General features: G+C 40.7%; 5 protein-coding genes across 6 annotated transcripts; 3 read left to right on the top strand and 2 right to left on the bottom strand.

Moving 5' to 3' along the window:
* Window positions 1-118,790: 118,790 nt before the first annotated feature.
* Window positions 118,791-403,259, top strand: LOC125009939 (inactive N-acetylated-alpha-linked acidic dipeptidase-like protein 2). The gene is made up of 15 exons (XM_047588201.1): window positions 118,791-118,962; window positions 121,218-121,395; window positions 122,524-122,685; window positions 170,835-171,102; window positions 188,304-188,423; window positions 193,632-193,764; window positions 239,456-239,599; window positions 255,771-255,863; window positions 263,742-263,929; window positions 267,355-267,483; window positions 282,897-283,043; window positions 326,372-326,461; window positions 372,660-372,753; window positions 386,165-386,363; window positions 397,799-403,259. Exons 1-15 carry the CDS (start codon window positions 118,791-118,793, stop codon window positions 398,046-398,048), a joined length of 2,367 nt encoding a protein of 788 aa, XP_047444157.1. The 3' UTR covers window positions 398,049-403,259.
* A 4,780-nt stretch (window positions 403,260-408,039) lies between these two features.
* Window positions 408,040-479,635, top strand: si:ch211-51h4.2. Its single transcript, XM_047588380.1, has 18 exons — window positions 408,040-408,201; window positions 415,359-415,400; window positions 416,041-416,114; window positions 416,195-416,263; window positions 416,696-416,795; window positions 421,587-421,725; window positions 426,826-426,891; window positions 431,736-431,859; window positions 442,944-443,043; window positions 445,232-445,290; window positions 448,227-448,291; window positions 455,667-455,807; window positions 469,579-469,621; window positions 475,629-475,743; window positions 475,876-475,978; window positions 476,618-476,687; window positions 476,773-476,876; window positions 478,793-479,635. The coding sequence occupies exons 5-18, from the start codon at window positions 416,720-416,722 to the stop codon at window positions 479,019-479,021; spliced, it is 1,434 nt and encodes a 477-aa protein (XP_047444336.1). The 5' UTR covers window positions 408,040-408,201; window positions 415,359-415,400; window positions 416,041-416,114; window positions 416,195-416,263; window positions 416,696-416,719; the 3' UTR covers window positions 479,022-479,635.
* Window positions 465,942-466,840, top strand: LOC125010024 (putative uncharacterized protein DDB_G0274435). Of its 2 annotated transcripts, none has more exons than XM_047588383.1 (2): window positions 465,942-466,575; window positions 466,670-466,840. In XM_047588383.1, the coding sequence occupies exons 1-2, from the start codon at window positions 466,008-466,010 to the stop codon at window positions 466,807-466,809; spliced, it is 708 nt and encodes a 235-aa protein (XP_047444339.1). In that variant the 5' UTR covers window positions 465,942-466,007; the 3' UTR covers window positions 466,810-466,840. The 2 variants fall into 2 exon arrangements, with proteins under 2 accessions (XP_047444339.1, XP_047444338.1); XM_047588382.1 differs by having other exon boundaries at window positions 465,944-466,575; window positions 466,667-466,840.
* LOC125010022 (piggyBac transposable element-derived protein 4-like) lies at window positions 469,880-473,909 on the bottom strand. The gene is made up of 2 exons (XM_047588379.1): window positions 473,304-473,909; window positions 469,880-471,770 (listed from the first exon to the last, which is right to left on the bottom strand). Exons 1-2 carry the CDS (start codon window positions 473,438-473,440, stop codon window positions 470,261-470,263), a joined length of 1,647 nt encoding a protein of 548 aa, XP_047444335.1. The 5' UTR covers window positions 473,441-473,909; the 3' UTR covers window positions 469,880-470,260.
* Window positions 479,636-480,265: 630 nt separating the features above from the next.
* Window positions 480,266-521,558, bottom strand: tbl1xr1a (tbl1x receptor 1a). Its single transcript, XM_047586576.1, has 16 exons — window positions 521,261-521,558; window positions 506,702-506,766; window positions 493,389-493,490; window positions 490,712-490,857; window positions 489,642-489,867; window positions 489,375-489,507; window positions 488,875-489,016; window positions 487,853-487,916; window positions 487,454-487,551; window positions 487,267-487,327; window positions 487,065-487,186; window positions 486,844-486,918; window positions 486,137-486,264; window positions 485,343-485,508; window positions 485,137-485,238; window positions 480,266-483,935 (listed from the first exon to the last, which is right to left on the bottom strand). Exons 3-16 carry the CDS (start codon window positions 493,444-493,446, stop codon window positions 483,909-483,911), a joined length of 1,548 nt encoding a protein of 515 aa, XP_047442532.1. The 5' UTR covers window positions 493,447-493,490; window positions 506,702-506,766; window positions 521,261-521,558; the 3' UTR covers window positions 480,266-483,908.
* Between the last annotated feature and the right edge of the window lie 36,867 nt (window positions 521,559-558,425).

The following is a 558,425-nucleotide window of genomic DNA, read 5'->3' as shown; positions in this document are numbered from 1 at the left end:
ATGGGATAAATGTGCAGGTACCTGTTCTTTGGACAGAATTACCTTCCACTTGTCGCCACTTGTCAAAGCAAGAAAACAAAGGCAAATATCTGTTATTTTGTGTGAGTTGAAAGCAGTTTACTAGTAGGCTTTTTTGTTTAGAGAGAACATGAAGAAGGCATTTCATATCGATAGGTAGACTTCTATTTTGTCACGTTCTGTCAACGACAAAAAGTTGTAGAAAGATTACACCATATATTTATGTTACATTTACTTAACAACTAAAACGATGGGTTATTTTGTAGGTCACATTTTTACTGCCCAGAGTATGATCCATAAGAACGTGTGCCTGAGAGGTTACATCTATGTATCCTTAATAAAGAAAATAAAGAAAATACAGTTGGCTTCATTGATTTTCCGGTTTGATTTGATTATGAATCACAGGGTTCCAAGTCAATATTGATTCAGTTGAAGATATTTCAGTTTTCAGCCCTTCTCGGTTATTGTATTTTTAAATCCAAAATGCTGCCACACATCATCATACATCAGTTTTCAGGCCTCATGGTGCTTCCAGAGTTTTCGCTTAACTCTCGATTAGACATCACTTACACGTGGGCTAACAGTCTCGTGAGATTTCTAATGAGAGGAGGTAGGGTATGTCATATATTTTAAAATCTGATCCAAGGATTTTATGAATCGTCATTGAGCTTTCAAATTAAGATTGTGAATTTTGAATTGTGAAAGTGCTTTGCTTAATTGATTTAGATTTTTTTAAACCCAGCTGAGTTACCATTTAACTTTTGTTTTTTGAGAAGACTGGGTGGAAGTCGATGGATGTATCCATCTACAAGCTTCTCTGATGTTCTTGGTTACCATGGTGAAGATTACAATCCCATTGACATGATTGTCCCCTGCTCTTACAGGACACAGGAGGTAGTGTGTATGAGCACAGTGATTTTAATCACCCTAAAGAGTCACCTGCTGTTCTGCGAACAGATGGTTTCTGTTATTTGCAGCTTGTTTTGTTATTATGAAGCTGTGCGTTGCACGTTCAGTGACAAGTTGCCGTCTCTGTCCTGCTTCCCTCTCTATGGACAAGTTGAAGAGGTCGTTTGTCCCTCAGGCCATACGACTCTACAAAACCTCATATAAATATATATATATATATATATCTGCGTATGTGTATACACACACATGTCAATGTCTTTTAACAAATAAGATATTTCCTATCTGTTGCCTAGATAGCTAGATAGATTACTTTATTCATCCCCGAAGGGAAATTAGGTGCCACTTATATACCCTCAAAATAAGTAAAGTAGAATATAAAGTAATAAAGGTAGCTACCTACATATGATTGTGTTTTGTTTTGTGCATGTTTTTTTTTAGATAATTTGCCAAATTCAAGCGCACCTTAATGAGCAACATTCATAATACAAATTAAGCATTAATTACTTCCAGCATCAAAACCATTTCCAATGGGTACCTTTTCAGAAATGAGTGTACAGCATCCATGCACCTGTTGAGCCACATTTGTTTTAACACATCAGGAATAACATCTTTCAAAGAAAAAAAAGAAAGAAAGAAAGAAAAAAACTCCTTGCTGCAGTCAGGTAACCACACGGCGTGAACAACCTTTTGGGGATTTCTTTCAGACTTTTAAAATCATTATGCCCTTATAACTGTCTCCTCATCAACTCATCATTATTGGTTTTCCGCGGAACCACATCAAAAAATGCACACAATTATTTAATCGGCTTGTTAACTAGCTGCTCTCAGATCGTGATTGAATTCTTAAAGTCAGGTGCGCTGGAAAGGTCAGCCATTTTCACATTTAACTTTTAAAATGTAGACGTGTGTTTAATTAAAGCAGCCGAGATCTGGGGCGTTCCTGATGAGATCCAAGTCATTTCTAACCCAGCGAAAGGCCACAGTTGGTTATTATTCAATGTACTGACACCTATGCTGAGTGCTAATTTTCCAATGACCCAATAAATGCAGAAGTAAATGAATAACTTCTGACTTCTGTGCAATGTTCAACTCTTGCAAATGGTTTTTTTTTTTTCTTTTTTTCTCCCCAGTATGAGCGTGGTGAAATGAGAGCCCGTAGTCTAATTTGGTTACTTGTCCTTCACGCCTATGGATGGATGAGGCAGAGAATTGAAGCCTCCCCCACTGTTGGCCCAGTACGTGGTCTTATACTTAGAAAATGATCATCTTCATGCCTAATGGCATATAAGGACAGACAAGCCTCCTCCACTGTTGGAGATCTGTGACTGACTTGGCAGTGTGACCACAATGATGATCGCATCCTTTTCAGCTTCACTGTTTACGGGCAAAGCCACCAATGTCTGCTTTTAATCATTTGTGTTGATTGTGGTGCTGAAGTGTCGACATCATGAAACACTGCAGGTTGGAGATTGACATTGACGCAGATGTGTTGAATTTGCCCCCCACCCCAACGGTTTAATATTAAAGCGTGAGTATCTCCCTATAATCATGCCCAGTGGCATATAAATGAGAAACCAGACTCCTCCAGTGCTGGCAGGCTGTAGTCTGCTTGGCAGCACGACTGCACCACATCATCCCTCCCTCAGCTTCTCCTGCTCCTCTCCAAGTTTATTTTTTTTTTCTTTTTATAGATTTTTTTTGCCTTTACATTTGCTCCAATGGCCTTCTTTAATGTGGGTATTTTAAAAAAAAAAAAAAAAAAAAAAAAAAAAAAGACTGTCTAAATAATTTCACCCCCTAGTCCGTGTATCTGATTCATTTACCAGTCAGCAGTGAATGGTACCTTGCAGTACTCAGTCATTAGTAGTTGTTGGGCATGTTGACATTGGTTTTCTGTCACTGAAACCTTTCATTTCCCTCGTCTAAAGTGCTGGCTCATTATCTCGTATCATTCAGCACCGACTGATTGAAATAAGAAGAATCTGACTAACAAGAAACTGAAGAAGAAAGATGGATGAGCATTTATTTTTTTACCCAATAGTGCGACAAGTCCTTGGCAGAGGAAAGTGACTGGCTGAAATTCCAAATGTCAAAATGTACCCTAAAACATATTTTAGTCAGCAGGGTTCGGAGGCTGCTGGATGATGAGAAGTCCCATCATGCACAGCATTCATCCTTCTATACTCATTTATTTCTGTCTGCTCATACATAACTTTTTTTTCTTCAGAAAAAAAGTAAAATTAAGGTTAATAAAGTTTTTCCCGCCTGTCGTGCAAAATCTCGTTAAATTCGATATCCAGCTCCGGTGTTTCTTACCATCCTTTTGTTAAATGTTTTGAATGCATTGTGGTTCACTCTTTACACCCCTCTGCTTTTTTTTTTCACCCTAGCCAAAACACTATGAGAGCTCCTGCGCTGAGTGTCTGTCCTTTGCTGGGAGGTTATTGATGAGTTGTTAATGAAAGGCCCATTAAAGGCGACCATATTGATCCACTAAGGGCCTGATGACAGTATAATTACAAAAGGGACACAATAGAAAAAGACGTGAAATGCTAAGTGGCTGAAGAGAAAAATTATATAATCTGCTTACATATCTCATACATACATGTCACATTTGTCTGTTTCCTTGTCTTTACTCTCTAATTTGAATAAAAGTGACCACCAGTCCATGCGAAGTGATTGCAAATAAACAAAATTAAACCAGAATACTTATGTGCTCCCTTAGAAGTCTGAAATTAAAATAATCACAAATGGAATTATTCATTCAATATTAAAACTGCCCATTTGTATTTTCTGTGCTGTAAAAGCTCAGTAATTGTTGGGTCTGGACACAGTGACTTGGTCAGCTTAAAATATTTGAATTGATTCTTGGACTGAGGAGGGAATACCTCACTGATAAGTGCCTCACATTAGGAGTCAAGGTTCAGTACTTTTTCAGTGAAAGTATTAGCATTCATGTCAATTCATTAAAAACAAAAACACTGTTGTTCTTATTGTGACAATGACAACTTTCACAGCTAACTGCTTACACACTCGAGCGTACATACTAAACTTGGTTTCTGTAGACACAGACTGAACTTTGTGATGTTTAGTTCCAGGTGAGTCTGCCTTGCATTGGAGCAAATGTGTGTACCTTTACACTCCTAGTTTGGATCCATCATCAGGATAATTAACAAAAACATTTATTTGTGGCCAGTTCAGCATCATGGATTTGTAAGAATACGAGAATCATACATTTGGCGTGGTAGCTTATCAGAAATGTCCAAGCTCTACTTTTTTTGTATGAGCTAAGACTGATGACTGAAACTGTTGACATAACTGTTGCTGAAATTTACAACACTGTATGAGTGTTTTTTTTTTTTTTTTTTTTTCTATTTTGGCCTGAGATAAGACTTAAGTATCTACAGCTACAAGTCATCATCTCCGTATGCTATATCTTGCTCTTATCTGAAACAAAATGCCCATTCCAACACACAATATCTCAAGGTTCTGTGAACAGTGTCTGTCTCTGTTGCTGCATTATGAAGCAAACAGCCTCACATTTACTGTCCTTGCCATGTACAAGAACAATGTGAGGGCTCAGACTTGATCTTTCTTTGTTCAAAACAGGCTCTGCCTTATCACTGCATCCCAAACCATGAGAAGGATCAATAGCACCTTGTTGTAATACATCTTGAATTGAACACACAAAGACACTTCCAGCTGTAACAGGAAAGACCTAGAAGCTGCCATGCATATGCTATCTTTTATACATTACTGTATAAATAAATGCAGGCATAGAGGCAATGGCCCCACAACTGTTTGTTCTCACTGTGAGGCAGCCAATGTATAAGTCACATGAGAGTAGATTTGAAAAGGTGTATGTCTTTAGTCTCCCTTTGGACTGGCTCCCTGTACAGGTACCATTGTTATTGGAGTACTACTGCCAGTTCCTTTCAGACCATGGCCATATTATGTGTCCAACCTTAAGTGAGGAGCTGTGAGCTCATTGTATGTCTCACTCTTTACACCTCTAATGAATGCTTCCTGAGAACCTCTATCTGTGATTCGGTCTGTCTGCCCATGCCCCAAGCAAATCCAAAAGAAAATTATGAATTCTATTGCGCTTTTTTCATGTTTTTTCAGTTGTTCCTAACCCATTTTTTTTTTGTGTGTGTGTGTCTGTCTGTATTGGGCTGCATCCTGCTGGGGATGGCTACTACCATCAATGAGTGTCAATACTATGGGGCCGGGGTGCCTGGTCTGGTCTGTTTACCCATAAACTGAATTAATATAAGTGACTGCATTTTGATTGTTAAAATTTAAAACATTTGTGGAAAGGCAATCAAAGTTGTTTTTTTTATCTACACTTGTGGGAATTTTTATCAATACGTTGCTTAAAAACGTAAAGACAAAAGCTGTGACATGCGTCATATCTACCAATCAGAAAACTATGAGGCTGTCTATATGGTCTACTTTAAAAGATTTTAATTTAGATGTAAATGGCAGTAGGTTGAAACACTACATTACTTAATAAAATATAATGTGATCCTTTATGGTCGGGTATTAAACTCTAGCCAATTAGAAACACTTACCAGATGAAACCTGATTTGGGTTGGTGCAGTCACCAGAGTGGAAAAAAACAAACAAAATTTTATTTAGTTTAGTGGCAACAGGCAGCTGTGTTACTGAGTGTGTATGTGCGTGTGTGTGTGTGTGTGTGTGTATCTGGTTACTGTAGCCTACAAACCTAACCAGTGTAGATTAGAGCATGAGAGGACAAGTGACATCACAGACACCTGCCAAACAGGTTCGATGAGTGCAGGAAAGAGAGGAATAGGTGAGCATACAGAGTGACAGAGCGTACGAGTAGGCGGTTCAACGGAAACGCAGCTTAGGACACACGGACAGGTGTAAAGGTGAGGTCTGAGGGCAGGGAGTTACTTCGGGCGGACAGGTGTAGGCGAGCGGCCATGCAAGTAGCCGAGCAGTGTGTTTTGTAGGCAGGCAGAGTGTCAGGTAAACAAGCAGGCTGCTCTCCTTGTCTGCTGCAGCACTGTAGCCGGAGAAACACAGGCAGCAGCAGCATAGAAGAAATATTAGAACAGCCTTTATCCTCCACTGCCCCTTCTTTGAGACACACACACACACACAGACTGAGGCAACTACAGGACTGTTCAACCAACACAGCTCTTCAAGGTAAATGAATAGATTTAGTTTGCTTAGAGCTCAAAGACTTTAAGTGGGTGTGTGAATGTGTATGCGCTTGATTTCCCAGTACTGAGGTAATTAGTTTCTTTCCTTCATCTATTTCTGTGTACTCTTGTTTAAGAGTCGTTCGTGCTGCTGCTGCACTGAGAGTCCAGCGGTAGCTTAACTCAGACACATGGGGATGAAGTGATCCACGCTGTTGTGTTTTGCTCTGACATTATCATCCACCCACAATGCAGTTTGACTTAGGTGGTGGAAAGCAAAAGTGAAAGCTCCCTCAGAAGCCACATTTGTCACAGATGCAGGTTTTAGAAGGGTATTGTAATTCCTTTTTATACTGGTTCCTGGATATTCAAGCAGAGGAAGCTGATAATGAATGCGCAGCGTGCAGGTTACCACGCAACACAGCACCGGGCCGCTGAGGCCAGCCCTGTCACTCTGTGCTGTGTGTGTTTGTGTGCTGTCCTCTAGAGGATCATCTTTGGTTGCATTTGGTAACAGGGAAACAGGAGGGAGAATACGAGGACCTGCAGTACAGCACTGCCTACCCGCTGTGGTTTTGTCTTACCGTGTTCTCTATGTGTCGGAGCTGGTATTTAACAGGTGTTGTGGCCGCAGGCATCAGGTAGCAGTGTATCCCTGTGTGAATGGGAGGGGGGGAAAAAACGGACAGAGTCTATAAATACAAAATATCTCCTTGCCAAACAAGTTCAGACAATGCAGAGAAAGCTACAGCTTGTGCGCCAGGTTGATTTCTCTTGTGTTTTACATCAGTCAGCAAAGACTGGATTGCCAGAGCTGAAGAGAGGAGCGACTAGAGAAGGAGCTAGGGTAGCCCCAAGGCCATGACACACAGAGTAAAGATAACCTTTTTGAGGCAAAAATGACTTTTTGTCATGAGGATACCTCATATTTGGCGTGTGTTTCCTGTAGTTGTTTGATGTTGACTGGGTGTGTCTGTACCTTTAAACAAGCAAGGAGTGTTGTGAAGTTGCTGATGCTTCAGAAGAAAAGGAAAAAAGCTTGTATCTGAGATGATTACAAAAAGACAAGAAACAAACGCAGTGATTTTCAATACAGATTTCTACTGATGTAGCTTACAAAACTTGTACACTGTGGCTTTATGGTACCTGTCCATTATACTTGAAACTTTTCAGAATGAAATTTGCATATTTACAATAAGTTTGAATATGTCACAAAACCTGCCTTCTTATACATCAACACTAATCTACTATTTATATGCTACATATGTGCTTGATGGAAGTGGACTCTCTGGAATATTATCAAACAGACATGTTTGAGGTTGCAAGTCTCATAAACACAATGGATCTGACAGATGAAATGACCTTGGGTTTATAGGGCTCTTGTCTTCCTATTGGTATTTAAAACAGTCACAATCCAGTCACAATCATAGACTTAGACAGACTTTTATGGTCCACAAGGGAAATTAATTGGTGAAAGTAGCTTAATTGTTACGGAGAGTTAGATGAGCTGTTATACAGCTGGATAGAGTAAGGAATAAAGGAAGTTCTGTAGCGTTCACAATGGCAGTGGAGTTCAATTAGTCTGCTGGAGGATGAGCTCCTCTGACCCTCTACTGTTTGGTGTAGTGGATGGGATGGATTGTCCATGATGGAGATCAGTTTATCCCATGTCCTCCTGACCCTCACTGAGACAAACGATTCCAACTCTCTCCAGCCTTCCGAATCAATTTGTTGGTTCTACTGATGTCTTCTTTTGCTGGTACTACTCCCCCAACAAACCGCAGCAAAGTACAGGGCACTTACTACAACAGACTGGTAGGAAGACTCTAGTAACTCGCTGTACATGGCACCATTATTTCCACCTCCAGGCCCAGGATGGGGATGGGATCCACTGGTGTCCTCTATCTCCTGAAGTCAATGAATTGCCTGAGACCACTCCACAAAGTCCGCAATCAGTGTCCTATACTACACCTCACGTCCAGAACTTCTGCAGGTGGCAGGACCCAGAGCTGTATCAGAAATCAGAGGTGTAAAGAGTGAACAGAAATAGGGATAGGACAGTGCCCTGTGGTGTCCCCATTCGTTCAAAGAAGCACACACAGTACCAAGCACTGGCAGCAGCTCAGGGTCCAATGACTTGAGTCTAGCTGCCTAAGAAATCCTCAGTTTGAGTCAGTAAGATCATATGATAGTATGCTCACCTCTTTACCATTTATTAATCTGATCCCTTATCCTAAAGTGATAATAAACGAGTCCGGTTTGATTATGTTGGTTTTCTGTTAAAATGTGTACTCGTTCAGCCTAGGTCACGGCAAGGTTGTTTTTCTGACATTACCTTCATGTTTCAAGTCAATACGCAACATTCATGGTTTAAGAATGCATTGTTAAATGTCAAGATCACTGTGACCTCGAAAAAAACGTGGCTATAAGTTCTAACTTATAGGAGTCCACCCTCCTCATAGCGATAGACGGCAAGTACGGTTTCGGTGGCACGGTAGTATTTCTAGTTTTCTTTTTTTCCCCCAAATGTCTTAAAAACACACAGAAATGTTGATTTAATACAAAAGGCACATGAATATCTACTGCTTTTCGGCGTTGTTTTGCACATGCTGCCCTCTGATTTTCCCCAACCCTCTATTCTCTACCTTTTTTTTTTTCCCGACCTTAATATCATCTGACATTCCTTACCTGCAAGCAGACATGGTATCACCTGTCGTCTATCCGCTTTTTCTTCTGCAACGCGATCTGATGTGTCTCTCAAACAACAAAAAGGAACAGAGGAAAAGAAGGGGTAGGCGGCAGCAGAGAAAGAGGGAGGGGAGGTTGGAGATGGTCTGCGGCTCGGTATCTCAGACAGTCCAGCACTTTCTTTGTTATCTGCTCACGGTGTGGGAGAAAAGCATCCCACCTTCTATATTATCATCAAGCACCGATAAGAACAGCCCTGACTACTCTTCCCTGCACAAAGGCAAGCTGATACCTCAAGGCCATGCGTGTGTGTGTATCTGAGGCCATGTCTTGAAGCCTAAAAACACCAGGGGATATCTTATCCTTTTTTTTTTTTTTCGTTAGTGTGATTTTGTTGAGACTTTGATATATTGGCTCTGGCTCAACTCAGCACAATGGAACTCAAATGGCATTGGGAGCTTGACATTCAAAGCAGCCTAACTTCACGAATTGAATGTCTACAGCAACTGCTCTTTCCAACTATAATGGGAGTGTTTGTGAGGATAAACCGCCTTGTTCCTTGTGGTGTTTTTCATCTTCCTGTATGTAGCAGGGGTTGCATGAATTCAGACTATTGTAGTCGACTGTCAAGTGATGCAAGTCACGTCAGCATAGACCATGAACTGATGATGTTGCAAATAAAACACAGTAGAAAGTAATGCAATGAAATCTATATACTTCACCTGAAACCATATGCTGAGATCAGACAGCTCATGCGTAACATACTGTGGACTGCAGTTATGTATAGCCTGTATAAACATAGGCAGCAACTCATCACCACCAATAGCATTTAATAGTATTGTAAGTTGTACTGAAGCTATAGCTGTAATATCTTTGACAATGAAATTCACCAGCAAATTTTGTTGTTGATTTGCAGCCACCTTCTGTCTGTTACCGCAGAGTGTTTGGTGAAGTCGTTATTTGGCTACTGCATAGAGGATCTGGACCATCGCTTTGCTAGTGCTGGCAGATGTTTTTTTGGTTTGCATTGCAGTCGTACTTTTGGTCTTTTTCAGGTCTGACATATTGTGTGTCTCACAGTAGTACAGGTGTAATAAGTCACTACCTGGCTAATCAGCTAGTCTGTGTAACCGCCATGTAGGTTTACAAAAGAAGGTTCACATTGACACTCTTGAAATTGTAGTTTGAATACCAGATCCTTCATAGCTGTGCTTTTATGAAGATGTAACATAATGACAGATGAGAGATAAATCAACAAATGATTGAACTGGCAATGAACTCCAAGTGGTATGTGATGTCTACTTAGGAAGGAAATTCATTCAGGCATTAAGTACTTCTTAAGCTGTTCTTAACTGGTTGAAAAGACAATACTTAAGTAACTGAAATGCTAATAATACAGTATATGCTCATCCCCCCTGCTAACTTCCCTGAGACTATAAAGCAGTGAAGAGTACAAAGTAAGGGTCATTGTTTTAAAATTTTCAGTTTTGTTTTGAAAATTAACAAAACATGGATTTTGAAGAGTGGTGCTTAAATATGTCCTGATCATTTTTGAATGCAGATGACTGAGCACAATCATCCAGTCAAGAGAAAGAATTTTGGGACTGTCATTTCTGCTACAGTGTCTGTGAAGGAGGGATTGTTGTCCTTTCTCCACAGCACAGTGTCAGTACTAGGGATTGTTCTTGCTGCTCTCATTATCATATAATAAATGGCTTTTTCCCTACAAACAAAACTCCACATAAACGGTAAACCACATACCTTGAGTTAATTTTTAATAAACCAACATCACGGAAGCGTTAAATAAAGAATGTTCCTGTTAGACAGCAAATGGACTACCTCAAAAAGAACCAAGAATCTTCTACAAAACGTGCCATTTTCATTTTATATGTTGCCAGATTGGAGGTTCATCCTGTTGTCTCCTTTCGTAAAGGGGATTACCATGCACCCAGCTATACATAGAGTATGTTGTGGAAGTTAAAGGCTAACAACTATTTGGCAACTAATAAAGACACAAGATGTTCAAAAGTAGACAGGATATGTTCCCTCTTATAAATCAATCCTTGTTTCTAATTTGTCAGAAAATTACTACTTCCCCCTCACATAACCTATTTGAGGTAGAAAGTTGGTCTGGAGTAGCTTTATTTGTAACTGATTATTTCCTGGCAAACATTTGCCAAGAAAATCCAATTGTCTTGGTTGGAACATGCCCCATAATGAAATCCAAATAGCTTGTTACCAGAAATATACTCCGACAAGAATCAGGTCTATTTACAGGTGGCTGACTAGATAATCACAATGCTTTTCTGAACTTAAAGTTGAACTTCAAGTTATGTTTATGTAAATCTCTTAAAAAGACTGACTGAAATAATGCCAAGTGAACCAGTCATGCTTGAGTTGGTGGCGATTATGGAGGATGGCACCATAAAAGCACTCTAATCTGCAGATATAAAGGCTTTGACTTTTATTCGGACTTGTGTTTAAACTTCATTTGGTTTGTGGTCACAGGGCAATTGAGACAGAGTTTTGACACTTTCCTCAATGCTACGTGCTTACAGGCAGCTTTGTGTTTGGACGTGACTTTGGAGGAATTTTGGATTTCAGGAAATAATTGAATCAAAATTGAGTTATCAGCAGTGAGCACTAGGATTTATTGCTGTTGTTCATTTACTAGTAGTCTATATACGAACATGTTCTGTTGGATTGTGGATCTAGGTTATGCTTAGAAGACAAAGTTTTTTTTTTTTTTTTTTTTTTTTTGTGTTTGTTTTAATGTACAGTATACACAATATCACACTGCTGATGCTGACTTACTTACGCCAATAGTTATAATTACTATTACATCATAGTCAAGTAGTCGGAACACTTGTTCTCACTGCAAACAAATCACTTGTAGGAGCAATTGTCAGTGATCTTAGATCAGCCTTACTATCTAGTCTCAGCTTGTTTGATTCACTCCCCAACGGCATGCCATTGCGTTGTTCACACAAAGGAACGCCAAAGGAACTGACATGGGGCCAAAACGCTCCTAATTTGGAACAACATTTTAGAAAGAATTGCATTTTACTTCTAGTTTAATTCTTTCTTTTTGAAACAAAGTCCATATGAAATGATATTAAGACTCATCATGGACTGTTTATGCCTAAATATGAGAGATTGAACCTTGGACCTGGATTTTAAATATCACCAGGTGAGCTTATTTGATTTTTACTTCAAGTGGACGAGTGAAATATCACTGAAAATGTCAGAGATTCAAACACAACTTCCTCCAATACAAATCTATAATTATTGAAACACACTTTTGTGGAAAATGTCTGATTTTGATCTGACTTCGACCCCGAGTGAACAGTTTTCTCATTTCTTCTCTTATTATGTTGACAGTCAGATGAAAACATACATAGTTTACGTCTTACTTCCTGCTTTTCTCAATTTGTCTGTAATTGCTGCCTTCAACTCTGTGAGTTGTAGGCTGAAGTAAAAAGGGAGCAAATGAGCTCTGACTCCTTGGTAAAACACACTCAGCATGACCTTTAGTTAACAGACAAATTGAGCTGCGGCCAGAGCACACTTCCGACTCTTGAGTGAACACTGCTGGGCGCTGTGAGGGAGCGAATGTGTCTATGAATGCTTGAGCTGGCAAGTGTGTGGGATGGAGGTTTGTTTATTTCAATTTCTTAAGTTATAACTTTGATGTGTATTCAGTTTTTAGTTTGTCGTGTGTGTGTGTGTGTGTGCGCCACCAAACACAATCATTTGTTGTACTTGTTGCATTTTATTATTTTATTATCCTGAAGTGACTTGTAGACATTTACAGAAAGTCAGTGACCTTAATTTTTGTTTGCAAGTATGCATGTTTGCAAGACTCATTTAGTCTTGCAAGAGAGAAAGATATTACAAGATTAAGTATACAAAGGAATAATTAAATGTTGCTTCATATACACCAATCAGGCATAACCTTATGACCACCTTCCTCACATCATGGCATATATGGGCAGCAGAATGTTGTTAGTAGGGACCTTTGGGTCATATGGTTCGAGGGGAGGGGTCTTGTGGATCAGGCTTGTTCCAGTGCATCCCACAGATACTTGAGATCTCAGGAATTCAGAGACCAGGTGAACACCTTGTGCTGTTTTTCATGTTTTTGTATGTGTGTCTGTATCAGGCTGCATCCTGTTGGGGATACTGCCATCAGTCTTTTTATATTCATATTAGCATTCTTGATAGCTGAAGGTCAGCTGTGTTGTAACTCCAGCTACATACTTTTTTTGTTTATTTGTTTTTTTTGTTCTGACTGACAGCCAAACCAGCTTTAATAGTTTTCCTCTCAGAACACAGATATCCTTCCCACTTTTTGTCAATCGTTTTTCACTGTTGAATGAAGACCATTGAGGACATAAAATCACACTTTAGGTTGTAGGGCACCATGCATCACCTTAGGGTTGCTTTTGTTTTAGGGGTAAATGACATACAATTACCGCTTGCTCCCACTGATGGTTGTCATCATTGCAGATTGGCAGCCACCTTCTATGACCATTCAGGAGTGGCTGCAGTGTTGAGAGGTTGTGTGATTTTTTTCAGCAGGATGTATGAAATTACATTTGCTTAATTGATCTGTTGTTGATATGGAAATATTGCTTAGAGCAACTTTTATTTAGTTGATGAGTTAGCATTGTTCAAAAATAAAGACACTTAAATATTTTGTAAGCAAACTCTATCCTGCCATAAACTTTAATTATTACACAGGATAAGATGTTACAATCCCTTGTGCCCAGTTTTGAGGCAAAACACATTTAGAAGCCCAGTCCAACTGAAAAACCAAACAGGTTAGCTGTCAGCTACCAACTAGCAACTGACAAGAAGACACCAGCTAACTACCCCAGCCAACAGCAGTAGGCACATCATTGATGTTTTCAAGTGGACACCTCCCTTCACAGACGTTTGGTTAAGTTAGGCCCACGACACCTCACCAAGGCTTAACAGTGAGTTCCAGTGTCCTTGAGTCATCCCCCTCCATGCTGCCACCACACAACCATGTGACTTTCAACCAAGAGATTAGCTTAGTCCTACTACTAACTACCAAACCACTCGCAAACAACCACGCTGGGATAATCAGCCACCCGTTTAAGTCGTCCCTCAGGCTCCGCTTACCCTTAGCTGCCCTGCACTGTGCCTGATCCTTGCTGGTTGTGGCTTTTTCTCCCTCCCATACAAACATAATATGCCTATTGTATGTTTGTAAAAAGATTAATGTTTTTTTTTACATGTTTGAACTGGTGCTTCTGTATTTCTGGATTGACTTCTTTTCTAACAAATTTAAAATTTCCTTTTACTGCTGCAAAAGCTTTGGATTGGTTAGACTGAGTTACTGTACCTTTCCAAACATTTAATTCCTGAGATCAGCCGTGGATCACCCAGACGTCCAATAAACCACCAGAAATCCTTAGAGTGGCTTAAAGTTCTTTAAATACACTGCTTTAAATAAGAATTATTTAAGCAAGGTGCTCAGGCGGCTTTCAGGAATGCCTCAAAGAGCATTTCATCACGTTTGTGTCAGAATACGTTGGTGTATGCTTTACGTGGCGGGAGGCGGCTTTGCATGCTGATGTTTGAGTACGTTAGACACGATGCTTGGCGTGTACCGGGTGTCTGTTCCTGAGAGGAAGCATGTAATTACGCTTCAAAGCAAATGGAACGGAGGCTGCAAATACTGCACACCCGTCTGTGTGACAGCTTACACTGTCATGTGTGACAACATGGCCTGACAAAGAGCAAGTTGTCATGATGTGAGGCAGTCTTTCATCTGCAATAACTTCAACTTCTTGTAAATTATTAAGACTTTAAAATCACCTCTTTTACAGCTGAACCCCCTAAGAGTGTCAGTATTAAGCCATGGCTAAGGAATATGCCAAGTAAAAAGTGTCATTTACCTTCCATCTTCCTTGTCTCCTTATCTTTATCCTTTTTTTGTTGTTGCTGGGTTTTTTTTTGTTTTTTGTGAAAATTAGTACTCAACATGATTGCAGATGGGGAAAGAAAGATGCAATGAATGGCTTAGCATGCATGACACGACCACTGAGTTAAACAAACCAGTGGCTGGTATGCAATACACACATTTACTCTTATACACGTACGCTCATCAAAGACCACTTTGTGTCCATTTCCCTCCCTTTAAGCAGCTCCTCTCCTCCCCAGCCAATTTGACAAATCCATTAGGGATCCATTACAGACTTTATGAAAAGCAACTAAATTATTTTTTCCTCTTCCAGTGCTGAGAAGGAGCATCATAAATAAACCCAGTGATGCTAATGGTAGACCTGATGGGGATTTAAGCAGGGTATTTGTGTGTGAGCTGACATGTGCGTGTACACTTGTGCCTGGATGTGTCATATTTATGTATAGCTCTGGATAGTTGTGACATTTATATTTTCATATTTAGTTATATTTCAACATTTTTTTAATGTTGTACGTCTGACATTTGCTCTTCATTTCTAGAACAGCATTATTATCTTGTACAGTGTTTGTACTATTTGTTGCAATGTGTTTTTTTATTATTATTATTATTATTTTTGCCCTCAAATTATCTCCACTATGTGTGTGTTAACTGGGGTGACAACACAATATAAAACCCAGTTATCTGTCACATCTTAGGCCTTCGGTCACCTCCTGCAAAGCACCATGTTTTGAACTATCATCCTGCATGTTTAGCCTTCACGCCACATTTACTCATATGCTGCTTGCTGTGATCTCCATGCTCAGTGATTACTTGCCTTCACTTGATAGCCGCGTCACAACCCCCTGCTGGCCAGGCCCATATGGTACCTCCAGAGCAAAAAAAAATTGATTATATACACAAAGGTGACATTCATCCATTTATTTTAATCGACTGGTCTGTGTCTTTGATAGGTTTTTGTTGATATTTCATCGGCTAAAACAATAAAACCACTGACAGGTGGAGTAAATAACATTGACCATCTTGTGACAATACAGTGTTCTGCTGGGAAGCATTTGGACCTGGCATTAATGTGGATGATGACTCCTAGACCATACTAGACACAGACACACACAAAAACGGTTTTCAAACAACTTCATAAAACATGAAAAATAGCACACGGTGTTGACCTGGCCTCTAAATTCACTAGATCCCACACTGATTGAGTATCTGTGGGATACACCGGAACAAGCCTGATCCACAGAGGACCCTTCCCCCCCTCTAACAAGATTCTGTTGCCAGACACCACAGGACACCCTCAGAAGATAAAGATGTCCATTCTATGATGAGTCACAACTACACAATAGAGCTAAACAATATTCGGAAGGTGGTCACAGTGTTATGCCTGATTGGTGTATGTTGATATGAATTTGGAAATACTTTGGGCAAAGGAAAATATTTTGGTAGTGGAAGCCTTCCATTTTCTGTTGGTAGTCAGAAAGATCTGTTATCCAGGGGTCAGCTACTTACTTACACTGAAACCCCTGACCCATTGGCCATTGCTCCTAGAGGCCATCAGAAGATACACAGTAGATTGGCTTTAGAATGATTGATTTAAATCTAGAAATTTACTAGAGATTACCACTAGTGCCAAAAGTGCTGCCTTACAACACATAAGGACCTTTTCAATAAACTTACTGACTGGTTGGCAGCTGACCGTCTATGTCATAAGAAATACAGTATTTAGGAAAACAAAGCAGCCCAAAGGAACATTCTTTCCATAAATTTAGCAGCACACACTTTAATCCCTCCAAATTTTCCGACAGAAAATGCTGAGATAAGGATTTTAGCCTGTGCAATACAGTCCCTGGCCAACTTTTAAATTCCTGGAGATTTACCTTAGCCTTAACAATAATTACTACCTGCCTAACCCGAAGCAAGATCCTATAAAATTTGTAGCATTCTGCTGGATATTTCACATGCTGATGAATATCACAAATTGGCACGCAGAAGCACAGAAATAGATACACCCAAATCCACGCAAGTACACACAGCTACAAAGGCACTTACCTGCATGCAAGAAAATGTGGGGAAAAATGCCGTCAAATGTAAATGGATAAATAATAGAAGCTGACGGGTGGAAAATTGAGATTTCTTTTAAAACTGAGCAGAAGCACTGTAAAATCAGGCAATCTCACCTTGCTACTGTTGAAAAGACCTGCCACAAGCAGGAAGTGGATATTAGACAAGCTGACAAGCTGTCACAAAACTCAGCTGAACTGCACTTTATGTACAAAGAGGAAAGGCCTTAAGGTGCGTCCTTTTGTCACGTGACTTAAAGATGGGGTTTTCATCTTTATGGGGCTATTTCTGTCTGAATCTCTCACAATTTGCCCTGCAGGACGCCAAGATGATTCGTCTTTTTTTTTCCATCTACCATCTCTTGCCCTTCAGTTCTGTCAAAGTTCCTGCATTCTACTCAAATGCCACCCACTATTACAGTTCTTGTAAAATAATGTCAAATGTACACCTCCCTGGGGACTTTCTTGCTCCTTTTACTTAAATTGACAAATGGCTTGAGTCAGATGTTGTGCTGCAGTGAGTAAGATGGGGTAGAGCACCAATCAAATGTGCAAAAAGTAGGATTGTGTGCTTTTTTTTCAGAAATCATTTGCATTACAAAAACAAACAAACAAAAAATAAGTATTGACAACACAATGACTATTATTAAAAAGGTCTATCAACCGCTTTTAAATTAAGACCAGATATAGCACTTAAATCCTAAGTCTTAATGGGTTGGAAGTAGCTCTGTCCCCATATGAGATTTTTACTTTTCACAATTATCGTGGACGAAAAATGTCACGATATCATCATGATATCAACAATAGTAATGGCAAAATCCAGGAATTTCATCTTTAACTTAATGTTTTTCTCTCTTTTGGTAGATGAAGGAAACAGGAACAGAAACACACACTGTGTTCAAGTGGCACTGGATCAGTTACACGATATTATCATATGTGATATTGAAATTTCATTCATTTTTTTATTTATTTATTTTTTTTCCACGATTATATACAGGTACACTGCGACAGCCCTAGTTGGAATGATAATGGAAATATAATGTGAGCACCAGACGTGTGTACAACCACAAGTGGACTGTGCGTATGCGTATGACTTTTCAGTATTGTTCACTACAGATTTAGGAAAATATGGGAAAATGAGAAAATTGTTACTTTGCATACATAGTATTAATGCTAGAGGCAAACATTGATGACTGAGATCTAAGTTAGAACTGGTCATACTTTGTACTGCCTTTCTGACAATAATAAATTTTAAAAAATGGTTTGAGGCTGAAAATACTGTAGGACAATCCCTAATTGTTATATACAGTATTTACCCTGCCACAAATTATGTTATCCTCGGGGTCTAAAGAACCTCCTAATTTTTATTTAGAATTTATGTTCCATCAGCTCATTTCTGGCCTTTTTTTTTTTTTTTTTTTTAGCTTCCCTTTGCCTTGCTGCTGAGTCCAGGACCTCTGACATCCGCTCTACTAGACTGTGAGTGGGCTGACCAGTTCATGTTTTGATACCTCGACTTCCTGTTGAGTGTCGGTGTGTTTTACTGCACCACACGCAAGACTGTTTTCGTGCACATGAGTGGAAAGATAACAGTGAAATCGTGTGTACAGTATGTTTCCCACAGCTAGCCACATGGTGTGTAATCATCACCTGTACCTCACTGTGGCGGCCCCAGGTCAGGGATTGGCGCATTAAACTGCTCTGCTCCCCCACCAACTGATGCAAACAGTGGATTAAGCCCTCTTTCTCCAAAGGAGGCGAACACTTCCCTGTATTACAACTGTGTTGATCTTAATATTCAATCATCGCAGTGTACGTAGCAAGACGGTGTGTAAACAGTGGTTTAAATTTTGTGTCAGTTTTCAGACTGAGAACATTTCTTTGTGCTTCATATACTCATGTGTAATGATTAAAACTATTGCAATGATATTCTTAATATTAATTGTATACTATAACTATATGCTGTAGCTTGATAGTGGTAAAACAACTAGATCTAAGTTCACCAAGTAGCTAGGTTTGGCTGAAGCAGAAACAGTAGGTCAGCTTAAAACAGACCAGCTTAAATAAAAGCGCTTAAATTTGTCTTTGCAACTGGATTGACAATTACTCCAATTATCCTTTTATTTTTCTTTGGACATTGTTGCCTTCCTGTCAATAGTTCGTCCCAGCTAAGAGTATTCTATAAGAGGTCATGTAAATTTATCTTTGCTGACACGGAACAAAGACGAGCGCTTTTGACTTCCATGAATTTTACATTAATACCTAATAATATCGGTAGCAGATATCCTTGCCAGCAACAGCACATATTGTAAATGCAGAACAGCAGGCTCTTGAAACCTTTGTTGGGAGTGGGACCATGGAACTTGTGTGTCTACTTGTGTCGGCTCATGGCTACTTTACTATACACCTGCTTAATCACTGTCATTATCCATGTACCCATCTGCTTTGTTTGTAGGGTTTGATTATTCAAAACTGATTCATAGTATTTTACGCCAAGTCTCGCATATAAACTAACTTCTAACCAGGCACCACTGGAATCAGACACATGCTCTGACTCTGCTTTAAACAAAGCTAACATGTGTCAAATCTCCCACTCCACAAAATGCTGTCTCCTGAGCTGACACCTATTTATGCCCTGCATTTGAGAGGAAATTCATAAACACTCACTCACTCTTTTCTTCTTTGGTTAGATTATTTTGTACATAGTGTGTTTGATATTATTTGTCTCCGACTCCAAAGTCCTTAAACTTTTAAACTGATACATTGCACTGATTGTAGTTAAACTAATTATACTCTCACTTCCAATTTAATAGCTTATATTGTAAAGTTGTTATTTCCTGAATGGCCAAGCTAACTGGAAAGGCTATAATGTAGCTCGGTCAGTTGTCATAGCACTAATAGCGCTAGCTAGCACACCGCAAAGTTGCCAGATTTCCCAATCTCATCAGACAATCGATGTCACACTGGGCTCTTTGGGTAATGAAGAAAGCTGCTGAAGGAACCAGGAAAAATAGATGAAACTGGATGCATGTTAAACTCCCACAGGCAAATGAATGGATTGTTTTGTTTCACCACTTGTTGTTCATTTGTTTTATAAATTGGAATTTCTCTTTAATAGATCCATACTTTGCAAAGTTGATTGGTTTAGAATGCATTCATTTGACCAGGTGCCCATTTGACTTTGACTATTTTGAAAATGTCAGAACAGAAATTATATTAAGGACGGCTCACGATTTTGTACACGCTTGTTTTCTGATAATTGTCCATGTAGTAATTATCCAATTGGAGGCTTATTAAATCCAGGTGGTGACTTTATTCTTTGGCCAGGCAGTGTCTTTAATATTAATTTCTGATATTGGGTAAGCTACCATATCAAGCCACCAATGGTTGTTATATTTTATGCCAATGGTGTCGGTTTTAATAGGTCTTTTTCAGCAACCCAGTACTTGTGCTATAATGCAGTTTAAGTCATATTTTGAAATCACATAGCTTGTAAATGTCTCATAACCTGAGGCTAAATAGGTAGGATGATATCAGTACCATACAGCATACCATAAATAAAGACAGAACCCTCCTGAGACAGATTCTGTACATGTTCCTTGCAGCAAGACCGCAAACTCCTACGAGAGCCAGCAATTACCTAATTCCAGCCACCCCGCAGACCCTTAGTGTGTCTCTGGAAATGTATAACATCAAGGTCGTGTCGTGTCCTCTGGTCCTTGTGGATGATATTATTGTTCCGGGAGAACCACCTTCATTGCTGTCTCCTTTCAGAAGTCAATGATAAAATGAAAAAGGCTAAAAATAAATAAATAAATAAATAAAAAACGAACAAACAAAAAAACATACTGTAAATGTATTAAGACCATAGTAACTAATTTTCAACAAGTGAGTTGAACTTAACAAGCTCCTCAGATAATCAGCAAAATCCATGTCTTTCTTTACCGTTTTTGGATCTGGGTGACTAAGAAACTTCACAGATGCCTTAGTAAACACAAGATGCAGTTTTTTAAATGAAGCTTTTCATTGTTAGAAGAATTCAAAATCCAAACCTACATGGCCCTGTGTGGAAAAGTGATTGTCTCATAAACCATAAACCTCATAACTCGTTGGGCCACCAATCAAGCGTTTGCGATAACTTGCAATGAGTGTTTTCCAGCGCTGTGGACAAATTTTGGTCCACTCATTTATGCAGAATTGTTGTACTTCAGTTACATTGGAGGTTTTTTGAGCACCACCTTTTTAAGGTCATGCCACAGCATCTCAATAGGATTCAGTCCAGGACTTTGACTAGGCCACTCCAAAGTTTTCATTTTTTCTTCTTCGGCCATTCAGAGTTGGACCTGCTGGGGTGTTTTGGAGCGTTGTCCTGCTGCAAAACCCAAGTTCGCTTCAGTTTGAGGTCACAAACACGTGGCCGGACATTCTCCTTCAGGATTTTTTGGTAGACGGCAGAAATCGTGGTTCCATTTATCACAGCAAGTCTTCCATTTTAGCCCAGTCTCTTTCTTATGGTGGAGCCATGAACACTGACCTTAACTGGGGCAGGTGAGGCCCGCAGTTCTTTCGATGCTGTTGTGGGGTCTTTTGTGGCGTCTTGGATGAGTTGCTGCTGTGCTCTTGGGGTAATTTTGGTTTGGCCGTCCAGTACTGGGAAGATTCCCCACTGTTCCGTGTTTTCACCATTTGTGGATAATGGCTGTCACTGTGGTTCGCTGGAGTCCCAAAGCATTAGAAATGGATTTATAATCTTTTCCAGACTGGTAGATCTCAGTCACTGTCTTTCTCATCTGTTCCTGACTTTCTCTGGATCTCTCATGATGTCTAGCTTTTGAGGATATTTTGGTCTACTTCACTATGTGAGGCAGGTCCTGTTTAAGTGATTTCTTGATTGAAGTATGGTAGTAATCAGGCTTGGGTGTGGCTAAGGAAATTGAACTCAGGTGTGATAAACCACAGTTATCTTTGTCTTAGATTATCTGAAATATTTAAGTGTGATAAATATGCAAAAGAAACACTGTATGGCCACAATGGTAAAAGGAAACAATCCTACCCCCCACCCCTCCGAACACACACACACACACTCATCCTAAAGCATTTTGGAAATTTGTGAAAAAGTGAAATAAGAGTATAGAGCCGAAGCCATTCACTGTGTCCCAGCGTGCACAATTTTTAGCTCACTGTGATCCTTGATAGTTGGTAGTGCTGGTTCACTGTAGCCGGATACAACTTTTCATTTTTCACACCTCCCCAGAGCCTTCGCTGAACGAATGAGTGAACTTGGCCAGTTTGAAGTACTGGAATAAACTGAAGAAATTGTTTTGTTTTTCGGCAGAGATGGCATTTGAGATTACCTTGAAATATCCCTGGTGACCGAGTAACATTGTTGTCTTGACAAATGACTAAAGATGGACAGAGATTACTGTGTAGTTGTGTGCTGGAACGGATGGTCTTTGGTGACCCCCTGATAGTCTCTCTTTTTGGGTAGCAGAAAGACTGTGAAGCATCCTTACTGTATAGTCGTGTAAAGCAAAGACCTGGACAAATTACACTACTTACTGTAAACGTAAAAAATTGGGTTGTTCTAAAATCTGTGTTGCTTTTTGACCACAATGCTACAAAAAGTGATGGCCAAAGATTTTTATTGCTGTCTTAATTAATCACAATTATTTGTATTTGCTTGGTATTACCAAATGTATTTGCTAACACCATATATAAAGACAGTTTCACTTAAGCTCTATGTTTCCGACGAGATCTTTTCTTTACACACCATATTGCAGTTTGAACACGGTGAAACTATTTGATCAGAGTACAACTGCTATGATTATAATGGCAACAGGATGATGCCATTTGGCACCGGCACTGTGGTCATTTTGCCTTCCGTCTCTATGGTAATAGAATGATTAATACGCAATTAGCTCCAGTGTCCATCCTTGTCTGTTTCTAGCAGCAGGCAACATCTGTTTCATGAAGGAATACGTGCATGCGCATGCACACACACACTGACACACATACAGTCGTTGCATGAGCAAACACTGGCGTTCAGACACCTACACACATGCACTCATAAACAAATCGTGGCACACAATACGTGCGCAGGCACTCTGTCTCGCGCGCGCACACGCGCACGGAGCCTTTGTTAGTGGGCGAGACATCTGCTGTTTGTTGTTCACAAATTATTGATAGCAGTAAACAGAAAGTTGAGGGGAAAACAGGCATTTCTCATGCTGATGAAATTTTCACGACCTGTCAGCCCATTCAAACCAGTGCTTTGTTAGCGAGCAGGACGGCACGACAACACGAGACGCCTCTCCGCCGCGCTTTTCCCATATCAAGGAGAGAGGCACAGGAGAGGAGTGACAGAAACAAAAACAATTCACGGGGAAGAGACAAGGGACGGGTGGAACATATTATGTGTCCCCCCCCTCCCCCAGAGCCTTTCTAATTGGGTGGTGGGGGGGAGGGGGGAATCTTCACTAGACCATTGCCTTGCTTTGTATGCTAAAAATATATGCTCAGCATCTTAAGTATAATGGTTATAGAGTAGTGTGTGCCTGAACATGATCTATGTTCAGTGGCGACATCCTGCACAATTCCTTGTGTGACCTTTATGTTGAAGGATGGACAGTCAGGGTGTGGAGGTCAGGGTGGAACAGGGGTTGCACGTGTTTAGGGTTTTTTAACGTCTGCTGTTATGTGAGGAAAGTCTAATGGACACTGACTACTCGCTGGCGGCACAACTAATAAAATAAACTGCACAAAGTAATGGTTTTGATAGTCTTGACCTAGATACATATGCTGAGAAGAGACAGCTCATATGCTATATGCTCCGTGCTGCAGATGTGTATAGCCTATATATGTATATATGTATATATATATATATGTATATATATATATATATATATATATATATATATATAACATATATATATATGTATATATATATATATATATATATATATATATATATAAGAAAAGTGCAACTCAGCACCATCAATAGCACTTGACAGTACTCCAAATGTAAGATGGGAAGGTGCAAAAGATTCAGTCGTTCTCTGAAGCCTTCTCCATGTATTGCAGCTAAATGTCCAATAACTGTGCCAAATTGTTGATTTGCAGCCTCCTCCTCCCTGTTACTGCAGTGCGTTCGGTGAAGTCATTTAACCGGGCGCTGTCTAGTCTAGAGGACATGCACCGTTCCTCTGCTAGCGTTAGCAGATGTCTTTTCAAATGACGGTGCATTACACTTCACGCTTTTGTTGTATTTCAGGACCAACTCACCTATTTTGGCATACATGGCCTCGTCTTCATTTCCACACACTTGATGCTTCGCTGTTTGTTTGCCACTGGGCTCCTGAACTGTCTTCTCAGAGGCATCCATGTTAGAACTTTAACTGGGGTCTAGTTTAAAGATTTAAGTCCACAGCTAAAACTAAATTCAGTAGGGGCATACAGTAGCTGTCCACACATAAAGCACAAGTCCCAGTCTTTGTTATCAATATATCCCCGGACCATTTGGGCAGGTCTGCATTGCAACTGAAAGCCAGACTTTACCAGAAGACACCTGGTGTATGTCACTGAGAAACCTGCATTATCCACTTTTGTATTAAGTGTAAACATGATCTATTGCCTATCCTTTAACGCTTAAAGATATTTCCTGCTTTACAGCAGCATTCCCACTTGGCTTCAGTGCAGATTACTCTGCTGCAGAGCAGTTTAGTGGGCCATTTTGTAGTGTTTCATAAAGTGACTTCTAAAGTAATTTCTGCCTTTCTGGCACAAAAGAGTTGGATTTAGGGTAAATTGGATGAAAAAAAAAAAAATACCACACCGAGACATTGTGCAAATTGTGCCATGCTATGACCATTAGTCACCATCCTCTACTCTGGGTCTTGGCTTCAGACTAACTACAAGAGAATAACTGCCAAATCATATAATCAATTTTGTAACATGCCGGGAAACTGAACTTCTGTTCTAGTTGACAGGGAATGGTGAAATGTGTTGAAACTTAATTTAGGAGGAACTTTAAAATGTGCTGCAACCTTTTATCAGTATTTGCACCAAGTATTCGCACCATTGTGTTCTTTTATTATTATTGTTGTTTTACTTTACGGTACTAATCCCGCTGAGAAGAACTTTTTGCCCCTCTCAGACCTGGACTGGAAGAACCATTTTCAACTGATTACCACCCAGTAATCCGGAATTATCAGAAAGACGGCATACATTCAGCCAGAGCCAAGTTGGTTTTGTTATTTATTAATTTATTTTTTAGAGCAATTATATATGTGAAACTTTTTTTTGAGAAAGTAACATCGAGGTAAAAATCAAATGAGAGCAGAATCAGCATTTATTGACTAAATATGAACTTTCAAGGTAATAGTTTGGTGATTAGAATCTGTAGAGTGACGGTGTCTCCGAGCTTCGTCCCAACCGATGGAGGTAGGTAAGGGCAGGGACATCAGGAAAGGTGACCTCTGATGAAGATTTTGTGGAAGGGACATGATGATAGTTTATTGAATGAATGTAGCGACGCGGCAATTGAGGACGGACCGATTTTGACAGCTTGGGAAAATGAAAGACATAAGCAAATGCAGCATCAGCCCACATTCACTGGTGGAGAACCAGACGGGATTGTGACGGGATGAATCTTCCTTATTGATTTTTAACCAAATAACCATTTACAACTGAGAAAAAAAATCCTGTAAGGGCTAATTGTCTCAAAATATTCAAATGAATAGGAATGACTGCTACAGTAATCAGAATAAATATCCAGGTTGTGTTATTTCATAAAGTACATTTTAAATCCCAGGGCCAGTGTTCAGTGTCTGTTTGAGTTAAACTGCAAACTGAACAAAATCATAAGAAGCCAAACCAGAAATACTAGAAAAAACAAAATTTTCTCCTTTTTCTATCTTTTTTCTTCAGGGTTGTTTACTTCTCTCTGCGATATCGTCCTGCTATTCCTGGCCTCTTTATTGACTCTTGCGGCTGCCTTTGTCATGTCCCCATTGTGCTGTCAGGAAAAGTGGCTACCTTAAGTGTTCTTTAGTGCTACTCCTGTTGTGGAGCATATTTCTGAAACAACGCAGGCTAGTCCAGTCGTTTATGGCGCGATATAGTAAGGAGATACCCCCTTTATTTGCAGCAGCTAGCGCCTGAGTGCATACGTCTTAATGTGCACGAGCGCCCATTGTTTACAGTCAACAGAGTCGGCGCATGGAAACGATGAGAGCGCGGAGATGAGAGTCGCAGCAGGAGGAGAGGGAAAAAAAGGGGTCATTTTATTTTTATCGAACAGATGTTGAAGCCACAGTGGGGCTGAAGATATAAAACAGCTGAAGTGATAATCTCCCATTTTTTTCCCCCAAGAAGATGTTAGATTTACTGCTTTATGTTATTATATCACTGTGGCTTTCTTTCAGCCTTGCTGGAGTTTTCAAGTAGCACAAGCTGTTTCACTTTTGAGTAGGATGGATCACCACGGTAACTTCAGATCAGATCACTCTGATCTGACCAACCCGATCTCTGAAAAGGCAGTCATTATTTCTACTGGATCACAGACTTCTACAGTTACATGAGAACAGATAACAAGCAATGGGTATCTCCATGGACCTGTCAAAATATTGTTTTGTTTATTTCTATTCTAGGCTTCCCATATGTCACGTTAGTTTTAAGATTGAGCTTCCAACAAGCTGTGAGTAAGTGGACTCCATTTACCTATATGAGTTACCAACCTGTTTAGTTTTTACATTGGGCCACACTGTAGAAATGCGTACCATGGCGAGAAAAGAAAAAAAAAAAAGAATAAAAATTTGATAGGCATAACATACAGTATCATCACATTGCATGCATAGAGTAGATTGCACATCGCTTACCTCTATCGCCGCACCATACCCCTAACGCCTTCTTCTACAGCTGTTCCTTTTGCATTTGCATTTGTGAATCTCCATCCCAGCATCCATCTAAAGGAGTCTGCTTGCCCAAGAGGGGGAGAGGTTTGTAGGCTGCGATGGTGTTACTGTGTGGGAAGTGGCAAGACCAGAACGTATAGCAAATATCAAATGTGTGATCCTGATTTTGCACTTTAATCTGTTCCATTAATTCAGGAGTGTCCAAACATTTTTTTTTCTTGGCCACATATAGGAAATATATATTGACTGGGCTACTGAAGTGAGGTGTAACGGTAAATAAATGTTAATAAATTATACTTGATCTGTGAAAATGCTTTAAGAAAAAACAGGCTACATCACAGGTTTTCAAAAAAAAAACAAAAAACTAAATGCCAGCTCATTCACAAACAGCAGCTTCAGATTGCTTCTTAGTCCGGGTGATGGATGGGGTGTTCTAAAAGGGGGCATATATTAAGCTTGTTTTGCAAATAAGTAATTGGATTTGTTAATACCTGAACACGCCGGCATATATTTTTTACTCATTTTAACTTCAGACTGAAGGATGATTGGCAGGGCGCAAATATTTCTGGTGTATGAGATGTTAAGGACATTAGAGATATCATTCTGGTTCTGTTAGGGTCAGCTTCCTAATATAAATAAATAGCTGTGCAGTGAATGTGTGCTTTCATCACATGCAAGTCCTCAGTTCGCCGCACCGCTGTGTTTCTATCGTGGTTGAATTGCTGTTTTGTCTTCCAGGCATATCAATTCTGCAACTTTAGTGAGGCACACTTTTAAGAAGCTGATGTCTGAGAGAGTTTTTCCGTGTCAGGTAATGGGTTGGCTAATTTGGAGCTGGCTGATGTCGTGGCATGGGTGGCACAGTGGTGTTGTGGTGGCTAGCACTGATGCCTCAAAGCAACAGGATGCTGGGTTCAAATCCATCATTCATTGTCTGCGTTGGTTCTCTTCAGGTGGTCCAGCTTCCTCCTGGCAACCATCCAAAGAAACGCTCGTTGGTTGTTTGGCTGTAGGTGTGAGTGTGAGTGGTGGGGCTGGGCGCATCGATCTAAATATCTATAGTATCGATACCAAGGCTAGTATCGCCATTGGATTGGTACTAGCTTGACAAGAAAGATCCTGTTGTTACAGTTTATTTTCTATACTTGTGCATGGGAGGAGCTTCTCCATCCACACCTGTAGCAAAAGGTGGCATATGGACAGAATTCGGACAGAATTCGACATTCAAATCCTAGCATCCTGTACTTTGTAAATTTTATATTTTTTTTACATTGTTAGTTTTTATTATTTTGCACTAATGACTTTAAGTGTTGAAACTGTTAAATTGTTATATATTGTAATTCGTTAATGAAAACAGGTATATTTGTCTAAAAGGAGTTATTCAATGATCATGACATTTCAAGTAAAAAGTATCGGTATTGGTATTGACGATACTAGCCTGGCATTTACTTGGTATCAGATCCATACCAAAATTGCCCCTAGTGAATGCCCCTAGTGAATGGTTGTTTGTCTCTCTGTGTTAGCCCTGCAATAGGCTGGAGACCTGTCCAGGGTGTCTTGTGTTTTGTCAGCATGAAAAAACAGACTTCTTACTACTGTTTGCTTAACTTTGTTTCATTTGGTAACAGTGTAGGTCACACGTTTGTTCATAGTGTCATCATACTCTTTGCAGTTTAATTTATTTCTGGTCACTGTTGACAAAAAATATATGATTAGAATTTTTCGCCGTCCAATTAAAAACGGACTATGGGCTGAACCACAATGAATGATGAATAAAAATGGCGTCACAAACAATATTTCTTTATTTATTTTATCACAGAAACAATAAAAATAAATCAAAAAGTCAGGAGATATGAAGGGGAAAGGCAGGAGCGTTTATGAGATCATGATTCACCTCTGCTGGATGCAAAATGAGGTCAGAGTAGCCCTTAGAGAGAGGAATCGGCTAATCCTAATTGACTGCTCGCTTATATCGTATATGCAAATTTCATTAAGCAGCTCAACTGAGATGTGAGGTCAAGCCTTTAGACCCCTTATGAGGGCTCCACATATTACATAGAACAAAGGTTGTTAGGACGACCGCCTTAATTAAAATTTTGCCAATGCTCGAAGCGGACAGAGATGACTTGTGCAAATCCTTTCATCACATAATGGATTAAATTACAAAATACACTCAAAACAATTCTGAACAAATTCTTATTTCCTAAGCACTATGTTCAATTAATGTATCATTTTAAGCTCTTTGTGAGTTATAATACTAATATGCAATATGGCTTAGTGACTGTAACAGTAGCTAAACCTAGCGTATTTTTAAATAATATCGAGAACAGTGAGTACTTCTCGGCGCTCACCATCATGAATCCAGTTCAGTACGATATCTTTTAGCTCTGGAGGAGCTTGGTCTAAGAAAACCTGATTTCATCATACAAGCCTGTGAAGATTTAGCGTTTAACATGGAAAGCCTGTGTGTGTTGTGCTGACCATATTTTCTAATCATGCAAGAAATTGTCTTTATGTGATGGCCAGTACAGGCTCCCCAGAGCTGCCATTTTCCTCCATTTTTTCCACTCGAGACTGGGCAAAAGCTTGTATGAATTATTTTAATACGGGTCCATTAGGCAGGGCAATGACCGTCAACCTATTTTGACATTTACAGCGAGCGCCCACTTGATGAGGACTGGGGCTGCTGCTTGAACCACAGTGTGCTCCTCTAAATGGGAGAGAGGGGTTGAGAATCGAGCCTACCAAATTCACTCGGCCTATAGGCTGCACGTTCTTTCATTTATCCTCCATTCCATTTCCCCACTCGGCTCTCTTCTCCATTCCATCCGCTCCTCTTGTGTGGACTCTGGGTTTCTAAGGCATGTGTGTTATTAATAATTCAGCCTGAAGGATGGATTCTGGTCTTCATTTGCAGCAGGAAATCCTTGCTCCACTGAACAATGCACTCACGCCCAGGCCCCTGAAGAGGCAGAAATAGGAAAAGCCTTTTCCCTTTAGATGGTTGCTGGGGTGTCTGGAAAAAAATTGGGGAGGTGGCGGAGAAAATGGACAAGAAAGGCAGGAGCAGTGATTTTATGTTTCTTTTGTTTGCATGCCCAGAGAACACAGCCCTGGATGAAGACATAAAACTCTCAGTGGTTGTTATCGCTGTGCTGGTCCAAAGTAGTGGAAGAGGCATTTTCGAAACATTGCTACTTAAAAAGCATCTTTACATTTGTGGGTCATTATTGCTACACGCTTCCTCTTCCCATCTTTCTCTATTTTGGTGTTTCCATTTTTTTCTGTGTCATGACACATTTTCAAGTAGTGACATATTAGTATCCATTAGGTTTGAAGGGCAGGACGATCAGGGAGGCCTGTCGACTTCTGTGTGTCATACATTATGGCGCAGAACTCATTTCCTGCCTGAGTTTAACAATGTCTGTGTCCTCTGAGAGGTGAGACTATATGAGGGACGCATCATGAGGTTCTACGTGTTTCAGATATTGTATGTGTATGTGTATGTGTGTGTATGTGTGAAAAGAAAAGGCTGAGAAGAAACAAGGCAAAAACAAGACCAGACGAAAAACTCATGTGTCCTCCAGCATGACATTCAAAGTCACACAGGCTTGATACAGATCTGTGACAAACATGCTGGATTCATTTAATTGTCTGTGGATATATCACCTGTTGCCCAGTAGACTATCTCTTGAAGGTGGCTTTGAATATATAAATTCCAATTAGAAAGTCCAACAGCGTTTGGCCCCAAATGAAGACCTCTCACCATCTTGGTTACAGTTAAAAAATGGACATAGTTGAAAGTTATACAGACTTCTGGTTGCTTTCCTTGAGTTTTGTGTTTTCTTTGAAGGAACATTTAGATGTTACTTATCTAATCTCACCACAGGGCTTTTCAAGTAAATCTGCTTTCAGCCATTGTTCACATGTTATAAATGTAACTCGTTGAAGCTATGTGGCGATATCAGAGTTATAAAGGCAACATTTCTAAGAAGGCAGTGCATGACCCTCTTCAAACACTCTGCAGATCTTCAGGCAGACTGCCTGCGCTTTGCAGGCTGAACGAGACTAAAGAAAATGTTGTTTTTTTTTATTCAAAGAATGCAAGTCTGCACTTGGGGGTACCTTCTACCCTCAAAAATGGCTCAAAGAACAAGGCTGTCACCATAGTATTTCTTAGGAGAGTCAGCAAGGTTTCTAGTTATGTACATATTACAGATACACTACCTGGCCCCAAAAAAAGTCACCACCTGGAGTTAACTAAGCAAATGGATACGAGTCTCCAATTGGATATATACTGCATGGGTGATTATCTTCCAGCTGGCAAGTTATTTAACCCCAATTTATGCAATGAGTAGCTTCTCATTTCTTAAAAAACCATGTGGAAAGACGGATCCCGTGGTCGTGGAAAAGATGTTAGTCTGTTTGAGAATGGTCAAGTCATTGTCATGCATCAAGCAAAGAAAATATCTAAGAAGAAACTACTAAACTTGGTAAGAACTGTTCAACGCATTATTAAAACCTGGTAGTATAGTAGGAAACAACCGTGATGGGTCCATCAGGGTAAGAAAAGAGGCAGATGAAGTGATGTACCCATCATGCTTAGTGTCTACTGTACAAGCTTGTGGTGGCAGTGTTGTGATCTGGGGTTGCTGCAGTTACTCAGGTCTAGGTTCAACGACATTATGAGCCCAAAGAATGAGGTCAGCTGGCTACCTGAACATACTGAATGACCAGGTTTTTACATCAATTCATTTTTTCTTTCCTCATGGCACAGGCATATTCTAAGATGACAATGTCAGGATTCATGGGGCTCAAATTGTTAAAGAGTGGTTCAGGGAGCATGAGACATCATTTTCACACATGGATTGGCCCTTACAGAGTCCAGACCTTAACCCTATTGAGAATCATTGGGATGTGCTGGAGAAGGCTTTGCACGGTGGTCAGACTCTCCCACCACCAATGTAAGACCTTTGTGAGAAATTAATGCAACACTGGATGGAAATAAATCTTCTTATATTGCAGAAACATCTAAACAATGCCACAGTGAATGCTGCTGTAATCAAAGCTAAAAGCAGACCAACAACATATTGTAGTGTGTGACCTTTCTTTTTGGTGAGGCATGGTATATTTACTCATTCCTTAACTTTTGAGTAATTTTCATACAATCTTACATTTGTTTTAAAATCAAACCAGTTTTGCCTGATACTTGAAAGATAATATATGACAAGAAATGTATACAACCTGACTATTCTGTTAAATTTAAAATCAATATGTCCTGTCAACACCAATGTTTGTAGCCTGGTGCTTTGTTTCATCCTAACCATTACCTTCTGTAGAGTATATTAATCTCATATTTACAGTTTCACATGGTCACTGTCATAACTCCCTCATACTGCACCATGCTAAATCATCAACAAAAAAATCTGGACTGAGACAAAACCCTGAATTGGTAAAGATAATTGTAATGTAACTTTAATAACATATGTCAAGGACTAGAAGCCTAGAAACCCTGTCCTGAATAGAATAGATGTTCATACACATATTTAACGTCCAACATATCTTTTTATGTGTCTCAATTGACCAAAAGTAAATATATATATATATATATATATATATATATCTCTTACGCAGTCTTACTTTTACATATGGCAGTTGTGGTTCACCACTTTTTCTATTTTCACATCTAAGTGTCTTTCCCTCTGTATCGCTCACTATTTATGACTTACGACTTATTTATTAATTCTGCCTCAATCCTCTCGTCCTTCTCCTCTGTTGTCATATCAACTTTGAGATGACAAGCCCTTCGCCCTCGTCGTCCTCCTTCATTCTTCATATATCTGGACTCTATATATGAAATAGAGAATGACTGACAGGATGGCACCTGGATATACCCATCGCCATCTTCCTTCTAGCAGCTAAAGTGCTTTAAAGGCGTCAGGATGGGGGATGCTAGTAGGTAGGCGGTGGTCTTATCTCCCCTAAACACCTGTACCTTCTCCATAGTGCCATTTAAGGCCTTAATCGCTGCATAAATAGGTGACAATGCAGATTTTTGTGTCTCTTTAACAAATGCTGCAGTCCAACTGATTAGAGTGCCCTAGGGATTGCAAACGCCCTTTCTCTCCATCCACATCTTTATTTCTGAGTCTGAGCTCATTCTGCTGCTCTTTTATTCCTTTATACTATATCTGCAAAGAACGTTTGGTGATGTGACACAGTTCTAATGTTGTTGAGGAGATATTTTATTTTCATTGTTTTGTGACTGTATTAACCTGCTTTGTATTCATGTGCTTAGTAAGAAACTAATGTGTTTCTGTTTGATTAATACTCCCCTCTGCCCTTACTGTTTCCTACCCTCACGGTCCTACGAGACCTCTCCATGGGTTGGTTGGCATGGCATCATAATGTCACATCCAGTTTTTGTAGCATCAAATCACAAACTAAAACAAAACACGTCCCAGCCTTATATATATCAACTTTAAATGACAGAACAATTATTTGTTGTGTACTTTAGTGTTTTATTCCCATGTCCGTCCCACTCCATCCAACATGGAAGAAGTGGAACTTATGAACATGGAGTCCTCCATCTTTATGGTTCAATATACACCTTGCAATGCCAACCTAGATACATAAGTATGATCAGTGATGTAACCTGGGGTCATCAGGTGTTTCTGGTATTTCGACATCATACACCCTTGCCCAAGTGTGGTAGGTAGTTTGGTCCACCATGGATTATGTCTCTTAATCCACGGCTATCTTGATGCCTTCTCAGTGGCATCACTGACGTTCTTGATGACTTTATCGCTGTGCAGTCCCCTTATGCCCAACAGCTTGAGAGCCCTACAGAGTGACTGGCCAGCAAACCCTCGACATCCATCCTCATTAGGGCTGTATCAGGTGTATCACCCGTTGCTTTGGCATTCACCTGCCAGCTTCTCATGCTTGGGCCAGTTTTTCTCAAAAGCCTACTTCATCCAGTCTTCCTAGGGCACAGTCAACTCCAGCAGGATCACCTGCATCGACTGTTCTGACACCAAGTCAGACCTGAGTGTGGTCACTGCGATGATATCTGGAAATTTAAGCTGGGTCTACCTTCAGCTCCCTAACTGTTAACGGGAGTCCCCCTACATGGCTTTGGCGTTGTTATGGCTTCTCTTCGACCTTAACAAAAGCAATGGAGTGCTTCGCTCGTTGTTGTTGCTTGCTGAGAGAGATCCCTGAACAGATGGTATCTGCTATTGCCTTTAGCAACTGGTCGTAGCACCAGCGGTAGCTCCCCTCTCCCATGGCTTTTGGGCAGCAGCTTAGAATGTGCTCCAGTGATCCTCTTCTCTGGCAAAGAGGGCATGCGGGGGATTCTCCCAGACCCCAACGGAAAAGGTTAGATGGGCTAGGGAGGACATCATACTCTGATTCGATTAGTAACTTTACCCGCTGTGGCTCTGCTCTCCAAGTCTCTCAGTCTTATGTACTTAACATACCCAATAGCCATTCAGTGTGTCCTGCCATATATCCCTTGTTTCATAATGTTTCTACATTCATTTATATACTTAGTTTCCTTCCATCTGCCTCCCATACATGTTAGGATGAGCCATATGTTCATGGTTCACATGGTTCATATGAGTTGTGAATTGTGAAGGAAGTTCTCCTGCAAAGTGTGAATTATTTCCTTGATTAGGAGACTGTATTTATTCCTTTTTGAAAAGCAAACGTTGCCATGGAGTCTGCATTCATATCATTTCCCACAAAGTGGTAGGCTTTGTATGGGCATGGCACGATTTAAGAGCTCATCTATAGGGGACTTCCAGTGCAAGAAAATGTTGATTAATGATGTCACAGTAGTGACACTAACATAAATGAAAACAACAAGAACATAGCTTATGATACACAGTATTACTAACTAATCTTTTCACTAGCCTAATCTCTTCAAAAAAAAAAAAAAAAAAACAACAAACATTCGTCCATCATTTAGATTGCATTTATTACGCACTATATGTAGGTTAACTTGCTAAGATTATTGTGGTATGCCTCACATGCCTGTACACGCCACTATTAAAAATACAATCCAATTTTGATTGTGTTACATCTCAGTGTAAAAATACTGATTTCCATTTGGTTAACATTTGTTTCACTGTAAATCACTTGTTGTCTTATAGTAGCTTTCTATGGAAGCTTGACTGGACTAACTGAGGCTGCAGGGATTCTAGAACTCTTAATTATAGCTCTTAATAACTCTTAATTACCAGGTAGATTTTGATTACATGTGGGTCATTGGCTTGGGAATACAGCAGTTGTTGCAGGAATCTATTCATGGCAATGAAGGCATTGGTGTATGAATTCACTTTAATTATTTCAACTGATATTGGTGTTTTATAAACATGCTTATATGAAGATATAATTTATTTGGAATTTATTTAACATATTCATATAGACTTTAGGCCATCAGCTGTCCTTGTGTGTGGATTACTGCGTCTACACTGACATCTTACTTTTTCACATTGTTCTTAAACAGTAAAGCACGCAGAAGAGCCTTCCAATTTCATATGTCCTGTATTCAGATTCATAAGACTTTATTTGTCCCCAGGAGGCAATTTTAGCCACATGTCAGCAACATGATGTGCAAAACAAGACACTTGTCCTTTCGCTTCCAGCTTGTCACAAAATGAAATGAAAATGTTCGGCACCCAGTAGGTCTCTCATAGGCTGCTTTTTGTTTTTAAATGCAGCCATCAAAGTCAGGGACAGGAAAATTATATGCAATCCAGTAAACTGTTTATTTTTGCCCATTGTCATAGAGGTACAATTTCTCATTCAGAAGCTCAATTGTTTTTAATTTCAGACAAAAAGGGGCTTTTAATTTTTGCAGTAGACCAAGAACTCCCTTTAAATGTGACATAAATGCTTATCACTTCTTCTGCACCACTATTACTTCATTAAAGATTAAAGTGGAAGTGAAACTTCTTTGAAAGCAATGTTATCAAAGTCGGGGAGTCAGTGTGGAGAGAGCTGATTTAGTGGATGCCCTGGATGAGAGGATCTTAATGGAAAGCAGCACTTTCTGTTTTGCTAGATGCAGTTAGATGCTGCCGCCTGATGAGTGCCTCCTAATGAATGACCAGGCACACACAAACAGACTCAGATTTAAAAACCAGTGATGAGGCTGTGGTTTATTTGGTTGTATTTTTTATGTTTATCATGACTATATGGACTTATGATGATGATCAGGCAGGTGGTATGTGGCTAAGCAACACATGTGCTTAAGGGTGGGACAACAAACCCAATGTTACATTTAATAAATGTGTATAAAAAGCAACACCAAAATCCATCCCCTAATATGAAGTTCTGGATGAAAAGATGAAATATTTTACACTCCACTATGTCTAGGTCAACAATCAAACTGTAGCAGGTGTATGGCAATGGCCACGTTAAAGCCTTTGTACAAAAGGACAGTCTTCTTTGAGTTGTACGCTTTCTTTGAAGAAAGATGACACTCAGATTTGACCTACTCAGGTTTGTTCAAGTTAATCAAGTTCCAATCGTTGTTCATCTGATACAAATATAGCTGTGTCTCAAGTGCCCATCACAACAGTGTGGAGTGTGTAGCCCTGTAATAGGCTAACAGACCCAGAAATTGATACATTAACCCTTTATAGGGCACTAATTGAAATACTTTGGAATTCTAAATTTCAACCCTAGAGTGTTATTGTAGGACACTGTTGAGACTGAGACTGTTTTACTTTTGTTAAAAATTAATATTTTTAAAAAAATCACAATTATTGAATTTACCATATATGGTTCCTTGCAATTAAGTGGTAAACTAATGTAAACATGTATTTAGATAATTAGAACATATGTGCTGATTCAGGCACTTGACAATGTATACATTATCACATTAGACAACATCAGGAGACTTCTTCATGGTACCTAATAAAGCACTTACGCTCAGTGTTGATGCAGGGATGGACCTGGTGGACCACATTTGATGATGATTTGTCCTGAGAATGTTTCCTTGATCTTCTCTGATTGGCTGAATGATAACCACATGCATCTCAACCTCAATGGGAGGCGCAGGGACACAATTTAAAATATGTGTGGAAGTTACCATATATGGTTCCTTGCCCCATAAAGAGTTAAACAAGTTTAAGCATGGAGTTAGCCAAGACTTGAGTCTGAATTTGAAACATGTCTATAGTTTGTGTCTATAATTTGGATGTGAGGTGAGAGATTATTCCGAAGACATGGAGCTGAGCAACTGAATGCTCTGAAACCAGTTGGAGACTGTTGAACAGGTGGTGCAATAAGTTGAGTAGCTTGGTTGTGAAATGCTATGAAGGTAAGTAGTACCTGACCTTGTACTTGATATGGGATTTTATTGAAAGCTAGTGGAACAGCTGAAGAACTGGAGTAACTGGAGGGTAGACTAAGAAGACCACAGTAGTCAATGCGTGGTGTGACGAGGGCGTGGTTGTCTATAGCGGTGGTGTTTTATGCATGGGAGTCCTTTGATGTTGTGGTGGTGGAAGTAATCAGACCGAGTGGTGTTGTTGGTGTGGGCTCCAAGAGGTGCCGAAGTGCCGTTGAGGATGAAGTCTTTACCTGAGGGGAGGGAAGCACAGTTGAGTTATGTATTTTTAGTGAAGAACTGTCAACTTTGCCAGATTGGACTTAGAGTAGACAAATTTTCCTTTATGAGGTGGTTTTGTCAGTCTCCATACTATATGTATCCCCACCCCCATGTGCAGTACCACATTCAAGACCTGTGACACTGACTGCCAGATCAGTGTTTAAGAGTGAGTGGGTGAAGCGAAGAGTAGCATGATATGAAGGAATACTAATAAGACTTGCTGAGGTGTTGACATTAATACAAGAGCTTTTTGCAATACGACTAGTAAAATAACCTCTATTAATCACTGCCTCCATCCTGTTAAATTTCAGCCCAGTGCCCCTGCAATCATAACTAGGCTTATATAGCAAAACATGCGACTGGTCAGAGAATAAAGCATCTTGTTCATAGCTGGGTAATAAAATCACTATGAAGCATTTCTCATGTGTGGCAGCTAGCACTGCTGTCACTTTAGGTGGTGATTATAGTGGATGACATTAAGTAGCGATTTAAGCTACTGGTTGGTTCACTCGCAGTTTTGTTGACTTCCCCAGCACTCAGCATGGAGAGCATCAGAGCATCCAGCAAAACCAGTGCTAATGAAACAAGACGTATCATATATTGCTGCTCTGGCTTCCTTTTCCATCAATCAGTTTTTCTTACAATTAGATCCTTGGCTCCTTTTTTTTTTTTAAGAGCATGTAAAATAGTTATAACCATATACATATTATATACAGCAGCCACATTACTCTTCAGACTGTAAAGCGAAGTTAAGATAGTTACTCAGTCTGCCAGCAGCTTTCCCTTTTGTCCTGACCCCTGCCTATCTTCATGTTTCATAGGATCCACGCCTCCTATTTTTGATCTGCCTGCAGCACTATCACCGACACATTTCCTCAGTCTTCCATACATCCCACACACTACTGGTGCTGCTAATGTCCTCACCCGACAATGCTTACATAGAACCATCTCATAGATCTACCGAATGCTGCACTGGAAATGTTTTATGTTTAATCAGGATTGTTTAATATGTGGGTGAAAGACTTATTTCTTGTTCAATTTCCTCTGCATGTCTTTACTCAGTCTGAAAGGTAAATTGCATGACGACCTGGTCATGCTCTTTAAAATGCCTGCCATGTGTCATATGTGTCTCTGCTTTGTCTCACGTCTTCATCCATAAATCCTTTTTTTTTTCTTTTGTGCTAAACAAGTGGGATTTAAATCAGCTTTCGCCTGCCTTTCTTTGCCTCCTCCATTCACCTGCTGTTTCTCTTCTCCTCTCTTTCTGTCTGATACGAAAATGTTGGGCCCTTTGCCAACAGTTAGATCTCAGTGGGGCCCATCCATATGGCCAACATGTTCGGCAGTCATTACCGGCCCATTTAACACGTCTAATTGTTCAACATTTGACATCTTGTCAAGACAATTAGTTCAGATTACTCCTGCATAAGACACTGTGATGTTGATCTTGTAACAAATTGTTGTTTTTTTTTCCTGTCCGTATTGCCATGCATAGGCTATTACCAGTGTTGTTATGCATGGTGAAGTGATGAATGGGTAACGCCTGCTGCCGTTATCTATATCTGTACTGTATAGCATATGATGTAAATATTCATGTAACGCCTTTTTTCATACTTAAGCTGTTGTCCTTACAGTGTGTAGGCCTATTTTCCCCAACTTGATTAAAGGTTTGCACTGGGAATGACAAAATATTGTGCAGAGCTAAAGTTATATAAATGCAGTTCTTTCTTTTCTTTTTCATTTTCCAAAGGGAGGCATTCATTTAAGAAATGTCAACTGCTTTTCAAGAGCAAGTGGCCTTTGCAAGTTTTCTAAAGCCCAATATGATGTCTCTAATGATGAATAGCTTGTTTTAAATGTACAGTGACACAGTTGTACTATGCATGCTGTTTTTGTGGGGGTTTTGTATCTGATTGTGTATTTTTAGCTACTATATGCCCTTTTAAATTTCCCCTTGGGGACAAATAAACAGATTTGAATTGAACCTAATCCTCCTGGGTGAAATAAGATAACAATTAACTAATGGATAAATATCTATAATATCTATAAATAATAGATTTAGTTAGATTTCCAGTAGCTGTGACCTCATAACCTTCATAAATGCCCTTCTATGAGCATGATGCACGTTTAAAAGTCAGGATAGATTTGTGGCTTTTCAGCGAGTGATGTGTCAAATCATCAGCACGGCAAGTGCATGAAATATGTGTCATCCTGGTTTGACGTCACTGTTTCTTGTATTGCGCGTGTGAGGGCAATACAGAAAACGTGTTTGTGTGACTGTGTGTGTGGGTCTGTTACCTCCTGGCATTTGTCTTTTTCTTGCTTCATCTGTATATTTAATTTCACCTTCTCTTTTTTTCTTATTTCCACAATTGCAACAAGACATTGTCCTCCTTTCTTGTTCGTCTATCCCTTGTTCTCTTCCCCTTCCCCCATCTTTCTACCTGTAACCCCCCCTCCTTTATCATGCAGCTACAATCTGTTTCCGTGTCAGTAGGAGTTAACAGGTCAAGCGTAAAGACTAATCTAAATTTCATTTATTCCATCATGAGGGGGGATTGTCACTTACATTCACTGCTATCTTTTTTCTAAATATCTCACTTCTCTCTCTCTCTCTCTCTCTCTCTCTCTTTCTCTCTGTCCCTGAACAATCTATTTCTCCGGTGTATAACCCCTGTTCTTCTATCACGGTAGTGAAGGGCACAATGTCTAAAGGTTGCTTGGAATTGGTCCATATCTAGGACTATTCCTGAACGCCATATACAGTTGGCGATATATGGAAATAAGGTTTGCATAAACAGGGAAGATCATATTCAGCTCGTAATTCTTGACATAATGAAGTCATTATTCATGCCTCCTTCACACTATTATTCGAACAGGGAGGCCCTGGTCTTCAGTAAGCTTGAGGTTCTCCCTGTTCAGTACAAGGAGCCATGAGAAGCCATAACTTAAGTAATGCAGCAAAAAAAAAAAAAAAAAAAAAAAAAAACATGTAATAACCTTTTGAGATTATTATTTCTCTCTGTAATCTTCAATCAGCCTTGGCTCACCACCAAGGACAACATAGCAGTAACATTAAATATGTAAGGGTGTTGAAACTACCAAAAACCGTGAGGCTATCTTCAGAAATGCTGAGGTGCTCCCTGCCCAGAGCAAGTATGAGAAGCCATAACTTGGTTCGCAGGTTCAAATTCTGTAATTTTTAAAAGAACTTTCTGAAAGAAAATAAATACAACAATCAGCATTAACATTCTAAAAATCTTCCTAATATTGTGCTTGTAATATTGTCTCTGGTGTGCCTCCAAAATAGTTGTGACTCATCAGTGAATGGACATGTGCCTTCTGAGGGCGTCCTGTGGTGTCTGGAAACAGGATGTTGTTAGTGGGGGCCTTTGGGTTCTATGGGTTCATAGGATCAAGTTTGTTCAGGTGCATCTCAAAGATACTTGGGATCTAGTGAATTTGGAGGCCAGGTCAACACCTTGTGCTGTTTTTCATGTTTTTTAAGTGTTCCTAAACCGTTCTTGTGTGTGTGTGTGTGTGCCAGGTTGCTTCCTGCTGTGGATGGCTGCTGCCATCAAGGAGTGTCATTGCTATGCAGTGGGAGTGCTGGTGTGGTCTGGGTGGTACATGTCTAAGTAACATCCACACTTATGCCAGGTCCAAAGGTTTCCTGCAGATGATTGCATCGTTTACTTCAATGTCTACAATGTTGTGGCTGACAACATTGTTGCTGTTGGGAATAAAAAAAAAAAAAAAAAAAAAGCCAATACCAATATAATCACTTTAATCTCCATTGTACTATTCTATCACCCCAACAATACCAACAATAGCAGCAAAACAATAGTGTTTAAGTGTGTTAAGGGTTTCCAACGATGGCTTTTTTTGCTCATCTTCCTCTTAAAGTTAAAAAAACAGAGAAGCCTCTTACAGATGCTTCATCTTGTAACATGAAACCATTATATTACTTAATCGAAACGTGTAGGTTTCACGTCTGAACCGAACCAGAGAGCAACTAAGAAAAGAGGATACAAACCCCAGGCCGCCTGTGTCTGATTGATGAGGTGTGTGCATTGGAACCTTTTACCTTCACTATATAACTAAAATGACCAAGGATATTGTCAGTTTCTATGAACCTTTCATTGATTATCTGTAAAGCGGCTAGATTTGTCGCTTGGTGATTCCTTAAAGACATTCATCACATTCACAAATTGACACACACTGCAAAGTCCCAATAATTCAAAGCGAACTTCAATTTAGTGCTCTGTTTCTGGTGATCGGCTCAGGAACTGTGTGAGTGTGTATTCATGTGTAAAGGGCATGTTAGATACACCGTGCACCTCCCTCACAGAATCACACCCCTAGGAGCTTACTTAATCACATGCACTTAAGGGAGCGCATGGAGAGAAGGCCCTGCATTGTGACTGCCACCGCAGGTCACTAAACAGTCACGTCTTAAAAATGTATCTCTTTTCCAGGACGGATAAGTTAACAGCATGCATGAATTCACAGCGATGACCTCCATATGCGTCGTGTCACCTGTTCTTAAGACGGTCCAGATGGGGCTTTTGGAGAAGGCTATTAATAGCTGCTGCTTTCTGTTCAAGCCCCCACACACACTTTTGTTCAGATTGTGTAATAAAAAAAAAATACTCATGAAACAATAGGTGTTTAGATGATCAGAAACTACTTCAAATTCTGGAACAAAGAATATATAATCACATTTATTCGGATGTCATGGTAGTTTTGGTGTAGCCTTTAATATAATAACTTCACATAGATGCTTAGGCTCTATTGTATCAAGTAATTACTTTCACTCAGCTTGAGATAAACACCCTCAGTTGAATGTATGATGTTGGATCTACTTTTGTTAGACAACTATGTAAATGAGTATTGACTTCTGTGTCCAAACTGAGAATGAAACCGATTTCTATTTGTATTGCGATGCAGTCTCATTCTTATGCACAAGTGTATGACTTGAGGAACATTTATAAGCAAGCTTGTGAAAGCCTGTCTATCTATGAACTTCATGACTTTCACGACGGTTCGATGCACTTAAACTTCAACAGCGCCGTGCACATTCGGTAGTTAAAATGCACGTGGACAAGAGGGAGTTGATTTACAGTTAAACATGTCAGTAGCTACTGTTGATTTACTGTAAATTACTGTGATAATATGATGATCAGCAGTAACATGATGGGAGTTAGTCACTCCCACATATTTATACTCCCCCCCCTCGCTGTCTGTCCTTTGACCAATTAAAATGAGTGGCACATAAAATCTTTTATTTAACATGCACATGCGTGTAGACAGTAATGAACTCCAACTGAACGCACCTACTCCATTAGCTTCCGTCCCTCGTCCCTAACCCGTGTGACCTTCCCTGTGATTATGTGTCATGATGGATGTGGCCAGGTACCTCTATTTAATCATACTGATAGTCATGATGGAGAATTTACTACCTCGAACTGGCAGCATGGCAGTGACATATGTTCACACGCTCACACACGTATACGCACACGCACGACCACATGTGCGCCTTGCCAACAGAAATTCATTTGGAAGCATAACTCGCAGCGCCACAGAATGCCATCTGTAGGCAACTGGTAGGGATGAATAGGGGGTTGGGACAAAATAAATAAATTACATTCTGAAGAACAGTAATGATCTGAGGGGGAAAAAAAAAAGGTGAAGCTAATGGACAATGGTCAGCCACAACATTAAAACCACTGTCTGGAGAAGTGAATGATGTCGACCATCTTGTGACAATGTAATGTTCTGATGGAAAACTTTTAAACTACACCAAATTAAGGCTAAAGCTGTCTGATACAACAGTCCTTCAACAAATCCCACCTTCATTTTTTTTTCTCTTTTCCTTCCCCTCTTACAAAGGTGTGTTGATTCTTTGGAAATGACATGACTTAAGTAAATCTGGATTTTTTTCTGTGAATGCTTTGAGAAGGTCTACAAAGAATGCTGCCTTACAAACTCTCACTTGGTTTGTTGTTTGTCACATCATTGTCATCATTGTTGGTGAGAGATGAACTACCAGGTATGAGGTATGATTTCTTAACAAAAAAAAAATTAAAAGATTTTACTTTTTTTTTGCTATATTGCCAGCAAGTTGTTTGTGGTTATAATGCGTCCAGTAATCCAGGGTGACTGTAGCTTAGGCAGAGCAAGCTGTCCACCAATGCGGTTTGATTCCTGGAACATGCCAAAGTGTCCTTGAGGAAGATTGGACCCCCAGTTATTCCACACACACAAAAAGAGGCGCTATAGACTATAGTATAGTATATAAGTATAGGCTGGCTTCACCTCATCTATTATTAATGGTCATATCACACAGTCATCATGTTGTAACCTACATATTTTGCTTTTTTTTTTTTTTATCTGCCATGCAACTGTTCGTCCAAACTGTGCGCCAAGTGACACTGTGGCTGCTTTCTAGGCAACCTAGAGCATCCCCTATCCTACAGTGATGTCCCCATACTGTGTTGACACAGCACTGGAGAAACCTCTGGTTATGTCAGAATGCCCTTTGCTCAAACAATGTTACCCCCACATAGATGCAATGCATTGGGAGCAGGTAGGAGAAGCCATAGACTAGACACTCTGAATGACTGAGAGGTCCAGCTATTTCAGAAAGAACACAGAATCCTGAGAGAAAAGAAAACCCAATGTCTCTGAAGGGGAAGAGACAACAGCACACATTGCAGGAATGTGAAACCCTGTCAAGACTGAAAGGTATAGTGTTTGTATGATGCAATACTCAGAGGACTCTGAGAGGGCAACACAGGCCTTGTAATGTCTTAACCAGCACAAAGTCAAGTTTTAGCTCAGAATTAGTTGCTGTATTCTCTGTAAATTTTTGGTTTGCATTTTTGGTAGAGCGATTACTGCATAACCAACCACAATATATGCGTCTCGCATCCATCTGCAGCTTGACGCTATTTTATTTTTGGTTTGTAGAAAAACATAGTAGAGTTGGTTATTTTCGCTCTCTTCATGTGTTGACAAAAGATTTTGCCTTTAGTGTAAGCTGACACGTGTACTGATCTGTGTGAGTATAAAAGTTCTGGCCATGCAGAAAAGCAGATTAAATTGCAATGTCTGTCCAGCTTTAGAGAAGTAACTCAGCCAGTCATCTCTGCTCATTTGCCTGCAGCAACAAATCAGCCAGACCGACCATGTGGCGCTTAAATGGCTGATCTGAGGCACCACTACTTTCACAAATTTATGTGTGATTTGTACCAGCCAAGTACACACAGAGAATGCGTTGTGTGTAACATACTGCTTGATGTTCATGCCTTCTTCCACTTGACCTACTATTCTGAAGAGTTTCTTTATGGCCTCAGCAAATTCATGCTTGGGCACAGAAACCAAATGATAAGCTATAAAACAGCAGGGCGTACTGGGTACATACCATGACCATATTGCATTATTTTATGTCACATGTTCAGTCATCCTAACCATGGCATTGCATATAAGACACTGGACCACTGCTTGCGTGTCTTCTGTACCATACTAAGTTTTCATAGGCATGTATTACAGGGCCTGTCAAGAAACACAAGTTGCCAAGTGTAATTGTACGTGGTCTGTGCTTCGGTACAAATGTTTTGCTGAGATAAAAGCAGTGCTGTGACTCAAGTGTCTTCTAATGCATTAGGGAACTAAAAGTTATTTTTCTCACCATGAATAATGAGCTGGGAAAGAGACATTTGTTCATCCAAATGTCATAAGGATAGAGACTCCGCAGTCGCTTCCAAACAGGCTATCAAAATACTGTCATTAGAAGCTGAACTCCCTTTGTCATAAACCACTGGACGGGGCGGTCTCCAGATTATATCTGCCAGGCAAATCAAATCGTTTTGGCAGGATTTACGTGGTAATGCGTCTAATCTCCCTTCTCCTTGGATGCAGAGCAGCTCATGGATCTCATGGTCTTGACAGTGCAATAAGCTAATTCACCTAAGCACTTGCATTTACGATCGTGTAACAACACATTTTATTTGTTTGAATCAAAAAATGGCCAAAAACCTCTACCCTACAGAGGTCAGCCTCTTATGGCAGTAGACCAGAACTTTGCTCTGTTTTTGAACTGCTCGCAGCCCTGGAGCTTTTACAGTGACACAGTCTGACAGTCCATCGAGTGACTGGCAGGTCACATCACAACATCATCGTGTAAATCAGCGACGTCAACGTGGCATTCCTGTTCACATCAAAGCCAAGCCGTGCCAAGCTGATTGAAAATTGGTTCTTAGTTAGCTTGTATACCCATGAAACTATGTTATAACTGCACTGAACAATGGACGTTGCTCCACTAATTTAGTTAATAGGATCAAGCAACAATTTAGAACTACCCAAGAATTACAGGTATGATTTGGTTAGTTGATATTGACATTTCAGGAAAGAAATTTATACTTATGATAACTCTAATGTGGCGTAGAGGATGAAGAAGGTATGTGATAATATATATAAAAGCAGTATTCTCAGAGTGAATCATATGACACGAGAACTGTCTTTGTCCCAATGAAATCTGAGTACTGAAGAAGAGCTTCAGAAAGGACAGGGACAACAACGAGGAAACACCGGAAAGTGAAATACTAAGCATGGAAGGGAAACAGGAGTTAAGGGACGAAGAACGAATCGGAATGAACACAGGTAATAGGCAAGCGAGGGGGGGAGATTGTGCTGAGTGTAGAAGGGGGTACAGGCGGGTGGACCTAGCAGATGGAAAGTTCAGACCCTGCTTGTTTTCGCTGAAATGTCACAACTGTAAAAAAGGTTTTATAAAGCATCAATCACGGTGGAGCTGCACCTCCAGGAATAGTCATGGGGCTTCGGAAATGAGACCTCCGCATTGAACTGCAGAGGCAATCACCACCGCACGGTTCAGGTCACTGCACTGCTCGCAGGGAGGAGGAAATGGAGAGAAGACCTGAGAAAGAAAAAAAAAACAAAGGGATGGAAAAGGGAAAGGTGAGAAGGAGACAGCAGGGTTGGCATTAAAAGGTGCTAGCTGCCCTCATTTTGTGCTGATAATAATCTTGACTGCCCTCCTAAAATTCTATTAGGAGATCGTAATGGTTTTACAGACTGATGACATGATTAGCCTGCTCAGACAGTATGTAGAAATAATTCATACTTATACCTGAATGACAATGAATGCCACATTTGGATGTGTTTTATATACATCCAAGACACAATGGCTGATCCAGATTCTGCATGAAAACTGATGAAAAGTGTAGCCCCCCAATATGCAAAAAATGCAAAATGCAAAAGCTCTCATGTCAGTGCAGATAATCTGAATAGTCAAAATGATCTTGCTGACTTAACTCACTAGTTTTGTACATAGCACATAACTTGTGCTTGCACGTTTGAGTATGCATGCGTGGGAGATATCAGACTTGTCGGCCGTCTATCCATCATTGAATTGTGCGTCAACCAAGTGTCAAATGCCATAGTGAGGACAGGTGATAGAGTAACATCATTTTATTTATTTATTTTTTTTTTGAATGGCACGCAATCTACTGGGACTACCTTTGCGACGTAATGCGTATGGCTTGACTGACATATTGGGTACCACCTCTGATGTAGACAATATTAGATTAGAAATTGTTTTCGATAGAGATGCTGGTAGATCCGTCATGCCACTACTACAACCATCATTAGGCTCAGTAGATAGAGCAGGAGCCCACAAACCACAGAGGTTTGCGTTGCACTGGTTTGTTAATGAGTGAGTCAATGTATTTGTGACTGTAAAGTGCTTTGAGTACAAAGAGATAGAAATGTGTTGTACTCTATCAACACAATTTAGCAATAGGCAAAAGCTTGTACTGGATTTTTGTTGAGTTGTTTCTGTCCTGCTGCAAAGAATTGAATAAAAAAGTAAGGCAATTCTGTCAGTTTGGCACTATAAGAAACCTTTCACATTCAGTTATTTTTTTCCCCCTTAATAATTTCAACACCAACATATTTAAAGCATGACATGGCAACATGATGGTTATTGGGCAGAGAGTAACCATATAGCTACATGAGTCTATGATGCATGCCGTTCAGTCCCTCGTCGTCTTTCAGTGGTTTATGATAGGAAAGGGAACACCAGTTGTTATCAGTGTGCAAACCATTCACCAAGATTCCACTGTATACAGATTTCTTTACATTTCATACAGACCATCAGAAACTTTCCTTAGGTACTTCATTGACTATATCCATTTCTTCCTGAGCACTAGTGATGTTGAATTCACAACTCCACTTCTGTCTCAATACCAGTTGCTGGAAGCATCTTAATGTTTTTCATTGTCGTTTGATGTCGTATGCACTGATACTGTCCTGAACTACAACAGAACATACAAGAGTTTCCATATCTTGCTATGGTTCAGCATCCAAACTACTTCAGCATTTGGAAGGCTGACATTTCTGCCAGCAGTAGAGAAGAGGAATCATTAGACACATGTTGATTTAGGGCGAACCTACACCGGTCAAGTATGATTGCGACTATGTTGGCTTCTTCTGTTTTAAAAAAATAAAATATGCATCTATGCACGCACACATTCAGCAGAGCTAAAGCAGAACAAATAGCAGAACTCCAGGGTTAACGAGCAAAGAAAACAAGAATCCATGATAATGATTTTGATGATAATGATTTTCTGGAGAAGATGGTTTGGAAAAATGCCACAATGTTTCTGGTGAGGAGTATATGCAACCTTAAAAAGAAGATAATTTTCCACTTAATTTCTTTTCTCATCACCCCACTGTATCTCCTAAAGCTGTGTTATTATCTATAGACACTCCTAAGCACTCACGTTTGACTTCCAAGTGTAAAATAAGGCATAAAATACAGTGTAGGGATCAGATTTCACAAGCGACACATATGCTTTTTACATCCAGCTGCTACATATAAAATAAAATGTGCTTACCGTACTGTATATTTACCCTCAATCCATCTGACCTGCTCTGGAACATTGTGCTCCATTGTGATTGAATGAGGCCTTTTTATAGCTTCTGTAACACTGATAAGTCAGCGTGTGAAATTTTATATGACATGCAAAGTGCTTCAGGTGCTCACGCATTTATGATCAAAATATTTTACTCTGGCTTTCCAGAAATCTGAAAAGCAAGTGTTTTATTGGCCTGCGCGTGTGTGCGCCAACTAAGTATACAATTCGAGTGTGTATGTGTTCCCTGCTTGATTAACAAGGAGATGTTTGGTGGTAATTTATGTTGGGTAAACAAGACAACAAGGTGTGCTGCTGATTTACATTCACTTGCAGTAGCGATGGCTGATAAAAATGTTAGGAGAGTGTTATTTGTTGTCCTTTTATCGGTGCATCTTAAACAAAGAGGATGCAGGGTTTTGACAAGCTTGTTTCAAAAATAAAGATAATAGTTTCCAGGTGTAGGGCGGAAAGTTTTCTTATCAACTCCATTGGCCTTTGCCTGCTCTGCCACCTTGAAAATTCCTCCTATATCTAAGATTTTGATTTCAAGGACAAATCGAGGTCAGCTGTCAAATCCGCAAAGATTAATTTGGACTTTACTTGTGGTACTAAAGATTGGAAGAGTAGTGAATTATTGTGTGGATATTCCTTTATCCATGTCTAATCAGCAACATGTCGAACCTTGATTTTTTCCCCTACCGTTACTACTGTTAAAAAATACATTTCTAACCACAGAAACCGCCCACATTAGCTAACTGCTATTCAATATTCAATCTCTCAAAATCACAATTATATAAACTAGAAGACCAACCTAACTTACTCTGTCCGGAGACCTCGACTTTTTTTATATATATACTTTTTATTTTGATTTGACCTGATCTGTCATCATGACAGAATCCGGTTTACCTGGTTAGCTACATTGCTAACGATTCAGCCAGAGTAGACACACACTGTTTGGTTACCATTCAATGAAGAAACCATTTGCTATGACCCAAGCCAAGTTCTTCATAACACATAAACCAATTTTGATTTTGTTAAAATTAGTATACCACACATAAACACTAGACCCAAACACCGCTAACTATCTTATTTCTATCTGCACTGTGTTTTATCACTTCCATTAGTTAAGTTATAATCAACTCCCCGTGCAGTTTCAAATTAAAAGCATTCTAACAGACGTCTCAGTCCCACAGAAAACTGGGCTTACATTCTTTGAATATTCATCCTGAATCCCTTACAGGTGGGAAAAATCTACTTTCGTAAAAGCTGGAATATTGAATGCATCAATTTTTACAGCACATCTTCCAAAAGCAGTCAGGTTAGCTAATGATCAGGTGCTCACACTAAATTAAATGTAGCTAAGATTCTGGTATTCCTCTGATGTCTTCACTCAGCTTCTGTAATTGATTAGCGCAAATTAGCTCGAAATTTTTTCACACTGAACTGCTTGGAGCTAGCTAGAAAAACGGACTAAAACATTTGAGGCCTCCACGCAGTTTCTGTAGTTAATTAGCTCTGAACTCTTTCACGCTGAACTGGGTTGCAGCTAGCTAGAAAATGGTAGTGGAACACTTTAGCTCTAAACAGTTAATTTGAGTTAGCTAGCTTACCTATTAACATAATTAGCCTATTTTGAGGATTAAAAACTAGTTCTACCAGTTTGTCAGTGTCATACAAATGTGCTTACCTTGTGTCTAATAATTTATCTTTACTCTCCTCCGTTCTCTTTGGCTTTAAAGATGGTTTATTGCTGCATACATCCTTTGTGATGTGGATCACGAAGTGGGTGGGACCTAACCATATTTGGAATAAGTGTATGCATGGAGAAGCAAGTACAACACAATCAAAAAACTTTAGGAGGTGCAAGAACCTCACACACGCACAAAGAGGCACACAATGAGTGAAAAGCATAAAATGGCAGATCTTCCCAATTTGTCTATATTATCATGAGCTCATAATTAGATATTTCACTGTAGGATGCAGATGCTATATTTTGTTATTTAAAGTTTGCATAAACTACCCTTCGTCGGCATTGTTGCATAGTTCATGATGACATGCTTTTAAGTACAGTTTTCTTTATGCATCATATCTTTGTAGCTCTTTCTGCGTTTTTTTTTTTTTTTTTTGTTTAGAAAATATATCTGTACATTTGAGCCCCATCAGACTTGGTCTTCCAGTTGCAGACCTTAAAGCATGCTGAAAGTCAGATTCAAAGGTAAAACATGGCAGCTTTAAAATCAAGTTATTTCTAAGGCAGCTGTTTTAAAGATTAAGAGTGAAAATTAATAATTGAGCCCGTTTCTACATAACAAAAAAATAAATAATAAAATAAATAAGGAGAGGAAAGAAAAGGAGAAAATTAGACATGAAAGAGAGTCACAGGTTGCGCAAAAGCCATTTAATTTGGTACATCTCCTCATCTCCAACTTGAAAGCAGACCTCTTTTGTTCCGTTTCACTTCCCCCACCCCTCCACCCCAGCCATATGCCCACGCTTGCTTTTTTCCCCCCCTTACTCAACCTTTGCATAATTACAACTATTTTCAAATACTCTGCAGGGAAAGAAATGCACTGGCAAGGGACAAAACAAGCATATACAGCAACACACAGCAGTCATGCTTTGTCAAATTCATCTTCTTCCAGTTCAGTTTCCATAAAAAATATGACAGAGAAAAAACACGGAAAGAACAAGGACTTCACTAATGGGGTGTATTTTTTTTTTCTTTTTTTTTTCTGACTTTTCTTGTGCTAACATTTCTGGTCTTCATAATTTTCCTTTTATTTTCTCCTTTTGCCCTCTGCCTTTTTCTCAACTCCTTTCTCATCCAGAGTGTACCTCAGTTTTAAAGAAGTACTAAAGGCATTTGCTGCACTTGAGTAATCAATAAATAACCACCCATTCACTCCATCAGTCTTTATTTTTTAACCAATATGTACTTACGAATGCAGTGGAGCAGCGCCTCTGTAACAGAACAGCATGGACTCTTGCTCAATTCAGGGAAAGCCCAAGCACATTTATAATTTAAACAAATCCATTCTTGCCTCTCTGGAGTCTGATCATTTCTATTTTTGTTAGTGGAGAAGGATAGTTAAAAGGACTAAACTGGACGTCAGCACACTTCAGAACAAAGTTGTCTTATACCTAAATTTAACAGTACCTCTTTTGTCAGTCAGACCACCACTTTAACTTCAAATAACTTTCTTAGACATGTTGTAAAGATAGGCTTGGTGAATCCTGCTGATCTTGGTAATGTTTCACTGAAAAGAACCAAAAAAAAAAAGTGATCTGATGAATCTTTCGGTATGTAATAGATGGGCATTTTTACCACACTTGTGTTCTGGAAAAAAGACAACATATTTTATATTTTAAAAGATATTCTGTGTTTGCCTTAAATGGCAGATTTGCACTTTAACTAGTTAGGTTTTATGAGGTCATCTCTGGAAAGAAAAAGCAAAAAAAAAAAAAAAAAAAGCACTACCATTTTTAGGAAACTTGTTGAGGAAAACTCCAGGTGACGACGCCATGAAGCTCACAGACACATACATACGGCCTGGCTGACAATAAGCAGATCTAGCCACTTTGTCCATCTGTAGGGTGTTAAAGATTTACTGGCCTACTCTTTTCCTTAGCCTTTATCTGTTCTATTTTCAGAGAGAGAGCAGCCAGAGAAGTATTGTGAGGAGTCATACAAAAGCTTCCGTCTCAAGGGAGAAGAGACGGGAGAGAAGGAGCAGAGAGAGAGTTTGTAAATATGCCAATGACTATTCATCTCTCCCTATCTCTAGCTCTCTAGCTCTCTTTCTCCCTGACACCGCTAGGCTCCTAGAGAGGCCACGCCAGATGCTTGGACAAAAAAGACTTTTCACTGTATTAAATAATGCAGGTAGTCCACAATTCCTCCATCTCTGTTTTTTTTTTTTTTTCCCCAGGCCGTCTGTAGCGCCAGCTCCAGATCCAGCACATTAGCCGTGAGTAACAAATGGAACACATTTCTGTTTTTATCCTTCTTATTACATTATTGAAACAACCCAGCAGAGATCAAATCAGATTGGCAGGTCAAGAATGCATTTGCATTTCTGGCTCTAGGTGGCTATTTGAAGCCAGGTTGCGAGAAAAATGCTCTCGACTGTTGCATTGTACATTTCTGGTTGATTTGGACAGGTTTAGAACTGTGTGGTTATTATGAACGCGTAGTTACATAATGTTCCACGCACATTGGAAAAACATCCCAGCAATGAGTGACATGGAAGCAGAATAACTCTTTTAAACAAAGTTACTCAAAGTCGCAATATATATATATATACATAATATAAAAAACCTCCCTCTAACCCTCACCCTTAGCTGTTCCTAGGACTGCGCTCTTCTGGGCTGAGGCTTCAGGTGTTGTTCCTGGGGTCTGTTGGAGCCACTCTCCCAGTTTGGGGTTCACTGCTCCAAGTCTCCTACTACCACGGGTACCGTGCTCACCTTAACCTTCCACATCCGTTCCAGTTGCTCTTTGAACCCTTGGTACATCTCGACCTTTTTGTGCTCCTTGAGGTGTTGTGGGCCTAACTTAACGAAATGTCGGTGAAGGGAGGTGCCTACTTGTAAACCCCAATGATGTGCCGCATACTAGCTACTGCTGTTGGCTAGGCTAGTTAGCTGGTGTCTTCTAGTGTTTTACTTCCGATATGGGCAAAGGGCGGGGGGAGTGTTGGTTGAAGTGTAGTCCCAGCACCCAGCGCTAGGCTAGTTAGCTGGTGTCTTCTTGTTGGTTGCTAGTTGCCACCTGGCTGCTAGCCTTTGGTGAAATTTCAGCAAACCAGGATTCAAATTCATGGTCTTCTTAAGGAGATGACAAAACCACCCTATGATTACTAGTAACCTAACCCTAACCCTCAGTACGGGCTGTACAACATTTGGAGTTGATGGTCTATCATTGATTTTGATGTTTTGTGGGGTTTTTTGGAAGCAAAAAAAAAAAAAAAAAAACTTCACAAATAGTCATAAAATTGTCATTTCTCCCTTGGATGGATGAATTGTGCAGCAGGGGTCCGTGGTAATCAGCAGCCTCAGAATTTGACATTGACATCCCTCTAACTCAGTAATAGCAGCTAATAATGGATCTCCTCTCTAGACCTTTCTGCAGCCACACATTACCATGGAGCAATTTGGGAACACTTTAGTTTTCCTGTAGTGCTGTGGATGGCTTTGTTTATTACTGTGTCTTTCTGTGAGTGTGTACACATACTGAATGATGTCTGCTTGACTGCTCCATTCGATTGCTCACTCCAGTAGCACCCTGGGAAATGTTAATAGAGGAACGTTAATGTCAGATACAGTTCACCGCAATCTGCACTCGACCCCAGCATCACCGTGGAAGAGAGATTGATGGGGAAAAAAAAAAAAGGTGGATAAAAATTTCCCAGGTATGACAGCCACTGCTCTATTGGCAAACTCTGCTTAATTGCATGCATGTGTGCTTTTACTTATTTGTGACTGCGTAAGTGTCACGTAGTTGTGGCTGAAGTGTACATCGGTGTGTAAAGGATTTACATCACTGTGTGAAGAAGGTGTGAAGCAGACAGTCAGGTACATCTTGTCCAATGGTCCGTCGACCACTTTGGCGACTGTTGCGCTGTCACTGTTTTTTTGCACACACACACACACACACACACACACACACACTGCTCGCTCTGTCGCTTCTCTGACCCGAGATTGCAGTGTGCTGCTACTCACATCCACAGAAGCAACGGGCCATGCACACACAGACACAAACCCACACACACACACATACACAATGATTTATGGCCTCCAATGTAGTCAATAAGAGCCAGGGCCAAGATGAAGGACTTGGGCAGAAGCTAGCAGGACACACACATGACGTGAAACACACACACACACACACACAAACTCTCAAACACACATACACTCTCACACACATACACACAGAGCTGGCCATTAACTAAATGCACAGGAAGGAGGAAGCTGCTTTCCACTTCTCTTCATTACATTCTAGTTTAATAGTATGCTCGCCTCTGGTGCTAAAGGTGTCTGGAGTTGCAGGAAGGAAGTGGGTTCTCTGAAGTTCATTGATGTGTCACTGAGGTGACCATTTAATAAAATAAAAACATACAGGATTTATTGCGGTTTGGGGAATGTCTGTGGGAATTCGATATCAGTGCAGTGTTTGTTCTTGCCGACCACAGCAATGCACATTGAGGAGGACGTGTCTTTTTGCAACCTGCACGCATGTTCACAAAGTCCTAACGAAGTGAAACTGTCAGTCTCCTTCCTCCTCCTTGAATTTGTTTACAACCAAATGACTCTGGTTGGTTGTTGGACCATTGAATTGCATTTAGAGACTTTGAAATCCACATTGAAATCCAATTTTTGTGTTACCAGACTCATTCCTTTAAGAGCCTAGTCTGAATTGTCTATGCCATGCTAGGTAGCTCAGTGTTCAGCTGCCCAGCCAACATTAGTGATGTCACTTCCAAGATGTTGTAGTGTAGCACAATTTTTGTGGTTGTTTTGATGTTTACAAGGTTTACCAAGCTGTTTAATTATTAGTTGTTTTACATATGCTCCTTGAAAACATTTAGTAATGCTTATTAATTTAACAGTTGTAAGAGTGAGGTGTTGAACTCATACATGTGTTGCTAGTGCACTTTTCAGCATCTAAGTTACTGATGATTCCCTTTTCCCATTGCATAAGCCTATATCACTATGTAATCAGTAACAGACATCTGTTTAGCTCAGTCTAATAACAGCAGTGTCTGAACTTATCATCTACGTATCATCTGAATGCCATATACAGGTAGATGTTCGGTTTACCGAGTAAATCTCCCAAAGATACCACCTCACTGACAGGGAAATGTAATGGCACGTCTGGCACTTACAGCGTAAGGAAAATAGTTGCCAGTGCAGACTAGGTGAAGTGAACAGAGCAGCTACACTCATTAAATAATAAATCATCAACAAAACGACTAAATTGAGTCTTATATCGTACCATCTGTTTAACAAGCTTAAAAGTATAGAAAACCTACTTGTTAATTCCTCCGATCATTTGCCTTCATGTTTCACAACCACACGGGTCTTATGTTAATATATAATCTTAAAAACAAGTTAAAACAAAAGCTTGGCATGAAAGCAACTGCTAAGCACAATGTCAGTTAAATACCTAAAATAAAAATCTATTGTTTTCCCCCTCCTTTTCTTTCCCAGTCTGCTCTTCTCTTTGAGATTTTCTCTCTTCCGCCACCTCTCCTCGCAGACTTTTGTTTGCCTAATAAACACGGGAGCATCTCTTAGCTGAGAAATAAAATCAACTCTCGTTTTAGAGCGACACAAGCTGTGCTTTCACATAAAACAACAGTCAATTAGACTTAGGATGCCGGGCCTCTTGCTGGGCCATAAAACAAGAATAACAATGTAAAAAAAAAAAAAAAAACTGTGGATGAGAAGGGAAAGACACTTTCACAGCCCATCTGCAGTCACTGCAGTTGTTTCAGTGGCTTGTGGAGAACTTTTCAAAGTAGTTTTTTTGGTGTTTGCATATTCCATATGGATTGCTGATTAGCTTTTAGAAGAAAAGAAATGTCTCGGTTACAGTTCCATGGAAGAACTAGGCCACTACTGGCCAAGGACACCTTCAGTGCAATGTATAGGATTTCAAGGCAAAAAAAGTTAAGCTTTGCAGTATTTGAGTGAGCTGATACTCTAATGTAGTGATGCTTTGTGATCCCCTGAACATTTCTTTAGGGCCACTTTCATCGTCACTCATCCAGTGACATAACTTATCTACTAAATGGATTGGTATGTAAAAAAAAAAAAAAAAAAAAAAAGGGAAAATATGTTCAGTGTTTCCAGATGATAAATGTTCATGAACTCTTAATTTTTCCCTTCACACATACATAATATTGACGTTTGTGGTAAAAACGTTTCAACAACTGTTAAATAGATCCTCATGAATTTACCCAACATTCACATTACAACACTGGGTAAAGACTGCTAATGAAAACGCCTCATGTAACTGCCTCAATCAGACTGAAAGGAATGTTAAATTCAATTGAGGGGACTGGTGTAAAACTGAGATCTGTACCCAATAAGCTACATAAGGGCTTGATCAGATTATTTATCTATGACTGGAATAAGAGAATTCTTTCTGCACATATTTGCCCAGGGTAAAAGCCTGTTAACTTGACGAATTTCCAGAATACACCAAAACACAGCGGTGGCAAAGCTGTAGTTGCAAAATAATGATTAAACAAGCGTTTAAAAAAAAACAATAAAAAAAATAGACAAAGATGGAATTGACGTTGGCAAGCTCAGAGACCTTGAGTTTCCAAATTTGGGGGGGGGGGGATGAAAAAATGACAAGAAAACAGGCAGGACCATTTTGCGCAGCATAACAGTTTTGTTTTTATTGTTGTCTTGAGGCATGTACACAGATTTTGTCAGATCATTTGCAGTTAACATTGCAATCTCTTGATTTCAAGAAACATTACACATGTAAACAAAGCCATTGGCAACATGCTAGTTTATTGATCTCAGTATTTAGCTCATTAGCTAACTAACAAACAAAACCCCTCAATAATTACAGATACATAAGGAGAACAAAATGGAAACGTACATCACTATAAGCCAAAAAGATTTTGAACCACTGGCCTCTAGAGGACCTTGTGTGTGTGTGTGACATGCCACTAGAGAATTTGAAGGGAAGTGTGTCTCATGGATCATGCTCTCCCTCTTCTTGCCCCGAGTAGCCTGCAGCTTACGCCCTCATTAAACTGGCTTAACTGGTCATGCTCACTGGAATAGCTCACTAGAAAGATGAAACCTGCTTGTTGCCAGGCATCTCTGTCAAAGTGACACACAGCAGTAAATTTACAGCTGCTCCTCATTATTACGGATTCACATCTGCATTTAACTACACGTGTTGTGCAGGAGTGATGTTCAGGACTGCTAACAGTCAAAAAAGTCGCTGTAATTTGTCAACCTTTCACTACATTACATTTAGTTAAACTGCAACTAACAACGTCAGGAGCAATCTCACTAACTTTAGACCAGTTTAATGAAGCTTATATGTGTCGCAGATATTTGAGTCCAGGTAGCGGGTTGTATTGGCACTTCACTCTTAGCTCAAGCCTTATGTAAAAGACAACCAGAACTGTTTGAGGAAATTATGTGTTGTGAATGTCTGATATTGAAGTAACATCTTGTTATATGAAATAACATTCTAGTCCAGGCTTTGACTAGATTTTGTTAACAGAAAAAGGTACACATTTCGTCACATTATTTTACATCATTACGGAGCCCCTAAGGAGACAAGAAAAAATGAATCTCGTGCTCACAAGATACTATCTTGTGTAAAAGTTGCCTCACTCCACTGCGTGTCAGAGGGCAAATGACACTTTTGACATCTTTAGTTACTTTATAAATCATAATGCACAATGCTAAATATATTTTTGATACTACTTATCCCGGGGAAAAAGTTGACAATGACCTGTCAGTATTTAAAGCGGCTCCATGTTTACAGAGGAACTCTTTAGTGCTTGATTTAAAAATGTGGAACGTGCAGCTTTATTTTTAAGAACTCACTGCCAGTCATCAACATTAACATAAATTCAGAATAAATAAATTACGTACACATTACGCGTTGGTGTTGTTTCAGGTGGTAAGTCATGTTTGTTGTGCTACCTTGCTTTGTCGCAATTTTTGCAAAGCACGACCTGCACAACACTTCACTCTGGTTAACATCGTCCTTTTTGAATCCAAATTACCTCCAAATAATGGAGGATGATTTATGTTTTGGCACCAAGTCAGATTCTGCACAGCCACCGGCCGCATTATCTTCCACACTCATTTTCCGCACCCATTTTCTTTCTTTCTTTTTAATTTCCCTGCTGTGTCTGTAGTGTGTGTCCCCGTCTCCCTTGGGCCTGTCCTCATATGTTTGTCATTGGTTGGCTTCAGCTGGCGATCCACAGTAAGCATAAAATAAGGTTTGTGGTTGGCTGGTCATAGTGGTGCATTCAAGGGCAATCCTAAATATTATGTCTGTTGTGGCTGTTGTGGCTGTACATGCAGGGTGAGCGTGGATGGGAAATCTATATCGTTGCATTTTCGACAGCCCCTGAGGGGACATAGGAAAAAAATAAATACATTTTTTTAATGTATCGGCACATCATCAACGTCTTCAGTCACATTATTAACGATATTAATGCTGGGATCCACCTGGTGTGCACATGTTTTTGTATAAAGTAGAATATTTGATCTTAGGCAGTCAATTGAGGAAAGACCATCCGAAGTACAGGGAAGGTAGCCGAGATAAAGTGGGTTTCTTATACACAACCAGCCCACAACATTGCCTTTATAGTGCTAAAAATACAACAGAAAATAAATCTAAAATTCTCTAAATGGAAAACTTTGCACCAAAGTAGACCACAGACACAATCTGAGACACAAAGAGACCGGAAGTAAGAGGGACTGTCTATTTGGATACTAGAACCCATAAAAAAAGCTTTGAATTAGTTGTGTAGTTGCCCGTCACTGATCTTATATTTAGAAAGACTGTTGGCTCCTTACAACTCCCTCAAAGTGACGAGCAGCGCGTAGAGCTGCAGTTTATTATTATTATTTTGGGTTTCAATTTCTCAGCGCGATCAAGTAAAACTGCACCCTGAAGCTTGTGATAAAAATATGTAATATTCCAAATTTATATCATCTTTAAACCGTGCTCAGTGTTGGTGAATATGGGGAATGGTCAACTGCTGCAACTTTAAATAAAACAGATTTTTCAGGTTCATGTGTCAGCGAATATCAGTTGAACATCAGCTGACAGAATAAAATCTTTAATGTTGTCTCATAACATGAGACTCTCGTCATGCTTTAAAAAAAAACTGTCACAAGAGAATAGACGTTTGAAGTATCCGCCTTTGTCTCCTCCCGTGACACAGAAATCTGTAAATTAAGAGCCATGATAGTTGACAAAAGCACGATTCTGTTTTTTCAGAGACGCCATTGTGTGGCAGGAATTTTCCCATTTTAAATTCTGAACAACTCAAGGTTGCGCATTTCAAAAGGAGCACTGCAGTGTGTATGCTGAGTTTTAAATGGATTTGAATGCCTGTGGCGTTAAGGAGTCCGGTATATAAATAATACAAGCAGATGTCTGCCCTGGCAACTCTTTCGACCAAACATATCCTGAAGCCACATCCGTGATCTCATCAAAATGCTATTTCCAAGGTTTAATTCTATTACTTCTAATCAAAACTGCAAAAGTCCGTTTCTTGTTCGAACAGATGAGGCAGGGTTTTTTTTTTTGTTGTTGTGTGTTTTTTTTTTGTTTGGTTTTTTTCCAAGTGCACATCTTCTCCATTTTGAGCTGATGCAACAGGTGTATTTTTTGAATAAAATTGTGCTTAGTGCCGCATCATGAATATCTTTTCAGAGAGACCGGGCTTTCATCTGACAAAAGCAACACTGAGTGCAATCAATTAGCAGTCTGAAACAATCAGCAAAGCACACTCGCAGCGCTGTGCCGGAACAGTAGTTTCTGATAATTGGTAAACTGTCCTCCCACTGATATGATGAATAACCATGGTGGTTCTGGAAAAGAAGGTCTAAAGTGGGATCACTGCCACTTCAAATGAAACTGAAGATTGCTTTCATGAGACATAAAGAGGCGGACAGAAAGGGGTGGGTGGAGGGGGGGTGGAAGAGAGAGTGAAACAAAGTGAGGGAGGGGGAATGTTCGGGTTGTGGGTCATTAACTCAGTCGATGTAATCAGTGGAAGGGAGGGAGACATTTCGCCGTCGCCTAATGAGCGGCGCGGTGGTGACGCCGTACTGTATGTGCACTGACCTAACTCCTGTCATCCCTGCGTCGCACATGTAGCTTAAGTATGGGCAGATAATTAGTTGTGGATATTTGTATAAAGCACTGGACCTAGTAACCGTACAGTCCCTTATTGAGATGTGTCTGTTTTCGGTTGATTACCGAGGAACACCTAGTATTTTCAGGAAACTGAAGCAGGCAGTGTGTCAACACACCAGCACCTACTGTTTTCTCTAAAGTCGCCCACACACCGACAGATTAGTGGCACTCTTGAAAATTGTCAACTCTCCAGAGGAGCGCACATTTTTCACATTCCCTGCCTGGATTGACACGTCAACTGTTTTTTTGTTTTTTTTTTCTTGGCTGCCAGGTTTGCCTGTATGTCGAGCATGTGTTGGACATGTGTGCTGCAGGCACATGTTGAACAATGCAACTGATGGGCAAAAGGTAGTTGATTCAGAAAGGCAAGTACGAGACACACGACTAAGCAGCAGCAATGTTCTGTTGTTGCATCTACGACATATTACCAGGGTACCTACACGAGTATGGAATTTAATTTGATAAATTTCCACGTCTGGAAATGTATGGAACAATATTCATGTTTCCAAGACTGTTACTACTGTTCAATTTTCTAAAACATAAAATTGTGAATATCCATGAAAAATAAATGGATCGATCTGTTTTTTTTTAAGGCGTTTGGCAGCACAGCTAAAATGTTTGTGTGAGGACACACATTATGCTACGTGTCCAAAAAACAGATTGGGGCAGATTGAAGTTAAATGCCCGGTCTCTCTGCTCTTTTCCTCCTCCTACCCATTTTAAGGGCCAACAGGTGTCGTCCAGTTTCACCGATGCTTCCACAGACAGGTGATGACCGCACACCGTTCGAACCTCGTGAGAGAGCGATTCTGAATGTCTTATTTGTTTAATTTATCATTTATTTCTAGCATTTGACTTAATTTAGTTACTTATTAAAAAAAAGTATTTGAATACTTATTTGATGTTTAAGAATGAGCTATATTACCTAGCTATAATCTTCTAGAAATTATTTGGTGACATAACCACATATATATTCAGAATAATGAAAACAAACAATTAATTCCATAACTTATTTACATGATGCACAACTATTTACTCAAATGCCATGCTCTTTCCCTTTTTTTGTTTACAGAGAAGTCTGGAAATGTTCTGGAAAAAGTATGAACTTTTGAAATTTCCAATGTATAGCAACCCTGTGTTATTATTTTTCATTATTATGCACAAAACAGCCCTTTCACACATTTTCAGAGCCTTATGTGATGCCTTCACAAAACTTTTTTGTCAGTCAGTTTAAAACCTGTATCGTGAATTAATGTATAAGAGCCCTTTCTAATATATACTGTATATATGTGATGGCAATAACATTTAGACATTTATCGACGCCTTTTTGTCATTAATAGCCTCATGCAGGGATATATCATGACTCTACAGTCAGATTCTTCTATGTGCCACATTTTTGGGGTTTTAGGGGAAAAAAATCTAGTTTCACAGACATGGTAATGGTGCAACGCTACAAATTCTTGAAAACTGATTTGGAAAGCTTTTGTCTGAATGATGATGATCTTTTTTCATTAGCTAGTCGCCGCTAATAGTGTCGCAGTTCCGGTTGCTGTACCTCATTTTCAGCTAGTGGCTCAAATAAAAAACTGAATTGTTTTAGTGAAATATGAGATTGGAATGTTCATCTACACGTCGTTAAAATTCGGTTGGACTACTTGCTGTGGCCACTGATGACTCGCTGTCGGCTCATGTATCCACAGATACACGTGTACAAAACACAAAGAAGAAGAAATAAATTCATCTAAATACAATCGAGAGGTAACTCTTCAGCTCATGTCAGTGTCAGCAAATTAATGTAACACCAATTAATAATTCAGTATATTAAAGTAAATCAAAACTAGTACTAGTAAGTTTAAAAAAAAAAACTAATCTCGATTTAAAACTTGAATAAAAGTTAAATACGTGGAAAATGAGGAAAAGGCAACATTCAGAACATTAAATGTACTGTTCCAACGTTTCCACTTTTTCACTGCCACTGTCTCACATGAATTATAATTACCATTTATACATATAATTTCTGACATATGTTTCCTCCATATGTGCCTGTTTGTGAATTTATCACACAATAATGTTTCATTCCACGTATGATATTTTCACATATAATCTTCGGCGTGTGGCTTTGTAGCAGCCGGAAGTTTCAGATGCAAGTGCGGACTTTATACAAAAACCTGCCAGATAGATAAGTATCAGCATATGCACTATAAAGATGATAAAAAGAAAGCGTGCACTGCACTCGCGTAAGTACGGCGTGCGTCTCACCGGAGAGAGCAGCCATATGGGACACATTATGGGCTCGCCATGTGGTGTCGTCAAAGTGACAGGACACAGTGATTTAGCACTGCTGGAAGTGGATGGATCCAAGCTTACCTTCAAAGTCATCTGTCTCTGGGCTCTGTGAGAGTCTAAAAGCCCCCAGGGACACAATAGAGCATGTTGGCCATTCAAGTGGCTCTCAATTACTGCTTTTAATTTCCCTTCCACTGCTGCTACGTCTGCATTAACCGTGACATTTCAGAGATGTGAAGCACACAGCGGCTTTTTTTTTTAGTCGTCTGCAAAGTCCCTGTCTGCTGCAGAGGTTTTGTTGAATATCTGAATTTTGATATCACTGAGGACAAATGGGATGCGTTTACAAATGAGCTTTAGGGGGCTTTTCCCATAAGCTAAAGTGTTCGGCATTTTATTTAGCTTTTAAAAAGCTCACTGCTCCTCAGGATTTCCATTGGCTTTACTTCGACTAAATCATTTTATTCACTGTAATTCTTTTGGTTATGTGCTGTCTCATTTCTTTTGTATTGATTTCGTCGCGGTCGTCTGTATACCTGCGCTCTTTACAGTGGGATGCCAGTGCTGCAAATTGCCATGAGGTTTTACTGCTTTCACTGTGAAAATCAATATTACATCTTAAATAGCTGGTTTCACCAAACCTTGTCAGGCGACTCAAGTGATTATTTTTTTATTATTATTATTTTTTCTGTGACGAGAAGAAAACTTTTATCTGTTGTTGAAAGCATGTATATTTCTGTTTAGTTAGTGTTCCGCTGTGAAGCGTGTAGTGACTGGAACTTCTAAGATATAATTTAGCTCGTCAATTTCTAAAAGCTTCAGTTTTGTTTTTAAGACGACACATGGATTACATGTGCGTTTAGATTATGTGAACCCTCAGTCAATCACCAGGGCTTCATTTTTCGAATAAATGAATTAAAGAACAAAGGCAAAGATACACTGAGAGGATAGTGGAATGATGCCTGTTCTGTTTCTTAACCTCACTACCGATTATTTCTGCCTCTCTGCTAAAAAACAAGTCAGATCAGTTCAGTTCCTCCTGACTCTGCTGCTGTCCGTCAGTGCAAGTGGTAAATGGGACTGTCAGAGCCCATGCAGCAAGATCCTCTAATGTGCATTAGAATTTTATCACTTTATAAATAAATACTGGTAACAACAACTGCTCTGGGGCATTAAACATATACATACTTTGTTTGGCTTTCCTGTCGTGGATGGATTGCTGCAATATGAGACATCATAGAAAATGTATGCAAAGCACAGCCATATTGGAAACTTAGACTACTACATGTGGAGTTCCACAGGAAGCTGGCTGAGACTGTGGCAAGCATAAATAGATGTGCCATATACATAGTGATTAGGTGATGTTGCCAAGTGACTGTCGTCCAGTACAGAGAGTGATTAAGTGCATAAAACAAATCCGTGATTGACTGTGCCAAAATTTACCTCAATTAAAAATACACGCCGGCTGAACGTGACATATTTTGACGAGTAAACATTTGACTCTTGACTCCGACTGAAACTGGGATCGTGTGATAACTTTCAAAATTTAGAAAAATAAATGATCGGTCACATGGAAAGAGTAAGCATAAAATTAGCATCGGGGGTTTCAGATTAGGTGGCGATGGTTACATAGAACCTCTTTAGAGACTGACAAGTATAACTTTGTCTTGTTTCAGCAGTTTTAAGCTCTGACATCTAGGGTCTGACGTTTCCTGTTCACACCTTGTCATCGACATCTTAAGTGCTTGAGAGAAAGTCTTCACAAAAACCAAGTTTTAAAAAAAGATCTACAGATCATCAAAAATAAACCCATCCACTGTGAGAATTTAATTACATAACCTACAGGTGGTGTTGATTTCAGACTGCCAATTTGTCCAGGACCGGCCACCCTTGAATATTAAGCCAGACGAGACTGATGCAAAAATTATTCTCACGGAACACAAACGCTTCATCGAATGATCTGCAGGTAACACTTGCAAATGTTATCCAAAGTTCATGTGTCTACAATTAGAAACGCATGGCAGGCAAAGCAAAGAAAAAGACTTTCCAAAGAAGACATGAAAATTAAATGACAGTTTGCAGGTGAACATTGAGGTAAAGGCCATGTGTTCTGGTGTAACATAGCTCTGGACAGAAGAATCCAACATAGTCCTTTGCCCACAGTAAGGCAGACAGTGTGGTGCAGGGCAGAGAAACATTTTCAAGAGACGAGCCACACAAAAAGTATGAAGCATTTGTGCCTTAGGAACAAGAAAACTTACAGTCAGGGCTGGAGGTTATCACAGTTAAAATTGAGTGAGAGGCAGGGTACACCTTGAACAGGTCGCCAGTCTATCTAACATAGTAAGAAAAACACAACATACACAGCAACATGCAAACCGACGGCCTATTAACCGATTGAGGCTTGTCTTTGGAATGTGACAGGAAATACTAGGGTCACTTTCACACCAGAGCTGTTTGGTCCACTTTAAACGGAGCAGAGTTCGTTTCCTCCGATAGTCCACTTCGTTTGAGCAGGCGTGAAAGCTCAACCAAACCCTGGTGCAGACCAAATAAGTGAACTCTGGTCCTCTTGGAGACGTGGGTCTCAATTTGCTTGCAAGTGAACTCTGGTGCAGTTTGATAAATAAAGAAAAGAAACACAATCCGCAAAACAGCTAAGTTCATATGTTTGCCCTTTGTATTCAGTGCCGCCGACTGTCGACTTTCTTTAGACTGACTGTTTGTTTTTCCGCCCCTTTCAACCAAGTGATGTTGAAGAAGTTGCAGTGTGAAAGCAAAACCGAACCAAATAATAAATGAAACAACAACAACAAAAACAAAGCTCCAAACCAAGTCCTCTTGGTCAGGTGTGAAAATGACCTGAGAGAAAACCCAAGGACAGCTCAGGGAGATCATGCAAAAAACAAGAGGCCCCAGGCAGCTGGCACTTTGTGATAATATCAAACTGAGTTTGTCTTCAGACATTGAAACATGTCACCCATGCATACCATTTCTGTAATGTATATTTTAACATGACAGTGTGCTGCTAAGGATTTAAAATCAGCATTAACACCGAACTGTACAAACCAAGCTGTACCACAGAGGAGTCAGGTACCTACAACTTACAATTCACAAAGAAATATACAACAGTAATTAAATGTTCAAAATTTTTTAGCAAGGCTCCAGAAGATTCTTAAATTTTCGTTGACAGGCAGGGTTTTGCCCTCACGGCCTCTACTGGGTTACCTTGCCATGATACATGGGAGTACTAAATTTCTTTAAGCAAGAATAACCACTGAAGTGTTGCTCTGAGACATTTGTATCTCCTCTTCAGATGTTCCTAGTTGGCGTCCTTGTGCTCGTGTGAAGGCACTTCTTCACTGTACTATGCGGAGTAATACGAAGCTTTCCCCAGGACAAGGTCTCAAAACAGTAAGAGCATGGTGAAGCATTATAAGGGGTCAGCAAGGTTATCTTTAGAAAGCTAAACAAAAAAACAAAAAACAAAAATGTACGCAAGCTGCAAATAAGACAAATAAGAAGAAGCCGTGAGGAAGGAGTAGCTCTCTCTAGGTTGCTGGAACTCGGGGTTTGGTTCTGTTGCCCTGTAGACAGCAAACACATTTAGAAATGTCCAAACAGACACTCTCATGCACTCAAAACAACCACATTAGGTATAGTCAGGCAGTTGGAGGCTGCCATGTTTCTGCTTCCCGTGTTTTCCACCACTCACTTTTCCCTCTTTCCTCATCATATGCCCCCCAGCTGATTTAGCAGCAGGGTGACCAAATCTGCCCTATTAAGAGCCATCCATAGCATGTTTGGGCCCTTTCTGACATTGCAATTTTCCACACAAACAAGGACGGAGACAAGTACAAGAACAGATTATGCCTTAAGAGTACTACCTTGGCCTGTTGACATTGAGCATGATCTCGTGTGTTTGTGTGCCCTCTCAGATAACAGGAGGCGATGCTCTCTCTCTCTAAAGAATGCATAGTAGAACAGTTCATTCTTCAGTCTGAATGTTGGACATTTATGTTAGTCTTAGCTGAACGTTTGAGAGTTTGTTTTTCATGAGACATTTTGGCTAAAATGTAAAGGTATAAGAAGGTAATGGTTAGCAGTGTAAGACTGACTTGTTATTTTTATGTTAAACTTTCATTTAAATTAATTAGTTAATAAATAAGGTAATACATTTATAGTTAATGAAAAAAATAGAGTAAATATAAAATTTAATTATTAAAGTTTATTTTCATTTATACTGTAAAAATAGGGCTCAAAAGATTTTTTATTTATTTATTTATTTTTTTTATTTGCTCTTTAAATTAATCAGAAATACCTGTCCCCTCTTGGTAGATTTCAGCTAACGGTCCACACTTTGTGTAGTATTCGTGAACTTGTGTATGTGTGGCCCAGGTATTACTGTTGTGGGGTCCTCAGTCTGTTTGCACAGTGTGGACATATCTTCCTCATTGGGACAAAAAGCAAATAAACCATGACATTTTAAACTGGAGAAATCATTTCGGATAGATTCAGGCTTAGGCAAGTAATATATGCGGTCAAGTTAAGAGCCCGTCTGCAGGAAAGAGCCCTAATGTACTCATGGATAAAATCATGGATACACAACTGTTTGAGCATGTGTGTGTAAGTTTTGCCGTCTTCATGGGTTGGTGGCTGTGGTAAATTTAATTCTAATCTGTCGGTTTTGGTTCACGGGCAGCGTGCGCATGCACAGTCTATTCAGTCCCGGGCTGTGCCACACACATGTACACACTTAGGCAGCTACTCACATTCACACATGCCATATCTCTTGTGTTCAGCACAATGCCATTTGGTGAGTGGTCACAGAGTGTAGACACAGCAGGCAGCCAGCCGCATCTCTCATGTTTGGGCGTCACAGTCACTGAATACAACTACAGCTTACAAACTGGTGATGGGCACAGCCTCCAGGTGATAGGGCAACTATAGTCAGCTGCCATTCCTCATATGAATGCATGGAGGGACAAATCTGTAGATAAAAAACCAAAAATAAAACATATTCAGTTTCCATTCTTCTCTCATTAAAGTGAATATTAAATGCTGCTTCCAACTTCATGCTTTTACTTCTTCCTTTTTTTTTGCAGTTATATTGCTGATCATATGATGCAAGCAAAAGACATTGCAACAGGCTGATGCATATTGTAAAAAGACCTCAGGCAAAGTGAAAGATGAAGGGAGTTATACATCTAATTTCCACTAAAGGCTAACCGTTTATAAAGCGTTCCCAATTTCGGCATGGCATCTTGGAAATCCTGCTTTGAAAAAGTCTATGCATGAATTCAGCATCTATAGACATTATGTCCAAGAAGAAAGCCACTGCACACAAAATGGCAACTTTGCATTTTTCACCACACTTTTTAGAGATTTGAGGAAACAAGAAGATGGTCCAAAAACCATTCATCAGGGCACAAAGCCCAAGTCCTATGCAGGTTTTCAAAACCTAAATGAAAATAAGACAATTTGTAAGTTTTGCGAAATAAAAGCAATTTTTCCGAAATTTCTAAGTAAGTACAATAGCGCTTTGTACTTGTTTCCTTTGAAAGGTGTTTTGCAAATGAGCTGTGACTCATGATATCCCATAATTCTCTTAAATGCTCTTTTGCGATAAACCGTGATGTCGATACATCTGGAAAAAACACCTCATGAGAGCGCACAAGCGTTTTAGCGATATTTGAGAGGTTTTTTGAAATGTGGCTGTCTCTATTACCATTTTTTTTAATGCAATATTTGGGTTAGTGCTAATGGAAATGCAGCAACTCAGAATGAAGGCAGAGGCAAAAAGGCAGCTTTGAAACTGAAGGGTCACAGGTTCTCAAGCACCTAATCCCCAAATTAATGCGGTCTATGGAGGTAGTTTGGGAAGGTGATGCAAGCAGCTGGGTGAGATCTAAAGTTTTTAAGCTGAACAAACTCTGATGATTGGTGCTGGAGATACCAATTAAGTATCAAGTTGTTTGAGGAGGATGTTACGGGAGATAACACCAAAGCCTGTACTTGGAGAGAAAAATAAGAAGTATTAAGAGTTCGAATGGAGCTTTCCCATATAGTTATACAGACTGAAACTGAGCATGTTATTTTTTAAATGGTAGGATGGGATAAAAGTCATTTAGGTTATTGGGTTCAGCACCAGATTTTTGCCCTTGGGCGATTGGATTATTGATTACCATTTGGCTCAAAAACACTGGTGTATCTACATTGAGTAAAGTCTCAAGGTAGTCCCTGAATGTGGTAGAGATCACAAAGAACATGTGTACAGCGACAGCTTCGGTCCTAGATGTTTTTCCCTGATAAGTCAAACCAAATCTGCTTCCCTGGTATATTAGAAATTCATGGTTTTGTTAAATATAATTTCAGCCTCCTGACACTGACAGCTTTTTGAAATATGAAGTGGTTTGAGGTGATGGAAATGGCCTTACCACACATTCGGAAATGGATTCATATTTAGCAAACTCATACCTTGAGTGTTTATTACTCCCATGCAGTGTATAATTCATTATAATAAGTGAGCTTTTTATTATATTTCTAGTTTGTACATCTGTGCGATATGAGGTGATTCTTCATTAAAGATCTAATTGTATGTAAACTTTGAGCAGATAAGCAGACCTACCAATTTGCCGTTAATTGTTTGTGTTAAATGCTCCAAACCTGCAAATTACGAGAAAACAATCCTATTAAGCTCAGGCCAAATGAAAAACAATTTGTTTGGATTTACACCTTTAAAATGCTGACTCTGAAATGATTAATGCTTGCAATTTAGCCGCTGTGCTGAACAGAACGGCTTGCCGCTCTACAGAGAATGAGAACCGAGGTAGTGAAATGAGGGGAAAAAAGGGGGTTCTAAATTAGAAATTTCCATTGAGAAGAGGGAATTGTGCATCCAAGAGCTAAAAGCAATTAACGGAATCAGAAGACAGTCTCTGTGGCTTCTTGAACTCTGATTAAATGTTCTGATTGTCAGAGAAATCACATTCTAAATGAGAGATCCATAGCCGCCGGCATTGTAAAGTGGCCTATTGGTAAATCCATTATCCTCAGAGACAGAGGTGTTTTAGACAAATGCTCCTAAGAACATTGTTAAGGATCAAAGGGGACTATTTCACAGATGGATTCATGGCTGCTTCAAACTGATGGGTTGCAGGTTCTGCTACACTTCCCAGCTGTGTCTTTAGACAGGCGTGATGTTAGCACTGCATCTGTCGGTCATATTGTCTCTTTGTGTTACCGGCAATCACAGTTGCAGTAGTTGGCACCCTCTGGTTCGGTGTGTCTTTGAGCTAACAAGGAATACAGTTTGATACAATGCATATGACCCAGCAAATGGAGAGAGAGGTGTGGCTTGAGTGACCTGGGGCAAATACGGTACAGTGAAGATGGAGAGCGGAAAAACAAGTAGAGTACTTGTAATACTTGCCTGAAGAGAGACACTCTTACTGCAGGAGGGCCCAATTAAATGAAATTTCTTTTCTTTCACAGTAGGAAAGCTTTGAACTTTTACTTACGATCCCAGTTGATTTCACTCTGACTAGCTACTCTACAGTCCAGTGTACCTACCACAGGTTTATGATGTAATGGTACGTTCATATCTGGTGAAAATGCAGTGAGCGCAACAGTGGTGCCCATTAGCACACTTAAACCACATTCCTTTGAGACCCCTATGTATGCATTAGTTCAGTTTACCAAAAAGTCCAGTAAAGTAAAAATCCACTTGCCTTTTATTTTTCTCACTTATTCAATTGTTTGGATCGCCATAGGCTGGTGTATATCCCAGGAGACAGCGAGTATGAGGGGAGGAGAGGGATCATCGCTATGTTTCCGGGGTCCTATGTTCCCTGATTTGTATGTGACTGGGGAACATAGGACCCTTTTTTTAAGGGTTAGGGTTAGGGACAGGGTTAGGGGTCCGGGGAACATAGGTACTCTCCCGGAAGGAGATGCACAGTCTTCATTGCAGCTCCAACGCACATTCACACCTAAAATGTTTAATTGAGTTGCAACTAAAGTTACCCCGGATGAATCGACAGCACACAACAGATGTAAAGGTAATCCTAGATACACAACCAGTTTTGTCGTCTTTCAAACTTTTTAACCTAATTGGTCTCTTAGTAACAGGAGACAAACCTCAACAGCTCTTCTCTTTGGATGCCAAACGAGGAGTAGCCTTTTGATTACAACAGTGAGTGACCTGGTTGTCTTGTTAGGAACAAACCGCTATTCAGGCAAGAGGCAACAAACCACAAAAAATGAAGCACCACTAAGGAAACATTTGCTGAAGTATAAACAAGCTAAAGAGAACTCGATTTGCATAAAAGTCGTGGATTATCTAAAGATTCTAAGGAACTGATGCAGGCCTGCGTAACAGAATTGTGGATAATTTATCATGTGTCAGAAGCTCCGTATATTGTGCACTAAATAAAACTGTCAGAATATTTCCTCTTTTCACATAATTAAGGACCCAATAAAATCTAATTTGATCTAGAAACAATCGTATGTCTTACAGTAAATGTTACCCACAACAGCATCTGGCCCATAACACATCTTCCATATAACTTCAAACTAGTCTATCTTGAATTCCAACAATGAGTTGTTGTTTTTTATTTATTTTTGTTTAAAGTCTCTCCCTGCCCCTGTGTTGCCTGGGCTGTCGGCCCTAATATGTAAAAGTAAGAGATTTTCTGAGGTCACACAGGAAATTAGTGGTCAACTACTGACTCCATGTTGAGTTGCATTTCCATTTAATTTCTCATTTCAAATAGAAAACGTTTAGGACCAGGACTTATCCAATGAGCCTCCATGGTATGCTAACCTTTTTGGTGTGATTTTAAAGAACATAACTTAAGAATAAAGTTGACTTACGCTATCAAACATAGGCGTTCAAATTTGGATTCGCCACACTTCCGACTACAGCCCTTTCCTTACCTTCTCCCCTGCAACTTTGACATTTCTGTGCAGTTGGCAGCGTGGACTAGAAGTTGACCTTTGCTGCTGATGGGATGGCTTTGGCTGTCATGGCTCCCATTAACCCATAGTCCCAGGCTTCACAGGGCCATGGCTCTGTTATGTCAAGATAAAGTAAAAGCTCATTCAAAACCTTGCACTGCCTTACTCTAAGTTTTAATCAAACAAGCATGCAGGGTTCAAACAGTGAGCGCGGCCATGCATGCAAAGGTCAAAGGAGAGAGAGAAGATAGAATGAACAGAGGTCACTGCAGAAGACACGAGTGAGGGCGGTAAGGGAGAAGAGTGTAAGCATCTTGGCTCCTATGTTAATATGCTCAGTGGAGCAGCTGTAAAGCGAAGAGATGACATTTTCATTAATTTGTTGTCAGGTGAATCCTCTCCTGAGCCGTGAGCTTGACATATAAGGCGGTTCTCTCGCACATTTCAGAGGAATTGCTCAACGTTCAACACCGGGACATGATGAGATAGAGTTGGTATAGGCACAGAGCTATGGTGAAATGGCTATGGATTACTAAAACCTTGCATTAGCATGTAATGTGGTTATAGTAAAGATACTGAAATTACTGCTTACTTAGAGAACTGCAACTAATGTGGCCTGTCAAGGTTGGATCTGGTTTTGAATAAGTTGAATCAAGTGAGATTGATGAGTCATGATAGAAAAAGTAAAAAAAATGAGAATAAATGTGTGGATAACATTTTTACCGCTAAGTAATTGGCCAATAATTAATTGGTTGTTAATTCATGAAAACACTCAATATGTGATAACTGCCCCAGCAGTAATTAAAGCATGCACGGGGGGGAGTGCACAATGTGACTGTGTAGATTTAGTAAGTAAGAGGGTTGCGTACCTAACCTGTGCACGGTATGACAAGCAATCAGCTGTGCACGTCAGGTGTCCACTGATGTGGTGCAAATCAAGAGCGAAAGCTAGTTTCTGCTATTTGATCTGCTATTTGGAATATAATGTCAACATTGCCTGACTGTCTGCCTGACTTGATGCAGACCACAAGAGCTGTGATTGGTCCACTTGATAGTAGCATGTTTCCGCTTATGCATTTTCAGCTGCCTTTCCATCCTATTTTCAAAATGATCGTTTTGGATCAATAAGGATGGAACACGTCAAGGAAAGGTTAACAATTCTGTGACTTGACTTCGGTGAAATTTTGGCATGAGTTCCAGTCGCCATTGTTGCAAGTGAAACAGGAATGGCTCTGTGCCGAAGTTACGGTGTCTGTGTCGCACAGTGCTCTAAAAGTGCCTTACCTGTTTAAGGTTAATAAGCCCAAGCCACTTGCACTGTCACTGCACTGCCAGTAGGTGTGCAGAGGCTCATGACAGCATGACAGCACACAAGTGTCAGGTGAATGATAGCGGAAGCACATCCAAGTAAAAATAAAAATATATATATGCTCAAGGGGTGATCATACTCAGACCTGGCTTATGTTAATCGGACCGAATCTGGAAGTGCTGTTAAACCTTAGAACCTGACACCAAAGCAAGGCTAGCGTCAAGAGTGTGTCATGTGCAGCCGTAGGCAATTAAGGGGCAGGGTTAATGCACTTACTTCATTAATGGACTGTCGAAGTACGTGGAATAATGTGTAACCACAAGGTGTGCGGCTGGAAGCACCGTTAAGTTATGTTATACTAATAGAATCTGACTAGATTCTTCGAGTTTGACAGATTCGTAATATTTCTTTTTTACTAAATCATCATTTTATCACGTCCTTAAATGGTCAAAGGAGGCTCTTGTTGAGCAACGCCTCCTTCCTTCTTCCTCCCATTGTCACCTGCTTGTGCTTTTATAGCCGCATCCTTTCCTTCACCTCGCCGCACTCCTCCTCCACATACATCTCCCACCATACCATTAATCTTCATCCTTCATCGTTCCCTCATTCATGCCTCTCTCTGGTCCTAATCACTGTCACTGCCACCTCTGCACCGTTCTGTCTTCATTTTCCAACAGCTTCCTTCCTGTTGGGGATATGCACTAGTCAATTTTCACACGGTCGACTGTTCTCCAAATGAACTTTCAGATATTCTTTTTTTTTTTTTTTTTTTTTTTTAGTGTTTTTGGAAATAAATCTTAAAGCAGTTCTCCCCTGTGTTCCTGGTGAGTTGATTTTTTTTCTCTCCCATTCATGTAGGTAATGAGAGCAGTTTCTGGCTCTCAGATGAGAAGATTATGTTGCTTTGATAGTTCAGTTCTTTCATGTGATTGAAGTTGTGTCTCCAGTGTGCTCTAATTCAGAATCGTCAACTCGTATGAAGGGTCAAGGCCACAGACACTTGAGTTGGATCGCACTGCGGGTCTCCCTTGTGCCTCCAAAACAGTTGTGACTCATCAGAGAGCGGACGTGGTCCTCCTGAGGGTGTCCTTCGGATGCCTGCTGCTAAGGATTGGGGTGGGTGGTGCACGTCTCAGTAACATCCACACAAATGCCAGTTCCGAACGTCTCCCAGCAAAACATTTTGTTGTCACAAGATGCTCAATGTTATTTATTTCTCCTGTCGGTGGTTTTAATGTTGTGGCAGATCTGTGTAAACAGCTCAGTAGTTGTTATCTGATATGTTGCTCTTAAAAAAATAAATCAATAACCTCCCCCCCATCCCTGTAATAACACTCATTCCTCTACAATCCTCACTTCCGTCTCCACTTTCCCGTATTTCCTACAATTCTCTCGAGACTCCCCTTCAAGGCTTCAATCCGTTTTCCGTCCTCCACCATAAAACTCTGCGGGTCTCATCTTCTGTTTTACCTCTAACGTATTGTACTCCTTCCCCTCCATCTTGTCCGTTTCTTTTATCGCGTCCCTTTTGTCTGCCATTTCCCATCCTTCTCTGTTGGCGGCGCAGAATTCCCTCCTCAACTTCCCGTCCTAATCTTCCTCCACCTTCCCTCTTTCTCCTGGCAGGGGAGCGCAGCATCGTTCCGTGGGAGAGGGAGAGGATGATTCATGATTGACTGGCAAGGGAGAAGGAGACGTATTAATCAAAAGGCCATAGTAGAGCTCTGCCACAATGCAAATGGAGTGTTAATTGAGTGGATGGCTTTGAATAATGGCTCAGGCTTTTCACTTCAATCAATGCACAACACAACAATGGGCTGATGGCACGCTTTCACAATGTGGGATATATCCCCTAATGCTAGAATGTTTCACCCCCCACCATACCCCCCCTTTTTTTGTTTTGTTTTTGCTATGATAGAAGGTTGGCTGTTTATGCCTGTGTACGAGAGAGCAGATGCTAATTGAGAGAAATCCCAGGTTACTGAATAGATCTGGGGGTTATTGTCTGCATCTTTTCTGATATGAAAGCGTGCGAAGAGATTCAAAGATGAATGCAGCCAAAAGAACGGGAAGATGATTCTGTGTTTATTCAGTTTGAGGCCAAATAAAGAGAAATGAGCTGCCACGCGTTTGCCTCTTGTTGCTGAGGAAACTGGCAAAATATTACAGACTCCTCAATTGTATCATTCTCTCAAACTGAACATTTTAATGTTGCGGCTCAAAATCTGTAGCGGCACTAATAAGATGGATCAAATGACTGTGTAACGTCAAAAAGTGTCACCTGCGGTGAGGTCTCCTGCTTTGTCTTTGTCGCCTGGCCTGCAAACTCTGTTCATCAGTGTCTCCAGGCATCTGATTCTGGGCAGGTACAGATAATAGGAACATGGTGGCCCAACAGAAAAAGAATAAAAACAAAAAACACACTGAGAGAACAACGACTTAAACGGGGACAAAATACACCCATCAGCCATAACATTATGTCCTAATATTATCTAAGCCTCCCTTGTGGTGTCTGTTAACACAGTGTTGTTTGTGGGGGCCTCAGGGTCCTATGGTTTGAGGGGAGGGGCCCTCTGTGGATCGAGCTCGTTCCAGTGCATCTTAGAGATACTTGATCAGTTTGGGATCTAGGGAACTGGTGGGTGAAACTTTTTTGAGTTGTTCCTGAACTGTTTTTGTGTGTGTGTAGCATCCTGCTGGGGATGGCTGTTGCCATCAAGAGTGTCATTGTTGTGGGATGGTGGTGACTTTTAACACATTTACCTTGTGCCTGCCCTGTGAGAACTTTCAAACCATTGTGCCTGACTGTAATTATTTGAGCTTACGATGATCATTTTGATTAATTGATAGAATAGCTTTCATTGGTTTGTATATACTCAAACTAGGGCTGGGCCATATGACGACATTATCGAAATTCTGAAGGTATCACGATATATCTGGCTATTTTTATTTTTTTTTTATGCATTTTCAAACATTTTCTACTGGTTGAGAGAGAAATTAATACAGTGAGTAAATGAGTAAATATTGTAGAATAACCCCACACTAGTAATAAAACAGGTTTGCATGGCCCTGTGTTAGCACTGCCTGCCGTTGTGGAAATTTACAGCATTTTCCATCATTTACCGTTTGAATGACGTCTTCCTGCTACATCTTCTTCTTCTACCACAGTTTATTTGCATCTGATAGGAGAATTGGTGCCACCAAAGGCACTTACTTCTAATGTGTGTCAAGTATATAGCCGAACAATCAATCCATCATCCATCATCCATTTGGCCAAGAAGTGTTACAAAAGCTTGATAAAGTTAGTTAAATGCAGTTATTTGTGTAACAACGAATTATGCTCAAATCATAATGATTGTGAAACTCATAACACTATCCTAATAAATGTGTTTATTTTCATGCTTGGACTGGACTAGCTACATGAAGACAACATTTATTTTATATCTAAAAACGGGCAAATTTTCAAAAGCATTTCCGTTTGCCGTAGTATTTTTTTTTAAATGTTCAAAGAAACCAGATCACCCCCTCACACACAGTCATGCATACATTGAAACACCCACTTCAATCCATGCCTACAAACATCTGGTGTAACCGTATCTCTTACCCCTTAACACCCAGTCCCTCACAGGAGACTAATAGACTCATTAGCAGTCTCTCCAACAGAAAGCGGAACGCAGGAACTGGGCACCGATAATGCTATCCAGTGCTACTCTTAATTACAAAGCATCAGGCTGCTAAATGAGCTCTGCCCAGGGACCCTGTGGGGAAACAGATCGGCAAACACAGGATCTCACCAGCTGCAGAGAGGCGCTTGATCGCCATTACACTGAAATCCACAGGATTAAGACAAGCTCAGTGGTGAGAAGAGGCCACGGAGGCCCGCACAGCGCTGCTGTGGGCAACTGTGTTTGAGAAACACTTTTAGGATAATGCGTAAAAAACAGAATGCGTGGTGGTGGTTGTCAATCTGTTGCCATTTTGGTTGTGCGTAGACAAACAGCTGGATTGTTCACATGAACATCTAAACCATCTGTAGGGTTAGTTCTGAGGATGTACACGTATACTACCAGCCATGATCGTAGTAGTTTGTTACTGTGTTGCCCTTCGACCACTTGTAATGTTGCTTGTCTATGAAGAATGAAGCAGAGTTTACAAGGAAGTACATTGTTTAAACACTTAATTATGGTCCCAAAATCAGTCAGAGATCCAACTTGTGCTTTAGTGCTAGCCATAATCAATCCAACATGGCATCAGTTTGTATCACTTTCATTTATGTAAATTGTTTATGCTTCTGTGTCAATTGACACACCCTGCTAAATTTCCCAGTTTGTGATGAATAAAGCATCTATATATCTATGCAGACCCTAGCTCCATGGCTGACGTGCACCTCCCCATGAATTTATCTATTATTGCGGTGATTGGTTGGCTTGGTAGTGGCATGTTTCCACTTTAGTATTTCCAGCTGCTTCTCCACCTCCGCGATTCAAATCAATTGTTTTGGATCAATAAAGAATATGTAAGGTTAACGGAGGAGGTTTGGAGATGGAGACATTTGCATGGCTCAATTTTGGCAAAAGTTTTAGCTGCCACTGAGTGGAAAATTAACCCAGCTGGTAAAAAAGGCACAGCACCCTCTAGCGTTTTTTCATAGAGCGAGCCAGACTGACGAGCACACAAGTATAAACGTCTCGCATCGGCATAGGCTGTGTGCCTAGATCACCGCAGTACTACAAATTTGCCTTAACTGCCAGCCACGAAAATGGAAGTGTGTATGCCCAGAAACAGTGCTTGATTTAAACAGTGTGAGTGGTGACTGACAGTCACATGCTTTACCCTGAGGACTTACTGCAGGCTCTCAGTGCTATAAGCCTGCACTATATACTCAACTTCACCGGATAGCAGCCCTTCTACAATGCTGCCCATGGATGCTGCAGCTTGAGTGTCAAACACAGCAAAAAAGGGACTCCAAAGGCTCAATGGATTTGTACCATATCACCATTAATCTGTACCAGAATGAGACAGCGTACACCATGGCTACGTATCCATTAGCATATGGACTCTACTGCCTTCTCATCAACAGTTTACAGCTGTTCTGTGGATCATGTACAATTATGTGGCATAATATTATGACTGCTTGCCTGATGTTGTGTAGGTCTCCCTTGTAGAGTGGGATACTATGGGTTGAGTGGAGGGGGAGGGCGGGGATTAGGCTTGTTCCAATTCATCCTACAGATATTTGATCAGCCTGGGACCTAGAGAATTTGGAAGCCAGGTCAACACCTTGGATTGCTCCTTGCTCCTGCCATCAAGAAATGCCATTGCCACCCCTCCACCTCATATATTCGTACACGACTTTATGAGCTCAATCTATACCCTCAAAGGTTTTCTGCAGTGAATACTTTGAATGCTACATCTATCCATTCTTTTTTGTCACTATCAATCTCTCCTGTAACATCCATCACCCGGTATTCTCTACATGTTCAGTTTGATCGAGCGCCCAGGCTACACATACAAAAACATTTTAATCTTTTTGCTGAGAAGGTCAGCTGCTGCTGCTGCAAGACACCATCTGAAGGAGAAGGCTGGACGCATATAGCGACCTAAGCCCCCAACCGTGTCTCTTCCAAAGACAAATCCACTGAACAGCTTGGTTATATAAGTATAATAGTTTTAATGATTACATAATGGTTATATTCATCTGAAGGATAAGTGTGTTCTCACTGAATTCAGATAGCCTTAAAACAGCCATAATTAAGTTAGGCAAGAAAAGAGGAATTCAGCATGGTGGAGTAATAAAAACAGAGTGAAAAATATGCACGCAAATAACCAGACAAGAGGATTTTGTAATTTTGTGTACATTTTCTAATTGCCTTAGATTCTTTTACCTTGACCAAAGTCACTCGTTTATTGCCCTGTTCATTTCTTGTGCATTAGTACTTGGACCATGTCCTGTATTTAGTTTTCAAATGACGAAATCAGTGTCTAACAACGAAAAATGATAATTACTTGTTCTTAAGACTTTGATAAATTTATTATGGTTTGAGGGCTACGTTTTGCTGTTTTCTGTCAATCACTACATACTATATTAACTGAAGCCAGCAGTTGGATATTCTTACAAGTGAGGATGCAGTGGAAAGTCTCTCGGTCTATGTTAAGGTGTCAGCCGTTGTCACGTCTGCCTGCATCATAATTTGTTTATTATCAAGCTGTCTATACCATCACTGTCTATCTTACTTCCAATGGTACTTTACTGGCCCATAAAATATAGAGAGTTATATTAGCACATTGATAACTAAATGCTCCCCATGCACTGCTTTCAATGATTGGTCCAAAATGAGATGCGTCATTTTGCTTCACTTTAACAATTACAACACCTTACTTGCTAAAGGAGTTAGACTAGTGAGTAGAGATGAAGTGTCGTCACGTACTGATCTATAAAAATAAAGGACGCATAGTTTTACTAACTGACTTGTGTTGCAGGTAATCATACAGATATTTATGGCCTTTGGAAAGTTAAATGTTTTTTCACAGTAAGAATATATCCAGTGAGTTGTTTTTTTCTACTTCTATAAGCTCTTGTAGCATAACACAATGCGAGTCTAGGTCAAAGGGTTTCGTTCTCATAGAGGGCAACATCTGTGAATATACAAGATCAGACTTCTGCTGTTAATTATTTCCCATACGTTGCTTATTGTTGGCAACAAACAAAACCAGAAAACCTAATTTCTTTTTAGTTGATTCTAATCAGCACATCTGCTGTTTGGTGGTTTTCTGTTTACGTTAATTACATAGGACACCATTAACAGATACGACATTTCAAAATAAAAGAAGGCATAAACATTGATGGGGGAGTTAGAATGGATTTTATTATCTCAGACTTACAGTCACATTCGTCAAGTTTTTCTGCAAGCTTTAATGGATATCCTTCCCTTGAATGAATGTCTAGGGAGTAACAGTAATCAAGTCTCAACAAGTGAAAGAAGATCAAGGAAACTGGCATACACCCTCTCAAAAGGTGTAACCCACAGCAGAAATGCTGCCACGAGTTGCCCACTGGCAAATAGATGCAGTTTTCCTCCCAGTCTTCCCCCTTGACGATGAAAAAGTGGAGGACAGTGTGCCTGGGAGAAAAAGGGCGTGTGATTACAGTACCTGGAGTAACACACAATAGAAAGCAGATCATCCAAAACATACAGTGCAGCTGTATAAGTTACAGTTGAAGAGAAATATATAACATGTCACTTCTGCATGGCTGATGTATCATGTGGCCTTCACTAGGTTCCTCATATCATGTCTTCCAATCTTTTTAAATTGATGCCTTTCTTAATATTTGACCTTTGCCTTAATGTCACTCTGCTGCCTGCGTTTTGTTTTATTGACAGGTTTTTACTTTTATATAATTTTAATCCTTCATCAGCTGTTGTAAAGGTTGCTTTTGAGTCTTCCACATGCCTATAGTGTCCAGTCACCAAGTTTTTTTTTAAAATTATCATTTCATTTTATCTTATTTTATTACTTTTTATTTGAAATCAAACACACGTATTAGGTTAGATTAGCTAACCTTTACGGCTTTGAGGAACAGCACTGCAGTGTGTGTGTGAGCGTGTGAGTGCATGGGTGGTATGTCATATCTAACCTGAGAGATGAGGAGAATTGATTTCTGAGATGCCGCAATAATTACACTCCATGAGAACAAATGGATTCGAGGTAGGACGGGCTCTATGGGGCGATCAGAATGTGTAGAAATATAACTGCAAACTATTTTTTAACAGCCGTGACAATCAAGGTCACATTTTCAGCAGTGTGAAACCAAGACGGCCGACTAATCAAGATTCTGAGGGGGTTAAGATTTGCCACATTATTGGAGGAACATGGCAGGTTATGAAATCATCAGTTATCTAACCTCTGCAGGGGACAGCTGCATGATGGGACTGGAGATCCCCAGAGTTTTGAGGGTGTGCTGTCCATAGTTAATGTCCCATAGGACACATAAGCGCCTGCACTGTGCAGAAAAGAATTTAACCAAAACTCTTTTTTCGTTTATTTTTTTTCCCACATTTTAGACATTCTGAATCTACACCAGCTAAAACTGAGTCTAAAACTCTGTAAGATCATATCCATCTTCTCAGATTTCCAGTGTCAGCAGGCAACTTTTGGCATGTTTTGCCCTCTCTTACCCTCTCTTGTGTTTTCTTACATTGTAACTATCACTGTAGAAATTGTACTATCTAAAGGAGTTGAATTGGTTTCTGCATGTTCATGTCTCCTCATAGTATTTTAACTATTTGGAGAAAGGAGAGGATAGCCATTAAAACCATTAGCCTAAACAAGTTGTTGTACACAGCATCTATGTTGTAACCACGTAGGTCTATGCTACTACTATAGAACATGTCATTAAGTCTGGGTTCAGCTTGAGGTTTCTCAAAGGCAGTTTTTGTTGTGTTGTCAGATGTCCACATGTCAAAGTGAGTGAATAAATGTCTGTGGGCGTGTTCATCTTTACAGGGTAACAACGTATGTACACCACCGGTCAAAAGTTTTTGAACAGCACATAGTGTCCTCTGGTATAGTTGGTCAGGGCATCATCCTACAGCAAGATAATGACCCAAACTTTAGTCCAACCTATACCAGAACTACGTCAGGATAAAAGCAAGATGGAAGGCTTGAAAACATGGAGTGGACAACCCAGTGTCTAGACTTTAACCCTGTGGATTTGGTTTGTGATGAACTGGGCAGAAGAGTGAAAGCAAAGCACCCAACGAGTGCCACACATTTGTGGGAAGTTCTGCAACAAAATTGGGAAGAACTCTCCGAAAAATGTTCGAAACTTTCGACTCATCAAAGCGTTCTTTCTTTCTTAAATGGAAATCAAATATTTTTCAACTTCAGTTGTTTATTTGGTCTGTGCTTTCATTCCGGAGTGAAATGAGACGTTAAGCTGCGTCCATTTCAATAAAAAAAAAAGAAAGAAATATAAGAGTATTCTAATACTTTTGACAGGTAGTGTATGTTTCCCAGAATAGTGACAGAGTAAGATTAAGTGAAGGTCAAACCCACAGATAAAACGTAAAACTCGAATATTATATAGCCACCTGATTTAGACCTTTCAGATTTTAGCTAGAAACTTTTACACTCTAAACTTCGGCCATAGACACTTTGTCATGTCAAAAAACTGCCTGTTGGTATTTGTGTCTCCCTGACTTAATCTTTTTATGGTGCGAAATTGCAACTTCTCACAATTGGTGCATGTACCAGAGAGTTAACATTTTTTAAGAAATCATGCTTGTGTTCCACATTTTGAGCAGTCAGACTCGACAGGAAATAATCAAAGCCTTGGCAGCTCTCGTGGGCTTCATGTGCCCATACCTCAACGAAACGGTCCAGAGGAAATGGAAGCCGAGGCACTCGATTGTGCTCTCCGGTTAGCCATGGAGGGCAAATACTAGAGGAAGGGGTAATTGAAGGCAGTTCATTAGATGGTGATCCAGATCCTCTCCCCGCAGAGGTCCACGCGAGGGCTGGAGGGAATAGGACTCAAGCTGAGTAGAGAATAAGATGGGGGATTTGCTGCCGGCTTTGGTTCCTCTGGTCGAGTCCTTACTCATCGCACACTTGAGACAGGCAGGCTCACTTGCTAACACCACTGTAATACTCACATTATTAGCTGAGGAATATTACAGATGGGTTTGGATTTCTGTACATATAAGGAATGAGAAAGTCAGGGAAGTGTTTCTCATCTATCCTAGCAAAGTCAATACCACCAGCCTTTTATATAGACAGAAGGTTGTAGATTTCAATTTACCCTCCTCTGTCTTTTAAAAACAGTCTGCTCTCTGTTCTCCTCATACACAGCACATCATCAGACCCACAGATAGCTAAAACTCTGTGCGCCATACTTTCCAGAATAAACAGTGGAAAAAGAAACACAAAAATTTTGATAAGAGTTGCATTTAAAGGGGAAACGGCTTATAGTGATTACAGTTGAATGGATCAATCACTTCAATGGCTCAGAAAGCTTGAAACTGAATAACTTCCATGCAAATGTCAATAAAATAATTTGCTTATAGTAATGAAGCGACTTTAGACCCATGATGAAAGAAAAGCTATTACTAATGTAACTCTGACCCTGAGGGATGCCAAGGTTCCCCACTGCACACTCTCGTAAGTAATGACAAGGCTAGAAGTGAGAGAGAGACTGAACATGGTGCACCACCAAAGGACCTCATTAGGTTATTATAATTATCTACTTATAGTTCAGGTCAAACTGAGCACCGTAAGTGCTTTCTACAGTACTTTCATCTTTTCCTGTACTTATAAACCTGTTGGAGACCAAGCCTAATCCGTCTCGTTGCTGTTTCCATGGTTGCATGTGTGGAAGCATAGCCACTGGAAACACACTTCTTTCCATCATAAACTGTCTTCGGTCAAAAACTAATGCAGTTGTTGAGGCAATGCGGAGCGCTCCGGGACTTTAGAGCGCTCAAACACACATTCAGTGTATAGCTGAGTCAGCATTACTCTTCCTAGATCAGAAGAGAAGGTTTTAGTCTGACATTCAGTCTGACACTAAGATTGGGGCTTCTAAGGGTTCTTAAGGATGTTTTTTTTTGTTTTGTTTTGTTTTTTGGACAATATCCAGGTTGACGGCAGCAGCCATGTTGCTACCGCTGCCTTTAGCTGAAGACAAACCATACGGCTTCCTGTTCTTTAAGGAATCCAGGACCAGTCTGCAAGAAGAGAAACACGCCTCTGCTAGCACTGCTAGCGTTAGCCATTCAGACTGGAAATCTGAACATATTTTCTCAATGTTGGTCTCAATGAAAAACAAAACAAAACAAAAATTGTTGTTTTTCTCAACTCATACGTGCATTTTTTAAATTTTTTTTTTATTTTGTTTTGTTTTTTTATTGTATCTGTATTTATGTCATTGTAGACTAAACCAGGGGTCTTCAACGTTTTTCAGGCAAAGGACCCTGAAACTGATGGAGATAATAAGCAGGGATCCCCTACCTACTATATGTGTGCTATATTAAACTCAGCCCAGTGCAAATTATAAATGAACATTATTATTATTATCATTTTGCATTCAGTATACAGGTTCTTTTTTTTTTTTTTATATCAAACATGTGCATCATTAGAGTGACGGTAGCATCTTCTGCCCTTTACTAAAATACAAAGGCAAAAATGCAGGGGGATTTTGTGACCCCCCTGCAGTACCTCCACAGACCCCCTAGGGGTCACGGACCCACTGTTGAAGACCTATGGACTAAACAAATTACTAGTTTCACATCTGTAACCACTGATTATCACCTCAGTGAAATGCTGACCGAACGCAAGGAGGCTTTGGATTCAGTGCCTTCAGATAAAGGCGGAATAATTGGACATATCCACAAGCAAAGCCAGAATAGTCAATAATTTATTCTACAATGTCAATAGATGTAATGTTTTAAGGAAAAACCTGAGTACACCCTTGACCCTGAAAGCTAATGCAGCTTGTCGTAGCAAAAATAGCTTCTTGTAAGCATGTTCTATGAGAAATGTCTGCAGTTATTCTAGTTTTTGTGTGAATGTACTGCTCATATCAAATCCAGAAAAACCTTTCAACGGGATTCAAACCATTCTTTTTCTGGATCAATTTCCTGTTGCGGTGTCCGCTTATTTTCCAGCTTCGGCTTTTAGTACAGACGGCCTCACGTAATCTTTAAGCATTCTTTGATAAGAACCAGGTGAACTGTCGGCGCACCCGAATCAGTGCGGCGGTGCAGGCTGAGTTCAGCCCCCCCCCCATTACTTCCTGCCTCTCTTCACTGCATCCTATTAATGGTGGCCCGAAGGAGATAACTCGCAGCATTCAAAATGTAAACAGTGTCTGAATGTTGCCCAGTAGACTCTCTAAAGGCCTCGGACAGCTCTTTAGATAGTTGTATGATGGTTCAAACCAAACACATGACCCATATTGTCAGGTTCCATCTTTTGCTCCTTGAGTTTGAATAACCAGAATAAAACCTGGCGAATAAAACCTGGCGCCCTGAATTTGGGAATCAAGTAGACATTTTTAAGTAAGTAAATGTCAGAGGCTTGTAAAGAAGTCAACGATTTCTACAGCTATTTGTGCTTTTTAAATGGTTGTATGACATGTTCTTTTTTGTTTGTTTTTTTTGTTGTTATTTAGTTTTTTTCTGGTCAGAAACAGTTAGCTTTCCAGTTGCGGAAAGCTAAATGTCCATAAGACTTGCATGAAAGGAGAGAGGGAAACAAGGCTGCAATGCAAAGCGTGGAGACCTGAGCTGTCAATTGGTTGACATTAACCTGATATTTCGAGACAGCGTGGCTCAGTCTGGTATAGGAGAAAAGCGGGGTTCCTCGTCCTATTTTCTGAAATAATCAATCCTGCCATTTTGTGCAGGAGATGTGACACTGTCTGCTCAAGGTGCTGAAACCCAGCCCTACGGCTCCCTTCCCGCCACGCTTCGTGGTCTCACGCTGCGCTGCCTCTCAGTTGCGCTTTTCTGAATCAAAATCTCATCATGTCTGGCTCTAAACCTCATTCAGGCAGCGAACTCTTTTGCAAAAGGCCAGCGGCATCGGCTGCAGCCATCTCTCCTGGCCTCCGAACACTACCCCCGGTCATTGTCAGTGAACGGCACTGTGAACGGCACAATCAAAGATGGCATATGTAACAAACTAACTAAATTACTGATTCTGAAGAGAAGAGCTAAAAAAAACAAACAACAAAAATGTGAGTAAAAGCAGCTGCAGCCATAGAGGCGTAACCTCACTACCCACAATTTGAAACGGTTCTTATCACACTCCACTGTTAGAATTTATCATGCTTTCATGGTCCTGTTTCAGAATGTATTCCTCGCTGTCCTTTACTCAGGGTTCTCTGTTCTTCTCTTTCTTTCATCTTCCACCACTTCTGTCCTCACCTTTCCTTTGATTATAGGCTCTTGTAAAACCTTTTTTCCTCCTCTTATGTCATATCCTTTCTCCTTTGCTCTCCTCTCAGCGGCTTTCTTAAGTAACACCCCTCCACCCCCCATCTACATGTGGAGAGATATATCCCGTCTGTGTGACCCGGTTGGAACAAAGCAGGATACACAGCCTCGCAATAGCAAAGCAATTTATTTATCTCTTTTCCTGGCTTGACCCCGTTTTGTGGAAAGCAGATTGCCTCTAAAAGTTAGTTTTGGGGGCAGCTCTAAGGTCCTGTTTCATGCACAGGTAGCCACACCATTTCCTCCCCATCAACTACATGTCAAGGTGTTAGGTTGTGAACCCACGCAGGTTTTTTTTTTTTTGTCATAAATACATAGCTCTTTGAAAAATATGGTATGGGCGTGGGTTTAGTGGTAATAAGAACACCGGCTAAATCGTAGTCCAAAGTGAACCTGCACGAATCCAATACTGGTCCCTCATTTTTCTTGTGCATCCACAGAATTTGAAAGTGACATACTAGAGGTGCTGTAAGAGTGAGCGATTCACTGTGTGTGGTGCAGCAGGCAGCCCGTAGAAGACGCATAGCTTATGTGTGGCTTTTTATCGGAGATAATGAGTTCATTTTTTTAATTGAGTGGCACGGAGACAGAAGCGGTCATGTCAGTCGGAGTCTGGCTTTGTAGTGTACACCTGTAAATAAGAAGGCAACCTGCTGACAACAGATCAATCAATGTGTGTGAGACTCCTTGCCTTGAATCTGCAAGATAATTTATGTTGTAGATAATACCATTAATTTGGGAAGGAGGCCAGTTTGTTGTCATTAGAACTGAAGAAGCTACTCAGATGAGTGGTGAAACATCTTCACAGAAAGTTCAGTTGCCTTTCTTTACCCCTTTTTTGGATATACCATATACCATTTTTTTAGCTGCAAAATATCCTGCTTACCCAAAACTTAGTTAACCAACTACAGGAGATCATTATCGAAAGTGACAAATTAAGATTGGAATCACGACACATGCAGATGTTTCATACAGGTGCTCTGCGTGATACAATTAAGCAATGAACGTCCGCTCATGCTCTGTGGCAAGTATATGCTGAGCAAGCGCGGTTTCATTTTTAAATGGGAAATTATCAAAGTGACTTTCAAAGAGGGTTTATTATTGGGGCACGGATGGAATGAGCCAACCAGCTGAACAGAGACAACTATGTATGTTTAAGGGAATTACGTTAGATCAAGATTGTGACTGTGGTGACCCAACGTTCATCAGAAGAGCTTCGCTTCCTCAGGTGGATGGAAATGTCAGTGCAGGATGTGATCTGACTGTTCATAGTCCCATTATTACAAAAAGAATGCCCATTTGTGCAAACTCTTGTAAGAAACCAAAAAAGGTTAAAGGGAAGAATCTCGTTTAAGCCACTATTTATAACGTTGGTGTCCACACATAACGAAAAAATAGCAAAGGGAAATAATAAGTCAACTACATGAGCCACCTTCTAAAACCAGTGACATAGGACATGAACCTTATTCAATTATTTCCTTTGTATGTAGAGTATTGAAATAATGTGATTTCATAATTGAGAGGCCTATATAGTCACCAGATTTCAGTTTAATTGAACCCCTAAGTGAACTTTTGTACAGTATGTGTTATACAGTCACCAGCAAAATAATAACCAAATTATTTTTTTTTCTGAAAAACAGTTTCTTTGAAGAATCTGTGTTTTTGGACAATAGTTCAAATATTAAGAGCAAGAGACTACATTGAGATTTGAATACAGAGACAGTAGTTATTAATCTGATCAGTTTTGTGCCAGTCTTGGTAATAAGAAAAACAGACAATTACTCTTTCTCGCTTCAGAAACTGACTCCAGTTGCTGTCCCTAATACTTATAATGGGGGCTTAATCATTTTAATTGGGACTGGACAGAATTCAATAACATATTGTTACAATATTAGAGCAATTGCAATGTAATTTCACACTACACTGATTACCAAATTGTGGCAATAGTCATTCGTTCCAGTAATTAAAAAAGTAAACAATAAATCTTCCACAATGGAGAAGGTATTTACAGCTCTGATTACATTAAAACATTATATGCATGGAATAATACATTAATGTATAATATTACGGATAGATTGCACATGAAATTGATTCTGACACATCTAATAGTGAGGTAGTGGGTTGTCATTACGCTGATCAATGTTCCGTTGTTACAAATTATTGGATTTCAAAATGGAAACCAGAAATCAGATATCTCACGGTACTTAATTGGTGCTATTGAATTTATGCGGCCTGACACTCACCTGGCTTAGTCAACCAAGCCAGAGGCTTAGACATTCAAATTCATGCCTCATTATGAATGAATCGTTCATGTTACAGTCAAGTACATTCTGAAAAATTATTCTGTGTGACTAGTTCTGTAATTCATCCACATACCACTGCATCTGACAGTGAATTGTCCTCCCGTTTTTCCAGCTCCGTATCTAGTGTGGCACGCCAGATGGCAACCTTGAAGGTTGTTGCCCCTCCATTGTACCTACATGCATTATTCAAAGCCCATTTATCACAGGAAATGTCCCAGTGTAGCCACATTAAACATTAGCTGGCTCGTTTGTTTATGCCTTATTTATGCCTTCAAAACAGAGCAAGGTTCGATACCTGTACAATTAGTGACCTACATTTAACCCTGTTAGAATAGCCCTACATTATTTAACAGCCATCATTTTACAATGACAATTTGTTATGCTATATAATGTCTAAAAGGGAAATGCATAAATATGAAATGCCCATCATAAACCCTCAGTACATAGTGTACACTATAATGTACTACACAGTAGTCTTGTTGGGCTGCCGGTGATTTATTTTACTGTGGTAGAAAAGAATGGTCTGCAGTCAGCTACATAAACCATGCTGTGGTTAAATCAGTTTCAACGGGCTGCGTTTTTTTCAGTCCTTTGCTCATGTATTGAATTACTGATTTTTATATGGCTGTCATGGTGTCACTCGCGTTCATAAGTACTGCATCCACATCCAGCGATTCTTTTGAGCAAGATGGTTTTGAATGTATCGGGGTTAATCACGGTTCATACCGACTTTAATTCTCAAATGGATGGATGCGAAGCCTTGGTAAGTGAAGTCAGGGTCCCAGTATATTAGTTGATCAATAGCCAGCAGCAGGGACCGACTTCACAGCGCTTGAGTAGAAACAAGACCATAGTTGTAAAAGGTTCATTGCAATGAGCCAAGCGATTAGTTTTCAATAAATGGGAAACATTGATTGTGTTGTATAACACCTATATTTAAACACAAAGTGTCCTTCCTGCATTTTTTCTGCAACTTCCTGTGCTATGTGGCATATTAAGACCTCCTGTTCAGTGGTATAGTGTAACATAGATTTTACCTCTTTGGATTTTTTCTGTGATTTGAAGTTGAAGAGTTTGGACGTTTATTAAACTGAGGGTTCAGTGTTTGTTCTTCCTGTTTTACTTTGAAAATTGGTTTTACTTCCTTCGTGTTTTCTGACCTGTATAATTGTTTGGTCCGCCCTCATTGCTTGTCTTTAACTTATCTGCCTTTGTGTGTATTTAGAGACCCGTCTTTCCTCTTGTCCTTTGTCAGTTCATTTGCATTTTTCCCTGCATGCCCTGCATATGTCTCTTGCTTGTGTCTCCTGGTTTTTGTGTGCCTTGGCCTTTTGTCCTTTTTGGATTCCAACTTTTCTTAATTTCTCCATTGGATTACTTCTCCCTTTATTGGACTTCATATTTTAGAAAGTTATTGTGTTTCCTCCTGTGTCTTGCATTTGGGTCCTTCCCTTTCCCTGCTACACCGTGGTATTTAGGTCCTCTTAAAACTACAGTGTATATGTGTTATCTACCACTCACACTGTTAAGTCCACTGCGCTGAGACTGGGGTAGGGCTTCCAAAACCTCAGTTCTTCTTGGCCCGAATCCAAAAGATGTTGGAAGCACTCCATTGAGATTCGGCTCCATGTTGACATATCTGTGTCACGTTATTTCTGTAGGTTTGTCAGCTTCACGCTCTCGCTGCAAGTAACCCATCCCAAAGGTGTTGTGTTGGATTCAGATCTGGTGACTTGCGAGGCCACTGGAGCCCACTGTACTCACTGTGACGTTCAGGAAACTAAGCATGCACAGCTTTTGCTTTGTGTAAGAAATCATGCTCTCTGCAGCCATTAGACGACGGGTGCCATAAAAGGGAGGCACGTTATCGTCTGGAATACCAAGACCGGCTACAGCGTTAAAGCTTTGACTGACTGGTGGTAGGTAGGTAACCTTTCATTCTCAACACCACCCTTAATCGCTGACCCAAAGCAGGTAGGGGCCAGTTGTTTCTGTAATGTAAGTTGTAGGTGAGTAAATATGTAAGATACCGACTCCAGACTGTCACGTGACTTTAAGCTTTCCAGTTCCTGTGATCCTGGGCCAACCGCAGCTTTAGTTTTCCTCTTTTTTTGCTCACTGAAGTGGAACCTGACATGGTCTTCTTCTGTGTTTGAGCATCCATCTTGTGTGTTCTGAGATGCTTTTTGTCTTATCACGTTTGTACAGGCTGGTCATCTGTCACTGTGTTTCTTCTGTCAACTCAGACTGGCTATTCTCCTACTTCCCTCCACAAATGTGCCACGCTATGGATATTTGGTGCAAGACAGAAATAATGGTTGAACGTGCTGAGCTCTACTGTTAGGGATTTGAACAGGGTCTGGATGCGCTATAATGGAGGAATACTTGTTATCTGATCCACAAGGTACATTTAAACAACTAATGTCCATGTTTAAGTACTTGAGGTTACGGTATGTTTATTCTAATGCCTCAAAATCTGAACTTAGAAAATGTACTCATTGCAGCCAGGGTAGTGAAAACCAAACTAGAACTAGAAGCTGAAGCAACATGCTGACGGCTACATGATGGATATGACGTTTTAAATGAAAGTAAGCTGTCCCAGTTGTTACAGTTGCTCCACTGAACTGGTGACTCACCAGCCAGTCTCACCCATTCCTTTTCACACCAATTAGGCATAACATTATGATCTGATATTGTGTAGGTCTCTCTTGTGCCTCCAAAATGGTTGTGACTCATCAGTGAATGGGCATGGACCTTCTGAGGGTATTGCTATGGGGCTGGGGGTGCCTGGCTAGGTCTAGGTGGGTGGCACATATCTTGGTAACATCCACATGAATGCCAGGTCCAAAAGTGAACAGTACAGTGAATTGTCCTATCTGTGAGTGTGTATGTACAGTATATACAGTGCAATGCCGTTGCTATGTGCTATGTGTACATAGCACATAGCCAGTTGTAGCTCTTGTTGCATGTAGTATCAAGGCACCATTAAGGAGCTCAAAAAGACAACTCCAAAGCAAGTACGCTTGAATAGTATCATTTGTTACCGTTTTTCCTCAGTACAGCACAGCTGTGGTTTTTAATGCAAAACTGAAATCCTGTATGAATTATATTGTTCTTCTGAGGTGTTCTGTTATAGGAGCTTTCTTGCTCTAACAACTATTGGACCTCAGTGGCATTAAACAGTGTTTGTTCCAATTACCGGCAAGATGAATTGTGGACCATCTAATCAATGGCTCTCGCAGGATCGCGGCTGCTATGATAAAAAGGCACCCGATTAAGGGCTGAGGGTATTTCTCCCGCTCATCTGTCATATGCGAAACCTGAGGGATAAAGGGAGACTGCGAACAGGAAGTGCTGCAATAAGGTCACGGTGATCTTAATTATCTACACAGAGACGATAACGGGCTAAACAAGAATTACGAATGTAAACATGAAACGATTTGACCTTTTGAACTGATTTTTTTTTTTTTTGCACCGTTTTGTTCCAGTTTGGAGATTGAATCAATGGTTCTTTAGATATGCCTCTCACATGTGCAAGATCATCCCCGCATTATCACTTCACATAAAATGGATGCTGCTGACGATCCCTGGAATTGCGCGCACATTCGTTACTCAGTATCTGACCAGACTTTCAACTTGCCACTTAATTAAATATAAGGATAATGCACACGGATTGCTGTTTAGCATCGCCGCGTTAATTAAATCAGGCAGCTGAAAAACAACCACGTTGCTATGTGAAACTCCCACTTCCCCTTTAACATTTATTAAAGCATTCGTCAGTTAAAATTCACTGTGACCTCTCACTGCTTTATTATGCATGAGAGGGGAGGAGGTGAACTTGTGTTCACCTTTGTGTTTTAATTTAATACACTGTATGTGTTTGGTTTTCTAAAGTAAATGATTAATTTCCATTGTCTAAATTTATCACTCGTGTGGTCGGTTTGATTATTTCATTATGGGCTTTCCAGAGTGAAAAAAACAAAGGCTTGATCAAATGTCCTGTGTGTGTTCTTTACCTATACATTCAACCCCATCAACACCCCTTTTGCCTTATAGTAATAATAATAGTAGTATTCCTGGCTTTCCGGCTCAGTGGTTAACCCCTGTAATGTAAAAACATAGTCAGTCTCAGCCTGCTGAGACAGAAAAAATAGGGAGAGAAGCAAGGTAAGCAGTTAGAAAACTGGAAAAAAAATTGACAAATGGCCAAAACCCAGTACATATTGTATAGTCCTATAGTAGGGCTGGCTCATGCTGAGCACATTTTTGACATAGTCTTGGTTAAAATGGAAAATGTTGAGAGAACTGGCAGTTAGCGAGTTCCTTTCCATTCAGTCACTGCTTTATCATCGCTGCTTTTAACTGGATGTGAACTGGATACAGAGAAAAAAAAAAGAAAATGATTTAAACATAATCCATGTGGTTAGTTTATCAGATAGCAAAATGTGCAATTTGTTATTCATACCGACTGATAAAAGCATGTAGTCTGTCCCCATCCCAATCGGCGAGAGAATTCAAGAGCCATTCAGTCAGATGGATGCTTGGAGAGTCAGTCAGTGGGTTAAGTCACTGAGACAGATGGAGATGAAGAGATCAAAGTGGGGGAAACTAGATGGACCAGCAGTCCAGATGGCCATGGAGGCAGATCCCAGCCCAAGTTTAGAATGCCACAGCCAACACATTACCAGACAGAACCATCTCTCCAGCAGCCAACTGCCCCGGAGCTCAGCAGGTTGGCTGCGGATGCCGACTCTTTCCAGTCTGGGAAATGGGTCAGACCAGCACAATCACAGTCAGTTTGATGCTACTTGGATTTGATTAGAATTGTTATTCATAGAAACACACACACACACACACACAGTGTAGTTATACACAGTTTTCAGCACTCAACACATGCCCATTCCGTATCACGGTTTTAAAAAGGACATCATGTGCATTCTTTCTTTGGAAATTCAGCTCCAGGCAAAACACCTCTGGGTGCAATTAGTACAAATACTCTGCTAATTGCTCAAAGGGGCTTTATTGGCTGGTTGAGACTGCGGCAAAATCTGAATGGTTAAGTGAGGATAAATATAAAAGCAGTCCTTACTTGCCATTAAACTTGTGGGGCTTCATATATGTTAGATATTGCTGTGCAATTGACGTAAGTTTTTTTTAGTTGCTGTTACACTTCATGAAAGGGAGTATCTATTTGACTGTCAGGTCATATACATAATAATATATTTAAAACAGTTGCACACACACTTATGGCTGCAGCACTGCATGAGAAAGTCTTTTTGAAAGTGCTTTGTCTTTTGGGCTCTTATCTGTTTGGTAATATGAACATTGGAGTATGAACATTATGACTGGTAACGAGTTTACATCACTGTACCTTTCTGTTCATTAGTCCATAAAATCAAATTGTAAACAGGGTCTGAAACACACTCTCGCAGAAAACCCTCAACTACATTACATGAAGGAGAGCCGACGTTACGCAATAGAGAGGGTTTGTGGTAGAAAATCTTTTTACTGAGGATGAAAGTATCAGTTTCAGTGGGCACGGCCAAGTGCCATTCGGTCTATCTGTTGAATTGTACAATTTAATTTCCACTGATTCTGTTGACGGTTTAGAGTTATGTGGTATATATGCAGTGTCAGATAATTTTGTTAGTATTGGTTTTGTCTGCTGTAGTAGAGTTGTTCCTATGGAGGCTTCTCCACTCCTCCAGGAAACAGGTCTGGGACAAACAGTGACCTGCAGCCTGTTTTCAACTGGGGTTTGTAGAGTAATTCATCAGTCTGGCCCTTTTTTGATGCCTCTTAATAAGTGACTGTTTACTCATCGTCCTTAATCCTTAATGAAAACTTGTATTCATATGTGTATTCTCGTGGTGCCAAGACGTACAAATATCTTAAGGAGATTTGGAAACAAAAACAGTCATACCTGGTTGACACGAGATTTTCAGATCGTGGACCTTTGCTCTGTTTATGAGCTGCTCGCAGCCCTGGAGCTTCTACAATGATAGTCTGACAGGCCATCATCAACGCCATCGTGTGAATTAGCGTGTCGATGCGGCATTCCTGTTCACATCGAAGCCGAGCCAATAAAATCATTTGCCAGGTCAACCCACATTGACCCGGGTTTTTTGTGCGTTGTGAAAGAGGCTTTACATTTCTTTTCTTTGCATATAGTTTGACATTTTACATAACAGTGCTCATCCTTAGACATCCATCTAATTGTGATTTTTTTTTTCATTAAATGGATGTAGGGTTACCATTTCCATTACCATCACAAAAGTCGACTAATTTAAAACCATGACCTGTGATATAATACTCATGCAAATGCAACAGATCCCACAGACATTTATGTAAGAATTTACATTAAAATCAGACAAGGCAGACTCCTAGTCTACTGTATACTCTACATTACTACAATAGTATGTTCAATACCTATGTACCATAAACGCTATATAGAGATGGCTTACCACTTCCCCATGAGTTACAAAAGAGATGAATCTTGGCAAAAGATGATGACTTCCTGTGCAAACAAGGTTTGGTGAGAAGATGCGACCTCTGAATGTCCAAGTTGCATCCACCCACAGCAATTTTGAAATGTGTAAATGACTTAGAGTAAGTGTTTGTTTGATAAGATGTTGTGTTTGCCGTATTACCATGATTAACAAGAGTTCAAATCTGATGCCTAGAGGGTGAAATTTGACAAAGCACCAACAGAATAAAATCGGTGTCGCTAGGACTTACGTGGAGTTCTGTCATTGCCTGAACATGGTCTCATTAGGTTGTTTAGACTTGATATGACACATGTGCTCCATGTGATGCTGACAACACCGATATCCACTGGCTTGTGGGTGTGTGCTCCTCACTGCACTGAGATCAATCAACATCCTGTAATAATTTTAATGGAACAGGAAGGTTACTCTGCTGAAAAATGCAAACACATCATCCCTGCCACTCAGTCTCATCTGTAGCCCATTGATAATTTTCCATTGTGAGTCAACATTGCAGGATTATTTTCAATCAGTTGGAATGATAAATTATGTTCCTTCACTTTGACTCCATTGACATCCCACAGGGAGTGGCAGTGTGACAGTACCACTGTGACCACGTCCTTTTCAACATTTGCTTTCAAGCTGGATGGAGTACATTGTTTTCCACAGCAAAGCAGAGAAACAAGGACACACAAGGATATTAGGATATTCTGTGGGATGTCACGCTGTATTGAGGTTATGCAGCCAATCTACTGCTGATTTAAAATGTTCACTTTAACAACAACCATTCAGCCAAAAATAAATAAAATGTCCTCTTACTGGCAGCCATTGCTGTGAATTTATTTTGTATCTGACTGAGTCTCGGTGCACAGGTTGTCACTGTTCTCTTACATTTCTTAGATTGGTGTGCAGTTGCTACAGACTGAGGTTCAAAAGCGAATCAACTTGGTCTGTCTTTATACATGCTCACACAAACAAGGCACAAACAAGGATTTTGTCCCCTGCATTTAAGTGAGTACATAGGAGCAGTGAGCAGACCTGCAAGGTGCCTGGGGAGCTATTTTGGGGGGGATTCAAGAGCATCAGGACTGGCGCTGAGGTTACATTTTGGTGGAAATTGGGTCTTTGGGTGTTTAATTGGTGAAAATGATTCCGCTATCAATAATCAAAACATTAATTAATCCATGATGTAAGAAAACATTTCTCCAACTGCGCACCGGTACCTTATCTTATCAGCTCTTTTCTAACCAAGTTATCAGCTCTTTTAGGCTGTACGTACGGTACCATGCAGGTGCTAAACAATCCTTCAATCCAGACCAAGTCTGTTAGATTATATTTTGTTTCCAATTATTATTACGTAAATAGGTTTCTCTTTAACTAAAACTGCTAAAACTTTGACTCATCAGAGAATGCACATGGCACAGAATGCCCACCTTCTGAAGGTGTCCTGCGGTGTCTGGCAACAGGATGTTGTCAGTGGGGTCCTTTGGGTCCTATGGGCTGAAGTGGAGGGGTCTCTGTGGATCAGACTTGTTCCAGTGCATCACACAAATACTTGATCAGTTTGGGATCTAGTGAATTTGGAGGCCAGGTCAACACCTTGTGCTGTTTGACATGTTATTTTGAGTTGTTCCTTAATCGTTTTTGTGTGTGTACCTGTGTCAGGCTGCATCCTGTTGGGGATGGTCTCGGTGGGTGGTACGTGCATAAGCACCGGTGGGCCATGCAGTTTCCACCTAGGCCTAATAAAACAGAACGACACATGGTAGACGGAGATCTAATTTTGCGAGATGAATGCCATAACTGGAGACGAGAACCTTACTTAAAATATTCACTCCCTGTACATATATAAAAGACATGAATATCAGCTCTCTGATCCTCCGATCAGAGGACAAGAAAACGATACCGTAGGCCACAGAGAAGGCCTAAGAATATGAACTTAAAATGTTAAAGGAACAGCGTCACTGCACATGTGTTTCCCACCACTGTGTCTAAGTAACATCCACACAGACGTCGGGTCCAAAAGTTTCCCAGCAGAACATTGGATTCTCAACAGTTGGCTAGTCTCATTTAGCTCTTTAGTTTTCATTGGTTTTAATGTTGGCTCATCCGTGTATTTGGCAGATGAACGTCGTGCTACGTCTTAAGGCGGAGATGTGCGTCACCCCACCCCACGACGAATCTGCAGTGGGTGCACTGTGAACAATAGGAGTGAGTGTTGTGACATGCGTCACTGAATGGTGATGTGTGTTTTAAAATAACAGACAGGGTGCTTTGTCATCGGCTTTTATATTTTGTAGAATTTGATCCACGGGAATTGTCACTCCACTGAAATGATTTTTATTTTATTTTTTTTTGGAGAAATCTCCTCCAAGGATCAGCAGTAACTTTCGTCCTATTATCGTCCCTGCCTTTGAAGAGGCTGCAGTCAGCTTGTTCTGCGTTAGATTTTTGTTCATGGGCAGCGTCAGCACGTACTAATCATGTCGCTGAATTTGCATATAGAGATTTTTAATTTCAGAAGAGGTATTATCTTACCTGGTGGCATTCATTTTTAATGCCGTCCCTTTGTCAGTATTTGTCACTGTAGCATCTCATCAAATCGTCGGACATAATATAAAGACAGCACACACTGCCCCACCAATGGCAACATATAGGCCCTGCAGGAAGGGCATTCCACCATCCTCTGTGTGGGTCTCATTTTGCACTGAATACTTGAGGGGAAAGTATTCATATCTAAATTACCCATTGCCTCAGGGCTGACTGAGAATTTGAGAGTTACGCCATCTCTTCATTTCCTCTCTCTCTCTTTCTCCTTTCATTACCCTATTACTTATTGTGTCCCATTGTCCCCCCTAATATCCTTGTGTGTCCTTGTTTCTCTGCTTTGCCGTGAAAAACAATGTACTCCATCCAGATTCAAAGCAAATGTCAAGAAGGAGTCAAAAGTACCACCACAACACATCTCACTTTACTTCAGCTGAATGAATATTGTAGGTTTCTGAATTTCTCAATAAAATTACACACCGAGCAGGACAAAATTACACAATTGGGGTGTATTCATTATGAGGAGCTGGTAATCTTCATTTGCAGTCTAATTCTGATTAATGAAACCCCGCAGCTTAAGCATGAAGTGTCACTGTTCCCAATGAGTACAAGACTGCTTCAAGCAACATTGAGTTAAAAAAAATATATCCCACAGTTTTCAGGTGTTGGCAAGTCAAAATGACTTATTTTCCTAACAAGCTTGAAATGTCAGTGCTAGATTTCTTAAGGAGAGCGTAACAAGGAAATGACCTTGGTGATAATGGTATTCAACGTGCCGTACCATAACTGATCATTTCCTTTGCTTTTTAATAGGTTCAGTAAGCTCAAAACTGCTACAACATTTTGAAGCGTTTTTATTTTTTCTTCACCACTTTCCTTCTACTCCTTTAAATACGTCGTATGACCCACCATATTTTCTTTTCAGACTCCCTCCCTCTGTCTCACTCACAGTGGCGCTGATACTTTGTATCTATGCCCTCACAAAGGCATAATCAATTTAAGAGTTTGTCTTGGGTCATTATTACCTGCTGGAGGACCATCTGTTCACTGGAGCTGGCTGACAACTCTGCCAAGTAGAGACACACTCACACTCTGAAACACACTCATACGTGGGCACACACAGCCTGAAGGGTTGCCAGGTAGGTTTTGGACAACAGGAAGATGTGAAATGTTGAACAATTGTGATTCGGGAAGAGCTGGAAAAAAAAACAAAAAAAAAAAACAAAACTAAACATTGGTCACGTGGCCGTCCGTGCATTTCCGTCGTCTTTTCTGTATGTGCAAACACACAGTGCGTTCTTGAGTGGTACACTCTGCATATGCAGGTGTCTGGCTCCAGTATAATGTGGCACGCATGTGTGTGTGTAACACTGATGAGGTTTCTGGTCAGCGTGCAGTGTCTGCATGCCTCCAGGTACAGATGGTGAAGACCATCAGCCATTTCACCCAGCCAAGTGGTGCAGCCATTGGTTAAGAGTAGCACCGGCTAAATATAATTACACCCACAACTTTAACAACAGCCTGAAGTTAGAATTAACGGGCACAGGCACCAACGGGTGGGAGACAGTGTTAGATTTATGTGATATTTTTTTTGGAGGAAAAAATAAAGGCAGAGCTTTCGCAGTGATTTTCTTTTTCCCTTACCGATTCAAGTCAACTCAATCAGGGCATTGTAAGCTGGATATAAAATGAGCATGGACGGCAACGGAGCAATAACGTGATGAATCTGCACAGTTAGTTGTGAGATGAGCACAGGTACTGTTGTATCAGCCTTTTTCATGGATGAATGTGTTACAGGTTCGCAAGCTTCCGTGGCGATTCAAAATAATTTTAGCACGATGCATATATATCTTGCTACTGTTTGCCTAGGCAAAAACAAACAATAAAACAAAGGTGAACAGTTTATCGTCCTGAGACAAAACTGCAGAACAAGGAAACATATCGTCACTGTGGAACTGATTGCAAGTGAGCGGCCGAATAGGTCTCAGTTTGTGCTCAGTTCAGTTGGTGTAAATAGCCAGTATAGATTATTAGTCACTTTAATGCCATAACATACCATATCAATTCATGTTTTTGCATGGTTGTAATTAGTGCATTTCAGTTCTTGGAAGGTCTCAGAGTCTGAAAACAAAGACTGAAACGAGTGAATCAACATGGTCGGTTATTCTGATTACCAGGGAGCCTTTGCTGACCGAGTGCTTGATTGTGTGACCGCCTTTAGCAATTTTTGCAGTTCAACAGCAATTAACTATACCAGGCTTGAGGGTGCAAAGGTTTAACTAGATGCAGCCACAGGGAACATAGAAAGTCTCCTTGCCAAGATCGTTACATAAATGCTACTCTTTTATTTTTAATACTAATAAATATGCATTCAAATAACATGGATGGCATGGTAGCAGTACAGTTTGCATCACTATCATAAGTATTTTGGCTTTTTTTGAGGAGGAAAATGAAAGATAAAAATTATATTACAAGTTTTTTATCTGCTTTATTAGAGCTGTGCTGAACAAAGACTTCACAACAGTGAGTAATATAACAATCCATACAGTTTATGTACCAGTATAGCCCTGAAGATAATACAACTACTTTTTACCCAATAATAACTTCAATGTAATCCAGTTGTTGTGCAAAAGAAAATAATAATTTACAATGAAGCTTTTCTTCTAGGAGTTTTAGTTCCTAGAGGGAGGCAGGAAGAATTAAAGTACACACACACACACACACTGTGCACTGTGTACATCTGTTGGATGCACCAAATGCATGTCCTTAGAAAATGTTTTATCAAGAATCAATCATCTCATTGAACATTTTTTCACTGTCACTTTCATTAATTTTTATTTGTTAATAGTGATTACATGAAAGCCATGAAGGAACATGCTATGTATGTATGTATTTATGTATGTATGTATTCATTCTTTTTCTGTAGCTAGTCATTGTGTAGCTGTCATTGTGCGAGAGGAGGTGTAGACCCTGGACAGGTCGCCAGTCTATCGCAGGCCAACACAGGGAGACAGACAACCATTCATACTCGCACCTACGGCCTTGTATGTTTCATATTTAAGTATATTTTAGAGTCTTGAAAGTAGCCACCCTTTACTTTGACGACAGCTTGGCAAAGTCTTGTCATTCTCTCTGTCAGCTTCAGGGGGGAGGACTTCACCGGGAACAGTCTTGAAAGAGTCCCTGGAGGTGTTGAGCACCTGTTGGCTGCTTTGACTTCATTCTGTGGTCCAACTCATCCCTAACTATCGCTATTGAGTATAGTTTTGTAGACTGTGGATGCCAGGTGATCTGACACAGCGCTCCACCACTCTCCTCCTAGGTCAAAGAGCCCTTTAATAGCCCAGATTCTTTTAGGGTCATTGTCTTATTGAAACATAAAAGATGTTCCAACAGTCACGGGCAAAGGACCCACACACCATCACACCTCCTCCTGGTTCATGGTGGTGACCATGTCTGTGTCCGAAATCGCCCCCTTACCCCCATATAGGGCCCTGTATGTGGGTTATATACCACATTGTAGTGGTATCTGAAATGTAAGTGATCAAATTCTGTGCCTGACACAGGGCACTCAAAATTTCCCATAAAGCATTTCGAAAAGTAGTGACCATCCGATGGTCACTCAATGGGTGGCGGACATCCTGTTTGTGAGACACATTTTTTTAAACAAATTTCATGAACATATTTGTTTACAGAATCATCACATTTTAGTAATGTGTCACATCATTGACTGCACGTCAAATGAACATAATGATACGTGTAGTGTCCAAAAGCTGTTGGGATTGAGCTCAATGTATAGTGATGTAGTGGTTAGTAGGGGTTAGGGAGTGACAGAACAGGCACAGGGCATGTAGCAAACCCTCCATTCACCTTCTCCGAGTCTCAGAAAGACATGTATAGTGGAGCCACACACCACATCAGACTAAAGTACAGATACAATACAATACTGGTTTTACCTCCACTCCTTTTGTATCTTCTCTTCTTGTTCATTTTAACCACAGAGGTCTGATTCACTCCATTTCTTCTATGTAAGTTCTTATTGAAGGAGCCATTCATTTATGGTTTCTGAGGCTGGTAACGCTAATGACCTTCTCATCTCACCTGTGCAGTAGAGGTAACTCTTGGTCTTTCTTCACAAGAGCCAGTTTCATCACAGTGTTTAGTGAATGTACTTGAGGACACAGTCTTATCTCAAGTTTTGAGATCTAGTCTGTCTGAGCTTCATGTCCTGAAGAAATGATGGTCGCTGCTTCTCTTCACTTAGTTGAGTGGTTCTTGCCATAATATGGATCAGAAAAGCTACTCACTGTGGACCAACCCAACCTCTGCACAGCACAACGGATGTTGTCAAACACATTATTAAGGCAAGAAATTCCACAAATTGACTCTTGCGAAGGCTCACGTATTAACAGAAAACCTTGCCATTCATGAAGCTGATGGCAAGACTTTGCAAACGTGTTGTCAAAACAAAAGATGGCTGCTTTGAAGAAGCTTAAGTATGATGCAATATAAACCATAAAACATGCCGTACACATTTCTTCATAGTTTTGATGTCTTCAGTATTAATCTACAATGGCGAATATAATAAAGCCTTTGAATGAGAAGGTGAAGGCGCCAACTTTTGGCTGGTGCTACACATGCAACTGTCAACACAGTCACTTTGATAGTCTCATTTTTAAGGGAGCGGGAAGGTGACAGTGACACTATTCGTGTGCGTTTGTGTGTGCTTGTGTGTGTGCTGTAACAGTGGCAGGTGATAATGAGTGATGTGCATTGGTCGTTCAGCAGCATGATCCAGGCTATATTTAGAACTAATTGTGTTTTTTGTGTGTGTGTGTGTGTGTGTGTGTGTGTGTACAGAGGGCTTGAAAGAAGGTGTGACTTTCAACAAAGTAGAAGTTTATCATAACTGAGTCACAGGGTTGTTGAGCAAAACAACCTCATTTGTCTTTCCGATTTCCTCTTGACACTTTTCGTGAAAATGTGGGTGTTCCTCGCAGGCATATCTGGGCACTACACGGAATATATTACAGCCGCAATATGAAACACACTGTAATGTTAAACAGAATTTGAGACAGTGGCTCTTTCTTGGCTGGAATGGTTTGGCTGCCCCAAGAGACAAACACATTTTGCTGATATTTGCATGTATTGTTAATACAACCTACCACAACATATTTACTCTCAGTGGTATCCCTCACTCAGAAATTTCAGACAATGAGGATACCGACAAAAACAAAGGTAAAGTTCTTCTGGTTTCCAATTTTTACTGTCTGAAATGTCCAGAAAATAAATAAATAATAAATGAATGTCTAGGACAGATCTGGATGACCAAGGCCAGGACTGGCCAGATTATAATTCCAAACGAAATATCGGAAGACTTAGATGACGCAAAGGTGGTTGTAAGGCACTCAGGGACGTTGAAGCACAAACTCTATTCAAACAGCATTTTTTGTTTTGTTCATATAGTTTGAAATGCTGGACGGATGAAGTAAAAAAAAAAAAAAAAAAAAACACAAAAGGACAGCAATTTTTGGCATTATTTGCACCCTCCCAACTATATGGAGTTGAAAATGTTATGCCCTGGTAGTGGTGGTAGTTGACACAACATTTTTTCAGTGGAAGTCAAACACTTAGCATGCAATGGTGAATAATGGTGGCTAAAAGTCAACCTTCCACATGTTTACATTTGTGACTTTTTTAAGCACATAATGCTAAAAACAAGCAGCGTGTGGAAAATGCGATGGGAAGAACCCATGCACAGGACTCAGGAGTTGAGGCCCAAACATAAGAGTTTAACGAACAAAGATCTGGAGCAGAGTTCCAACTACAAAGATCAGGAGGAGCCGGCCAGAGAGGCAGGCTAGGGTGAGGACTGCATCACGTAGGTGAATGGAAGAAGTGGCAGAATGGAAAGTCCTTAAGTAGGGTTCAGCTTGATTGAGTGATGAGCAGCGGGTGAGATGGCGGCCCAGCCCCGGCGTAACGATCAGCAGCTCGACCCCACACACCTGAGGCGAGAAAAGAAAGCGGTCAAACAAACAAGTGGCCTCCTAACATGCAGTTAGAAATGAAACCATCAGTCTTACTCAGACAACACCGTTTTCCATTTAAAGCTCAGGGGGTTTAGCAGACTGACTGGGTGTTCATCAGTAGGATTAACAGCACCGGGTATTACTGGAGTCTTTATATTGTCCACATACGTATGTCTGATTTTGATGCCATTATGTTTCTCCCTTAAATTACTATGTTGGCTCTCCCAGCTAGACATTCTGCCAATCAAGGGGTCAGAAAGCTGCCAGTAAGTCAATATGTTGCTATATGTTGCCTTGTAGGAACTGCAAGAAGCTAAGACTTGTGAGTGTGTCCATTTGGAACAAACCTTTCAAATAACAACAAATCATACAACCATGAATGCTATAAATGGGGACACTGTAACAAGATATGATAATAAGACAATTGCTGTAAGACAGTAAGCGCTGGGAAATAGATAAACCAATGAAGAATAAAAGTGTCGTCCAAGAAAAAGAGCAAAACCTTTTGCCACTTACCATAATGTGTAGCATATTGCGTGGTTTATACGTCCACTTCAGTTTGACACTGTAGCTTTGGGTGTCAACCCAGACCCTAACGCCGTAGCCTGATTTGCCCCTATCCAAAAATGTAACCACACGCCACAACGATGCAGACAACAAGATCTGTGATTGAGCTGCTGGTGGTTTTGGATCAATAAAGGTGGAACACATTGAGGAAAGGTTAACTGAGGCGAGAGAGACACGGACATTTGTATGACCTGCCTGCATCGAAATTTTGTTGAAAGTTGGTCGTCACTGTTGAATGTGAATTAAAAAGTGAAGCAGGTAGAAGAAAGAAAAATTAAAGCAAATGGCAAAAAAGACCAGTATTTTCTTTACAAAGGGAGCCAGAGTGCACAAGTATTAATGGCTCACAAAAATGTAGGCAGGTGCAAGAGTCCTAATTAACGAAAACATAATCTAATGAGCTTGGGTTTCCCTGCCTGACATCAGCCTGAGTTGTTCAATCCTGCCACTGCAGAGTATAAAAAAACCTGTGATGTGCCGTTGTTTCTGATGAGCTTTTACACTGAACTTTCTGGTCCATCCTCTAGTGAGTGATCTATAGCGAGTTGCCCACGCTGACACAGACCCTTTTGCCAGAGGACTTTCGTCAGTCTGAAGATGCCCTAAGTGCTGCCTGAAATACTCACCCCTGGTCAAAAAGTGTCTCCTAAATGCCAAAGAAAGAAAAGCAACCACTCATCCTGTAGTTCCCGGATAATGCACTTGGCACATAATGGTTCAGTAAATCACTCCAACCTTTAACTATACCATCTGTTAATTGGTCAGCAAAAAAATATGTGGCTGCATAATGGTCCTTTGGTTTTTTTTTTCTCACAGAGTTGACCTGAGGTTAATATTAAATATGTTCCAATTCTACTCAATTGTACTAGTGAGGCTTGGCAGTAGGACATCGAGCCAGCGCAAGCTTGAAAATTAGTTTAGATTTTTTCTGTGGAATTTAATTGATAACTGTCTTGTTAATAGTCTTCTTTGTTTTTTTTTTAGTCAGAGTATATGATCCTGCACATATGAATACTCCAAGTGAGTACAGCCTTACTTTATCTGGTATGGCTTCATGCCGGATGATGCTAATTAGCAGAAACCCACAAATTTTTCTCCTCTATGTACCTCCCTCCCTGAATGATGCTTTTAATCTTTAAAAAAAAGACAAGCCAAATTATCCCGCAATTACCCTTAAACAGAGAGACATTCACTACATTACTGTGTCGCTAGGTTATTTACAAAACAAACAGGTTTGACTTCTTTACAAAATGAGATCAAGGAGTTCACCTCGTTTTAATTGGTGATTACTACTGACCTTGGTATCCTATGATAAGTGCTTGATATGAAAACATTGTTTTTCATAGACGTTTCCTTTTTGGATGATTCACTCATACCAAAATAATTTGTATGGTGTTCTGACAAAAAGCTTCAATGTGTTTCCTGCCAACTGAAGTCCAGAGTGAATGGGAACTCTCAGCCCCAGTTAACTGATAGGCTTGATGTGTAATTAATGGTCTGACATGGGCTAATGAAGCTAATGGCGCTAGCCGCGCAAGCATATGGGCGCCCCATGGGGATCCACACTCGGCACTCTAATTTAGATAAATGACGCCCCAGGTTATGCTGGGCTATTTGCATTTCATTTGGTGGAAGCCATGGGAGAAGCAGGGATTAAACAGGGGGATGGATAGCAGAGATCAAGCAGGAGAGGCGTTCGAGGCTGGAGGGATGGAGAGATGGAGAGGTTTAGTCCTGTGAAACTGTATGTGTCCATGGATCTCCCGTTAGCTGTGCACAATGGTGTGCCAGCACGATGCTCAGACAAAAAGGGCCGCAAGAAGACAGGGCTGATGGCAGATGTTGGAAACGAACAGTAAAATGTGCTTGTGCGTGTATACAGTTTTGTGGAAGGAAAATTATTTGTAAAAAATGAGAATCCCAGCTACTGAAACTGGAACTTGCTCATTGTAGTTTTCATTTAGAAATCGGTGTACTTCACAGAGCATTCAAACAGTGTGTGTATGTGGGGGTGTACTTGTACAAATATCTTTTTGAGGACTAGTTTAAGTCTTACACCATCAGATTGAGGACATTTGTGCTCACTTCTTTATGAGGCTGTTTGAGGGTTAAAACTGAGATTTAGGATAAAGCTTACAATTGGGTTAGGGTTAGGGTTAGGGTTAAACATTTAGTTGAGATGGTTAAGGTCAGCGTAAGGTGCAAGCTTATGCCAATGAGTGTCCTCACAAATATAGCCATACAAACATGCGTGTGTGTGTATATATATATATATATATATATATATATATATATATATATATATATATATATATATATAGGCTTCACTTTCATCAAATTGCCTCTATGCTGCTTATGAAAATCATCATCAAACCAATCCCAGAGCTTCAGAGGAAGTTTTATTTCATTCAAGCAAAGGAAGGGGGGACTGTAATGTAATCAGTCTTGTACATAATGGTTGCATGCTGCGATGATGTACTAAACTTTTGGTAAGTGCGCGCTGTCCAAGTAAGTCTCTGGATTACACAGAATCTGTATCAAATGTGAACACCCACTCAGACGATATACTACTGAAGGGATTAAATGTGTGTGATATACTTTATTTTTGAAGCAATTACAGTTGGTAATGTGAGTGTATTGCTCACTAAATGATAATTTCAACTATACAGAAAATAATCATCATTATTTGATGGAGTAGATATGCACCGATCAGGCATAACATTATGACCACCTGATATTACGTAGCTTTCCTTGTGTCTCCAAAACAGTTGTGACTCATCAGAGAATGGACATGGACCTTCTGAGGGTGTTCTGCGGTGTCTGGCAGCAGAATGTTGTTAGGGGGAGGTGCCTGGTGGTGGTACATGTCTAAGTATCGTCCACAGGAAGGCCAGGTCCAAACATTTCCCAGCAGAGCATTGAATTCTCACAACATGGTCAATGGTGTCTATCTCTCCTCAGTGTTTTGAATTTTTTGACTAATCAGTTTAGAGCTTTTGGTTTCGTAATACGAGCGTGTAGGGCCATTGTTCCCTGCATGTGCTTCATCACATTTTTTAAAGAAACTAGATCACTGCAATGGACATAAAACAAATATGTGTTCAAAGAAAGAAAGAAAATCCTGTCTTTGAGTGGAACAGGTGGCGCAGGGTTTTGGTGTGTGATAAACCTCCACATTCATTCCTCCTGGATAATTTCATGTTTCATTGTTACCTGTAGTGGGGGAGCATTGTTTAAACGCGGAGCTGGTTGGAAGTGACGTCCATTGACGTCTGCAGTTTGCTTTTGTCACCAGAAGAGGCCGAGGTAAACGCTTCACTGCTCGTTTCGGCTAAAAGGGGAAAGCCTTTTGAATTCAACTTTACAGAGGAAGTTCACAAATGACATGCATAAAATGAGAGTCGATATTGTAAAGTTGAAGTTACATCCGAGCGCACTGACTTGTGAGGGGATAAGAGAGGCGAGGAGGGGATCGTATTTGGCTTCCTGCCACCCTCTGAATAAAGAAGGGCTGTTTCTGATGCATGCTATTGTGATGCTTATTTAACGTGCCTATCAAATATGGAGAAATAGAGCAATCTTCAGTGGAAGTGAAGCATCCTCTGTAATGTGTAAGGGGATGAGGTAAGTAATGATACACATATATATATATATATATATATATATACACAGAAGGCAAAAGGCGCTTTCAGTCACCAGCTGCAGAATGGCACACAGGAGGGAAAGGAAAAGAATACCCAACCCTTCTGCCGCAACAAGAAAATCTGTACAGACAAGTAAACAGGACTTCTGCTTGTGCGTTTGCGTGTGTGTGTGTGTCTCCGGTACAGTAGATACTTTAAAACACTTTAAAGGAACACTTGACAGTTCAGGGCTTATTGTCTTATATAAGCACCCAAAGAAGAGAAAGGATTACCTTTGATATCGCGCTTAAGAACTTTGTTTGAACCAGTCTTCACTGCTGGAAAAAACACAGAAACAATAAGTTGCTTTGAACAATAAGCGGGAGTACTAGAAGGGTCCAGTAAATGGCGTGGGATTTCCTTTGAAGTTAAACTTAAAGAAATAACCAGGGGCAACAGGAAGAGTGCAGAGAATAGTTCGATTTTTCCGTATGTATATGTTTGTCACAAGTGTGGGCAATCAGTGCAGTTCAGTGCCTTGAACGAAGCCATGACATGTTGGATGCACTGATTGTTGGCTTAGTCATGAAAAAGATGTAGATAATCACCAGAGTTATTCTTATAATCTTTTATCCTTATCTGTCAGGTAAGGATAACTGCTCTAAGCTAGTCCAATCAGCTGCAGGGATTTAAGCATCATCCCCTTTCCCAAAGCCCTTTGGAAAACACTGTCTTTTGTTTTTTTTTATTCATACATACAAAAGTTGTGTTGTCCTCTTTCTTTCGGGAACCAAATCTTGTTCATTATCATTGAATTACGTGGCCAACTGTAAATTATACAGCAAGAACCTTTTGTATCTACATCTATATCTATATATTTAATGAATGAAGCGATGTGCACATGTAAAATAATGTTCATGTGAATGTTTAATGTTCAAAGTTAATCAGTACAGCCAGAGTTCGACAGTTCTTTTCTCCTTGAACTTTAGTCAGCGGCGGCGGCTTGGCAGCCCTCTCATTTAAAATCACGTGTCTGCTTCTCTCCGCATCTGCCGAGAGAAAGAGCATTAAAATGTAACCTGGTCTCACACGCCGGTATCCATCCATAACCACGGCAGCAACATCTGCACAGTCCCGTGTAGCTGGGAGAGTTTGTTACAGGCTGCAGGGCCATCAGAGAAAAACCTTTATTTTTATAGTGTTCATGAATTAAAGATGGCTTCCCCTGGGGTGTTGAGGGAGAGCAGAGGCTTTATGGATCTCTCTCTCTCTCTCTATCTCTCTCTCTCTCTCTCTCTCTCTCTCTCTCTCTCTCTCTCTCTCTCCCCTCTCTGCATTAAATCTCCTGAATACCACAGGCCATGTCTCAGGATGTTAGACACGGAAAACAATAACAGCCAAACATTCTTATCTAGCTTGGTTGTTTTTTTGTCTTTTTTTTTTTTTGTATTTCTTCCTCTCGATACCAGTTTCCTTTCATGTCCCCCTCGTCCGTGCTCTCGCTCTCGTTCTTGCTACATTCCCAGCTCAGAAAGTTCAAGCCAGTCCATTAAAAACTGCATTACCCACAAGTCAACAGGTTACGTAGTCCATCACGGCTGAAGGTCAGGTTTTGTTGTTCAGTAGATTTTTTTTTTCTTTTCTTTTTTGGGAAACGGAACAGGCACATGTTCTGTGCAGTTTTCTTTCTGTGACAGTCAGGAACTTTAATTTAAGCCTGAGGAAACTAAATAACGTCTGCTTTTGTTTGCATGACATAAACATCGAGAATGATCGTGTCGTGTTGATAACAACACGACAAACAGAGGGAAAGGTTTTTCCTTGCCACTGCCGCCTTCAGGCTTGCTCTGAAGGTTTCAGGCCAGTTTCTGTAAAGCGTCTTGAGACAATTTGTATCGTTACTGTTGCTATAAAGATAAAAATTGAATAGATTTTCTTTAAATTCATACCAAAGCACATTTATTGTAAAAGCTAAGGCTTCCTCCCCTGACCTTCAACACTACACATGCTATTGAAGCCAGGCTAAATTATTTACATGGGCTTGGGATGGAGTTCAGCAATGGGTTATACTAACTTACGGTATGCCCAGGATATTGCATTGTGCAAACTTTCCAAATGTATCAGGAACATGCTGATGATATATATATAACCAGGATTAGGTGCATGGTTGTCTATGTAGAGTGAGGAGGATGAGTTCTCACTCCTGTGTTTTTTCTATTCCTTTTTTCATCTGCTATACAGGCTGCACTCTTATTCTGAATTGTACTTTTATTACACCCATATATTGTTTTGACGTTATATTACCTCTGGCATTACTTTCTTATCCTGCACAAAGTGTGTGTAATTTGGGATGATCGGTAAAGTATAGGTCAGGGCTCATCAACGTTTTTCAGGCCACGGACCCCCAAACTGATGGAGAGATTAAGTATGGACCCCCTACCTACTATATGTGTAGGTTCTATATTAAACTCAGCCTAGTGCTGTTTATATACGTTATTATTATTATAATTTTGCATTCAATATTCAGTTATTCAAATAATTTTATTTATTTTAGACATATACAACTGCTGTGAACAATTGGCTTAGGGTTATTTTGCGAGGAACCTAACAGTGTAATATGCGGCCTCATGATTGGCCCAGCAGCAATGGGGGCGGGGCCTATTGTGTACAGGAGGCTTAGATTGACAGTTCTTGTGTGGCGCTCTGTGTGAACCGAAGCACTGCTGAGGCAGCTCCTGTATCGCCAAATGAGTGAAGCGGTGACTGAAAGATAACGTCTTCTACCTCCGTTTATCCCTTTACTAATATATGGTGGATTCATGTTAACGTGTATATAAAGAAATTTAAAATAGTGAGGGAAATTTATAAAAAAAAAAAAAAAAATTATAAAAATGTCTAATCAACCAACAATTCTGCAACCCCCTTTGCAGTACCTCCGTGGAATCCCTAGGGGTCGTGGACCCTCTCTTGAAGACCCATGATATAGTGTATTGCAACAACCTCAGACACATTTTACACTAACCTGTCTTTCAGGGGGGGAAAAAGATCTGTGGTTAGTCATTCATTCTTTTTCTGCAACCACTCATCTTGGAGAGGGTCACAGAGGGGGCTACACCAATGTTATCCGCATTTATTCAATTGAACTTAGGTAAGGTAAATGGATGATTTTACCAGTTCTAGGTAGTATGTCACTGTTCCGTGGAAAGATGAAGTTTCTGAAGGGAATCCCAAACCGACCCTCACCTTTTAATTAAATTAGAGACGGACTACAAACGATGAGGTCCTGATTACCCTCACACGGTGATATTTGGCAGATTCCACTTGAAATACTTTGGGAACAGAAAAATATGTGTTGAGAAACATCATAGGAACCCTCCCACAAACAAGCCTATCACTGTTGGTGTATAAAGGAACAATGAAGGCCTGAGGGATTTTTATACATAGCATGTTTTATCTTTTTTTTTAGAGGACAATATCTGGGTTACTATAAATCTCTGGAGAGAAGTGATATCCATCTCCCTCCAAAGTGCAGTGCAGGTCAGGCTAACGCGTGCAACATACTGTCGTACAGGTACCACCTTCAGTCTACCGATGCCATATAACTCAATCCAGGCTTTTTTTATTTTTTTTTTTTGAGTGCCCTCACATGTTGCAAGCTGTCAAGGCATCACCCGCCCGACTCAGCTCCACTCACACTCCACACCTTTTACCATTTTTGAATTTGTCAGGTGCTGCCACCCACACTGAGCTTCAAAACCCCACTTCAGGAATCTTTCTATCTCGAATCTATCAAACAAGGTTTTAGCAGCACTGTTAATGCTTGCCTCCCCACGAGCAAAGTTTCCTCCAAAACAAGTCACCCCCGTAAAGTATTTCCAGACCATTCTCCGATAATTATGCAAGGTGTTTGAGATATTTCTGGCTATGCGACAAGAACCCTGAACCAACAATGTATCAAGTTTTTAGGCAGGAGGTATTCGTCAGTTCTCATTGTAGCGCGCCTACATCTATTCTGCATGACAAGTACAATGAGCAGCTGTTCTGTGTAAGTCACATTAAAATAGAAAAGTATGAATGTAGGGCTACGTATCATAAAGGTAAGCAGAGACTTTAAAGGTTCGACCTATTTGTCTTTCCTTTCCACATGATCAAGCAAACATTTGAAAGTGTTTTGATATGGGTTGAAATATTAGCCTTTAATCAAGATTCCGCAAACAGATACTAAAAATTGTAAAGATGCTGACACCATGATAGTGTCCAGCTGTCTTAAGAAACAATGAGATGCCCCGTTTAGTTTATCTCTTTGTTATTGTGCTCAAGGCCAGATATATTTCATTTGAGCATGCTATTAGACAAAGGTATTACCATCTGTCCAGAAAGCCAAAAAATTATAATCTCAGAGTGAATTGCTAAATCTAATAAACTTTTACAGCCATTGTATTGGGACCAAGTAACTGTCCAAACCACAGACACGGCTCGTTATAAATCTGTAGCAGGTGCCGTTTAATATTACTGACCTACGATAAGCCAATTAGTTTAAGCTGTGTACCCATTTTAAATCATAAATCACATAAACACACAGCTTATTTTTTATGTCATTATTCAGCCACATATCTTAGAACAAACAGGATGTATTGATGAATGTGCTAAAGGTCTTAGAATAGGTACTTGAGTACACCACAAGCTTTTCTTGAACTTTAAACAAGTGTTCACAGCACCTATTTTGGCAGACTAAGATGTCCTGTTAGTGAACTTACTGTATAACAACATTTTCTCATTACTTTGCCAAACACACAGATGTTTCTGTTTGAACATCCATTTTTTTCGAACCTGTTACCACCTTTTCATGCCTAGTGAACTGGGTCGTAACAACACCTGTACTATAGTACCTGTCCGAGTACAACTATTAGTATGACTCTGTAGATCTGAAATGTGTTACTGTGGATTAATGGCTGGACCCTAATATAACAGGCTTACCTGCAGGTGACCACAGAAGAAGACACGATCAGTACCCCCCCATGAAATAATGCATTATTACTGTCATGATCACCTTTATACAGGCTGGCCGAAATAAGACGCTCAAAGCTAAGTTTAAACTTCCTCTGTCGTACACATGGGAAAAAGCTTTTGCTCCCAGCAAGCGTATGATTTGGCTCCGACCACCACAAAATATGAGCCGGGTCTCCATGGAGACCCTCAATCATTTCATTACATTGTGGTTTGCTTCTCTATTTGTCGTCGGTGGTTCTTAGCCTTTCCTCCATTATCTTCGAATACCACTGGGAGCCCCATTAGGGCGTAGAGGTTATTGTATAATCTGCATGTGTTTTATTCATGGATGTGAACATATACAATGAATGGCAACTTTGAGGTTGTTTTAATGTATAATTTATGTGGAATTATGAATAATTTGTGGTCTTTGTGAATACTTCCTTTTGCCCTCCTGGTGCTCCTCTGTGGCAGCGAGGGGGGAAGCCATGATTGACAGCATGCTTCATGCTCTCTAACTACACCAGCTGACAAGGGCATGTCAAATAAGATCGTTGGTGTGGAGGAGTGTTTGGGGAAATATTCTCCCTCTCTGGCGCTTTGTCTCTCTGACTTGATTGTACTAAGTGTATTCGACCACCTCAGCTCACTGGCATTGCAGTAATTTATGAATGAGGGGTAAATGGTAGTGAAAGGCAGCAGATAAAGCATCTGCATGCATACAGATGATCTGTCAATCTGTTTGGATCCAAGATAAAAGACAACTTTGTATCTCAAGCCTGCATTCATCTACCTATACAAACAGTGATCTGTGCGTCGTGTCTCCATGTGCAAGTGTTGATATCAGACAAAGGATCTGACAGGTGACTTCGTCCAAGCATACAAATGCCATTGTCCCGGATCTTTTCAAGCAGCTGTTTCCTATTATAACGCTATGAAGGTCAAAGCGAGAAGCTGTTGCGTCGGGCATTTTAGTTGCTATGCAGAGTTTGTTCTTTGATGTGACTATAAAAGTGATTGCTATTAAAAAAGACTCCTTTGATTTGCAATTGCACATAATGGAGGCAGTTATGAGTCATTGAACGAACTGCATGATTGATTTGACATTGTTTTTTTTCCTCATTATGACTCCTAAGCATTTACCCTCGCCTTCTTTGCCCACACAATTTATTGATAAGTAAGTGTCAAGTAATGTCTGTTATGCACAGCATTCGAGGGCGCTGTTGGATCAGAAGAATGCACCGGCCAAGAGAATAAAATGCCAGAAGGATGTCTGCCAGTGATGGAAATGATACTTACACCCACACAACATAGCCACAGCCAGCGTAGAAACATGCCAGAAACATGCTAGTGCAAGTAAGTAAGCTAGCTCAGTTGCTGATGGGACAATAAATCACCACAGTTAATACGAGAGACACATTTGTTCTGTAAGGTCATCCATTTCTAATGTTTACGTCAAGGAGAATCATTGCAATGGGGTGGGGGTGGGTGGTACATGTTTAAGTAACGTTCAAAAGATTCCCAGCAGAAGATGAATTGTCACAAGATGGTCAGAGTTATAGGTGACAGGTATAAGTCAACAGTTTTAAGTCGACAGGTTTAGAGCAATTAGAGCTTACAGTGAAGGATCTCAACACATTAACCATGTCATGACTTTTCCACAGCAGCCATTGCATACAGTTTTCAGCAGGAAGTACTCTGTTGTTTAATGTGTTTTAATGTCACTAGTTCGATCCTTTCTATGTCTGGAGTTCCTTGAGTAAGCGCCTAAAAACATTCAGTAAATGCGTCTTTTGATTCTGAGAAAATAGTTTTTTCACTCTGCAACAGCACGTAAGCACAATTTGGTTATAATGAGACGAAAGTTTCACCAAGTCTCAAATCACAACGACAAAAACTAATTTAGTTAAAATTATAAATGTGAGAAATTACTGAAAATGCAACCTGAACAGCTAGCTATTCGTAGCCATTTAACCACAAACCTTAAAAAATCAGGCAAGATGACGGGCAAGAGTCACCCTTTACTGCATGATACGCTGAAAAGCTTTAAAGTCTGATTATGTTTTCTTCACAGTCAGCAGAGACCATCTAACTTGAAATGACAAGGAGGCAGTGGAGCAGAAGTTACATGAAGAGTAACAAACACCCAGCACAAAAGCAGCCCAGAGCTTTAAGTGAAGAAAAAAAATGCAGTGATTGCTGCCCTGGTGTCCGATCATGTAAAGAAAAGCTAATATCTAATTTGATTCAGTACAGCTTGCGGATAGTGTGCTTAAACTGTACCAGAATGCTCTAAATGCTTAATTTGATTCTCATTTTCTTTTTACAACTTCTTAATTTTCACCATGGGACCTAACATAAAATATTACATAATCACAGATTTACATGAATCATTTATTCCAAATTTAAATGCTTCAAACACTTCTCGAACCATTTGGTATTAAAGTATAAAATCAATGAAGTTGGAAAATCCTCCATTTTAGCTTGCTGCATTGGTGTTAATAGAATCTAAACAGTATGGATAAGTAAAAGACATCTCGGCAGACAGCACTGCATACTAACTGCAAGGTTAGGACTATACCAGGTTTCTCCAGGCTTTTGGTATTTCTACAACTTGTAACACGTCAGAATAATTGGAAGAAGACCACAAATTCTTCTTTTTAGTGACTCCTCTTGGTGATATATGCAGCCACTTATGGTACATAGCTACATTCATTCCATTCCCAACCCGGCCCCCCCGTATTCTCCTCTACCTACACAAAGAAGCAAGCGAAAATATTATATTAAGTAACACAGATAAGGTGTTGTGTCATTGGCCGTTGTTACTTTACACCAAAGATATGAATACCACAGATATGTCAGCTACCAGTGAGCAAGCACTGATGCGTTGTCCCTTGGCAGGATCTTACTATGAGTTTTCATTCCTCCAATTTATTCCACTGACATCATTGCACATAATTACCCACACACGCCTGCATTTTTATTCTCAGTCTCATTATATAAACACAATAATGCTCTCTACTATTAAAATTTTCTCGCTCCGTGAAATCTCTTCGAGTGAGTTTCAGTGAAGCTGCTAAGGACTCCCAGCTCCTCCCAGCTAAACCGAACAGGGGCCAGCAAAGTGTGTGTGGGTTGGACAGACTGAACACTTTTCAAAACACTTCTAAAGTCGATTTTCCATCGCCAAGCAAAAGTATCTACGATGCCAAAGCTCAGTTGCTGTGTTAATCATAGTTATCAATAAACATCATAAAACCTGTCTGTATCTTACTAGCTTTTTAGCTTGGTCTATCCATGGCAGCACCTAATCCCCCAAATCTTTAAAGAAAAGGATGGTGCATTTAATGTTCAAATGTTAGGTTCAATTATTTTCTAACGCAGCCAGGTGTACTTTTTTTCTCCAACCGTTATGTCTACAAGTTGACATGATGTACAGTATTTTTAGCCACAGGTTAAGATCTGTCTGGTTTTCTGTGGATCTCTTCCAGGAGCAGGCTGGTGTGCGCAGCTGAGCGAGTGACTCAGTGTGTTTTTTTTGTTTCAATCGACAATGGCTGCTATCTCGAAGCAGATCATTATTGGTTTGGATCCGTGTATGAGATTTAAATTCAGTATTTTTTCTTTTTATCTTCTGAAGCAGCTGTGTTCAGTGTTTAACTGCTCAAACACATGTGTTCTGATTGGTATAAAAGTAACAGGAAAGGCAGTAGCTGTAGTGAGAAGACAGGCTGTTTTTTATTAAATCTCTGATGTACCAACATAGAATAATAGAAGGCTTGTAAGCTATAGTCCATGTACAAAAAAAAAATCTAATAAGTGTTCTACTCTGGAGCTGTAATAGGTATCAGGTGAAGCCCACTGCACTGTGAGGGTCTGGAACAGGAGGTCAGCAGTTAAATGAACTTTTGTTCCATTTTAGTGAGGGGAGCCTTCATCTGCATTGAGCTAGAAGTAATGAAAGTGTGGTGGAGCATTGAAGATTGATGCCAAGGAACTCCCAGACCTCTTCCCTCTGCCTTTCACCCCCTCTCATTCATCTACAAACGCTCTTCCTCCTCTTTTCCTGCCTTCCTGTTTTTCACCCGTTTTCGCTTTGTGTCTCTGCCGCTGCTTTTGTGCCTCTATCCGCCTCGCCGTATCCCTCCTCTTCTCTGAGGCTCTCCTCCTAATTGTCGCCGCCTGTCTCTCCTTCCCTCTGTCGGCTTCCTGTGCACAAAGAGGGTCGCGTTGCATAAACAAGGACAATCCAGCAATCACTCAGACATCTGTGACTAATTTAGGGGCCGAACTGATCTTGAATTGTAAAATGACAGTCATCACCGTAGCTTATTATGGTCATGTGTTCTATGAGTGTGGGTATTTGAAGGAATGGCCCCTTTCACTGGAAATCCATACATAAACAAGCAGAATTATACAAAAATATGACTTTTTATGTGACATACTCGATATATACGGTATGAACAGTGACATTAAGCTACTGCTGGGTACAATCACAGTTTCAAAATGTATACCTTACTTCTCCTATATTAATTAACAGACCAAGCTTAATAATAATAAAGCTTTTTTTTAGGGTTGGACATGCAGATTAAATGAAACACCTTTTAGGCATGGAAATGGCTCCAAACAATCAAAGAAGAACAAAAGTGGTTGAAAAGCACAATAGTGTGTCGGATCAAAATAAACACAAGACCAAGCTCATTTTCATGGAAATCTATGAAGGACAAATATAGCTTTGGATTAAAACTCAGCCTCTTGCTCAGAGATGCTTTGGTGTTGTCCACCAGCCATTAAATCACCGGCTTTCACGGACAAGTCGTTTTCTTCTCCAATATCCTTTCTTCTTCACTTTGACCCGGTGATCATTTGAATTAAGCACCTAGTATAAAGTGGAGTTTCACAGATTAATGGGCCTTAAGTTTGACTGCCAGTCTGAGGCAGTTTTCTTTTCTTTTTTATTCTTTTTCGTCTCTTTTTTTTTTTTTTTTTACCCCAAGCGATTATTGATTGGGCAGTTCATTTGTCCGTTCATGGTGGACTTTGATGATGGAGCATGTAAAAAGCGCTGTTAAACTTGATGGCGCACCGAGACACTAGCTGAGGGATTATATACAGCTGATCCCCAGTCAGATACCACAGGCCCGCGCACAGACGGTCGCCACCCACCTGATATCAACCATGGTGAGGCTTAATGATGCTGTTTAAGAGCTGTATTGACCCCAGAGTCGGTTTTACTGAGCAAAACACTGCCAACACACGGATTCCCCACCTCTCTCTGTTTCCTTCCTCTCTTGACTCTGTGCCGCAGTCTGACTTGCCATCGCAGCCATGTAAATGTGTGTAAGTGCATCCCACCACCCTACGGTGCTTTTAGTCTCCGTAATTGTGTGCTCCGGTCAGTCACTTAGTCCAAGTAGCTTTTAACCACATTTATCACATTTTCTTCAATTTACAATACTAATGTAACATCCATTACCTTAAGTCAAATGAGTAGTCTTAAACTGACCCAGGTGACTGATACCAGGCTTTCAGGAAATACTGTCTGGGCCAGCTACAGACAGTGTCCTTACAGAAAGCATAATATAATGTTGCCATGCATGTTTTTTTTGTTGTTTTTTTCCCCCCATATTTTATAAACTGCAGGACAGGCCAACAATTTAATAAGAATATAAGCATATGATAATTGGTGATAATTACCATATCTGCTTAATAGCTTTTGGCCTTCTTGCATGGTGCAACAGAGGGGAAGAATCCGTGGTTGATGTTTCATGTTTGGGCGTAAGGTCAGCATGTGCGCCATTTAATGTTTCATTAAATGTTTAATTCATTACTGCAATATTTTTATCACATGACATAACAGTTGATAGTTTCAGAGAGGCATCTAGTCAGTCATCCCTAAACAAATTCAGAATGTTTTTAACTTGTGAATGGATAACCCAGAAGTACTTCACCGAACATTACTCAATCTAAACCATAGGTCTTCAAAGGGGGTCGGCAACCATTAGTAGGGGTCTGTGCTGCAGAGGTTAATTAGACAATTTGTGTATACACACACACACACACATATATATATATATATATACACACACATATATATATATATATATATATATATATATATATATATATATATATATATATATTTAATTTCTTTAAACACACATTTACATGAACCATACATATTTTAGTAAAGGGAAAAGGGATAGCTTAATATGGAATACAAAATGATAATAATAATGTATATGTATAAATAGCACTAGGCTATTTAACAGAGTTTAATACAGAACACATAGTAGATAGGGGTCCCTATTTAATCTATCCATCAGCCTTTCTGATCTATTCCTTGGCCTGAAAAAAGACCAGTGATCTAAACTATTGTTATTCATCCACAATTGCAAGTAGGACAGAATTTCCCATCATCTAAATCTATACGCGACATTTTTACATCACTGAGAACCACAATTTATGTCGACTGTGTGTTCCAGGTGACATGGCATATAGGAAGGTGTGTGACGCGCAGGGCGGTCCACTTGTTGGTGAGGTTCTCCACTGCTCTGGAGATCTGGACCTTGACTGGGATCTTGACAAGGAAGAGGAGCTACAGGAATCAGGACCGAGCATGGACCGCATGCAGATGCAACATGTGGACTGCCAGAGATCTGGTAGGACTTTTAATGTGTAGGCGCATGCTCCCTGGTGTACGATTGCGAGTGAGTGATGTTGGTGGTGGTTGGAGGCCGTAGGCGCACATTGACAGCCACGTTTCCGTCAGCAGCCGTGGCTGCTGAGGAAGTTTACCATCACCAGGGTGTGACTGTGTGAGCGAATGAATAATGCATGCAATTGTAAGCGCTTGGAGCATCTGGATGAGTGCAATATAAAACCAATGCATTCTTCTTCTCCTTCTGATTATGATTATTATTATTATTGTTATTGTTATTATTATTATTATTATTATTAATGTTAATAAAACACAAGTACATATAATGTCATATAGTAATACTTAGGATTGGGTACTTGAACACAGTTACTACTCGGTTGATGATTGTTGTCAAGGTGTGCAAGTAATTGCAGATTTGTGCAGCTGGTTTCACAAAGCAGCAGGCTGTTTTTAAAGAGGTGATTCGTTAAGTATATTAAGAGGACAATTATAGCTCATATTAAATGCATCTGAACACTGTGAAATTAATATCAGATCACGTAACGTGATGGAATTTGCAATTATCCATAATTTTCCATTCATTCCATTTGACTAAATCACTGAGAATCTACACATTTTAACAAAGGCAGCAGTTATTCACCCGCAATCGCTGCATATAAAATGACTAAATGATGCGTGATTTCATGTTTAACACCATCATAATGCAAATGGCGATTGTTTAATTTTGTTGCATCACGACAAAACAAATGCCTTTAAAATCTCAAAGCACGACTTCACAGGAATAAACTGTCACTGTGAGAAAAAAAAAAAGATGTATTTATTGTGAAAATCTCACCGCTACCAGAGAAAGGCAGATACTTCGTAAGTAGCCTGAAGCTAGACTTGAGTTTGTCAGCTGTGAAAGACTCTCTCTCTCTCTCTCTCTCTCTCTGATTGTGCTTGAAGTTCAGTGATTCAGTGGTTGTTTTCTATCCTCGAAAATGTACCTTGTGGCCGCGACAAGTTTTCTTTTTATGTCATTGTGAACTTAACACAACCCAAAGAGGCTAACTGCTTACAGTAAGTTTGTAATTAGGCAGTTTTGAGCTACATGCTGACATGCTCATTATAGCAATGTAATGTAGTAACAGTGTCAACAGTGTTTATGTCCTTAGTTTTATGTGATTGCTGCTTGCTAAACGCTACAGCAGAAAAGCAATAAACCTTGCTGACCTTGTGATGCGGATACATGAGAAAGAGGTCACCAAAGAAATTATGCTCCCCTGCCATGCCCGGTTGTGTCTTCAAAATATTGACTTTCAGTAATTCCTTCAGAGATAACCATGCACATTCCCTGTGATGAAATCAGACGTGGAATTGGTCATTTGGCTGTGGATCGGAACAAAGTGTCTCCTTCTGAGGAAACTACACCTGTGGCGGCTGTGAGAGTTGTTAATTGTTCATCCACTCAGTGCTAATGATTTGTTTGGGCTCCCTTAACTGCCACCGTGAGGAGGTGTAAACGCTCTGCAGGCTCCCATAAAAAACTTTGTCTTTGACGAGTTAGGAGAAGCTTCATAATCTATTTAAAAATGCTGCCTATGGCAAATTCCTTTTCCTTTTTTTGTATGAGAACACACACTGAAACACATAAACTGCTGATACAACGGTTCTAACCCATATTCTTTGATCGAATAGAACAAATATACTCAGCATTTGAGCCATGTTGGTATCAATTTTGTGTATTTTGAAAAGTATTTTTGTACAAAAAAAAAAATGTACAAAGTCACCATTTCTTGCATTATCTCAACAGCATCCACCGTGTCGCGCACATCTTCATGTCTTACTTCTTTTATATGATCAACTACATGCATATTGTTCACAGGGCACAGATTAATTTAATATGATGTAATATGATTTAATATGGACAGCAACCTGATGGCTGTAAACCATTTAGGCTTCTGTAATCACCGCCCCTCCTTGTGGGTAGACAAAGCAGTGAGACACAATGTGCTAAGAAGGTGTTCATTGTCGGGACTTGATTTACTGCGTCACTGTCGGTGACATCATTCCTCCCGTCCCAGTCCTAGTAAGGACCTGTCACTGCTCTGGTTTTGCCCTTTCTTGGACCAGTTGGCTATTCTAGGTGGCTGTATCTGTCCAAAACAAATATGAATTGTCGACATATTGTCTTTCATCCAGGGGATATATTTTGTTTTAGCCTTTTATTAATTGTGTGTTCCGGTTTAATTGCGTTTAATTAATTTTGATTTTCAGGATGTTCAGACCCTGGCCCGGACCCTGACCCTGAACTGATGGAACCGATTCAGCCATCGGTCTCAGTTTCACCACATGGGCGATTTGAACGACTCCAGGAAGATCCCAACTACATCTCCCACTTCACCAGGGCTCCTGGCCATAAAGGCCAAAGGCGACTCCACTGTTTCCTCCTCAGGTAATACAAGGACCGTTTTAGAACCACTTGAACAACTCAAGAACATCCTTGTTTCATGTACTGTTGATTCTTGTTACAACATGCGATCCAGTGGAATTTTATAGAGCAAACCAGCACCTGTACTTATATGACTTTGCTGTTTTCTTGTTTATTTGCACCACAATACGTTGGAATAGTTATGCAGTTGTGGACCGATTTAGACTGTACTACTGGGACCTTAATTTGCTAGAATGTATAGTGAACAGATGCATTCTTCATGAAGTTTTTTGATTGTTCACTTGGCTCATAACTTGATAGTACCAAAAAATATTCACAAATACAGTTTGTATCCTGCTGCTGTATATCAAGGTTAAGCTTGTCATGTCAGCAGTGCAACAGAGTGAGACCCTGATATTATTGCACAATTTCCTTCTACTCCATCTTTGCTACCGCGAACGTCAAAAATCAATTGAACCCCGATGAGGGTCAGAACGGAGGTCAAATCACAGCTGTCCAAAACGAGTTTGATTTTCACTGCTCCTTCACAAAGGCACTTTCAGGAGGTACCTTATTTTGGCAAATGTTTAATTCACTCAACTATCACTGACAGTTCAGAGAATGAACCACTCCCCACTCAAAGTACTGCACAGATGAGAGTGAGTTGGCCTAGAACATTTATTGTCCAACTGACACACCACCTGCCAGGTTGGAAAACTTGCATATTATCTGCGTAAGTGCCACTACAAGGTACTTGAAGTTAAGGCCTGCCTGTACCACAAAACCTGTTTGATAAAAGCCGTCCATCAACTGTTATGTTGTACATAAAGTGGAGGCATTTTCTTGCCGTTGAAGTGCTTCAAATGCCTAAAGGCTTCTACTGATCACTCTTTCCTCAAAGTTAAATAAGAAAGAGCTGGTAAGAATGACCATTATATACAGTTCCTTGTAGCAGTTCCTTGACCTTGATAGGAAATTACCGTGAAACTAAATGTAGCTTAAGATCCACAGACAAGCTTTCATTTGCCCATCTAGCATTTTACAACATACTAAGAAAGATCCCTCTACACTGATGAATATAATAGAAGCTGTTGGAAGTTCAGATGAAATACGATTTATTTGTGGCAATATTGTGTTTCGTTTTTTGTATAGATACTTCCTGGCAGGCGTTGGGCTTTTTGTCCTGGGTATCTTGATTGGCTGGTTCAGTCACACATCTAGAGTCAAACCACCGATCCCTCCACTCGACAGCTCCGACCTGCTGGAGGAGCTGCTGAGAGGGATCACAGCTGACAAGATAGATGCCCTTCAAAGGTAAGCTCGAGTTTAATATGAAGCGCTAACAAAACTTTCAAAGTAATCTGAATCAGTTTGTGCCAGTTTCCCATTAAGTGTGAAAATGAGGTGAAATGTGCAGTATATTAAATTTTCCTCATGACGAGATCTTGTCCTACACTTGTACACTGTCTTAGCAAGAGAGGTGGTGAAATATACAGTTTGCAGGTGTAAAATAAAGCTACATTGTCTGTGTTCATTTTTATCCTTGGCCAATAATCCATTTTGTGCCAAGGCAAAAGCAGGAAGCATGACTAGGAGCCAGAAAGTCGTAATTACTGATGGACATACAAAGTGGGCGGTTACCAAGTTGAACCAGTCTCAACTCTGAGGCATCATGATTTGTGGTACAACCAATGGCTAGCGACTGATCAGGTTGATTGTTGATTGATTGTGCCATTCCCCAATGTTCCCCCCGTTGTTTACCTGAAGAAAACACCATCCATTACCACTACCACTGAATCCCCCATGTTGATAGCAGATAGATTGGGTGAACCCAGACGGCGGTGTTGTTGACCCTGCTTTGTGATAGAAAGAAGAACTAGCTAGCTCCGTCCATACAATATAGATTGTCAACTGCAAAGCAGTGTACACTGGGTAAATCATCTTATACGTGCATGGGGTTTAAACCGAGTCAAATACTGAGGTTCTACAATGGAAAAGAGTCACTTAAGTGTGTATCATTGTGATCTGTATTTGTTTCCGACACAACCAACAAATCAGGTTGTTGTTCCTTTGTTGTTCTCCTGAGAACCAGAGTCAGCATCTTTGCAGATACTACTTATTTCTGTAAAGTAAGAGTAGCATGCTAGTGATGAAGGGTTTTAGGGAGGAGTTTCTGGGAAAGAAAACCAATACTGTTGTGATGCTGTGATCACAGATTGCTGCACTCTAAGATCAGCATTATGTGCACTTGTAGCTTTCTAGCCAGGCACTTATCTATTTATATCCAAAGGGTGATGTGGGGGAAGAGAAAGAGGGGTACGAGAGATAAAGACCCCACCAGATACCATTTTTTTTCCCAATACAAATACTAACCTCTGTCAACCCGAACATTGTTTTCTCCAAGCCAAAGGATCACGGGATGCCTGGGTGTATGTGTCTGTATGAGATAACTGGCTTTGCCGCTGAACTGAGACAATCATGTCACCATGGTTTCCCTCTCTGAGTTTACCACGCTTTATACCGTTTATTTTCTCACATTCGTGTGTCTAGGTGCCAGGAACACCCCCACCTAAGCATCCATATCCACCAAGGCGACCCACACACACTGAATCACAACCACCTGTGCGAATGGTGGGGTACTTGTCACTGTAAATGGATGGCAAACACAGTCACCAATGAAATTAAATGGATATTTTCTCCACCTAGTACACACCAGTTAAGCAGTATATTGCTTATTATGTGACCTCTGTCTGTCAGATGGCAGCATTAACGAGATGTACTCTTATAATCTCATGGACGCTATGTAAACCTGTTCCATGTGGTTGCTCTGTACTGTAAAGTGAGTCCGCGATGCAGAAGATTAAAACAGACGCCTGAGATCTAAAAGATACATCCACGTAGCGGTAATACAAGGTTTACCTGGAGGCTATTGAACCTTATGAACTCTTAATGAATAATGCCTTTGTGCTGTGAAGCAGAAGAAATGCGTTTTAGTTCAATCGTTATATGGCTGTAATTAAATACTCTCTACTCCAAATATTAACCCGCAACCAATCTGCAATAGTGTTTGAAATTATGTTTGATGTTTAATTTGTAAAAGAAAACTCCTGTTTGATGATGAGGTCAAATGATTCACCTAATGAAAATAATGCAATCAGCATAGTGCTCCTTCAGTATTTGATGCATGTAAATAGCCATGAGTACAAAATACAATTAACTTGTGTCTTGGACTAACAGTTGTGTTAAGTGGAAGCTGAGGAGATATGTGTTTTGTATACTGATAAAGGGGCAATAGGAAAAAGTGCAGTGACAACTTGCCACAGTCAAAATATCAAATTTGTGGGGTTAATAAATGACGCAGATATACTGTACAATGAATGATTTCCTCCTCAGTTATAGTTCATTTTAGGTTTGTCTTTTGTATTTTGTATGTGTTTGTGGACTGACATAGTGGATCCATGCTAATACAGATAATAAGCCACAGACAACAAATGATCCAAGGCCTCATCGCCTTCTCTTACATTGTCACTGTGGGTATACCAATCAGTTTTTACATTTATATAAAAAACATGACGAGGGACGCTGTCCACTGACAGCACAACATAGCAGCCTGCACCGTCACTGCTGTTTTCAGCTGAGACATAAATACCTGGTCGGCAACTGGGAGTATCTGAAGACAAAATTCATTTTTGTGAATGGACTTTTACTACAGCTTAGGGTTCGGCAAATGTTTGTCCTACCTACACTATCCTAATTTTGAGCCTGATAATGGTGCACACAATTGTAAAAAAAGGAAAGCGTCCTGACTTTGTGTTAAATGTGGGAGAAGCCGAGCAAAAGCATAACAGAGGCAGACAAAGTGAAAGATATCTGAATGGAGCTCTGAAGGCAGATAAAGACCAAACTGGAATGGGGGGAGATACTAAGAAGATGATGGCAGAGGAGGAGCATATTTAAACAGCTTTGCTTGACTAGACAGGGGGAATATATCTGCATGAATTAATTGCTCTTCGGTTTGTAGGATTCTCCCACATTGAGTGATTATTGTACTTGCATGAATAGCTCCATACTCGACGAATAACAATCAGCATGTGTTTTGTTTGGAACAGAATAGCTGTCTTCGCATAGATAGATAGATGAATTCTGCCTGTGTTTATAATTATATACTTACACTCGTCGTCGCTTCTTAGCCAAAGAGCATCCGATGTTGTTGCTTTTTTTTCTTTAAAAGGACCAAAACACTTAAGACATTTTTTTTGTTTTTTTCTACAAACTTGTCACAGCAGAAACTTTATGAAACCAAATCCCCCCCCCCCCTCTTCAATTTACACTTCAAAGAGGTGTGTAAGCACGCACAGCCACTTTGAGAGAAACTGGATTAAGTTCAAATCCCTCGAAGATGGTTTCTCACTGTTAGTATCTTGGCTCGTCTAATACTTATCTCTCCTGCTAATTATACGACTGTAATAAATTCATCCTCAGAGCTAGAGGAAAGTGCATCAACACATATTTGTTTTGTTCGTTTCTCTAAAAATAATCAGGCATGTGTCAAATAGTAGCAAATGTGTTCCGTTGGAGAATGATTGGAGTTTAGGGGTAATCCTCGAGATGCAGTTTTTAAGGCTTTTATTGCAACAGATTCTGTGCGTATCCCATCTTCAGATCTTTATCGTGCTGTTATGGCTTCATCTGGATGATATGCATCATCCTGCACTGGCACCAGTGCATCCAGCATTATAGATCACAATCTTCCTACTATGCATCCCTGGCTCGTTCCTTGGGAGTATCGTGTTCATAGGAATATGTACTATCTCGGTTACAAATCAAACACAGCGTGGAGCACCGCATTTAACCAATGATAAGATGGATTGTAGATTAAAGTTTGCTATACATGGAGCTATCACTTGCTTTTTTAGTTGGCGATAAGTCCCACTGGGAGATTTTACATGCACTTCACAAAACCTAAGGAACCACTTGCCTCGATAAAAAACAGTCCTTACCATCGCCTTAAACACTGGACCCTGATAAGAATAGGCCACATTCGAAAATCCAAATATGTCTAGGGGGCGCCAAAGCAATGCATTGAAAGTTATTTAGTATTCTCTTTATTCAGCAGCTGTGTGTGCATATGTAAATAATGTGATCAATAACAGAGGAACGTCACTGATGATTAGGCGCCCCTCCGCTCCTAGTAGCGGTATTTCCTGCTAGAAAATGGCATCTCTCTCCTCCTTCCATTGCTGTTTACATGGTTTACGGCTTGTCGCATACGTGACGCCACTCCCGCAAGAAGAAAGCAAAAATGTCGCTTTTTACTCATGTGAAATGCGGAAAATGGTAACACACAGTTACTTGGATAAGTAACTTTAATCTGATTCCAGGTTTGGAAATAGTAACACATCAGATTATTCCTTACAGCAAGTTTTTTTTTTCCTCCCCCCTGTAATGGATGTTTAGCACTTAAAGGGTTAAACTATATAGTAAATCAAATATGCGCATACACCTTGTACGCCTGTACACACACACACTTACATGTGTAAATGCATATGCGTGTGTGTATATGCGTAAGTGTATGCGCGTGTGTGTACACACGTGTGTTCTTGACGTGTACGTCGTGTGAGTAGTTGCGCTCCAGCCTAGGTATCGGTATTTAGTTATTATAAGGTCTTAAAAAGTCATCACTCTTTAATCTTCGTTTGTGGGTTCGGTCACAAGTTGTGGTTTTAAATTGGAAATTCTGTGGGTAAAAACTCGTCAGAAACTTGCTAGACTTGTCTCTGTAAGAGCCACAAACTGGCGCCACTAATAGTCAGTAATGGCTGGATACATAGGAAACTTCTCCCATGAACTGTGCTCTAACGAAGCCACTGTGAGTGAGAGACTCCATGTTCAAGGTGTGAATTGGGTTGAAGCTCCTTGGAGACAGAAGTTAAGACTGTATTATAAATTAACAATACAGTAACTTTCCCCCCCTTAACGACATGTAAGTAGGTGGAACTGTTAATGGCAATTATTGGGACCAGTTTCTGTTTCTTACAGAAACAAGTCAAGCCAATTTCTGACGTTTTTTCTTGTTTTTTCCACACAGTTTTCCTAATTATTACCTCAACTTCCCACCAGTCTTGCAGAACTGAAGAAGCTACTCGGATGAGCGGCGAAACATCTTCAAGAAACTCCACAAGTCTAGTTGTGTAGGCTTTTTTAAACACCTTTTGGATTACCATTTACCATGATACCATGATTCCCACTAGTCCATCTCCTTCATATTCCTAGAATATGTGCATTAATCCCTAGAGGGACATGCAGCAGCTTTGTCACAAATTATTAAAGAGTAATGACTATACTGCTGCAGATATGAAAGATTTAGTCTTTAGCTGAACACGCTCCTCTGGCTTAATCAGAGCGCCGTGTGCAGGGTGTGAGACATTGTTCTTCATGGAGAGGAATTTTGACAACGTCTCCCTCTGTGCTCCTTGACAAAGATTACCCAGCTGTACACTCAGGTGGGCAGGGCAGTCTCTTGTGGGGCTCCAGTTCTGCTCCTCACTGTGCCTGATACACAGTTCTAAAGGCACCCATGCTGAGGGCAGCCAATAACGCAGTCAGTGAGCTAGGACACCAGAGGAGCATTAACCTGTATTGTAGTCATCTTCTTCCTCAGCAGGGCAATCTGAAAGCCACCGGAGTAATCAAAGGACGCGATCTGGCAGCGCCCCTCTGGCCTGCACAGCTGGGTGTTGGCACGGCGGAGTGAAGATGATAGCAAAAATCAAGCCCTGCATCCGGTTGCCATTTTAGGGGGTCCAATGCAGACTTGTACAGTGGGTCGGGGGGGTGGGGGGTCCAGGGCTGGCCTTTCAGGAGCTGCAGAGCATTACTGTATTTTATCTCCTGCTCAAATGTGTAATGATAGTTTAATTCCATGCGTATGTCATGTGCAAGCAACATCTGGATGAACAGCAAAGTGGCTGTTTTCATGTTGTGAAGCACCGAGGCTCTAACTCAGGATAGATCTGACTTTTTTTCATGACACCAACAGTACAGAACAGGGCTCAAGCATCTTTGGGGTGTCTTTTGGGTGGTCTTTACAACTTTCTGAAGAAGAATTTAGTTCCCATTTTTGACCTGCGTGTATACAATGACCAGGCATATCATTATGACCACCTTGATGGTCAGTGTTATTTATTTCATCTGTCCTTGGTCATAATGTTATACCTGATCCGTGTATCTTTGCGTGTGTGTGTGTACGATTACAGTATTGTTGTCTAAAATTATTGAAAGGTTACTATTTAGATAGACTTAATGAGGGCTTCTGTAGGAGAGTGGGGTGGAATTTGGGGGTGGCTCCAACGCTATTCACAAATAAAATGATTGACATGCATCATTTTAGACGTAATAACTAAATGAATAAAACTAGACTGGGGTAGCTACGGTGAGGATGACAGTGCCTTGGGATGAGGAAAAACGGACAGAAGATAAAATAATATATATACGATGCATTTACATGTAAAGCACATCTCCGGCAACCGGGACTTTGCGTTGCGCTACAGTGTGACCCAGCGGCCTATAGGTTCTCATCCACCTTGACATCAGTGCAGCTCATTTCACTGATTACCCCTTCTTCTCATTAGAGCTGTGCTAATCAGAGAAATCTGCTGCTTTAGTGACTGATTGCAGTGACTCTTTGGCCGTTCCAGCGCAAGCACTTTTCAAAATCAGGCGTCTGTGGGAACGTTTTAGGGCCTTTACGTAATGCCGGTACCCTCTAGGAGTCTGCGGGTGTTGCGGGTGCATTTCAAACCGCATGGCTTCAGCGCATAATACAGTTTAAACCGGCACCCCATATTAAATGGGATGCAACTGTAGAAACGGTGCTCAGAACTTACTACACTATAGAAGTGAATGGAAGCCTCCCGTACTGTTTCCAAAATAATACGGAGCCGGACCGTAATGTTTTATCAGGTTTAATTGTGTGGTCTAAATGCTGCGTACTAAAGGGTAACCATGCCCCGCTGGAAACCTCTTTCCCAGCATATTTTAAAAGGAGTGAGGGGCCAAAGACCGTAGGAGGCATGGGTTCTGAGTTTGAGTAGAAGTTACAGCGGAACTGTTTAGAGGTCAGCCTGTTGGTCCATTCATCCAGTCCTCTACTGGAATCTGCATGTGTGTTTAGATGTTAGCGCAAACACGCGTACGCCGGAGACTTGCGAACCGCTGTGCCCGCGCGCCACAGCCCTTGTCAGAAATAACACTGCGGCGATATGACAGCCATATCAATAACGCTGCGCTTGGCGTTCCTAATAACGGCAGAGTGTGAATAGCGGAATGATACTGAATAGATGAATACAAATCCGCAGCGTAATAAGCAAGGCAGAACGCGAACTCAGACATTATACAATTTGCAGGGGTTACATTTGAATTATTCTAATGTTCAGTGTTCCAGTGTTTGGTACGGAAACACAGAGGAGGCTTATTTTATTCTCACTTAGATGATTTCTTGCTGATATAAAGCGATCAGCGAGAGCAGAGAGAGGAGGTGGCTACACTGGGAAGGGAACGAGAGGAGCAAATGAAGATGGAAAGGGTGAGCAGTCGTCAGGGCGTGAATACAAATGGAGAGAGAACGGGAGGGCATCGGGGAACATGATGCACACGAGCACTGCGATGATATGGAGAATACTGTAGCGGGTGGGGCATGTTAAATTATGTGCTTTCTTGCTTCCTTGTTATTTTTAATGGCTGACATGTTATATTTACCGGTCGTAGTGTGTTTTAAAGGCAGCACAGAGCGCAAACTCAACTTCCTGCACGGTCCAAAGACATCAGTTTTAGGTGAACGCTTGTTTGTCTTTCCGTGGCGCCATTCCTCATGCGTTTTTTTTTTTTTTACAAAACATGCTTACGGACCTTTTCTCCGTAGTCATCTCAAGGACTTGTCACGGAGGTCCGGCTACTGAAGGCCAGTGAGAAATACGACTCCAAGTTATTTGTTACTTCGCTTTGAGTTGGGAGTGTTTTGTCGTTTCAATTAAATCACTGCAATTCCAGGGTGATTAATCGGCTCCGTTTGGAAGTAGTTGGAGAGCACATATCAAAAGTACGCGTTCAGCCGCAGTGCAGAGCGAGCAGCAGTCACGTACAGGCACAGGATTAATTGAAGGTTAGCCGTACTTAGGCGGCAATCAAAGTCGAGTAATTGCAGCACTACAAAAAACAAAATAAGGAACATACACTGAGCATTAATAAATGGGTCACATACATTGATCAGGCATAACATTATGACCACTAAGTGAATGACATTGACCATCTTGTGACAATACAATGTTATCCAATTAAACTTTTGGACCTGGAATTCAAGTGGATATTGCTTAGATGTGTGGCACCCACCTAGGCACCCCCACCCAGTAGCAATGACACTCCTTCCTCCTCCCCAACAGGATGCAGCCTGACACAGACGCACACACCACAATGGTTCAGAAACAACTCGAAAACCATGAAAATCAACACAGGGTGTTGACCTGGCCTCCAAGTTTCATAGATTCCAAACTGATCAAGGGTTGTGTGTGGGATGCACTGGAACAAGCCTGATCCACAGAGATCCTTTCACTCACAGGACCCAAAGCCCCTCAGTAACAACTGTGTGTTACCAGACACCACAGGACACCGTCAGAAGGCCCATTTCCGAACACAATATTAAGGAGGTGGTCATAATGTTATGCCTGATCGATGTATATGCACACATGCAAGTAAAAATGGCAGTTGTAGACATCCGACTGCCTTCTGAAATTTAATAGTAAACAACAGAGGAAATTTATAAAAAAATAAAACAAAAAACATTTACCCAGATTTGAGACACTGAAAAGTCTGGATGATGATACATGTAGTTTATGTTTTATTTCAAACTAAATGAAACGTGTGTGCCTCGGTAGGTAGAATGGGTTGTCCACGAATCAGAGGTTAAGCGCTGCAAAAAAAAAAAAAAAAAAAAGCTGGCGGAGCGCATGCCATCCTGTCCTTGAGTAAGACACAAAAGTATGGCACTGTTGTGTGAAGTCAATGGGTGCTTAAATGTGTCATTGTGATGCTGAAGCACTTTGAGTGGAAAAGCACAATATAAATACCCAGGTCAAACGATAAATGTTGTTATACATAGGTTCCTAGAATCTTATAATCTCATTGTATCTATACAAGGCCAGAACCTTGGCAATAAGTGTGCGTGTGTAACATAGTGGCTTGCGAAAACTTTAAAATGCATGACACAGGAGATGTGCCTATTTATCCCATGACATAGTACGTGTACACCAGCCAGTCAGGTCCAAAAGATTCCCAGCAGAACATCGTGTTGTCACAAGATGGTCAGTGTTGTTCACTTCTCCTGTCAGTGGTCATAATGTTATGCCTGATCGGTATTCGAAATATTTTAAAGAAACATCTCACTTCCAATGGAACTGATGCAAGAAGCCACTCCATGTCCCCCTACTATCCCTTCCTCCCTATGTAGGGTTGCACTATATAGTGAACTCAATCCCACCAGCTTACGGACGCTACACCTATCATTTTTTATTTCATGAACATCACACATATTTGTTTACAAAATTACATTTTAGTAATGTGTAAATTATAATGGGATGACCAGGGGAGCCGCAGCAGTGTGACACGTAATGATGCGACGACAGTGACATCAAACGATGACACGTGTAGCGTCTGAAAGCTGTTGGGAGTGAGCTCACTATATAGTGCCACCCTACATAGGGAGTAGGGTTTGGGAAGTGAGTGAATAATTTTCAGACACGGGGTGCAGTTTTGGACACCACTACAAAATGAGGTTTGGGGTCAATTTCAGACACAGCCATCTGTTTCTCTTGTGTTCCTGACTATATTGGAAGTATGTGTTGAATCTGCGGATGTGTCTCGCTGCCAGTTTTAGATTAAAATTGCATTAGAAGAGAAGGTGTAGTGTTCAGGATGTTAGTGCGTATTAATTCTTTACCAAATATAATGCTGTAAAAAACATGCGGCAACATGGAAACCCCAAGAAAATGTATTACTCAGCAGCAGTGAGTGAAGAAAGAACTGGTAAAACAATTTGATCCGTTTTTTCTCTGATGTAGCACAGTGGTATGGTGACTGAATCCTTTACATGTAATAATGATGCCTTCAGTGTCATCACATTATAATTATTAATGATATTAGTAATGACAACAATAATAATGCAAAGTATAAGAGGATCTGTAGAGTGATGACACTTTCATAACTTTTTTTTCTCCATTTGCTTTTCTGTTTTGTGTGTGTTTCTGTCTGTGCCTTATACAGGAGGGTTCCATTTAAGCTGAGTTAGAATATAATACTGTATAACGTCTCCTGGTGCTTCATTCAGCGCAGCAATCCTGAGTTTGGATTCTATGAACAAAAGAACTCGGCAAACAAGCGAAACGCATACCGTAATTGAATCCTACAATGCTGAGCTCGCACTGAATATGCCTTTAATTTTCGCCGGTTGCTTTGAAGGTGCAGCGTAACTGCTGAGAGGCTGATGGGTGCAGATGTGGCGCCGTAGACGTGCTGGTACACGCACTTATCTTCAAAGGCTACCCCTCCACGTTCAACAAGCAGGTTCAAAATAAATATGTATAAGCTCCTTAAAAGCTCAATAAGGCCAAGTATCAGCCGCCGGTTTTACACAGCACAGTGCAGATGGGCAATGTATTATATAATATGTACGCGTATATTGTCAGGCTGAAGTCAACCACAGCAGTATTAAACAGAATTAATAATGCTCAGTTTTATTAATAATGCACTAGCTAGTCCACATCAAAATCATACGGGCTTGATGTATAGAGACCTGATAAATACAGATAGAACAACAGTGCTGAGAGAGTTATGTTTCAGATGTAACCCTCCCAGCACGAGTTGAAAAATCTCTTCTTTCCTTTGGAAAGTCATCCCTTGGGGCCAGATTGAGCACTCTGGCGGGTCATTCTTGGCCCAAGAGCCACGTGTTTGACATCCTTATTTTAAAACATACATTTAAATCAGGCAGCATGAACCTTACATTGCCACTCAGTGCCGTTTATTGCCTTTATTCAAAGTTTTAATATTGGAATTAAAACTGGAAACTATAATGGAAATACGTAGAGTCATGAAGATTTGGACACCAGATGGTGGGGGAGGCAGCGTTTTGGTGTTTGTGACTGATTGTGAATAAGTGAATTTCCTTGTACTCCCTTTTCAAGGATTTCGACACCTACAGCATTTTAATTACTGTTAAATAGGCTTTTACACGGTACAGTAATATTTGGCCCCGGTTTTGTTAAATCTTCGACTCTGATTGGTGTTCGGTGACAAGGCCGCCTTCTGTCACTTGCTGACGAATATAGTAACCTGTTCTGCTGTTAAGGGTCATGTGAAAAATGCCTAACAGGAGTAATTGCATTTACAATACCAAAATCAAGGCAGAACACTTAGTTCTACTCCATCTATGCTGCTATTCAAACTCTTTGTGGTGCAGTACAATATGTCTTATAACCCTAGGTTCAGGGTTCGGTCTTAGGCTCAAATTTGTTACAAAGCAAAAAGCAACGAGTTTTTGCATGCTGCTCTCTGCTCGTTCCCACTCACACACACATACTTACACACCTGAATATGTGCACACAGAACATGTGCAAGTTGTTGGAGTTTAAATTGGTTTTTACAAACCAGTACCTGGAATTTCACAGTCTAACAACTTTGAGTGCAATTAATTACTTTTTTTTTTTTTTTTTTTTTGTCTCTGAGTGAGGTACCGTGTGTGCCTCGGCGTGTATTCGAGTCTGGGGGATAAAGAGGGAGCTCTACTATCCCTTGTGAGTGTGTGATACCAGCCTTATTATGTGACTTGCCTGGATTATCACGTCGTATGTAAATCACGAGATGGGAAGAAGACAGCAGTCAAAGCCGAGTAACATCCAACTGTAGCCTGCTCTGCTACAGACACACGGCTCTTGGCTCTATTCTGAGAATATCCTCATTTGTGTTTTACGACTAATGGGTGTAACATAAAAGCAGACGACACCCTGAGGAGTCTGCGGCTGGTCATTAAGTAGGGAGAGATGAATTTTGATTGACAAAAAGTTGAACTCCAGACTTAGAATAACTTTATATTTGATTTACAATTTGTTGTTTCTATAGCTAGGCTGAGAGAGAACACAGTTTTACAAAAATACAGTGTGCAGATTGAAGAGAGAAACATATAGAGTGACGATAACATGATGTTAGATGAGTTTGTTTGTGGTCTAACTCTGCCCAACACTGGTCACTATAAAATTTCTGCGCCGTATGACATAGGTCTTCAAAAGGGGTTTCAGAGACCCCTAGGGATCCGCAGAAGTACTGCAGGTACTCAGCAGCGCACCATTTCACACAGTAGCTGAGACCTGTCAATCTAAGCTTCCTCTACACACTAGGCCCCGCCCCCATCGCTGCTGAACCAATCACGAGGCTGCATATTACACACCGGCTCTGTCAGGTTCCCTGCAATTGGCCGCTAGCCTGTTCACTCCCAGATGCACGCTGCGATATTAGCAGAAGAGAAGCTAACAGTGCAGCTCGCTCCAACTACTGAGGTCAATATATATGTATATGTATATATATATATATAGTGTTGGTCGCACATTGAAATGAAAAAAAAAATAGAACAATGGAGAATAAACGTTCTGGATCTGAGCTTGAACTGAAATTGTTGCGTAGCAAAATCCTTTAAGTTACTGAGACTAGGGTCTTGCATCGACCGTTTTCTCCCGAGATGAGGGAGTGAAGCTCTGCGGCGGTGCACAACCCACAGCTGCATCCAAATCCCAGGTGAAGAGGAGAGTATCTATGACAACTGAGATCCCAAAATCAATCCAGGCCCAACAGGGGAGAAAATCCAAGTATTCAGGCCACAGGTGACAACAATCTTATGTCCATGGAATTGAGCACCCAACCACTGTTAGATGCGACTGTAGGGAGTAATGGAAGTGGCTCTAAAAGACCTCCACATCTTGACCACAGAAAACAGTACATTAAAACCATCGACATGAGTAACTAATTTATTGACTTGAATCAAACTAAGTGGTTGAAATGGAGCCAGTGGTACAGGCAGAAAAAAAAAAAAAAAACAGAATGAAGACCTTTCCATCTACATGATCCAGACTGCAAGCTTTAATATCTTCCTTACTAAAGCATTAATATGCTGGGAGATGTACATGTCTGACTTTATAGCATCCACTCCTCACGGAGGGACCATTATAAGGACAAGACTCTTTGCTTCTTGTCTAAGCAAAAACCACACTGAAACTGAAATTAAGTTAATGCTTCAGTAGGCTTTCTTAGAAAACCGAAATGTCTTATTTTCCACAGTATACAAATCTCTCTGTTGGTTGGTGTGTTGTGATTTGGCTGAAGGTAGTGCCATGACCACAGCTTCCCCCACACATAAATGCATGCTCACACCTCAGTTCCACACAGTAATGTTTGAACTCATTTTCGGTGGCTGATTAGTCAACATGATTGTAGCTTGATGTACTGATTAAAAAAAGGGACAGTCCTGATTGTCAAGCCAATGCCCTTGTCACTATATAAGTCAGACCATTTACTTTCACATGTGTTTTCAGCTTTTTCTGTGAATTATTATTATTATTGACTAAACTATTTAGGTTCTAATTTCTGAAAGCACACTCTACTTTTAGCACCTGCAGCTTTTGAACTACACCGAGCATGATGAGAAGACCCAGGTGATTTACTCTCTGTGATAATAGTTTCATAGGCTTCACACTGGGCTTTACTGGAACCATTTCTGTCTCATTTGTAATGGCTTTGAAGAATTTCTTCCACCCAGCCAAGAACATGGCCCAGAAAAATCTGTTTAATGTATGTTTTGATGTCCTTGAGTTTGAAATTGTAATTCCACGTTATGTTGGGAATTGCTCATGGGATCCATTTGTGACTCGCTAACATGGACTGATTCACGGGAGAGGGTTTTTATAAAACATGCATGCTAAGACAGTTGAGGTGAAGTCTGTCTTCATGATGCTTTTTTAACTTATCCAGTTTGACTTCAGTCAGTTGAAGCTCCCAAGGTAGAGGATATTCATATTTTAGCAATCAGCTTGACTTACATAGGTTACTATATCCATCCCACTCTATATGTCGTGAGATAGAGAACTCCTACATGAAAGCTTTTAAATTTGCCTTGTGTTTGTGTTCAGATTAGCATTTTGCAAATGGGCCTCACGCAGTAAAGATTTGGATCACATTCTATAAAGATCCTGGATCAGACTCAAGTGTAGGTTGTCATCTTTTTACATGGTACATGACTGAGACGGATGCCTGGCAGCATGGCAGCTCGCATTTGCTGCTCCTGACGGTGGAGTTGGATGTTTTCCCCTTGACACATCTTTAAGTGCCTTTACAATTGTCTAGTGGGACCATAAATCCAAGTGTAGGTAGAGTGCACTCTGTCATGTACCAGCTTTCCCAACAGGAACACGATTTCTAAATTATAAATTGAAGGTTTGATTGCTGGTAGAGAAAAAAATAAATAAATAAGGTTTGACATTTTGTCATTTACTACGACCTTCGTCCACAACCGAGTAAAAACTCATATGAGCCTATGAGTACATTTGCATCTGTCTGTATTTGACAGACACAAAGGCTGTGTTTAAGGTCAAATGCCAAGGCTGATCCAAATAATCTGGGGCACGGCGGTAGTGCAGCGGTGGCATGTGCCATATCCTATTTATTATCATAATGTCAGGTTGAAGGAATGTCAATCCAGTCAAAAAGATCGTGGGTTCACAGTTCAGTTTTAACTTTAGAGTGGCTGGACACTGCCACAAAAGCACATGCATTTGGTGATTGACACATTGTTCATGTGAGAATAAAATTTAGTATTGTATCAAAAGTGATCATAACATGTGTTTAAAAAATTAATATAGCGTCAGCAATCATGATCTTCTATCTATCTATCTATCTATCTATCTATCTATCTATCTATCTATCTATCTATCTATCTATCTATCTATCTATCTATCTATCTATCTATCTATCTGTTTTCATTTACTATGTATCCTAGATGTCCCTCTCTATAGCAGCCTTTTCCACTTCCTTATGAGGGATCCCAAAGTATTCACAGGCCACATGTATTTTGTACTCCCGCCACTCTTGGATCTTGTCCCAGGAAAGTGTTGACAATTGTAATAATAATAATAATAATGCATCACTTTTATATAGCGTGTTACCATAGGTACTCAAAGAGTACATTGGATACATTATTAATTCGCTTACACAGTCACACCCTGGTGGTGGTAAACTACCATGGCAGTCACAGCTGCCCTGAGGCAGACTGATGGAAACATGGCTGCCAGTCCTACAGCTTCTCCGACCACCACCAAACATCACTCACTTGCAATGTTAGCTTAAGTGTCTTGCCCTTCCCAAACTAAGGACAGAGTACAGAAAGAGCAGAATCGAACCGGCTATTGGACAAGCACTCTACCTCCTGAGCTACTGCTGCACCAACATGTTTGTTTTGCTTGATTTTCTATGGCCGTTTTCCATCCGAGCTCAGTGCCTTCAGACCTAGAGTTGGTGGCTCTGACAATGGCCACTGCACACTTGTGTGCAAATCACCTCAACATGAGCTGAAGTCCACCATCTGATGATGCTGGTGACATACTGTAGCCATGTCATCCACAAAGTTTCCCAGACAGAGCACCCTCGTCACCCCAGAATGGGCAGCCTCAGTGAAGTTCAACCTGTGTATCAGTACAGAATGAAGTCATCAGCGAGTCCTAGACAGAAAGACAGTCATTCCATAAATATGAGCAGGAAAAAAAGCATATCTAAGTTTGGCCCCTGAGGTGCCCTTTAGCAAGGTACAGAACTTCAACTGCTTCAGTAGAGCTGCTCATTCACCAGCACGTCAAGCTGTGGTTGTACTGGACGGCTTCCAACTGTACCTCAGAGTCAAGCTGTGTAAGGAAATGACTTGGCCTTAGAATAAAACTAAATATCTGTTGAAACGATTTGTACTCAATTTAAGTCAGCTTTGAGCGGAGTGTCACAGATATAAGATAAGATAGTAATTTATTGATCCCCATTGGGGAAACTGGTAAAATGTACAGTAATTTTGGTTTTAGTTTGTTTGTGGGATTTGTTGTTAGACAGAAAAACACTGAATAACACCAGTTTTATCCCATAAATGGATTTAAATCTAAAATGACTTAATCCCTAACTATCTAATATGAGACCGGGGCCACCACCCAATTTATGCACCACTTCCTCATTTTACTGTAATCCAGAATTTTGCTGCTTTTCTGCAACCACAATTTTCTTATGTTACATTAAAACAACTGTTCATTAAGAATTAGTCACTCAGCAGTGATTGCATTTGGAAAGCATTTGATCATTAAGTTCCTTTAGCAGCCTTTGATAGACAAGCTACCAGTGAACGTCTTTCAGTCCAGTCTCCTACATGTGCTGTGGGGGCATCTCAGGAGTCTTTTCTTTTTATTAGCAGTAAAACTAAACAGGATGAACTATTTCCACATAATTACCAGCCAGGCAGATCCTTCAAGAAAAAAAATGTACTAAGGTATATAATGATGAAATAACGTTCTGATGCAGTAAAGGAAAATGTCCCTCGAAAGAGAGGTGTGTGTAAAAGACATTTTAAAGACCATTAGCAGACCGCCGTGAGCAAGGACATCTTTACGCACCAGCCGAAACTGAGGACTTCTAACGTTCTTTCCAAATGATTTTGTGGTGCGGATTTTGATACAGACTGTCTCTGTCCTGTAGGCAGGAGCCCACAACATTAGTCTGTTTGAAAAATGACAAATTAAAAGTCTGTGTTTCCAAAAAAAAAAAAAAAAAAATGCTATTACACGTCCCACGATGCAGTAACGCTCGCTAGATATCCTCTACCGCTTCAGTCAAGCTTTGCGTGCGTGTCTGGGGATATATTTTGTTTCGCAGAAGAGCGTCAATTCTCCGTCGCTGTTACAGTTCATGCTGCTTACCTCGAGACTTACGTAACGCCCAACATCCATCATTCCTTACACTGCTCTGCTAAGACTTGACAAGACAGACAAATGTCAGTGTTGTGTGAGATGATGGGTTTGGGGGTTGTGTTTGTTGTTAAGATGTGACAAGACAGTCAGACATCAAGTAAAAAGGTTACACGGCCAATCAGCCTCGAACATGGCTGAGAGCTGCCACGACAACAAATCAGCAGTGTTGATGAGGGCTGGTGCTAGAAGCGACTTGAAGCATGTGTGTGTGCGTGTGTGTGTGTGTGTGTGTGTGTGTTGGTTGCCTTCAGAACAGATGTCTCTGCTGCCTGTCATTTTGATGTAGACTTACATCAAGGCTTTTTGCTTGATGGCTGGTGATGAGTTTGACACTTCCCAACTAAATGTTTAATTGCTAGTGGGCAGGCACACGTTGCGCTGCTGGCTGCAGTTATAAGGCTTTGGGGTTGTTTTTATTTATTTATTTATTACATTAAAAAAAAAAAAAGTTTAAAAGTTTCACAGTCATTAGTCTTTTCCTTCCTTTTGGAAAGCCCTTGAAGTTTCCCTTGAAATTTCTGCCCTCACACGCAGGGAGAGTATAAATAAACAAAAAGTTGGTACAGTCGTTTTGCACAGCTCAGTGCAAATTACAGTGGAAGCTCATTTATCTGGAGCCAGTGGGAATAGAGGCAGTTAAGATAGCTGAGGCCCATTCACTCACCCGAATGCTTACATATGAGGCACCGGTGGATTGTATACCATTTGATAAACATTAGAATTTGCACTACAAAGAGTGCACGGTTTTATTATGCGCGGCATCGCTGGGAAATCACCGCGCCGCACTTCTTCAATTTTACATTTTTCATCCACTTGGCATTATCGTTGCGTTCTTGTGGATGTCAATATTTTTATATCCGCGTTATGGGTGCTACAGATGCTGGCTTATTGCAGGACAGGCCTTGTTTTAGAATTATAAATCAAAAAGCGAGGTAGGAAATTTACTTGAATATCTGCACATGTCCTATTTACGCTCCGTCATTAGTGTATTTTTAGACAGGTCTGACTGTGTGACATCCAAATAAATGACTCTCCGCTGCCTCCATTTATTCATTATTAGGATTATACCTATAAGGCATTAATCAAGGACTCTCTTAACCAATATGCATGTTCTGCTCTCCCTCTTGTGAGTTGCTCACACTGCACAACTGGGTAATTACCAAAGCTTGTAATAAGCCGGGAACTGAGACGCTAATGTAGTTTAGTTCTCGACGGTGGACCACACTGTGAAAAGTCATCCACTTTCAATTACAGCTGCATGCATGTGCATATCATCTAACACACTCGTGGGCACACAGGCGCACATGCGTGCAGACGTGCTCGCACAGACTTTAAACACACTTCCCCGGAGTGTGACGCCTGCAGGTAATTACTTTACCATGGTGCTGTCTGCCACAGCAGTGTCCCTCTGATCAATACCGGTGTTAGCAGCAGGTGCTAACAGCTTTATACAGTGAAATTAACTTCCCAAGGGAATTTTATTTTATAGTATTAACCTTTAAAAGGGTTCTTAAAATTATTCAGATTTTGTTATTTTATTTTGGTCATTGGTTTATTTAGTTTCTATTTTATTTAGAGTACTGTATATGGTGTTTTACTTAACTGAACCAGTAAATATAACAGCAATGTTACATCAGATGAAGCTTTAAGTGATGGGTATGAATAGCTTTTTTCTTTTTTTCTGTGCCACTCCCCAGATAAACCTGAATGACAGTAGGAAATTTATGGACATCATATTATTAAAAGCACATTATTAAATACTGCATACATGCATTGCATACTGTAGTGTTTGCAAACTGAATTTGCATGTGTTTGCACTCAAGCTCTTTTAAGCAAGGATCCAAAAATAAAACCTATAATAAAACACAATGAAATGCAAAAAATGCCTTTTTCGGCAATTAAACAGAACTGCCATAGCTCCAGGCTGTCATAATGTACTCTATTAGTTTGTTGATGTGCCCAAACCTTTGCACATGTTTATTAATTTGATTAGTCTAATTCATCAGACCAACTGTAAAAGTGAAATCACACTGAAATTGTTCCATTTTCTTGTGTGTTTGTCCCCACACACTTGTGTGTTTGTACACAGAGACATAAACATAAAGTAATCATGTATCTGCCGCTGGAACCATTAAATCTAAAAAATGAAATTCCTTCTTTGACTGTAAATTTATACAATACTGTGCATTAAATAGGGTCTCAGAATTAATTACTCAACTCTAATCTTTTTCTTCTTCCTTTTCCTGTCTCTAATCTCACTATTCTTTTGGTGACAGTTCTTTTAAAAACAAATGCCTGTGGACCTATTTGTGATTATTCATTGTTTCTGTACGTTTTAAGATAAAAAATGCCCACGAGACAAAACGCATTGACCCTGGCTACAATTCAAATAATTACGTTAAACGTGATGCTTCTCCATCTGTAGCTTTGTCACTGGTGTATTGGCAGAACATTAAAAAAGACTTGAACCGTTTTGCCCAGCTGCACAGCTCCTGTTTGCCTCGGCATGTTTCTTCAATGAAGAGACTCTGTGGAGTTTCCAGCTAATGATAATGGCACACAGCCATTATGTGTCATCTTGAGTGGTTTGTATATTGCGCATACATAAGTCCACACGGTATTTAAACACATGCAAATGCGTGGGCTGCATACGGAATCCCATGCTAGCATGCTAAGCTATGTCAGATGTCTTAGTACATTCAAAACCTGAGGATGAGACACTAGATGCAACACTACCGAAGCTGTCAGCCTCCAGCATCCAAGGAAGCTCTCAGGGAGCTCTCAGGGATGTTTGAAATCATGCAAACTTCTTACTGCTGGAAGTCAAGCCAATATTTTTATTTTGTGGCAAAGGGTTGGTCTGGAAGCCCTCTGTTGGAAACTGAGTGTGCTCCGGCAAAGATCTGCTGGGCCAATCAAATAGTTCGGGAGGGCTTTGTATGGACAGATGAGTAACAGCAACATTGACATCTTGTTCACCCAAGCACTGTGGAGTTGAATTTGTTAACAACAAAATGGCTCCACTTGGTTGTAGGAGCATCCAGTGGCATGCAGTAAAACACAAGATGTGTAAATTTAACTTGTCCTTGTTTACAAGAAAAGTCTAAACCGCATCTCCATCATGCCAATAACGTGAATACCATGTCAGGACAATGGGTGTAAATTGAATTTGAGTATGATGAATATTTTTTTCTGACAGTTTAAAAAAAAGATCAGACAATATTTGCCCTCATTAATTCATTGTGGTCCGAAAAGAGCATTTGATGTTATTACAGAAAAAGAGGAATAGAGAGAATCTCTGGAGATACATGATGTCAGCGAATGTTGGATATTTTAGCCGTTTCGGGAACCCTTAAAGCACAGAAGGAGGTGTGGATTTGGAAGGAGACAAACTGCACTGAAGGAGCCCACTAGCTTTCTAAGTCTGTCTTCATAAAACTTGAAAGGGAAGGAGGTACGAAGGAGAGAGGAGAGGAATTTGTTGGATGAATAAGCCAGGAAAAAAGCCAGCATGAGGATGGAGAGAACGAGAGGAGAAGAACACAAACCAGGAGAGAGAAAGCAGGAGAGACACAGACGTAAATGAGCCTCAGGAGGGTATCTGAGAGTGACAGGCTGCTGCCATGACTGTACTGTGCTGTGGGTAAACTGTCAAAACATTGACTGGTCCACCTGGCAGCCCTCCCCCTCCCCCATTCCCTTTTCTTTTCAAAGTTTTATGCTCACTCTTTGTTGCAGCTCCACAAAAAGAAAACTTCCAATATTGAGCTGGCTGGCAGATGGAGACAAAAATAAAAGAATGAAACAGTAAAAACAGAATTTTGTGTCCCAAATAACTGTATTAAATTTTCATTTTGTGTTTTCCAGTATTGACATCCAGTTGCGGCCAAAAATTAAAGCGAAATTATGCTAAGTAACATCATGGAATCAATATAAATAGCACGCCACATGAGACGCACGTCATTATGAGAGGCGCACACACAGGAAGAGAAGCAGCTTTGCGGTAAACTTTGGTGTGGCAAAGTGGACAAGTGCCAAATACAACTAATCTCGTCTTTGAGCTATTGATACAGTTGACTAACTTACACAAACACAGAGTTGTCCAAACATAAGCGCTGTCGGCTTTACATTTGAGCAAATTCACCATGCTGTTAGTGGGCCTGGAGGAATGGGGTGAACGCAGATGGAGTGGAGGAGTTGTTGACGATATTTTCTGGCATTTTCTTTTCGAATAGAGAGCAGAGAAGGAGCCTTCCTAACTACATCTAAGCGCTTGAGTTACTCTCTGAAACACTTGGGGTGGGACGTATACAAAAAGGTCACTTAGACAATCTAGACTTAAACCATTAAATGATATACAGTATGTTTAAAGTTAAGGGCAGACATAGCTTACATTCCATTAAATAACATGCCAAAAAATACATATTGCCTTCTGATGTAGTGTTACACTATTACATGAGACTATGCTGAACCATGAGCCTATACTGTGAGAGTTTACACTAACAGTCAAAAGTATGGACACACTTCTCATTCAGTTCACTGAGAAAGTCTACAAAGTGGTAGGCCTTACCCTGAAACTTTGTGCCGACCAGCTGGCAGGAGTTTTTCTGGACTTTCTCAACCAGTCTGTACCGCTGGCCATAGTTTCTGTACCAGCACCTAAAAAGTCTGTGGACACTGCTCTTCTGGTGAAGAAGGTCCAACAGAGGCTCTCCTTCCTCTGGAAGCTGAAGAGGGCTGGACTCTCCTGTTGATTACTTAGAAACTCCTACAGGACCACAATGCAAGCTGTCCTCTGTCTCGGTGTGACAGCGAGGCGTGGTATGGGAGCTGCACGGCATAGGACAGGAAGGACTTAGCTGGAACTGCACAGGGGATTGTGGGGTGTTCTCTACCAGATTTGGACTCAGTTTATGCCATCCAGGTCTGAAAGAGGGCCAGCAGGATCACTGCAGATCCCACACGCCCTGACCATGTACTGTTTGTACCTCTCCCTTCACGGAAGAGGTAGAGAAACACCAGAACACTGTGCACTACTGCACGATACACCTCGTAAATGGCCAAGACAACCGGCGCAATGTCTCTGAGATTTAATGTAGCTGTTTTTACATGTAACGCCTTAAAAGTTGCATCATGTCATCATGAAATGAGGCAGAAATTTTGTCCTGGACTACAGAAAGCCCTATGTGTTCTCTTTGTTGGAAGAGTGATGAGTGGGTTGGCAGTAGCTCGGTAACCGAAAGGCTGGCAGTTCGATCCCATCCTATCCCTTGTCTATCCCTTGTGTCCTTGGGCAAGACAGGTAGCCCTCCTTTCTCCCAGTGTGAACTCCACTGGTGTATGACTGAGAGTGAGTGATGTTTGGTGGTCATCGGAGAGGCCGTCGGCATGGATTGGCAGCTACATTTCCGTCAGTCTGCTCCAGGGCAGCTGTGACGACCACCACCAGAGTGTGACTGTGTCAGCAGATGAATAATGTATTCACTTGTAAGTGCTTTGAGCATCTAATGGTAAAGCATTGTATAAAACCAATGCATACCAATTATTATTGTTATTATTATGAGCCCAGGGTCATTGTTGCTCATTGTTGCTGAAAGGAGACATTTGCCGAACAATCTACTCAGGCTGGTTTGTTAAGAAATTGTACTTTTACTTAGTAGCCGTATATATATAAATGAGTCCCATTGAATGATTGTCACCCTGTCCAATCTGCGAACCTACTCTGACAGTGTGACAGACATTGGTGACCTGGAACTACCAATGGTGGAGGTGTGTACACCACAGTACACCTACGTGAATTTGCCTTTCCAGACCTGTCTGTGCGTGTATGTGTAAGTTTGTATTCTGGGCTATGTGTGGCTGTGTGTTTGTCTGTGTCACAGTGAGTGATAGTCAAGCCTCCCTGGCCCCGTGTGCGTTGCCCTGAGAGACCCAGCAATGAACACACGTCCATTCTTTGGCTATGAATCTCTGCCAGCCTCCACATCTACCGTTCTCCACCACAAGCCACAAAAACGCTGATTTGAACGGCAGCTGTTTCACAGCAGGCATCCACACATGTAGTGTTTCCACCCATTCTTCTAAAGCTCTCCCATGAAGTTCCTGGGTTATGTCTCCAGAAGACAAACTAATTGTCTTTAAGTATCAGAATTCACCCCTATAGCAACATCCTATGACAAATAAAAAAAAGAAAAAAAAGGCATTAATGAGACTTGTAAAGATGAAACTGTGGAAGTGCTCAAGTACATTTCTTTAGAGCATTATCAGGCTACAAACATGTATAAGACAGACGGAAGTCGTATGTCTGGGGAAGATTAATGAGAGGTATATGGGTTTGTACAATCAAACCTCGTCTCACCATCTACCAGTCTGTTTCCAGTGCCAGCTGTTCTCATTATCGCTTTATAATGACTGTTGTGCATGGTAACCTTTCATCCTGTGGGAATCTGCAGTTAGATCAGGAACTGTAGCTGCACTTGTTCATGTGTTTTTTGCAAATACGAGCACTCTCTTGACCCATTTCCTTGTCTTTTCTGTGACTCTGTTCTGTTGTCTTTGCTGTTATTGTTTTTCAACTTTTCTTGTAATTCCCTTCACTTCCTTCTTTTCAGTGTATGATCAGAAGCGCTTTTCTCCTCACATTTGATTTTCAGATTCCCTAGCTCTGAATGTGTGTGACATTTAGCAGTTTAGTAACATCTGGGAAGAGACTGATCACTGGCGTCACTGTAGTCAGAATATGAGGCACAAAGAAACGGCATAGCATCTTATGTTTTAAAGATTAAAGAGCCACGTTGCTATCAGTCTCCCCAAAGCCTACAGCTAGAATTCCATCAAAAAAAGCATTAGCATATTAGTTTCCTCATAATGCCTATTGCTTTTCATGACCCGTGGATGATGTGCTGACTTCAGACACAGTCAGGTAGGCAGTGAACGCGGTGCATCAGTAGGAGGCCCACTGGAGGGCTAAGACTTAGGATGTGAGCGCATGTGCTAAAGTGACAGCTTCTTAAGGCTAAAATTATACACTTTTACATCCAACATCTTTCCCTATTGTTTGAATGTACAGCTTTAACCGGGAACAGAAGGCACAAGAATAACTATATCATAGTGAAGGGTAATTGCAGTTATTTCCACTTCCTTTGCATTTACTCAAGAATTAGGGGTGATTTATCTTCTAAAAGGAGTTTAATGACAAAGGAAGCTGTCATTCAACTTGTGAAATTGTGTGCATGTAGATGGCTTTTGTCTTGCATTGAATTTTGACTCTCATGTCTCACATGGAACGTGTACATACTTAAACAAAAACACACAATACTCCTTTGAATGAGTACATTTACATAGAGCAAGGCGGGAACGTGGTAAATGAATCTGTGATTAGATGTTCCTTCAATTTTATTGAGTTTTTGACACTATCTTGTTAATACAACACAGTTAATTATTATTTTCCTCCTTAAAGTTGGATGATAGTCAATAGTAACGGTATACTGGAATGACATACAATATCGTAAGGTACTAATTTATTCCATTTTGTTTCTGATCGCTCTGGACAAGTGATCCAGTGATTAGAAATATACTGTAGGAGAACCACTTGGAAAATGTGCTTGAGGCTGAAGACACAAACACGTAGCGTCATGCCAGCTGCCAATCTTGCACATATACTCAACATTTCTATAGAGTTGAAATCTGGTTTCTGACTGAGCCTGTGCAAAATTCAAATATATTAAGTATGAAGCCATTGTGGCAAAGATTTACTCCTCCTTTGGAATTATCTTGCCCTGTTGCTATGCAGCCCTCTTGTTCAAGCCATATATAGTGATACTGTGATACAATAGCAACTATTCTACCTTAGGTTCATAGAAGCACTAGATAGTGTCTGTTACTCAGGGGTTCTTTAATCATTCTGTACCGTCAGTTTGGAGCCACCTTTAACTGGTGACCCTTGTAGCCAGCGTTCAGCATATGGTTTGGATGCTAAACACTTTGAAATTACTTTGGTCACCAACCATTCTTGACTGTATGTCTTCTGGGAGGTATGGTGCACGGTGCTTTCACTGATAAATTCACAGAGGCCTACGGATTTACTTGTCTAAGTATGCCATGGCATATGAAGATTTGATAATATCTAAAGACCAGATTTAATTATAACTGCAGATACTTTCAAAGAGTTGAATTGGTGTGTGCTGCATGTTGTTCAAATGTTTGATCAAACAGTTCTTTAGAAAGATGAACAAAAAAGTTCTAAACAACCAGAAAATGTTTTACATTGAAAAGTCTTCAAAATTTAGCCCTGGGATCGACTGGGAAATAAAGCAAAGCAAATAAAGAAACAAGAAAGAATGACACTAACTCCTTTCTGATCCTTTCTTTCTGAGGCTAACACCCCCATGGCCAGGTTGTGTTTGTGGTAAGGATAGAAGTTCACCACACATTTATCAGGTGTGCACATTAAGCAGCAATGAAAATCTGTGTAAGCTGTCACAAAAAAACTCCAAAACAAACAAAAAAAATTGTCTGTTTCTTTGGCCAGCGGTTCTGCTGTGATTTACTGGGACATAAATGGAGAACAAAACCATGTAGTAATGTCTCAGCGGCTCGCAATTCAACAGATATTCTATAGATAGTTGATTAATGGGGTGCAAGATGGCGCCTCCTCAGTTGAATGAAAATCCAATATCTAATACCCACTGACTGAGTATACATTTATCACCGTGTCATGAGTAGTAGCACTTGATTCTTAAATCAGTAAAGGCCCATGTAATTCACAGCGAGCATGGCCACAATTTCGCTCCACTTCACCAAAACTTTAACTATATTTAAACCAAGCTAACTGCGAACTGCGTTCCCAGCTCATAATCACAACACCGTGTCACAGGAGGAGGGCTGGCTTTGAGCAAACATCACTTGCCAACTCTGAGCTGGGGACAGACCAGTATTACGAAACAGATGAGCTGCCACATAGCTTCTGGCTTTCTGGCACTCTCAAACACTTTAAAGGAAAATTTGTGACTGTTTTAATTAATGCGTGCGCTAGACGCTGGTTGTTTTTGTCAGATCTCTATCAGTCTGAACCGTTAGACTGACGGATGTTTATTTATTTAATTTGAATTGATTTGATTTGCAGCAACTCACAGCCACAATTAAAAAAAAAAGAAAAAGGCAGGCTAAAGTGTCTAACTCTAGAGAAGGTGTTTTTTTAAAAAAGCGGAGACACATGATCTTGTTAGACGGATAACTGATGACATTTTTGGTCCTGATAAGTTCATGTGTTGTACATGTTCCACTCATAACCAGGGTTTACTTTAAAGTCAGCTTAACAATGTTGTATTTAGGATAAAATATAACTCTCTCATGACCAATAAATACAACTCTAATTAAAGTCTGAAACTATATTCAGCGTGAAAAACAGTGCTGCTCTGAGTGTTTTTTTTTGTTGTTTTTTGTTTTTTTTTAAGTGTTGAAATCTTGCTTCAGTGTAGCATATGTGCAGTGTTGACAGATGTGGCAATGGTGCAAATGCTAAAAGCTATATTTAAATACATGAAAGTGCGGCACAAATTTGCCTTTCATTTCACCCACACCCATAATGTGCGTGAAATCATTTGATTTGCAGAGGCATGCTAATTACAGGCCCAGCTCAAATCAGCGAGCTCATAAAAGATGTCAAAATGTTGCCTGACGCTCTAATAGAAATACTCAATAATGAAATAACAACATTCCGAAATGTTTGCAAAGACGGCTATTAATATCCACATGAAAAAGGCAAAAAAAAAAAAAAAAGTGTGTCAACATCATGACTCATTTGATTATAATAATAGCTTTGATCTGTTAAATTAACGCTGCAGGAGTGATTAAGCAAACCGAAATGAGGAACAGATGGAGTGACGTCATCAGATATTTGAAAGAGATTCTTCATTAGATGCTGCTGAATCACAGCTGGCGGTGCAGCACTTTGAGACAATGACCTTAATGATCCAACAGCTTCAGACGGCAGGAAGATGGTTTATATGGAACTGATAAGCCGTCGTCTGCCTAATATTCCAACGTGTCCAACTGCTAAAATAGTCAGCATACAAATAGATATCAGATATTTTGCCACACAGAATCATCTGAGAAGTCTTCAACAAAACCAAACAGTTTGGAAAAGGGGGAGGTACCTTGAAACCGCGCTTCTGTGGTCACAACATTAAAACCGCTGACAGGAGAGGTGAATAACGCTGACCACCACTCCTTGTTGGCAAGAAACATCCTCAGCAAGATGCAGCCTGACACAAGCACACACACAAAAACATTTTAGGACGTAGGTCTTTAACCCCCTAGGGGGTCTGCGGAGGTACTGCAGGGGGGTCGCAAAATCTTTGGTTGATTAGACACTTTATATATTTTTTTAATTCCCACCATGAATTTAAATTTCTCTACATATACATTAACCCTAACATTAACCCTAACATGAATCCAACATTTTTTAGTAAAGGCATAAGGGATAGTTTAATATTAATTGCAAAACGATAATAATAATAGTATATACATACACGCACTGTATAAATATAGTATATTCATAAATAGCACTAGGCCGAGTTTAATATAGAACACATATAGTAGGTAGGGGGTCCCTACTGGAATCGACGGACGCGCCGGAGAGTCCACTTCACATGACCAATTTAAGACGTTGTAGCCGCAAGACGTAGTGTCACTGAATCTCCATTTCAACTTTTGTAGAAGAAGACAAAGATCACCATTCTCTGATGAGTCACAACTGTTTTGGAGGCACGAGGGAGACCTGCACAATATCAGGAAGGTGTGTATGGTTGATGCTGATGCTGCAACCAGCTGCTTAAGAACCCAGCAAAGGTTTTCCAAATTTAAAATGGTTCTACATAGTTGAATCTTTAGGGTATGTCAGATTTTCTTCAAAAAGGCTCATAGCTAACTTAAGCGCAAACACCACAACAAACTTCAGGCTTTTTTTTTTTTTTTTAGAGAGATACTACTTTTGTTTTTATTAACAATTATTTCTCACACATGCAGGACTGTAGCCACTTGTGGTTCCTATGAGGTGTGAGATTGGTCTGATTTGCTGCGGTTTGGCTACAAATTGGAACATAGCTTGAAGCTTGGCAAGATGGATTCTTGAGTGATCTCTCACAAAGATTCAGCTGTCTTGCAAAGTAACATAAATGGGCTAGCATTTTGTCAGGAGTACACTGTATGCACGCAAATATTCAATACTGTTAACATAATTATAAATATATTTGTAGGTTAAATTTATTAAAGTTTTGCAAGCCTTGTGCAAGTATATGTCTACCTGCAATACATGATATGTGACAACTTCTAGCCTACTCCTTATTACTCCTTAGCCACAAAGGAAAACTATTCCAAGTCGCACAGCAGCCAGCAAGTGTCTGTTAATTAAAGGGGTGTAGAGAAGATATGAGAGAAGGAAAATAATGAAGAATAAAGTTATGCGCAGAGTGACAAGGGATGAACAGGAAGCTCACAGGTTTAGAAGAACACAGGGAGGAAAAAAAAAAGAAGATGAGCTGAGGCAAGGACGCACATGAGCAAGAGGCACATGGAAGAGCGAGCAAGGTATTAGTGGTGCGATTGTACTCAACATTAAAAGCCATCCCGCTGGGATTCTCTGAAGGGTTAATAATCAATGCCAACACATTGGGCCGGGCCAATTAACACACAGCTAGAGATCCACCATGACCTGGTAAATGGAGCGAGAGAATGTGAGAAAGGCGAGATTGATTTTGTTTACACAGATACTTTCTGGGGAAACCAAAAGGCCTGTGCTGAATTCCTAATGCTATTCTTAAACAGTCATCCTTAAATTGGCCAATCAGACATTCTTGGCAATAGGGGAAATTGGTCCGGATCAAACACTGAATGGCACTTACTGAGAAACGTTTCCTTCGTCACATCTGAATAACACATACTGGTATATTTCTTTAAGTTTTCCTGCCATTTACGTTATTTAATAATTGTATTATTATACGGTACGTAGACACATGAAAAATTTAACACAACTTAAATGGCCATTGCGTACCAAAGGGTAACTGTCCTGGTGGTAAATATTAAAGCAGCTTCCTCTCCTGTATCTTGCTCTATCTCCTCTATACCTGCATATTTCAAAACCTTCGACTTGAAGTTCACGTCAAGTTTTCTTCTTTGCGCCACGCTGCTAAAGCTCTCTGTTGTTTTGACAGTGTTTTGTTGAAAATCTAGGTTCATGTGGCACTTCAAATGTAGCTACTGCCATCTGTGGCACCTGTGTGTTACTACATCTATAGTTGGCTGACTAGCACACTCAGTATGTGTTTGAGGCCCATCTTTATATGTTCGTGTAAACCACCGCCCCGGCCTTTATAAGAGACCCGGCTATTAATTGAATTGAACCACTATTAGAGGAAATACAGTAAATAACCTCTTCTTTTGTCAGATACAGTTTCCAGTGAACGTGATTTTAAACATGCCTTTTCTTCCATCTGGTGAGCTCTTCAAACCTCAAACCTGGCTATAGGAGTTGCATTGGCATCTTCTGCTGGCGAGCCAACAGGCTGCTAAGTGCAATAAGAGTCTGGCACGCAAAGGTAATGCCAGGCTTACACACAGCGTGAGAATAAACAAATCGCGTGCAGTCAGCTCTCTGGAAAATCTGATGAAAGCCATTAGAGAACAGCCTCGGGTCACCTGTTTGCCAACAGCTGAAGTACCTAAATAGACGCTCATTTAGCCGAAGCCCCTCTTACAGCAGCTCTGAGGTCTGTAAAGCCTCTTTAGACAATTTTAATTGTTACTGAGACTATATGAATAACACTGAATTTAAATGGATTTCGATAAGAAAGACAAAAAAAAGCAGTCAAATCAAAATCAAAATGACAACAAGGAGGGGCTATAAATGCGGATAGAGACAACATGTCATGATCTCCTCAAGCTGTAATTCTCTATTATTAACATATAACGTTGCACTAGTCCAAATTAAGGACAAAAAGGTGTGAAGAAAGAAGAGAGTAACAATAGTGTGTGGAGGCTTTTCTCTTGCACATATTGTGTCACAGATCTCCTAGGTAGCCTAAGTTGCGTACAGTGAGTTCATCAGAACTTTTTCATTATGAACCGTTGCCTGCTGTGGCTTGAAGTGGTACACTGAGCCGTTGCAATTGTGTTTCGTGTTCAGGAAACTGGGAGCTGATTGCTGTACGTGGCAGATATAATTCCTGCATAATTCTGTGTTGCTATTTTTTTGTTGTATTCTTCTTTCCTTTCTTTTCACAAATGTTGGTGTTTTCCTTTGACAAAACAGCTTTACAAAAATCCCTGTTGTTAGATTTTGGGCACAATTCAATTCAATTCTATTCATATAGCATTTTATAGCAGGAGAGAAAAACAAAACGAAAGAAAACATGAAAAACAGCACAAGGTGTTGACCTGGCCTCTAAATTCCCTAGATCACAAGCTGGTCAAGTATCTGTTGGATGGACTGGAACAAGTCTGATCCGCAGAGGCCGGCTCCTTCAAGGGCCCCCACTACTACCATCCTACCGCAGGACACTCTCAGAAGACCCATGTCCACCCTCTGATGAGTCCCAACTGTTTTGGAGGCACAGTCCATGCAATATTAGGTCATAATATTATGACTGATCTGTGTATATGGATGTTGTAATCCTTCCCACTGTCACTTTAAAAAAAATGGGTCCCCTTCGACCTGTGTAGCCGTGACCCTGTGCTCCACTGCACCAGGGCTCAGGTCACACACCCCACTGCAACCTACAGCCAGAAACGTGGCCTGACATCTTTGATCTAATCTGACAAAACTTCCCCGCTGGCATCCACACTCTAAGCTCATCACATCAAAACTCTCTTCAAAATTCATGAATGGAAATCAGAGTGAGAACATGCTGCAGAGAACACATTCTTCCACATTAGTGTCTTCTGTGTCTCTTAGTTGTTCTTTTACTCTTTGCGTCCAAGTGAATTAGGTGCAGGGTGACAGTTTACTGTTCAGCTGTATTAGTTAGATTTAGCTGGGATTTCGGCGCTCTTGTTTTGCCTTTTGGTTGTCAAACTAGTGTAGATTGGGTTATTTCTCTGACTTCACCGTGTGAATCAAGGCAGTTGCACTAGGAGTTATGTCAGCAAGCCACTGATGTTGTGGTTAACTGAGATTTTGACATAAGTGATCACCGCGTACAATTCCGCCTTCAGCTCGTCTGATTTCTGCATGTTCCTTCACATAAACGACTCCTTAGTCTGATCATTTGACTCTGGACACAAGTGAGTAAATCGCTGTTTTTTCCTGCGTTGGTAGCTGTTTAAGTGCCAGTTCTCAAAGACATTGGATGAGCACGGAGGTTAAGGTCCTGCTTGGCTATTAAGACTTCATTATTATGGCCCACTGGTTTTTAAATCACCTGGCCGGATGGAAAGCTTCGCATAGCACAGCCAGCATGGCAGTGTACCTGGTAGGGGAGCAAAGCTCTTCCACAAATCATCCAAAATGGCGAAAACGCTGCGCTCAATAGACTTGCTTATTTTTATTTGTACACTCCTGGAAATGGATGCACCGATAGGGTAGCAGGCAGACAGTGATGGTAACCAACATTATACGGATAGAGCATACAAAGGGGACTGTGAAGGATTTTTAAGGTATGTCCAACTGCAGGTTAACTGAGTTTAAAAAGCTATTATTTTGACTTAGTAGGTAAGTAAGTACAAGATCACCTACGTTTCTCTTTTCTGTAACCCATTATACCCCTATACCCATCTATCAGCCAGATTCCCTGGATGCTTCTTTTTTGTTTTACTTTCAACTCTGAGATGTTGGTAGAGGTGCTGCGAGGTGGGTCGTCCTTAGATGTGGCATATCCTTTAGATGCTCAGTTGACTTATGAATCAGGGAGTCGCTCAGGTCGGCCAATGCTTCGGGCTCTTTATTGTGGTTCTTGAGCCAGTCCTGAGCAGTTTTCTGAGTTGGTGGAGCATATTCTCCTGCTGGGGAAGACTTCTGCCATTGTTATCCGCACAAACGCGGATGCCGGTGTATGACGTACTCAATTCAATTTTACTTATATGGCAATATATACAATTACAATACAACTTATCTCAAGGCGCTTTACAAAAAATAACGTGAAACCTCCAAGAGCAAGCCTGAAGGCGACGGTGGCAAGGAAAGACTCCCTTTTAACCCAGCTCATATGGAGGGACCCATCTGCCCAAGGCCAGCCAGGTAGAACCAGGGAAGATAGAGAGAAAGGAAGAGCAGGAGGAACAAGATAAACAAACTTCTGTCATAGATGCATGCATCGAGCTGAAGTAAACATGTAGAATCTAATAATACAAGGTGCAGCTGATGATCTTATGTGACAGTTTGAGAGTATGTCTACGGTACTCAGTCTCATCCTTCCTTTCAACTCTTTACAGTAAGGAAAATATATATCAGTGTGTCCCAAGATTTTCTTTCTTGGCAGTCATGCTTTCTCTGAATAGAGTATTTCTTCCGTTCTTCTGTCCTCTCACATTTGGGAAGTGATGCATTTATTCAGTTCATGACGATTCAATGAATTTGTTATTTAAACATTTGTATGCAGTTTTGTGCACATAGAGCACTTCTATTCCTGTCGCCTCAGCAGCAAAGCCTTGGTTTCTATGTGAAATAACATTTCTGATATGTTTTCTTTCCTTTCTTTCCTTACTTGCCATAAATAAATTACAAGTGTTTGCTTGTTTATACACAATGCAACTGAGCAGCCACTTGTACACTTGCATCAGACATCTTCTCAAGATTCAAAGAGTTTATTGTCATTTGCACCGTGCGGAAACACGTTGTACGATGAAATTCTTCCTTGCCCTCCACATGAACACAAGATGTTGAAATAGGTACATGTAACAAGAGATGTAAAAAGAGGCTTTGAAAGGCATCACATAAAAATATGAACATGAACTACACTATCTGTATCCAGACAAGACTTTAAAGAGTCTTTATCCCAAAGCACTCAAATCCTTACCACTACACCTTTGTCATGAGCATTGCTGTTCTTTCATGAATATTATGGTGTAAAATTAGAAACTGAAACCAGGATTACACAAACCCACATAAATGCTCTGCCAGTTTCTTATTCGTCCCCTTATCTGCACAAACACGTGTAAAAAGTAACACAAGTATATTTTTTGTAAGCTGATGGTGGCATCTGACATTTAAATATGCCGTCCTTCATTAAAACTGTTTACAACTTTCTCTTCACCACCACAGACAATCGATGTGTAAAGAAGACTTGTTCTCGAGTGCTTTTACGTGACCCGCGTAGTTATTACCTGAAAACCGACCTTTTGCCATTTACACTGCTTCTTGGTAATCATCTAACAAAAAAACACAAGGCTGTTAATAATTGCACCGTGGAGTTGCCTTTAAGCCGTCATCGCACTTAAAGTCATTATGAAAAGGCACTTGTCTTCTTGGAATCAGCAGTACGATTTTGTACCTGTTTTTAATGACTAGTGTGTGAAGTGCACACTCCACCTGTCCCTTTGTGTCTCAGACATTTATTTCATAATAAATCAAGGCGGCATCACTTTTAAATCCCTTTAAAGACTTTAAAGCTGCACTAATATAAAAAAGAACACGTAGTCTATTGTGGTCAGTCATACTGACGAACCATCATTTAAACCTACCATATCGATGTAATAAGGTGAATATATGGAAGAATTGGGTACGTTTCACTCCTTTAACCTGGATCAGTGTTGCCATATACACTCAACAGCCACTTTATTAGGTACACCTTGCTAGTAAAAGGTTGGACCCACTTTTTGTCTTCAGAACTGCCTTAATTTTTCGTGGCATACTTTCAACAAGGTGTTGGAAACATTCCCCAGAGATTCTGGTCCATATTGACATGACAGCATCACGGAGTTGCTGCAGATTTGTCGGCTGCACATCTATGATGTGAATCTCCCATTCCACCACATCCCAAAGGTGCTCTATAAGGTTGAGATCTGGTAACTGTGGAGGTGATTGGAGCACAGTGAACTCATTGTCATGTTCAAGGAACCAGATTGAGATGATATGAGCTTTGTGACATGGTGCATTATCCGGCTGGAAGTAGCCGTCAGAAGATGGGTACACTGTGGTCATAAAGGGATAGACATGGTCAGAAACAATACTCAGGCAGGCTGTGGCATTTAAACCATGATCAGTTTGTACTAAGGGCCTCAAACTGTGCCAAGAAAATATCCCCCACACCATTACACCACCACCACCAGCCTGAACCATTGATACAAGGCAGGATGGATCCATGCTTTCATGTTGTTGACGCCAAATTCTGACCCTGCCACTTGTCAGACCAGGCAACGTTTATCCAGTCTTCTATTGTCCAGTTTTGGTGAGCTTGTGTGAACTGAGCCTGTGTGAACTGTAGTCTCAGTTTCCTGTTCTTAGCTGACAGGAGTGGCACCTGGTGTGGTCTTCTGCTACTGTAGCCCATCTTCTTCAAGGTTGGACGTGTTGTGTGTTCAGAGACGGTATTCTGCATTCCTTGATTGTAATGAGTGGTTATTTGAGTTACTGTTGCCTTTCTATCATCTCCAACCAGTCTGCCCATTCTCCTCTGACCTCTCACATCAATTTCGTCCACATAACTGCCGCTGATTGGATATTTTCTTTTTTTGTACCATTCTCTGTAAACCCAAGAGATGGTTGTGTGTGAAAATCCCAGTTACCGACAGCCATACCATGTTCAAAGTCACTTAAATCCCCTTTCTTCCCCATTCTGATGCTCAGTTTGAACTTCAGCAAGTTGTCTTGATCACCTCTACATGACTAAATGCACTGAATTGCCGCCATGTGATTGGCTGATTATCTATTTGTTAACAACCAGTTCAACAGGTGCACCTAATAAAATAAGTGTATACAATAAGTACCATATTTATATTTACAGTACAAAATGGCAAATCTACAAAAGTTTTGCCATTTAACTGACAATGAATAAAGCAGTTCTTTTAAACAAATTCCCAAGCCTCCGCGTTCATTCCTTTGGTTGATGCAGTATATATATGTGTGTGTGTGTACACACACACACGCGCAAGCACACACACACACATACACACACAATCATTTTAAAGCAACGGAATGATATTTCTTCACTTCCCATCTGGCAACACTGACCTGGATTTTATGAGTCATTTGGCCGGCTGCTGCTAAGTAAACAAGGCGAATTAGCGGAGTCACCGGAAACACCGCAGACTCAGGTGATTCACTTGACTCGGTTCAGTGACTCAAGACACTCAAGTGAACCGGATAACTTTAGTGAGTGATTCAGACCAACCTGGGTCCAAAAAAATTAACCAAGTTTAACCCCACTAATTTGGTTAAGTGACATAGAAATTTTTGCATAATTCAAACAGCCATAATTCATCATTCACTTTCTAGCTGGTGGCTCTCAACTGCAATTTGTGGCCTCATACAAGTGAGAAAAAATAAACTATTGATCAGCTATAACATGTTAAAACACAATGTTCTGAGGCTTAAAGGTTTCTGTGTGGAAAACACTTGAACAATTGAATTTTGCCAAAATGATACTACAATAATCAGTAGCAGTCCAAGAAGTGTTTGATCAGTTAATTGACAGCTTTCTGACTCACGCCAGCGCTGCTCACAGATCTCATTGTATCACACATTCTTCTTTCCTATTTTCATTTTCAAAAGCAATGAAGTTTGGTGACAAAAAAATAGTGTGCTTGGAGAGGGGTAGTGTGTTTACTCATTGTCTTAATCACTAAATCCTTAAAAAAAAAATAAACCTAAATCACACATTTCGCGTAGGTTCCTTTCTTTGTATAAACTCGCTTGCGAACTCCTATCCAAGTGTGAGTTGATGTGATTTTATTTGTCATAGGCATCAAAGCTCCCCAGCAGATTTCCTTTCCTTTTGATATTTATTCCAAAACTAATACTGTATATTCAGTCTGAGTGGGTGAGAGGTTGCGCTTTTTATTTCCTCAAGGAGTACACCTCTTGAATAGTGTTGGAATCACTGAGATGTGACATGTTGATTCATCCTGATCACGTTATTTTGAATAAATATGCAGGCTTCAGCGTTGCCATCTCAGTAGTCGGAGTAACATCACAGCTCCTCTGCACACGTAGCTTGACTTTCACACTATTAACGCTGATATGATTCATCTGTGTTGTTGATTCATCTCATTGTATTTACGCCTCTTGCACTGACACACTAAAACTTGTATGTGCAAATAAATATATTCATATATTCATCAAGTGGCGCATTTAAACTGGAAAAGAAGCAACATAACCGCTGCACTTAACGGGTTAGTTCTTCATACAATTACAATCTCGTTTTGCGTGAATGGCTACATTGCTGTTACTCTTTTGTCCAATACAGCATCAGACCCCAAAGATTTCATTGGTCTTCGCGGGCACATGACGAGCCCCCAACAGAGAGACTACAGACCAAAATAATACTATGTGATAAACTATAATATATAGAATTCTAAGTTTTATTTATTCAGTTTTAACACAATGCAATATTACATCATATATTCCATAAGTAAATAAATCACTCTGTGGATTAAGATAAACACTTGCAAGTGGCCTTACTGAAATACAAAACAGCAAGATGCATCAACAAAGTCAGGGAGTAAATGGGGTTAATTAAATTAATTATGGCAAGGTCTAAAGTATAATAAGATAACAGTTGTCAAGTGCGCAGTCATTGTTTGTAGATGCAGTGTTATGCATGACTGACCTGGAACAAGCTGTACATAATGAACTTTAAAGATAATAATTTGAATCACTGCAGTTGACAAAAGTAATATCTCTCATAAATAGAGATATTTTTCTTTTTTTGTGCTCGAATGTTTGCGACTTTTATTGCAGTATAGTAGAGCACAGTACAGATACATTCAGAAGACAATGACTACGACTGTTGGAGACTTTACTGGGGAATAAGAACAGCAGGAGCGTTCGTGCTCATTTCATTCCGTTACAGCTTCTTCGACAGAGGTAAAAGTCCAGGCACGACAGCAGCTGTGCATGACTTCAGTGTGTAACAAGTTTACCTTGTTAGTTGAACCCATAAAGGCAGCACCGGGTTGTTGGAGTGTAAACATTGTTAGTCTTTAGATATGGAAGAAACGCAGATACACAGAGACATTCAGACTATATATATATATATATACACACACACACACACACACACACGTGTGTGTGTGTGTGTGTGTGTGTGTGTATACATATGTATATGATGTATTTTGTCAGTGTTATTCTATGTTGCACAAAACTAAGTGACATTACTACACTAATTACTGGTAGAGTATTATGCCACTTCAATAATATATATGCAAACAGAAGAAGTGCAGTGTTCTTGCAGAGCTGCTCGCCCTAACATTACCCTTAGACTATACAGTTCGGGGGACATTTTGGAGGGTCAGCTGTGGCTCCTACCAACTGCATGCTGTTGATACACTGATCAGCCATAACATTATGACCAACGACAGGACAAGTCAATAACATTGACCATCTTATGACGACCCAGAGTTCTGTTTTGGGCCTGACATTCATGTGGATGTTCAGTGAATATTAGACCAGACGAGACACCCCCACCCCAAAAAAAAACAAAAAAAACATGACAGACTGCACACGGGGTTGACATGGCCTCCAAATTCGCTAGATCCCAAACTGAACAAGCCCCATTCACAGAGACCCCTCCCATCAACCCATAGGAAACAAAGACCCCCACTAAAAACATTCTGTTTCCAGACACCACAGAACGTCCTCACCAGGTCCACATCCATTCTCTGATGAGTCACAACTGTTGTGGGAGACATACACAATATTAGGAAGGTGGTCATAAGGACCGATTGGTGTATATGATTAACAGGTATCATCAACTGACTGTTCCTCGTGCGAATGTATTACTGTGTTACCTTATTTTTTTCTTTAAGAATTATAAAAAGCAACAGCGTGGCAGCTGTCCTATAAATAGGAAGGAGAAGTGCTTATGCAAGGCATGGCATGGTTAGACAGTGTAACAAATTGAACTGGGGGTTGCTCTGCTTTACATTTTTTTTTCCTCCCCCCAGTATGCACACGGCGCAATGAGATGATTAGGTGCAGCTGTTGAGGCAGGCAGGCGCTCACAGGGCTAATGAGAGAATGAACAACAGGTGTTTAAAGCAGGAGAAGGAGCTGAGGAGATGCGGGAGACATAACGCGAACATGTGTCCTATTTCAGGCTCCTTATCCGCACGGGTTTAGTTTTACCTGGAAATGGCATGGGGGTTTAGAAATGACGCCCCCTACGTCTGTGTGTCATGGGGCACGCTTGCACGGGATAAGAAAGCTATGTGTTTGTCAGAGGTAATATCCAACATTTTACACCGGTATTTTGAAAATGCGCAGTCCCAGCTTTACCGATGTGATGAACACATTCATTCTTGCCTCAATGAAATCTTACACGTCTACTTGTAAAACCCCAATGATGTGCCTCCTGCTGCCTACTGCTGCTGGCTAGGCTAGGCTAGTTAGCTGGTGTCTTCTGGTTGGTTGCTAGTTGGTAGCTGACTGCTAGCCTGCTGGCCGGTTTTTCAGTTGGACTGGGCTTCTAAATGTGTATTACCTCAGATCTTGGCACAAGGGATTGTAACATCTTATCCAGTGTAATAATGTATGTGCTACCATGCATGTTATCGATCTCTTCATCCTCTGCGATTCCAAAGATTTTGAGCTTTTTTATGTGAATGGATCAACAGCATCTCAACTCGCACCCTAACGCATAACACAACCTTCATGAATCCTAAATGAAAAGTCTGAATAAACGCCTCGAATCACACACAACAATAATAATAATAGCACACCTCCAAATCTGCCGGGCCTCTGTGTTGGGAGAAATGGGGTTGATAATTATTAATATCACTGACAGATCACACAGTTATTAAAAATAGCTTGAGGTTCCCAGCTAAAACTAGCCTCCTGCTAGTAGGACTCAATCAATCATGTTTCCACCCTGGCTGAGAAATTCTTTGGCTTGAATTTCCTGTGATTTATAATCCACACCTTTATTATGACAGCCACATTTTGAATCAGGTACCACAAAGCTGGGAAAAACTACGAGGGGCGTGTGACATTAGGCTGGTAATTTGTTGCACTGGTCGTCACCGATCGCTATACAGTGCGCAACACATGCAGCGGATGAGCCGGTGCAGTGTGTTCACTGAGTGTGCATGCTATTGATTCGATTTACCTGGCCACCTGCAATGAACTTGGCACTGTTTGAAGACTAAACACAAGCTGACCTGCCGTTTGTGTTCTGTCTGTTTCCAGTCAAGTTGCACCATGCTTTGTCGAATGACATGCAGTAAAACATACATATAAGCAATTAAATAGACACTCTTTGTGACAAGTTTTGTGTCACGCTAAGAGAATGAAGAATGTCTGCCTCCAGAAGGCTCCAAATATAGCTGTCCAGTAATTTAACTGATTTATCTCGATGACATGTGTTCCTGAGTGAGATACAGCTGTTTGGGGGAAGCGCCGAGATCACTGAATTTCATTACCCCAAGCAAATGAGATTCATAAAAGTCAAAGGGGTAGGGTTAAATTCATTAATTAAGTAAGATCTTAACTCATGCAAGCCAGGATCACGATGGCTGTTAAGTGGCTAGAACTGCAGTGCTTTCCATTCTTTTCTAAATCCCCGTCATCTTTTTGACTGCCCTTATTAGCATGAATCAAAGAGCAAAATGTAATATTTTGTTCAGGGGTGTCAAAGGTTAATTGTACAGTGCATGTACTGTCTGCGTGTGTGCATTACTATTCAGTGGTGCAGCTTAGTGCAGCACCACTGGACCTGTTTTATATTCAGTGAGAAGCAGTCCTTTAACTGCTGCTTTATTCAAAGTCATTCTGTCTCTGAACTCTGTCTTCATTTATCTCTGCTGTTTTATACTCATAGCTCCCATGCCATCCACGTTAGCGAGTTCACACATGCGTGCCCACATCCAGACTGCAGGAAAAACTGTGTCTTTTTGTGTTGTTGCCAATAAGAAGTTTACCTGTCGGATGTCGAGAAGTCATTTAGCACCTACATGTTTTCCACTACTGTTCCGAATGTGACAGCAATTTGAATCACTTACAAGTAATTTAGCTTCCCATTTAAGATTCAACAGATAAACACGATCCGGCATAACATTAAAACCGCTGACAGAAGAAGTAAGTAACATTGTGACAATGCAGTGCTCTGCTGGGAAACCTGACGTTCATGTGGATGCTAATTAGACATGTACCACCCACCTAGACCAGATCAGGCACCCCCACCCCACAGCGAAAAGACAGCCGTCTCCAGCAGGATGCAGCCTGACACAGGAACACACACACAAAATGGTTTAGGAGCAACACAAAAATGACAAAAGATAACATAAGGTGTTGACCTGGCCTCCAAATTCACTAGATCCCAAACTGATCAAGTATCTGTGAGATGAACTAGAACAAGTCTGATCCACAGAGATGCCTCCCACTAAGAACAGACACCACAGGACACCCTCATGTCCATTCTCTGATGAGTCACAACTGCTTTGGAGGAAGGGGAGACCTACACATTATTAGTCCGTTGGTCACAGTGTTATGCCTGATTGGCGTCAGTACGCCTTTGGGGGTTTGGTGCTCTAGAGTCTGTAAAGCCCCTTTGGATAACATAGTTTATATTGATTGTTATTGGCATTATTCCTGATTGGTGTTTGATTACATTATTTGGGTTTGAGAAGCAACATTTTCCAGAATGCCGAAGTCTCAAACAGTATGTTGGAGTATTGAGGGTGTGATATGATGCAGGGACATTCTGTTAATTTGTTAAACATGGTACGATCCCAGTTTTAGTCTTTATAGTGGTATCATCACTTCATTTGCTCTTTATATCATGCTGCATTGAGTCTCACTGGCGAAAAGAGCGACAAGTCAGTGTCGGTTACATAAAAAATTAAGCTACATCTGTTTACATTTGCTTGGAAGTTATTATTTATATGGATTCAGTAAAGTTTTATTTCGATCAGCTGATAACCAAAAAGACGTCTTTACAGAAGCCAGAGCCTGAAACAGTAAACAGATGATTGCAGTCAGTGGATTCCTTACTTAAACCTAAAGTACCATCATGTGTTTGTGTGTTTAATACTTTGTGTGCACAAAGATGTTTGAGTTGTGTAGGGGAGATCGATGCTAACTGAGTAACCCAATCAAAATAATGCCTTGGTTTTTTATATCGCCTTATCATACACGCTCAAAGCACTTTGTAATTGGGCGCATTATTCATTCGCCCACACAGTCTCACCCTGGTGGTGGTAAAGTGCCTCAGAAGCTGCCCTGGGGCAGACTGACGGAAACGTGGCTGCCAATCCGCCTCTCCGACCTCCACCAAACATCACTCACTCACAATCACACAACAGTGGCTGCTCTACCACCTGAGCTACTGGTGAACGGATCTGCAAGAGGCTGCTCGCAACAACTTAATTGTCTTTATTTATTTATTTCTTGGGCTCCAAAAGACTGTTCATTTGTCATTCATTTCAAAATAGGTTAAGGCCACGTCCACACATCCCAAAACAATCTCTTTTTTCCCCCGGTATTCCATGGCATCATTTTGAGAATTTCTCCATAAACATCAATCCATTGCAAAGACGCATTTAGTTGTAAAAAGGCTGCAGTACATATCCTTGCAGAAAAAAACAAGAAGAGGCGGAGCATGTGCATCCAGATGGCAGTCCAGATTGCAGTCCATAATCCGTTTTAGCTCACCGTAGTGGCGAAGCAACAATATATGTTGCCCTAGCTACCCAGTAGGGGTCAATATCTGATGCAGCACTGATGCCATTGTTGTTGTTGTGAGTCATCTGGGGCTAGAGGGGCAAGGGTGGGACAATGACATCACCATGTTTGTATTATGTTTTTCACCCTAGAACCTGGATTTAAAAGGCTGCGGTTCGAATCATGGAAAAAAACATATCCGTCATTACGGTTGACAGAAACACGTAGATTTATGCGGTTTCACTCAAAAACGTGGCCTAAATCACGACTAAATTAGACCAGAAACATTGGAAATGTTGCAGATTATTTTATTATTTTAGACTTTCACTGCACTCATATTGACTCCTGTCCTGGTATCAAGATTGAACTCTCATTTGCGCTTCCCTAAGTTGCACTCCACACAAGTGCCAAGTAATGCGTTGAATCTTCTTTATTGGTATCCTACGTCATTACTTACATTCCACCTTAACACCAGCCCTGGCACCTGAATAAAGATTTCCTATCATGCAGCCCGAGTAGAGGCGCCACACTCTTAAAATGTGACAAATGCAAATGGGATGAGAGAAATCAAATGTGACTAACGTGTATGGAAACAGAGAAAATCAATTGTCTCCTGAACAAATGGATGAGCTATTAAAATGATGGCGCGCTACAGGAATATATTATCCTCGGCAGCTGCCAGCAGAGGCAAGAGTGGTGGCTGCTTGGCCCAAGAAAGCACACAGAGCTCTCTTTCTATGTCAATTACATATTCAGTATTCATGAGAAAAACATACATTTTATCCTCCTACCCTCATGCTAACAGCTCTCACACATTATCATTGTACAAAGCATAAAACATGAAAAATGTGGATCCACAAAAGTTGCCAAAGAGAATTTCTTTCAAAGGAGAAGGTGCAGTGACTCTAAAAACTTGGCTTTGAAGCAGTGCTGTTGTTCTCCGTGTTTAATTATACAAAAGATTTTTTGCTTGCACTGATATTTAAGCTTGGAAGTTAGAGACCACACTTGTTATTGAACTGCTATTTCAAGTCCTGATGAAGAGACATTTCTTATCCTCCCCACATTTGTCAGTGATACTGGGAATAAAGAATTAATTAAAGCTCATATGCCACAGAGGCGAGATACGAATCATTTTTAAAAAGCCTTTCATGAAACAATTGCGGCTCACTGAAGTTTGACTAAACATTTTTTTTTCCAGTATTCTCTGTGGGGCAGGGAGGCTTCAGAGGAGAGGATTCAATCCACTCATCAGATAAAAAAAAAAAAAAAAAAAAACAGTCACCGGGCTTCAAATGCAGCCCGTATTAACACTTCAAAACAATCACAGCATCTCTGCAGGCATAGGAAATGTTACACAGCATGGAAATAACACAGCTTTATTTGAAGTTTCTGAACTGCCTTTTGGAATGATATCTACATAAAATAAATACAGACGATGTACATGATATCCATGCTCAATCCTATTAGCTGGAAGAAAATGTCAAGAAGGGGAGCCATCTGCCTTAAGCAGGATACATCTCCACATGATATTGATGGGGCAGTAACCTTCTGAAATGACAGGTTTAGTGGAGTCTGAAACGTGGATCCATTAAAGTTTTAATAAAGTAAATCACAAAATGGCACCGTGGCCCACTACACTGAGTGGCCAGTGTCCTTCACCAGAAATGAAACATCATATATTCTCCCGGTTTGTCCTGATAAACTCAGGTGTCATGTTCCAACACTGGTGGGAAATCTTCTCGGGACAAGAAGTAATGAAACGGCAAATAAGGAGAGACGCTAGGCTGTCTTCTGAACAGCACTGTACGCTCACAGTTGTTGTCTTGTCAGGGAATAGAAAGATATGATGATAGACTAAATAAAGTAAATAATTTTGATTTTTTGGGCGCATCATTTCCCTGAAACAGTGATTATCCAGGCGTGGATTAGCAATCCTAAGTGCGTATAGCCACCTAGGACTGGAGTTTTGGATTCCTTAATATTCTTGTTGCTTTAGTGGTTCAAATGCAACTATACTAATTGTCTAACTCCTCTATTGTGTGGATCATGTTAAATTTTTGTTACATAAACATATTGTTTCCTCAACCTTTAAAAGCCCTTCCAGAAAACGTAGTGGAAATAGTCATCATTTACAAGTCTAATACATAATTTGTCAAATGGCATCCTTTTACCTGTGTATCATGGCAATGATGGTTGCCTTTTTTTGTATTTTGCATATTTTGACTACAACGCTGTGATTTTCCAAAAGCTCATGCCATAATGTAAAATTTATGATGGCTCCTTTCTCTTGGCAAGTGTGACAGTAGCAAGGTTTACATGGAGAATTGTAGTCAACTAATTACAAGACCAAAAGTTCTTTTACATTGAAAATGCCGGGTTAACACAGGATTTTCAGACCAGGGTCAACCCGCTTTTGTTGTGCTTTCACATTGCCAGGTGTGAGAACTGGGTGCCTGTTTTTTCCTCCCTCTCATACGTCATCACCCTCCTATACTAAGATGTACATCATCACATCAGCAACGTCATCACACTTTTAAGTTTGCCGAATCTCCTCTTCTCCATGGATGCAGAGCAGCTTTCGGATGTCAAGGTCTTGCCAGTGCACTGCCACGATCGATAAAAAAGCGTGCCATATCGCTATACAGGCTGCATATAAACACAAGCACACACGTGCAGTTCATCAAGTTTCCCTGGAGTGATTTCCTGACCAAGAGTGGTACTAATTCACCTATGTGCTTTCATTAACGATCGTGTAACAACACATTTGAATTGTTTCATTGAAAACATGCTCAAAAATCTCTGCCCTTCAGAGATCAGTCTCTTGTGGGAGTAGACCAAAACTTTGTTGTTGGTCGACGTGGCATTCCTGTTCACATCGAAGCCGAGTCAAGCTGAGCAGACAACATCCCGGGTGGAATCACACGAAAAATCAGCAGGTGGCAGATTTTTCACTTGAAAGTGGATTAATAGTCTTGAACGTTACATTCCACAGTCTGAGTGAATATTTACTTGCATTGAGAGGGGTGGCCTACAAAAATATTATGAAGTGATAACCATGAAAATACTTGGGTATCTCAGGGTGGAATGATGCATTATATGAGACAGTCCACAGCAGGACAAACTGCTTTTTGGTGGTTCAAACATGCTCTATTCTGCGTGATGTTTTCGGGGCACGTCAGCACATATCAGATAATTTTATTTAGTGGTCATGTAAATATTTAAGTTGGAGTCTGGAATGATTTCAGTTAGGCTGAAGAAATATTGTTCACGTCAAGGCATCTTAAATGGACAATACCAAACTCTGAAACTGATTCCGTTAAATGCAGTTCAGCCAGTGTACACTATTTTTTCTGTAATTCATAGGTTGTGGTGGCTTAATAAGATGCCACCAAATCCTACTATCTTTTCAAATGTCGATTTTTTAATCAAGGACAGAAAAAAAACTTCATACGTGAGACTTGTACTACTATTTTTAGTGCCTTATTATTGTAGCTGCTTTGTTGGTATTTTTTACAAAACATTCTGAGCAAGTCTTTTGTTGTACAAACAGAAAAACGTACACCAGGGGTGAGAAGCCTTCTTGTCCCCCGTATGACACAAGGGTTACATGTTAATCAAATAAGACGTGTGCCTAAACGCGCTGCTGTGTAGGCGGACACGCACATGCAAACACTCAAAGTCACTTGAGACATGAAGCATCGTTAGAATCAGGCATGCGTCCCAAACCACAGGAAACCCTTCCAACAGCTTGGCTTTTAGATGAAGATCCCGCACACACAAACATGTAAACACACACACATAGTCACGCACATTCATGAAAGTACATCAGCACACACACTGCCTCCTGCTGCTGCTCCTGGCGAGCTATGAGACCTGCTGACTAGAGGATGGCACATTGTGTGTCTGGGCCATCTGCCGCTGAAACAGATATAGATATCACACACACAAGCGCATTGTACAGGCATACACAAATATTTGCCACCCATTTAAAGATAGACGTGCAAAGAAATGTTGTAAACCTGACGCATCAGTATGTATACAGTGTTAGGCCACAGCCTTAATACCACCTGCCTAATATTATTTTGTGCCACTATGACAGCTCTGACCCACTGAGGCATGATCTCCCCAATGTTTCTGGTGGTGTCTTGTGACATCAGGCACCAAGTATCAATGGACTAGACATGTTTTCCTGCACAATCCACAGTTGCTTGATTGGATTTGGAGGCCACTTCAACACTTTCAACTTTGTTTCATCTTCCTTGAACCCTTCCTCAACATTTTTTGTAATGTGGTAGGGCGTTATTGTGCCAGAGGACTGTATTAAGGGCTGTATATGATATGCTGCACCGTTTAGGTTATTGATATTGGTAAAAACTACATCCATAATTCATCTTTTAATGAATTTAATGAATTTTGTATAAAGGCTTTTTAAAATTTGGACCTCAAGAGTGTCTTCTTCACCTTTTTCTGCCACAATGTTTGCCATAATTGATCATCCCTACAAAGAGCACCTTGAACTGCAGTTGTGTTGTGTTTTTCTTAAGATGACAGATGATCTAAAATATTTGTGGCTTGTAATTGAAGGTAATTGAACCCCATTTTGCTGGGTCCCAAGTGGAGTGAGCCTCCATTTTAGATTACCACGGATGTCACGTCACTGAAAACAATGACATGTAGGCAGTGCATGTGTTACACAACCCCCTTTGCAGCAAAATGTTATGCACTGTGTGTTCTGACACCATTCCATCATAGCCAGATGTTACTAGGCCCCACTGCAATGACAATGTGATGTATGTGCCATTGCATAGATTTTAACATATTTATATACTATGTAATTAAGGCAGGCAAATAAATCCTTGTACAATGAAGTGACATAGACAGCGTAAAGTGACGGAGATGAGGAAATAGAGCAGCAGGAATAGCCCACATTCACCAGTAATGCATATAGAATGTGACGGCACAGGTCTTTTCTGAAACAAAAAGTTTAATTTCAATGACGAGAGAACAAGCTTTGATATTATGATATAGCAGCTACATTAAACAGTTCTGAAAAATAAAGGCTAATGTTGACTGGTAGTAGACCATTGAAGATAAGCCAGAGAGAATGTAACTGTTCAGTGAAAGACAGGGCTGAGAGTCTGTCTGAAGAATGTGTACCTGTGATTGGCTATAGACAGCGGATTGAGATCCTGGGACTCGTTTGACTGACTAGAGAGTCAGTGATTGGCTTGAGGCCGTGAGGTCAGAGGGAGAAACCTTTAAGACAAAGACAAAATAAGAACTTTGTTGGATAGAGAAGAATAAAAACTAGTCACTATCAGAAACTATATGCCTACAAAGGCTGTTAAAGCCCCAAGGATCTTTGAGCTATGTGGATGACCTCTGAATCAGGTTGGATGTATGTAAGTAGCAGATAACCAGCAGCACATTTGTTTAAGATGATGAGGCCTGTATAGAAGGGACCTGGATGGGCACAGTTTTGTTATCAGTGAGGTATAATGGAGTGAGAAGGGTTTAATAGGAATCGTGCTGCTGGTGCTCAGAGTCGGAACTTAATGGGGAGCAGCTATGTCAAAAAAATATCTCTTTTCTAGCCCGATTATTTGTGCATGACAACTATGGACTATGGTATTATGGTTGTCTACTGCGAATGAAAGTCAGGGATTACTGGCGACCCCAACTAGTTTTCCCCAAAAGAAAACTGCCTCACACCAAGTCTGGAAGTGTTTAGCCTGAAATAAAGTAGCATAACATCTCCTTAACTTGTATTTCAACACCAGTAGTTACCTTACTGCTTTTATCAGCACTTCATTTGACAGACAACCACTGTAATATTTTTAAATTCAAATGGCGGCACAACTTGTGTAAACTGTATCTTTGGGAACTTTTATTGAGACATCTTGTATTTTGAGGCCCCAGTTTTGCTCAGTGTTGAGTGACTGTTCTTCCCCGACAAGCCGAAATACCAGACAGTCCAATCTGAACGCATCCTTATTGCTGAACTTTTGAGTCCAGTCTTCTCAAAGCCAAAACAATAAAGAGAGTAAACATCATGAACCAAACAAACCAGCAGAGGAGACTCAAATAAGGTCTGGATCAAATTTTATTGACATGTCTTTCCCGTAATTAGGAAAACAGAAAGGATGGAGGCTGACAGCGCCTGTGAGGCTACAGCATGTGAGAAAGAAAAAGACGTTCACCACATATTGAAAGAGAGAAAAGAAATAGATTTTGTTATTGGTATTAATGACCAGTTAGTTGATGCAATTTCTGGACTGCTAAATGCACTTAATTTTTTCAATTAATCTTCTATTAAGAGTTTTAATTTTGATCAAAAATGTGTTTTGTTCAAGCAGAAAAAAAAAAGAAAGAAAGAAAAAAAATGCCCCATTGATGCCCAGCCATTTCACACATTTTCAGGACAAACTGAAGGTGAAAAGTAAATTCAAGTGTACCTTGATAAGAACAAGTATTAATAGCAACTTTAAATTGTAGGTTAACAAGCCATAGTGTTGTTGTGTTGCATTATATAATGGCCACATCCCTTTGTCTGGTGCTTCCAGGTCTTTCTCCACCTTGTCAGATGACAGTGAGGAATCCAGAGCCAGATACCTCTACAGGCAGTGGGTGGGACTTGGTTTGACTGATGTCCACCTCTCCAATCATACAGTTCTGCTCAGCCTGCCTGGTTCCACACCCAACACCATCACCGACAGGTCTAGTCACCAGTGTTTCCTGCCAAACGGGCTCCCCTGTGACCAGCGTGGACCAAATGACATACCGAAGCAGCAGTTCTCCTACGCCGCCTACTCCGCCGTGGGAAGTGTGCAGGTATCCTCCAAAATCCTCTAAACAAAGGGTGCTTGACCCTTCTGGCTGCTGCCTTTTGATCCTACTCTCTCTACCCCTTATGGCCTTCACATTGCCAGATAGTCTCGAGCCCCTAAATGTCATAGCTAGAGGTTGTAGCCAACCACAGTTCAGGTGCATTAGTTATTTTCAACAAGTCAAAGGAAATGATGATAATTTTGCATCCCCATGGGTCCAATTGGTTTGTAACATTAAGTTCTTCTGTTCGCATGGCTTACCTGTAATTTAAGACATTATCTAAAGCATGTCATTGGAAATACTTTGCTACTTCCATGCTACATCTATTCCACAGTCAATAAGTTTGCACAAAGTTAAGGAGTGGTTTTTATTTTGTACTCCAGCATAGTTCCAATAGAACATCATTGCCATTATTTTTTGAAATAACAGCAGTGTATTATTTATGCTGCTGAAACTTCATTGACTGGATGATGGGTAGACTGTGATTAGAGTTCTGCCTCTAGAGTAGGGGACGGCAGATAGCCTCGTTTATTTCTACCACAGTATCTGTAGAAAAGGCAAATGAAGGTGATGCAAATGATGCGGAAGGTGATTGAAAGCAAATGCCTTTGTATATCAGAACACTGCATTATGTTGCCATTAAGTGGCTGTTTGGGAATTAAAAAAAAAAAAAAAATCTATAACCTCAACTTCAGATTCAGTTCAATTCCTTTTTTCATGTACAGGGCCAAATCCTAACATGAGCCGAGAAGAGTGGCCAATAACCACAGAGGAGAAACACACAGCCCCTCAGCCAGAAATAATGTAGAAATGTACAAGGAGAGGGAGGACGGGGAGGAAACTGCAGAGCTTACTGAAGAATGTGGCATATGGAGAAGAGGAGAGGACAGGTGAAAAGGAAAGAGGAGACTTTTAGATCTTTGATCATTACGTTCTTGGTCCAGTTTTCAAATGATGATGTGCAAGACATATTGAACTCCCCAACCAAAATTTGTTTCTCCAAACCTTCAACATCTACAGATACATAGTGTTACATTTTGTTCTCCTGTTGTGCTAGAAAGTAGAGGTCCAGAAGTTCTGGTGTTGGAAAAGAAAGTACAGTTCAATTCACCTCCTGTTGCTCCTTCTCTGCATCACAGAGGGATAATGATGAGAAGTAGTGCTGTATCACTAGTTGATCCCAGTGCAGTTCTGAATAGACCAGCAACATCACTCTTCACATCCACAGCTTCTCTAGAAAACACAGACGTTTAGTCCCAGTTTCCTACCTAAGACCTGCCGATTTGTCAATCCAACTTTCCAACTGTCTTTGCAGAAGACACTCACACTTAGATTAGTTAACCTTTTAGCAGGTGACTTGTTCATCCAAGGCTAATCATCAGTCATTTTGTCCAGGGATGCATAGTGTAATGTCATCAGCATATGCTTGTATTTAAGAGTGGATCAATCCCTATCAAATGAATTTTCTTAATCAATGGGGAAAAAATCCCATATATAACTCCTCATTTAAACAAGGGAAATTCAGTCAGTAATGATTGAGTCTTTTCAATTATTTTTGTACTGAGTATGGAGCAATGAAACCAGTCTTTTAACCAGTTTTAAGAAATCCAAGATCTCTTTTTTGGGGTAGTAGTGTCAGCATCACCCATGTGCATCTTCAGGGTAAAATCCCAGGGCCCAGACAGCCCTTAAAAAATAGAAAAGGTCTCTCCCCAGTAAAGTCCCAGAATCTTTGACAGAACTCTGAAGGAAGTCCATCAATTCTGGATGACTTCCCACAGTCAAGCTGCCGGACTGCTGCAGACATCTCTTCAAAGGTGATGGAGTCTAATGAAGCTGACTGTGCCAGCTGAGGCGGTTTCTCAAGACAGCGGCAAGCATCCTGAACAAAACTGAAACAAACGGTATTAATTATAATCACCCTTGGAAGCTTTAGATGTGATATTTGGTCGTGCCCCCTGACTCTTTTCTCAAACTTAATGAAGAAGCAAGTTGGAGCTTCTATATCTTTAAACATTATCCAAGCTATAATTAATGCACATTATGTGTGTTTTCCATATATTATTTCCATATATTATTCCTACTACCAAAATTTTCATTTTCTGGTTTGTCCAAATCGTTTCTTTCAATAGCTTCTGCAATGTGTAACTCTTGACAGAAAAATCTTATCTGTGTGTTGCCTATATCCCGCCACTGAGCCAAACTGTTAAAAACTTCCTTTCTGAATCTCCACTGACTCCAGAAATGCATAAAGCTTGACCAAAAGCTCTGTTAAGAGTCAGCCGAAGTGCACGTATGGACACTGGTGACCACTGAACCTTTAAAGAGAAGTCTTTTATCGTGTGGTGAAGTTATTGTAGAATTGTTGCTTTGGATAACTTGTTGCTGTAGGTTGGCTTAGGATCTAATCTTGTTGCTCTAACATTACCATAATCACATTAGGAGCAGCCAAAGGTGGTTGACACTTTCCAAGAAAAGGAAAAACATCATCAGTGATTCATCCATTTTCTTGTTGAGATTTTTTTTTCTGCTTCTACTGATCATTTCCATGAGTTTCATCCAGGAAATAACTCATCTCTTGTAATGAATCACGACATGACAATATCAGAGATTTGTGATCAAGAGTCATCTCCTCTTTGCAGTGTTCGGATTATTTAACACACCTGCTACATTTCGGTGTTCAACCTAAGTGTCAGTTTCTCCTCCTTTTGTCTTTCCCCCCCACCTTCCTTTTCCTCCACAGTCTGCCTCTGTCTCTCAGTTTTATTGGCACTCTTAATTTTCGCCTTGCTGTTCTCCTGCATGGTTCAGTGTTCGGTGCATCAGGCTGTCGGGTGCTGGTTGTGGTATTCCCCACACCATGCTGCACTCTCTCTGTTGTGTTACTGCCGGTGCCACCTGAAGCCTGCAGCTCACCTGTGCTGCTGCCAGCATCCAGCATCTTGCTCATTATGCGGGCAGGACAAACATTTATGGCTGACATCGCATCACCACACACACCTTTCAAACTACCAGAGCTAGCATTGATAGAATAAAAAAATCCATACATTACCCTGGATTATACCTCTAAACCTTGTGTAACACTTGTCTAGACTGCTGCTTTTACAGCCAAAATGAACTCTGTTTAATCAAAATGGCTCAGCTTTCTTCAGAGTAGTTTGTTCAGGTTGAAAGGAGTTACCGCTGGCATGGTAATGGCTGTCAATGGCAATAACAGGAAGCGAACACATGCAGTGGTACCCCAGAAGTGCATGTAGAAGTCAGGGGCTAGGCTATCAATTCCTGTTGTGATTCCATCTGGTTGACACTGTCAACACCTCCAGTGTCGGCTCACAGTCCAAGGCCACTCTCTCCCCTGAACTGAGCCAAGGAAGACAGGTCATCTGCTTTATTTCTGCCCCAAATCTCTTCCTGGTTGAAAACAAAAGAAGTTCGAACATCTATGCTCGATAGCTAAAGAAACCAAGATAACGGTTCCCTTCACTCTTTCCTACAGCAACTGTCCAACTTCTCACCAGTGATTCAAGGTAGCAAAGTTCTCTTTTGGTCATCTATTGCCCCGCAGAGACAGTTTCACCTGTCAGAGAAACTATAGAACTATGTCTTACCTTATGTAGTGATCAAGCATGTTCTGACAGGATGTTGGTCAGTAGAGCCTACTGGACTTATAATACGGCAAACTTGCCTGAAGCATAAACTTTGGGAACTGTACAGTACATTTGATGTAGTTTAAATGCACTCTCCCTGCTATTACTGACCCTCACACCTCTGAGATGACAGGAAGGGGCTCCTCGGTTGTTCTGTCCATAATCAAGTCTAGAGTACAATTGTTGCGTCTGCACTGTTTGTCCCGTTGCTCTTAAAATCATCTCTTCGTCCCTCTCCCCCCCCAAAGCCGCCTCCCCAAGATCCTCCACACACACACCGGTTGCTCACCTGCTCTGCGCGGAATTTAACCTGATGGAGAAAAAAAAAAAAAAACACTTCACTACCACAACTCACATAGCATGAGAAGTCATTCACATTGTTCACTAATAAAACTTGATGTTGCTGCCTTTTACGCCCTCTGTACTCCCACTAGCTGCGCAAGTGTCTTTGACTTGTGCTTAATCACCTTAATCAGTCACACCTGAGTAGGCTGAATGAAGGGCCTGGTTGGAGAGACCTAGGGGGGTCAGCTTTCAGCTGCAGAAGCACTCCACGTCTCACCTGTTGTCTTTTTTTGTTTGTTTTCTTTTAATGAAATAAACCTATTATTTTTCTAACTCCAGCGTGTGTCTCCACTTTATGTTGCGCCTCTCGACTCGGGTCATAACAATAAATGGGAGCTCATCCAGGATAACTTTTGGACTTTTTTATGGAGACTGATTGCCAGAGTTATTTATTTATTTATTTATTCTCAGGGTGAAAACTGGAATCATGTAACTTGCAGTTGATGTTTTCTCTTAGAACTTATTAGATTCAAGTTAATGTTGCCACATGAGGTAAACCTTGCATGTTTGAGAACTTGCCTGCTGAAAGTCTCCGGGTGATGGGGTGACCGTCACCACTGTATTACTTTTTAGTACTGTAACCCTAAGTGTGCCAAAGAAAGCCAACAAAGACTAGATGAGGACTAGGTAGTTATAATTTCAGTCTGTTACCGAAAGAGGAAACCCGATAAGTTCTGGAACAGTTTTAATTCTGAACGACAACCTCTAATTCTGTGGTGGCCTGTGGTAGAATTTGCTGGGCTTTGTTTCTACGGTGTTCTTTATTAAGACGGGGATGTTATGGGTGAGCTGACAGGAGGAATTATGTGTGAACATCAGCAAATACAGGTGCTTTGTTTTGTTTGCGCGTGTGACCTTTAGTGTTGTAGAGAAGTCGGCCCAAGTTTGGTGTTGAATGTTGTGATGTTATTAGCTGGCTGAAGGCAGCAACTTTGTGTGGTGTTGTGCCACATTCCTCGTGGGAGTGGCTTTAGATTTGTTGGTAGGTCACTCTTAAAAACTGATATTAATGCTCTTGATTTTTTAGACCATGGCGATTTACAATTATTTAAAGGGACTTCAGAGGAAAACAGAGGAAATGACTCGTAACATGAACTTGCTTAATTTTATATAGCTAGTTAGCAAAGTTGGATTGAAAGTCAACTGTTTACTATCAATTAGATTTAGTCGCTGATACTTTAACTGCATAAATTGTTAATAGCTGGGAGAACATTATAATTATTTAATATTGTGCATAAGGAGGTAAAGGGGGAGAAACAAGAGAGAAGAGAGAAAGTCAGCAGAGAATAGAGAGGAGAATATGATTTGATGCATTATGATGTTACTTAATCAGCTTTGCTTTTTGAACAGTTTTGCCCCTGGAGTTGAAACAAGCTTTTAGAGATGCATCACTGAAATAATCACTGACTTGTTTATTTCATCCTAAAACAAATTCATTTCCTCTAAGGAGTATAGATCTTTTTTTTTTTTCTTTTTTCCTTGGAGGTATAACCAGTAGATACAATATCCATGTCCTCTTCTTCACCTGGTACCTGGCTACTGGACATAGCCTCCACATTCTGTTCTGTTTGAATTTCAAGATATAGTCACTGAAGCCTGTTGCTTGTGTGGCTCATCGTCCTCCTGTATCAGTTGGTAATGTCAGCATCTGAACCTGCGGCGCCCTCAGCATAGATCACATAGGTCATTAGCAGCTACCACAGGACCGCCAACGGCCCCAGAGTCAGGCCCGGTCACTGGATGGGCAGATGCTCAGGCTGTGAGCCAGACAGCATCCCCGCCAGAGATGTGGGACTGTCAGCGGCGTCAGCCTCCTCAACCAACACTGTTTATGCTGACAAACAGTGCATGTGTGTCCTACATCTCCACACTCAAAAAGTTGTACCTGCCCTGAACTAGTATAGGAGCCATCACCTAACTCTAAATGACACCTCCAGTAACTGTGTAGGCTACTCCAATAATATGAACACCATAAGCCTCAAATACTGCACATGTTGCAGTTTGGGATCTTTATATCTCAAATTTACAGTTTTAAAGTTTGCTTTCTAACTGTGTGCTACAAATAAATAATCAAACACTGGATACGGTGACTTATGTAGATGGTACTGGTAGCGGAAGACATCTCCACACTCATGTCCTTAGAGAACCTTCTCTTAACTCTAACCTTCTTTATGAGGTTGTGAATATAATGCTCCTCTTTAAAAGTCACAGCCACAGCTTTGTTCATTCTGGATGCAAAGGAGAGCTTATCATGCCCCCCCTATCTGATCTCTCTTGCTGGACCCTGTCAGTTCTGCTGCAGTATTGCGGATCCACTGGTTGTTTTTCCACTGGTTGCTTTCCTGATTAAAAGATATTACAATAGCTGTAAACATTGTAATGTCCAAATGAAAAGCCTGTTTATTACAGTGTTTCCATTTTTTTTTCCCACAGTGAACTTCATGTTCAGAAAATGGATGGACGGAGTCACAGAGTAAAGACCATGTATGTGAGGAAAAAAATATTGTTAGAATATGTAAATATATAACCATGTAGATAGGAAAGGTTAGGTGCAATTTTATTGTTCACATTATCGACTGTATAAATATGGACAACGTTTCGCCGCTTCCTTACATTGGTCAAACCAATGCTATTTTCCCGGGGATACAGGCAGCGTCATCTTGTGACTTCGGAGCCAGAGTCTGATCAGTACGGTCCGATGACCGGACCACACTTCCTTCAGACTCACTCATGTACCCATTATACTGTGGGACCAGTTTATGGAGCAGTTGGCATGGCAATTGCTAATCGCCATTATGTCACATCCTGTTTTTATAGCATTAAATAACTAACTAAAACAGAACTTATTGAAAATATTATATATAAACTACCTAAAATGACAGAAACCATCTTTTAAAAAAATAAATAAAAAAGAAGAAATCACTTGTATTTTAGTGTTTTAGATTGCCTCAAGTCCCATCCACTAACATGGAGGTTGGGCCTTTGACCTGTACTGCACCCAATCACCAGGATCAGCTCTACTTGCTTTGAATTCACGCTTGAGGAGCTGCTCCTCCATCCATCGTTATACAGTCTTTGGTTCTAATGTTTTTGATGAGGGATGAACTTTTGCAATCACATTTTTATACCCAATGTATTTGGGGGAAAAAAAGAATAAAATGGATTGATTATTCAACAAATGCACAAAATGGAACGAAACACGCTTGGTTTACATGTGTCATACTCAATCACCTTTTTTTTTCTTTTTTGTATTGTATGTAAGTAGAAGAGAAGGAGACATTCTCTTCGTAGAGTGCCCCAGGCCATGTCTTTCAGACAGCAGTTCATGCACTATGTACACAAGATATTACAGGGTTAGGAATAGATTCTGTGAGTAGAACTGCATCACTGCAATCTTCAGCGTGGTACTCGCGTCATACTAGATGCACGGTTAATCTTTTCCACCATCCTACAAGAGTGTGAAGGTTAATGGGAGTCATTATGCATGTAGTCTGCCCGCGTTAGCCAGCAGACACGTACACACAAAGAGTTGCAGTTACACTATTTTTAGAGGATCTTACTTCTCTGTATCCCAGGAACAGAGAACCGAGTTGAAGGAGATGCTTGTTATTCCCTTGAGCCCCTTCCCGGCCTGAGGGCAGATGAAAAGTTGGAGTGACTCTCTGAATATCAAGTTTTCCTTCTCTTTTCTCCCACCTTCTCTCCCCTCGTTCTCATTTCTCCGCTATGCTCGATCCATTCAGCTGTCCACTTGTCGAAGTCTACCCAGAGGAGGGTCACAGTCATCCATCACCAGGTTATTTTCTAACTCCGCTCCTGTACACTGCTTTGAATTAAGCGGCGGTTTTGCGGGATCTAAACGCGGCTTTCGCACAATTAAATATGGCGTTTGTGATGGATGGATGGCAGGATGTATGGTGGCCGATAACAAGCACATTGGACTAATAGGTCCTGCTGTCTGTGGCCTTGTTTCGCTGCTGGAATATGGAGAGATTAAATAACAGGTTATGAAATTTAAAGTAGATTTAGAAACAAGAAGTTTGGATTATTTTCTTGTTGAAGACCACAAGGAGATGATCCCTGTTGTACGCGATGTTGCAATATGCAAATTATAGTATGATAATTTATTGGATATATTACACAGACTTTGCATGGACAGGTATGATACAGGAGCTGCTGTCATGTATTTACTGTTTTCCATTTCTGTAGATGTTTTGCAGTGTAATTATTTTAACTGGAAGGGTCAAACTTTGTAGGAGGGATGAAGATGCTGCATAGACAAGTAGTAGAAACTTTCTGCAGTTTAAGGCTGCACGGAGATGCATTGGTTTGTGAACATGCATACAGATCAGGGTAGACTGGCTCAAATAAACTGACCTTACTTTTCACACAAATAGGCTAAATACACTGCCGGGGCACAGCATTAAAACCACTGACAGGAGGAGTAAATAACATTGACCATCCTGAGTTAATTCAGTGTTGTGCTGGGAATCATTTAGATGTTGGAATAACGCTCCTTGACGGCGGCAACCGTCCGCTGCAGGATGCAGCCTGATGCAGACACACATGCAAAAAACAGTTTGGATTTTGCCACCAGTTATGCTATCAATAATTCTTGTTTAGAACAAGCGTTACAGCATCGGCTCTATAGATAACATGGTAATAGGTGACGCAGATGCATATGATTGGCTGGCACGTCAATACGTCAGAGGACGGATGTATGTCTCTTTATTAAGTTCCATATTTACAAGGGCACCACCTGAAAAGTGCAGTGTAATTTGGATTTGAATACAGAAGAGAACAAACTTGCGAGGCAACTGTAATTACATGTGCTTTTTGTTTTGATGCCAGAGATGTGTCCTTGAATTAACTGTTCCATTTATTCCCAAGTAAATACTCATTTAATAAATGAAGCCTTATTCCTTTGGAATTTCCCCAAAAAGCAGGACACGTAAAGTGCTATTAACGATTGTATACATTTTCCATGGCCAGAGAGAGTAGACTAGGTTTGAGTCTTTAATACTCTTTGATGTTAATTTAGTAAATTATACTAGACCCTGAAATACTATCATGGCGACATATCAGTCAGGATAGACTTGTTGCACTGTTGGGACTGTAAGTGTGTGTGTGCATTTAACATTAATTGGAAATTGTTAATACTGGGCAAATGCCTGTGATGTCACCCATTGGATTTCTGGAGTGCAGGTTTGAAGCTTAATAGTTTGTAACTGTTTAGTTATCTGAACTCATGCGTTGCAGAATGTTGACTTGAGTTTTATTATTATTATACATGTCTAACAAAGATGCCAATTAAGCAATAATAAGTTCCCAACAGACGGATTCCTGACAGTGATTGAAGATTGTTTCAGTAGTTTGTGTGTTGCTGTTTTTGATTAGTAACTACTGTAAAACTCTGGGAGATGCACCTGTGTTTACTGTAGATGATTTTATTTTTGTTCTTCATTCCTTCCATTTCTTCCTTTTGCGTGTTTAACAGTGATCATCCTGGAAACAGTTTGAGTTATTGGTAACACAGAGGAACATCTTTGGTACATATCACATGAGTCTTCCTTATAGAACCCAGACTTTGCATCGTTTTACATGCTTGACATCTTTTCTGGTTGTGGAATCTTCGTTTTGGTTTGTGGCTCATACTCTTCTTCAGCGTCTTCAGCACTTCTGTCAGGTTCTGTTCTATTTATCAACTCTTCAACCAGGTACTACTTGAAGTCCAGGTACTGTTGTACTGTCCTTTGCTGGCCTGTTGAGTGCTAATTCCAGGCTTGTATTGGATCCCAGAGTCAGTGATGGCAATGTCAAAAAAGTGAGTAATTACATGTGACATCTACTACTGGGTCCTGTTTGACAGACGATAAAAGCCCAGCATGCGCTCAGACAAGTCATTGTCATTGTACTGGCTCATCACCACTGCCGGTCTTCTCATCTTGATTGATTGACTGACTGATTTTTAAAATGCGACAGTTCGTATTAATGAACGTTTACACATAAATATGAGAGATTATAACCACACGGCTACGCACTCGCGACAACAAATAGTGCACAGACTCAGACAAAAGCTGGGGGACCAAGACATGGAACCAAGCATTAATTAAAATTCAAACATGATCATATTGCAAATATCCCTTTGTCCCTCTGCCACTGTCACACAAGATTCCACAGATTCCAGATTCCACAGTATTGATTGTATTACACATTTCCCATTGGCACCATTGCACATGAGGACATTGCATATCTCTCTTAATAACTGCTGCACATATCCCTACCTTCATTACACTATAGTTACACAATAGTTACACTATACATGTCCCTTTAACACTATTGAACATGATTGTATTGCCTTGACCCGGACTTTTTGCTTTTTCGGACCATCCAGTGCAGGTATCTTCAGGATCTCCTGAAATGCAGCCAAATGTCAATATTACAGCCCATAGCCAATCCTGTTTTAAGAAGAATAGTAATAGAAATATTTTCGATTCCAATAAACGAGCTCCAGCTCAGCATGTAACTTTATTTCAACATCCAGGTGAATATTAAGTCTGGTTAGCTGTTTATTTGCTGTAAAGTTACCATTTGCAACCAATTTGTCTCCACCTCTACCCACTCAAATCTCTCTCCTTTGGACCATGATGCAGTGCATAAATCATCAGTGGGTGATGCCACACTGGCTCCTCTTAGACTCACATTTAGCTGCATATGAATTGCTCGTGTTATTTCTGTCCTTGCACGCTGTAATGTAACTTTTTGCACAAAATCAGACCCTGGATCTGTTTTGTATTATTTTTTCTCCTCTTTTTTTTCCAAGCCAATTCCATCAATTGGAATGTTTCAATGGGCTTCATTGCTCGGTGGTTAATAACCAGAAACCAAGAGCAGCAACAGATGTGGGGAAACTACAACTGAGACAAACCCAGCTGCCATAGGAGCGGTGGGATTTGCGAGGACGGAACAGAGAGAAAATACACAAGTAGCAGCATCTCAGGTGACAGGAATGTCTACGAAGTACATAAAATTCTCCTGGTACAGTACCCTTTCACTAGAGGGTGTTATCCATCAACTGAAGCAAGATGCACCTCTCCCTATAGAGCGTCATGACCATTTGGTCCCGGCTCTAAGAATATATGAGAATATGCAAGGTAGGCGAATGAGTAAAATGGTGCAGAAAGTAAATAGTTTACGGACTTACATAGCAACGTGGTAACTTCAGACCATTGCAATGTACATTGTTTCTATGAAAAAAAAAAAGGAGAATGTGTTTTTGGACATTGTAAGCAGTCTGGCCATTCAGTCTGAAAATCCATGCACTTTTAATAATCTAAAAGAAGTACAAAAATGCATCTTACTGTAACACACAAAATGTTCTTCTTGTAATAGGCGTATTCCTTTCATATTAAATACTAGAACAGAAATGGCGCTTACGGCATGTGCGATACTGTCCTTCAGTATAATAAATGAGGTAATAACAAGAAGGTTGCAATTAACCAGACACTTAAGCTGCCTAGACCGTCATCAGCTGCAATGTGTTAAACAGGGTAAGCTTTAAAATCTCTAATGAAGTTAATTATCATTACTTAGGAACTGGTTGTGGTCATGGCTTCTGCTAATATGAACTCAACCTCGTAGAAATGAAGAAAAAAAGATGTTCAATATGAAAATATTGAGCCCATGTGCTCCGTAGTTAAACAAAGTCATCTATTATGATTTGCATGAGAATACATTTGCAGTATTGTGGCCACATAACGCATAAAAAGGACAGATAGACGCGTCAAGATGGCATAATTATGGCATTTTCTTTTCCTTCAGTCGCACTGCTCCTTTAACAGAGGTTCCCAAGGACCAGATAATCATAAAAACATGTAAAATTATTCAGCAGCTTAGTGGGACTTAATGTAAAACTGCTGAGTAATTTATGATGTAATTCCCTATGCCAGTTTGCATAGATGAAAGATACATATATGAATAACTATTGATACAAATACCTGTATGCAAAAGACAGGTAAATCTTTTAAATATCTGTCTTTTAAATATTATAGCTGCATAACCCTAATGAGGAGAAGTCACGCCAATGGTAATCCATGTTATTGAGGGAGCTAACTTGGTTTTAATGATCATGAGCAAACAATTTCACAAGAAAAAGTGTTGTTTTTTTCTATATATCAGAAAAGCTTAGGCAACTTTACCTTCCCTTGTTTTCTTCAGCAATTTTTTAGTACGTTGAATATATAATGATATCTCAGTTCGGACAGCTCTCGCAACACTGACAAACCTAGCAGCAATCACCTATTGAATTCATTTTGGTCTGCGTGTCAGGCTAAGCAGCAAGACTCCATTCATCCTTCACATCCTGTGGATTTTTCAAACAACTGAGCACAGGCGGAGGCTCCAGGAAAGGCTGTCATGAGAAAAAAGGTTCCCTCGCTGTGCTGTAATATGACATAATTATATAATTAATAAAGGGACATAAATGTGCTTTGTAGAATATTAGATGCTCATTTTGGTGGTCGAGCAGTGAGGCACACACTGGCCTACGACTGGTCCCTGTCCCAGTACGAGCAAATGCGTGACACATGAATTGTAAATTTTTAATTAAAGGGAAAATCATAAAGAGCATTCTGATTATCTTATTCCGTCATCCAAAAAGTGTTTTTTTTTTTTTTTTTTTTGTTTTATCATTGTGCAGCAGTGTGGACCCTGTGAGAATTTCCTGCATGGCTTTCCCAACAGTGACCCCTTTCAGCCTCCTTGTTGTCTGACTTAATGACAGTGTCACAGTGATAGCGCATTATTTACTTGTGATGTGATAAGAGTTAATTACAGGGTTTGAGCAGCCTTCAGCCAGCAGACTGCAGAAACAATCCATGACCTCCTTTCTCTACCCCCTAAATAGCTGTTTTTCTTCTTCTCCTTCGCGCTCTCTCTGCGTTGGGAAAGAGAAAGTATATTTGTGGATAAATCAAGTCTCCATGTATCACAAGCTACTTGTGACAAATAGCACGAGTCCTTCGGGGGGTTTATTAACCTGTCGCTAAGTCGCTAAGATGGACTAAAAAGTTGTAGTTCAGGCTCGCTCACTTCAGGCTTTTAAGTGGTGCGCAGTTCAATTGAGTCTGGGGAGGCAGTCAACCAGCTGAAATACTGAAAATGTTCTCCTTTTTTTTTTCGTGCTTATTTGTGTCTTTGAAATCAGGTATTTCAAGTGGCGTCAACTTTTGTGCCTGTGCTATATATTTTGAAAGGGTGTATTTTCACCCCAAACCATAATCTTCTCCCCATTTATTTATTTATTTAGTCTTATTTTTTTTTTTTTTTTGCTTGCCTAGAGCTAACCATGCAGCAAGCATCTGCAAGCGAGAAAACGGAGAGACACATAACAACGAGACAAAATAAGAGCAACGTTCCCCCATTTGGTACAACAAATGAAGTCATAGTAATTTTTAGAGAATACAGTATAATACAATTCTTCATCTGGGGGTCCATGATCCCCAGGTGTTTTGCGGAACTACTGCAGGTGGTCGTCGAAATTTGGGTCGATCAAGCCATTTTTCATGTATATTTTTTTTCATATTTCTTTCAAATGTAGACATTAACATGAATCCACCATAAAGTAATGGATTGATGGCGGCGGAAGGTTTTATCTTTCAGTCAGAAACGCACACATTCAGCAACACATTGGAGCTCTCTCTGGTTCAATCACAACCAAGCACACAAAGAGTAGGACCCCATGACTGCTGCGGTGCCAACAGCTTTGAAGAGCTTAGTATTGAATGCACAATAACAAGGTGTGTTCATACATGGCAATAGGCCCAGTTTAATATAAAACACTATATTATTTTATGCACATATGTAGTAAGGGGTCAGCGCTTCCATCTCCTTTATCAGTTTGGGGGTCCTTGGCCTGGAAAAACTTGTTGAAGACTTCAAAAGATATGAATAACTTTCTGAGTTAATCAAATAGACTAATATCATGTACTCCTAGGGTTGACAGAGGATCCAGAATGTGTCATTCTGAAGACATGTAGCCATTTAGATATGATTTCCATCTCAGGTAATTACGGAGCCCACTCATTTTCGGGTTTCAAATTTCTTTCCTTTTCTGTTCTAATAAAAGTGTGGATGTATCTTCAGTGATTTGATGATGATTTTGTAGGCTGCGAGTAAGCACGAGAAAGCGCGACTCACTCCGCCAGAAAAGCTGCTTACGCACACAGAACCATTTGATTAGGGTGACTTTCAATAAGAGCTGGAGTTCTCCCATGATGGATATGCTGTTTTAAAATACATAAATGTATTTCTGCTATATAAACTGCATATTTATTAATTCATAGGATGAAAGTAGTAGAAGTTATTGGACGCGGCCCATCAAGCTGTATTAGTCTAGATATCATCCTTGGGGGGAAAAATGGAAACCAAATCTCTGTGTGAATGACAGGCTTAGTTAAAACTAAAAAAAAATAAAATAAATTAAAAATTAAAAATCGTCGTCTTATCTCATCATCGGGAGAATGATGGTGTTCGCAGTTTCATCCAGACAGAGGACACTTACATCGTTAATTTCATTACATCGCCAAGATGAAAGAGGAAAGAGAGATGGATCTAGTTCAAGCAGCACCACGCCGGCACACATAGAAACGCTCCTGTGTTACAACGTGCTGTGTCTTGTCCCGTCCCGTGGCCTGCAGTTTAAATGGAAGACTTTTATGATGCAAATGCAGGCAGTGGTGATAAATCTCTCTCCTTCTTTTCCTCCTGAGTTCCCCAGATGCAGAGAGATCTTCCTCTTCTCTTTCTATCATTCGCACTCTCGGGCTACTCTCCACCATTCGCTCGCTTTTCTTCCCCCCCACTGCAGCGATGTGTTACACCAGCCCCCAGGCCACATGAAAAATGAATCGGGCCCAGGTGATGCAGTGAGGGGAGGGAGGGTGTTTAAGAGAGGGGTGAAAGAGAGAGAACAACAGAAGAATGAGAGAGACCCCAAAAAGTAGTGCTTTGACTTTCCTCCACTACTTGTAGGTCACTTTAATTTGGGAGACGACAACATACAGACACACACACATATGCAAAGGCACACGCTTGCACAAACATGCACACGTGCAAACACTTTGCCATGGTAATCTGCTGTCAAGTTATGATATTCTACCGTAGTGTTTTGTCTATTGATTTTAAAATCTACTTAATGAATGATTACTTCACATGATTACGCACACTGATAATTAATATTTTTTTCCTCACAATATATATATATATTCTATTTTTTATCTGTTTTTAACATTTAAGTAACATATCCAACGAAACAAAAAAGAAAGAAAAATAATAATAAAGAAATAAATGCAATCAACACGTGGACACAGTTCATAATTTGTATCCATGCAATATTTTAACCTTCTGAGACCCCAGCTTTTTGTTTGCTATGCTTTTTTAATTTCTCCTATTTGGTATCATTAGGATAAAAACGAAGCATCGTCTTTGAACAGGAAGTAGTAGTCTTTGAAACAAAACAATGTCCTCATATGTGGACATTAGGATTATTTCATTATTTATATTGTAAAGAAGTCACAAATGTGTGACAAAATATAAAACTAGCAAACCATGAAGTCCCAAAGTCTTCAAACGAGTAATTGCTCATTAGCAAAAATTGCAAATTTGTTAAATATGCACGTCATATCAAACTAGAAACATTAATGAGCATGAATAAATAAGTTTTCACCTTTGCCACCACTAGATGGCAGATTAAAGCATCCACTCATGAGGACAATGGGTTTGAATGTAGCAGATTAAGATGCAATAAAACCTAAAACTTAACGTCCCCATATGAGGACGCAGGGTCTCAGGTGGTTCAACAGATCTGTGTCTAAGAGACTGAGAGAATGGAAGAAAATTGCTTGAACACGTTTGGGAAGTTAACAAAAAATATATGCTCACAAAAATTGACTTGAGAAGCCCGAATGTCCAGAATGTAAAAAAAGACAACAACAAAAAGCAAAACTTGATCACTCCACCAAAAGTGGTTTGAGCTCATAATGTATGTTAAATGTCACATGAGTCATGACAAAGTAGACCAGCCTTCATGCCATCACTGTACGACTCCATACTGGTTTCAGCACAGTCCAGCATATACTGTATGTGGTTTTGCTGACCGTGGTGTGAGAAGGACTATTCCCTTCGAGGTGTCCATAATGAGAAATGAGTCAGCTCTCTGGACTTCACTGCGTCCATTAATTCTGTCGGACGTCTCGTCGGGCGTTATCCTTTACAAAAATGTCGACTGACATCTGGGTGGTGTATTGCCTTCATACATCTTGGAAAGACATTTGCTTAAACGGCATTTATTATGAATTTGGTAACTGCTAAGGGCGTGCACTATTTCTCCTCCCCAGTTGTGGATGATGGATGTCCATTATGAAAGTGTGGAGGACCTCAGGAGAGCGTGGAACATACGCTTTGCCTTTGAGCGATTTTAGGGTGCAGTAAAGTCATCAGATTGTATTCTAGTGTCTTTCTGGCGATTGTAAAACATACTTAAGGAACGGTTACATGCACACTGATAATTTATTTGGTAATTTTGCTCAAAACTCAGTCTATATCTTAAATGTCACATGAAGTGCACCTACAAACATCTGCAGGGAAAGGGATCAGCAACTATCTGACAGTTTGTATCGCAGAAGTGATCATCTCCATCCATTCCATTCAGTTGTGGCCTATAATTTACATATCACAGTACTGACACTGACTTGGTATGGATATCGTGTCATGGTATTAACCTTAGAACCTTTTTCCGTTCATGAGATTGTATATGTAAATTTTCTGTGACCCCGTCTTGTATTACTTCCTGTCTGTGTTTTCCCTTCTTTGATTGTGTGATTGGTTTCCCTTCTTCCAACCTCAGAAGTCTCACCTGTGCGATGCCTTCATCCTTGCGGTTGTCAAGTCCATTTTGTTATCTGCTTGTTTTGTTCATTTGCATGTTCCTTTGCGTTTCTGTTCTGTTTCTGTCCTTGTGGATCCTTCTTTTCTGATTTTTGTCTTGCTTTTGGTCTTTTGGACTACCTGCGTCGTTCCTACCTTTTATAAGTTTTCATTCAACTCAATACTTGTTTGTCTATTCCTTGTTTTGTTTTTTTTGTCCTGTGTCTGATTAATTAACTTGGTAACTACTGATCCCTGAGAGTGTGTACTGTGTGTTCTACTCACCAGGGGGAGGTGGTGGATGTCCAGTACGGCAGTGTGGATGACCTTAGGAGAGCCAAAGACACCCTGAACCTCACCAACCAGATTGCAGTGGTCAAGCTGGGCCAAGCGCCTTTACTATACAAGGTAAGGTTAAATCAAAATGACAAAAGTGCTGCTGCTGCTGTACTCTGCTCCACTGAGTATTAGTATAGTATAGTACAAGGTACGACTCTAATATGATTTTCATATCTTAGCTTATTAAATGATTTCAGGTATTTTCACTTACCCACATCCAAATATATCTCTATCCCCTTTGAAAAAATAAAAAATAAAAAATTCACAGCTGGCTGCGTATGGATTGTTATGCTCCATGCACCACTATTATATATATATATATATGAAGCCCCCATTAATAACTTGTGTATCTGCACATCCTTAGCAACGATTTCTTAATCCATTTGCCTTCGTATGAAATAGCATAAGCAGTGCATTGATTGATTAGGCCGGTTTCACCTTGGACGTGCGCCACACTCCACGCAAAGCATTTTCCTCATCAATTAGAAGATGACAGAGGAAATATGAATTCCAATCCAGTTAATTAAAACATAAACATCCACTTACATGTTAATTACTCATAAATTTATCTTCACTTTCCATTAAATCAACGGTAATTTAATTATACTAACCTGATTACAAACTCCATGAGGACTTATACAATATTCCGTAGTGGAAATTTTACTAATGCAAATGTGTTGTGTCTGTGACTCAATAAATGTCAAGTCAGGTGTTGTACTGTATAATAACTATTTGTGGAGATTTCTGATTTTGATAAATCTTGGAAATCTTTGGGATTCTGATACAGTGCAAAACATCTCTACATCCCAAGTCTTATTGTTCTTGCTTTGTGCACTGAACAAACAAAACTAATAGTGATAGAAATGTACTTCGGCATTTATCAAACTTGTAAGAATAACCATATGGTTGAAATCTCTGGGGGAAAAAAAAAAAAATAGTAATGGGGGATTTGGTTGGAACTACTATTATTTCAGAGATCTGAGCTTGTTAACATCTCAGTGACTCCGCTAACGAAGACCATCTGATTATGTTGGACATCTCTGGGACAAGCTAAAAACTGAACCTGTGGTTTGTAGTGATTTGTCATAAAAGCATAAACATGATATTTCAAAAAGCCAGCTCAGAAGTGTTTTGCTTACAAGAGAGAAAACTGAATTTATGAGACAGAATCGCCCAATCACATATATTCAATACTTCACCACATAGTAGGAGAAAGGTCCCGCAGATAAGGCATAGAGACATTCAACCTACAGCACATTTGTTATGACTCGTTGAATTCCAATGTCTCTCTAACAAGGTTGTTTCCATTCTAGGACAGGATCTACTGTATAAAAGTGAATGCAACCTCACTATCGTCAGCTGATTCTGTACTTGCTGCAGTTCATTTATTGGCTCTTTGCTGCAAGTAAAACTTTGAAACAAGACTTCAGCGACTGTCATTTTTGATAAAAGAATTACCGTAACAACATGTTAGGTGTCATTATAATTTTAACTAAAAAAATAGCTTTCACATAGATTTTAGGATTTTTAGGTCTTTTTTGTATATATGTATTTGTGTGGAACTTTCAACCTTTCCAATACAGTCTCCTGTCTTGAAAACACTGAATGTAATTAACTGCACACGATTCTCCATTTTTTTTCTCCAGCATTACTTTGAAAATAATTAATTTCATTGGGCAGAATCTTTTTTTACAGTACCGTGTATTTTAAAAGTTTGGCGCACTAAAGATCACAAGATCTCTTCTCTAAATCTGCAACATTTTTCAGCCCAAAGACCACCAGCTTAATAAAGAGAGACGGAGCAGTGACCCACTACCAAATATCTGGAGTGTTAACTCAGACGTTCACTTAAATATACATAGTTTTTTGTAGGTGTTTCCTTTACCCTGTCCTTTGAGTGTTACTCTACTTTTTAATGTGAAGTTGGTGATAAATTACATGCTAATGAGGCATAACAAGAGTAAACGGAGGCTGCCACAAAAAAAAAAAAAAAAAAGGGAGACAACGTTTAAAGAGGGGTCACTATGCTGCGTTTGTATTGAGATTTTCGACGATCCATTATCCCGGACTCGAACGCCTTTCACACGGGACCCGTCTAGCAACAGGCTGCTGACCCATTTTTTTCTTTTTCCCCCTTCACCCACAGTTTGTGACAAATTTGATCATGTGTGCTCCATAATGTCTCTGTGTGTCAGCAGGTTTGAGAAATGATTGCCCTTTACATATAAGTGGGGAAGAATGATTGATGAGCCTTGCACTCGCGCTAATGAGTGTGTGACGGTGACTGCAGGCCCAATGTTACGCATACACAGCTACATTCGTATTTGACACACACATAATACCTGTTTTTATCATCATATTTTATCTCGTTTGATTTCATTAATTAATATCACCTAATTTTGCGCAGTTCAGAATAGCACCATATATTAATGTATTGTTCTAGCACATTTATTCTCAAAATTGGATTTATTCCTGCTCCTTGTGATCTATGACGTCCAATCGTCCTAAAAGGGTGATTAGAGGTAAACACCGTTGAACAACAACGGGATGATCTCTTTTCTGCTTCCTCTTTTCTGCCCCAGCCACGTTTAAAGCGATTCTCTCTTCACCCATTTCTTTGTAGCTCACGGGTGGTTGCCAGTGGACATTCCTGGCTCCTGTGTGCCTGTGTGTGTGTGTGTGTGTGTGTGTGTGTGTGTGTGCGTGTATGTGTTTTGTCCCCGTTTTGCAGTGAAGGACAGAGTTGTGATGAAAGCAGAATGACCATGGCTGGTGTCACAAATTCAATAAAATAGTCATCTGCGGTCATAAAAAACAAGGACACTACATCTCCCATGGACAACTGTGAAATACTGCTCTGCACCGCGGCGGCTGCAGCAGCACGATCCCTCCTACGCAGAAAACCGTTCAGTCACCGATGCTGGCTACATAAACACCGTCACAGTGCACCCTTTGATCATCATGAACAGCCGTCATCTGAGGAAATATTACCTTCAAAAAGACAATACAAAGTTACTTTAGTATGAATAAATGTACCTCCTTCTCTGTGGTGAATATTGGATTGGAAGCGTCCAACATATAGGCAGCTGTTGTAGGGAGGACAGCATAGTATTGGTGCTCAGCGTTCGCGGTAATATTAATAAACTGTAAAAACACTGACAGTAAATCAGCTCGTCATTTACTACCTGTAAGTAGTGGTTGTGCAAACTAGTTGATTAGTTTCACTCCAGCAGTGGAGCAGTAGCAGCGTTTTAGGCCGAAACTGCTTCAGTTGGAGTGTGCAGCATGAGCAGGTGTTAGTGACACCGCTGTGTAGACCAGTTCATCAGTCTTACGGCGTCGTGGTTAAAACTGTTATTCAGTCGGGTGGTCCTTGCCCGCGTGCTGCGGAGCCTTCTTCCAGAGGGCAGGGGGGTCATACGGCCCATGTGCAGGGTGGGTGGGGTCTCTCATGATGCAGAGCGCCCTATCTGAGCATCTGCTGGCGTGGATGTCTGGAATGGGTGGTGAGCTGCAGCCCATGGTCCGTTGTGCAGACTTCACCAGCTGCTGTTGAGCCTCCTTTCCTGCCACTCTGCTGCTGCAGAGCCACACAGTGGCAGTAAGTCATGGTGCTCTCCACCACACACTTGCAGAACGAGCTGAGGATGTTGGAGTTATTTTATTATTATTATTTTTTTTACTCCACTTCTCCAAACACCCTGCAGTGACAGAGAAAAAGAGGTTGTGAGGCAACAATTGGCTGGTGATTTCAATTGTCAAAGATATTAGAGCTTTAGCTGTAGTACATGGAAAAGGCTTGAGATATACTGTTGTTTTTTTTTTTTTGTTTTTTTTTTCAATCTCATCTTACAACACACTGGTAAACGCTATTGATAGTGCTGAGAGACAGCCTGTTGTTTTACAGGCTGTACATATTTGCAGCTGGCAGTATGAGCCGGCAGTCCTCAGCATAAGGGACTGGTTTTATTTATTTATTGTTAGCTCTGTCATGGTTGCTGTCTTTTAGTGGGTGGGGCTTAGCTGGAGGCAAAACCATCGACATGAGTTAACTCTGACTGGCAGTTTGTGTATGCTTGTTTTTGACAATGATGGAATAAACTGTGATATATTATGTCAATATGTACCGTCACCACTTTCCAGGACTGTGAGTGGTACTTGGAAAGGCTGAGAGTAACCAGTGGGTCCAGATTGATTGACGGGCTGTTGCAGTATACCAGTATTAACAATAATCCTGGTATTAAAAAAAAATAAAAAAATTCAATATCGTGTTAAAAATGTGCATATGAATGTGCATATGATAATATCATGTAAATCTTTGCTGCGCAATTTGGGGCCTGGCTAATTATATTTAGCCCGCACCTTGCCCACTGCATTTTTTTTTTTTGTTTTCCATCGTCAGCACATGTAATCTGCGCTCGCTCACTGCACAGAGAATAAGATTGTGACACATTGATGGAAGTTACTCATCCAAGTCACTGTCCCATTTTCATGAGTCACGTTTTCAGCATGAGGACAACTTACGTGTACTACCACGCGGGGACACAAAGCAACAACAACAACGGAGCGAGGAGAGCGATGTACGTTTTCTAGGTGGAAATACCAACACTATTTTGACTTCACTATTCTGTGTTGGAGACAAAGTCCTATCTAGCTTTAAAAACAACATCAAATATAAAAAAATATTTGGAGGCAGCATGGCCCGGTGAAGCTGAGCAAGTCCCACCAGCTAGTGTGAAGCAGAGAGCTGAACCTAAAACAGGAGGTCCTCCACCACCGCAAAGGAGCGGAGGGGCGCCTCTGTTATTGATCACATCATTTACACATGCAGCTGCTGAATAAAGAAAATGCGACTCCAAATAATTTCCCCCTTTAAGCTGCTCCGTTTAGGCCTGTGCCCCCTTTGTGCCGCATATAGTGCATTCCACAAGCATTTTTGGTGGTCGCCTCCTTCATCAGTGACGTAATCAGTTAGTCGACATCAACTCCACTTCCACCAAATAATAGTTTTGTGCAGCCTCTACCTATAAGCATTGTTAACTATTACCTACTGTACCCTATTACAGTAAATTGATACCCAAAAAAATTACACACATTCTCATTAAAGACTGACATTTTGACAAAGCCACTGGTATGTCAGAGACACACACACCACGGTTCTTAAAAATGAAGAATTGAGGAAGCCACTTGTTCAGCTCAATTTGTCCACTTGCCATTGACTTGGGTATTTGTATGATCATGCCATTTCTCACCATATCTTTGTATGTTTGTGTTTAGCTTTCCCTGCTGTCTGAGTTGGGTTTTGGAGGTGCTCTCCTTTACATTGACCCCTGTGACGCTCCCCCTGGACGACACACCTGGCGTCAAGCCTTTAGAGTCAATCTAAACCCTGGAGGAAACCCCGCCACTGGTGAGTGACTCCACATGTCTTCACTAACGTTGCATTGCTCCTTCTCAGACATGCGTAATGGTTACCCTTGAAAACATTTCATTAGTATGTGTCTGATGTAGCGTGGAATTCAGCTGATTCAGAATCATTTACAAAGAGTCACTGACAAATTGCTCAAAAGACTTTACAAAACCCAGAGCCTTAAATCCTTCGAGCAAGCGACCACAGCGGCAACTAAAAATTTGGGGAGGAGACAAGGGAGGAGAGGATGAGACGAGAGCATCACCAGCAAGCTGATACAAAGAGTATATGACACTATGTAATATATATAATATACAATAGATTGATAAAGGGTAAAAAATAATGGATAGAGCCAACAGAAAAAGTATGAACTGTGTAAAAATTGCTAATATAAGATTAAAATAGAGCACAGCAGCACAACATGCTGCCAGTGATTATAGTTGTTTTACTACTGGTGAGTACGCTGGCACAATATTAAGAATTACAAATACATCCGGTAGCACAATGCAGATCTGAGAATGAACTGTAACATTTAGGTAGGAATGAATAACTGTAAGCGATGAACACTAGACAGATGCCCGGGGCCAGAATCACAGATGGGAAATATGCAGCTCTTCAGATCAGAAAATGCCCTTCTAGCTCAAAGACAAGGCAAGGAGGAAGAGGAGATAGAGAGGTACAGAGTTAATGACACACCACACAGTGATAGCACATGAATGCATGGATAATGAGGGAGGAGTGTAGAGGATAGGCCCTTAGTTCATAGACATGTAAGCCAGCCCTAGCTATAAAATTCAGAGAGGAAAGCTTTAAGTGTAACCTAAAGTAGAGAAGGTCCTTGCTTCAGAGACCAAAACAGGGTGCTGGTCCACAAGGCTCTGCCTCCCATTTTACTTTGTGAAACTTGCGACATTCGGTGAGTGAAGCTGTAATTCTATGAGGTTTTAAGACAAGATAGGGCCTTGTTTGTAAAGAGAAGAATTTGAGTGATACTGTATGATGGCTCTTGTAAATTTCCATCAGAGCTTTTTTTATGACAACTATATCAACAACCTGATAATAGAAATTGGAAATGCATGAACTACTCTCTCAGAATCCCAAAGGCAGTATAAAGACACAGAGAATGTTCAGAATTATGTCAATAGCAGATGAAAGAAGGCAGTCCCAGTCACTTGTTTCATGAAACATTTGAAAGACACATCCACATACAATGTACACCAAGGTTCTATACAATAGAGTAGAAGGCCAAATTAATGCTGCCCAGAGAAACTATTTGACGAGACAGTAGATCTCCTTGGGGCTTAGAGTCAGATATAGTCAGAATTCAGGTTTGTTTGAGTTTAGTGAAGTTTAACTAGCTGGGCTGTGTTACCTGGCTTAATTGTTGAATACAGCTTGGTGTCATCTGCATAGCAATGGAAATATGAGTAGAGTTTCCTAGTAAAATTGCCAAGGAGAAGGATGCATAATGTGAAAAGTATTGGTCCTAGTGTGGAACCCTGTGGAACTCCAGGACTGACTTTTGTATAAGAAAAATCAATGTTGACATCAACAAACTGGAATCTGTCTGTCAGGACATTTACACCAGTCTAACATGGTACCTTTCATCCCAATTACACTTTCCAGTTTCTGTATTAAAATATTGTGATCAGTCAGGCAGGACAAAGATAGAGACAAGTAAATACAAATTTTTCAATATTTACTGTTTACATTTTACTGACTAGGCAGTCACTTCCATACAGCTACAGCTACTATGTGGCAAATGGACATTTGACTAAAATTAAATTTGAGCTAATTTCAGCGACAGCGACTCTCTCTCTCTCTTTCTCTCTTCTCTCTCTCTCTCTCTCTCTCTCTCTCTCTCTCTCTGTTTACTGTTTATTTAAGAAAGGGACAGTGCAATTTCATAGAACACATGATTACCCATGGTTAAAAAAGCCAGAATTAGCCAGAAGGCTAGTTTTCATCTGTAGTCCCCTGGCCTTGATGTAAAAAAGGCAATAAGAAGCATACAATACATGTACAATATAATACAAGATACATAAACAACACTTACTGTATAATAATAAAAAAAAAAAAAAAAAAACAACAACATTTTATCATAACATCAAAACATCAGAGCATCACAACATATTTTAGTGTTGGCATCTATAGGTGTTGATAAGCCACGTTTTCAGTTTTTTTGTAAAGCCCTTGTATGTCGTGAGCAGTTTAATCTCCTCAGGTATTGAGTTCCACACACTTGCACTCCTTACTGACCAGGCCGACTTACTGAAAGTGCTCCTGCGCAAAGGAATATAACAGTCACCTCTGACAGAGCCTCGAGTGACACGCTCAAGGCTGTTTCTTTGGCTGATGAACTCTGCCAGAGGATCTGGAGCCAATTTATGGAGCACTTTGTAGGTCAGTTTTAGGTCTGCAAATGTGTGAAGACTGTCCCAATTTAAAATACTATACTTTTTTAAAATTTCACAGTGATGATAGTGCCTAGGTTTTTTATCCATAACTTTAATTGCTTGTTTGTACAAGATTTCCAATGGTTTTTTTGAGCTCTGACCAGCCTGGGACCAGCTAGTTAGGCAGTAGTTGAAATGACTGAAAATCATCGAATGCAAGTACATTTTTGCGGCTTCAGTAGACATTTCATTTCGAATTGCACGAAAATTAACGAGGTTTAACTTGATTTTTTTACACAATTTGCCAATATGGGCTTTAAAGGAAAGCTCAGAATCGATTGTTATCCCAAGATATTTATATTGGTTGACAATTTGTATTTTTTCTCCATTAACATGTATGTCGGGGTCAAGTGATACTTTGTTTGTTTTAGTGAAATACATGCCTACAGTTTTAGAAACATTTAGCTGTAGACAGCACTCCTGCAACCAACTTGTAACACAGGACATTGCTTTGATGAGTTGAGCGGCAACAATGTCTTTGGTGTGACCATGAACAAAGAAAACCGTATCGTCTGCATACATTACGCATTCAGCTTCTGGACAGACAGTGGGCAAATCATTAATATAAAGACTAAATAAAAGGGGGCCTAATATTGATCCCTGAGGGACTCCAGAGGTTAGCCTAAGAGAGTCAGATATGCAGTTGTTAACAGATACAGATTGTGTTCGATCATGCAGATATGATTCAATCCATCCCACAGCGTTTTGAGAGAAGTTAAATTTTGAGAGTTTGGTTAGAAGAACAGAGTGATTTACTGTATCAAAGGCTTTCCTGAGGTCCAAAAACACCGCCCCTACAACTCCACCCTTATCGAGAAATTTTTTTATTTTCTCAATAAGGAAGCAAGTAGCCATCTCAGTGGAATGCTTGGATCTGAAACCAAACTGCATGGCATGGAGAGAGGGGGAGCTGCTGTTTAAATGATGGACAATCTGTTGTGACACCCATTTTTCTGCGATTTTGGAAATGGCTGGAAGAATGCTTATTGGGCGGTAGTTATGCAGAGATGTTGGGTCACCAGATTTAAAGACAGGGGTAACAATGGCAGATTTCCAGGCCTTTGGAAATTGACCCGATGAAGCTGAAAGATTGATGATTGAGGCAATCGGAGTGGCAAGAGCTGAACCTAGATCTTTGAGCATGTTCGAATCCATTCCAAAAACATCCTTTGCTTTTGATGGTTTGAGTGATCGAATTAAATCAATAACTTTAGTCTCAGTAATATTTGTAAAGGTTAAAGACTGCGTTGCAGACGATACAGGGTATTCCCTCCTTTGTTTTACTGTGAACTTATCAGAAATTTCTGACACAGACTCAATGAAGTAGTTGTTGAAAGCATCAGCCATCACTTGAGGTTCTGTCAAGACATTTCCATTTAATTTAATTTGCATTAGTTTTGTTTTGTTTTTTTGGGGATCACCCAATAGTTTTTTAATATAATTCCAGGTTATTTTAGAATTCCCCCTTGCACTATTCAAGGCAGTAATGAAAAAGTCAGCTTTAGACTTTCTTATTTCTTTCACTACCCTATTTCTCAACGAAACAAATTGGTGTCTGTTGTGCCCTAATTTGAGTGACAACTTCAAAGAGTTGTCTCGTTCTTTCATGAGTTTAAGAATAGATCTGTTTAACCAGGGAAGGCCGTTCTTTCTAGCTTTTAATTTAATTATCCGTGTAAATTGTGTAATTATTTGTTGTATTTTATTAGCCATATTAGAACAATCCATATCCAAGTTTTTGCCGGTGAACAATTCATCCCAGTTTACTTCTTTGATTGAGTCTTGAAAGTTTTGTTGTTCCTGTTTTGGTATCCTATAGAGTTCAGTGGCGGCCAAGGGTTTGAAGCGTTTTTTATTTAATTTTCTTGTGATCATTATAAGATTGTGATCAGACATTCCTGTGAGCATATTATATGACTTCAAAATCCTTTCTGGTCTATTAGTAAAAGTTAAATCAATCTGGGTGCTCGTGAAATTTGTAATTCTTGTAGGGCCATTAATTACCTGAGTCATATCCATATCATCCATAACCTTTTTCAAATTTTTCCTAACTTTGTTAACTTTCCAATTAACATTTAAGTCACCCATTATTATCACCTCTTTTGCAGGATTGAGTTGTTTCAATAAAATTTCTAACTTTTCAAAAAAATCCACATTTGAAGAAGGAGGCCTATAAATAACTATAAGAATAAAAGACATTTGCTGTGACAAGGAAACAGTTAGTCCAAGAATTTCTAATCCATTTTCATCTGTGACATATATCTCATTGCAGTTAAAGGTGTCCTTGGCATAAATCATAACACCTCCTCCCTTGGAACCCTGTCTGTCTTTTCTGAAAATTTTATAACCAGGTACAGACAGTATTGCTGAGGGCGAAGATTCACGAAGCCATGTCTCGGATAGGCAGAGGAAGTCAATATTAGAGTCGGTGAGAAGGTGATGGACCTGATCACTTTTTGGTAGAATACTTCGTATATTTAAGTGTGCACAGAGAATGCCTTTTGATTTATGTATTGAATCCCATATTAGTTTAGAGTTATTGACGGTTTGAAACACCCTAAATTTACGGTGTTTTAATATTGCAGGATTTGGCAGCCTCTTGTTTATTTTATTGGCAATGTTTGCAAGTGGCTTTGCACTGCTTGTTTCCACATCAGCCAAAAGACCTCCGCCTACCGTTGGCCCAGTAAACGAAGGTGGAAGCCCAGCTAATGGGGGTGTAGGCCCAGGTAGCTGAGGTGGAGGCCCAGGTAGCTGAGGTGGAGGCCCAGCTAGCAGAGGTGGAAGCCCAGGTAGCTGAGGTGGAGGCCCAGGTAGCTGAGGTGGAGGCCCAGCTAGCAAAGGTGGAGGCCCAGCTAGCAGAGGTGGAGGCCCAGCTAGCGGTGGTGGAGGCCCAGCTAGCAGAGGTGGAGGCCCAGCTAGTGGTGGTGGAGGCCAAGCTAGCAGAGGTGGAGGCCCAGCTAGCAGAGGTGGAAGCCCAGGTAGCGGAGGTGGAGGCCCAGATAGTAAAGGTGGAGGCCCAGCTAGCAGTGGTATTGGCCCAGATAGCAGAGGTGGAGGCCCAGCTAGCGGTGGTGGAGGCCCAGCTAGCAGAGGTGGAGGCCCAACGATCAGAGGTGGAGGCCCGGCTAGCAGAGGTGGGAGCCCAGCTAGCAGAGGTGGAGGCCCAGCTAGCAGTGGTGTTGGCCCAGGTAGTAGTGGTGGAGGCCCAGCTAGCAGAGGTGGAGGCCCAGGTAGCAGAGGTGGAGGCCCAGCTAGCAGTGGTGGAGGCCCAGCTAGCAGTGATGGAGGCACAGCTAGCAGTGGTACTGGCCCAGGTAGCAGTGGTGGAGGCCCAGTTAACAGTGGTGGAGGCCCAGCTAGCAGAGGTGGAGGCCCAACGATCAGAGGTGGAGGCCCGGCTAGCAGAGGTGGGAGCCCAGCTAGCAGAGGTGGAGGCCCGGCTAGCAGAGGTGGGAGCCCAGCTAGCAGAGGTGGAGGCCCAACGATCAGAGGTGGGGGCCCAGCTAGCAGAGGTGGAGGCCCAGGTAGCTGAGGTGGAGGCCCAGCTAGCAGTGGTATTGGGTGAGCTAGCAATGTTGTTAGCCCGGCTGCCCGAGATGAAGGCCCCGTTAACAGTAATGTTGGCCCAGCTAGCGAAGGTGAAGGCCCAGCTGGTACTGGCCCAGGGTTTAGTTCAACATTACCAGCCAAAAGAAGTATCAGCAAGAGGTTAAGAACATCCAGGAGTGGTTTGCCTGTAACAGCCTTTTCCTGCTCACCTGGGGGTGGCCTAGCATGGCCATAGTCCAGTACCCGTGTAAATAACATGTGCTGGCTCCATCTGGCTGGATACAAAGTTAGAGTGTCCCTTTTTCTTGGACAAGTTGAACATAACAGAAAATAGAGAGTTATCCAAGCAACAGAGGAATATGTTGATAGCACAATCCAAGGTCCACTTTGCTTTTTGGATGATTTTTTAAGCAAACACTCAGGACCTCCCCAACTGTGTGCCTGCAGCCTGGCAGCCATCTTGGTGCAAAAAAAAATCAGGCTCCTTATCTCTCATATTTTTACCTTGGCATCAGGCAGAGGACATTACTGTATATTGCTCTATATCTCTGTGACTTTCTTCTACTGTATTTAAATCACCCTCCCAAGATGGATGACTTGTCTGACCCTCAGTCTTGTCCCCACTTCCTGTTTTTCTGCCCGGTCTGGTCAATAGGGATGTGTCATTACCGCTGAAGTATCCTTAGTCCCTGTAACAGTCCCAGTACCACAGTGGCAAGACCCAGTAGATCCCCACCAGATGTCTGGACTGCTGTGTGAGCATGTGTAAGATTGTGTATCTGAACATGTGTGTTGGAGTGTATTTAAGTGGAAGAGAGAGAGAGACAGATGTTGGCTGTCTGCTCTCTCACCATTCGCAATGCTCTCAGGTCCCCGGTGCTAATACAGCTCAGAAGAACAGAAGATGTGAAAGGACACCTCATTACTCATATCAACCATACTTTCTTCAACTGCCACTATATATAAATATATTCGGCCTCAGTGAAATTATCAGAGGAAGAGGAAGTTTCACTAGCGTTTAATTAAAATTATTTGTATTATTCGTGTATTCGTATTTCAGTTTTCCTATTCTCTGCGAAGGTCACTTGAATACATTAAAAAAAAAAGAAAAATATCATATCCTATGATCACATGAATAATGAGAATATGAAAGCAAACATTGTTTTTTGTGGATGGTATTTGCATGCCATGTTTTATTATGTATTGTGTTGTATTCATTATAGTCGGTGTATTTTTGTTGGCAATGACTATCTGTCATTACTATGCTGGATTCAGAACGTCTACACAACCGTGAGGGATTCACAAGAAAATAATGTATGCATGTGCTCTAGTGCAGGTTTAATTTATTCATACCAGCCTGCTTACTGAGTTTCAAAAGTCAGTTTGGCTTGGTTCCACTGAATGAAAAGACACACACTAAAATGTGTCCTGACTGTTCCCTATCTTACTTTTCTTAAATTCAACACTTTTTAAGGCCATTTGTGGAAATATTTGTGTGAATATAGAAAATATCCATGCAGAAATGATGAAATAATAATCCAGCAGCGGAGCTCTGAATTGCTCACTGAGGTGGAATAGTGACAAAAAAACATAGCGTACAGTGTACAGTATGTAATACATAACATGAATAAAAATAGCATATAGCATGACATATAACATGTAGATTATACAGCTCAATAATAAGTTGGCATTATATTATCATGATTGTTTTGGAATGATTTACATCGACAGAGTGCATTCTCACATAGTAGTTCTTAAATTCAGTGCTAACCTTTAACATTGACTTTATGCTTCAGGTTAGTGATTATAAAGCAATCTGTTACTTATTGGAGCATCAAGGCTCTTCTGGAGTACTGTGTTGTCCAATTCCATACCAAAGAGGGAGGTACCTTAACAGTGTATTGTCAATCAGATCATGCACCGCCTTCCAGAAATGTTTTAATTTTCTATATATGTGTTACGAACCCGCAGCTCATTACAGGGAAAGGGAAGTAACACACAAACACAATCTGACGACAAGATTGCGATAAAGGTGTGTATTTATTTGAAAAACAATGTGGGTAACAGAAGTGGACCATCAGGTGCTGTTAAATCAAATAAAGAAAGATAACAAAAAGAGGACTCCTTGAAAATAAAACGGAGCTTTCTGTCTAAAGACTAATGTGTCAGCGTTGGTGATAATAAACTTAAATGTTCCTAAAAACAAAAAACTAATTCGCACAACCAAAAATACAAAGGAACAACACCTCTGTGCCTGGTGTTTCCAAACAATCGTGAAAACTAACCGTGAGTCCAAAATCAGTAACAATATCTGGGCAACAGTTCTCTAATATTTGTAACGCTCAAGAGTACACAAAGTTTCGAGGAGCGCCTGTCGGGCCCACTTGGCTTTTATAGCTGTCGAACGCCGGTTGGCTGGGGCCCGCACCAATCACCTAGGGATCTGCTCCGGACAGGGAGGACACGCCCACTGGGGACGCTCCACAAGACACCTAAAATGGAATAGGGACACGCACACACACACAGAGAGGGGAGGAAAATACAGCCAACGGCTCAAGGCCGTAACAATATGCTTTACAGCAATGACATCTAGGGGGTGAATTAGAAAACATGTTGTTTAAGCAAAGTGGGAAGTGGTTATGTGGTGCTGTGCATGAATTTGTAATTTTCTCATCTTCTACTAGCGCTTATTCTCACTGGGGTCGCGGGTGAATTTGTAATTTTGTCCAATTATTTTATTACAGGACCCCACAAACCCCAGTGGTCATTGTCAAAAACATGCCCCATATCCCTTTGCCATATGCTTTTAAGTGAGGGCAAGGAAAAGCTGTGATGGTGATGGTGGCAGATCCGGGTTGTGTGATAAAGAGGCAAGCCTGGAGATTTTGCCAAGGTTGTAGAATTAGAGAGACAGAGCTCTTATTCTGTATCAATTCAGTGAGCATTCTTGTGTTTCTGGGCCCTTTGTCTGGGCAGCCTAATAGTACATTTGTAAAGCTGGTTGTGCCAGACTCTATTCTCTATATATTTTGTTAAAAATTGAAAAGATATTTTTGGTGAAGAGTTATTCCAGTAGAAAGAGGTTAACATGTTTATGGATTTATTCTGCATGCATATTTAATGAGTAATGCATCTCGTAAACCTGTTTCTTTATTGCATACCATTCTTCCCATTACCCCAAACATACCGTGCGTTTTCATATGTACATGTACAATGGAAATTACAGCTTTCATGAATGGCAATTCTCACATGGTTTTGATGAGCCGCCTCTAATTTAGCTGTCACTTGTACTGAATAATTTTTGACTCAGAATCATTACGATTATTATTATTATTATGCAGACTACAATTTAGTCTCTCTTGAGGTATGTCTCGGGAACAGCCATAATAGCATGCATGGGAATACTCAAAAACACTCAGGATTATACTGTATGAAGTATTTAGTATTTTGAAAATGACTAGAAAGATCTTGTGAAGATTGGTGAAAACAGGCCAAAGTATTGTCCATTGCATTTGGTTGACACCAGTTACGATTTGCACATTTATCCCTTTGTTATGCAAAAGGTTACTCATCGTTCTGCTTTATAGACGGGTTATTATTAAATCTCTGTGAGGGTCATTGATCCACATATCGAATGCAGAAAAGCACACCAGACTCCTTTGGATGTTTCCAAAAGCTGAATGTAATTGCAGATAGTTACAAACTTGGCTGAAGCACAGTTTTATAATTAACAACATCAAGTTGTCTTACTGCCCCAAAACAGAGGGTAGACATAGCACAAGGTTTCTGGAGAATTGTTAAGCGTTCTTTTTCTGACCTGCACGTGCAGTTGCAAATCTGACTTCTTTTAATGTATGCCACTTGGACCATAGGAGACTAGCAGACATGTTTTCAGTGAGGTGAGGTAGTGAAGTAATGAATGTATATGAAGTCACGTATGGTCTTTTGAAGGTCAGTGTTGGCAAAAGAACAAAAGAGCTCATGGTAGCTTTGTAGATACGGAGAAAAGACTACTCAATGGAGAGGGCAGTTCATTACGAGGATGTTAAGGAGTTATTTCTTTCAGACATCTAGATTATTGGAAAACAAGACGTTTGCAGCTGTAGGTAACATTTGCCACCGTCGTGTGACATAGATCTGATTTCCTGCCCACAGAACAATGGTAATGAATATTGTGTTTGCAGATAATCTCCGAGTGGAAGCATGCAAATGAACAAAAACAATTGTTCATTTGTTTCAGCCTAATTAGATTTCTAATTGCGTGGGCATTTAAAGGTCAGACAGTGTTCAGAATGCAATACCACAAAAGTAATGTCACATTCATAGCTGATCATTGGCTGTCTGGGGGGGGCTTTTTTGTTTTTTTTTCTGGAAAGGGAGCAGCATTAGGTTTGTCCCAACACTAGGACTCGTTCTTGTCATCGTGCACTTCAAAGCTAGACACGTCCAACATGATGCAGGTCTGGGATGCATATTTCCACAATTGAATTGGTGTTAAACCAATCATCAGGTAAATAGGACATAATCAGTTTAGCATCTGGCTTAATATGTTTTTGTGTTATTTCTATGATGACATGTCTTATCCACGCAAATGATGTCAATGGGAAGTTTATGACCATTAAGACATGCGATCTTGACTATATGTTTCTATCATGCCCACTTTCTACATCCAGATTAAAACAAAACTCCCATCAAATACATTTAATGACTGCACACATTTTAAATTTTTTATTTTAAAACATTTTAAATTATTTATAATAATATGAATGCATTGGCTTTATATAGCACTTTACCATTAGATGCTCAGAGCGCTTTACAATTGATTGCATTATTCATCCACTCACACAGTTACTCTCTGGTGGTGGTAAACTACCTCAGTAGTCACAGTTGCCCCGGGGCAGACTGACGGAAACGTGGCTGCCAGTCCACCCCAATGGCCTTTCCAACCACCACCAAACATTACTCACTCACATCATACACCAGTGGGGTACACACTGGGAGCAAGGTGGGTTAAGTGTCTTGGGATATACACGGGATAGAGCAACCAACTTTCTGGTTATTGGACGACCACATATTTGCTACTGATCAGCCAAAACATTAAAATCACTGACAGATGAAATGAATGATACTGACCATCTTAGGACAATATTATGCAATATTCTGCTAGGAAACCTTTGGACCTGCCATTCATGTTGATGTTACTTAGACATGTACCACTCACCTAGACCAGAGCAGGCACCCCCAGCTCATAGCAGTGGCACTCCTTGATGACAGCACACAAAATATGAAGAACAGCACAAGGTGTTGACCTACTGATCTGTGGGATGCACTGGGACAAGCCTGATCCACAGAGGCCCCTCCTCTCCACTTGTAGAACCTAAAGACCCCATAACAACTTTGTTTCCAGACACCACAGGACACCCTCATAAGGCCCATGTCCATTCTCTGATGAGTCAGCTGTCTAGGAGGCGCCAACAGGGCGCCGGTGCTAATGCAAACGGTAGCAACAAGACCAACAAGCAACTTTTCGATGCCCCATTTTGGCGCCACTAAATGTTTAATTACTTCCCCTAAGCTCTTTGTAAAGTGCAAATTAAGAAAAAGAAATCATTCCGATCATTCTGGTTCAAGTTGGGTTCATGTGTAGCGTTGGCACCAACATGACGCCACAACAGTTTTTCACCTGCATGGATGGAAGTGAAGCTTCAGAATGAAAATTTTGATTCAAAAGATGCGATCACGGCAACCTGCATCTTGCTCGAAGGTGCAAGTGAGGTAACACCTCAAATCTGACTACAAATATGAGCACAGAATAATGTACCATCTTTGATAGCCTGCGAGACCCCATGCCACCGGAGAAAACAGATGATACACTGATATTTTTATTATGATAATTATGACAGTTTATTGTGAATTTTATTTTTGTATTAAACTCCAGTTTATTGGATAAAACCTTAACGGTACCCATCCCTAGTCATAATGTTATGCCTGATCGGTGCTCAGACATAATGAGAAGATATTATACCATCAATCTTATTATGGACATCTTAAAATCTGTGTAACACCCCTGCTGATTACCACTCAGCCGTCAGCTGCCTTTCTTCAACTTATTTAGTAAATGAATCACGGCGGGTCGAGACGAAAATTGGATCCATTAGTGCAGGAAAGTACGCTGCGCCATTATTACATTCAAAATGCAACCATTTTCACCCAGTAGCTTCTAACATGCAATACTGCAAATGGATTTGTTTTTCAATGTGAGGTCAGTGCAGTGTCTAACGGATGTTTTCATAAGACCCTACCGTGCGCTCAATGAAGCATCGCTGCGTCTCCTGCTGGTAACTCAGAGGACAAGAAGGAGTATTTAACTATGCCGAGATTTATAGTCATATCACCTGCACTTCATGCATGGGCTCGCACAAAACAGTTCTTCAAAGTTTACGGGAATGTAGGCCATTTTCCCATGAAAGCGCATGAATATCCCGCTGGTTTGAGAGACTTTTGAAAAGAGGTTGCATTGCAGCCGTTTTGCTTTAGGTTGAAAAGCTTTTACCTTTCAGGCCCTTGGTGTTTTCACAGCTTTAAAACATACTCAGTTGTCAACAATACCTCTCTTTTCAAATGGAAAAATAAGACACAAGAAGCTGTCAGTAGTGCTCCCAGTGGAAATGCTGCCAGTGGAAGGAGCTGTTTAGAGTAAATGTAATTCCGCTGTTTGCCAGGGCTCTGAATAATGTTCCCCCTGACTTTCCCCGCCTCTCAGTATATTGTTTGGACTTTGTTGTCTTCCTCTCTCCACCCTCTCCTCCTCCTTCCTTAGCTTGTTAATTTGACTGTTCCTTGTAGCGTTGTATCACTGCTGTGTTGTCATACACTGCCTGCTGAGACAGCTACAACAAATCAAACCCTCTGCCATCTCATACGTACATCTCTCCTAGTGCTGCAATTTTATTGAATATATTCCATATGTTCATGCCTGTGCTTGTGTACCATTGGTGCGGGTTTCACGTGCGTGCATGTGTGTGTGTGTGGGCGCTGTGTCTGTATATATAAAAAAGTTTTCAAGCCCGCTCGTGTTACTTGGATGGATATTTGAAAATATTCATATGTGTATGTCTTTTTCATGTGTTCTTGTTCTTCATGTCCCGTAGAGTGCGGCATGAATGAAAAGGGAAAAGTGGCATGCAGATTCCTGCAGAGCCCGGTGTTTGCTTAGATGTCATCGGCAGGTGTTCCCTGTCAGGTTTACTCCACATTGCTCCAGCACTCATCTAGTCTGATGTGCGTCATGCTGCTGGAGCATCCATTCTTTCTTGGAAAAGATCCCGCAGCTTCTCTCCTGACACTTGGCAGAAAGCTGAAACAGTGCCAGCCTAGAAGGTTGTTCTTGACTGAAAGGAACATTCAAATAACCGGGTCAGCAAACATTAAAGCTTTGCGTGAGTTGGTGTATGAAAACTTGATTAGCAGTTTTATTTGGAAGAGTAGAGCTTAGCATATACATACGTGATGCGGATGTCTCCATCAATATCATATCATAATATCTTGAAACGATTGAATCGTAACTTCACAACATATCTTCCTCTTTGTTGGCTGACGTCAAAGTTGCCAAATGTCAATGAAGTAGCAAAATCACATGACTAAATTTGGTGTGTTGAAGTGCTTTACTCTAGAAACTGTAGCAATTAGTAAATTATGCAATATGGATGTTTCACAGAGTGGTAGTGGGAGATTGTTATTCAGTAACATCCATTTTGACTCGTCACCAAAAAAAGTACTTTCAGGCAAAGGCTGCACTGAAACAACAACACAGAATGCTGTGTTTTAAAGAACATAATGTTCTTTGAGACAAAATCAATACAACAAATATTACAGAGCTCACTGAATTTATGGCGTTGTATGACTAGTCCATTTCTGTAGTTAAGAATGTAAGTTTTCCCCATCTGTCTGAGCTTCTGGACCCATGGTACGAGCTAGCCTCACCTTGGTGGTATCAGATTTGGACCAAAAAAAACTTGATTGGGACATCCCTAATACTTGGGCAGTTTGATTGGGGATACTGTATGTATTTTTAATAAAGGAGGTGAAGCAACCATTCGACATGCAGTGTAGTGTCTGGAACAAATTTCATAGGTCTTCAACAGGGGGCCTGCGACCCCTAGGGGTCCGCGGAGTTACAGCAGGGGTGATCGCAAAATCTTTGGTTGGTTAACCATTTTTTAATTATATATATTTTTTTTTTTACAATTACAATACAATTTTCCCCCACAAATTTAAATTCATTTAAAAACAGATTAATATGAATCCAACATATTTTATGAGGAAGGACGTTATCTTTCAGTTCAGTCACTTCCCTCATTCAGCGATACAGGATATATATATATATATATATATATATATATATATATATATATATATATATATGTATGTATATATATTATATATATATATATATATATATATGTATGTATATATATATATATATATATATATATATATATACATACATATATATATATATATATATATATATATATATCCTTGGCCTAGGAAGCGTTGAAGAACCCTGGTCTATTTTAACCAACTGAAGCCCTATCACTCCATGCCCATTTGTCTCATCAAAAGCCTCAATCTGGCGGATAAACACAAATCAATTTATTACGACATATTTATTATCACAATATTTTACTGAAAACCAATTCAAGGGGAAGCTGTGTCCAAACCTTTGCCTGATAGTGTATGTATAGAGAGAGCAGGTTTGGGACTCCTTTTTGTTGGGTGTGATTAGTGCCACAGATGCAGATTTTGGAAATGCTTCAGTTCATTTTAATAACAAGGCAATCTGCCTGAGACCTGCCGGTTCAAGACTCATGAGAGAGCACCACACGAGAGGGAGAAAGACACTGTGTTCTTCCTTTATGGGAAAAATAATTGTTTCTGGCACCTTTTTCTATCAGAGGCGTCATGTCTTTTGCCAAGTTGTTGCCCCTGGTAGTGAGGCAATTTCCTCTGTCTTTTGAATGTGGCTGCCACGCGTGTGGTTTGTCTTTCACAGATTTATTTCTGTATCCCCTTGCTGTCTTTAACAAATGAGAACTGCTGGTCATCCGCTTGTGATTGCTCGCTGAACGTGTTCTATTTGATATTATACAAAGCTGCCTGTGTGTATGGCTGCGGACGCGTAATTGCTTACCTTTTACTTTAAAAAAAAAAACAAAAACAAAACAAAAACAAATGCAGCTCTATCTCAGTGCTCTTCTGATGTAGCCAGAAGGAGAATGTTCAAATCATTTCATTGTGTTAATTTTTGAACTGGTTGACAGGTGGGTGGTTTATTGCAGTGTCCCATGGGTTGTTTAGAAACCTCTGCTGGATTGAAATGAACCCAATTAATGGGAAATGTAGCCATATATAGACATATTTATTCACATATATAGTATCTTTGCTTGTGAAGGAAGAACAAAATAGGAATCTGAGTAGTTAGAATCAACCCTCTTTCCTAATACTGTGCGAAACTTGAGGACTGACCACAGAAATCAATGGTTGGTGCAGGGTATTTCATTATTTCAGTGGTTCATTCTTGTGCAACCTGTGATTTATGCTCTACCTTTGTATAATTATGTTCATTTGAGGTCTGATCATAACCTACAATTCGTACATTAGTTTGATAAAGTTAGGATGATTAAATGTTGGGAGGACAGTAGTGTCTGGCTTTCATATGGCTAACAAAATAGAATACTGAGCTTCGTTATCCCTGCTATCTTTATCTTTGCAACGCTGTTTTTTCACACAACAAAACCAGTGTTCGAGTTGGTTAGCATCCAGTCAAGTCAAGCTGGGCAGCACTTGTTTGAAAAACAATTTAATTCCGATCAGAACTGAAGTTAGCCCATGCAGTTCTCAGCCCGCTCAAACCGAGGGTATTCTCACTATGGCCGACCACCTTTTCAAGGTGAAAACTAACTTTTAGTGAGTTCTCATTAGGAATTAGCTCACACAGTTTTCCGGAGAAGGTGCTTTCTCTGTCCATTCTGCTGAGAGTTGGACTTTGCTGGATTCATTACAGTTAATTGGCTGTTTAGAGGGACACTATGCTACAGTAGAATGTGGGAGCAGCAGCTGTAGCATTAGCATCAGTGCAGGCTGAATTATGCATGGAGGTTAAACCTTCTGAAAGATTCTCCTTATGATTTATTAATGTCAGCTTGCTGATAGGAATGGATTAAGTCTGTGGCAGGGGATACCGAACCATGACACATTCACAATGGTCATGGCAGAGTTACGCAGAGTTACGCAGCAAAACTGGAAGAAAATCAAAGCCAAAAACCCCATCGAAGTCCCGACGTTTGTGAGTGCTCACTGAAATGAAGCTTTCACAAATTGTGTATGGAACAGGGTTTTTTTTTTACTCAGTTGAAAGACAAACGTCTCACTGTGAGCTGCTCTGTTGAGTTCCGGCTTCAAGTTAGCTGCTTGATAGTATGTCAGGGCTTTATCACAGTCCTGCATGATGGCAGCTGAGAAGCAAAACAATAAGCTCTAAACAAGAAAACCTAGTGGTAAAATTGTGAACATTTATCATATCTATATTATATCCATACTGTTGCAAGTCACCAACTACTGGCATCTGTTTCATTTAGTGTGTTGCTTTTTTTTTTTTTTTTGAAACTTATCAAATTAATAACTAATTTCCACAAAGTATGTTTGACATAACAATGAACTGTTTCCTTAGGGGGTAGGACTAATTTCATTCCTCTAGGGAATCTGTATTAGAACCAATGAGGGTCAAAGCTGCTAAAATCACTCCAATAGTTTAACAAACAGGAAATCATCTTGCAAATAAAATCCTATTAGAGAGTCTAGGTGTCTACTTGGTTCAGTATGCTTTTGATTAATCCAAGCTGTTTTACATAGCCAGGTATTACAGTGTCACTGTTGGATGGAGTTTGCCAAAACCAAGTTGTCGCCTTTAGTTATTTAGTGCGTCGAGGACTGGAATGGGTCGACTTGATAATATATTTGACTCACAAATTATATTTTATCCGTTCCAAAAAGATTTATCTGTTTCATTCTATGGCATTTTAACTTGGGATGTTAAATAACAATTGCTACTTTAGGTTAGGATAGTCATTAGATGGGATTAGTTGAGGTCAGGGAGTAATGGAGCAACAGAGAAACAACAACATACAGGAAAGAGTGCAGGCCTCAGTTTATGGGGAACCCACCGAACAAGGTGGTAACTCCTCCTTTATTCAAAATTTTTGAGACTAAGAAGATCCTGCTCAGTAAATTCAACCAGGATTACCAAGACTTGTCAAAAAGTTTACGCATGTATTTAAAAAGACAAATTAAAAGTTTTCCAACAAGTTCTGAACTGGTATTAACTACGTGGATATAATAATCTGCTCCATGAACATGTGCAGAGGCTCTAATATTGAAGCACCTGAGGTGTAAATGTACATTATGATCGGTGTTTTTAATCACGCTACGGGCGCACACCACCTTGCGTACGGCCCCTCAGTTCACTGAGCCACCGGGATCCACCTCACTTCCTCAGGCTCTGTGGAATAATCCTCTCATGCTGTCACAACAGCTGAATCTGCCACCTGTGTCATACACGATCCTATTATCGTCCTTTGACAATCTAAACACCACTGGTGGTGCCTGACATCATGTTGGAGAGATAGACAGGTACATCCTGTTTGAAATTCCTGTCACACTGGCTTTGCTGAACTTTGCCTTCCAGCCTATTTCACAGCTGATCCATCATGCATGTCAAGTGTGTGTGTTTAACCCGCTAAAGGACACAGTTGGCCTTCATTACACGACTTCCTGTCTTCCAGAATGCTTTGCTTTCCTTTTTTTTTTTTTGCTGTGATTCTGGTGTGTGGGTGGTTGGGGGACGTTGGGTGTGCAGCAGAGCTTCAAATTGGCTCTCCTTGACTCATGTCAAGAGCCGCAGTTTTCTGAGGTAATAGACATGCAAATAGCACGGTGCCGCGTATTCCAGGCAGCATCCCGTCTTTGCACTTGGTCAATAATATTATGGAAATGCGCTGTGGTTTCTTTGGGTCTCACTGTTTGAGTTGGATAACAAGGCAGTCCAATGAGCCTGTTAGCACAGTGACAGTGACAGAATGAGGTGTTTGTATTGCCACACACTGTATCACACGGCAAGAGGTAGCGTCGCAAAGAGGAACGATGTACTGCAGACGCAAGGAGAAAGAGGGGAGATCACAAGCGATCAAAGTTCTTCACTCCCCTCTCCTGTTTATTCCATTCACCAAAGGAAACATGTACCAACACATTTTCTGTTCCCACTTTTTTTCCCCCCTTTTAACTGTCAAAGTTTCCATATGTCAAGTTTAATGGCTTATCAAAACCAACATCGTACTGTGGTGTGAATCCACTGCACGCTCGCATAATTGAGTCTCCTGTACTCCAGTTCATTTCTCACTCAAGCATGCGTGCACTTTAGTGCGGCATCTCAGGCTCACTTGAAGGGACGGTGTAAATGGTGTTTACAGAATCTAGCCTCGGTCCTGTTGATTTTCAGACTTAACAGGTTGACAAATTGAGATGTGACTCATGCAGTATGCGTGTTTGCTTAATTGCATCGGCATAATTATAGCTGTCCTCGGGACAATTTTCTCAGCCCAGAGAAGGTTTTTTTGTGTGCCATTTTGACGCGTGCGTGTGTAAGAATAGAGTCATGTGGGAAATTTGAACATCTGTGTCTCGCTGCCTCGCGATGCCCAAGAGAGGGCTGAAAATAGATGGTTTGCCTATAAGGAATCCACTTCAGCAGGTCAAGTATCAAAAAAAAAAAAAAAAGATATAACATATGCTTAACCTGGCAATTACTTATATTTGTGCATATTTGCAGCTCGTGCTCATTCCATTTGAATAAAAGTGTGTTCCTTAATTATGTCATTTTTCATGGTAGAATGCGTTGAAAAATAAATAAATAAATAAAGCTTCCCTTTAGGACCCCATCCACTCAGACTCAAATGGATGCTCCTCTCTCTGTTGTAATGTAATAAAACATTAGAGCAAAAACTATTTATTTCACTGCACCACAATTTGTCACTGAAAGGCAGATTTAAACACCCCTGAGAGTGTATAACATCCTTACCCAATTTAACAAAACAAGAAGAATAAAACACCCAAATTTGCCATTCCTGAGTAGTTGGTGCAATCAATTGTGTGAACAGCTTCTCTAAAGTTAATATATATATTTTTACTTCTTTTGCTCCTCTGACAAATGCTGTGTAGTCCACAGACAAAAGTTGTAACAGAAGTTTTATTTATGTTTTACTTATATTTACATTTTTAATTTATAGTTTAGTTAGTTGCGCATGTTGTCCAGTTGTCCGCCACAATTGCTGGGCTGGCATATGACCCCATTACAGAAACATCCAAGAAAACTGGTCGCAGAAGAAGAGCGTAAACAGAGCCTGTAGAAGAACCGTCTGAGAGATAGCATGCATCTTATCTGCACCATTAGTAGTGTGAACATTACATACAACATTAAAAAAGCTGAACTATTATCCAACTGGTTATTGTTTGAAATGACGGCCTGCCATATGCCGGACTGCATTCAGAAACTAGAATTTTTAGCATAGTTCAACTAAGCTGACTAATTGATTGACAAAGGCCGATATTTGAATTTTTGTTGCAGTGGGTCAATGGTACTTGTCAAAGCTCTCAAATTCTGTTGTGGAAGAGGAGCTAGATGTCAATTAGTATAAAATTACTTTAAAAAGCTGCGGGCATTCGGCGTTTGTTGTGAGCAGTATGATCTGTATCTAATATTTATTAGCGTTATTTTACACCAACTTAATAATTATATAATTTTTAACACTCCATCAGACAGCAACACTAACAATGGCATAGTAATTATGTTGTCACAACAACAACCAAGGCCAGAACACTGAAATCTGAGTTAAGCAGCCTCTTCATTTGTAAAACACTTCCGCTGTTTTTCAAATTACTCTCCAAATGTTTGGGAAAATTCCAGATACGAGTAATAAAGCGAAGTATAAAGTAATTTATACTTCACAAGAAGCACACACATCATGCTGATCTCTACCCAGGAGAGATTAGCAGTCACACTGAGAATATTGGCATCTAGGACCTCACAGAGCATTTCTGCTAGCATTTCTGCTCTTCTACGTTAACCACAGGAGGCGTAGGTCATAGAGAGTAAAGGCTGCTCCAAAGAAAGAATTCATTTGACTTCAAAAAGTTGATGGGTGCAGTGAAAGTCTTGAGAAACCTGAGAATATTTTTTTTTTATTTTTTTGGGTTGGGCAGTCCCAATGTTCTTTGAAAGCAGATGACATTACATTTACTATATGAGGCAGTCAGATCCCTTCCCCAGAAGTGTATAATCCTCATGCAGTTTTTTTCTCATCCTCACAAGATGATACCAGACATGCTCAGCATCAGTATTCCTATATGTGCAAAAGGCTATAGTATATTGTTGTCTTGTATGGATTGGCGATTGGTAGGACCTGTGTTTCCATTGTTATCAACTGTTGGCAGAAACGATCTCACAGGAGACTGAGCTATAAAAATGCATTTTTAAGGCTGGATCCACAATGATCGATCACAAAAAGCAACAAAAAAAAAAACAAAACAAAAAAAATATATATAGGTTCTTGATCCCAGGGAGGAATAAAGAAGAGCAATGGATCGAGAGAGACAAGCAGAGATGACATGAACCCATGAACAGTGGATGGGATTTTGTACTTGATATTCTTAAAGTTTTTTTTTTGTTTTTTTTTTTCCTCTGGAGCCATTGTTCTTCTTTTCCTGTTCAGCAGCCTATAACAGTTCTGTTTTTCCTTCATGGGGTTTAGCTTTCTCACCCCAGAAAGTAAGCCAGATTGAATGGCAATAAGCATGAAGGCCGAATTAGTAACCAAGCCCTCCTCTTTGCTGTGGTTACCTCTTCTGGCCAATTAAGCTGTATCCCATCCCTGCTTCTCTGTGTGCCTCTAGCCTTTCTGGCCCTTGCTCCCATGCAGCTCATTTGGGATGAGAACGGCACTTAAGTCTGTCCGAATGCAAAAGTGTTTTTCCCAACAAGGATTTGTTGTGACTATGACCATGCAGCCTTTACCCTCCCAGCACACAAACTGGCTCCTATTTGAATGTGCAACAGGGAATGAGAGGATTACCGACTGTGGTGACAGCTGTCAGCTGTATTTTTTTCCTTTTCTTTCCTCTCTTCTCTCTCCTCTTTTACCATCTACTCTCTTTCTTATACTCAATAACAATAATATATAATAATATAGATGCCTTTCAGTACACAGTACAAAGTAAGACAGGATTTAAAATACATAACAGATATCAAACGCATTAAAAACTACTAGTATAAAACACTGAAAAAATAATGTAAAACTAAATCAAATAAAAGATTTGGTTTGTAAAGTATAAGGAAAATAATCGGAGATCCAGTGAGAATGACAGTCAGGTCGGGTAGGCTTGTAGGAACAGGTAGATTTTGAGATTGGATTTAAAATAAGCCAATGTGTCAGTGTTAACAAAAGGTGGAAGGGATTTCCAGAGGTGGGGAGTGGAACGGCTGAAAGCTCGGGACCCCATGGTGATCACACGGCCAGAGTTAGGTGTCGTAAAACATAGAAAATTGTATTTAGAGAATATGTGACCAAGGGGGATGAGGTAGATGATAAAGAGCAGTGGACTGAGGACAGAACCTAGAGGTACACCAGAGGAGATGGGATGGAGATAGAAACCAGTGCAGAGGTGGCCCAGATAATGGAGATAATGGAGTCTATGGAGAAGGGTGGAGTGTATGTGGAATATGTTTCAATATTTAAGTACATTTTTCTTAATGATCCAGTCCAGAAGGTCTGACTTTCTCCTGTCTTGCAACAGACGTACAGACTATGGCCTCTTTTTAGTTTGGAGGATCTATGAGCAGTTGGCGCCCTTGTAGTATTGTGTGACAGCAAATTGGAAGGTAGATGAATGTCCATGCAGAACCTTACATCACTCAGAACCTAGCAGACCATGGCTAGCTTGCTGTTGTGGGAGATATAACAGTACCTACTGCTACTTACCCTACCTACTTTAACCCTTTATGGGCCAAGAAACCATATATGGTAACCAAGCGGCAATCTCTGAGTCTGAACGATGAAGCCCATCACGTAGCCACTTGAGGCTCGCTCCAAAAGGGAGCCTGGTACAAAAAACGGTTTTGCTCTCAATAGTTTATTTCACTATTCATGACAACGGTAAATTTTTTCTTTCTAACTCTTCTTTTTTCTAACTCATTCGTTTTTTTTTATTAATGTTTAACATTCTGCATAATTAAGGACATTCCCACCTTGAGTGACCGGTGGTAGCCTGAGCTAAGGTAGCGGAGAACTGAGTGGGCGGGTCTCAATGTCCGACACAACCCCCCACGTCCACATGTGGAACATCCAGGTGTTGGTGGAGTAAAGCTAATCCAACATGGCGACTGCGGGCTCCGCCCACTACGGGCTTCATTTTCGAGGCTCAGAATCCAATGGGTGACGTCACAAAGGGTTCGTCCATATTATATACAGTCAATGATGGAAACTCATGGACTCATACTCAGTTTCTCTCTAAGATATCTTTTCGTGACACTGAGAGGGATTATGCAGTGGAAAGAAAAAGACATTTGTGGCCTACAGCTCCTCAGCAGGGAACCTGTTATGGTCATTTAGGCTCAGTTAACTGTAGAGTCTGACGTTTTGACACACACGGGCAACTACACACACACACTGAGAATGAAGCATCCTTGTATAGGACAAGTGGAGGGGAAAAAGTCTGTCAAATCAAGCAGTTTGCGCTCATCCCTCTCTGACTCATTTCCCCTGTCTGTCAGTGTCATTATGACTTTTTATCTCTCTCAACCTCTCCTTCCATCCTTCCCTCACTCCCTCTCTCCGTAAGCAGCTTTAGAAGCACCACTCTGAGTTGAAGTCACTAGCAGAGCATGTCTTTCCTCAGGCTTACACACCAGATGCATTGGGTCAGACTGTTTAACGCCGCTCCTGTCCACGCTGCGAGAAAGTCCGTACAGTAGCCACTTGTCTGCACCGCGAGGATTAAAGCCACGCTCATAATTGCAATGCAGTGGTGCCCTCTTGTGAAATAGAATCAAAGCTTATTTGTTCATGTTTTAATTGAATGCATTTGAAGTGCATCAATTAGAGCACAGCACAGGTGTCAAACATATGACCCACTGCAATTTTAGTGAAAATAACTGCTATCCCTAATTTGTCCATTGCTTTACAAGATAGAAGTGGACAGAATACAACACTGAGACCCAGGACTAAACAGCAGTCAACAATGTGCCCAAATTGTACTATTTTTTCTAAAGAAAGTTCAGTTTGTTAAATGTCCCTCAATTATTTCCTTGTAATTCTTTGCACTAAAACAAATTGAAAAAGTCTGGAGTTGTCGTTTACTTATAGGTTGTTATTCTGTTGTGTTACTGATCCAAACAGCTTGAGATCACATTGGGCTGAATGTGTCCGCCAAGCTAAAATGAGTTTGACACCCCTGAATTAGAGCAACAGAGGTGCGGCTAGATCGCATGCCATTGTTTTAGATGTTAGTCTGTCATCTATTGGCTGCACCTACAAAACAAACAGCTTTTTCAGTACAGCATCACACATCCACAGCCATGCACAATGATTTTATTTTATTTTATTTATTTATTTTTTTTTACCCTTTTCTAAAGGTGCAGTGCAACAGTTTTTCTTGACTCAGGGTATGTATATATATACAGGTTTGGATTGTGGTCTTTGTCAGGATTGGATGATAATAAAGTTGCTTTATACGCTGCTAAGTGAAAATGACAACATTTGACCAAATTTAACAGCAGCAATTCTTTTGGGATACTATGCAGTATCAGTAAATATGAATGCTATCAATCAATGAAAAAAGTTAACTAATTAATTAATCGCACTGTTTGACGTGATCTTTTTTCACTCCTCTACTGAGGACTGAATGGTAATTAATATTAAATCTAAAAGCACACAATGAATAAAATCAACACAAGAATAAAATCAACTCAACACAGAGTTTGAGTTTGAATACCTTTCATATTTTAATCATGCCTTCAGCTTTAAGCACAGGTTTTAAATAAAACCACCAAGGCACTCAAAACTGACTGTAAGCTTGAAAATAATAAGAGAATCATTAACCCATCTGTTTTATTATTATTTGTTCTATGTTGAAGTGTCAACTTCAAAACCATTAAGTCTAATTTCAGAAAAAGAACCACTACTTGGTAAAAACAAGGTTACATCTTCAAGTGCCAGAACAGAACAGCCCTTGTCTTTTGAATGATGTGGCCTGAAAGTGAGAACATTCACTCACCAGGGAAAGTGGTTGCAGGGATTTAAAGGTACTTATGTGCAATATTCCATATGTTTCTTCTCTCTTCAGTGAGCAATGTAGTGGACACCACTCCATGTTCATTTAGGGCTCTGTGTTGTAGCGGTCCACACGTTGCTCTGTGGACTCGTTCTCTTCGTCTGTGTTTGTATCACAAGAATCGTGCAAGATGATGGACATTCTTCTGTTTTTGGACAACGGTTCCTCTGTTGTCTCTGCAGGCGGTTGGTGAGCAGCCCTCTCTCCCATCATGAGGTTACTTACTGAAGCCCACACTTCAGTTCTTTTATCTTTGAGAAGACACTTTAGGTCTTTATGCCTGAGGTCTGGTTCTGTCTTTCCTTCAAGCTGAATCTGTGGTAACACTTGAACCTAACAACATACTGGATCATTGTCTGCAGGCTCCATAACTCTAAGACTTAGCTTTAAACATGATAAGAATCAAGAAAGGACAAAAGAAATAGTAATATTATTGATCGTTTTCAAATGCAAAAGTTATGGAGAGAATTTACTCTCAATTGCCAGTTCATTAAGTTAAGTCACCACTGAAAACATGCATTTTGACAGTCATGCACTAAGGTCTGAGCTTCACGAAGTCATGGTATCCATTTTTTGGTTCAAGTAACTGAGTGAGAAGCTTAATAAGACAAATACTTTGAAGTTTAATTCAATCCAGTGTAACGGCACCATAAACTACATTCTTCAAAATGGACATCCAGTTGAAGTACCACCTTTCTGATACAATTGAACATTATGTCTTTTTGGAGGTTTAGTGCTGGATTAGGTCGTTCATCTGATTAAAAACATTTTAGAAGAAAATTTGTTTTAAAAATCAAAAAATGAAAGGTGTACTTATGACTCAACTGAAATGATACTGTACTGTCATGATGCAACTGACTTTTTTCCTACGTACTGTCTATGGATTTGAAGTGCACTTTGACATAAAAATTAAATTAAAAAAAAAATAAAAAGAAGAAGAAAATTTTTTGCACTGCACCTTTAGAAAAATAGCGCTGTTCATTTAAGAAAGGCAGTAGCCCATGACGTTTTGCATGGCCGTGGTCCCAAACTGAGTGGACCTGTTGATAAAAAGTTTTAAAAAAAATAAATAAAAAAGAATATGAAAGCTTGTCTTGCTGTTTGTTCCGGAGATGCAACAGATACATGTTAGTCTAACATCTAAAACATTTTTTATTTTTTTATTTTTTCTGTCCAATGGCACGCCATCCACTACCTTCACAATCGACCATATTGGGAATCCCTGATCTAGCAGGACTTTGAAGTTGAACTTACCATCATAACACCCGTGTCTTCATCCAGGGGTTTTCACTTCCTTTCATCTTTTGGGACTTTTGGGAGCTTTGATTCTACTGGGCATACTACTGCCTCCGCAAGGTAGAATAATTTACTACAACCGTACTTTAGACACTTTCTTGCTTTCCACAACGTTACTGCTGCTCTGATCACTTCCTGATTACACAAAGTGTGAGCGCTGATTGTGTCTTTAAAAAATAAGAGCGTCAAAGGAATTTCTGTTCTGTTATTAACATGTTAGTCCTGAAGGCGCCATTAGAATGCATTCATTTCTAAAAGTGTACCGAATGAACTGGCGAGTAAGTGATTTCTATCCTGTCCTGGCAGCCTGCCAGCCACCATATTGTCTCATCAAAAACTGTATCATAATTCCAAGACCATAAACCAAGTTCCATATGTATGCATGAGCGCTTGTGTAGATGGGAGAAGATGAATTGTTTGTGAACTGTGGCTCAGATTAATAATGTATGAGGCTCAAACAGATGCTTTTTATGCTCAAATGGATATTACCCATCAAGCATATAGACTGCAGACACGCTCTACGCACAGTTCATACATTGTGCATGTTTTTTCGGAATCTGTTCAGCAGATTGCACAAGCAGCGTCACTTATTTTCTTAAGAACATTTATAATTCAAAAGCTAGACTTCTGGCATTTAGAGTGAAATTTCCACACATTACGTTTGAATATTGCCATGAAAATAGTGCCAGGCTAATACTGCTTTAACCTGGCTTTTCTTTTGAGGTTGCACACTGCGCAACATGCTGTCAGGGTTTGCCATATTCACACAATCTGTCAAGTGGAAGCAATCGCAAGTGACATGAACAGTGTGTCTAGATGTACGAGCATACGGTATACTGTGTGCCTATGTGCTCGGTTGTGTGTAACCCTGGTGTGTTGGTGCTTTCGCTTCATTTCCTGGCGAGAGAAAGTAATTCTGGGCCACAACCTCTTTATTAACATCTCTGTAGACTGAATAATGCATGCTGTTGGCATCTGATGACTCCTGACTGCCTTCCTACTATGTTATCTTTCCTTATGTAAATGAAAAAGAGGGCTCTGCCATGTAGGTTCTATTCCACTACAAAAAACAAAACAAAACAAAAAAAGACGAAGTCTTGCCTTTACAACTTTGTCATCAACAATGACTAAATTGATTGTCATTAACTGGTAATTTATTTCTCTCGACAGAGGGATTTGGATGAAGTTGTTGGTCTTAAATAGAGGACAACTTGAGAGAAAAAAGTAAATAGAAGCACAAAGTCGTGAAGTAAATCACATTAAACCATTTGCCCAGTAAACACCAGTTACATAGAAAACGGCCCCCTAAAACATAGTGTGTAGTAGGGGTTAAAAAATAAAAATACTGCCTCCATATAGTTCACATAGCTCACTGACGTGACAGAAAGGTTGTCTGTGATGTCAGTTTAAAATTGTATTTTTTTTCCCCCCAAACTAAAGCTCTTACTAAACCATTCCTCTGTACAGATACACATCATCCTAATAAGTTTTGAGCTCAAAGACAATGATCTACTCTTTAAGAGACCATTAGTTAACAAAACAAAAAAACAACTGAGGACTGGGTCTTCTTCAACACATACTTTTGCAAAGTACCAACTGATTCATTTAAACATTCAGTCGCATTTGGCCTACTGTCTGGCACATAATGAGCCAAACACCAGGCTCTCTGAACTGTCTAATGTGTCTGTGGAATTCATGACAAGAGTTGGACGTCACGGGGGGGTAATGTGGCGGTGCGGGATTTAGGACGCATGCGACGGGTCTTCGGTGATCTTTACCCCAACACGTAAGAGTGGTCTTCTTCAACCCACGGCTCCTCGTCTTTGTTCTCCCACCATCCTTCTGCGTTTTTGGCAGACAATGACAGTCAGTACGCCAGGGTGCTAAGAGTGTCATTAAGCTTTCATTAAAACGCCATCATCATTAGAGAAAGGATTAGTTATTCCCACAACTTCGGCAGCTCAGGAATATCAAAACACAATCAGAGTCTATTAAAACAACGGTTTCACCGGCCCACTGAGAAGCAGTGGCTGCTCAGAAGTTGGCTGTCATTATATATGCACACTTCTTCATACACCTATATATATATATATATATATATATATATATATATATATATATATATATATATATATATATATATATATATATATATATATATGTGTGTGTATATATATATATATATGCAAAAGTTTTAGGTGCAGGTGTGGAAAAAATAAGAATAATTAAAAAATATAAATAATGATTGTTTATTTTTATCAATTTACAGAATTAGACATTGACCAAACTTTCGTGTTACTACTTTTTGCCTTCAAGCCAGCATCAATCCTTATAGGTACACTTGCACAAAGTCATGGATTTTGTAGGATTGTAGACACAGTGGACGTCCAAGGAAGTTTTTCTTACTGCAGCAGATGAAAAACACATCAAGCTTATTTCCCTTCGAAATCGGGCAATGTCCAGCAGAGCCAACAGCTCATAGCTGGCAGAAACCAGTGGGGCCCAGGTACACCCATCTACTATCTGGCCAGAAGTGGTCTTCATGGAAGGGTTGCAGCCAAATATCCATACCTCTGATATGGAAACAAGGCCAAGAGACTCAACTAGGCACAAAAACACAGGAACTGGGGTGCAGAAAAATGGCAGCAGGTGCTCTGGGCTGATGAGTGGCAGAAGGCGGTTCGTTCACCGAAGGGCTAGAGAGCGGTACAATAATGAGTGTACCTGGAAGTACTGATGCTGCCTTGAGGGCAAAGGATAGTCACACCAAATATTGACTTGATTTAGATTTGTCTTCTGTCCATTCACTGCATTTTGTTAATTGATGGAAATAAACTATTAACACTATTTTTGAAAGCATTCTTAGTTCACAGCATTGTATTTCACACCTGCATAAAATGTTTGCACAGTAATATATATGTACACACACACACACACTTCTCCATACCCATAGAGCGACAGTATCCTATGGCTGAGAGGGATGGCATACCTCATATAAACTAGGTAACGGCACTCATAAGTCATTTCCTTTGTCAGTGGGTGTCTGTGGTGGTGGTTGTCCATTCCAGTTAAAAGTCTTATCAGGTACGAAAACATCCAGTAGGTGTTTTATGTTGCTGTAAAAGGCTTCCGCTGCTCTGAAAGTGGAGATGGTTGTAATTATTTTAACTTTCACCAGGCAAAAGTCCTTTCTGGGCGACACCGTATTGCGATCCTGCAAGGATAGAGCACGGTTCATGGCTCTGGATGCATCTGAGTTGAAAAAGTTGTTATGAGATGGAAGCTGTAAGTCTTTTTTTTTAGTTTTTTAGTGGTTGTGTTTTATTGTGTGATGTTACGATTTCCAAAATTGCCTGATACTAACCATAAATAATTGTAGCAGGTGTTTTGGGGTCGCTTGTCCAAAAAAAAAAGAGGCTCCTGAAAATGACGGAGCAGGTTTGCTCAAACACTAACAGCTTTTTCTTTGCTTTTTTATCTTTGTAATTCATTAAAAAAAAAAAAACTGTGTAACTTAACTCCCTTTCCTGAACTCATCCTGGAGGCAAAACAAGTTGGGAGCAGTTAAGATTAAATGTGGTCTGTAATGTTAAATGTCGTGTGGATGTAGAAGGTCAGTGATCAGCAATTATTCATATTGAATCAGTCACACCCTCCTTGAGCACTCAGGTAAGAAAATTGACTTTATGAATAAATTATTTCAAATATCGATTCATTAGGATTTGCCATTCCGTTCAATTACTTGAAATTAGGTAAGCGATTCATATTGAGTTTAACTTCTGGTTTTAATTTGGAGCTTAATTTCAGTTTTCTTACCCAAGGCAAGTACAGGAGTGTGTTTTTAATGCAGGTATTGAAACCCTTAATTTACGCTTCATCACTCATTTGTACCATTTGGTTAAACAGGACTATTTCCATCGTTACTCATTTACCTAGTTTTCTGATCTGATATTCCATTTTGTATTGGTGAAAGGCAGACTCTTCGTAGATCCACTTATGGATAAACACGGAAACTTTTATAACCCAGAAAGATTTAAATGTTAATCAATAGATGCCAATAATTACCTGATAAAATACCTGAGAAATATGAAGCACTTTGGAAAATCGGACCAGACCGGTGAAATTCTGTGAAGAAAGAGTTCTTCTTTGTGTTTATTGTCAAACTAGCATGGATGTGCTAATGTGATCTGAACACAGATGGAAATGAAAATAATACATTTCCATCAAAAACTGTTTATTTTGAGAACCATATGTTGACTTCTGCCAGGAGATTCTCTAAAGGGAAGATAAACTTCATACATTTCCGGGCTTGTCTGAGGTTCCTGTTTTTATTCTGATATAAATTACTTTATGTTAACACATCCTGGACGGACTCCCACTGATCAGAGTCAAAGCAGTTGAGTGCTGTTATATAAAAGTCTCACTCGGTCATGTGTGTCTGATTCTTGGATTGATAAACTGTATATTTCCCTCTGGTTTGTACCCACCTTTCTTCTAACATCAGTGTAATTTTGTGCTGTTATAGAGATGTCTTCCTGCATACTTGATATCCCCATATTTCTGTCATGCGTTTTGAATTCAATCATTTTGATCATTTTAGCATCTGCTTTAAGCAATTTTGCAACCTGCAAAGCATTTTGTATATTCTATACTGCCTGTAGGACTGCATAGGTCTAATGTTATGACTGCTACTGTTCCATATAGTTGTGAGCAATGTACCATTAAGATTGCCTTTCGTGAATTTGCCAATCGATGGATGGCCTCACAGTCATTGAGAGTGAATTTGCGACTGTAGGACGATACCATATACTTTGGAAACTCCCATTTCCTATTTCTGCAATCCCGACCTATCCGAAACTTGTAATCTATGTTTCACTGTGCTCCCAGCACTCCGGCAGGATGGCCTTTGCAGGGTGTTATTCATTGTGCCTTCACCGGTTTAGTCAGTATGCAAGCAGGAGTTTTATTTATTTTTCTAATGTGCAATGGCTTTTCCGCCCAATGCTACCTGCAAGGCTGCCACACGATAATTCCTTTTTGCATGCCTCATTGCCATTACATATTCCTAGGCTTTTGTCTTCTCTTCTATCTTTTCTTAAATGACACTGCTATTGACATGCAATAGATGATACATACATGGTGATCCAAAGTGTATATTCAGCAAAAGTGACCAGTCACACGCAGACAGACAATGCAGACAGCTGTTGATCTTCTTGTATTTCATCATTTTTGTGCCAGCATTTTATCAAAGACACCTCCTAAAACATTAAACCAGTTTGTCCAAGTATCTGACCACGTAACTTCAAGGAAAGCGATTTATTAGATTAGACTAGATTCATCTTTAATGTCAATGTATAGTATGAGTACATATACATTGAAATGTGTAATAATAGTTTATAGATGGGACTACATGAACTATTGACAACACAGTACGTACGGTCCGTATGCCCATGAAAGTGATTTAACCCTAGAACAATAGCATCATAATTAGCACCACCATCGCTAATGTTGGGTATATTTTACCCCATATAATATACGTGATTAAAAAACACACTTCTTATGAAAATTTCTATACTAGAAGTACAGTAAAGTAATTTTATTTTATTTTCCACTATACAGTGTCTCATGAAACAAACAAACAAAAGGTATCACAAGCCTTTGTAAATTACTGCTAAATCAAATTTATTCATAAGCATTACACTAAAAAAGAATTACATGCAAATTCCAGGACCGCTTAGCTAGCTCTAGTATAAAAGAATAAATATGCTGAGCTAGCAATACATAGCTATGTTTTTAAAAAACAAACAAAAAAACGCAACTTTGCTATTTGTAATTTAAAATCTCACTCGTTTAACAAGTGTGTCATTAGGTGGGTTTACCTACAGCAAACCAAAATGCTCCCTATAAACACCTCAGTTGGAATAAACAGGCCCAAACCGAATGAAATTTCTCTCGGTGTTTTGTTTTTAATGAAAAAAAAAAGAACCATCACAAATTGATTGAAGCCAAATTCGGAACCTCTGGAAAACCTCGAAGACCAACTACTATGAGGCTAAACAACACAATAGCAAAAGTGGATATGATCATACAAACTTTCAGAATGAAGCTGTTGCTTTAATAATAAAAGTGTTAAATAGCAACTACTATGCTGATTAGACGAGAGATCAGTCATCGATCTGCGCATGTCACACGTCTGTAAAACGGTCCGGTTCCGATTAAAAGTAGTGGTACTTGTAAACATCAGATCAGAATAGAAAATAAAGTCTCAACATAAACCTGGCTGCTCTGTTAATTGCCATCTTCATTTTGCTTTGAATATATTCTAGTCTAAAGGTCCTGTTGTCTGCCCACGGTCATTTCCCCATAGCTTGTGCCCCCTGGTATAAAAATCATCATTGTAAATAGTCAACTGTGCACACTGCCCTGTGGGAATAATTTAATAAGGAGCCCCCTCATTCTACAACATATCAGGAGCTTTTTCAACATCAAAAGCCACAGCTATAATCATTTCTTTATTTGTTTGAGCTTCCCGCATCTCTGACATAAAACAGAATTCACTGGGTTTCTCTCTTCACAGAATCTGCTTTGATACAGTGAGTACAGGCAACCTCTCTTTTATCATTCACTCAATTCGTTATTTTTTTTTTCCATATCAGATATTAACACCGTTGGTGCGTAGTATGAGGTGTTTGACGGGTATTCCCGAGATTTTAAAACCGGCACTGACTGCTTGCACGTTGATGGAATTATTCTTGTCATCCAAGCTACATTAAACAATCTCAAAACCAACCATGTTGACATAATAGATCAGATGCAGATTGTCCATGAAATTTGTTGGCAAAAAATATAAAAAATGTCAAAATATAATTGACTAAGGTGGTAATTTTCTCTGTTACACTTGAGTTACGTGCAAGTGAATTGTCCCTAGTCGTAGCTTGTAAAGATTCCAAACTGTGAACCCTGGCATTTGTGCCAGAGAGTCAACCTCTCTACATTTATAACAGCTTCTTATTATTGCGTAATAATGATTATACAAGTAGTTCCAACCAAGCAATCTGATTAGTCAACAAGACATTTAGAACGTGCTCAAATCAGCATTACAGCACGGCTAACTCATCACTAAAAATCTTGCTCCGCCAAGTCTGTGGCAACATTGTATCCATCTCCATGGCTACACTGTAACCATCAGAGCTATAGCAGGAAACGGCTGAAGAATACGCTACAAAATGGATCGGTTTGTTGCATATTTGCTATAACTTGGGCAATAAAAGTAAGCATTTTTTGCTCATTTATGCATTATTGATTTAGTTCGGTAAAGTCCGAGACCGCGTTAAAACTTGAACGTCAGCTTAGAGTTCACTAGAAAATAATTTTTGTTGCTAGGTTGTTACTAAGGTTTGGATTATTTGCTGTAGTGGTGAACTAGGTTCCATTACACATAGGAGTTGACTGACATGACTGACTGTGTTCCAGTTATTAGTCAGACCCCATTTATTTCCATGGAAATGGGAAGCACACTCGCAAAAAACATCAACATGAATATATATTTAATTATACGCTTTATTTTGTTGGTAATTGTTGTATAATCGCAATATTGACTCGTGCTCCTATATAAATGATACTATACCTCATCCCATTCCGCCAAACATCCAAAACCTGTCTACAAAAGTCTGAATCTACAAAAGTTTTCATGCAACTTCATAAATGCAGGATCACCTTATGGGACTTCAAGAAAAAGCCGCCCCCTTTAACCTTCTAAGCGAGCTGTAAATAGTGTGTAGAGTCCAAACACATGTGGCTGCTAATATACTCTGATGTGCTTCGTGTGCCAAAAGCTGTCACGAGCTGAGTGTTTGAGCGCATTACTTTGCTCTTCTCTCCTGGTTTCAGGCGCTGCCTTTCCCCCTGTGCTGCAGCAGGTGATTGAGTGCACCTGAATCCACGTGCTCCTCAGGGGTAGAGCATAAATAGTGGGAGAAAAGACACGTCCTGAGCCAAACGGGGCATTCTGGGTAGCGAACCAGGTGTTTGTGTTTTGTTGCTGAGTTCAAGGACCTCAGTCTCTCGACCCTTTCCTTGTGCGATTTAAATTTTAGTTCGAGTTGGAATAATTCTTTGCTTCAGTCCTGATTTATTGCATCTGTAAATAAGCAGCATAAATAGTTACTCCCTTCATTGCTATTCTGTCTCGAGGGAAGTGACACAAGACATCTGTGGGAAGTGCTTCTTGAAGAATTAGCAGAAATCTTAATCTAGGATAAGAATCAATTTCGTAAACGCACAGAAACGAGAGGAAAGAAAAAAAAAGTTAAAGAGCCGGAGTTCCTGCCGTGTTCTCAGATCAATCAGAGGCAGCTGGTGCACAAATTCACATGAGATCTTTGCACAGGTGGATGGTGTGCGCACACTGGCTGTTTGGGGGTGAATAGAAGCAGACTGCCAAAACACTCTAGCAGACGCTATTTATACGACACAAATACAGCTGCATGATGAATTTTTGTTTTATAAAGTGGAGGCCCGGTCACGATGAAGCTACACATAATGTAGAAATTTACTGTAGACAAAGACTTTATTTTTGCAGTGTTTTTTTTTGTTTGTTTTTAGAGACAAGACAAATGAACTACTAGAGCACAGAGCAGATGAAACAAACACAGAAAAAAAAACAATCATTCTTTACGAGAGAGAAACCAAATTAGTTCTTCTATCTTCTCTTAATCCATGTCTCTCCTTCTGTCTTGATCCCCATCTCATCTCTTTCATATGTCTGCAGGTGTGAGCTTAGCAAGTGTCTAATACTGATGTCTCACACTCTCACAGGGATGAGAGGAATGGACCCTCCTGCAGAGCTTATTGCTCTCCACTGCTTTGATCACTGTGATGCTTCCTGCCATTGCATTTGTTTCGTGACTTAAAACCACGTGTCTTTCTTAGACTTAGTCGATTCCCTCTTTGAAATATGTGCAACAATTAAACGATGGACTCACCGAGCCAAGGGATGGGCTCCATTTCACATCTTGTGTCAGGGTGTTTTCACACCTAGTTTGTTGTTTTGCAACCGGTAGCATTTACACGCCAGGTCGTATTGTTTGCGTTTGTGTGAACACAGCAGCTAGCTCCCTTCCAGAACAAATCGAGCCGAGACCCGTCGGAGGGGGCAGCCTCTTGCTGGTCTGCTCGCTATTACTCCCTGAAGCGATTAGCTTGCAGTGTGTGAACACATATTACCCCTGGACCGGTACAACTATCCTATAGTCTAATTACATAACCAAGCACTTTCCCTGATGCGTGTTTGTAAGAGAGATTGTCAGGTGAATAGGTCACTCTAGGCCTCCAGGGTGTCCTCTCTTTCAGAATGTGCCTTCTCAGCATGCAGATGCTCAAACTGAACATGTCATGTTGTTTGTATACAGAACCCCAGTACATGAACCAGATAACAGCAAGAAATTCCACTTTCCACACTCTGCTCTCTGCTTATGCTTCATTTTGACCAATCACAAAACCGTTAGCAAGCGGAGGGTGTTGAGGACATGGCAGGTGTTTGTCAAGATTGTCCTATAAATACTGAAACAAGGTCAAATGCAACATTATAATGATATTATCATTATAATTACTCTCTGAATCAAAATAAAATTTAGGTGTAAAAGTACATTTAATTCGTTCATCCGCCCTGTCGGATTGTTTGAGTTTGCGTGAACACAGCAACCAGCTCCCTGTGTTCGACCATCTCCAGCCAACAGGTGCAGCTGCTGCTAGCAGAACAGTGCTAGTGAGCATCCAGTGACTAATTTCTTACTTGTTAACTTACACTAGCTTTCACCTGTATCTTATCTTGTTTAGAAATGCAATAAAGTTTGTGTTGTTTATACAAAACTACTTTTTCTAAACCAAAAATAAAGAATCGGATCAAAAACCAGAATCGATAATGGTATCCGCATCAATAAAATGTCATCAATGCATATCCCTACCGTGGAGTGTCGTGACAAACAGTTAACAGCTCTTAAGCCATTTGTCGAGAATGCCCTAATTACTTAATGTAACGTACTAGCTGTACGACTGGCCAGTTGAGTGCTAGTTATTTTTTTGTTTTCTCTGTATGGGTTGAAGCAATGCTGCGTCATAAAATCCAATTAAAGTATTACCAGACTATTCTGTTAAGAGTTTAGTCTGGCCATGCCAGGGTAGCTACTGGTGTCCATTTGTGATAATTTAAATCAACATACTTACTAAATGTTACACATCTAGACTGGTAACCTATATATTCTTCAAGGTATGATATTCTCTAGGTAAGGTCAGATGATGGTAAGGTCCTTCAAACAGGTATCAGTGGTGGCGTGCTTTGACCATCCGAAACCTTTAAGCCTTGCATCACTTTGGTAGTTTGATGTCTTGATGTAATAGTTTCATGAAGCAACATTTTCTATTTATATTTATTATTATTATTTACTTTTTACGATCATGTATAAACACTTGCAGCACCTCGCGAGAAATCAATTAAGTAACGAATGACGATAATTGCTCAGAGGCAGGGTTGCTTTCTAACAAGGAAAATTCTTGGTACGCTTCTTCATCAAGACCGATATGTATGCAGCCATTTTCGATTCACCATTTGTCCTGCACTATATGCCATAATATCAATAGGAGGACTAAAAGCTTGTACTGAGGAAGCCAGGGATTAATGAATGAACAACCCAGATATTGAGTTTCTTACTGTAGCTGTTGAGATGATAGTGTGATTATTACGTTGCGCTATTAGTCATTTGATAATGATGCACTTGTCAATAATACACTACAAACATACCCGATGTAATTCATAATTTTGTCACTTTCCTATTATGCCGCTTAAACACACGGTAAAAAAAAAAATGAAATATCCTTCCAGAGGGATAAAATAATACCACTTTTTCTTGTTTTTTGAAAAGAAAATGCTTTATTTCAGTGCTGTCTGATAGGTGAGATATTGTTACCCCACAGGGACAATATTTCTTGATTTCCATTTTTGGCTGTGTTGTATTTCATGTATTTTGTGGTATCAGTGCATTTACTATAGAACAGTTATTTTTTATAAAAAAAAACACTTTTGTGCTGTGTGCCATGTTCCTTTATTTCAGTGAAGACACACTTTACTTTGAGTCGGTTGCACATGTGCCTTCAGGCACTCTGAAAACTACTACTCTGAATGTGTATTAATGAATTTCTGAAAATAGTCCAAAACTAATCCATTATTTGATTTTAAATGAAAGTAAATTGTGTATTGTTTTTGAAGATGAATGACCAGCGGGCTTGGGTCCTAATGGCGCCCATGCAAGGGAGGAAAAAAAACTGCTGGCTTTGGAAAAATGTGATGTGATGTCTTTTAATGTTAGAATTTAACATATTCCAACCATCTTTGACCAACACCATTTGAATAATACTGGCGCGGTCGTGAAGTGCGCTGGGGCCCTTTTACCATCCATCATCCAGTGCATTGCCAATTGTACACAGACATCATTTGGGAAATCAAGCGCTTTCTCTCATTTCCTCAAACACTTACTACTTGACAGTTTTTCAACTAAGTGGTTGGATGATTTCTGCCTGCCCTGCACATCATGGAGGCAGCGGTTGGTCTTGCCTGTGTGAATATGTCAAGATGTCAGAGTTCTGCACACACACACACACACACACACAAAGAAACATTGCCCTGTAGAGCCGGTCTGTCAATCCAGGTATCAGTTATTATCAGTGTCCAGTAATGGAAAGACTGATTTGCGGAGCGTGGATGCTGCAGCGGTATTGATTTGTTGAGTTCCTGCTTTGCTGCACATTCAGAGAATGGAGAAAAGAGAAAAAAGTAATAAAAAAAAATAAATTAAAAAAAAAAAAGGAATTTAAGATAGACTGGATGGGGAAAAAATAAACATGCACTTTGATCTTTAAAACGTTTTACAGCTGTAAATGTTTCACAGTTAGCAATTGACAGCGGTGCTGTGTTGTTGTATTTCCATTGGCTGGAAGGGTAAGAACAGAAATAAGAGAGGTGGATGAGCAAAAGCCCGGTCAGTTGTCATCATTAAAGACGAACTACATCATATTGGCATCCCACACTCTACATATGCCAATAAACAGAAAACGCAAGTCTCCACTCGTCTTACTTCAAGCCATAAGTAAGAAAGTTCTGATGATAAGCTCATTAGGACAGGCTTCATCTGGAGTGGGAGAACATGTGGGCAAACAAAACAAAAAAGTTCAACAGTATGCGTAATGAAGTGGTGTAAATCAGTAGTGATGCTGTCAGATGTTACATCTCAAAATCTGAGCTTTTTAATAGTTTGAGGAAATGCTGTCCAAAACGTCAACATTTGAAACAGTAAGCGTGTAATCTTTGTCAGCCACGTGAGTGACACGTCCCCCGCAGCCATTTTCGATGGTTACCAGAGTATGAGCAAAACGTGAGATGATGACAGGGGAGCAGATGTTTTCCATTTTCCAACTGAAGATGGAAAATGGAAAAACAGAAGAAAAACGAGTGGATACCAACACAGATTCAGCAAAGTTGCCAGGGACAGCTACTTGGCCAAGTTGGTCACTATAAATAATATCGATCTGTTCGACCTGAGGGCAAACAGCTGGAGCTCCGACGCAGAACTGCTGCCTCCAGTCTCTTCCCTGGACATCACAAACTAGTTGGTTTATGGAATAAGTGCTTATACTTTCGAGGAGTTTAGAAATTACAAATCCCTTGAAGCACGTGGACACCACTGACACAGCACCAAAGTGCAAGCAAAAGAAACATAAAAGGTCACAAAAGTTGATGCTGATCATCATCATGTAATGATGCTGTAATGATAATGGCATCATTTTCAGTTTGCACTACTGTCACACGTAGTTCGTTGTTCTCTAAATCTTACTTTCATTTGATTTGTACCCACTGTTGGTTTGTCAGCGTGTCGACAAACACTAGTCAATAACGCGAGTTATGTAAAAGGTCATACACACACTTCATTGTTAAAGCAGGTTCAAATGGAATTAAAACCACACCATTCACTTCACATGTTAATTTACTGTTCATTGTGGGTGTGAAGTTGTTCTTCTAAGTGAGGAATTTCCACTGTGAAGAATAAAGTTTGAAACTTAATTCAGTTGTCATATCTTAAACTATAATTGGGCAGTGGTTTGAGAGAGATTTTTCTAGTTTCCTCCACATCACTAGCAGCCAGCTAACACCAAGATCAACGTTTGAATAACGATTGCATCATTTCACGCAAACTGCACCTCACCACATCGTTTACCTACAAAAATAGCGTTAATGATCCAAATGCACCATGGCTTTGTGGGTGTGATGTCACCTGACAAAGACCGATTGTTTTATTTTTAGAGTAAGTCTCTTGTTTTCTTTTCTTTTTTTAGAGCATAGTATAAAATTCACTCATGTCACTCATCTGAGTAGTGACACATTTGAGAAGAAAAGAAGCTTCCTGGTTGTTGTGGCAAAATGCTTTCAAGAAACTGTGAAACCCTATACTGAAGATAACTAACTGAGCTCTAACTTAGCATGCTAGCTGCTAACTACAGCTGGATATACTTAAGAAGCAACAACTTTCTCTATAGATTGCCTGTGCCGTGGTAAATGCTTAAAATCTAAACCTATATTTTACTCATATACCTGACTACTGTCCTTTTACTTACCTTTATCGCTCAGCATCATTCTTTGTCATCCCATTTTCTTCTCTCTTCTGTCCTCTCCTTCTCCTCTGTTCATCTCCTCAATCTCCTTTTCTCATTTCACTTCATCTCCTATTCACTTCTTGCCTTATACCTTCTCATCTCACTCAACGTCTCTTCTTTCTTCCTCCCAGGACTCCACACTTTCTCCAACTGTTTCTTGAACTCTTGTTCTCTCCTGTACTTTTTGGTTTATTTCTTCTCGCCTTGTCCTCGTCTCCCACCTCCCTCATGTCTTGTCTCGCGGTGTTGTTCATGGATTATTAATCATCTTGTGGGCCTAGAATGCCTCTGTGACACTCTCCAGACCGGCCACACAAAACTATTGAGTTTGAATTTCATTCAAAGGAACCACAAGGGATTTTCAGCAGTGCTGAACTTGTCTTCACTGCTAAGGTTAGAGTATAGATTATTCACAAACTTGGGCAAAGTATAGATCAGCTGCAATAGAAGCAGAGAAGTAGCATTTTGCTTAAGTTAATGGGGTGTACACAATGCAACTCACTGAGGAAATTAGATATTAGTGCGCAAAATGCATGCATTTGTAATAAGCTATGTCATGACTCAGTTATGGCTGATTGCAGATCCCATTTGTTTGTGAAGATACTGTTGTTTAAATACGAGAAAGAAAAAAGAAAATGGAACAAAACACTGCACTTCTTTAACAGCAGGTTCAGTCCTGGTTTGATCAGAACCAAGTACATATTTTCCTAGGCTTTTGGAAGACTGTTTTTCAAAGCCTAGCCTTAGACCTATTATTCATCAAAGAAAGCTTACATCTTGCTACTCTGAACCAGGGCCCAGACAGATGAAGAATAGGAAGACATGGTAGTTTTCAGACGTAGGAAGGAACAAGTACTTGCCAGATAGAGCTGCCGACCCTTTAATGTTGTTGCCAGCATCATCGCATCCAATTTGGTGGAAAGTCTTGCCACGGTTAGAAACTGTTGAACCATGTTGGTGACAGCCGTCACTGTGTTCATTGGTATCTAACACCAATGTTGAAATGTTTTCTAAATGATACCTTTCAACAGTGAGATCTCATTGATGACTTGTATCCTCTAACGGGATGCAAGACATTAAATCAGTCTTATGTGAGAGACTGAGATTCATTTATAGTTAGATAAATCTAATAATGAACATAATGTCCCTGTAACCAGTAGACTTCTAACAGTTTAATGTACAGTTTCACATGAACTTTGCTTCTGAACACAGTCACGTTCATTAGTATAAAAGAGTTTGCATTATGTCATTGCGTAGGTTGTATTTTTTAAATCAACGCACAAAGGTTTTGACTTAGCTCTAATTTACAGTTTGTTCGCTTTATTACTGATTTAAGGGGGAATCTACAATGTAAATGAAGATAGGGCAGGCTGTCTGAATACTTGCTTTATGCCTGTTGTAGCTCCCAAAATTAATTCAAAATAATCACATGCAGTGTCCTCAAAGTGAATACTAACACTCGGAACCAATTTCTCAATTAACTCTGGAGGTCCACCCGCACACAGAGCAATTTTTAGTGCAGTTGATTTGCATGTCATTCAGAAAATAAATAAATAAAAATCTCTGAATGAAACAAGGATCTCGGGTGGAATGGAATTTATTTTATGTTTGTACTGAGGTTGATTTTCTCTTGGGGTTTTCAGTGAAAGGTTCTGCCAGTCAGAGCAAATGAGGTAATTCAGGACATGGGAGCAACATACAATAAAACAATTACCCTCTGTTCTCTTTCAGGAAATAAATAGAACACAAAAACTGAGAAATGCATCTTCTGTGTAAATTCTGCACTATACCACTACTGCTAGTTTCATTTGGGCTGCTGTGATGCTGGTGTGGTCATTACTCTTCTTAACACAACTAGCGACATGCTGTCTTACTGTGACAGATATGTATATTTTGTTCCATACAGTCTAACACAAATATTAATTTGTCATATTATATAGCCATCATCTGAGAGAAAAAGGTAAAAAGGAAATATATATATACTTCTTTTTTCATCCACAAATAACATAACCTGGCATAGCCGTATTTAATTCTCATAATGTCAGTCTGGTAAATTGCCATTTGGATTTCATTATGGAGAATATTTTAATCAGTACAGACAAAAATATAAATCTGAATTCATTTGGACAGTCCTACAAAAGTCTTTACTCCATCCACTCACTTTTCCACTGACTGTATATCAATGACAGGAAATCAGACTTCATTTCCTTTACATTAACTTGTAATCACATACTTCATGTATTTATGCGTTTAGAGCTGGAGTCAAATTGGTAACATTCCTTACATTTACTGCCATGGTGTCAAAAATAGTTCATAATCTTATGGAAGGCCGCAATATGCATGTAATTGCATTGCATTTTAAGCTATCATTATACTGGCATAGAATTTCATGTTAAATACAGAGCCGCCTTTGATGTAGACTACACAGAATGAAATGACATGCCAAAACCACTAAATGCACAATGATAACACACAGCGTGACTTGGTGTCTGGATGATGCTAAGCAGGGGACTGGGTTTGCTAATACACTGATTTATTCATATTGGACTGTAATCCTGTTTTAGTTTAGCCTAAGCAAGATGAGACTCAACCTACAGTATTTAACTCAATCTATGAAATTATTGATGGTTTCCTCTTTGATGATTGACGGTTTAGTTTGCTGATGTTTTTGCAGTTCACATGAAACAGAAATAGTTTGTTGAGACATCCTGGTTTGAAACCTGTCTCTGTTTCTGTTCTGAACGAATGAGTCACCACAGGAGCTACGAGCCTCACAATCTGGGCTTAACTTCCATAACAGATACTCACATCGATGACTTGATTTAACAAGGAGTATAACTAATGAGGCCTTTAATGGCTTACCAGTTCTTTTCACAGGGCCTGCCAAAAAGATATTTGTCGGTATTCAGGTGTAGTTCTCCTTTTAGCTGTATCATGTTTTTAACATGTACAAGGTGTTATTTGTGCTGTTCTGTTGGTGTCAAATTCAACAGCAATTAGTTTAATAAACTCTTTTGTACTTTTTTAAAAAAAGAAAAACTATTATCGCCATTTGACTTTCAAATAAAGGCTAAAATGCCTAAAAAATATACCTAAAAATATATATATAAAACACAGGAGTGTCTTAGGGACAACTCTGCAAATGTCCTAGAATAGCTGTCCACCGGCTGTCCTCAACTAACCGAGCTTGAAAAGATTTGCAAAGAAGAATGTCAGAAAAGCTTGTTGCTTTTTACCCCAAAAGACTTGAGGCTGTAATTGCTGCCAACGGTGCTACAGGGTTAGTGAAAAAAGAGACTGAATACTTGAATATGAATGTAATCATTTGGTATTGAAGTGATGCTCGCCTAAGTTATTTCGAGCCATCTTACATTATTTATTATTTATTTAAAGGTAAAAATCACTAGAAATTAGTCATCATTATAATGCTCACTTGAGTACGGTAATTGTGAGAAGAGACAAGAAATAAGGGAAAAGACTGAGCCTAGTCTTGCAGAGGTGTGGAGACTAGCATGAGCCACATTGAGATTTTTCAGACCTGCTCTTACATGCGCTGCTTTGTCACCATGCAAAAGACGTAGAAATCACATGTGAATGAAACCAGGATGCTGCAAAATAACCGCACACACAGACACACGTAGGTTTACTTCCTGTTAATGTGGGTCATGTGCAAAGGAAAATTTATTCAGAATTTCAGCGTGTTTTATTCTGAAAATGCATTGTTCTGCTCTTTTAGTCAAACAAAGAACACCAACAGATTTCTCATTATTCGCTTGTTTCTCAGACGGCTATATGAGATCCTAAAAACATTATTTTGCTGAGCTACTGTTTGTTTCTGAGTGTTCAGTGACACCTGTGCAGTGTGTACATTGTTATGGGCTGAATTGAGTCTGACTACCAATATAATGATGTCACTAATATAAACAGAAAAAAAGTAGTGCTTTGCAAGAATGATTGCTCTGTTTTTTAAAACACAGTCACTTCTAATATGTGTCTCTTGCTTGGCAGATTCTAAACTCTACCTTAAGTTCTGTCTGTCATGGTGCATTCACTGACATCAAGGACAAAACTTAATACAAAATGCAACACAAACACATCAGCTTATCTATGTTAGACACTGCAGATGTGTACAGCCTATAACTCTGCAGCATCAGCAGCATTTAATACTTTGCAACATGTTGTAAGATGGGATAGGCAGGTCTGTGTACAGCAGCTAAATGTCTAATAACTTTGACTATGAAATCCACCATCAAATTGTTGATTTACAGCCTCCTTCTCTCTGTTACTGCAGGACATTTAGTGAAGTTGTTAATTGTCCTGAGAGGATTCGGACTGTTCCTCTGCTAGCGTTAGTGCCTTTTCAAATGAGTGTACATTGCAGTAGTAATTTATTTATTTATTTTTTGACTTAGTTTCATACACAGCAAATTGACAAGAATTTAATTCTTGGTGTTAAACTAGACATACAGGAGTAGAGTTACTACTAGTAACTCCCCTCCCCCAATCACTCTTCGGGCACGCGAAGTCATTTTGCAGCGGTGAGCCACTAAAACTTTACTCGTCGCGCTGTTACTAACCACCCGAACACCTGCTTAATGAGCTAGAGGTTAGCATGCATGCCTGGAGCTACTGTAACATGGAAAGTGAGTAACGGCAGTAAACGGTACGTTTGGCTTGACGTTTTGGCTGAGTGAGACGAGTCATGCACTTTGTAACCATAGATATAAAACGTGATAAGATGATGCTAATGGTTCGGAGTTGCTAGCTAGCGTGCTAAAGTGGTGCTAACACTACATGCATACATTGTGCCTTACTGTTGCATGTTCTAATATTTGTGGTGCAAGTTTGAAAATAAATGTTTTCATAAAACGTGATAAGATGTTGCTAATGGTTCGGAGTTGTTAGCTGGCGCGCTAAAGTGATGCTAACGCTACATTGTGCCGTACTGTTGCATGTTCTAATATTTGTGGTGCAAGTTTGAAAAAAAAATTGCCAAACATGACTACCTTTTTATTTTAGTAAAGTTTATTTTTCACGTATTTTTTGTAGGATTATATAAGAACTACACTGACACCTTTTAAGTGTAATGGGGGTAATACTTGTGTAGTTAAAAAAATAGTCCTCTGAGAGAGTTAATATATACTGGTTGGGGTTAGGCTGTGTTAAATTTAACTATAAGAAGAGTCAAATTTACACTAACTTAGTGTAAAGGTACTTAGACTCAAAAAAGTGTTTATTTACCACACTGAGGTGTGGACCCATATAGACACTTTAAAAGTGTTAAGATCAACTCTTACAGTGTTAATTTGGGTATGCTGAATTTACTGTGTATTGTGATTTCCCTGTTTATGGGCTTCATCTTTAGTATCTCCACACACTTGGTGAACCACCGCTAGTTTGCCTCAACGAACCACTGAGCTCCTCAGCTGTCTTTATGGAGACGTCCATGTTGTTATCGCCATGTGATCAGAGTCTACTTGACATAATGCTTAAAGCATCTTGAAGTCGATTGTTCTGTTCAACACCTAGTGTGTTTTAGTATCATGGATGTATCCTGCTGCATGGGAGGGGGCGACCAGCAGCTCAACCAGCTCTCTCGTCCTGGGCAATGCCCATATTATCTGAACGGTCTGTACTTCACGTCTATTAGTTGTTAGTTCACAAAATTTTATATTACGAAGAAGCAATGAATATACTAACAACAGAGAGCAGCAGGACATAACAAAAAGATACCGGGTGTCGTCCATATATACATTTTGTCCTGATGGATGAAACTTGTGAAGGACAAACAGTATCTCTGTTAGCTAACTAATAATACTGGGATACAGGTCCAGTCAGGCTGATGAGGCTCTGCATCTCTTAACAAAACTTGTGTTTATGTTATTATATTTGGGAAAGGGGATTTAGTTTGTAATTATCCAGTTAAATTGTACACCTTTTAATAGACTTCTACTTTAGATGTTATTATATAAGCTTATCTCCACTCAGTGTCTTAAAACCATGTCTCCAAAATCAACACATTTTTTAATATAGTTTATTTACATCCATTTTTATCTATTTCAAAACCACTTATGGTAAAATATAGTCACATTATTCAGATGTTATTGTAGATAGTACATCAATTAGAAAAAAATACCCCTAAAGTACAGCAAAAAATAGACTAGGAAAACTCCTGCTTTCTGTCTGTTTTCTTTTTTAAAATGTTTCGCTTGACTTCATCCGATTCTCTTCTATTTTCTCTCTAGCTGGATTGTCAAAAGAGGCTGGACGTGGTCTGACATCTCTGTTGGTTCAACCCATCTCTGCCCTCCTGGCCAAGACATTATTGGGATCCTCACCCACAGGGCAGGGAGACTCCTGTCTTCCTCTGGCCATGCCTCCCAACACAGGTAAACATACAATACACAGCATGACAAAGTAGCTGCAAAAGCCTCATTATCAGTAAAGTAGGATTTGTCTCATTAATAATATCGAACATTAGGTACAACACTATGTGGAACCTAAGACTAATAGTTATGAAAACAGCCCAGATCCTAGGCAGACGGTAACACTATAGCTTACATGCATCTCCCCAGAAATATCCGTGTTGTGGCGACCCAGACTGCGGGAGCTGTTCCGCTTGGTAGTAGCATATTTCCGCTTTAGTATTTCCAGCTGCTTCTCCATCTCTGCAATTTTCTAATTGATTTTTTTGGATCAATAAAGATTGCACACATGGAGGAAAGATAAACTGAGGAGGTTCGGAGATATAAAATTTGAATGACTCATCTTCGGTCAGCATCATACATAACCATATCCAACTGTCAAAAAAGACACAAATGTTACTGAAAACTTAGCTGCAGTCATGAGCAGATGATCCATATAATTAATGAATCCAAAAAGGTGAACCAATACTATGGCACATGGAATCAGGAGAGATCTGAATAAAAGTCCAAGCTCAAAAAAGGGGAGACCATGAAGGTAGGACGTGCCCAGAATGCCCCCTTATGGATTTATTGTGTTGATCTAATGCCTCTGAATACCCCAAGACTTCTTGACTTAGCTTACTTGAACCACTTGTACCATTCTACCTAGGCCAAGCAGTGGAGGTTGTATTTTCAGTCTTCAGTACATTATCTAACTGCTCTACAGATGTCCTGCCGTAGTCCAATTACAAGCACTGCAAGAAAGCCTTTCAATCATCAAGAATGCAGAGCCAAGGCATGTCACAGTGTGTCTATAATTACACTAAAGATGCCCCACTTAGATCTAATTCATACTATGGTTAAAGAAATTATTATATTAACCAATCAACATCAAACTAATAATCATAATAATAATCAGGAACTAGGTTCATGAACTGACAATTGTTCTGGTAATTTTTCTATTCAAAATATTAATCACTCCTTAGTTCTTGTTTTTGTTTTGGTGAGGCATTTCTTTTCATTGAATTCAAATGTAAATTGTCTGGTTTTTGGACTGCTAATCATTGATCAGATGAAAGAAGACATCACCTTATGCATTTGCCATTGTATTCTGACATTTTAAATAAAGAACATATTGAACTACATAGTTTGGAAATTAAAAAACATTCATCTTCGGTTTAAACCATTATGTGGAAATGTGAAAAAAAGGAATATAAAAAAGAAGCTTATATTGCATTTATTAAGGGAGCAGACTCATTAAAATCATTTTACCACATCTCATTTTTGGCCGTGCTTCCAGAAAGTTCTAGAAATCTATAAAACTGACGTTCTGTGTAAAGTCTAATTTTAGGTGCAGTCCTTCAGTAGTGGAACGTATTTCAGCCATTGTTTGTGTATCACTCTGCTCTACTTTAGAAGTGTATCACCTTTACGAGGGCTTACCACTGCCAGCATGTCAGTGACACTCTGTGGTGACTCATGAAGTTCATAACCTGGAATTTCCAGCAAAACCTAGCTTGGCTCAGAACTTGACCCAAATACTTTTTCTGCACTGCAGGTTATAACGTCTGCTAGAAGAACTTTGTGAGTAGCATGTCTTGCACATGCTGAGCCATATGAACAGTGATGACATTATTCACTGACTGAGGTGCTTGAGAATAATAATGTGCTGACTGCTGAAACACAAACCAGATTGTATCTAAAGTGTGGAGAGCATGATAAATTTAGGGGAAAAAGAAGCAAATTTTTGTGATCGTTGTAGATGGGATGGGCACCAGACATGTCTCATAAGAATGGCCAAAAAAAAAAAAGAAGGTAGAATTACGTTGGTGCTGATGCTGAGCCCTTCAGAAGTTAAAAAAGAGAAGAGCAACCGAGCCACGAGAAAGATAATAATCAGAGGACAAGAGGTTGTTGACACAAAAACATATTTGTGTTAGACTAGTTTATAGTAGTGTTAAACTAATATGGTACTACAAAGCTTGCTTGTGGGGATTACTGCAGTTTGAGAAGCATTTTGCATACACGAGGATGGTTTCTGTTTCCAAAATACAATAAAACAATATTTTCGCAGGGCAGATGGTGGGATATGATGTGTATCCACTATTGTCAATGGTTTGCTTTCGTATTCATTCATGCAGACTTCACTGAATGTATTAAGAAGGGAAGGGCACCAAGGCAGCATGACTGCGTTTCTCCTGTGTGTAGCAAAAAAAAAAAACGAAAAACAACAACATGCAGTTGCGTAGTCCTACAACCAATCACTCCACGAGTACTCCACTATGTCGCTGTTAAGCTTCTTATATACATACAGAAATTTGATCTCGCTCATAGAAGGTCACATGCTAAACTCCAGGCCAGTCCTTGTAGGGCACTCCTACTGCAGCGTATGCAACCCTTAATTCTTCCACAATTTGTTCCTGTTGGTCACCCATCCATTTGTTCACACAATAGTGTGTACAGAGTGTACAGCATAACAAAATTACATCATTTTGTTCTCGCAGTCAATAGTGTCAAGAGATAGAAAGGCAAAAAAGCAATAAAGGTAAGGAGGCATGTAAAAGAAAACATCTAGTCTTTTGTGTTTACGTTTCACTGTGCAGGCTAGTCACTGATTTGTGTAGGATGTTACTGTCACTCCATTATTTTGTCTCTCTTATCGCACAGTAAAATAAAGAAGCAACCCAAGACGTTGCGTCCAACGTTATATTGGATATACACTTGCTCTCTAACCCTTGTTTTATTGAATTCATTTTTTATTGTGCTTGTATTCCACCCTTGCTCTTATTATTTTGAGCTGTTTAATTACTTAACTATTTTTATTGCGGTACAGTTTTGATTGCCTTGAAATGTGGCTTGGCTCTTGGGTACGCCTCACGGTCAGGTCACCATCAATGAGATGCAGCTGTTAATTAACCTGCTGTGATTGAGGTGAGAGAAGAGATGCAGAGACAAGCTCTTACAGTAAGAGCATCTCGCACCCTTTCTCCCTCGTTCAGAACAATGGATAGGTAAACAGAAAGATTGAATAAAAATGATACTTTCTTTTCACTGGAGTTTCCACTTTTTGCTTTGAAGCCAAAGAAAGGCTCTAAAATATGAAAGCATCCAGGTAGAACAGTAGACAGCCTCAGGACAAAAGTGGTCATAAAATGCTTGCGAAAAACGAGAGAGAAAAAAAAAGGGATGACACTCGATTTTGCACAGACTGTAAAACCGTGCCTAACAAAGAAGACAGAAATCAGCAAGTGCGGCGGGGTCTATACTGGGAAAAGTAATTTCTCTCACATTGAACGAAGTCTCCTTTTATGCAGTCCACATACAAATTAAAGCAATATCAAAAAATATCTGGGAAAAGAAAGGACGATAAATATGCACCAAGGGAGTTTAATTTCCTTTGCCTGAAGGAGAATAATAGATTACCACAGGGCACCGTGGATGTTTTCCAGTATTCAGAGGGAAGGGTGCTGGGTAGCAATATGGAAAGAGAGGAGGCAGAAAGAAGACAAGTGTGAGCAGCTCGACAGACTGGTACAACCTAAGGTCTTACATTCGTGCTGCTCGTAGTGTTCAACAGTGTTTGTGGTTTTAGTTTTAACTCTTCAGAATGTGAGACATGTGGCTGTCAGAACGACAGCTGTGGACATAGAAGATAATGAAATAGTCCTCACAAATCATCTGTATGAAGCTTGGGTCTTTGCTAACTATGCAAATTTAAGAAAAAGAAAAGGAGAAAAAACATACTACTTCTCCTTTTTCAGTGAAATGTATTGGCCTTTTTGTGGTGCAGAAAGTAAGATCAAGGGCACACAAAAGTGGTCACAGTTTATCATCTGTGGATCTTGAATATATTGAGAAAATTCCATTACAATTAATCCAGACGCTGTGAAGTGAATCACAGACGTTGCCATGCCTAGGGAGGGCCAGGCCAACGGGATGATCAAACCGTGCTTTGTTAGGAAGTCTTTATCCCGAAGTGATCTCCTTATCACCGTGTGCTTCGCTGAGTCATGTTGAGACAGATACAATTAACTCCAGGCGTTGCTGGGAAAACTTCATTAGAACTACTGTCTATTGACAAATGTATTATGTTTATAATACACAGTAATGGATCGGTGCTGTTTTCAGGAAAACAATGACAAAAATGTATCAAATGAAGCGACCTGAGAAAGTTCAAATCACCCACAAACCAAGCTAGTATTTGCAACACCAGCAATAGTTGACACACACCAATCAGCCACAACATTAAAACCACTGATAGGAGAAGCAGTTGACATTGACCATCTTGTGACAATACAATGTTCTGCTGAGAAACTTTTGGACCTGGCATTCGTGTGGATGTCACACAGACACGTACCACCCACCTAGACCAGACCAGACAACCTCAGCCTGTAGCAGTGACTCTGTTTAATGGCAGCTGCTCAAAAAAAGATTCACTAGATCTCAAACTGATCAAGTATGTGTGGGATGCACTGAAACAAGTCTGATCCGCAGAGGCCGCACAAGGGAGACCTTCACAGTGTGAGGAAGGTCATGTATAACTGTATAATTGATTAACTCCCTCATCCAATGTTGCTGTGGAGAGGGCTTCTGGAGTTATGTATTTATTTTTGGGGGCAAGTTGTCAGTAGTCTATTGTCTCTGCCATTACTATCCATGTTCCGTTCTATTCTGGAGACGAATGCAGTAACTTCCGCGAAACATTAAACATGGTCCGTTTTTCAGAAAAAAAGAGCAAGAAAACACATCGAGTGAACTTTACTTTGAATTTTGTTGCTTCCATCAAACTTCCCCAATGTGATTCTAGAAGACTAGACGCACTAGACGTTTTGCTATAATTCAACATATCACTTATGAGAGGCTGCAATTTCCAAGGAATTTTCCCTACGCAACAAACTAGGAAAAATCTGCACAATAAAAACATCCCCTACTTCCAGTGCATCTATTCTCCAGGCTATTATGTGGCTGCCAAGAGGTCGCGTTCCAGGAACTGTAAGCATATTTAATACGTTGTTGTTTGAGGATATGTTTGAGATCGGCCTAGTCATAGCCAATGATTCAGCAACGCTTGTCATCAACTCCTAGGACTTCATGATAAGTCTATACACAACTTCTACATGTGTCCGACAGCTTTGTGGCTAGATTTAAACTGTAGACTTTATTCGTCCCAGAAGGGAGATTTGTTTCCTCTTGACTTTACATACATTCAACACAATAGCTACTGCTATTTGTTTCTGAGCTCTTACTGTGACTAAAAGCAACCTTGGCATACTGAGCCGTACGGCTGTGTGCGCAGCCTGGCGCGTTATGGTAAAGTGTGTCCGTGCGTGCGAGGCGGTCCTCGAGAAATTAGACGGATGCAGTATCAAGGGGTAATTCCTGCTTTCAAGAGAATAAATCCCCTCTCATCTCCGCATCATCACCGCAGGCCTCGACCGCACCGGCACCTTCTGCTCCTTCACTCTCTCAGTCTGAAGCCTCTTGTCTTTCGCTTAAGCCCCCACTCAGGCACCGTCTCTTGTCGCCAGTGTGTTTCCCAATTGTACATGTGTACGCTCTGTCCATTTCCATTTATTCCCCAATAAATCCAAGCAGCTGCTCACTGACTGGAACACTGCACCTTTCCTTTTTTCCAATGTTGCAAACAGATAACAGGCACACGGGCGCCTTAACCCCCCGACCCACCCCACCCCCTCGTCCGCCACCACCGACACCGTGCACAAAAAAAACTCACACACAGTTTATTGTGTGTCATCGCTGTTATACACCCAGGTAACCTGAGTGAGTCGAACAGAAAGTCAATGATACACCCCTCCAAAAAAAAAAAAAAACTGTGGCCGAAAACATTCTGAGTATCGATCCTTCGGTGCAAAGTGGTCGATCGAGCATGCGCGTGCCACTCTCACCGCAGCATTGTTTTCAGTTGGGAGCTCTAAGCCCACGGTGTCCAGGAAATTTCAGTTGTATCGGATTTTAAAGATTCGGACGTAGGATCGTTTTTTTGAGTCCCGCTTTTGTACAATTATGGGTTTGTAGAAGCAGGATTCGGTGTCTTTTAGGTGGATTTCGGTGGCTCGTAGTCTGTTTTCGCGCGTCAGGTGATGTACAGATGTGGTCCAGATTTAGAAGAGAAATGGCTGGTTTTGAAGGGGTCATTTTGTGTGTGTATGAGCGTTTTGCCCCCGCTCTCTGAAACGTGGGGTTTCTGTGTAGAAACAAGCTTAATGTGCAACACCCAGAGGTTCTGCAAGGTAGGCTTATTTCTGAAGTGTTTCCATTACTTCAAATGAGTCCGAGAGAGGGAAAGAACAGGGGCTACAGAGGGAGAGATACAAAGAGAGAGAGAGGGGGAGAGAGATGTAATCTTTCTCCAATCGATTGGCTGCACCTCTGACCACTCTTGGGATCCCGCTATCATTTGTTTCCATCTGTCTGCCTCCTTTCATTTTTTTCCCTTCTGTTTAATTCTTTTTCTCCCAATTTTTCTCTTTTAATTCCCTTTCAATTAAGGCTGGCTATATTGGCTGGCCATTGGTTAATTGCTTAGGGGCCCTCCTTGGAGATCGCCAGACCTTAACGAGATGACATGATCGGCCCTACAGTACTCTGTAGTGCTCTGTGTCTGCTTGTGAGGGAATTTTCCGGGTAGTTCTATCAGTGTGGTAGTATTAAATATTACAGTATCTTGTATTGGAAACCTGTATACTACCCCAATCTGGCATAACACTGACCATCTCGTGATAATGCAATGCAAACTTCTGGAGGTGACACTCGTGTGGATGTTACCTAGACATGTACCACCAACCTAGACAAACAAAAGCAGTTTAATAACAACTCAAAAAAATGTAAAAAAGCAGCCACAAGGTGTTGACCTGGCCTCCAAATTCACTAGATCTCAAGACACTGAACCCCCAGCTGCTCCCAGTGCGTGGCACTGGTGTGGGTGTGCTTGCGCGAGCGAGTGGGTAGATGTGCCTGTGACTGTATAATTGCTTTGAGTACCAATCGGTAGAAAAGCGCTATAGAAACAAAAGCAAGACCAAGAAAAAAAGCGAGATCCGTGGGATGCACTGGAACAAGCCTGATCCACAGAGGCCCCTCCCCTCAACCCACGGGACCCAAAGGACCCAAAGGACCCAAAGGACCCAAAGGACCCCCACTAACAACATTGTGTTCCCAGACACCACAGGAGACCCTCAGAAGGCCCATGTCCATTAACAGATGAGTCACAGCTGTTTTGGAGGAACAAGGGAGGCATACACAATATTAAGAAGGTGGTCATAATGTTATGCCTGATTGGTGTGTATGATCTACGTATCATTTGTTCATTCGATTCCATTAAGAATCCATAATAAAATTAAAAAACAAAACAAAACAAATAGTTTTTGTATCATTGTCCTATGAATTTGAAGAATACAATAATAAGTTATTTTTGGCTGGTATCAAATAATAATTTTAGATTCTGAGACCTCAGATTGCCTGTTAACTATACCCAACACGAGTTATATCTGTTTCCAAACTTCTGCAGGAACCATCAGAGCCGGTGGCAAATTTCAAAATGACTGGCCAAGATAAGGCTGTTACCAGCGGGGCACCATGACTGCCACTAGCCGGTGAGGCATGCTGAGTGGGTAGACCTCGCATCTACAAAAAAAAAAGAAAAAAAAAAGCTGAATCGAGTTCTCAAGAAGGTGCTGTCTTGTTAAATCGAGACCCGGACACAGAAGTTCTCTCATGAAAAAAGCCTTACAACCTGGTAAAGGTTAAACTTTACCCTACAGTTCTGTCATCTACTCGATGCAGAACACACACACGTTTGCACAAAACATTGCAAAAGAGTAAGTGAAAAATAAAAAAAGTAAAAATGTCCCTGGGCCCACCATTTTTTAAATTTGAATTTTCCATTTAAGCATCAAATGGAAAGTCTGAAAACAGCATTATTTTGTGTTCCGTGTCACACTTCTTTGGGACTTGCAATTCAAATGACGAGCAGACTCTGTCCTTGTAATTGTCAGTTTTCTGCACATTTTTTTTTTTTTTTTTGTCAGAAAGCTCATCATCTGATGATTTAACCTTAACCTGCAAAATACCGCTACATGTGGTCTTGACATATATCAACCCAATTTACAGTAAAGATATCAATCATCTTAACTTTATAACTTACACTTGTGTTCTGAAATTGCATTTTTCTGTATTCGTGTTGTTTTCCCCTAATGTTCATGTGTCTGAACGAGGTTGTGCAGGTCTGTGTGTGTCTCCGAGAGAAGACGTCCACCTCCTTCATGCCACCGGCCGTTTTAGATTGATTTATTCTGCGGACACTCCCTCTGCCCGACAGGCCTCGGGTCTTTGGCTCCGACTCCATCTGAGTGGTCTGTCCGTTGACCAGATAATTACCAAGTCCATCCCTATCTCCAAGGCATGTTGCAAGCCCCTGTTTGCCCTCAGGAAGGCTGACTGATCTCTCTCACACACATTTACGCTCTTGAATCCTGGAATACGCTCTTTGCAGCTCCTTCTCTTCACACGAGTCCCGGCTTCTATCCTTGGCGTGAAGTCAGAAGCTTTGCAGGGGTGTGTGTTGGATCAGCGAATGAAACGAGTGTGTCCGGGTTAAGTGTGACTTTGACACACTTTAGCGTTTTCATTTTCTTTTAAATTTGTGTTAAATGAGTTGCAAATCTCGATCTTGAATGCTAAAACGCGCCATTAGAACGAAGCGAGCTGCACTTTTGTCATTTCATGGTGTGCTTGTGTGACAGGATTTACGCCTGTTTTCCTCCAAACACAAAACTGTTTTTGTGTGTCGGGAAAGCGAAAGGCTAAACCCGCATGTGGGCCGGTACTTGCCCTTCCCTGCTCTGAACCCTAAGAGCTGAAGTTGTATCAGTTTATTACCATTATTTACTGCAATGTTTTCCTTTGTGTGCAACACAAAACCACCCATACGCTTTAGTATTATGTCTCATAATATGTGTTTTTGATGTTACTCTTGTCTATGCACATTTTTGTCCTGCACTGCACTATCAAACAGGTATTGTTAGCTGTTTCCCACATTCACTTTTCTTGCTCTGCATCGAGTCAGTTTTCACTGTCATAGTTTATGAGTTCTTTCAGTACATGGCAGGAGATTCGTCAACTCAAATTAATCATATCTCAAATGTCACCTTCCAGTTAGATGGGTTTTGTTGTTTTGATCGGTATTTAGTTACAGTTCATGGTGGCTCAGAGCTCATTGCAGTGAAGCTTGAGAAAACCCATGAAAATAGAAACTAATAACACTAATAAAGAAAGTGATGGACATGTCTCAGACACACTTGTGAATCATATGAATTAGCAGCAACTACTCAGTGGTTATAGATCGTGATTTCTGTATTATTTAAAGGTCAAAGGCATATCCAAGTCTAAAATTTAGATTTTGACCATGTGGTTGTGGAGCTTTTTAGATTAATTTTCCCCAAGGGAAACGACACTAAAGGCTTGAGTCGTTAATTGTATTTGTTTCAGAGGCCAAGCCATGACAAAATTGCCCGAGACAAAGAAGTAAAAATGTCGAAAAGTCCATATTTGTGAACAGAGCACCACTCTGTGCTTTAAACACGCACAAACACACAATCCCACTCACTGGAAAATTTGGCTTCAGCAGGTCAACACTGTCTCAATTCTTTCTTTGTCTGAGTTTTGACCATGTGGTTGTGGAACTTTTATGATTAATATTTTATTTAGATTATTATTCATTTATTTTCTCAAGTGAAAATTACACTAAAGCCTGGGGCTTGAGTGGTTTATTGTGTTTGTTTCAAAGGCCAAGCCATGACAAAATAGCCCCAGACAAAGAAATAAACATGTAAAAAAGTACCACAGTCTGTGCTTTAAACACACACACACACACACACACACACACACACTATACCACACATTTGAAAATTTGGCTTCAGCAGGTCAACATTGTCTGAATCCTTTCTTTATCCAAGTTTTGACCACGCAGGTCTTTCTTTCTCGCTCTCTGTTTCTCTCACTTTCTCAATTAGAACAAATGCCAAAAGTGTACAAAATTTCCCTGGCAATTAAATCGCAAGGCCGCAGAGGGAGAGGCGAGCGAAGCAGAACAACTTGAAATAGCTTATAGAAAGGACTCCCAGGCCCTTTAATTACACCACTATTGATTGCTATGTGCAGGTTTCCCACATTCACTAACTGCTTTTTCTTCTCAGCTCTGCATTTAATATCCAGCCACGAATGCCACTGAGATGCTTCTGCACTTAGACTCTGATTACACGTATCGGGACTTTTTATTTCGGCACACTTGTGGTTTAATATATGGGTCCAGGTGAGACTGAGAAAAAAAATGGTAATTGCCAGACTTGGTTACTATTTTTCATCTTTAGATCTACTTTCTGATCCTTTAAAAATAGTATTCTGAAATGGTTTTGCTTCTCTTATGGTCCTAAAACGTTTTACGTTTTCCTTTTTTTCTCCCACCACGTGAGAAGAGTTTCTCTTCTGTAAGTAACTTGGCAAATGAATCAAGCTTTGTAAGACTGAGCTGAGGTGTGGCAGTGCTTTGAGCTAAAAGACTCAAAATGACATTGCTAAACAAATTAAGGATGGTGGCATTTATTTGATTGCAAACCAAATTCTTGAAATTGAAAATCTGACCTTCCCTTTTGTTTGACAATTGTTAAACAATGTCAAACAAGACATTTCACTAAAAATCATTAACGTCGTTGGCGTGCTACTGGAAACGTCACCTGGGAACAAAAAGTCTGGACGTTTATTGTTTTTTACATGTGTGCCAGGATCCAGGTTTCCCAACTAGGTTTTGATCATATTCAGGATACGGCATTTACACATAACACAGACAAATTGAGTTGTTGCTACACATGTACACTACCAGTCAAAACCTTTGGACTGGCTTTAATGCAGAGATGGGCTGAAGAGCCACCGCTCCATTGATCACCCGCATCGTTGATTTGATTTTGTTTACAACAAAGTGGCTCTGATTGGTTGTCGGACAGTCCAATTGTGTGCAGTTTCTCTGTATTCATTCAAACACGTCCCATAATGAAATCCCAATGGCTTGGTACCCAACGGCTACACCAGGCGATGGAGACTCAGCATCCCTTGGGATACAGGCGTCCTGTAGCCTGATTTCTACAGGCTTGAATAGGTTTGCACATCGATGCCTTTTTTCCCATCTAAAATCCCAAGCATATTTATTTATTTCATTACTGAAATCAGAGGTGCGTCAGAGGTGAGATGCTCTCGTTTCCGTCATTGTCGGTGTTTATGTTTTGTCACTTGGCTGCAGCCTCATCAACACAGGAAGCCTGTAGCGGTCAGAAAGATGTAAGCAAGCAACAATATTCTGGTTTCTTATCATACTCCAAATAGTATAACCTGGTTTCTCAAGGGCTTATCCAGACTCTTTGAAGTGAAATATGCAAAAACACAGTCATCGGACATTTCAAAAACCAGGTCATGAGCGGTCAAGTCAATTTAAACACCCCCGTTTGCAGGTCCATTATCTGAACGTCGTGCCACAGTCGCTATACTGTGATCTATTTTATTATAAGACAAACCACACAAAATCCTGCACCTTTTTACTCAGTTAAGCTAAGCTAGGCTAATCATATCATATTATATTCGTATTTAATGCACAAATATCAAATGTCTTATTGTTCTTGTTCAGAGAACATTCAGAGAAAAAACATTCTGTCCAACTATTCTGAACACACTGGTGCTTACAAGGGACACCACGAAACACCAGGAGAAAACGATACTAAACAGTGGAACAGTGTGTTTGACATCATAATTAATTTGAGTCTCAATACATAGTGAAAAGAATAAAAAAAATAACAGGACACGTCAAATCCTCACTCACTGTTTTATTGTTGAAAATAATGCAGTCGCTGGGAATAATAGGTTTTCCGTTACATTCAGCTTGTGGAATCAGACAGTCCCTTTAAATAGTCTCATCAACTTTCAAAACTTAACTTAGAGTCACCTCTTACCTGTAGAAGCAGCCCTATCTGTAAACCCATTCATCATGAGGGAGAATTACTCCATGACAAATCTCTCTCCCCTGCTCTCTGTGCGCACGTCTGCAGATTGAATACACAAACGGGCCACATGTTCCATCCCTCCTCTTTAGCCAGAGTCATTTGTGCCAATGTCAAAAGTGATAAATGGGTTATGTGGCGCCTGTGAGAGAAAAGCAGTGAATTTTTATAATGTATTAAACAGGAGCGAGAGGGCAAGCAGAGAGGACGGCGGGGGAGGGATGGACGACGGCGGTGTAGCTGGAAAAGTGGGCTGTCAAGGCGTAGCGCTGGGCCGTAGGCAGGGGACTTCTGTCACACACAGTATGTGCCCCTGCCTCACATCTTTACTGGCACTTCGTCTATATTTCCCTCAGATATCCAGCCATCAGCCCCCCTGGAGCTCATAGCCTTCCAGCAAGGCAGTCGAGCTGGCAGACACAATACCCAGTGACCGCCCTGTCAAATGCATCATATGGCACCCCGTGCGTGTGCGCTTGAGTGTCTTCCTTTGCTGTCTTTGTGAGAGCCGCTTGGAGTTGTTCTTCAAGCTTCACATGAAGGTTTATTTTTTCACTGGCTGATTTAAAGCAATTCTTAGCTTGCCGGCATCTTCACATTTTTCTTGTGTCGTCTTAAAATGCTCCTAATAAGCTTATCGCACGCTAAGATGTAAAAAGAAATCCACCAGCTGTTGAAACTCATCAATATTCAATTCTCATATTTCTGACATAGAAATATGAGAATAAGTCTGACCAATATTTTTATTTTAGTCCAGATAAAATGATTTGCGAATCTTCCTGGCTGTCATCCATCCCGCGTGCCTTCTGGTTGACTACCGCTGTCACCTCTCTGGCAGAGACAGAGTGTATTACTTTGTGACAATATGAGATAAAGTTAAAAGAAAAAAAAATGTTGACGCTAAACGCCTGAGCGGGGGCTAAAGTAAGCTATCGCCAGCTGTCAGGTGCAGGTATTCAACAAAGTCTGAACCCTGCAAATAAAACAGCTGCAAACTCGTTCTTATTTAATGACTAATGTTACCGGGACAGTTCTGATGAGGTAAGACGTTATGGCAGCTAGGGATGTGCAATACCACTATTTTTCCTTTCAATATGATACCAAGTAATACCAAGGCTAATATCCCGATACCAATATCAATACTTTTAGATGTCTACTTGTGTATATGAAAATGATGACTTTAACAATGAAGAATTGTAAATGTAAAAATGTATGTTATACCTCTGCAGATGAAGAAACAAAGTTGACTGTATACAACAGACACTGAAATGCTATAATTAGGATAATAACATTTATGGCAGTGTGTCAGACTGGCAAGGTAACTGAATGTTATGAGGGCATTTTATTTTATATCTCATATAGAATTGAATTTTATTTAATTGATATCTTCACTTACTGGTGCCTCTGAATCTGCCTCCATTGACCCGTTTCACTCACGTTGCTCCTCCTCTACCTGCACTTTCCCACTGTGTGCGTCAGGGGAGGAGGGAACGTCAAAGGTCAGGCAGGGGAACGCGGTGGGACTTTGCAGGGTCGTTAATGTTCTCATTTTTACTAAGTGCAGTGCAACATGCCAGAAAGGCTTTGCAATTGAGTGGGACATGGATACTAACAAACGTACAAATATGTGCGTGTTAGGGGGTTTCTTGCTGAATATAAATGAAAAAGTAATAAATAAATAACAGTAATATTCTCTGGACTTTCTATCTCCCTTCTCAAACTGAAACTACTTCACTGTTAGTTCAGCTGAGTTCTGGTCACGTTGCTTTGCACATGACATCTGACTGCTACGCTGCAATGCTCTGTGCAGAATGCCTGCACAAGAAAATCTGGCAAAAGCAGCTCATGTCACTCAATTTTTCTTGGGTTTTTGCTTTTTAAATGAAATTAATATTGTAAGAGTGATAATACGCCATAAGAAGAAAATGGAATTGACGTGAAAATCCACCAGTCAATCTATCACAGATTTAAGTATGTATAGTATGTATACACACACAGACACACACACACACACACACACACACACACACACACACACACACACACACACACACACACACACACACACACACACAAACAACCATAACATTATGATCATCTGCTTAATATTGTGTAGGTCTCTCTTGTGCCTTCAACAGTTGTGACTCAGAGAATAAGACATGGTCCCTCTGAGGGCGTCCTGTGGTGTCTGGCAACAATATGTTGTTAGTGGGGGGTCTTTGGGTCCTATGGGTTGATGGGATGGTCCTCTGTGGATCAGGCTTGTTCCAGTGCATCCCCCAGATATTTGTTTGGGATCTAGTGAACTTGCAGGCCAGGTCAACTCCTTGTGCTGTTTTTTAATGTCACACTGATAACACATGTCAACCGTGTTATAAAGGAAGAACATCGTAAACATCTGTAATTGCTTCAACATAAAAGCAACTCTGTCAGTCCTTACGACAACCAGTCAACAGCAGCACAGAAGTTTAATATCAGTCATGTAAATAGTTCTGACTTGCAGTTTGTAGGGAGTAAAGCAGTGTTCAATGTCAGGGAAGCGCAATAAACAGTAGCAGTTAGTACAGCAGCAATATGAAAAGATAACAAGTTTAAGGAAACAATTTTGACTCTGACAGAAAAGCATGTAGCGTCTACAAAGTTTAAAATGTGCTTCTTTGACCTTGTTCAGAATTTAAGTTTTATACTGGCTTCCCCATCGCTGCAGTATTTACATAAGCGTTCATACAGTATCAATTAATCAAAACTGCGTTGTGTCTGTCGTGGCCTAAACTTGAGCCACTGTGGCGCTACCTTAAAGGAGGTTGTAATGTTCAGTGTTTGTTAAAACTGTACTAGAAAGGGGATGAACTGGGTATTTCAGTGAGAGGAACATCAAGGAGGATTACTCTAAGGACCACTGCAAAATAGTATAAGGTGATATTTAGTATTGCTAGACTTTGAGAGTTCATGGGTATGAGGATGTTGCCTTATAGTTCAAATATGTCACTTGAATAATACTCACCATTTGCTGCATATTCTGTTTTCAACAGTTTCAAGGACAGAAATTCCCAATTAAGAGAAAAGGATGCAGCGCCATTACACTTAAATACAGGTTGTGCCTCTGCTGGACTAATAGCCGTAACCTACACATGTTTTTTTGCAAGGTTAATTTTTATTTCTACTTCCTGCTAAAATCTGAAGCTAACCCTCTGATTCTAACCCATTCTACCTCCTGAGCTGCAGCCAATCTGACTGGTCAGGTTGGATGTTAATGCAAGGTCTGAACAGGACCTTATACATGGACATGTAGCAATCTCTCGCGATAGCCAAACCAGGTAGCAGGAATACAAGAAGGTTTTAATACCACGGGAAGAACTAGAAAAGATAAAGACGGTCAAGGCAACAGTGGTCCCCATGATGAAATGATCATCAACCAAAAATCAAACTGGAAGAGTATCTCCAACAGATCTGTCAGGAACAGCAGGGTACTAGCTAAGATGCTGCGTAGGACCCTCAAGCTCCTGGTAGAGGACCCAAGCTTGAAGTAAAGGCATACCATAAAGGGTGAAATGGGATTTCTTTTTTTTTTCTAACCTTAATATTGACATAATCGTTCTACACGGCTTAATATTCGTCTTTTTGTAATTTTGACATGTATATAAAGTAATTACCCCAAAAGATGGAACTGTTCTTACTTTCTCGCCTCATGTTCACATCTTTTCCCACTGCCCTATCATGACTGTGTGCATAACAGCAGGAAGCACAGAAAACTGGCTTTTTAAGTTGCATGTAACGTGACGATTATTATTCATTGCCACACTTCACAACCTCAGCTCTCCGTAATTGGAGAAATTGCACACGCACCACGCGGCCACAGAAATAGGAATAGGCTGATCGGAGGAGAACAAACACACCAGTGTCATGCCGACTGACCGTCACCGTACCGTGTAGGATGAAATGTACATAGCAGGTGATTTTTCATAAAATTATCAACATTGTTTTCTGCCGGAGTCACTAAGCAGTCTGCATTAACATCCTCAGCAACTCACGTGCCATTCCCAAATTGTCTTGTCTCTCTGTGGCTAAACTGTTTTTTTTTTTTTTTTCCCCAGAGCGGAAGAAGATAACGCTGACTGTTGGAAACCAATTGTCCTTCAAGAAGATTTACAATGTTGTGGGATACCTGAAAGGAAGGAGGAATCCAGGTTTGTAGAAGAAAAAAAAAAAAGTCCCCATGGCCTCAGCCATATCAGTACACAGATAAGATACAACCTCTGGCCACTAACAGGTGATGTGAATAACATTGACCATCTTGAGATAATACAACGTTCTGCTTGGAAACATTTGGACTTGACATTTGTGTGGATGTTAGACATGTACCACCTGCCTAGACCAGAGCAGGCTCCCCCATCCCATAGCAATGACACTCCTTGATGGCAGCAGCCATCCTCAGCAGGATGCAGCCTGACACGGACACACACTCAAAAATGGTTTAGGAACAACTCAAAAATCATGAAAAACTGCGCAAGGTTTTAACCTGACCTCCAAAGTCCTCAGATCTCAAACTACTATCCGTGGGATTCACTGGAACAAAGCTGGTCCACTAAGGACCTCCCATCAACCAATGGGGGCCAAAGGCCCCCAATAAGCAGACAGGCATCTTCAGAAGGTCCATGTTCATTTTGTGATGAGTCACAACTATTTTGGAGGCACAGGGGAGACCTCCACAATATTAGTCATTATGTTATACTTGATAGTTGTTTTTTTTTTTTTTTTTGCAATTACTGCAGCTACTTAGACCGAACCCATGAGGCCGTCGACGACACTAAACCACAGTTGGCGTCTGCTGGACCGTTAATAATTTGTCCTGGCATGTGTTCTTTTGTCACTGTTCGGTTCTCGCCACCTCAAGGTGTCAGAAGAGGCACATATTCCTGTTTATGCCAATAAATCTCTGCTTTGCAGAACACTCATTTACTCACCAAATCCAAAAACCTGATCTCCCTTGGTTGAGCTAAAGTTAAGCAGCTGAAATCACCGAATTGGAAGAGTACATGTAAAACATGTCCATTCTCTTACTGGTCACAGGGCTACACCCGGAGAGTTTAGTTTGTCATATGCTGAAAACTGGGAAATAAAGAGCATGACTTTGGGAGCAGTTACCAGACAACCAGCAAAGGACTCACAGAACAAAAAAGTAACTGCACACAGAAATACAAATACAGAAAGATCCCAGTTGTCAAACCATTTCGTTTTAACTGGTGAGTTTGAATATGCAGATGGACACATTTCGATATTGATTTTCATTTAAAACATTATTTTAAATGAAAAGCTTTTTGTATGTATTTACAGTTGTATAGCTTTTTGATCTTGTGAAAATTGAAAATGGTTTCTGAACATTGAATTTAGCTGTAAGTTGATGTCATTTAGTTGGAAAAGACATTTTTTGAAGGAAGGAGATATTTTTTTTTTTCTTGCAGCATTGGCATGCTATCATCAGCAACAACTGAACACTTCACATTGGCCTCTCAGTGACAAAGCAAATTATGGGAACTCAATGTAAGAGCACCCCTGCACTCCACAAATATCCTGCCTCTGAAGGAGTTTATTAAATACAGGTCGACTGAATGAGTTATGTTACTGTATTCATGCCCAGAGCTCTGGTGCCTTTGCAGGTTAGAAGTGATCAGCAGTTCACAGGCCCATCGCAGTTGGTTTAACTAAAATGTTTCACCCTCATTCAACCCCCTTTTTTTTTCTTATCAAATCCTCACTACACACTATGTATATTCATTTATATATGTGTGTGTGTGTGTGTGTGTTTCATCGTCATTGATAAATGTACCCTAATGAAAGTTCTCTTTAAATATTTACACACTTTTCTGGATTGACTCTTCCACTTCCTGTCTGCACTTTTCTCTCCGACCACTGTAACTTTTCCGAAAGTTACATCTGGCAAATCCAAATTAGTCAGCGGCACATCACTAACCACAGTAATTTGTTGAAGATTAGTGCAACACGGTCGCGTGCACCGTGCAGATGCATCGATGGGCAAATCTTGCATCTTCGCCGTTTTCGCCAGGACTTCCGAAGCTTAAGCCGTTCTGCTTTTGCGGAGGGTAATCTGGTATCTGGAGCTCGTACGTATTTGTCTCAGATAACTTCATCATTCTCATGTTCCAGTGCATGCTTTCATGTAATGCTACTCGCAATCAGCACAAACAAAACACATTTCGTTATCCGAGCACTGCGAGGGCATCTTTTCTTAGTAATGGTCTGCGCTACATGTGAACACCAGGTGCTGGCGCATCATGTTACGTTTGCTAAGCTAATAGAAGCAAACTTTTTTACTGTGCCACAGATTTATTCATTGCGACAAGGAGACAGTAGTGTCATCATGTGTGATGCACCTGATGATTAAAACCTTCGGCACAGAAAAAAGATGGCCTCTGTGACTTATATTACACTGTAAAGTTTTTCATATGATAAAAAGCAAGATATGTAAAGCTTGTTACTGAGGATAGTTCTTTGATCAGCAAATAAATGTACAGGTAGGCAAGTTATTTTATTTATATAAGCTCTGTTTATTCTGAAATAGACTGGAACATAAAATAGGACCCACTACAACTCACAAGAAGAGCTGAGTTCATATTAGCATTTGATTGATGGTAGAAAAGAAATATGTGCATCGTTGCATCAAAAACACAACTTTTTATTAGTGTTCTTAGATTTCTTAGTGTTGTTTGAACAAAGCAAGGATTTTTAAGACCATCTAGCTCTTGGATATTGTCACGGGCATTTTTCCTCTATTACCGTGGCCCAACTTTTAATTATTTGGGTTGAAATGATTAAAAATAAATATTTGACAGCTGGCACAGTGTAGGAAAGGCTCCAGCCTCCCCGCGACCCTCTAGAGGACAGTGGTTTATAGAAGATGAGAATGAGAAAAATAAATATTTATCAGCATGTTCATTTGACCACAATAGAATAAATAATAGCCTTCAGTCATGTTTGTGTTCCTCTTATGCATCTTGAGAATCCAGAGATAAAATGTCTACTAATCTTTTAATTCTGCGCTGTGCTCTACCGGCTCCTGAAGGAGGCATCTGGTTAAATGAGATGCAGTGTTTCCCTGCTAGTTTCAAACTCCACCTGCCTGCTATTTACAGCTTTTTACTGCTATTTACTTTAATATATGTATTTTTTTATTTTTTTTTTCGCTTGCTAAATGTTTTCCAAATGCAGATGAAAAATTATTGTGAAAATGGATTTCTGGAGCTGTACGTGCAAAACATGTTTTTCTTCCTATCACCACGCGGCCGCGTCAGCTCGGGTCACTCCAAACATGCAGTGTGACGTCTTTTAATTAAACGGCTACACGGCCGTTTCTGCCCTCATCTTTTTTTAATTGTCATGCTGTAGAGGATGAGCTTCATTTTGTCCTTGCTTCACCCCCGCTGCCTCCCTCTTTACCCGCTCTCCTCTCCGCCGATGTGACGCTACTGTACCTGTTCTGCCCACTCACTGGTGGAAAATTGCCCCGCTGATTTACAGTGTGATATTAAGCAAGCATAATGGGCCACTAAAGCAGATAATAAGGGCCACAAATCTTTGCAAGGAGCGACATTTTAACTGGTTGTTGCCATTTGATCATATGTCTGTTCCACACTTGACCCTAAACAGAATGAATATTCATGCATGTTCGCAATGGGCCATTTTGAATCAATCCTGTGCTTATTTTTATAAGCACAGGCAGAGTGTGGATAGGCATACTGCAACATCAAAGCTGCCTTGTACTTTCAGCCAGAGGCGAGGCGTGGCCACCTATGCTCTAGTATGAAAGACATGAAATAAGCTCATAAATATGCAATTCTATACAAGCAGTCGTACAAAACAGATTCAGAACGTTTTAACTACAACAAAGGGTAGAAAGTGCCTGAAACGTCTGCAAATAGAAGGAATGTATAAGGTACAACAGCTCCGTGGTGTTGATGTTGCAGACTTTCTCTATTTCAATGGGTTGATTACTTCTCATCCTTCTGTAAGATGCCATATGTTAAGTCCAGCCTTTGAGTGTGCTGGACTGTAGATGTAACAAGAGGAACAAGAAAGAACAGAACAATAACAGATTATAAGGTTAAATGCATAGACGTGACATTTGGCTGGAAAATCACTGGGACTGGAAAATCAATATGATACGCCAATCAGGTGTTGACTTGGCCTCCAAATTTACTAGATCCCAAACTGATCAAGTGTCTGTGGAATGAACTGGAACAAGTCTGACTCACAGAGGCCCCTCCCTTCAACCCATAAGACCCAAAGCCCAAACCCACCACAGGAACCCCCTTAGAAGACCCATGTCCATTCTCTGATGGAGGGGAGACCTACACAATATTAGGAAGGTGGTTATAATGTTATGATTGATCGGTGCGCGTGCAAGTCAAATTTCACAAGCAACCCTGTATTATAAAGAATTAAGAAGAGTTCTTAGCAAACGTTTATAGCTTTCAGAGGAACAAAACACTGGCCAATGGCCTAAATATTCGGTTAAATCTAAAGAAAACTCTCCGCCATCAATGACACCGAACCACAGCGGTGCCTGCTGAACAGTTAATAATTTGTCCTGGCCTAAGGGCAGCAAAACATGACTTTATGTCCTCAGCGATTTTTCTTTAATTACTCTTTCTTATAAATGATTCATTTAACCTTCCGTGCGTTAATCTCTTCTGCACAATACACATACCCCAGTAGTTTACGGTAATCGTCGATGTGATTTACCCTAGAAGCTCTCGCACGGCGCAGCAATACGTTGTCAGACTCCTGGGCTAAGCTAGCAGGTTTCTCTAAGCACCTCTTTTCTCATACAGAGTCATCAGTGCTCTGTGTTGCAGTGATGAGGTTTGCTCTGTTCCTCTCGTTGCCTGCAGGAAGCTTCTTTGCACATCCATACTCCATCACTCTGTCTTTGTGGAGAATGTAAGGCATACAAAGAAGCCTGAAGCATTCGTGTTTGTGTGTGTGTGTCTGTAAAACCACACTTTTGCGCTGTTCGCGAACCCCTTTGTGCTACTTCCACCGAGCTACACTGCTACATCTGTACACGATTTTGTAAATCTGTTTAGTTTTGTAATCCAGTATTCGCATCTTCTTTGTACTTGATACAACGGTGTATATGTTTAGCTGAACGTTAAATGTAGGCTTTTTAGTGTGTGTAGTTATAATATACAAAAAGGAGTCGTTCTTTAAAACATGTTACTTCTAAGGGAAATGTTTAAGTGTCAGCATTCTGAAAATTAATGGTAGGTGACATGAAAAGTGTTAAGAAATGGCTCCGTGATGGAATTTGTCCCTGCACCGGCTTAGTAGTCCGTTCTAAAAAGCAGTAAAGAAGACAAACAATATCTGATTTCACTCGTTCCCATGTAAAACACGCCTGCTGCCTTAGAAATGTGAGTAAGCTCAACTGAAAGAAACCCTCTGTGCAACTCAAAAAAAGCTAAGTTATAACCATCAGTTGTTATTGTTCATTGTTTCAATTTATTATCCATTTTATCTGGTCAAATAAACTCACAATTCCTCAGTATTTCAACTCACATTTCCGAGTTAATCAATTACGGTAACTAAATTCATACCAGCTGCCATTTTAAGTTGAGAGCACTAATGTTTTTGTTTCTGCTTGGATTTCTAATCGTGACGACTAAGGGCAAGTTTTATTATTACGTTTATTTCAGACATATTCAACTCACATCTTGCGAGAAATACAACATTTATTTTATTTAAGCCGTTTAGAGAGGGGGAAATTAAAATTTGATCAACCAAAAACAGCCACTTTGTAATGGTAGGTAAACAGGATGTAAAGGACGTTTATGATGCCAATATTGACGTTGCGACACCATGGTTTAATCTCTTATTGTACAGCCTTGTTAAAGGTATCGCCCTTTTATAGTAATTGCTGTAATTAAAAAATGCAAAAATGGCGGCAGCCTTCCCAGTTTTCAAATCTTATCACTATTCCTCCTCCTCCTCCTCCTCCATCCATCCTCCCCAATCACTGTACATTTAAGAAGGCTAACGACAATAGGGATTCATAAAAAATAATTGTAAACAGCATATATCAGGACTGTGTTGTTGCAGTCGTGCCCGACGCAGACATCGTTTCAGAGATCTCCACCAGCAGATACTAGCTGCCTGGCACGTATTCGCCCCAGCACGGTGGTTTGTTGTGTGGCGCTTCTCAAAACTCAAAAGCTTTATTATCCCGCGGAACATTATGAGGACAATTGCAAGTCATTTGATGGTCCGCCGTAATTACTGGAAATGGCACAATCATGACCGGTGTAATGACCTCAGGAAGTTGGGCGCAGGTGCAAATGTTGCCAGGCAGTTTACTGTAGGTGGTTGTAAACAGGTGGATTGGTGGATGCAGCGTGTCTGGAGGTAGGACTGAAGCTGAAACTGTGACGGGTGAAGAGCTAAATCAAATAAAAGGCGAGGCAGAAGGCAACAAGACCCTCCTAAAACAATCCCTGGCTCTGGAAACTATTGGCGCTGCTCATGTCTCTGCTCTGCTGTTACTGAGTGTGAGCCATTGATGCCAGCGTCTGTGGACGAAAGCGACCCCTGCTATGAAGCACAACACAATCATTCGCAGCGCCGGCGAATGTTGCCGGTCTGGCGATGGTGTTTCAACAAATTACGGCGGGTCATTTTGTGAGCTGGATGTCTCATTTGCCACAACCTTTGTAACACCACCGATTGCTGGATAAAAAGCTGTCCGCAGCCGTCCTCTCCGCTGACCTAATCACTGTGCATTAGGTCGCCCTAGATGGAGGGAAAACAATGCTGTTAGCAAAATGACCATTTCAGGCATTACAGGAGGCCAATTTCTGGGGTCCGATTCAAAAGTAAAGGTTTAATGGGAAGGCGAAAATGATGTTTTTTGCATAGCTGGAGGGAACTTGCATTAGCTGCCCTGATACGTTACGCCTGCGCCTTGATTTGATGATGATTTGGGTGTCTTTCAACTTGGAACAACATGTCAAGTTGAATGTCTGAATGAAAACAAAGTCAAAAGGGATGACGAGATGTAAATATTATATGCAGATGTGTGCGACAGTGGCACAGATATGGGACGATATATATACATTTAACTGTAAGTGTTCTATGGGCAACTTGTAGTCAGGCTGAAAGGTTCTTTTGTTTCAGTTTAGGTTCTTTATATACAATATCTTCCTGTAGCATGGATGTCAGCAGTAATATTTATAATATCCAGCACATCAACTGAGAGACTATTTCTGCTTTGCTTAGACAATGGAAAACCTGCATATAACACACGACACTTATCCCCACTTACAGACATGCTGCTCAGTCTGGGAGAGTGGCACTCTCTTACCACTTTATTTCCCCTTTCTTCTTCTCTAACATAAATAACTCTCTCTTGTTGTTTTGTTGTAGTTTCCAGCAGACTCTGTGTACAACTGCTGGGAAGAAACATGCCATATGGTTCAAATGGATTGGACAATTGGGACCATTCTTGATCCCAATTTGTAGTGCGTACATGGACAAGTGAATGAATGAGTGCCTGGCCAAGTATTCATACTGTCAGCCTTGCCAATAAGACAGCTGAAACAGATTCATTTACAAAATGTGGATGGTACACTCAACTATTTACCATAGACCGATGCAACTGTGGGTGATTACTCAAATTCAATCTTCAAATCCAATTTTCCCGGTACCACCTGTCTATGTTTGTGGCACATCAGTAATTTCAGTGTCAGTGACACCAGTGTACCAATCAGTGAGTCATATGCAGTGCATCCAAACACCGAAAGTCACTTCATGAAAGAAGTTACTGGCATTTTCCTCTTTTTTCAACACACATATTTCTATGAGTTATCAGATACAGGTGACTCTTGAACTGAACTAGACAAGAACAGGAAAACTGAAATAGTTTCACCACCTCACTTCACTTCCTCACTTTCCTTCCTTCATACACACTACGTGTGTGACGTATTAATCACTGCATTCCGATGGACGAATGCTCAAATGAAAGAAAATAGCTTCCTTTTCTTTTTCATTTTCAGATCGCTACGTGCTGGTTGGCAGTCGCCATGACAGCGACCAGGGGAGTGGGACTTCAGCCATTATGAATCAGCTCATTGCGGCGCTAACCGAGCAGACCAAGCGAGGATGGGTGCCGGACCGTACCACTGTGTTTTGCTCGTGGGGAGGCTCAGCCCTGGGGAACATTGGATCCTATGAGTGGGGAAAGGTCAGCGAGCACAAGACCATCTGCTTTATTAAATGTCAGCTTTGAGGTCAGAGGTAGAACCTTCTGGAATGATTTAAACTGATGTGAAAATGGAGAAACCCAGGCAGTGCCATCACAGATATATATATGTGTGTGTATATATATATACATATATATATATATATATAAAATTATAGCACACTACATACCACAAAAGGATCACCATACATGTAGAGAAACCTTTTCATTTTGTCAGAGGGCAATTAAGCCGTTAGTGAGGTAACTTCCAGCAGCCATATTAAAGATGAAGTTGATGGATGATACCGTGCAGCAGCAGCAGCCTGTGCTGACACGCGAGTGGATGAAATTTTGCTAAACCTTTCGTAACGTACTGAGCCCAGTGAGGGTTTAACCCTTCGACTGATCATTGTAAAAGTTTTAGAAATAAGGAACATCTCGGATACAAACTACTAGTTGACTTCTTGTCTTAATACACAGTTCTCCATAGTCTCTCTTGCTCTCTATAGTGCTTATAATTCCACTTTATGTTGTAATCCTCAAATATTAGCTACGGTGCATAATATATTCCAATAATGAAATGCCATTTGAACACTTAACATTAATTTGAATAATCACTGTTAATATCGATGTATGCACAGTCACATTTGGGGCTGAGCTTAAATCACTTAATTTCAGCGTGCTTCACGTTCTTTACTGTGTCTATTTGTCTATCTATACTAAACAAAACAGCATCACATTGTCTTCATTCACTTTCTCACCTCGCAATTTTATTACGACTGTGGTCCTTTTTTTCCCCCACATCTCTTTCAAAGTACAAGCCATATAATTCACAGTACAACAGGCTGAATATAAGCTAAAGATCATACTCATAATGAACAGAGAACAATGCTGCGCTATTAAGATAAATTACGGCCGATCGCTATACATGAGAATGAAAGACGATGTGAGCCCCGCGTCATCCTTTTATCTTCTCCTAATTAAAGGGTGGCGAATGACCACACTTTTATTTTGAAACTGGTTATGGTGAAGGTGGATTCATGAAAGAATTAACACAATGCAGTGATGGGGTTGTTAGGTTTTAGTCTTGGCAGGACCCAGACTTCAGCGTACTTGAGTGAGTTTATTAAAAACCAGGGTTCGGGAGAGTTTCAGACTGTGAGCGGTTGTCGCAGTTTGAGTAAACCAAGAGCTGGAGTGTGACACGCAGGCATTTTTTAAAAATGCGCCTGAAAGAGTGGCTGCATGTCACCAGTAGCTCCATGAAGAGTAACCTTTTTAGGGTATTATTAGTGTGTTACTGGTTGTTGTTGTCTGACTTTATCTGGGCCTTGAACCAATCAAACTAGTTTTTGTCGTTTACGTCTTTTTGTGCCGTTTTTGTTTTGTTTTTACTGGACTTTTTTGTTTTTTGGGCTGTGTCGTTAGTCGTTGGTTGTGGCGTTCGGCGGCACGGCCGTTGTGTCCGGTGGCGTATTCCAGAGATCACCTGCTAGCATTGTCCGTGTCCCCTGAGATGCCCGGAGTGAGGCCTGAGATTCCCTCCGAACTTCAGAAGAAGGGCTGGGGATGCCCGACTGGACTTGGAGGTGGAGGAGCGGAGAAAGAGGCGGAGGTTCGGGTCGGCGGTGCTGTCTGTCCTCATGGGGAACGTGAGGTCTTTGGCAGCAGGATGGATGGACTGCGTGTGCTTGATGGGACCCAGAGGGAGTGTGTCATGAGAAGTGCTTTGGAGACCTGGTTCATAGGACCTCAGTACGTCTGTGCCCGGCTTCAGACCCTACACACTCCGTTTTTAGTTTACGTGCCTCCCTCAGCAACAAGGAAACACCATGAGACACGATCCATGCCGCTGTTGCTATGCAACAGGCCAAGCAACCACATCACCTTGGACACTGTTTTGCCAGCTACTTTTGTATATTTGTTCATAATACTAATTCTGTAAATTTTTTGATTACACTGTTAATTTTTATTTTACTGTAATTTAATCTTTTATGTCTCTTGTGGTTTTTATGAGTGTTTACTTTCATGTGCAACGAAGCTACAGTGACTAAGTCATTTCCCTCCTGGATCATTAAATCTGTGGAAATATCGTCCAAAGGGAGAGCTGCTAGGTGGCACCAGAGTTACCAAAAAGCAGCCATTCACAGGAAACTCTGACGAAGCATTGGACATTCAAAGCCGAGACGGACGAAGTGGCATGATTTCGCCTACTTGGTCGTAGTTACACGCCATATTGAGTCGCTGTTGCACATCTCTCCAGAGCCTTTCTCCCCAGGAAGCAGCATTTGTCAGGTCAGGTGAATCAACAAAGGTTTTCATCGATTTCTGGCAGTTCCAGTATTGATAAAGCAGGCTGAGACAGAGCAGAGTCGTGTAAGATAAGGCCTGTGGACATGCAGAGGTCGGCCGACAAACAGCTGACAGTGGCCCCGGTCTGTTACGTCCAGTGTTGACTAAAAATCTGGATACATTGTTCAAAGGAAGGAAGAATAAAGCTAGGCAGAGGAAAGGCTAAATTTGAACCAAATAAAACTTGTCGATCAGAACAAAAATTGTAAACACGTAAAAATGTAAAAAAAATGCTGTTGAGACAAACTGCAAAGAAGATAAATTAAGATAAGAGTGAAGCTAAGAGATGAAGCGAATAAACAGTGATAAGAGAGCGCTAGCTACGGATTCAGCTTTTATCATCTGTGAGGAGACTGGGTGGGCACTCAAGTGTTGCCATGGTTACATATATTTTTTTGACCTAATTTCTGGAAGCTGTTTAGATGTGGCTGTATACGGATACATAATATGTTTGCATCTTCACCACAACCAAGTCAACAAAAGTGAAACAAATTACAACACAACAAGTATAATTCAGTTTACTTTAGTTTATTAGTACGATGTGAACAGTAAAGAAAGTTTTTTTTTTTAGTTCTGGCCATGTTAAAACACATCTTCTCCTCATCCTGTGGGTTCAGTGCAGTCTTTCCTTTCAAACATGAAACTGGTCCTCTCCAAATCCTGCTGTGAATTAAAGTTGGACGGCAGTTCTGGGGTCCGTGTCCTTTTTGGTTTTTGTGCTTACGGTGCGTGGGTCATTTTTATTTCACCTCAGCTCACCAGTACTTGGATCAGATGTCTGCTACAGTAGGAATACGCTGCTGCAGTCAAACAATGTTAAATTATTATTTGCAAAATTGTCTCCTATGTATTCTTCATGGAACTGTCAGACTGGCCTAATATTTCATTTCAAGTTTAATCGAATGTATCTGAAAATGAAATTACATTGCGAGCCGAAAACAGAAGCGCTGGGCAATGAAGCTGTGACAGGGGCAGTAATCAAGGCAAGCTGGAAGGAGTTTCTCTGGACTTAATGATGACAATTATTCAGTGACTAGGAAATGATGATAACCTGTGCATGTGTGTGTTCCCTCCAGGATAACAGTGTTGTCCTACAGAGCAGTGCAGTGGCCTACGTCAGTCTGAACGCTCCAGTCAGGGGGACCGAGACCCTCCGAGCCACGGCCTCGCCGACGCTGCTGCAGCTCACTTCGGACATACAGAGGGTAACTATTACGTCAAACCGCTTGTGCTGCATTTCACCGCAACTCAAAGCACCACGAATCATCAGCCTGATGCACAGTGTACAAGATAATTATAAATAAGCTGCTGACATCACTGCAACTCAACAGTGGCTCCAACACTGCTGATATGCTTGATAAGCTTTGGAGTCAGTGGACTTTCTATAAAAATGGTTGTAGTTCCTACACATTTCCTACATTAATAAATATATAAATAAATAATATCTAGAGTAAATAGTCCTCCAATTGTATGTTTAAACATACACAGATCGAGCATGACATTATTACCACCTCCCTAATATTGTGTAGGTCTCCCTTATGCCTCCAAACAGTTGTTGGTTTGGGTCCTATGGCTTGAAGGAAGGTAAAACAGATACTTGATGAGTTTGGGATGAATTTGGACCGTGAACGTTCTCCGTCACCCATCGACGTCCCAATTTTTTAATCCTCTCTCTTCGCTCCCCTTTCATTCTTGCTCTGTTTGACACGATACCTAAAACAATAATGAGTGCAGCGTCATCCTGAGAACTGGAGGAGACTTTGTTCTTTAAAGTATGCCACACTGTTCCTGCGAAAGGCGGAGGATGAAACTCTTGGTGTGATCTAAATAAAACTAAGTTCCCTCTTACCCCATCCCACTCTTAACATTCACGCACGCTCTGCGACGGCCATTCTACTGATTAAGTATAGCAGCTTTATGATTCAGCCTCCCAAACTGTCTCTTTATTCCATCCTGGGGGTGTTTTTGCAGATATGATCAGCCCTCGCAGACATGTTCACCCCAACTTTTAAACCATCTCCTTAAACTTGGAAAACTTTTGCCTCTAAAAAAAAAAAAATAATAAATTAAAAAAAACATACCTCATCACCATTCTCTCTCATTTCCTTCCTCCGCCTCTTCTTTTTTTTTAGTTTTTCTCCTTCTCCCTTAAGCACTACATCCCTCTCTTTCCACCTTGCTCACTCTTCTTCTATCACCTCCTAATCTCCCCTTTCATCAGCAGCAGACTCTGGATCTCACACCCTTTTATTTTCCTCATTAAAATCTTCCCCTCTCTTCTTTTCTTCCTTCTTTCTTTGTCTCCCCGGGTCATGCTCTATAGTATTTTTATTTGTGTCTTCACATTAGTCATCCATCAAGGTTCAACTTTCTGCCGGGTGCAGACGAAGCTACAGGAGGTCAGGAGTGGACAGATAGAGGAGTTCAATGTCACTTTATTACCGTGCTCTACCATGAAGTAATTAGCAGAAATGGCCCGGTCTACCTGTCACATTCCGCTGTAATGAAGCCACAGACAGCCTCTGCCAAAGACATATAAAGAGAGAACTAAATGAGACAGAGAGGGAGGAATTTCTACTTTTAATTTTTCTTCAATAAAATATGAATAAAATAAAGTTTCAAAAATTCTGCTGTACTTTAAGGAATCAGTTCTATCTGACCCTTATGCTCAGACACTATCTGCACTGTATATAAATGCAAATGGGACGTTGGTTGTGTGGTAAATACTTCAAAAGGAATTTACGAGAGCTTGTAGAGAATCCACATTAGTTGCGTTGGCTTTATCTTCATTGCCCGAGGATGATATTTAACTCAACTTGACACTTATTAAAATTCAAATCTTGCTACTGTTAATGTAATCGGCTACATATAACTCCACATGTCCACGCTGCACCTAAAAGGCTGACTTTTTGAAGTAGAACACAGCAATCAAAGTGAGATGATTGTTTCATTAAATGCTCACATCTGACTGAGTTAGTCCCAAGAAGGCTGAAGCTACTTGATTCTTGTTTGCATCTTCTTTCTACTAGGGCTGCTTTGCTCATCAAAACTGAAAGAATTCCACAGCACTGGGGAAAAAAGTAGTATTCTGTAATATTTTCTGATTAGTAATGCTGCACTGCATAATTTGTGCATGACTGTTTATACAGTTCAAAGTTTCTCATTTGTCACGGGCCTTTTCTTCTGCCATAAAACTATAAAAATATGTGGAAAGCTGTATCCACAGGAACGGAGACAATTTCTAAATGTGATATGGTGAACAAACGACTAAACTAGTTACTGTACTTAAACAGCCAACACATAAGGAGTGACACCTTTGTCTGTTCGCCTTGTCTGAAAGGCAAATTTTCTGCTAAATGCACCAATTTAGTCCCTATTTTAATTCCTTATGTAATTGAATATACAGTAGAGAAAACTGAGTTTTCCTGCTCTTGTAGCTTTTATTGCAATGCATTCATGTATCAGGATGCCTTGCACTCAACCAACCTGCCCAGCTTCTGGGTTTAGAGTTTTAAACGAGCCAGCTCTCTATCCAAAAAGCTATTAACATACTATTTAATGTATTTAAGAAGCCACACAATAAAGCATGTCACATCGTTTTGTATGACCACCATTTAGCTTTACAAGACATAAATAATGTTAATCAATGTACTTCTGCTATCTCGGTCCTGCCCTTATGGTTGTCTTTTCCAATTTAGCTTTGGAATCATAAAGAAGGTCTCCAGCAAAATTCTTGTCCAGACACACAAGCTGCGCTGAGGCTGACCTCAGTGAAGGTATATCCAAGGAACAAAACAAAGCAAAACTGCCTCTGTTGGATCTAGAGAGCAAGTCACACTGCATGAAAAGGCCTGTATTCGGACCTGGTTGCAGTATTCAGATACATCCCTGGACTCCATGGGAGTCAGTTGACATGGAGAATAATCCTCTGGTTGCTTGTAGGGTGTATTAGCATCTCACGCCTTGGGCATCATTGTTGCACTGGATTGGTGGTTTTCCCTACACTGGTCTCACCGCTGCTGGCTATTGGCAGTTGGCAGTTCAGTTTCTCGATGGTCCCTGTCAACTTCAGCCGTTTTCTAATGCAGCTGCAGCCTCAGCTTGTCTCTGCAAGATTGTTTCCTACTCTCTCCACTATAGAGAGAAAATATAATAAATAACTCTCTAGCTGCCAAATAAATTATGCACACTTTGGTGTTTATAGCATAGTTAATTTGCAACAAGCTGTGCATTTTGAGAGTTAGCTTCAAATCTACAACTACAAGCTGTTTCAGCTTTAACTTCTAGTTTGCTCTGAGTCACAGAGAACAACAACAACAAAAACTCCTCTGTCCACACTATAATTTGGATGAATAGAGATAAGGTTGAAAGTCAGCAAGGTGGCACATTTAATTAATGGAGAGTGTGGAACACATCGACAGCCTTGTCCTGTCGCATAAGGTCAAACAATACCAATACGCCCCTAATAAAGGTGGGTCTGAAGTCTGAAGTGTCCGAGTAGAGAGCAGCTTCTGGTTAGCCAAGAGTGAATCTATGTAAACGATCAGGAAGTCACTCAAAAATGAGGAAATGTATGTGTAAATGAAAACTGGCCTCTTGGCTAATTCTGGCACATTTATGATTTATTGTATTATTTATCATTTATTAATGTGAATTGTCCTTGACAAGTAAACCAATGAATAAAATAAAGAAATTTATAATACAGCTAAGCATGTTTTTGTTTTACAAATGTATGGTAGTATATACTTATTTTATATTTAAGCATATTTGTGCTTTATAGACTGATTGAATGATTGCATGAATTAGATACATAATGCATCCCCTGTGCCGTCCATTTCACATCTCTTAAAAATCAGCTGTGGGCAGAACTAATAAATATCTTTTCTCCAATAGAACCACCTTTAAATAGTGAACAATTATTTTACTGATGTACATTGTTATTTGTGTTTGACACAAGGTTGCCTTCAGGTACCTTGTTTTGTACCACAACAGAATCTCATCCGACACCTTTATCGACTCTCTAGGGCAACATGCTCAAATGTTTCCATGTAGCCACTTTAGCACTGTGTTAAGAACCCTTTTGTGCCCCGGCACCACCAACCAGTGTTTTGTTAACAAATCAGAAAGGCCACATGAGTTATTACAGCTCTACAAAGTACTGCTGTACCAAAAAAATCCTTTGTTTATCTTCTTGTCTAGTCTCACCTCGAATATAATTGTCCATTTGGTGGCAGTTGTATCTCTATGGCACACTCACTCTCTATCGCTCTATTCATCATCTCAAGTGTGTCTGGGTTGCCCCAGGTACGTTCCCCAACTCCCAATATTTAGAAGCAGGTCTCAGCTTGTCATTAATCATGTTTGCACAACGGCTATAATACTTGCTACTTATCTTACTTTGCTAGGACCTGTCTTCCGAACCACGATGCTGCAGCACTGATAGTTTTGGAATGGGTGCTTGGGAACCAATTATAATACAACTAGATACTCCTTTTGTGGAGGATTTACACTGGGCGGTAGTGGATGGGGGTGTAACAGAGGGTACATGGATGGAAGGGGTAGAAGAGGTAGAGAAAAGAGAGTAGAAAGAGAGAAACAATGGGCGCTTAGGTGGCTAGAAGAATACAAAACAAATGGAGAGGACCTTGTGCTTTAATTGGGCCTAGTTCCAGAGATGTATGTGTGCCTAGTCTCCAGTCAGAGTGTGGGTGGCTTGTGGCTGGTTCCTCCATTTGAAAACAAATGGTCACCAGTGGACAGCACATTGTTAGACTGAAAAAGGACCTCAGCGGCAAATGCTTCATTGTGTTGTGATTTAAACCCCTGTGAACTCTGTGCGGAGACATACGTTGTTTATAGTACCTGCTGCTGCCATGTGTCCCATGTAGTATAATTCTATACTGCATTGCCTTATAAGTATAATATACAATATACACATTATCAGTGTCATGGCAAGAATAACAGGGCAGTATGTGGCACCCTGGGTCAGCTGTGTCCTTTGATTCATGAAACCACAAGTCCCAACTCCTTAAGTAGAACATTGCATCAACAGCAGGCTGTCTAGCAGTGTCTTAGAGGAGTATCTGTAAACCACTACCTAGGAACAGAAATATCACGACGTTAAGACATACCAGTGTGTCACTGTGGATAATGGCAAAAAAAAAGGGCAGAAGAGTTTACTTTATATAGGAGACAAACGGGAGAGAGGTCAATACCACAGACTCAAACCTTCAGTGTAACATGTTCAGTGCTACTCTGGGGGTGTTTTTACCACACTGGGGTTGGACACTTGCACCACATAAGCTCCACCCTGACCAAGCAGCAATCCATTCTATGGAGACAACCTACACTCTCTGATTTGTATCTGGATTTCCAGTCTCTTAAGGTCAGATCTATTGATCCCAAATTGTGTGTACCAATTGCAATCTAGAATTTTGCGTGTGGGCTAGAACTGCGGTTTGTGGGTGATTTACTAAGAGTGATTGCGTGAATGACAGCGGGTGCAAACAGCCCTGTGTTAATGAGGTTTTTGCGAAGAATGTGCTTCATGGGGTAACGTTAAGTTGCAAAATGAAGATGAGTGAATTCCTCCTCTACAATAACAGCAGCCATGTGTGTGCAATATGTTTATGTGACTTTAGTCCAAAGTCCAAGTCTATTACGCATAGGACAAACTGTTTGCACATCCTTTTGGGACGTGTTAAATACAGATGCAATTTCTATGAGCAAAATTGCTTCCAGGTTTGATAAATTGCTTTGCGTGTGCTTAATTAATATATTTGCATTTTCTCCTCCCAGCACACGTAAAAATTGCATGGAAACGCCCCATATTGGATATCCACTGAGGCAAATGTGCCAAGTGGATGCTGACGCGCTATTTTGCATCTTTGAAAGACGCAACCCTTGGTGCGTGCTGTTAGTAAGTCAGTTTGTACATTATTACCTTAGTGTTTTCTGAATTCTTCTTTACTTGGTCTTGGTGTGTTCGTCTGATTTGATTTCCTCTGATACCTCCCTATCTCTACCACACTCACCTGTCTCTAGCTTATTGACATGAATGCAGTCCAGTAGGCTAATAGTCTTTTTTTGTTTTGTTAGGAATAAACAGTGGGGTTTGTAATCTTGTCAAGTGAGTCTAGTCTGATAACAATGCAATCCCTTGAAACATGTTGAAAGTTCAATTAGATTGTATCACTAATTGTGCTCCATGTTCGGCTCAGCTCATAGTAACTTGATATATGCATGTACAAGCAGTGGATGAGCAAATATTTAACAAATGATGTATGCGGTAAGTGTAATTTTTCCACAAGTACAAGCTAAGCAGGTCATGAAAAACAAAACACATCAAACCCTGGTGCAGTAATATAAAATATGTCCTGTTAGGATGGGAATATTATTACCTCCCATAGTTGAATAAACATGATAAGAAGCCTTTTCATGTGCCCGTACTATAGCATACATGGTTTTCTTACAGACCTTAAGGATCATAATGACTATGCTACAGTCAAGATCTTATGGCCTTTACAGTGCCTCTGTACCGTATGTCACAGTCTATCTAATCCTTCATTGAAAGAAATGTAATGCAAAGACAGAAAACATGCCTTTAGGTGAGTTGGAGGTTGAACATGGGCGTCCAAATGGGCGAACAAAAGGAAAATGTTCTAATTAATGTCACATACTGACATTCATAAATGGGTGCCTTCTCAGTGACGATACTCAATGTAAACATCCTCCAGGGCACCCACATGTCAGGAAGCATGATTCCATAATGAGTGCCCTTTCAGTAAACAAGACCCATGGTGACATGCCCTATAGGGTCCATGTATAGAAGAAAAAGCTTGGAAGCTTCAAGTGAAGAACAAGATATATGGTGAAAAAATGCTTTTGGATGATAGAATATAATGTATCCTCTGTGTCGGACCGCTTGTACTTAGGCCCGTGCAGCCTCAGCATTGATCCTGCTGAGGTTTGTAGTGCAGCAGGAATCATTGCAGAGCTTTTGTGCTTTTAAAAAGGAGCGCATGGCTTTATCAATTAAGAATGCTTCATTTGTTTTGCATTCAGTCTCAGTTGGAGCTGTTTAATAGAGGTCTGAGATGAGCAGGCTTTTCAGTGAAAAGTAAAACGATGAGCCAAGGATTAGTGGTTTGTTTTGTTTTTGGTTTGTTTGGCTTCATCCATGAAGTGTCTCTCTGGAAAATTGGAGATCTGGTACCCCTCTTCTTTAGTTACACCAGAGCTTTTGACTGCTTGCACAGTGGTCAACATCCACAAACGGGGCGGCTATGGCTCAGTAGGTAGAGTGGGTTGTCCATGAACCGAAGGGTTAGTGTCCTTGAGCAAGACACTGAACCCCCTGTTGCTCCCAGTGCAACTGGCGCTGGTGTGTGAATGGGTGGATGTGTCTTTGACTGTAAAAGCGCTTTGAGTACCTTTGAGTAGGTAGAAAAGCGCTATATAAGAGCAAGACCATTTACAACATAGAGATATTCCACATCCAGTGAAAACCACGTCTCCAGAGTCCAAAAAACGCAGGTCGAGATGATTATTCAAAATGGTCCTTAAAGAAAATAATACATGTTTCCTCTAAATGGTGAAATGTACTGGAATAAAGTAACTTATTTACCAGAAACAAAAACATTTACACCAGTATGTGCGCACACCAGTCTCAAACCTTATGACTCTCATCTCACATAAAGGCTATTTTGTTCCAAAACAATAACCATGCATAATTTAAATCATCCACTCGATGTTTCTTAAATGCCATAGATCTATGCCACAATGTTGGATTTTAATTGAAATTTGCATTCCCTCTTGGAGCATGCGCCTACTGGAAAAATAACCGCCGATATTTAATTGAATTACGATAGCATGACATCTTTTCAAACAAAAAGAAAGCGGTGACAATAGGCCAGCTTCCCAGTCGCACTGTAAATGGTGAATATGAACATCATCCACATTAGGGGATATGCAAGGATTTCTAATTTATATCCTTAATTTATGTGTATCCTCCCGTAAAGCCGAAAAAAAAAGAAAAGAAGAAAAAAAAAAAGAGGAAGCTCACGATAAATCACCAGAATGAGTCTGTGACTTTATGGCCATCCAAGCTGGTTCGACAGCACACTTGGCATAATATTTGAAATAGTACGCTGTTGGCAATATGTTTGAATTACCATAGTTCTTGTACTGTCAGGAAAGGCATTGTGTGACTGCGCCAGGCTCCATGAATCTGCATAATCACAAGGAGAAGCTGCTCGGCCTCAGAAGGCATTTATGCCACTGCAGCGTGGCCCTTCCATCACGGTTTCATATCACAGCGACAGAACATAAGTAGGGGAACGCATATGAAAATGTGTGTTAGGTGAAGAATGAGCACTGTCATTACTTGCGGCTGTGACATTTGTCAGCTGCTGTGATGCGATGCATTTGTCCAGCGGTTGCTTAGCTCGCCTGTTCTGCAGTGGCTCCGTAATCCTTCCATAAGTAAAATGTGGAAGGAGTTGCAGTGAAATAACCAGGCCTTTTACTTTAGACAGATTTATGTTAGCTAATAGATTGCCCCCGAAATTAATTAAAGGCGATCATGGCCTAATTTGTGTATAACCTATGGCCTTGGAACATATAATTGCTGTTAGCTAAGATTAATCAATGCCTATTCCCTAAGTGCACTGTTTCTCTTGGAAATCCTCTGGAAGGTTGACGTCTAAGCCACTCAGCAATCGCTTGATCAATTGCTCTTGGAGAAATGTATTACAGTATGACATGGGAAATTCATGAATGGATACACGCTTCCTTGTCCGTCATCACATATCGACCATTAACATGTTAAGTTAATGTAACATTAACTCATAGTCGTGGATTAAAATAGTAGCATCTTTATCTTGAGCCAGGCTACAAGGCTACATATATATACACACACATATATAACAGGACAGGGAAATTACTCTTTGAATAGCGACGTGTAGGTAAAACTGACACAGATGTGCAGGTTGCTGTAATTAAATCTACATAAACCAGAGTTCTAAACTGTTGTACTTTGTTCACATTTGTCACAAATTTTCGCCGCTAATGGTAATACCCCTTATATCTGACATCAGTGGCCGTCAAAGTCAGTCACTGACGCCGGGAAGAAAACAAAGCAATGTCTACGCATGGTCCATGGGAACACTTGCCAACTTGGACAGATAAAAGGATTTATGTCACAGAGACCAATGCGTGATGCTCACGGATCCTTTTGCGCCCGCAGGAACATGGAATCCATGAGGTGGCCTTGACATGATCAACTTCTTCCACGGCGCCCTGCTGACACGTACAATATAAAATCATAAAAATATTCACAGAATTATGTGAAAGTGTCAATTATTGACTAAATAATGTATTTATTTCGTTAGTTTGAGACTAGTTTTAGACTTCAAGCTCTCAGCACCTTCGTCTCTCTTTCTCCTGTCCTTTATCTCTTTGTCATTCATTCCTGAATTGCCTTTTAGTCTCAACAGCCGCAAATGGATTTTCCAAAGACCACGGTCTGGAACAGAATTATTATAATCAACACACTAACACACACAATGCAAATTTGTTTTTTGTCATTTACCACTTTGTTGATGCGGTGCATCGCATTTGGATTTCAGTACTCGGCCAACCTCTGCTTCTTTGATGGTGCGGCTGTGACTCAGTAGAAAGAGTGGGTAGGGAGAGGGGGTTGCAGTTCAATCCGCGTTACATGGACCGCACACTGAAGTGCCCTTGAGCAAGACACTAAACCCTGTGTTGCCACCAGTACTTGACACTGATGTGTGAATGTGTGAGTGTGAACAAATGGGTACATGTGTCATAGTGTGACTGTGAAGCACTTTGAGCACCAATAGGCAGAAAACTGTTTTATGAATACAAGGCTATTTACCGAAATTTTACAGCTTTTTCTTTTCCTGAAACCCTGAAATAGTCTTTCAGTAAAAGCAGATGTTAACACATTTGAATCAGGTGGTTTATGGGAAGGTTTTAACGTTTTATGAGTCTCCTGTTAGAGCCAGGACATACAAAATATGTGCACAGCATCCTTGAATATAAGTCCTGGGTGCTTACTCTATTTGCTAAAACTCTAAAGTTCATTCAAATTGGAAACAAAAAAAAAGATATCTTCATTTTGTGCTGGTGCGCTAGTCAAATTAACTAAAGGACAGGCTACAATTACATTGATTGCAAGACTGAATAAAACGATCAGCAAAACAATCTGTGGACAAACTATTGTCTGCTCCACTGACAGCTGGTGACAAAATAACAGTCACAGCTGAAGGAAAACAACAAACCAGTGACTCGACTTTACCACTGAATGACCCTCCTGGATCTCACCCAAATAGCTTGTCAATCACTCCGCACCAGACGTGTCAATCAAACCAGTCACGCTCTCTCTGTGAGCGCTAATATCTGCCCCATTATGGATTTATTTTCAAAATGATTACCAGCACAATGATCAGAAGGAGGGAATTAGCTCGCCCTGTGATCGATTGGCGACCTGCCCCACCCTTGAGACCCTCCAGAGGACAAGTGGTTACAGATAATGATGGATGAGAATTAAATAATGACATTATAATGACCAGTCTCCAGTTTTGTTCTTTTTCGAGATGCAGCTCATGGGCTGCAACATCAAGTTGACAATGGGCATCAGAGTTGGATGGGTTTGTTGGTTTCTGGAGTGATCTTGTCTTGACCTGTGGGCATCCATGGCTTCGCATTTATATTGTATGTTTATTAAGTATCAACATTGACTGCAACACAGCCCTACTCAAGCCACAATAGCTTAAAGGTACTCGCTCGAGAAGGTCATCTAGTTTCAAGCCTTTCACGGCAAGTCCAGTAAGCCATTCTGTGTAGCACATGTGGTTTTGTGGACTGAGCTGTATTGAGTGGGAAGCCGAGATCTCAAAATGATTTCACTCTCTCCTTATCATAGCAGACAAAGAAATTAAATATTGATTCCCGGTGTGGCACCGCAGACTAAAATTATCCATTCTCTCTGCTCTGTCTCACTCTATCCCTCCATGTTCACTCACTTATTCTGTCTTTCCTCTGGTTGCTTTTTCCCTTTTTTATATCTTTCTTTTGTATTATTCCCCCTCTAAAGGACTCTCCTTTTCATTCTAACTGTCTCTGTTTCCTTTTCCCCCCTTCAACACTCTTTTTAATGCACTGTGACTTGTTGTAAGAGGGGAAAAGGAGAGAAGAGGTACATGGCTTGAGTTTAAATCTTTGCTTCAGCTGATGGAACGATAGTCTGTCTCTATATTTAATCCTACCTTGTGACTAAAGGTGAGGCGTTTCGTCTCTGTTTATACAGTTATTGGAAATCAAAAGCTTCACAGACCATAAAGCGTCGAGTAAATGTCATAACCTCTGATCACATTGGATTCTGTCAAAAGCAGCTATATATTTTCTAAAAATCTTAGTTTGGTGAAGGTTGTTATCCAGCACAGCAATCTAAAATATTTTCTTTGATACAGAGAATATAAGATGGCATCAAAACAGATATATCTATATATCTACAGATATACACTGAACACCTGAGGTGTTGTTAAACCTGCTCTTTTTCTGCAGTGTAAAGCCCTATTCAGACAGGGTTAGTTTTACGTGTGATTCAGATATTACTCACCACGTCTTGTTTCATGTAGCGAAACGTCTTGTTTGATTTGCACAGGATAAACTAACTTTGAGTTTTACTCCAATTCACGTTCCGTTGTTGTGGCTCTGCTACTTTCCACAGTTTTAATTACTTTACAAATTATAATGGATGATAAAAATCTATTTTTGATACCGTTTATCCTGGGGAAAAAATTACCAACGACCTGTCAGTATTTAAATCAGACCCACCTTTGCCGATGAACATTAATGATTGATAATGGTGGTGTTAATGGTTTCATATGTATGAACGGGTGAATAGTTCAGCGACATCTCGACTTTGCGCTCTAACATCTGTCCAGACTTTGAATTATAGCACATCCTTTATAATTCTTAGAAGACAAGGGGCCGAAAAAAGTTGCAAATCAAACGAAAAGTCACGAAAAAGTAAAACTCACCCGTAAATTACAGAGATGTTGGTTTGCACTGGATTAGTTTTATCAGAGGACCTCTGTTTTATGAGAATTATGGTAGATCGCTGTAATTTTTACTTTACAAATCACGGACATGGACAATTCACACGGGATTAAGATCACAGAGATGATTATTAGATATTACCAGAGGTCCCCAGGTAAAACTAATCCTGTGCGATTAGGGCTAGTTGTGCTAAATCATTCCCAAAATACACTCTTCATGAAACCCTAAACTTTTTAGATAGTGAGTCTTCAGGATTTAGTAGTACAAATTAATGTATTTATTGATTTATTTTCAGCCATTTGGTCACAGAGGTAGCGGACTACCTCCCAGCCACATCCTCTTCTTCTGCCCCAGTGCTCCATTAGCATTCTCAGTCCAGCTGCAATATAGATACTTCTCACTGTATGAGACTCAGGTGTTTGCACAGGAGAAAGTCTTGCCACTAAATAATAAAAACTGTATGACTGTTTTTAGTATCTAAAAAATACGGAACTTGCAAATCAGTAGGATATTTAAAGTTTCCTCTTCGTTGTGATAGCTGTAGCTTACTGGTGTCTAACATGAATTCCAGTTTGAAAGGGCAGCTAGTGGATGTGACAGAACTGACCTGGACTCATCCCATTGAATTTCACGATGTATATCAGTGTCAGGATTGGTGTGACGTAACTTTCGTCAACCAGTTGGACTGTCCGCTCATCCAGGGCACTGACTGCACATTTTGAAGGTGTTTTCCCTTTCCACTATTCCACATCATTGACCTTGGTAAAGAGATTAGGCATTTAAGATTTTATTTTTTACCTTCTTAATTTGTCCAGGCAAACACAGTAAACAAAACACTTACATTTTTGCCCTGAAGAGGTTGCCTTCTTCCTGGGTTGGGGTCGAACTGAAAGTTGCCAGTGATATCATTCATTCATTTTCACATGATATGTACTATTCACAGTAAGCTTGTAAACTACCAGATTTGTGGTTGTATACACTTTTTTAAAATAACCTTAGTCACGATCTTTCCCTAAACGCTATGCGTTTACTGCCTACACTTGCAATTCCTAGCAATGCATAAATATCATAAACATTTTCAAAATGTTTCAACTGAACTGTTTCTTTATAATCAAAATGGCAAAATGGTAGCCAACCACAAAGGGAATTAGGTTTTGCAGGTGCAAAGACATAACCTTTTGTGTATATACGACAGTAGCATAGGTTGAGATTACAAGTAATTAATGCTAGCATGCTAACACTTTTAGTCTTTTCCTAACCACTGTTCATTGTTTTATCTTTTTTCTTGTTAGTGGTCAGTCCATGCTTGTCCAATTGTATACGAGCTCACAAAGCGGATCGTTCGGTGGTGGTTGTGCCTTCACTAATCACACACATTCATGCATATCAAGTTCAAATGAAGTCCACACATTATCTTAGTTTGGCAGCAGTGTTCCAGAAAAACACACAACTGACAAACAACAAAGGTGATGCTACAGTTGCACAGTTACAGTTGAATTTTGTATTCCTGACAAGATGACAAGAAGTGACTCCAGCCTTCAGTGGGCGGACACTAGAAATCCAATTTCTTATGAAATGCGATGCAACAGCACTGCAAGCTAACCAAAATGACCATAAAGTTGAATTAAGGCCTCCTGCACACAGTCTGATAAACACTGATATTATAAGCTTAGCAGTGATTACAGATCTATTGAATTGGATTGGATTATAGTGTGCATAATGCTTGCTGTTATTGCGTTCACCTCTGTATGCATTCCGCATTAAAGGGCTGTGTTCACCCCCGTCTGCGGCTTTTAGCAGCACAAGTTTGAGCTGGAGTCACTGTGACTTCAGTGTGACTAAGATCTGACTCACAAAGCGTCTGACTTCTGACATAATTAGGTTATTGGAAAATTACTGCGAATCTGCTGTGGGCACATTATATGGTGTGTCAACATTATATAATAAAATAAACTAGAGTTTATATTTGAAATGCTCACTTACAAGGTCATCAGTGTTCGCAAAAAATGCACATGACACAAAGTATGATTTGAAGGGGGTGGGGGGGGGCTTTTCTTTTGTTGTGTTCACTTTAGGTTGGTTAATATTACAAACGCAATGACTGAAACTCATCTTTTATAGTTAGTCTTACGTTTTCTAAACTTTATTGAATCTCATTCCTAAGTACCCAATATTACTAAAAATTACACCAAATCCAAACTTTAAAAAAAAAAAAAAAACATAAAATTTAACTAGCAGAACTGTTACTAATTACCTGGTGTATTTTCATTTCAATTAAAAATTCTGAATTTTATTGGTTATTTAATACAGGGGTCTTCAACGTTTAAGTAGGGATCCCCTACCTACTATACTGTATGTGTTCTATATTAAACTCGGCCAAGTGCTATTTATAAATATATTTATATATATAGGTATGTATAAAAAATGCCTAATCAACCAAAGACTTTGCGACCCACTAGCGGTCGCTGACCCCCTGTTGAAGACCTATGATTTAATATATTACACCCGGCACTTCACTTGAATTTCACACTCATAAGTTGCTTAAAGAGAAAGGAAAGCTGAATACGTCAATCACCGTTATGACGAATCTGTCCCCTCCGTGTAAGTTCCTCACCATGAATCTCAATCAACATGGAAATTACACACACATGAACAAGCATTTGTTCCCACCCTGATCATTTCCATTTATCCGCTGGAAGTAGGTAATGAAATGGCCTTCATGAATACTGATGTTCATGCGGATGCTTTTTTTTTGTTTGTTGCCCTTCCAGTCTTTTCATGGGACTAAATGTAAAACTACTTTATTAAATACAAATGTTATTGCAACAGTGCAGTGACAGTAGTTGGGATGATTGGACGCCATCACTAATGAAAGACCTTGATAAAAGGAAGCTCAGAGGATGTGGGAGTTGAGATAAGCCTCCAGTTGACTGACTGCTGCATTCTGTGTCCTTCCATTACCCACTCTGGCCGCTGCAATTTCTGTAACAACAGCTGTGTTGTTCTTTCAATTAGGAATAACACCAGAAAGCAGCCAACCCAGGTTACGGGCGACATGGTGGTGGTGGAAAACTGTGACAAGAGCTTGAATTGGGCAATTACGTAGAATAACACCCTCACCTCAATCCAGATCTTCCCAGCTGTATACAGTATTTAGCACAATTTCTGCTTGTCCTTGACAACTGATTAGTTCCAGCCTTTAAACATTTTTTTTTTACGGAAATGGTGCTTTTATCAAATATTTAGTTTTCTTTTACTGCCTCTACATGAAGTAGAGATGCACAAAACAAATCACAGACACGAATGCGTATTCTCTTTGAGACGCCAAACACTGCAGATACATGTGAGACTTAATGGAGTTAAAAAGAAACACGAGTTGAGTTTAAAGTTGCGCTTTGGGTTACCTATAGTAAATCCTGTTTTATGACTGTATATTACTCAGACATCTGCAGCATTTGTTTCGTTGCATATCCAAATGAGTTTCCCTCATCCCTCGTTTCTCTTTTGCCTTTCCCTTCTCCTTTTTTAGAGGCAGTTGCTGAGTTGCATTCGTGGCGGAAACTGCCCTGGACCCAATGTCAGCTCGCTGCAGTTGCCTGGAGATGTGAATTTCTTTGCCAACCAACTGGCCGTGCCCACTATGGAGTTCGCCTTTGAGCAGACTAAAGCAGAAGAGGTACGCCCAACCCCCCACACCCACCTGTTTTCCTTCTACTCCTCCCAATTTGCCCTTTTTGGACAGCACTCCTGAATTATATGCGATGGTATATGGTCACTGCCAGGACACAACCATACCTTGTTTGTCTGTTTGTCACATTTGTCAGGGCATTTTGTGCACCACATGTCGAAGTCCTCCTTAATATTTTAGATAGTGTATGACATCTGTCCTTCGTCCACTTTAGGCACATTAGGACGTGAATTTGATAACAATCTGCGACAAGATGTGTCAATTTAGATACGAAGATCATTTTACAAAATCACTTCAACCCACTGCAACATGAGTTCAACTACACATCACAGAGCTTACAAATTATGCATGCCCCCATTTACTTCCATTAAAAATGCAGTATTGATGTTTGTTGCACTGCCTTGGGGTGGAAACAGAGATTTAGCCCCAGCTAAGTCGGCCCACTCAGATTTGGAACTTCTGGCTGGGACGGCAACTTTGAGCTTAATTAGTGCGAGAGATCTCCGTGGTGTTTATCTGCCCTTGAGGCATCTTTACAACCTGAAAATAATAGGTAGCGGAGAGTGAAACCCACAACACTGCCTTCAGTTAGAGGAGAGAAATAAAACGTGAACTTGGGAGGAAATGGTACGACACACAAATACGCTCGACTCTGTGGGGAAATGCCCCGTACGCATCGATTAGCATCAGCTCGACTACATTTACGCTGCGTAATGAAAGTTTCGGTGCTACTTATTTCGGCACTTCAGTGTTTGAGGAAGCTGAGCGGGAAATTGAGTAGACGCAAAGCGGGCTCTGTCTAGATTTCTTACCACCACTTGGAGAATATGCAACATGTCGAGGAGCTGGGTTTAACAAGCTTCTAGGACTCTAAGACTTTTCTGGCAGTTTGGAGATATTGACAGTGATGCAGTTCTAAAAAGTAGAAAGTAGTACAATTTCTGTGTGCGCAAATATAAATGTTGAAATTATGCTGGTTTTATAATAGTCTACATGAACAACAAAATAAAATAATATATAATGAAATCTACTAATTAGTTGACTTCAACCCAATGGGGAGTGCCTGTTGTCCACTAACTGAAGGGTTAGTGGTGCAATCCCTAGTACATGAGCCATATGCAAAAAAAAAATGTCCTTGAGCAAGTCACTGAACCCCAAGTGCCTGGAACTGTTGGTTGAAAAAGGTAGAAAAAAACTATATTAAAACAAGACCATTTACCATTTGCCTTATTTCAAACTGTGCAGCATTCAATGGACCATGTCTCCATGTATTGCACCATGTATCGGTTTTCGCCATCTCTCTCTTGCTCTAATTAGATAATTGCATTTTTTTTTGTGAGGGATTCGTTTCATACAAAGCGCAAAGGTGCTTTGTGCCACACGCAACCATTAGTTCATATCCATCTGCTGCGGCTGGGCAGGATAATGCGAACCTGCAGGACATCTCTCCGCTGAGAATGCGGAATGAATCTTCTCCTCAAATGACCAATTTCCATTTTCGCGGTGCAAATGCATGTCTTTAATAATGCACTGCCATGTGCAATTTTAAATGAATTCATGAATAAATAAGCCTATTATTTGCATGAATACGACTTGTTTTCCACAGCTTCGCGCTGAGCAGTTTGGGAATGAATCAATCTGGATATTATCTGAGAATTGGCGCGAGCTGGATTGATGAGACTGATATTTCTGTCAAAACTGTGCACTGAAAAGCTGTTTTTTTTCCTGTTATGAAGGGATTTACTTCACAAAAAAAGTCTAAAACTTTATCAGGCAGGTCCTATTTTTTAAGCCCTGTGAAATATTACTTAAATATTACTCTTCCTCTTGCTTTGGTAAGGATGCAATGAAAAGCAAATGTTGGCATACTCTGAATCTCATGTCATTTAATTTGTTAGTGAAAACTGAGAACAACAAAAGACCAACGATTACCAAGTGAACATATGCAACATTACAGTCAAAATCACATAGATATTTCCAGAAAAACGTAGTGATAGGAATAAATAAATGCATATTCTAAGACATTTTTATCTTATCGATATGTAAGTTAAGTAAATTAGAACAATCAGCAAGACAAAAAATGGCCTTGTGGCTAGCACAATGTAGATTGCATTGTGTAGTGCATTCCAGTAACGAACTACGTTAAATTACCGTATGTACCTGTAAACATGATTTTACTGTCACATAATGCATAAAATATGATATCATTAGAGGTGATTGCAATAAAGTAAACGTTCAGACTGAACATTGGCAATATAACTTATTGTATATTCCCACATGAACATTTCTTCAAAGTTTTCCTTGTGAAAAAATACAAAGTCAATCCATGAAAACAGCCATTTAGGAAATGGCTGCCAAAAGCCTGCTGCTGCAAAGCATGACTAAATCCACCAGGGGGCAGATGACAGGTTTTTCAGGGAAGACTTCGATTATGTGGGGGGTTACATAGATCTCCGAAACTCACGTATCTAACATTACACGTTTCGCATTATCAGGTAAATACATATATGTCATGTTCAACAAAATGTGTGTGTCTGTCTGACTGCACAGACAAGAGTAAAAAAAAGAAAGAAAAAAAAAGAAATACAGCTACTTCTGAGTCTAAAGGCAGCACCAGAAATGTATATCTGTGACAATTATTGGTTATCACTGCTGTTGTCCTTTACTGAGATGCTTAATAAAGCAGACTAGTGTGTTACCGTACATACATCTTGGCTGATGAGCTAAGCTGTAAGGAGAAAGGTCAAACGCCCAGTATTCGCCGAGCGAGTGCAACAAATGATCTTAATTTGTAACCGCCGTGCCACATCAAATTAACTGAATTTGCTTCCATTACAACACGTTCCACTTCTCTCGCGTTAACATTTTGTTTGCATGAAGCTATATTTTCCTAATGTGGAGACAGTTGCGTAACACTAATATCTGCGTCATTGTGCAGATGCTGTTTATTATGCCTCAACAAGTCCTCTTGGGTGAACTGCGTTGCCACGGCGGCTGTCTGAGCGCGGCTAGCACGCACAGACAGTTTTTCACGCACAGTCATATTTGAAAGGCAGCCTCTGACAAGCACCTGACAGCATAATCATTAAGTAAACCCCCTTTTGTCAGCTGCTATTGTTCTGCTCAGCTCGTTACAAATGGAACTCTGGATGTCAAAAACGCTGTCGGCTTGGAAAGCGCTTCACTCAAATTATGCTCAGTTATTTTTAACAATTGTGTACATCACGCTTTTACATTCCGTCAAGATGTGTGTTAGTCATATGTCATTTTTTTTCTTCCACGCACTGAACACAGATTGTTATCTGCACTTAGGCTTCCCCACCGCTAACATATTACTGCTCTTGTCATGGCCCTTATTTTGAGGAGGAGGGAGGAGAGCTGTGATACTGCCTGATTTTCAATTTCTCACCAACACGCTGCACTTAGAGCATATTAGTTTGGCAAAGGTGTAAGCTGAAATACTCATTAGAAGAGACATTAGACATCATTTGAGTATAGCACTCTCACTCCCTTTCCCTTCAAAAATCAACAAAACCCTGTACGCTGGTTCGCGGTGCCCTAAATAGATCCAGTTCACGGGCGTGAAGACGTAGCATTTTCACTTTAATATTTAGAGGCCAATATATTTGTTTCATTTTAAAATACACATATTTGTAGATTATTCCTATTTGCAGATTTGTGTTTGAAACGCCTTCACCACATTCACACATCTCTGTCCAGTCCTCCGATGTTACACTCATCTTTGAAAACATCGTTACTGCATTTATAATGAGCTTTAAAGACACCCATACATGTATGAATCCTTTTGAGGCCACTGGAAGTTAAATTTTTGGTTTGTTTGTGTTCACGAGGGTAATGTTAGTAACTCTTCTGACTCACTAAGAGTGACCAGAGGACCAAATAACAGGGACAAAATAACATAAAGTCTCTCTTTAGTATTTGATACCTGAGCCGGACAGGACTTCCCCGCTATCTGGACTTTATCTGGCAAAGGGCTACCTGCCATGCTGTGGTTTTTGCTGAGAACCAGTTCGTTGACCATCCAGGTTCCTCACTGTTGAAGTTGGCCTGCCCTCAGTGTTGCCCATATTAATGGACAGGTCAAGGACAGGTAAACAGGTGTTCATTCCCTGAAAGCAGCACAAGTATGACTTTTACCTGTCTCCACCTGAGTCGATCACAAAATGACGAGCGCAAATGCATTAAACCTGTTACTTTAAAATCGTACAGTGAAAATAACCACATAAACTAAATTACTTTAAAAACTGACATGTGCTTGTATTGGTTGCATTTTTTTTTTTTTCCCATTTATTAGGTCGTGGTGTTTTATCTACTCTTTCATTTCCCCCTATTTATGTGCTGTATTTTAGCTTATATGTAAATTCTTGTAGTGTAAGTTAAATATTAATAGCCTGATGATGCAACTTGATTAGACATTTTTTATTCTTTTTTTAAAAATTCTCCCCCATAATTTTCCAGCACGGCCACCCTACTGTTGCACATGTTATATGAAATAAATGAATATTTGGACCTGTGCTTTCTCTGAATATCTTAATATTGAATGCAAGATGATGGCCCCTACCATTTCCTAACCTTTTTGATGATAAGGACGGACGTTCTCAGACATTCTCTTGAAGGACTTTTGATGACTACTAGATATAATAACAGGAAGGAGAAAAAAAAAATCCACTTCCATTTGTATAAATAATTAGGGGTCACTGATCCGGTGCCGTTTGATGAAACTGTGACATCTTTGTTGCAAATTTCATGGAGAGATTAGAAGACGCTGCTCTTTGTTCACAGTTGATTGAAATTTGTCGATCATTGCTGATTATTTGCATTTTTACATGTATTTCCAACAAGTGTGAGTGCATAATATGCAAATGTAGGTTTTTGTGTATGAAAATGGCCCTCGAAGCACACAGTACTTATAAAAGGAACATCTATTCTGTAGTTTATTCTGTTTTAAGGTTGACCATCTCTTTTAAGAAAAAAAAAAAAGGGTTGTAAATATTACCTCCAGGACATGTGTGCCTCCTTCAAGGGCCTTTTTCATAGCCAAAAGCAGAAATTTACATTTGCGCCCAGATTTGTTTAAGCAATTAAGCGTACTCAGCATATGCATATGGTTACTACCTCATAAGCACCTTTCTGAGCAAATAGGCCGATTTCAGCAGCATTGTTCAAATACACCAAACAGACCTCTACATGTGATGTACTGTGTTTGTAATTTTATTCATTCATCCTCGTGCGCCGAGACTCACGGCGCTGGTAATATGTTGAGAAACCACCAGATGTTCTGTAGCAGTGCTACGGCGTTTCGTGACAGAAGTGCGGTTCGCTGAACATTCGTTTTCTCGTTTAACATCTGTTTTTGCCTCTCTCCGTGAGAGTTTTCTCCCGTGTGCAATCATTATTCTCCCCACGCCATCCCGTCTCTATTCACCTCCTGCAACATTTTGCAAAGTTTGTTTCGTGAAGTTTCCGTGCTTGTTTGCGAGGTGGCTTGTAAGTGTCGCGGAGATGTTCGTTTGTATCCGAGTGAGTGCCCACTAGGATTTGTGAGATGATTAGGATCTGCAGATCATACCACAGCAGCATACGCCCCCACCGTGAAGTTATGACATGACTGGACCGAACCAGGCCGGCGGCGGAGAGTGCGAGCACTGGGCGTTAATTGTGATATACTGAAAGGCTCCTTCAGTGTGTTTTTCTTCACCACTGTGTGCCCGAAATCTCGAAGTAAAATTCCATCCTGATCGTGCTACGCGTGGGAGTCATCTCTGACATGTGTCATCAGGCAGTTGCCTTGGCTTTGGGGACCCGCGAAAGAACTCAGACAGGCCACTGAGGTGTGAGAGGAATATCTGACGTCTCGTCTTCGCAGTTCCTTGGTTCAGGGTTACATTCAGGTTCAGGTGGGGAGAGACAAAAATGAATTGATTCGGAGGGATCTTCATCTCGACTTTGGCATGTACTCTCTTTAGACCTGAGGCCGTCGCTGGAACATTCTCTTCAGGCAAGCATAGTCCTTCAAAAAATGCAAGGAAAAGGGGCTGCGACGTCTTTCCGTTTGTCCTTCGAGCCACGTGTAACTTTGTTAATATATCCAAAACAGCAGTGCACTCTTAAAACATAACTGTGGCACCACAAATTGACTCGTGTAAGTAAATCTCTTCACGGTAACAGTCACGTTAAATTTACTTCTCAGGCACGGTTTAAGTTTTCCTAATGTAGATTTTAACTACCTTTTATCGCGTGACATACGAGTCTTTGAATGGATCCTTCCCCCTTCGACTCTGCCTCTGCACTCTGTAAAAAGGCAAACACTGTTCACCGGCGTCCACAAAATGTCCTTGTACAGACTCATTGCACCTAGGTTAGGATTTCGGTGTCTTGGTTTAAGTGCAAGGACCGTATTTAATTTAAGTCAGACGTCCTGCTGAGTCCTCATGAGAAGAGAGAGAGAGAAAAAAGGACATAATCCAAAATAGACCTATGTCCTGCTTTGTGACTCACAAAATAATCAGCAGAGTAGAAAGAGAGAGCCCCTTTAGAATCCGGTTCAGACAAACAGCAGTAAAACAAGCCCGTGGCCAATTAGGCCAATTAGACTATAATTTGAACTCTGTCTGACTCACGTTGCAAACTGTTCAGAACTAAGATGTCTGGTACAGACTTTTAGCTCAAATACTGACTTTATTACGCTGCATTTCTGCGGTTTTGATTTGACTGATCTTCATTACAGGATTATAGTCTCAGATGTCACAAAGGGAAAACATTTCATATCATCCACTAATTTACCTGCTTTTAATGTATGTTGCACCAATACCACCAGCTTATGTGAATATGTGAAATTCAAATCGAACGTACACCGATCAGGCAAAACGTTACGACCATCTTTTCTAAGACTGTGCTTCCAAAACAGTTGTGACTCATCAGAGAATGGAGGGTGTTCTGTGGTGTCTGGTAACACATTATTAGTGGGGGGCTTTTGGTCCTATGGTTAAGAGGAGGGGCCTCAGTGGATTAGGCTTGTCTTAAACTTTCTTTTATGTTTGTGCCTGTGTCAGACATCAAGGACATCGACATGAATGTCAGGTCCAAAGGTTTCCCAGTAGAACACTGTGTCGTGACAGAACAGTCAGTGTTATTTACGCCTGTCAGTAGTTTTAATGTTGTGGCTGATCCTTGGGAAAAAAACTCATTAGTTGTGTTACACCCTCCATTTCAATTAGATGTCTCGTGAAAATATAGCAACAATAATATTACCTGAATAAACACAGTGAAGTTCCATTAGAGACTACGCTTATGTGATAAATTGGTACTAGCATTTTTCTGTACCAGTTTGCATCTGGAGCTAAAGCACGTATGCATTTGTCTTTCCACTCTATGGAAGTAAGTAGCTCCAGTAACTTTAACCTAGTTTCACCTGTCACCTGTGGCAATAATTCAGCATTAAGGACTGTTTCCAGAAATGTTTGCCTTAGCCAGCATTACCCTAGTATTCTGTCGAACAAGTGTCAGTGAAGATACATATCACACATATGTCAATAAACAAGTCATTTAACGCATATTTGGGGAAACGCTTTGAACTTGGCAGCAATTTCATCATGCCAGCACTCCAGGAAAATATCGCTTGATTTATTATTGGGTCTTGCTGGGGAAATACCATTTTATTACACCAATTTTCAGTGGCATTTGGTCCACTAGAAATGGCATTTCTGTGCCTGCATGTCTCGGTTGTAAAACACAGTAAATGGAGTCTTGTTAAGTGCCAGTAGATACCTGTCAGTGCCTCCAACCATCTTGCAAGTCAGAAGCTGATGAGGAATGATAGAGGGATATTACATCTGCATTCAGCTCTCCCCTGCACAGCTGTTGGGCCAAAATGTCCCTTGGTGCTTCAAATGGTAATGATACCAGGGACCGGCTTTGCAAGCTAACACACCAACACGCAACAATGTCCGTGCACGTGTCCGGGTCTCCATCTGACATCTCTCACTATGAGTAATTCCGTCTACAACTTTGAAGAGGGTGTAATTGAAGGTGAGAGGACATATGAAGTCTGTGGGGGGGGTAAAGGACTTGGGGTGAGAGAGGAGCAGGAAGAAGGTTGAAAACTGAGAATATGATCCTGGGTTGTTAACATCAATAAATCACCACTACACTAAATTTGAAACATTAGTGCAAATTACCATATATCTTTGCCAAAAGGCTTCTCAGTTTCCAGAGCTCTCAACAGTGGCTTATTTTACTTGGATTAAGCAGAGGGGTTGCCAAGTTTACTTTATAGGATAAAAGAGAAAGGAATTTGCAGAAGACATTAAAGAGCTGGAACTCTGTACGGCAAATAAATGCTGTATTAATACTTTTAGGCATTAGGCATATACAGTAGGTCACCAGTGGTCATTTAATGGATTTATTAAAAACGGTCAGTTTTTAATAAGCAGATCTAACCAGCCAAAAGTGATCTACTCGACAATTTTGGGATCTTTTTAAGTAGCAAAATCAAGCCAAAACTGGCTTCTGCAGAAAAATATCGATGGACGTGCCATTTGTCAGTGATTTAATTGGCATTCAGAATAACGTGGAATATTATAGTTGGTTCATCAATGGTGTCGGTGCTTTTTCACTAGATTCAACTAAGCTGCAGCACTAAACTGACAGACTGTGTGGGAAGCCCTCCTTGGAAAATGTCCGGATAAAGCATACACTGTACGATATTTTCAATCGCTGTACTCAGCTCCAGCTCAAACTGTACGACTGAACCATATGGGTTAAAAGTTCACAGCTCACGATTTATGTTCTCACTATACGGCCCCGATGCCCTGATGCGACCCGACCGCTCACATTGTACGTCCATACACGACCGCACGCGACACGTTTAGACTAATTGTTTAGACTCCGCAAAACTGCAACGAAAAAGAAGTAGAAAAATCCGGAAGTGGGGAGACGCTAACCTGAGAATGAGAATGCCCACCAAAGAGAAACACGCTGCCTTGGCAATTTGCTCCATTCTGTGCGCATAAACTTCCAAAAACAAAAGGCGACAACAGTTTGCACTTTGGCAAATTGCCTACACACAACTGTTTACACACCTGTCTATTCTGGCTTGCCTGCACCAGTGTTTAAGCCAGTCACGGTTAAATCCAGAAGTAGGCTAATACTAGTTCACAGTACCTAAAATAAGTGTAATAAGTAAATCTGTAATAGGTAAATCATCTCGTAACCGCTGTTTTTAACAGTACGATAACTGACGAGGGGTGACCAGAATTTCAAACAGGTCTGATTTTCATCCAACCATATGATTACCAATCGGGAGGTGGTAGTGAGAGGTTAATCGCTGCTCGTTACCCCATGTATACTACTCGAGGCGGGACGCACAATTAAGCTGGAACTCGGCCCGATCCAAAAAATTCTCGCACAAGTGAAAAATCGTCTCAAAAAGTGCCAAAACTTGCACAGTGTATGCCCAGCTTAAGGATTCTCCTCATCTCTCTCTACCAAAGAGGCTGAATGACAAGAGGGTTCACTCTGTCAGCACCAGGGCGCGTTGGTTCATAGAGGAATGAATGGAGTGAACCCTCCTGTCCTCCATCCTCCTCAAGTAGAAATTTAATAAAAGGCATGATTTCAAAGCCAAATGCCACAGTCGCAGTGGGGGGGGACATTTTGGATTCACGCAGAATGAGCGAGGTGAGGTGAGCCCATTAACACGGGCGAGCCGGTTTGTTGTATTGGTTTGAAAGTAGAGGCGACGAAAAAAGGCAATTCAACCAACTTACTAGTGCACCCGAAACACAACCATCCGGTCCAGTTTTTTCAGCTGGAAACAAAACTGCATCTGGAGATGCAGAAAAACCTTTGTCCCCACAGTCAAAACTCACGGAGGCGTTTGGTGGACAAAGTAGGCTACATATAAATGAAACGGCGAAAAATGGTGTGCAACAACACAAAAATGCAGTTATTTCTGACTGCAAACATTCTTTAAGCCTTGACTCTACATTTATATGGAGAAAATTATTCAGACCTTTTAAGTTCATTCTCTTGACTTTCATGTTTGTGACAGGAATCACTTGTCACCTGTCAGGGGATCAGCAATGCTGACGCGTGAAGTTGTTTTGATATTGCACAGTCAGCGATGTCCAACAGGAAGATGGACAGGTTTATGCCAAGTTAGAAAATGCTTCATTTGAGGAACATGCTTCTTTGTGACTATACTGTGGATGTTGTTGTAACAGGTGAGGCTTAGACAGTGAGCATTGGTGGGACACCACTGTTTATTGTACCAGTTAATGTACATACCATTAGGGAAGTCTAGACAAGTGTTTTTTGCCCCTTGATCCAGTCTTTAAATATTTAGTATCAGCCCAGTCTTAATCTTCGGTAAACAAAATTTCTTCCCCTGAAGATTCGCACAGGCTTTTCTTATCTTGTATTCTCCTAGATTACGTGTGGACCGTGTGACTGTATTGCTTTGGTGCAGCCTTTGCCTGAGTGCACTCCACGTATTCCGCTGAATGACGATCTCCTACTACCACCTCGCCAAACATCCACATTGCATACTCCACAAATTTTTCCAGAAAGTGCAATTTCCCAGTGTTTAGCCACACCTTGAAACTTTTAATTTTTAACTTTTAAATTAAGTTAAGCCATTAATGCAGAAGAATAAGAATCCCTGTCCCTTTAATAATACCTGGTTTGGCCCTGATACCTGATCTCCCAATACCCGTCTGCCTACTTATGTATCCCTACCGTAACTGAATAAACAGGATATGATGTGCACAGGAATGAATGCTGTCACCCGCATGGCCATAGGCCTGGTGTGCATAGACCAGCTGCAGGAGTATAAACCACACTAAAGACAATGAGAATGACACAATACTGTATGTCTTTACCTGTTACTAAATGAAAACAGAGATGCTCTACATCTGACCTTTCTGCCACGTGTATGCTTTATTGTATGGGTTATATCTTCTTGAGATTTTCTTTATTTTCTTTATTCTTTGACAAAGCTAATATATATGTATGCCTGGTGTTTAAGAAAAGCCGTACAAACTACCAGGTAGATATTAGTGCATGTCTTAATGCCTTCTCATTTCCTCTTTGTGGTTCTCACATCAAAGCACATTCTTTCATGTTTTCCGTTGGCCGCTGTCGGTTTCAACAAACCTTTCTCTTGCAACGGTGGAACCTTTAGCTTTAGTTACTGCGGGAACAGAAATGCTGCGGTACTGTAGGAGTAAAATGATGCACTGAAATGTCCAACAATACAACAACCCTCATCAGATATCGCCACAGTGATGGGGTGACATGTTTGGTGTTTAGACCTTCCACACACATCAAATTACTCCTCCTCAAATCATCACTGTTGGCAACGTAGCCGCGTCTTCTCTCGTGTGCCGGCCTGATGCGCATCAAAACCTCACTGAACAAAGTTTTACACTCCACCAGCGTCGAGTCTGAGCACGCGTGACTGAGCGCGCTAGCAGAAAGACACTTGCCAGATGTTTCATCATGCCTAAACTTAGCTTGTTTTAAGGTTGAACTCACAATGTACAGTTACTTATCAGCTCAACTGACAGCTGGATTTGTCTTATCTGAAATCCCATGAAACTTTGATTCACAAAACGCTTATCATAAAAAGCGATAAGTAGAAAGCTCAGGGGAGGCTGGAGACAAGGTAAAGCCTTGATCCACCTAAATCTTCTCTGTATCCTCTTTTCCATTTGTGCATGTCTTCACCTACAGCAAATATACAGGGGTTATAAACAGTGCACACATCATAGGGTTTGTTATAGTAGTTCTCCCCTTTTCTTTGCCGGAGCGTCTTTGACTGCTACTGTTTCTCTCAGTTAAGATAACAGCTCATCACTGAGATGTGAGAACACGACGATATCGAGTCCATCAGAACAAGCAGAACGGTAGCATCTAATAGCGTACTGTGTGAGTGCTTCCAGTACGCGTTTGGTGTTTTTGATATTGATTTGATATTTTATATTGAGTAATCTCAATCTCGGGTGTGAACAGGACTGTCACAGATATTTACAACAGTTGTGTTGTTGTCTTCCGTTTTCCCTTCCAGTGAAAAGCGCCTTTGGTTTTTGTTTTTAATAGTTTGATCATCCGATCCTTTAATACAGAGTTAATAAATTTATTCAGATGCTTAGCCACAGTATTTTAATGTGCATTGTGTATTGCGCTCATTTATTTTTTGTTACTTTTCAGTTACCAATCACCTGCAAAGTTAAAAGCTGTCTGCAAAGTCATTCACAGTCGTGTTTTTGTAGCACTGCTACAGTGATGTGCACTGCTTAGTTTCTGAATTTAAATGAACTGATTTTAAATGGATAATTTTTTTCAGTATGACTAAAGGTGTAACGTTGGTGTGAATGCATAAACGGTGCATGGGTGATGCATTTTATGGTTAACAAAAAGTAAGTTCAGCCGCTCCTAAAGCGTCATTGTGATATATCTGTTACCGACCATTTGGTGCAGGTGAGCCAGCGCTGATTCGAGCCACAATGTATGTGCATTCCTTAAACCTATCACATGATGATTTGAATTTCCCAATAATCCTTCGAGAGCAATGCTTCCCTTGATTCGTAAGGTGGCATGTTTGCTGACAAGGCCGCCGGGTCTGCCAGCCTCATTTGCATATAGACACGCAATAGTAGTAGGAACAGAAGCTTTGATTCTGGTATAAATGCAAAATCTGTCACCACGTGTTATTATCCAAATGAGATACAGATTGCGAGTTAATACCAAATCAACGGTTCCCATTTACACCCCATCTTTCAACAGTTCTCTATAGCTCTATAATCTTGCACTGTAAAATGATCCGTGAAGGTCTCGAGTATCCTTCAGTTCTCCCTCGCGGCTCAATCTCTCCTCTTACCTGAAATCTGTTTCCTGCTTTTGCTAATCTGTCCTCTCCTCTGACATCCATTCTTCTTACTTTTTACCATCTCCCTCCCCCCACATCATTCCTGTTTTTTTTTCCTTCTTCATCAAAGCAATATTTATTCTCTCTTTACCAGAAGGAAAACAGCCTGGTGTGCCGTAACCTCAAGCAAACTCAGCAACACCCATAAAAAGTCAAGCAGGTTTTCAGAGCTGTCAATTACGTCCCCTATTAAAATACAGTATCCTCCTATAACTTTCAGTCCTTTGATATATGCTATAAATTCCACGTAATAAAGATTAATGTTAGCAAGTAAATCCTATTCTGCAAATAAAAAAGTAGGTAAACTGATTTAAGGGTTTACCTTTCCCTGCATCCCTTAGTTATTAATCTCAATCACCCCTCTCTCTCTCTGTTTCTGATGTCCCCATCTCTATCTTACCCCCTTTGTCTGACATCCATACCACTTTAATAGGAAATGAAAGGGTCTCTCAATCTCTCTCCGCCCATTTCTCTCAAACACACACACACACACACACACATACGCCCACACACACACATACGCCCACCAACACACACGCCAATATACAACTTGAACAGATGTTCAGTCCAATCAACTGGATTAGAGGTTTTAGTATTGATGTCAATTACCTCCTCAAGAACAGACGGTGCCAGAATACGTCCCAAGCCAAACTGCCAGACCCTCTGGAATCACTGACGGAGAGGATGGAAGTGAAATGAGGCATTTTTTTCATGCTGTGTAGTGACATTCGTCCAGCGTGCGGTGGCTTTGCTGGATGGAGGACGTACAAAGCGCGCAACTCTCACTGCGGTTGGGGTTCACATCCAATCTCCCATCCAATGTTTGGTAAAAGCATTTAACAAAACCTAACAAATTCTGTCTTAATTAAACTGGATCATTATAGTTTTTTGATGGAAAAATCCCAAGAAACACAACCACAAATAATATCAATGATAATAATAAATCAGTAGTCATTTAAAGTGTACACCGATCAGTCATATTATTAAAAACACTGACAGGAAAAGTACATAACATTGACCATCTTGTGACAATACAGTGTTCTGCTGGGAAACATGGACCTGGCATTTGTATGGATGGATGTTACTTAGACATGTACCACCCATCTAGACCAGACCAGGCACCCCCACCCATAGCAATAACACTCCTTGATGGCAGCAGCCATCCCCAGCAGGATGCAGCCTGACAAGGACACAGATAAAAAAAACTGTTTTGGAACCCAAAAAAAAAAAACGTGTTGACCTGGCTTCCAAATTCACCAGATCCCACACTGGAATGAGCCCATTCGAGACCCCTTCCCTTAACCCATAAGACACAAAGGCCCCACAAACGATGCGCCAGACACCAGAGGACACACTCAGAAGGCCCATGTCCATTCCCTGATGTGTCTCCAAAACAAGAAGAAGTCAGTAGCCTTCGAGACATGGGTCACTACACAAGCTCCCGTATAGTAAAGTGCAAAGTAAATCCTTTGGTCCCAGTCACTTTCTTTTGACTATAAAGATTTGCAAGGAGAGAGTCACATAATGTTCGAATATCGTCTAAATGCGTGTAGACATGTAGACTAACATTAGTAGTAGTAACGCTTGTTTGTTAAATGTCTCCTGAAACACTGCTGAAATAAGGGCTCTGTTTATTTTTTTTTTGCTGAGGAGAAAGCTGTTTGCAGCATTTTAATGGGAAGCTTGAGATAACAAGGAGAGGTGGAGTAAGCTGACCTTTCAATTAGTCCGATTTTCCTTTCCTTAAAAATATTTCTGAAAAGCTACGGCAGGCTTCCTGTAGTCTGGCATATCCAATTGCGTTTCGACTAGAATGTGATTAGAACTGTATCTTTCGACCCAGGTCTGCCTTAACTCAATTGCTTTTTATGAACACTATCCACCTTGAAAATCTTCTGGATCTGAAAGTGTCTTACATTGCTAATTTGTTACCACTGGTCTTAACCATGCATAGATGGAGCTATAACTAGCACTTGAACTCTCTTCTCTAACCAGACTGGAGAAATTCCTTCCGTTAAACATTATTTGGATACATGTGTACAGCTATTCTCAATTAGAAGCTTAAAGCTTAAGACTCATTCCATTGAATTTAGCCTGTTAAGTTGAACTGCATTATTTTAAACAATTCACTCCCTTGAATACAAACCCTTAAACCCAAACACTGTGTCTTGTCTGTTAGTCACCTCTCTAAACACAGTCTGCTGTAGCTGTTTTAGATTTTTCTCTTAAAATTACGTAACCATGTTTCCACATAAGATGTCAATATGCATGAGATGTCTACATTTTGAGGCCAACTGAAGTTCTAACTCATGATCTCTGGATCTCTGCAGACGCCCATGTCTGCATTCTCAAATGTGTATGAGCAGGTATTTTTAATTCACCATATGTGCTTTCATGTATATTTTAAATGTTGTTTGGCAAGTGTCTTAAGGTCATTGTTTATTTCTGTACATGTCAATGTAGACATGCTTCTATCCTTGGTCCTGTGTTGTTATATGCAGCATGCAGGAGCAGGTTTCACTCACTGTCCGTCAACTGTGTTCCGATAACAAGCAGCACAACTCTGAACAATCACCGTGTCCCTCCCACTGAGACGCTCCAACATAGCATGGTGCTAATACCTCTATTTTTAAGGAGACAGATGATGCACAGTTTTTTTTTTTACGAATCAGCTCAGAGAATAACACATACAGGATCATACACATACACATAGAGTGTAACAGGATCATACATGACTGAAAGCAGGCAAAAAGCCCCAGTGCCCCTGCTGCCTGTGAGTGTTGTCTTCTCACGCAGCCCTAACACAGACTGATAGGCTAACGTGGATCTCATTCGGTATTCTGGAGGACGCCGTTAGGGCTGAGATTCAGAAAATGTACAAACACATATATATATTCCCTAATGGACATAGAGTATTACTCATATAGGACGCCAGTGAAGAAAAGAGACTAAAGCAAATGTGTGCTAGTCTTCAGACCCATTTGAGACTAAAAGCGCTTTTGAAAAATGTTATTATAAAAAAATAGTATGTGTTTGTGTTCATACTGAATATTTGCTTTAGCCTGAAACATACTGATGTTGCTACCGGAAAGAATTGCTTAGTTTGAAAATGCGCTATACATTATAAGAAGACACAGGAGCACTAATCAGTAAATCTTAAGTGTCAGATAGGGTGATGAGAAAATTATGAGCAAGTCTGTTCAAAACAATATATAAAATATAGCGCTTGCACAAATTAAAGTGCAAAGTTTATTCCATTATCCATTTGGATCCTTTTCATAGTAAATGTGCTGCAGACACACTTTTGGCAAATGTGAAGATTATTTAACAGTCTTGATCCTTTAGACCTGAACGTGTCGTTACCTTAACTCACAATGGTTTGTGCTTTTGACAAAATTTAAAATGAACTGGCTGAACACTTGGAAGTTGTGCTTTTGTCTGGAAGACCTTCGTGGCGTCTCAAGTAAAAGTAAAGTTAGTAAGACTAACTTCATTTTTACCTACAAATATTTTAAGGTACAAATAATTAGGTCTTAAAGGGTTAACAATACTTGAGACATTTTAAGACACTTACACTTTCTTGCACACTGTTTAAGTGGATGACGAGGGTTAGGGTTAGGGAAGAGGTTTTCTTGAGTATCTTCCTGGTTAAGCACCTACATGCTTGGTTACTCGGTCTGGCTTGACAGCCAACTCTGTGAAGAGTCCTGGTAGTTTCAAACTTCTTCCACTTCACATTTTTGAGGTCAGTATCCTCAGGGGAACACTCAACACTTTAAAAATGGTTTTGTGGCCCTGCTCAGAGAGTTCCTTGGACTTCATGGCTTGGCTTTTGCCCCGACCAGCAGTGAGAAGTGAAAATTAAATATATAGGTGTGCGCCTTTCTATTCTCCTCATTGATTTAGTCTGTCACAAGGCCAGTCAAGCTCTACACACATATCAAGTATTATTAGAGATAACAAGATGCACAATTTGTGTTGCCAGAAGGTCTGAAAACTTTTCTAAATAAAAGTCTTTAGTTTTAATTAAACAAATTCACAATGCAAAAAGTGTGCAACGGTAAAAGTGCAACAATACAAATGTCTTTTTCTTCTTCTTCTGGATTTTCCTCCTTTTAGGTTAGGCAAGTCCTTAGAATATGGTAGTTTATTTCACAAGTGTCCAGCTTTAGTTTTTGTTATGAAATAGTTACTGCTCTGAGCACAGGGGGTACAACACAAAGTCATTTCATTGGCTGATCTTCCTTCAAAAGTACACCTGCATCAGCATTGTGAGTGTAATGGCAATGTTGTTTGGCATATTGTAGCCCTATAAAATGGTTTAACACTGCGGGGAGGTGGCAGTCTGAAAATGGCATCATACCCATCCACTGAGATAAATTAAACAACTCCATTAGACACACACAACAATACACAAAGAGACTCCCATTCTTCCTGATAGCTTGCAAGACATTATTATATAACTGACTGCTCATTTAATTACTACAGATAAAAGTCCTTGTTGAGGTGAATTGTTTATCACAAACCTGCGGCCCTGTCTTCCTGCAGCGTTCTCTCTACAAACTTAGAACATTTCAGGATGATAAGACGTGTATCTGTAGCCAGCCCACACTGAAGTGAAACTTTGTATGTTTTTGTCTGAAATTCATTTTTTAAGTATTAAAAGGTATGCTTAGTTCAAGAAAGCTCTTTCAGCATCATCTGTTTCTTGGTTTTGGGCCACTTGGACTTTTCACTTTGGAGGTTTTTAGCATGTTTCAAGTAAAACAGTTCAAAGGAATTTTTTATGCCACATTTTGACCTTGTAGGTGGCATTTAATCATCACACAACAAGCACTTTGGTCTCTGACAAATTTAGGGTTTACCAGACCTTGAACGCTCAGAAGTTAGGGTTAGGGAATTCCGGCATTTCAATTCATGGGAGACATCCATGTGTACTTGGAGGAGCTCCAAGTCTGATTTGAGCTGGAAGTGATATTATGTCAGCTGATGGTGTACTAAAGCTGGACAGGTGTTGAATCGCTCTATGCTAGGGAACTCGCTGAACTGTGGGTGGTGGATAAAATTAAAATATTTATGGTACATTCTGCTCAGGAAAATCTTCCTGGAGCTGTCTGGAATCTATATGTATGCTCACCTTTCCACGGGGAACAATTTCACCAGCATTAAATCATCAGGTAAAATGCCTGATGGCTACCCTGGTGGAGCCTTTGAGCAGTCTGAACCAGTAGACCGTGGCTATATGGGGCATATATAGTTGAACCTGCATCAAACTGTGTGAAGCAGAGCATTGGGGAATAAGTACTCGCAGTGAACTCAAACCACATATACCAATGTGTTGTAAAGAAAACAACACAGGATTGGACAAGCATGTGAGCTCGGCACAGCATTTCAGAAAATGTCCTTTTTAATGGACTCTGTTGATCTAAACATTAAATAAAGTAAAAACCCTTGAAAAAGAGATTCCAGGCTGTCAGACAAACAGGCTGGGGCGATATCTACAATTTTCTCCAGGTAGCGCCATTTTTGCTTATTTTGATTATAACACCGTCCTGTGAGTAAGTGTTTTTGCCCATTTTCCCAGAATACTGTGAACCTTCAATATCTGGCAGCTTTGTACAATTTACTGCATGTTACAAGAGTGTAATAACCTTCCCCGAAGAGGAAGTGAATTTGCCATGATGACACCATATTGATTGTGAAGAGCAACATCTCAGCTTACAATTTTTCAGATTGCACAAACCATGATGTTATTACAGTATTCCAAAATCCCCTTGGGCAAATGTGCCACCAGCAACACATTCGGTTTCAAGGTGGTGATGAGTGTTGCTGGTGTAGCATTAACACAGTATCTGTTGATTACTAACCACATTTTATCACATTTGTTCATTAAGAGACACCAAACAATATCTTCTGGGGAAGAACAATGTTGCTAAAGTAATTAGACTTTTCACATAATAAAGGAAATATGTGTTCCAGTGTTAAACTAAACCAAAACCCATATTAATCTTGAACCACGAACTAGGGCTGGGCGCTATACCTGTTAATACCGAATACCAGTATTTATTTATTTTTAGGATATATATTTTCAATATATTGGCATACCAGTGTATTTGATTCCACAGTGTCCAGAAGACACCGGACCATGTTCAGTGTAACGCTTCTAAACACACATGGTGTGACTGCGTCACTGTGAGGTGTGGTGAAGATGGAAAGGACCCAAAAATGAAGCGGGAGAGCAGGAGGACTTGTATCAAAGATTTTTATGAATAATTTATGAATAATTTTTATGAATGAGAAAAAAGAAAAAAAAATGTTGTGCCCAGACTACAAGTATTACAGTGTTTGCTGCTATTCAGTTTACAGACACAGCAGTTAAAATACGTTTAAATAGAATAAATACGTAAAAATAAATGAAACCGTAATTACTCCCGTTTCTTCATTTTATCTTTTTTTTTTTTGCTATCTCCAAGCTGTTTCCAATTCAGCAGGCAGTGCTAACACAGGGCCACGCAAACCTGTTTTACCACTAGTGTGGGATTATTCCACAATATTACTCATCATCACAGTAAAATAGTTCACCCTTAGTCAATGTACCATGAGCCGTAAGAAATCACAGTACACTTTCACTGCAAAGAACCAAGGCTTTCCTTGAGAGACATGAGTCAACGATGTGGTGCGGTAAAAGGGGAAGGTGCAGTGTTCAGCCCATTCATCGACATGATCCACAGAAATGGCAAGCTCTGAAATCATTGAGGCTCAACCCATACTTCAGACACCCACCTTTTTTCAAGGTCTGTTAGTGCGAGCTTGAGCAACACTAAATAATCCATTCACAAGCAAAGTGTGAAAATTGAGCCGCTGATTCATGCAGCTGTTTATGCAAAGACTCATTTGCAGATTGGAATAGGAGAGCCCGCTTCCTCTTGCTCGTCCTGATCTCTGGGGCGATCAGTAGACGCAACAAAATGGATTTTTTTCTAGCAAACTAAACCTATGTGTTGGGCTGTCAGTGACTCTTACTGTTGTAGACCGTCCATTTGACCCTGAATAAAGTCCAGTCAGCCTGTCCCTGAGTACTCTGGTCCCCTCGGGGCAATTTAAAAAAACACTGTTGTTTAGCCTTAAAAACTCGTAACTGGGTTCCTTTATGTAATGTTGTTAAATTTTACTGCTGTACATTTTCAAAGCGTCTACAGATTACATATACACACAAATGTACGTGACCAGTATCCAATTTTCTCAGTACTCCATCACACATTTAATTTACATTGCTACAAGTGCGGCATCTCATTAACTTACTTAGATGTACAACATTCCTTTTACTAGTAGCTTTACACCGGTCTGGCACAACATTATGACCACATCCTAATATTATGTAGGTCTCCCCTTGTGCCTCCAAAACAGCCGCGACTCCTCAGGGAATGGACATGAGCCTCCTGAGGGTGTCCTGTGGTGTCTCTAGGTGGGTGTCTAAATAACATCCACAGGAATGCCAAGTCCAACAGTTTCCCAGCAGAACACCGACTGCTCTGCCCGTGTATAGTAGTACAAAATTAGCAATATTACATTATATACAACAGTTGTTACAATATTACAACAGTGTTGCTAATGACGTTATGCTACATCTCATCCACTCAACTTCAAACACAGGCTGAACCAGACACGGGCCTGGAATAGTCTTTATTTACAGCATTGGCGTAATTAACAAGTGAATTCACCCGAGCTATGGTGTGCTGCCAATTTACTTTGGCCATCCAGATGCTCTCAATAGCAGGATGAATTCGCAGCTGCCTCTTTTGTTCCCCCAGTGACACCCAGTGGTGAACTATCAAGGCAGGAGAAAGACGGAGAGGGAAAGGGTCAGATGTAGATACAAAGAAAGCAACATAGTGAGACAGAGAGTGCACGCTTACTTTGGGAACCCCAACAGAGTCCAAATGAATATCTCACACACACTATTGATCCAGGCGCCGTCACTACTATTTTTTATTTCAACCCTCCCGCCTTCTCCCGCTACCAGTCTCTCCATCTTTTGCTCCCTGGCTGTCAGATTCAGATTCATCTTTTTTTTTTTTTTACTTTCTCTCTCTCCCTCTCTAACTCAGGCTGTCTCTCACTCATATTGTGCCCCAGGGTATAATCAAATAACTGCCACAGAGATGGAGTGTATCAGGAACTGGCATGCAGCTCAGTGTATGTGTGCTTGAAGGTCTGCTTTCCAAGCTAATGTGCTCACGAAAATAGAAAAGGTCCTCGAGGGGTTAGTTACTGGACGGGCTCGGGCTTAGAGTTAAAGATTAGACAAAGGCTCGTTTCGGTCGTCTGTGCTGTGGCATTTATATGCTACATTGCAGAGTTCACGTTCATCGAAATGCTGTCTGTTCTGCGCACTATCGCCGACACCAGAGCATGCTTTCCTCTGCTCCGTGAGATTTTCTAATGAAAGCCTTCAGATGCAGTAAATGAAAGTGTTTGATTAGCGACGTTTAGCCCTTATCGCCGTAACATTATCCCTTCACAGCCAGGCCGTATCTCCTAATATTACAACCTGGTTGTGTTGTTCAGAAGGTTATAACCGTTCCTTCCCTCATTTTTGGAGGGTGACCACACCCTTCCACACCTTGTGCAAATTTGGACCTTCCTGAATTAATGCTACAGTTTCACACGGTGTCAGCATCAGGCAATCAAGTGTATGCAAGAGCCCGGGTTATTAGTAATGCTGACTGACTGATTTTGTGCGTGGCAGTCACAGTAATGGAGGATACAGTGATTACTGATGGGATTTTTCTCTAGACCCCAGTTAACATTCAGCGTCACTCTTGCCGTCTACATTATCTGCATGGCAACTGGGGCATAATCAAGATCACAGAAAGTTTGCGGCTACCACAGTTGTTCATGTCATTTTGGAAGTGAGGCCGTTTTAATTAGAAAAACTCTATTAAAGATGTCATACATGAGCATCTGATACTGTGAGAAGGTTAATTTTTCAATGTAGAGGCAATTTCACAGTCACTGTGCATCCATTTTTGTATCATATCTGTATTATATGTCAGTTGCTCGGGAACTGACAAAGCATGTAACATGCAACCAAAAAGCCAAACAGTACCGTTGCCCCTATCGTATAATGTTACTGTTTGTCTTTGTCTGTGTTCTCCGTATTGAGAAAAACAAGACCATTAACCAGGATTTACTTGGTTCTGCCGTCTAATCAGCCAGTAACTCCCCTAGATCCTCCAAGTAATACCGGCACGGCAGAAGAGAATGAGGGAGAGAAGTCGAATAAGAGAAAATGGGGGATAAATGAAGAAAATGTAGGGAATTAGAGATGAGGAATAATGGAATGATGAAAAACTGCTGCTGCGCTGAAGACAGAGTAGCAATAAGAATTGGAGAGAGAAGAAAAGGTGAAGGAAAAGTCATCAGATTCAACTTTCTCGCTGGGTTATTTACTGCAACGACGTTTGTTTTAAGCTAAAAGCAAAATCCATAGATGTCACTGTAGATCCTAAAACTGTTTAGTTAGTGGCTAAGTGTTGAAGAAGCTACCGATCGGAAGAGTATCAAAAAACAGACACAGACCTCCTAATAACCTCAGGATCATTTCCAATGATAAACTATTTTTGCTTCCCACCAAACTCATCATGATCTTGCAAAACGCATTCAGGCCTTTCATCAATATATCGTGTTAAATACTACAAACCCAAAGTTCTGACAGTTTATTAGATCACCTTTACTGGGACATAATCATGTCGTATTTGTCTCTTTGTTTCAGTAACGTCTTAATTATTTAAAGAAGCTGTGATGGAACAGACAACAAGGGTCTTACTCAAATTAAAGATTGACTGAATTAGATTACCCATACAGATTGTATGGTTTTTCTACTTCCTTTGTTTTGCATCAGTCTCCCTCTTTCTTTCTTAGTTTTTTCTTCCTAAATGTGGCTCCACCTTTCTGCTTGGGCGAGCCAGATTTATCAGTGTCAGAATGAGAGCTTTGAGTGTAATCCCTCCCATCAGTTTATGTTTGCTGAAAGTACACATGTTACAAGCTAAACAGACACAAACCGGCGAGGGTCACGGTCAGTGTTGTCAGGTGGGAAATGGAGAAATATCGCACTGTTGCTTTAAAGTGATCGTATTTTGGCCAGTAAAAACAAAGCTATTCTCAGTGCATGGAAGTGCAGTGACATAATAAATGAAAGAAGAACTGCTTAATTCGTTGTCACACAAACACACCCACCCACGCAATAGGGCTCAAAAGGCCACGTGATCACGCAATGCATCATTGGTCGCAAGTGCCATTTTTTGCGATCAAACTTGGGATCAAATCTGCCACTTTAAGGAGCAGCAGACTGAAACGCTGAGGCTGTTAGTCGTGTTTGCCAGGGCACAATGTCTCGGTATGTTTGGCTCCTGGTAACACCCAACAGCAGCGCAGAGTTTTTCGGTGTCGCCACCCATGGCGTTGCTCCGGCTCCGGAGAGGAAAGCATTATTTGTGTTGGTTGGAGACAAAAGTGAAATATCGTTGAACACAACTGTTTATTGTCTGAGGTCAAAAGAAGAGCGGCTCCTGCAGACTCATTGCAACATTTTATATTGCTAACATTAACACTTAACACAAACTGTATTTTGTGAGTCGATATTTGGTTGTGTTGCTGTGAGATATATGTGTTTCGATTATTTAATCAGTGAATCCTTCAGAGTTCCATCAATCCACAAAACACAGCATGAACTTTTCGTAGAAGCATTCACCCACTCGCTACTTTCGAAAATGAAAACCACCTCACCGTGTTCCCTCTGCCTGTGTTTGACCCCCGCCGAAGCCACCTACACATTCTATACGGTCGCCCATGAAGTGTTCGCTGGAGTTCTGCGACCTCTCTGCGGTCTGCGCTTCTTTTCACAGTGTGAGCACGAGTGTCTCTGAATACTGATGTTGTTGTTGCGCTTTGCCTTAGGTTCCGTATCTAATTAATCATTACCACCCAGGGTGACTCTGATGAATATCAGAGTGTGCGTTTTACCATGTATGCTGACGAAGACTATTTTGTTTTCGGGAACCTTTACAATTTGTGTATTTTTTTTTTCTTTCCCTATAATGTTTGAATTTATTTTCTTGTTCAGTACACTTTATTTCTTTTAATTCTTTGGATGTTGAAAATTTCTAAGGTTCATAGATTAATATATTTGCTTCCAAACGCATAGCATGCAGGTCGATCTGTTTATTATTGCGGTCTTGTACATGGTGATGGTTTGGGATTGGCACACCATACGTAACACCTTCTGCACGAGCTAGATAGTTTGAGTTCTTGAGATCTTTGGTCGTCCATATGGTCAAACGGAGAGCCTGCCTGGTCCAGTTTTTTTTTTTTTTACTTAAATCGTTGTAGAATACGCCTGCTTTGAGGTACCTCTTTAAACTCTTGGTACAGTTATAATCAATTGGTTACTGAGTTCAGTACTCTTCCTGGGCATGAGATCATTCTACTATCTACTATCTTATAAAGGTTGGTTTGAAAGAAACCTCTCAAGACAGGTTCAAGAGCACGCAAGGAAATTAGTGTGGTGGAGATTCAACCCTGAGTGCAAATTAATGATGGCATATTGTGGAAATACCCAACCCAATACCACAAATCTCTGAAACTGGTAAAAGCATTCCACTGTTTTGGGAGAATTTCTTTCACAACGGAGCACAAACCGAAATATCTCTAAATGAACTGATATTAAATCAAACCAATTCAGGATCTTGTGAACTGGAACAGAAAATTAATAGCGATACCCGTCCCTACTTTCTTAATATATTTTAAGGCAAAAATGAAAATGCTGTTTGGTCTACCACAAATTAATCACGCATAGTAGCAGCCACAGCATCCACAGAGAGCAAGACCATGCTTGTGGAGCCGGTCGTCATGAAGCTATTCCTTATTTATTTTAGGAAGTTTGCTCTAGGCAAGCTTTCCACTTCCAGGAAAGGCCTAAAGAGGTTAATTATGACCAGACTCGGTGCCGTTTGGAATGATTTTGACAGTAGCCAAGCAGCTACAGGTTATACATCATCTGTTATCTTTTGTGTCCGAACAGATTCAAGTGTGTCTGTATTTGTACGAACACACACATGTAGATAATAAATATAAGTGTGTGTGTCTACTGTTAGACAGTTAATGATGGCTCCAAATGCTCCCTGGCGGCGCTCGACTCCATCAACTGCTTATTTCACAAGCATGACTGGCTGTCGAACCTCACTCTGGCAGAGTTTTAAATCCACAGTTTTACAGTGAGGGAATCCAATTACACCCAGCACCTGGATAGACAGGGTGAACGGGATACTGACTACGAAAAAGAGAAGAAGAAAAAAAATCAATGACAATTCAGCTGAGGTGGAACTAAGCTCGACGATGCGGCTCCCCTTCTCCGCTCTGCTCTCATTTTGTGATAAAAGTGAATGTCTGTCTTGGTGTTTATTTCACACGAATTCAACACATTAACCTCTTGAACACTCTCAAAGATTATTTTGTTGTTTGTTTTACTTCTCTTCCTCTGTTCTCTGTTGAATCACACTCTTCAGCATCTCCCTTTCCCCTCCCTCACTCCTTTGCTTCTCTCTCCTGTATTTGAGTCCGAGCCTGCGTTCATGGATGCGTCGATGTAATCCACCGCAAATGTAACATGTATGATTCATGTACTCTATATCCTGATTCAAACATCTATATCTGGATCCTGACTGGGATCTGAATCCCTAGATAGATTTCAGTTACCGTCAAAAATAAATATATATATATATATAAATTTAATTACTTTGTCAAAGATGCCACCAGTATCCAGCAGAAGAGTAGAAAGCATCAGGAGTTTCCCAACATGAGAGGTAAAAATGAATAAATAAATAAATGAATAAAGCAGATATGCTGCCACCTAAATGGGAATTGTTGCGGAAAATCCAAAGCAACCAGCTGCAGAGCGGCCTCAGCTCACCTGCCTGCCAAAGGTTCGAGATATTTGAAAGCTATGTTTTATAAATGTGGACACCTCTAAATAGCCACTCCTCTGTATGTGATTGAAAGTGGGTGACGCTCCAGCTCCCCGCATTAGCCAGCCACCCCCGGTGAGGCGTACGACCATGTAGCTGCAGCCGCTTGTAAGTGTGTACTGGTATGGGTGGTTAAGTTTCTCTTGTGGGCCATGAAGTGTCTCGCTCACGTTTCTGTGTCGTGGTTATTAAATGCTCGTACGCTGTGTTTGCTGTCAACTCTACCTTTCTTCATAGATGAATTAGTTGAGAAACGTCGGTTACCTGCAACTCCGAACTGCCACAACATTATGCCCCCATTCCAAATTTTGTGTTTATCCCTTTTTGCTGCCAAAACAGTTCTGGCTTAGCAGAGAATTGACGTGGGCCTTCTGAGCATGGATCAGGCTTGTTCCAGAGCATTCCCAAGATACTTGATCAGATTGGAAACTAGTGAATTTGGAGTCCAGGTCAACACCTCGTGCTGCTTTTCATGTTTTTGAGTTACTCCTAAACCATATGTGCGTGTCTGTGTGAGGCTGGGCATGACTGCTGCCATCAAGGAGTGTCATTGCTGTGGTGTGGAGGTACCTTGTCTGGTCTAGGTGCCTGGTCATCCACATGAATGCCAGTCCACTACTCTACGACCTCTTGAATCTGCCTTTGAACCTCTTCCGCTCTTCTTTCTGTGCAGAGCTGCAACCAGTTTTAATGTTTCTTTCAAAATCTTATTTGTATATTATTACAATTCCTCAGAAATATGGCTGTCCAGTGGTGTTGAAGACCATCAGATGTGATCACACGGGATGCAACTTTGAGAGATTGAATGGTAAAGGGAAATTCATGATTGAACAATATTCGCTCCTTTTCTCTGTCTGGTTGAATATATTTAGGATCATGTCATTTTGTTATTTATACAATGACTATTGATAATAATTAGCACGATTTCAATATGTTTCCAACTAGGGAATTCTTTTTGTAGAAGGAGAAAAAACAAAAACAACAACCGTGTATTCTTTGCAGAAAAATCCAGTTCTTCACTATTGTAGCATTTGCTCAAGAGGAAGCCCACGAATTTATTTTCTGCCAGTTTTGAAGTGTGTTCAGCTTCCTGTTATCTCAGCTCTTACTTTCATCAGTTGTCATGAGCACTCTCTAAAAAGTACTGTCTACTCTATAAACAATGCATTGATCATTTCGCACAGTTCTAGTGTAGCTTCGTCAAAGGAAAGTCTGAAAGAGCCTTTTAGGCTCAGATTTAATGATGAGGGTTTTACAGAGTGGGTAAAATAAACAAGTATTTCGGAGATGGTAGCATTCAGAGATCTGAAATGAGAGCTATATATGCTGTATGCTACTTTTACAGAGCAAAAGATAATTCCCTCAGCCTGTTCCTTTAGTCATTCTGTCTTGTGTGCCTTGGAATATGGGTCTAATTGAAGTTTAGTTAATAATGCTTTTATATAAAGTGATGTTGTTTATATACATGCCCTTTTTTGCACTATCTGCATCTCCCTGTCAACAAGAGGTGCGTTAACATGCGTACGTACATTTATATTTATAAGCATACTCACTTCTTTACTTGAACACTGCCTTGTTTGTTAGCTTTTTTTAATGTATGTTTTTTGATATTTTATATTCTATTTTTGTTTTTTTTTTTAGTCCACCCCTCTATGCACTATGTGCACTGTTTGTGATGTTCAATGTTGAATGTCTGCTGCCTTTATTCATCCCCCACCGTGGAATGAATAAAGGCATATCTTTTATCATCTTTTATCTACATCTAGATGTAATACATATTTTATCCTTAGCTTGAAAAATGCTGTTCAATATTTGATAATGACTTAGTTCTTCTTCTTCTTCTACTTATTGTTATTATTATTTACATTTTTTTTTGTACATCATCCCAAAATGTTGGACAGCGATTGAGACCTCACTGAACATTTTAGAGATTCTTCTTTTTTTTTTTGGTACATAAAATAAAATTTAATTTATGCAATAAATTTGTAAGAGCAATTTCCTCATCTCAAACAGACTCTCTTGTCTGTCCTTAAAGAAGGAAACTGTGTTCATGACTGCACTTGAAAATCTGCATCGGAGGTGTGCACAAACACGCTTATTCATTAATTCGTTCAATCATTTATTCGTTATCACTTTTTTCGTTAACACTTAAGGCTCATTTGAAGCACTGCATGACCAGACGCTATAACCAGCGCACATAGCCTTTGGTGGTGCTGGTTCTTTATACTTATGCGCTCTGTAAAAACGCGAGTTAGTCTTTTTGCCAGTCGGTTAATTTTTGTTTCTAGTTCTTGCATCACTTTCTGCTTCTTGCTTCCAAAACAATCAATTTGAAGATTGCAGAGATGGAGGAGCAGCCCGCAATACTACCAATCAAGTGCAGTCTATGTCACCACAATGTGCAGTTACATTATTGGGGAGGTGCACATCAGGCTACGGCATTAGGATCTGCGTATGGTCTGGGCTGTCACGGTTTCTACGGCAGAAGCAAAAACCACCTATTATCCTTCAGAGCAGGGATGTCAAAGGGTGGTAAAGGGAAAAGGTGTATATTTCAAGATTGTTATTCAAAGTTATGGGATTCATTAATACCTGGATACTATGAAACATATTTTTAACTCATTGTTGCTTATAAAAGTGTTGTACCTAGTGGGAACAGTAATGCTACACTTTGGACTGAAGGATGGTTGGCACGGCAGGAGTAGGTTTGGTGGTTGACATGCAAAGGACATTACAGAGAGGGCTGGTGGTCATTCTGTTTCTCAGTCTGCTTGTCCTGTAATGCAAAATGGATTTTCGTCAACTTCACAATAAAAATTTAACAGCTGTGCAGCATCTGTGGAATGTGTGCTCACGTCATCATGTGCAATCAATAAGCCTTCAATTTGCTGCGCAACTGTGTTTCTGGACATGCTAACATCCAGGCACATTAACCCTGGGACGTTAATGATAAACTCATTTAAAAAGTTACCGTCTGAGAAAGGTTGCTGGACAAGGTGCTAACTACTTTGGAAATGGCAGTTGTGCCATGGAGAAAAACTGCTGTAGAGTTTACAGACTAGCTGCCATTTGCTTAACTCTCTGCTGTGGTTCAGCACCAGTATAGATCTGGTTTCTTGCTCCAGACTTTCACCACAGCAACAGTTTCATTGCATATCATGCAGACACACTTTCCCTCATTTTCTGTGCATAGTTTGGACAGCACCGCTCTAGAGAGTTTCAGAGGTTGAGGGGGGATGGATGTTGGAACTTATCCCAGCTATCATTGTGTGAGCTACATCCTGGAAAGTTTCCCAGTCTATCACAGGGCACAAACAAGGTTATATACCTGTGCAAATGCTGACATTCTGTAAGGTGTAAATAATGTGAGGATGGGACGCCACAAAGATCTGAATTATTTACAGGGAACTGAAAAAATTATCCATTAATAACCATAAAATTAACCATAATAAAAATGATAATCCAAACCGCAAACAGAGAAAATGGGCACTTCAGATTCAGCTCAGAGCGGCCTCATTGGCCACAAGGTTGCCTTCTCTCTCTGCCCTTGTACTTAACACTCTGATGATTAACTAGAGACAGGTGCGTTCAACCATCTGCTCCAGGAACAGTGGAAGCAATGAAATGATGATGAAAGCAAAAAGGAGAAGAAACACAACGAAGGTCCAGAAACACTCACAGCACAATCTGCTTTCATCGTTTGCACAGGGCTGGTTTAATACTTTACTTTATATGTTCTGAACTAGACTGTGGCACATGTCTGTAGAATGTCTCCTAAATAAGTCTTGTTTCCAACTTTTGCTTAAATTGACAGTTTACCTTTCATAAGCTAACCATTGCTAGCTTGTTGATATCATAGCTTTTAATTTCTGATAAACAGCTCATTAGCTGTGCCACTGGCTTGGCATTTCAAAATCAATACACTGTATTATCTAATGTTAGCTAGCACTAGTAGTGTCAGTGTCAGTGTCAGTCTCAGTCAGATGATTTTTAGCATTTATAACCACAGTTCTGTTGTATAACACAAAACTGAAATAAAAAGATATGGATTAAAAAAGAAGTGTAGTGCCAGTGATCATTCCATATGTATAGGAAATTCTGGGTGGGGCCATGCAGGAAAATCTAATAATGCAATCGAGAAATACCACATATTGTCATTCTGTCATTCCCTCACAACAATAACACAGTAGCAAGTGAGAGAGGGGACCACAGCACCATTGACGACAAAATTGCAGCTGATTAATCTCGTCAAACTAACAATGCCATTATGATGATGCCCTAACAATAAGCGCCACCAAACGTCAGTTCTCACATTATCAAATACTCAAAACAGCAGCAAAAAAACACAAAACACAATGCACGGCTCATGACATGAACAGTGCAAACCCAATACACAGCAATCAATATACAAAGTCATTACACAAAATATACCACAGCCAAACAGCCATTTCAGCACCACAAACACATGAACAGCTCCCTCTAGGAGCCCACATGCGGTTGTTAGGCATTATACAAATTCCAGTATAATTCAAACAACATGTAAACTATGTGGTTGAAATCGTCTGAAAGATAGCACTCTGGACACATGATAATCACAAAAAACTGAAAGGATCAAAGAATTACATTGGTCTCTTATAGCGTTCACAAAGACGGAGGTTGTCATGCGATTGGTTAGCTTCCCAAACCTAAGAATATACAAGTCATGAAGAGTACCATAACAAAACCCATATTTCTGTAACACAAAAATAAGAAAAGATCTCTTTTCTATGACGCCAAACACCTACACAGTAGCTTCTCTTAGGCACTTGTGTCCAGTAAATCATCAGAAGGGTATAGTGTTTACCCCAACAGAAACACTATCTTTGTGGTTGAAAATAACCCAATAGGCAGGACAAACAGCAATTAATTATCAAACAGGATTAATGACCAAATAGTAACTCCACTTCCACAAATACATCATCAATTCCAAAATGAATTAGTCACTGATAAGGATCACTTCTTCAAGTGGAATGGCTGGCTGCAGTCCTTCATGTGTGGCCTTGCTGTTAAAATCCAACAGTCCAAGAATGAATTTACTTTCGATAGAAAACATCACCAGGGTATTCAGTCTCTGCTGTCCTATTGTATTCCGTGTAAAAGTTTTTATTCTTTTAAGAGTGGAGGAGTTTATCTCATATTCAGTGCTTGTCATCGGCATGATGCTGACTTGCAGAAGTGACACTGTTTCAGACAAGGCCTTGTGGAGATTGTTTTCATGAATGGATTTTGGTAAGGAAAGTGCGGTACTGTTGCCGTTGCAGAGCACATTGTGCTGGTAGATGGACTTAAACTCAGTTTTCAGCTTCACCTTACTGTTTATTGGCCATAGTTTGAAAGCCACTTTCAGTTCAGCCTCTGGAAAGGATTGCACAACCTTGGAGAAAAGTGTGCAGTCGTTTAGTTTTGCTGCAATCAAATGATGTCTTTTAGCGGATCTGTTCTCCACTTGACATAACGTGGTGGCGCAGGCCTCTTTCATGACTGTAGTTGTGTTGGTTGTTTTCCTCCTTTTATTTCCCTCCACTCCACTTTTTGGCACAATCACATCAGCTTGTTTCTTAAAACACCCTGCGTTCTTTTGGGAGACGTCCAAGGCCCAGTCGATGCCAGCTGCGTTGATATCTCTTTTTTGCAGTACACAATATAAAATGTCCATTTCTGGCATGCACTCAGAAAAAAACTCCAAGAAGTGTAGAAATCTCAGTTCCTGCAGGTGCATGGACAGACCATAAGCCTCGCCGATGTTCACCCTGTCCCACCCCTCTTGTGTGCAAATGTTGTTCAAACATGATCGTGTCTCCTCTCGGCATGCCCACACTGCGCTGACTGTCCTGCTTTTGAAATTCCATCACGTGGCTAGAGGTCTGGGGATGCGCCTGTCTGACCGTCTTGACAAGAGCAACTGTTCTCTTTGGTGAATTGGAGAAAAATGTCGCGAATGCTACTTCGGCTTCAAAAATCTTGCTGAGCAGGTCTGCTGAAGTATGAGGTTCAGTTGATGCGCGTAACAGTACACAAAATGCGCATTTGGATAGCGCTCCGTGACAAGAGCCTGAACCCAGCGCACACTTCCACTCATAACTGAGCTTGTTACCCAGGTTCAGGGGCTCAAGAGATTCTTTTATAGCATTTGATAAACCCGCAGCCGCTTTGTCCTACACCTCGGTAAATTCCCAAAGCCTCTCTGTCACAGTGCTGTTTGCCATATAGAGCAGCCTCATCTTTGTAGACACTGTACATGCAATCCAAAAGTTTATTTTGAATAATTGCTTAAGTGCCCTTGAAATAGGTTGAGCATCCTCGGCCTGGAGCCTCCCTCGCACATTGAGTCAAAAATGCACCTGAAAATTCCAGGGTTGAATGAGCCAGCAGACTCATCATGTCCACGCAGGGCAATTTTATAAATTTTATACAGGTTATAATTCTCCCAAGAACATACCTGTTTTCTTCAGTCTGTTGGTTGTGCTGTTCAATTGTACGTCGGTATGCACTGTTAAGCTGAGATGCAACATTGGTTTTACCTTAAAGACCGAGCTTGATGGCATTATTCACGGGATGTTCAGCTTTCCTGTTTTACCAGCCTTTCTGACAGATGTTTCAAATCTCTAAATCCAGTGGTTCTCCAGACTGTTTCCCCTCCAAGGACACACATGGAAAGCAGTAGAGCGCCTTTTTTGATGAGCTCCTAGTTAACCATGTTTTCCGCTCAAATCATCTGGCTGATGTGGTCCCAAACGTTTTATCGTTTTTTTTTTCGGTTCAGTCGGTAAAGTTCCATAGTACACACTAGCCAGTAGTCAGCTCGATTCCTCATGCGATGAATGAATGAAATGAATTAGCTATGTTACGTTAGGTACATTAGCCAGGCTAGCAAGAACTGTGCAGTTCCCGCCCTTGCTTCAAGTCAGGGAATGACGGCCCTGATCTTTAGGCCTCACTACACAAACTGAAGTGTGCGCCGAACACACGCATTCACGCGCAGCAGTTCACCAGTCCACGACATTGCAGGCCAGGGTCATCTCAGCTGTGCCCCACCGAGTGGAAACAGACACGCACCAGGCGCAACGAATTATTCACACACAACTACACTACAGAAAGTGTCTACAGAGGGAATTGCATTTTGAATGAAATCAAAATCAAAAGAAAACTGCGGACATTTCAATGGGGACAGAGTTTATTATTTATTAACTTATGCTCAACAATATTTTGACACTGAAAACTTATGAAACCGTATAATCCTTCCCTCAACAATAATAATAAAGAACTAAGAGATACATGTATCAAACAACATGCCTCGTCTAAATAGCATCATGATATATATATATATATATTTTTTATTTTTTTTTTAATTAATTTATTTATTTTTTTTAATTGTCATGGCCATTATAATAAACCTAGAGTGCTTTTAAGAAATGACACCAAAACTTTCTTTAATTTCCCATTTCAATGCAGGAGTGATCATCCAATTCTTTCAAATTTTAGGCAGGACATAATGTGTTGCAGCTATTGCATGTGGGTAAAGAAGAGTCCAACCACTTGAGCAGAATAACTCATCTTGCAAGAAGGGATATGAAGCCCAAATTGTGTTTCTTTTCTGTGGTCAATCTGAAGGATTTGTAATAATTATTTTAATAAGCGTATGTGAATGAGGTGATTTAATTAGTTTATTACTTTTTTTCATATTGCAGTAGATGGGTAATTATTAATTTTATGCTGAGGGCTGGTGAATTATATTAATAAATACTTTATTGATTTCAACATGAGCAAGATGAGAGGAAATATTTGCCACTTATTTGAGCTCAAAAAACGATTAAGTTGAAACGTGCTAAATTTGTAACATGTGAGGGTGTTATGCAATCTGTATTTGTTCGTAGTGTCGCAGCTCTGGGGCAGGATTGTGTAGTATTGTGCGTGTTTGGCCCATAGGCGCTATAAATATGGACAGAGGAACAGCTGAAGTCAAAGCAAGTAGCACTCCCCCTGTTGACTGGCTGCCCCCTCCATGTTAGTGGATGGGCATTCACATCAAATAATTGTTTTTCAAGGAGGGTTTCAGTAATTTTTTGTAGTTAATATAATGTTGATGCATGTGCAAGTACCAATTTTTTTGGATAAGTCTCATTTGAGTTAGTTATTTCACACTGAAACAGGATGTGACATAATGGCAACTACCAGTTGCCATGCCAACTTCTCTGTAGAGCGGTCCTGTGGGACTGTGAGAGTTGTAAAAACAAAAAAAGAAAAAAAAAGAAATTGAAGTATAGTGTAGAGCACAGTACAATATTAATTAAATAAAAACGTCAATGAATCTGGCATGACTCATATCCCCGGCAGAATAGCATCAGTTTGACCAAAGCAAGGAAGTGGGGAGACATATTTTTATACGGTCTACGGTTTGTGCAGGTACAGTTGTCATTGTTGAATGTTTGCTTGCTGTTTTGTGAGTCCTTTGTTGATGACCAATCCATTCATTATCTATTACCATGGCTGTGACTCAGTAGGTACAGCAGCTTGTTTGTGTGAGTGCATGGGCAGATGTGTCACTGTGACTGTAAAGGCCTGTGGTAACCAATATAAACACAAAAAGGAAAAGCATCATATAAACACAAGATCATTTACCATTTGTCATTTCACTGGACGACCACAGTCGGAATTTATCATCGTCTCTAGGCTGTAGAGATGATATTAAATGAGCGAGATTCTTAAAGTTCCTGTATCGGACTTGCCGTTCCTGCACATTGCAGAGAAAATCGTCATTTGCAGCTGCACGCTGAACTAAATATAGTGAATGTGTAAAAAGACCACATCTTCTACAGGCAAGGTGTGTCATCAGCAGGGACATTTTATTTTGTCCAGAAATTGTGTTTTCATGCAGCTCAATCAGTGGAGGCTGCAAAGAAGCTACAGTAGCCTTGGGCAATGTTCGTTAGGAAGCCTTTTTTTTCCAAGCAAGTCTCCAAGCATTTGGAATTTTCTCCTCAAGCAGAACTCATCTTTCTGTAGGTTGTCACGAAGAACATCTTGGGCAGGTTCGGCTTAGTGGAGCTTGTTTTTTCCAAGCAGAAGTCCTCCAAGCAGGTTTGGAGATTTTCAATCAGCTCAAGCAGGAACTCATTCTTTCCTTAGGTTTGTCCGAAAAACATCTTTGTGTGCAGCGTGCCGTCCTCCATGCCAAGTTCCACACTTCCAGTTTATTCTGAAATGCACGCAAGGTCATGCCGTGTGTTGTAGATGAAATTTGAAACTAAAGTCATGATGGTCAGATGCTATCTGTATGCAGAGATGCATCTGCAGCACAAAAATCTCACCTTTCTACACTCCAGCCTTCGCTGACCCAGATTGCTGTGGGTTGTTGTTGTTGCTTTATGTGATTTTTCTGATCCGTCAAAGCAACAACTGCTTGATGGCAGCTTTGTACACTTTATTTCCTCATGCGTTCACACTCGGGATGTGCGATATCACTATTTTTCCTTTCAATCCGATATCAAGTAATACCAAGGCTAATATCCCGATAGTAATATTGATACTTTTAGTCATCTACTTGTGTAGATGAAAATGATGACTTCTACAATGAACATTTATGAATGTAATTATTACAAATGTATTATATATATCCGTATAAGAATTAAACAAGCTCCCAAACAACAGCAGACTTCTCTTTAATCCGAACAATTAAAGATATTCTGTGCAAAAAACAATCAACTATAGATCTGAGCAAATCACATTTAAAAATAAAAAATTAAATCTCTCAAACTAAAATGAAAATAGAACAGTCACTCTGATGCATTTCTTTTTGGCCCAGACGAGTTGTGTGTGATCTTCAGGTTAGAACTTGGCACAACTTTGACAACAAAGGTCACATTCTGCATTCTCTGTCATTTCCCATTTATATGTTTTCATTGAGAAACAAAAGCATTTTGACATGATCTACGTTCCTGTGATGGGCACTGTGATAATTTTTACCATATACCTGGATGTTGACCTCTTTGAAGGGCTTCCATCATATAGATCTGTCTGATGTGGGACATTCCCCTGCGCTTCCTCTTTCTCAAACTTTTTACTTTTTTATAATTGATTACAGATTCGGTTTCATAAAAGTATTAACATTTCTTCTGAAAGTGGACTTGGTATCGATATTTTGATGTAAAGATCGATTCTAAAAAAAACTTACATCTGGATCAGAAGTATTGATATTTCTGGGTTGATATGCACATGCCTAGTCCACACTAAAGGCAACCCCTTCACCAGACGCAGGATGTCGTCCCCTTGGATGGCTTTGCACTGAATAGATGAGGCTTGTCAAAAGAACCATCAGTTGTGTTTTGCTGATGCAGCGCTATTTTACAGCAAATAACCTTGTTCAACTATTGTGGTGATCCATATTATGGCGAGAGCCGCTCCACAAAGAAAACAAAAACAACAGCCCGTCATTACTTCACCACATAAAGTGCAGTCTCAATAGTTTTTTAACTTCAACTTGAGGAAACTTTGAAAAGCCATGATGAAACTGTCTTTGCAAAGACTGTTGGTAAAATAGTTGGAAAGAAAAAGCACTGTTGGGACCGTAAAAAACCCAACAAATAGAAATTAGATCAGGAGAAATCTGGGCTTTGGTCTGATGTAAGACCAGCGTCTGATGCAAAAGTTTTGATTCCAGCTGCCGTGAAAACGCGAACAAATGGTGTACCTAGAGGGGTAGCCCACTATGAAGCTCACAAGAGGAGCAAAGCATGTGACTTTGTGGGCCATTTATTCAGAATCCAAGGTAATCCAAAGCTCGTTTTGTATTTAGAGAATCCATCCTTTGTTACATGCGCACATTGTCTGTATAGGCTGTTTGACCAGAAACAAAATGATGGACGCATCAGATTGACTCACCCCCGCTGTCTCCAAACCTAAATCCAGTGGGGATGAAATCAAAAGGCATATTTGGGAATCCTTTCAAGACTGTTGGAAAAGCTCCAGGTGATGACTCCATTAAGTTGGTTGAGAGAATGAAGGGTGTACAAAGCTGGCGCACACAGCACGCTTCTGATTAATTCATCCGTCAGACAGCATGTGCATGACGGCTTCATACAGATCCCCTCTCACACTGTTGTCACGGGGGGATGCAAGTTTCGCAACTTCTTCACAAAGCTCACATTTTTCTTCAATATAAGAATAACAAACTGGATTAACAGTGCACATTGAGTGTTGTCTGTTGATTCATCCGCGCGAGATCAATTATGCATTATTTATGCCATCAAAGAGCTGCTCAAGCAAAGCAGCACAGGAATCTGGTGGTGGTATTTGATTTTGTTTTCTCCTTCTTTTCATCCCTTCGCTTTCCTTCCTGCACAGCCTCCGTTGCACTGCTTCATACGCTGTTCATCAATTCTACGTCCAGAGAGCGCTCCTCGTGTTTGCCTACTGTAAGACCCATGCCGCCCTCAGTATAGCCTCCATTGCACACTCTTGCTGTGCCATTGATTTTACAATATTCTGTTGGAGGTTTAATCCGACAGCTTCTGTGGATAGTTCTTGTTCTGCAGTCAGTCAAAATGAACTCATTTTCCTCAGTCCATTTTTATGTCGCTAGTCTAGTGAGCAGCTGAATGATTAGAAGTGGGGTGATTTTGTTCCATATTCTAATTGACTTTGTCCGTGTCTGTTGAATGGAGTTTAGTTTCCCTCCTAAAATTCTGGCTCTGATCAGTTTTTTTCTCATCAGAGGCGCCAATAACGACAGGAGACTGTGGTATTGGTCATCAACACTACATGCTAGGTTATGTGTTTGGGGGGGCTTTTGACAGTTGGTTGTGTACATCTGCTTCCTCCCTGCCTCATTTTTGTAGTTAATAAAAGTATATTTATGACTGTTTTTAGGGACAGTGATAATATATTACCTTGTTAATGATTTTCACCCACATAGACAGAGTCCAATCTTCATGCTCCCTAGCAACTTGAAGCCTTTTTTCCTGGTTAGCCTCACCAATCAGTGGTTTTCTTAAGGCCACACAGCTGCTCAGTACCAATCCTTTGAGTTCCCTTCACATTGTACGTGTGGAAATGCTCTTACTTTCACCATTAAACGTAGCCCTGAGTTCTACTGTAGTTTTTTTTCAATCTGATTTGACCAAACGTTTAAGTGATCACCCATCACCATCAATCAGGATTTTCTTCCGACCACATTTCTTCCTCGAAGATGATGGTTCCCCAATACCCTTTCCGGTTTTTAATACTGTGTTATATATTTTATATAACCCTGTTGATAGATTGATCTATGGATGTATGTAAGACTGAAACTGCTTGCATATTGCATTCACGCCAGAGGTTTCTCTCAATAATAAATGCAGTCTCCTGTTTTGATATATCACAGTATTCAAACTTTAAAACTACCTGCCATAAACTAACCTTGTATAGTCTACTCTGTCTCTGTGGAGACAATGAATACATGCACAGACTGGCTGCATATGTAAATATGTACATTTAAAATGTTAATCAAATGCTAATATGAAAGACAAGTAAAGAAAAAGAAAATAAACTCATAAAACAGTGAATGGACTGCGTGTGCTTGCGTGTGTGTTTTTGAAATGGGGTTTGCATCACACGCTTGAAACTTTACAGATACTCTGCAAAGGTCACGGAGCATTGCAGGCACCACCTGATGTGATCTTGCGTAAAAGCAAATGTAAAGAGACTGCCGTGCAACAACTCGCTTCAACTTTGTACTACTTTGTAGTTAGACATGAGAAAGCAGAAGGCTAAATGAGTGTCCATAAGAAAATGTTTTGGGAAATATGAGACGTGGCAGCCAGTTCACTGGTGAATCAGTTATCGGCTGCATCTTAGCTGATGTTGGTCTCGAGGGTTAGAGTGTCAGCTGCTTCATATCTTTGTAGACTTGTTTCCCTCACTGCCTGCTGTTCAAATACTAATGTAATCGTCCATTTATCTTATCAAATATATTAGCTGATTAACCCGAAGAGGCTGCGTTATGCAGAGTTTAAGGCCAAATGTTTTTCACATTTCCAGACAGTTTGCACAGAACCTGATTATCTTATGTCTGAGCCCGGGCTCGAGTCTGGAACAACATTAACATCCTCAAAGGTATTTTGTATTTCCAGCCGAATTGAATTTGCGGCTCAAGGTGTTTACATGCAACACCGCTCAGCTTTTTGAACATATGATTACAATGTAAAGAGTGAATAAATAAATCGAAACACTTGAAAACAGCAGCAGGGCATGTTGATTAGCATATCAGCGTCTGGATAAAATGAACATATTGTACTAAAATGACCATCTCTGTATCTGCACGGAATGGATGTTGCTTCATTTTATTACGTTTGGTGATATGGAAGAATTCTCCTGAAATAACCTGATTTGATCATCAATTCAATTGCTGAATAAAAGGCTCCGATAGTGCTTTTGTTGAATAATAATAATAGTTATGTCTGTAAAGGGGTTAGGCACGAGTAGGTCTAAGTGTCGAGATGAAGGTACAGGGACAGCCTGTACTGCGAAGATGAAGCGAGAATTTGATAAGCAGTACAAAGGCCTCTGAGTACAAAGTGAATGGATCTCAGGTATCTTTCATCATGGCCATTGCCTTCTTGTTTAAAAGCTTGGGTACTCTATTGCGCTTCATCCTGGCCCTGTGAAGTACAGAACAGAGTGTCCGATTTGGCTAATGGCACGGAACTGTACTGTGGGTGCATGGGTTCAGGTGGATGTTGTGGACCAAATGCACAGTATATAGACGGGGATTTCTCAATGCATGTAACAATACTTTAATTATATTGCTATGAATCAATTTAACCACACACACACACACACATATATATGTAAGATTTTCTGTTTGTGTGCAAATGAAACAAACTGATAAAAGCTTTATCTCCTCTCCTGGTTCTGTATTACTGCAGTGGAGGGTTATGTTACATAATATTATACAATATATTACGTTCGTTCCTCTACAGGGACAGATATGTCAGATCTTGCCATCTTGCTGAGCAGGGTTTTTTTTTTTTTTTTTTTTCCCACTGTTTTAGGCATGACCTATTTCCAACAAATGCAATGTGCATAGGACAAATTATTTTTGCTGGTGATTCTGCAGCGCCCACCAACAAGTTTATAACTGTGTTTGGTCCCGAGTAATTGCTCAAAGGTCAGTGCACACTGGTGTTTATTTTTATGCATAAAATAAAGCATAAGGTTAATCTGGCAAAGCAAGCAAACCACACTGTTTTATGTCGGTCTTCCAATATATTGCGGTGGAATCTGGTCAACTGGTCTAATGTAAATATTAGTCCCCATGATCCTGTAACAGTTTGTATCATTATTTTATTTTTCCAACCATTTATTCCTTGTGTTTCCCATGTGGTTCTTAGACCTTCATCAGTGGTTTTCATTAACTTGGCTGTTTCCCATCACCTTTTGCTCTTAAAGACTTTTGAGTGGTGCGTCCTCAACCTGCTTGTAGCATTGTTTTGGGTTTGGTTCACTACTTATCTATATAGTCCACTACAACTGACCTTAAGAAGTTTAAGTCAGGGGCGTTAAAACCATTTTAATTCAGGGGCCACATACCCAGCCCAATTAGATCTCAGGTGGGCAGGACCCATAAATAACTACGACTCCAAAAAAAAGAAATTAGGGACAACAGTAGGATAAGAATTGTAGTTAATGTCTTTTATGTACATATTCATCTTAGGCCATGTTTTTGGACTATGGGCCCTATGTTTGACAACCATGGTTTAAGATATAGTTCATTCAAAAATCTTTACATTCTAATGCAAGTGAAATTATGTTTGAAAAAAATAAAAAAGTAGTCTAAAAGTATTTAATGACCAACAATATTACATTGATAAATACATGAACAAGGACTCTGCCTGGATAACCAGGGTAAGCAGAGAACCACGGCCTGCCCACACATGAAGCCATGGTTTTGTGAGAGTGCACAACAGAATGTAACCCTGTGTTTCATCCTAATTCTTCCCTGAACGTAGGCGCCGGGACCTCTTCTGGTGGAACGCTGCTCATATTCAGCTTGACATTGACAACAGGGGCACATTTTGAGGCAGATGTTGTGTTCTATAATTCACATATTTATTCAGAGAGAGTGCGCAAGAATTGATAAAATCGTTCTCCGTTGTGCTTTTCTGAAATGTGCAAATATGTGAATTATTAAGTAAAACCTCTACGCCTCATGTGCCTACCCTGAGCCTGCAGTATTGAGGGGTTGAGACTGGCAGTGCAGCGCATTTTTCAGCTTCTTTTTTCCTGGCTGAAGCCTTTAACCACTTCCCTTACACAGTTTGCAGTTTTGTTGAGGTTTTGTTCCTCTGACTTGAAAGTCCTTGGAAACAGGTTGTGCGAGGAGACAAGCATTTTACAAGAATTCCTTTTGTGTCTTATATGACATTGTATAACACCCTGCTTGTTCAATCTCAACCCTGAGAAGGTTCAAAATAAGCAAACAGAATCTGCTTGTGAGTTTGTTTCAGAAGTGATATGCCGCTGCACACTTTGTGTTATTAGTGATACACATACATTTTCTTCAGCTAAACTAACTAAACTTAACTAAAAATATTTTTTTAACAACCTGCTTGTCCCTGTCCTCTTTCTCTGTGAATGGTGCATTAATGATGCGTCCCATTTGTACCAAGATGTCTCCCTGGTGTGTGAACAGTGATTAGAAGCTCCTCTAATGTTCCCTTTATTAGCACTTTTGATTAATTTTTGTTGCACTAAATCAGTCGTGCAGACAGTGTTTTTGCCATAGATATGGCAAAATGCTGTTATAGTATAATTTAAGTTTAAGTTTTTCATGTGTTATATGGCAACTACAAGCCCATGTCACGCTAACAGTGGCTTAAAACAATAGCCTGGTAAAACCAAAATGGTGCGAAACACCATCGTGGCAAACTGTGATTAATAGTGTAGTTTTTTCTACAGTTAAAACTTTTTTGTTGGTTCAAGTTAACAATTCGATTTGCAATTTGTGTAATTTAAATAGCCTAAATTTTATTTAGCATTAAGTTAATATCAATTTAATTTCACTTCGCACTCAAAAAATGGAAATATTGAACACACCAAGTTATATTTGGACAAGGCCAGCGCTTTTGTGGATGTGGCCATCTTGTTTTCTGACTTCTGTAACGGGAAAGCCAATAACTCTGTTGTGACGTCATTCCCAGCTCTGACTTATGATCTCCGAGGTAAATGGAACCCGACATAACAACCCATCATCAGTCAGAGGCTCCGGTCTCAAGGTGTGAATGGATTTGAGACTTCTTGGGGACAGATGTTGGAACTGTATTGTAAATTGGTGGCAGATTATATCTCAATCCACCTTCCCTGTTTAGAAGAGGTTAGTCTACTCTGACTTCCTTTACTCCTCTTTCAAGCCATCTGTCTTCTCTGGCTAAGATTTGGACGTTGTTATCTTCAAAGGAGTTTCCATTGTCTGTCAGGTGTAGGTGGACGCTGAGTCATTTCTTGATGAGCTGGCTCACTGTGTTGGTACGTGTGTTTGTAGATGGGTTGTTTGGTTTCTCCAGTGTACAAGTCCGTACATTCTGCACTGGCTGTAGTAGTTTGTGTTCAAGCTTCAGTAAGCTTGCATAAAAGCCTGTATAACTTCCTCATTGTGAGACGATACAATATGTATTCAGGTCAGGAATATACAGTAGATTTCATTGTTGCAAAGCATTACTTTCTGTGTTTTTATGCGTGATGTCATCGATTAGTCGACGTCGACATCATAAGTCACTCAACCCCTAGTGTCCATAAAACTCGTAGGTTCCTCAGATTTTGTCAAACATTTCTTGACATCCAGGCTTCACTGTGTATATACGTACACGTCTGCTACTTAATTTGAAAAAGAATCCTCCACAAAGGCAGTACCGTGGCTTGGAAGTCTCAGCGAGACGCTTTGTTTTTCGGACATTACGAGGTGACAGTAAGGTTATTTTGGGGTGTGTGCAGGAAAAGTTATGTGACTTTGTGTCAGCATCTGAGCCTGTGTGTGTGTGTTTGACAGCAGAACAAAACGTCCTGGCAGCCCGGTGGCCTTGAGAGCATTTACTATTGTTTCCTGTCAAAAACTTGACAAGTCACCCATTTCTACTGCTAGACTAGGACAGAGCTATTTGCTATGGAAAGATCGGGGTAGAAATCACCGTGGTCCCATGATAATGGAAAGGTTTCTAAAAGTGATAATGATTTGACTTGAAAAGACAGGACGGGGGAAGTTTAGAAGATACTCTAGTTGTGTCATATGTAATAGCTGCCCTTTCTTGTCTCTCGCCTCTCTTTTTCAGACCACCAGTTTTCTGTCAGAGGCACAGTTTTCTGCAGAGTCACCAGAAACCCTGGATCCACTGTTCAAGTTCCACGAGACCATTGCTAAGGTAGGACCATTATTATTAATTGTACTTCTACAAGTGAACATGTGTATGATCAGTATGTGTAATGACGACCTAATCAAACAAGTATGCATAATCAAGAAGTACCTAAACAACAGACGTAAACAACTGATAAAATGGAGTGGGAGAAGTATGTTGAAAATAATTCAAACCATTTATAAAGCTTACTTATGAATGGTAATCAAGAAAGCATGATTCATTCTAATAAAACCCCTTTTAAGATGTTGATAAAACAATGTCAAGTCTGGAAGATGGACTGATCCCTGTGTATGAAGCTAGAAAGTGTCTACAGTCTTATATTGCTGTAACATATCCTCTGGACTCCAGAGGCAACATTTAGAAGACTGTTACTGCTACTCCCAAGTCGTGAATGAAGAAGAGGAAATCTTGTTTGTGTCCAGCTTTGTTAAGCCACTATCTGACTAAACCAAAGGGCGATTGAGCTTATGGAAGAACCGCAGGGAGTAATGGTGCAAGGAGCAGCCACAGTGAGCTGCCAGATGAGGAGCTGCACCTCCAAATCCACTAAGAACACCCCTCTTTTCACTGTGCACTTTGGCTTGGGGGTCTGATTTCTTTATTATAACAACAGCAGTTTGTCCATTTGTTTGTTTTAGACAACATGTGTTATTACCCCCAGTAAATACAGGCATTGCGATTTCAAATAATTAAATTTTAAATTTGACGTTTTAATAGAATTGACAGATTTCTGTCTTCCACTACCACAAATTATACTGAGGCTGAATAATAACTTAAATGTCCATCCATCCATTATGGCCACTTATTCTGAAGACTTGCCCTGCATGGAGCTAACCAGAGTTCCAAAGAACAATACTCCGTAATAATAATAATGTGCCCCTGTTGTCAAATTAAATTGGAAGGCAAACTCCTTAGCGCGTCGGAGGTTTGACCGCATGGGGAGATCTCAGACTGGCCGCCAATCACTCAGTCATTTTATTGCATGTCAACCAAGTATCAAATGTCATAGTGAAGATACTGTACATGGCATACACTACCTTTGACGGTCTACCGGTCAATGGCAATCACTGTTCTGGGCACCCCTGCTCTAGAGGATCATGGGACAGGTCACCAATCTATTACAGGAGTAACACAAAGAGACAAAGCCATTCAAAATCATATGCACAACTAGGGCCAATTTGTGTTGGAATGCGGGAAGAAAAGCTGACACAGGCACAGGGAGAACATGAACACAGTGTGCTATATTCACATGGATCACATTGAGTAATTAATTAGCAAAGTTAATCCTCCTAAAGCAACGGGTCATCCAAAATCTAAACATTTTACCTCAAGCTCCCCATCGTCACATTAGCCAAACCACCAGAATGTTTCTAAGCTCACTCAGCAGTGGATCCAGGAAGTTGTGTTAGAGGTTTCCTCAAATACAGAGCCTACTTTGTCAGGCTCAGGAACGTGAGTTGCACCACACATGCAGAGGCACTGGTACCAGGCAGCTGTTGCTAGGCAACCGCAAAGCCAGCTGCTGTCAGTCACTCTCCTGGTGTACCAAATGAAATGAGCAGGGTGGTTAGCTAAGGAAAGTGCAAAAAAGTGAACATCCTTTTTGGCTGCAACTGTCAAAGCCGGATGGTGTTTATTGATGTTTGCTGGAGATGAAGCAGCCTCTGCAGGAGCAGTCAGCGCTGTCTTTACTTCCACTTCTTCACTACAGCAGATCTAACTAAGGAGGCACTGCCACTGAAAAAGCACAGCAACAGCACAGATGTGGTTTCACATTTTCGTAATGTGCACATTCAAGGCAAGGTATGTGTGGGAAAATGAAGAGGTCAAAAGCAGCATTAAGTGCATCCTGTGTCTTTCTGACGTTTGCTCATCCGCCATAACAGTTCTAACTTATTCTTCTTCAATGACGTATCTGTAAATGTCAGATTAAATACGAGCTGGTTACGTAAACCGTTGCCAAATTAGGATTGGTACCTCGGAGAGCAGGATGTTTTTAAAATAGCACTCCCCGTTCGGAGGAACACTCTCATTGCTTATAAATGCCACCAGTTCACCATAGCTACCGTCACCGCAGGATCGCTGTCACATATTACAAATTACGTAAGGCACACAGTGACATTTTCATTATCTTTTATGGAGTCCGGCTCCAAATGAAGACACTTCATTTTGGTATGTCCTTACCTTGGCACCTCATATGTGTGAAATTACACTTAGTTTACAAGTACCGCCCTGGCAGAACTGTTAGCGAAGATAATGGCTTAGCCTACTACTGAGCTCGTTAAACAATAGCCCTTCAAATAAACAAAGGGAACTTTATTCCGCGAAGCAGGGTTCGGAGGAGAGGACAGAAACAGATTCATTTGGGAGAGCGGCATGTGTGGGAGAGTTTGAACAAAAGAAGCTTTTGATCTGGAGAATTGCAATATTTAGACTCGCATAGCATTCTGGCTGCGCTGCATGAGTGTCTGATATATGTGTGACTTTATAAATGTGCGAGTGAGTACAAAAGGGTCTGGAGCTCCTGCTCTGTGTTCTCTGAGCCCGGGCTGCGTTTCAATCCAAAGCAGATGCCGAGCACAGAACTTAGTAAAATCCCATCAAATTTATTTCCATTTATAATATTTATAAAAGCTTGTTTTCACAAAGATTTGTTTATTATTTATTTATTTATTTTTTTACAGCAAACTTTGTCTGCATATATTATTTCATCAAACTTATTACCAGATGCGTGTGTCCCGCAGTTTGACTTGAATTTACGAGTTCTGCCATTCGGTGCAGCTGCTTCACAGTAGAAGCCTTCCAGAAAAAAGGCAAGAGAAGCGATTATCCCCAGAACTGAAGTACTGCCAAGTTTTTATGTACTTTTATTATTTTATCATAATATACTAATTCCCATAACAGAGCAGGATATTAACTACGATATCACTGTTATTGTAATCATGAAAATGCCAGAGTTCCTCTGTATTATCCAAAGATTAAGAAAAAGTCAAACATAAAAACATCCTCACAACCTCACTACATTTCTTCCCTTCTTCCTTTTTCCCTCTAAAGGCAGTTGGAAGTCTGTTTTTTATGCAGTCACCTGTCGTTCATAAGAGCCCCCAAGCATGGGTGCATTATTAAAATTCAGATCCACCGTCGGTTGAAGTAATAGCAAAAACAGGTCTGAGCAGCGTATGCGTATACCAGCAGCATATGGTGTTGTATTTCTCTCTACAGGCGACCTCCACATCCACCCCTTCCCCACCGGATGGTAATTGCTCAGCTAAAGGCTGATTTGATTTCCATTCGACACCTCTTTCACCCATCTGCAAAGAAAGGAGTTAGGAGGCTTACTGACCCCAAAAACAAATGCAAGAAAAAACGAAGGCAGGCCATTCTTGTGACAGGGGCATGTTTCAGAGTGTTGCAGCATGCTCATGCCACTCTCATCTGCGGTTGAGGGCTGAAGGAGGTTGCACAGTGTCAGTCTGGATATTTTTGGACTAAATCTGCTCGTAGAAAATGCCTTATCTCTGCAAATCCTACCAGTCAGTCAAAAAATGATGTTATTAGCAAAGTTCGTACCCATTTAAGCTAATAGATTTCATGACTTTTCAGTGACTTTATAGGAATCTTGAGGAATAAACATTTCACCTTTGCTGTGCACGCATGTAAAGTGTAGGAAATAATATAATTAACATAGCATGGATTCATACACAGTGGATTAATTTGACGTAATTCAGTGTATTGTTTTTTTACATGCCTATCTAGCTGAGAGGGACTGAATGAAACGGTATCCATGATGTTCATGCCCAGGTTTTATGTAGAATATTTGAAGTCTGTTCTTTGCCAGAATGCAGTGGGTCTTGGTTTTCAGCAAGGAGTGAATGAGCACCATTATTTAGACTAGACTTAGACTTAGAAAGATTTCAATGATCCAAATGGAAATTTACTTTGTCACAGTAGCTTTGTAAACACTCTTAAAACACACAAATGAAATACACAAAAGTATTATCTAGTAAAATAAGATAAACAGTGTAATCAAAAAAATTACAGAATTAGTATTATGAATAAATATACAAATGCAGTTGGCAAATTGGTGTCCAAAGTGATGCGGTTGTTTGGCCAGTTGCATAGCAACAGCGGCACGGATTGTGTTGCATGGTGTTTCCTGTCCGTTGAGGGAGGGATGTGCCGACGGAGTGTGTCTGCCCGTAAGGTCTCGAAGCCGGGACAGACGTACTGTGGTCCTGTGAACCTAGGTCTCCAAAGCACTTCTCATGGCACACTCCCTCTGGGTTCCACCATTTTGCCGCCAAAGAACTCATGTTCCCCATGAAGACAGACAGCACTGCCGACCCAAACCTCCTTCTCCTCTCCACAACCGCCAACTCCAACCCGGCATCACCAGCGCTTCCTCTGAAGTTCAGTGGGAATCTCAGGTCCCGCTCCAGGCAGCTCAGGGGACACGGACAGCGCGAGCAGACGATCTCTGGAACACACCGAACGCCACATCCAAAAGTCCAGAAAAATAAATAAATAAATAAAAACGGCACAAAAAGACAAAAATGACCAAAAACCATTTTGATTGTTTCAAGTCGCAGAATAAACAAGAACAAGTCAGACAAAAACAACCAATAACACATTAAGTATAACCTAAAAAGGTAAGCATCACGGAGCCACTGGCAACATGCAGCCACTCTTTCAGGTGCATTTTTCAAAAAACAAACAAACAAAAAATCCCCAAAAATAAGATGAAACGAGGACAGCTGGACTTGAAGGATTTCTTGAAGACCCTTCATTACTCATCCAAGTAGCTTCTCCAGATCTAAAGGACTGGTGAGGAGTTGAGGTTTAAAGAGTAGCATCAGAAACAAACATGAAAAGGGTCTGTTAATAACCAGAAACTTAGGGCCTGTTAAGACTTGCATTAAGATCCGATCGGGGTTATCCGATCGCGTGACCAGCTTTAGGTACAGCTTCAGGCAACAATTACATGTACCAAAACAATCTTTTCTTCAACGGCTTTCCTTGGCGTTGTTTGACAATTTCTCCGTAAGGATCGATCTATTGCAGAATCGCATCTAGTTGTAGAAAGACTGTATTTCATATCCCAGGCCTATGTGTGCCGTGTTTCTGCTACAGAACTCAGCCAACAACAGAAGATGAGGCAGAGCATCCGCGTCAACCGCTGCACACAAATATGCAGTCCAGATTTCAGTCCGTTATCTTTTTTAGCTCATTGTAGTGGCGAGCAACAGTATATATTGGCTTAGCCACCCAACAAGGGCCAATATCTGATGCAGCACCGTCATAAACCTGTAGACCACCATTGTTGCTGTTATGAGACATGGGCTCCGTATTTGTGATTTTCAACCAGAGACCTGGATTCAAAAAGGTTCCGGTCAGTCTAAAAAATCCAGTCAGCAGAAACATTACTTACGCGGTTTCGTGTGCTGTTACCTGTGTTCAGACCTGGCATTACCATGCACCTCCACATTGGTTCTTAATGCAAGGTCTGAAAAGGCCCATACATATAGTCTCTAACAACCCATTATCAGCTAGAGAGTCCAGTATCTAGGTGTGAATAGGGGTGAAACTTTTTGCGCACAGACTGTATTGTAGGATGATTGCAGATTATATCTCAGTCCATCTCACCTTGTTCAGGGAGAGAGGCCTTTTTTTTTTTCCAATTTCACATTGATGACTTCCTTTACTCCACTTTCAAACCTGTCTTCTCTGTCTAAATTGTGTATGCTGTTGTCCTCAAAGGAGTGTCCTTTGTCCTTCCAGTGAAGGTAGACAGCTGAATCTTGGCTTGAAGAGCTCTCTAGTGTTGAGCCATGTGTTTGTGAATCAGTTTTTTTCCCCCTAATTCACAAGTCGTTGCTGCACTGAAATACTTATACCACACTACAATGCTTTTCGTCTTTGGAGTTCTTTTTTTCTTCCACACATAGGGGATAGCAAGTGTTTCTCCTCTTGTTGCTTGAAAAAGAATTAAAATCAATCTTACAAAGTGTCCTGCAAAACATGCTAAATAAAGCCACCATTTGTACCCCAGGACCACTGCAACCCAACAGATTAATTGGGAGATTTGCCAAAATCTCAGTGGATACTGGAGGAGACATAAATAGTAAACGGGTTCTGTTGCCGATGCTGATGCCTCTTGTCCCCAAAGTACTACCAAAGTCATATATTCTCAGAGGTTCCTGCCCTGCTCACCACACAATGTCCACGATCGCACCTCAGTGATTAAGTGCAAAGACGTCTCTCTTGACAAATGTATCTCTCGGCATCCACATACAACGCCATTATCGAAATGAGTCCAATCAATCAGCCCAAAGAGGTGTGGCGTGTGTGCCAGTCACAATGTGCCCCAATGTGTGTTGGAATGCAGCATAGTGTTGGGCTTCTGTACAACGCACATACCCTTTTCCATGTGTCAGTACCAATATGCAAAATTTCCTTTGCTGCACAGATGAGAGTCAGAAAAGTCAAACATGAGTATAAAGGTGTTTGCACGTGGAAATATCATCATGACATTAATCATTACAGCTATTCTGCCACAAAATTCAAAACACTGACAGAGAGGTAAAAAAAACATTGAAATTGTCCATTGACAGTGCTAAGAAACTTTTGGACCTGGCATTCATGTGGATGTACCACCCACCAAGACCAGACCAGGCACCCCTATCTCACAGAAGTGACACTAATTAATGGCAGCAGCGATCCCCAGGAGGATGCAGCCGACGCAGGCAGACACATACAAATGGTTTAGGAACGACTCAAAAACAAACAAACAAACAAAAAAAAAACAGCACAAGGTGTTGACCTGACCTCCAAATTTACTAGATCCCAAACTGATCAGGTATCTGTGGGATGCACTGGAACAAGCCTGATCCACAGAGGACCATCCCCTCCACCCATAGGACCCAAAGGCCCGATAACATCCTGTTGCCAGACACTAGTGATGGGAAGTCCGGCTCCCGTAGAGATTCCCAAATGATTCTTCATTAAATTTGACTCTGAGCCTTCTTTTTTTTTTATCCTAATTAAGCAAATATAAATAGTGTGGTTGGTAAGCAATTTTCCATTTGCTGTTTTTATAAGCCTCATCTTCCTTATGTTTTTCATTACAAAAAAAAATACAGTACCATTGTTTCTGTGTGTTTTGTATTTCTTCCAGGCCTGACTGAAAGTTATGACTCTTGAAAATTGTAGCAACCTGGTGACTACATTGTCACAACCACTGCTACGGCAAACGCTGAGCGAGTTGCTAAGCTTGCCAAATCAGCAGGTCAAACTACAATGACTAAGCCCCTGTTGTTTTTTCAGAATGCTGGCACACATTTCCTTTCACCTCACGCCGGTGCTCTGACTTTCCCGTTGTCCTCCCTCACAGTTTGAACCCTGATCTACAGTTTCAGGCGTGGGCCAGATTAGTGTCACTGTAAGCTTTATAATGACAATGCAGCCAAGAGCCCAGTCCTCCAACAGTGCCTCGTTGCATGTAGAATTCTTTTTATAATTTTGTCTCCTTGCCTTTTTCAAGACAAGGCGTTGATCCAGATGACATTTACTGAAATAAGGGAACCTTGAGTGGAGCTTCATCTATTCACATATGTAGAGTATTTTACTCACAGTGCTGGTGATGATGGTGATGTGAGTTTGGAAGGTCGCTATAAGTTTAGGGGTCTGTTCAGACCTTGCATCAAGGTCCAATCTGGGCGTTTTGATCACGTAAAAGACATGTGTGAACACCTCCAGGACACTTTGACATTGCATAAGGAAGATCCGATCTCTGACCACATTTGGAGGAGATTCGGGTTGCATTTGTTGGCGTGGCTCCACCTTCCGTTGGAAGTGCGAACGCAGTGCGTCCTGAGTCGCATCAAACAGCGCCTATACTCAACAGAAGTGCTCCCGCATCAGCCGAGTTCTGCCTTGCCTACAAACACTTTTAGAAGTGATTGCCTGAAAAGGAGAAACCGTAAGTGATGTTTGTCCATTCGTAATGTGAGCCTTTTAAGATGTTAAGGAGACATAGACTGTATGTTGCCATGGATTCAGAAGGTAAGCTGTGGACTACAGCTGTTCAGTGGTGTTTTTTTCCCCCCAGCTCTGACTGAGAGTTATGAGTCATGAAAATTATAGCAATTTGGTGACTACATTGTCACAGCTGCTGCAAGTAAGTAAGGATTTACAAATGAAAGTCTTTCATGTGTGTTGATGTATGAGGACGCAGCTTATTTGGTTAAATAACATGTTTACTCACTCATTTATGCCTCTTTGCTTTATTAGATGTGTATAGAATGTTATAGAGTTACAGTTATAATATTATACAGTTGAGTGTTGTTCAGGTCTAGCGAACATCAGGGTGATCACTAATTGATAATAACTTAATGTGTGTGCCAAAGTCATGACACGCATATGGAAAACAGCACTATGCTCAGTTCTGGAGCAGCAGTAGAGATCCATTAGAGGCACTAGCTATTAAAATATTCTACTATATATTTCTAATATGGGGCGACACAGTCTGCATGGGTTTTCTCCGGTTTCCTCCCATCTCCAAAGACGTGCTCATTAGGCTCATTAGGCTAACCTTTGAGTGCGAAAGGTTGTCCAGGGTGTACCCTGCCTCTCGCCCGATGGCAGCTGGGATAGGCTCCAGCAACCCCCCGACCCTAGTGACGATAAGCAGTAGTAGAAGATGAGATGAAGCATTCGGCGATGTATGTTTATACCAGGTCTGAACACACGTAACTAAAGCTGGTCATTCACGAGCCGATAGCCCAGATCGGCTCGTACAGTCTGAGAAATAGGACACTCCTAAAGAGGCATTTTGTGAGCCAGTTCACTTTCGAAAACAAAGGTTGAGAGGAACTGGAAGCTCAGGAGCTGGAAGTCTAATCTGCTCCAGCTGCTTTGCCCCTCTGGCACGAGGATTCGTAGCTCACTCTTCCCAGTTATGCTTAAGAGAATGATGATGGGAAGGTGGCCCAGAGGAGAAACGAGGCTGAGTGAACGTGACAGCGCTCGGATGCAGCTGTGGCTCAGTAGGTGGAGCGGGTGGTCCATAACACACAACCATTTATCTCCCAACGCACTTTTTCATTTTTTTTTTCCTGTTTTTTTTGTAATCATCTGTAAATGTTTTCCATAATGAACTTCACTGTCTTCATTAACTTGAATAATTTGAAATGATTCTATTTGTTTCATCATGTTTATTATTTTGGTAACACTGTGTAATGCCTCAGTCTAATTTCTTGGCATCATTGCTGCTTCTCCACAAAAACAGCAGTGTTAATAAGTTTTCTCTCTCCGTCTACACATCCTCATTACTTCGCCCTAACTGCTTTTCTTGTCTGTACTGTACTCACCAGTGGATGCCACTTGAAGAGCATTGTGTGTGTTACATCGAGCCAATGCTGATTTTTTTCCCCCCTCCTTGCTATCAACAGAGACACTAAATAGGTAGACTTGCATTTGCAATTTAAAGACCCCCGGCAGGTGTTTGCAGTTATTCTGACCGATTAAATGTCTGCTCAGGCTGAAGCTGGGTGGAGCTGTGTGAATAAAAGGGCCACGGAACGTAATGTGTGCTAAGAATGATAAAGAAGTAAATTGTCCTTCATGGTTGAAGAAAAGCACAAGGATGATGGAGCCGACTGCACTCACCCAAAAAAAGTCCAAAGTACATGTGACACAAAACAAAAAAAAACCTGTATACTTTGTTTCAAGTATTGTTTTATAATATTCATCTTGTAATTCTTACTATATTACTTTAAGAGTGTTCATTGACAGAGATGTGTCCAGTCATCAGTGTTAAAGATCTCCACATGGAAGGTCGCAGCCGTAGTGGACAGAGGAGAAATGGTTGTCGTTTGACCTTAATCATCACATCCTTGGAGATGTGGCAAATTGCCAGATGTTATTTGTGTAGGTTGTAAAAAAGAAAGGAGAGAGAGAGAGGGAGAATGACAGTTACATAAAAACACAAGGCCAAGCGTGCACAACACGTCCTGATGAAGGGCAAAGAGGTGGCGGAGATGTTATTCTCCATATTAAATATTCAGATTGGGAGGGGGGGTAAAGAAAAGCAGGAAACCTTGTTTGTGGCATGTTTTTTCATGATGTTGTGGGGACATTAGTAGATTTACAAAGGCACATTGTGATGACATGTCCCTCCTTTTGGGAGTCAAAAGTGTCTCCTATCATTCATTCATACAGTTGGAAGATGAAAACTTAAGAAGAGAGGGTGAATGGGTTATGAATAGGTTACTTCAAACTACCAGTCAAACGTTTGGACACACCTTCTCATTCAATTCGATGAGAAAGTGTGTCTTTTGACTAGTTGTGTCTCCGGGAAAAGAAAAAAAAATGTGTGACTGTGTGTGTGTGTACTCTTGTACAGCTACCTTTCTGAGGACCCATTTCAGATTTATGCCATAGGAGCGAGGACATTTGTGCAAGTGAGGACATTTTGGCCAGTCCTCACTTTGGACAGTCCTTACTCAGCTATTGGAGGGTTGAGACTTGGCTTTAGGGTAAAAGTTACAAATACCTTATAGTTAGGATTAGGGGGTCTGTTTTGAAATGTCACATATTGGTTAAAAATATAGAGACTCATGTATAGTTTCCTATTCTGTGCAGTTAACATTAATGTAGTCATATATTTTATTTTTATTAAGTATTAAATCACACAATTAAGTAAATAATTCACTCAAACAATAAAATAACTTGCAATACAAAACCAGAGATTTCTATTTGAGTCATTGTTGTCATTTAAAAATAAGATGTTTGTCAAACATATTTTAAGAATGTATTAAAAGCCTCCCGGACATGTTGGAATATCCTTGATGTGACCTTGGCTATCCATGTGAGGAAACTGGTGCATTACACCCACGAACGGCAAGCCATTTTAGGACACACAGCATATTAAATATAACGGGAACAGGAACAGAGAGCTGGGGACATTTAAAGGCTGAGTCTTTGCTGAGGCACAGAATAGACGGTATAGCGTGAAACAGCAGGAGATGTGCCCAACAATCAACATTGCAAATGGAGAAGCCATAAAACACAGTGGAGAGCAAGCAGCCTGTGAAGGTTTTCAGTTATCCAGGTCTATGGTATAATAAAAAAAAGTTGAAACAGGGGTAGACGCATGGGATTTGTGAAAACATTTCATCTAATTAGCCTCTTCAGTTCTTAAAGACTGATAGAAAGTTGGCCCACCTGGAGCTCTCATGACTAGAGTCTGTTACTAACCAAAATTAATTTGAGGAAGGTTCCACATTGTAGAGAGGACTGTAAGTCCACAACTTGAGAGTATAGTGTTTAAAAGTGATTTTTTCCTTATAGATACTCTTGACATGCCGTCTGACGTGCATTGCAGCATGAGGTTCTGGCCACCTTGAATCACAAGAAGAGAAAAATAATGAGCCAGTGCAAAAGTTATACTACAGTATCCTACTTAATGATTGAAAATAATTAAGTGATAAGTGGCAGTGGAAACCTATCGTTTTTATCTTCCCTTCTCACTGCCTCTGTATTTTCTTGATTTTTCGACTCTATACCCCTCCCCGTCATACACACACTTTTTCACCAACACCCACCCTCCCCCTTGCTCTCTACGGAATGGAGTGTGTGCATTGTTAGTGTTGTAGCTCAGGGACTTTGCCTATGCTCAGTGTCCCTGTACTCATTTGTCAAGTGCGGTTTTGGACACAGCGTAGTTGGAAGGGTTCAGGGTGGCAGGTGGCAACAACACTCATCTCCCCCCTCTCTTTCTCTTTCTTTTGTTCTCCCTCCCCTCTTTTTCTCCCTTGGCCTCTCGGTGTGCAGTGTTCGATGTGTAGCTATTTTTTTAAGCATGGCACCGTGTATGACTTGGCACGCCTCTGACTTGGCAAGGTGACACTGCCATTGATCAGGCCAACAACAGATAGCACTGGCAAGCTCCTTCACCGGCTCCTCCTGCACACTGATGGGTATACACAATGGCCATGGGAAGCTGGTAGTGTTTGTGTCAAATACAGATCCAAATATGCCTTTAGATTACGCAGTTCATGTCACCAATATGGATTAGCAAGTGTCACTATCCATTAAGTTCCTACCTCACTTACTGTTAGTGTCCTTCCCAGAAAGAGTACCTAAACATTTAATTTGTTCCATGACTTGGGTTGCCCAACAAGTTGTACCAACATTAGCAACATTTTGACTGTTCCCACAATCTCTACAAGTGCACGGTTCCTTACTGGCTATCTTCGTCCAACATTAATCAATTGGTTTTATCAAATCATTCTTAAACTTAAGCTTAATTTATAGTCCTGCATCACGTATATGCTATAGCTATTGCGCAGCTCCAGAAAAATTAAACAACGCTTTGTGGTGATGCAAGTCGTGATGGACGTGATTGCTCAAGCATCTCAGACAAGCTTAGGAAATTCTCCTTTCTCGGCCTCCTTCATGACTTCTACTCAGATGTCTTCTGTCCTGCAGTGCTTTCAGGGAACGTTACTGCTGACTCACTTTTATTAGCTCCAACATGAGCCACTCACCATTGTGTAAAGTATTTGTTGCCTAGGGTTTTAGTGGCATAATTACAGAACCATGCCGACATGCAAGTGCACAGATATGAATGCCTTCAACGGCGTAGCCCCCTACGGAGTAGGCTCCACACAGATCGGCTGCAGGAGTATGAACCAAGCTCTACACTTGAGACAGCAGTGTCATCCCTACAACACGAGTACCAGTTAATGAGGTAACAGAAAAGGCTTCTGAAGGCAATTTTCTACTTTTCTTTTAATGTGTATTATTAAGTAGAATGGATTTATGAGTTTACAATTTAATTAGTGACAATCACGTGGTCTCCTTCTTCCATCCTCCCTCTCCAAATGTGGTGCAAATGATTCCCTAAAGAAGCAAACTGGCAAGAGCATGCTTAAAGCAACAATATCTAAAGAGAAAAGTACATAGCAATGCTGCCAAGTTTCAGTGACAACAGACTTTCGGCATCAAACAACCTGCAGTCATTTACTAGGCCATGAATTGCACAAATGCGAGCAAAGGTACTGACCTTTGTGAAGGTTCTCCTCAAAGATTCACAATGTTGCACGCAGCTGTGCACATGAAAAGCAATGAAAAGGAGTTTTGTGGGGAATGAACAGAAAGCTTTTGAGTGAAGTGAAATCCCTGCATACTTTCTCATCTTCACACATGGCCAGCTGCACACTTTGTGAAATGGACATGCTTCTTGGATTGAATCTTGGGTTTCAGAAAGTTACAAAAGCCGACCGTCACAACCCCCTCAGGTTTTCACTTGAAAGATGTGAGAGGATGGTTTCAGATGCTGTTTGAGAATGCCACAAGGACTTCATTTGAAGCATACTGACGCCCTTATCTCAGATGGCTACCTTTTTTGTAGGACTTACTGTCTCTGCCTCATCCTCAGTGGCTTTACGTAAATCATTATAGGTTCTTAAAAACAGCATCGATATCTTCAAAATAAAGTTACAGCCACCAAGTCATAGAATAACACAAAGGAGAAAACTCTTATCCTACCTCAGAGCATAAATATTTCAACGGGTTATCTTTCTAAGACATTTGGACCATACGGTACAAGCAATTACATCACTGAAGCATAATTGAAACTCATCTTATGTTCTATCTTTGAGAAAAACACCAACAGAAGGAAAAAGTGAGATACAAAGTAGGAGAATAGACAGGGTGAAAGCATGGGTAGATAGTAATAGAGCAAACAGGCTTAGAATGAACAGGAGGACTGACAGAGAATGACAAAACAGCAGATAAGCCTGCAAAAATAGACGAAGGTGACAGTGATGAAGACTAATTCCTCTTCCCAGAGATAGAGAGGGTGATTGGTGTGAACATGAAAGAAGTGGAGGATTTTACCAAAGCAAAAGAGACACAAAAACTAGGTAAATAATTATTAAAAGCCAGATTCAAGGACGTACGTCTGCACAACCTGAAAAGTATAAAAAGAAGAAAGGGTCCACAAACAAATACTGTCTGCCGGAAGGGAATTGCATTGAAGGTGTTAGGGAGGTGAATGGTAAATGTATTTATGTTGTCAGACAGATAATTTTTTTTTTTTTTTTTTTTTTTTTTTTTTAAACTTCGATTTCACTCACCAAGAGCTAACAGATAAACCAAAAAAGTTTTTAATTCTTGTCTCTTGGAGAGAAAGTGAATCCATAGTATTTGTACATCGAAAGGTTAAGTTTGAGTGTTTGAAATAATAACAGCTCAAAATCTGTGAGCAGCAAAGGGTGCTTTTGGAATAAGTAATGAAAGTGGTTTTGGTATTTCACATTTAATACCAGTTAATGATCATGACAGCAGGTCATGGAGCCTGAAGATTTCCCTGGCCAAAGTCCAAATGAATTCACAAGTGTGTGCAAGATGTGAAGTGGCGATTTTCAAGGGTCCACTTGGACTCGGGGCAGAGTCCTTCAATTTCAATGCTTAAGCAGATGCTTATCATCACAGGAAAAAGAAAAAAAAAATAACATGAAGCCAAGAGTTTGACCTAGAAAGTGCTCAGACAATATTTATTAAAGATCATTTTGATGTTCATTGCTGCAGCTAGTTCTGGCCATTAGATCTTGTGTTAAGTTATGTGATGCTTGGATCAGATTCTGATCCATCACACAATACAATGTTGCTTATGTAAAGCTATAATTGTCCATTTCAAAAAGGAAAAAAAAACAATCTCATGAGCCATGTCGCATAACTCTTCTATTTGCCAGCTTTGCCTCTGTTTTATTCACCTTTAGCATCGTCTGTTGACAACCACTGCCACTGGAAGAGTTTCTACCTTCTGCTTTACGTGCTTTCTTCCTATTTCACTTCTCCTCTTTGACTTGTGTTCCTGCATATCATCTATGTGATATTCCACTTAAAAAATAAAACAAAAAACAAATGACTTGGAATTAGAAAACGTATTTTTCCAGGTTTACATTATTAGTTAGGAGTACAATGACAAATGACAAATCTCAAATCTCCAGTTTCCAGTCAATGCCTCAAATACAATGAATTTAGAGCCTCCTTTAAGTATATTTCCTCCCAGCTCATGGATTTCAATGTAATGAAGAAATGAGAGTCAATGCCTATTAATTGTTTTAGGGATCCAAATGTTATCGTGTCTATTTTACCACCAGTGTTAAAAGATTTTACTTTATAATACTTTATTATTCCACGTACCTTTGTAGTCATGAATCAGAAGCCAGTTTAGCAAAGGTAATCGGATTACTCTTGCAGAAAAAAAATGGGTTTTGTGTGTAATGTAATTGCTTCACAGGCTTGTCCACTGCTCTCTCGATAAATGCTCAAGAACATTAAAGCAGAGACTATAGCGGTGCAAAAAGGAGGAGAAAAAAAAACGGAGGCTTTTCCATCCGCTAAGATCAAAGCCACGGCTTGTGTGTTGATAGATTAGACGTATCTCTGCGGTGTTGCTTGTGAAGCCTAAGGGGCTTTTCGGAGATAAGATTTGCCCTCCTGAAGCACTGTGGCCTCTCAGACTTTTCCCAGGGGCCACATGTGGACAAACAATTTAGAGGTTCCGCATCTATGCATGAATGTATTTGAGACAGAAAACCTGGGGCTAGCATATTGTCATTTCTCTTGCGCTGAGGTCACCACTTATAATCTCAGCAAGTTACCTGGGTTCATCGGCGGCTGTTCTAAACAGGGTGCACTCCACAGTATGGTTACAGTTTACATTAGAAGTCGCATTTACTCACTTCCTGAATGTAAAATATACATTTTATTTTGCACACTGGCGTGAAATATACCACTTCTCCAACGTTTACATGCGTGTACTGTGCTGTTGATGTCTTGACACCAGCACTCAGTAAAGCTCACTCCGGTTTAATGGCCATAATTCTACTTGAACAACTTTCAGACATTTCATTCAATAGTGAAGCTGATCTGAATACAAGAAAGTTTTAATCACCTTGATGATTTATAATATCTGCGCCGGGAATACACAGCAGTTTCACAAACAGCTCACACTAGAGGCTGTATAAATTCCCCATTCGCGCAGGCAACCTTCATTTGTCAGAGGGGGTGATTAGGAACCATAATCATCCAAAATATCCATTCTTTTAGCATAATTCTGCTTAACCAACCAATGGATTTCCTCCATTGGCAAAGGATAACCTTTGTTCCAGCATGGTTACCTATGACATGGTTTTTGATTAATATGTATTCTGTATTGCTTTTATCAAGGCTCCAAAATAGCTATATCAGTGTAGTTATTGACATTGCAACACCAGGAAGTTGTGCCTCTTTCATTAACTGTGACCGAGCAACTGTGCATAAAGAAGAACTTGCACATCTTGGCACGTCCGTAGAGTTAAAGTGGTCCCTGGTGGAAAAATCTCTTCTTCTATGTATATCTACTACTCTAGATTTACACTATCTACTGTAAACTTCACTGACACAGTTTTACATTTTGTTCCACACCCTTAGGCTGGTTACAATGTCAAATCAGATCTGGGTTCATTAAAATGCATTACTACTATTATCATGCAGGAACCCACCATCATTGGGTCTGCCACCTGTTATGGGGGCACAATGCACTGAAGGATGACCAGACACCTGCATAAATAGACCTCACAATCCATCTTGCCACCGCCCAGTCCCTCGTTTACTCTACCACATTGTAGCCGTGCTCTGTTCTTCTTTTTCATCACGTATACTCTCTGCTGTGGCTCTCGCAATGAATACCACTGCCAGTCATTCCAATGCAAGCATAAAAGGCATTCAGGCACACCATTATACACAATTCCATTCACACGCTATACTTTTTGGTACATACACATGATACAAGCATGTAAAAATAGTAATTTGTATTCAGAAACACAAAAGACACACACTGATAATCTCCACTCACACCCATGTGGGACTTTCACTTCACGCTCAAAGCACTTGGAGTTAATGTGTGGAGAATGGGAAGGTACACAGCATGTAATTAAATCTGCCCACTCCCTCAAGGCAAGTTATTTTGGGCCCAGTTTGAGGACAGTTTGGTTAAGATGTCATGAAAATTTCAGTGCTTGTGAGTCATTTACCTTAATTCTTCTGTTCCACCTTAAAAACCCAAGGACTAGTCAGCCCTTAATTGGAACGCTAGAGTGTAACCTTTTGCGACAACACTCAAAACAAATAGGCCAGAAGCTCCTTACCACTATCCTGACAGATGGATGTACTTTTGAAACAACTGTGTCTGGTTTCACGTCACTTAAATTAAAGAGGGAGACCTTTCCTGCCAATTCTGTCTCTACACAGTGTGCTGTATAAAACATATTCTTACCCATCTGTCCATTGAAATCAAGTGTGGTTTTTCCGAAAGTAGTTCTTGTTGCTGAGATAAATTCTGTGGGTAAAGCATGAAATTATTTTATAGCGTCATCACAAAGGCTTAATTAGCAAACAAAAGAAGTCAGAGGACAGTGGATCTAAAACAAATTGGAGTCAGTTAAAGGTTTAGTAAACAAAGACTGCTAATATTTGAATAAAATACATGGAACCTTGTTGTCAACATATGGCACTAGCAACTTCTAATTCTCCTGATACACTACAAACAATGGCAAAACCATTGTAGTCCACTTGATCATGACCCTTCTTTTTGAATTAATGACCATTTGACCTTTTCCTCTTGGCTAGCTTCTTGGTCATCTCTCCTTCTTGAAGTTTAGCATGTTCCTAATCTTCTTTTGGTGTCACTAACTGCTAGGGGTTGAACGACTTGAGATTTTTTAAAGGCGACAATTATGTGGTGAAAGCCGACTAGTTTGTGACATCACACATACAAACACAGTAGGAAGTCATGCTTAACAATGATATCTATATTCTTAACCTGAATACATACTGTAGCGTCTCAGTCTAAAGAAGCTACAGAGGCTTTTCTTCAACTTTATTGAACCTTGAACACTACCATTACTTCCTTCTCTCTCATGGTGCATTTACTGACATTAAGGACAAAAAGTACACTCTACAACCACAACAATGTGAACACTACACAACTGAAAACACATAAGTTTATCAATACTGTGTGCTGCAGATGAATATAGAATGAATATATACAAGATGAATATATACAACTGTACCATTAGTAGCACTTAATAGTACTCCGCTTCATGTTGTAAGAAAGAATAGTGCAGTAGGGATTAAATAAAAAAGTATTTCTGCGAAGACTTTTCCATGTACAGCTGCTAATGGTCTAATAGCAATGAAATTCACCTGCTGTATCAGCAGCCATCTCTTACTGCTAGTGTTAGCACATTTTGTTATAGGTGAGTGTGTTATTGAGTAGTACTTTTGTTGTTTTTCAAGACTGACTTACATATGTTGCTTACATATGGGCTGTTAACGATGTATTTTCACACTCTTGATGAGCTCCTGCTAGTTCGCTGCAATGACTGCCCTCCTCACCTGTCCTTTTGGAGGCATACATGTTGTTACTGTTAGTGGAGTTTTATTTAAAGGCTGTATGCTTACATTTCAATGATAAATTCTGAAATATATATTTTATGCTTCAAGCCAAACAGATTATTCTGTATGGAGCTCTGAATGCTTCCAAAAGATGCATGTGCATAAATGCCTGTCAGAACTGCTGATGCTTTGAGAAAATATTAAATTAATGAAATAATGGGTGCATTATTAGGTCATTGCATTTGTTACAGTTGCTTGAGAAAAGCCTGTTTGTTTGCAAAATACTGACTATTAATTCACTGCAGAGAAAAAAGTATCAATAAAAATAAACAGTCAGTGTTGTAGCACAAAGGATAATGAAACTGAAATTACCCACTCAGATTTGTGTCTGTGTGTGCTGTGTTTTGGGCAGTTTAGTTTAGTTTAGTCCGCCTTTCCTTAAATTCCATTAAACTTTTTTTAATGTTATCAAATAGCTTGAACAAGAAAAATGTCTACTGATAAGACCTTTACCTGCCCATTATTCGTACATACTTGGACCTTATCTGCCTCCATCCAATAATTGTATTTCCTACATTTTTTCATCACTAAATGTTACTGAACCTGTTTTGCTAAAATGTTATAATCCAATTTTGTTTAAAAAGGAAGAGACTACATTTGCAAAACAATGAATTGCTTAGAGATGAAACCAAAAAAGAACTCTACCCAAGCAGCTGTTTAACTTCTAGAATAATCTATCTAAAAGAAACGAAAAAATCCGATCCCTCCAAACTAAACCACACTTGCAGCATTATCCCTAGCAGGATATTTGACTAACCTCGTTGTGGTCCAGTCCAGTGAGTGAGTGTGTTGATGAAGTGCAATTCAGCCCAATGAGGCACAACAACAACAGTATCAAAGTAACCAAACTAATAAGGGACACACTGATGAGCTTCTCATAGCAGATCACGTCCACCCAAGGAGTCTTTGCTGCTTATAAAATAGTGTGGCAGCAGCAACGACAACAGTCTAAAGATGGGATGAAATAGACTGATGGAATGGGTTACTGCTTGGTCTCAAGACACTTGGGGTAGCCTTAATTAATTAGTTCTTACGATTGCTGTTGAACTATTATTACTGTGCCAGAGATCTGAAGATGTAAAGAAGTCAAATAAGTTTGACTCCAGTTTTGTGTGTGTGTGTGTGTGTGTGTGTGTGTGTGTGTGTGTGTGTGTGTGTGTGTCACAGCTCAAGGTTATTTTAACCCACACCAAAATCCCAACCTTAGTTAAGTTAAATATTTGAATATGTGTTTATCTTACCTGTCGAATTAAACTCATGTGTTCAGCAGTGACTGGACAATCTGGGCTGGAACCAACCAAATGGCAGGGGAGAGGAAAAAACAGAAATATGTTGCCTCAACATTGCTCTATTGACTATGCAATTTTCAGTTGTTGGGAAATTATTTAGATGCACAAAAAGATGTCCATATCTATCAGTGCTTAAAGATTTTGCTAAAGGAACAAATTATTTTTGTCTTTTTGGTGGGTATAAATAAGTGAAAATCTTATAATCGGGGGTTGCAAGTTTATGCTGTTTACTCCTTTGGATCTTTGTTTGGAATTAATTCCCCTAAGCATCAGATATTAAAGTCAGTTATTTATTTATTAAATTGTTTTATGTGGGATGTCTTCAAAATGTATTTCGAAGAGGATGAATAAAAAAAGATAATAATAATGGTTGATGTGCTTTCAAGAAAAATCACCACCTGCACTGAGAAGAGAGACAAACTGGAGAGAGGAAAAAAAAAAAAGATAATATCTTTGCCAGTCAGCCAATCAACTCGTGAGTCAGCATGTGAAGAAGTGCTTGAGTCAGTCAGTCAGTCAGCCAACCAGCCACTCGTTCAGTCCTAACAGCCCAGTTTACGACGGCCCGCTATAAAACATGAGCAGCTGACAGCTACAGTCACTTCTGTCTGACACACTCCAGAGTTGCAATGACGTTACAACAGCAGCGGACTGCATCGCCGCGATGACAAGCTCCTTTATCACCTGTTAACAGGAGGTAGAGTTTGTGTGTGTGTGTGTGTGTGCGCGTGTGCAAGCACGTGCATTTTCGAGAAGGCGGCGGAGCAAGTACGAGTCGTACCTAAGCGCTAGTTGGCGAGTATGTGTGAGGTTGCGTCGATAGGTGGTTGTGTACGGGTAAGTGTGTGCTCCGGAGACGGGCGTGAGTGTGTATGAGAGCTGACAGAGGCGTCCAGGTTGACAGCCTTTGTAATGGAGGAGAAGGTAATTTGTTAGACGGATCCTCCTCTGCGGCCGCCTGCGTGTCTCCCTCTGTTCATCCTTCTCTCCATCGCGTCTCCTGTAAATCTCTCTCAACCACTCTTTCTTTCCCACTTACCCTCCATCTCCCACCATCCCTCTTGTCTAATGTTCCTCCTCCTCCATCCCTCTCTTCCTCCTCCCTTGCCCGGCTCGGGCCCTCATCCATCAGGCCTAATGATTAAGCTGCTGCCCTGCTCATCTGAGGCCCTGCTTCATATTTCCCAGAGCTGAAAACTAGCGTTAGCGGAGCAGCGGCCGAGCACGCTTTAGCAGCCAAGCAAACCGAGGCATATTCCTTGCACAGCTACAAGTACTCTGACTAAAGAATATTTATTCAAATTAAACTCCTGGTTAAAAATAGTATTTGTGAAGCAAACATAGCACCACATTGAGGCATTTCTTCATTTTATGTGGATTATTCTAAAAGCTGCTCAAATACTGACGGATTTCCTCTTTTCTAACAACATCGCATTTACTGTTTGTGTATGGTTTGCAGTTGCAGATTGCACCTTTCAGTTTTAGAAAGAGTAATATATTGGTTGTATGCAGATCAAATCAAATGGGGCCTGTATTGCGCTATGGGTCCTCACTGTTGTTGAAGATGATAAATAAATGCTGCATCTGTTCCTAATTCTATTTGATTTGAAATGGTGAAACTATGCTCAGAAACCTTACCAAAGCTCGAGGCCATTAATTTCCAACGTTACGCTTGCAGGGTTTCTCGGGAAACTGAGGAACTGGCTTAGCTTCATATCCTCCCACTCAACATTTATTTGTGACATGATAACAGATGAGATGATTCAGGGACCTGTGATGCATCTTTTTGTACACGACATCACCTACAAATCCTGTTTGCACACACACACATTCTCCCACTACAGACAAGGCTCAGATTAAATAACCCCAGAGATTGTGCATGCATGTCTTTATTGTGCCTAAGTTTGATTTCCAGGTCTTTTAGCACCAAAACAAAATAGGGTTTCACACTTGCTATAATTTCCATGGCGCTCTGCGGGAGACTGTGGTGAAAAACAAAGAACTGAGAAGGAAGGGAGAGTAGCAGTATATGATTCCAAACAAGTATTTGTGTCTCTCTTTGAACCAAGTGAATTCGCCGTCTCACAGCCATTGTTGTAAAAGACAAGTGGAAGTGCCAGGCACTTAGAGAAATTGTCTTTTGACCTCTATCTCTATGCCTGCTATATCGCAGTCCATCAACTGTACTGTCAGTTTTGCTGCTCAGATGCCTCCACTTCTAAGAATTTCTGGCAGTAGGGGTGAAAGGGGTACGTCTTCAAAAGTCTCCAAGAGGTATGTATTTCACTGTTCTCGTCACAGCGTCTGCCTGAGAGAAATGTCCTTGAAATGGCAGACATGAGTTTTCAAATGGAGTTTTTAAGGCTTTTACTTCCACGCCTTCACACCATCAAAATGTTGGGATGTGTTAGGAACCGCGAGGCATTCATTCAACTGGAAGAGGCCAACACAAAGATAAAGTTACTTTTAAATGGCCGCAATGAAATAACGATTCTAAAAAGTAATGATAATAATAATTGTCAGTTGTGCTAGTTGTTATTGGTTCCTCATCCGGAGTTTTTGTGTATGTGGAAGCAAATTATCTGCAGACTGTACAGGTATTATGACATGGGAGAGTGTGTGAGTATTGTTTTATTTTATTTTTTTATTGGACCTGGTTCCATATTCATCATCCAGACTTCTTTAGCATCTTGGACACACCTGGATTTCCTTGCTCCCACATGTCAGTTGTTTAAGGGAGTGTAAATGACTGAATGCTTTGGGACTGGACTCAACACCTGCAGGTAGAAGTTGTGAATGGGTCTGTATCAACCCCAAAATGGAAACCCATCAACTATCCGAACTAACAGCTTCCTTTAAGTTATTGTCTTGACAAACCCAACAGGGTGCAACCAATTTTCCTCGTTGCGCGGACTGTTCACTTGCATGGCAGTGTTATCAGTCAATACTGCTCTACAAACCACATGTCCACAAACAGAAACTGGAAAGCCTTGATACCAAAGTCTTGTCTCTTGCCTATAGATTTTGCATTTGCATATGTAAATGCTTTTCTAAACTTTCTAAACTAGGAATGTAATATCCTATATCTGACTGAACGTACACACCAGTCTGACATCAAAGACCTGAAATCAGAACCAGACCAAACCAGAACACACCGACTACCTTCATGATAAGAAATAACTTCAAATGAGCAGGTGGCGTTACTCTGGCGTTACTCTTTCAGAAAGGGAAACCAGGCGAGCCATCACACATAGCATCATGCTAATCAGTTGGTCAACAATCAATCTAGATCATGTCACTGTGGCAATAACAAACTAACTCGCTTATTTGAATGTTTAATGTTGATGAAGACAGAAAACAAGAAGTTCCGTTCCTCCTCTCATGCACTCGTTTTCTGAGCCGAGCAGCCGATCAGAATGACTGAATTACTTGCTCCGCCGCTGATTCAAAATGCTTCCACGCTCCGAGATTGCGCTGTCGCTACACCTTAGCTGACCGATCCTTGTCTTGCATTTCCCCCGAACTCTTTGATAGCTCCAAAGACTCGCTAAGTCCTCTCTCCATTTTGCTCATGTTAATTATTTTACAGAGCGGAGATCTGGGCCGCTTTGATGCCAGCAGATGTCTTTCTTTCTTTCTCTTCGCATGAATACTCAAGTGATCCCTGTCTTCCCTGACTCCCTGTTTCTCGCTCTCTATTAGTCACTCCCGCAATCTGCCCCGCAGTAGTGTTTCAAGTCCCACTAAAGCCAATTAAAGGAGCCAGAAACAAATTTGCAATTTGGCAAAACGGCACTTCAGTTGAAAGTGTTAAAAGATATACGATTCTGAATCCCACTGATCAGTTCATGCTCTTCTTCCCCTCTGGAGTGGATGGAGAGCTGCATGTGCCCACGCAACGATCGCTCACTCGCACCAGCGTGCACCGACACAAACGCAGCGAAATAAACGTGGCTCACTTGGGCCCGCAAAAACGAGTTTACAATAACACAAGGCCACATGACTCGCACATGCTTTAGGCTGAGCTGGCAGGTATAGCACTCTAACATTTAAACTCCCATGTCTGATGAATTATTAAACCAAGACATAATGCAACCCTACTCTAGCGTTGTCAAGACACACCCGTGGATAAACACATAGCAAAACAGCCCAAGGCTTCCTCTCTGCAATAACAAGTCTACTTCTATGTTTTTATTGGTATTATCTCCTTGTTTTTCGCTCCCTTCTGCTTTTACTTCTTATGCTGCTTTCTCCGGACACTTTTTCCCTCTGTATTCTTGTTATCCTAGTGGATACGGTGCTGAAGATGCAGAATATAAAACATTGATCGGCATTACCATTTAATCAATATACGGACATGAAAATATGATGCGGCCGCTCCCGGGGTGCTGTTGATGGTTGATTTGAGTGAGAGGGGAAATGCCCCGGAGACCCAAAGATATAGGTCAGCACACACACACACACACACACACACACATAACAAGAGACAAAGATATAAGTTGCATACGTGGGGTCCGTGCGTGTGCTGTCATTTAAAATCAAGTATTTCTACCGGGAGTCAAAAAGAGGAGTTATCAGGCATGGATGATTGGCAGGCAGGGGAGAGGTGAGCTTTTCATTGTGTTTGCTGGGGATTAAAGATGAATGTCTGGTATGAATGCATGCGCTTCCCCAACCCCCCCCCAACACCCACCACCCCCCACCCCACCCAAGAGACCTGATCATCAGTCGTGTGTGTGTGTGTGTGTGTGTGTGTGTGTGTGTGTGTGTGTGTGTGTGTGTGTCCATCCACTTACTGCCTCTTCTGCTGTCACGTCCGATCACGAACCATCAAATCGTCTCCATCAAATCGACTCCGAACTGAGGCGACAGAACTGTTTAATAAACACACACATACGTGTTTGTATCTTACTGAGGATATTTGACTGCGGTCGCTTTGCTCTCTTGTACAGGAAACCCAGAACTTATATAAGCATGAAAAATAAAGGTGTAAAAAAATGAAACTGTACAATATTAATTAGACTTGACGAAACATAAAGGGTGGGAGCAGAGTTATTGATCATGTGAATGGTCTCTCACACTGTGACTGCTCAGCGTTCGTCAGAGTGACGGCCCGGGGGAAGAAACTGTCTTTGCGGTGGGTGGTTTTGGCGTACAGTGCTCTGTGATGCCGGCCTGAGGGCAGGAGTCTAAACGGATTGGGTCCGGGGTGTGAGGGGTCTGTGGAGATTTTACCAGCCCACTTCCTGACCCTGGACCGGTACAGGTCCTAGATGGATGGAAGGTCAGTGCTGATGATCTCCTCTGCAGACCTGACTGTTCAGTCTGTCCCTGTCACGCCTGGTGGCAGATCCAAACCAGACCCTGATGGATGCGGTCAGGATGCAGTGCAGAGAAATGATGTCTGCGTCATCTACTGACCTGTTTGCCCTGTAGGCAGGGGGTCTAGCAGGGGGTCAGTGATGTCCTTCAGGTGGGCGCTAAAAGGATTTCATGACGACAGACGTCAGTGCAACTCTTGCCCCTAGCCCTTCGTCCTTATCATAGACCTAATTGTAACCTTTACCCCCAAACGGAGTCTTAACCCCAAACAACCTTGTAAGGAAGTGAGGACTGAGATTAAGTGAAGTCCTCTCTTTGCACAAATGTTGTTCTCACTCTCATTGTGTAAATCTAAAACTGACCCTGAAACACACGCACACAAAGGTTAAAAAAAAAAACATACTTCATTGATTTTTTGGGTTTCTTATTTACATACAATAAGTTACAACATCCAAAGCAAACTAAATATATACTGTAGACACGAGCTATGCAGAGAAAACAGCAAGACAGGAAACAAACTACAGACAAATGTGTACAGCGTTCTACCATGCACATCTTCTCCCTCAGGAAGTACACAGTTGGTTTTGCAACTTGGTTTCAAAGTAGTGCATAAAGCATCCCCATATTTTTGGACCGTGTGTAGGTGGACTTTTGACAGCGTTTTCATAGCCAGCCAGTAGAAGCGGTCTCTTTATCAGAATGTCTTCAGGGGTCCTCTTGCAGGCATCAGAAAGGGATAAAGTTTTAAATGGACCTCCTCCAAACTACACCAAACACATTGTAAATCTAACAAAAACGATTGCAGGACAAATGGGGGTTACAAAACCAACTCTATACTTCCTGAAGGAGAAAATGTGCACGGTGGAGTGCTGCATACATTGGTCTGTGGTTTGTTTCCCGTCTCGTTTTTCTCTGCATACGTAGTGTCCAGAGTACGTATTTGGTTTGCTTTGTGCATTTTTACCTCTTCCCTTTAATCGGCCATGACAGCAGCTTACTTGAGACATATGTGTGTCTGGCTGTTGACGCACCGTTGCCGTTGACAGGCAGACTCACAGTTTCCACATGCAGACACGTCCCATCCTTAAACTTTATTGCAGTCAGTGTGGAGAGTGATGACTCATACAATTCAAATTCAGCTGGTAGAACGAGTTCCTCTCCAGTCGTGTGTGGCTTCTCGCTTCTTGGTGTCTGCTAAACCTCCAAACGACAGTTTCTTGGGATTTTGTGGAACTTTTAAAAAGTTAAACATTAACTCTTTGTGGCAGGTGTGTTCTAGTCTTTGGATTTACCTGTCAGATTACGCACGGGAGGATTGACTGATGGATAATAATCTTCATCTTCGCCAGTAAATGCCACTACATCGTAAACTCTGGACTTTAAGACATGAGTTTGCATGCTGCTGATGACCTTCTTATCATGTGTCTGTGGAGATGAGAGTGGTAATAGATTGATGCTGTATTGTCCAAGACGTCCACTTCAGAGAACAGCTTGTTTGAGGCATATTCTTATGTTGACCACTGCTAAAGCAGGATTACTGACTGGATGCTGGTTTGCTTACTGAGTTGTATACATGTTACACAAAAGCCCTTAGCTATGTTTAGGCAACAATTGCGGTTTTAGTAAAAAGACTAAGTCAACAGACTTTTCCCGCATTAAACTAGAAACTTGTCCAACTTGACACTGCAAAATCCTGGCAAATTAAGAATTGGGTTAAAAATAAAAAGCCTAGGTGGACGGTTAATGCCTACACAAATTGATGGCATCCACCGATGTCTCTGGGCACGCCTGTTTATCATTAATACAATTTAAAGGAATTTCCCACCCTATTGTTATGAACTGAGAAGTCACTTCCAGAGTTTTCGTGCCAAGCTGAGAACTGGTTTAAGTCTGCGGTAAAGTTGGACTTTTCAACATGTGGGCCAGCGTCAAGTTTCAACTCGAGGAACTTTTCGATTCATTTTTCAGCACCAGAGTTTGCCGCTTGACCTCAAGTCATCCGTAGCCTGCTTCCTAACCAGGCTAACAGGACAAAATTCTCTCCTAAAAGTTTTTGTGTTCTTTTCATTTGTTTGTCTGACTCGCATTTTGGCAACAAAACTTCAGTACAAAAAAAACTCATCCAACGTTTTATTTTATTTTTTATTTAGATCTCATTTGGGGAAAAAAAAACTCATGATCTAATTAATTATGGATTAACTCTATCTAATTGCAATTTCGGGTTCCTGCTATTGTTCGCGCTGACTCATTGTCACACTGTGATTGCTTACTGCGACAGAGCGGATGTTAATGCAACACCTGTGACTTTCCTATTGTAATAAGTCAAAATATTTGCTGTGAGAAATGTCTTCTGGGAAACATGGTCCCACTGGGCGTATAAGGTAGTGGACCTTGTTTTCCAGGATAAAATCTCAGTTTCCAGTCTGCGTTTGTACTGTTGGGCCAACACGTGTTTTCTGAGTCTGACTGATTGGACCTCTGCTCTGGCTGAATTTATGAATATCTATCGCGGGACCTGCGTGTGCAGTTTCTACAGTTGCACTTATTTCCAATGGCAAAACATTTATTTTTTTTTAGTAGCGGAAAAACTGCGAGCGCTTCCCGTCAACGCTGTGGCACCAGCGCCAGACCAGCAGTCGCGCGTTAGCACCGACAAGCGTCAGTGCCAAGAATTATGTGGAGCAAATGATCCACCGGGGACACGTGCATGATGATTTTTTTACCGTCTGCATTCTCGCCACTTCAAATCTGGGACAGTCTTGCAAAAAAAAAAAAAAAGAAAAACCTGGTGTATTCTTCACTTCCTTTCGCGTTGCATACTTCAATGGACCTGCGCTGCTCTTTGAGTTAGCGGGAGCACCATATGTTTCCTGAGAGCACAAAGAGCATCTGATTCTTTTAATGGCACTCCTCTCCCCTCTCTCCTGCGTCTGATGTGTTTCCCTCCTACGTTCTTTCTTCTCCTCTCCTCTCGCGTTTCCCGCCACCTCGCCCTTCCAGCTCATTTCACAACCTTTTCTTCTTTACTTGTCTTCCGCTTCTCCCTTCATCCCGCTTCCATCATTTATACATCCGTCCTCACCCGCCGCCGTCCCTCTGAACTCTATTTTTCGGTTCAGGTGATCCCTGACCTGATTTCGGAAACTCTGCTCGCACTTTGTGGCGGTGGCTGATTTCGTACGTGTCACTCAAATTCTCATATTGCGCCGTGTGTGTGTGTGTGTGTGTGTGTGTGTTTTACATTCTATAGATTTGCAGCCTGTGCGCGGCATAGCGCACTTGTCCTCTGTTCCCGTCTGTTTTTGTGATGTCTGCACGGAGAACAGGTGTAGCTGTTTGAGGGCTTGCAACGCGAGGACGTGTAAGGATTCCTCGTAGTTTGATTTATTCCGAGAGACCCGCTATTGTTTTGCTGACGAGCACATTCAAATCCCGGTGAGACAAGCTTTTATACAAGCACAGCAATATGGAACCACTTGGCCTGGAAGCTGTGCAGTGAGCATCAAGGTTGAGTGACTTACTGAAGGGCACGGTGGAAATTCACCACCTGGTAAAAAAAAAAAAAAAAAACTATGAACATCTAGTTTCAACAAAAGAATAAAAAACACAAGAGAAATGTGATTTGCACAATGCAAATGTCAGCCGGGTGTGCGCGTGTTCGCTCGCGTTTCTTGACATGTTAAGGTCGAGAAAAGGTCAAATTTAAATTTTTACAAGAGAAAACACACCAACATCCCCGTTAAAATATTTCACTGCTGCTGAAGTTCGGTTACACGCTGCGTGTGTTTGACCGATGCGACCCGCCCTGCTCCGTGCAACTTGGTACGCGGGACTTTCAGATTCCAAACGGGTGGAAATAAATAGCTGCTGCCGCCACTCGTTCATTATGAAGAAAGAGACTTTGAGACTGTAAACATGAAGGGGGAGCCTGCTCCAAATGCAGAGGCGCACCTTCTTAAAGAAGAGGGCTCTAAAATTGCAAAGCGTGATGGTGGGATGGATTTGGATCGGTGACAGACAGAGCTGATATAATGTTTGTTTAAAGTTTAGGTGTTGTTAATTCAACTAAATAATTCCCTATAACAACCCTAACCCAGGGATATTCAACGTTTTCCTGGCCGCGGACGCCAAACTGATGGACAGATTAAGTAGGGACCCCCTACCTATTATATTTTGTGTTAAATATTAAACACGACCAGGTGCTATTTATAAATATACATTATTACTATCATTTTGCATTCAATATTAAGCTAGAGCTTATCTCTTTACTAAAATATGTTGGATTCATGTTAATCTGGATTCAAAGAAATTTAAATATATTTCTTTGAAAATATATTAGCCCACATGTTGAGGCACAGTCCTCGCTGCAGGCGGCCCTGGTTTGAATATATATATATGTGTGTGTGTATATATATGTGTGTGTGTGTATATATATATATATGTGTGTGTGTGTATATATATATATATGTGTGTGTGTGTATATATATATATATGTGTGTGTGTATATATATATATATATATATATATAAAAAATGTCTAATCAACCAAAGATTTTGTGACTCCCCTGCAGTACCTCTGTGGACCCCCTAGGGGTCACAGACCCCCCTAACCCAAACTGATCAAGTATCTGTGGGTTGATCCACAGAGGCCCCTCCCCTCAACCCCTCAACCCCTCAAGGACCCGTAGGTCTTCAAAGTCCAAGAGAGTCCAACATGCAAAACAACTTCATTTAATTTGTACTTTTTTTGTTTCGTCTTAAGTATCTAAATCGTGTCTGATGAACATGAAAACCATGATACAGAATGTAGCGTTTTTCTTTAGTTTTAATCCTTCTTTCAAACATATATGGTCATTTATGTTATCACTTTTATGTTAGGCTTGTGATTTACAATAAATGAATAAACAGAATCACGTGAACTATTCATAGGACAGCAGAAAACATGCACTTCATCTACCTCACGTAACTGACACGGCCGATCGCAGTCTTCCGTTCCAGTGAGACTTTCTCTTTCCAGATGTAATGGTGAGCTGGCACGCCTCGGTTTTAGCAGAATGTGATTGTGCCAAAAATACCAGCTTGTTCAAAACCTCATTATAGAAGTTGGCGTCACACAACTGACTGAATCTTAAGCTGAATTCAAATCAACTCTCCACAAGTAACAAATAGTAATGTCAATTTCGGAAAGGATATCATATCATGTGGTGTATGTGGAGCAACTTTAGCTTTTGTTGCTACTTGCTTTAATAATATCAGTTAAGGTAGCCCATGGATATAAACAAGTATCTAGTGCTGCCAGTCACTCAGAATTTGATATTAATGTCAGGAGTGTTATTACAGGAGTGTTACAGGAACGGCAACACAAGTGTTCTGCAAAAAAACAGTGCTGGCATTGCACAGCCAAAAGTGAGCTGCTATCACGTTAAAGCGCTCAAGTACACAAGCAAATGAGTTTGCTATCTTTCTCTACACTTAGTTGCATCTGAAAGGTAGAAACCACGAAGAATAAGTGGGATCCAGGAGATTTCTGCTGCAGTTGCTCTCACCGCTGTTGGATGAACTAACTAGTGAGGCTTCCTTGCTTATTTTCTGCTACTTTCTTTTCACAGTGCTTATCGTATGCAATGCAATTTTTTGTCTCACCCTCGCAAAGAATGTTTGGCAACCGTATTTTACATGAGTCCCCTTTAAATGTAGGCGCAGTTCACCGTAACTAGTTCGTTTTTAATCGTACTTTGCAGGTGAAAATAGAGGAGGACGAGTGAACAAAATTTGGGCTGGTTTGGCATCATTTAGGCCATAAGTCCACGACCCCTAGGGGTCCACGGAGGTACTGCAGAGTGGTCGCAAAATCTTTGATTGATGAGACATTTTTTATATATATTTTTTTTTTAATTTTCCGGACAAATTAAAATTTCTTTAAATACACATAAACATGAATGAATGAATATTTTAGTAAAGGGATAAATGGAGGCAGAAGATGTTACCGCCACCCTACTGTTGCACATGTTTGAAATAAAAAAAATAATATTTGAACTTGTGTATTATTTGAATAATTTGAATGCAAAATGATAATAATACTGTAGATTTATAAATGAGCTGAGTTCGATATAGAACACATATAGTAGGTAGTTGGTCCCTACTTAATCTCCCCATCAGTTTTGGGCTCCTTGACCTGAAAAGGTTGAAGACAGTTGATTTAAGTAGATAATTTGTCACTCCTCCCTCAACTCAGAAGTTCCCTAGACTGTTGCAGACCACCTAGCCTGGTTTATAAAGACGAAGATCCCTACACTGTCTTGTAGGTACATTTGTTTCTGAATTATTTCTATGCTGAGAACACGTTACTTTTCATGAAAGGCTACACTTGTCTAAGTCATATGGGTGAAAAAAGCACTTAACAAAATATCCATCTAATATTTTAGCATGTTTTTGTGTGCATTTTGGCAGTTTTGGAGCAACGTTTGGTCTGAAACCAACCTGCTGTCTCTACCAACATTTCTGCTGGCAAGCAAACTGCTCTTTGGATGACCGGAAAACTGCACTTCCTGCTTGTTTGATCAATAACACGCACATTTAAACAGTAAATCTTGCCCTCCGAAAAAAAAAGAAAAAAAAAAAAAGCTGTCCCTTACAGCTGCAGAACACCTACACACAGAGAGACGGCGCGCTCCTGTGCTCGGCAACAAACACGATCTGCAGAGACATCTGTCAGCGTGCCTCTGACTATATTTGCCTATCGCGCTTTTCGACCCCTTGCGGAACGCGCTCGCGTACGCACATGCACACGCACACGGATACGACCATCTGCTCCTGTAATGAGCGTGGCTGAACGCCGCCATTTGCAGTATCAATCTTCCAGGCTACACATGTCAGGCAATGCCACGCAGAGACAGCAGGCGCGGGGGCGAGCCTTTATGGTCGCCAAAGTGTGAATTAATTAGCGCCATGTCTGGGGGTTCTCATTCACTTCTCCCCAATATGTCACGCTCTGCGATCTAACAAGGCCTCGAGCAGATAAAAAGCACACGCTGAAGCAAAGTCACTCTCTGGCACATCCTTAAATTGTCCTCCAGTACACGAGCCGAATGGAGGCACTGCGGAGGAAATGAGTTTCATCTTCTTTTTCTTTTTTTTTTTTTCATTTTTCTCCTGGGAACATATTCAGTGACATGGAGATTTCGTTTTTTTTTTTTCTCTCTCTCTTCCTTCCATTATAATTTTCTGAAGATGATGGTGATTATCATATCTGATGTCTGCGACAGGTTAAAAGTTTTCTGATCCATCTGCGTCTCTCCTTGACTGTTGTCACACTCAGCTGTGTGCGATGGGAATTTAACTTAGTGTTTATACAAAATAAAGTTTTGCCAATTATTTAGTTCGTAATTGCTTGTCTCTGGGAGAATTTTTTTTTTATTTTAATTTTTGCTCCGTGTCACTAAAAATCCAGATTTTCTCTCGCACATGCAGTGTGTTTGGAAAGAAGTACCGCTGATGGGACCATCTGTTATTAAAGCTCAGGCTCGTTGAAGCAGGGAAAAGATGTCCTCCAGAAAGCAGCTCGCTGCATGTCGCGTGTCTGTAAATATTAGTCCTGGCACTGGCCATGGGTGCTGGCTGTGGGTGAGTTATTGCATGAGCGGCAGTGTGTGTGTGTGTGTGTGTGACTTTTCTTTTCTTTTCCTTTTTCTCGTGGATTAATGAGTATAGATGCCGAGCGGCCGTGTCAGAAATCACCTAGCAACCGTCTCTTGGCACATCACGACCTGCAGCAACAAATTGCCTGTGCATGAAAAATGATAAAAAGGCCAAAAAGGCAATGATTACCTTAATGTTTGGTCTCATTTCGGTAATTAGTAAGTCAAGTAAAAAGTGGGAAAAAAAATAAAAACTCACAGTCTGACAAGTACCTATTAGGTGCACTTACATCCATCAGGCATAACATTATGACCACCTTCCTTCGATCTCCATTGAGCCTCCAAAACAGTCCTGACTCATTAGAGAATGAGAATGATTTTTGAGGGTCCTATGGGTTGAAGCGAGGGGCCTATCTGGATCAGACTTGTTCCAGTTCATCCCACAGATACTTGATCAGTTTGGGATCTAGTGAATACGGAGGCCAGGTCAACACCTTGTGCTGTTCTTCGTGTTTTTTGAGTTATTCCTAAACCGTTTTTATGTGTGTGCCTGTGTCAGGCTGCATCCTGTTGTTGATGGCTGCTGCCGTCAAGAAGTGTCATTGCTATAGTGGGGGGTGCCTGGTCTGGTCTAGGTGTCTATGTAACATCCACACGAATACCAAGCGCTTATATCACGGGCTGATGGAAAGTGTGAGAGCACAGACAGAGACTTGAGATTTAAAGCTGACTATTCTTTCTACATTACGACAGAGGTATGACCTTCAGTTAAAACCAGCACCTTGTGCTGTTTGTCGTGTTTTTCCTGAACTATCCTGTAACCAGATCTTTACCAAACACCAACGTGTCTCATCTGATGTCGTAGCCACTGCAAGAAAACGAGCCGTGAAACAACTGATGAGGCCAGTGAAGCTGGATTACAACAGTGGGTCTCTAGAACCGAACACCGAAGTCCTGCAATTATTTCCAACACTCTAGAGCCACTTTTCGGTAATTTTGTCATTTTGCGTTGCTAACATTGGTCAGTTTTAACGGAAGGTACTAATAGGAATTCAAGTTGAATTGCCACTTTTGTTCCATTATAAAAACATAATAGCTGGAACATTATAGCTTTTTGTTAAAGCCACAATGGGCAAAGGAGGGTTTCCCATTAGGAGGTCGTTTTCCGGAAGTCATCATCATTCACGCTGATGTCTGCTACGTGAATTATTTCTCGTATCCTGCCTTCTCTTCCTGTGGCATGTCTATCCATTTTGACGTTGTGCTACAAACCCACTTGAACCTGGAACTAGGTAGGAGTGAAAGAGCGCTGTGTGCTTTTCTCTCACTCTTTGAAGCATTGTCACAAGAGCAGCGTAGCAGCCCGACGAACCCCAGTTCAGCTCCAGACCACAGTTTTTTCTTTCATTCCCTCAGTTGCGAGGCCTTGAGCGAGGCACATACGAATATCCTGAAAATACGCCGCATCTCTCAACTCGAAGTGTTACGATGCGTTTTAACAGCACACCCTAGAAAAGCTCATTACAGTAAATGAATAGCAGCTCGTGGGCATGATGCCTGGTGTTCAGAAACGGGTTAGAAAAGGAACAACAAATATCTAAACTTTAGATAAAGAAGACTCATTTCATTACAAAACAGTGAAGGTTGGAGCAATTAAATGATGTGGTGTCTTTAAACAAAACTGATTGGGTAATTTAAAAGCCTGTTGGCAGTTCCAGCGCCATAATTACTCTGAGATCTCATTTCTTTTTCCCCCATAACATTATGACCACCTGGCTAATATCGTGTAGGTCTCCATTGTGCCTCCAAAACAGTTCTTACTCATTAGAGAATGTCTTTAGAGGGCGTCTAAAGGATTGAGGGGAGGGGTCTCTGTGGATCAGCCTTTTTCCGTTTGGGATCTGGTGAATTTGGAGGCCAGGTCAACACCTTGTGCTGTTTTTCATTTTTTGAGACGTTCCTAAACAGTTTTTGTGTGTGCGCCTGTGTCGGACTGCATCCTGCTGGGGACGACTGCTGCTGCTTCCATCAATATCCAAGTAACATCCACACCAGGACCGCCAGGACCAGACGTTTCCCAGCAGAACACAAGACGGTCAATATTAACTTCTCCCGTCAGTGGTCATAATGTTTTGACTGATCGGTGTATATATCAAAGCGGTTTACTTTGGGTGCGCACCCGACAGACCATCACGCATACACGTATTGTCAGCCTACTAGCATAATCGCCTAAGTCATATTTGAACAAGAAAGAAGTCATGGCAGGAACCTCACTTTCAGCCACTTAGAATTCTCAATGTAGGATGTCATGCGAAAGAAGCATTTACGTCGAAGCGTGTCTGCGCCCGAGTCTGGACTCACTCGCTAACAGGGCTGTCATCAGAGTCATGTTAAATCTCAGGTGCTAAAAGCTCACGGATGCAGGATTTTTTCCAGCTTCAGGGTCATGTGGGTCCAGCTGGGTCAGCTGTTCACGCCGAAGTGCAGGACAAACTCTCACAACTTGGATTTTTCCATCAGTAGATTTCTTCTCTCCGACGAGGGACAAAATAATGCTCAGTGTCCTCGGGCAACCTCGGTTGCTCCCAGCAGCAGAGCCCGACATTTACAGATGTGAAATTATTTCGGAGTACCACTTTATCACTTTAGAAGCCACGCGTGTGCACTGTAATGTTTGTTTACACACTTGGGCGCAGCTTGAACAGAGAAATTGAACATCATCCCTCCTTACTGTACTTTACCACACTGCAACTACTCATGTACTGTTGTTACGTAACTTAACTACATGGCTATGGTTTATTCATGAGGCCTATTTTGGCCCAGGGAACTAGGCGTCCTGAATCAGACGAGAATCTCTCCATCTCTCCTTGTGCCCCCGGGGGTGGGGGAAGCAGGCAGGCGGGCGAGTTATATCGCAGACTCGGACAGAATAACCGCTTCGCCGAACGGGGAAGAGAAAATGATCTTCGTCACCTGCTCTGCCTCTTCCATCCGCCCGTCCGACCGTCGTCATTTCATTTTCTCGCCTGCTTCATCTGTGCACTTGCCTCTCTGGGGATACGTGTGTGTGTGTGTGTGTGTGTGCGCGTGTGTGTGTGTTTGCGTGTGTTAGTGCTGCGCTGCTCTGAGGGCGACGCTGCCACTCTGGATGTCTACATGCATGTATTTATGTAGACCAGCATTGCAAATTACGCCACCAATCTGGATAGGAACAGGAGTTGACTGAGAGGCTGCGTTTGTTGTGTGTCACTGAGGATACGCCGGAGCTTCTCGAGGTTTGTGTGGGAGAGAGCGGAAAGAGGCAAGGTAGCGTGTCACAGCAGAGCCCTCTGCTGTTTGAAGCACCAACCACTCAACCTGTCCTCTGTCTTAGACTCACAGCTACAGTGCATTGATAAGTCCTTCAGTCGCTGCCATTTCTTACAGTGAAGATTATATTTGAGTAGAAGTGATTACCTATGCACTACCAGTCAAAGGTTTCTTTTTATTTGTACTGCTTTATAAATTGTAGATACGTACTGAAGACATAGTATGTACAAAGTAAGACATATGGAATTATGCAACAAAGACAAAATTGTTAAAGCTTCACGATGTAGTCACCTGAAATGGTTTTCACTTCACAGGTGTGTGCCTTGTTACGGTTTATTTGTGGACTTTCTCGCCTTCTTAATGGGTTCTTGATCCGTTGTGTTGTTCAGAAGTCAGCTCGGTCCACAGATGGCAGCCCTGTTAGAATTCATATTATGACAAGAGCCAATCAGCTAAGTAACGAGAAACGGCAGTCCATCATTACTTTAAGGACCGAAAGGTCAGTCAGTCTGGGAAATTGCAAAAGCTCTCGAGGACCGAGAGTCGCCTCTGCTGCTGAGGTTAAGTTCATCTGAGTCTCCCGCCTCAGAAATCGCAAGTGAACAGCACCTCAGATCAGAGCCCAGATAAATGCCACTCAGAGTTCTGGTAAATCTTTACATCAACTGTCCAGAGGAGACTGTGGGACTCAGGCTTTTATGGGAAAATAGCTGAAAAGAGGCCACTACTAAGGAAAAACAACAAGCAGAAGAGTTTAGTTTGGGCCAAGAAACACAAGGAATGGACATTAGGCCAGTGGAAATCTGTGCAAATTGGATGAGTCCAAATTTGAGATCTTTGGTTCTGCCCACCGTGTCTTTGTGCGACGCAGAAAAGGTGAACGCATGGTATGTACAAGCATGGTTCATATGGTGACGCATAGAGAAGGAGGTGCTTTGTTGATGACGCTGTTGTGGATTTATTAAAAATTGAATAATTGTTATTTATCTTTTAGAAGACGACAAAAAAAAAATGTTAACGGCTAGGAATTCTTAAACGTGAGCCTTATCGAGCTATCAAAACCAAATAGGGAGACATACCCTGCTGTGCTTCTCTGACATTGTAACACCGGTGGGATTTTAGAAGCTGTTATGCATGGTCAGAGTTGCTCTACTGACTGACAGCACGGTAGTTTGCCTGCAAACCACCGTCTGTTCCACCGTCCATTCGCTTAGAGGCTTGTTGTCATGTCTGGGATCGGATTCAGGCTCAAACGAGTATTTGCGATGCTGACATCTTGAGTAAAGAACAAGAAGGGGAAAAAAGAAAAAGAGTGAAATCTGACTGCTTTGATTGCCCTCCTGAGCCAGCAAAAGTTATCCGAAGGGCAGGGTTTAAAGAGACAGGAGAACGCAGACTGAGCAGAGGCACTGTATAAAATGTTAGATATTAAAGGTGGAGGGACATGTCATGCATATTACCAGATATACAAAAACATAAACCTGGTAACATGCATGATATGTCCCTCCACCTTTAATCATAAGTGACTTGTATAAATGGCTCTGACATTATGAGTATGATTAAAAATCCAAATCCTTACATACCCTGTACATACAATACAATACAATATATACATACACTATCCACTACCACTACCAAGTACCATCCCAAACAGCCTGCTTGAAATCTGTTTTCATTCAATTCTCCAATTTAAACTCACATTCACATGAGACTCACTGGCTGACACCCTTTACACCTCAGGTCTAATCTACGCTCTTCTCAGATGATGAAATTCCGAGAAGCTTTTACACATGTGCTGTGGGTCCATTGGTTTGGTTTAGTATGGCAAAAAAATAATTCTGCCTCCGTTGCCTTCTTCTGCAATTTCATTACAACCAAACCAAAAGAATGCAGCTGTACAGATGAGAAAGAAAATGTATTTTAACATGGTTACGGTACCATTTTCATAAATGTACCATATTTAGATAGATGCAGTTAGTTTACCACAATATCTTGATCCCCAAACATGGTCACTATTTTAGTACTCACAAACTCATATATTCCTGCCTTTGTTTTAAACATGTGCACGGTACAGTTAGTAGTATTTATATAACAGACAAGAAGAATGTTTTTACTTTCGCAGCATTTAAAGTGTAACCGTTTTACCTTGCAATCAAATGTCGATCATGGATAATGACACCCAAGGGCTAATGTCAATTTGTAACTCAATTGTGTAGCAATAGGATTTCTGGGGAAAAACTAAATCAGTGGGGAAGATGACTTTCTTAGTTTGTAGCCATGGTTATAGTAACTTGCAGCTTTGCTGTGTAAAATACAACTGTAGTAAGGAAAGGGCCTGTTTATTCCTGACCAAGACCTGCACAAAGCGTTTTCACACACAGTTGATTTAATGTTCTGACCACATGAGATCACAACAACTACACTCAAATCTAATACAGCCACGATCACTGAGATAGTAAGAAAAGGGAGAGGGAAAAAAAAATGGTGTTGAAAGAGGACAGGAAGGAAGTGGCAGCAGCAGCAGCAGCATCCAGTACAGTACATTAAAAGACAAGAGATCATTTTGTCAAATATGTAACAACATGTTCCAGTCTGACAAATATTGTCAAGTGACATTTCAAATGCCTGTCCTGCGTTTCTTTTTTTTTCTTTTTTTTACAGTATGTCGCAGCCAATATCGACTCACGGGCCAGTAGAAATTTCAGGCTTGTACTTGGTGTTTGGTGGGTTTATGTTTTTATTGGCGCATTAAGGCAGTGAACAAAGCTTTTGGCGCACACTGCATTTGTTTTTCAATTAATTCTCCATCTGTCCTTTTGTAGCGATGAGTTAATTTACCTTGACCGACCCTAATCGTTCAGTTAAGTCACAATTAACAAAAATATGAATAGAAGACCAGGGATGTCTGGTTAAGTAGCCAAAGCAACACTGGCTTTAATCAGTTTTTAAAGATATAACACCTCAAGTGAAGAGTTTGCTACTGGAAATGAAACACTAACGCACAACCGGGTCAAAAGCAGCTATTTTTCTCTCAAGATAAATCGCCTACCATAGAACTGTCTTGATCATTACATTCACTGGTAAACCTTGGTTTGTGCTGACGATCATCACGGTAGGTGGCAGGGATAAAAGTTGGAATGTCCAAAATGGAGAAAGTGTGAGAGCCCTATGAGGACTTCCTGGCCAACACCTTTTCTTGTTCTTGTTCTTGAGAACAAATGTCTCCCTTGTGACAAGCTCAAGTCTTTTAGAACTGAAGACGCCATTTGAATGTGTGATGAAATGTTTTCAAGAAACCCTACGAGTCCCGTCCCATGGCCTCAATGACAGAGAACCTTCTCAGACGCACTCTGCTCGATAGACCACTTTTGTCTGCCACCGGTGCTGTTCAGAATTGGCCTCCGCATAAATCCTTCCAGAGTTTGTGTTGGCCATAGTTTTTGAGGTGCGTCCCACATCACATCCACTTGTCTGATCCCTGTTGGCAGCTTTTCAGCAGATTCAGCATGTTGAATTGGCGGTGGAGCAAACCAACAAATGTATGTGCCAGCAACCACCGGCCTTTGGTTGTAGTCTTCGATGTGCAATGCGAGGCAGCGTCGCAGTAGGCTGTCGTCATGTGCCTCTAGAAACTGCTTTCGTCCACATTCTCTGCTCTTGGCCCCGGTGTGTTTTATAAAGGGAAAAAGACCTCGTCACTTGCCACTTGTCATTTCAGAACCCGGACAAAGCTGGTGATTCTGTGGGAAGTATACTGTACGGACACCAATTACATTTTTGTGGTCAATGTTTTCTGGCTATTGGTTACATTATGTTTTGCTTTGTTTTTTTACAGTAAACCCGTAAAATTATCCAAACACACCATTGAATAATTGAGTCTAGTGAGAGTTCTTCCAGAGCTCAGAGGTCAATGTGGGTCATATGTCAGAGGATCAGTCTATAAGCCCTGGTTATGGCCTTTGACCCCTGAGTAGATGAATATTTATACATAAATAATAGTTTTCCTTTACTTCCTCTATGGATCGTAGTTCACGGAGTCCGTGGCAACGGGTCAATTGAGTTTCATTCCTGAAATGTAATGTTGAAAGATGGCGTTGATTTTATTAAAATGTAGAAGTTCGGGTCAGGAAATGAGATGAAGGGAGCCGGGTCATGCCGGCAGAAGAGGAGGAGGAGGAGAAACGGAGAAGGAGAAGAGACTAGTTTGTTCTATCTTCCACTCCACTCCAACTGTCATATTTCTTTAGCTCGGATTGTCTTTTACTTTCTGTTATGTCACAGCCTCTTTTCTGCCTTTCTTCCTCCATCATTATCTCTCCTTCCCTTTGCCCTCCCTCTCCTTCTCCCTCTCCTTCTCCTTCTCCTTCTCCTTCTCCTTCTCCCTCTCTCTCTCTCGCCTCTGCCTTAGAAAGAGACGATCCAGAAATAAGGCCATAAATAAGAAATCATCGGCCTTTTCTGTCCCGCCACATTACAGGCTTTTGATGTATGCTTTCTGCAGTAGTATTACTCACCGGCTTCAAATCAATGCTCTAATCTTTCCCCCTGCCAGATTGATTTCAGTGGCAGTGACAACAGCACAGAGAGGTGCAGAACCGTTCTGTACATTGTAAGCCATTTTCAAAATACTAGCAGACGAGTGTTACGTAGGGACAGCTGCGCAGGTTGATTAAGTAAGTCGCCAGATATCACACAGGCGCAGAGGCGCAAATGCGTAGAGTACCTCATTAAATGTATTAAACCCCGCTGATCCATCTTTTTAAACTGTTTATATGCAGACGGCATTTAAACCACGGTCAAGGCCTCGAACGCATTTTACGTTTTAAACCATCTGAAGAGAAAAATCAAGGCTGCCAGTAGGAAACCAGTCCAAAAACTGATTGTGCCGCTCCAATCAAAATAACTCTGGCCACATTTCTGCGCATTCCTGTGGCCAAACACTCATCATCGCTCGCTGGGTTGTTTCTTTAAATTTTGGTGTTTGCTAAAAGTTTTTCCCCACCGCCCAGCCTCACTGCCCACGTCTATTTATTCATTTAAATGGCCAGAAAGAGGAAGAGTTCAAAGGGCTTATTGGACTGTCGAGCAGCAGCCGGCCTTATCATTTTTATCCTGCGTTATTATTTTTATTTGCTTTGGTTTTTCCGTATACATTTATCATTTCTATACAGTGATACTTGCAAAATACCACTTCAGATTCCTACATTTAATTTGGTCATATCAACCAACAGGCTGTGTCAGCGTCCACCCATTGTCTCCCCTTGACATGGGTTGCGCAATAATCATAGCAAGTTCTGAAATCGCTGGAAGATTTTATATCGATGTTAACAAGCTACAAGTGGCATCTGTGAATTAGAGTCCTAAGTGAGAGCTGTGGCCCTGTAGTGAGGTTACTGGCAGCCTGCCCCCACTCTCTGTCCAGACTTGGCCAAGGCTGACCTCCAGCACATTCAACCTGTGAAGGCCAGAAATGTGTGTGTGCGTGTGTGCGTGTGTCCGTGTGCGCGTGTGTCTAAGCGAGTAACTGAGTGAGTGATGGGTGAGTGATGCGTACCACTGAGTGGATGAACCTGGTACTGAGCTAATCATCCAAGAGTCTGCTCAACTGGAGACAGACTTGAGGCTCACTGGCCAGAAACCAAACAGGTCAGATGGAACGCGCGCACGCACACACACACACACACACACACACACACACACACACGCGCACACACACACACACACACACACACATTCTTGTATGGCCATCTTTGTGAGGACACTCATTGGCATAATGCATTCCCTAGCCCCTTACCCTAACCATCTCAACTAAATGCCTAACCCTAACCCTAACCCCAACCCTTACCCCAACCCCAACCCCAACCCCTAACCCTAACCATACCCTACCTTCAAAACTGCCAAAAAAATGAGGCCAAAAAAGTGAGGACCAGCCAAAATGTCCTCACTCCGACGTAAGCCACAGGTGTCAAACGTGTGGCCCGCGGGCCGAAAGCGGCCCACCAGAGGGTCTAATTTGGTCTGCAACATGAATTTGCAAAGTGACAAAATTACATAGAAGACAAAGTATTTTTTCAATGAAAATAGCTTCTACCCCTAATTTTAGTCAGAGAAGTGGACAGAACACAACAATGAGACCCAGGACTACACAGCAGACAGCAATGTACCCAAATTGCACTTGTTTTTCTAAAGAAATTTCTCCTTTTTTATTTCTTTTCCTTTTTTTTATAGTTTATTAAATGTGAACATTCTCCTGATTTACATGTTCTTCTTTGCCCTAAAACAAACAGAAAAAAAAATCTGTAGTTGTTGTTACTTATAGGTTATTATTCTGTTGTCTTACTGGTCCTGCCCACTTGAGATCAAACTGGGCTGAAAATGTGGCCCCCAAACTAAAATGAGTTTCACACCCCTGGTGTAAGCTCAAACTGGTCCTCAGAAAGATAGTTTCTACAAGAGCATGTACACACACAGAAAGACCTGTATTCTTGTCTTTGTGAGGACATCCGTTGACATAATGCATTCCTTACCCCTTCATCCTAACCATCTAAACAACCCTAACCCTTACCCTAATCTTAATCATAACCTAATTGTAACCTTTACCCTAGAACCGAGTATCGACCCTCAAACACCATTGCAAAGAAGTGAGGAGTGGTGAAATGTCTCTGCACAGCTGTCCTCACTCTGAACTCGAACTGGTCCTCAGAAAGAACGCTGTACAAAGAGACTCACACACATATAGGAACAGTACACACTGATCTTGAATTTACCCTTTTATTTTCCATTGCACATTCCAGAAACACATTAAGCAAAGTTGAACTGAAATGTGCGTTGTCCTTGTTTGTGTAATACAGTATAACAGCAGTAGTATTAGCGTCACTGCCGGAGCAAAGCTTTTGGTAGATGATCTTGTATTTGCAAAGTGTCCTTTATTTCAGTACCGGATGCAACTCAGGGTTCAGTGTCTTGCTCATGGACAGTTCAGCATGTTGTTTCTAGTCCTGAACCGCTTACCCTCTGGTTCATGGACATCCCGCCCTAACTACTGCACCACATCCGTCTACACTTTAATCCATCATCAGACTAACTTCCGGCCTATACAACCTTTTGTAACTACATTTAAATACAGTCTAGCAAACTGTAGCGTACTTTAGGTGACAATGATTATGGTGTGTATGTGCAGTGTGAATGACAATCGATATAATTTGATTTACAAAATATATCTATATGAAATTGCTTTTCCAGAGAATAGGAGTTAAAAAGGAGAGAAAAGCTCTGTCTGACTCTGCATTGTGTCTTGCAGGTTGTCAAATCTCTTTAATGTTTAAATGAACGTTGCTCAGATTTAATCACGAGTGCAATATTCTAGCCTGATAAAAGTGATTCCAATCATGGTGCGGCGCTCAGAAATACAGATTTCTTGCAACGCAGGCTCTGCACATCGGCGTATTTCCTGCGAAAATGAAACAGTCTAGGCGGCGAAGAAGCGAATCGATATATCAATAGACCGAGCTGTGATTTAATACGGAGTAATTGGTTAGCACACACTGATGTTGTGCTCACAATAAAAAACCGAGGCGAAGGCACGCCAAGTCCTCTACCTGATGAGAGAGTGGCTGAATCAGTGGCAGTGATCTGTTTGCATCAAGATGACAGACACTTCAGCGTGAGAGCGGTGCCAGACAGACGCTCTCTGTGATTTGGACGCTGCTTCTCAGTGTGCGGCGCCAGAACAAGCAGGGATCTCCATAAATGTTTGCTCGCGCCGCAGCCAAAGGTGTCCCAATTATTTATTTTCCCCCTCACAAGACAGCTGTTATCTAATCAGTCAGAAAAGCAAAAGGTTGCACCGAGTGTCAGATTTTCAATTTACAATCTGGACCACCGAGGTGCGCTGTGCGAAAAAAATCTGATCTGGCGCTGGCAGCAGCATGAAGGACGAGGCACAACGTGATGCGGCTGATCGAATCGTTGCATCGCACTAAGTGCCAGTCATGTGATTGATTGAAAGTGTTGCAGAACTGTGGGCATAAATGTGGACGTGATGTGCTTTGGACTGTTGGAGCTGGATGTGGTTGATGTAAGAAGAACTGTACACAAAGCAAAACGCTGGCTTTGCTGTGAACATCACAAAGCACGGGATTCGACAGGAAGAAAATAAACTGCCATGCTACATTTTATGCTACATTTAAAAAAAATAAAATAAAATAAAACCTACCCATTAAATGCAATATAGTTATAATTAGGCCAGAAACAAAAGCATAACATGCACCACCACCTGTATAAAATTATTAAAGAGTCGCTGTAACAGTTTATATTACTGAGACACGCTCATTACACTTAGTATCACGGTAGATGGTGTCAGTAAAAAGAGACCAGTTCTAAGAATAATGTCATTTTGGTCTTACGTGTGCTCTCAAGATTAGACAGTGTTAACATTTAATCTCAGTTCCTAAATTATTCAGCGGCACTGTAAAGGTCTCGGAGTCTGTTTGGTGTGGCCTGGAGAAGGAGAGGTCACCTGGCTTACATATTACCCATACACAATGATGGCAGAGTAATGGCACAGTCCCATAAGTTATTCTACATATTCACATCTTTACAGATATTCTAAAAGACATATTAACAACAAGATTTTATTAGCTGAGGTGTAAAGTACAGGCATTGTGGGGCCCTGAAATACAATAAAATAACAAAGCGTAGGTATGAAATTCATTTAAATACATATTAACATGAATCCAACATATTTTAGTAAAGACATGAATGGAGGCAGAAGATGTTAATGTCACTCTACTGTTGCACATGTTTGAAATAAGGAAATGGATATTTGAACCTGTTTGTTATTTGAATCACTTAATACTGAATGCAAAATGATAATAATACTGTATATTAATAAATAGCACTGAGGTGAGTTTAATATAGAACACATATAGTAGGTAGGGGGTCCCTACTTAATCTCTTAATCAGTTTGGGGTCCTTGGCCTGAAAAACGTTGAATGACAACAAATGCTTAGGCCACCTGTAAAATCTTGTCATTTTCAGCTGTGTGTCTTCTGTTTAGGAAGAATTAATACGTGAATATGCATAAATTTTATTTCCATACAAACATATTAATATTATCCCACACTCATTATACTCTACTCATGACTGTAAGGAAATACATTACATGGCATGGCAGTCTCAACTAATTTGGGGTTTCAGGGATGAGTTTGTGAGTTGATATAACTGCCGGCCTTTTTCTAAGACATTGCCGCTCATACAGAGATTTTATGTACCATTGGTTCATAATAATTTATTAAAAATTTAGGGCCATATCTAGTATTCTGGGTTATACACATTCTACCATCATTAACCTTTTTTTCAACCACATCTCACTACATTGGCCCACGGTCCTGTATTTATGCAGTGCTTTTCTACCTACTGGTACTTAAAGAGCATGATAGTGTACAGTCTGAAAGCTGTGTGAAAGAATGGCACCCAAATACTAGTCAGCACTTTTGTCACTTTTGTCTTTTTTTTTTTTTTTTTTTGCCAGTTGAGTTCATTTTTGTTTCTACTTTTGGCGAAGGCAAGTCATACAAATGTTGTATCTTCGAGCCTCCTCAGTTGACCTCCTTGATGTGTTTCACCTTTATTGATCCAAAACTATCAATTAGAAAATTGTGGAGATGGAGAAGCAGCTGGAAATACTAAAGTGGAAACATGCTACTACCAAGCGGACCGATCACAGGTCTTGTGGTCTATGTCAACGTGACGCCTGGTCCCATTTCTGGGCAGGTACACGTCAGGCTACGGCGTTAGGGTCTGCATAGGGTCTGGGCTGTTACCGTAGCTACGCTAAATTGACAGAGTACAGAGTACAAACCATGCGTTAGTCTGAACAACATCCTGTACCTGCTCATTAACAGATCGTGGATGTGAGACTCAGACGTTCAACACCCACAGTGAGATACATTTTTGGCAAAGTCAAAAAAAAAAAAAAGCACTGAATACTGTTGGTGTTTATCTGCAGATCATACACACAGCTAATCAGACTGTATTTTCTCTGCTTAGACTGCAGTGGGTGTGTGGCTGCAGTCATCAGGAAAAAAACAAGTTGCAAACTAACTTCATTTACATTTTAATGTCTGTGTTTCTACAGATGACAGCAGAAGCCATTCTCCGCCTGGTCAATGATCCCGTACTGCCTTTCTACCCTCTGGACATTGCTCTGGATGTTCAAAACAAACTGAAAGGTAACACTGATGAAGATATAATAACAGGGTTGGTGGCGATGGTGCGGTTTTGTGGTGAGCCAGAGAATTCGCAGAATTACAAAAAGCACGCCCGTGAGCTATAGTGGATGTAGTCGAGCTGTAAAATTAGCACCTTGGTTCATAATTACTTTTTCCTTGGGTTTATTTTTTCCCCACCAGTGTTTGTGTGGAGAATTCAGTTCATGATAGCACAGAAAAGGCTATTCTATTGAGTCAAGGTGCACAATTTGAGCATTACGGGTGAAATTGAGTTATTTTCGTGTTAACATTTATGCATAAGGTTACAATGGTTAGTGCAAGTTCTATAAACCATGGCCAGAGTACAAGTGTGAATAAATGTAGTGTTCTTTGAACACAAAGTAGTGTCTGTAATTAGAATATCCATCATTAGACTTTCATGAAAAAATGGTTGCATTTTTTTTAAATATTTTGTGAGTGTCTACTGTGCCAGGTAGTATCATGGCACCAGCACACCTATAGTGGTTTATTTGCGCATGTGTGTTGTTCATTATTGTTGACTACATAATAGGAACACATGCTCAAACTGTCTGGCTAGTCAGAGCAAAAAAAGTTACGCCAACAAACTTGACTTCTAATGTCTTTAAAAGTTAGCTAAAACCCTTTTCTAACTAAATCACACCAAATGTCCACTTTAGAACCACCATTCCTGTATATTTTCCAACTACTACCTTTCTTTTTTCACATAAAACTTGGCTGGTGAGGTGCCAGTTATTTTTAAAATGCTCCTGTTGCACATGTCACAACCCAACTAAGTATATAGCACTGAAAAGGCCAGGATGTTCCCAACATGGCACAACAGGTTTTAGCTCTGTAGAATATTCTTTTTTATATTTAATATTTCTTTTAAAAAAAATTGCATTAGAGACTCAGAGTACAAAAATGAAGAACCAAGTCTTACATACTGTTTTTTATACATAATTATAGAGCATAGGTCTTCAACAGGGAGTCCACAGAGGTACTGCATAGGGGTCGCAAAATCTTTGGTAGATTAGACATTTTTTAAATATATGTATTTTTTTTTTATTTTTCCCTCATAAATAAAATTTTAACACGAATCCAACATATTTTAGTTTAGCCCTTCACTCATTCCATTTGACACAGAGCACCACACTAGACTTGTCGATCTGTACACAATAGGCTCCGCCCCTGTTACTGCTGAGCCTATTACAAGGCCACATATTACACATTGACCCCGTCCAGAAGCACGCTGTAATATTTTATATATATGTATATATTCATACATATACATGTAAGTTTATGTTTAACACTGTCTCGAAAAACTAGAGTTTTACACTGCCTATAAAAAAGTTCACTCCCCCTTGGATGTTTTCTCCTTTTATTGCTTTTATCAATTAAATCACAGTCAATGTAATTTGTTTGTTTTTTTTTTTGTTTTTTTTTTTTACAAGAATTAAAATATAACTATTTCATGTCAAAGTGAAAACTGATTTTTACAACGTGATGTCAATTAATTAAAACTTATAATGTAGAAAAAATGATTTCATAAATATTCACCCCCTTTAAAGTGATAGACCTAATTCAGCTAACGCCCAGCTCACAAATGCTGGTAGTCTCACAATTAGTGAAAGTCTGATGAGGGAGGCCACCAAGACACCTGCAACCACTCTGAAGGAGTTAAAAGCTTTAGTAGCTGAGGTGGGAGAGACTGTACATAACACAACTTTTTGCCCGGGTTCTTTACCAGTCAAAGCTGTTTGAGTGAGCCTGACTCAAGTTGGAGGAAGGTTCTTTGGTCTGATGAGGCAAAAATTGAGCTTTTTGGCCATCGGACCAGACGGTATGTTTGGTGAAAGCCAAACACTGCACACCACCGTAAAGCATGGTGGTGGCAGCATCATGCTGTGGGGATGCTTCTCAGCAACAGGCCCTGGAAGGCTTATTAAGGCAGAGGGGGAAATGAATGCAGCATCATATTGCCAAATCCTGGAGTCTGAGTCTGTCTACAAGAGAGCTCCATCTTGGGGGAAGATATATTTTCCAACAAGATAACGACCCAAAGCATACGGCAAAAGCTACACCAAAATGGTTTGAAGCTCAGCATGTGAATGTTCTGGAGTAACCGAGTCAAAGCTCAGACCTCAATCCGATCGAAAATTTGTGGAAGGACTTGAAAAGAGCTGTTCACGCCCGATCCCCGAGCAACCTGGCAGAGCTTGAGCAGTTTTGCAAGGAAGAATGGAGAAAATTTCCAGTGTCTAGATGTGCAAGCCTGATCGACAAGTATCCACACAGACTCAGTGCTGTGATCGCAGCCAAAGGTGCATCTACTAAATATTAACTTGAAGGGGGTGAATATTTATGAAATCATGTATTTTGCGTTATTAGTTTGAATTAATTGACATTACTTTGTAAAAATCTGTTTTCAGTTTGACATGAGGGAGTTTTTCTTTCTTTATTTTTTGTCTAAAATGCCAAATTGTGTTGGTCATGATTTCATTTATAGAAGCAATAAAAGGAGAAAATATCCAAGGAGGGTGAATACTTTTTATAGGCAGTGTATGTATTATGGGTTAAGATTGTCCAGAACAAGAACATGTTTCATTTGGGAATGTGGTCCTTTGTGTGTGACTTACATGAAGTGATTTACATATTAATCACCCAAAATGGGTGTGCAACTTGCATAGTAAAAGGAACGCAGCCTTTTACTCAAGGTCTGAATTTAAACGACCTCTCAGGCCGTCTGAGCCCAAATCAGCTTATTCAGTCACAGTCTCCCAGCCAGCATGCAAAGACTCTGTCCTTGAATATTAAGACGGCCCTCCCTCAAAAGAGGATGCACAACAAAGGCTTTGTTATACTTAGCTTGCGTGCTGCCTTCACAAGAACTCGGAATGAACAAAATGCGATATTACTTTCTTCATGCATCGGGTAACTCAAAACTGAAGCGGTGATGACCAACAGAATGCACGCCACGCAGAATCGATTCCACGAGCTTCTGATGAAATGAATCTATAAACCGAGTGGTATCAGTCATTCACAAGACAATGATCAGAAATTGAAAGCAATGGAGAGACGAGCTCTACCACATGTACTGTAGCTCCAACTTCAAGTCTCATTCATTTTACCTAAGGCAATCAGTCAATGCCTCAGGTTCACTGGCTGAGTCTAAGCATGTAAGCATAGTCCCATTAAAGCCTAGACTGAGTGGTTACGCTTCCTCATGTGAGACTAATGGACAGATTATAACCTGAGAGTGACTGAGATGACTGATTATTATAGCGGCCCGTAGCCTCTATGTCTGTATCTTCGTCAGTTAATCCCTCATTGTTGCCGTATGTCTATTCCCTGGCCTCTAATCTCTATCAGTTCCAGTCAAAGACATATTATTGGCAAAGTTTGACCGAGCAAGAATATCTGTATAGGGTCTGTGCATGGACAGCCAAAGGCCTGCTGATGTTCAATTAATAACTATGAGGAGGAGGAGCTGAGGGAGACTTTGGTTCAAAGACGATGGTGATGCCAAAATGAAAAACAATCACAGCATGAGCGCAGGACAATAGATGGTGGCATGACAGGCCTTTTTTCATTCGTCTACCCAGCGGGCCTTGAGCAGATGGGTCCCCGCGTCTACGCATGTGACGTAAGGGCATGAATGAATGAGAAACAATTAATTGTATTTGACACGCACTATAGGAAGAGTATAATATGCGAAGATCGCATCTGAATGGATGTGATGTGATCTGATGTTTACTAATGGGCTCAGAGGAAAAACCCAGGGACTTAGTTCTGATAAGGTGAATGCAGCGGAGAAGAGTGGCACTGATCTGGTAGTGAAATGACAGCCGACAGCAGGGAAAGGATGAAATTTAAATTTAACAGGAGCAAAACCATCTGATTTATGTCAGTGAGGAGAGAACACCCACTGATGATGATACCAGCATTTATGAGAAAATGTAAATAATATACACCTTTAAGCGTCAGAGTGTCTGTCTTCCTGAAATTGCTCGATTGTTGAGTGTGTAAAAGTAGTTTTAGTGTGTTTGTGTGTTCCTTTTGTGAAAAATGTTGTGTGTAATTAAGTGTAGTTTGGACTGCTCCAGTTACCGAATTTGTTGAATAACTTTAACTGAGGATCTTTGCAATGATGTGTCTGGGGACTTGGTGCAAGAAAACAATTGGCTGGCCTGGAACCAGATGCTAACTTCAATCCTTTGTAAAACCTCGTGCCATGCGTTAGTAGGACTTGGGTCCTGAGGGACAAAACAGACCTGATATTTTTAAAAACAGACTGTATATAATTCATTGCATGAGACAAACTTTGTTGAACCTTCCATTAAAGTGAATAACATGTGTATTAAAAGCTAATGTGGGAATGACCCTTATATGACTTATGAAAAAGAATAGCAGGCTTACGTGTAACAGAAGTTAGTTAGAAGTCAATCTTGTAAATTTTACAACTTTACATGAAATACTCCTGGGGGATGTTGGATTTTGGCTGTTGCTAGAAAACCAAGCTGCACCCTTATGTTGCTTTGAGAGGGAATTGGAGTAAAGTAAACCCCACAAAACAGTGGAGAAATATATACAAACAGATAGGGTTAGCCATGCTGGATGGTGTCCTGACCAAAGGAACAAGCAGCATTCTCTGGTGTGCACGGTGAGATGGATTTCTCAAGTACATTTGGTTTTGATGCAGGAACTGTAGCTGACTGCAATATCTCTGTTTCCATATCGACATTGCTGTTTGTCTTGTTGCTTACAGGACCTGGGAAGATTATATGTCTTGGTGGAGAGGTGTCTGCTGTTGGCTCAGCTGACATCACATCTCTCCCGTGTAAGTCATACGAGGATTTTGTACACCCCTGCTGGTAAAACCAGTTTGCAGTGGGGAAGATTGAGTTGATTTAACGGAACAAATTCTTTAGCCACCAAAACGAGTTTTTTCCACACCCACTCTTTACTTGCAGGGGCTCTGTCACTGCAGCCTGAATTAGTAGTTTCCAAGCGGGCGTTGACCCATTGGATTTACATCCATCCTCCTTTATTTGGGGCGAGAATCCCCAAAAACAATGCATGTATGCAAATGCACTTTTCTTTTTAATCTAACTCAGTTGAGCAAATCAAACATATATGGAACAAATCCCTGAAAACATATGTGAATGGCACAAGAGTAGCAGCAGAGTTCAGTTTTGCTTGAAGGTCGTTGAGAACAGGCTTTGTAATAAGCATGTCCCCATACACCACCACACAGTGTCATTTTCCTTATGCCAAACATTTAGTTTTATTATGTTCATCAGCTGTGTGTAATGAGAAAGGGGAGTCTTGTGACAGGTTTTGGGCTCTTTATTGTGGTTATTAAATTGGTATTAAATTTAATTCTAGGTGGCATTATAAATGTCTTAAAGTTATAAATTTGAATTAGCTGCGCGTGCGGATATTCCCAATGATTTTGCTTTAACCGAGCAGCTCCCGCGCAGCCCCGAAAACAGGTGGGACAGGGCTTTTATCTCGGCTGGTTTAAAAATACAGAGAGGCACCAGATGGAGGGAAGGAAGAGGAGGAGGAATGGGACAGTGAAATAAATAGTTTCTGATGTGTGTGAGTGTGGTAACAGATAGGAAAGCACGATAAATAATTCCCGGTGCGGGGCTAGTGTTGTGTGCGGCCTGTTAATGGCAGTGGTTGCAGATTTAAAGCTGGCTTGTTAATAGTAGAGATGCCTCATAATTGTGAAGATGATAAAAAGGACGCAGAAGTGTTGCAGACGTAGGATGATCCACTGATTCTGGAAGTTATTTTCACAATCCACATCATTGATTGCATAAATACATTGACTTGCGTTAAAACTCGACAAAAGCTGTGTTGGACAGATGTTAAAGGCTGTAGAAAGTAATACTTTGCAACAAGGAAATTGATGTTCTTGACCTGAATACCTATGCTGAGAATAGGCAGCTCATGCCAGATACTCTGTGTTCCAGATATGTATAGCCTGTATAAAAACAGGCTGCAACTCAGTACCATCTATACCGTTTAATAGTACTCTGCAGTATGTTGTAAGATGGTACAATGGAGCCTTCTCCATCTACTGTAACTAAATGTTTCACATCTTTGACAATGAAATCCACCATCCACCAAATTGTTGATTTGCAGCCTTCTTTCTCTGTGCCTTGCTACAGGGTGTTTGGTGAACTTGTTATTTGACTCCTGTCGAGAGGATTTGGACCGTTGTTTTGGTGTTTGTTGTTTGAGGACTGACTTACACTCTGTATGTCACGGCAGACTGGGCTTCATCTCCAGTGAAGTATTCCCACACACTTCGATCAATAGGGATGGGCACCGATACTGTGTTGACGCCAACGGTAGTAACCAGACTGAAAAGAAACTCAGATTTTGGTGCTTCTTTTTGGTGCCGCTGAATTTTTAATTACTGCCCCCTTAGCTCTTACTGATGTGTCAACGCTACATGTGACGTCACGTCAGTTTTTCATCTGCATGGATGGAAATTAACCTTCAAAAAGGGTTAAAGGTTTGGCTGGACTTCACCTCAAAAGATGCAGACTTGGCAACCTGCAACAAGTGCTTGAAGGCGATATTGTGCAAGGGATCTCAAATTTGATTAAACATCTGAGAAGTGTCCGAGAAGTGTAGTTAGCAGCATCCCCGGAGAAGAGAGCAGTTGACACACTGCTCTTTTTGTCTGTTGTGAATTTTATTTTATAATTGGTTAATTTATTTCTTAGTCCTTAGTCCTCTTTATATTATTTGGATTAACATTCTGTTCAAATTGCACGGTATATATTTTGTACATTTTACGGGATCGGGAATGGCTATATGTGCGTGTGCGCCTGGTCTCTGGGCATTTCAGCAGCCCCCCCCTCCCCTCTGCAGCACAAGACTAGTGATATTAAATGGATTCTTCACAGCCAGCATGCAGCACAGCAGTATTCATGACTGGCAGTCATGGAGGATACTAAGATCAAACAACCGGAGCTAATTGAAACCCCCCAAAACCTTTTGTTCAACTTTTTAATCACCATTCTCTCCTTTTTTCCCTCTTTTCTTATAGAACTGCCTTTGGCCTTGTCTGATCTGACATAAATCTCCATTAATTTACAGTAGAGATAGCGTTCAGTAGCAGAGCTTCCTATGGTCCTCAATAGCAGTGCTTAAAGAAATGTATACACGCCTACTGTGATCAATTTGAATTAATATAAAATGCACTCAAGAAATCCAAGTAAATATGTCTTCCTGTGAATGAATCCTTTGTACCTTGTACAGCTATTATGACTGACAAGCACCAGCAGGCAAGTGAGTGAGTTTGTCTTCACTACAAGGTTTCTTTATCCTCTCATCCATTTTACTGTTACATTCTACAGTCAGTCGTAGGGGAGCATGAGGCATTTGGGAGCTTTTTAGCTTCGCCACTGAAAACAAATGTACAGTAGACACTGAAAGGATTCTAAGCCTGATAAACTCTAGATACTGTACATTTGGCATGAAGCTATTGAGTTCTCTTTAAACAAGCACTTGGCAGCCTGGCAAAGGAATGGGAACCTTGTTTAAGATGTGCACATCAAGTAATTTAAAATATACTTAAACGGACCAAGCTAAGCAAAAGGAATGGAGACTCTTCTTGTAAAAATGCAAACTTTGTTTATTTTTCTTGGGCATTTTGGACTGAATTACTCAACTCCTAACATTGAACTGAACTGCAGCTCTGGCTCAGTGGGTTTTCCATTAATCACAAGGTTACCAGGTCAATCCCCAGCACATGGACAACATGCCAACGTGTCCTCGAGCAAGACACTGAACCCTGAGTTGCTCCCAGTGCCTGTCAGTGGTGTGTGAATGTGTGTGCGCTCATGTGAACGAGTGGGTAGATAAAACATTGTAACTGTAAAGACCTTGGAGTCATAATATGTAGAAATGGGTGATATAAACACAAGGACATTTACCATGTAGGCCCAGTAGCAATCAAAAGTGTCTCTCTTTATAGAGTCCAAAGTTTGAAACCCCCCAGAGCAACCACTAAGGCAATAACGTTGAAGAAAAAATCCCTTCTAACAGGAATGAGCTTTGCACAGAATGTGGCAAATAGGTTCCTATTTGCTAAGGGACGGCCAGAGAGTGGCATAGAGGGGGAAGAGAGAATGACAGTTCTCTAATTCTGAACAATGTGCCCTGATCAGCCAGAAGAGAATAACCATCTTTTGACAACGTTCTGCTGGGAAATGTTTGGACCTGGCATTTATATGGATGTTAGCTAGACATGTAGCACTCACCTAGATCAGATCAGGTACCCCCACCCTATAGCAATGACACTCCTTGATGGCAGCAGCCTGAGACGGGCACACACACACAAATAACAGTTTAGGAACATTTCAAAAAAAAATTTGGAAAAACAGCACAAGGTGTTGACCTGGCCTCCAAATTCACTAGATCCCAAACTGATCAAGTATCTGTGGGATGCACAGGAACAAGCCTGATCCACAGAGACCCCTCCCCTTAACCCATAGCCCCCAAAGGCCCCCACTAACATAGCATTCTGTAACTTCACACCACAGGTCACCCCCACAGGGGCTATGTCTTTTCTCTGATGAGTCACAACTGTTGTAGAGACACTGTTTTGGAGACCTGCACTACTTTCGGTCATAATGTTATGCCTGACCAGAAAAAAACTACTGCAAAAAATGTCCTTCTATGATTTTATCCCAATGAAAACTGGAAGCAGTGTCCTTTGTCTGACCTTGAATGAACATTTTATTTCAACGCACCCTACAAAGTGTTGTAATACACATAAAGCTGTGGAAGACTGCTTGTAATCAGTGAAGGAGTGTCAAATGAAAAGGCAGTTACATTGTGATATTGAAATAGAAATGAAGTGACTGTCCAATCACCGAGGACATCACAGCCAACAGGATGAAGAATAGAAATAACTGAATTTACAATTTTCTTTCAATAAATGATCTATATCAAACACTTTATATAAGCTTCATGTATTTACTGCTTAGTTTTTACATAATCATATAATAGTCATTATTTTATCGTCATGTAAATCAAGACAACTAGTTCATTTAAGAAGAACAACATTTATTGTATGCCCACAAATGCACTCTTCTCTCTTGGTTGTGATCATTTCTATGTGGCGTATTATACAAAACAGAATAGTTTAGTATCACCTTCCTGAGAACTTCTTTTGAGCAGAAACTGGCACAACTATAGGTTCACGATTTTCTGTGAGTTGCAGTCAATCAGTCAAACATGGTTGAACTTTTTAGCCAAATCTGGATGCAATCAGGTAGTGTGAACTGATTACCACCCAAACTGCAAACAAGTGTTTCCGACAGCCAATGAAAAAAGAGAGGGTGGGACGTGGGAAATCGCATCAGAAAACGGCGGGAAGAAGTGGGAATATAAAAGCGGCAAACAGTGAGAATGGGAACGTGGCGACAAAGCAAACCTGGACCGCAGAAATGGAAGCGAGATTAATCGAGTTATGGCATTAGCACGAATTCCTACAGTATATGATGTTGGTTGGTTGCAGTGCATTCATTATTACACAGGCAAAACTGTTTCAGAAGTTCAGTCCAACTGAAAAACTGACCACCAGCCAGAAATCAACTACAAGACCCCAGATACCTAGCTTAGTACGGCACCAGCATCTGTAAAGACTGTGAAAGTTGTGTAGTGGTTCCCCAGGTTTAAGTACGCAAAGGTACACTTTGCGTACTTAAACCCATATATTTTTTTAACTGTATAACTGAGAGCGCTTTCCTTCTTGATGACTCAGCTAAACCTTCACCTGTCTCACCTGGGTCCATTGTTAAAAGATATTAGTCTTTAAAGTCAAGTGTTCTCGTGTCTGTACAATGCATTTCCAGCTATTACTTAAAGAGCTTTACAGCCACAAAGACCAATTTACCCATTTGTTTGCATTTGGTACCAAGGATCGGACCACTAACCCCCCAGATCATAAACAACCCGCTCTACCTATGAGTTACAGCCAGCCATAAGGTGGGCCTTTGGGTGTTTCAGTTCTTTAGGGACGACTAGACCCCAGCAGGCGTCCAGTGCCAGGCTTGAATGTTTGTAAAAGGTTCAGTGACGTCTTGAGTAGCTGCAGCTTTGGTAGATCTCGAAAGTGACACCTGATCGTCTTGGGGCTGGTCCTTGTTGAGCTTTTCTCGAAGTGATGACTTAATTTTTGTGTAAATAGGATGGTTTTTGCTTTCCGCACATTTAAAGCAAAGACGGTGTTCTTTAAGAATAATTCAAAATGAACCCACGAACTAACAAACCTTGGCATTCACCAATATCAGCAGACACTGGTGTACTAAAAAGAAAATATCCAGCTGAATGAAAGCATCACCTTGAAGCTCTTTTGTTTTCCTCGTCTTCTCTCCGCCACTGTTACTGCATGAGGCTAAGTCCCAACTGTATACCGGGACGCGAACGCACTCACACACGTCCCTATGTGTCAAAAGATGTGATGGATTACAACAATCAAACAATATTTCATGAGTCCCAGCTGGCTCAGAGGAAGCAGAGCCATTTAAATTTGTAGGAGAGAACAGATCTCATTGTCTATTTTTGTCTCATCTGTATTCCTCCTTCCCCTCCAATGAGTCAAGCTCTGTTCGCTACCTACTGTGACACGCTCTGATCTCAAGAAATGCAAAAACACACCTGTGTCATGGTATTTTGATTCATTTTTTTAAGTTACTTGTTTATATCTCTTTTAATATGGTATGATATGATGATAGATGCTCAGATGACATGAAGAAGAAAAGAAGAAGAAGAAGAAGGAGAAGAAGAAAGATGGGCAGAAACAGGAACATGGGAATCACTGTATGTTGAGAGTAATACAGGGATGGTAGACGAGGGGCTGTGCATGTAGTTATCCTTTAATGCCATTTTGAGGGAAAATTCCAGTGTGCGGATTTCTTCCTAGGCCGATGTCGAACAAGAGAGCCTGGGGGTTAAATGCCACACTGATGCCACACTGGGCAGGTCTACTCTTCTCCTGCTGATAAAGAGGTCTGGCCTAATTACAAACATGGGTTCTATTTCAAATTTAAATACCAGCATGAAATTGTCTGGTGTTGTGCGCCTACTTTATTGTAGTTTTCACAAGATATCTATTTCTAACTGACAGTTAAGTCAAAAAGTTTGGCCCAATACAGGTAGTGTAAAACAGATTCCAGTCTTTCTGACGTGGGTCCATTGGAACCAGCCCGATATAATTTAATAGAGCCAGGAATACAGCCAATTAACTGTAAATGAAAGGTAATTGATTTGTTGTGCCAGATGTACTGTAAAACAAGGCTGCCCTCTGTTGACAAGCTAATGAGGACGGCCTTCTGTGAGTGACTGGTATTGTGTGTGCTTTTATTAAACTGTGGGGACCAAAGCTCTGCAGATTACTCGCAATGCAGAGCCGGTTGTCCCTATGGGTTAATTTCTCCCAGCCACACAACTTTTTTGTGTGTTGAAATGTGTCTGGTTGGAGGGAAAAGGTTACCCCGGCACGAGGTTTGAAACACAACAGGTTGGGGATGGAGGGGGAGAAAGAGGCCGATCCGTAATTCTAACCTCATTATGTCTCGAAACTTGAAGGCTTTCAAATCTATAACATACGGAAGTAAACATGTCCAAGTCTCGCTTTCTAATTTGATACCAGCAGCTGATATATGCTGTCAATATGCCAGACACTTGACCTGCAACGTCTCACCATCTGACATGTCATATGCCTGACCACTCAATATGTGAGGAGAGCTTGGAAATCTGTCGGATTTATTCATGTAATGATGCATTTCCTGACCTTCTTTTCCGTTTGTTATCTGCATTGGGTTATTACACGATGGTCAAAGCTTATCCTAAATTAGGGAGAGTACAGGTAGGACAATGCTACAGTCTGTTATACGTCCAGAATGCAAAATCTGATAATGAAGTGGCAGATTTTGGTTGGGTTTTTAGAGGTTCAGTCATTGGTTTAACGAGAACAGTCCTTACTGGCAGTCGTACTTTTACATATCAGAAGTGACTTTCTTGAACCTCGGTAGTTCACCAGGACTCTGTGATGACAGACATCAGAGCAATAGGCATTCTCAGGGAACGGGGTGATGGTGGAATGGGGCCTATAATGGAGCCAGTTAGTCAGCACAAGCTTTTAGACAAGAGGTTGTGACATGGTCTGGGCCCAGTGCTTTTTGAGGTTTTCTGTCTTCATAGGAGCTGTTTCATGTCCTCTCACGATACCCTGAGTGCAGCATAAGTACCATGGGTCCAGGTTGCCAGTCACAGCTTTAAAAACATTCCAGTCCTGCTTTGCCTCGCGAATCAATTGTTACACTATTTTGAACCGAGCAATCTTCAGATCGACTTTAACCGTGACTGCGTTTTTTGTTTTTTCTTTTTGTTCTTGACGCTTACCTTATTGGCCAGGGTTTGCAGTGTATACTGATGCGAATGGGTTGTAGCTTCGACTGTGTCTCGAAGATTATGCTGCTGCTGCTGCATTGACTTATCACTGCACACCGAGCTTTACTGATGCAGACACAGATTCAGCAGCACTTTGTTTGCCCCGATAGCTCCATTACGCCGTCTGCTTAGAGTAGATGAAAGCTTGGCAGATGAAGTCCACCGTCAGGAATAAATCAGTAACTGAGGGCAGAAGAACATACGAGTCTTTGTTTGCCCCCCCCTGTGTAGAAGTAGCTGATCTATCTTCTTTGTTTGCATGTTTACACTGGAGCCCCACTTATACTTGTTATGGGAAATGCTCTTGGATTTATGAAGCACTTTTCTGTCTATTATACTGTATATAGGACCTTTCTGCCTCGTCCTCAAGGTGCTTTACAGCTACAGTGACTCATCTAGCTATTCGTCCTGAGAGTAACGCGGCGTTCAGTGTCTGGCTCAAGTGCTTGGACACATCAGACCGCTAAGACTTTGGTTTGTGGACAACCCGCTCTACTTATTCCACTAGAGCCCTGGCATTTACGCCTATATTAAAAAAAAGAGAGAGAGAGAGAGAAGGTTGTGTTCATCATGCCCTGAGTTTTATCTGATCACAGTATGTCTGATAAACAGCCCGTATGCAGGTTGAATGTTACGATATATAAATCAGGTTTATCTATGGAAACTGAGACAGACACTGAATCATGCAGCGTTCTGTTGCTGAGGTGAAGAGCAAGCTTGAATGCTTCCTTCTTATTATACCGAAGCTTGTCTTCATGCTGTTTATGTGTCGCCAAATGCTCTTCCAGGCATAAACTGTCCATTTCTCAGGTTTTTCATGAGCACAATAAGCTCGTGTGATTTTTTATTTTTTTCCAGATACTTCGTCTTGACAAAATTTTCATCTGTTGTTTTCTGACACTTGTCGCTTTCCTGCACGTCTCTCCAGACAAGACTGCAGCGTCTTCGCCCCTGCTGTCCTCAGCCTCGTCTCTCAGAGACCACGCGGCTTTCTTCCAGTCCGAAATAATGCGGCCAGCGAATGACCCGAAGGAGCGCGACCGCTCCCACGTGCGGATGCTGAATGATGTACTCCGTGACCTGGAGAAGAGCTTCGTCATCCCACAGACGCCGCCCGGAGTGTACAGGTAGGAGAACGCTGCTGTTGGACATAATCTGTAAGTAAGTGATCTAAGTAAGTGTTTGCTGTTCGTCCTCAGTTTTAAAATATGTGAAAAAAGGTTACATATTAATAAGACAGGAAATGAAAGGACCAAAACCTCGGGCCGTGGCAGGTGATCCAATGCACTGGTCTGCTCAGAACATGCTGGCAGACAAAGAACAGAAGTTGGTGTTTATCAGCAGAAGACGAAGAGTAAATTTACTGGGGCGGGATGGAAGTTTAAATAATGTTGCATTATTTATTTATTTTTTGACGTGAAATCTCCTACAGCAATGCTGGTGCGCTGTTTATTCCTGGTGCAAAATTATTCAGGTCATGTGCAGACGGCGTGTTTTTTCTGGGTCAACAGTTCCTTTCTCTTCTGGTTGAAACGTGTAATCCATTCCAGTCAGCATTTAAAAAGGTCTTATATTTAAACTTGGCAAACTCGCTGGTGACCTAAACAACATCCCTCCGCCTGGGGCTTCTGTTCTCTCGGAAAGCACAGTCCTGCCTTCCTGTTCACTTGGGTCAGACATTAGCATAGTCTCACATACCTTCTGAACTCTCGTGAAAAGTTGAGGCATCCTATTTGTTGGCGGACTCACATTCCAGCATCACATGATTTCAAATTTTGAATACCTGTAAAATGTTGTTGCAAAAAAGTGGATGTTTCCTGTCCAACAAATCACTGGTAAGAATGACATTTTTTTTTTTTTTTTAATTGAAACCTGTTGTTTGTTTGCTGGCAATTTAGTTGATGCATCACTGCCAACAAATGTTGATTGGCGGAATGATGAGAGTCCGTTGGCAGGGAACGTGCGTCCCACTCAACACACTGGTCTGATAAACACTTGTCAGAATAAACAACTTTCATGAGAAAACTTCAATGGAAAGTATCCATATCTCGAACAAAGACAACAGTCTGTCAGCAAACAGATAAATTTTGAACCAAAATGTGTTCAAAACTGAAGCACGCATTCATGTGGTGATAGTGGTTTAATTTACTCCACCACTGTCTCAACATAATAAATAGGAAACATTTCTGCACGTCTCTAACAACGTTGTGCTTCCATTGTTTTTCCTTTTGCTCCTGAAAGCATCTCTCCCTCCCTTTCCTTCCCATATCCATCTTCCTCCAGCCCCAGTGCACTGAATTCAACCTGATGGAGAAAAGAGACCAACTAACGTAGCATGTGAAGCTATTTTTGTTGCTCACATACAAAAAAGCTACGTTACCTGTACTTTTTAAAACCTGATGTTTGCATCCTAGTTTGTTTTTTTTTAGATCGTGGAAATTTACAATTATTTCAAATAGAGTTGGTTAAAACCCGGAAAAAGCGCCTCCAGACGTAACGTTAACTAGCTCAACTTTATAAGCGCTAGCTAGCAAAGTTCGAATGATGTCAGCTGTTACTATACATTATATTTATTTGCTGATGCTTTATTTACTCTTATTACTGATCTGATTACTTATTTACACACATTTGTCCACACAGTGCCACGTCTCAACAGCTTTATGTTTAGTGTCCTTATATGTGAACTGCAGAGGCTGCTGCTGTTTGTTGCTAAATCCAATACCCACATATGTTATTAATTTAAAGGCAGATACATAATTCATAATCTTATTCCATGTGTCATACACAGCAAAACAGTTTTAATAGTTGGGATAACACCATGAATGGAGGCTTTTATTAAGACAGTAGAATCCCCACTATCACCACCACCACCACACACTGTGCATGTACACTTAATTGAAGGTCAAACGCTAACAACATTAAAGTTATTATTGGAATATTACACTGGTCAGGCATAACATTATGACCGCCTTTGGCAATATTCTGTAGGTCTCACTAGCGCCTAGTGTAGATGCTATTTGAAACAGGTGCCTTTGGCTTTGTGTGGTGGTCAGTCCAATGAAAAACTTCATGGATTTAAACATGTATTGATGTGATTTTGCTGTAGTCAGACATCACAGTCATTTAATGATTGCAGTCATTAATTAAATCATGACTTCATTCCAAAGGGTTTTCTGATGTCTAATGTTTATCTGTTATGTAGATAATTAAAGTGGCGTTCAGTAACTGTAAACGATTGATGTGCAAAACTCTTATTTTTAGAACACCGTGTGGAGAACACAGTGTTCTTACATAAAAGAACAAAGGCCTGACCCAGCAGGGGGAGCAACCTGAAAATGCAGCTTGAACATCCAGTAAAGAAACGTAAAAAATCTAACAAAGTCTAACAAACGAAATCTACCCGCAACCACAGAGAAGCTCAGTAGAATTGAAGAGAAACGCGTGTCGTAAAGCCCGACCAAGAGCGCGCACCTGGAAGGTCGCAGACAAACTGACAACGACAGAGGCGGAGCACGGGCAACAAGGCACGAGTGAAAACACTCAGAGGAGTGGTAAAACGCACAATGGCTGGAGGATAACAAACCCTGACACACAAAGAAGGAGGACTTTCCAAATAAAACAGGAAATGAAAGGACCAAAACCTCGGGCCGTGGCAGGTGATCCAATGCACTGGTCTGCTCAGAACATGCTGGCAGACAAAGAACAGAAGTTGGTGTTTATCAGCAGAAGACGAAGAGTAAATTTAGTGCGGCGGGATGGAAGTTTAATCCCATATTTCCTTTTTAAAAGGACATCAGCGGTTGGTGTTGGGATTTCTTTGCTGCTTGAACTCGGGAAGCATTGCTGTGGGCTCTCATCCGAGTTGCTTGCTGTTAATTTGTAGTTGCTGAGGCTGATAACTCTAACGAACTCCTCCTCCTCTGCAGCAGAGGCACCTCTTGGTGTTCCTCTCCGGATACAGTGCTCACGAGAGACAGTTTCATCACAGTGTTTGGCGTTTTCAAGTTCTTAACATTTTCAGACTGACTGCATCTATTCTCTTAAAGTAATAAAGGGCTGTTGCTTTTCTAAGTTTATGTGAGCGCTTCTGGCTATAATATGGATTACTACAATAGTTGCACAGGGTCATTTGCTGCACAAAATAACCGATGGGCTCAAATGTATTAAGAAAGCAAGAAATTTTGCCAGATAGGCAACGGATACAAGGGATGACCTCAATGAGGTTGTTAATATGTATTGCACAAACTATGACTACTGTGAGGGAGAAAGGAAGTGAAAAAACATATTTTGTTTCATATTTAGTCCCCTGTGTAATATTTCAGAAGTCGGAGGTCTTCTACTGTAGGTCATGAACTGTACTGTTGCTTGAAAACTTTCTAACACAGTGCATAAAGAAGTCCAGAGAACTAACAACTTCTGCTGCATGCTCACAACCGCTCTAGATAAAAATCTGAAAATAAACGAAAATATAGATATAAACAGATTCAGATTGTAGCTTTGCGTGAATCAACCCTTCCCACCTCAATGAACCCTACTAGAAAAAAGTCTGCAGAATAAATTATATAATAATAATAAATATGTGAAAACTGAAAAAATAAATAAATAAATAAATAAACAAGTTGCTGCTACTTTAAATAAAAAGGTGTGGAGCAGAAACAAAGAATTACAGTATAAATGTAATATATACCATCCCAGAAACAAAAATATATGACCCTCCCCCCTAATAATTTTCATACTGTCCCTAAATCACCGGCTTTACTGTGTTGGGGCAGCCATGATTTAAACCCCATCAGCCATCTATCTTGCATCGTGTGCATCCACTTCTTTTTCAACTTGTTCTACATATGGAGCAGACCAGCAATAATGTAACATAAAACTTGTGCTTCGCAGTATTTCACACATATTTATTCCAACTGACGGGGAGGGAAAAAAAAAGGGAAAAGTGGAATAATTTACACTCAACCGCGTTTGATTTTTATTTATTTATTTTTATTTTTTCCAGCGGGCGGCTTCTCTGGGCATAGCAGCAGTAATTCATTGGCTCTGTACAGTTCATGTGCGAGAAAGTGAGAGCTCCGGTCGATGTATTTATTTTAGTAAAACTGTCTGGTTTAAGAATAAACACAATGAATCATGTAAAATTGCATTTACTTGGAGGAGGCCTGACCTTGACTGATAGCGAGGACTGTTTTCTCTATAACTATATTTCTGTGCCACAACAGCAACACCTCCTTCTGTATGTACCGCACAGAATGTGGATGCTAATGCCACACTGCCATCCGCCCACTGCTCTTTAGCTGTCTACTTTACCACTAGATTCCTACAGAATAAATGTCTTCTGCTGTTCAACGTTAGTCACAGTTTATGGCAGTAATAGACATGTTAATTGTTCTGGTCTGCCATTAGCATCCAAGCTAAAATTAGCTGCTCCATCATGCTTGGAAAGCATTAAGGCTTAATAGCGCTCATTTATAAAGGAAGTTGCCATTCCCTCACTGGACTGATACAATTAGTCTTAGAGTACTGAACAGTCTTTAAAATGTCTATTTTGAAAACCGAAGGTGCAATAAAAGAAATATAAACGCGTAAGTAGGAGATTTTTGGTTTTACTATTGCGGCAGCAAGTCTTTTTAATGACGCCTATGATTTGTGTTTTTGTTCTGTGAATGGAACGTGTGTTCTTTCATTAAATGACACATCTTCATAAAGATTTTCACCAAATACTGTTCAATGTTTTGGAATCTATTCTAAGGTCCTACTAATTACCTCTGATGCTCTCCATGGCCGTACACCTGGCTATATCCCTGACCTTTCAGGACAATACACTTGGCGTCCTCGGACAAAGGTCTAGTGTCTGTTCCCGGGGCCCGGCAGAAAATAAAAAGGGGACAGGGCGTTCACAGTTAGGGCCCACGGCTGTGGAATGAAATGGGAAAATGAGATCAGCTGACTCTGTGGTCTCCTTTGCATCTTTACTCATTACTTACTTTTACCAGAAAGCTTTTCCTGGTTTTAATAGAGTGTTAATTGTGATTTGAATTGAGCTCTTTGTATGTTTTATTGTTTTTATTATTTTTGTTTTATGTGACTGTTTCAAGCATAATGCCTTTGTCCAGCACTTTATAGCATAGATTTGAAAAATGCCATAGAATTAAAGATTGTGATTGTTGTTATTATACTACAATTTTGCAAGACATTTTCGAGTTCAGACCCAGTGGTCTAGCTGTGAGTATTTCAATTCAGACTTCAAGAAAAATATCAGAATGTCTTTCATAGCAAAGATAAAACTGCTTTATAAGCCCATTGAGGGTTTGGCAGCAGGAGAATAAATGCACAACTCTGTGTGCATCACATGAATTTCTGTTCCCCATTTCTTTGAAATCTTTTGGAAGATCTTGCAGCATTAGTGATATATATTTTCCCCAGCAACTTGTAAAGTCAGGGTAATGGCACTGCCTGGTGACACATAATAAGTGAGGGCGCACACAAATATACGCAGACACACCCAGCACATTTACCCGCTAAAGTCCAAATTCTATGTCTAGCCTAAGTGCACGTGTACTATGTCCGAGTACTGTACACTTCTCTGGCATGGTACATTTAAAAGAGGTGTGCTTTGTCACGGTACACGTGGTCATGCATGTGCACAAGTGCTGTTAAGTATGTGAGCCGCAAAGTGAGCTTCAGCACAGTACGAAACAACTGGCCCTAGTGTGATTGAGACCTAACAAACTAAGAGGTTACTCCTCAAATTCAGCTCCATGGCTCTCAGTTGATGTGTATGAGCATGTTGCTGTTACTCTGCTGTCCATTGCTGCCTAAATAATCAGTTTGAAACTGAGCAACTCCAGACCAACTTTGCAATGCAAAACCTCCAGGCTACAGCTGTAATGCAAATGACGGCCAAAAGTCAAAGAGACACTAGAGTAATCTTGTTAAAAAAAAAAGACAGTGTGTGCTACATGCCAGGAACTTCCATGTACTACCACTTCTGGAGAAAGTCAGTTTTCATCCAGGCCAGGGTCATTACAGTTTTTACAGACAGGTCACTGAAGTCAGTTCAAACGCAGTCTCCGAGTTTATGCCTTCCGGGTTATTCGGGAAGACGTGAACATGGCTCACCCATTCATTAAAAAAATATATTATCCTTGCATAGCCTGGACATCTACAACATACTCTGCCAACTTTACCATTCAAACTGTTAAACAAATGTAAATCCAGTGCTTGAGCATGAACATCTCAGATGCTATACATTTTTAAATCAATAGCATACGAGTAAAACTTTGGGTTAACTCTGGGGAAAATGCATTAAATTATGAGCTGTCCAACTGATTTTAATTGCTTCTCAAGTGGTTGTAGCGAAACATGTCCAGCCGAACTTGTACTTTTCATTCACTCATGTTCCATTTATATCCCAGGTGCTTGACTCAAGTACACTTTATTTAGGGCAATGCATAAAGTAACTGGTTCAGCGATTAAACCGTCTGCAAAACATTGGATCGAAGTGGAAGTGGAACTGACTGAGGTCGGCTATAATGTTTACTTTGACTGTGCTAGTGGAATCTCCTTGGGAAACTGTATGTCGTCAAAATGCATGAATTACTTACTTCCTCCTAAGGAATTGCAGTTCTTGCAGCTCATGCATGGGGTACGGTAGATCCTAGAGATGCCTGCTAGCTAAATAATTATAAAACCTAGCTGTAAAACAAATGTGAAGTCCATGCAAGCCAATCTCTGGGCATTCAAAACAACCGTCGCCCTAACTGTTTATACAGTTACTTATGTTAATTCATTCAAAAACAGCTTGAAGCCGAGTTTTAAACACAGAATCAAGTCAATGTAAATTTAAACATGTCTTTTGCTTGTGAATATCTTTTTACATCATTAAGCTGTACAGCAGTAAGCTGTAGTACAGTCTGTGGGTTTTTCTCCTCAATACTTAACTAAAGAGACATTATTTTTGTGTTAGCAAGTGTTATATACTATGTAATGAAATTGTGTATATCCTACATTTCAAAAGCTCCTCCTCAGGTGTCCAGTATGTAAAACCTAGGTTGGAGGTTCATCTTGCTACACAAATGAGTAGAGATCCCCTTTCCCTTTCCCATGCATATTTACAGTATAGACACCTAATATACAAACAATATCTTGGGAACACCTTAAGGTAATTTGTTCAAATTTGGTATGGATATTTACCTGAAGTCAAAGAGGAACTGAATAGAAATTGGTAGTCAACTGAAGAGATTTTCTATTTAAACAAGACTTCTAATCTTAAAATTTCTTCCACCAAAAAGGATAATAAGCCAAAAATGTTTCCTTATTGAGTCTTACATTGAGTTCTAACACAGAGACCATCCAATAACACACAGCCGCACTGTGCTGCTGTCAGTTCTGGATGGATGCTGTTGCTCCTCCTTGCGTGACACCTGGGACCAGTAAACATAGTTCTAACCCAATTTGTTGCATTGCGGCGCAGCATGTGCTCTCCATTAAGAATGGATGTTGAGCTGCTGTAGAAGACACTGGATACATAGACAATCAATAGCAGGACTGTTTATTTAAACATTTAGGTGCTTCAGAAAGGCCTCTTTCATAACTGGATTTTTCACATGGCTCTGGTGGATACTGATGGACATGGTGAGACAATGCCTTGTTGATTTTGAGCGTTACATCTCTATTTTTGTCTAGTGCAACTTTAACATATCCTTGGACTGAAGTGGAAGTATCTACCTCTCTTTGAGACCCTTGCTCTTGGAGCACACTGAAAACCACTAGAAACCAAACAAGAGTCAACAGAAGCAGCTCTGTATCGCTGTCTCTCTATCACCACATGGACCAGTGCATTCAGTTATACAGTTGTGATTCATTGATGTATTGTGTTTCGCTTTCACAGTTTGGATAATGGGCTTGAAACGGAGGGTCCTTTTGAAAGTCTGAGACTGGCCTCGTATATAAAAGCGGGGACCTTCTTCACCCTATAGTTTATAACCTATTATGTGTTCAAGTGCTTTTCAGATTTGTTAGTTAGTTATGAGAGTGGCTGCTCTCTGGCTAGCAAAATGGATGAATTGCTGCTTTTCTTAACCAAGAACACAGACTTTCACCATTCCGCCACCCTGTGTTTCACTGAAAACTGGCTCAGTGAACACATTCCAGACAGCTGCCGGGCCTCCAGCTGTTGCATGCGGATCGCTGCACTATCGGGGAAGACAAAGGGGAGAGGAACGTGCTTCTTCATTAACGAAGGTTGGTGCACAGATGTCGCAGTGTTAAAGAAGACATGCAGCTCTAACTTGGAGTCATTTTTCATATAGTGGAGACCCTTACGTTCATCGCCAGAGTTCCCTTTGTTTTTTGGTGGTTCGTGTGTACATTCAACCGCTTGCATGCGTATCTGAGGCATTACAGCAGCTCACCGACCAGACAATGGACATGGAGAACACACACAGATTTCAACAGAGAAAATCTCCAACTTGAAATGGTTAAATATAGACGTATAGTGCGTGATATGTCCCAACAGGAACGTTGGCGTATGACCCCGCAACAAAAACTTCCAAGAAAGCCGGTCACAGGAGTAGGAAAACAGACGATCTGTGAACAGGATGTGCGTAAACTCTTTCAGAGAACAGGATCAGGAATGCCCTGGGACCTGTTGGAGTGTCTCTGTCCTGCCTGAAAGTCTACGCTGACCAGCTGGGGCCCATCTTCACCCAGAACTTCAACAGCTCCCTGGAGCTGTGTGAGGTCCCCTCCTGTCTCAAATGTTCCGCCATGAACCTGGTCCCCAAGAAGTCCCCTGTGACAGGATTAAATGACTACATGGGTCCTATTTATGGATTACACCTCTGCGTTCAACACCATCGTTTCGGAGGTTCTCCACCACAAACTGTCCCAGCTCACCGTGACCACCTCCACCTCTCAGTGGATCACCAGTTTCCTGACTGACAGGAGGCAGCAGGTGAAACAGGAAAAGCTTCACACCCAACACCTGGACTCTCAGCTCTAGCGCCCCCCAGGGGTGTGTTCCCTCCCCACTGCTCTTCTCTCTTTACACCAATGACTGCACCTCAGGGGACCCTTCTGTGAAACTTCTCAAGTTTGCAGATGACACTGTCGTCATTAGAGTCATCCAGGATGGCAATGAGTTTGCATACAGAGGGGAAGTGGAACGGCCGATCCTTTTGTTAGAACTTGTGCAGTCAGAACCACCTGTAGCTAATCCAGATCCTCAATCCTCAGCAGTACAGTCCCTACAGTGGATTCATTCAGGGCGACCTGAAGTGGACCTCCCATATAGACACTGTTCGGAAGGAGGCCCAACAGTGGTTGCACTTCCTGCGTCAGCTCGGGAAGATCAATCTGCCCCGGGAGCTGCTGATCATCTTCATCACGGCAATAATCTAGTCTGGAACATGGACAAACTGCAGAGAACAATTGTGTCTGATCAAGATTATTGGTACTGACCTTCCCTTCATCAAGGACCTGTACCGGTTCAGGGTCAGGAAGTGGGCTGGTAAAATCTCCACAAACCCTACACACCCAAGACACAACCTGTTTCCTCCCCTCAGGCCAGCATCACAGAGCACTGTGCGCCAAAACCACCCACCACAATGACAGTTTCTTCCCCCGGGCTGTCACTCTGACAAACTCTGAGCAGTCACAGAGTGTGAGACCATTCACCTCAATAACTCTGCATAAACTGTATATGCTCACTCTACAACTATGTTGAATATATCTGCTCCTGCGCTTTATTTTCATTTTTTTTTATTATTTCTTCTTTATGTTCTACAGTTTTATTTTTCACGCTTTTATTTTTTCAAATTCTGTGTTTTCTGTACAAGAGAGAACAGTGACCAGAGTAAAACTCCTGTATGTGCAATAATAATAAAGCTGATTCTGATTCTATTCATTACCTACATTGCATTGTGATAAAATCAAAGAAGCGTCCACAGACATTGTGATGACTTTGACGGTGTCGTGCATTCAGCAGCTATTTAATTTTGCTGTGCAGAATAAATAGCCTACTGTCATCCATTGTTAACAATTACTGTAATAATAACACCCTCAGTTTATAGGAGTAGTGCCACATACTGCATTTATGTAGTATAGTAGATACAGAATCTTCTCAGGGGTCTGGCTTTGAATCTAAATTGTGTGCTGAAGGTCAGTGCTCCTTCACACCCTACAGCTCCCGACCTGTGTCTTAACAGATGAAGAATCACTCCATTTACTCTTTAAGACTGTCCGTTCAGCCACTTTAAGAGAAATCAATGTACTTCAGCCCCGCGGAGAGCAACACTCCGCAGTCTCTGCCATTCTGACCTACAAATGACTACTCTGCCAACCCCAAAGGCTCGAGTGTGTTTATATATGTGCTTTATGTGTGTGCATCCCGGTGTGTGCTGCGCATATGACAGAAAGACAAAGAGACGTGGACAGCGAGGTCCTTTGAGGACAAATAGTTCATGTGGCACAGTGTGTCTGTGGTTTGTTTGTGACAGAAACTTAAGCAGAGGCCAAAATATCAAAAATAAAGTTTTATAAGTCACTGTCTTCCCTTGAGGCTTTGATTGCGATGGATATCATCACAGTGATTCAGAGGGAGATTGATCGACTGCAGGTTGCCCGACATAAAACATAGTTGGAACCGGTTCTTTTAAAGAACTATGTTTTATGCCCATCCCTAGTGGTGAAGCTGTCAAACAGTAAAATACTAAAGCTCACTGCATAAACTAAATGCAGTTAGTTGTTTATGTTGGGCTTCTAAATGGCAAATTAAGGTATGTCATCTAATTCTGGCTTATCCATGGCTTATCTTTTCTTTTCTCGGGAAAACCCAAAAATCAGTGCTAAGTTAAACAGTAACATCTTATTCAGTTCAATTTAACTGTCCACCCCATTTGTTGAAACTAATAAAACAGTACGTAGTGCATGTAACTCGATTTAATCAGAATTTTCTATCCAGGTTGAAAAAGCGGCTTTGACTAAACCTTAAATATTTATCATTTTATGCTTTTTCCAACTCTCTTCTTCACTTTTAAATTTACTTTAAATAGGTTTCTGCTCTTAATTTGCATTTGAATACTTTGACGATTGCATTTCCTAAGCATATGATTGCATTATGTAAAGCACTTTAAATTGCCTTTGTGCGTGAGATAAATTTGCCTTTCCTTGTAATACTTGAATGGAGACTAGGTCAGGGTTGTTGGATTAAAACCAAATCTGGTTGTTAAGTTGTCCTTTAAATGCATGCGATTTACACAAAACACGATTCAGCAGTTGTAATGGTTTTCCTGAAACAACTTCTAAAAAATGTAGATGTATCACCTCTTATTCCACTCACGTACTTCAACATGCGAATTGGATATAGCTTATACAACGATCACTCACAACATTATAAGAGAGAAGTAAATAACATTGACCATCCTGTGACAATTCAGTGTTTTGCTGGTTTGAACCTTGCATTTGTTGGACGTGGATGTTACTTGGACATGTACCACTCAGTTGTTGGTCTTCAGCCCGAAAAACTCACACTCTCCCCTCTCACTTTGTCCCTTTACAGGAATCTGTTGTACAGCCTTCCGGGAAAGACAGCTCAGTTTTCCATCCTCAAGTTCTCTCAGGATGCTGTCCTGCACTGCAACACCACCAGCAAAGTCATCAAATACAACTCCGCAAACAAGGAAGTACTTTGCTACAGCACCATGAACCAGTCCCTGTCTCTCATCCTTAGGGCCATCAGGTCAGCTGAGAGGCTAGTGTGTTTCGGTTTGGACCTGTTTGAAAATTACCCAAGTGACGCGAAGAAATGACTTGGAACCAACACAACTGCCACAGATCAAGTTTACAAAGTTCAACCCATTGGAAGCGTTAAAACACAACCGACCCTCAGAACAACCTCGTCCAATCTGACTCTTGGCACAACAGTCCTGGAAAGCTTGATAATCGAATCCCGGAGTGAGCATTAACACTGCTTAACAGAAAATACCTTTAAACTCACATTTACCGTTTGATTCAGCACCTCCCCTATAACCATTATTGAAGGATAACAACATGCAGTCCACAGTATTGAGAGAAATTTCACACACTAATCGCATAATTTTCATATCAAGGGAGGTATAAAAAAAAAAATGAAAATATATTTGTGAATTTGTGATTAATGAATGTATTGAAACTAATTTGTTTCACACTAGCGTTTAAATATGCAAATAATATGGTTACAGTAGGGTCATTTAAATTGCACTAAACTTTCTAACAGTGAAAGCTGAGAAGCACAGGAGGTTTTGAGGAAAAAAAAAAACCTTGTCCATTTTGAAATAATTCCCAATGATTTGCAGTTAGATTTACAATACATTCACATTTGAATTCAGTTTTTTTACGTGTAAGCATGGTAGAGAATGTTTGGGTACACATTTAGAAAGTAGTGGAAAGTTCTTGGACGTTAACACTGTTTGTGGCAATGTTGCCTACGTTGTTTTTAACTATCAATGAGGGCACTAGTTTCAGAATGGCTAAAGTTCCTTGAGTGAGATACAGGTTAAAATATGTATGTATGTTTTTTTTTCTTCAGATAAATAATAATATTATCTCACCTGTCAAAGGTAAAATTTGAATTCCTGGTAAAAGACAAGAGTCTTGCAATAAGCCATTGTACAACGAGCTGACCCAGCATCACCCATTAGCTCTTCAAAAATCATAGTAAGCCATGATATGTTTCCAGAATTTTAGACTTGCAGCACATGAACTAAACTGGGAAGGCAGACCTTAGACTCGGTTAAATCAAAAAATCTTCGGACTCAACCTCCAAACCTCGGAGGTCGTATGTTATTCAAAATACAGTATGTCGCACTCAGCTCATTATTATTGTGCTGGGTCCACCCCACAGAGCTAGCTTGGCCTGTTTTTAGGGACGTATTGATCGGCCAGTCGGAGTTCCAATCTGATCTTAAATACATAAAATGTCCTCTCATGCTTTTCTTCTGGAGTAGCACTGTCAGTACTGTCTAGAGTACCGTTAATGTAGCAAGGACAATGGAGCTCATACCTTGGCTCCAGAAGCTCAGACAAATGGTGAAAAGCTGTGTTCTCCACTCAGGCCATCTAACAGCATTTCTGCCCTCACATTGTTTCTAGAAAACATTTTCAAATGTAGCCATCAGAGCTTGTCGTTGTTCCAGTGCTGCATTTGCCTGAGTAAACCCGGCGTATTGTGTTTTCTTTTTTTTTATTATTATTTTATTCTTTAAATTACTTCCACACAGGAGACATTCTTAGCCACGTGCTAGCTTTGCTGCTAGCCGACCGCAGCTAAAACAAAAGAAGTGGCTGTCTTCTTCGTTTTTTTTTGGCAGCTTTGCTGCTAGCCAGCTGCCATTGAAACATAAGAGGGCTAAGACGCTTTGACGCTACATGGGCACGGTTTTGTTTTATGGCAAGAAAAGATTATATAATGTAAGGCTTGGTAAGCCATTTTAAAAATGCCTGGATCTGCCCTGATACTGTGAGTGGGACATCCTCACTTGTTTATTCTTGAAAGTTGAACCAGCTTCAGCCAACTTTAGTTGCTTTTAAGTCAAAGCAATCATGTATGCTTCCCAATGAGCACACATGGAGTAATGGGCAGGGGTGCAGCGTGCCTGGGGATCATCAGTGTTTGGAACTTCCACTTTAGCCTAATTTTTCAGCTCTTGTGGTTACCACTTGGTTGGGACTTGCAGCATAATCAACAAAAAAGTACTATTTCCATGTTACCCGTCACTGCAGAGATCCGGGTTCAGCGGTTGGTTAGCGGCGATTGGAACCCCCAAACAACACCACAGTAACTGGCACTACGAGCGGAAGGGAGTTTGGTCGGGGGGTGTGTCCTTGCACTAGTTTATCCTGCTGGTAAAGCTGGTACGACTCCTCAGGTAAAAGGGAGCAGTTGGCGACACCGTATGCTTTGCAGGAGGCATGGCACGAGCCAAGTAAAGAAGGCTGGCAGGGACAGACATCAACGGTAGAAATATGGCAGAGAAGGGGGGTGTACAAAAGAAGGGAAGGCTAAAGGCAAACACACATGGTGAAAATGTGGAATAAGGCCATTGTTAAAGACAGAAGTCGTCATTTAAAGCTTTTTATTTGTCTGAATCAGCCAGTCTTTGAAAACAGCCATTCTGTTTGGACACTCAGAAACCCAGTCCTGTGTAGCATTCATAACTACCCCACAGAGGGGAAAATGCAGAAAAATGTGAACGCCTCAGTAAACTCAAGTGAAGTTTAACAGCAGACCGAGCTTCACCACACATAGTAACGCCAGCTGGATGCATTTACAACGATTATGCCCTGTTTGACAATTGCTTTCTATCTCCATTTGTCATTCTCTCCCATTTTCTCAATGTCTGCTGCACACTGCAAACTCTTAATGTGTTTTAAGTGGCAAGAGTTAGTGTTATCTCTCTGCCCGCTCTTTATTCTTCGCACATCCTCTCCCTCATTAATGCCACCACCCAGCAATCTCTGTCGTTCCGCCGCTCGTGACGAGAGATTTAGGAGACTGAGGCTGATGTACAGCCTCTGCCCAAGCTTGAATGGAGACCTGAGTAATAAATACATTTGTCGTGAAATGGTATGCAAAAACGAAAACACGGTTGTTGTGGGGAAGAGCTACAATGTGTGTCAGCAGCACTGGCAATCCTTTAAAGATTACAAGAACTGGGAGATTCAAGATCAATATATAAGTAAATGCAGCTTCAGGTTTCTTGTTTTGTTTTTTTTTTTTGTTTTTTTGTAGTTAGGCATGACGTTTCCTAGAGTAGAGTGTGTGATAAAAGCAACGAGTAAAGCACTATTTTGTAGTATGAGAAGATTTTGTACCTTAACTTATTTGTAATAGTTTGGATGTAATAGAGCTTTTTTTTTTTGTTTTTAGCATGATGGGAGGGAGGGAGGAATTTGGAAGGGCTTAGATTTTGCAGCTTGTTATCTGCTATTACATTAGACATTTGTATAGTTCAAACACACACCAGTCTGAGAAATGAATTAGGATCCGGTAAAGACGCCAATAGCATTGTCTACAATTGCTTCTTTGTTTGCCACAGGTAAACTGTTTTCTCTTGTGTTTAGCACTGACACAACAAATCAACTTCTGGTCTGAAAAGTGGCTGTGTTTTTGAATTTATTACAACGCAGATTTGATACGCAAAATTTTGTAAGGAAAACTGATTATTTATATTTAATTGTCTAAACGTTTTAAGCTAATCTTTTCAGGGATGAAAACAATAACACGTCCAACGCTTTAAATCACGTGCCTTTTATCAATAAAGACGCTTTAATTTATATTCGCAAATGTTAAATAATATACCAAAAAAAAAAAATCAATAGGCAGTCGGTGGGATCTGATAAATTACCCACCGCATTCAGACTGCACGGGAAGCAAGTTTCAGTGGTGCTAGGATGGTTTTTATGTCATGGGAAATAGACGATAACCAACTGTCTCTGTGCACAGTCTATATGTAGCATCAGCTTAACTTGCTGTAGGTGCGTTCACTGATTGTGGGAAAGAAGCAAAAACACTCAATTTTTGTAAATGCATGAGTAAGTACAGATGATAATAAGTTTGTTGCCCAATCTGAATGTACCTTTTTTCATAAAAAAAAGAAATGTTTGAATAAGATGCCACATAATCAGCTACTGTAGGTAAGACGGGACTCTGGAATAATATTACCTTGTCATTCATATTCAAGTTCAGTCAGTTTAGAAATAAGTCTAGATGTTGAAAGGATATGCATTCTTTACACACCAACTGGACACATCATTTGGCTACAGAGATAAAAATAATGAACAAGGTGATATGATATGATACGATATGATACGATATGATACGATACGATACGATACGATACGATACGATATGCCTGGTAGTCTTAAAATTTGACATTTAGAATGTTTACAACCAGTCCCTCCCTCCCCCATTTGGAAAAACAAGAATTGTCAGTTGATTGGTCTTGGTTCACTTTGGTAAGTCAATGTATAGGTTATTGTGAATTGTCCCTGGTGTCAATGCTGTCGGTGTGACGCAGACTGAACATACTGTAAGCCTAAAGTAGGCCTGAAGTAGCTAACGTGCAGACTTTAAAGTTGTTTTTTTTTTTAACAGCCATCATTTAACAATGAGATAGTTTGCTGCACCCATGCGTGGCCCTGATGTGCAACAGTATGACCAGTCTGCCTCACAACATCGTCTCTTATGCGTGTGTTTTGGACTTTTGTTTGGTGGTTGCATGAGCCGTGCAGAAAGTCATTATTACTCACTCAATATTTCACCGGTTATTGTTCTATTACTGCTTATGTTACAGTGTTGTACATAATGATCTACGGTGATCCTCTTAACATTAATACTTAGAAGGGTAGAGGCCTAACGACGGTAAGAAGGGTAAAACGTAACATTACATAAATGTGATTGACTGCAGTACAGAATGCGTGATTGCACAACCCGGGCTACGCACTACCTCTGAAGAGGTCTCGACTCACAGGTTCAAAAACACTTGGACTGTTTGAACCATGAGCTGTCCACTGTGTACAGTATTTATTAGAACATGTGGACTGTTGGTCAGGTTGACCCGATATGCAATGTTACATATATTTTTAGTAAAATTAGCCAATACTGGAAACTGCTGTATTGTAGAATTTGCACAAAATTGTGAATGTTCTTTTGAATGTTTTTCTTTTTCCAATTAGTTCTCCAAACCTTTGCATTTATCCAGGTCTACCGCACTCGGTCTATGTTTTTTTTCTGAATTGAGCCTTTGAAAATTATTTAAAATGTTGAATTGATTCAATTTGTTTGAAAACGTGTGAAGTTTTAAGTAGGCGTAAGTTAGACGTATGTTAACTGAATACTGTTATTATTTGGCCTGGTTTCTGTGTGCATGACAATAACACCACTATCTTACTATTTCTCTAGCATGATTTCATTTTTTCGTCTTCTCCACTGTTCAGGTCTTGTTGAATTCTTAATGCAATAAAAACTGTTTTAAGACTCTGACTTTGTCCTTGACAGTGTACCAGTGTACCATCTGGAAAGATGTTACAAAAGGCTACATATGTTTAGCGTTTGGAATAACCAGCAGTATTTTTTATGTGAAGCATCTTTTCACAGCTACAGATGAGGCTCTCTTTATTCTTCTGATGCCATGGTCCTCGTCCGGATCTTTGGTCTTAACTCCCTGAGGCGTGGCCACCACAGGAATTTGATGCCAGGGCATCAGAGCCTCTCACTTTTCTCCTCAAAGGGAGTCAGATCGTCTTTTCCACTTGTGTCCACTGGCGAGCAGTGAGTTGTCCAGTCACCTTTCATTCAGATCCAAATGCTCCCAGTAGTACTGGCTCCTGCCTAATGAGAGAGACTGTAGTGTGTTGACTTACTTGCAGGGTGTACTGTTCTAGAGGGTATTGCCGAAATATTTACGTAGGCTGGTTGAACCCCCTCACATTTGAGCCCCTTATATCTATGGGGAGCCTGTGTAGCCTTTGTCCATTGGGATTACATTATTGGGCATTTATCCCTAACCTTAACCCTAACCCTAACCCTAACCCTAACCCTAACTTAACCCTAACCCTAGGGATGAATAAACAATTTTTCTATTCTATTCTGTTCTATCCACCAATACAGAGATGCTCCCAAATTGACACAATTCTTCATCATTCAGAGCCATTTTGTTGCATGTAAATTCAAAATAAATTCAATTCCATGGCGCTCGGTTGATTTATATGACTACATTGGAATGATTCCTCTGTCCATCACAGGCTAAAGCCTGCACGGTTGATTTGATTGTTCCAACAGATGTTATAAAAAATAGCGTTGTTTCCATGTTTCTTCGGTAGTCCAGAACAAGCAAACCAAACACTTCTAAAGAGGAATGGTAGTTAAATTTTATAGGGTGAGTCATCTACACTCAGCAGCAGTTTGAATTTGATACGATCCAAAGAGTCTAAGTCAAAAGATTTTGAAATGACTGCACATGGTTTTGTTGGTAGATAAAGCTGAGCAATATTCATACGCCACGTGACCTACTCTGCCGTGAAGCGTATGAGAGACAGAAATCCTTCACTGTTCTATGTTTTTTTCTTTTTCAATTTAACACTTTTTTTCAGAATCTTTTTGTGCCTGGGAAACATGAACAACATAAACATCTAAGGAAGACTTTTCCCCCAACCATTTAGCAACTTGTATGAGATACTTCTGAACCAGTCATCATTACTGGAGGAAAATCTGTACACAGTCAAAGCTCCGTACTTCCCCATATGACAGCACTGTAGATGAGGTCACGAATACCACAGCATCCCTGAGAGGAGAAAGCTAAATAGGACGTCAGGTAAGAAGCTTGAACTTTGATTTAAAAATGGCAGAATATCATTCGGACTGACTACATTTGTAGGTGGTTGAGAAGCTGAGTGACTGTACTTCTTTCAGATTTTCGATACTAGTCCAGTTGTTGTCACAGCAGCTCTCATTAACCTCTATTTATTCATCTTAGCAGACATTGTTGTGAGCATGGCTGGTGACTGCCGCTAGACAACACAGTGTTTATGAGTCATCTTAAAGAGTGAGAGCTAAAATGCGGAGACTGAGAGCAGCGTTATCATAAATCTGCAATAATATACATAGAAATGAATGAGAAGGTGTGTCCAAACTTTTGACTGGTAGTGTATATTATGTGCTCTCACAAACAACAAGAGGAGACTAAACGAGGGTCTGAACAGATTGATTTTGTGTTTTTTTTCTCTCCTTTTTTTCTTTTTCGTTCACTAAGTACTAACACAATTCCCTGGGAGCTCACAGCGTGTCTCTTTAGCATTCACAGTCTGTGAGCACACCAGGTTGTGACATATTGGCAGACTTCAGCATGACTTCAGTTCACTTGTGAACACTGGGAAATGATTCAAATAGCCTTTCAACTTCATTGTGACCTTTTTGCTGCATCTTAATATCGTGTTTGTGCATTCATGTGCTGATCCAGACTCTCCGCTCTCCACTGATCTCTGCTGATATCAGTAAAGGAAAATACTTTTATTATAATTGGTGCACAACGATCAAGCATAGCACTGACCACCTGACTGATCTTGTGTAGGTCACCCTTGTGCCTCCAAAACAGTTGTGACTCATCAGAGAGTGGACATGGACCTTCTGAAGGTGTCCTGTGGTGTCCTTTGGGTCCTATGGGTTGAGTAGAGGAGCCTCCATGGAACATCCCACTGACTTACACTTGATCAGTTTAGGATCTAGGGAATCTGGAGGCCAGGTCAACACCTTCTTCTGTTTTTCATGTTTTTTTTTTTTTTGTTTTGTTTTTTTAAGTTCCTTGTGGCTGATCAGTGTATGAAATTCCTAGAGTTGCAGTAGATGGTTTAGGCTTCCGCGTCAATTTGACGTTTGTCATATTTACTTGTTATATTAACCTTATCTGAAGACTCTTTCAGCAGCTTGAGCAGCATCTCCAAAGACCACGATTTGCGTGGAAGACTTGAAGGTTCACGTTCTGATGCACCACTCCCCTGGGCAGGTGACTTTTTTGGGGGGTAAAAAAAACTATTTGTCTAACCTTCTGCTGTGTTTTGGAAGCACACTGTTCTTTTGATACAGATGTCTTCAAGCCTCCTTTGAATGTTGTCTTCTGCTGGTGACATACAGTTTGAAAGTTAGTTTTACTAAAAGTTCACACTCGCTGTTCGTTTCATTTCTGATGCCAATCACGCAGCTTGGAAGAAAAATCTTCTGCAGCTGTTCTGATAAGTTGTCAATCATTTAAGTAGATTTTTAACACATTTGATAACCTGGCCCTGAGCTTCAGAATATGAGTGAAAAATATATATACTCTAAATCAAAGCAGTGCTTACATGCAAATTGCTATATTATTGTAATTTAGAGTCAATCTTACTGTTAAGATCTGTTAAATTATAATTTGGTCCAGCAAACTTAATGTGAAATATTCCAGTAAATAAATAAATACCATCACTGTCAAGTGCGAAGACCAAAACAGAAAAGATATTCTGTGCAGAATCATAGGAAATGAGCCAACCAGTGAATATTTAAAAAATAAATTGAATTATTGATCTCGCTTCATTTTCTGTTTTCTGTTGGCCCGATGCTTCAGCACAAACTGCAGCTGTTTAGACTGTGCTGAGAATAAATTAGAGAGAAATCAGGTTCATTTTGTGTGTGTGTGTGTGTGTGTGTGTGTGTGTGTGTGTGTGTGTGTGTGTGTGTGTGTTTGTCTGTGTTGTTCGACACGGTTGCCTTCTTTTGTTTTGTTTTATTTTTGGGAGGGTTTTTTTGCCTGAATTTTGATCTCTAAAATAAGTGGCCAGCATTTCTTCTTTGTGGCTACTCAGTTATGCAGTTTAGCTGCAGAATGTTCTCTGGGATTGATTACTCGTGAAAGGGATGGTTTAATAAATGATTTTCCTCATCGTCTGACCTTCCGATGCACCCTTGATTTCTAGTGTGAAAACTGCATTTAATGGTGTAGAACTTTTTTTGACACTTGGATGGATCCATAGTTCAGACACATATATATATTTTTTTGGAACTAATAACTGTTGTGCATTTTGCGGCCCAGAACACACAGAAAATGCTTAAACCTGTTTGCCTTGCTCCATAAATGTCCAGAGCTGTTGACGTCAGGTGACTGTGGATTAAAGTCAGGATTAAAGTCTGCTTCAGTGTGAATCGTTTTCCCGCAAACCGCAGGGTGTAGCGTGTTTCTGAAGGCCTCGGTGTGGATTTGATTCACAGCAGACATCCAGCTCCGACATAGCAAAACACTCCCAGACACACACCCAACCGCCTTGTCTCACTGCAGATGTGATTCACTGTGTTGTTCTCTCTCCTGTTTGCCTGCTCACATATGCCCGACTCCATCCATCACTGTGTAATGCTGCTGTGTCTTAGCCCTTCTACAAGTGCGCTCACATTTGGTTCGCCTGATGGTGCTCTGACTGCAGCTGATGCTTTAGAGTGCCATTCAACGCCTCCTTAGAAACCTTCAGTCTTTGCTTCAAACTACAATTTCACTTCTCAAACTTCCTTTACTTACTTGAACAAGCCGCCACTGAACGCTGTCTGCTTCAGGGGAGGACACATCTCGAGACAATCTGACCTCATTAACACTTACTAACCTTCTTAAGGTTGCGCACATTGCACCCATACATGTGTAAAATCTAAATCCAGTCTATTCTGTTTTACTCAGATGAACAGCAACTAACACATCTGATTTTGTTTTCTTTTTTGCCTTATCTATGTAACTGTCCTTCACTTTCAATAACACATTTTCATATGAAGGAGTGAATGAATAAATAAATAAATGAATAAGAATGGTGATTACAACTGATTTATTCCTTTCGGGCTTTTGTCCCGTGCCTCTTTTTAAGCGCACGCAGTTTTTTAGAACAAAATTTCATTTGTGAACCATTAATTTCCTCAGCTTTGCTGAGAAGAGACTTGTACTAAATTTACACCAATCAAGCATCAGAAAATGGAACAACAGGATGTTGTCAGTGGGGGGGGCCCTTGGGTCCTATGGGTTCAGGGAAGGGGGCCTCTGTGGATCAACCCACAGATGCTTGATGGATCTAGGGAATATAGTTGTTCCTAAACGTGCGTGCGCGCCTGTGTCAGGCTGCACCCTGCTGGGGATGGCTGCTGCCATCAAGGGCTGTCATCTCTATGAGGTGGGTTCTCCTGTCACTGGTTTTAATGTTATGGCTGATCGGTCCATATCTGCTGTGTGTAACCAAGGAAACAGCCCCTCGCTATATCCTGAATCCATTTTTCCACTCCACGTGTTGTTCCGCCAGTTTTCGTGTTATCGTGTCGAAGGTGCATCAGGAAACAGACACAGGCGGAATCGTCAGGTGCGCGCAGCATCCGCAGGACCGGGCGCGTTCACGCGTCGCGGGAGAGCGGGACGGAGGAGGAAAAATCGGGTGAGTGAGAGAGGAGGCGGGGGGAGCCGGCCGGGGTAGTGAAAATGATGGCGACCGATGCAGAGGAGATAAGAAACCACACAAGCCCCTGTCCCGTCCCCGACAACAGTCTCAGCACCCTGTCCATCAAAATAACGCGGAAAAACCAAGATAGACACTGGAAGCTGCGGTTTATTTATCTGCAGTGCTGTGAGTACCCGCACGCATCACGACGTCAAAATTTCGACTCAAAACCGCAGCGGGCGTAAGGCTGCACGAGTCCGGTCAGAAAATGAATTGAGTATTGAAGTGTTGGTTGTCACGAGAGAATAAATGTGCACTGATAACATTTGGGGAAAAGTAAAAGCTGAATTTGACGTGTCGTGGGATGGGGGGATGGGGGGAGGGAGGGTGGGAGGTGATGGTGGACCGGGATAAACGCTCGCGAGGACAGTCGAGAGGACGTAGTTTCCTGTCAAGTAAATAAATAAATAACATTTAGTGAAATAAAGGTATAATAAGGTCTTTTAACCAGTCAGTCGTTTACTTTAATATTTAATTCACCATTTACTTAACACCAAGTAGCGTTTCACCGGGATAGTTTTTGCAAGTGAACTATGGGCTTTTTAAAGAACGTGGCATTAATGTAAACAGATTAGCGTTTTAATTAATTAACACCAGAGCATGCAAAATAAAAAAATAAAAAAAACAGGCATATTCTGGTTCTTATTGCAAAGTTGGTTTAATGTATTTGACAGTGCAGCCAAAGCTTATATTACACTTATTATATAACATAGAACTTGTTAGCCTCTCTTAGACAGTTTTTAATTAATAACAAAAGGATAAAGTTATTGTTATTTGAGTTATCATTCAGTAAATCATGTATAACCTAACAATTTCAAGTGTATTATTTATTATCGGAGCTAAGGTATGGAGTTAGAGTTAAAGCTAGATAACCGCAAGTCAGTTTTCCTTGGACCCCCAGCGGTACCAGCTAATGGGGATCCTCAATAAATACACCACCGGTCAAAAGTTTTAAAACAGCACGCAGTATCCTCCGGTATAGTTGGTCAGGGCTTCATCCTACAGCAAGATAATAGCCCAAAACTTTAGTCCAAGCTACACCAGAACTACCTCAGGATAAAAACAAGATGGAAAGCTTGAAAAACCCTGTGTGTAGACTTTAACCCCATGGATCTGGTTTGTGAGCACGCTACAAGCGCCACGCATTTCTGGGACATTCTGCAAAAAAAATTGTGGAAAAAATAATTATTTCATGAGTTGAACGTTTAGAATATATTTTGGGTTATATATTGAGTCCATGATTTATTTATTTTTTTAACTTGAAATGTTCTTTTGGTCTGTGCTTTCATTTCAGATTAAAATAAGACATTAAACTACACACAAGAGAAATTCAAAAACTGTCCTAACACTTTTGATCGGTAGTGTAATTAATTAGATAAATAAATAAATATAGTTTTAAGTTGGATCCGTGCTATAGGCAAGTCGCTCGCACCTCCCCTGATGTCCACCTCCCCAAAGATGTAACTACACGTTGCGTCGACGCAAGTTGCAACAGCTGTGGTCGTTCTGAAAAGCGTTTCCTCTTTGACGGCTGTCAGTGGGGAGACAAGCGCAGAAAACTCCTACACACCACTTACTCAGGTGTCTTCTCTAATTTGTGTGTTGCAGTGATTTTAGAGAAAAAAAGAAAAAAAGTTGTGTTGGCCAAAATTAATTAGCTTCAACCCAGACACTAGCAGCTCTGTTCCAGTTGTCATTGTGTGAAGTTCACAGAGACCACTTTTCAGCAGTGTAATTTCAAAATGACGACACACACACACACACACACACACACACACACACACACACACTCACACACACTGCACAGGTTTAAATTCTTACATGCTGGGCTCATTGTAGCACCATTGTAGTGCCAAAACAAGCTCCATTCTCTGGCATCCTATTTACCAATTACCCATCAGTTGGTCCAACATGCACTGATTACCACTTTCTCATTTAGTAAATCCAAATAGGAACCATTTGTTTTGATGGCTCTCTTCCTTTGTGTAGATGAGTGGTGAGGCATCTTTAGAAAAAGTTTTAAGATTGGCCATAACCTGGATAACTGAGAAGCTTCGTAAATAAGGGGTAATCATAGTTATATAGTGATACAGTGTCTAATAGTGACAGAGTAGCTAATGTTGATGATGATGTTGTAGGTCTGTTTCATATGGTTAATTTTAAAATACCAACATGTTCACAATCACGATCGTAAATAACATATTATAAATAATAGTTACGTGGATGAGCCAAAGTGTTCCAGTCAGAAATGGGTTTTAGTTTTGTTTAATGCTTCTAGTTGAAGAGTTGCCAACTTTCAATTACCAGTTGGAGTAATGGTCCAGTCAGTGAATTAAATTTCATTCATCTGCAAATGTGTAAAACCTCGACACGACATATCGAAACCATCTGGGTGGATAGATAGTAATTTTAGTGGTAGTCTGAGTGAATTAATCCTTTTTATGAAGCTGGGACTTTAAAGGGTTCAGAGTTCAAGCAACATCAGATAAACCATTATGCCAGAATTGCAAGACTAAATCTTCTCTGTAAAATAATGCATGTTTTGACTGTTGTCTGCTGAAAGTGGGAAGTTTCTTTAAGCTCAGTCTGAGTTGACCTGTGTGCAGAAGTATTTAACATCAGAACTACGGCTGTAGCTGAAAAGCCAAACCTAGTGTGATAGACATCCCAGATCAGTGTGATACGGAAAAGTGAAGGCAGCATTTCACAAAAGCTGAAAATAGACTTTCAGTGTTGTTGGAGACGTCTTCTAACAGGCAGTCAGACTTTTGAAATGAATCATATATTATGGATTTTTCATTGAGGGAGGGGGTGTAAATGTCATTTTAAGAATGTCTCGCTACATAATTGAACATTTGTATGGAAACGCCATATTAACCACAAATTATTATTCAGATCAGCATACCTCGGGGGGGATCTTTAAGGTCAGGTTAAGTCCAAAGTCGTCAATATTCAAAGCTGATGTTCATATCGAAGTCATGGGCCATGTCTGAGTCACTTGTCAGAACTTATTAAGACTTCCTTATTACTGCTTTACCTTTCCTTAGTTTTTTGGAAATGTCACTGTGGCAGTCAAGTTGGGTTTCACTCTCTATGCCAATGTATCCTGGAAGTGATTCATTCCTATTGGAAAATCCATTTTTAAATGCTTCTTGTCACATTACACTATTGGTTCTTTACTGTTATAGCTTCTTGCTGTAAGAAACAACTTGGTTGGCTGCAGGAAAATGCAGACATTTACCAGAACGGGAAAATTCAAAAAGTTGTATTGGTCAGAAACTGCGTCAATGACAATGTGACTGTGTGCAGAAACTGGAAATGTGAACCTTTAAGAAGTATGACACGATCTTTACGTTGATGTTGCTTTTCTGGGTAATAGTTATGGACTGGAATTTGGTTTGTGAGTAAAAATTGTCAAGTGTTGCATGCCTAAAGACAAGTGACAATTAGACAAATGGCCAAAGCATCACAACAGTAAATGCCATTTGTGTCCATTAAGTTTGTGACTACGTTCCGCCCTCGCCGGTGGAATCCTGTTAATGTCTAAAACTAGTTATTGAGTCGCTATATTACATGCCTCAGCAGCTGTGAGAATACAGACAGTATGGAAAAGATTACGATGGCATGTCTGATTACGGACACCATATGTAACTTAGACGTCTTTGGAGGGGTGCCGAAAGCGAGCAGAATAGGACTGATAAGAGAATCATGAAAAACGACCCAGCTGATTTAAAATGACAGCTTATTTCTTATGATGATGAGCGGTCCTTAGAGTGCAAGTGATGGATTTCAATGTGACTGGCCTCGTCAATATAGCCATCAGCTTATAGTGTGTTTATTGTCATCGTACTTCTTTATAGTTTGTTGGAATCGACATTCTGTAAATGTAGAAATATGAAAAGGGTTTGCATGAAAGTTAGCAATCTGAAAACACAGCTCACTTAAAAAAAATACAATAACATTTCTAAACACAGAGGTATATTGTGCGGACATCACTGACATTTAAACTGGGCTAAGTTAAGCTAAAAGTAAAGTGGACATTTAGATGGTTCAGCACTGACTCTGATGTTAAACGTCTTCGAGATCAGGTGAGGTATGAGGTCAGATGTCTCTCTCTGTTATTTTGCAGTCTTTTTTAAAGTGTAATTCTGTAAACTACAATCTATATACAATCTATCTACAATCCTATCTCAGTTTGGTGTGAATCTCTGCGTCAATTGTTGTGGTTTTGTAGATTGCCTTTCTTCAGGACTTTGGCCAACAGACCTTCGGCCCAGTCTTCAGGAATGACGTTCTTATCCCAGATGTTCCTAAACACGTCAGTGAGGATCTTGACTGAGGTTTTGATGTCGTCTTTTAACATCTCAGCATGAGTGGAGTCAATGCCGGCGGCTTCCCATTCTTTGTCGCTTTAATGGCACTCTTGATTTGTACTTCAGTTGGGGTCCTGGTGTTAATTTTGAGTATGTTCTTTAAGACTTCAAGGAAGTGTTGCACCCACCCTGCTGCCTGTTCACCCTCTGTTAAGAGGTTGCTCCCATCTTTGTCCTTTACAGGAGCAGATTGGCTGGTTTTCTTGGCAGACAGTTGTTTGGTGATTTCCTTCTTTCGTTCCTTGAACTCTTTTTGACCTCCTTGTCTCGGCATCTTGGGCCTGCTTTTGGAGTCTCAGTGACTTGGTGTTTAGCATTTTGGCTTTTAGATGTTGTCTTTACTCAATTTTGTGCCATGTCCCAGGAGTCAGCCACTCCTTGTTGTTCTTTTCTCTAAATTCCAGGACCTTCGTGGTCAACATACGTGTTTTGGTGGTTTCCCATTTGGTGCTGATATCAAGGTTCAGCAGGATCAGTCAGAGCACCAAGAGCACTGAAGTTTAAGATGTAGTCTAAGTGGTTGGTTGTAAGACCGTCAGTTGACTTCCAGGTGAGTTTGTGGATGTCTTTATGGGAGAAGATGGTACGACCAACTTTGAAGTTGTTTTCCAGACAGGAGACACTCACCATTGTTGTTCTTCACGCCACAGCCCTGCCTCCCCATTGGCTCAGTCACAGCTTTGATTATCGGCTGAAATCTTTGCGTTCATGTCACCTGTAATCAACAGCATATGCAGAGGGACCTTGGAGACTGTTCACTGTATCTCCTCATACCAGTCATCCTTTTCAACTTTGTCAGCTTCATTTGTATGATGGTGTGTTTACAATGTCTGGAGTTGAAGCGAGCTATGATTATTCTGTTGCTGACAGGTTCCCATTCTAACAAGGTTTTTGCCTTTTCTCTGGAGATTATAAGAGCCACACTGTGTATGTGGTTGTCTTTGTGCCCTTAGTGGAGGATCATTGATATATCACTGATTGTTTGGCATCCACTCACTGATTCCCAAAATGTCCAGCCTGTACCTTCTCATTTCATTGGTGACCTGGGCAAGTTTAGATGTTTCATACTGGGCATATTCCATACTCCCTGGCGGATCTTTGTTTTGGGCCTGAGCAGTTATTTTACTCCATGGGAACAGGATGTGACATAATGGCGGCTATCAAGTTGCAATGCCAACCGCTCCATAAAGGTACAGTGTATAATCCAACATTTCCTAGATCACAGTGTTGATTAAATGAAAACACAAGTGAGTCTGGTGGAAGTGGTTGGGTCATTGTATCCTGGCTCTGCATGGCTCCACTCTTGAACCATTGTGCGCAGACTTCATTTTGTCAAGATGACACTGCCTGTATCCCTGGGAAAATAGCACCCAAGTTTGGCCAATGCAAGGAAGTGGTGAGACGTTGTCCACAAGTGTTGAACTACACACAGACAGATGTGATGCTACAGCTAAGAGCCTTTCTTAAAGTGGCCATAATCAGTATTTTAATATCAATAAATATCAATTAATATGCCTCCCTGTAGTTTTACCTTCTCCTTATTCACATATATTAGTTTACAGATGCATGCTGATATTCTAGAAAAAAAAATGTGCTTAATACTAATTTTACCCTTTTTAGCTCAAACGATCAGGAGGACACTGAGTGTTGACCAGCTGGTGAGAGCAGTGCAGTGTTTAGTAGCTAAGCAGACAGATATTGGTCTCAAGACCCAAAGCAGAGCTATAGAAAAAATAATATTGGTTTGACATTCAGGCAGCTGGAAACATGGCTCCAGATGAATGATGATGTTACTTTGTTTTTTATTTTACACAATCACAGGAGTCGATAAACAGCTGTTCTGTCGTCCTTCCTCCCTTCAAACTGTTTACTCTAGTTTTTTTTAATGGTCCTGTAATTGTGATCATATACTGTATTTATTCCCACTTTTAGTTCACAGTTTGATTCCAAGGGGGTTTTAGGATATTCTTAATCGACAAGTCTCTCAAATCATGACTCAGCTTTTCTTCCAGAGAGGGACATAGCACCCATAGGTACATCAGAAAACATTAGAAACATCACACACAATTGCTATAGAGTTATAAAGTATCTGTATAATAACACTAATATGGGGATAACAGCTATGCAAAATAACAGGCTGCAGCACACGGAGCAGGTTTACAAACCGTGAGCATTTCATTTGAGTTAGTAATGATGGGGTGTTGGAGGGGAGAGGACCAGACGAGGTAAAGTCTGGGCTTGATTATTTGATATAACACTACTATAACTTCAAAGGGATAGTTATGATGTAGGTTTTTTTTTTTTTGGTTGTGTGAGAAAGAATGTGCTCAGAGATGATGTATGCAGCTTTGAAAAATGTGGTTCCCTCTATAAATGTGATTGCAAAAGTAAAGCAGTAGAGGAGGACCAAATACAAGCTGGTGCTGAAGTTATTTGAATTTTTGCCATGCCGTCCACTTTATTTTTTCTAGTCAATGCTAAAATCTTCTTTCTTTTTTTTGTACCGACCCTGGCCTGGTCTGGCTGGCTAAATCAACACCTATAGTAATTTTGATTACATGATGCTGTTACTTGGGAGGTGCTCAACATATTATTCCCTTAAACTACTCATTATTCACTTTAGATTTGTTGACAACAATGTTTTATATTGAACTGCTGTTGTTGGCTTCACTGAAGAAGAACCCCTTGATTTAAATTTTGTGAATACACTTCTCTTTGCAGACTTCTTGACCATTGCAACAATACTGGGGACTGGAATCTTAGGTGAGTATTCACTTCTTTTGCCAGAGATGCATGAATCACCAAAAACGACCTCTTATTCATGCTCATTACTTACGAATCCCATTTGTGATACCCAAAGCCTCACACACATTTACAGAAAGTGTATTGTGCTGGCTTCTGTTTATGCAGGTGTGCACAGTGATTCAGCTAATTTGGTGGCGAAAACATCGTCCCTTTTCATTCAGAATATTACTTGGAGCATAATTAAAACTCTGTCCATCTCTTGGCTGTCACCGGCAGAGCAAATTTAACTGTGGTTTATGAAGTGTAGTTAACACCAGAGAGATTTTTGTAGAGGTGGAAATTACATGGGGCATTACATTTAACTACTTTGTTTGCAGCGGGGTCTTCGTGTAGTTCCACAAAGGTGGAGCCCTTCCAAGTTAATACTTGTTCAGTCACTTAAATCTCATATTGAAATCAGCGCCACCCATTAAATTTTACACTGAGTTTGAGCCGGAGTGGAGAGGAATGTCTGAGGGCGAAAGGTGTGGGGAGACGGTGACAGACGGGCAGGTAGATACGCTGGCTAAAAGTCAGACATTGTCTAGCACATGTCTTCAGATCTCAGGTGGGAATCAAATTCAGAAACACTTTATTATTCATACATTTCAATTCCTAGGTCTTCCAGTAACGATAGCCCATGCCGGGCTGGTGCCTTTCCTCGTCTCCTTTCTCATCGGCTTCTTCGTGCAGGTGAGTAATACGCGGCTTTAATGGACAACAGCTATGAACCGACCACGCCCACTTCAAGAGCCGTCATTTCTCTTCCGCAGGGCTTGCTTATCTACCTGTTTGTAGAACTTCTTCAGAAATGTCAGCTCGTGCAGCTGGAATCTCTGAAGGTTAGTAGCCGAACTAACCCAGCACAGTACGTATGTTTTTTTTGAATCTGTATAAAATAGTGTAAAATATTTTTTCGACAAATTTTTGATGAAAAAAATGCTGAAATGTTCAGTTTCATCAGTCGTCTCAGATAGTCGTGACAAAACGCCGCTCAGCCACAACATTCAAACAACACTCTGTTACCAAACACCACAGGACACCCTGAGAAGGCTCATGTTCGTTTTCTGATGAGTATACAATATTAGGAAGGTGGTCATAATGCTTTGCCGGATCAGTGCATGTGTGCATGCACCTATTCCTGGATGGAACTAACTCGACTAAATCGATTGCAGCCTTTATAATTTGTAATGTTTTCAAATACACTTGGATAAAGTCAAAGAGGGGGAAGTTAAAATGTCTAACTTTTAGTGTTCGATCTTTGCTGCTGGTAGACAGGTGTTGCCGAGTGCATTGTGATGGATCAAGTGGGCGTAGAGGATCCTGCCCCCACAGAGGAAGAGGATGAAGATGACAGTGAGAATGCAGAAGCAGGTAAGAAAACTTTACCTTCAAATTAAATCAATTCTCCTTCCTGTTTGTGAGGGACCGGCAGACGCCGCGGGCATATCCAAACCCTTCTGGGCGAAGCATGAGAGAAACAGGGAGTGTTTGTGACATTACTGATTGTTATATACAGTATTTTCTTTTCAGCGTGACCTATTTGGACTTCGTGTCACTCTGCATTTGCAGTTCAACTCATCACAAAAAGCTATTAACTGACGCCAGTGAATGCCACTGTTGACGCATGTCAAATTCCCTTATTAGATTTAGAAGAAACTTCTAGAAGAAACTTCTTAGAAGATGTAGATTTGGCAGTGGTTAAAACTTGTGATGGAACAAAAAGATTGTATAGAAAAGAGGACGTGCCTCAGTCTTTTTTTTCCTGAAAGGACGAAAGAAATATTAGGATTTATTTACAGTCGGTTTCTAAACTTGAGGATAAGTGGGGTTACAGTCCAAACGTCCACATCGTTGCAAAACATTGCATTAAATTGGATCATTATTGCTCTGTAAACCGCTGCACCGGGACAGGGTTGATTTGAATTGCATTGATCTCTTAACTAGACGTTTCGCATCACTGGGTTGCATAGTGACATATTAATCAAATAGGTCTTTGTGGCTGGAGATATACACACCTTCAGGCGTCACTTTAAAGCATAAGTCGTTAGAGAACGCTGATGTTGTTGGCACGGTGCTAAATTCTGAATCTTTCAAGGATCCCGGCGTTTTTGTGAGTAAATAATCATATTTTACCAAGAAGCCTCTCTGTTTTCTCATCTGCACCTCATTTAATTGTTTAAAGCTGAGCCAGATTTTCATTCTGTGGTAGCGTCCCATCGGGAAAAACCCTTCATTCACAGATGTTTCACAGTAAAAGCCTCGCAATCGATCAAAAGCCACAACCTTTCCTATGTTAACCTGCGTAAGAGTCACGTTGACAATAACGTGCACGGGTGAATAAAACTGAAAAGTAGAATTAAGTAAAGAATTAATACATTTTTATCTATTAAAAATAAAGAAATAAACCAAAAGTAGCAGATGTACTGGATGGAATTAAAACTGTAAGTTATACTAAATATAATATGAATGTATTTCCACACTATCTTAATAATTTCTATTTCATTTGTACAAAACAATTGAAAACTTTAAAGAAGTGCATGAGTATACTTTCTTTTCCTCATTCGTGGTAATACAGTCAATAGTTATCGTACCAGAAGTACTAGTGAGTGTAGAGTAGGATGTTTAGTAATTTATTACAACAGAACCTTTTGGGAAAAACATTGCCCGTCATTGTCACCTCACGCACAAAGCATCAGCCTTTGTTTTGTGCAGTGACTGTGAACGTGTAGCTGGATTCAAAGACTGAGGTTTTTTTTCTGTTGCGTCACGAGTTGCATATTGTGTGAGTACGTGTGCATGTGCCAGCGTAGCTCGGAGCGAACAGCATGACAAAACGCGCTCGCTCAAAGCTGAAGACGCCTTTCCCCCGAAAATGACCCGCCGTTCCGAGGAGAAGCGAGCGACTAATAATTCCACGTTCAGTTGTCAAGGTGTGATCTCCCCCAACGCTTTGCTCTATTTCTATCCTCTCCCATTATGTCCAGAGGTATTTGCACTTGCAGACCCTGCGGCGGTACACAGGAAACCTCTCAGCCACAATTATTGGTTAATTAGTGATGAGTCATATTGGAGCCGGGTCCTGGAAGCCTTGTCACTTCACCTCTGAATGGTGCACACACACATAGAGATGGCTAATTTCAACTAATTCTGTTAATCGATCAGGACCTCTGGTGTGGTGCTTGGAAGTGCGGTAGTGGCTGTAGAGGTGTCACCAGAGGTTTGTGTCACTCACATTTATGAACTGGATAATGCCATGTAGCTCTGCCCTCATAACTGACCTCTCCAGCTGTATGTGTGGAGCGGCATATAGCCTAGACTGTAAATGCTCAGTGTAAGAAATGTAAGAAATGGAAAGGTACGGCTAGATTACACAGCCTGTATGACTGCACTCTTAATGAGATTAAAAGGATATGACAAGTCACCTATATCTTTGGAGTAGATAGTGCGGTTGGATTTATTTCCTCACACTCGCATCATAGGACTGTGAAAGAAAGTTTGACATATTATCCACACATGACATAACTCTTAAGACTATCTGTCTGTTTTTCTTATAAACTCCACTTTCATTCTTTTCTTATGAAAGGATAATTGGCTGGTTTGTTAAGTTATTTTTTTTTTTTTTTTAAACTTGATTCAATTTACTTGAGTCCCTGCAATGGAGGTCGAGCAGTTGATGCTGAAGTCTTAACAAAGCCCATTACTTAAGAATAGCTTTATAAATAGAATTATATGGATGGTTGGATTTTCTGGCCTATTCTTCTCTGCAGTTTGGGCAATGCCACTGACAGTGAAAATTACGCGAGGTAATTTTATTTTTCTGTGTAACTTGCCATGTCTCATTTTCAGTGACAGGCGTTACGTCTGTGACCCGGTATTAAGTTTGAACTGGTTGTGCACTTGAGCTCTTTGTTTAATTTTGATTGTTTCTTCATATTGTCACTTAAAAATTGCCTATTGTAGTCGTTTCTAAAGATAAGACTGTCTTTTACAGGATATTTAATAACAGGATGGGAAGTATGAAATTAAATCTATCAAGACTTTATTAAGTTGCTTGCTTCAGAGTAAACTCTCGTTTCCAGGGACCTTCCTCAGGGACTAGTACCCAGTAACTGCTTTTCCACTGGTATTTTACCTCCCCATAAAGTCTCCGCTTGGGGGTTTTTTCCGCAGCACACGTACTGAACATTTGTTATTGGCTGAGTAGTTGCAGTTTTTTGTCTCACGGACATGTCTCTCAGTCTTAGCAGGATCTTCCTTACATCAAGTATTTTGAGCATTATGAACAGTGACGCCGATAACGCGTTTCTCTAATACAGCGTTTTTTTTTTTTTCAAAGTGTGAGGCGCAGCTGCCCCCGAGGGCGCCAGAAGACTTCAGGGGAGGTGCGGTGTGAGAAAAAAATAAACCTGAAAAAAAAGTAACATGCGTGCACGTGATTATGCATGCAAAGCTTATTCGAGCTGTGCTCAAAATTTGACTTTCTGAATGCGCCCCCATGTCCTAGTTTACATGCAACGGAGAAAATCCAACAACTGACGAGAACATGTCCTCCTCCTCCACACTAGGTGGCGATATGTGTCTTTTCTGCAGGTTAACACCATGTTAATATGGCCCCCTTCTAGAGGAAATGCAGTAACAGTAAAGTAACTAAGTTACTTTTTAAGGATGTAATCGGATTACATTTCAAGGTAACTGTTGCAACACTGATTGTGAATCTGCTTTGCTTCTACCACTTGCCTCTTTTCTGGCATCGACTGATTCATAATCAAAGCAGCGTGGCTTGTAGTAATCTCCATGCTGACTGTTTGTTGTCACTTTTATATGTATAGAATTTAAGTCAAATCGAAATATTTCTTGCGCTTCTGCATTGATTGGAAAAACAAGACTTTTAAGCATTTCTTCAATGCTCCTTTCGCTTCTTTTCTCTCAGATGTTGTATGTACTAGAAAAAAATCAAACCGTCATTATCTCTTCATAACACACAAAGCAGTTCTTAAGCACAGAAGCTGGTGTAAAAGACTGGAATCCCGAAAACTGGAGAACAGATGGTGGCAACGTGTTTGTGTACGCCTTTATGTCAGTATGCTGTCCTTATATAATGGACTTCTACCCGGCTTTTAATTTAACATGCTTGCTTTCCATTAATTTAACATGCTTGTTTTAACTATCACATTTAATAATGTACTGTCTGCCAGGACCACTTTCATCAAAGTTATTACCAGGGAAGGATCAGGTGGGGCCCTGTTTGTCCTTGCAGCATGCGTGGGATACAATGGGTTACTTGAAAAACTATTTGCTCAGATAAGGCAGCATTTTGGGGAAGTTTACATTGATAGTTGAAGTATAATATGACAGAAATGACAGACGTAACATTATGACCACCTTCCTGATACTGTGCAGGTCTCCATTGTGACTCATCAGAAAGTGGACATGGTCCTTCTGAGGGCGTCCTGTGGTGTCTGGAAACAGGATGTTGTTAGTTTGAGCCTTTGAATCCTATGGGTTGAGGGGAGTTGTCTCTATGGTTCAGGCTTGTTCCAGTGCATCGCACAGATAACTGATAAGTTTGGGGTGTAGTGAATTTGGAGGCCAGGTCAACACCTGAATCTTCGTGAATTGTTAAAAGATGGTCAATGTAATTTACTTTTCCTGACAGTGGTTTTAATGTTGTATGTATGGGACTGGTAATGGGGGACTGGGAGGTAACCTGGATGTTGCCTGTTGGTCTCATGGAACATTTTGACAAATCTTCAATTACATACTCCACTTCTCTTATCACTTCTGTCACTTCTATCCCTTGAACATTTTTAAAGGGCAGCTATGTTCCACATTCTGTCTTGGCTGATGAGAGAACATCTGAAGTCCTGTTTTACAGCTGACAAGAAGATGGGAACAGAAAGAGAAATAATTGCACCAAAATAATTCAAATACTGGATTTGTGCATCAGCATTTGTCACCTTCAGGAGACTTGGAGATGTGAAATAATATGAAAAACCAAATTAAACCATTTGAGAAGGAAAACTGTCATCCACGTCTGTTGTGAGGTTTTAATCTGTTGTGAGCGAAAACAGCTTTACACTGACAATTTGGCGGCTTCTAAGTTACAGCGTGTCATTTCAGTGAAATTACAGCCTTGTACATCTGTATTTCTGTGTCTCTCAGATACAGGTTTACTGCAGACTGATCCAGTTGCTCTGCACAGCCAAGCTGACGGTCTGCAACCCAACCTCCATCTGCTCGGCCGCCTCTTTCTCTCCCGGCCCATGAGCCACGCTTTCAACTGCATCCTCCTCTTCCAGTTGTAAGTTGCCGTGGCAACGGTGTTTGCATGAGGTTAATGTTGCATGAGTTAGCAATCATACATTAAATAACAGTAGCATGTGGGTGACTGTGTTTTTTTCAACACTTCCACTCGCTAAGACAAACCTCTGTTAATATGTTGGGAGGAGTTTTCCCATTCGGATTTCTGCATTTCTGCCTTTATGAGCATCTCTGTTGCACAATTATAACTCACAACCCAATTATATTTAATCGATTTCCACTTTATTACCAAGTGTACATGTTGATAGAATTCATATTCTAATTATGCCAAAATTTCACTTTTCTTTTTTTTTTTTTTTTTTTGCCAAAACATTCCCTCAAAACAAGACTGCCATTAAATTATTTACATTATTTGCGCAGTTCGATGAATTAATCTTTAATAGAAAAAACATACATATGTATTTGACTCTTAAAGTCTTCTGTTGACCAAAAAACAGCGATTCTTCTGTTGCTGTGTACAGGCATTAGACTTTTAGGAGATAAAAGTGTGGAGAACAGAAGAATAACTAATGTTTGGAATAATCAGTAATGAACGGGTAGCTCCAATTTTATGCTTCTCAGTATTTGGAACAAAAAGTGGGCGCATGACACATTTATAATAATTATAAACTAATCATCTAATTCACTAATATAGTACCAGCCAGCGGTTCTTTGAGTAAAAATGATAATTGCCATTTGTAGTACGAGATTAATTCCTCACTCGTTCTTTAGTCGCTGTGCACATTTTTGAGTACTGTATTGTAAAATGCTACCCACTGAATATGAAACTGGCCTCTGTCCCTATTCCAGTTATAATCCATCCTATTATTTCACTCTGTTCTGTTCAGACATTGATGATAGAATACACTTCAATATCCTCGCACATTTAATACCACAAAGTTGGAATGAAACCTGCCAAGTCATTTTATTTACAGTGTCCTGGAGCCGCACAACTACTCTTAACCGAGCCAAGGCAGTAGACTCGTGTAAAAACTGTCCTTGAGGTCCAGACATTATATCACTGGCCTCTGCCGCCCAGCCTTGAAATATTGGGAGTTACAAACCTGAGCCAAATACTGATAAAATATGATCGCTGCTGCAGCATCCGCAGTCCACCATCTTTTTAGTGACCAACCTGTTTTCAATTACTGTTTTCCTTCCAATTTGAATGTGACAGTTAAAAAAAAAAAAACAACTTTCATTACCGAACCAAGTGGCCACTGCGGCTGGTTAGAGGAGTTCTGCTCACGAACGGATATGCGCTGTGATGTGTGATGACTGCAGACACAAAAACATTGCGCATTCATTTTTAGCAAACACACTGTGGGAACACACCCTGAGCCCTGTCATTTTCTTTTCTAAAGGAAAAGGGAGATTGGATTTCATTTATGCAAAACTGCTTTTTTTCCCTTCTTTTTCAATTTCGCCACTAATCTGTAAACTAATCGTCCGTCCGTCACTTGAAGTAATGGTCTGGAAAAGTCATTCTTTCGGCTGATATTTGTTGGTTATTTGGGAAAGCTCCACTGACGTGTCAACCATGAGGCTGCTTCAATTAAGGTAGATACCAGCTGTGGCCACTGGGGACATTGACTTCCCTTCAGATTTTAGTTCCTGCGGAATAAATTGGTTTGTTCTTGTATGGTTTGTATGTAATCCTAGCAGCATTAACAGGCTAGTGTTAGATGGTGTGTGTGTGTGTCCACGCAGAGCAGGGCCACTGTGCTTTTAGCATCGCTGGTGGAAAGTCTTGTTATCAGTGTGTGAGCAGCTCTGGAGCACCTGGCCAATCAATAGTTCCCTCATTGTGTTCAAGGAGGCTTAGTGGTCGATCAATGCAGGGGCACGACCGCACAGGTGCACACACATACACGCGTGCACACACGTGCACACGTTCGCGGTCCACACAAAACATGACCTGCATCTTTTACCCTTGGCGCCCCTCAGGCTTTATGTAGTGCCCTACATGGTAGAGCTGTTGTAAAACACACACATCGACGCACTCATACCATGCGGCGCACGCACGAACAATTCATTAACGCGCAGACTTTTAATAGATTAAAACAAAGTGCATGTACATTTCTAAATTTAATATAGCTGTGTACTGTTATATAATTTAGAAAAGCGGAATTTGTAAGATGGGACTATTATGCTGTTGTGTCCCTCAGAAAGTCACCGAAGCATGCAGACTAATGAGTGGATAATGTAGAAGATATAGGACAAAATAAAATCCTTTTTCAACTCCGGCCAGCTCCTCTTGCTATACACGTTTATTAAGTGTAAATAAGTTTGATCACTATGTATTGAGCACTTTATTAGGAACACCAGTATACCCGACTGCTGATGACTATCGAATGTCAGCGTATAAGAATGTTCACACACCTAATGTTCGCGTTAAACATCAGAATGGGGGAACATGTGATCTCAGTGACTGTGGCGTGACCACTAGTGCCAGATGGGATCGTTTGAGTATTTTGGAGCCACTGATCTCCTGGGAACATTGAATGATGTGGAAAAACGAGGACGGTCCAGTGAGCAGGGATCCTGCTGATGGAAACAACTTGTTGGTAAGAGACTTTGGAGGACACTGACCCGGCTTATTGGAGCTGGCGGAAAGGCTGTGGTAGGTCAGATAGTCACAGTTGTGAGCAGAAAATGATCTCATAATGAACAATCTCCAGCCTTAAAGTCGATGGACTACAGTAGAAGAACATATCGAGTTCTGCTCCCGTCAGCCATGGATAAAAATCTGCAGCTGCTTTGGGCACAAGCTCTCAAATCTTGTGCCCAAAATAGTAATTACTTTTTCGGTTTTTGGCCACATATGATCGACTGTTTTGTGACAGTCCCAGGGTATTGCGGGGTCTTGAAAGTTGATAATTCAGTTATAGTTAGATTAAGATCCTTAAAAAGTTTTAAAAAGTCTTATCACGACTTTATGAGGTCTTAAGGTAATGTGATGTAAATGGTTACAGTTCGAAGCGGCACTGAGGTATTAAAAAATATTGAGAGGGTCTTGAAAAAGTCTTAAAAGGCTGTTGAAATTAACTTCAAGATTCCTGTATACACCCTGAGTCCAGACGGCTGGTGGTTGTGTTATGGTGTGGGGAATGATTTCCTGGAACACTTTTGTCCCTCAATAACAATCTAGTTCTTGTTGGGTCGTGAACAGTCACTCATGTGAATGGACGTTGAGTTGTCTGGGAGGGATCTCCAAAACTTCATTGTAAGTGCCGGATAAGTAGTTTAACATAGATTCCCTATTTCTCTCATCTTTGCAACGTTCTTCGGCTAAAATGTGTCCATGGTTTTCCTCAAAAAAGTTTCTCTTGTCCTTGAAATGCAGGTGGACTCCAGGAGTTGACCCTCCCGTGTTGTGCCGTGTGGTTGTTCAGTCCTTGCTGCACTGAACTGTGTTTTGTCTCCTAGGAAATGAGTTAAAACACATAAAAACATAGCACTGTGCTGTCAAATTCTCAAAAATATAAATACTGAATTATTTTCAGGGGCTCAGATTTAACTGAGCGATTAATAATAATTGAAATTTTCATTAGTACTCACTGGAACTCATGCACGTCTCCAGCAGAACGGCTCTCCTCTTTCTTCTGCCGTGCTCTGCAGAATATTCCACTTCTGTAACTTCAGGATCTCCAGGGTAGGGTTTCACAGTGTGTTTGTTTATTGTCCATCTGTAGCGTGAAGAACTGTTCAGTCGTCTTTGCTTCATTTGGAAGAATCTGCACAGAAAGTCCCTTACACTTCAGAATCCATCCTGTGTTTCTGTCTTCAGTCACATCATCGATAAACACTGGTCTCCAACTGGGCGCCACGCCTGCCTACAACTTGTTTTACAAAAGTTACGGATCTTGAGCCATTACAAGACTTCTATTTACTTCATGTTGTTCTGATACTGGATCTTCGCTCCATTTCTCTGAAGTATCTGACTGATAAAATATAATTTACTTTTGAAGTAGCTTAATCCAGGACTTCTGTTCTTGAATTTATTTCACAATTTTAATTATATTCAATTATTCTCGTGCTTGAACAAAAAAGAGGAGAATACACGACAGCTGTATTTCGCAAACATCTCCTCCAATTTGAATTTTAATACTTTAGTCTCCACATTCGCTGGCGTCGTCCAAAGATATATGCACCTAACTGTAAATGAGGCCTGTACAAATACAAATGAAACATTCACAACTTAGTTTTGAGGGACCATCTCTCATAAGGGTTTAAGTTATTATTTGATACAAGCAAAATTGTGTGTAGTTTTTCCACACACAAAAAAAATAATAATAATCCACCCTTTGCATCTTGACTTTGAACTGCTGCAGCTTTGACATCACTGGCTCTCTGTTCTTTGCTTTCCAGCTTTGGAGAGTTATTTATATTCAAAAAATGCAGCTTTGAGTGCTGGAGATGAGAGGACTAGTCTGGACAAAATTTCCCAAATTTGCTGGCATTTCCTTTTAAGATTTGAAAGCAAGGAGATTTGAAAGAGTGAATGTAACTCAGCACTCCAACATAGCGCTCGGCTGTGTGGAGGAACCGCTAATTGATTTGCAGCTTCAACAACCAACTGTTGCGAGATTAGAGAAGCTTAAACTTATAAAAAATGGAACAGATGTTGCGCTGCAAAAATATGTCTTGCCGTTCACTTGGGAATGAAACCTACTGTAAAAACACTCATTTCCAATGCTCAGCAACATCCAGCGTCTCTATGAAGGCGCAGCATTTTGCAGACGGATTTATGGCTCCATGTCAGAGTGTGATGTTCAAAGCACACGTGAAATGAACATTCACAACAACATTTGCTTTAAGTAGCCCCCAAAGGCATCTTTTTGTTTTGAAAAAATATGAAATAGAAAAGTTTGGGAGGATCAAGGCGCTGCTGCAAACCAGAAGTGATTTTAAAATTAAATTGCTTAGTTGTTTATAGCCTCCGGCTCTGTGATGAGGTAACAACCTACAGCAAGTGATTGTCAGTCTGACAGTAACAGACGTCTTTTTAATGCCTAATAAGCATTTTTCCTTTTTCCCTTTCCCCGTTTCTCTTTGGCCCTTTCCCTTCCTGCTCCTGTCCTGTCCATTGTGTCTCCAGCGTTTCAATCGGAATCAGTTACGTTTTAGCCGGCAGCGAGGCCTACGCTGCTCTTTTTAACATCAGGTAAGTCGACAGCATGCTTGTTTTGTATCACAAATTAAAAGAATTTGTGTTCAGTTTTCTCTTGGTTCACTTAAATTATTATAGTGTATGAACCAAAGTTCATTTTTAGAACTTGCGACACAGATGCATCATTCACAAGAGATGACTTAACTTGCAAAAGATCTTTGCCTGGCTCATCTAAAGGATTCCCTTTGTTTTTGTAATCATAAATTTGCCGGAACTTAGTTGGTCATATGGTGTTTGATCTGTGTTCATTTGAATTGGCTTTTGATATGCAACTGAAATGGGTTTGGAGGTGCTTCAAATGTATGTAGAAATGTACATTGTTAATAGATAATCAAACCTCTCCTTTTTTTCTTCTTGACTTGCTTTGAGTTTGCTTAGACTGTGTGAGTAGACTACTGGGATTTTAGAATAGTTTTATTGTCATTGCACGTAAGCACAGTATACATTAAAAACAGAAATACATTACAGGGTTACCACACCTGCATGGAATCATAAGTAATAATAGTTTTTGAGTCGGTATAATTAATAAACTGCTTCATCGTGTGGTGTGTGCTGTGTATTGTCTCCTGCAAGCTGTGCCTGCAGCGATGTGAGGGGATCAGGGTGGCTTAGATTGACTCTAACATATGAGTCACATTCACTCTGTGCTTTGCTCCCTCCTACATATGAATCATTTAAATTCTTTAAGGGGTTAGCAGCTCTTAAAAGAGTGAGTCATTTCAAGTGACTTAGCAACACTTTGGTGAGCAGGGAAACAGAAAGAAAGAAAATCAAACGGTTTTCAGAATGTCCGAGGTCCGGGGTGGAGACAGCGATTATTAAAAAACATCGGTGTCCCTGCATCAACCTGAGCCTCCGCTGGTTGCATTTTATTTCTCTTAATGGCCGTGAGTTCTGACGTCGGATGCGTGTTGCTTAGGGCTGTGTGATGTCTCAATGAAACTTTATTGAAATTGAATTTAAGAAAAAAAACAACTGATGCAACCTTGAGAAGATGGCTGGACACATGGGAGGGGGGGTTCTGAAAGGATTGCACAAACTTACAACATTTGCTTTAATAAAGCAAACAAACGCACACTCCAGAGATGAGAGATAAATACTTCATTATTAAATGGTGAGGGTTTTCCTCTATTTTGTATCGGCAGACGTCGTACAGTACTTTAGATGTAGACGTTGGGCAGTCATGTGAAGTCGTCGTGATTGGGGCACAGTCTCACTGCGGGGTTTATTAGCATGGTTTATTATCCCGGAGATTCTTTGCACTCGTCTGAGGCTCATCACGCTTTCTGTTCTGGCTTCCAAGGCGTGTTTAGAAAGCTTAATGTTGGAGTCATCTTAAAACGCTCTGCAGCAAGGCAGCTGGTTTTCTTCTTGTTTTTTGTTTTTTGTACCATTCAGTTAAACTTGTGAGGATCTTATCTGTTAGAATCTGTCAGATTCGAGTTTATGAACCTCCTACTTGAAAAACCTGCTCTCACTGCAGGTCAGAGAGCTCTTTAACTGGCTCCTCGGCTTCTGCCGCAGAGTAGATGTACTCGCTGTGAACCTCTTCCAGCTGCGTCTTTAATTATTGAAAGCTTCCTGCTGGGCTTTGAGCGCTGCATTCTGCTCCATCAGATTAAACTTGAATGCGTCCTCCCTAATTTCGAACTAAACTTGGCCTGACAATTCCAAGTTGTTATACAGGTCTACCTTTATGGACATCTTCAGGCAGTTAAGACATCAAGATCTTCCAGTCAATGGACTTCACACCAAACAAAAAAATCTGACGGTTTTTCTGTAGATGCTTAAGGTGTTGTCTCAGGCAGAATGGATCGTCCACTTATCGCTGGGTTAAGTGGTCTGAAGCTGTCCTTTGGCAAGACATTGAACAACTTGACCTCTTTCTCAGTCTGGTTCCAGTGCAGTTAACTTGGCTAAAGAAGAGAAATGCCACTAACAGTAACTCAAAGCTTGTCTTATTTACCTGTCATGTGTTCTTAGGTGGCTTACGAGAGTCCACATTCATTTTAGCCAGAGTCAGAGGTACACTGCACACAGCACTCCAGAGAACTTTAGCTAATCTAGCTATTGTCGGTAAATCCCTTCGAACTGTAGACTTATTGCTTTTTAAACCACAAAGTCTTGTTTTCAGTTTGATAAGCACGGACGACATGACGAAGACATGGAGCTGTTTAATATCTGCTTTGACAGTGCTGTAATATACAACATACCCCCAGTTATGATCTGAGCAGCCATCAATGTCGTACTCCTCACGTGTCGAATAAAACTAAAAATCTAACAGTTTTTATACAAAACTTGAAGCAGCAAGAATCACTCAAGCAACGGCAACCCGCTCTTCAACTGTGATCGTTGTCTTTCCCCCTCCGACCTCACACCTACTCGTTCCCTCTCCTGAGTCTGTAATTACCTTTATCAGTTAACAGGGCTAATTTATTTTGTCATGCCCCAGTAAATACTTAACCCAAATAATATTATTCACACTCTGCGGGATCGCTGGACCGCTTCGTTGGCACGCCTGGGCGCTTCATTATCGGCCTGCTCGGCGCCAGGGGAGATGCTGCGATGTGTTGTGGGAGTGGGAAGGCAGGGTTACTGGAGTGAAAAAACCTTGGGAGGCAAACCTATGGATAAGCCAACTTATTTTCCCCCTTCCCCAGGGGCAGCAATCAATAGGCATCTGGAGGTCTCGGTACAAAATCTCTCTTCTCAATCTTACTGCTGTAGGCTACGAGGTGCTCTGGACGCAAACCCCTCTGAAACTCACTTTTGAGCCACATTATTGTATATTAACCTTGAACAGAGGTTTAGATTTTCACAAAAATGTCATTTTTCAATGTTGATCCACAAATTACAGGATTAAACACATATATTTAACAGTTAAAGTTATCAGTTAAATCTCATGTGTCTAATTAAAATGACTACAAGCTCAGCCTGGTCTGTACAGATGGTGAACTTAAATGTTAATACTCTTGTTCCTTGTAATTAGTACAGTCGGCCTAATGTGATCATTTAATCTGATTTATTATGTAGCGACTTGTGTTTAATATTTAAAGGGATATAAAAAATACCTATTTGCTGTAATTACGTTTCCTGATTGACAGTTTTAATCCAAATAAGGTTGCCCCTGACAACTGACTATGTATTAGCAGTGAAAGAAAGCAGGTGTCTTCAACGTTTTTTTTCTTGACCTTGTGCTATTTATAAATATACATTATTATTATCATTTTCTATTCAATATTAAGCTATCCCTTATCCCTTCATGTTCATGTTAATGTGTATTCAACGAAATTCAAATTTGTGGGGGAAATTGAAACGATATTCAAACAATGTCTAATCAACCAAAGATTTTGCGACCCACCTGCAGTGCCTCGCCGGACCCCCTATGGCTCGTGGACCCCCTGTTGAAGACCTATGACCTAAAAGCTTGACAACTGCAAAATTTTGAGCATATAACACATGTCCCCGTCCTGCTCCATGGACAGGTTGAGGAGGTCGTTTGTACCTCAGGCCATACGATTATATAACATATGTAGTGAGGAATCAGCTGGACTTTGGTCATTGCTGATACTTATCTATATATATATATATTTTTTTTTTTTGTATTTTTATATATATACTTCTATCTGGTGTCCTGTACAACACTTTTATGCACTGGAGTTTTTACAGATGTATCCAATATTGGAACGTTTCTACAAAAACATCACGTTAATCTTACATTTTCTGTGTAAATCTGTAGTCTATCAGTGTAAAAGCCGTTAACTAGCACCTCTTTGCAAAACAACTCTTTGCGTCCGAAAAAAATGAATTATTGCCTTAATCCGACTCTAAGTGAACAACTTAAATGCACGTAAACACATCACTCCGACTAATATCAGAGTTCTTGTCCGACCAAGACAGCATTTGGATATTGCATACATACATATACATATGTATGCATACATACGCCTTATTTGGAGTTTAACTGGAAACACGTGTGACCCTGGAACAAAACATCCAAGAAAGCCAGTCGCAGAAGAACTAGGTAAACGGGGCCAGTAGAAGAACCGCCTGATGGATAGCGCACATATTATCTGCACCTTAAGTAGCACATTACGTACGAGATTAAAAAGGTGTACTATTACCCGTATTGTTGTTTGAAATGCTGCATGAACGACTCCAGTTGTTGATTATATGATGTAATAGGTCAACCAGAAAGGGGGTCGTATTAACCTGCTGAAAGGACACATATCGCCACCTAGTGTGGAGGAGGAGGACATGTTCCCGTCCGTTATTGGATTTTCTCCGTTGCATGTAAACTGGGACAGGGACTGCATTCAGAAAGTTGAATTTTGAGCTCAATAAAGTTGCGCATGACCAATACATGAAGAGCCAAACTTTGAATAATCAGGTCATACTGGTTTTCTGCTCGCCCCAGCTTCTGTGTAATCTCTCACTTTGACTTGCGGTAGCCGACTAAAAATCGATCCAGTTTGCCCCTCGCATGCACTGGAGTTAGCTAATCATTTTTTTTTTTCTTCAGGTTTATTTTTTCAGTCCCCTGCAGTCGCCTCCCCTGAAGTCCTCTGGCATCCCCCGGGGGAGGCGCGCCTCACACTTTGAAAACCGCTGCTATAGATACACTGACTTTGACACTGTAGATGTTTCATATGAAATGCTTGTTTCATTGTGGCCGTCAGGTTGTTGTTGTGGGCTCTTCAAGTGAATCTTTTGAAAGGTTTTCCTCTGTATCTAAACTCATTCACCACATTAGGAAAAGAATAGATTGCTTACGTCTGCTCTGAAACATGCACATTAATAAAAGTATTCATGTGTGTCTGTCTGCGTTTCCTCCACAGCCACATCTATGTCATCCCAGCCTTCACCTGGATTCTTACCCTCGCTATCTTACTGGCCCACACAGTCATTCAGCCAATTACTTCGCTGCTCACCCTCCTGAAAGGAATCCTGCTCATTGTCACGGTAATGATTGTTCTCTTTCTATAAATTTAGCAATCCTAATATAGTACTTTCCCGGTAATTATGCTGGATCCGAAACTATGAACTGTTCTTCAGAAGGAATCCACAATGGTTGTTTAGCAACCTAATAAGAGAATAATAATAGAGGAGAAAAAGTTATGATATTACTAATTTAATGACTATAAGGGAAGGTAATCTGACATTAATGCAGTCTAACGCAGCAATCCAAATAAAATGTGTCCGTCAATCAGCCTACTTTCTTAAATATACATGAGGTGGAGAAAATAAAGGAAACACCTGTCAGTGTAACGTAAAGCCTCAAAAATTACTTAATGAAAGGAGGGTTATTAAAATACTATGTGACTGCATTATTAAAATGGTATTTGACTGCATTAGTTTTAGGCTGAATATTATGTACTCACTTGGTCAGAGTGTGTGTCAGCTGAAGTCTGTTTCCTATACATTTTCTGTATGTGGCATTAATAAACTCATTATTTCTTAATAGTCTTACTCCCACAGATGTTTATGGTCTTCTACTGGAGTGTTACCTTTTTGATTTAAAGTGTGGAAATCTTAATCCTAACCAATCACACTACACTGGAAGCAAAAAGAGCTGTTCATAATTAAAGCAGAATATGGTCCTTCAGGGTTTCCTGCTTTTAAAGCTGTGTTGAAAAGCACTGCACTAACATCCTGAGAGTCATTTAAAACCATTATGTATGGTAAACATTTCAGTTCCGTGTTGGAGATTTATTAAAGATAAATGGGATGTGTCCGGATATTATGAAAGGATCTTGCACCCATTTGATGTACTGGCTGATGAGGGAATACATTTTTTTTTGCAACCATTACTTTCCCTTCTTTTCATAATTCAGTACAAAACCAAAAAAACAAACTAAACACATAAATGAAATACTGACAGTGGAAACTTTATAATTCCATTTTTTGTTTTGTTTGCCTAATATAATCTCACCTAAAAAACAAAAAAAAACAAAAAATTTGGGCGAAGTGGTTGGGAAATTAAACACAAAATGCCAGTGACGGAAATGTAGGACATCGCTCTTGTTTTTGGATGACAGCTTCATAGAAACAAGACAATGCATAAAACAGCTTTCTCACTTATTTTTGCCAAGCAACATTAAACAACATGACCCTCTAGGGTAATTAGAAATGCCACTTTGTTTTCAGCCAAGTCCCACATTACATCATCTAGCTTTCAGTCTTTGGGCGGAAGAAAGAGCCACTACAGAAACCAGAGCTGGGAATCATGCTATTATTATTTAAACTCAATTGTAACTGCGAGAAAATAGGAATGCAACAGAGTAGGAGATAATATAGTATATAGTGTACAACAGATCTAATCCAAGGACAATAAAAGGGACATTTTTAGATCCTTGTTATATAAAAGACAAATGGTAAAGACACCGTAGCTGTAAATGTGCTCTGCTTATGTGGTGAGAAGAAAAAGATTGATAAAGAAGAGGAGATCAAGAGAGTTGAAGCCGAGATTCGACTTTTATTGCAGCGGCAAAACTTCAGAAAAAAATAATACAACTCTCAAAATCCTAGTTTATTCTATCAGGATTGGTTTCTCTCCTCTCTGATCTCCTCCGTGATTCTCTCTAACCCCTTGATGTTGCATCATTGTGGTTCATCACTCTGTCACAAAGTGAATGAAAATGTTGGAATTTGCAGTTATGTGGCAAAACTAACAGTAATCAATACCATTATATATAACGTTTCATATCTCTGATATCAAATATTGCGTGTGATGAAACTTTAAAGGGAAATTCGAGTATTAAATGTTGAATCTTCTCTTCCTACCCGTGTATGTGGCTTTACAATTGCCGCGGCATAGGAATACACAATATATATTATACCGACTCATTTGAGCGATGTAGCCAATTACAGTAGCCTATATTAGAAATGTTCACCACCATGTCCAATTACATCGTTACCTGCAGATATATCCCATTGTGTGTGCCTGCCTGTTTTAGGCCATTTATTAACAGTGTCACAGTGGGTGCAACAGTGTTTTGATTGTTAGACTGTTGCCTCTCAAATCAAATCAAATTAAACTTTGCATGTATAGCAGCTTCCATACAAATTAATTGCAGCACAATTACAAAAAAAAAAAATACAAACCCAACAGGAAGGTTCCCGAGAGCTGTGTTTTCTATTGAACAGATTATTAAAGGTTTACAAAAGAAGTCTCAATTGAGTTGGATCAGGCAACTTTGTTCTGAATGACGGATTTTATTCTACTTTGGATTCATTATTCCAACTTATGCCCCTCTTGTACATAGACTGCCTATCACTTACCAATTTATTACTGAACAAATTGTAACCAGTGATTTCCTGTAAATGCTTAAATAATAGTCCAAATTACGATTATTGAAATAATAAATGAGATAATTGTGTTGCTTGTCTGCATCCTGGACTTGCAGAGATCCACCTGTGGTCTAAAAACGGAAATAAATACAAATGTATTTGTAGTCTTGTCTTGTGTTTGCGTTTCGACTTTTCAACTTACTTTGTTCCCTTAAAGTCTGCATACTTTTACTATTGATTGATGAATGTGATGTCACCATGACTGCCAGTGGCCAGCGTGTGTGTGTGAAGTCATGCTGGCAGGCAGGATGGAAGTGGCACTATACACTTGTCACTTCATGCAGAAGTTGTAGTACTTACTGAGCTCCCGCTGTGTATGTGGTGGTTTTGGACTTTTCCAGGTCAGCACTTGCCAACATGCTGAAGTGTCAGCTGCTCAGTAGGAGCTCTTGAAGGAAGTGTTTAGGCTTGGGCCAGAGTCCATTTAACACCATCACATCCCGCAAGATTACACTGCCTCAAAGAATTGTACAGCTAACGGCTACTTCTGCTGCTGGGATATACAGACAGTGTGTCGGATGCTTTGGCCAAAAACTTCGATGGAAACCTCCTTCATGATGCTACGTATATAAAATCACTTTAAATCAGCGAATTAAAAGCTAAGTGAAATTCATATTTATCTTTTAAAATATTTGAATGTTAACTTTATGTAATTTGACCTTTATAACTCAGCCTCTGAGATTGCTCTGCTAAGTGTGCAATCAAGAAATAATAAAAGTGAGTGCATCTGACGTGTATAAAACAAGCAACAAACGCAATTTTAGTCACTTTTTTTTTTTTTTTTTTTTTTTGCTTGTGTCCCTTAACTGATTATTTGTCACCTTCTGTTTAACATGCATTCCCTCAGAAGTGTATGAGTGACATGCAATACTGTGTGGAATCACTAGGCAGTCAAAACAAATGGCAGACAAATGCAATATTGAAAGGGGTACCTATATTAAAACCCACTCACTGTTTTGACAACACTGTCTTCTTTGTCCAAACCAGTCATTGCAAGAGATCCGAAAACGCTCTCTGTTAATGCGTATTGTTATTTATAACTATATTCTTTTGTATGTTCTATAAAAAAAATGGAACATTATTATTTCTCAGTGGGAGTTCACAATCATCTGTGGATGAACAACTTCCTGAGCTTGTCCCAGCTGTCACTGGGAAAGTGGTGGGTTTGCACCCTGGACGGGTCACCAGTCAATCACAGGGCCGGCACAGAAAGACAAACAACCGCCATGCACGCTGACGATTACAGCTACTGCACAACCACTTTAGGATCACCAATTAACCTAACAAGCTTGTCTTTGGACACCTGGAGAAAACCCGCGCAGGCTCAGAGAGAACATGCAACTTCCACACAGAAAGAACCAGCAGAAGCTCTTCGCATTTCACAGATGCTTTTCCAAAAGAAATATTTCATACAAAAACGTGTCATATACAACAATTCAACAATCTTACTTGTCTTTTTCTATAGTAATCGTCACTTCCCAACTATTTCTATCTTTCCTGTTTCTAAAGCCTTTGCCTACCTTCCTTTTAGCAGCCAAAGACATTTTGTCACATTTCTTTTACGGCATGAATTCTCCCCAAAGACTGAGTTTCACTTTTTTGAATGTCCTCCAACTTTGTTTTTCAGCCTCAGTTTATATTCTTCATTAGCGCGGCTCAAGCATTGACATATTGTCAGATGAGCTGATTCTGTAGGGATTAGCAGCAAATCGATGTCAGTGTTATTAAGTCCTATCGCACAGTCAGACTGTGAGTTTTGTTCTGCAGCAGTTTGTGGTCCTGTGGGAGAAACATCAGAAGCCAAAGGATTTGGGACATCAGAAGTAATCTGGAAGCTGGTTACTGTAGGCAGCTCTCTCACACTTAACACACACACACACACAGAATGCACTTACTGTTTTGTATTCAGCAATCAAACGTTGAAAATTATATTCAAAAAATTATGTCAGGGGTGCATTTTAAGAAATGATGTCCAGATAATTTATCTTTATTCTTGTATCTTGTGTGCGGTCCTGAGTATTGCTGTAGATCTTCAAATATGCCCACATGGGATCTCTACCAGGATCAATAGGAATCTATCACAGCCCTATTAAGGAGCGGTTCATTGGTGAAGTGTTTGTTGAGTCAGTAAGATTGTGGGAGAGTCAGTTTTGTCACATTCACTGTTTGACACAAAAGCATTTATGTAAAATAATTGTAAAAAAAAAAAAAAAAGAAAAGTGTATAAGGTTCTCCCAAGTCTCCTGTCAAAGTGTTCAAGTCTTGTTTTAAGTATTAGAAGCATTTGGCCAGTGGAAGTTCTCCATTGGAAATCAATGGGTAGTGAGTTTTTCTTTTCTTTTTTTTCTTTTTTTAGTTGATGCTGTGGTTTTATCTGAAGTTTTCCAAGGTTTGGGGTTAAGGCTCACGGTGAGACGTGGACCTTGACGTTGACTGACATGCAGGAGTCAAAAGAGTGAAAATAATCAAACAGGAAGGGATCAATAGAGAAATAAGTTAACACGTCTCCCTGAAATAAAATGTAGTGGTAATAGAGTTTAAATCTCTTAAACTGTTCTATCACAGATACTCATACGTCACTCACAAAGAAGGAGTCAAATGTCTCAGAAAGTAGTAGTTTTGCTATCTATATACCAGAAAGTGTATCCAAACTGCGGAACTAGATGAATCGATGTTGTGGCTTTGAGAGAGCAGCTATCCATTCACCACGTCAGATCAATGTGGAACCTTTTTGGTACCTTTATGTCTCCCCAAAGGATCTTACGTCCTTGAAGAACAATGGAGAAACTGGACAGATTGATTTTAGATTGCATTGATGGCGCGCACACACACACACACTCACACCCTTAATACATCATAAACTCCTTCATGCACAGGTACACACGCACACAATAACCTCGCAGTCATTACTGAGGCAGGGTTTTAAAAGGAAGCAGGATAAAATCACCTCGTGCTTCCTCACTGCTGTTGTTGTGTTGTTTCATGTATGCCCTGTAGGTGGAGATGTAGTCAAAGAGACTCATTCACCAACATCCACATGCACACAAACACACACACAGTATGAAAGAAATGTGTCCTCGAGCTAAGTCCCAAACAGAGTGGTGGGGGGGGGGTAAGATTTAGAGGTTCAGTTCTGGAGCAAGGCACTGAGAGCCATTCCCTCTACTCTGCATCAATATGAGAGAGAGCCGGGCATGCAAGGCCGACTGCACCAAAATAAAACACACTATCGCCAAGCACTGGCCATTTATGGCCCAGCAAATGTGATTTTTCTCTTTATGGCTGAAATATTAATGTTTCTATCTTGGTATACTTTGAAGGAAAACAACAGTTTCCAGGCACTGAGCTGCCAAAATAGAGGGGGTTGAGAAGGGGAGACGTTAAAAAGTGATGTCTAAGCAAATAAAAGGGCGGTTAAAGTATGACCTTCACTCCATCACCACTGTAAAAGATCCAAACCCAGACATAAATAAAATCCTTTCACTTTAAAGAACATCCGTGTATGTACATTAATTACAATCAAACAGCAACCTCCACACCTGAGATGTGAAGCCAGTGCAGAAGCGCCAAATACTGTACTTGGGGCTTCAAACCGGAGTCAATCTCCATAGACTGCTAAGGTAAGATGCCCTAATTTTACAACAGAAATAAATATGTTAACAGCCTTGTACAAAAAAAGAAAAAAACAACATCATCAAAACCAACTCGCCAGTTTTTAAAATATTCTTTACAAAGGTTTCATTAATCAGGCACTGCCAAGTATTCCATGACATATATCCACAGTGTTTATTGTGGATTGTGTGGACTGAAGAAAACGAGTGTGCAGGCTACTGAAATTAGTCCCGCACCTGGAAACTTCATAAAACTGAGGGTCCGTACTCTTCTTCAAGACAACAGTGATGTGACTAATTTAGACGGCTAGCTACAAGTATTGCACAAAAGCTCCAACACACTGTTGCTTTTCATCTGTTTCTTCTCTATTTTAAAGGGATAAATCACTAATGTGTGAAATTTAGTCGCTCACCGTGTTCCCCAGAGTTGGATAAGTGAGAAAAGGCGTTTTTATATCGGTCCAGGCATTGTCCTAACCTGGCAGCGCAGCTCTTAGCTTTAGCTTAGCATAGTCGTTGTAATGTAGAGTTGCCAATTAGCGCCTAGCAGCGAGGCTTTGTCGGAGTATAGCCCCAAGTCTATATCTGCCCTAGGTAATCCCTTCATGTTTATTGCATTGACATTTGTACTCGTGTGAATGTACAGGTCACAAGAAGTAATTAGGAAAATTCTTGAGTTTGTTTATCACTTTTGCAAACAACTGGCTGATTGACAACTCTACATTACAACACCTATGCTAAGCTAAAGCTAAGAGCTGCGCTGCCAGATTAGGACAATGCCTGGACCGATTTTAAAAAACGCTTTTGTTCACTCATCCAACTCTGGGGAATATGAGGATTGACTAAATTTCATATCAGGGTCGTTTATCCTTTTAAGGTCGTCTCCGCGTTCTCTCCCTTGTTGTTTCTCTCTGGAAACTTCTGTAACTTTTTTGGCCCTCAAACTTAATTATGAATAATGGTCTAACCCATATACAAATGTTGTATGCTTGTTGTTGATGTTACCCAAGTTGCCATATTTTTCAATGAAACACAATCCACATACCACATACGTAACAATTTCCATCCGTCACTGCAAACAGCCAAACCCACAACCTAATTTTAAGGGGTAGGGTACACAGGCCAGTTGAATGCTTAATGAATTTGCTTCTGTCAGAATGTCAGAGTTTCAGAAGAACAAAATAAAATAGATTCGCAATCCGTCTTAAAGTTTGATTCTAATATCACACGAGGTGGAAAAACAGATGCACCCCCAAGGTCACAACATTTCTTGGCCGTTTACTGGCTGACAACAGTAGATACTGTCAATTTCAGGTGGATCGGATTCATAACACCACTATGTTTGCTGTCTTTTTACTAGTGCGCTGGCTTTGAGCTTGTCCATTTCCTCAACCTTATTTTCTACAAGCTTATTATTGCCGAACTTTCATATAACCTTTCATTTTCTGTCATGTCAGTTGTAGCCTTCACACAACAATCTGCTGGCTCCAGAACGGAGTACAGGGTAAGCTTTATAAGAAAGGGGAAAAGACTTTCATCTACTCCAGGCATTTTTATTTTTTATTTTCTGTCATGCTGTGTCTCTAGGTAGAAATTACCATTGGTTTGTTCAGAATCAGAGGTTGTATGAACCCTGTGTCTTTGTGGTGAGGCTGGTTTGTGAAGTGCTTCCTACATGCATACGTACATAAAGACTGTATGGTGATGGCTCAGTTTCTTGAATGTGTCTCCTCTTTAACAGAAAGCAGTAACTGAATGAAAGAAAGCACTGCTACCTTTAAGTGATTTTAGGTTGTAGATTGCAGCACAGGCCTCAAATGAACTTCTTGTACCATATATTTTCCCACATTTTAAGTCGGACAGTTTATGGAAATGGCTTTTCCAGCATTTACCAGGATTTCTCAAAACAAAATCAGTGCTGGAGTCTCTTTGATTGCCTCCCTTCACGGCAGCATAATCCTAAATAAAGCTGTCCATAATTTATTCCAGTTTCCGAGCGCTGGCCTCGGGGAGATGTTTCTCGGTTGTAGGGGGAAAAAAAGAAAAAGTAAAAAGAAAAAAAAAAACACTTTCACTTTGCATGTGGGCCTTTTTAAGTCAAATTTATGAAAAGTCAATGTGAAACCTTGGCAGTAAACAACTCATGAAGGTGACTGATGTTTTGAGCAAGATTTAAATAAGAGTTTTTTGGGGGGAGGTCTGTGGAGAGGCTGAGTGGGGGATATGTAAGCTGTCCCCCCAGGCGGCCATGCTGATTGAGACTGATGCTGGTGAAACAAAGGCTACAGCAAGCAACTTGATCGCTTTCAGACAGATTCCTTTCTATTCTAGGAAATTGATTGTGTCGTCACTGCAACCTTTACATGTCGACAGCAGTGATTGTAAGAGTGGAAAGTTCATTTGTGGTCAATACAAAACTGTTTATAAGCGTAGTCTTAAGGTTATAGATTGTCGGACACTTACTTACACGGAAGAATTCAATACCCAGTAGCATTATTACACTTCATCATCACGTCCGCCGCATGAACGACTCTTGTTTATTATATCACGTAATAGGTCACCCGGAAATCGGGCCGTATTAACATGGTATTACCCCGCTGAAAAGACACGTATCGCCACCTGGTGTGGAAGAGGGGAACAGTTATTCAATTTTCTTGCGCTGCATGTAAAATGGCCCAAGGACTGTTGTCAGAAAGTCGGATTTTGAACATAGCTCGATTTAGCTGCATGTAAACGCACTGAGTGAAAAAACGCCGACTTAGATGATGCCTTCATGAAAGCTCGGAAATTCCACATTCCAACTCGGACATTTCAGACTTTCTATACCATTGACGTTATTTTTTACGTTGGAAGCAGAGCTCATTTTTACCGAGGTTTACTTGAATGCAGCGTCAACTGCAGCTGAATCTCAACTATGCTTCCCAAGACCCACCCCCACCCGACTTCTGATTGGCTAGTGATGCTAGTTTGGCGAGGGAAAGCTTTTTTACTCTCATTCCGATGGTGGACGAACTCAATTTATTGCTTGAACCTGACAATATTCTGCATCAACATTTTTTTTTTCTAAATGTTGATCTTTTTTTTAATCACAATCAAACGCCGCATGCCAGTGATCCAGCATGTTGCTAGAGATACTTCTCTTTGGGGGAACGCGGACCCCAGACTGGGAACCATTATATTAGATGTGTGTGATTTTTTTAATACCATAACCATAACACTCTGGTTGGTTGTCTTTGGTGATCACTAAGCTTTCCAATATATCAGTCATTCCCGATGCAGTGCACCAGTTGTTTGCATGCAATCATGTTACAGGACCAAGTGTCTATATACTCATGTTGTTGTTATAGGATTTCTCCACGTGTGGCAAACCTTTCTTTGACTTTTATCTCTCACTCACGTCACGACGTCTCCATCTCAGTCACCTCTAAACAGCAACAACCTGCACATATTCAACTAAAAGAAACGTCTCACTCCCTTTGAAATAAATCTCTCTCCTTTCCTTTCCTCTCCTCTCCTCTCCCCTCCGTAATTTCATCCAAATCGATGTCCTGCTGCAGCAGCTCCTTAAGACCTGACATCTGACTGATTGCTTCACACAAAAACCTGCAGCTAAATAAAATAACAGGGGAGCCCAAATGAAGTCTATACACCTTGATAAGAGCCCTATTAAGTCATTGTGAAATAGGCCTGAATGTAGCTTTGGCCATTACATCAACCACACACAGAAATGCACCGCACACACATTTAAATGAATCTCATGCACTGACCTGTGGAATTGTGTTGGAAGGTGGATTATTCACGGAGAATCGACTACAATTTCACGGCTTTCTGGAAATAATTAGCGTGACATTTATTCAGGCCTTATAATTGGTTAAAATTCCAGACCCTCACCTCTAATAAAGCTGTCATTGAACCTTTAATGCCGCTGGCTCCCATGACAGCAGGGGAATATTGGCGTCTAGTGCAGGGTGGTCAAATCACCCGGAGGAGGACAACGTAGTCAGGTTTATGGTGCGTGTGTGTGTTTGCGTTCGTGTGTGAGCAGTTAAGCTGAATGCGGTTCATTCTTTATCCCGGCCCTAATGAAACTGGCCCACCGTGGGATGATGAGACGATTTTATAAAGATTTTTTAAGAAGCCTCGCCGAGGTTTCCGTTCATCTGAGAGGCACTAGCTGACAAACAGCTTACTTTGAAGTCATTAAAACCAATCACCCCGTCCTCTTCCTCTACACTCCTCTCCGTCTCGTAATTTTCGCTCATTGCGCCATTGTCCTTCCCCCTCTTCTCTCTTTACTTTCCGGTTTATCCCCTCTCCCCACTTCCCTCTCGCCTCTTTTGTCTTATTTTTGTTCTCCTCTCATCTGTCCCTCCACTTACCTGTATAAAAAATTCAACCTCTGCCTTTTTCTTTTCTGAAAGAGACCATTTTACTTGCACTTAGCACAAAGCTTAGTTTGTCTTTTCGGCCACACGCAGAGTGCACTCATTCATCTCTGTCGGTGTTGCACAGGTTTCTGACTTGTAGTAGAGTGGTTTCACCTGACTTTTGTCCCCGTTACAAATCACCACTGCTTCCCCAGCATTTTGGGATGAAAAAAGGAAAAAAAAAAAGAAAAGAAAATCGAATCTAGAGGAACTTTACTGTCATTTTATTGAGGATTACACAACAATATAACAAATCCAGGAGACATTTATGACATTAAACTGAAGATATTTACGAAAACTGAGAGAGCAATAAAGTGCGGTGTGCAGTATAAAAGGTGCAAACATGTCAGACAGTAGCTGTACTAGCAGACAGCAAACATCAGATGCTGGATTAACATGTTCACTGACAGAAACGGAGCATGAACACGATTTCAAGTGATGTAAAAGTGCCTTTGTCGTAGCAAATAACCCAAAATCCTTATTAGTTACAGATTAAAAATGTGAATGTTCTGTGTTTTTGTGTGCCCGTAAGAAGAAGAAGAACTGCAACCTTGAAAATGTGCCCATAGCCTGAGCTGTAACAGAAAATCTGTGTGTGTGTGTGTGTGTGTGTGTGTGTGTGTGTGTGTGTGTGTGTGTGTGTGTGTGTGTATCTCAGGTGGCTGTGACATTTGCAGTGGGGTCAGAGGTCGGCCTTCAGAGCAGCAGCGACTTCAGTCAGATGGGGAAACCTTTCCTAATGGGCACAGTGGCTCTGGGTGAGAAGCAGCTTTGTACAATATATGGCTCACTTTCTTCCTTTCTGTCTCCATCTTTTCATCTATTTGGCCTTTTTTTCCCCCCCAGTCCATGCTCGCTCTTCTACTGTCCTTTCTTTCCTCAGGAGAACTGAAGGCTGAGTTTCCAGTGCACCTGCTGCCACATTTCTTTTTTTTTTTTTTTTTAAAGAAATCGTTTGTACTCCTCCATTAGAAATCTGAAATACTGGCGCGATAAGAAACAAGACAGTAGGCGACGTGGCTGTTTTTCAGTTGCAACCAAAAACAAATATGCTTGTGCAATGCAGTTCTTGTCAGTTGTGAAATTACCCCACAACTCACTCATGTTTATTTGGAAGAAAGTATGTAAGACAATAGGTCTTTAACGGGGGTACTGCAAAATCATTGATTGATTAGACATTTTTTTATATATTCTTTTTAATACATATATATTTTCTCCCACAATTTTAAATTTCTTAAAATGAATCCAACATATTTTACTAAAGCCCTAAATGGAGCCCTGTGTAATCTAAGCCACCTCTACACAGTAGGCCCCGCCCCTACCACTGCTGGGCCAATCACGAGGCAGCATATTACACGTTCAGTTAAAAGGTGAAAACATTAGCAGAAGAGAAGCTAACATTAGGGATCAGGCCTGTTTATGTTTACGCCTGTTGCACAGCCACCCTACTGTAGAAAATGAATATTTGTGTTTTATTTGAGTAGCTTGATATCGAATGCAAAATTATAATAATAATGTATATTTATAAAAAGCGAGTTTAATATAGAACACATATAGTAGGTAGGGGGTCCCTACTTAATCTCTCCATCAGTTTGGGGGTCTTTGGCCTGGAAAACGTTGAAGACTCCGGGTAGAAGACAAGAGACTGTATCAGTATTTATAAAATAAAATAAGCTTGTAATTAAAAAAAAAAAAATGTGTACATCAAACACTGGGTAACTCAAATATCCTGCACTCCCACACATATTAAAATTATAGTCATAAAACATAACAACAGCGATTAACGCCCACAGTGAAGCGAATTAAACGACACCAAAGACGACTCTTTCATTTTCACGTCAAAAATGATTTTAAACACAAGTGCAATGAAACTTATTATAAGAGAACTTCAGCTTCTGAAGTCAAACCTGATCTAAATGCGTTCGAGCGACTGACTCAATGACTGACTGAGTCCTTCATCCACAGTCCCCGCGAGTGCTCCGGCTTCCTGAAGTCACTGTAACACATCAGCTGTGGCAGCACGAGGGGTGATCACTCGGTTTCATTAGCGTTTTGGTGACAGCCCTGGCTGTGCTTGCATTACTTCAGAGGGCTATTTGAACATGCAAACTGCCGCCCATGACAGCCGCTTTGCAGTTCGTCATTGTTAGTTGTGCGGAACAGCGCACAGAACAGCAGTAAATCACGTTCTTAGGATTAAATAATGATTACGTTTAGCTTGGAATTTCAAGATTTAAAAGCCACTCAAGTAAAATCCAGACCATGGCTCTAAAAAAACTAGCCACTGAAACCGAGACTCATACAATGATACACTTTAAAACATTCTGGGACCTATTACACAGCAGGACTGACGCATCTAAGGAGAAATATGAAGAGAAAGTACAATGATATTCAATAAAGTGAACCTCAAACAAGAGAGCAAACTCTCATTTTCAGCATAGCTGACACTGAACCGAGTGACTAGTACACATTTAATGAACCATACAGTATTTGAAAATTTGCTTTAGTCAAATTAAATTGGGTGAACTCAGACTGTCAATTCAGAATTCAGCCAGGATTTGCACGTATTTTCTTCAGCCTCCCATTAAGAAAAGTCAGCTGAACATTTTTTTTTTTCCCAGACTTCTCACTTTGTCCACATACACGATTCTCTTTTGTGTCGACTCACATCTGGCGTCACTAATGATTTGTTGTCTGTTGAAGCTATCTTTCATTTTAATCTTACAGAATTCAAAGAAATAATTCATAAAAAAAATGGAATATGAATAATAAAATAAAAGATTCCCACTGTCAATCATCTGATAAATATTCCTGCTGTTCTACAGAAGTGATACAGTGCATTTTATACCAGAAACTTGTGTGTGAAACGGTGGAAGGCTGCAAGAAGCCTTTAGATGAAGACTATGTCTGTGGGAATGACCAGCTGCTCTGTTTCCTTCTCTGCAGGAGGGATTGTAAACGTGATGCCTCTGCTCTTCTCACAGATCTCACACAACAGAACACAGGTAAATCTAGTCTTGGACTGTAACCGACACTACCCGCTGATCTGTGGACTCGATGTGCTGAATTCAGAAGAGGCTCACAAGCCACTCTGTTGGTATTCCTCTGCATTAGTATGCTGAGAAAGATCAAGTGTAACCTGAGGGGAGCAGTAGAACTTCTGTTCTAAAGCAGCTCGTGTGGAGTCAGGCTGATAAAAGAAATATTACCAAATATTCCGATTACAGTCGGTTTGGAAACCGAATGAAATTGCTCCATACAAACACCTCAGTCCGAACGAACAGGCCCCTGTGAAATGAATTTTCATTCCGATTCACGGGGCCAGAATATTTTCTATCGAAAGTCACGTAAACAGTGAATTGGAATGAAGGTGGGCTCTGTCTGTCTGTCTGTGCATGCTCTGTCTTGACATAAATGCACAGTGGCGTTCGAGTGACATTTCCTCAACTGGAGAGCTTGTTTTTAATAACAACTCTGAAAGAACTAGACATTATCACACGATTATACGGCAGAAATATTTAACTGTTTAAAAAGGTCCTTCAAAAATGAATTGAAGCCGGGATGGACTGAAGTGTGGAACAAATTTGGAACCGCTGGAAAACCTTAAAGAGCGGCAACTATGAGGCTAAACAATACAATAGCAAGTGGTTATGACCCCACAAACTTTCTGAATCAAACTGTTGCTTTAATAATAAAAATGTCAAAACAATAGCAGCTACTATGCTAATGAGATGAGAGACCTCTATCTTTGATCAATCACGTCATGTTTTCATTGATTTGTGTGGAATAGATCGATAAAAACATAGATCACCTCACATGTAAACAGCTGACCCGAAACCTTCAATCAGAATGAGACAATAAAAAGTCTTCATGTAAACTCGGCTGCTGATTAAGCCGTTTCAGTTATTTTCATATTTATTAACTCACTAAAATTTCCCCAACACCAGAGTTTAAACTCCATTAACACAGACATTAATTGGAAGAATACTATATATGAAAAATTGCTGGTTCCTACTGGCTATTTCTCCTAGTCTTTCTGCAGGTCACTAACCCTGGCTGCTGGCCAGGTCGGTCTTTATTGATGAGGTCAGAAGCGTTGCTGGTTAGAGCACGACTCTAGACCAGGAATATGATCTGCTCTTTACTGGACAGGCTCATGTCTCTGGATATGTGTAGGTGAATGTAATATAGCTTTTTCTATTGAAAATAAGGGCAATAAGACTTTGTGTTGTGCATTAATTGCCCCAAAAAATAATAAAATACTGGAGCAAAGCATTCTGTGATGAATGTTCTGGGGCCCAGTTCAGACCTTGCATTAACAATCCAGTCACAAATGACAAGTTTTAAGTACCTGTGTTCACACCTGGTGTTAAATGTGTCCACATGTGTCCTCAGACCATGTTTCAGATCCAGTCTCAGGCCCTGTTCAGACTTTACATTAACACCGTCCTGGGTAATCCCATTGCAAGTGGCCAGCTTTAAATACCGGTGTCACCAACCAGATTTTCAACCAGAGAATATGTTAGCGGCAGCTGTTTCTGGTGGATCTCTAGCACTGTTTCAGAAACACAACCATGGCAGAGTTGTTATTTATATAATTTATTTTATCTCCACCCTGATGTTAGTTATTTTCGAGACCTCCACAAAACTTATAACGTGAAGCTTGGTGCAAACTTTTCCGATGCACTAGCTTCTTGTAATCAAGGTAAATAAAGACAACTGATTAAGGACATACACTTAACTCCACTCTGCATCAACATGATCGCATCAGTAATTAACCACCTGCCGACACGGTTTTTAATGACAGAGTCACACACAGTAAACTCATGTTAAATAATTTCACTTGCTAATTCTTGATTAGATATATTCATTATTTAGTATATTAGTATAGTATACAGACAGAATATTTTAAAAGGTTCTAATTGCTAAAGAGCATAGGTCACTTACGGTGCTTTTTCTTTTTCAGGCAATCACATCGAGCGATTGCGTGTATTTTTCCTGAATGAATGGTGCAAAACTCTTTGCTCTTTTCTTGCTTTTTTGTGTTCACACTATCAAAGGAATATGGTCAAATACAACCTAGAACACCTTCAAATGTGGTCAGAGATCAGATCTCTCAACGCATCCTTTATGCGTCCTCGGTCAGTCCGCACCTGTACGCCCTTGTGATCGTATTTCCCAAGATGGATGTTGATTCAAGGTCTGAACGGGGCCTGGGTTAGGCATTGTGACAGTCTGTTCATGTATTTTCCATGTATTTCACCATAAATACAAAAAAGTGACAATGCAGTGCCCATGCAAGGTGATATGCTTTCCATTCACAACAGAAAACATGGAGAATAAGACAGAATTATGAGATTTATTTTTCTATCACGTACAACACTCAAATCAGATGTTAAGGCATATGCTTGATGTAAGTCATGAGTTCAATGATAAATGTCTTTCTGTTGCGCAGTGCTCAAAATGAAAATGTGCATGAAATAAATGGGTGCAGACACACTCTGATGTATGCATCACTACCCTGATGTATATGTCCTCTCTGTCATTGACTGCAAGCCTGCATTTCTGCTAGCGTAATTTCTCAGTTGTCAAAATAACATACCATGCTTCATATAAATAACCCCCTGGAACTGGGCAACACTGCAGAATGTATCATCAAGTCTTAGATGATTTATATGTTTTGAAGTCATTGTCTTGTTGAAGGTAGATCGTGTGCATTCAGCGCAGATATTCTCTGTAACACGTCCAGAGACATGGTCTGACCCAGTGAGAGCAATGGCTTTAAGGAAGTGTTATATACTGCTAACACTGAACCGGCATTGTGATGATATGATAATACTGACTTTTTTTTTTTTGCAAAACTCATAATTAATTAATTAATTCTTTAATTCTGCTTGAACAAGTTGTTCATCAGCATGTGCTTTGTTATCTTTTTACCCAGATCCTGTGGTTTCGGAGAGCAGTGCTTGCAGGTCTAACAACCTGCACGGTGCTCAACATCCTCTGGTGAGCACACTTTTGTTGTTTTTTTGAATATAAATACTGTATATCTATAAGCATATAGGAATGTCTAGATCTGATTATCCTTGCGAGTAATGCTCTTTTTTATACCTGGAAAGTTGAGTAAAAAAAAAAAAATACATACAATGAAACTGAACGGAAATTTAAAATAAGCTTCAGCACAGAGAGTCCAGCCAGCACACGAGACAACATTATTTTATACAATTACCCATGACCAGCTTTTCTGAATTTGCCCCTGAACTATGGCAGAGACTTTTCCCCCATGAAACCATCTGGTATATTATCTCCGAGGGGAGAGCACCACAGGACACCGGACTATTTCTGTGAATAACGGCCACAACCTCTCCACAGGGAGAGGGTCAGGGATTATGGAGGAAGGAAAATCAGGAGCTGGCATTCTTTAAGGCACAGTCATCATTAAATTTAATCTTCTGTAGCTTTCAGCTTTCAAGAGGTCTGGCAAGTAAAAGATTTCTTATACTTAGGGGAACCACATTGGGTTGCTATAGAAATAAGCTTTATTGAGTAATTCTATGAAGACTAAGGTGCTGGGTTGTGCCCAGAAAAGTGAAATAAGTAAAGGGTTGGGAAAGAACACTTTTCGTCAGATAATGATGAAATGATATGCCTGATTATCATATATATAGATAGATATAAAGTAAATTATATCTTAGATATAAAATATATATAAGCATACAGGATTGACTGTGATTGGCATTGATCATTGTAATCATTATGATTATGTGACCACACTACATCAAGGTGGACCCCCACTGCTCCCAACCCTTCCTTATCACATCCGGCGTCCCCCAAGGCTCTGTCCTGGGACCCCTCCTCTTCATTATCTAAATCCTTCCCCTTGGCCACACCCTCATTTCATTGCTATGCTTAGGACTTGGCTAAAGAGGCTAGATTCTCTGAGTTTCAGCAGACATTTGAAGAGAGCAAACTGTTGAAGCCATATGTCCTTTGTGAGAGGAGGCCATCTGGCAATAACAACTATCCACAAAGGACTCACATGCAGACCACAGAGACCGCAGACTATCCACAATCTCTTGAACTCGACTCTGCAGCTGAAGAGTCAGGTGCTTCTAGGGAGAATGTTTAGCTCACCGTCTCCTGCCCTCGACATACAGAGCAGAAAGAAGCCTCTACGGGATGAGAGGGTTGAGTCAGTAAATATGGTTTGCACTTCTTAACAAACAGCGGTCAGACGGACGGGGCAAATATACTGTGTTTGCATATTCGTAGACTGCCGCAGTGAGGAATGTATTTGTTGTTTTGAGAGTGTGCATTTTTGAATGTCTGTCTGCAACCCACCATAACAGAAACTGACCCAATTCTAATCTGAGTATTAATAAATAATAATAATTTTGAAAGAGAATGAATTTATCGATAAATGATCATTGAAGTATAATTAAATTAAAAAAATTAAGACTCTGCCATACAAGCAGCTTGCATGCACAATACTATAATTTGAACCCCAATGAAGCAGGGACAATAAACATGTGGAAAAAGTCCTCTGAATATTTGTGCCTTGGTTTTCAGTCAGTTGAAATTCTGACATAAATTTTTAAACCGATTTGGTGAAACTTCCATACACAGTAGTACAATGTTCACAGCTAAAGCCATTTTAGAGTAAAGGAAACCCTCTTTTCTTGTCATCAGTGCTGGTGAGAAGAGTGTCCGCACGCCCATGACAAATTTCACTGAGCTACACCCAACAATTGGTTGGATCTGACCTTTGGTGTACTTTACTGATCGGCTTCTGGCAAAACAACTTACAGCAGCTCCACACAATAAGTCTCTCTCCCCTGGGATACTTCTCAGGGATTTATGAGCTTCGAGCTGCTTTTTTTTTCTTTCTTTCTTTTTTTTTTTTTGTCTTTTTGCTGCTGTTTTTGTTTTGTGTCCAACCTACACACCGGATTCCTAAAGCAGTGTTGCGTGGCAAAGTAATTCTGTATAATGGCAGATTATAAATGCACTTTTAGAGAACTGCAGCACACGAGTGTTTGTCTGAGTGTTGTCTCTCACACGGGTTCCCCCCTCTGACAACTGGTTAACATAATTTCTGTGTCACTGCGGGGTGTAGAGCGCATTGTTGTACAGACAAACAGGTATTTTCTGATGGCATGCTGGGGTTATTTCTTCCGCTGCACCGCTGTGGTATCTCACTGTGAGAGGAAGTGCACAACACAAGGTGTGGCAATGCCGATCCAAAGCGCCACTGCAGTTTTGGTGCCAATAATACGTGGGTTTTGAGTGTGATCCACTGGTTAACTTGAATGCTAGTGCAGGTCACCGCCCACTAAGCACTCTTCTCCTTGAGGTCTTCTTAAAAAACATAATAGCCTGACTTTGTGCAGCCTGAGGGCCTTTCTTAACGAGGCGAAGTTAATTTACTTGGTCCCTTTGCAATAGTCTGACATGGACATTTGTGCTGGCTGTAGAGTAGTTGCCACGAGCAAACGTTAATCATTGCACACAGCTGTTTTATAGAGGTTTACTGTTGTATGGTTAGGGAGATAATAGTGCTGAGGTTTGTCTGAGTTTTTGTCCCTCAACTTGGTTCGTTTGGGCCGGTGCGAACACACCAATCATACTCCGTTCTGGAAGAAATGAACCGAGCTGACCCGGTTAGAGGGGGCGGCCTCAGCCCAACTGCAGTCTTTCCCTGGAGAGCTTTGTTTGCAGTTTGAACATGCGTTACCTGCAGATCGACAAGACTACCTTAATAACATATATAATAATTATATAACCAGGCAGTTTACTGTACCTGACGCCACTTCTCATCATACTCATTACATGTAAATGTGTCTACTCACAGCCTAGATGCTCTATGAACGTGTTGTACACATACGGAACGCTGATTTCCCAAAATTAAATTTTTCCTGCAAAATTAACACCAATCTCTACCAGAATGTAGTGTTGAGGGAACACGAATTGAACCCAGGTTAAATGGAGAACTGTAACAATATTGTTTCAATTCAGAACTAAGATCAGTCCGGTGATGGTTAATTGCAAAGTTAAGCCAAGTGCAAAGCTTACGTATGATTTGGAACAAGCAGAAACTACACGCTGTTGTATTTACCACACGGTTAATCTGATTAAATGCAGTCATTCCAGCTCTAGCCCTGTTACGGTGCTCATAGTTGTAAACTGACTTGCGTTGCCTGGCAGTGTGTTCCCCTGTCATTATCACTATTTAAATGATTAAAAACCTGCCATCCTTTGTTATAATTTGGAATAACTTTGACCTTTCATAAACAGGACCAGAATATTAGCACGTAATCAGCATTATGCAAAACCAAATGATGTGTTTTTGATTAATGTGTCCAACTTAAGATGTGTGCGTTTTTGGCTGCACTTCATTTCATAGGAACAGAAATGACCTCTCCTGCAAACCTACAGGTACACAGTGTAGAACTTGTACAAAGCAAATCTCTTGAATTCATTCATTAAAAAGAAATTGCTTTTTTATTTCTTTTTTACATATCCGTCATGACACTGCCATTCATTCGCAATATGTATGAAAGTTCAAGGGGAGCTGAACTCAGAAGTGTATGTAATGCTTTGAATTCACATAATTTGTTCTTCAGAAGGTTTGAAGTTTGGCACTGTTCACCAATATAAGTTGACTGGAATCGTCGTACCTCAGACTGCATGGATGCAAATCCCCCCCCTTCCTCCCCTTGCCTCCCCTCACCTCTCTCTTACCACACTACTTCTTTTGGGGTCCCGTTCCTGCTTGACGCGCTGGTAAGCAATTTCCTCTGCCTCCATTTTTCAGACCATAATTTTGATTGATAATTATCGTTGGGGACATAATTCTGTTGAGCCACCCTGCAGAGTGAAAGACTAGTAGAATAAAATAGAAATGGTGTGTTGTTGGGTGCATTCGAGCGTAGCCACAACAAATGAATGGATAAATCTCCCAGAGCTGCACTCTGCACCGCCGATTCAAAGAGACCAACCGCCAGTGCCGCAGAGAAGGGAAGAAAACTTGCTTGTTCGTGACTTGCTTTCTCTCTCTGCAGCCTAACTTTATGGCCTTTGGTTTCAAACAAAGAACTTGTGATTCGTGTTGTGTTTCAGAGTCCACCGATTTCAGAAAACCTGCAAAACCAGCTGAATCCTTAAGGATCATCAGGCTGATTTCCACCAAAACAATAGACGTTCTCAATCCACCTCTGATGCCTGCGGTGTTTTGTGTGATTAGGCGTTCTGATGTCAGTGACACAGCACTTGGCAGGACTCTCTCAGCTTTATGGTTGAGAGAGTTGGGATACTTTATTAGGTATTGGGGCTGGCACAACTTCAGATCTTTTAAAGTCGAAAATCTGGTCGATGCCGACTAGTCGATGGTGACGTCACTAATAAAAACGCAGTAGAAAGTAATGCTTTGCAACAAAATATATATTGAAATATATATTCTTGACGTGAATACGTTTACAGACTCGTGTGCTAGCTAAGGCTAACAGCTAAGGCTGCAGATCAACACCATCAGTAGCATTTAGTAGTACTTCACAGCGCATTGTAAGACGGGATAGTGTAGCTGGGTTAAAAAGAAAAATGTATTTCTTTGAAAACTTGTCAAAGTACTGCAGCTAAAGCTCTCATAACTTTGACCGAAATAAAAATGGCCAACAAATTGTTGGTTTGCAGTCATCTTGTCTCTGTTAGTAAAGAACCACGATCAGGGAGACAGAAAAAGAAAAAGTTAACTAATTGGCACAGGTCATGACTCAGAATAAAAATAACTTATCCCTCAGGGCATCAGTATGTCTCTAGCTTCACTGATTCCCTCTACTAGGTTTGTATTGCCTGTCTGCTTCCAAATATTTCAAGCGTCTCTTTCAGAAGAGTGAAATAGATGCATTATTGACACGTCAGTAAACCAGAACTCACGATGGAAGTGCTACATACTGTTGTGTAGAGCTGGCCTCTCCTGAATCGTGTTCATTTGCTGGTTTGGATTTCTTCTTCCATTTGAGACAAAAAATATATATATTTGAATGCTGAGGTGAGCTTTAGTTAGTTTTTCATCATTCTTGTATTGTATTAAGTACCTCAAATGAAGCTGTTCTTGATTATTATTAGTTTAACATATATTAAAAGGATGCGTATTGTTGTGGTTGACAGCTGTGGTTTAAAGCTACAATATTTGTAGAAGTTTCTATGGAGCTATGTATGTAAGATGGTTGGTTCCTCTTCTCCTTAAAGTTCAATAAATTAGTTGTTCTAATGTAAACAATGCTAGTTGATAGTTTGATAGATCAGAGATTTTCTTAACTGAGAATTAAATTTTTTTCATGAAGGGTAACATGTAGTAATTAGTGAGTTCATGCTAATGCTATAGCTAACAGTTACTAAGTGTTCTTACAGTCCAAGGTAGATTGAAGAAGATACAAAATTAGGCTACGTTCAAGAGGTGTGTGCTAGCAGGTGGTAGAAGAGACAGTATCACAGTAACAGTACCTCAATGCCACATCCCCTCAAGTCCCCAGATCTGAATTAGGCTCACTCTTTATTTCATTCATTCATTTATTTTCTGTGACTGCTTGTCCTCCAGAGAGTCACAGGGGGAGTCTGTCCCAGCTGTCATTGGGCAAGAGGCTGAGTACACCCTGGACAGGTCGCCAGTCCTTCACAGGGATAACACAGAGAGACACACTCACACCTACAGCCAATTTAGAATCACCAGTTAACCTAATGAGCATGTCTCTGGACGGTGGGAGGAAGGCTCCTGTAGGCCGACGGGTTCGAACACAGAATTTGTTGTTGTCTCTTCAGTTCATTTCAGATTAATTAATATTTAAACGTGCAGTGTTTACATCACTCTACATATTATTATTTATGAGTGACCCTCTCTGTTGTCCACAGCTGTCTGATTGAAAAGCTCTCAAAGTCTGTTTTCAAAGGAAATGTCCAATTACCATAATTGCTGTTTCCTACTGAAACTACAGCAGAGGTCAAACTAGATGGTGGACAGTGCATATAGATGGCTTCACCAACACAGAAACAACTTGATATCAGAAAAAAAAAAGTGAATCTAAAACAAAACAAAACACTACATTTTCACAGTCAAAGTCAAACAAACTTTTTTTCCTGAACAGGCTTCACTTATGAAATGATTCCCCGGCGTAATCAGCCAGCAGACGGACACAGCACTGAAGAGAGAGTTTAGGCTACACATAATACACAAAGAAAATGGATGCCCTTGTCAAGTAGAGCAATGGAAAGCTGGGACGACGCGAGCCTGCGGTACTGGAGAGTGTAAATAATCAAAACACCCGGTCGCCGTGTTGTCTGGTAGGAGGGCGAGAACAGAATAATCAGCCGTTATGTTTAGAGCGAAATCATCATCAAGAGAGGCTGTGTTTAAATATCACCTAATTCTTTTGATTCATAGCTCTGACAACTAAAAGGAGGCGTCATTCCTGCTCGGTATGTATCAGTCTTGCTGACAAATGGGTAATTAATTCATGATGGCGCCCCGGTGAGGCTTTAAAAGCAGCGAGGCTTTGTTTCCATGTCAGGCTTGGGGGCAGTTTCATTTTTTTCAAAGGGCAGAAGTGAAACAAGGGTTAGAAGCATGAGTGCGATGCCTCTAATGTCATACAGGCTGTGAAATGTACTCCCGTTCCTCCCCATGCTATAGCTAGTCACATTCTCTGATATACTACGATTAAAGAAATGGCAGTAAATAAATGATGTGTCCCATGTAGAACAAAAGAAATAATATTTTACAAAAATAAGTTTCACCAACTCTGGAATATTTCCCCTGATCACATCCAAATTACTAGCCTAGCATGGTCTCTACATAAGGAGAGTAGCACGAAACATACAGATGAATATAGTTAAAAAATACAAAACGTGTCCAATATAATAATAAAGATTATTGGCCCCAGAAGCCTTTTTCAATTAGTGCACATTACCAAACACTAGGCAGCCAAACAGCTGAGGTTTTCATTCATCCTCATATTCTCAGTGTACCTGTTTTGGGATGCAGCAAATCCTCAGCAAAATACTGTATCTGACTTTCTTTCTGCTGTTAAGTGCTCCACATTGTTTATTGTCTAGTCTGTTTCTTTGTCTGGAGCTCGGTGCTAAGCACTGGGATTATTTTTGCTGAACACAACAATCTCCTGCTCTGAGGAAGTTGGATGACATCCCTGGAACTAGACAACAACAGCACAACAGTAATCAGATGTATCTCAAATCTACCAACCGTTTTTAACCTTTTCACTGCAGGAAGAGGAATAGACAGGACTGAATTTAAATGTTTGACGTGGGAACTGGGGAATCGCTTTCTCTACTCTTGGTGATCAAAATGTGTAATTTGTGTTCACCTTAGGTGCTGGGCCGTGCTGGAGATTGTCCCCCAGACGTCGTTACCGGAGAGACCGCTGGTAACCGAGACGACAGCTCAGCCTGATTCCAGGGGCCCTCCTTCCTCCGCCTCCCCCAGCCTGTACACCAACATCTCCCTAGAAGAGTGAGTCTTTACTCTAAATGTTTGTTTTTCATGCTTTTTATTCTTCAAATCTGAGCTTCAACTTGAACAAACAGCTCAGATTGATTCTTCTGGGCATCGCTACTGATTTCCTAAATAGATTGGATTCACAAGGTCTCTATTCGATTCAACTCAATTTGATAACAATACCTTTGGAGATATTTTAGTTTCTAAACAATCACAGTGCTTAAAACTTAAACTAATGTTGCCACTGGTTCCAAAGATTTGTATAATTTTCACCTCTTGTTTCACGTCTTGTGGATTTGCTTTTGTCCAGCTCTTCTTTGTCCGGTCAGCTCTCTGGCCTGGGCTTCTGTCCTGTTTTGGATCTCCCTTACATTAGGACTAGTCTCACTCGGCGGTCTAGAAACCAGTCTTCCGAGACCACAGCAAAATTTCCAGCTAGAGAATACAGGAAATGGAATGTATTTAAAAATCGATCCAAGGATTTTATCAAACAATAGATGGTATGCATGTGATGTCACAGCAAGCGTAAGTCTCCGTGGTTACGGCCTTGAGTTATAACCGAGGGCTCTCAGAGAAGATTGTCAATGTTGTTGTTTTGGCATAGTTACGGCCGACAGTTACGGTCAACAATAAATAACAACAAAACAATAAATGGAATATTTGCAATCACTCGTCGAAGTCCTTTCAATCTCTGGTTGGACGTTAGAGCATTGTATGGCTAACGGTACTTCTCAGTAAAGCTCTTAGCGTTAGCATCTTTTATGTAACTACATTTATCATAATGAAATGACCTAAAACTAAGTTAAACTAACTGAAACTGAGCCTAATCCACATTTTTCCTGGTCTCGCTGTATTTACTGCTACATTTCACCATGTTTTTGCCACTCGGGGGCGTGGCCTCAGGTGGCAGTGATGTCCATGCATACCCTCTATATCATGTCTTTCAAATCAAGACCAATTGAAATCAGAATGTGTTATTTTTTAACCCAGCCCTATCCCGGAAAGTTGTATTTTGGTCAACATTTTGGCTGAAAAGTTATTTTTCAGGTCAAATATGATGAACAGCATCATGAGTAACCTACAGATCTTATAATGACATTTTTGAGTTTTTGGAGACTTGTGATTGCTGGGATGGACAAAATGGCAGTTTATGGCAGATCATTTTTCATTCCCAGTGGAATAATTGACAATTACCTTGGGATGACGTGCTTTCTTTCTTTTTTTTTTATACATAATTTTAAGTGGCGTGCTTGACTTCTGGTTGTCTGATGGGACAGATGCCAAAAGAAGAGAAGTCCAGGTTTTAAATGAAAATTGCTCTTTTACTGGATCAAATAAATCAAAGTAAAAGTACAGAACGCAGGCATCGGGGAGTTTTCTGTTCACCTCTTAAAAACGATTTACTAGTAAAAGTCGCAAATGTAAACATGTTGGCTGAGATGAGCAAAAAGTTTGAGGTTCAACGTTGTTACAAAGGATTGAGTCTTGGAAGATAGTGTTTATGTCTGGATAAGGATGTAAGAGCCAATTCACTCATAAATTGATAGGCTCTGGTTCTGTTCAGAAGCAGACAAACACATTATTAAAGAACATATCAGCCTTTAAATGGTCTGGTTGATGTGGAGTTCTTTTCTATGTCATTACATTGTTCACCGATCATTAAAAAAAAAAAAAAAAAGACTTCAGATTTCTATTTCTGATACCAAGTTAGCTTTTTGTCATCAGCATTGTACAGCGTGCCGTTTCATTGATGCCCGAGGGTGACAGTGATGTAAATCAGCGGAGAATTGTGTGAATATGTGCAATTAGCAACTCTTGTACTGAATATGTAATTATTTCAAAGCATCTTTGAATCATAATCGCGCCATGGCTCAGGCCTTCCCTTTCCATTAAATCCTCTTTCATTGCACTGATTTGCAGAACAACCATTTTTCATTCTGATTGCTTGACATGAATTTTTATTTCTGTTACCCCCCCCCCCACACACACACACACACACACACACACACACCCTTCACTGTTCATTGTTCCTCTGTTTAAAAAAAAAAAAAAAAAAAAAAAAAAAAAAAAAAAAACAGATCTCCTGCGACCCACATGGGCTGAGCCAACCTTGTCACAGGTGCTCTCCGAGCCCAGCGTGCCACAGCTTTTCTAGACCAACATTGCCCCCTGGTGGTTTTTAAAAATCTGTTTGAAAAAAAAGGCATCTGTTTGGAGCACATGTTTGTTTATACCACTTCAAATCCCAATCCTCTAACCTTGTTCCCCTCATCTGTTGAGTCTTTTAGAGCAGCTACGTGCTTTTAAAGCCGTGTAAGGATAAAGGGGGGTAATAACAAGGATAAAAGTGAAGACGGTGATTCGGCGTCTTCGTCACTGGGCCCTAATGTGTTGGCTGGGATCAGGAACAACTGTTTGCTTTTAGACACCGTGCAGTTTACTGAACGCTTCAGGTTTTCGTCGTCGAAGCTGGGCAGCATTTCTAGGTCGGAAGTGTCGCGTGAGCTGTTGACAAGACAAACCCAGGGTCACGTTTACCCAAATGAAGAGAGCTCACATATTTGCCTACTGTCATCTGCCTGGTCAACACATCCTTTTAAGAAAAGGTGACAATGACAATAAAGAATCTTGGTGGTGGCCTTGGTGTAGAGGACTTGATGCAGTAACGTCCCAGGAGAGGTAATTTGCTTAGCATAATACTAGGCTAATACTGCTAACACATTTCATTAGGTCTCACAGTTTGACTGAGATGCATTGTCACTGGCATGGTTTGCACAAATACTAGTCATTGTTTCCTCGGGCAGGAATCACTGCTTTGTTGAAAGAATTTGACTCTTGACACTGCATTAAGATGAGTGTGAACCTGACCCTAAATGACACAACAATGTGGCAAGTGGAGGGAAAAAATTAGTTTTAAATAGCTTTTTAACTGTTTAAAAATTTCAGTGTGAGCGAAAACATACCTGACAAAGTGGAATCACTTCAGATCAATGGGCCTGGAAAGCACCAGTTCATTATCAACGCTGACTGACAATTAAATGCCATTAATGGATTCTCTGGACCATTTGGAGCCACAGGGGCTCGGTGATGCAAAGAGGAACGCGATGAAATGGAGAAGTCTGCAGAGAACAAGTTCAGTCTGGAAGAAAGTGCTCATGTAGTTTTCCAAATGAAAAGTGGAAATGAATAGTTTCCGTTGGTTATACAGTAAGAGGATGACAGTAGTTAGGGCTTGTTTCTCAGTCAGGTTTACAGGGACACTCAACACTAAAGAAAAAAAACAACAGTAATGGAAACCACGCCAGGCAGAAGTCAGCCAGCACTGAATTGTAATATGAAAAAAGAAGAATCATGGGAAATCAAGAGTTTGGCTTAACTTGATAAAACGTCTGCCTTTTGTTCTTAAGGAAATGCTAACCCAACCTCTGCAGGGAGCAAACTTTGATTAGATTTTAATCTTGTTTCTTTCTGTAGTCGGAAAAAAAAATATTAAGATCTGCAAAACTGCAAGAAGGTCACATGCAGAGAGTGAGAAAAGCCATGGGTGTGAGCATTTGAAAGGTTCTGATTTCCGTTATTTGGAAACGCATCCTTAAAATACCGACATGGAACTGGGATTAAGGATAATCAAGTTGGTAGTTTGTGCATCGTTAATACTGTTTTTCATTTGGAGTTTGGTCCCGTCTCCTGTCTTTGCTCGTCTCTTTACCTCCTACCAGTCTGCCTCCTTTTCGCTCTCCGTTTTAATCGAAAAATCATGTTCCCGTTAACGCGCGTGTTTACATGCCCCGTCCCTGAGCCTCGCATAAAGGAATAGTAGCTTGTCTCACAACCATATCAAATCACCTCTTAAAAGAGGTGTGACAGCTGCCTTTGACACCTGAGTACACATGACATTTTTCATACCCCCAGCATCAAGGTCAGATCATGAAAACAAGCCCCGCGCCGCGAATGTGTCCTTGTTCACTGAGACGGATGAGCAGGAGCCTCGGCTGCTTTCATTCAGATGAGTGCGGGAGTCGACTGTGCACTCTGTGCAGCAAAAAGCTCCTCTCAGGGGGATAAACAAGCAGGTCACACCTCGCCTCAGGACAGCCACCTGCCTTCAAAGCACAGCAACAGGTGGCGAACCTCGCAGCTCATTTCCGTGCGTGTTTCTGTACAAAGCTGGAATTTCATGCTTCCGCTTAGTTAGCAAGGCGCCCGCTATTATGAGACGGACACCTGCCAGTGGTTTTGTAGTAGCGTAGCGTGGTAGATTTGACAGTGAGCCTCAGTTGCTCATGTTATAACTATGCTGTATGTAGTGTTGAGAATATATTGGCCTCGTGCTTCATGCTACCAGACCCCACAGGATGTCCTCAGAAGACCCATGTCCATTCTCTGATGAGTCACAACTGTGTTGGAGACACCAGGGAGACCTACACAGTATTAGGAAGGTGGTCATAATGCTATGCCTGATCGGTGTACATCAATCACCTGCATTAGCGTCTTTTATTTTCCTAACCTTATGCCTGATCGGTGTGATTCACAGCTTGCAGCTCTTTTCGCAGCACTTAATCGGATTTAGGAATTTGTTCCCGATGACCTTGAAGCTCATCAGTTTGTCCTCATTTTTGTACTTTACTCCTTCTGTCAATTTAAAAATACGGACAATGTGTAAATTTCACTTTTACGCTACTTGTCTGAGTGAAGCGGGGCACATTGCTTTCTGATTAGGGGTGGTCCACATTTAGCTTTAAAGAAGACATTTTAACATCATGGGAGGGTGCGCGCTTGTGTCACTGTGACTGTAAACCTGGTCCACTTTGAGGTCCGATAGAAAAGCACCGTACGAACAGAGGACCATTTACCATAATTTTGGACCATTATTACTTTTATTTGTGAAAGTATTAACCACTATTTTTAAATGCGGTTGTAGTTTGCGGTTCATTGTAATGCGCTGACTTTTGAGGTTGTATTTTGCGGCGTATGGAACAGCAGTGACGCGGCTTTAAGTGAAAACTGAGCTTACAGTGAGTAGTAACTAACCTGTTCAGAGTTACTGTAAAGATTTGACACTTCTCTCAGTCACCCACACCTAAATAGATGTGAGGACCCACTGTTTTTAAAAATGATGATCAGTTATTATTGTAAATTCAGTTGTGAATTGGTTGGAAGACCTGAAAGTAACAAAGGGTGCAAACAGAGCACGATGTCATTTAAGTCAGGATGTAATTTCTTGCATTTTCCCTTCCTAAACCTATGCGACTCGTCCACTGAATATTCAGCAGTTCTGATGTTATTTATAGAATCTGCTGGTAAATGTGCTCCTTGTTCTGTCTCGATATTGTCATCACTCTTGTATCACAGAGGGCAGTAATGGTCTAACACATTTTGACACATTACGTTGGGCTGCAAACAGTATTCTGGGATTTTTCTATGTGCTTGTGGACTCCATATTGACTCCATTCGTCTTTGAAAGGATGTGTTGGTTAATAGTTCTGAAGTTTGTTTCCTTCCACGGCATTTGCTCAAGTCTAGCAGCGAAAGCTCTTCCCGTCTGTCTGAGGCTTATTAGCTTTGCCGATTAGGAACTCCATAAATGATGCACACAGTGCAGCGTCTTTGCCGTTGCTCGGCGCTTTTAATTGGTTTTGTCTCCCCGATCCCCCTGCTGTGACTCAGTGTGTCACAACCCGGAGTTTCAAGACTGGCTAAGCAGCCGCTGCAGAGGAGGAAGAAGAGGAGGAAATTCGAGAGGGAAGCAGATGTGTTATTGTGGCGTGGTGCTGGGTCGCTGCTAATTCAAGTTCCCTCTGATGCCTGGTGAAGCGGCATCTCATGTTACGCTTCATGAACGCACAATAACAGTTACTGTTTAGCATTAAACGCGTCCGCTCGCTCGTAAATTATACATTAACTATGTCAAAAACTTTCTGAATGCTTTCATTGTTCTGTGGCGCAAGTCTCTTAAACAGAAAAAAATAATAAAAAATGAGTAATTTCACCATCTGACAAACTGGACCCCAGGAGAGTAACCATAGAGTGACTTTCTACTTTACATTTAATGACTTCAGTTTAGTTGATGTTCTGGTAATCACATTGTATTAAGTCACGAGAGCAGCCGTGGAGGCGGCTGTTCTTTTAATCCTTTAATGTCAAATTCCTTAATTATCTAAGACAAATTGATTTTTGGGATAATGTGTTAATGTTTTGTTATCTTGAGAAATAACTCTTTGTCTTAAATGAGGGGAGAGGTACAGCTGCCACAACGAATTTAATCTAATAATTGATGTTGTATCTTTGCAGAAAAGTTGTAGAGTGACATCGTATTTAACTGATTATTGAAGCTGCGTTGCTCTTGTTCTGGACTGTGTTACAGGAGTGAAGTTAACAGGAGTTTTAATAATATTTTGTAACCTTTTTCATGTAATAGGGTGTAGTGGGACCAGTCTATGATCGGTGTGATCAGTCTATGGCTGATGATACCCAGGCTGTTTTACTTGAGAGAGACACCTCAACCAGTATTTGCCATGAGTTTGATCTTTGGATTTATTGTAATCTCCTTCATTTCTTCTGCTAAATGTGTTAGATTTAGAGCCACCTAGTGGTGAGATTGCAGATTGCAGCCATCTGAATACCTCATTTTACCCCTCCTTGAGGAAGGCCCATTCTAAAGCTACTGTAGTTTGCCTGTTTTTACCACCGTGACTCCACTCTCATATTCAGACACGAGGGTTCAGTCTAAGAAGAAGAACAGTTTGTAGTTACAGGTCATCATACAGCCATTAAAACACAACTGTAAATACTAATAATTTTCCGCTAATAAGGACCCCTGCAAACGCACTGGACCAGAAAAGGATGTGGTATTGGAAAACAGTTTAGCAACACTGTCAAACTAAACCAAGACACTTCTCATAGATCCAGTGACAAAGGAAGCATGAGTAAAGGTCATCCTACGTCCTTTATGAATATACACTCATTATTCATGCAGTTATCATGCAGCCAGTCAAATGGCAGCAGTGAAATACAGCCTTTAGTCCGACATGTTACTCATTTGTTCTGATGTCGTGGAAACGCAGACAGTGATGAAACCACATGAGGTTAAGGCAGCTGCACTGTCTGGATCCCGGCTCCACAGGTGCTCTCCTCCGACAGGACACTTGATCATGATGATTAGGTGTCAGAGTGCCTGAAAATATTTCTGTCACTGATCATTAACTGCATACGATGTTAAGTACCCCATAACAAAAACATCCGCTACGTGTATTGTGAAGTCTCTTAAAATAGCTCCTTTACACATGGGAAAGTGTTTTTTTTTTTTATCTAATTTTCTCATATATCAGTAATGAAAGTCTGTATTCACCTTTTCTGTGTCTGAATACTTATTTGCATTTTCACTTTGTTTGGGTGATTTAAGCCGAGCAGATCTGTTCAGATTACGTGAAACAATTCTCATTTACGTGAGAATGTATCCCACAGCGCTTGTGTAAGGCATTTTTATCAGGCCTCCCCATCATAATTAAATCTACCGGAGACCGTGTACGAACTGATAACGTTTTATTAAATCACATCCAACACGACGTGTTTCTGTGACTTCATGCGCAAACCTAAACCTGCTGCAAACTGCCCGACTCGACTCTGTTTGCAAACAAAGCGCGGTAGATCTCAAACAACTCTGCTGTTAGCATCAGACATCAAATTGAGGTGAACTTGGCAGTGCCGTTATTGCTGGGGCCGTACTTGAAACTGCTGATTCACTAACGCACTGTTGAATAAACTCGTACTAATAAAACAAAACAAAAAACAACCAGCGAATGGCACTTCTGCTGATAGAAATACCTTGGGTGGAGTGGACATATTTTTAGCCGGACAACAACTGTTTACCAGTGTGTTGAGCAGGAAAGCCATTCGGAGCAACATGTCTAGCTTTAAGGCAGATGAGTTACAGCAGCAGTTGTCTGATAACATAAATCAGGGGCTGTAGTGTGCACAGGCTCATCAAAACTGGGCCTTTGAAGACCATAAAAACATAGCCTGGACTGATGAGTCTCCACGTCTGTGGCTGTAGATGGTGGCACCCAAAGCAGTAATCCATGGAGCCAACCTGGCATCAGTCAGCAGTCTGTGCTGCTCTATTGTCCAACTTAGACCAGGCAGTCATGGTTTGAATGGCACAAGCACAACACAAAACTATTTCTGCACTATCTAATGCGTCCCCAATGCCTGCTTTGAGCATCACAGTCAAAAGTATGGAACTGAGTAAACTACTGTTTGAGTTTCAATTCATTTCAAAGCAGAGAAGCACCTCTCTGCTTCCTCTGTGGCCATGAGGAGCTATAGAGGAGAAACAGTATCTGAACCCACTTCTCCAGAAACAGCTAAAACATATTTGTCCTTGCTGTGCCTACATCCACACGAATACCTGTTTATTTCAAAGTGCACAGCGCGTTCAGTTTTTACGTCTTATGTCCACTCATCTCCGGTGTTTTAGGACCCAAAGCAGAGGCGTAGACCATATTTTCCTCTGAAAACCTGAAGTGGTACCTCTCATCACGCTGGCTCCATCCATCCAGACGTCATTTGCCTGGCAGATCCGCTTTTTTTTTTTAATGCAATTGAGTCAGTTTTAGATGACTGCAACACAATGAACTCCCCATCTCTGAATCATTCCAGCACATTGGTTTTGTCATCAGTCAAGCATGATTGGGCTCTGTGTGGTAATATCAAGCGTTCTCATCAGCCTGAATTGATAGAAAGTCGCTTCCACGGGATTTTATTGTTGATGTGTTTCCTCTCAACGAACAGTGTGAAGTCCAATAGCTTGTTGTGCGCAGTCTCCATATTCCCAAGAGTACAGTTCTCGCTGTTATCTTTTAAAATTCGATCAAGGAAGAAAACTAAATCCACCATACTTCGGTCTCAGTTGTCACTCTCGATATTGCTAAGTAAGGCAGCTGAAAGGCCACAAATTTCTGTTATTCTGGACGAAATGATATACTTTCCTTGCCCTAACAAGATCAGTCTGCTGTGGATTTATGTTTTAAATCACGCGAATCGACTCCTTTATTCAACTTTATTCTTCCTGTAGAACTTTGTGGAATCCTTATTTGGTCTGCGCCAACCTGAAGCTGAGCAGTTCCGCCTGAACTGTCCCATGTCCCCACCTGGGCCAGTGAATGCACAGTGGTATTACTTACTCACTTAGGCCTTTAGATTCCCAAAGGAACGTAGGCCATCCTCCATTCACTCCAGCCTCGGCCCTCCGCTCCAAATGTTGCCAGGACAGCCCTTCTTTCTTCATCTCCTGTTCTGTGATTCCTCTCCACGTGGTTCTCGGTCTGCCTCTCTTTCTCTTTCCCTGTGGGCTCCACGTCAGCGCCTGTTTTGTGATTGATTTATTTCTTCTGAGTGTGTGGCCTCTCCACTTCCATTTCCTCCTCCGGATTCGGGATTTCTATTGTGTCTTGTTTAGTGAGTTCCCACAGGTTGCCGGTGGAGATGGTGTTGGGCCAGTATATTCTCAGGAGGCGTCTGAGGGATCGGTTGATGGGAGGTCTGCAGCTTACTGGGTATGGTGGTAGTGGTGGTGGTTTTCCAGGTTTCTGAGCCATGGAGTAGAGTGGTTGAAGATGAGTTTGAGTTGGAGATTTGTAGCTTAGTCTTGAGTGACAGGTTTTTTGCCTTCCAGATATTGTTTAGCATGTTGGCTTGGAGAAATGATGCTCCCGAGGTATGTGAAACTGTTTACATCTTCTAGTGGGTTTTGGTCCATGATTATGTTCTTGCTGTTGATGTGCATTGCTTTGGTTTTTGGTGAGTTTATTTTGAGGCCGAGCAGAGCAGCAGTTTCCTCCAGTTTTCCTGATTTTTCCTGCATCTGTTGATGTGCGTGAGCCAGTAGTGCTGGTTGTTTCTTTCACCAGCCAGTCTATGGTAGAGCAACACAGGAACTCACAAGGCCATAAATGTGCTTCTGGTGACTTACAGCCTAAGCTTTTTATGTCTGTTTACTCTAAATACAAACATCTGTATATGTCCACACTACTCTGGATATCACCTGTCCTTCCACTTCACACTTCACACTTCACAACGTGAAACCACTTCCCTTCAAGTCATTGCAGCCAAACATCTCTGCTGCATTTTTTAAAAAGAAACATTCTAAGAAGCCTCAGCTAAGTTTGAACAAAAACCTCCACAACAGGTTCAAAGCAAACCAACCCGCACATTGATATGCTGGAAAAAGAAAACACGATGTCGCTTAACCAAAGGCACCTTAACACTGAAATTGAGATGGCTAACAGAATGAAACGGCTGACCCTGGAGGAGAGAAGAGCCGAAAGGTTGAGCGACGTCGAGGTGGGCTGCAGAGTAATTTGTGATCTGCACGATCAACATTTGCACCGACAGAAAGAAAGCGTTAAGAAGAAGATGGAGAGTATGACAAATGAGCTGAAGGCCTCAAAGAAACAAAAAGAACAATTGAAGAAGGAGAGGTTTCAGTGGGAGGATGTGATGGCAGTGAAAGAGGAGCCCATCAGAAGACTCGCTGGGAATGATCCAAGAAAGCAGCAGCAGCAGCAGCAGCAGCAGCAGAGGGGGCGTGAGGAGGCCGAGGTTTGTCATTCTCGAAAAGTGCAAGAAGGAGTACGCCTTGAGTGCCTGAAGAGCCAGAAGGAGTGCAGGAGAAAAACTGTGCTCTGCAACAACTGGGTTGGAGAGAATAAATCAGACAGTGAAGCTGTCGAAGAACACAACGACCTGCCCTCTGCCACCGGAAAAACAAGACACAAGTCCGAACGTATGTACTGCATCTCCTTTGTATCAACTTTTAAATACTATACATTTTTAGAAGCAGTCATGGTTTATTTTTCTTTGTTTAAAAAAAAAAGAAGCCAGGCTAAAATACGCAGACGCCCTCTACACCAAGTGGCCCGTGACCATAAGGTCTGAACAGTTTGACGCCAGCTCCAGGACCAGAAACCGCATCCTCAGAAAATCTATCTCACAAATGTGCAAGAAGTTGAAGAGTTGATGAAAAAAATAAAACAGTGCAAGACTGAAAACATGCGAGTTGCACTTGTTTCTACACAGCTAAGATGCAAATACTGGAAGTAGACAAAATGTGAAGGTTGTGTATTGTGTCACGTTGTGCATTTCATCACGTGCACGTTCTATAAATCTTTAAAAAACAGCAGGGTTTTGTAAGGTGATGAGAAAGACGCTAAAGTGATCAAATGTGAAGGGTCCCGTCACATTTCTTCATCTCTGGCTCATACACTGATCAGCCACAACATTAAGACCACCGACAAGTGAAGTAAATAACATTGAGCATCTTGTGACAATTCAGTGTTCTGCTGGCAAACTTTTGGACCTGGCATTTATGTGGATGTTAGATATGAAGCGCCCACCTAGACCAGACCAGACCAGGCACCCTCACCCCAAACCAATGACACCAAGGAGACCCTCAGAAGACCCATGTCCATTCTCTGATAGGACACAAAAGGCACAAATAGACACAAAGGATAATCATAAAATCATAAATATCTTTGTACCAAATTCTACGTCATTGTTGTTGAGTATTTGAGGCATGTTTTTTTTTTTTTTTTTTTTTGCTCCACAATCATAACATGGTTCTGGTTTCTCACACTCTCTGCGTTCCTTCCTCCCAGCTGTTTCTACACTGGAATGTCAGGACCTCTTAGCTGCGAAGGAAAGCCGCCGATAAAACTACTAATGAAACCTACAGCACTTTACAGCAGCGCTAGATAAATGGGTAAAATTAGAGTTTAAAATGGAAACACTGATTCATAGGTTTAGCCCTGACCTGCCGCATGTTTTACAACCATTTGTGGCTCATTTAATATTTAGGACAATATTTTACCCTGCTGTAGATTTCTTGTTTCTCCCCAGGAGATTGTTCTGCCGGCTGGGAGCTGGCCAGCCACCAGATGAAGTGAGAGAGCCGGCTCTATATTACTAACTCCTAATGAAGATAAATACTTGTAGAGGGCAGTGGTGTAAGTGATTATCACTGCTGCAAATGTAAAGGCTTGGGAAGATGGAATTATTATTATTGTAATTCTGCCGTCAAAAGTCTGTTTTACGCACCTACATACAATATGTTCATATGTACTTATGTACAGTGGCCCCAGAGGAAGAAGCATTAAGGGAAATACTTTAAATTAAGAAGTGAAAAAAAAAAACAAATACAAAAACACACGCAAATATGAAAACTGCTACAGTGGGTTAATTATTTTGTGCAAGTTACTGTTTCTGTTATTCATTTTAAAGCCTACCCTTTGGATCTCTGCCTTTGCTAATGCTTCCATCCATCAACACTGGACACCTTTTTCTTATTGCATTTTTCTCTATGTCTTCCATATTTGGATGTGTTTTCTCTCTTTTAGCATTGATTAATTTGCAGCATGTTTCCCTCAGTCTGCTTTCACTCCTGTGTGTACGTTCTGCTCAAGATAATTATACACTTCATACTTTACTGTATCCACTACTGATATAATCTTTAACCTTGTAGAGCATCATAATAGATTCTAAATGTTTCACTAACTTTATAAAGAGCAAATCAGCGTCTGTCCTACCGTGTCTATTCCCTCCTAAGGTTTTGTCTTTGGTAAGTCAAAGGTTGACATATAGGTTACAGAGGAACCTCTGAACCTCATGGGTTGCCTTCACAGTATGTTTTAGACTGTTGTCCATCAATACTGTGAAGCATCGTTTAGTCTGAGCAGACACTGTTACCGTATACATTTCAGAACTCATTCTGCTGCTTTTGTCTTGTGCTACACTGAGAATAAAGTAAAAATAAACTCTGTGCTGCCCTACGCTGCCCAGGATCCAAAGCTTACAACATCACTCGCAAAACACACTTGGTGCTCCAGGTTGATTAGTTTCATCTGTTCAGATAATTTGTTTGCAGCCTAAGTGTGACCTGATTTAATGCACTGAGATAAATATTACACTTGGAGTCGACTCCAGAGGCCGGTTGCACTGCAGCTGGATGTAAAAACGTTGGGTGTAAGTACTATGTCTGGCTCAGTTACATCCAGCCTTGTGATAAATATTTAGGCCGGATGAACCGTCTGGTAAAGCTACGACCTGCCACAGCCAAGCAACGGCTGCCGCGGAGCTGTGGTTATTGGCCTCATCTTAACTTACACTTGTGCCAAGTAATAGATTAAAAATTACAAACACAGATCGCTAAACAAGACAACTATTATTATTTTACGTTCATGTTTCACTCCAGTCCAGCTGGTGAAACAGCCCCCGCCCTTTTATCTGCTTAACCTATGAAGAAATAATTATCACTTTCTGCCCGTCCTCTGAAGAGAATCCCTCAAATGAGGTTCCAGCTTCACAGGTGATGTGAACTTTTTTTTTTTTTCCCATATTGCTGTTTTTCCTCACATTTAAATGAAACATGTAACTGGCATAAAAAAAAAAATTCACTCTGACCTACTCACTGATTCAATTTCTCTCTTCACTTCACTTTAAATAGATGCAAGATGTCGGTTCAAGTCTCTAAGGGACTTAAACTGTGTCATTTTATTTCTTCTATGAGGGAGATCTGATTAAATCATTTCTCATGAAATGTACGTTTTTTTATCGCACAATTTGTTAGGAAGACAAGCAGAAACGGAATGAATGAACGAGGTGTAAAATGTTGAAACTTTGCGGAGGAATGAGCAATAGCAGAGGAAGCAGATGGCGATAATAATTAATACTCAACATCTTACAGCAACATTGAGATTAAACTTTCCTCCTGTATGTGTTTGTTTCCCCTCAGGTCTGAGAAAGCAGGAGAGATCGCAACCATACCCCTGACAAAGGTAAAGACTCTCAACCCTTTTTTTTTTTTGTGGTTAATTGGAAAGTGTATTGGAAAGCTGATTGAGGTCAACCTTGTTTTTCTGCCCACTCCAACTTGAGGTTTCATTCATGCAGGAGTTCCTGTCAGTCGGTGGAGGAATGAAGCTTAGCTGCCTCCGACATAAAACCTCTATTTAGACTTTATTACTACAGTTATCAGATGTTTCATACATACATACATACATACATATTGGGCCCAAAATTGCACAAAAATCAAGTCCAGTTTCAAAATATATACTGTTTATTACAATAAAAACCACAACCATATTCAATGAGCCATAGGTTGCAAATATGAACATATACAAGATCTATATACAAGTATTTCTCATAAAAACTAACTTTTGTACAAATTTATACAGAGATCTATACCAGTGCTTTGATATACCAGAGTCCCATATAGCACAAATAACATTTGTAAAAATTAGATACATACATACAAATACTTTAAACTAGACGCAGTGGTGCACATTTACTCAGCGATTGATGTTTTTTCTTCTATGCCACTCTACAAAGCAGTTTCTGTCCACAATGAGACACAGAGCCACGTCGCAGGACTGGCATTTCCAGGGAGTGACGTGTCTAATTTTGTCCACCTGGTGTCAGTGTTGGCATTTCCTGCGGCCCCGTGAGGCTTTCAAGCTGGCATCTGTTACCGTGGCAATGGCAACAGGGACGTGGTCAACAGTCCTGTCGGTTGGCGCGCCTGTCATGTCCGCCCCGCACAGCTGGGACACCAGTTCAGTGTGGAAGTCTTTGCGGGACATGGGCGTCGCCCGATTTGAGGCGCTGACGTCGCAGTGCAGAATGTAGGCGTTTGCGGCGGCAATGTCCACGAGGTGCAAAAAGAGGGTGCGGTACCAGTGCGTGGTCCTGCGGTGGGTAGGATGGCACTGGTTGGACGGGTCAAAAACGCCCATGTTTTTGTTGTACGCGATGATCAGGGCGGGGTAGGGGACGTTCTTCACTACCCGGCGTCCATCTTTCCCCTTCAAACGCCTCTTGACAAACTCCTCAGAAGCCGCAGGATGGATCGTGGAGCAGACGGACACCTCCAACTTGTCCATCCATTTCAGAAAGACCAGGGAGCCCTCCCTGATCCATCTCACCGTGCCCCTCTCTGATCTGCTGGTGAGGGCATTTTCTCTCCCGGTTGGACACCCTTTCATGTTGTCCCTGTACGTTCCACAGGCTCCAAACTTCATGCCGGCCAAGTCGAGGAACAACTGGGGGCTGGTGAAAAAACTGTCCATGTAAACATGGTAGCCGGTTCCAAGGTGTGAGGGCTGAATCAGGTGCATCACAGCATCGTACGCCAGCCCGTGCGCCGTGCGTGCGTGCGCTTTGCTCATGTAAATGTCGAAATTGACTGTGTAGCCGTTGCTGGAGTCGGCCAACACAAACAGCTTGATGCCCCGCCTCGCTGGTTTGGCATTCATGAACTGGTTGGTGCCAGTTTTTGCCTCGGTGGCCACAACTCTCTCACCAACAGCCAATTCCTTCCTCGGGTGATAATGAGCCTGGCAAGCTGTGAGGATGTCCTCCATGAGGGGCTTGATCCTGAACAACTTGTCATACGCTGGTGTTCCCTTCTTCTCGTCGTTTTTCACGTCCTCCTCCGGGTCACTGGGGTGGACGTTCCAAAGCAGAGCGCTGAATCTGTCCCACGCCATCACGCTGGCCGGAAACGGCACAGACAAGATGCCGCTGTGTGCCCAGTAATCCTCGATACTCGGCAGTGACACCAGCGACATGAATTTAAGGAGCCCGAGGAACTTGTAGAACTCCTCAACTTCAACATCAGCCCACTCGGATTTGTTCCCCATTTCTTTGTTGTTGGCTGCGTACCGGTTGGTGTTCCTGCACAGGGTTAGCACTGTGGTCGGCGAGAAGTAGAGCTGGAACAGGTCCAGAGGTGAACAGACCGCGCGAGCGTCCACCTGGGCTCCCGGTGTTCTCCGTGGCATGAACGGGCTGATTTGTTTGGCAGTGTCGGGGTCATTTCCTGTTCTCCAGGGACCCGAGCGATGGTGTGGCTGAGCCTGTGGAGATCTGGACCTCTTAGGACTCGTCCTCCTATGCCCTCTGTGGATGGGTCCATTTTCCTCATCGCTGTGTATTGCATGACAAAATAAAAAGAAAGAAATCAAAAAAAAAAAATAGATTATTCATATGCACATGATGTATTGTTTAGAAAATAATTTAATCCCTGATCTTCTTCACACATAAACCATCCTAAAAACAGTGGTGGCGAAAAAACGTTAGAAAAAAACGTTTCACCTTTTTTTTAAACCTTTTTTTGCCTCCAAAACATCATTTTTCATGTTATAATGTTCATGAAACAGGCATCTGGCTCTGATCACAACAAATATCAGAGGAAGGAGTCCTACCGTTTTTATCCACTTTTAAACTTGAATATTTGGTATGTCAACCTTTTAGCAGCACATCTCTCAGGCACAGAACTGCACAATGGATCTGTCCATTTTATTTTCCAACTCAACCCAAATTTGCTCAGTGGTGTTGAGGTCTGGCGGACTAGATGGATGAACTGTGTGCGCTTGTTGTTACCCAGAAGGTGTGTGCCAAAACCACTGTTTGGGTTTTGTGGTGACCTGAGTGCCTGAGGACTTCCCAGACCAAAGTACATCTGTGCCCGGCTTCAGGACTCTACGGGAAGATGGAGACAAGGTCCTGAGTGTTGGAGTTTACATCCCTTCTTCAGTGGACAAGGAAATGCCATGAGACATGATCCATGTGCCTGTTGCCATGCAACAGTCCAAACAACCAGATCACCTTGGATTCCATTTTTTCCCACTGTTTTTGTAACACTGTTCACAATGATAATTCTATACATATTTTGCTTACACCATTTTCTAGATAATATTTTATTTTTATTGTATTCTTATTTTATCTTTCTTTTTACTTGTAGAGTGTTTTTTTTATGTGCAACTAAGTTTCTGTGACCAAGCAGTTCAACTTGTGGATCATTAAAGTCTCTCAAAGTCTAAGATGATGGGGCGGGTCCCTCATTTTCCTTCTGTTGCAGTTATTTCCGTCAATCGTTGGAATAGTTTTCCTCTAGGAAAACAAATCCAGGCCCAATAAGACGAGTCCCTGACGGTACTCCCTGCCTCAACAGAATATTGTGGTAATCTTTCTCATCCACGATGCGGTCAGTTTTCACTATGTCACCTCTACCTCTGTGTCCAGCTGTTGGCAAGAGACACTCGTTTTTATCTGTCCCAATCTAGTCATTAACGGAATGCAATGTACCTGTGCACACGCTGCTGGAAGAAGCCGCACCTTCTGGGAAGTGTAGTTTTAAACTAATCTTGAGGCGCTGGCCTTTTTTTAAATTTTTTTTTTTTGTTGTTGTTGTTGTTTTTTGTGAGGTAAATGGCCTTAATCTCCTTATTGCGACTCTATTCTGTGATTTATAGCACACATCAATGATTATGTAGATGTGCCATTCGTTTTATCGGTATTTTAATGACCTATTCAACAAAAACTGAAACCTCTTAAATATGCAGTCTTCTAATAATATCGGCCACCACTGTATAGAATATTATATGCATATAAAACGGGTTCACATTAGAGCGATAAAGATAATAAAGGCTATGAATATCGGTCTATATTGATCCTTACCTGTCAAGGGACGGGTCAGTCACTTCATCACCCTCAACGTCACTCTCCTCTCCGGACGATGAAGATGAAATAGGCTCACACTCTTCCTCTCCAAACAACAGCTCGATGACTTCCTGGACATTCAGCGAACGCCTCATTTTGTATTCCAAACTTCCTCTTCTCCTTCACAAACTCTTTCTTCTTCCTAGTAAAACACTCCGTCCCCTCCTTCCTCTCCACTTGGTTCCCGCTAGCGATGTGCGGATCGATACTGAAATACCGATACTTCCGATACCCGATCTTTGTGCCCTAAAATAGATTCTCATATCAAAATATTGATACTTTCGGTACTCCAGTCGTATATCATGATGAGACTAAAGAAAGAACACAAAGTAACTAAACTATTGAGTTGTGGCAACACAACAAACCTTGAGAAAAACCTCAGCTTAAACCACAACACAGAATACGAGGCATTTATGTTGAGGTGGACAGAGGAGGAGAACAAAGTGTCAGAATGAAGATGCAAGTTTTAATTTCATAGTAGTTCTTAATAGTTAAACAATAATTTATTTTAATGGTTTTATTATTTTACTTATTCTTTTTAGTTTGAAACACCGTTTTCACATATTTTTTTATGATCGTTTCTCCTGCTTGTTTTTTCTGTTTTTGTATTAGCTCGATTTTATTGATATATAATGAAGGAACTACCACAATATACTTCTGAATTTAAAATAAATAAATTATTAAATGATGTACTCTTTGTGAAGCTGTAATTTTAAATACACTGCTTTTTTAGGTTTCGGCATCGCCGATACCAGACTGAATTCTACTTGGTATCCGATCGGAAAGGAAATCGGTGGTATCGAACATCAGTAGTTCCCGTCGACTAATTATTTCAGTTGTTGACTTCCGGTTGGCGACTGACTTTGTATCAGCTGATTCGACCACTTTTTGTAAAGAAAAAAAAAAAGGACAAGAGATAAAGGAATTACCAGTATATCCAAAGAAATGCAACGCCTGCCCATCCGTCCCACTTTTACACAGGGCAAATACTTTTTTGTCTATCAACGTCAATACTGTCACATGATCATACATCAGTCAGCCACAACATTAAAACCACCGACGGGAGGAGTCAATAGCTTCTTATGACAATAAAATGTTCTTATGGGAAACTTTTTGTTTACAGCTACGTCATGTGATAAACATTTAATAACTGTATGTAAATGTACGTCTTATGAAATACCTGTGGGCTCTTAGTGTTTACATGTCTGTACCCAGGGCTCCATTGGCTGCCAAAGACACACATTATCTGCTGTCTTTAAGTGAACTATATCCGTGAAGATCACCCAAGGCTCTTGCTTTCATTCGACCAGTAGAAACAAAGGGAAGGAAAATAATTATTCATTAAAATCGATATTGTTATTCCTGAATTTCTCGTGGGGCCTGATTGAGCCGTACTGGGTTGGCCTGGTGGAGACGGTTTGCATTTCAGTTTCAGGTCTCCCAGTTCATCATCCAAAGTGTTGCTTATAACTCCTGAAATATGTAAAAGGAGGTTTATAAAAAACCCATTTCAAGTGAAGTATTGTTGAGGATTCAGCCACTCAGCTATGCATAATATAAAGCCAAGATGCTCTGAGAATGTCCTGCACTATAGGATAAACTATTGTACTAGATAGTAAAGCTACAAGACCTTGTCATTTAAAGCGTATCCAAACAGATTTAATACCTACCACTGCAATAACACTTTAACTGCAGTAAAGACTGAGCTGCTTTGAAAACCACTACCAGATCACAAATAAGATCAGCGTCACTGCGATGGATACATTTTTTACATCCCCACATCTTCCTTTTTTTTTTTTTTTTTTTTTTTGCAGCCTATAGTGTATTTTGTTTATCCCCGTAAATTAACGGTTAATGAACAGTAAGAAGCAGCGACATGGTAAAAAGCAATTATCTGGCCCCTGCTCCCTGAGACACATGCCAGGCAAGATAATATTTTTTTTTTTCGGGAGGGGGGACCCAACCGTAGTGAGACGTGGTCAGCCCGTGTTTGGATTCAATTACACGGGAGTCAGTGCTTCTGGCCCGCTAACAAACTTCCTGCGGAGATAATGGGAACATGCAGCTAGAGAATAGAAAAAGAAAAAGACTGGCCTGGCCTGGCCTCCAATCTAATTGGTAGTCAGTTCCTGCACAATGGAGCCATCCTGGCATGACCTCCGACTGGAATTATACTTTAAGTTTTTAAATATATTGTTCTCTGCATAAACTAGCTCAATGTTCTGAAGTACAAAAAACATTTCTCCTCTCTTTGACCGCTCTTCTACCCTCACCCCCCTACAGATTATCCATGAACGCTACAGGGCTTACTCGTGGGTGGCTGAGCTGATCCAGGTGTTCATAGCCATGAGCGTCACCGTGTCCTTCCTAGTGATGGGATCTGCCATGAAACACACCAGTAAGCTCTCTATCACTCTCTATCATACCAGCAAGAAGTGGATGTGGTAATCCGTGTAGCACGTAGGAGTAGATCCACCACTGGTCGTCGCACTTAAAGTGTTTCACGTTGAGCTACTGCTTTCGATTCTAGTTGACGGTCTGGTGAGCTCTCTGTGGAGCAGCAGACTGGAGTGGCTGTCCAAAGCCTGGGAGAGAAACCTGCCGAACAAACAGCACATCTGCTCCGCGAAAAGGTGAGTTACGCCAAAGTGTTAACTCTGGTTGAAACTGGCTTGGTGGGACAACTTAGACTCCTGGATTGGAAAATAGATCCTCTACTTTAGAAGTCCGGCGAGTCCACTCACCTTTGGAGATAGCTGCTTACCTGGAATGACTTAATAAATGGACAGAGGAGTCTTGGAAGGATCCAGTGTTGCCATGGGAACCATATGTCCATATGTTGTCCTAATACATCCATAGATTGAACTGAGAGCTCTTCAAACACCCAAGTTTCTACTCAATTTATTTTACTTCTTTTAAAATAATATATCTTTTATTATAATTTTAGCTAAAAAAAACATATAAACTGCACAGAACCGATAAGGAAATGTATCAACAAGCTTAAGCCTTTCAAGGTTTCTCTACTCTTGCAGAATATTTTCCCAAAAAGCCAGTCCAACTGATTTCACATGCTGTTAATTCAGGTTATTTCCTCGTCTCTGTCCCACCGGTTTATTATTTAATCTGCAGTACATTTTCCCTCCTCCCTTCACGAAGGAGAAGAGGAACCGTGACCGCGACGAATAATTCATCAGAAGCAGTTGTCAGATGTTAAAGTTGACCATGAGTTGATTTCTCGCTCCTCTTTTTTCCCTTTCCTCTCTGTCTTCCAGCGTGGCCAAAGGATTCATGTCACTTCTTGGGTTTATTGTCATCTTCGTTGTGTCGGTGTGTGATCCCAGGGTAAATATCGCACGCGTACATCCACAGTCATCAGCGTCATTTTTTGAGTTCCGCCGGTCACCAGTCACTTTTTCGCCCTCTTCAGGGTTTCGTCGTCATGCTGGACAAAGTTGTGTCGTTCTCCCTTAACACCGAAGTGGGACTGTTTGTCTTCATCATGCTGAGGGAGTCCAGAGAAGACAGATTCCAGTGAGTAGCTGTCACGTTCAGGGTTAGAGAGAAGCGAGTGTTTGGATTTATTTGAAGTGAAAGTGATGCCAGCGAGCAGATTTCCACACTGAAACACTGTTGCCTGCAGTAACTCATCCAGCAGAGAGCTATGTGCTCATATGTACTTTTGGTTTTATATGAAGGCCAACTAAACAGCAAAATAGCAGTAATGTCTAATATACATTAGTATTTAAATCGAGATGTATTTAAATCATAATTATAGTTCAAATATACCATATTGTACCTTAGAAGCCAGCCCACTTCCAACACCTGCAAGCGTCAGTCTCCATTACACTCTAAAAAATGATTCATGGGGTATAGCTCAAAATCAAGAACTTTTTCTGCATTAAAAAAAAAAGTTTGTTATGTGTATACATTTTAATGAGTTGATAACTTCATTTAACATGTTGGTCTAACTGAAAATAAATAAATAAATAGTCCCAACTCTACATGAATTTTCAATGGATAGTTCTGCCTTATGTTAAGTTAAGGCAACAGAAAGGTGTATTCATTTAGCACAACTTAAAATTAATTTTAATTCTTGTACTGAAAAATATAAGGTAACAATTTGCATGAACATTTTTAACCTTCTGAGACCCGCGCTTTAGTTTGCTATGCATTTTTAATTTCTTTAAGGTATTTGGGATCAGTAGGACCTAAGATGTACAAAAACAGCATCAGCTACAGGAAGTAGTAGTTCTTGGGAAAAAAAAAAAAAAAAAAAGTAGTAGTTCTTGAAAAACAAACAATGTCCTCATATGTGGATGCTGCGATTAATTCATTATTTATATTATAATAAAGTCACCCAATGTGTGACAGAATCTAAAACTGTTTATTTTAATACCTGAACGTGGTTGAGAAAAAACAGAATTGTGAACAATGAAGTCCCAACGTACTTGCTAATTAGAGACATTAATAAGCATAAATAAATGAGTTTCAACCGTAGAATTTGATGGGGTTTTGTTCCTTGTCCACTTTCGTCCTGTGATTGTCTGTCATGTTTTTAAAGACCCTTTGCTACCACTAGATGGCAGACTAAAGCATCCACTAATGAGGACAACTGGTTTAAATGAATCAGAAAGAGCTGCAATAAAACCTAAAACTTAATGTCCCCACATGAGGACGCAGGGTCTCAGGAGTAGTAGAATGAAAGGAAAAGAAATAAGTTAACTAGAAGGAATAACTCGATTCCGCCCTGTCCTTGGTCTGTCCCTTGTGTCTGGTGGTGGGTGGAGTGGCAGCCATGTTTCTGTCAGTCTGCCCCAAGGCAGCTGTGACTACTGAGGTAGTTCATCTATGGTAAAGCGCTATGTTTTATTATTTCAACACAATTAAAATTAAGTTTAACTTAAATAAGCTTGTAGACGACAAGGCAAACCGTGTTGCTTGTACTGAAGTAATTGAGTTGACCTAACTAGAAAAGTTACGTTACCATTTTTAAAAGTGGTAACGTAATGAACAACAGCCAAAAAAAAAAATAAATAAATAAATCATCTTTTCATCCTGGAGTTTAATACGAAATGTCTGCAATTGTTTGTATGATTATTCAATTACATGCAGATTTAAAAAAAATATACATATATATGTATTGGTTGGACACCCCATAGCAAAATCAAAGTAGTTTGTTACCAAACTCGTATGCTGGTAATTCTGCTAATTCAGACTACAACAGGCTAACAGTATATTTAAATAAAAAAAAAAAAAAACAAACTAAACTACTTTTAGCTCAACTATCAACTTTAATTCTTAATGATTCTCCTAATAATCTGAGTAACACTTATATTAAGGCAGTACTCATGCGTCGCCTTTCAGTGGAGCTACATCACAAACATAAAAGAAACCACACAAAAAAAATAAAATAAAATAAAATAAAACCTCTGTCCTTCTCCATCCAGACACCTCGCTGTCCCTCTGCCAGTGGGCGACTGCGTGTTCAGCCTCAGCTGGCTGCTGCCCACCTACTTCCTGTTTGCGGTGACTTACGACGTCCTGCAGACCCTGGCAGACGTAGCTCATTACCTCCACCTCTACAGCCACATGCAGGAGCCGCACGTCCACAATCTGACCGGGAGTTTAGCGGCGGCGGCAGCAGCGTCAGCCGCCAACCTCTCCATGCTGCTCTGATCCACGAGCAGCCAGACAACACAAGGACTAGTCGAGAGTTCACGTTGCCAAACCTCACCCGTTAGTGAGCGCTTTTATCTTGTAGTCAAGATGCATTTTTTTTTAGGATAAGCGTGATGGGTTTTTGACGGCGTCTTCGGTGGCCACTTGCACTTTCCTCAGACTGTTCCTCTGCGTAACAGCATGTCCAGAGGTGCAGCAGCTGCAGGGGGACGCTCTATTATTTCTCCCTTTAGCCTCACCAGCCACTCCTGTCTACAATGGAGATGTTCTGCACACACCGAGCCATATTTTACACTTTACTGTGAAAATGAAATGTGCACACAGACGTCAAGATTATTTATGCTCAGCGATTAGAGGCTCGCAGTGGTCTGCTCACGTGCATGTCCACAAATCCAGTGCGTTTTTTTTTTTTTTTTTACTCAGGCATGTTCCTCAGTTCCTCCTCACACAAGCAAAACCTTCACATCAGTTTAGAGTTTCACCGATCAGCCACAACATTAAAACCACCAACAGGAGAAGTTGATGACATTGATCATCTTGTTCTGCTGGAAAACTTTTGGACCTGACATCCATGTGGATGTTACTTAGATGTAGCACCCACCCAGACTAGACCAGGCACCCCATCCCCATAGCAATGACACTCCTTAATGGCAGCAGCCGTCCCCAGCAGGATGCAGCCTGACACACATGCAAAAATGGTTTAGGATCAACTCAGAACAAAGGTGTTGACCTGGCCTCCAAATTCTCTAGTTCCCAAACTGATCAAGAATCTTTAGGATAGAAATAACAACATCCTGTTACCTAGGATACCCTCAGGAGCTCCATGTTCTGAGTCTGTTCTAAACTGTTTTGGAGGCACAAGGGAGACCAGCACAATATTAGGAAGGTGGTCATAATGTTATGCCTGACTGGTTTATTTGTCATTTTATTTTTTTTGCTTTATTGTAGTATCATCCCAGCAACATCTGCAGCTATTAAAAGAAACATTTAGTTTCCTGGTTTGAGGAAATGGACCGAATGCAGCATGCTGCTTTAGCTTCACTGTAGTCTGCCATGTAAATACAGAAAGCACCAGCGAGCGGTTTTACCACATTATTAAAGCCATTGAAAGTATTATTATTATATGAATTATTTTTGTGTTTTTTGAGACATGAATAAAAACGGATTGATGGTTGCCAGAGACTCTTCCTCTGTTAAAGTTACTTACTACACGCACGGACACACAAATAAAAACTCCAGACTCTTATCAAAATATATTTTATTCTGGACTTGAGTTTCACTGATCTGACTTGAATGATGACAGATGGACGTGATGCAAGCTGCAAAGAAAAAATAAACAAAACAGAAAAAACAACCAAAAAAAAAAAAAAAAAAACAGAACGTCAGCCCCTCGCCGAGACAAAGGCTGACTCGGCGACTTCGGCCACGTTCACCCAGACAAACTGTGGCACAGACCAAGACCATGGCGTGGACACATCATCATCATCATCATCATGGACTTGGCCCGTGTGAGATATTTGTATTAACACAGGACTCTAAATAGGAACACATGAAACCTCTTAGTCCAGTAGTAGAAACGTCCAATTTATTACAGGGCAAATATCATCTGCAGTTGTACAAACGTTTCTCAGAAGCAGGGGCGCTCGTGGAGGCAGGTTTCGGTTTAATTAAACCTCAGAGTGAAGCCAAACTAAAGCTTAGAACACGGCGTGCGCAGACTTGAAACACCAAATCGAGTCATTTGTTTGTGGCCAATCCGATTCTGGAAGGAGATTCTTAAATTAAGCTTTTCTCTTTAGTCTCATGTCACCAGAGAGAATCAGGTCTTTGGTTCAGGCCTCTGAGATTTAACCGGAGTATGGAGTTACAGCCGTCCCAGCTGAGAGACTGGACACTTTTCACACACGTTTTAAGTTTTTATGAGTGATCTCGCGTCAGATCGAGGCAGAAATTAAAAAATAAATCCCCATCTGGTCTAATTGAAGCACACCAACACGCTGCCAAATGTGCAGACAAACCTGTAAGTGCTCAAGGGTTTCACTTAACTAATGTGTGCTTATAATAACGGTTATTGAGCAGAGATTTGTCTTTAAAATACTTTTTGTTTTTTACTACTTGTTCTTTGAAAATGCACACTCAGCTAAGTTACGGCAAAAATATAAATCCATACTCAACCAATGAGATTCAACCTGCTTCCAGAGCAACTTCCTTCACAAAAACATCTGTATGACTCCCAACATCAGCTGTGAAAAAAGAGGGGGCTGAAAAGTTCTTGGCTCAATTGAAAAAGAAAATTACAATCTTGAGAGGAGTTTGAGGAGTCGGGAGATTTCGCTCCCTTTCAATCCAGAGAGATTCAAGCAAAATAAAAAAAAATAAAAATTAAAACATTTCTTTATTGAAACATAAGACAAATTTAGTGGTAATTTGCTCCAGGGGTGGACGCCCCTCCCTCCCTCCCCCTTCCCCCCCCCAGACAAGGTGCCTTCAGAATGACAGCTCAGCTCGGTGAGCTTTACATTACAGGGTCAACCTTTACTATTTGCATCAAAGTAACAAAACAAAATGTTTAAAATTTACCAAGCATAGAAATTAACACTGCCAATAAATCATCGATTCACATTTTTTGTTTTTTTTTTGTTTTTTTCAGATCTACAAAGAAATTACAAAAATGTAACTTTAAATTTGTCTTTACAAGAGTATAAAACGTCTCGTCAGGGACCTTCGGAATAAACGTGAGCGGGATTTTTAGAGGTGGAGAACCGAGAATGGAGGCGAGAGGGCAGATGAATTAAAATACACCGACAATGCAGCTCATGTTTCACGGATTTAATTCACCAAGACGGTCACGTTGAGGGGAGAAGACTTTACATTTGACCTTTCGCCACGTGAAAGGCGCCGCGTGGCTGCTTTCGACCTCCAGCGCCTCTAGAGGGCCCCGCAGGCGCACATGTACCTTTTAATATCCGATCAGACGAGGGCGCAACACAGAGAACGTGTTGTCTCTTTCTCTTCCTGTTAAAAAAAAAAGAAAAAAACAACCAAAAAACTGAAACAAAAAACCTCCAGAGTCGCACTGAAGCCCTCCACTCCCTGCCAGACAAATTTGTGGCCGTGTTATTAAAAAATAGTTAAAAAAATCTAGTTTTGGTTATAAAAATATTTCCCAGGGACGTTCTTTTCACGACATTAGTTTGAGTTCAATCTAAGAGGGCGGAGCCAAGGAATCGTGGTTTTCAAAGATGAGCTGGTAAATGTGAACGGCATTTTTAGATGCAATGTTTTTGAATTGTGAGCCGGGAATCTAAACATTACTGTCGGACAAATCGATTTTAAAGGCCGAGCCCTGCACCAAACGAAACCTCTTAGGCTTTTAACAGCTCCTCTGAAGAATGAAACAGAGAACGTGTTCCCTTCCTTCCTTCCTTCTGACAATCCCACGAAGATTCACGTCATTCAGAGATGAAAATTACACTCAGCTCCATCTGTCAGCGATGGCGAAATATGAGGGAGCTGCATGAGAGTCCAAAAAGAGAAAGAGGTGCTGATCTTGAACGCAGCTTCGCCGTCTTTAAAAGCTGCTCTTTTCCATTTAGGCCAGAACAGAAACACTACAACAGCCACAACATTTAGCTGCTGTTTTTGGTTTTGCACGTTAATTCTTTACAGATTAGGACAGAGGACGTTCCGCTTTCCTTTTAGACGCAGCAACATTTTAACCCGTGTGTTTCTTTGGCTCGGCCCTCTGAGGTTTAAAACCTGCCTCTACAACGTTGGACTGGTGACGGGACGTTGAGCTCTTTCACCGCATCCGAAAAGGAGCTGTGTGTTTGGATTTTTTTTTTTTTTACACATTTAAGGGTCAATCCAATTAGAAATTTCTCAGATTGTATTTTTTATTGTCTGTATTTTTTTTTTGCTGGTATACTACTGTACAGTATGCAGTCTGAGCTGAGAAGTGGAGGGAACAGTCGAGATTCTTGCCTATTTAATATTCATAAGCAGACAAATGAACACTGGGTGAAAGAGTCCAGAGAGCAGAATTGTGGGCGAAAGCCTCCAGATCAGATAGTGCACAAAGGTTTTAAAGCATCTAGATGTACATCATTATTGTCGTGTTGTCTGGAGACGACCTCGTATGAACCACAACAGCAGTTAACTCAACAGGTGGAAATCCCAACTGAAATACAGCGGAGGGGAAAAGAGGCTTCGTGATGAGGACGCCGTTTAGCAGAACTGTTAGGTGTTGGATTTGTGTGTGTGTGTGTGTGAACTTCTCCACTCGTAAACCTCGGACCTGACCAGCCCCCCTCCCCCTCCCCCTCCCCCAGAGATAAAAAATATAAAAACATTGAAACAAAAGATCTGAAATTTAAAAAAAACTAAGTGCCATCCTATTTTGTGGTGGAGAAGTTGATATGTCCGCACAACGAGATCCGACTAGTAACAAAGATCAACACGTTTTTCATTGTTTTTCATTTTGATGACAATGAGCATGGTTTAAAGATCAAAAAAGCAAAAAACAGCTTCCAAATTTTGGTACATATACGGATCTGTAACTTTTTTTTTTTTTTGTCTATCAGTTTTTTCTTTTTTCGCGGCGTCCCTTCTGCATCTCTCAGAGAGTCTGCACAGACAGAAAGGGGGCGCTTCCATCTGCCCGTTTATCCGTCCGTCCGTCCGTGTGTCTGTTCGTCCGTCCGTTCATCCCCGTGTCTGGACCTGCTGTGTCGGTGCTTGTTTCCTGTTCCTGTTTCCTGCTTCCTGTCTGTCGGTGGGCGGGGCCGTAGTCGTAAGCGAGAGCAGTACGCAGGGCAGACAGGGACAGTCATTTGGCTATGTACACATTCATGGTCGGTCCATGGCTTCCAACAAACAGCAGCACTATTTCCGAAGGTCTAATACACACACCTGCAAGAGACGAGAGGTTCATTGTAGGACCGATAGAAAACTGATGCAGATTTACATACACTTTATATCAACTGGCATGTGCAGTTTGTACAGTCAGTACATCCACACACATGTTAGGATTGTGTTTTTTATCCAGTGATTTCCAACCTGTGGGACATAATACAGGGGGGCGCCAAACAATTACATTTGATATTATGGTTTTGGTCGAGCAGTGAAAATTTTAAACAGGAAACCTCTTCATGTCCTAAAAAAGTATAATATTCTTGATCTAGACGGCCGTCAAATCTTTATAGATGTCCATCTCATTTTAAAAGTCTTAAATGCTTTAAATTTCCTCCCTCACAACTGAATGAATTCATCCAGAGAAAAAAAACACTGACGGACTAAGAGCGAGAGCTCTAACTAGAGGTGACTGTTATGCACCGAAGCGTAGAACTAAATTCTCCCAAATGGTCTTGGGGGAACACTTTCCTGGAACAAGTTAACACCACACGTCAGAAACAGCAACAACTACTTTCTTTTTAAAAAAAAAAAAAAATCTCAAACACTGGTTAAAAATAAATCAAACGTACTCATGTTGCCTAAATAGATTTCTTAATCTTATACATGCTTTTGGGGTTCTTGGTCCATTAATGTTTTTTTTATAGTTATGGGTCAAATGTTTTGTCATAATATTGTCTGTTTCAATACTCTGTATGTGTCCTTTTTGGTTTGTGTTGACATTGTCTATCTGTGTCTGGTTTTGTAGTTGTCTATTGTTTTAAAGTCTTCTCTGTCTGTGTTGTTGTTGTGAAAATTAGTATCTGTGCTGAGTCCGGCGCATTCGATCAATGTGGATTGTCCCAATTCAATAAACTACTACTTATAATTATAACAATAATAATAATAAAAAGAAGAAGAATAACCTGAATTTCTATAGCACCTTTTAAGGTAACCAAGGCATTTTACATAAACATGGGGAACAGAGAGGGGAAGGAATTTACATCGTCTTTATATCAGGTTTGTGTTTATTTGTAAGACCATTGATTTAAGGGTCTTCTTTTGATATATGGATTTTGTTTGGATCTGATACTGGATGTCAAATTGTTGTATATGAGAATGAATTTCTCCCTTGTTACTTATGAATCATTTGTAAATTAGCATGTTACACACAAGCCCTTTCATGTCATTTCTGTGTGTGTGTGTGTGTGTGTTGACTTACGGATCCGTCTGACGCGCTGGCTCCCACTTTGTCCCCCGCTGCATTCCAGCAGACCTCAAAGATTCCCCCCGTCCCTCTGTAACTGTGGACTAAAGCTCCCGTCTGCAGAGGTACGAGCATTTTTAGTTCAACAAGCATCTCCGTTAAAACCAACTGCAAGCCTTCTCACAGGAGTGTGAGTTACAAAGCGCACGTCCTCTCCCTACCTGTGTATTCCAGATGTGCACACATTTGTCGAAGGAGCCGCTGGCCAGATGTCGCCCGTCGGGGCTGAAGGCCACACTGTAGACGGGCTCCTGGTGTTTGGTCAGCGTGTGGATGCAGATGCCTCGATCCACATCCCAGAGACGGACCGTGGAGTCAAACGATGCACTTTGGGAACAGGAAAGAGTGTGAGTCAGGACCTAGAGTTTGACTTTATTGTGCAAATGTGCAGAAATGAAGACGAAATGCACACAAAGACGGTTTGTTCTTTGATTCAAAAGTTTAAATGAACAACTAAAAGCCCAGGAAACGGTCAGATAAATCTAATGTACCAGCTCACAAACTCGACAGTTCGCTACTGAGGGAAGAAAATGATGTTAACAATGAGCTACAAACTGCTATAGGCTTTGTACTCCAAGAATTTGCAACATCAAGGCAAAAATCCTGTAGAGTACTTCTTTCCTTTTTGGGGATCTCTCTGTTACACATATACAGCACAGACGGGAAAAAAAAAGTGTCTGGCTGCAGGATAGATCACTGACGTTAACTGAGGAGGTTTGTTTCAGTCGCAATTGTTGAAAGTGAAGCAGGAAGTAGAAACAAAAAGACACAGCGCTGACTAGTGTTCGGGTGGTGTCGTTACAGAGTGAGCCAGTCTGACACATATAAATAACTTGCCCCAGCGTAGGCTGTGTGCGTAGGTTACGGTATCTATGCCCCACAGTTCTCTAAAAGAGCCTTCAGAGAGGAACGGGAGGAAGCGGAGGCAGAGCTGTGCGTATATAAACACACATACCTGGCTAGCATGAGGTTAGCACTGGGGTTGTTGGTTCCAGGACCGGTGGGACTCCATTTGATGGTGTAGATTTCTTTGCTGTGGGCCTGCAGGTCATGGACACACGTGTCCTGTTTCATACTCCAGATCTGAAAACACAAAAGGACCAAAAGGAAAAATACTTAAGAAGAAATCAGTAAAAGTTATGGGGTTAGCATCCTGTTTAAAAACAGCTTAAGAGCAGCGGGTGGGTTTTTAATTTCATTTCAACTAGAAATTAACAGTTTAGTGCACAGGGACTTTGGTTGTACTCACAAGAGGAAATTCATACTGTGCCTGAGCAGAATTATACAATTTGATTGACTAGTGTGATTAATAGTAATAATAATATAATAATACCCTGGTCTGGTCCACATGAAGAGGTGGACAAAGGTAAAATGGGGCTGTCGGGTGGACTAATACGAATGAGACATAAGGCAAACGTTTTCATGAATTGTGCTTTGCCAAGTGCTTTTCTTTTCCATCCTAACATTTCGAATTGTAAGTGCACTCTGGCAGGGAACAGGTTGACTTGAGGCCAGCAGTGGAGTGGGAGGGGAGGCGATGATACTCAGGCACGGTCCAACAAAACTCTGCCTAGTGTGCGTTCATAACCCACGCGTTTCTTTGTGACTCAGCACTACATCTACGGCAAGTGCAGCGGCGATGATAATAACTACACAACTGACCTTCAACGTCATGTCGTCCGAGCAGGAGGCTAGCAGGTTCCCTGTGGGATCCCACTTGATTGCATTTACTTCATTCTGGAGGCGGGGAGGAGAAAGATGAAGACATGCTGGAACACGCCCTGAACACTTGTCTACATTGATTTAGACCAAAGACTGAGGGCGAAACTTCATCACGTTACAAATCATTAAAGTTAAACTGTTCACACGCATGAAGCACTTACTGTGTGTCCCTGGAATGTTTTAATGGGTCGGTCCTGTCCAAGCTTACAGACGTGGATGCACATGTCTGTACTACAGGAGGCAAATGTATTGTTGCTCTGCCAATCCACGTCTAGTGCTGGAGCTGTGGGAGATGGACACAGGGATGTTAGTGGGACGCAGAACAACAGCAGAGTATTAAGTCCAAAAAATACTCTCCTGTACCTGAATGGAAGGGAAACTGTTGCTTGGCTTCTCCTGTATGGGCATCCCATATGATTGTTGTCTGTCAGGAACACACGCACAGTTAGAGCGAACAACAACTACAAAGTTATTGGGAGTAAAAGAGGTACATGACAATTAATGATAGAAGGTCTTTAGCAAATGGAGTTAATATACAGGACAGGATTACCTTGTCTACACCCGCACTCAGGATAAAATTGCCTTTTTTATTCCACTTGAGGGCAAAGATGGGACCTTTGTGTTGCCCGAGAGTACTGGCCAGGTTACCTGTGGTGCAACGCATATAGAAAAAAATATTAAATATTAAAAACCATATAAGTTGCAACATATCACAGAATGTGTAACACCTGACTGCATTATCCAGACCTGCCTCTGGGTGGCAGCCTTTCTCTGGATTGAGCATGCCATGTGTCACACAGGCTGTGTACATGTGCAACAAACAACAAAGAATAACACCGTCCCCATGGCAACTAGCATTTGAAAAAAAAAAAAAAAAAGGGCTATGCAGAATATATATATACTTTTTGTACCAGTTTGGGAAATGTTCCCTGTGTCAAAGTAATCTCACCATCTTTCGTCCATATTCTGGCGAAGCCGTCGTAGGAGCCCGTCGCTAACAGCGTGCCCTCGCTCTGCCGGAGAGACGGAGGAAAGGGAGAAAAGTCAGCCTTTGTCTGGACACCTTCACTGAGGACCTAAGTCCTGTTCTTCTGAAGCGGCATTTGTGTTATGAGCACAGGCAGGATCAACATCAGCTGGTGTTTTGAGAGAGGAGCATGTTTCCATCAGCGTGGACGCTTTTGAAGAAATGTTTGCTCTAACTTAAATCCCACCAGCTGACCCCGAGGAAAGAGTTCCCTCTCGCATTTCACTGTTAAATGTCTTCACCGGTTACATTCAGTGCTCGGACGGTTCCTTTGCGATTTCCTTTTTGGCACACGGTGCACTCCAGAAGTACATACAGTACCCTGAAGATGTATGTTTACGCAAGAGTGCGGCTTTAGTTCTGCATAGACAAGCACTTCAATGTGTTTTTCCTATTCAACTGCTCAGAAGTACATTTACAGACGGGTGTGAAGAAAAAAATAATACTTTCTTTTGATTACGGCTGCTGCTCTCTGGACTGCTGCCCATGTCACTGGCTGTGGTTTCGAGGTTGTTCTACCTATCATCACCCACCGCTGTTTTCTTTATCCTATATTGGTTTTGAAGGCCGTCAGCGGTTTCTTTTCTCTTCACATTTTTTTCCACGGTTCTGTAGCTGTGGTTTTTCTGTTCGGTGTTGCTCAATGACTTTTTGGGTTTCTCTTCTTACAGATTAACTCTCCAATTGTAAACTCAAACACTTTAACGAAGGCTGAACAACAAACATTAACCGAAACACTTGGAAAACCAAACCAAAGCAGTAATTTGCGTAAAATGGGAAATACAAATTAAGTATCGTTTTAATGCACGTTAAATGCATTTCAATGTTTTAAAACGATAAAATCATTAAAAAAAAAAAAAAACGCGGCTCAGTAATTTCTGTTATGAAGTCGACCCACAGCTTTCACATGGTTTCATATTGCGTGTCTGTGTGTGTGCGCTTACATTCCAGTCTAGTGAGGTGACGTCTTTGTTGCTGGGGACGTCCTGTCCTCCCTCTCGTATGCAGTGCCTCAGGACCAGCTGTGTGGAGCTGCTGGTACTGTTCTCACTTAGGTTCCAGATACGAGCCGTCGAATCACCAGACCTGAGACACAAACACACACAAACACATTTCAGATGCCTGTCTGAAATAGCTGCACGTATATTAACTAGATGATGTGTCGTATTAAAATAAACTGTAAATCTGAAGGTTTGGTTTTGTAAAAAAGGGTTTTGTTGTGCAAACAAAGTGAACGTGCAGTTATCCGAGGACATGTTTAGAAGTGTTTTGTCTCTTGGAAATGTTGATATTTTTTTTGTGCTCATAAGAGGCACTGAACAGCTGGTTTTCTCCATCTAGAAAAAGCAGTTGTTTGCCTTCTCGTGCACGGTCCTATTTCTTTGCCGGACATTCCACTTGTTTGTCAGAGGAGGCCGGCAGACGAGGGAGATGGTTGACTCACCCTGATGCCAGTAAATCGCTCACAGGGTTCCAGGCACAGATAAAGACCTCTGACTCATGGCCCCTCAAGACCATGGCCTTGTTCTGGGGGATCTCCACGTCTCCATCCACCTCCATCAGGTCTGCGTGGTTGTCTGAGCGCAGAGTTCAGAGACGGGTCAGACGATCATCAATACATACAATACAATAATACACCATCAACTTTCCCTGCACTAAGTAAACGTGGCAGGTAATCACCATCCTTCCCGTCTGAAAACATCTCACTCACTTGCTAAGGCATGGGCTCCGTTCTCCTCCCCGTTGGCAGTATTCTCTCCGTTCTTGGCGTTGCCGGCAATGCTGCCCCCGGTGGCCGACGCTGGTGCTGACGCCGCGGCCTGCTGCTGTGCCATCTTATCCCGGTAAGCCTGCTGCCGTGTCTGAACGACATCTGGCATCACCGCGTCAATCAGAGACAGGGACTCGATGGGCCGGCCGTCGAATAACGTGCCATCCTGCGAGAGACACGACTCGTTAGAGCTGAGATGAAAGGAACTATCAATCAATCAGTCGAGACTTTATTTATAGAGCGCTTTCCATACAAAAGATGCAGCCCAAATACAAAACAAACAAAAAAACAGACAATAGAAACAAGAGATATCCCCTTCTCCCCCACACACGTAAACAGACACACATGCACATTTATAAACACTGAGGAAATGCTAATCCGCCCTCACCACTTTGAAGTTAAGGAAACACTAGAGAGATAAAAATAACTGTATAAATTATAATTTAGTGATTACTGAAAGAAAAAAAAATAAAATTCAATTTAAAGCCAGACTAAAAAGATAAAAACCAAACCGGAAATATGAGACTGAATAAAATTATTTTATTAACAAATCTAAAGCTGCCTGCACATGAAAATCGCACCAACATTTAAAGCAAGACGTGTTCTCAAATGTAGGACCAGTTATATTTATAAGGGAAATGTAACTTTTTCATGTGATATCACATCTAAATCTCTTTAAAATGAATTGATCAATAATTGTAATTTTCATGTTTACGACTGAAATTGTTTGTTATTAACGGGTTTACGTTGGAAATACAACAAAGTAGTAACACATTCGATGGGATAATCCCATGGCGGAGCATTTTTTGAATAGAGGGACTAAAAACCCTTTAAGAGTGGCTCAAACAGCCTCAAACTAAATCCTCACAATCGATAGAATAAATCTTTCTGGCCGAGTCAGAGTTTGGGCCGGGAGCCAGGCTCAAGAATAAATAGAAACTTAAAGCACACACACACACAAAAAAAAAACACAAAGTAGAGAATGTTGTGTGATGCCGTTCGTGTCCCACCTCATTGATGCTGACTTCAGCCTCCACGTACTGCAGGCCCTTCTGGATGATGCTGATGAGGGCAGCAGGGGGAACCAGAGCGCCATTTATGTTGGACTGACTAATATGACTCTCGATACCGAAGGTAAATGCTGAGTGGGAAAACCCTAGAGGGGAGAAAGGGGAGAGGAGAGCAGATAGTGAGTACATTTTTACTTTTTCTCTTTGGAACATAACGACATACTGTATATCACAGTGGATATTTTCAGCCTCAGATAGAACGCGAACATGAATTACTACCATTCTTGTCTCATAAAACCAACATTTTCCTTCCATTTTCCAGTCATAAAGGAACATGTTAGTCTCACCCGGCACAGTCCACAGATACCAGGTCTGAGCGGTCGACCTTAAGCTTGGCTACATGCGTTTTAAAATCCGGGCCAGGTTTGAAATCAGCTCGCATCAATCACCCTTTGGGAGAAACTTCACACATATTGTTCTCTCTAATCTCAAATGTGCACACGCTTTAGGATGTGGAAACAATAGCACAGCACAAACTACAGGATATTACTCAGACTATCTATCGCAATCTGAGAGCACTGAATGTATCATCTCCACACATGTTAGAGGAAAAAAAAAAAAAAAAAAGGCTGCAGCAGTTGCTGTAAATACACTGATCCACACTGATCTTGTAGTTGGCAGTAATACACATGTGAGTCGGTTTGTCATCTGCCAATCAAACCAAATGAAGGAGAAGCAGCAGCAGAGGAGGAATAACATGCTGTAACCTCGGACTGCTTTGCAAGTGTCGACGAGAAAATGTTTGGGAACGCGTCCATAAACTGTCAGTTTTAAGACCCATCTATCAGTAGTATTTTAGCTCACATGTCCTTGTGGACTCATTTGTCTCCTTGGTTATCGGGAAACAACACAATCGCGTAGATTTAAAATTCTAAAAATATAACTTTGGGTGTGTCGGCGGTTCAGCAGGTTGAAGAGCAGATGTGTAAACGTCAAATGTTACCAATTAATCACGGCCGAACCTCGGTACAGAGAGGCCTCTTAAACTAGCTGCGTTTCCATTATAGTTTTTTGCGAAATAAGATATTTCTGAAATTTCGATAAAGTATAACCGAGCTTCGTTTCCATTGAAAGGTGTTTTGTGAATCAGCTGTAACTCTCATCCCATAATTCTTATCACGCGAGACTTCACTGTGAGGAAGATTTAAATGAACTGGTCACATGACGCCCTGCATCATCTCCCGTGACGTTGAGATGCCAATAAGGTGTTTCTGTTGCACTTTTGTGTTAAACTCTTATATCGATCCGTCTGACAAACCACCTCATGAGAGCATTTAAGTGTTTTTCAAAATGTTTTTTTTATTGCGATATTAAGGTTTTATGCACCGTGACCACCGTTGTAACAGCAGATAAAATTAATCTGGAATCATTTTCTGCTACAATCTGAACTTATTTTCTTCAGTTTATTTTAGGGCCAAAACGAATGTGCTGATAACACACAAACTGCCACCGTCTAATGTTTTAACGCGTGATTACCGCGTGCACATTCTGCCGACCTATATTTTGAGAAGCGGTCAAAACAATATGACAGGTCGTAGTTAGTTGTAGCAGTGGATCATTTTAGCCTCCGTCATGATTAATTGAATTGGTAAATGTAACATTATTGGAAGTCATGAAAATGAATAATCACCTCAACGTACAACAACAAATAAGCACTTTGTGGCAACACATTAGCGAAGATCCCTTCATCATTCACAGGATAACGCGCCAATTTAAGGATGAGTCCAGTTTAGTCTTTAATACTGAGTATTAATATACTCATAATGGACGTAAGGACTTGATTAAATGTATTTTAAGACCGACCCACAATGCAAAATACGCTCGTATTAAGACGTTTTAAGGCCTTAAATTGGGATTGAGATCAAATTTTAGACTTTTTCAGACTCAGCAGGAACTCTGCACAAGCTCCCTGCAACTTCTGAGTTTCACTGAAATTGAAAGCTTCAGTACAAGTTCGTAATAATTGATGATACAGTATCTAGTAGATAAAACAACGAACAACTGCTGTATAAGTTTTTAGTTGACGCACAGAGAACATTTGTTTGGGCATGTCTTGATCTTTTCTTCCAGTTGATTCTGTGGAGGTGGAACAATATGTGATGGTTTATTGAAGATGAATATTTATTAGCTGTGGTTGCACAGCTGAGACTAGTCTCATCCACGGGCACATAGAGATGTTCTGTGTGTGTCAACAGCAGAGTGGGAGCATCGAGTTTCCAGATGTGCTCCGTTTTTATCCATCTATCCTCCTGTTCTCATTTTCCATTTTAATTAGCTTCTCAACTTTGACCCTCCACTAACATAAATATGTCTGACCATTAAACTGAAATAAATTGTTGCTGCCTCACAATAGTCGGTGAGGTAATCATCCATACTTTTTTGCTTGCGAGTAATTTTTATAATTTATTTATTTACTTTGCCAATTTATCTTTGTAGCGAGCTCTGCAAGGAGGAAATTTGCAAATAATGAACAAACACAGTAACGCTGGATGTAGAAGTCAGATTGACAGAAAAGCAAAAGAAATTATCAGTGTGTTAAGATAAAATTAAATCACAGTTTCCTTCAAAAACAGAGGCAATGACAAATACATGATGAATAGAAAGATGAAAGTGATACCTGACTCCTGTAGGTATCTGTAGACCAGGAAGTTGACCTCATCACTGCTAATGCTCATCTTTACTCCTGTTACACCATGAGGTCTGCACACACTCACCTAGCCTGAAAAACAAAGAGACGTTCATCAGTGAAGAGGAAATAGGCAGCATCAACACAACTGTTCCACGTGTGTCATGATAAACCAGGATCTCTTTGAACGTCAATTCTCTCTCCTTCACATCATCTACTCAGACGGCTTTCCTCTGTTCTGCAGAATGACTTTTTTTCAGGATTTTCATTCATTTATTTTGGAGTTTTTCAGTATCTAACGTGAGCCGTTAAGTTACAAAGTTCCTTTAGATCATAGTGATACTCAACACATCTGAGTAGCCTACAACTAGCATTTTAGCAGTAGCATAGGCTCTGTGTGGATCGGCTGCAGGAATATGAACCAAGGATAAGAAGGTAAACAAATCTAAGAAAAGGAAAAGCATCTAAGACAGTACGTAGAGGGTTTTATTTTGACAAACGTTCTCCACATACTGACCTCCAAGTACAAATATCCAAGAGCATGTTAGCATTATTAGCCCAAATCTGTGACTCGTCACCACCACCACGTCAAATTCACACAGAGTACATTCAAAGATGGTTGTGTCCTCAAAATTGAACCGAAGAAAGAAAAGCAACGTTGCTTCAAGTAGATGTGAAAGGCTCGGGGGGTTTTCAGGTCAGCACCCGCCCTTAATAGTTCAGATGTGGCTGAATTATTCTCTCAGTTCTGCTTGTACATCACTGTGACCTTATGGCGCATTTCCACGAGCATGGTGCGGCACGGCAAGGCATGACACGGTTCGGGTCTGTTTCCATTACAACCGAGTACCATATAGTACCTCCTCGACGTGGGCGGGGTCGTCACAACATGTCCGCGCAAAACTGCCGTGACGTCATTTACAGCGCGCCAAGCCACGCACAAAACCGGAAGACCCGAACAACAACAGACGAGAGAACACGAGCTGCAAAAAGACGGCGTTTGAGGGTAAGCTAATGGTTGCTTACACTAGCTTGGTGGCCTTTACATTGTGCAATAATGGCTGCAGGCTGGGTTTTAAAAAGTGGTGGGGTCGAGTCTCGTGTTTATTTACAGTCTGGTCGGTGGTCGCGCGCTTACGACGCTTCCAGTGACGACACTCGTTGGCCTATCAGTGGAAGGCAGTCGGCTGACGTCACGTTTAAGTATCGCTTCGGCTCGCTTGGAACCAGGGCTGAGGCGATACCAAAATATGACCTGGTACCAGGTACTACGTGCTACTGGAAACACGCAAATACCGTGCCATGCCGTACCATACTGTACCGTGCCGGTGGAAATGCACCATTAGACATTTGAGGCTGCTTAACATCAGCACACAACTTTTCCAACAGGACCAGAGAAGAGAGTTAGTTTTGAATTTTTTTTTCTAAGATGCCATAAATAACATCAACCAGCCACGGTGCTATCGAACACTGAGTTTCACTGGTCCACTTTTCTTTTCTTATTTCTTACTCCAGCACAAACTGCTGTTGTTATTGACTGTATGAATATGTGAGAACCTCTGCTGTGAGAATTACGGTTAATTTGACGCTTTTTGAACATCTTTTTTGACACTAAACGTTAGTTGATGCATTTCTTACTGTTTCTCTGCTCTACCAAAAAGATAAAGAGCCGAGATGCATACATAGTGACTGGTATGTGCCTTTAACTCAAACAACATTAGCAATGAATGGAAAGAGTGCAGTTTATCAGAGTGGAGCCTCTCTGCTGACGCAGCACCAGAACACCCCTACAGAAATGGCAATTTGTCTCAGCTTTGTGTGCATCTCACTGGCTATACCTACGATTTCTTTACAAATCCAGACCGAGTATAACATGGGCAAGAATGTATCTTATGTCTATGCAAAGGTGCTGCAATGAGAAGTCATTATGCGCAACACAGATATCGATCATTTCTGTGTTGATTATTCAGATTCACCTGCATCATCTTTAAAACACCCACCGACGCGACAAATTTCACTTCACATGAAGAGCACTGCTGAGGTAATAAACACGGTCAGTTGACACATGATGTCTTCACATCTCACACTGTCTCTGTTCAACCCACAACCCACTTCTACTCCTTTTGATGCACCAGCGTTAACTGACAAGAAAACAACAACAACAACAACTCTACTTATAGATACAAAGAGGAAGTTGGATTGTTCCACTTCCTGCAGTGTGACATCTTCGTCTGACACCGCTTTGTTTTTGAATTAAAAAGATAGTGAACCCCAACTTAAACGGTTGTTCTCGGGGGCCCAGAAAGCCAGTTCCTCAAAGCTCGTTTCCCCTGAGAATAATCAGCCATGTAAAGCCTGGAGCTCTGGAGTCTACGGCCGCTTCTCCCCGGACAAGAAAATGTTCTGTGCATTTAACGGCATTTAAGTGGATGAAACTCTCTCCTGGGTGCTGTGAGCGCCAAGTTACATTTCTTCTTTTTCTTAGATCTTAGTCTGGAGCAGCTTAATATTTAACCTAAGCCGTGACCGGCTGAGTTATCAGGATCAGACAGAGTTAATAAATGTAGTTTATTACAATTTACAATTACTGACACAATCATTTTATTATCAATGAATCTATCAGTCTATTAATGTACTGATTATGTTTTTCATTGAGCTGCCAACTGTTTTCTGAGAAGTCAGTTACATTAACCAACAAATAATAAACACAACTTCTATTTTTTTTTTTTTACTTTTAAACATATTTTAACATGCTATCTATGAATGAAGAAGCCTTCATATAAACATGCATGTTTATATGAATCCAGAGCCCTCATACTGTGACGCTATCCACTGCAACAACGCCAGCATAGCAGTTAGCACTATGACTAGCATCTAGTCTCGACTTCGTTGAATTCTTTTCTTAAAGAGAACTGATGAGAACAAAAAGACGACTTCAATTTTAGTGAGCGTGCCACTGTTTCTTTTATTTTTCATGGTCAGTTTTGGTCATTTAGCCAAACTGGTCGTAATTTTTTCTCTTCAGGATAAAATTATTGGCAACAAGAGGCATCGTTCAAGCTTCTGGGTCTTCATTTAATGCACGCCTTTACTTTTTGATGTTTGTTTAGGGGCTTTTACCAGAAACATTGTGGCGAGATGACGCATTGGACGCACATGGATTTCGTTACGAGTCATTACAGCCCTACTTTCAATGTCAGTAAACTGTAGAACACCGCACAGCGTTGCTACCGCCTTATATCATTTAAAACCGTAAATTAGAAAAGGAAATGCGATTCATCTATAATGCTAATGTGACAAACTGGCCGCTGCAACCGGGCAACAACTGGATACAGTTACACACTGAAGCTAGACAGTGTCAATGTGTCCGTATCGGTGGCAACTTTTGCTCCTTTCACTGATCCACCGTCGTCGAGCCACAAAAACATCAGCAAGCGCCGCACTAGTCACGGAGGCCAGTTGCATCACCTTCACAGGAGAGTAAGGCAGCCGTGGTGGTTGTGTGGGGATCTGTTCATAACCCTCGAGACAGCAGAGGAGGACGAGGAGGAGGAGGAGGAGGAGGAGGTGGTGGTGGCACGTTGGCTCAGCAACTCCTATGTGTGCCTAGACTCCGTCTCCAATGACAGAGGATTGCGTTTTCTATAAAGACAACTGCCAGCAAGCCGACAGTTTAGAAGGGGAAGGTAGTGCAGTGGGAAGCCAAAACAATGAAATGAGTTGAGCTAACTGAATTACAAACGTAGCACCATTTTGTCACGTTGAAATGAGCTGCTGCTACAGGCCCATGAAGCCCCGGCATTGCGGAAACACTCTACTAAATTAGGCCTATTATTAAATCATAAGCAGCTGTCGGGCTGCTTTCACTTCCAGTTAACAGCAGTGTCATACTGCAAACATTTACATCTTAGCTGCAGACCAACTTTTTTTTTTTTTTTTTTTTTTTAACGCAGCACACCCATACAGTTTGCGGTCACGGTTTGTTTATGACATAATGTGTCCTCGTCGCTGGAGAAAAAAAACACACATAGCAGGGCAGTAATAAACAGTTCAGTACGAGGTAATGTAAAGTCTGCTGCAGATATGTATAGCCTGTATAAGAACAGGCTGCAACCACACCATGCATAGCATTTAACAGCACTACATAACAGGATAGTGCAGCGTAGTTATGAAAAGGGTGTATTTCTCTGAAGCCTTTTCAGTGTAATGGTCTAATACAAGGGTGTCAAACTCATTTTAGTTCAGAGGCCACATTCTGTCAAGTTTGATTTAAAGGGGAGCAAGACCAGGAGCACAACAGCGTAATAACCTCGAAATAAGGACAACTCCAAAAGTTTCCCTTAGTTTTACGTTATGTAAAGGTTTACAATCAATGAATTGCAGTTTTAGAAAACATGTCATGAATAATCAGACATTTTTTTAAGAAAAATAAGTGAAATTTCCTCGTAGCTCTAGGCCTCTGTGTTGTGTTATGTCCACAACTTCAACTAAAACTGTGCGAAACACACAAACCCCTTCACAAGAAACACAGCAGTGAATGTCTTCAATTAAGTGTTGCCTTTGCAATTACATCCAGCAGGCCGTACGTTTGACACCTGTGGACTAATATCGTTGACAAGGACAACAGTTCACCAGCAAATTGTTGTTTTAAACCTCCTTCTCTCTGTTACGTTCAGTGAAGTCGTTCATTGATTTCTGTCGAGAGGATTTGGACCGTCCCTCTACAACCAGATGCAGTGAGTTTGTTGTATTTCAGGACTGGCTGACATGTTGTGCATGTCATGGTAGAATGGGTTTTGTCTATAGTGAAGTGTTTCCACACACTGGATGAACTGCTGCTAGTTTGTTGAAATGACCCACTGGGATCCTCGCCCATCTTCTCAGAAGCGTTTTGTCACGTGATCAGTGACTAGTCGACATTCTACGTACACCACTAAACTAATAAATACGTTTTCCATTGCGTTATGTTGTGGTTGTTATATTTTTGGTGGTGGTAACCCTAACCCTAATCCAAAACTTAACCCTACCCTAGCCCAAACCAGAGCTTTCAAACCGCTTAGATATGACACAACACAACAGAATATAAAGCTGAATCAATGTAAGACCAAAAAAATGAATTGATTCAGCGCCAAACACTAGTAAAAGTTACCACTCAACATCCTCAAGTTAGACCAAATTCATGGCACGTTTGGTGGACACTTTAAACTTGTGCTAGAAAATTATACGGTGAGTCTTCATTGTAACTGACAGACGTACTCTCGTTTCTCTGTCACTGTCCTGACCTATCTTTAAGGACGCCAGTTAACCTGCCCAAAGGCAGAGAGGATCAATGCACAGCAGTGTAATGAGTCCATCGCGTATTAAAGGCACAAATCACATAAAGCAGCCTATAATCATGACATGTACTTTAAAGCAGCTGCTTCCACAATAAAATAGCATCAACTTAGATACACAGTTTATTTAGCACATGTAATAATATCCAATGTGTGTAGTAATGGAGCACTGAAAAGCTTCTACTTCTACGAGTCACCTGCTCTGTTATTTAGCCTCAAACCCACTGGCCAAGAGATGTCGCAGATGCCTCTTAAAGAATGCAGCACTGAACTCACACAAACACGCAAATGTTTCTGAGAAAAATCAAAGATTATTTGAGTTAGTTGACTGCTGCCTACCTGTCATACTGAGACTTTTCCATAACAATACAAAAATGCATAAATTAATTATTTGCCAACGGATGCTTTTTTTTTTTTTTGAACGCAATAATATTTGGAGGCCACGCATTATTTTATCCCGTTATATTTCCGGCAGTGGTAATGACTACACAACACATTCAAGTTGCAGAGCTCGAGGCAAAGCAGAAATAAATTCATCTGCCGTTGCGATTGTTGAAAGCGAAAAAAAAACCTACACACGGTTTAGTGAGTGATCATTCAGACCCTATGCTTTAAATCCCACCTGACAGCAGCTCTGCCTGGGGAGGACCACGGGTTTGTAAACAGCAACCTACAGTTCCCGCCACTGCCGGCCCACTGCAGTGGCGCTGTGGAGCCACGGCTGCAGCCAGGAGCCTGTGTTGACAGTACGCTAGAACAGAGGGGGGGATGGGAGAGGAGAAGGGAATCTCTGTCTCTGCATTTCTTCCCTCCCCCATTCCCTCTCCCTCTCCCGCTCTCTCTCCCTCTCTCTCTCTCCGTGTGATTGCTGCCAGTGGCAAACTGGCCTGTACAGTAAATCTTAAGTCACAGCTCAACGAGGGAGGGAGGGCGGGAGAGACTCACAAGATAATCAGTAACCAAAGGGTAATCAGGACATGGCTATCAACGCCATGAGGCATATAACCGCTTCCCACCCATGACGCGTCGGTTAGAAATCATACTGCCGGGGTCCCTCCCCGTATCAAATCAGCATTACTGAGCAGCACCAGATATCACAATTTGATAACTGAAACATAATCAAAGATGCAACAAAAATTGAATGGTTTATCAATACACGCTAATGCACAATGAGGAGTCACAACAGGCTACTATATTCCTACTATATGCACTACACAATTACATTCCAGCCGTTAATCAATCTGAAAGCTGCTGAACATCGACAAGTGTTATGCTACGGGTTCAACGACTTTGTTTTTTGTAAAGTCGACTAATATGTGGTCGACTACTCGACTCAGCACAGTAGGAAATAATGCTTTGCAACAATTAAATCTATTCTTGACCCGAACACATATTGTAGAGTTTCACGCAAAAGACGCTACAGAGGCTTTTTTTTTTTTTTTTTTTTTTACAAGGTAACTGAAGACTGAACGCAAACCACCATCGGCCCGAGCCCACGTCAACACCATAAACACACTCAGTCTGACACTTCTAATAAGGGTAACAGCCACAGCAACAATGTCAACTAATGAAACGCAGCAGAACTGAACAAAACAAAAGAACTTCTCGATACTGTGCCGTGCGGATGTGTTTAGTCTACATAAATCTGCACCGTCAACAGCATTTAATCGTATTCCACGGCGCGTTGCATGTCTCATATCCGAAGCCTTTTCCGTGTGTAGTAGCTAAAGGTCAAACGCTTTTACACAAAGAAATTCGCCAGCTAATAGTTGATGTACACCCTCTTTATCTCGGTGACCGCGGTTAAAGTTTAGCGGATGTCTTTCATCGACTCAAATTATTTGTCTATGCTTAGTTGAGGCTCTTGCACTACACATGTGGATTACACAATTTACACAATTTATTCTGTTCAACTGTCTTTAGCCAAGTCGTTTTCTATATAAAGAGTTATGTTGTAGGTATTTGAGCCTTACATAAGTGTTACAAACTAACTGCTGATACTGATCTTTATTGAAGGTAATGCAGGGACAACATGCTGAGGTTATCAACTGCGTCGATTTCATAAATGTGTCAATTGCATGAATTGCAATCGCAATAATCATTACGGATGATTACAGCGCGTTCGGTCTCATTGTTCAAGGTTGGTGCCGTTGCTTCCTTATCTGTTGTGTATTTTAGATGCGGTGGAGATGAACTCAACGTCGAAGAATTCCGCCAACACTTCCTTGGGCAAACGATAACGTACAGTACTGGTGACACATGTGCAAGTTTGTAAAGGGTTTGGTTGAGTGCGTTTTATGTGAAGAGATAGTTAAGAGATTGTCTTTGGTGGAGAAAGATTCAAGATGACTGACACAAATTCAGCCGACAGTAAAACAAGTGAAGATATATGATAAAAATGCATTTCATGTATTTGTTTTTAAAAATGGTCTCATGTATGTATGGTGATTGACTGGGGAAAGATCATCGGATGTTCCTTTTAAGTAATGGTTAAACGTCTATGTGTATAAAGTGAAACAAATAAAAATCAACGGTGACTCCATGCTGATGCGTGCGTTATGCGTCTTCCCCATAATTCAAACCATTTAGGTTTTAGGTTGTTTGAAGCCTTTTCTGCATCAGAGACTCAAGCTGGGATGACTGCTGCTCTGATTCTACTCTACAGCAGTGCAGAGGAAATGGGGCGCATTCCTATTTAAAGGCTCTGTCTGAGACTTGACGGTTTGAGTCTATTTTCAGAGAGTAGCAGGAAGAAATTCAGCGAGTGGGGGATGGGGTGATTTACTCTGCTTCTATGGTGGTTTGAATATGCTTTGAGTTAGCATTTAAGTACAAATCTGTGAATATCATTGCACAGCGTATCATCATTAAAGTGGCTTTAGTACCACGGGTTACGTAACAGAAGGAATCAAGAAAACTATCACACAACCATTTTACAAATTGCAGCTTTCAGGCCAGACGGCCGACTCTCTGACCGGCCAGACTCAGATGCTAAACAAATAACGGTGGAGGTAATCTTCGTTGTCTTGTTCCGTGCTCGAACCGTCTTCTAAATGGCTCCTGAAATGTAAGTTTGAGCCCAAATTAATCCTAAGAATGTGGGTTAATGATGATAAAAACGGCACACTAAACAGCTTTAACAGGATGGGCAGCTGTTTGTGTACTGTGACGCCCCTCTGGCCCTGCTGTGATGGCTCTGTGAAGCAGAAAAGAAGCGCGGCCGGCTACGACAATCAAGCCAATGCGCCAGAGACAATTGCACCGATATTGCTGGGCCACCAGGTGCCTAGGGGTGTAACATTACGGACATCAATTCAGGAGACACTGTAAGTGAGTCATGCAGAGTAGCTGTCTCTCAGAGTGACAGATTGCACTGGCGAGCTTGGTTCTGCCTCACATGGCCTGTGCGAGGTCAGCGAGGCTAGCTGCCTGTTGGTGACAGATGGTTGCATGTAGGCCCTGCCAGCAAGCCTCACTTGACGGGTAGTTAAACCTGCTCCGGGCAGCTCGTGTCCATCTGAATTCAGCAGGTCGACGAGGGCCCCCCCCCCCCGAATCAGCGGCGGTTATCTCACAGCGAGCAGCCGCGCTGGCTTAGGTTAGAAGACCTCACCTAAGTAAGAATCCCGGTGACTTTAGGAATGTCTTCAGAAGGTCAGGTCTGAGGCACATGTTTCAGAGAAGTCGCAGTTAAAGCCTTCTTTATAATTCCTATAATGAGGCTAGACACCACATTAACTATAATGCTACAGGTGCACTGCTTAAAAGTAAGGGGTTCACTACTTTGTGTCAAAACTTGAATGACAAAGTTAAAGGAAAACAAAAACAGAACTATAACTACAAACCCAGAATGACTGGCTTTACACTTGACATGAATGGCTTGACTGGTTTTAAGTCATTAATCTGCGTAGTGTGAAAGACAAACAAGATGAGCCAATTTATAGACAGCTGGGCGCCATCACCTGACTGCAGGTAGGGTGTGAGCGCGTCTGGAGTCTTGGAATAGAATACGATGCGGTGAACTCTATTTACCTTTATAAGCATCTAATGACCTGCCGGAGCAGCATGATGTTCCAGAGCAGGGGAAAACAAACAAGGCTTACTTTAGGCACTGTTTAAATAAGATTACTCTTTGTGCAGCTAAACAGTGGGCCATGAACTTAAGGTGTGAACTAATCAGGTGACAATGAAAAAAAAACAGGGTGGCTATGGTAAAGTTAATTTAGCACGCTCACATGTAGCAGTTTGCTGCACAGCCAGAGTCCACTGCGCCTGACAAAGTGGTTATTTGTTATTTTCAATTTAAATCATATCCAGTCCGGTCCACTTAAAAAATATTCATACAAACATCTTTCCGTCCGTTCGTGTAGTGCATTTGTTTTTGCCCTCCACAGTTAATTGGCTGTAGGAAACAAAGCCTTTCTGAAAAATGCTACTCCTCGTACGTGACATTTAGCAAACGCTTCCCGAGAAAAGGAAAGAGGACGACTATGCCTCCGTCTACCGGTCTGGTTGCAGCTGACGTTAATGTAGACTTTGAAGGAATTTAATAAAAGTGTTTTTTTGCAGAGCATTGTGATGTCACAGTCAATGTGACCTTTTGAATTTTATACGCCATCAGCTCATCATTTTATCTTATTAGACATTCGAATTCTAGAGACATGGGCAAAAACGTGTTTTATGAGGTCACGGTGACTTTGACCTTTCACCAACAAAATCTAATCTCATCCATTCAGCTCACCCTAGCGCCCTGGTGGACATTTGTGACAAGTCAGAAAAGAAATTCCCCTAAGACTGTCTTGCAATATTGCTTTAACACAAATAGGACATATGGACAGATGTACCATCTGAAAAGCTGGGGCTGGGTTATCTCCGCTGATTTTCCCTGAACAAACTTGATCCAAAAGTGGTTTGATTAGAGATATTTCAGTTACAATAACGCTACATCCACACTGCCTGTGTTGCATAAGACAAGAAAACAACAGCAACACCTCCAAACAAACCTGACCTGCCAGGCCAATCAAATGGTTTGGACGGGAGGGTAAGAGGAATGTAGACATACATGGAAACAAGACTGGGGTAGTATATGTAGAATACTTCATAGCATAGAGTGTCCTGTGAACCAATTTAATCACTAGAGCAAATCCTCTGGAATTTGTCCATGAAATGTCATCATTTTCGGCAATAGTGTGTCCACACATATATTATATTAGTGCGTATGTGCACGTTACGTAACAAGAAAGCGCACAAGCAGAATGCCAAAGACTCGGTTTAAGGACCTACTGCAGAGACCGGAGTTCAGCTGCAGCGGTGATTTGTTAAAGTGGAATTATGACCTGTCCAAGCTGCTCTCCTTCATTCCCAAAATGGACATTTCGACATTCACTCCACCTTCGTGCAGTGACTGGCCAGCTTTACTGAAGTGAAAGAGGAGACAGGGACGTTACACTTCTTTTTCTATGCGTACTCTGCATGCTGCCTACTTCTTTTTTTTCTTCTTTCTTCGTTTATTAGGCAACGTTTGTGGCATGAGTCAATTTCAACGTCTCCATTTAGACGCCGTCTGAAAATGTGCCTTCCAGTGCGGACGTTCACAACGCCCACATTTTATTTCTAACCTAGTCGGACAACACACATTAAGAACAAGTTCTCTAACAGACCTGTAAGCCAAGCAATTTTTATAAATGGAACTTTTTCTGGTAAGAAATTGCTTTATTTCTCAGCACTTATTAAGCTCCCAGATATAGAAAACCCAGCTAGAGATCTGTTGAGACAATAACAGATTATCTACAAACCTCATGTCCACATCTATCACCAATATTCCCTTAATTTCTCTCCGATTTGTCTGCCCTCTGCAGCTAAAACCCAACTAAAAGCGTCCAGACTGATCTGATTGCAGGTGGCCATCTTAAAGTGCAATTCCACGTAGACCAAAACACAGTGAGGACACATTTTAGATACGATCACTCAGACCACATTCTGAGGAAGTCTGGGCCACATGTAACATTTATAACCATGGTCTTTTGGTAGTGCATAATGACCGGGAACTTGCTCAACCAACGTCCTCTTGAAAGATTACCAGGAATGAGAAAAGTACAGATGGTCTTTCAAAAACATTCTTTAAATATTCTGTCCTTGTAGAGTGATTTTTTTAAACTGCGTGTAGGTCTCAAAAATAACTAATGTAAAGCCAGTGACTTCACAGCTCTTTAAGTCCCACTATTTGTATCATGTCCTCACGCCAGGACCACTGTTTTAATTCAACAGCACGACACACGTGTGCGTTTTAAAACCGAGTGTGACAAGGACTTAAAGCTGATCTGTTGTAATCAGATCACTTCGGACTAATGTTAGTACTAGGCCTGACCAGGGTGTAGGAGAAGTTACTGAGCTTCTGGGTTAGCCGGGCGCAAGTCCCGTGCAAGATGCGTGGAATGCCTACATTGTTTTGGACCCACTACTGGAGAAGTGTCTGAAATATTTGTGGTGTGCTCTCTGAAGGAAGGCACGTTCTGCAAGACGCATAACTCTGAAGCAGATTCTTGCTGCTAAGCGTTTCACTGAATCTATACAGTGGGCTGAATCATTTTAGAACAAAGACCGTTTTCTTCTTTATTTACATACAGCAGCCTTGTGTGTAAATGGCGCAAATGGATGTATTAATACAATTACAAACGCACATCCTAAAATCAAAAGCTATGACGCCAGTTCGGTAAAGAAACAAGGCTTTCTTCTAAAACCAGAAGCATGGAGGCTGAGACTGTTGTGGTATTAATGTCTTGATGAAAAACATTTTGCAAGTTTGAAACAATGCTAGGAGGCAGTGTGAAATTAAAGGCGTAGTTGTCGATGAAGGCTTTTGCAGGGCACAAACAAATTGGCTGTGTAATTTGTCTTGCACTCTGGACCTGAAAAGGAAAACTGATCCAAAAGTGCTAACTGCAAAGCAAGCTGAGCTACATGCCATTCTCAGCACAAAAATAAATAAATAAATAAACAAAACAACACTCCCAGCACCCTCCTCTGTTTGTTTCGTCGCTGTTTGTTTCCCTCGGACAGGATGAACCCCTTTTTCCAAAGTGCATCACACGAGAAAAGAATTTTCTGTGCTATACGCAAAAATACTTGGTGACCATGCACCAATACCTATAAGCTATTTATGCAAATAACACACACAACACTGGGTGACTAACAGCTACAGTGCTGAGTTGTAGCGTCATGGTTGAAACAAACAATCGGAGCCGAGGCCTCGACAACGAAGAAAACAAAACCTCCCAAAAATACTGGCCCAGCATTAATCAACAAACAGATCCCTGTGTGCAGCTGTCACTGCGTAGCATCGCGGCTCGACCGAAGAACCAAACACTGACAGCCTGAATGTAAACAAACATAGGCGTCACCAAGGAGACGTGGAGCGTATGTGGGCCGCATCATGGTTGGTATATTAGGCACCGCTGGGCAAAGTTCACAGGAAATCTGCTGGACTCTTTAACGGTACAAAACAGGAAGAGACTGATGGTCTTCCAGTGGAAGTCAAACCGAAACCTTCAAACATTCTAGCAAACACGAGTAGTCGACAGAGCAAAAATAAACTCAGTTATTGTTCTCTTCAGTCAAAGGAGCAGAGTACACAGAGTAAAAGGGACATAGTGGAAAATGTGTTCCACAGCTACAAAAGCAGCAGCAATGACCATGAAGCTTGTGTGTTTACGGCATTTTCGAACCCGTTTCTGTTGTTGTCCACCTGAATCACGCGTCCTTCACAAGCGTTCGGTCTCAAATACGTTTTTGGGTGATTCCAGGCGTGAAGCTATACGTGCAGGACGACTCATCCAGCCCTGTCCAGTTCAGTGCATCTTAACTATATCTATGCGCTTGCACTGGCTCCGGGATCTGAAAGCAAAGCCTGCTTGGCCAATGTTGAGAACAGGCAGAAATATTTTCCAGCCAACCAGACTGTAGATCACTCACCACAGTAGTAAGTCTGTATGCACCACCGTTTTTTTCAGTCAGGGCCTTGTACCATGAGCCAAAACCTGCAAAAAGGAGTTTAAAACTCAGTTAAACACGTTTGAATTAAATAAGGGAAAGCAAATACATACACACAGGTCAAACAGCACGCATCACAGCGTTTCTCGTGCATTTTCGCAACATAAGTTTCTGTTCTACAGTGGCGTGAAAAAGTGTTCACCCTTCCTGATTTCTCGTTTTTTTTGCACGTTTGTCACACTTAAATGTTTCAGATCTTCAAACAAATTTAAATATTAGCCAACACGAGTAAACACGAAATGCATGTTTTAAAATTTTAGTTCAGTTTTACTATTAAGGAAATAAGAAAATACAAACCTTCATGGCAAATACTTTTTCACACCACTGTAACTATACAAAGCCTTCAACACATTTGACAGACCGCCAAATGGAGGGTTTATTTGTGCCGGCCTGCACATTTTAAATTAGAATTATTTAGCATCTCACGCAATTTTGTGTAAGTGAGAAAATGCATATAATGTACTTGGTAGGACCACTACATATGAACATGTATTTCAGCAAAATTTTAATTTTGGTGTATTTTCTTTCATATTTGTATTCACTAATGTTCCTGCCAGATTAGGAAAGTAAATGTTCTTTTAATTGAAAATCTTTGGGCTGTCGCACTGCAATGGAGTAATATCGTATTATAAGTATTATTATTTTATCTTGTGAACCTTCATGTGGATACTTATGTATAAAAATAAAAGTACTTTATCATAATTTTCACTATGATTTACCTACTGCGAGATTAAATCGAATATACTGTTTACCAAGCTATCTGGATGCATCAGTTTAGTCTAGGAAATTGCAATTTATAGTTTTCCATTTTATAGTTTTTTCCACCACATTTAATGGCAATAAAACATCAATGCACAAAGCAACATGCGTGCCGTGTTATATTATTCAAATAAATAAAACAAAAAATATATAACTTATTTACACATCAGTGTATTTGTTACAGCAAAACCGATCCTCAGTTCGGTCACGACTCCCTGGGGACAAGCAGTCATGACCTGCCAGGGTACAGGAAATGTTTTCTAATATAAAATAACCCCTGACTGGAGGCAAAAAAAAAAAAAAAAAGCGTCAGCCAGCAGCACGTGGAGATTGAATGGCCTGACCATGTGACTGACACTCATTCAGACGTCTGAACAATGGTTCACGTCTCCAGTCTGAGAACAGAGGGCGACAGCAACGCATCGGTAGAGCTTGTTCCCCGCACGCATTTGCAGCTGGTAGCTTTTATCAAAATGTAAAGCAGTACACTGCTGTGCTCTGCAGTCATCACCACCCCTGTGAAGCCTATACTGTCCCATTTTAAATGAAACTGCAACTCAACTCTGTGGTTGTTATTAAGGCTGAAGTTTACGGCGCTGTTGTGTTGCCGGATTGCATAATACCGCGCATTGGAAATCACTAACATTAAGAATTTTTTTCAAGCTCCTTCTCTTAGCTCACCGCTTCCTTCTCTGTTTTCCCTGACCCTAACTTCCTCTGTGTATTGTGCCTTTTACTCATTGTTTCCATTGATTCCTCTGTCTTTCCCTTCATCCTGTCTCGGCTGCCTCTCCACAGGGCTGGTGAGGCTGCAGAGCAAAGGCAGATACGATAACCACAAAGAAAGCAAACAGGAGTAGTTGGGTGTGGCTCGGAACGAGCGGTGAAGGTTACCGTGGGCTTGCCGGAGGACGTGGCCCTGGCATGCCAGGTAAAATAAAAAGGACGCGCAACGCCAGGCTGTCACAACGCTCATCTCTTTGATCAAACATGAAATGTGAAGCGCTTGCATTTTTACCCGCCTTCATTAATGGAAGTTTAAACAGAGAAAGATTAACGCTGACAGACTTATATAGGGACGGCTGAGAGTGGGCTGGCCGCAAAACCATTTATCACTTTTGCTCGCATATTTCATTTTATTATAGACTCATACAAACAACGTTCCTGACGATCCCTCAGCTCCAGCTAGATAAAAGTTCAAAGGAAGACAGGCACGGAAACTAACTGGTTAGATTAGATTAGTGGAGTCAGCAACTAAACGACATGTGGTTTTCTTTCCAGTTCTGACAAAACATAGCACCAAGTCAACAAAGTCAATCTGCCAAAATACCACAGCTTGGCTCTCATGGTAGTCTGGGTTTTTGGGATTAGAGAATTTTGAGTCCTTGTTTTCATCCATTGCAGCTTATATCAGTGTCAACAATGGAACAGTTTGACTTGTCAAGTAGTTTCTATACCCAGTGGCCACATGAGTTGGGGGAGAAGACCGCTGCCAAACAAGGGTGTATGAAAACACAGTCAGACACCCATTCTCAAAAAGAGTCATGACCAAGGCCCTGTGATTTCAAACGAACTGCCTTGACCAACACCAATTCATAAGAAATGCTCAGATTATACTAAATACTGACCTGAGAGATCAGCCTGAGACAACGGAAACATAAATTCAACCCAAAACATCAACTCAGCACACGAAACGATATATTTTTTTATATCGTTCTTCATTTACAAATTCAAAAAAGGTTTGACAATGTAAACACAAATTCTATCAGGCCCAGAAATCCACAAGGTTGAGCTGGAACAAAACATCAAGTACCCAAGCCTGTCTATTAAATACAGCACTCTGTGTGATGCTGTGTGCTTTTGTTGCTGACGGCTTTGTTGTCAAAGAATGCTGATGTGCAAATCCCAGTATGTCAGTTCTACTATACAGTCTGATGAAACATACAAACGGTGACAACGCTGCGAACAATTCGTATTACCCTTACTACTGTGCCCACCGTTACTTTCGCGTGACAGCATGACACAGCACAAAGCACCTGTCTTTATTGGCAGTTTTTATTTTGCTTTGCCACGGGGCTGTGTGATCAATCCCGGGTAGGACAGCCACAGCCAGTGTGTTTAGCTATAGCTGCAGCGGCAAAACCCCCAGGAGCACTGCTGTGTTTGTGTAGTCACCACACTGATATTGCAGGATACCAACAGTGACTCACACTGACTGAAAAATCAGTTACTACCTCTTGACTTTGTTTTTCCTTTCTTTTGCAGGGGGCAACAGTAGAAGACAGGATGGCCATTAGCGATCGACCGGCCGATATATCAGGCTGATATTTGTGTATATTACTGGTATCAGCAACAGCTGATACACGGGTACATTCGTCGACATATACATATATATATATATATATACATATATGTATTTCTCCAGCAAGATTTACAGACCGACGTATCCACTGGCAGCCCTGTGCAACTGGAGACGCTGCGGACCCGTGCAGCCCATACATTGCCCCTCCCCCACTAGCAGAGTGTGTGCAGCAGAAAGACGGAAAATGCTTGTACTCTACCTCCTTTTACCTCTTTATTTTGTGTGCATAAGAACGTTAAATATACTTTGAGTTCAATAATTGTTTGACTTGTAACATCATGTGTCATTTTTATCATGTAAAAGGAGGGAGAAAAAGCAGTTATCGGCTCCAAATATCGCCTCAGAAAAATCGGCCAAGGCGGTATCAGCCCCAAAAACTCCACATTGGCCGACCTCTAGTTGCCATCTTGATTCAGATTTTTTAATACATCCACTACTGTGACCATAAGTTGCAAAGATAACCTAGTAAAGTGCAACTAGTCGAGCAGTAGAATAAATCAAAGTTTCCAGGAGGTAAATTTGGTATTTTTCTTTGTTTTAAAGTCATTTTGACAGTTCCCTAGAGCATTGTCCTTTTCTATTTAAAGACAAGTTATTGCCACTTAAATCTCTAGACTCGCTGCTCCATTAAATTTAACGGGAGCTTTATAGACCGAAGGGCCACTCAGCAACAATGTCACATTATAAACATGGGTCATATGCCTAAACCCATGTTAACGCCAAATATCTATGAGGAGATCAGTCTTCTCTTAAAGCCGTCACTTCAGAGCTGTATGAGCCACGCTCAACTAATGACAGATCATTCCGATTCAAACCAGCATTACAGAAAAACAGATCAACTTCTGGAACCGCACGGAGCCTGCCAGTACAATCCGAGATGATGATAAAACACAATATATCAGAGCACTACAAAGATCCCACGACATTTAGTTGGAGTTAAACGCACCTTGGCTCCTCTCTCTCTCTCAGGAAGTACAAAAGCATTGCCTCAGAGGAACAAACCATGCGTAGCAAAATATTAAATCTAAGTCACAAAAATGCTACTACCGCAGACCGGCTGTCGGACATTTTGGGCCTCAGCTGTTATTGGAAAGTGGAAGTTCATATTGCAATAAGGCCAAACTGCGTAAGACGACATCCTCATGTTCTGGTACTCATAATTAGTTTGTTTGTATGTTACTGATATCGGCTTTGCAACTGTCACGTGGTGTACTCCATCAGATCTAAATGTGAAAATCTTGCCCTCTATATAAACAGGTGGCAAAAAGTTTCGATATGTAAGAGAAACAATGAGAAGGTGTGACAGATGGCAACGACACTTTAAAGGGTGCACGTTTTTTTTTTTTTTTTATTAAAAAAAAAACATTACCACAGAGCAAATGAATAAGCCATTGGAAACATTTCCTTGGACAGCTAACTAGCCTACTATCTACAAGCAGTAACCTTTAGCACAGTCATTTTGTGAGGTTATAAAAAGCAAACAGGATGTTTTTTTTACTACAGTTTTTCTTCCGTTATCTACTCGAACAATGTTTAACACCTGGATGACAATGACCCTCAGGAAAATAATATCTTCGTATCTTCTACGTTGGGTCTAAGCAGCCGTGGCTCAGAAAATAGAGCGGGTTTTCCAGAAAGCAACGTCAGTGTAAGCCTGTGTAAATGAATGGGTAGATGTATCACTGTGACTGCAAAGCGCTATATATCCACAATGTAATGACAAAACTAACCGTGCCTGACAACAAGCAAGCAACACGATGCTGAACATTTTATTCATGCTACATGATAAAATCTGCACTCAGTACACCTGTGTTGACGGGTCGACCTAATCTTGAACGACGCAAATAGGAAAAGGACCAGAACTGTACTGGTGCATTCCTACTAGCTAATGAGCAAAGTCACCATTATAGTCAGTTTACTATCAAATACAATGGTTGTGGACCAATCAGAGACACTTGGGACTTCGAGTTGCAACTGACTGCCATTGCTGTACGAGGGAGCGCTCAAGGAAATGCAGTCCAATGGGACAAACAACATCTGAATTGAAGTTACAGGAAGAATACAAAAACACAAGATCTAAGGTGAAGGTCAAAGTAGTGAAGGGACCTACAGCAGGAAACCACGGTACAAGCAAGAAGCAAGACGTCATACAACCAGATGGTTTTAAGAGGCCAGGAAAAGACACCCAACAGCAGACAATTAGTTGAGGAGGATACTCTGCTTTCATTGAAGGGAATAGGAGAAACAAGTCATACAAATAGTGGGATTCATTGGTGCCACTAATATGCCCACTGATGAGAGTAAACCCAGTTATGGAAGCACAAATAATGAATCTGCATGTGCACAGTAATGTGAACTGATGGTTTAGCCTAGGAGGTTGTCCCAGATGGAGATCACTAATGCAATTAGCAAAATGGCCTACTGTCAGCTATACTCCAAAGAAACGTTTAAAAAGCTACCGTTTGCATAGGCTCAGAAACCTTTGAAATTAGCTTCCTGCACTCCCAGATGTAGCAAAGACGAAATCGGTACCTGACACATATTGTTTTGTAAAGTCCCGCTTCACTAAAAATAGCCAGTACGTGTTCACACAGTGCTAACATTGTAGCCTAGAGTGCCTGAAATCTGTCATCCACTCCTATACTGACAAAATGAAAAAGAGCAACACGTAAACAAGTCTGCCGAGCTGTCCATATCTACTATGCTGATAAGTTAGTGTACCTGTCCTGTCGGTGTGTGTGTGTGTACTGACTGGCCAATGCCATTTGGTGCATGATAAAGTTGGACTGCGCTGAGGCATAAGCCGAGCTAAGATCTTCAATCATCGGGCGTTTACAGAGAAAACCCTGCTGCGCCAACGCAATGCTATCATTAAAAGAGGGGGAAAAAGAAGGCTGCAGGTATTTAAAACCAGAGCTATTGGTGGTTTTGATGCAGCTTAAATAAAAAAATAAAAAATTGTCTAGCTGTACTTTAGTTATGACCAGTGAAGTAAATAACAAGCTCTTGTTTTAAGTAATTCACAAGACAAAGAATGAACATGCCCCAATATTAACAATGCCTTAGACTTTGTGCAGCTTTTAAACTGTGATTAAAACATATATGGAACAAGAAAGAAAAGAAATGTTTCCTGTTTGGTCTTTTAACAGCTCATTTGGGACGATGGCTCAGTCACTAACTAGACAGTGATTCTGCCCTCTCATCGAGTCATTATTACAAGGACTTAATGTTAAATTGTGAATTATATCTTGATTGCTGATTGTTATTCAGCATTCTAATTCATTCAACAAAAGTGTGTACTCCCCAGAGGTTTGGGCGGAGGCTGCAGGGTACACATAATCACCCTGGGTCAGCCTGCAGCACGGGGAAAAAGGAGACGCAGGCCTGTAAACTTCAAAGTGAAGGGGGGAGGGCGGCTGATGCATTCTTCACTATGCTGAACTTGACCCCTAGGGTTTTCCACACACACATCATGTGACTGTTGTCAAGTGTGTGAGCGCTTGAGTGAGCACATGTATGCACGCATGTATGCAAGCCTAAATGTGCATGCGGTATGCAAGTGTGTGTGTGTGTGTGTGTGTGTGTGTGTGTGTGTGTGTGTGTGTGTGTGCGTGTGCGTGTGTGTGTGCGTGTGACCGCTTAAAACATCACAAATCAGAAAATAGTTCTTTCATTTTCTCTGAACAAATGCAGTGAAGAGGAACTAAATACACACGTTCTTTCTGTATTTCTACAACTGGCCTACACCGTCACGACTCAGTGAGCTACCCATTTAGCACTGTGCAGCATGTATAACCACACTTCACGAATATGGTAATAATAACTAGCCTGGAAGCCAGCCAACACAGGATGGGCGATACGGGCTAAAATTTAGATAAAATTTTCCCCCATAAAAAATCATGATAAAAAAATTTACAATTCCAATTCATGTTTTTGACACAATCTGTCACTGCATTCTGTCTTGAGAGCCCCACAAACAAACACTGTGCACTGAGATGATACTTTGTTAGCACAGTCAAATCTCTGGTGGTCTCTGGTCTCTTGGCTTGCGGTTGTACTTCAGGTGGTGGAATACATTTTTTTGTGTTGCTATCTTTAGCCATTATCTTTTTTTGCAAACCTTGCATATAGGACAAGTGTGTTCCACATCCACCATATGATTCTATATTTCTAATTTTAGTTCTATATTATTAATGAGTGGCCTCGTTTGGCCACGGTGGGGCTACTGTTGTGAGTACGCCATCAACTTGCACATTTATTGCAAGATGGCAATTTCTTATTGTGGTAATTGTATTTGGTAATAAATCGTCAGCGATAAGTTATCGCCCAGTGTCACCACACGCAAGATTTTTGCAGTGAAAAGTTGGTGTGGGGTTGCTCTGTTGGGAACTGATTATGCTCCAGCAAAGATCTGCCAGTGGAATCAAATCATTTGCGAGGAGGAGTGACTGTGACGAAGCCAAACACATCACCTGACGAGTTGTGGAGTTAAATTTGTCCACATTATTATAATTAGTGATTAAACTATTCATTATCTCATCTCATTCTCAGTTGAAACGCAACTCGTAATGACATCTAAACAATGGAATACCTGACACATATTATGATAAAAACCAGTCCAGGCGGCGACTTGGGATCTGATCTTAGTTACACACTGTGTATGCACATAAACAACACTTGTCACATCATTTGTCAACAGTGCTGTTCGTTGTGTGAGTCTGTGAATGTGTGTGAGTATGTGAATGTGAGTCTGAAAGCGCATCTACGCTCGTAAAGATAAATAAAGACAGAGACAAAGACATTATTTAGAAGACATGTAACTTAACGCTGATAGTTTTCCTCTTCTTAGGAGGGAATTACATACAGCGAACTCATCGTCAATCATTTCATCGATATCTCAAAGGCAGCTTGTGCGTATTCTGGCAAGGATGCATGTATTGATTCATAAAATTTTTAAACACGTAACATTTCCTTCAGCCTCTGCGTGACCGGTTTAGCACGACTAGTCTTACGAGATCACACAATGAGATTAGTCCACGTGTGAGGTAGATCCAAAACATAACACGACAGGTACAACTGAGCACAGTCGGACCTGAAAGCTCATGTCTGGCAGCATTAAAAAGAGAGTTAAAAAGAAAAGCAGGACAAAGGAAAAACCATATGAAAAAATGTACCAACTAGAGGTTAAATACCACAAATTTCGGACACCAGTAACAAATGAAAATGTCTTTCATGACCAAGCAAAGTAGTTTTATAACTAAAATAATAATAATAATAATAATAATACATCAAATATAATCAGGACCTTGTGAATCGAAATTAAATCGATCCAGTAATTCAGCAAGCGATATCCTGCTCATAAGAAGGCATTCCTACAAAAAAAAGAATTATTTTACGCATCCATTTAGTTTCCTCTCAGGTACTGTAACAGATCCAACCATAAAACTAAGACCCAGGTGTATACCAGACTTCATTTGACGTACTAATACTCCTAGAGGAAACCCATCCACGCCCCAAGCCAACTAGCCAACTCAAACAAACTACCTCTTGCTCTAATGCTAATTAACTATATACTTAACAACTGGCCTAAAGAGGCCATATTACATAAACGCTGTCCACAAGTTCACGCAGAGCAACAACGCCAGGACCTGATCAGAACAGAAATGAACTCACTACCATCTGTCCATGTAATACCGGGCGGCAGCTCTGAGCTGGAGTTTGTACTGCAAACAAGCTCCAACTACTCCAGATGTGGATACTGGGCCATTAAGTCAATACCTTAAAACAACATAACTTTTTTCATGTTTAATATTTTGACTTGTGACACACAGGCATCCACAAACATATTAACGAGGGTTCGGTTCCACTAAGTGCCCCAATAAGCCACCTTAATTAACCAGCGTGCCTTAAAATCTGCACCTCCCTCTACGCGGGAAACAGTCCTAATGAATTCAACTGTGTTCTACCCACAATGTCAATAACTCAAAATGTCTTCTGTGAAAATAACAGACACAGTTTCACTATCCAACTGAAAACCATACTGAAACTGTTCTGTTCAGTTTATCGTTAAACAATCAATACAACGTCAGTTCTCTGAACGGCTTTTTGATGACCGTGAGTTACGTATAAAATGTATTAAACAGGTTTGAGCTGGATTTATAGTTTTTTTTGCCAGACTTCTGGTAGGGAATGAGATTTTTGAGATTTAATTCATTATCCACTACTGCTTGTCCTCCAGAGTCACTGTGTGCTGGGGCCTATCCCAGCTGTCGTTGGGCAAGAGGCGAGAGACCCCGGAAAGGTCGCCTGTCTGTCACAGGGCTAACACAGAAAGACAAACAATGCACGCTTACGGTCAATTTAGAACGACCAATAAACCCAACAAGCATGTCTCTGGACTGCGGGAGGAAGCGGGAGCTCCCGGACTAATCCCACAAGGGCTTTTACTACAACCACCATGCTGCACCACTTTTAACTTAATGACAACAAAGTTCAAATGTTTGCATGAGCTTACAGTCATCTGCTTTCCAAAGATCTGTTTCTTCGGGTTTCCAGAAAGTACGGACACATGGTTGAAAAGACAAAATAAGATGAGAGAAGTCTTTCATTTATCCCACACTGAGCCGCAGTGACTTCAGTGTAGTCGGTGCATTTGGGGGAAAATAGTCCTCTTTTTCTTTTGTTACGTTTCCGAAAAATTCAAATGTATGTTAGCGTCCATGTAAAGAGTTAACAACAGAGTGATCGGGCTGACGAAATATTGTCTCTGTAAACATAGCAAGTTTGGAGTCAGGTCTCACTTAATCCAAACTATGGCAAATATTTCTCGCCGTGTGTCACGTGCACACGATCCAGAGGAGTTCCATATTTGTCTTTTATATCATGTCGGTCAGTCCATAGCTGAGGGAGACATTTTCACTCGCTGCACTTCAGTCCATTTTGTCTTTCCCTCTCCTATTCACAAAACAGCAGAGCACTGGTTACATAACCGTACTATTCTACCACACTTCCTCTATGATTTATTAAGGCCATCTAATCAATGTGCCCTGCGCAGATAACGTGACTCAGCTGCCAGCTCTGTAGCCAACCATATTCCTGCGTCCTGTGCTCAACATTTGCTCCGCTTAATTTATGACCATTCACATTGACAGTGTGATACAAAGAGAACTTAAATGTACTTCATTTGAATACACGCACACACATATATATACACACACACATATATGCATATATATATATATACACACACACACACACACGTCTTTTCTCCTCCATCTAAATATACAGGTGAAGCTTGAACTCAGATTACCTCTGACTGTCAGGTACAGTCAGGTCATTCATAGACAACTCGGGTCCCAGGATGCCACGTAGCTATTAGATTTCCATGCATCTTTGCCTGTATTTTGTTGCGTGCAGCAAAATGCAGCGTATGAATTATAACCCTTCAAAGATACTATGCACAAACTTCTCACTGCTGGTGCTTCCAATACTACTGTTTAAATCAAGCAACTCATTGGATTACATAGCGTTTAAATACAGTTGACCAAATGGCGCTTTTTCCTGTCTAATGAAAACACTCGAACTGGCAGTACTGAGCTGTTCATAATACCCTGTCTGCGTGCACTCCTTTCCATGATGGTTCTGCAAGTGTTTAACCAAGTTCTTGGTGTGAGTTTCCAACACTTCTGCAACCGTTCAAAGCGCTCGCGCTGCATAAATTGAATGTTTCGCTTTTTACTCTCTCAATCTTAAAATAACTCACGCAGCTGACATCATGACAGAGCTGCTGCCGACAGGCCTCGCTAACATCGCTGCTCGGCTTACGTGACACGGGCTGGGCATCTTTTAGCCGTGACACACAGCACGTCACTCATGCAGGGTTCAAAATGTATGTGATGGGGTTTTCTTTACAGCCAGCCCAGTAATTTTATGAACTATGGCAACAGTCCCTATTTATTTTGGTGCACGCTACCAAGTTACAGTAACTCAACAAAGCACATTGTGAAAGATGCTTTTTTTTACTCTACTTTTGTAGCACCACATAATTTAACATGGCCACAAACTAAAACCTCCGGGGTGACCATGAAGTTGAATCAGTACTGTCAACAGAGGAAGGCCTAACAAAATGGGGGATTTATAGTGCTACTACTGAAAACCTGTTTGTTGCGTATGCATGTAGTGATTAATACCAAATTCATATACCATATTTATCGCATTAGCCGTATCAGATTAGACAATTACAAGGTCATGAATGCTTGACGTAACTTGGCCCTGGCGCACGTTGGACACCAACCAATCAGGGCTTGCTCTGCTCCATATCTTGGATTATGTCAGTCGTGGTGGTGGTGGTGGGGGGGGGTTGGACCGTGACCTACTCGCACCAAACAAACAAACACTGAATGGATTGCAACTGTACGTTGCTAAAAAGATCTGCCCGATAAAGAATCTGTTGATCCTGGTGTCGCCAAACAGGTTAGTTTGGTTCTTCAACGGCCATTGAAATGAGTTAATGATACAAAATTTACTTCAAATCACCGCAAAGGTTTTTGGTACTCAAATAGCACACACTATCGGTTGGTTATAGACCTCGCCAGCATCGTGGTATGGGGGAACGATAGGGAAGCCATTAATGCAGCAATACCGCTGAGGAAGGGCAGGCAGCAACCGGAGCACATCAGTCTCAACACCACTCGCCGGCCTAGAGCACATACAGCCTCCTCCACCTCATCAATGGTAGACCGCACTTTAATAGTTTAACATGAAGACTCCTGGACAACTCTTCCGGCAACAAAGCTCCAACAGACAACAAAATGTGACGCTGGCCCATCTGGCAGAAAGTCCTGGACAGTTTTACTCATTGTTTGGGACTGTTGCAATAACAATAACACACATTTGCATGGCGTTGTTTAGTTTTACAGGTCTACACCCCAGCCTAAACAAAATACGGAACTGACTGAATGATTAGCAATGACCTGTCCCCATTTCAGCATCGGCGTACACTATTACGAGAATAACACCACTATGGGTTCTGTTATATGTCAGTCGGTTTCAGCGTGACTAAGACCAAAACTACAGACTCCCAATATGAAAGATGTTCAGGAAGAGGAACAGTGGGAGCTCAACAGATGTGGCAACCCTCACTGCATCTGCAGTGTGTAATTACGGGCACAAGATAACAGTTTTTCCAACGGTGGTTGTGTGTGTGTGTTTCACGTAGATTATACGTTTTTTGTGTACATGTCATTGTTTGGAAAGTGTCCTTGTGTAACACACAGAGCCATCAACAGTGTCACCACCTCCTCCAGGAAGTGTCGCCAAACGTTCTCTCTTTGAAGTTGCACTATGATACCACAAAGACTGACATAAGCCGACAATGAAAATGTGGAACTTTACGTCACACAAACCCACATGGACCCCTGGGGCCGAGGCAGATCTATGAATTAGACTTAAAATGGAAAAAAAAAATTAAAAAAAACATGTGTGATGATACACTCCTTGCAGGGCCGGGCAGTACATCCGTCACAATTCAAGTAATTAAAAAGAGTTTTTCAACAACAAAATTTACAAATATTACAGGTGACTGCTTCATTTGCAGCACAGCTGTTGTCTGTTGTCACAACAATAAAACTGACGGTTGCCGTTTCCTTGGACCCACCTGGCGGCCTAGTCTGCCAGTCAGCAGCAAGCTTTAATCATTGTAGCTGGTGAAGTCAACAAAATAATACCAAAGGCAGGTGGTGCTACTGTATGATATGGAAATGGTTTCTTTTTCCAATGCACACCTTGGAACGGACCACTGTGCTGCGTAAAGGTTGTAAAAAATAAGTTGAAACCAAAAGCCGAGGCACAACAACGCCTGTTCCACCGACTGACGCGAAAGCATACACACAGTGGAAATGGGAACAATCAGAAAATAAACTGCTTTGTTATGATACAGAATTGACAAGGACAGAGCACTTAACGGCATATCCTTCCAGATATCCTCCAAATACATATTTTAATAACGTACACTGGCAGCATAGCGAGTGTTGCTAACATATGTTTTTCTTTGTAAAAAAAAAATGTAATAAGCGTAACACTGAAACGCAATGTTATTCAGATTGTTGTCCACACTGCCCAACCCTGTCATTAAGAAGCTCCAGTGTTATGCTCCAGTATTATTCCTAGTCTTCCTAATATTAAATACGGAATTCAGCACCTCTCAAAATGTTAGCATTTCCATTTCCTGTTGTAAATAAATCAGACCACAATGCCATGCATTCAACAAACGTAAGAGGGTGTGAAAATGTACATTAAAACCTAGAAATATCTTAATCTAATTAGTCTGAGAATCCAAAATGTGGACAAACTGACTATGAATTACCAGCCTTTTCCTTCCTAGCACAGACACTGAAGGCTTATCTGGGACTGGTACATTGTGTCATTGAGTTGTGCTTCACAAGGTTGGCAAGTGGCCCTCCTGGGCGTGTGTGTGTGTGTGTGTGTGCGCGCCTGTGTGTGTGTGGTGTGTGTACGTTCACCCCTCCCCCCACCACACCGCCCATGGCTTTGGAGCAACCAGCTGCACAGCACTCTAGTAAGGTTTCAGTCAAACTGGCACAGAGGTAATAAAGCAGAGGACACAAACAAATACAATGAACTTTGGCACATTTGTGAAGGTACTCTACAGTGCAGGCAACCACGGTTGAAGTGTTGCCTTCACTTAAACTTTGCTCGTATACGTGTGACCAACAAATCATTGTGTTGCAACTGGTGCAACTGTTGGACAAAAAAAAAAATGGCAACTTTCAGTTTTGTTTCATAACCATTCTGGTGAATCTACAAATACAGACTCATTTTAAAGCTGTTCTCTGAACACACGTCAAGTATTTAAATTAAGTAGGAAATAAAGAAACAAAATTAGTGACTGGAAAGTGTCTAAATATGCACAGAATAAAATAATATTAAAGCACAATTTAAAAAAAAAAAAGTTTTCTTAATCACACTTAAACACTGATATATTTTTTTGTGTAAACTATTATAACCTGAGACGTATGTTTCACATATTACGTCCACGCCTAAATGTTTAAAAATAAATTTAAAAGTACTTTAATTCACAGCTAGCAGTAGTTGCAGGAAGGAAGGGCGCGCTCACAAAACACGAGCCACGCACGAGAACGAACACGTGCACGCGACAACGCGCGCCTACTCACGCGCCGAAGCTGCCCATCCCCCCACACCCGAGAGAAAATATAAAAATAAACGTTCAAAACAGCGCAATAACACGACCAAACCTCGCATCCACAGTCCTGTGTGACCACTCTACGCGCGGGCATCATTTATAACGGCAAGAAAGGTGTAAAAAGAAGATAAACACTCACCGAAAGCTCCAAATCACACAAGGGGGGGTGTCTTCTTCTCCTCTGTGCTCCTAATATGGAATCTCCTCCTCCACCACCGCTGTTTTTCTAGCTCTGATTAAACCTCGAAAAAAGCGTTATAACGGGCTTCAGACCCGGCCAGCCGGTGCTGGGAATCCCCAATGACCGGTGTGTTTTGGATACACGGGCACATACAGTGATAAATCCCCTTAAAAATGAGCTGGATGTACAGTTGGGTCTAGGATGTAGGTTTGCTCGCTAGTAGAGAAAAGAGCCAAGCGGTTCAGTAGCAGCCAGCGGCTTCAGACTGAAACACAGAGCGGGTGACCCGGCAGGCGAAAATGAGCTAGGCCTGAGCTCCTCTCTGCAGGAAGCACACTCCAGTCACATAAACATCAAAATGGGTGTCGCAGTATGGAAAAGGATTGTGTAGTCGTCGGTCTCTCGCTTGGCGGTAACTGCTCAAAAATAAATAAATATTACATAAAAATATAAATTAATTTATTTTTAAAAAACGAATTATGCGTTTATAGCGCCCACTAGTAGCCTATGACACTGTTTCATATACAATGTTTTTGTTTGTTTGTTTGTTTGTAGCTTTGAATATTGTTAGCCTAATAGCAAATTGCATTAATATTTTTTTGACTTAATGTTTGGTTGTTTGTTTATTTGAAAGGAACAACCACATTAATGAACAAACATGCAGTAATAGATTGTGTTACAATATCAGTAAAAAAGTGCGTTTTTTGTTGACTTAGGCAATTATACTATCAGGCTAACGATATGTATATATTTACTATTGCTATTTTATTTTATAATTTTATCTACATTTTATTTATTTATCCATACTGTGTGCAACAAACATCAGGACAAATTCCTTGTATGTACAAACATACGTAGTAATAAAGTCTCTTCTGATTGTAATGATGATTATTTCATAGCTATTTTTGGACTCTAGCTATCAGGTGAAAGCTTCGGGCACTATTAAAGTATTTATTACATGTGTGCAAAAATGATTTGTGTGCTATGTTTTGCGATTTTGACATAGTGGCCAAACTATGTCACTACAACTTCTGCATTCGTCACGTACACGGCATTTTTTCATGCACAATCACTAGCGGAAGGATTGACAGTAAAAATAATGCATAAACTAGCTGAGCTAAATAATTAACTAGCTACTTGGCTTGACAATGTACCTCTCCATCTAGCTAGCATTTGTACTGCCAATTTAAACTCTATGGAAAAGTGAGGAAAACAATAATGACTGTTAATTTTTGACCACTTCACATAACACATCCATTGTGCAATAGTGCAACAGGGCCTTCGGCATTCAGTTTTCTTCTTCAAATGCACCACCGTGCAGTGGTTAGCCTTGTCACTTCACAGCAAGAAGGTCCTGCTGGTTAGTTGAGGTCTTTCTGTGCACGTCCTTCTTGCAACTGTGTGTGTTTTCTGTGGCTGACTCTGCTTCCTACCACAGTCAGAACACATTCACATTAGGTTGACTGATTCTAAATTGGCTATAGGTGCGGACGTGATTGCAAATGGTATTGTCTCTTTGCATCAGCGCTGTGATAGCGACCTATGCGAGGTGTACCCTAAATCTCACCCAATGATACTCACGCATACACACACACACACACACACACACACACACACACACACACACACACAAAGCTCTAAGGATAGGTGGTAATAGACAATAGATTAAATGTACTTTTATAGTCTGGAAGAGATGCTGAAAAATGCTCTTCTCCTTTTTAGAAAGAGACACAAAGCCAATCCACTTCCACATGAAGCGTTCTACTTCTATATCACACTGAACAAAACAGAGATAGTACAGCAAATACTCACAACGGTCTCTTATTCAGTAATGAAACAAGACTGACTTACCCAGTCACACTGTGTCGTAATGAAACTGTTGGGAAAGGAGGACACAGCCACAAAATAATTATGGTAGAAAGTTGGTGTGGAGATATTCATTGAAATGAGTGTCTGCCTAAAACTGGGTGTGAACAGTGTATGCTGGGACAAAACAGCTGCATCTGCCTGCAGTTGAAAGCTAACATTAGCCATAGAGTCACAAACCTACATCAATGTACAAATGTCCTTCCTAAAATTACTGAATCAAACTACATTTAATGTAATTTTGTTCTACTATCAGTCAGTGGGTGTGTATGTTTAAATCACACTATCATCTGTTCCAACTAAATGAAAGGTGCGGTCCAGTTTATTGGATCAGTGACTAAATGAAGCTCAGGTGAAAGCTCAGTAAGGAAGCTCTGTCCCTTCAGGTAAACGCTGGCCGTCTGCTGCTCTATTTCCTTATCTCTTCCCATGATGTCGAAATCAGTCTGGCCTCAACTGCCACGTCACTGCTTCCTTCCAATAAAACTATTTCCCCGCCTTCTCCCAGCCGATCACTTCCTCGTCCCTGTGCTTTAAAGACTCTCCACGTGCAGGCTGCCCATTGTGCAACCCTCCTCCTGCTCCTCCCCACCTCCACCTCCCTATGGTCATTCCTCACAGTCTGACCTTCGGCCTCCTGACTCCCCAAACTATTACCATGCACCTTCACATTCATATTTCCTCAATAAAGTTCATTCTTCACCTACTTGATCTCCCCTTATGGAACTATTGCCTTAAAGAACAACTTTCAGTTTAAAAAGTTTCCTTATCTGAAAAATAATGCACAATTTCATATCATGAGAGAAAGGCAGAAATGCATATATATAGATATATATACTGTATATACATTTTTTATTTTATCTCACCTTTATGTCACATAAGCCTTGGTTTGTCCTCCCACAACAGGTCTCATGTAGAGAAGAGAAGATGTCTGAGCAGAGGGTTAGTAGGAGGCTGAACAAGGTTGGCACGTCCAGCTGTTGAGACACACTTTGGGCTCGGGGTACTTGCATTTTTAGGGAAGTGCATATCAAGTTACGCCACAGGCTACAGCGTAGGGTCTGGAGCTATGGCATAGGTACATGGTAGCTATGATGTTGTGACACACAACTATAAATCAGGTTTAAGAGAGATTGTGGAAGGCTAGGGTTTAGATTTATACAAGTTTTATCTAGCACTTGTGGAAGGAACAGAGGCAAGAGGCTTATATAAGGGAAACCCTACAGCATGTCTCCAACCCCAACCCACCCTAACCCAAATTTTTTTTTTTTCTCTTTCATTTGTTTAAACAGGGTTCTCTTAGTCTACTGCCAGGACTTGTGTGACAATCTGCTCACTTTTCTGCATAAATGTAGAGGAGCAAATGTTTTTAAGAGGCACCATATATTAAAAAATCGGTTTTCTGCTTCACTTTTCTGCACTTATATTCACAGGCATTGTCAGCCTGGAAGAGGGTATTTAATAGTACTGCAAGGAGACAGTTGGTAGCGTTTAACAATTTCAGCAACTTTATATGTCACCGCAAAGTAGCAGTCTGCATCTTTTTGACACAGCTAATATTTTATTTCCATACACACCGGAATGTACCGGGTGGTAGAGGTAATGTAAACTGCAGCCTTTACACACAGAGCTGCATACTCCGCAGACATAAACAATGGAAAATGGGCAGCATACAGCAGCTACTCGTGTACGAATTAAGTGAAACCATATGCTCATCAACGCGCTCGTACACACATACACAGGTAAGGCCAGCTAAGACAAAGAGACTCCCATGCCCAGACAACAGGAGGACGGGTAATGACGTTTAAATGTGGAGGACGAGGGGGGGGCAACGGCGTATTTTTTCCCTCAGTGTGTTCTTTCCCACGCCTGGGGAGGTTTGTAGTACAAGGGGGGCCCTACATTTTTGATGGGGTGATTATTTTTACACTGCCTGCCCTATTTTTTGCTTGCGAGGGGAAATGTGGCTAACTAACAACATCATTTTGATGCATCCATGGTCTATCACTGCAACTCTAAAAGTGTGAGTGAGTGTATGGTTAGGGATGGGTCACTGAACCATCCATTAGTTAAGGTACTATAGGTCTCGGCTGTTGAAGGATGAGGCAATGAGCACCTATCCTCTACTGTCTTCTCTCTGGCACCGTGCTCCTATCCTCTAATTTTTTATTTTTTATTTTTTTATGTAATTTATCTAATTTTATCTAATTTATCTGTGTGCCCCTCTCTCCATCTGCAGCCTTGCAGTGATACACATATTTTTTTATCCAACAACCTAAGTCTAGAGCTCAAATAAGAGTCCCAGAAAGACCCAAAGAAATAATTTTAAGCCTACTGTACAAAGCATAAAGCTAATATATTATTAGTAGCCAGTGTCGATAAGTCCCTGTGCAACTAGCCACAATGAAACCACAGTATGTTCCGCTCACTTAAGTGAAATAGACAGTCAAAGGCTTTTTTCCCCTTTGTACACAAAATTGGCTGAGTTTACTTTTATAACTGGTACAGGATATTCAGCATGAAGCCTTTACATTTAATGGCAACCAAAGGAGCAGTTCCACATTTTGGGGAAATTATGATATATTTGCTTTCTTTCAAATATAGTTTTATGAGAAGAATAGACATTTGGACGTGTGACAGCGAAGGCAGCGGTGTTAAGAATGAAATGAGACTGTATCTGCATATAGCACCCATGCATCTGAATCTGGGGATATTGACCTGGACAAGATGAGCATGTATTGCTGCAAGTGTAAATGCATCATAACTGCAGGTGATTGGATCTCACCTTGGCTCACGTTGTTTGCGCCTCAGCCTGGTGTAAATGCAGCCTGACAACATTCATAAGTAAAACTAAAAGCTGCACTGAGCACGACAAAAGGTCACCACACTCCCACTCTTCCTGCTAGCTGATGCAGTGCTGATAAAAAGCTACAAGCCGAGGCAAGAAAATCTTTTCCGGTTAAAAGTTGTGCAGAGTCTAAGTGCGAGGTTATCAGCATCAGGTGTAAGCGTAACACCCATGAATTAAATGTCATTATCAAAATGATGTAAATGCGGTCACAGATCACACGTTAAGGAATAAGAAATGGATCTACTGTTATTAAGAAAACTTGCATTTGTGAACTTCCTCTCCAGTTTCCAGCGCTGATTGTGTGCCACGTGCATACTTAATTTGGCGGATTGTTTACTGCAAGATTAGAAATAAAGATATATGCTGCATGCGTGTTTATGTTTGCAGAAAAGTATTGCAAGAATGCAATAAAACAAGTGACTGAGGCTTGAGCTCCCAGTCGACTGTCCCAACCGACACAAAACATGAGATTCTTGTCATCCAGTTGAGCCAGGAGGTATTAGATGACAGCTCAGCAGATACAGCAATAGGAATTACTTGGAGTGGAACGGCATGAGTTACATCGTGTGACACTAGGATGCCCTTTGGAAAAAGATTCTTAGAAACTTATTTTTTGCCGAGGGAAACTTTGCATATTATGTGAGAAACCGAAGGCAGTAGCACCTTCAGATATATCTGACTAAAATTGAATTACAGTCCTGCTAATCCTGTCCAGTCCTGTTAATATATAAGATAGTATCTTATGATACAGCAGCCAAAGCGTCTAGTAGATGTGTTTGTAAGTGAGCACTAATTGTTTGTGAATGGTCAGGCCGGGCTAAAAGTGATATATTTAACCACAGTTGCAAAGGAGGTTGTCCTATATTTCCAAAGGTTGTGAGAGTGCAAGTGGTGATTTCGGATGTGTGGTGTTTTGCTCTCAACTCTCGGGCTGAAAAACAAATTACCCCAGTCCCAATAAACATCTTTGTCCACCAGTTCCCACTGATGTGGATAAATCAGCCTGTTACTCTCAGGTTTCTATCCATTCTAATCTGACATGTGCCTAAAATAGACCTGCATGTGAGTGTGTACCATGCTGTGAATATGTGACACTGATTGTGTTTATAACAGTGGTTTTGGTGTCCCTCCCGACCTTTTAAATTTGATCCACGACAACAGTTCACGTGACTTTAGGTTGCTGTCGTAAATCTTTGACTTTACAAAGCTATATAGTGAGTTTCAGCACACCGTTGACCAGTCTGACCTGTATCTTTATTGTTTGGTTCGCTCTCACTGCATGCCAATAAAAAAAAAAAACTCTACAATTCTCAGCCTATTGGAAAAATACACTCCCTGGGGAACATACTGCATCATTCAGCTGTTGAGAAGCTAAAACTGGGCTAAAATCAAGTGAATACTGGACTGATATCCTTCAATTTACACAAAACACATGTCCCAGTGAATGATTGTGTTGCTCCTGAGCTAGTGGATGTGTAAATGTGAAGCTGCCATATAAACCCAAGGTAACGGTATGTCAATACCAAGACTTGTTTCTGTTTATCCACCAAAAGAAAAAAGAAAAAATCAATTGTGCACATTTCTGTTAACATCTCAAATAGGGGGCTGTACTAAAGATGTGCTTAAAGGATTTCAAGAGCTTTTACCTAGTAAAAAATATATATATAAAAAAACAAAACTCATTAATAGATTATTATATACACACCAACCATGTATTTATTCTTTCTTTGGCTACATTTTTCCAGCCACTGCACATCCAAAAAAAGCATCAGCTTTTAAAACCTCATACCAGAATTATACTATGTCCACTTCAAAGGACAAGTCATTCTTCATAGCACCTCTGGCATATTTAGTGCTTTGACAATGACAAGGTCTCAACAAAGCATGGCTCCATAATACATCTTCATAAGGCCTTACAGTAATGGTTGTGCTCTACCTACAGAGCTATAATTTACCCTCGGCGGCGGAGACTGGGATAGCAGGGCTGCCCGTTGCTGTTAAGTGATTAAATTATTTAGTGCAACAGAGACGGAGACAGAGAAAAGGGATATTGAACGGGTGTCCGTCTGTACGGCGAGTGTGTAAGAAAAACAAAGAAATGACTTGTGTCGTTTTAAATGCAAGTGTCTGCATGCGTGTTTTTGTCCGCGAATGACAACAGAGAGCGACGCGTTCTGCCTCAGCCCGACACGACTAATGGAGGTTGGTGGGTTTAATATCCTCATCGATCCCGGCTCACCTCGTTACACATTAACATTTACAACTAGCAAATCCAGCTCAGACTGTTAAAGACTCTCCTGAGTGAAAGGGAGACGAAAAGACAGGGAAGTGATCTGAGGAAGGAGGAGGAGAAAACTACCAATAATAAATCCCAGAGTGCACACATAAACCCGACTTATAATATCTACCAGTGGCAGTACCACTGATGTGGTTGCTTAAAATGAGAACTTGAGTGAAACTGAATGAGACGCCAGCAAAGAAAAGAGAAATACTAAAACATTTAAGGTATATGTGTTTATATTTGTGCATAATTTGGTCAAAATGTGATAAAAGAAAAAATTAAGGTACATTTGGATTCAGACTAAACTTTTGTCACTGTTAGCGTGCTAGGATGCCAATAGCATTTCACCTACCACTACCTCAAATGCCCTTTTCCCATTAGTATTACCAGTGGATATCATGGGATCATCCTATGCGCTTTCGCATGGGATAAGCAAACTGTTTTACTCCGATCTACTGAGATTATCCCGACTGTGATGTCAAAGCTCTGCTACTTTCTTCTTCCACTCCACAATAGGCCAGCTCCGAATCCTCCCAAATTTCCTCCCGACATTTTCTCCCATCCTCCATTTTGCATTTTGCTCTTCAAGGCAGAAAAAAAAGATACACCTAGTAGAGACACATTTCAGAAACACAGAGATGCCAGTTTGGATGGGACTAGTATCATGGCGAGACCTCTGTATTTTGAAAGAATACGCTAATTCGCTGTGCATTTTTTACTGTTATTTAATTATGGACATGGCTGATTGGCACGGGATTAAGATCAGTTAATACAAAGAATGGGTACCCAGGTAAAACGAAATAGATCACAGGTCTTCAACACGGGGTCCACGACCCCTAGGGGGTCCACGGAGGTACTGCGGGGAGGTCACAAAATCTTTGGTTTATTAGATATTACGTAGTGGTGAATTACGTAGTTCACATTGGAAGCACCTGGTGGATATGTGGCAACACAGAAATATCCTAAATAAAAGTAAATATTCAAATAAATAAACGAACGGCTAACCTGACAGGTGACGGAGTGAGTGCAGCTCCCTCACAAAGTGTAAGGTTGGAGTCAAATCCTAGTTGCGTCCAGGCCAGAACTGGTATGGCTTGATTTCAAAGGGATGGAAGTGGTTTGTTAACAGAGTCTGATTGCTAAGAACATGAGTCATACAGGATGAGAGATGAGAGAAGAAATAGGGGTGTAAGAAATGTCTAAGTAATGTCTAATTTGCTTATTTTTACTAATGAAGAAGAAACCAGTCTCAAAGAGGCAATTCAAATTGTGTAACACAAAAATATATGTAATGTCAAACCTGTATGGAAACAACTGGAGTTTTCTTCATTTTTCTTTCCAATCAACATGCATCAATTTTTTGAGTGTCGTTTTTTTTTGTTCACGTTTGTGCATTTCAGTTTCACTTTAGTTCACCAGACAGTTTCTGTGATGTAGTTTGTTTTTTTCAGTTTAACCACAAGAGTTTTACACCAGCCCAGGCTGTAGAACCCCTCCAACTGTGAGTCACCCAAGACAGTCTCCGGGGAAGATAAATGTGAAAGTCTGAATGGTTTTGACTTCCAGAACTAGGGGTGACACAATAGCTCTTTCCACTTCACAACATGGGCGGCCATGAAACTGATTCAAATTAATGCTCATTCTCGCGCATGAATTAATCTTTAGACAGTTATTTTTCCATTTAATCAGCCCTCGCCTCCCGGATTCCAAGGTCACACTTTCACAATACTTGTTTTGTTTGAGTCCTAAAAATGCAGACATTAAATTAATTTCATGCTATGAAATGAAGTTATAAATCACGCCGTCACATTTGATGAACTCCTGGATCCTAAGTAGCGCGGCTATCTCGAGCACCAGCTGCTGGCTCGGTCTAACACATCCAAGTCATGCCATGTGACAGATTATGATTGACTTCCGTAAATAGGGCTGCTCTGCGGGGACCACTCTGGAAAAATGGAGTGAGAGGATCAGTAATGGCTCATAGCACATACTGTATCACATACTGTAACTCCTCTGAGAGGTCTGCAGACTCCTACGTGCATTGATCCAGACTCCTACGTGGATACATGTACAGTGGTGTGTTGTTTTCTAGCCCTGGAGTAAAATATGGATTCATATTAATGACTCAGACAGTAATAATCGAACCCTGCGTGATGCAGTCTTGAAATCAATGAATATGCAAATCGAGGCAGAAGTACCTTCATATACTGGAGCAGTTTTCTCAGTCTGTCTTTGAGGTATCCTGCGGAGTTTTCTTGTATGTAAACATAGTTATTTTGCAGCTAGTGTTAGCATAGCATAAGCTAAGACACCACCATCTCATATAAATCTGTGGACATGCTATGAGATTGCGTGACTTTTGCTCTGTGAAGCCAATTTAGCATAAAGACATGGGATTTGTACTCTTTCCAAGACCCTGAATATTCTCCACATAAAAGTTTTACATTGATAAAAGCAGGAGTGGATCAGGTGTTTTCTGAAAAAAAGAAAAAAAAATGTTTTGGGTGTTGTTACTTGAAAACCAGAGCAAAGGGTTACACTATCAAGTTAAAAGTAGATGTTAGATTCCATATTCTAGGGATGCAGCTCTGCGTTAAATAGGACATCAATAAGTCTCATTCATTCATCGTGTTAGTGTCTGACATAAGAACATTATTGTGATTAGATTTTGATGATGTCCTGAGAGTTTAGACCCAGTAGAAGTCAAGGAAATACATATGGTGGTAAAGTGCAGACTGAAACCTTTGGTAGAGATTGTCATTGTATTAATGTGTTCTGTTTAGAGTATTTTCTGTAATACGGTTTGGTTTCATTTTGTAGGATTCTTCCTTGGTCTTTCGTGTCCTGCTGTACTTCCTGTCCATATTGCTTTCCCCTGTGTCTTGTTAATCCATTAGCCTCTGTGTGCATATACACTGATCAGCCAGAACATTAAAACCACCCAGAGGAGAAGTAAATAACATTTAGCATCCAGAGCGGCCCCTGCCCTCAACCCATAGGACCCACAGGACACCCTCAGAAGGCCCATGTCCATTCCCTGATGAGTCACAACTGGTTTGAAAGCACAAGGGACACTTACACAATATTAGGAAGGCGATCATAATGTTATGTCTGGTGTATGTTGGTGAAGAGTAGGCCTCTTCCTTGTTGTTTAAGTTGTCTGCTTGTTCATGTACCATCGTGTTTCCTAGAGTTTTTGTTCAGCTCTTCGTGATTGCTGGTTTCCAGAGTTTTGCTTTTCTTTTGTTCTTTGGAATACCCCGCCTCACACTGCAGCACTTTTTGTTCCTAATTTGTAAGTTTAAGTTAGTTTTGTTTCCTGTCCCTGCCTCCCCCTACGTCTGCATGTCTTACTTTCTAGTTACACATCTTCCTGGACATCCAGAAGTGGCAATGGGGAGAAGGATTCATGCAAATTAGTCAGCGTACTTACAACGACCTTTCCCAACAACAAAGGACACCCCTGATGTAATAAAACGCACAGTATGCACTGCTGCTTGTGGCTGATGGCTTTTGCACCATAACACAGTACTGACACGAGGCACTCATTTTCTTCAGTTCTGCGCTGAGCAGTGAGGAGCCTGGAGATGATTTGAATGTGTTGAGTTGAACAGCCATCAAGTGTTTATGTGGAAACAAGATCTCGATCACTGAGCTGTAAAATTGTTTTGTGCTCTATCAATTTCACCTTCGGCGCCCCGTCCCCCACCCTCCCAAGTCAGTTCAGAGGCCATTCCCAAACATCCGAACTGTACTGGAATTATATCAGGCCTCAGCTGGATAAGCCTGATCTAAAGAATCATTTCATTATTTATTGATTTACAGTTGATGTAGCTGGTTAAAAGCAGATAGTGTTAAACAGATAGTGTCATTGCGTGGAGTTAAGTCTACTGGAACAAAGAGAACTTGCAGTAGGAATCCATATCTGGCTTGTCTGATCCCCTCCCCCAATTACAGTGAGCATTCTTTTAAGACATGACTGTCACCAAAAGCACTGAAAAATGATAAGCAGTTTTCAAGTTTACAGTGTACACCAGGTCAGGATTTAGTCCAACATGCAGTATGTACACCCATGAGGTACATTCAGACCCAGATTGACCCCGCATCGCCACAAGTCTCCGACCTCCTGCTGTGAGAGCTGCGTGCTGTTTTTTTTTTTTTTTTTTTATGCTTTTAGTTTGGTGATGACTTGAAGAATGGACTGGTCAAACCCCGCTCTTTCAAAAGACTGCTGATATTTGAATAAATCACAGCATCCTGAACAGAGCCCGATATATGCCGCACAATCTCCTCTTCTCCACGGATGCAGAACAGTTCAGGGACCTCACGGTCTTGCCAGTGCGCTGTCATGATCGATAAAGTGTGCCACATCGATATACAAGCTGCATATAAACACAGTCATACATGCATTCCCCGATTGGTGCAATTTCCCAAACATGACGTAGGAATAATTCACCTGTGCGCTTCCATTAACGATCGCATAATAACACATTTGAGTTGTTTGATTTAAAAAAAAAAAAAAAAAAAAATCAACAAAAATTTCTGCCCTTCAGAGGTCGGTCTCTTATGGGACTGGACCAAAACTTTGCTCAGTTTTTGAGTTGCTCACAGCCCTGGAGCTTCTACAATGACACAGTCTGATAGGCCGTCCAGCGACAAAATCAGAATGTAACAGGCAGGTACATCAACATCATCGTGTAAATTAGCGGATCGATGCGACATTCCTGTTTACATCAAAGCCAAGCCAAGCTGGGCCAAAAAAATCCACATGGATGCCAGGTCCCAGCATAACATTGTATTGTCAGTGGTTGTAATGTTGTGGCTGATCGGTGTATTGAGATATAACCTAAGCAAGATTCAAGAGCAGAAGAATAGATTTACCAGCAGAGTGTTAAAAAATACATTCAAATGTATCCCCCAAAAAAACTAACAACTCCCAAACTGTTTTGAATCACGGCCAACTTCCTTTTGTTGTGTAAATTACATATGCATATAAATATAAATATGATATGACCGTTTCCTCATGCTCGGCTTGAAACAGGAATACAAGTGTAATCTGAGCAGCGAGGTCGTTTCAAATGAGAGGCATGAAAGAATAGTTTTTGTTCCTTTCTGTTTTCCTTCTCCTAGTCTCACTACCCATTATGTCCATCTCTCCGCCTCGCTACTCAGATCGAATCATCCACCCCTACACAAGAGCAGATAGAGGTGGGGGGAGGGGGAGGGGGGGGGAGTGGGGGAAGGGTGGAGAGAGAGGGAGAGAGAGCTTATTGTAAACTGTAAGAGGTGTGCAGCAACTGGGACAGATTATGTCTGCGGAAACGAGGACTGCAGGATCCCACCCATCCCCCACACTCACACAGACTCACACACAAGCACACGCACACACGCTAACACATACACAAACACACAAGCACACACACAGGCAGCTTACACACACTCCACAGCTCATTTGTGCCTGGCTGGTCACCTCTCTGCAATAGATAGATTCCACCCCACCCCCTATCCTCTGCTCAGTCATTCAGACCTGGGAGAGTCAATAACAAGCTGACATCATCATTGGTTTTGTAGCATACAGTGCTGCCTTTATTCTAGCAGCCATATGAGAGAGAAGGGGGAAAGAGAAAGAAAGAGAAAGGGAGAGAGAGAGAGAAGAGTAGGATCTTGTGAGCCCTTGATGAGGCCAAAGGCTGAGAAGATGAATGCAGGTCAGATAGGTGGACACAGAGAAGAGGAAGACTGAGCAATGGTCTGGTGGTGGTGGTGGTGGTAGTGGTGAGGGGTGTCAAGTGTACAGTATCTGGAATCAGTATCGAGTGGCCAAGATGCATATCTCACACACATATGCACTCAATTCCAGACGAAAACATGCGATCTCAAACAGGCACGTTAATTGATTCGACGTTTTTGAAAATATGGTTCAGGTGTCGCCACCAAGTTCTAACGTTAAATACTGAGCTGGAGTCAGGACTTGGTTAGCTAGCAGAGTAGAGACTAGAAGCATTTGGGGAAATGGCATCCCAGCTCTCTAAAATCCATAGCTAACATTTCCATTCATGAATCGTTCATGACTTACAACTGGGGCTCTCCTCTATGGAAACGGCATTCGCCCCCGCTCAGTCATTCAAACTAAGTATTGATAACAGTGCTAATAAGAAGTGCTAATACAATAAAAATGTTAACGTATGAAAGTATAAATCTGGTTGAGGTCGATTTGAACAGAATTCAGTTGCTGAATATTAACTCCTTTCTATGTGCAGCTAGTAACAGGAAGAACAAAATGTGCTTTCATACCCTTACGTCATCCCGATCCCTGCGTTTTGCGGGAAAATTGGATTTCAGGAAATTCTTTGAATTTTCAAATTGACTGTTTTGGATCAATAAAGATGAAACACGTCAAGGAAAGGCTAACTGATGAGGTTCGGAGGCACAAACATTTGTCTCATTTCAGTCGCCATTGTTGAAGGTGAAGTAGGAAGTAGAAACAAAAGCTAACCTGTCTGGCAGAAAAGACACAGCGCCCACTAGTGTTTGGGTTGTGTTTTTACAGACAGAAAAATTAGTTTACAACTGCACGCACCAGTATATGCTAGATGCGTAGATTATGCCATCTATGCCCCGCAGTACCTTAAATGAGCCTAAACTGGGTTCATTGGCTCCTCCAGTGTTATAGCTGTGTTCACACCAGCCCAAACTGACCTGAGGGATGAACTCTGATGATTTTGAACAACAACTCAGCTGTGGAAGCACCCTTAAGGTTAAAGTGCTTAAAAAACAGCCAGTTTTGGATTAAATCAGAAGCTACTTCAATGCGTTTGTTGTGCCCATGGCTATAATTAAGAAAACAGCATTCTGGACCCAATCAAAACTGAGCCATAATAGTATTCTAGCGTCAAAATTTGTTTCCATGTTGTGTGAAACAAGGCACCTGTGTATTACAGTTTCATTCAACTGATCATCGTGACCTCATCTCATGTTGATACTTGATACTGGTTTGACGAAATGGAAATGCCATGGATTAAAAAAAATTTTTATGTAGCGTCTCTTTTATAATGGTATTTTGAACTTCTTGACTTCCTTTTTGTTGATGAGAAAACCATAATCGTTCTACTGAAACAACAAATGTTGCAGGTGACATGCTTCCACTGACAGTTGGCGTTGGGGATGTGCCAATGAATGCAAGAATGTGGCAACAAAAGCAGAGAAAAAGGGCACACCTCGGAAACATTGGGTGCAGAATGCTTGCATGCAACATGCTGAACTCAAAAATCTGTGTTATTTGTTTTTGTTTTTTTTTTTCAACAAAATTCACTCTGCGCATTTGAATCTAAAGGCAATAATAGGACGCTTAGCTTAGCTTAGCTTAGCGTAACTGGACTGCTCGAAATAGCGTGTTTTAGTATGGCTTAACTCTACACACGTTATGTTTTTATCTGCTCCCGTCCCTCATGCCGAACTCGTCGAGCCACTCACGCTCTTGCGAGATTAATATCTCTGTACGTTCTTATCAAGCAAGAAATATTTTCCCAACACGCTGATCTAGTCTTTTAAAGGCAGCAGAAATCCTGGCGCGCACACATGCATGGCTACACCACTGCTCTGCCCTCCCCCAGCGCACACAGACATACGCAAACACAGACAAGCCTTTGAATATGTGGACACACTCAGATACACACACTCGCACAACCTACACAGCATTCCAATCAATTCTCCACACTTGGATTCAGCATTCCTGCCTGGTGTTAGCCGCTCCCCTCCCACTGCACACAGGAAGAAGTGCGTGTGTGTACGTGTGTGTGTGTGTGTGTGTGTGTGTGTGTGTGTGTAGAGAAGGCTTTAGATGTTGCTATAGCAGGGGGCTGCAGTGAAAGGCTCTCTCTGTCAGATCAGCTGCCCTGAGCTCACTTTCTAAGCTGTGGCTGCAGCAATGTTTATATCAAGAAGTCCACAAAAGAATTTGCCCAATAAAATACCATTATAAGAGGGCCTCATGTAAAATAGTTTGCCAGTTTTTTATTTTTTTAATCCGTGGTCCATGGTGAACCCTACCAATGCTTATAAGATGTTGTGTGCCTTGGATCACGCAACACTGAAGCAAATTTGGAAGCGAGAATAGTATTATGGCTCCGTTTTCATCAAACCAGAAGTCTGGGATTGTTATCAGACTCTAAATCATGTTAGCAAATCAAATAACAGTTGTTGTTGTGTTTTTTTTCTTCCAGTTTTCATATCTGGTTTGAAAAGCAAAGTTAAAATGCCAAAAAAAAAACAAAAAACACCGACCACAATGTGACACGCAGTCAGGGAGTAATGGATGGATGGAGTGGTCAAAAGCAGAGAAATGGCAAAGTGGTAGCTAACTGTGGAATATGGTGCAATTTAGCAACTACAATTTTTAGAAAAATAAATACACAAGCCATACCAAAACCCCAAAAGGATAAAAAAAACTCTTTAAATAATAAGTTTTAGTTTGATTAATGCTCCAAAAAGCGCACAACCCTAACCCTGTACTGGATGTCAATAGCTACCTCAATGCTACGTGGATCTCTTGCATGAAACGGAAATATCACCCTTGCATTGTGTAGATCATGGAGTAAAATACTGCAGATTGTACAAAAGAAATAAAATAAAACGTCAAGCATGCCCGAACACCCACGCATTGAAGGATCCCCATACAAGAATAAAAATATAACATAATCCCAATTGCAGGGAAGCATGTGTGCTCAGCCGTGGCTGGGAACATGATGATGTGTCTGTGTGTGTGTGTGTGTGTTGTATGCTGCACAGTGGACAAAATTAAGGTAATTTCACGGCTTGGTGGTGCCGACTTGAAGCCACTTGCTCTGCTGCTGCTGCTGCTGCTGCGGTATAACCAATGAAATGTACATGTAGGTGTAAATGCTGCAGTGAACAGCAGAGACCACTCCGAATCACACAACAGAGAACAAATCAGCAGCGTGTAGCTGATATGAAGGTCTAATACTCGTTTGTTGAGGTTTAAGCTGTTCAGAGTGGACACCGGATTATGTTTTTCCGAACTGGAATGGTTGAACGCCATTTAGTCGGATGATTTTTTTTTTTTTTCTTTTAGGCCAAGATGCACTAAAAAGTTTTTAGTAAGCATTTGTTTAACTGCCTCCACTGAGAAGCAGGTAATGGAAACGTTGCAATATTCTGGAATCAACTTAAGTGATTCATGCGGGGGAAAAAAAAAATCCAACTGCACAATGCCGACGGGAAAGATCTGATCTGATTTTTAAAATGAGGCCACAATCTATAACACTTCGCCACATTTTGATAATGGCGACACTCATTCCTGTCAGGCCTCATGTTTTACATAAGGCACTCAAGTTTCAAAGCCTTTTCTGTTATCTCACAGCTGTGAAATTAATATCCCTCCACCTGTCTCATGATCAAATAACCTGCTGTAAAAAAAAAAAGCCCTTTCTGCTTCATTTGATCCACATAGGTGTCACGTAGACACAACAGCCGGCAGCAGATAATCTAGCACAGGGGTCTTCAATCTGATGAGAGATTAAGCAGACACCCCCTACCTACTATATGTGTTCTATATTTAACTTGGCCTAGTGCTTATAAATAAACTAACCAACTAACCAATAAATTATTATCATTTTGCATTCAGTATTAAGCTGTTCAAATAATACACAGGTTCAAATATTCATTATTTTTTACATGTGCAACAGTAGGATGGCTGTGAAAGTGCCATAAACATAAACATACCTATATCATGCACTGTAAGCTTCACATAGAGACTGAATAGGCTCTTGGCTAATTGCGGGGAACCCGACAGAGTCAGTGTGTAATACGTGCGACAGGCTCAGCAGCAATAGGGGCGGGTCCTACTGTGTACAGGAGGCTTAGATTGACAGGTCCAGTGTGGGGCTCAGTGCGAAACGGTGCGCTGTTGAGACAGCTCCTGTATCACTGAATGAGTGAAGTGCTGACTGAAAGATAACCTCTCCTAACTCCGTTTATCCTGTTACTAAAATGCGTTGGATTCATGTTAATGTGCATTTAAAGAAATTTAAATTTGTGGGGGAAAATTAGAAAAAATATAGGAAAAATTCGAATCAACCAAAGATTTTGCGACCTCCCCCGCAGTACTTCCACGGACCCCTTAGGGGTAACAGACCCCCTGTTGAAGACCTATGATCTGGCAAATAAAAACTTGTGTTAAACTTGTATTGTGCTTTAAACATAGAGTGTGAACTAAAAATTGGTCTCATTCACCTTGTAGGTCAACGGCCACACCTTGCCACATGCAAAACTCTCCCTTTAAAAGCAAATCATTAGTAGGATAATGCAACCAGGCCTGTTAAGCCAAGAGAAACTCAAATTCAAGGGCAAATGTGGCAGGGTGCCCTGGAGTGGCTGCTTATTGCTCCAGTTTTGACTTGTCTGATTTAAAAATATGCTGTATGTCCAAGTTCTTCTCATATGCAGCTCCAATCAACATGAAGTGTCATTCAGACCTGGCTATTTGAATGTGCTCTCAGTGATGTGGTCATAAGCTGCTGTAGCCGGAGCCGCTGTCTCTAATGGACTGCTCCATACTGCTTGGTACGTGCCAGGCGGGGGCAACATGTTTGTGTTTGTGCCTCTTGCTCTTTCTCTTTTTCCACCTCTCCTGTTTGTTTCATAGGAGCTGACTGCCTGATTCGTTTCGTCTGTAAAAACCTGTTAGCGCTGCTAATTGGTTGATTCAACCCCAGACTGACCAATCATTGCTCAGGGCCCTCATGAAAAGGGGGCCAGGCGCATGATTCCCTCCCTTGAGCTGTGTGGACCTGCGTGTTGTGCGTTAGTATTGGTATATATCTGGTGGAGAGTAGTTTGGTGATGTCACTCCATTCTTTCATTTTGTCATATTGATTATGAGTTAACCCTAACCCTAACCCTTACCCTGCCATCCTTCTCCACAGTGTATGTATAAATTCATTCCAGCCATTTCTGCTGTTCCCTAAAAGGACCTAACAGCCGTATCACAACCATGAACAGCACTGTTTGTCGTGTGTGCATCGTGACATGGAGATCTGGGGAAATGACACAATTTTTTGGAACAACCTGCTTGAGCGTGAAAGCATGAGATACGTTCCACGCTTCACTTCGCTTGATGGGACACAGTACTCTATGCATATCGTGTGCCAAGTAATGGATGCACTATCATGAGACCAGAAAGTCAGACTGAATGAGAGCGCGGTCATTTTCTGTGTCTTTATGTTCCTCCGAGATTGTCTCGCATTCGGCTTGTGGCTGTTTGAGTCTTCAAACTGAACTCTGTGACTGTCCAACAAGAATGTGAAGTTACTACTTGCAGAGAGCATTGAGTAAGCTATCCGTTCCTCCGCCAGGGTGGTGATAGCCAAGATAGCCTGGTAACAGCAGTGACCTACATAGACCCAGGGAGGACGGACAGGGTGAAGTCGTCGGCACACAGGTTCACGTGTGCAAGTGTGTGTTCTCCCTGGAACACAGTGGAAAAAAAAACTATTGCGCAACTGAATTATCAGTCGGTATTTTCAAAGAAATGTATTCCTCTGGGTCAAGTTTTGTGTCAGCGGCAAATTTAGCATGACTCCATAACACTGTTAAAAAGGACTATAATGATGCACTGCGGCACCTTTTATTATGAACTGAGTACCTACTGAATCATGATGCTCTTATCAGACATTACATTAATATCATGAAAATGTGATCTCTTAGAAAAAAGCTGTTCGCAGTGATATTTTTTATATTTGCAGTAAATTGGCCTGTTGCTATGTAACAGAAAAACAGCAGTGTCCTTTTTTTTTGTCACAGATTTGCAAGTCAATGGGTTGTTGCTTTCGTAAGATCTGAGTTGTCTGACATTTTCTTGCCAGACTTATGACAAACTGAATATCCTCCAGTCTATAGAAAAGTCTCACATCCTCAAGGTGATTTATAATTTTTAAGCCAAAGGCTATAGATTGTTGTATGAATTGCTTACCTCTCATGTTTTTCTACCTTTGAGGCTGCACGAACAATAATGTGTGAAAGCTTGGGACAACAAACTCACTGTGAGTCAAACAGCTGTGCTTGTCCTCTTATCGCCACCAAACAATGTTGCGTCTTTCGGTGTGATTGCAGCTTGCCTAAAGTTTATAACACACGTTGTTGCGATTGGTAGGCTAGCAAACTAGCTTGCAAGTGACAAAGCTGCTGATGTGATTGGACACCTTATTACCAGCTGATGTTAACTGCTGTTCTAATGAGAGAGTATGTCAACAGGATAGGACGACTAATCGCAATTAAAATTACTCCAGCTAGCTGACTTTCTAACCAATTTTCCAACTGTTTGGTTCTTGGGATGTGAATGAATGTCTTATATTTATCTTAGTTTTCCTGGTAGTGACTTAGCTTACCCATATAGATATGCACATGTTTATATCTATGATGTAACAGTCACATATTTGCCTAAGACATAGGTCTTCAATAGGGGGTCCGCGACTCCTAAGAGGTCCACAGAGGTACTGCAAGGTGGTCACAAAATATTTATTTTCCCCTACAAATTTAAATTTCTTTAAATACACTTTAAGCATGTGGAAGTGAAGTTACTCGTGATTATTAATTCAAACAGAGAAAGAATGGTTTGCATTTTGTTCTTCTTACTGTGTTATTTATTTATTTATTTATTTTTTAACAAAGACAGTGTTTCTGTTCGGGTTATTATTATCCCCTGCTTGGTGATTTACTGGACACAAATGCCTTAGATGGAAGAGGAGACACTGACTAGGCGTTTGACGTCATAAAAAGAGACCTTTTCCTATTTCTGTGGAAATTGGAATATGGGTTTAATTATGGTCATCCTCATGACGTGTACTCTAAGCTGTGGAAAACTAACCCATATAATAATCTCTGTCTTTGTGACCACTATAAGAGACGAATGTTTCGTGTTGTACCTTTGAGATCCACCCCGCCACTTTGTGTGGTCAGGTGTTGTAGTGGTCTCCTATTGTAATCACAATATACTCAAATACTTTAAACCTTTCAGTTGTGTGTGATTATTTATGTGTCCAGGTTGCTATATCTCACACAGACAATTTCCACCACAAGTGCCACACTAGACCTGTCAATCTACGCTTCCTGTACATGGTAGACCCCGCCCCTATCGCTGCTGAGCTGAACATGAGGCCACATATTACACGCTGACTGTCAGGTTCTGAGAGCATGTAGCTTTTCTTTGTCTATGGTTGATGTAACCTTTTTAAATTAGCTAGCAGTGGCTAACTAAGACTATTTTTTCTCCTTGCAAAATCTCTCAGGTTTTAAGATGCAAAACTGAGTAAATAGAAATGTATTCACCTTCTGCAATTCTTTTTTTTGTACTGGTAGTTTTTGTTTTGTCCTCCGTGATGCTCCAGTAAAGCTTGGCCTACTTGGCCTCTGAAGTACGGTGGGCTTAAATTTAATCCAGAGAGAAATGGCGGATGTGGGCTGTGTAATGGCTCACCTGCGAGTTATTATTTATTATTTCGTTTGCTATATAACGGGTGGTTTTTAAGATATTGAACAATCTTTTAAGGAAAAAAAAGGGAGAACAGCTGGAAAGATGTAGAGAAAGAGAAAGGCATTTGCTGGAAATCCTGCACTGCAAGAGGGTTTGGCAGTGTACGAGGTACCATAAAACCCTTTCAAGGAAAAGGAAAAACTCACCCTGTTATCCAGGCCTCACATTCTTTTGTCACAGATGGTTCCTCTTAGCGAGCACCTCATACTGAATTTGGATTGGATGGAATTTCAAGAGAACCCACGCTTTAAAAAAGTAGTGGCTCATTTGGGGGAAAGAAACGTCAGCTGCTTCTTTTCATTTTGATTTGTGGTCAATGTGGGCTGTAGCACATGGAGATATTTCTTTTTTACTTGCTTACTTCCAGTGGACAGCATGAGAGTTTTTCAGATTGGTCATAACTGGTATAAGGCAGTACGTCCACGGTTGTTCAGTATGCAAGGTACCCTGTAACAGTTTTAAAAAAACCAAGGCTATATTCAGAGATACACTGTAATTTGGATCCACCTCACCAAGGCCCAGCTAACAGAGGCACTCTGGTCAGCCACACCAACTGTTTGTTTTCTTTCCCCAAGTGAAAAAAAAGAAGGAATTTAATTCAATTAGGTTCAGAGTTTCCAAAAACATTTAAACCAAACACACTAGGAAGACTAAGTATGGCTTTTCCTGGAAAGTGTTCAATTCTGTTTTCCTTCCAGGGTCTTAATTTCATTTTTCTAACATATCACCACTGTAACTTGGAGTGACACACTCGGTTTGTCTTAAAATGTGAGAAGAGATAAAGAAATAGCCAATAAATATGATGGTTAATGGTTTTGTTTTCATATAGCACACACACACATTCACACACCACTACCAAGCACTAACCCAGATGTTGGTATTACCTCAGTTCCTTACGTTATGCCAGGCTCAGATGTCAACATCTGTCTCTTTACACCATTAAACCTCTGTACGTTGGTGCAATTGCATCCAAATTCATCCTAACACGTTCTACAAACCACACCATTGTCTAAGAATCTTACATTACTTGGTGACACCCAAGTGCGACTGGCATTGTTCCTGCTTGGCCAAGCAAAGCAAACTTATCAAACACAGTCACCGGAGCTCACATAATCTGCTATAACATGCTCAGTGTGAGCACACCCTCAGCGGTGCAAAGCTCAGTCCCAGAGAAGAATGTGAAGTTCAGAAAGCCAAGGTGTGCCTGGAAAAGGGCAAGTCTGTTGAGTCTTGTTTCACCATGTCTTCTGACTGTCTTGTTTTCCTCAAGAATGGACATACGACCAAGGTTCTCAACACAATGAACAAAATCTCCTGTGCACGTTCGCTGACAGCACAACAGATTAGAGGACTGATTAGGAAAGAGTCACATTTCTATAAAAGAAAGAGAAAATCCACAACCACAGTTTGTCACTTTTTTTCTTTTCTCTCTTTTTTTTTTTTTAGGTTTGAAATAATGAATGTAGCAACTTCCTATTGCACCTATACCTTGTGTGCTCTCGTTCCCAGGGCATCAAATGTTAGTGCCATGTCAGAGATTTGGAAAAAAAACAACAACTTGTAACTGACTCCAATGTCGACACACCCATGACTGAAACCGTAGCAACATATTCTGTTTTACTCTTGTTACTCTCAATCCAGCAAGAAGTGAGAGTCTTCCTTCTAACACAATCCATGATTTCTTCCAGCCGTCTAACTGACCTTGAAAGAGTGATGTTTACTTATCCAGTATCTTTAGTTAGGAGGCTCTAGCCATAATATGCACGAGTACAGGGCTATTGTCAACACAATGGCATCATGTAACTGATAGTCTCAAAAAAGGCAGGACATCTCAGCTGAATACCTTACAATGCTGGTCACAAACCTGCATCAAGGCAAGACATGGCTACTTCCAAACTTAAAATCATGGAATATATTGTGATTTAATTACCACTTCAATATTTCTTTTCATTTCATTCATGTTAGACATAGTAGAAGATGGTAAAAATCAGTTTTGAATGCTAAGGATGTGTAACCATGATTAGTAACATGTGGAGTATCTTGTCTAACTTGCAATAATATTAGGAGATGATACAGTATAGAGGTAATACAATATATTGTACCAGCAGTTGACTGAAGACCATAGACAGATGGAGCTATGCCCTGGAGTCTCAACTGAGGCGTAGCATTTGGTAGAAATGGCCTTTAGTAACCTGGCGTATCTTATTTGGCCCTCTTCTCGCCTTTCATCACTTTTGCTGTCATTAAGATTGTCAAATGTATTTTGGCAGGATGCACCAAATCCTTCCCCACCCCCGTCTCTTTGTTACTGTATCTCCACTGCACCAGCCGTTCCTCTCCCTTTCACACTGCTCTAAGTAAAGAAGCTGCCATGACAGACTGCCTGTTTTCAGAAGTCAGGCAGAGCAGAGCTTAACTCCAGGGAGCTCTGGAGATCAAAGTATTTTCACACACAGACTCACACACGAACACACACACACACACACACACACACACACACACACACACACACACACACACACACACAAATGTTCCTGCGCTCTGTAACCAAAAGTACAGCTTCACATACGCACACAGATGGAGGGATGTGAAATATCAGCATCAAACTGCATGCGACAAGGTCTTTCCCATGGAGCTTTTTTTTTTTTTTTTGGTGCTGCTGCCTGTTCATGGAAACTCATGCATGCACACACACACACACATGCACGCACAAATACACACACAGAAAATATGTGAAATCCGTACGGGCAGATTAGGAGAAATCTCTATGGGTGTTTCAGCAGCCACTCATTCTTTTTGACAAGAAAATCCCTTTGTGTGTGTACTGCCCTGATGTCTTTTGATTCTGTGTGTGTGTGTGTGTGTGTGTGTGTGCATATACAGTATGTTTGAATGTGTGTTATGGTCAAAAAGGCCTGAATGACAAAGATACCCAACATTCACCACTAGCGTGATTCTACCTCTGACCAAATTCATGCTTCATCTCATTTCTCTATTTCACTCTTTCATATCCCCATACTCCCCCCCACCCCCCCTTCATTGTCCCCCAGCCCCCAACACTACTACTCTTCAGCATCCTAATAGTACTATGGGGGAGAGGTAGGGGGCAGCTAGTTTCAACACAAACCTCCAAAATCTCCAGAGAGCTCCAGATTCTTTTACATAACAGCTCATCATTTACCAAACCCTGAAGAGATTAGGACACAATTTTAGATTTATCCCTGAAGGCAAATATTAATGAGAGTCTTGGGTTTTCACTTGGCTCCTGAAATTGTCTTCAAGCGCTGGAATCGCTGGTTAAGGTTTAATGTGCTGGTAATCCGACCTGTTCCTGTTCCATTTCCACCGACATGTTCACAGACTGTTATGTCGAATGCTTTGTCATGAATTAATTCCCTTCTGACACATTTTCCCTCCTACCAATACTCGAGCCAGCTATTCCACAGGCTCTCTGTTACACAACACGCAAACATCAGATGTAGATTTTAGAATAACTGGACATTTTGCTGCCGTGTTAGAAGATGAAGTATGTAAGATTGTGTAGCCACAGAGTAGATTTCCTATGGTCACTCCTGTCCATTGCTGAAAGTGCCAACAATGAGCAGGTGATAGTCAGATCTGGTCAGAAGTAGTAATTGGCAAAGGTAGCCAGATCTGGTCTGATAAATCATGTTTTCCTTTACATAATGGAGGGAGGAAGTATGTAGGAAGAAGTTAAACCAGTGGACGTAGTGTACTGCTCCAGTATGTGTTCTGTTGCAGACCACCTACCTTTTCATTGTTGCAGACCAAGTGTAGCCCTAATGGCAACACATTCCCTAATGGCAGTGGCCTCTTTCATCACAATAGTGTGCAATGGCAATTGACTTGACCTCCAGATTACCCAGTTCTATCAAGCATGTTTGAGATGTGGAGGAATAGCAAATCTGGTCTACAGAGACCCCACTGGGGAGCTGGGCAAAATCTTCCTAATACATCTCAAACTCTCCACCAGTCATTTAGAAACTGAAGAAGCTTCTTTGATGAAAAGTCCAACCGCCTTTGTTTTAGCTTTGTTTTTAAGGGGTAATTTACTAGATTTGTAGGTGGTGTCAGTTCTCTCAATCCTCTTGCTTGCGACATACATACTTATTAATACAATACACTTAATAATTAAAATCTGCGGCAAGATTTTGTAACCTTTCTCACCTGACAACCCCAATCATGTACTGTGGTGGTGATTTATTCAAGCAAAAGAAGCGTAAATCCCAAATGTAATCTAGGCAGCAACTAAGCACCTAAATGTCATTTCAAAAACATTTTGGTTCTGTAGAAAACGACGTTATTGGGTCAGGGACTAAGAATGAGTCATGGCATTTGGCCGGAGGCAAAAACCACAGGGCAGAATTGAAGGCTACGGTTATTAGCATGTCATCCTGCTGCGTTGTTGTGTAACAGAAGCGGAGGAGTAATGTTAATAGCTCCAAACTGATATTTTATTGTATACGCTGTATATGCTACGCTTGTGTCTGTAACAACAGTAAATAAAGTACTGTTTTTTGAAGGTTTGGTTATTCCTCTATTGGTCATGCCCAGCTAATCACAAATTAGCACATTAGATATGCTTCTAGTTGTAAGTCTGTGTTCACAAAACAGCATTAACTAGCCCCTTCTAGCAAGTTAACTAACATTAGAAATGACATGCTACTCTGATACTTCGATAGAAAGCCTTATTTGCTATATATTTTGCTAGAATAACACAGTTTGCATTAGCCTCACACCAAACGAGTTCACACCACGCAGATTAAGTCTATAAACAGCAGGATATTTTACAAATAATCTGTTCAAAAGCATCACGGCCACATCTGTGCCTTTTGCAAGTTCCTTCTTTCCTTTCAGCTACAAGAAAGACACACCAATGGTAAACCATTTTAGCAAGCTACCTAGCGAGGTTTGTTATTTTAGGAAAACAAAACTAGAATTTATGTCTTACAGACTGCTCATAATCCCCAACACCAACCTTGGGATGTGGCCTGGTGCATAATCAAAGTGAAACAATAAGCCCCCCCCCTTAATCTCTCTCTCTCTGGTTCAAGCCACTGTTAGCTTGGCTGTTTTCCCACAGACTGAACCACAGACATATCAGGTGCCACACCATATTCTGAGACCAGTCAGAGTTAAGTTCACCTGCATATGTCATGTGCATGCGTCAACAGGGAAAATACTTGCACCAAGGAAATAAAAGAGTTCCGCCCCGGTTTACAGAGAGTAACTTGCAGACGAAGCACATTTCACATAAGCTCAATTGGAGCTGTCTTTTTTTCTTTTATGGCACTTTGTAATTTTTGTTCTGGGACAGAGCCCAGGAGTCACATTACATGAATGCAAAGTACCAAGCTGTAATAAAGCAATATTCTTCACCGAAGTTAAGTGAAGTGTTAAGCTGTCTTTTCATAAGGACAAGGATCACTTCTGTTTCCTCTGTGCATAAAGTGCCTCACAACAGTACCCTGTCACATTCTTGTGTATCTTGTGCAGCAAGTGAGAAATGACTCCTAAGCAAGCTTGATATTGCTGAACTCTATGACAGAAAACGTGCAGAAATGGGGAGAGTTAACTTCAACAGAGGTCATTTAGGTAATAGATCCAGACGAGCCCTTCATTAGGAGCAATAAAATTTAGCTTTTCTCTCATGAATTAGTCTTTCAGGAGGAAGCTTTCAAACAGAACAAGGCAACCAACTCTTTCATCGCGTCTTCCTTTTTTTTTTTTTTTTTTTTTAGATGATCTTGAGCAAAACACTCAACAAACAGGGATGTTGTGGCCAATGGTTAAAATACTGCTACCTTTAAATGCCTGAGCATCGGTGTGTGAGCGCTATCTTGAAGCTATTGTTTAACTCTGCATAGAAAACAAAAATAAAGACTGAGATTACTTAAAAGTATGAAAGTGCCCTCAATACAAGGAGCAGAGGTAATGCTTTTCAAGATGCACAAGACTACAACAAACTAAAGAAAAGAACAGCAGATAAATTATGGAAGGTAGGAATTTGACCCTCACCCTAGAAATAGACAGACAGAAAGACAAAATTATCTCTCCCAGGATCCACAAGTGGATTTTATATCTACAAACCTTTTGCCATTAGAAATGTGTCGCCAACTCTCTCTGTTCACGGCTTGAAACGATTACACAACACCACGACAGGGTACAAAAGACCTTTGAAAATATTTGTGCCAAAAACATTACAATGAAGACTAACAAAGCCCGTGGAACGAATAAAGAAAATGATTTAATCAGAAGGATGCAAAAGCAGAAGCCAAGCTTTTGGATGTGGCATGAAATGCATTCAACCTGGAATTAATAAGCTCACTGTTGTCTTGGCCTTTGTCTCCGCCTGCCTGGTTTGTTATATTGCACTGATTTGAACAGACTTCAACTTGGAGCTGAAAAGGCTTTCATCTGGTGACTAACGTTTCAGACTGGAAGACGCAACTCCCAACCATAATTAGTCCAAGCAATGTCACAAATGAGCGTGTGGGTTTGGCCCGCTTGATGAGTAGTCTACATTGTGGTCATAGCTATCAATGTCAGTATAAAAATGGTTTTGCAGTACAGGTCTAGGGATTGCCATGTCACTCACTTTGGTAGATGGACTAGCACAAGTTTATTTTTGCAGAATGCTGCAGATTAAAGACGAACAAACCCTCTGTGACATCACCCATAGGGTTCCCGAAGAGATGGATAGGTTTCGACAAAACATATTTTCATGTTTTTACTGTGGGATTGTTGTGTTGACACTGAGAAACCCACATTATGTGTATTTTACCATGACCCTCACTCACTGACTGTGAGTAAACCAAACCTTTTTTTCCCTCTGTGTTTATTCAACATAAGGTGACAGAAATATATTGTAGACAATTTTTTTTTTCTTTTTGTCGGCACATTTGGTTTTATGTTTTAATCATTGTGCGATCACAGTCAGGCCAAACTACGCCCCGTTTTCCGAAGCCTCAAATATTACACTTTGATCACCAATAAATTGACAATGAAAATAAAATGAAAATCCAGTGGGCTCTCATAGTTTCACATATTCTGCATATATTTAAAAAAGAAACTCTACATGATGGCACCAGAACAAACAGAATTGAAACGACTGTCAATTTGCCGCGCCCTCCGGAGCATACGCGCAGCTTTTGTGTAAGAGCATTATTCTGTTTCTGTGTGTGTCTTTGGTAATATAGGCTGCCTGGATACAGCTGAACCAATAACAGACATATCCTGAGTTTCCTTGGCAACACTACAGCAATCTTTGCTATGAATGGGGATCCTATCAAAAGGATGAAAAACATGTACGGTATAGAGTGTTTGTACGGATCAGATTTGTATTTTTCTATTTAACCATGTTTGCTCAAGGGGTGGTTTTAAAAATTCAGTAGTGAGAAGCATAAGAAGCATGATTTATTATTAATAAAGCCTTAATATACGTTGTAAAAAGATTTAATTTTTTTTTCAATTGTATTAAAATGTATTGAGTTGGTTGACTATGTGGTAAAGATTGAAATACACTGATCAGCCATAACATTAAAACCACTGACACAAGCCTGATCCACAGAGACGCCTCCCCTGAACCCATAGGACCCAAAGACCTACCCCCACTAACCAGGCACCACAGGACACCCCATTCCCCTATGAGTCAAAGTAGCTTTGGAGGCACAAGCAAGACCTACACAATATTAGGAAGGTGGTCATAATGTTATGCCTGCTTAGTGTATATCAACCACTGTTGGTTTGAATGATATCTGGTCCAAATATTAAAATACTGAACATTAATAATTTGGTTATCTATGATTTTTAAAGGTTATGAAATGGACTGGTGCAAAACATTTTACTAGTTTAAGTTCTCACCAGATTTTCTTACACCCCGAACCGTGAGGTTACATTTTGTGTGTATTGGCTGAACTGACTTGACATTTGTTGGACGAATTGCAGACAAATTTCATTTAGTCATTCAGTTTTCTGTGTTCCTCTGTTATTCGATAAACTTTGTGACTAAAAGCGCTGCACTTCGTTTTTAGCACCAATTAGTAAATGTTAGCATGCTGTGATCATGTTACACTGTCAATGCGAGCCCACCGGTATTCTGGCAATATCACGTTTTAAAGCACAGCACAGCGGTATGTGGAGAGATTACAGGATCTAGTTCACACAGTGGGTGGTGATGTGGAACATCAGAATGTATATGGGAAAAGGAAAATGAAACAAATTAGGGTGAGACACACACACACACAGGAGTCACTGACTATGCCAACAGATCACTCCCACAGTCAGTCTGTATGTGTGTGTCAGTGAACACCTACTGAGCAACGCACAAAAAAGACTAAATCCATGTGCGTGATCTGAGAATTACAGTGGCGCATTGCAGTCAAAAACAAATGGCAAACTTATTTAGACACATGGAAAAATATAACTGTCAGTGGCTAATTAGTTTCAGCATAGAGTGGTAGACTACAGTGTCAAGTCACTGTACCAGAGGCAATTTTATGCTTCCCCTTTTTTAGTAAGTAAAAGTTCACATCAAAAAGAATGAATGAATAATAAAAATGCGCACACACACACACACTTATATGTAAGATCTTGTAAAATCAGGTTGTAGCATAACGCCTCTCATTTCTCAAATAACCATGACTGACATTTAGATTAATCCATGGCCTGACCTTTCACACAATGGACACACGTAACCTGAAAATACCTAAAAATAAAGTGTCCGATAAGTTCAGCTAAGTTCAATAGGGCGTTGCTTTTCAACCTTTAGCAGTGTGGCCATTTTTGTACACATTTTTATGCACAAAATGATCCTGAACATGTTTCCGTGTTCTAAGACAAACTCCCATTCATAGCAACTGCTATGAGGAACTGAAATCTTTAGTTTTATAAACGATCACTCTGTGGTAACAGCTGGAGCGGTTACGTAAAGACCACTGCTCTCCTAATGTCGTTTCTTTATCTTTCTAGTTGTAATCTCCACGGTATGACAGCTTCCACAATGTTTGCTACTCTCACCCCTGTAAATACAAACAAGCCTTGACATTAAGCCAAAGCCTAGGGATTCATCCTGCGGGGATGAGAGTCTTTTTTTCCTTTGTGTTTCATGATGATCCACTCAATAATCGCTGAGCTATTTCACCCTGGACCGGTGTTGGTGTGATCTTACAAATGGAAAAGCTTTAAAAAGCACTGACTCGTCTCCACCCTTTGTTCAGCCAAAAGCCAGTGATATTTTTCAGCGCAGTGTGGATGTGTGCTGGAAAGCGTTCCTGGTTTTCTCCTCCGATGTTTGCTCAGCTTTCCATGTGACATCGTTTCATTGTCGGTTTGGAGATGGCTGAGCCAGGAGAAATTGTAGATGAAACAGTGTGTTGCAGTACAAAGTTCAGCCTGTAGCTGATTTATGAATCCCAATCTCACACGTAGACTGATAAATGATAAGTTGATTCTGATCCCATTTTAAAAGTGAAGGTGATAAGTCCAATCAAAGTAATCACATGGCATCTGAAAATCCCCAAAGCGTTCCCACACAAATATAGAAATAGAAATGAATAAATCCACACATCAAACACATTTCTTCACGTTTTCAATTCATTACCATGGGAAAATCCACACCTCCATAAATCCAAATATATGGAATGATTACCAATTGTCTTCTTAGGCTTATGCTTCTTATCTTAGCCTAAGTGGAAATGAACCAGATAAACCAATCTAACTCTGTTCAGAAAGACATGTCATTCTCTTCCATGTTAGCATTGTAGCCTCGTCCTTGGGTCGGTAATAGGATGAGTGACACAGAATAACTAGAAACTAAAGTTAGTTGAGTTTTCCTTCTTTCCTCCATGAATGAGTCAGGTTGATACAGTCTGGCCTCTGAAGTGCAACAACAATGATGATAAAAAAAATAAATGCCTTCCACTGGCAGTCTTGCAAATGTCGGTGTAAATGTTGTAGCTGACAATCACTTCCATAATGTATAATATAAAGGTGCTATGTTTCTGCAGTCTTTCATGCAGAGCCTGGAAACTGTTGCCGTTGAAGTGAGGTTATGGATTTGGATGCTCACTGTACTCAGATGTCTTACCCTTCCGTACAGTTGTGCTACAGATTTATAGCTGCTGTTGTTTCTGTTCTTCTGTCACTTTTGCTGCTAGCATTTCCATTAATTCCGCTACTTCTGCAGCTATAATTCATTTTCATTAATGAAAAACTGCTGCATGGTGATGTGATCTTTCCCTTTGCTGTCTCCAGTCTGTGCTCTCATTAGTGAACTGATAAAATGCCGGGTTAATATCGCAATACGGAGAGTCTCAGAGTGAACGAGAGTGATAACAAATATGAGCTAGAAGCTACAAGCGGTCACACTTTATTTTGAGCTGCTGACAGAAAGATTTAGCGGGATGAAATAATAATCATGTGCGCGTGTGTGTGTGTTTGCGAGAGAGAGCAAGTGAGCAAGATGTGGATGGTGGCCAAATCAGCACGGTCTAATTTCAGTCGCAGCCGACCCCAAGGCGCACTAATGAAGACGGAGCTAACAATCAGCTGCTCTGCTGGAAGACGACATCGAGAAAAGAGGATATTTATTTGAAATTGTGCCATCCTTCTAGGTTATTATATCTGGTACATGAGACTTGAAAAGTCCTTAATCCAGGGGTAACATCTAACAACATTTAAATGGCCATACTTAGTAACTGTAGGCAGTGGCACAATTAAATCAGCAATATCCTAAAGTGCAGCTGTTGAAGTTGTACACACGAGCCTTTCACACTGAAAAAGCAGATTACTTAATTTGGCAGACCCATGTTTGTTAAGGAGATTGTTTGAGGAGGATGACCACCTCTGTTGACCACTGCACCAAGCCGCAATCACGACACTGACGTCTGAGCTCCATTTTTCTAGTCACAGACTTAAATATTCCGCGAAAAGTGAGAAGTTTGTTCTTGCAGCCATCGAGTTCTCAGAGCGTTTTTGACACATCAAACAGAGAAAAACGTTTTTCTCGTGTGGTGTCCAGTGGCTGTTATGAGATTAGTCAGAGATTAGAAGTGGCTGCAGTTAATGAGAAAAGGCTAGGCATACTGTGTGTGTTGAACTGTCAAAATGACTGGCAGATATCTGAAAAAATAATAATAATAATACCTCTCGTCGACTATTTCCCGAATCTCCCTCTCTACGCTCTGCGAAGAGCTCTACGAGGAGCTCTGTGGGGAGCTCTGTTTGGACTTCCCGGAGTTTGGGACTTCTCGTGAAGTATAAATCACCTGGCCAAAATGTTCATGTTCTTGGTCAACTCGAGAACAAATTTCTCGCTTCTTGCAGAGTATGTGACAAGTTGCAGCTGCTAAATGATCCACTAGACACTGGATGCCCACACATTTTGGCCTGTGAACTACTACCATAATGACTGTGTTATAATCATCTGATGATTTGCACTGCACTGGTTTCTTACGTGGTCCTGCACTCCCACTCATACTTTTCCCCCTTCTTTAGTCAATATATATTTCAATGCTAACTATTTTGGACACACGTTTGACCGCATGTGTGGGAAGATCCGGCACGTCCATTGTACGTCACCCAAGTGTCCACATGCCATTGTGAAGATTCTTTTAATGACACACGATCTACCCACACCACCTTTACAATCTGCCGGTTGATCATGATTGACGCATTGGGCGCCCCTGCACTTGACTTTTGTCTGATGTTTGATGACGGGCTGCAAAGTAAGGCAGCAAATTTGCTGGCAGTTAAAGCAAGACATGATCTAAAAGCTGACCCTAACTGCAGACTCTGGGGAGTTTTTATTTTTTCACCTTCAGCTCATTTAAAAATACTGGGCAGCTTTAGGTTATACATATAAACTAATATAAACTCATTTCATTTCACTAACTTATCTCCAAAGGTGACAAGAATGAGAATGTTGTGACCAAAAGTTCGTCACAGTGTAAAGGTCACAGTAGACTTCAAGAGAACTGACATGTACTTGGACTTAGATGACTCATTAAGACTTTGCTTTAGCTTTTCTAAATGACTGGCTCCTCAAAGACAATAACCCCTTTCTACAATGCAGCTCCACACTTCGACACATCTGGCGAATCAAGTTGCCAGATTTCCTTCTTTAGGAAGTTGCTTTCATTGTAAAGCTAATTCCAAGTCAACTTGGCAACAAAATATGTTACAGAGATCAGTGAGCAAACTCCTAAGGGCTGTGAAAACCCTTTCACACTGAAATATACTGAATGTTCTAGTGCTCTAAGAATAGTGTGACATATTTTTACAGATGAATGTGAAATTATTATTAGGTTTTATTAAGATTTTTCCTAATCAGTATCATTGAGAGGTTCATTTGTACAAAGGAAAGGCCACAGCCTCTTTGTGACTATGGGTGATACATAGTTCACTGGATCTAATTTGCTGTAGTTAAGGCTGCTGTGCCCCAAATAGTCAAAAGGCTGGGAAACTTCATAGACTTGCACAGACTCTGATCTGCACAACAGCACACCAGAGACGAGGCTCTCTGTGGGAGAAATTACACACCAACTTTCATCATTCCAAAAAAAAAAATAAATAAATAAAAAGCAGAGAGCACAAAGAACCTGCGCTGAATCCAATTAGACGAGACCCAGAGGCACTGCAGTGAAACCTCCACATCCTAGGAAAAGACATCGTTTTGTTTTGAAAGCATTAAGGCAGAGCAGCAGGATGACACATACGGACAAGGGCCTGGTGGTATTATGCATCAAGGGTGGCTGTTTTTAATGCTTTCATTTAAAAAAGGAAAGCTAATAGATGCACACGCATTGAGCCGAAGGCTGTTTCTTTATTTAGGTCACTATTTAGAGGTTTTCAGTACAAAGGTCTTAATATAAAATGGGAAATTTAACCCAACAACACCCTAGAGCCTCAGAAATTGTTGATGAGCCACCAAAAAAAGCACGCACAGATTTAAGATAGCTAAGCCTTAATGGTATTTCAAGGTGCTCATACCTCCAAAACCATGTAGGTGTTCGCGTAAACAACAGAAATTTTAGACAAGAGATAAGAGCTTGTGTAAGCTCTAAAATGGGATCGCTGGCACTGCTCTGCTGAGACTACCAGCAGCTGCACTTGTTGACCGGAGATTGTCGAACACATGGCGCTCTCTGTATTTAACGCCGTGTGTCGCCGAGCAATGCTTCAGCATGTTGGTGGTGCTGCCGTCCTTCCTTGAAATTACGGTGCTGCATAACTTGCACGTTGTGACAGTCCCTGCTGGCGAAGTGACGCCACACTTCACCGTCTGTCCGCCGTCACATGGCTTCCATGTCACCACGTTATGTGAATGACGTGCTTCGACGTCAACATTCAGCACGAAAAGAATCGAAAAAGCGCAAAGGCTGATGATATCGATGAACTGAACCAGTCGTAACCAGTTCACTTAAAGAACCGCTTCTTGATGCCCATCTCTTGTACAGACACAGGCTTTGCATCTGGCCAGACCAATAAAACTGATCAAACCCGGTCCAGTGCCCTCCTCGAGATCATTTGTGGCTCCATATATGAGTGAGGTCATGTACTACATTATCAATAAAACTGAACAGACACTGTTTTGATTATGCCACAGCTAAATGTGGCACACACGTTCTTGCAGCTCCTCTTATTCTAGTTCATCTGGTCTCCTGCTACAGCAATTTCTCGTCCTCTCTGCTCCTCTGCCTTCTCTTCACTTCTTCTGTGTCTATTTAAGAAAGAGGGAGTGTGGAAGGAGAAAGAAAAAGAAGAGAAAGGGTAAAGGAGAACATACAGAGAGTACTGTAAATGTAGACAGATGGTAAATACTTCCCTGCTGGAGAGAGCCATGTCAGACTGCAGAGCACTGCTGCACTCTGCATGACAAGACCAGGCAGGCAGACTTTGTGTGTGTGTGTGTGTGTGATGTGTGTGTGCGTGCATGCGTGTGTGTAACTAGGCAGGCAGCCGCTCTCCGTGAATGTAGGTGAAAGGGCTTTGCTGTCAGAGGAAGGCAATGCAGAGCCGAGCAGAGCAGGGATAAGCCATAATCTACACTCCCCCGCCATCTTCCCAAAGGGGTGGGGTGGAGAGGCGGATCGATGTGGGAGGAGGGCGGAGGAGGGGAAAGCAGTGAGAGAAAGATACACAAGTAACTTGATTAACTCTTTGTGTAAAGCCTGCAGTTTTTATTGTTCTCCCAAGCAGCCATATTTTAGCACCACGTGTACTAGCCGTGAATGGTGGGTGGCGTGAAAAGAGGAGGGCAGCTGCAGTGAGCCCAGAGTCAGGTGATCATGCTCCAACTCGTGCCCGTCTCACGTTATAGTCTGGTGAATACATGAGCTCTTGTGTTGTTCATTCATGTGCACGGCATCCTCCAATCCCAACACACAGTGCAAAACATTACCCATGCACCAGCTTGACAGGTTGTGTTGCAGAAATACACCGGAATAGCTAACTGGTAATATGGTAGTACTGGAAAACGTGTTTTGAATGTAATGTACAGGAGTCTGAATAGAATCACTGAATACTCTACTGTATCTGGTGTGTTTCCACCACAATATCTCATATTGCACTCCAGTCATACTTACTACTGCATTATTAAGCTAATTTAGGGTCATTCACAGCACTTGGTAATATCATGACCATGATATTTTATCAGGATCTTAACCTCTGGAGCAAACATCACGTGCTTTGTTTGCCCATGCTCCACCCCAACCACCTCCTCTCAATGTCAGGGCAACAAACTGTTCTTGCATCTAAATGTTATGGGAAAAACTATATAGATATTCGTCCTATTTCTCAAAAGGCAGGTTTGAGGTAGCTGGCTGAAGCACTAGTACCAGAATGTGTTTTCAGCAGCTGAACTAGAATCTTGCAGCTGCTCGGTTAGAACGGTGCAAATATCAATATCCCTGATAACACTTAACAAACATCCATAGCTGGTATGATCCAAACAGAGAAAAGAAAATTCACTTGTCTCCTTTGCAGCCAATTGCTGCATTTCAAGCCAAAACCCATTTTTATTTCACAATTCTGACAAAATCCAGAACAGAGGTAAATTTGAATTAATGTCCATTTCTGTTTAGTCAGTAGCGCTTATTCAAGTCAGAGCCATTAAACCACTGCAGACAGTGTTCAAAGAGAGAATATAATTAGAGGGGAGTCAAACCTCTAGCAGTAAAATGGATTGTTGAAAACATGATATTTCTGATTCTTCATCTTGTACTTTGGGGAAGTGATTAAGAACCACTGAGAATGCCTTTTCCCCAGCGACTCCATGTGCTATTGGTCATCATTAAGTCAGTCAATACCATAGTCTTGCTTAAAAGGAGCAGGTAAATTAATTATTTCAGCAAGGAAAGTTGTATCAAGTTTAGCTAATTACTGCAACAATACCTTTATCCAAGGCAGGCATGATGACAACACACACTTACATAAAATAAGGTAATCCTTTTGTTGATCCCACAATGGGGGAAATGTAAAAAGAAGATTACTTCTAAAGCAAGTCAGGAACAGAGAAAACTAACAACGTCCCCTGAAAAAGACACAGCTAAGGCAAGTTAACACGTATGAAAACGCTCCTATTTTCTCCGGTTTTCCTTGGCGTATGTCGTATTTCGCCGTAAATTGCAAAATCGCCTCTAGTTGTACAAAGGCTATAGTACATAGGTCTATGTGTGGCGCTGTTTCTGCTACAGAACTCAGCCAAAAAAAGAAGATGAAGAGGCAGAGCATTTGTATCAACCTTGCACACTGTATACAAACATACAGTCAGGATTACAGTTGGTAATCCTTTTTAAAATTTCTTTCTTTCTTCTTTTTCACCCTAAGAGCTGGATTGAAAAAGATGCGGATCCATCACTGACGGCATGTAGAGCGGAGCAAGACCTATGCAGTTCCACACAAAAATCGTATTTGTGTTTCACAATTATTGCTGTTTAAGGGTGGTTGTCTCTGTGAGGAACTAGGAGTGAAGTGGAGTTAGTGTAAAATGAGGCCACGTTTACACGAATATGATACAAGTCTTCCACGTTTCCCCAGACCGTCATGATGGATCGGGATTTTTCAGTGACTGGAACCGCACCCTTTTTGAATCCAGGTCTCAGTGTGAAAAAGACAAAAACAGAGTCCATGAGGTTAGCCACCCACGCCTCATAACAACAACAATGGTGGACTACAGGTTTGTGACAGATACCAACCCTTGTTGGGTGGCTAGGGCAATATATACTGCTGCTTCGCCATTACGCAGGGTTTGATGTGCATGCTCCGCCTCCGAGTTCTGTAGCAGAAACAGCGCCACGCATAGGCCTGGGATATGTACTACAGCCTTTCTACAACGAGTTTTTGCAATTCACGGAGGAATTCCTGAAACAGCGCCAAGGAAAACCGTAGGAAAAAAAAGATGTGGCCTGAATGTGGATGTGGCCTGAATGAGTGCTGAAAGTTGATATTGATAGTGGCAGGTCGTAAACATATGACCGGAGAAGGTAGAAACATTCATTCATTTGTTGCTTGGAGCTGGAGCCTATCACAGCTGTCATTGGGCGAGAGGCTGGGT

Source organism: Mugil cephalus, chromosome 6 (assembly GCF_022458985.1).
Source record: "Mugil cephalus isolate CIBA_MC_2020 chromosome 6, CIBA_Mcephalus_1.1, whole genome shotgun sequence".
In the NCBI taxonomy this organism is placed as follows: Eukaryota; Metazoa; Chordata; class Actinopteri; order Mugiliformes; family Mugilidae; genus Mugil; species Mugil cephalus.
This window is presented reverse-complemented; position numbering and strand designations above follow the sequence as displayed.

Coding starts and splice junctions, on each gene's coding strand:
- LOC125010024 (XM_047588382.1), top strand. CDS start 466,008: ATGCTGGAAAAAGAAAACACGATGTCGCTTAACCAAAGGCACCTTAAC. Junction 466,576..466,666: donor AACAAGACACAAGTCCGAAC/GTATGTACTGCA, acceptor TAAAAAAAAAAG/AAGCCAGGCTAAAATACGCA.
- LOC125010022 (XM_047588379.1), bottom strand. CDS start 473,440: ATGAGGCGTTCGCTGAATGTCCAGGAAGTCATCGAGCTGTTGTTTGGA. Junction 471,771..473,303: donor ACTGACCCGTCCCTTGACAG/GTAAGGATCAAT, acceptor TGCAATACACAG/CGATGAGGAAAATGGACCCA.
- si:ch211-51h4.2 (XM_047588380.1), top strand. CDS start 416,720: ATGGATCAAGTGGGCGTAGAGGATCCTGCCCCCACAGAGGAAGAGGAT. Junction 416,796..421,586: donor CAGTGAGAATGCAGAAGCAG/GTAAGAAAACTT, acceptor TGTGTCTCTCAG/ATACAGGTTTACTGCAGACT. Junction 469,622..475,628: donor CAACCATACCCCTGACAAAG/GTAAAGACTCTC, acceptor ACCCCCCTACAG/ATTATCCATGAACGCTACAG.
- tbl1xr1a (XM_047586576.1), bottom strand. CDS start 493,446: ATGAGCATTAGCAGTGATGAGGTCAACTTCCTGGTCTACAGATACCTA. Junction 490,858..493,388: donor CAGATACCTACAGGAGTCAG/GTATCACTTTCA, acceptor TCTCCCCTCTAG/GGTTTTCCCACTCAGCATTT. Junction 485,239..485,342: donor TGCACATCTGGAATACACAG/GTAGGGAGAGGA, acceptor GTACCTCTGCAG/ACGGGAGCTTTAGTCCACAG.
- LOC125009939 (XM_047588201.1), top strand. CDS start 118,791: ATGGCATATAGGAAGGTGTGTGACGCGCAGGGCGGTCCACTTGTTGGT. Junction 263,930..267,354: donor GATCCTATGAGTGGGGAAAG/GTCAGCGAGCAC, acceptor TGTTCCCTCCAG/GATAACAGTGTTGTCCTACA. Junction 372,754..386,164: donor TGTTCAAAACAAACTGAAAG/GTAACACTGATG, acceptor ACGTCTCTCCAG/ACAAGACTGCAGCGTCTTCG.